Raw genomic sequence first — 576,716 nt, forward strand, 5'->3', positions numbered from 1 at the left:
AAGGTGAAATGCTTTCAGTGTGTGCATTGCTGCCTGTCACCGTAATCCAGCATGACTACAGAAGCCGCTCTCTCTAAAGCTCAGCCTGCTTTAAGAGGTGCTTAATCACAAGACAAATGTGCTCCATTTAGGCTCAACAAAACACACATGTGCCTTTACTGAGGCCCATAGCAACTGCACAACTTAGAAATAAAGGCTTCTTTAAGTGGTGAGTCATAATGGGATGTTGCCAAAGGCAAAACTGATTCAGGATGGATATATTCTTTGTGGGGCAGATATTTGACGCAGTGTTGAATTTGGCAAGATTTTTGAACAAAAGGAAACATTTTGGTTCGGAACGCAAGCAATACAATTGAAGTGAACGTGTAATTAAAACCCCCACTGAGAAAAAAAAAAACTGCAAGTTTCGACTGCCCTTCTTTCCTTTTTTTCCTTCCAAGGCTCCTTTTCCAAAATCGGTAAATCACAAAATGCTTTTAGGATGTTTCCAGCCATAACCTGGGCTTTCTCATTGATATTTTCTTTTTAATGGAATTTTCATCTCTTCTTTTTGAAATCATTCACATGTGTCCTGGCTTTGCACTTTAAATTTACAAGTTGCCAGTGGTCATTTTTGTCTGATTCGGTGAGGAGCTAATTGGAAAAAAAGCAACAAAGCCACTCCTTGTTTTTTGCACCTGGAAGAATTGAAAGGCGACTTCATCTGTTGTGGATGAAATAATGCAAGAACTGATTTAAGGAGTCCAACACAGCCTAATCCAGTCCTAAATGTAAGACTCCATGGAGGCCTGGGATAATGGGTGCTAGTGTCTGGATAGTATCAATTCAAATCACATGATTATCTGGCACTTCTGGAGAAAATAAGCTACAGGCTTTGGACCTCAAATGAAGTGAATTACTTTACCAAACAATGTGCTTTTCAGCTTCCCAACAAAACATTTGGGTGCACCCTACTAGCTGCTCTTGGTGTGGTCCCCATTTTGTGCGTCTGGGCCCAGAATAAGCCGCAGAGTGTAATCAGACAGAATTTGGAAAGAGAAAGCGATGGAGGGGGAATGGGGACTCTAAAGTGGGAATGTTAATAGCAGAGGTTGGAGGGTATGCAGGAATCATCACAGCAGGGAAACATCTCTGGCTTTATAACTTCAACCTAAGATGACAGAATAAACAACTTGTTTTACAGGCCGCATCGGAAGTTAAAGCTGTTGTGAAAAAGGTAGAATTATTGCACATCTGGAAACAGTGACGACAGCTGCAAGGGAAGAAAAGATTAGAAAAGTGCATCTCCAGTTGGGTGAAATAGCATATCCCTGCTCTGCTGCTTCGCTGATACCATTAGTGAGGATTTGTGTACAATGGCGGAGATGGGATGATCCCTGGGTTTGCACTTTCCTGTTAATTGAGGCTCTGATCCACAGTGCTTCTTGCCAAGCCAAATTACAGTGCAAATGTGTCAAAATGATTAGTGAAGCGTATTCCTGAGGAGGAGAGATAACAGACAGGCGGCATCAGGTTATGCTCATTAGAAGGTCTCTGGTGCTGCAGAGTAAAGCAGCCCTGACTATGCTGTTCGAGGGAAAAGGGAAAGGAGGAGTGTTGGGGGAAATGTGCTCATTAAAAATAGCAGCAATGCTGTAAGTTGAGAAAGTTTGCAAGGATTTGGATGGCTCCATGCTGGAAGGCTGAAAGAGTGAGACTAAATATACACAAGAAGATTATCTTGTGGATTTCGATTGTGATAAAATCTGGTAACATTTAGGTTAATGTAGTAAGTGCAAACCTGTGGAAGCCAAAGGAAGGGTGAGGGGGAGGAGGAAGACTCTTTCTGAGTCTTAGTGAGACAAAGACATGAGTCAATGGGGTTTCAAAGTGGAAAGTGCGACATTGGATCAGAGGAGTGGGTTAAGTCTGCAGGCACAGGATAATCCATTCGGTATATCTAGCTTGTGCACGGGGTAAGAGATGAACATGTATAATAAATTGGACCACACACTGATCATAATATGAAAGGATCACTTTATTTGTCCATCAGTAAAAAACTCTTGGTAGCCACATAATACTTACTATACTGTAGTCAATGTGAAGTGCAGACATTACAATGCACTTTCTAGCATTCCAACAAGGCATTCAGACACCACTACTGCTTCGTTACCACATGAGAAATTATAAAAACAACTGTGAATGATTTTAGCATTGCTCAGGGTAAACTATTTAACTTTACGTAACACAGTTCAGTACTTTTTTATTCACTTCAAAAAAGGATTTGGGCACAGCTATATGGAAACTCATACATTTTCCATAAAAATGAAAATCAGGTTCACAAACTGTAGAAAATGTTTCCATTTCAAAAATGCAGTTTTTATGTCTCCTCCAGAAACATGAAGATAATATCCAGTTATTTCTGCTTTTTCCATTATCATAAACAATTTAATTTTGATAATGTTTACTCTTTGTAAAGAAAGTATCCTCAACATTTCCTCTCTGCTTTACCTAGTGAAGATCCAGGAAGCAACATACTGAGCTGGCCCATTCAGTCCTCTACATCCCTAGCAGCATTCTCCTGATCTTCATGGTGACAGTAAGGGTATGACCTGGGCCTGCTCCTTGGTCTTGTCCTATGGGATCCCAAAAGTATCCATTAGTCATTCCTAATACGTACTTGCTACCCATGTTGGTCTTCCAGGTCTTTCTAATGGGTACTCCGTCTATCTGAGTGATCTCACCAGTAAGGGGTGTTCATTTCATAGCTCCGTCTATTTTTTTACTCTCTTGGACCATGTGTCCAGAACACATGATCCCAGATCAGACTATACGACTACTGTGAATCACTGACCTTTAGCCAAGGCACTCTGGTACCAGGTACACTTATGAGTAATAATGTGTTTTATGAGCAATGCATAACTAGTCAGGAAATCCAGTTAACAAGTCAACACTAAGGTTCAGAACAGGGAGGGCATTCCTCTCAATAATGCCTTTCCAGGTAAACCCTTCATTCTCTATCGGAACGCTGAAGCCTCCCAATAAGATTACAGAATCAGTATATGGCAGCCTTTTGAGCAATTAACCTAACATCTAAACTCTAAAAAGTGTGAATACTCTGAGCAGCTGTTCAGCTGTATATATGTAAATAACAATCAAAGTTTTGTTCTCTTTAATTTGAAGTCACAGTCTGGAGAATCTCTCATCCGTAGTGTAATATCACTTACAAGCTACATCATCCTGGGTATGAGTCACCAACAGTGTGAACTGCCAACCACCATGCAATAAGCAGTAAAAGCAAGCCACCTATCTAAGGATAGCAAGCTACCAAAAAGTGTAAGCAGCAAGGATCCATTAGCACAAACTGCCAGCAAACACTCACATAATGCTACAACAGAAACAAACTTCAACTGAGGGGCACTTGGCCTAGAACTTGTAAGTATCTCCATACCCCATTAGAACACTGTCATAAGGCAACTCCAGAGTAGGAAAGACCACCTTGGAATTGAGTTCCACAGCCAGTGCTCTGTACAGAGGTGAGTTTGACTGTATTGGGATGCATAAAGTCCTGCCCCAATCCTCTCCAAAAAAGCAATGTTTCTTGTCCTAAGAGCCAGTTTTCATTATAAAAGTCTAGTAAGCTTGGGTCCATTCCATTCTCATCTTTCACCTGACTGGCAATGCATCTGAACATCTCATTTGACTTATTGGTGGTCAACCCATATGACAGTTTCACATGCTTTTTTGTGCTAAACCCAACTGGGGTATGTGGAACACCCAGCCACCAGGCACCACTTCTTCTTTCTCTAACCCCATTCTTAGAGTATTTTCCAATGGGTACCAAAATAAAACCCATTTCTCCAGGTAATCATGCCAAAGTCATAATACAATAAGCCAATAATGTCAAGAAACCACTGCAAATTAAAGCTAACATTTATGAAAGAACCTAAAAAGAAGAATTAAGGATTAGTAAATGAGTGAAAAAGCTTTTTATCTCCATGAGTGGGAGCTGTAATGTGTTTTTTTAATTCCCAATGTATTTACCATTACAGTTTTTGTGTTTTCACTTTCATCTTTTTTATGGGGTTGCAGTCAACTACTATTGACAAGTCTAACCAAATCAAATCTTCTGGAACTTGAAAGAAAAATGGCAAACATACATGCACTGCTTCTGTTGTCTGTTCCTACAAGGGTGTACAGCCTCTCAGTTATCTGCATAGGTGTAGCCCAAAGGTTTAGATTACAAGGTGTATAATACAACTGGCCTCAATGGGGGATGGCCAGGGTTGGCCAATACTGAGCATCAGCAAACAATATAAAAATGCCCATGTTAATTATCTAGTTGTTTACACACAATGAATGAAATACATACATTTCTTGCAAAAATATTGTTAAATAAATACTTCTGGAAAAGCAGAAAAGTGCATTTACATTTATTTGCTTGGCAGACACTTTTATCCAAAGTGACTTACAAAAGAGGTAAACAATAGAGTAACATTAGGCTAGGGCCTGTTTGTTCACCAAGTGTAGTAGGGCAGGTAACAAAGGCTGATTGCCACAAGTGAAAATAGGTAACAACTAATAAATATACAATCATGGCATACAATCAATTAAGCTTAAAACTTAGTCTAACAACAAATCAACCAACAATATAAAATATCACAGAACAAAGGTTTTGTTTTTTTTCTCTTCGATCAATTAGACAGATATTCACAGAACAGATGGGTCTTCAATTGTTTCTTAAATACATTGAGGGAGTCAACAATACAGATGGAGGTGGGTAGCCCATTCCACCAACTAGAAATTACACAAGAAAAGAGTTTGGAGTGAGATTTGATACCACGTAGAGGTGTATTCACCAGATGCTGTTCCCTGACGGACCTGAGTGGGTGAGAAGGAGCATATCACCTCACCAGTTTCTCCATATACACAGGGGCTAACCCACTGATTACTTTGTAGGCAAGCAGGGATTTGAACTTAATCCTTGCTGCTTCAGGGAGCCAATGTAGCACCCTGAAGAGAAGAGTGGCATGTGCCTGTCTAAGCTGGTTAAATACAAGATGGGCCACTGCATTCTGGACCATCTGCAGTAGATTGATGATGCCTGACTGATTTCCTGCCAGAAATGAGTTGCAGAAGTCCAGACGCAACAAGACAAAGCCTGGACCACAAGTTATGCTGCATATTCTGTCAGATATGGTCTGATTTTGCAGATGTTGTTCAGCGTGAACCTGAACAAACAAGAAACAGTAGAAAAGTGGTCAGAAAAGGATAGCTGCTCATCAATCACAACTCCAAGATTGCATACTGACTTGGCAGGTGTTAGCGACAGTGAGCCCAGCTGCACAGAGATATGAGATGAAAAGACTGGTAGGCTGGGATCACAAGAAGCTCTTTAATTGCCAGGTTGAGCTGTAGATGGAGGTCCTTCATTCATGTTGAGATATCAGTAACACATGCAAAGACTCTAGCTGATACTGTATTGTCCTCCGGAGGGAACGACTGGTACAGCTGTGTATCATCCAGGTAGCACTGATAAGAGAAACCATGGGATTGGATGAGGGAGCACAGCGAGATGGTGTACAAAGAGAGAAAACTAGAGGACCCAGCACCAATCCTTGAGGTACTCCTGTGCATGTCTGATGTGCCTTTGACAACTCTCCATGCATGGACACAGTATAGGATCTGCCAGAGATTTAGGACTCAAACCATTTGAGAGCAGTCCCAATGATGCCAAGGTCAGAAAAGGTTGCCAGAAGGAGGTTATGCTGTCCATGTCAAAGGACCAAGCAAGTCATAGTTGGTCGACCACAGTAAAATAGAGCAGTCTCAGTTGTGTAGTTCCTCTTGAAGCCGGACTGTTTGGAATCGTGGAATCCATTTTGTACAAGGAAGGAAGAGACCTGGTTAGAAAAAGCATATTCAAGTGTTTTGGAAGGTAATGAACAGAGAAAGACAGGCCTGTAATTGTTGAGTTGGGATGGATCAAATGTTGGTTTTTTGAGAAGTGGAGTTATCAGAGCATGTCTAAACATGGTAGGAAAAGTGCCTGAGCTGAAGTGCCTGCACAAGCAGGGAGCATGCTTAATAAATATCAATATCGCTTTTGAACTGAAGATCCGCTTTACCTCCTTGATCACTAATCAAGAGTCCAGTTTTTAGTTTAAAAACCAGCCCCTATCGAAGCTGACTGTTCTCCATGAAAATCTAAGATTAAAAACCACTTCAAACAACATGGAGTAAGTAACAGAAGAAAATGCAATTACCGGGTGGAGTATTACTTTAACTTTAAGGTCTTTCATATGATCTCATCCCTACAGTTATTTCAAATAATACAGTAAGTATAATGACATATTGTCATAATAACACTTCAGTTCTTAAGACTCTATAGTGGCTTCACACTAACTTTAGTAGCAATGTAGTGAATAGCTTCTTGCCCTCTTTCCCCTTAATGAAGTTTATTATTGCAGTGTCTCCAAGGTGAATATAGTGATCACATATACTGTACCTAGGCCTGCTCAAATTTTATTGCATAACATTTTTGTTTAAGAGGCAAAGTCTTTATTTAAAGGGCCCGTACTATTTAATAATTTACTTAACAGTATTACAGATGCTTCAGTTGGTCTCATGATTGAAATCAAGGTTGAAACGACATTAATTTAACATAATTGATTCTAGGAAATATTACAGGTGGTAGGCATGTTCATTTTATTTCTCAGTTTATCTTATTTGCTAGACTCCAATTGTGGCAATCATTAAGGCCAGCTGTTACTAATCCATTGTCATTCACATTCTCATCCTGGTGCCAGGAATTGCCATTCTGGTTTTAGAATGGGACCTCAGAGAGGATGTAAGAAAAATTGCAACAGCATTGAAATCAAATGTTACATGATCTTAGCATCCTCTAATAAATAATATTTGCCAGGCTTGGGCTCAGGCTCTTCAACTGTGCTTTTTGAAGGAGAAGATGAATAAAATGGAAGAACCGAGGCATGTTGCGCATGAATCAGTACAGCAATTTGAGTATGTGCATTCTAAATGGAGCTGTGGAGTAATCGACTGAAGTGAATTGTTGTGACTATTAACATTGTTCCCTACTGATGATTACTGTATGTCTAAAGAATGTTGTTTACCAAGTAGCTACTCTATACAAAATAATGATTGTTTGCCAGATTTAAAAAGAACAGTCAGATCCTCGGTTATTCACTGGAGGTCCTGCCTGCTGAGTCTGACGCACCTCATGTTCATCTTGTTGATCAGCGTCTGCAGGGATGGCTCCTCCCTGACTGCTTCACCAGCCTTGTTTCATCACTCTCTACAGTAGTGTAATCAGAAACAACACAAGGATGATGCAAATGAAAGCTATGATGATGCAGTTCTTACCATTGTTCTTATCCTGCTTTGCAGAGGAAAAAAAACAGGGACTTGGAAGGAACTGTGTAGTACAGAACAGCTTTCATTAGGACATGTTACACAGTCATTAATGTAATTACATAGTAACCTCCTCTGCATCTCCTGCTTCCTGCTCTCGGGCGTCTCCTTGGTGACAGGGACTCCCACATTCTCTTAAACTGACGCGTTCCATTACTAAAGTCCTGGCAGGCTTTCAAAATAGCAAATCAAAGAACATACATAACCCAAAAACAGGAAGATGGCTATTAAACAGCTGTAAAATAGAAACAAACCCCATATCAAGAAAAGAGCACAAGTAAAGATTAAGCTTGTTATGTTATTAAGGTGTAGTAATGCAGTTTTAAGTAAACAAAATGAGGCAAAATTCAGAGCAGTTCAGCATACGAACATTTATTATTTGAAATGTGTTCAGATCCAAATTCAGCATTTACTTGCACTTACACTATGTGACATAAATAAAACAAACTCCCCACAAGAGACAAAAGCTGGTGATGTTTGTTTGGTGTCATTTATTTGGGTAGTCCAGGACGTACTGTAGCAGTAGGCATAAGATACTACCTTGGGAGACTGGGCTGCCTTTTTATTTTTACTCTTTCACCATTGATAACCTAGCTAACTCCCTTTCTCAGCCTAATAGTTAACTAACATGTGGCAAAATGTTTCATATATTTCCACCGAAACCTGCATGAATCACTTAGTACCCAGTGGTGTAATTTTGGGGAAACTTCTAGAGTTTTAGCCCCTGATCACAGGCATGCAGCCCTTATTCTTCAAGAGCCCCCCATTCAATGCACATATTCCTATAGCCCCTTATCAACTATGCACAGTTATTTTTGAGTTTATCGTTCTCTTAAAGGCTGCACTGTCAAAAAATCCAATGCACACTTTGCCAGACGGGAAGTGCTGAAGCTAGTGACACCCCCTGCGTGTACCCCTGTCCTCTTGCGAATCCCATGGTCAGGGGCGGATCTATTATGAAACTAATGAAGATTAAGCATCAGGACCCCTAATCCCAGAGGGCCCCAGAAGCAGCTTTAGTTTACATTGCCTTAAACATTTTGGCAGTCTACTGCATGAGAAGGTTTTTTTTTTAAACCCTGCAGTACACATAGTGGTTCATTTAAAAAAGAAATTGTTGTGATATTTCATAGAACAAACCCTTTGAAGAAGATAGCAAAGGTTACCCAAACCTCATTCCTGGGTGTGAAGGGGCCCCCATAACAGTTCAAGCTTCAGGGTCTCAAAAATGTGGGACCACAACTGCCCATTGTTCTTACATATTAGGGAAAAACTCCTGAAAAAAGAGAAAGGGCATTAAACATGGGTACCCCACGGCAACTTTGGAAGGAGAGATCCTGTCTTTGCTAAAAACCGTGACTGTATTTAAGCTGTTTTATCTAAATATATCATATGAAATATACACTGTAGAATATTTTTTATATTTTGCTAAATGGCCATTTAAGGAACCTCTAATATGAAACATTGGGTGCTCTACATGTAGGGATGTTGATGATAATTCTGTGGCTTTTAAACCAAAGTGCCTTTTATTTTTAAAAGTCTATATTCTTATATATATTTAACTTGAAGTGTACTCAAGTAAGTGCTTTATTGTGCACTAGGTAGGAATCGGCCCTAAAAGGCACTTTAGCTCATTTACACAGACACAGTAATTGCATGGATTTTTCTCTCATCTTCATGTTACAGGAATGCAATGTGATAAGCAGCTTGCTATTTGAGCATCATTCCTTTTTATTTGTATGCCAATGTGGGACACTGAAAATTGGAAGAACTATTAATAAATAAACCAGTATGTAGAACACTGCCTTTGGCAAACTATGGCTGTGATGTGACTGTGAAGCAACTTTTCAGCTCAGCTGCACTCCTATTGTAATTCCATCTGCTGAAGCTGCAGGACACAAGAGAGTAGCTCACAGAAAAAAAAAAAATTCCATTTCCAGTTAACTGATTTTACTTCTAGTGATTAAAAAGTTAAGTTTAAGGTGAATGTAGCATTTCAGACTCATCCGATGCTGTAATCTTTATAGCTTCATGACATGTTGGTGTGAAAGCTGTCTCATAAGTGTGGGCTGGCTGGTATTCACCACTGAGCCTCTGCTTGCTGTCAACCTCTGACTAAATGGCTGTCCACCTGCAAGACTTACTCATGCACAGCTGAAGGAGGAAGAGGGCTGTTGAGAGTGTTCAGAGGTCAAAGACATAACAAGTCTGTTTGGTGACTAAATCATAGTACTGCCCAGTCTGGTGGTTTTTACCTTCAGTCCTGGAGGCTCCCCATCAGTTCAGGTTTTCTTCCCAACTAATTACCAGTTTGTGTTTTGTATCAATTCAAAAATTTCAAACTATCTATGCTAAATCGTTACTGAATTGAGGTGGAGATTTCTTTTTTTTGTTCTTTAGCATTTTGTTCTTTTTAAATTTTATAATTGTTTATGTCATTGTTTACTACTAAGCATGCAAGTAGGTAACATTAAAATAGCCGCCCTTTATCAGTCAGTGTACCTTGTCCTGGCGTCTGCTATGCTTGCTATTAATTGTCAGTATTTCGACACAATTAAGACAGCAAACTAGACAGAAAAATTGAGTGACAGAGTTAAGCATCTAAAGATATATAAAAAATTAAAATAAAAGATTTTCAGCAATTCACATTTCTGCATGCAAAATAGGTGAAGAAATAAAAATGACAACTAATGACATCAATTAGGGGTTGTGAAGGACAGCTGGGTCCCATGCCTGGCAGGGACGCCCCTGCTGCTTATGTTCTGGGGGTGCCACCATGGGCACTCCAGTACCTCCCCCGGGACACTTGGTGGCAGCCTCCATGGCTGACAGTGATTCCCCAACCACCCAGAGGGCTCCATGGGAGATGGAGTTCTCCACAGCCTGGTTGGGGGCTCGGAGGGCCACTAGGGGGAGCTGCATGGACTCAGCAGCCTGGCTGGACGAATCTTCAGCCCCACCCGGAGATGCAATTAGGACCAGGTGGTCAAGCACCTGGAACACTTCCGGGTGGGTTATAACAAGGGCCAGCCACCACCACTCGAGGAGCCAGGGTTGGGAGGAGGAGGACTATGCTTGTGGAGGAGTGGTGGTAAAGGAAGAGAAGTGTGTTGTGCTTTGGAACTGTGTTTGGGCTGTGTGGCATGGTGAAGACGTGTCCCACAGTTGAAGAGAAAAATAAAATCTTTGTGTTTTTATATGTGCCTCTGTGTCTTTCTGTGTCGGGTCAGGCGCCTATATAGCACCTTTGTTACACTGGTGTATCTAAGTGCGACGGCCTAGGAGCCTCCCCATCCTCCTCGCAGTCTTCCGTACCCATCTCCGCCGGCTGTTTACATGACTTGGAATCAGCTTGAGTCGGGTTATCCCCTTCCATGACTAGGCCTACAGGAACAAGGGGAGCAGTTATCCGCACTCCGCATTTACTATCAGACCAGTCCCGCCCTAGGATCACAGGAGAAGGTGGGTGTGGGTGGACCGCCATGGGGAACTTTTTTACTAAGCCTTCGTAACTTATAACACAGAGGGCGGTTTTGTATGCCCTTGTTTCCCCGTGTATGCAGCATATACTGGTCTTTTTCCTCGTCCACTGTCGCGGTAGTACGTAACGGCAATCAACAACGGAGATGTTGCTGCCGGAGTCTAGAAGGGCTGTAACTCGAAATTCTTTCAGAATCACTACTCCCGTATGACCAGTAGCCAGGGGGTTCGTAAGTGCACATAATCGTCCTCTCCCCTTCCACCCGCATTCCCCCGCGCGAGCGGTCCACCCCGCGCCCCAGGGACATCAGAGCAGACTTCGGTTTATGTGGAAGGGACTTATACGGTGGAACGTAATCCCTACGGAGTCCACTAGAGGATCATTCTGCTCCCACAGATTGTGAGGCTGGCTTAGCTGTTAATTGAGTTATTAACTCATCTATGGAATTAAAGTCTCCCCAGACCGGCTGGGTAAAAGTAGCGGAAAGACCATTAATTAAGATGAAGCAGGCCACCTGCTGCACAATTTGCAGGTTAGTTAAATCGAATGGCTTCAGCCATAAACCTCCTGTTTCCCAGAGAGCATAAGCTTGCTCCCGGGTTGATCTCTCCGGATCATATTCCCAGCTTTGTAGGTGCTTTACCTGCTTGTCTGGGGACAGCCTGTATGTCTCTGGAACCGTGGTCCCAACGGACGGCTCAGTCCTCTCCTCTGAGAGAATATAGTAAGCCCTTTTCGTTTTCCCCACAGGAACCAGTCCACGTCGGTGGGTCTCCTCCACATTCTTCTTGTGTAGGACTAGGGGCTCGTTTTCCCTTGCTGGCAGCGAAGCCTGCACCGTGTCGCTCCGGACTGCTGATCGCGCCCCCCACCCGGAAACACGGCTGGAAGGGAAATGACATCATCTATGCCGGAACTGGGAGTGGTGTCCTTGTGCCCGGAAGTAACGTCATCCTTGGGGCTGGCAACAGGCAGGATTTCCCAGAAAAGGTCTGCAAGGGACTGAGAGAGATAGTCAGTACACTCCGCCACCCCCTGGCCTGGCGTAGAATTACTAGTGTTTAAGCCCTTCAGCTGGTTCCCATGCGCACGTGGGTGACAGGGTAAAAATTACTTATTGACTGTGGAGCTGGTTGGAATAAAGACCCATAAGCAGGACTGAACTTGAGAACCACTGGCTTAGACCACATTATGCTTTAATCAGACCAAAGTATACTGGGTAGACACTACTAGATTTTACTTCAAAGGGTGTGTGAACGCTGGCCCCAGCACAGACAGACGGATGACATATTTTTCACCACACACTGTTTATTATCCACTATATACAAGTTATGCACTCACGCAACCCCAGTGCCTTCAGCACCGAATTCCCCAAAAGTCCAGGGCCCACAGTCACTGTGCCTTTCCTCTGGCCGCCTCCTGTCCTCTCTCCAGCTCCGTCTGCTTCCTCCCGACTTCCACCAATGACTGGAGGGAGGCGGCCCCTTAAATAAGGCTCCCGGATGAGCCCCAGGTGTTCCGTCCTTAGCCACGCCCCAGCGTGGCGGAAGTGTCGGCTGTCTTCCTGGCAGCTCTCCGGGTGCCACACAAAGTCTTCCCCCCGGCACTTCCTGGTGTGGCGGAAGTGCCAGGCTCCCGGGATAATTAGGCACCGGGGCGCCGCCTGGCGGTGGCCACGGGTCCCTACAGGGCTGGGCTTCGAAGCCCTGTACCCGAGGCCCCTGCCTAACCAGGACGGACGCCCCCACTCTGTCTGGAGGAGGCACTCGCCCTCCTCCAGTCCTCCAAGGCGTCCCGGCCGGGCTCCAGCCCCGACCGGCAACCGCACGGGATAAACCGGCATCGGGGCGCCGCCTGGCGGTGACCATGGGCCCCTACAGGAAGGGCTTCCATGCCCTCAACCCGTGGCCCCCAACAGAACCAGGACGGACGCCCCCTCGCGGTCTGGAGGAGGCACAAGCCCTCCTCACGTCCTCCTGGGCGTCCCGGCCGGGCTCCAGCCCCGGCCGGGGCCACAGGTGGTATATGCAGTTATGAGCAGATAAAGGTCATACAACAGCAATCAAAACCAGAAGATATTATTTAGTAGTCTTGGATTGGCATTGAGTAGCCTATTTTTCAGGAACAATACAGGTTGTCATCTCTTTGGCATTTAAAGTATGAAGTGATTAGGTCCTTTGAAAATTGCAGATGATTACAAGGTAATGGTTAACAAAAGGCAGAAAGCTTGTGTTAATTGAATGATTCATCCAAAGTTTCAAATTTTCCTGCTTGCTTACCTCGAGAAAGGTCTGTGGGTAAAAGAAAACTGCAGTATTCCATCCAGTTACTTAGGTTTTTCTAATTTTGAAAATGATCCTACAAGGGTCCATGATGGTGATTTAGTTATATCAATATTTAGGGGTAAAAGCAGTCCCATAAAAAAAATGAAATATCTCAAAACCTAAAATGTGCTTTGACCAATTTGATTGAAATTTTGTGACATTATAAAACATAATAATTAGACGCTCTGTGTTTTTGTTATTGTCCAATATTTGTCAATAATAATACTGTGGCAAGTAGGCTATACTAACACACCACATACATTGATGGTGCAGAAGTGAGAATGAGTGAGAAACAGTGCCAGTCGGCTGTTTGGGACTTTATGGTTTATGCAAATGAAGACCGGCAGGATAGGAGATGGGCGGAGTACATGAAGAGTGGCAATAACCAATAGGGCGAATGGTTGAGTAAAGAAGAGGAGGGGGGTGTGCTGGGCAGGATAAAGAGATGGTACAATATGTGATGTGGAGAGTGAGCAGTGAAGTGGAAGGAGAAAAGTTTGGTGAAGCTCAAGTAAGATGTGGTTAGCAGGTGGTCTATAAACCTTGAGTTTGGGTGCCAGGCACTGTGTTTGAGAGCGTATGTGCTGCTTTGCTAGAAGCAAAAAGTGAGGGGGACAGAACTTGTGGAGGAAGTGAGCTCTTGGATCCAAGACAAGCCAGGAGTGACTGTGTCTCTTGGTCAGTTTAAATGCTAGTGCAGCTCTTTCAAGGGGTCTCACAAGGCCAGAACAGAGAGAGAATGAATACTTGTGTTATTTTCTATGCAGTTCTTACTTCTTGTCTGTTTTGAGCATTACTCCTTCATAAAAAGTTCCTCTGCTGGATGTCAACATTAGCCACTCTCATGTCTTCTTTTCTCTACCCTTAAAAAGGTCACTACAGTACATTCAAAGGGAGAAAACAACATCAAAATGAAAAATGTTTAATTCATTGCATGGGCCACATAAATGCATAGTCTGTAAATGTCACTGCTGTTTGTAATAATTTAAAGTGAAACACAATTTAGTGTTGGAACTTTATTGTCTGTCTATGGCTTTTAGGGTAAATCTATTGTAGAAAAAAATATATAAAAAAAATAAATAAAAAACAGAAGCTTTAACATGGAACTGATGAAAAACATGAAAATAAATGCTTGTGTGAATGACATAAAAAATGAAAATTGTAAACATCTAATTATAATAATCTGTGCACATAGGGGATAGCTTCAGGGCTCAACTGAAGCAAGCAATGCCGCATCAAAGATGAGAAATGGCAGTAATGCTTTATGTCTTTTTGCCCATGACCTCAGTTTGCATGCAGCAGAATACACCTAGCCCACCCTGACTTCCAGCTTAAGTCCTGCCCCTTCCAGGAGTTATATGTACAAGGGACGTTCGCAAAGTTTCTGCACTTTTATATTTTCGTTGGAAACGGTGAAGTCGGGATGAGGAGCAACTGGGCATTAAGAAAGCTGGTACGCTGCTGGGAAAATTGCATCACAAACAAAGGTGTAGAAAAGTGACGTGATTTGTTTTTGAAATTCTTAATAAATAGAATTTTAAAAAGTGCGGAAACTTTTTGAACGTCCCTCATATATATTCAGAAAGAAAGATGGAAGAAGGTTTTCATCTGGGACCATATGCCCTGTGAGACATAGCTCTGTAGGAGAACCTTGGCTTGAGAACATCAACATTTATTTTGCCAGTTCATGCTTTGATTGTTCAAGCCTTTTTCTTTGTTTATTACAGGATCTCCCAGCTTTTGCCCAATTCTGTGGCCTTTCACAGCACATAGTGTGCATTACAAAGTTAGGATTTGCAGTTTGCTGTTATTTTTATTTGCCTTTTCATCACTTTCAATTTAGTAAGTTTATGTGGGGTTTATTTTGGTTCTTATTAGCTGAAGTTTTTAGTTTCCCACTTTCTTTAAAGTAAATTGTTATTTCCATGCACTGTGCCTGTTTGAATTTGTGTATTATACTTGATCTAAGTCCTCCAAAACTTTACCATACCGATCAAAGCATTATATTCAAATCTGTTTGAAGCTACCAGCTTTACAGGATGTCCTACAGTAGAAATTATATTTAAACTCAAAATTCCCATAATTCTTATTAATTACCTAATTCTCTTCAAATCATTACAGTTTCCTGTAACATTGTCTTTTGTGGTGACCATCACAAAACCCAATGTCAGTCACTAGGAAAAGCATTTATTTATTCATGGCAGGAATGTTTTCCTTATGGCCAATTGTATGCTCAAGAATAAAGTGTTCCAGTGAACTAATAATATTAGCGCCTTGTAAAAAAATAAATAAATAAATAAATACAACCAATGTAAACAGAAAGTAGGTATTTACATAGTTAAATTCAAGTAAACGACAGCCCTGAGGCCCACTGTCTTAGGAGATTTCCTAGACAAAGCTGGGCAACACAGCTAATACTGTATTATATACTGGGGTCAGCACCCTAGGTTTGTTGAGTGCTTTTATGTGATCCACATGTTTTTAGAAGAAAACAATTTCAGCCACAGGGAACTGGAGAATGAGCAATCACTAATAAAACTTTTGTTTTTGATGGACTTTGCAGGACATTTTAATACACTTAATCTGCAGATAGAAGGCACAGACCAAACTGTGTTAGCTTTGTTTGACACATGGAAGGCATTTCTGGAGAAAATGACATTGTTCTCTCATGACATTCGAACCGGAATCTTTCTTATTTAAATCACTTGAGGGTGCTGTCTTCAAATCAGCCTGTCAACCTGATAAAATCAATCCGTGCACTCAAGAACTTGAAATGGAATTCTTCACCAAATTTCAAGACTTCAAGCAAAACAGCCCAATGGTTTCTTTTTTGATTGATCAGAAAAATTTTAAGGAGGAAAAACCTGGCTTTATCTCTGGTATGAGTAGCTTTATCTGATATTGATAAGATTAAGAGTGATGTTCCACAGGGGTCAGTGCTAGGGCTGTTGCCATTAATATCCTAACCCGATTTCTTTTTCTTCGGTTATATTCTTGAATCAAAGTGCACTTGTTTTGTTAAATGTGTACCTTTTGTGAAAGTGTTTATTTGATATTTGGACTTCAGTCCTCACACATTATACACTTCATGTCAACATTTTGTCATTAGTACTATAACAAGAAAAAAAGTTTCTGTTGTAGTTATGTGTTTAACATTTCTTGCCTCGTATTTTCTGTCATCCTACATTTTCATAGATCATTGTAGACAAGGAACACACATGAAATGTATGTATTCCAAATAACGATATATTATTTACCCTAGACAAATCCAGGCACCTTAAATGCAGATAGAGAGCCTTGAGATGGGAGAACTTTTTGCCGGAGTTGAGCTGCAGTGTTGGGGGGATGGGATAGCAGGTTGCTTGCTGCTTGTGCTGATTGACACACTTACAAAACAAAAGATGCTATTGGAGAGGTGCAATGGAATTTAAGGTGGCCCGGGATTACAAGTGTTTTTGTAGGCTTTAGGGATTCTAGTGTTAATGTCCAGCTTTCTCAGCCATTGGTGACCACAGAAAAGATCAAACTGTGTGTGAGCCATGTCTTCCTCGGAAGGGAAATTGATTTGAAAATTTTGTCCAGTGATTTCTTTGTCGAATTTCCCATTGCAATCCTCCGCTTGATCTGCAGGGCAGATGCAGTTTAGTGTTCACCATTGATCCCAGTAGATTAAAGTCCTTGAACACTTCTATTTTATCTCTGTCTAGTTCAAAAGCGTCTTAACCACAGTTGTCGGTTGTTAGAATTTTCATTTGGCTACACTGGGTAAGAGTCCCATATCTTGGCTTTCTCATTTAACTGCCCGTCGTAAGTCCTTCACGCATTCTTGGTTTCTCGCAATCAAGGTTGTACCATCTGCATATCTGAGATTGTTTACATTTCTTCCTCCAATCCGAACTTCTGTGCAACAAACCAGCTCGCTATCATGAACACTTTATTTCAATCTCAACAAAAGTAGGCTTTACACATGGCCAGCACCCATAGGAACCAAATCAATTACATCTGTGTTTTAATAGTTACATGTTTTATTTTTCAAGTATTTTCTGTTTGGCTTGTAATTATCTACTTTCTTTTTCAAAGTGCCTCCATTTCTTATTCTTTGTAGGTGAAGCCCAAAGAAGCAGGGCCTCACTAATGTCACAGCTGTTGGGTTCTCTTTCTGGCTTTATCTTTAGAGCCAGAGGCAGGATCCAACAATCAAGCATTCATTTTGGTTAGAGAGGTTTTTTTTTTGATCTCTTGCTTTTATCTTCTAAAAGTAAGGGACTCTATCATTATAATAGGTGAATATTTGGAGTTGCTTCTTCCCTGCAATATGGCAATGCACCATTGACCAGGTTTTGCAGTGCGTACTGAGAGCATAGTGCTGTCTAGATGGCATCATTGTCACCAGATTAACAGATGAGGAACAACTAGAAAAATAAAATGGTCTGAGAGCAAAACAAAAATTAATTTCTGGAAGCCCAGTATTACTTATTTTGGCCATATAGTACATACCCAGGGATTGCACAAAAGCAAACAAAAAACACTGGTCATGCTGAATGCTCACAAACCAAAGGACATTTCACAAATGATATCTTTCTTCGGGTTTGTGAAGTACTATAAATTGAAAAACAAACCGAACATCAGATAAACAGCTGAGACAAGCCTGAAGTGTCTGGAACAGCAAGGCACATCACTTTAAAACTGTGAAAACTGCATTGGGAAGGAAAGATCATAAATGTATTCCACAACGGTTACTGAGCAGAGTATGCCTTTATCAAATAAAGTCAAGGTTACTCATATTATCTGGCATTTTGCCATGATGATCAGATGAGGAGATCTAGCATAGCCATAAGTGAAAAGCTGTTCTACTAATTTCTGGTTCTGTAGTTCCACAAAAATCCTTCTTCACCAAATAGACTACCCGAGTCAGATACACATTGTTACACACGTGCGCATGGGAGGCAGCTAAAGGGCTTGAGTGAAGGCAGTTCTGAGACATGCCGGGATGTGGCAGAGTGCACTGACTCTTTTTCTCACTTCCCTGTAGACCATTCCTGGGAGACTCCACCTGGCTCTCTTGACATCACTTCCGGGACTGAACCAATGGAAACAGACCATACCAGCTCCGGCCCCCCTGATGTCACATCCGGGCCTGATCCAATGAGCGATGAACACGTGCACGATCCTTATGACCTCACTTCCTGTCTTCCCCTTTAAAAGCCTGCCCTTTTTCCCTTTTTCCTCAGTCTTGTCTCGGACTCGTTGTATGCACTTCAGTGCTGTATCTCTTTGAAAAGAACGACTTTGCAGCCAGGTTTTGAGATTATACGGGTGGCTACCCCAAACCTTTCTTTGAGTATGTCTCAACTTTGTGACAACATCTAATATGCTCTTCTTATGATGACATCTCTGTTACGAAGGAAGAGAGAATCCCTACTGAGGAAAGATGGTATCCTACAAGCCTTTGGAAAACAGCTCAGCTTTTAAATCCAGGCAAGCCTCATGACTTTAGCATATACTAGCTACAGTTGGTGATTAACTGTGCAAACTGTACAAAAATGCAAATGATGCAATAGTTATAAACCGCTACTAACCCTGCTCTATTCTGGTTCTCTTCTCTGTATCTTGATGTGACACTTGGTGCCACTGCTCTACTGCCTACAGAAAAGTAATCTCAGGAGCATTGAAATCATCAGATGAAAACATTCTCCCATCAGTCTGGATGGCCCACAACAAATTTTATTATGGAATGCTCAGGAGGGGGTAGGTGGCTAGTTGACCAAGGTCTCCAGAACTGTAAATGTGTCTATTTCTTTAACTTTCTTCCTTACAGTTTACCTCTCCTTCATTGCCAACTGGCCATAGTTCAGCACTTAATTAATGGACACATATTGTTGCTTTTTACTTACATTAATCAGGTTCTAATTTGTTTTCTGTGTTTTAACAAATCTGTATCTTTATGTGTACTAATTTTGTATTTGGTAATTAGTATAACCTATGCTTGCATTTGCATTTGAGAATTTGTCACAGCTCTCTGTACTACACTGAATGAAGAGTGTCATATAAAAATAAACTGAATTAAAATGAACTGAATATTTAGGCAAGAATTGTTAAATATATGAATTGTTGTATGGAGGTTGCAATCTGTTAGTGATATCTACCTTCCTTTTGTTTTGGTGTGCAAATTCCTATGTACTGGTGGTTCTTGAGTGGTTATTCAAGTAAAGAAAAAGTTCATCACTGACCTTGTGGTACTGGTTTCTTTGTGTATATAAAAAAGAAAAGAAATCATGGATTGCTGGAGGCATGGTGTCAACTCTTCAGTGAGCTCAGTTCTAATGTATTGTGCCCATACAAGCTACTATCTGAAAATTAGAAAATATTTTCTGCCAAGCAGGATCATTTTCATACCAATAGAGATATGGTTAGGAAGCTTTTCAGTGAATATATCTAATACATTTGAAAAGTAATTTTCCTATTATTCACCTACATACAGTATAGTGAGAGAACACATCTGCTGCTTTCTCTCGAGGAGCATATTTTTGTTTCAGTTAAAGAAGTTGAGTAGTCTAAACAAGATATCATTGACAAAATATCAAAGCACAAAGAAATGTGTCCTCAGTGGTCAGAAGCCTTCACGAGCAACATGTCAAAAACTAGGATTGTCATCAATAATAGAGACCATGACTGGCTTGTAGACTACAGGGTCCTGCTGAAACGCATGCTTTTTTTTCCTTTGCTGCCCCCAAGCCATTTTATTTCTTTGCTCTCTTAATAAAGGAGATACATTTTTATGGTGACACGTGTCTCTCTGGAGTCATGTTTCCTTGCTCTCCTTTTTAGTTCCATCTTTCTGTTCTCCCAGTTAAAAGCCTGCAAAATGCCTCCAGGTGTTGTTTCACTGGGAACCTTCCTGGCATTTCCTGACGTGGGAACTGACAGACATGAGACACACAAGTGTTGTTTAAAAGAGGCCGTCTGGCTTTGAAGACAAGAGGGAAAAGATGCTGCTTGAGGCAAAATTACATACATGATAGAAAAAAGAGAGATGTGGGTGCTGCTCCTGAATAATGCATATGTGTTAATTCTGTAAGGGATGTTGGTTTTCACAGATAAGAGACCTTGGTACTAACATACAGTCCACCCATCTAGGGAGGCTGTAAAGGCAAATTTGGCGGACTCTAGAAATGAACATTGAAATACCAACATTTTGCAGTGGTGTTCAAAGGAGGGCAGAAAGACAGCAAAATAGCTTAAATGAAAAGAGGCATCTAAACATATGAACAGCTACTCACTCAATGTGGTTTTCAAGTGAAGGTGCTATCTACGTGGAGGACAGTGGCGTACATAAATAAAACACTTGTTCATTTGATGGGGTGAGGGATTTACTAAGCAAGTGGGGGGCTATAATCACTTTACCTTAAAGGGAAAGGTTGTCTTGTTAGAAGGTTAAGGAAAGTATTAATGTATGTATAAATTAATAATGTATTAGAAATGTTTATATAACTTCAGTGTCTGAATAATGCTGAGACCAGACCACAAGCCTAACACAGAGTGCAGATCAGATTAATGCCTCCTTCTACTCAAACATTCAAGTTTTGGAGCTAAATTGCCTTCCTATCTGGGAAGACTGGATGTCCTTCCTTCTAGGGTCAGTAACCTATTTAATGGCATTGAATCAAAGTGATTTGAGCTGTTGTAATGTATTAAATGTTCTGCAAAACTTGTAATAGTGCAGATAGACTGAAGAAAATTTAGACAGAAGACTGCTCCATATTACAGGTGAGCAAAATATTATTAACGGGCTGCTTTGTATTCCTCAAAAGCTGTGCTCCAGCTTCAATGGAAACTTATGGCTTGGTTAAGCTAGACTCACTCTGAATGCTTAGCTTGTGTCAGTTTCTGTCTTAACCTGGAGAAGAGGGCTCAATATACTGCACTAGCTCTAGACGTGTACTGCTCTTCTTGTGACATTGCCCTGTTTCAACATGTGCAATTTTCTGATGCACCACCAATAAAATTACAGTGGCAACTGGCATAAAACTGGCATGTAACATCCCATGGGTGGCTGGCAGGTTTTGGAAATACTAGTTAGACAAACTCAATCAAATGAGCTGCCACTGTCAAATGCGAGTCTGTGCTGCATTCATAGTCCCAAAAATGAACAGTAACGTAGAAGATAAAACTGAAGAACTGCTTAATAATATACATTTAATTCATCATGTTATTGAGTTACAGATACAGTTGTAGAGAACTGTGTAAGCTATTATATAGTATGCTTTACTGACAGCAAGTATGAGTTTCAAATATAGCATTGCCATTGTTTCATAAAACATATTGTAAATAATGCAACTACATTGAAGAACAACTGGTTCAGAAGGAAATGCCATAGTAATGTGTAAGAACAGAAGTGTGAAAATATTAGGGGGTCAGCTTCGAATGCTCCATTATTTGCCCTTCTGCTAAAAAAATCAACATGATTTGACAAGAGATTGAAAATCATCTTACATATTACTTATTCTTTTGTTCATTCTAGGATGCTATTGATGACATACTGCTGTTTTTATTGGTTTATATGGCCTGACTATCAGAAGAGACAGTGTCAGGAATAGGTTGGGAATGGGTTCAGTGGTCCTCTTTGGGTTATCGAGAGGAAAATGAGAAGAAAGTGAACCAACCATTGTGCAACCTCAAAATCCTTTTTCTATGCATCTTACAAACCAGTAACCATAAAGTCTGCAGTATGGTCTTGCAAATAACAAATTTAACATGGAATTAGGAACAATGAAATGGAATGTAAAGAGGAAATTAATTCTTAAAGTTCCAAAAAGGATGGGAAGCCTGCTTTAATGTTATATTCTGTAATAATAAAGACACAATTCAAAATACAAAAGCCTTTGAATTTCCAGGAACCAGCAAGTATGTAATAAATGTCACAGTCTCCAGGCAGTGTGAAATGACACAATTTAAAACTGTTAAGCTTATTTTAAAAATGTAAATCCTAACTAGATGCCCACAATTATAATGATAACAAGAACAATAAAAATAATAATATATTTAGACCTGTGAGGCTGAGAAACAATAAACGATAAATTTAACAAAACTTACCAATCAGATAAATAATAGATCACTACAGCAGAACAGCGCATACTGGTAGCAAATTTACCCATAAGGCATTTACAGTAGACACAAGTTGATAGTGAACAATGAAATTTGAATTAAGAAAGGTTAGATGGAGAAGAATATAGCCAATAATCTAAAAGTGAACCTTAAGATGTACCTTGGGTATATTAGGAGGACTGATTGTCCATTGAGGTGATGAAATGTATTAACACTGTGTAGGAAAATAACATACTGTAAAGAAGTAGCAAATAATTTTAGTTCTTATTTCTCATAAGTTTAGACTGATAAAGACCACTTTAGCAAGCCAGCAGCTATTTTAAAGATTCATATTATATAGATTAATATTGGATATTTAACGTAGTAGTTTGATATAAGGGTTCAAAGGCAAAAAAATGCTGCATTAGACAGCATCTTCCATATACCAAAACTCTAAGAGGTGTAATTTTGATGCTAAGTTGGCCTACTTACACTCAGATTTTCATATAGTATGTTATCACATTAACATCTTAAACTGTGCAGAAAAGTATCAGAATTTGAATTGCACTAATAGTATTAAGTTCATTAATAAAATAAAAAAAAATTCTTGAAACAAGACTGTTTTAACATCCAAGCTCTGTCTTCTGGTGGCTGTGGAAATTACAAAATGCAATTGACTGCAAAGTGAGATTGGAGCAACGACAGATTTAGCAGGTGGGCATTGGATTTTCACTGGGGCCAATGCAGGAATCCGAAACAAATAAAGTCCAAATTATTTTCAATTCATAGCAAATATGCCAGAGAATTCATAACCAAAAAATTACAAGAAACAGAACTTTATCCTTCACAACACAATGCTGCAGGGTCACAATGTAACAAGCCAAATGTAAGTTTTAAGGATCTAATATTTGTAAAATGACATGGATAGTTTTTATTTTTATTTACTTTTTCAATATTTCCTGCAAGTTTATCTGAAATGTTATTCCCTGTATGGAATGAGTTCCTAACTCTCATGCCACCAATACCACATACTTTCATACACTGCATTTTACGTTGCCTTATCTGGCCTTATTTTCATCGCTGTTGGGTTACACTCGATGGCAAATATTGTGATACTAGAGACAATGTTGTGGCAAGAAATTCTACCTAGTTTCACACTAGTATATCCTATACTGCTTAAAGTAAGTTGTAAAGCTAAATTCTAGCTAGCGGTGACCACTCAGGATAAGGGAAATGACCATCCTGAATAGACGCAGCAAAGTAGTGTTACCAAATATCAGCAAGGATGTTGACTGGAGATAGTTGTTTATAATTACCATAGATGCCTTGAGCCTTGGATTTCAAGGATGAATGAATTTGATCTTCTTATTACACATTTCAACACAACCTTATACAATATTAGAGTGTAGTATGGGTGGCTAGTTGTTCTAATTTCTACTTTTATGTGTGCAAATGATATAATTTACATTAAACCTGCAAACTTGTAGAATGCCCAATGGGATCTGGAAGGTCTTTTGACCCTTGTAACCCCTGCAGAAAAAGCTTAACTGGAGCTTTTCTTTTTGTTTTTTCTGTCCGCCTGGCCATCGGACCTTATCACCATAGATTGACATTCTGATATAATTATGTTGTTGGACTTAAGTGCAGCGTTTGACACCATTGACCATTCTATTTTACTGCACAGACTAGAAAACGATGTTGGACTTACAGGCCCCGTGCTCGCTTGGTTCAGTTCTTATTTATCAAATCGATTCCAATATGTACAGAAATATGCTGACAGTACTCCATCATTATACACAGAAGTTGAATATGGTGTCCGCAGGGCTCAGTACTGGGACCTTTACTGTTTTCACTTTACATGCTTCCACTGGGATCTCTCATTAGGAAACATAATGTTAATTTTCACTCGTATGCAGATGACACCCAGTTATACCTTTCATTTAAATCAAATGAAGTTTCTCCGATGTTGTCTTTAATTAGTTGTGTTAGTGAATTAAAGGAATGGATGAATGAGAACTACTTGTCTTTAAATACAGATAAAACAGAGATGTTAATTGTTGGAGGGAATGACGCTGATCACAGCAATATTTTGTCGTCATTTAACTCAGTTGGAATCCCAATTAATTTTACTGAATCAGCCCGCAATCTAGGAGTTATCTTTGACTCTAGCATGTCATTTAAAGCGCATATTACAAAGTCGTCCAAAACCTGTTTTTCCATCTTAAAAATATTAGGAAATTAAGGCGCTTTCTAAATAAACAGGATTGTGAGAAATTAATTCATGCATTTATCTCTAGTAGGATTGACTACTGCAATGCGATGTTCACTGGCTGTTCAAACTGTTCTCTATACAGCCTCCAGTTAATCCAAAATGCCGCTGCAAGAATTATTACAAGAACAAGAAAATATGAACACATAACCCCAGTTCTTAAATCTTTACACTGGCTCCCAGTTAAATTTAGGGCAGATTTCAAAATCCTCCTTTTAACATATAAAGCATTAAGCGGCCAAGGTCCGCTTACTTGTCTGAACTTATCATGACTTACAAACCTGAGCACATTAAGATCTCAAGATGCCGGTCTGCTTAGGATTCCAAGGATTAATAAAATAACAGTGGGAGGTCGAGCTTTTAGTTACAGGGCCCCTAAACTGTGGAATGGTCTTCCTGCTTCCATAAGAGATGCCCCTCGGTCTCAGCCTTTAAATCCCGGCTGAAGACTCACTACTTCAGTTTAGCATATCCTGACTAGAGCTGCTGATTAACTGTACATACTGCATCTCTGTTGTTAGTCATTAGCACTATAACATAAGTAACATGATAATTATATTTGAATACTAACCCTCACCTATTCTGTTTCTTTTCTCGGTACCCAAATGTGGCCATTGGTGCCACGGCCCACCTGCCAAGTTGTTTGCCTGCCTATGGTAAAGTCATCCCTGATGGAGGATCACAGGAATCATGGGAAAGAGGGTCCTTTCATCGGAGCAATGTTTCAGCCGTGGCATGGCCAAATGGAGATGCAGCTAGATGGATGAGGTCTCCAGGACTCTAAAAATATCGAAACCTAATTATGTCATATCATCTACTGTTAAACCGTAATTCTAAAATTTTTATTATGCTGTCTTAAGGAATTGTTCTGTTGTGTATATTGTATTGTATTGACCCCCTACTTTTGACACCTACTGCACGCCCAACCTACCTGGAAAGGGGTCTCTCTTTGAACTGCCTTTCCGAGGTTTCTTCCATTTTCCTACAAGGTTTTATTGGGAGTTTTTCCTTGTCTTCTCAGAGAGTCAAGGCTGGGGGCTGTCAAAGGCAGGGCCTGTTAAAGCCCATTGCGGCACTTCCTGTGTGATTTTGGGCTATACAAAAATAAACTGTATTGTATTGTATTGATATATTATATAAGGAATCTACCCTTGTATTAATTACATATCTATGCTTTATAAGATTGCATGGGGTTATTTGTTTATTTTTTCTTTGTTACTTATTCATTAATGTTCTTACCTAATTTTGTTTTTTTTTACTTTTCTTGTAACAGTCTCTTTGGCATCTTGCAAAGCAGTTTGAGCTACATTCTTTATATGAATATTTGCTATATAAATACATGTTGTTGTTATAGCATTTAAAGCATGTGCTTAGTGAAAAGTACTATAAACATGTAAATTTAATTGAATTCAGTTTAATTAATACAATTGAAAATTGTAAGCATAACACCTATGCTGTTTATCCATGCAATAATATAATTTTCTTTTTTCCAGCAAGTGCTATCCTTTGATTGGTTCAACTGTTATATTATAATACACAAGGAATGGAAGACTGATGCTATCCATATCGATGTTCACAAAGGTTTTCTTCCATTACCTAATTAGAGACTAGAACACATTAGTACATTAGTACAATCTAGATGAGAAGAGGCCATTTGGCCCAATAACGCTCACCAGTCCTATCCACGTTTTTGTTCTAAAATAACATCAAGTCTAGTTTTGAATGTCCCTAAAATCCTACTATCAACCACACTACTTGGTACCTTGTTCCAAGTGTCTATGGTTATCTGTGTAAAGAAAAACTTCCTAAAGTTTATACTAAATTTACCCTTAACAAGTTTCCAACTGTGTCCCTGTGTTCTTGATGAACTCATTTTAAAATAACAGTCTTGATCCACTGTACTAATTCCCTTCATAATTTTAAACACTTTCAATAATGTGACCTGTTAATCTTCTTTTGCTTAAACCGAAAAGGCTCAGCTCTTTTAATTTTCCTCATAATTCATCACCTGTAGCCCTGAAATCAGCCAAGTTGCTCATCTCTGGACCTTTTCCAGTGCTGCTACGTCTTTTTTGTAGTTTGTATACAGTAATCCAGATGAGGCCTCTCCAGCACATTATAAAGCTTAAGCCTAACCTCCTTGGTTTTGTACTCCACAAATCTTTCTTGTAGGGTATACTTTCGATTTTCAGATGTTCCATTGTGTATACAAACCTAACATTTTTACTTCCTACTTGTAATACTTTACATTTACTAACATCCAATTTCATCTGCCACAGATCTGCCCAAGATTATATACTGTACAAGTTCCCCTTTAATAATTCAATGGATTCTAGACTATCTGCCAATCCACCTATCTTGGTATCATCTGCAAACTTTAGACTGTTTTAGACCAGTGTTTAGGCATCGGGAGGTTGATTCTGGGTCACCAGTTAGGATCTCATGTTTATAGTTAGTTGTTAAATATATGTAGACTGAAATGAAAGTAACATAGCTTTCTTTACAGTTTTTGCACAGTAGCCATTAAACATGATATTGAAATAAAAGAGCTAGTAAAAATACAAAAGATAATGAGATCAGACACATATAACTAATAGTGCATCCATAGGACTTTATTGTTTTGCTATAATAATATCAGCAACTTTAAGGGCAGAGGTTTTGCTCACAAACCTGGGTATACGTTGGATGAAGTCAAAAACATGTTTGTTATTATAATCCTGACTCCAGAAATGGTCTCTCAATTTTGTACAAGCAAGGTCAGCAGGGTGCCAAAGATGAGGGACCCCAAGTCTCAGCATCAGCTATGTACTAATGCATAGGGGAAAAAATTATAAACAACTCATCTTAGGTCCCAGAGCTGTGCAGACATCAAATTGAAATGACTTTATTTGCTTTTCACAATGTTGGACTCTTTCTTGCTGGTCCTGTTGCTTTTGGTTTTTGAAGGGATCACTCTAAGTAAAGCAAAAGCTGGTGCAAGGGTACAACCAAGAAATGGGGGATTTGTTACTTCCTGGATGATAATGACATAGTCACCTGTAAAAAAAGGAAAATATAGAAACATTAAGACTGAATCTGAATTACTATGCTATTACAGGGAATTCTACACATTTCTTTGATCTGCGGAATGGGGCATTGCTTTATGGGAAATATTACAGCAACTTCTTTCTACAAACATAAAAAACCACATGTTAATACTTGATACAGGAGACACTGACTTAATAGAACAAGGCAAAACTTGCTAAATATTAAAAAAAAAAACACTATGCTATTTGATATACGGCATTAGGATGGAAGTCCTGAAACACTCAAAGTGGTAGTTAGGGTTTCTAAAAGTGTGTCACTACTGTCCATGGAAAAATATAACTTTCTTAAATTGTGCTAAGGAAAAAAGAATCTCCTAAATTGTGCTAAGGAAAAAGAATCTTAAAACTTTACATTGTCTGAAGTCATAAAAGGAGATTCTGGTCTAGTGACATATGTAATGGCAATGCAAAAGTACTTCTAGGTAGGAGAAAAAAAGGGTAATGTTATTTTTTTTATTAATATTTACAATTTACACAGTTCATTCAGAGTTTAATATGTATCCTTCATTCTTGAATGATGCTGATGCTTGTTATTCGTCAAATTTCAAAAGCCATGTAGTTATGCATTTTTAACAAATTTATTTTGATAATCCCTGAGCCCGGTGTGCCACGAGCATTATGCATTTACGTTATACTCTGCCACAGCACTGATTTATAGCTTTGTTTACTTGTTTTCAATTTCACTTAAATTTTTTGCATCATATAGCTACATGATAATGACATCACAGTTGGTATATGAGTGTGTGTACAGAGGAGATACCATTAACTGATTCCAATGTCCAGCTTGGAGACCATGTATATAAAAGATTGTGGTGCCATTTCTACATCCCTAACTCTGTGACCTAAAAAATAAAAATGTTTATTTTTCTTGTAATGAAACAGCAATCTAAAACACAACTTAAGATCAAGTGATTAGGCAAAATGAGTGCCACAGAGGCAGAGAAGCACCTAATGTCAGTAATGACAGTAGGGGAACTGCAAGTTGATATTCAATTCTTTTACACCGTATTCTTGTATAGCACTCTGTCTGCTGAATGCAGGCTTAGAACATTGAAATATATTATATGAAGTACTGTATAATACAATATTGTAAAATACAAAACCTTATAACACCTTCATAAACACATTTTCAGCCTAGCTCAATAGTTTGATCACAGTGACATACACTTAGTGGGCACTTAATACCCTTGATAAAATAGCCAGCTCCTCCAAATCAGCTACAACTCAGTATAGTGTGCAGAGCACGCAGTCATAGAAACAAGGGTTAACTTACTGGTCTACCAAACATAAGAATGGGAAAAACACAAGAAGAGTAATCTAAGCAACTTTGACTGTGGCATTATCGGCCCTCCAAAATTTGTCATTCACTCTACTTTCTGGTGTTAAGAGAGAATGCTGCAATAGACCAAAAAATAAAACATCCAGTTGCAGTTCTGTGGGTGAAAACACCTTATTAATGAGAGATGTCAGAGTAGCATGGCTAGACTTGTACAAACTAACAACAAGGCAATCAGGAATCAAGTAACAGCTCTTTAAAACAGTGCTGTACAGAAGGTCATCCTTGAATGTAGGATGAGTCTAAGACTGAAACTAATAAGGTACAGCAGCAAAAGACCATGCACGGTTCCAAGCCTGACAGCGGAGGTACAGCTGGAGATGTGATCCTCAAAATGAAATGATTATTAATTGGAAAAATGTCCCCTGGTCTGACAACATGCAGATGGCATTGGTTAACATATGAGAGAAAGCACACCATACTGCTTTGTGTCAACAATAAAGGGTGGGGATGGTAGTGTGATGATGTGGGGAATGTTTTCATGGCAAGCATTAAGCATCTTAACACCAAGTGTATGTCAAATGCATGCCAAAAAGTATCTAATTATTGCTACTAAACCACGTCCATACCACAGTTTATACACTTGTATAAAAATAATTCCAGCAGGGTAATGGACCATGTCATAAATCAAGTATCTTCTCAAACGTCTTCTATAAACACGTAATGACCTCTGCTTACTTCAAGGCCCTACTCAATCCCAACATCTCATACTAAAAGAGCACCACTGGGACAAAGTAAAATACAAGGTTTGCATTATATATGTAGCGAACAAACCTGCCAAAACCAAGTGTGATGCAATTAAATCACAATCAACCACAATCAACCACAAAAAGTGCTAAAAACTGTGATAAGCTAAAGATAACTATAAAAACCTCCACTACAAGTGTGTCTGTGGACTTGGCTTATCACAATGAGTTCTTACCAGTGCTTTATAAAGTTTGAACATAGTGCTACATAACCTAACATTCTGTTTGCCTTTGTAATGGCTTCCGAACACTGTCTGACAGTTGATAGTGTCGAGTCCACTATGACTCCCAAATCCTACTCATGAGGTGTACTTTTGAATTTTAGACCTCCCATTTTGTATTTAATCCTAACATTTTTACTTTCTACATGTAATACTCTACACTTATTTACATTAAATTTTATCTGCCACAAATCTGCCCAAGCCTGTATGCTGTCCAAGTCCCTCAGTAATGATTCAACAGATTCTAAATTATCTGCTAGTCCACCTATCTTGGTATCATCTGCAGCCCTAACCAGCTTATTACTTATATTTCTGTCCTAATCATTTATGTATATTAAAAATAGCAGTGGTCCTAGCATTTACCCCAGTGGAACACTACTTTTAACATGAGACAATTCTGATGAGGTTCCCTGCACCATCACCCTCTGCTTCCTGTGTCTGAGCCAATTTTGCATCCATCTACAAACATCACCCTGAACTCCCTCTTCTTTTAATTTGATGCCCAACCTTTCATGTGGCACCTTATCAAATGCTTTCTGAAAGGCAAGATAAATAATATCATATGCACCACTATGATTGTATCCTTTTATTACTACCTCATAGAATTCCAGCATGTTAGTAAAACATTACCTCCCTCTTCTGAACCCAGGCTGACTGTTCATTAGGTTAAAGCTGTGCAAACGGTATATTAATAAAAAAGAACCAAAGATGCTGAACCACATGTACTGCTTCAAATGGAAAAACAATTGGGATAATGTGTAGTCTCCTGCATGAAATGAGGAATTAAGACATTTCAGACTGGGAAAGTTAAAAGACTGCCTGGTCAATACCCATTAAAAATAGTGAAGTGATATAGCACAGACTTAAACAGGAAACCAGGAGCTAAACTGGAAAATTCAAAGGGGTTAAACCTTCAACACAAACTCTTAAGAACAAATGAGGTAAGCTGGTCAACTGTGGAATCACTGCATTTATTTTTCAGACCACTTCATATTTATGTTCTTTCATTGGGAACATTTAATTATTTTATCCGGAAATAAGCTGACATTTCATCACTTCTTTGTCAATATTCCATTGAGTATTTACAGCTGAAAAATATTATTTATTCATTTTATATTTTCTTTTTATTAAATAATTCCATAAATAAATCAAAAAATTTCTATACACAATTTTAAATCCCATCATTTTAACTGCCCCGTGGTCTTAAATACTACAGATTCAATCATGTAACATGATCTCAGAACAGCCCTTCAATTTGAAATGCATCATTCAGTGAGAAAGAAAAAAAAGACTCAGCAGAGAAGGAAAGATATATTTCTTTTGGCTGCTTGCTTAATATTTGTATACCTCAACTCTATTTTGTAAATCAGATCCAACAAAGCTCAGTTTTCAGGGACAGACAGAAATACTTAAATATCTTAATAAAACATTAAACAAACCAAAAAATAATGGCAATCTAGGTCAAAAGCCAGCTAACAGGATTTTACCAATCTGTTGCTCAGAGGCGGCAACTAACAGCTTTGCAGTTTTGGAAACTTGGTCTAGTAACAGGAAAAGAGGCTTAGGGCTAGAAAAGTGACTCGTTATGGAAAACATACTTCAGAGCTTTAAGGATCCATTGCATGCCAAGTGATTTTTTTTTTATTTTACAGAAAAGCTGGGGTAAAGAGACTAGAAATAACAACAAGACGAAATGTGTTTTGGAATTTTAAAAATGTTTTTTGCAAATGTCTTCTTCCTTGGTTAAAAATAATACTCCATTTTCAAACAGTTTAACTGCAGTTCTAAAATAAAAACTAGTGTTTAACACCTCTAAAAGACGTATTTATTATGTTAAATGCATATGTGATACTGTAAGTCTGTAAGAGGCCATTAAACTGTTCGAGGCCTGAAGACTGTGCTCTGTGTCACCCACCTTAAGGTGAAACCTAAATAAAAAAGCACAGACATTTGCAGAAAATTAAATTTATTTTTTTAAACAGCATTTTAAATATAGTATCTCCAGTAGGATGAATCTGACAGTAGAGACTGTAAGTGTCAGGACTTTTACCAAAACTTGGGTCTATTAAGGTTGATGACTTAAAGAATTCAAAGGCACTAAAGAGTATGTTGACTTATTTCCAGCAATGTTAATTTCTGTGATAAGAGATTTTTACACTGTAAAGCCTTACAAAATTGTGAAAATAATGACTCCTGCATGACATCAGAAACTAAACAACACTTGAAAAGCATTTAAAAACAAAGTAAGCCAAGGATTAAGAAAACATCCACTTTTAACCAGGGCAAAATTGAGGCAGATAACATGCGGAAGCCAGCTCTGAAAAATTTGGCAAGATATTAAAATGATGAGTGACCAAAATGCAAAGATACATAATTTCAGGGAATGTAACCCCCTCATTGCCAAATGTGACGCCATTAATAGGAATAACGTGTCATTTTCAAATGGAAAAGGAAATAACATTCCAATAATAACTGTATTAACTCGAGCAAGAATTAGACACTCACTCACTAGAATCTGCTGTTCTGCACTTGGTGACAACTAAAAAGCATGTGTTGTAAAAAATATTTCAAACTTTTATAAAATATAACAAGACCTAAATTGCAGAAAGCTTTAAAATTGTACCAGTTTTCACAAATTCTACAGGTACTCTGACATTTTCATAAAGACTTTTGAACAAACATTAAATGAGGCTGACCAACAAACAGCTAAAACTGCTTTGTATCTGCTAAATTTCTCCTCATTTATTATACTGTAGAAGAAAATGTTAGTGGTAATTTTTTTGATGGGGGAATTAACAATACTGCTGTATTACATCAATAAGACTTCAGAATATTTTGATTTTGTTAGGGTGGTATGGTGGCACAATGATTAGAACTACCACAATTCCAGGTTCACATTTCACTCCAGGTTGACATCTATGTAAAGACTACATGCTCTCTCCATGTCTACAATAGTTTTTCTCCAGGTATACCATGTTTTCTCCCATACCCCACAAAATAATGGTTCTTTAATGGTACTTTATTGTTCTCTGTACAACCATTGCTTGACAAAGCACACTTTCATTTAAGTAAAAGCTCTTTACATATGAAGTTGGTTCTTTCTACTCTAAAAACTTCTAATATGTAGAAAAAAAATGAAATGTTTAATGTACGGTAGGATATGTAGCTGGGCAATAACAGATTATGGGATTATGGAAAACTTGACTATTGCATGCAACAACAGTCCTTTTAAAATCATGACCCATTGGTATTTCACAAATCTGTTATGGATCCAAATTAATAAATGTTCTCTGTGGAACCTACATGTGGAATGGTCTTTCGGGAACCAAAAAATGATTAATCCATGGCATCACTCTGAAGGACTACTCTGGCACCTTCATTTTTAAGACTGCAGGGACACATGCGTTAGATTAATTGGCAATTCCATTTTGATCCTGCATGTCACTAGGTCCCAAGAAAGACTGGTGCCCTGTCCAGGGTTGATTCCTTATGCTACCAGGATAGGCTCAGGACCATGTGAGCATAAATTGGGTTAAGCAGATTGGAAAATGTCAGGCAGTGGTTACTAACTTCTACTGCAGTCCAGTATTCTGGATTCAAATCCCTCATCTGCTTTTTATCTGTACAGTATGCATGTTCTCTCCATATCTGCATGGTTTTTCTGTTTGTTCTCCCACATACCCAAACACAAATGCATCAGGTTGATTGTCAATTTTATATCATTCCTGTATGCAGGTTCACTAACAATTTCAAACTGTCCCTGTGCCTTGTGTTGAACATTTCAAAATTTTCAAGAAACACCATCTGTTTGATATAAAACTGGACAGTTTTATATTTAAACTATACCTTTTTGGGAGCATGTGCTGATTACAGTGCGTTGCCGCACCCACCACACAGATTGAGACCCAAATGGGTGACACCTCAGCACAAGACTGAACAGTGTGAGGTTTTTGCAGTGGCTGGAGTAATCCTGCAAACAGTAGTCAGTCTTGTTGATAATGCTCTGCTATTTGTTTTTTTTTTTGTCTCCGATAATAAACCTGTTTACAGTACCAAATAGGATCCACATTAAATATTACTAAGAGTACTTAATTTGGACCAAATGAGGTGGTACAAATCTGGATCAGCTTGATACATTTAGCAATTGAGCAATCTGAGATATTTGTATAAACTCTGAAAGAAATCACCATTTCGCGCAGAGACCCAAAGTTTCGCTATGTTTTGTCCTTTTAAAATATATTTTTGGTCTAAGTAAAATTTGTAGGTTCTGGGCATAAACCTGTCCTTATGGGTCCAAAAACAGCTTCTCAACTGGGTTTAGGTCTGGACTTTTGTTATATTAAACCATTCAGTTGTGAACTTGCTTATGCATTTCAGATCAGTATCTTACTTGCTCATTGGATGAGGTACTCATTGGAGACTGAGACGTACTGATGTGCTGACATCATCTTTGCAATACAAAAAGAAGTGTCTAAGGGTTTTTGTGTTCTGTGGTGTGAAAGTTAAATAAAAAATACATTTTTCCCTTAAAAAAATTGTATTATGGTTACCACTAAGGAACCGTGTGGGAATTGTTAAAAAGTATTTTTTCCTGTTTAGAAGGGTTTTTGACTTATTTTTATTTTAACTCGCTTTTTTGCTAATTGTACTTGTTATCTGTATTCAAACTAGCATCGATGAAGCAGGGCAGTAAGCAGCAGTAGAAGACACTGTCTTCTCTATAAGTAAATAACCAGCATCGTAGCGATGAAAAGTTATAAGCAAGAGAAACAACAATTCCTTAGAGGGGAAAAAAGGGCAGCAGCAGACTTTAAAGTGGTAAAGAGGAGGGCTCTGCAATACGAAGGCAGGTGGACAGCATTAAGGTGCCAATTAGGCACAAGCAGCTCTAGGAGCAGACAACATAGTAAGAAATTACCTAGCAGCAAATATTCAGTAAACAAATTTTTCTAGACCAAACAGTTCTTATAGGTCAGGAAAGAAGAGGAGTTAATAGGGCGACAGTGTAAGTGTTCATTAATATGAAGGATTACATTCAGTGAGAGGGCAGAGCTTTTAAGTAAGGAATGAGAAGAATGCAAAGTTAGGAGACCAGACAAAGAAAAGTAAAGGACAAAGAGCAGGAAGTTGAAGGGGAGAATATTACAACAGTTTAAGGTGTCAGACTGTGTAAATTTACTGTACTAGTTCTTTTATCTGTTTTTTTTTTGCTTAAACATTTTTTACACGTTTACCATTTAAGTTAAACTATTTAATTTTAATAAATAAAAAAATAAATAAAAACAAGCAGTTTTAGTAATCCAAAGTCAAATTTTAATAATGAGGCCACTGCAGTGCAAATCCTGTTGAATGTTGGACATTTTAGAGGATGGCTTGGAGGAGCCTATGAGGTCTATATCTGATCCAGCACCTCAATCTCTGGAGGAACTGGAGAAGGAGTTTTTGGCTGGCCTGTGTTGTAGTAGAGAATTGGCGGTCTTGGCCCAAGTGTCCGTTGGAGAGATAGTTTGCACCTCTAAGGTGGCACAGGAGGAGATTTCAGATCAGACAGGCGAAGATAGGTGGGTTATAGTCTCAAGGTGTAAGGTAAACAGTGCACACTGTCCATCATCCCCAGAATTGGAAGTCTTAAACCATTTTCAGGTCCTTCCAGACCTGGATGGTGTCTCTGAAGATTCTGAGGTGAAAGGCAGGCACAAGCAGGCCCAATGTGCCACCTCAAAATCAGTTACCAGAAACAGAGAGATAGTAGTAGTTTCAGACTCAGTCATCATGGGAATTGAAGTACAGGTTTGCTCCAAAGACAGAGAGTCTTGCACGGTGTGTTGCCTACCAGGGGCACAGATGGGACCTGGACGGGTTGATTGGCTTTTGGCCAGAGCGTGGGTGGATTGAGTGACCATTGTCCATGGTGGGATAAATAATATACATAAGGGTAGTCTGTCAGTTCTGCATTCCAAATTTAAAGAGTTAGGTGCAAGGCTGAGAAGCAGAACTGATAAGGTAGTCTTCTCCGAAGTTCTGCCAAGGCCACACGCCAGTCCAGGTAAAACTGAGGAGATTAGAGGGCTTAACATGTGGCTCAAATTTTGGTGTAGGGTAAAAGGGTAAAGGTTTATGAGGCACTGGGACTCCTTTTGGAACAGATGGGACCTGTTATATCGTGATGAGTTACATCTGAACTGGAGGGGCATCAATGAAATTCTTTCAGCATTTTAGTAGTAAAAGAACAGACAAGGAAGAGGTGAAGTGCATCAGAAATAGTAAAGTGGAATTAAAAAGTACAGACAGTGAAATAGCGAATGCTCTAAACTTATATTTTTCTGAGGTCTTCACAAGTGAGGAAGCACATAACCACCCAGCAGTAAAAGGGGCAACTAAGGAGGTACAAAGTGATTTAGAAATTGTTGAGGGAGAAGTACTGCTTAGATTAAATAGGCTGGAATGAAACAAATCTAGGGCCAGATAATATTTAGCCCCAAATTCTTAAGGAGGTTAGAGAGCACATATATAAAACAGTGACGCATATCTTTAAGAAGTCACTGTGCACTGGGGAAATTCTGAAAAACAGGAAAATGGCACATATTATTTCATTATATAAAAAGTGTGACCGGGAAGATTCACATAACTTTAGGCCAATAAGCTTAATATGCTTCTTTGGAAAATTAATGGAAGGAATTATTAAGGATAAGATTGAGCAACACATGGCAAGAACAGGAGTTTTACTGAACAGTCAGCATGCTAGAATTCTATGAGGAAGCAACAAAAGGATATTATTAAAGTGGACCATATGATATTACTTATCTTTCAGAAAGCATTTGATAAGGTGCCACATGAGAGGTTGGCCATCAAATTAAAAGATGTGGGAGTTCAGGGTGTTGCTAGTAGATGGATGTACAATTGGCTCATACTCATCAAGCAGAGGGATATAGTGTCAGGATCCCTATCTCAATTGGCTGACATTAAGCATGGTGTTCCACAGGCGTCTGTGCTCAGGCAACTGCTATTTTTAATTTACAGTATATAAATGATTTGGATAGGAATATAAGTAACAAGATGGTTACGTTTGCGATTATATTTAACTAGGCAGGTTGTCAGATAATATTGAATCTGTTGAATCATTACAGAGGTACTAGGACAGCATACAGGCTTGGGCTGATCTGTGGCTGAGGAAATTTAATGACAGTAAATGTAAAGTATTATATGTCAGAAGTAAAAATGTTGGGTTTGAATACACAATGGGCAATTTGAAATTGAAAGGACCCCATATGAGAAGAATTTAGAAATTGTAGTGAACTTGACACTATCAACTTCCAGACAGTGTTCAGAAGCCATTAAGAAAACAGAATGTTAGGTTATATAGCACAATATGTAGAGTACAACTCCAAGGAGGCTATGCTCAAACTTTATAATGCACTGGTGAAGCCTTATCTAGAGTACTGTGTGCAGCTTTGGTGTCCAGGCTACAAAAAGGACAAAACAGCGCTGGATAAAGTCCAAAGTAGAGCGACTAGTCTGATTTCAGGAATACAGGGGATGAATTATGAGAACAGATTAAAAGAGCTGAGCCTTTTCAGTTTAAGCAAAAGAACATTAAGAGGAAACATGATTAAAAATTATGAAGGGAATTAGTACAGTGGATTGTGATGGTAATTTTAAAATGAGTTCATCAAGAAACATGGGGACACAGTTGGAAACTTGTTAAGGGTAAATTTCACACAAACATTAGGGATTTTTTCTTTACACAGAGAACCATAGACAAATGAAATAGGCTACCAAATACTGTGGTAGACAGTAAGGACTTTTACACCTAGACTTGATGTTATTTTAGAAGAATTAAGTGGATAGGACTGGCGAGCTTTGTTGTGCTGAAAGGCCTGTTCTTGTCTAGTCTAATGTTCTAACACAGCTGAGTTACAGCTTCAAATTTAGCTTATTAAGAGATGCCCAAACAATTTCCAGATAAAAAACCTCTTTGAGCTTTTTCAGTTCTATGGTTTTAATGATTCTGTCCTCACCAAGTCCTCAAATTAGACACTTCTAAATTAGTTGTCAAGTAACATTTAAAATGTTTTACTTCACCTTTTTGGAGAGAGGGGTATTTGCCATGAAAACCATACTTATTCAACTTTTTTCTGATGGTAGAGTAATGAATTGTAATATTTATGATAGTGACACAAATATCCTTTGATTATCCAAGCCATTTCCTTGGAGACAGTTTTCCTGTTTCCTAAAATCTGGTTACCATTTTTTATTATTAAAACATGCAAAATTGATACAAATCCCTTGTAGACCACTGTTCAGACATTAGATAAAACATTTTTATATCTTTTTTGTATTTAGCAATCCCACCTATTAAACTAGGAACAATTGTATGGGTACATGTAGTTACAACATTAATGGGTAGTGACTCTCAGTGGAAAAAGGCATTTTTGAAATAATTGTGACAGTGATAAAAATTTAACATGAAAAAAATCTGAATTAGCAAAAGCTGCCCAAATTAGGGGTGTTCATAAGAAATGTAATGATTTACTTCATGAGATAGAAATACATAATACAGTGATCCCTCGCTATATCACTCTTCGACTTTCGCAGCTTCACTCTATTGCGTTTTTTTTCTCATACACGCTTACGTCACTACGCATGCGCTTTCTGAGAACTTTTATCAAAGCCCTACAATGGCTCCTAAATGTGCTGCTTTTTCTAAGCCTTCTGACAATAAAACTAAGCGCTGCAGGAAGATGCTTACTATCCAGGAGAAGGTGAAACTCTTGGATATGATTAAAGATGGCAATACCCTACAAAAGCCTCCTCACGCATATGAAAAGACAGAGCCAGCAACTGCCTATCAAGATGTTCTTCAGCCGCGCACCCAGACACCCACTGCCTAGTACTTCTTCACTGAAGACAACAACGCACCTGCTGAAGATACTGAACCACCTCTGAAGACTCTCCTACTGAGGTCGTACCTTCATAAGTTAGTGGTTGTGTGCAATTAAATGTACAGTACAATAATCTATAGTACTATAAAAAAGCGTTTGGGATTGTCCTTCCATCCCGTGAGTGCAAAGCGTAGCGGTATTCCGCTTATTACAGACTTACTACTTGCGGCTTGAGGTACGAAGCGACGCGATGTGAGCAGAGTTCTGATGCTGTCATCGTTCCCTTGCTTTTGTGCGCAATGTGCTGGAAAAATAGACAAAATTATGTCTCTGCAAATAATTAATGTTGATAGAGTACAAATGCCTCACCGCGTAGTAAATATCAGGGGAGATGGTGCTTGCTTATTCTCATCTATAGCTTATTTAGTGTATGAAACTCCGTCTTTAGCGGTACAGATTCGGGCTGACATTGTACGACTTTGGACAGGCACTTGAGGGGATAAAAAAAAACTTAGGTTTTCAGGAGATGTTATGAATGAGCACTTTGATGTTCTCATTCCCTACACTTACATGCCTGATGTACACATGGAGCGCACAAAATTGAGGATAAAAGTCGGTCGCCTTAAAAGGCGAGTGCGCCTAGTAATATGATATTTGTAACGTCTGTCTTATTTTCTCTTATTTTGTCTAATATATTGGGTAATACGAGTGTAATGGTGACTAAAGGGTGTTATTTCAAGTCTAGATGGCTTTAATAATGTTAAAAAACTTATTTAGAAGGTCGTAAACAGGTTTTCTATACTCTAACTGCGAAAATATTCGAATTATAAATAAAGAATCCTACTTCGCGAAAATTCATTTATCACGGTAGAGTCTGGAACGGATTAACCGTGATAAACGAGGGTTTACTGTACAAGAATAGTTGAACCAGATGTTTGAAATATGAAAATGTGTGCTTTAATATTAAATTATATTATATTGTATTGAATATTTTCAAATGCAAGAGAAATTTGTAATTTTTCACCCTAGAGGTCCATAGTGGCCTAGATCCCTAGTAAATGATCAAAAATAACATTATATTCATAATCACTGACCTTGAAATAGTCTAAAATGATACCGCCATGCATATGTTTGAAACTTGTCATTTTAATCCTCTCGGAGTGGCTCCTAAAGGGCTAGGACAACCAGTAAAGAATCAAAGGAAAAAGGAGTAACTTTGACCTCTTGTATCCCATTAGGGTGTGTCAGGGGTCAGTTGATATGTAATGTGCAAATTCAGCTGAAGACATCTATAGTTTACTCTTTATCATAAGGGTGTAATTTCTTGCACAAAAAATGGTCCAAAATTGCCTAAAATTGGTGTGTTTTGGGTCTAGAGGGCCAAAAATAGGTTTGAGCCCCAAAATGCTTGACATCCTGAATAACTTCATATTAAGACAAGTCAAATGGTAGATCATATGTGAGGGGTTTCTCATACCAGTGTGTAAGGAGGTGCCTGACAAACAAACCTGAAGTGATTTCAAAGCATTCATAAATAATTATCATGAAAATTATAAATCTTAACAACCAAATAATTAACTAACAAAAATTTTAAATTAGTGAGATTTCCAGTCCCTCAATGTACATCCTAACCAAATAAACCAAGGTTTTATACTTCATATATCTGGTGGAATCTCATAGAGACAGACCAACTATATACAGGTCAAATTCAGTAAGAACAAAGTGCTCAAACTGAAAGCATAATTAGTTATAATAAGGATGTTGTTATAATTGAATTGGAACATTATGCTGTCCTTCTGCACATACAGCTGACAACGCTGACCATGGAATGTTAAACTCAATGGCAATGTCTATTTTCTTACAGCTAGTATCAATAGCAGTGAGAAGTTCCAAAGTCCATAATGCCTCCCTTAACTTTCAAAAACGACACCTATTGTGTGGTTTTGCCTAACAGATTGACTGTCTGTCTTTTTAACCTTGAAAAGTTTTACATAAAAATATCATTATGAAAAGTTGAGAAGATGAAGTTCACATTCTCAATCATTGCATATATAAATTTGCAAGCACTAACTTAACTAAATTAAAAAAATTGATTTTTTTGTTTTTTTTTATAAAAGATTATGGTGTGCATGTGTTCATAGGTTAAAATCTCTGTGAATTTATGAAACATGTTATAGTACTAGGATGTTGTACCATGTTAGCCATTATGAATGTGGTGAGAAGTCAAGCAAAATGACACCTTTTATTGGCTAACTAAAAATAATACAATATGCAAGCTTTCGAGGCCCCTTCTTCAGGCAAGATGTAATACAGAAACTGGAGTTCCCTATGTTTATATACACACCAGGACAGATACAACATTGGAAAACCTTTAAGTAAGACATCTTAAATGTAAAAAATTAACAGACCTCTTCAGGGTAAGATTCATTAAGCAAGAGAGGAGAACAATGTATAGTTTTCCAATGTTGTATCTGTCCTGGTGTCTATATAAACACAGGGAACTCCAGAAGAAATGCATGTGTTTTACTGCTTTATATGAAAAATGACTTAATTGTAATTAAATTTTGCAGATAAAATGGACTTCGCTATAAAGAGCTTTTTTAACCTTAATTGTATTGGAAATTGACTATTTCTATAAAAAGAAAATACAGTAATCCCTCCTCGATCGCGGGGGTTGCATTCCAGAACCCCCCGCGATAGATGAAAATCTGAGAAGTAGAAACCATATGTTTGTATAGTTATTTTTATATATTTTAAGCCATTACAAACTCTCCAACACTGTTAACATTATTAGTGCCCTCTAGACATGAAATAACACTCTTTAGTCAAAAGTTTAAAATGTGCTCCATGACAAGACAGAGACGAAAGTTCTTTCTCACAATTAAAAGAATGCAAACATATTTTCCTTTTCAAAGAATGCGTGTCAGGAGCATAGAATGTCAGAGAGAGAGAGAGAGCACAAGAGAAAAGCAAACAATCAAAAAATCAATACGTGCTTTTGGGCTTTTAAGTATGCCGAATCACCGCGATAAAGCGGCATTCTTTAGAGGAGCATCCGTATCCTTTAGGCAAACAGCCTCTGTGCAAACAGCCCCTCTGCTCACACCCCCTCCGTCAAACAAACTGAGGAAGCATGTACATAAATTAAAAGACCCATTGTCCGCAGAAATCCGCGAACCACCGAAAAATCTGTGATATATATTTAGATATGCTTACATTTAAAATCCGTGATGGAGTGAAGCCGCGAAAGTCGAAGCGTGATATAGCGAGGGATCACTGTAGTTAAAATGAAAGTGTTCTAATGGAACTTGACCTATAAATAGTATATATATATATGCATTGATAAGACATTCTGGCTTAAACATTATTCAAAGCGTGTGTTGTAAACTTGTAATGTTGGCAGTAATTGCTGCTGCCAATGACAGAAAAAAGGGTAAGAGAAAACAAACTGTACCATAATTAGTGCTCGCTATCACCAGAGTAAACATTTCTTTGGTCAGCTAAAGAGTGCCACAGGACAAGGTCTGATGATCTGGCGTCCAGTTGTCTTCAAACACAGGATTCTACATTTCAGAATCTAGTTACTCCAGACCAGGGGTTCCCAACATTGGTCCTGGGGACCCACTATGGCTGCAGGTTTTTGTTCCAACCAGATTCAGAATCAGTGACAACAACTGATAACACTGATCAAATTTCATTAGCTGTTTTCTCTTCCTCTTCTCTTATTCTACATTCAGAAAAGCACCACAGCATAATTTTCATATTTATAAGACATGTTGAAATATTTCTATTTTTGCTGTAGATTTAAATGCTTAACTCTCTTTCATTATATTTCACCCTTTCTCTGTGTAGTTTGCTCCCTTCATTGTGTCTTAATAATGACAATTCAAAACTAACAGATGTCAGGGATGCCAGGGGCTATGACCCGGCCGGGACGCCAGGAGGGACCGGAAGAGGGTCAGGGCCCGGCCTGGATCACGTGGGGTGCGCCTTCCGGGTTGCTTTGGGAGCCACGGGTCAAGGGCTTGGAAGCTCTTCCCTGTAGGGGCCCGTGGCCACCGCCAGGAGGCGCCCCAATGCCTTGGGGATTTGTTTCCCCAGCACTCCTGCCACACCAGGAAGTGCTGGGGAAGACTGGGGACGGTGCCGGGAGCAGCGGGAGGACAGCCGACACTTCCGCCACGCTGGGCGTGGCCAGAAGATGCCGGGAACACCTGGGGCTCATCCGGGTCCTCCATAAAAGGGGCCGTCTCCCGTCATTCAGGGCTGGAGTCGGGTGGAAGGAGGACGAAGCAGTGGAGAGTGGAGGCGGCCCGAAGAAAGGCATTGTGGCCAGGACTTTGTGTTTGAGTGTTTGGGGTATTTGTGCACGTGACTGGGTCTTTGTGACCATTGATTGGGGTCTTGGTGACCTTATCATTATTGTAAATAATTTGTAAATAAACGTGTGGTGGTGTCAAAACAACATGTCCGCCTGTCTGTGCCCGGGTACCGTTCACATCTGGCGTAGTCGGCAGGATGCTCCGCCTGTTACAAGGCGGAGACCTGTACAAAAAATATTGTTGTGGGCGGCCGGTGCAGCAGGGACCCCACCCACGTACGCGGGTGCTGCGTGCACACAGCCCAGCGGTAAAGAACCCCACGGACCGCCAGGGATCCGCGGGAGGGCCGTTATTCCCTGAAGCGGGCGGGCGGCGTGCATTGGAAGAGTGCAGCGGTCTCCGCGGCGCGCCGTTGCTGGGCGCCGGGGCGGCATGGCGTCCAGAGAGCCACGCCGAGGGCGTTTCCTCGGTATGGCGGGACCTGGGAGGTGAGTTCCCTGCCTATCGGCAGCCGGCCCTTGGGGCGGGCGTGTGTTTGTTTTCCAGGCAGGGACCTCCAGGATCCGCGTCAGTGGCGGGCGCATGCTGGTTTCGCGGGCTCCGGCAGCACAGCGCAGCAGCGAGGGCTGCGAAGGAGGAGCGCTGCAGCTCGAGGGCGCTGGCAACAGCAAGGCTGCCGGCAAGCACGTCGCCGCCGCAGAAAGGGAGCCAAGATGGCGCGGACGGAAGTCCCTCCCCTGACAGGCACGCGATTGGGCGGTGTGTCTTGCGTGCCCGCCGATGACTGTAGAGGCGGGACCAGGGAATGTCCATCACGGGCAGGGGAGACCCGATTGGGCGGAGGAGAAGGCCCACAGGAAGTGGCGGCGTCGGAGGCCGACAGTCAGGTAGGCTCAGCGTCGGTTAACTTCCTGTCTTTGCGGCTGCTTTGGCGGAGCTGGGCGTCCCTTCAGCCCGCCGGGCAGCGTGTGTTACAGGTGCTATGTGCCCTCCGGGCTGAGGTGCTGGTACTGGAGAGGAAGGCGCTGGGCGCTGAGAACGTTCATTCGACAGCGGGGCGGCGCGACGCTGGAATCTCCAGCGGAGAGGTACAGCGGAGGCGGTGAGTACAGCCGACTCCGTAAAGCATATGGGAGGGCTGCTGAAAAAGGCTGTGAAGACAATGATCAGTTCGAGTAAGCAGCCCTCCGACAGGAGTGCGGCGCCGCGACTGCATCTTGGCGAGGGGAGTCCGTGAGGAGCTGAAGGGACACGGGCTGCTAAGTGCCCGGGTCCTAGCGCCCTCCGCCCGAGTTGGCTGCGGTCTTGCGCCGCACTATAGGGACGCAGAGCGGGACAGAGGCGCCTTTTATTCCATAAGGGTCTCAAACCGTCAGGCGTCCCAGAGTGAAGGAGGAATAAAGGGCTGGGTGCGATTCCTCCGATAAGGTGAGCAGCGTTGCTGGGTGCAGCGTGTGGCTGGCTGCCCTCTGAGAGAGCAGAGGGAATCCCTGAGGCGGCGGAGAGAGGCGGGCGGTGCCGGCGACTCCATCGTCGAGAGGGACACGGAAGCGCGGAGAGGGTGCCGATCAGGCAAGTGCGGGGTGCGGTTGGAGGGCGCTGCCCGTGCGTGGCACGAGCTGGGTGCTTTGGCAGCGGTTCTGCCCTGTGTTCTCTTTGTAGGGGCGGACCCGGGCGAGTTGAAGGAACCCTTCGGCGGAACAGCCCTCTGATGTCGGGCCGTCTGCAGAAGGATCTCTCTGTCGGTGCGCAGGTGCGCTCGCAGCTGGAGGAGCCAGCGGGGAACAGTGGCTCAGAACAAAGGCGTGGAGGTCCCGGAGGGGGTGCCCCAAGGAGGCCCGGGGTGCCGGTAAAAGGGGAGCACAACCTGTGCGAGGCACAGGGATGCACCATGGGTTGGTGTCTGGATTGTGTCTCCGCCCCTGTCCCTGCTAGGAGTGCGGGCCGGACCCCGGCTGTCCTCGAGTGGGGCCCGTTTCGGAGCTCTGCTGCCCTCGCGGGACGGGTCGCTCTTACCCACGAGTGGTCTTCGCTGGCTGTGGGGCACTGTCAGGGATGCCAGGGGCTATGACCCGGCGGGGCGCCAGGAGGGACGGAAGAGGGTCAGAGCCCGGCCTGGATCACGTGGGGTGCGCCTTCCGGGTTGCTTTGGGAGCCACGGGTCAAGGGCTTGGAAGCTCTTCCCTGTAGGGGCCCGTGGCCACCGCCAGGAGGCCCCAATGCCTTGGGATTTGTTTCCCCAGCACTCCTGCCACACCAGGAAGTGCTGGGGAAGACTGGGCGGTGCCGGGAGCAGCCGGGAGGACAGCCGACACTTCCGCCACGCTGGGGCGTGGCCAGAAGATGCCGGGAACACCTGGGGCTCATCCGGGTCCTCCATAAAAGGGGCCGTCTCCCGTCATTCAGGGCTGGAGTCGGGTGGAAGGAGGACGAAGCAGTGGAGAGTGGAGGCGGCCCGAAGAAGGCATTGTGGCCAGGACTTTGTGTTTGAGTGTTTGGGGTTTTGTGCACGTGACTGGGTCTTTGTGACCATTGATTGGGGTCTTGGTGACCTTATCATTATTGTAAATAATTTGTAAATAAACGTGTGGTGGTGTCAAAACAACATGTCCGCCTGTCTGTGCCCGGGTACCGTTCACACAGAGCAAACACCCAGGCAAACAACAATGAATCATGAAAGGCTGCACCTACTTTAGTGTCAGCCCCGCCAATTAGTAAATAATGAATTAAACAAGTAAAACACCTGGAAAAGTAGAATAAAAATCAAGATGAAAATGTTACAAAGAGAGAAAAATACATTATTCCCATATAACTGCTTGATACATTAATATATATATATATATATATATATATATATATATATATATATATATATATATATATATATATATATATATATATATATATATATTGTGAAACCTGGCCCGCACAGACAGACGGACAACATTTTGCACCCAACACACTTTTATTTACACTATTTACAAGTTTAGTGCACTCACGCAACCCCAGTGCCTCTGCACCGATTTCCCCAAAGTCCAGGGCCCACAGTTCTGTGCCTTGCTTCCTGGCGCCTCCTGTCCTCGCTCTCCAGCTCAGTCCGCTTCCTCCCGACTTCCACCAATGACTGGAGGGAGGCGGCCCCTTAAATAATGCCCCGGACGAGCCCCAGGTGTTTCCGTCTCTAGCCACGCCCAAGCGTGGCGGAAGTATCGGCCGTCTTCCTGGCAGCTCTCCGGGTGCCACACAAAGTCTTCCCCCCGGCACTTCCTGGTGTGGCGGAAGTGCCGGGCTCCCGGGATAATTAGGCACCGGGGCGCCGCCTGGTGATGGCCACGGGTCCCTACAGGGCTGGGCTTCAAAGCCCTGTACCCGAGGCCCCCTGCCTAACCAGGACGGACGCCCCCACTCTGTCTGGAGGAGGCACTCGCCCTCCTCCGGTCCTCCAAGGCGTCCCGGCCGGGCTGCCGCCCCGACCGGCAACCGCACGGGATAAACCGGCATCGGGCGCCGCCTGGCGGTGACCACGGGCCCCTACAGGAAGGGCTTCCATGCCCTCAACCCGTGGCCCCAACAGAACCAGGGCGGGCGCCTCGCGGTCTGGAGGAGGCACAAGCCCTCCTCACGTCCTCCTGGGCGTCCCGGCCGGGCTCCAGCCCCGGCCGGGGGCCACAATATATATAATTTAACTTAGTTTTCTAATTTCTATATTGTTCCCAAAACACAGAACTTGGGAAATAACACATCACTTAATTAGCCCAGGAGTCCAATTAAGAACAGAAGCTGGCTACAGTGTGTCCCCAGGACTGGGTTTGGCAATCCCTGCTCCAGACCCTTGATTTGCACCAATAACACGCAATGATACATCTCTTTTCAGCTCAGCTCACTTATTGTTTAAAGAGGGTGCTTTAGATATGTTTGGTTCATATCCCTGAAACAAAATCAAACCAGAAGTATCTCCTCTTCACGTCTATATGTTACTACTTGCTTTACAGATATATCGGACAAAAACAGAAATAAAATAAGTTTTTGGGTCAGCACTAGAAAAGGTGGAAGTCATTTGCAATGCTAATCAGATGTCAGGTATACAATCAAACTCATCTATATGTACAGCATAGACTCCTGAACCAAAGTTCCATATCAAGAATAGGCCTCTCCAACTTCACAGTCCTCTCAGCTGGAGTGACTCAAAGGATGAAAGAATACTCACATGAGCACGGCTGGGGGCTGTGAAATGTTTAGTCTTTTTAGACAAGGTGAGTGTGGTACTCAAAATAGTGCTGCTTACTGACATTCTAGTTTAACTAGGAAAATTTAGTACTCGTGTGGAAAATGATTGAGACAATATAGGTGGAATGAAGAATTAAAAACTTATGACCAATTTTGCATGGATATTCAATTTCTTTGAAGAACTGTCAACAAAATCCCCATATTGCAGAAGGTGTCTGGTTGAAATGTACTTAATAAGAGAACTCCTTGAACCAAAAGTCAATGACTGCTTTTGTAGTTGTTTTATCTAATGTGCAGTCATATGGCTCGTGTCACTCAGGTAAGAGAGATGCTAAGCTGTCAGCCTACTCCTATTGATGAAAAGATGAACTCCGACAAATGAAATATGTGCTGGAGCCCAGATAAAAAAACAGATAGTAAGGGTATCCTAGAAAAGACTAGCAGATGTGTTGATTCAAAAGAAGTTCAACTTTAACTTTCAGAATTTCTTTTGTCCTATTTCATAGAGTTAGAAGGATACAGAGACTAACTAAACTTCATTCACGATCTGAATAGTGGAGATATTTGTAAGAAGCTGTAAATGAAAACCAGTTAATACCTCACATTACAGTAACCCTTTTACAATTCGGAGTACACCAATGATGAAGGAAGCTGTCATTGAAGGATGCCTTGGATGGAATAGACTCCTATTCAAAATAAAGGCCTAGGTGAGATTTTGATAAGTCATTCAATGTCTCTGGAGAGCTGCAAGGACACCGTCTTGTGTGCGTTCTCAACCAAGGTGGTGAAAAGCTGATTATTCAGAAAGCAGTGTTAGAAACATGAGGTAGTTTTAGGTACATTTCTGCTGCAAAGTTTACTACATTGGCAGAGGATCTCTGTAGTAGCAAGGCTACAGGTGAATGAAATTCACCCAGAAACACTGAAATTGCTGAAAAATTAAAGGGAGGCATGGTAAACATGCTTCTTCGAAGTTCCATGGAGACCAAGGAAAGTACTTTTTTATTGCCAATTGTAGTGTTTGCTCCCATGTTCAAAACAAGGGACCAGAGTTTCTGCTCCATCTACTAAGAGATCATACTTCTTAGTCTCCCAAGAAGCAGAACCTAGGAGGCTCTGAATGAGTTACATATATATATATATATACAAGGAAGAGATGATGGAGTGGAGAAATCATCTAAGACCTAATCTGTTTATAACAGCACAATGCGCCTCACCAAGATGAGATGATACAAAATATTATGTGATATAGTTTAGTCAGCCAAGTATGTTGAATGATTAGTTATCATCCATATGCAGCATTTCTGTTGTGTTTTCATCTTTTTCAGTTTATAAAAAATGATGTTATCATGAAATATTTTTTGTTATTTTTGTCATAACAACTACACTGAAACTAATGTCAGTACAAATAAAATCTACTTGTCAATAACCAATCCCCTCACTGGGAAAATGTCTGACACACACAGTGCTAATTTTTCAAGAAGCACTCACATTTCAACAAATTATTATTTTAGCTTGCTGTAGCTTTTAAAATTATCTATGCAACTTTTTATTTATCACAACTAATGTTCCCCGTAAGCCCCTTGAGGTGTGAATGAATAAACAGTATTTTAAAGACAATGCTATAAAAAAGAGTTTCAGCATAGACTTTTAAAAAATGTATAATACAGTACTAAAACAGTTTAAAATGATAAAAATGATTTAAATGTTAAAAAATGGTGCCACAGTTATAGTTAGAAAACAAAAATGACAAAATGTAGAACAACAGAATCCTCCCATGAATGCCAACCAATTTCTAAAACCTTCTTCTAGAAAATAGGTATGTATGAATGCCATTTTGGACAATTACCTAGAAAATATTAAACCCAATGTCATTTTCTAAGGCCATTGGCCATTACAGGACCCAATTTAGGGAAGAAGGGCCTCAGTTTCAAAGAGGTAAGGGGGTGGTGATTAGGGAACATGAGGTGGTGACCACCAAATTATCCTTAATAGGTGGCCAAGGAAAAGAACAAAGATGGCAGTTGAGTTAAGCCATGTCCAAATGGGGCATGGTGTAAATGCCTAGTGGTACAATTCAAGATAAGTGAATGCCATTCCACCTTTCTGCCTGTTATGAGTTACAATTAAATGTTGTAGTATTCCAAAGAAACATGGATAAAACAGGTCTGACCTCAGACCAATATTTAAGTTGGGGAAGGAAGTATAGCACTAATACCATTAAAATGAATATTGTCACCTGTATTAATGATAGCTAACATTAGTATCATTTCCTGTATTAATGAGATGAAGGTTTGATGGACTGGCAATTCTAAACTTACCCTGTTTTGTATGTAGGTGTGTTTACTCTGTGATGGGTTTATTTCCTGTTCATGGATTGTTCCTGCCTTACTCTGAATGCTTGATGGGATCATACTCTGGATAAGTGGGTACAGAAATTAGATGGGTGGCTAATCAAGAGAAAATAGACATAGCCAGCAGAAGTAGAAGTCTTTCACATTCTACAAAACACAGTCATAATTAAGAAGCCCATATCATATGCAAATGTGGAGACCTTGATGTCCAGGTATTCAAACATTTTAGTTAAAGAGATAGAAAAAGGGAAAACAGATAATTGGCAGAGGCAATTTAATGGAACAAGGGCGGATCTGGATCAGCTTGTTATATAACTGTACAGGACTTCAAAAGAGTTAAATTGATCAAGGACACAAAGAAGATTAGAATGTGTATTACCTAAAAAAGAAGGATGTCATCAGCATATAAAGAGATTTTGTGAGCATCATTATGAGCAATATATAGAGTTATGAGATTCATTTAATAGATTGCTATGGCGTGCTAATGGTGAGAGGCTCAAGAAAGTGGAGTTAAAGAATAGGGGAGATAGAGGGCAATATTGTTTGGGGATTAAAAAATTTGGAATGGTTTGGACAAAATAACTTCATGTACTTAAATAGCTGGATCTGTAACATTATTCACAGCTGAGCATTAAAGTTCATTAAGGGAATTCAGTGATAAATTGTACAGTCATTTGGCTCCTTACCTAATTCACAGTGGTATTAACTAAAGGATACATTTTAGATGGGTAGATATTGCAATTTAGTATTTGGAAGAAGGGGGAGGAATACAATTCCCCAAAAATGGATAATACCTCCAGGGGTATGGCATCTTGGCTAGGGCAATTCACTTTTACCCACTGAATCTAGTTTCTGTTTAAATTAATTTAAAGCAAGGTATGAGTCACACAGCTTCTAATTGAAGATGCATGAACACAATCAAAGAGCAAACTGTTAAGTTAGACACAGAGCAGGTAGACAGGGGGACTTGTAAGAACCAAGTTGGTATGACTCGTGAGCACTAAATAATATTATACAATATAATTATACAATATATTTCTTTTCATGTAATAATCTTTATACACTGCAGAACACACATCAAAGTGTATTTTTTAATCTTGCATTGTATTTAAACTATTCAAGGACATGCAATTTATTAATTTATTTATTCATTAAGAGTTAAATTGTACTGATAACTTCACAGAGTATCTTTTTAAACAATACATTAATTACAACTAGATTCTTTAAAAATGATTAAACCATTTTAAAATGAAATTGCTACTAACCAGAAATGTATTTATTTTTTAATAGACAATGTTTTTCATACGTCAGCTCAATCATACACCTACTGTATTCCAGCAAAAACTAACCCAAGTGTCCACAGTGTCAGGCTCATGGAAGAAATTAAATCCAGACTCAAAACCTAGCTTTCCAAGAAAACCCAAAAATAATATATAAAAAAGAGAGAAATTAAAATGCTACACCACATATTAAAAGCATTTACCCAATTACCAAATAATCTGCGTCTTAATGTGGCTGCTGACTTGACACGCAATACCTACATAAAATATTCAGATTACCTGGTATTACATTTTTGATATAACTGCACTGAGAAAAAAAATAGAATTAAGTTTATTGCCACCTGTTATTCAATGACAAATAGTTCCAAGCCCTGAACACTGAATTGGCATTCAATACAAAAAGAGTAATTAATGATTGTGTTTAATGTGTCTAAGTAATCATGAGAGATTTTATCTGGGTTTTCACATATATTACAGGAAGGCAGTGGGAACTGTATAGTCTAGCCCCCTTTCTCTTTGTCCCCATGTCACTTTGCGCACACAGAGAATCTAATTTTCCTGAAGGGCTGTGTTTTCAACTGTCACATTCCTCTGACAGCTACAGTTTATCTACTTCTGATATGCACCTAAGCAGAAGTCAAAAGGATTTCAGATTTTTCAGACACACCATAACCTGAAAAGTAAAATAATTTATAGCAATTACAAAAATATAAAAAACAAAGTAAAATATATAAACAGTACAAACATATACTGTATGTAGTGCCCCGAATATGTAACCCACATTTGAATATATTCAAATATATACCTATTTTTAGAATAAGTATTCCAAACTTAATTATGACTATTGTGAGAGCACTGCTTAAAAGAAAATAACTGCCAAACTGCACAAGTTATGTTTGGGATCAGCACATGCACTCAAGTTTAAGGGAATACTGGCAGTTAAGTGAGGAAAATTGAAAACATTCACTGAGTCATCATCTTAAACTCTACAAATTAATAGTTTGAAATCAACCAACAAATCTCAGAACAACCCTTTCCCACTAAATCCACTCACACAACTAGCCTACAACAATCATTAATAAATATACCTCCATAAATGTAGATTGGCCACATAAATGTAGATTACAATGCCATAAGGCACTGTGTGCAATAAACTAACAAGCCAAAAAATAAATGACTGAAAAAGAACAATTACCAGAAAGGCAATCTATACTAATAAACGGCAAAGCCCTCACTGACTCACTCACTCACTCACTCACTCACTCACTCACTGACTGACTCATCACTAATTCTCCAACTTCCCGTGTAGGTAGAAGGCTGAAATTTGGTAGGGTTATTCCTTACAGCTTCCTTACAAAAGTTGGGCAGGTTTCATATCGAAATTCTACGCGTAATGGTCATAACTGGAAGCTGTTTTTCTCCATTTACTGTAATGGAGATGAGCTTGAAACCCGTGGGGGCGGAGTTTCGTGCGACATCATCACGCCTTCCACGTAATCACGCAGTACGTAGAAAACCAGGAAGACCTCAAAAAAGCGCTCAAGAAAACATGCATTATATAATTGAGAAGGCAGCAAAACAATAAGAAGCGAGCGAGTGACATATACGACCATATTCATGAGTTCTGCTACTTCGGAAACAAAGCACGATGTAAACCTAAATTTTAAATTAAGTTCATAGACAGGCTGCCGCTGGCGTTTGTAATTTAGTGCCTACCCATATAAGGCCGTCCGTCAGCGGCAATCCAATAGCAAACTGCCACGGGTAAATATTCACGGGTGAAGGACTGTGCTTATGCAGAGGAAGATGAGATGGTCAGGGTGGTGTTTGGCACAAACTCAGCGAAACTGCGAGAGAAAGTTTTAAGTGCCGGGACTTCGGTAACATTAGATACAGCCATGGACATAGCACGACATGGCACCAGCCCAGCTGGGAAACTTGATGCATGTACACGGCGGCTCACGTGAACTGACGGAGTGCAGAGACAAAAAGCAACAGTTCCAAAGAGCGCTGAACAAAAAACGAATTACACAATTGAGTAGGCAGCAAAAAATATGAAGCGTCTGATACATACAAGCATATTCATAAATACAGCTACTGTGGAAACAAAGCACACGGTGGAAAAAGTCAATGTCCCGCTAAAGGAAGACAGTGTAAAAAAAACCCGTGCATGCAGTGTGTCGGTCTCAGATAAAGAAGAAGACGAGCTGTTTATTGATGCAGTAAGAAACGAATCGATAAATGAAACCTGTCATCTTTACAACGATTGACAAACACGGAATGTAACTTGAACACAACACATCCTACAAATACGAACCTGATTGAAAGAAATAATGATAATCAAATCCTTGATGACAGCAACACTCAGTAAAACTCACAAAACAATTACTGTATACTGACAGTCATGTTACGTTACTTTTAAAATGTTCCCTTTTCTTTTTCATAGCTTCTTTAACACACTACGTCTCCGCTGCGATACGCGGGTATATATATATGTATATATATATCCCGATCTACATACTCGAATAATGGATACTTTATTCGCCATCAATGATTGTTTTGGTAAAGCCATACTCAGTGTATTCATTAGATGAACGGTAAAAAAGTAAGAGCGAGGGGAGGATGACTTATTGAGGCATGCAGGCTGTAGTGCGCGTCAACTCTATCTGAATTGCGCGATGACATTTGAAAAATATATCTTTTCAAGTTCTATTTAGTCCATATGTGTCAAACTCAAGGGCGAGATCATTTTATATACTGTATTATTGTTATTAATGGCCCGGGTATATGAAGCGCTGGTAACACAATAAACTACAGATCCCATAATGCAGCACTTCAGCTGCCTTGCCGAACACTTACCGCGTTAATCAAGTCTAGCTTATGATGCTGCAGGTTATTGCGAAGCTAGCTCACACGATGCTGAAGAGAAAAGTTGATTCTGAAAATAGAGCCGTTAAAAACCGATGGGAGGCTGAGTATATGTTTACTGAACCCGTGTGTCTCATTTGTGGAGCTAATATGGCTGTAATTACAGAATTGAATCTAAGACGGCACTATGAGACAAAACATCAGGGTAACCTGAAAGACCTGAATGCAATGCAGAAGATACAGAAAGCAGAAGAATTAAATAAGAATCTGACACTTCAGCGGACGTTTTTACCCGTGCACAATCACAAAGTGATTTCAAGTGAAGCTGCTTTTATGGGAGACACAAATGCACCAGTGCAACTTGCCCCAATTTCCCTGTTGCCAAGTAATGTTTGCTGATAAACTGAGCGCACTGACTTTGCACGGCGCTTTGGTGACTTTGAAGAACAAAAAAAGTCCGTCTACATGCGGCTCGAACCTTGTGCATGTTTGGTAGCACATATCTGTGTGAGAAGCTCTTCTCAGTGATAAAGACTAACAAAACAGCACACAGGAGTCGCCTCACTGATGAGCACCTGCAATCCATCCTGAGAATCTCCACAACACAGAACCTCACACCAAACATAAACGAACTTGTTGCCAAAAAAAGATGCCAGGCGTCCAGCTCTAAAATGACATATGAGTAAAGACAACTGAATGATTTGATTTGTTATTGCTGAAAGGAACACATTTTATTTATATTTCCAGGTTTTGTTATGCAGCATGTTCATATTTGAATTTGTATAATTTTGACAGGATATATATTTATGGAGAGCAAAATCTTTTGGGATATTTAAAATCTAAGTTTATTTTTTATATACAATTACATAAGAGTAAAGAAATTTGAATGTTTGTTCTTTTAACGTTTACTTTATTTCTAACTTGTATAATTTAGACAGGATATATTTTTATGGAGAGCAAAATATTATAAGTTGTTTAAGGTTTGAGTTGATTTATTCAGGAATAATATTCCTGTCTGTTTTTACCATTCCTACCAAAGATATTTCTGTCGACTAGATAAAAATTCCTTCTATTTAAAATTTAAATAGAACTTGAACAAATACGATAGTTCATAATATTCACGCAGACTTGCACGTAAGAGCGGGAGTTATCCGTTTTAACAAGCAGCGTATTGCACTGATCTGAAATAGCTGTGTGTGTATATATGTAGATATGTATGTATATGTATATATATGTTTATATATGTGTGTGTGTATATATATGTGTATATGTATAGATATGTATATATATATGTTTATGTGTGTGTGTGTGTAAAAATATATATATATATATATATATATATATATATATATATATATATATGACAGCAACACTCATCACTCACAACAGTGACAAAACAATTACATTGACAATCATGTTACGTTATTTTCAAAATGTTTCCTTTTCTTTTTCATTGCTTCTTTAACACACTACTTCTCCGCTGTCAAGCGCGGGTATTTTGCTATATACTAATAAAAATGCCTTTAGTGCAAAAGATTTTTGTAGCACCTGGCTCCAGACAATAGATCCACCTCTCAGAAAGCAGAAAGACACATGCACGACTCAGGGGAAGAAACAGATGACATTGTATCTATAAATAAGTGAAGAAAACCTGCAACAATTTCTTACTTCTGCAAGAAACAGAGGCCAATCCCAAAAAGATAATTAGAATCATAAACTAAGCACAGTAGTTTTTAAGAAGTTTTATTACATTGGGAATCTAGTACCCATTAGCTCAATTATAAACTACAAGAGTAGTATAGTTATATTTTTTAACCTAAAAATATGCTTCATTTAGAATGCAAATTCATGTGGCAAACTAATATATACCATGATTGTGAAGACATAACTTAGACTTCAAAAATTCCAAACTTATCCTTGAAGTCTATCCTGGCAAAAGCAGATGCAGAACAGAAGAAAAGCCAAAGTACTACTTTTATTTGAACTTGAATATTTACTCAGTCACTGTTATGCAGCTATACAATACCTCAAAACCATGCACCATGTAAATTCATCCCAATTTGAATTAAAACAATGCAAAAGTGTGAAGATCCCTTTACAGATATCTTCGGTCACCTATGTGCCTGGTTCATATGTTCAAGGAATGTCTCCTGCCTAAACCTGTGCTGCTACAAGGCAATAATGGCAGACAAAAATGTAATAAAAAACAGAAAAAAGAGCTAGCAGTTTGGCTGGGTGGGACCTTAGGCAAACCCACCTGCTTTTTTAAACCCATACTTCCCTACTACAAAAAACCTAGAAAAGGATCAGGAGATGGAATGGAATCAAAACAAAGCTAGGATCAAAACCAGGAGGAGGAAAAAGAATCCGATATCAACACCAAAACACTAGGCAAACTCGTAACAATAAAGCAAGCAAGGAAGTTATAAGCCGTAAATCAATCAAAAGCACCAAATAAACTTGACTTAATCTCAACAACCTCCGATGTAAAATGATTTATTGTACTGGTTTGTGAAGCTTTGCCTCAAAGATGTCATTTGAAATAACTTCAGGCACCATGTCCCTTAACAACCAGGAGCTACATTCTGACAATGGGACCAAAATGGTGGCCTTTATAACTAAAACGAATCTGCATTGTGGTAGCTAAAAATATATTAATGGCAAAATATACTAAATTCCACAGGTTATCTAAAACTTACACACTGATCCAGAAATGACTACTAATATTAACAACCCTATAAACAAGAACAAAGAAAATTCCCAGACAAAATATTTTAAATAAGTAAAACTTTTTTTAAATTGTCAGCTTTATAACAAAAGCTTATAGTAAAAAAATCTTCACAAATTGACCAGATACCAAAAAATTCACAACAAACTCTTTAATTCTTTAACTGATCCATTTTGAGTAATAACTGAGCGTGTGTTACTATTTAATGAACCATCTACTGTAATAACTGAAATTTCACTTCTAGGATGCCAATATCAGTTTCCTTAGCTGGAAGAATCCTACACCGAAACGGTGGGAAAAACAATGCACTGGTTTAATAAATTTAAGAAAAAAAATTAACTCATGAGAAACAACTCAATTTTTTAAATATATGTCATGCCTCCTCCAATATTAAATTTAATTAGCTGGACATGTCAACCCACTGCTAACCTTCCAGCTGTGTCAATATCTTTTTAATGAGTACTTCATATTAACTGTTTCTACTCTGTTGGTAGAAAGGGAAAAGGTTATTGAATATGAGTGTGTCGGACAAAGTGTTACAGTGATAACACCAATTACTTTACTATGTGTATTGTACTGACATTTCTCAGTGTGTAACTGAGAAGAGTGATGCTGACATTTTAAGACTAAACAGTCACAGGATCTTTATTTCTAACCACAAAATTTTAAATCTATCTGTCTTTCGACCTTTTCCCCAGTACATTTTCTATCACATTTGGGACACATCAGCAGTACATTATATGAACTACAGCAAAATCATGTCCACCAAACCATTTTATACCTCAAGCCAGAGATATTGTAGTAGCTGGTACAAGGCAAGAACTGCCTTTAGAATGGATGTCCAGCTGTAACAATGTATGCAAACATTCACAGTGGGGCAATTTATACTTGCATGTTTACCTAGAAAAAAAACTACTTTAGTCTGTGAGGAGAAACCCCTTATACACGTAAGTTATGCCAACACAACACATCTTAAATAATGTAAAGTGGCTGTAAGGATTCAGTTGGAACTTTGGCTCAGACTTTGTTTTCTTCTTTAATTGTATTGACTTCATTTCTGTTTTATGTTAATGCTCATAGTTTGTCATTTTAGTGTATAGCTTTACTTTGCAATTCAATGTTATTTGTACAGTTTGAAATTGGTCGTAATCATACAGGTGTGCTGCTTTTGAGGTAGCTACCTGGTGTGACAGATGACCAGGGCCCTTTCCTGGCTGGGTGCCTCCGTAATGGAGGGACAGTTCAAGGTGGCTTATGAAGGGCACTATCTCCCCTGAGCTGCTATTTGGCTGCCCGCCTGGGGTGCAACGGCACATCAGAACTGCTGAGTTCTTTTATATAGGGCTACCATCTTACCTGGAAGTACTCCCAGGCCACAATTATGTGACACCAGAAGTACTCCCGGCATTCTGAACATAAGAAACCAGTCGGGAGGAAGAGGATGAAGCTTGCTGGAGGAGGATTCCATGCAAAGAGAAAGAAGGCAAAAGAAAGTGCAGTTTCATTGTGCTGTGCTTATTTGACTGTTGCTTGCAGGTCAGCGAATGAAAAATGTTCCTCACTTGAAAATAAAATGTGTGTGTTGCAGAGATTTGTGCCTTATGTCTGCTTGCCCCCTGGAGGCCACACTAGCTTCCATTTAAGATCTCCTCAACACACTGGCGAGGCCTCATCTGGTGTACTGTGTGCAGCTTTGGGCTCCATGCAAAAATAAGGACATAGCAGTGCTGGAAAAAGTCCAGAGAAGAGCAACTAGGCTGATCCATATGCTACAGGAGATGATTTATGGGGAAAAATTAAAAGAGGTGAGCCTGATCAGTTTAAGCAAAAAGAGATTAAAAGGAGACATGACTGAAATTTTTAAAATTATGAAGAAAATTAGTACAGTGGATCAAGACTGTTATTTTAAAAGTAGATCCTCAAAATCATGGGGACACAATTGGAAATTTGTTAAGGGTAAATTTTGCACAAACATTAGGAAGTTTTTCTTTACACAAAGGACCACAGACAGATGGAATAAGCTACCAATTACTGTGGTAGATAGTAGAACTATAGGGACTTTCAAAACCAGACTTGATGTCATTTTAAGAGAATTAAGTAGATAGGACTGGTGGGCTTTGTTGGGCTGATTGGCATGCTCTTTAGATTGTTCTAATGTTCTAAAGACCAGTCTTCCTACTGGGGTATTAATATAAAGCAGTAACAATGGCAATAAAATGAAAGAAAAACAAAAGGCAGAGATCCTGAGTGCCACAAAATCCTGACAGTGGCAACATTATCAGCAAAAAAAATGTATTATGTATGGTGTTACACTATGAGTTGTACATAATATGGTAAAAAATAAAACCCTCGTATAAAGATAATTTTATATTCCTCTAGGACTAGAAAATACTGATACAAACAAAAATTGAATGTCTGTTACGAGAAAGAATGCTTCTGACCTGTTCTTGGTGGTCTGCCTTCTGCAGTGTCTTTTTTTGAATCAATTCCCAACTGATGTCCCAGATAAGATCTGTTTAGAGAAATTTAGAGAATGACAAAAATTTTAAATATAAGATAATTGAAAATGCATTTAAAGAACCAATAAAAAACTAATACATTTTAAAAAGCAACAAAAACATTAAATTGTTTCGATTCACTGAGTATTCTTATGATTTAAGTCATTCTTTAGAAATGTACTATAGAGTACTGTTCCAAAATAAACACAGATTTTTTTTTCCCAAGGTATAATTTAGCAAAATCCTAATTATGTAACATAATAATGTGGTAATGGAATATGTTTCATCTCTTCTGCTCATTTATGCAAAGTTACAAGGGCTTTCTTAAACAATATGCAAACACATATGAGCTGTAGACCTAATGTTGTACTGTCATATCTGCTAGCCTGTAATAACTGGTTATCCATTTCCTTCACTTCTTGGTCTCCTGGTTGGCTCTGCATTACAATTCTTTAAGTCACTGGAGATGACTGCACAATGAGTAAGAGATAACGCTTCTCAGAAAATGGACTGCAATGTGGCACAGGCTGCAGTTTTTCTGTATAAAGTTTATTTCAGCTGAAGAGGGTGGAAATAACCAGAAATACATGTAAACATTTTTATACACAAAATTTAGCTTTTCTTTATTTATGAGGAGTGATACAAAAGGTTTTTAGTCTAACCTACCATGCCTACCAAGACAAACAAGTTTAGTTTTTCCACCTAACAAACAAAAAACATAGCTTTTCTCTGCCACTCAGGTAAAATGTCTTGTCTTGCTCGTACAACCTCTCTTAACATTTTCATCACTGGCACAGAACATCCCATGAAAATAGACTTCTAAACTGGGGAAAGGTAACAGTCATATTATGCCAAATCTCGAATTCACAGTTGCATACAGCAGACTTTGTAACACATGCCAAGTGAATTGGAAAATGGTCAAGAAGCAGAAGGGGGATCTTGGATTGTCTTCCTTATATGGCAAAGCAAATCAGTATAATATTGACTGGTTATGAGGACCTCTTGTGTGAAGTAATCAATTTGAGCTATACCTACAGCCTATATAAGCTTGCTGGCACTGGTTTAGACCTTATATTTCTCATACAACACTGTATGTAGTATGTGTTTTGTTATGTATAATGGTATAAGGCTGCCAGTAAAACCAATACTTTCTATGCTAAATTGTGAGGTAAAATATTTTAAGAAAGAGCAACATCTGAAAGCCTAACAACTATGGGATATTATATTGCTTTCTTGATTTGTCAAATATAAGAAAAAAACAAGTTCAGCTTATGTTCACAACAAACATCCTCAGCCAACTCTGAATAGGACAGTTTACATTTATTTTTGAAAAATATCTTACTACTCACATATTGTCACACCGTTTTGAAAAAACATCAACAATGACATTCCTATAGCATTTACTGACTGTGAAAACTACAGCACATCATTGTACCATGTCAGCAATATTAATGTCAGCTCACCCTAACATCACCCATCAAGGTCAATAACAGGCTAGCTTCAAATTTCATGTGACATTAGCTATTCAGCTCCCAACCATTGCATAAATAGCAGTTGATATTAAATATTGTACATCAACAGAGACCTGGAAAGATATTTTATGTAGAAGTTACTACCAAAAGAAAGTAAAATGTGTGATGTCACCATGTGTTTTCATTAACAGTCGATATGCTTTTGAGAAATACATAAAGGCATTTAAGCATAATTGCATTAATTATGTATCAAAGCATAAACCCAAAAATCATGCATATAATTAAAACAGGTTTTCAATTTGCAGTGCTATGTTTTGCATAAACTTGTTAGAAAAATATTAAAAATGGAAACCATATACAAGATCATGTAAATACAAAAACAAAAATTACAAAAATCTGCATACAGAGTATTTCAGTTTCATATTGTTTTTCCACAGACTCATCTTGTAAGCACACAGTGACCCATCTATCAAAAAAGTGAATAACAACTGTATTAAAGAAATATATATTGGCAGCATTACAATTTAAGAACAGTAGCAAACGCTACATATGTAAAAGCAGCACATAATTCATAATATGAATGTGAAAAAAGCACTCTACATACTGGCAAAATTTGAATTATAAAACAAAACTAAAATCCTGAAAAGGCTTGATGAACTCACTGATGGCTGTGTGTAGTGACCACTAATAAAAATCAGTAAATAGCTATGATTTATGCTCTAAATCAGGGGTGTCCAACTCTGATTCTAGAGAGCCACAGTGGCTACAGGTCTTCATTCTAATCATTTTCTTAACTAGTGACTAGTTTTTGCTACTAATTAATTTAATTTAATTTGCTATTTAAGACTCAGACCCTTTAAATCAGGGATGAGCAACGTCGGTCCTGGAGGGCTGCAGTGGCAGCAGGTTTATTTTCCAACCCAATTGCTTCATGAGAAACAATTCATTGCTGAAGAAGCACTTATTGTTCAAGTGACATTTTTCTGCTTCATTTTAGTTGTCTCGCTTGTTAAGATTTTGAACCCTTAAGTTCTTTGTTTTGCCTTAAATGGCTGGATTTGTTGCTTTAACTGCTCCTTATTAGCAATAAGATGCAAACGTCAAAGGAACCAGCAGTTTTCCATCCAGCTTGTCTCCATTTCCACCTGTTTGTATTCATCATTCACTATTTGGTTTAATTAAGTACTCATAAGGAAACTGAAGAGAAAGTGAAGAACTGAAAATTACTCATTCTTTTTATGCTTCAAATCACTTGGTTGATATATGTATGATTAGAAAGGGGAAAAAAATCTATGATTTAAGAATGAACCTGAGATGGAAGAGTTAAAACACTAACAGGCCATGAAGTTAAATAAGATCTGTTACTGCTGAGAATTGACTTCTAATTAAGCAACTGGGTTGGAAAAAAAACCTGCAGCCACTGTGACTCTCCAGGATCAGAGTTGATCCGAACATTTCTCCAGATCAAAACACCTGAACACAACTAAAGAAATGAAAACTCTGCAAAAGAGGAGAAATTTTCCCAAGTTCCATTTTGTAGTTGTTGACCCGAGACTCAGTTTTGATGTTGTGTTGACTTCCTGTATCTTAGTAGCTCTTTGTTTCTAGACATTAAATCAGTATTAAAAATCAAGCTAAATGCCACTTTTTGTAATGTAAGAGTGATTTGTCTTTAATGACACCTACTTTGCTTGTGTGGAAGGATCAGTCAATTATTCAAGGCTTCAAAATAAAAGAATCTCTTTTCTTAGGTGTTCAAAGGTGTTATCTGGGCACAGTACTGGGTTTGTCAATAGTTTTAGCAAAAGTGTATAAATGCATTTGATCAGTGATGCTACTTTTCTATATTGTTTCTCTATTTTTTGTTTTTATTTGGGTATGGGGGAACTAACAAACACTGTCTGTAGTGTTGGATCCCAACTTACAGCCAGTGATGCTGGGATATGTTTCAAATTCTGCTACACTAAAAATGGATCAGAGAACAGATGCATGGATAAATACCCTTATTTGTAAAATATAAATAAATAAATTAAATAAAAATCTGAAAAAATATAGTCAGTAGCCATTTTTTCTGGTCTACAAAGTGAAATGAGAACTCTATTTTCCCATCCTCGTCCCTCCTCTTATTGCTGTTTAAATCAATGCCAAGTGGTTGTTGTTTAAAATCATTCATAAAAAGATTCAATTATTTTTATACTGTGTGACAGATTAGGGCTTGCTCGCACCCTTGTACCCTCAGACCACTCGTCAGACCCCAGATAAAAAGTCCAATTATTATTTATTATAATAATAATGTGCACAAAGCACGCTCCTCTCTACAATTCTCTAATAATCAAATAAACAATAACCAATCACAATAACAATCCTCCAAACTCCCAGACGCTTAGCCACCCTGCCACCCAACTCAACTCGACTGTCTGGGATCTCCCACAGTCCTTTATACTCCTTGACCCGGTAGTGTTTCTCCCTCTCTGTCCATGTGACCTGGAACACTTCCGGGTCAGATAAAAATCCTTCTTTTTCTTCACCCAGGAAGCACATCGTTCCCTTTGTCCACGTGACTCTGACGTACTTCCTGGGCGTAAGACAAATAGTCTCTGGGCCTCCCTGCAGCGACTCCTGGCGGCCCCCATGGTATCCAGCAGGGCTGTGCATTAAAAGTCCATTGTCCATAATTCCCTGCTGGCATTCGGGGCACCTCTATGCTGCAAGGAGGGCTCCGTCTGGCGGCCTGGGGGAACTGGCCGGGATGAACGGTCGGCCATGTACCACAACTGTTACCCATAACAATCATGGAGAGCTATGCCCTCCATTACAGAGTGCTGCAACACACTTGGTAACTTCTTTTCCTGTGCATAAAGACATTCATTTTAATGGCAGCACATCAATAACAATAAATATATTAAAACTGTGTCATTTACAAGCTCTTTTAAAGAATAAACAACACCTCACCCAGTAAAGTGGTTAGAATCACAATAGTCAACAACTGAAGAATACCAGTTCAATTCTCCTGCAGTTATCACATAATACTATCAAGACTATTCAATGTGATTACATCTTGCCTAAAGAAGGGCCTGAGTTGCCCTGAAAGCTTGCATATTGTAATCTTTTTAGTTAGCCAATAAAATGCGTTATTTTGTTTGAATTCCTAAGACTATACAATGCAATTATTTCCTCCTGAGCAGTTCTACCAGTTGTTTGTTTCCCCTCCAAAATTTTAATCCATGACCAGGTGCTCTCTTGCCTGCTCTCTTCTAGAACACAAAGAATGAGAAAGTTAGCTTATGGAGATAAAGAGAATTTACTTAGTCAGATGTGCTTTAACAGTTTCTCCATGCAGGATCAGTGAAGTCTACTCATTTTCTTAAAAATCTCTTCCTAATTTTGCCATTAGCTGTGAAGCACTATCTGTGCCACTGTACCAAGGTAATACATTTCTTCTGAGCTGTGCACTAGGTCAATGTTTTTAGAAAATTAATCATTCAGCTCTCCCAATGGATTCTAAAAGCAAGAAGCTAGGCTGCTGAACTAAAACTATTTATATATATATTTTTTTTACAATTTCAAATTTGCCTATTGTTTATTGTTTATTATCCATTAATGAAAGAATTGCACTGAGCCATTACACCAGCCAAGATGTGTCAGCAAAAAAATGGCCCAAGATGAGTTTACATATAATATCAGATACAAATGACAGCACAGCACCACAAATAGTGCCAATGACTTATTGGCAACTAACAACAGTTCATAGCCAAAAAAATAAAAAAGAAAGAGCATCAACCTTTTTTGCCAGAGCAAATAACAGGCGCAAGATCGTCATACCACTAACAGACCATCTGTACACACATAATACTGGATAAGAAAATTACTTTCCATTCCAATCACAAAACAATGTTAGCAATACTTAGTAATCATATTCTAATGCTAAATGATTATCATTGCACTGTTAAAATGCACCACTTCCTCCACACTGACCTTAACAAACGCACCCCACCAGGGTAGTGAACTGAGATTCCCTCATGTATTCCTTGGTTACCTATGACTGTGCGGCCACACACAGCTCCCACTTCAACTTTAAATTTGCTGATGACAGCAACATTGTAGGCCAGATCACCAACAGTTTTGAGAAAGATTACACAGTAGAGATTTGCATTCTGAAACAGTGGTACCAAGACAACAATTTCTCACTTAATGTCTGCAAATCCAAGGAGCTGGTCATAGATTTCTGAAGCAAGAGGCAGATCACAGTCCCATCTGCACTAGAAAGAATGCTATGGAAAAGCATTGCACTTCTTGGGAATTAGGACTAGTGATGAGCTGAAATGGGCACAATACATCATTATTGTTGTAGGTCTTAATGGTGTTAGCTTTGTGTTTGAGGTTGCTATCATTCTTAAATATTATAAACAAAGTTGTTTTCCCCGAGGGCACACATGATGAGTCAAAAGCTGTTTACATTTCTCAGTAGGCATCGTTACATTGATATTAACTAGATCTCCTATGCAGCTGGCTTAAATACACCCTCAGATCCTGACAGAGCTATCACCTTCTGCTTCATGGAAGGCTGCATTGAGGCTTCAATGTACTTCTCACCAACAAGCTTTGTTTTCCTTTACATGTCGCAATCTACTCTGCTTGTTGTTGAATGGTTTCTTAGTTGTGGCATGCCCTACTAAACCAATTTTTTATATTTCTTTGCAGGGTACTTTGGTGCCTGATGTTCCTATCAGGTTGTAAGAATTTTATTGGATGTCCTTTTTCTTTAAGGAAGTGATCTTTAAACACTGTTCATCATATGCAGATGTATTTTTTAGTCTTCCACAATGCTTTCCTCTCTCACTTGCAGATTCTTCAAATTTCTTTAGGATACCTTTTGCCACCAAGTCCAATTTGGTGTGCTATTAATAATTGACAAACACCTGATTTTATACCTGTCAACATGCGTAACCCTCTGTCATGTTCAAACTTTTCCTCAAGCCTTTCTGGTATTTGTGGTTATCATCTAATATACTAATATTCTTAGTTAAATATTACTACCTGCACCTTTGGCTTGGGTAGTAACTACCTAATTAATCTGAAACAGGCTTGCTGTTAGTAGAGCTTAAAGTATACACAGAATGGCTAGAGTCCCTTGAGGATATATTTAGGCGTTCAAAACTGTGTTGTTTGCTGTTCTCACAAGATGTCAGCAAGTATATGTAAAACATTTGTTACTTGCTATTGTATCAAAGTTTATTTGTGTTTAATTTAATGTGATACATGGATTTCAAAAGCACAAAATAATTAAAATTTCCAAAATAAAGGTACAACTCCCCACCCCAGGGCAGTACAACAGGTGATCTAACCATCAAAGACATTCCTCTAAACCCAGCAAAAATAACATTAAAAAGCAGCAGGGTCAAAAGTGCCTGGACCCCCCAGAGAGATAGCCACCATACCCAGCGGGGCTGGCGAGAAGAAGTTAAGGTCAAGCATCAAGGTCAGTGGTGGTGGTTGGGAGCATGCACTGATACAGCATGTTACACACTCACCACACGAGTTAGTAATGAGTCATTGAAAAGCGGTTATCTGAACTCTAAATGTCTTGATATCTATGAATATTGAGATTGGGTAACTGATTAATCCATACTACATTGTACATATTTGGGTTTGGCCCAAATACAGTATATGTGCATGGATAAAACTGCTTTGCTCTGAATTAACAGCATGATTTCAAACTATTTTAAACTAGAATGTGGTACTTGGCAAGGATGCCCTCTATTTGCTATTGGGCCATTGGCTATTCACTTTCAAAATGCATTAGCGATAAAGGGGATTATAAGTGAAGGACTTGAATAGAAAATATTAATATACACAGATGATATGGTACTGTATATAGCACATCCACAATCATCAAGGTGCTTTTCCCACTGAACTTTCTAGTACAGAATACTATACTGGACATTTATCTGTTTATTTTATCAGAACAGTTTAAAAATCTAGGGGTAAACAAGAAAATAAAAAGATATTTTTTTAACACAATTTTGCTGTCAGATTGTAAAAAATTAAACAAGAAGTGAGCAAATGGTCTACTCTTCATCTCACATTAGCAGGGAGAATTGATACTGTCAAGATGAACATCCTTCCCAAGCTTCTTCTTCTGTTTCAGAGAATTCCTATATACATTAACAACTGGTTCTTTAAGAAATTAGAATCAATTTTAATCTAATTTACCTGGAAATCGAGATGTCCACAACTCAAAAAGAAACTCTACAAAGACATAAAGAAGAAGGTGGCATGGCACTACCTAATGTTCAGTTTTATTGCTTGGCAGCAAATATAAATGCTGTGAAGTCCTGGAAATTGACACAAAAGCCTGGTTTGCAATTGAAATAAAATCTTGCTGTACTTCATATACTGTACTTTATATGCCCTGCCTTGTGCCTCAGTAAATACTAATTAAATATACATCAATATACCAATAATCAAATTGTCTGTCACTCAGAATATGGAACTGATGCAGGATGCACTTAAAGGCAGATAAGATTTAACCTATTGCACCTCTACATGATGATCACCTTTTCCAACCCTCTCAGTCCTACACAGTATTTAATCTTTGAAAAATGTCTGTGGTTTTGTAGGATTTTTTTTCTTTTTTTTACAAAAACATTTTCTGATTTGTTTTCACCTTCTTTGCATAGATCGCAATTTTGCAATAAACATGGAATATATTCTGACAGGATTTATCTTGGATTAACTTTTTATTACATAAAATCTGCAATTTTGGCAGGGGTGTGTAGACTTTTTATATCCACTGTAATTAGAGTAGTCTATGGTATCTTTGCCTTGTTTAAGGATAAGGGAGATCATAGCTCAATTTAAAAAAAAAGGGTTCAATTTGTATTCATCACATTCCACATCATAAATTTATCACATAAGATATGAGAAAGACAGCTGCTTCGTGAAAGTCAAAAATGGTTATAGAGGGAATCTATTTTGGCCAGGACATTATTTGGTGTTCATTGAGCCTATTTATGTTCTAATAACATGATGGGGGAATTGAGAAAATCTGTATCATTTATCATTAGCTTAGAGAGTGACAGCTTTTTCTAGAAAGACATTCATATCAGTGGGGGATATGTTAGGAATTTCAGAAAACAGATCAGATCAGAACTTCAAAAAGCAGTTATTGATTAGTGGAGAATTGGTAAGGAAGACCAATTTATTTTAATAGCCAGAATAAATGCATATGCAACTCTGCAGCTTTAATGGTAACAGTTTATGGGACTTAGTACTAGGTAAATAAAAACAGATTCTAGTGTGATGGATTTCAACTTCAGCCTTTTACTAGAGCAGAAGATGTAACTCAGACCTCACATTATTCATTTTGAATTTATGCTTTGGATCCAACACACGCTTCTTTCAAAATAAGAAACAAGATTTCACTTGTTGTTGTGCATGTGGACTACACCAGTTGTGTAACAAATTTTGAGCATATAACTGGATAACTGACACCTGGATTATGGGACATAAGTAACATGATATTTTTTTCTTTTTCCATGGATGTTTTGCACATCATTTTCTGTTGTACAGCATTGGTTACCATTGGGTTCTCTTATATTATAAGCTTTATTTCCATTCTGCATGAAAACATCAGATTAAAACTTTTTCTCATCCATCACTACAAGATATGTGGCAGAGTGGACTAACATCATTAACTGGAAATGTGGATGCAATGGCAGACAAAGCACTCCTTAAAGGAAACATTCCACCCACCCCACACCTTAGACACTTGCACTGTTAAATGTATTCACATAAACCCTTTAAGGAATAAACAAAAATAGAATGACTTGTCTATTAACCCTGAAAAATGTTAACCTGAATAATAATAAAAAGGACTGTACATAACCAGGAAAACACATATGAAGAGCCACCTTATAATTAATATAAAAGAGCAGTGCCCTCTACTTAGAAGGCAAGCCCTGTATACAAGATCCAGGAATACCGTGTTACACTGTACCTTTGTATTAAAAATACTCTAAAACAGAAAGCACCTGTAGCCTTAAATGCTTCAGTAGCTTGACGCACATCCTCTGGAGATTCAAACACCTGGTGAAAGTCACCCTGGCTAAGTTTTAGTGATACAGATCTCGAACCAACCTCTTTTGCTTTCCTCAGAACCAGATTTATCACAAACTGTTTTCAGAGAAGTTAACACTACACTGTATGTAGTTGGGAAAACACTTTATGTAAGCTCCCTTGTGGACCATGTCCATTGCTTTATGGGCCTCTGATAGTACATGTTATCAGTCGATACATCATTTTGATTTTAAAAAGTGGAGCAGCTTAAAGCTGAAAATCGCCTCATTGAGGCTTTGGACAAAAAATTAGCAACATTGCCCCCATTCAAATTCTCTGATAGGTCCATAACTCATAGGTTCTGGAAGTGTTAACAGTCTTGTTGTTCTGCCAGTTTGAATTTATGAACAGTGACGTTTTGAGAAACAGTGGCACACAAAGAGTGCATTCCTTTTTTAAATCTGGGACTGTTCCAATTAGATAACTGCCAATTCAGCTCACAGATTAGTAAAATAAACCTGCACATTAGCATTTCAAGTATTAGTATGTTATATAAGGAGGTCTTGCATCATCTCCTAGGATGAGAAGTTTTGCAGGCATTCAGAGGATGGTGTTGTGGACTTCTTTAGAGGGTTGAAGGTTGGTTCTCCTGCAGGAATTCACCTTCATGGTGAATGACCAAGTAAGTAAGTTCCTACTGTTTAACAAGTGATACAGTAGTGGGTTTTGTACTAAAAGGTGGGTCAAAAAGCATGGAGTGGTTGGGAGTAGAAGACAAGATGTCACATGGCCTCATTGCTGTACATTTCAGCTTATGTTTCTGCATCATTAAACACTGAACTCAACTTATGACAAAATGCATCATTTACCAGTTTACTAGACATCAAGATTGACAAAGTACTTGAGGATTGTACTGTTTATCTTTATTGTTAATGGCTTCCGCAAACCAATGTAAAGTCCCTTCATCTACAGTATAATACAGACCTATGCAAAAGAGCAATGCCATCTGCAGAAGTCACTGCCATTTCTTCAGAAACATTTTATCTGACACTTGCAACCCAACTCATTTCTAATTCATAATCCATCAGTAAAAATTAGTCTGACCTACAACTGATCTTCAGCTGCAAAATCTTTTCATATGAATTTTAATTACAAGATCCAAAGTCTCAGGGATGAAAATGTTTTAATGGTATAGCACTGAGTGCAAGCAAGAAGAGGTTTGTACAGTGAGCTGTCTTTCCAAACAAATAACTGTGAGAGAAAAAAAAATCAATGAACAAGAACATGCAAGCTTCAAGATATTAAGTGCACTCTGCCAGGAACACTACAGCATGCATAAATATGCTATTGGCAATCAAACATTCTTTACAGGATAAAGTGCTATAGTATTATTGCTTAGTAAGATTTCAGATGCAGCCCCATCTTACCTCTACCACACATAAATTGTTCCTATTATATTTTAAAATGCAGATGACCAGATAGCGCAAATGAATTTTTGCATGTTTAGGTCTCATATACTGTAAATTAAGTCAAAATCAGAAGAACAAATGGAAATCTATCTTAATATTTTAAAATTAATCCTAGCTAGTGACACCAGCAGGAACAATCTAGTTCATTTTAAAGGGTGCTTCCTTTGACTGAGGTAAAGATATGTTATGTTTTATAAGTATGTCTAAACATCTTCAGGTAGGTGGGTAAAATCCAAAAAACTGGAATACAAACATACAGCACATGCTTGTGTTAATAACTGTTTCATACTTAAAAATAGCAGTCTCTTTCTAAGGCAGTTCACTCCTAGGGTCACTTCTGTAAGTAGTATCACAATGTTTCTCACTGTTAGCAGTCACAACCTTACTCAGCTCATGGGTTAAGAGGTTCAATTCTTTGCATTTCCCTGACTAACACTAGATATCCCTTACTTAGTAATTTACAGTGCATATAATATAATCATTAAAAATAAATCCTCCTGGAGCAGGAAGGAATTAATAAGCATAGAGACCTAAGCCAAATCTAAAGCATTGGTCAGTAGGCAAAAACAAATAAAAAAATTTTAAAGCTGCAAGCAATAATACAGTAAAAATTTCAGAGGAGTAATAAGGAAAAGAAATAAAGACTACTGTAGGTGTGGTAAGGGTAAGGTAATTTGCTGAAAGTCAATATTTGTCTCTATGAGGTCTACAAGGGAGTACTGCAACCCTGATCTAAATGCACAATCTTAAGCATATAAACACTGATGGGCAACACTCAGGCTTTCTGGTGTTGTCTTTAACAGAACCCCAGGACTAGCAAACTTTGTAACTATTCTACTCTCAGTAGAAGAGAATAAAAACTGTTTGTCCCAGCTATAAAGTGCCTGGAAAAAAGATAAATATGCAACTTAAAATTGCATGGAAAATCTGTTTAATTTCAGTCTCACATTTAGGTCTTCCTGAAATAAAACATCTTAAGCTGTGAAGTATGAATCAATTGCCTGAAAACTTTTGTATCAATCAGTAACACTTTTTAATTCACCTCATATCTGTGTTTTTAGCCCTTAAGGCACAATGCACCTGTGTTCTCTTGTAGACAATGTAAAGAATGGCTACAAAAAACAAATGTCACAAGTAACCATTTTACTTTAGTATATAATATACTTATCCACAGTATATCTCTGTTAAATATACAGTAGATAATATGTGTGAATGCATATGACAGCAGCAGCAGCTTAAAGGCCCCACATATTCCTATACTTTTTAAAAGTGACTTGCAAGCCAGCCTCTGTGACTAATGCATTACTGTTATCAAATATCACATCTTTGATGCTACCATGAGAGAAAACCAAGCCAGCTCTCAGCTTTTATGTAAGCAGGCATGTCTAATGGTTGCTGGTGGGCCTGGCAAAGTAGAACAGACAAAATGTTTAATGCTTCCTTATGCAAGCTCACCGTAAGCTCCAAAGACAAAAAATCCTGTAAGCTTTTAAAAACTATCATTCTCCTGGTATGTTTATTCCATCAACAATCACACCACTTCCACTAGTGCCATTTTTTTATTTTAGAATGTACTATAATAGGAGAAATAAATTGTTATAAAACTTTAGATCAGAGGGATTTTAAGCTCAGATGTTGCAAATAAGATTAAGGTGTGGCTGAGGGATACATTTCCATCAGCTCTGTTATCTGTATTCATCAGTACACCCTTCTCACACCGAATGATACTGAGTAAAGGATAAGTGGGTGGAGTTGGGGTTCAGTTTTTCTCATTGGTCCTATTAGGAGAAGCAGTGAGTACAATAGAGGTGGGAACTACATGGGAATAGTGAAGAAAGTTTTGGGCAGAAGACTGATGAAAGCAGGTAGGGGACATAGTTGAAGGAATTGAAATGTTTTATGGCTATTGAAATAGACATGACTCAGAAAAATTGAATGTACAGTATTTAATAAAGATGAACAAAACAGTCATGATAACTAAGCAGAAGATAAAATTAGTGATATTTCAAGATCAAAAATTGGAAATCTATGGGCTTTGGTTCTAATACAACTATTTCAAAAATAAAAGCTTTAAAGAAAAATGACATGGTGACATAGTCTTTAATCCCAATGTCTCAAAGCTCCAGTGTTGAATTCCCAATTCAGATACTTTTTGCAGAGTTTGTACACTCACTGTCAATGTGGAATTTTCTCTGTGTTTCCCTGTCCAACAAAGGTTAAAGAAAACCCCCACATATGATATACAGTTCAGCTTATCTAGTTATGCAAGCCATAGAGGTTTTTGGGTTCCCCACAAATTTTTGTCCATGTAGATCTGAAAAAAAACATAATTTTTAAGACAATTTGTGACCATGTATTTTGGAGGAAATGACACAATTATGGTAAAGAGTAAACCAATAGGTTTATGAGGCAAAATTTATCAGAAGGACTTGAAGTTATACATTTCATGCCACCTAACCCCAGGTGTTTACCCTCTAATGGGATATAAGTGGTCAAAGTTACTCCTTTTCAAAAAAATCTGAAAAAATGGGGAGCAGTAATATACAGTAGGCATGTGGACTGTCATTTTATGCCATTTCAAAGTTGATGATAGCAAAAATAATATTTTTGATATTTGATTTTTTACTGGTGGTGTAAATCCTTCCAATACCCACTCCCAGAAGGTATAAAATGACAACTTTCAAACATAAGCATATACTTGGATCTGTGCAAATAGATATAAATTAAAAAATTGTCACTTATTTTGCATAGTGGACAGAGTGTGTAGACATTGAAATATCCACTTGAAAAGTTTGACATTATTAACCGTGCTTGTAAACCACCAATCTGAATTTCTGATGGGCCAAAAACATGAAAAAACTAAAACAAAAGGTACAGTATATAAAATGTAGGTTACCTGTGTTTCACTATGCATCAAGTGTTTATTTTAAGACCCAACTTTGAGTGACAAAACTAGAAAGCCACATCACTAGGCCCCCTTCAATTAGAAAAATATGGAAAAAAGAATGATTATTTTGTAATAATTTGTATAGTGCTGCATTTTAAGCATGAGTATTACCAATTGAGAGAAAAATGAACCCATGAGGGTCTGCTATTAGTGTGATGCAAGTATTAGTAGAGAACACACTATGCTAAGGGCTGTATGATGGCAAATATTTACTAAAATAAGCATGTCCCAGCAAGCTACTGCACTGTGAAGGCCTCACCTGGTAAGCTGGCATGCAGTTTCAGAGGGGTTAACTTGCTGTACCATTCTCTCTGCATGCTGTAAGAGTTCTGAATTACGTCAGAAGAGGAATATTTGAGCCGAGCAGCAGGGATTAAAGAGTGAAACCCAGAGAAGGCAAATCATATCCGTCAAATCCAGCTGCTTTCAATTGAGACTGCTCACACCTGCTTTTATTTATTATTTTTTGCCTCCAATGGGAACAGACTCATTCTTCAAACTTCAGGGTTTTCATAAGGAAAATAAAAAGAAACACAGAAGCACATTACCATTTATAATGCTGTAGCTGTTTGATAAAAAATAATAATAATAAATGGTCATTCTCCTTCAAGAGAGATTTCTTCCGTTTAACCATAAAGTAAGCATACTCATATATTTCCGTTCTTCATTTTACAGAGGAAAATGAAACAATGTAAAAGTTTGAAAGGGCAGTGGACAAAACACAAATGTTTTTGATAGTTTTATTTATGAATAAGGGGTGATGGCAAACCAGGTCCTCAACTGCAGTTCTTTCAAGTAAATTTGTTTTTTTTTTTTGCGAGATGAAGATGGTGACAAATATTATGCTTCATGTTTTTTTTGTTTCATGGGTCACTTCCTTCTCTAGTCATTTTACATCACCCAACTGAGCAAAAAAATTAAGATTCACAGGCATAGTAAAACTCAACTAAACTCGAAATGCACTGACTGTATGAAAGCAGAAGAAAAAATGTACTGCTTCTTTGTTATCATTTCACAGTTGTAAATTAGATTCTATCTTCAGAAAAGCATGTAGTGAGGCACTAAAGTGAATTCAGTTGCATGTAATAAACAACATTGTTGCTGGCTGCAACAGAAGATGCCTGGAAAGGTATTTGGCAGCTACTGCGAACCAGTAGGTGTGTCTTTTTGGGGTTGGTAGGTGAAGGAGCATCATAGGCCTTAGTCCCTGATTTATTGCATCAAGCCCCAAAGTTTTTTTGGGAGTAAATCAGAATAATATTGGTAAACTCCTGATTTTCTTTTGTCAGGTTAACACAACCCCACTCTTCAATTTTTTTATCTGAGTTATCTAAGTAAGACTGGACATGAAAATCTCAGAGCGGGTTAAGACCATAATCTCTGCAAATCCTAGTAACACCTCTGATGTAAACTAAGTTCCTTTGTCCCCGTGTTTGCATTTTCATGTTTTTGATAGGAAAGGATACTTTTTTTTTAATTAAGGTACAATTACGTTTATTTAAATGTATAGCCTTACTATATGACTATGACATTACTGATGTTGCAAAAGACTATTACTGCTTGAAATAATTAAGTTATAATTTATTATTCACATAAAACTCCACTGCCCCATTTTCATCAGTCATAACTCCGGTGTCCTAATGGTATATTCTCTTATCTCATCCTTGATTAGCCATGTTTAAATGCCAATTGGTTATTAGAGAAACCTTTGCAATTGCATTAGCACAGCTAAAAACTGTCACGCTGTTGAATAAAGCAAGTAAACAGACTTTTCTTGGGCTGCATGGTACTGGTATTCACTAAAGTTTAAATCTGGGTTTTCAAATGGCTAAATCAAACAGCTTTCTGTAGAAACTCATTGATTATTTTATTATTCCATGCAAGAGACTGTCCAGAAATGTACGATTTCATACAAAGGTGGTCACCTTTTTGAGAGAAGAGGGCAAACTGCACCTAACCGGGATAGAAAAAGATGCAGAAGGCCCAGGTGCACAACTGTGCAAAAGTATGAGTACATCAGAGTATATAGATAAGGTAGCAAATGCCTTAAAGGTCCTTCCTTAAATATACGCCAAAAACCAGTGTCATCTGCAATTGTGAAAAGATGACTCTAGGAATGTGGGTTTTGAAGAAAAAGTCATATGTGAAACTGGCAAATAAACAGGTTGGTTGGGAGCACGCATTAATATATATATATATATATATATATATATATATATATATATATATATATTGTGAAGGACAGCCAGGTCCCATGTCTGCTTCCAACAACCCAGCTGGACGAATCTTCAGCCCCAACCGGAAGTGCAATAAGGACCAGGTGGTTAATCACCTGGAACGCTTCCGGGTGGTCTATAAAAGGGCCACCACCACTTGAGGAGCCAGAGTTGGCAGGAAGGAGACGAAGCTTGGGAAGGAGTGGTGGTAGAAGAAGAAGAAAAGTGTGTTGTGGTATCGTGTTTGTGCTTTGGGACTGTGTTTGGGCTGGGTGGCACGGGGAAGACATGTGTTTTTATACGTGCCTCCGTGTCGGGTCAGGCACCTATATAGCGCCTTTGTTACTCTATATATATATATATATATATATATATATAGTGATGAATGGCCGGCTTCATATTCCGGCCCTCACCCCCCAGGCCGCCAAGAGGAGCTCTCCCGAGAGCATGGACGGGTCCCGAGTTCCAGCAGGGCCTCATGGACTATGTAGTTTTTATGCGCAGCCCTGCTGGATACCTTGGAGACTACTGGGAGTCGCTGTCAGGAGGCCAGTAGACTCATTTGTGCACTATGACCCGGAAGTTCGTCACATGAAGAGCGACGGGCTTCCGGGGTGAAGGAAAAGGACTATTTACCCTGACCCGGAAGGAATAAGGACTTGTGGACTGTTGGCCAGGAACACTTCCGGGTCAGGGACTATAAAAGGACCATGGAAACTCCCAGACAATGAGCTGAGCTGGGTGGTAGGAGGGCAACGCATCTGGGAGTGGAGGATTGTTTATTGTTATTATTATTGGTATTGTTTATGAGTAGTGAGGAGTGGAGGGTGCTTAGTGCACATAATTATTACAATAAAAGAATTATTGCACTTTTACCTAGTGTTTTGGCGTGGTACCTGAGGATTCAAGGGAGAACTAGCGCCCCCTACTGCGACACTGGCATAGTCGGCAGGATACTCTGCCCATCTGTTGGCAGAGGACCTGAATATAAAACAAATTGTGTGTACACAGACGACCCTAAGAAGGTCCCACTTGAATGCACGGAGGCAAAAACGCTACCCTCTACAGAGAGCGCTGCAACAACAGGCCTCCTTCAACACCGGTACGTGATGGGGAAAAAATCTGGGAAGAAGAATGGGGATCGCCCAGCAAAACAACCCCTAGAGGATGCCGTGAGTATGTGGACTTACCTGACAGGCAGTGAGGAAGACCGGGTGCGGTTTAAAGCCGAGCAGAACCGACTGGGGCGGCAACTGGAACGCGGTAGGATTGCGATTCCAGAAGATTACTATAACGAACTGAGACTGGATCGCTTACGCTCCGAGGTATGTACCGGAAAAACATCCGAAGCGCTGGAGGCATTTTCTTCATATTTTGCAGAGGCTTGCCTGCAGAAAGCAGACGGTGAATCGGACGCCTACCTCACACCTAGGCAAGATGGCCACGAAAGGAAGAAGTTGAGTCAGTCTAGGAGCCTACAAGAGGAAAGCCTATTCGTCGACAGTAGTCACGTGGACTATCCTGGGGCAGGATGGGTAGGCTTCAAGCAAAACACGGCATCACATGACCAGGAAGACGCCGTCCTATTAACCAGAACGGAACACGTGGTCCCGCCCGAAGGATCTCGGGAAGGAGAAGGTCAGGATCGGTCTATTGGTGAGGTCGTTTTTTTACCAGCTGATCCGAGCTCCCTGAAGGGGAAGGGGGATGCAAGCGAAGCAGCGCCAGAATTAAATAAAGGTAAGGAGGAGAGGGACGTGACTGAACGGTCCGCCAACAAATTAGAAAAGGCAGATCGCAGTCGGCTGGCAGCAGCCACCCGATCCTCTAGAGACTCCAATTCCCAAGAGCCTCCATGATGCCCGTCAGAGCACATGCCGACAAAGGACGTGTTCATTGGCTCCCGGCCGATAGGTAAGGAGAATCCAGAACTTAACTTGCCTCCGGTCGAATTAAATAACTTTATGGACACGCAGGTACTCGAAAAGCTAATCGAGCCCGTGCATAGTTTTTTACAGATGCTGGTGGAGATTAAAAAGACCATTGAGGAGCTGGGAGCGACAGCCGAAGCGCTGCTGAAAAGGGTACAGGAATACCTACAGCGTTTTGGTCTGGAATCTTCCGTCATGATTGATGCGGTGGTACAGGTGAATGGGACCGGTACCGTATATTATAAGGGAACACAGTGCGATCTGGGCCCGCCATTAAAAAGTAGCGGGTGCCAAGTCACTGCAAACCCAACAAGGAAGTGTGGCACGATGACTGAAGGGGCAGAGGAAGCGCTGATCGTACCGGAACAGCTAAACAGTGCTGTTTGTCGGAGCGATGCGGTGCTGATGAAGCCGCCTCTTAAAAGGCACAAGTCAACGGGTGTGCAGACAGCAAAGGGGCTCTCTTTTTCCAGTAGAGAGTCTCCAGCTGAGCTCAAGCCTCAGAATAAGCAGGAGATCTCCAAAATAAAACGCGGATCTCCTGACAAGATAAAGAAACGGGTAGAAAGCAGCAAGGCGGCCGGAAAAACCCCCTTGGCAGAGAACAGGGCCGAGTTAACTGATTTCCCGAGGTGTTTCTGGTCCCGACGGGAAAGACAACCGGGAGGATGATGGAGATGCTATAATTGTCATCAGTCAGGCCACGTTCGGCGAGATTGTCCCCGAAGGACAGGGGAATGGAGGGAAAGCCACTACACCGTTCCCCCTAGGTTCTCTGGGGGACTTAGACAACACGGCCGAGGCCCGAATGACGCGTCCTCCTGGAAGAGGACGTCCCTCGTGGGGTTGGATGCTCCGCCCCAGTTGTCGTTGCTAAGGGGGGGGAATTGTGATGGATGGCCGGCTTCATATTCCGGCCCTTACCCCCAGGAGGAGCTCTCCCGAGAGCATGGACGGGTCCCGAGTTCCAGCAGGGCCTCATGGACTATGTAGTTTTTATGCGCAGCCCTGCTGGATACCTTGGAGACCACTGGGAGTCGCTGTCAGGAGGCCAGTAGACTCATTTGTGCACTATGACCCGGAAGTTCGTCACATGAAGAGCGACGGGCTTCCGGGGTGAAGGAAAAGGACTATTTACCCTGACCCGGAAGGAATAAGGACTTGTGGACTGTTGGCCAGGAACACTTCCGGGTCAGGAACTATAAAAGGACCATGGAAACTCCCAGACAATGAGCTGAGCTGGGTGGAAGGAGGGCAACGCGTCTGGGAGTGGAGGATTGTTTATTGTTATTATTATTGGTATTGTTTATGAGTAGTGAGGAGTGGAGGGTGCTTAGTGCACATAATTATTATAATAAAAGAATTATTTCACTTTTACCTAGTGTTTTGGCGTGGTACCTGAGGGTTCAAGGGAGCACTAGCGCCCCCTACTGCGACAATATATATATATATATATATATATATATATATATATATATATATACACACGACGAACCACCTCAGGATCCCAAATTAGGACCCCAACACATCCATGTAACAGATGATACTGCAGCACCACACAGTAGTTCTAAAGTAATGGAACAGCGTGAGGTTTTTTTACAGTGGATGGAGTGCCAATTCTGCCACCAACTGCCAAGGTTTCCCAGAAAGTTGGAGGACCTGTTTGCAGGGCTGAAAAGGTTAAAATAGGCAAAATAACACAGACATTGGACAGAAGATGATTGGATATGTGTATTATGAACAGCATCCTGGAGTCGTCTTTTTACTGTTGCAGAGGACACTGGAATTTGAAGTGTATATAAAGAAATGACTAAATGAGGACCTCTGAAGTGTCTGTTTCTCAAACTACACACACTGTTGTACTTATCCTTTTGTGCATCTGGGCCTTCAACTTTTTTTGTCCTCTTCTGGTTAGATCCAGTTTGCCCTCTTTTTTCAAGACAGTAATAGACAATTTTGTATGAAATCTTTACTTTCTTTGCAATCTGTCACATGGAATAACTTTCATTTTACAACATAACAATAGACTGAGGTGTTCTAATTGCCAATCAGTATTTAAACATTATTAAAAAAGGATGAGCTAAAAGAGTTTACTATGAGGACACTGGGGTAATGGCTGCTGAGAATGGGGCTTTGAGAGTAATAAATTATAAATTAGTTATTTCAATAAGTAGCAACCATTTGCAACATTAGTAATGTCTTGGCTATAGTTTTAAATTAGTTTAATTATACTTTGATTTAATGATCAATTTCTGTCAAAAACAGGAAAATGTCTGGGTGATTCTACCTCTAAGTGCAGAGGTGTATGTGCCACACTGCATTTTTTCAGGTGTTGCACAAATATAGGTAACTATTTAGTTTCACATTATATTTTACAAAGGCATTCCTCAGAAAACAAAGAACTTAGTAAAGCCTTCAAAATAACGTATGTAGGCCATAAAAATCCATGTAGAAATAAATATGCAAATAATAAGAATCACTTCAGTTACTCAAAGTGAAGCAAAATTATGTTTGTTGATGTAAACATGTCATGAGATCTTTTGTAGCACAAAGTATTCAGGCTAAACAAAATTGTGAAATGAAGTGAACTGGCTCAAATCTAGTTTAACCATCTTCCAACCCATTTACATAATTTTGGAATACATAGGATTAGAACCCAAACTGACAAAATAGTAAGTTACCATTTTCATCGCATAAAGGTTTGTGTGAAATGTTCATCTCTAATTCATCAGACTTTCAAGTGTGTGTATAAAATGTACTATAACATTTCATATTTCTTTATTATCTTCTTTTGCTGCACATGACAGATTGAAAAACTGCTTCTAAGCCTCTTTCTCTTACCAGATTTTCATTTAGGCAGACAAACATACAGAAGGATAACATTAGACAGTAAGCAGGCAAATGCTTTGGGTATCAAATTGCTCTATACATTAGGCAATGCTAGAATTTGCCATCTGTAATGATTATAATCCAGCATTATTCAGATTTGCCATAATTAAAAACGTAATACTTTTTTTCCTGTTAATGTCCATGAAAATCAGCTGGCACCCAAGTAAATGACCACTTTTACAAACTTTTTAAGCAGCCCAAGAGTGAGAACTACCAATGAATTTCTAAATGAGCTTACTGGCTTTTGTCAAGGAAACATCTGCTCCATTGATGGAAGGAAAAAATAAATAAATAAATTAATATCACGCTTCATCCCGGCAAGTTAGGGGATATTATGCAGAATCAATTCACAGGAGGCTCTGTTTCCTCGGCTCGCGTCACAGTGCAGCTGGGAAAAGTTGAAACTGCAACTTGTGTACAGCGGAAGGGCAGAGGAGATCATTTCCATGTGGCTTAGTGTTCATAGGCATTTTTTTCCTGGCCTCTTTCACAAGCTGTCCAATGCTGATAAATGATTCACTTCTAAAATAATGTAATTGTGGCTTAGAACCTGAAGACTCAACCAACGCTAGTAGATAACTAAATGACAGGGCATAATTAACATTAATGTGAATCACACAGACATTATCAGACATTCAAGTGCTCATGGAAGTAAATAACGTCCAACTAAGACACCCAATCAGATTTATCAAAGCACAAGTCGGTTATTTTTTCACAATCGTGATGTATATTAAGTTGACATGGGAAATTATATTATAAAGTGAAGTATTTCTTATAAATCCACAAAAATACGCCGCCTGTGTTTGCAGTTTAAAGTGGTGTTTAAATGGCTTGAGTCTAAAAGTAGACCCTTAAAACTTACAGAATATGTGCACTTTTAGGCAGAAAAGTTTCAATTTCAGAAAACATGTCTTCTGTGTTTCTAAGCCATGTTTATCCTGAGATAAGCTTATGCTCTGTTCACTTGGCACTTTAAAGGCAACTTTTGTAGATGAAGTTCTCAAGGAAATAAGGAATTAATACAGCACAAAAGCAGGCATGTGTGTCAAGGTGCATATTGTGACATTGCCTTTCTATCAAAATACATTGAAAATGCAAGTATCTGGGATGTAAAAATAAAACAAAAAAAGTTTTTGCAATTTCCATTTACCCCATTATGGTAACTGCAATAATTTGAGGTTAATTCACCAGTAGTCTGATATTTCAATGTGGCTTCAGACTACATATTTTCTGACTTTTGTTTCTAAATTCTATCTCACTCATATTTTCCCATCATCTTAAATCTGCTAGAGCTCCTTCTCAGTTTATTCTGGTTCCTACAAATAGGTGCTGTGATCTCGGGGAGATCGAAGGAGGCAGTGCAATCAGAACACAACACCAAATGTGACTGAAGCAGGCATGGGTCTTATACTGGAAAACAAATACCAGAGTCATAGTAAAGTCTTATTTTAGCTTCTTCTAACACTTAGGGGGTGCATAAATGTATAACAGTGCAGAGGCAAGTCCAGGAAGAGGCAAAAAAAAGTCTAGATACCAGGGAGAAGTCTAAAGCATTGCTCATCAAAGTTTACATTAACATTTATTTATTTAGTAGACACTTTTCACCAAAGCAGCTTACAAAAGAGGTCAGCATAACAGAGTAGGCATCAATCTGGGAACTCTTTAAAACAAGTGGTACAGGACAAGGTTACACAATTGATCATCACAATTGAAGAGAGCAGCTGAAAGACTGAACAGGTAACAGTTCCCTGTGTTACCTAGATTTGTTTTCTCCTAACTAAACTACAAAAGACCTTTGTTTTGTTTTATGAATCCAGGGATAAAGCAACAAATATCACTGGCATAAAAAAATTGGCAGTTGGCATAAAATCCAAGAATAAAATAGCTGTAAAAAAAAACAAAACAAAAAAACATCAAGATAGTGAAATTGTAACATGACTGTCATAACAATATAATGAATTAATTGGTACACAAAAGGTGCAAAAATAGAAAACAGAGATTCCAAAATTTTCCCAATAACCAAATAAACTGTTTTTCATCATTTGTGCACTCTCTTAACACAAATCATTGCTCAAGAACATTCTTTGCTTGAAGAAGGATGCATTTGGTAAGATTTAAGGCATTTCTGTTTATGTTTGGAACCATTCTCCATGGTGCCCATTTTAAACTTCAAACACATGAACTGTGCTTTTTGAAATTCATTAGAAATACTTTACTTTAGAACAAATTTGTCTATGACAAATTAATCAGTTGTTGATGTGGACCCCCAGTACTTGTAGGAGTGGACCACCTCAAAATCCATTTGAGGATAAGTTATAGGATAAAGCATCCTAAAAGCGTAAAATGACAAAATAAGTATATGAATCTTAATTTGATATTCAAGTGCAATCCAGGTTGAGCTTTGCTGTAATGACACCCACATCCAGCTATGCAATTTAGGTGAACTAGATGGTCACCTAGAATAGTAAGACCTCAGAGGCAACATTTTTTTAAACAATACCGACACTGGCTTACAAACACTCAGACTCAACACAACTGTCCAATTCTCATTGACACTATTATAATGTTTTGATAACAAGGGATGGCTGATGACTTGCATGAGCTACTTGCAGATGGTCTTCCAAGTTCCTAGATGGTGCAGTGTGATTTAGTTACACTGGATTGAAGAATGGTCCAAAGTGATAGTTCGCTTGTCCAGTGACATTCTATCAATGTATTCCTCACATGAAACTTTAAACGGGTACACAAAAAAGTTCTGCTCAGAAAACTAACACAGGGAGAACATGCAGCAGACAGAGTCCAGATATGGTAATTGAACCCATGACGCTTGAACTGCAAAAGTGCACACCACGATGGCTTCAGTTACAGTAAGCACTATTTACAAATCAAGCACAGAATTGAGTTTAACAGAGTCAAAACTGTGACTTAAGGTTTATATTCCATATCATTAGCATTCTGAAACTTTTCTAGGACTTCCTCAACTATATGTTTTTTTCTATGAAAAAGACATTTCCCTAGTACAAACTTCAAGTCTTATTGCACCAAACAATCCACATGTTTACTCACAGAAGCATTTGTGTAACAATGTGTAAAGATGGGTAGAGAATAGCTGCCACATAAGCAATAAACTGTATTTTTTATCTTGTATGCATGGGTGTGACATATAGTATGTGACACTGTTCCCCTAACTGAAGCATCACCAGATGGAATGCAAATCACTTCTAAAAATGTAGGTGACTTTACATCCTTTGAGGCATTCATTTTAAATATTCAAACAGATTCCAACACAATTATAGTGCTAGTCTACAGACCACCAGGGCCATATTCATTGTTCATGACTGAATTTAGCAACCTTTTATCTGATTTGGCTATAAATTATGATCACATAGTACTGATGGGGGATTTTAATGTACACATTGATATGGAAACTGACACTTTTGCTTATTTGTTAAATTCAGTAGGATTTTGTCAGATTGTCAAAGGTCCAACTCATAATCATAACCATACATTAGATTTAATTATAACTTACAAAGTTGAAATTCAAAATTTAAATATTACTCCATTAAATGAAGTTATTTCTGATCATTACTTAATTACATTTGATTTAGTCCTGCCCTTGCCAACGCACTCACAGATTAAAACAAAGACAGTGCAACATCTTGATTGTAATTCTGCTTCAAAATTTATAGATACGTTAAGTAAGTCAAGTGTAATTGTGGAAAACCATTTAGATCAGTTAACATCAAACGTAAACATGGAAAACAATTTAGATCAGCTAACATCACATTATATTGTGACCTTGAAATATGTTCTGGACGCAGTGGCTCCCCTTAAAACAAAAGCGATCAAAACACATAGAACCTATCCCAGGTTTAATGAAAACACTCGAGCTCTTAAATTAGAGTGTTGAAAACTGGAGCAAAGATGGAGAATAACAAAGCTACATGTCTTTCAAATTGCATGGACAGAGAGTGCTAAAAATGTAAAAAAGATCGCTTCAAAGCTTGCTCAGAATACTATTCTACAATAATAGATAGCAATAATAAAAATCCTCGGGTACTGTTTAGAATAGTGGCTAAATTAACAAATGGGAATTCAGATCAAAAGTGCAAAATACAAACAGATATTAGCAGTAAAGACTTTATGAACTTCTTCAATGACAAAATTAAAAATATAAGAACCCAGATCTCAGCATAACAGTGCAAACCACATACTAATTTAGCAGACTGCATCTCACATTGCATTCAACACTTTAGAAATTTTAATCCTGCAATTGAGCAGGAAGTCTTAACTTTAAATTCTAAAATGAAAGCCACTACTTGTTCCCAAGATCCAGTGCCAACAAAAGTAAAAAGTGCAATGGATGTTCTTGCAGCACCTATTCTAAACATTATCAATACAGTGATCCCTCGCTATATCACGATTCGACTTTCGCGGCTTCACTCCATCGCAGATTTTAAATGTAAGCATATCTAAATGTATATCACGGATTTTTCACTGGTTCGCAGATTTCTGCGGACAATGGGTCTTCTAATTTATGGTACATGCTTCCTCAGTTTGTTTGCCATGTTGATTTCATACAAGGGACGCTATTGGCGGATGGCTTAGAAGCTACCCAATCAGAGCATGTATTACATATTAAATAAAACTCCTCAATGATATACGATGTGCTTCCCGAGCGGTGCTTGATTGTTTGCTTTTCTCGGTCTCTCTCACTCTCTGACATTCTCTGCGCCTGACGGAGGGGGTGTGAGCAGAGGGGCTGTTTGCACAGAGGCTGTTTGCCTAGAGGATACGGACGCTTCTCTAAAAATGCTGAAAGACTACCTTCACATTGTTCCCTTCTTTGCGGCATGCTTTATCATGATGTGCATACTTACCAACAGCACGTATTGATTTTTTGATTGTTTGCTTTTCTTTCGCGCTCTCCCTTTCTCTGACATTCTCTGCTCCTAACATGCATTTCTTTGAAGAGAAGATATGTTTGCATTCTTTAAATTGTGAGAAAGAACTGTCATCTCTGTCTTGTCATGGAGCACAGTTTAAACTTTTGACTAAAGGGTGTTATTTCAAGTCTAGAGGGCTCTAATAATGTTAACAGTGTGGGAGAGTTTATAAGGGCTTAAAATATATAAAAATAACCATACAAACATATGGTTTCTACTTCGCAGATTTTCACCTATCGTGGGGGGTTCTGGAACGCAACCCCCGCAATCGAGGAGGGATTACTGTAGTTCATTATTGCATGGCACAGTATTTGATGAACTGAAAGTGTCAGTAATAAAACCATTACTTAAAAAGTCAGACCTAGACCCACATATCTATACTAATAAAAGGCAAAGCCCTCACTGACTGACTGACTGACTGACTGACTGACTGACTCACTCACTCACTCACTCACTAATTCTCCAACTTCCCGTGTAGGTAGAAGGCTGACCCCAGCTTCACGAAATTTGGTAGGTGGCTTCCCTGCGCTAACCGAAACCGATGTATGTACTTATTTCGGTGGTATGACGCCACTGTTGGCCGCCATATTGAACTTTCCAACAATCTTTGTTACTTATGGGCCCATCTTCAAGAAATTTGGTACGCGGGTTCCCAACACTAACTGAATCCTACTTACATACATATATACGTCCATAGCCTGCAGCTCGGTCCCCCATCCCAACGCCTCCCACGTTGTTGGCTGCCTACGTATATAAGGCCGTCTGTCACTCCGGTCTCTACATTCCCTTCCTTGCTTTGCCACGGGATTCACGTCTCCCTGCTGATAACTACAACCTTTTTATTTAATCCACGGCTTCACCGCTGTTTTATTGCTCGTTTATTACGATTATACTAATTGTGTAGGTATTTTAGACTTACTTTACATTGTTCAGGTACCCATTTCCTTTATCGTTCCAACTGTAACCCCATTAACATGTCTATCGAGGTGATCACCATCGATCAAAGAACTGTCACTCACCGAGTGGTTTCCATGCCCGGAGATGGCACCTGCCTTTTCCATTCTCTTTGTTACATATTGCACGGCCATATCAGGCTCACTCTTGATATCCGGAGGAACATTGTGTCTTATGTATTGAATGACTGGGACAAGTTCAAGGTGTGGACTGATGACAGTACAGGAGATAATTATAATACACAGGAGCACTATAAGAGTGAAATGCTTAAGCCCTTTACCTATGTTTCTGCATATGAGTTGATGGCTGTCGCTGAATTGTTCGGTTGTCACTTTCAAGTGTACCGAAATGGCCAAATATTTTACACCTTTCGACAAACGCCAATGCCTCTTAAACATCTTAGATTCACCGGTGACGATTTCAGTAGTGGACACTTTGATGTTTATGAATGTTTAAACTCTCAAAAGCTGGATGCAAAGTTATCGATGAAACCGGTTGTATGCTAACAACGTTTGACAGATGCCGAGTGTCACTTCAACACAAGTCCTGCAAATACCGTCTTAATTAAAACAAACCATGAAACTCAAACCGATTATGACAGCAGCAATCCAAGCTGTGAGATTTGAGACAAGATTACTTTCCACATGGCCAACTATACGTTGCATGCTCAAGAGTAAGTGCAGCGCACAGCTTGGTCATTTTACAACCGGAGAGCCGAACTGACAATGTGGTATACAAAGAGATCCTTAACAAATAATTATTGGTATATTTTCCCTCAGTTTAAAAAGGTTTAATTTTCTTCTTAATAAAAATTTTAAGGCAGTACTTTGCCGCTACGAAGCGCGGGTATTTTGCTAGTACTTAATAATTATAAACCCATTTCAAATTTACCCTTTCTCTCTAAAATACTAGAAAAAGTAGTCACCAATCAGCTTCAGTCACACCTTAAACATTACAATTTATTTGAGAAATTCCAGTCTGGTCATAGTACAGAAATCGCACTAATGTGGGTTGTAAAGAACATTCTGATCTCCTCTGATGAAGGAAACTCCACTGTAATTATGTTGTTAGACGTAAGTGCAGCTTTTGACACCATTGACATTCTATTTTACTGCACAGGCTAGAAAATGATGTTGGGCTTATAGGCACCGTATTTATTAAATTAATTCCAATACGTATAGAAATGTGCTGACAGTACCCCATCATTATACACAGAAGTGAGATATGGTGTCCCACAGGACTCAGTACTGGAACCTTTACTGTTTTCAGTTTACATGCTTGCACTGGGATCTAACATTAGGAAACATCATGTTAATTTTCACTCAAATGCAGATGACACCCAGTTATACCTTTCTTTTAGATCAAATTAAGTTTCTCCAAAGTTGTCTTTAATTAGTTGCGTTAGTGAATTAAAGGAGTGCTTGGATGAGAACTACTTATCTTTAAACACAGATGAAACAGATGTTAATTATTGGAGGGAATGATGCTGAACACAATAATATTTTGTCATCATTTAACTCAGTTGGAATCACCATTAATTTTAATGATCAGCATGCATTCTAGGAGTTATCTTTGACTCTAGCATGTCATTTAAAGCGCACATTACAAAGTTGTCCAAATAATGTTTATTCCACCTTAAAAATGTTGGGAAATTAAGGCAATTTCTAAATAAACAGGATTTTGAGAAATTAATTCATGCTTTTTATTTTCGGTAGTACTGGCTACTGCAATGCGGTTTTCACTGGATGTTCAAACTGTTCTTTATTCAGCCTCCAGTTAATCCAAAATGCATCTGCAAAAATTATTACAAGAACAAGAAAATATGAACACATAACTCCAGTTCTTAAATCCTTACACTGGCTCCCAGTTAGGTTTAGGGCTGATTTCAAAATCCTCCTTTTAAAATATAAAGCCTTAAATGGCCAAGGTCTGGCTTACTTGTCTGAACTTATTATAACTGCTACTATAAGAGATGCCCCTTCGGTCTCAGCTTTCAAATCCCGGCTAAAGACTCACTACTTCAGTTTAGCATATCCTGACTAGAGCTGCTGATTACCTGTACAGACTGCATCACTGTTGTCAGTCATTAGCACTCAAACATAAGTAACATGATAGTTGTAATTTGTTGCTAAACCTCACCTATTCTGTTTCGCTTCTTGGTACTCAAATGTGCCACAGCCCACCTGTCAAGTTGTTTTGCCTGCCTAAGGTAAAGTCATCCCTGATGGAGGATTGCAGGAATCGTCAAGTAGATGGGTCCTTTCATTGGATTGGCTGGCCCAGTGCTGCCTCAGCTGTGAAATAGCCAATTGGGGAAGGCAGCTTGATGGCTGAGGTATCCAGGACTCTAAACAAATCCAAATCACATTATGTGATATCATCTACTGTTAAATTTTGCTCTTTTAATATTTTTATTTTAATACTGTATTGAGGATTACTTGTGTTCTGTTCTGTGTATTGTATTGTATTGACCCCCTTCTTTTTGACACCCACTGCATGCCCAACCTACCTGGAACTGCCTTTCCTAAGGTTTCTTCCATTTTTTCCTTGTCTTCTTAGAGAGTCAAGGCTGGGGGGCTGTCAAGAGGCAGGGCCTGTTAAAGCCCATTGCGGCACTTCTTGTGTGATTTTGGGCTATACAAAAATAAATTGTATTGTATTTTATTGTATTGTATATAGTACAAGTGACCAATCGTAGGTAACTATAGATCATTTAAAAGGTCTGAAGCTCAAATATCTGATCATTAAAAAGGTCTGGAACTAAGCTATCCAAAGGTAATGAGCATTTCATTGTATGTGGCACAACATAGATGAGATTTTTAATAAAAGCAGATTTGAAAGATGATACCCTTGGGTATGTAAAAATACCATTATTGCTTTTGATTGAGTTGTGGCTTTAATGCAACATACACAAACAACTTTGAAATATGGTTGTCCCTCTGGTGGGACATCTCATGTGTAAGTGGGTACACATGGTTTTCCCTTTGTTAAATAAAGCTACCACCAAGCAATTAACCCATTTACTATGATGTTATATTGTTATAGTAATTTATTTGTGTTTGAACACTTTATAAAAATAACACACTTGGTACTAAAATTCTTGGTCAAATTTACAATCATTTAACTTGTATCTGTAATAAATATTATTATTACTTATTTATCAAGAACTTACAAGCATTATTTAGAAGTTTATTATTATTATTATTTAGCATTATCAAGAACTTATAAGCATTATTTATCAAGAACTGTGGAATACTGCAATTCAAATATGTACTGTACCTATAGTCCATATTAAATGCACATATAAATGTGAGTATACAAATCAGTTCGTAAGCCATTTACTACCAGATTCTAAACTGTATGATAATATGGGAAATACTGCATTAATTGGTAAAATAGCAATAATAATCCCATTTTTATGAAACCTTTATGTCATAGAAAGGCTAATACGATTGGGGCTGTCACCGTTTACAGATTCACCTAGGGCAGCCAAAATGCTAAAGCTGCCCCTGATAACACAACACTTTATTGAAGGGTGTGTCCTATGTGTGTATATGGGACATTCCAGGAGTGTGGTTACAGAGTTTTAAAATCAGTTGTACTTTGCCTTCATTAATTTGTCTGTTCACACAAAAGAAAGATTCAACAATTACAGATAGGGGGCCCACTGTGTTTTTGATTTTAGGATTGGACTTTTTCTGTGTATATAATGACTATGAATTTGATTTGGCCTTTTGTTTGGTTGCAAGTGTTCAGTCCCATAGTGTCACAATATCTGGCATACTTAGAACTGCATATGTAGCCTGAGAATGGGAGTAACAATGTGTTGGACCAGGAAACCTGCTGTGTTCAAATACAGAATGGCGGCGAATCGATTGTCACTACAGCATTGCGTACATTGTGTGCATTTATACTCCACAACAAACAACTATGAGATGGTGAAACTGAGGTTGGCAGTTGAGTTTGGAGGCAGTAGCCCTAGTGTGCTAACCATCCCAAGAACAAACACAAAATTCGACATGAGCAGTACTGTATTGCAAGTGAAGGGAGCAGGTAGGCCCAGGAGTGTGCATACTGATGCTAACACAGCTCTTGTGGCGAATATCTTTCAAAGTTACCCTGAGAAGTCGAAATCACAGCGCTGCATGTCCAAATAGCTGAACATTTCCCCCACAATGCTGCAGAGAATAATGAAGGAGTTGAACTTAAAGCTGTATCATCCGCGTTTGGTCAGTGCTCTCAATGAGGATGATCCAGACAGGCGCATGCACTTCGCAGACATGTGGCTGGGAATGCTGCTGGAAAATCCAGGTTTGACAGAGCATGTCATTTGGACAGATGAGGCAAAATTTCACTTTTCCGGCAGTGTTAACTGGCACAATTGCATGTACTGGTGGGGAGAAAACCATCATGTGACCATTGATATTGATGACAAAAGTCCTGGTGTCATAGTATGGGTCGGCATCTGTTATAATGGTTTGACTGGCTCATTCTTTTTCAACAACACCGTTACCAGAGAAAATTACGTGCAGTTGCTTACCGGTACTGTGTATCCTTCATTGTCTGCACGACCGGACATTGATGATCTGTGGTAGCAGCAAGATGGGGCACTGCCACACTACACTATACCAGTGCAACAGTGGTTGAATGAAACATTCACACAACGCTGGGTTGGCCGATGCAGGCCTGTGGAATGGCTGGCTCAGTCTCCCGATTTCACCCCACAAGACTTTTTCCAGTGGGGTTATCTAAAAGACAAGGTGTATCAATATCACATCCACAATGTGGCTGAGCTACGTGCAGCTATCACAGAAGAATTTCAGGTGATACCAGTACAGATGAGCCAAGCCGCCTGTGACAACTTTGCTCTTTGTCTTCAGGCATGTATCGATCTGGATGGTGCATTGGTGGACCACGCCATAGAGAACAGGGGATGAAAAAACATTGAAGGTTCTTAATGTTCCATTTTGCTACTTGATAATAAATAACATTGGTAGTTTCCTAAAAAATAATGCCTTTTCAATCATATACATAAATATATATAAACTGAATGACTGAAAAATCAGTTTTCTTGGCTTGATTTTTTCATTAGGAAATAAAACTGCTTTGGTAAATTACAATCTTAAAAGTACCAAGTCAGATCACTGTTTATTTCCTGAAACCTGTCTTAATAAACAGTTTCCTAAGTCAAGATTCCATTGGACGTTTTCTTACTGTATTTTTGTAAATTTGCAATTTGTAAAGACATAATCACTCTCATCCCGTCTTCTGAGAAGAACAGTGTATAAGAATAAACTAAATTGAATTTAATTTGAAATAAATAGAGAACTAGGGCAGATGAATGTTTGTAATTTCACAGAAAATACAGTGGTAATTGGAGGAGGCAATTACATTTAATGAAGGAAATGCATCAATACATATGTAACTAAAGTGACTAAGAAAAGAATACACCAATTTAAAGGTGTACATTTGGAATTTGGATACAGTAAAGTTGACATAGTCCTTTTCTTTGTGTAGTGAGATGTATCTTCAAAATAAATGAACAAATTCAGAACATGTGGGATACCCAAGGGACCATTTTTTTAAAAAACATCAGAATGCCCTATAATGAGATACTGCAGCAAGAGTGACATCACAAACTGAAATATTTAATTAAATTTATTTTTATTCAAAGCACTTCCTATTTATAAGAAATGAGCTCTGCACACACTAGTTTAAGCTGGAGAGAGCTTTGGCCATTTCCTTGATCGAAACAGATCAGAGGAGAGATAGGAAGTCCTGATGAGATCCACATCTCCTGCTGCTAATCACTGGGGCTGTTGGTTAGAGAAAGGAATTATTCGTCAGTAATACTTAAAAGACAAATACAGCATATGTAAGCAGGATCCTAATATTCTTGAGACAATTGTTCAAGAGTTACTCTTGCTTTTAGTTACTCGTGCCTTTGGAATTTCTCATGTTTTCAGTCTTTTATATATGTATCTCTTTTATATATGTATCTCTTTCCATCTTGCCCACTTTGCTAGAGGACATCTGCTAAAGTATGTTCTTGTCTGCTCACTTTCTTACCATCTTTACTCAATCTATGTTCTAAACCTTGCTTTAAAACTTTGTTACAGTATTCTCAGGCCCCGCACCTTATACATTTTAGAAATCCAAACTCATCTTTCTAAATAACCTGCTGACATGCTTTGTGTTATTCAGGTACCTCAGTCAGAGATAGCAGCATTGGAGAAGATTGTTCCATAGGTCACCAGAAGTATACTTAATCTGTGATTGTATACCACGACAGAAACAGTGTGTGCATATTAAAAGCAATTGATATGCTAATACTACTGCTAAAACTGATCTAGTCATTGTGAATGAATTTGTAAATAAACTTTTCTAATTACTGGGCATGAATTTTAGCTGAAATACAATATAGGTCACAGCAGGTAACAGTAATAACAGCCATGTTTGGAGCATTTTTATTAGGGAGTCTGGACTAGGCTTCTTAGAGATTATTAATAAGAATTTATGGCGAGTACCTCCAGAATTAATAGTTTTCATACCTGTGCTTTAAGTAAATAACTCATTGGAAGATACTGGACCATGTTGTGGCTACACAGTCTGACAGACAGGACTAGCATAAAAGGTATACTGTATATATTTAATTAGGTGATAGGATAAGGATAGAAGAAAAATGTATGAATTAAAATATTACCACCACGGTTCAGTGGTAAGTGCAACAGCCTCATAGCTCCATTAGACTGAGTTCATATTCCAGACTCATCACCGTGTATGTCTACAGTATACAACCTCCAGAAGACAGCTTTACACCACAAAACAATATATTCTCACCAAAGGTTTGAAGTTCAATCACAAAGGCGCCTCCAACTTGAACTTCCTAGGCTCCTTGGAACATATTGTACGAAAAGAAAAGATACCAGCACACAATGCACAAGAAATAAAATGTGTTATGACCAGACATGCAAGACATCTGAAGGTATATATTTCTGTAAATGAACAGAGGGCTTTAAAGATTGCTACAAAATGACAACAGCAGTGTTATGCCAGCCAACAAAGTAGGTGCAACAGTCATATTAGACAAAGAACAACATGTCACTGCAATAGAAGAAATGCTCTCTAACACCACCACTTATAAACAACTAACCAACTAAATCCATCTTTAACAGAGTAAACACTACTCTGAATAAGCTCTGTAATAACAACCACCTAAAATTACAGGATTATTATAAAATGAAATCCAATGATGCAAACAGCCCTGAATTCTATGGCCTCAAAAAAATCCATAAAATCCCTCTAAAATTCAGACTTGTGGTCAGCCTAACAGGTGGGCCAACGTTCTTACATGAAAAGATTTTTTCAAATGCTCAGACATTTAACATACAATATTCTGTTAATATCATCGAGGTGGCACTGCAGCATCTCCCAAAAGAGTTCAGAAAACTCACAATATGAAGAAGAAGAAAAGCATGATTCGGCTTCTGATTCATAATTGTGCTGCCCACAACATCCTTTCATATTTAGATAATGTTCGTGTTGAATTCTTCCCACCCAATTGCACAGCAGTGCTTCAGCCATTGGATTTGGGCATCATTCGCACCCTGAAAGTGTATTATCGCAAGGAAATGATGAGAAAAATTCTTGTCAGCATAACTTGTAGACAGGAGGAGATTAAAATTAACACGAAAGAAGCTACCGAAATGATTGCAAACGCCTGGACGCAACTTAAAGTACGCACTATAGCGACAAATATAGAATCTCATTACTACGAAATTTTCATTACAACAAAATATTTTTTAGGTCCCTGGCAGATCGTTGTAATGGAATATTACTTGTAATTTCACTACAGGCATACAGGCACTATTGGGCACCCCACCTTTACCCACTCTGCAGATTCAGCATCCAGCCAGACTGTAGGAGTGTTGGAGCAGCCTGAGGAGGAAAATCTGAGGCATTAAAGTCAAGGCGGAATATCCTGAGGTTGTCACAAAACCACTGAAAAGTCTTCCATTGTCCCCAGATGGGACTATCTGGTTGCAGGAAAACAAGCTGAAGGATCCCAATGATTCTGCATTATGATAAGTTGTATAATTTCTATTACAATATTATAACTTAATAATAATAGAAATGTAATATAAATTGTGTATAAAACTGCCCTACGAACCTGCCCCGAATCCCAAACCGGTCCTTGGAAAAATTAGCTTCTATAAAAGCGGTCCTTGGTATCAAAAAGCTTGGGGACCACTGGTTTACAGCATACCATGTGATTCATGCTCAGCTGTATACATGGGACAAACTTCAAAAACACTCGCAACACATATAGAGGAAAATCTCAATGCTGTCAGAAGGAAGGACCCACGTTCTCTGATGTATGCACATACAAGTTCCACCAGACACACATTTAACTGAGACACAGTGCTAGTAAAATTTAAGGCTAATACTAAAAGTGCCAGAGAACTGGCTAAAATATGGCTATCCAATGAAAACGCCATCGTCAGATATAAATACATAATAAATAAGACTTTATGACCAACAAGGTCTGAACCTCACCTTATTATCTCCCCACCCCCTCCTTATACTCACGTACACCCCCGTCCCTTTTGATATATATTGCTTGGATTCCTGTTTGTCTAATCATTTTCCTCTGATGATGACCCCTGGTAGCTTAGGAATAAAAAACTATTTTAAGATACGTGATTCATTTTCTCAGTTTGTGGATTTCCACGTACAAATGATTACAGTATATACATTTTGCATGTGCCCACATTGCAGGGATGCCCATGTTTGAGTGCTGGTGTTTGAATAACTGCCTACTGAAGACAGAGAACTGTGTGTGGGTTTGGGTTATACCTTTTGTTCCAAGATACTGAGATAGGCCCCAGCTTCCCATAATTCTAAACTTAAGTAAGCAACTTCTGAAAATGGATGAATGGACAACATTATTAGTTGCTTTTAGTTGATGGAAATAACACTCCTTTCATTTTTAATAGCAGAAATTGTGGTTAATGTTTCATTCCTGTATAAACTTAGCATAGTTGCTTATGTAAAATAACATCTGATTCTATTTTGGTGTAGCTGGAATTCTTCTTACAGTTGTCTAAAATAATTCAGGTTAGCTTTTGCTACAGAAATGTGACTTTCTTTTTTTATTTCTTTTTAATTTCAAGTGCATAGACCCTCCTACCTCTCCTTTACTCACAATCTAAGATTAAAAAAGTCAGAAAATATAAAATACATAAAAAAAAGGTATATAAAATACTCTGAGGATTCAAAGTGAAGAGCTGTATCTAGGAGAGCTTTCTATACTTTGTAAAATAGCCGAGTTGACCTATGTTGAGCAAATTTTATGTTTTTCAGTTTCAAGAAGGATCTATTGGGACCCCAAAGGGCATTAGCCAGTGTTCAAATTCTTAGACAAAGCAAGAACATATAGCTAAGGGATTCTGCTGCCTGCCTCTATCTCCAACAAGTTGGGTCTGATCCAGAATATGGGATCTTGTAAAGATAAACAGAGTGTATTATTTTAAATTGTATGAATCCTTGCGTAGCACACAAGAAATTATGCTTTTGAAAGTGGCTTCCCACTCACTATGTGTGATAATAACAGTTTGCCCAGCACACCTAAGGGTAAGCTATCTTGTAGGTGCTAATATACTTTTGAGAATACCTCTTTATGTATATATTGTTAAGAAGAAATATCTTCATAATAGTCAAAGGTGGAAATTTTGAAAACAGAGGGATATTTCAATTAAAAGATTTAACATTTCCAAGAAATGGAAAAAAATACTTTTGCTGCAATTTGTATTGAATGACAGAAAAGTGCCAAAGTTTAAATTAAGGGAATAAAAAAAATCAAGAATTGTGCATTAGTTATTTTGGAGAAAAATGTCTAAAATTCAAAACATCTTCAGTACTGATACGAAATTCTCACTGGATTTTGAACTACTGATTTTTTTCTACAAATAGGTTTATGTATAAAACAGTATACAGGAAAACATTCACAAAGGAAAACAAATTAGGCTTCCTTTATTTAGTAATTCATGCAGGTAAAAGACTAAGTAATATGTAGCTCATTCCAGAATCCCAGAATCTGAGTGCTTATAAAAGTGTTGAACAACTTGCATTCTGATAACTTCAAACTTCATGCCTTTCATGATCTGAAGCAATTATTGCATTTCCAGGTAGGATGATTACTTATTCCATATAAAACAAGGCATGTCTTCATCTAAAGATTTAATTATACAACATACTCCTACACAGTTCCAGTGCTAGGTAATTTTGCGCCCTAGGCCAAGCTTATTAGTATACAACTGACTGTTCCATAGCTAACCTTTGCGACTGGGTAACCCACCCCATCCTCCCCTCTCAACTTTTAATCTGTGCCCTAAGCAAATGCCTAATTTGCCTTAGTGGTGGTGCTGGCTCTGCTCCTCCTCCTCTTAAATCCTATATCTCACTCAAATTTGAATAATCAACTAAAATTAAGTGGAATGTCCACATCAGCTATATGGACAACACTGGCATTCAAGGAAACCTTTTGTTTTCAGTGCCCCCAAAACCATCAAACTGTACAGACAAGTAGAGAGTGTCTCAAAAGTGTTGGCAAAATGATGAGGTGAAAGAGAGCAACCATTCCACTATGACCTACAGTAGAGCAAAGAACTTTTAAGTAAACCTTATTAACTAGAATTAAATAATTTTATACAGCCCATTATTTTAGTGCAAAATCCAAAAACACAAAGTATTGCAAAAAGCCAGTTCCACTAATCTCTGTCAAAAGCCTTTGCGGCATGTAGGAATAATTGAACCTCCAGCATGATGGACTATATAAGGTAAGGTAGAAAAGATACTGTATATGCCACATTGATCAGAACACATAAATTAAATAAAGAGTGTCTTCCCTTGACAAATCTTCACTGATTCTATGAAATGAAAGAAAGCACTAGATATCCCAGATTTAGATAAACTAAGTTAGATGAGGATGAGTGATCTATTAATAGATTTATCAAAGTGTCTGCATCAATACCTGAGTATATTAATCTGAAATTATGCAAGCAGCTACTATGACTACATTATGGACTTTTCAAAGTTATCCTGCAAAACATCTATGAACTCAAAAATCCTTTCTACAGCATATAAGTCAAAAGACATTACTTCAATTATTTTAATCCCCATTTTTGACCCATCAGTAGGGGGAATGCTCCATCAGTTAATACAACAAACGTGACTTATAGAAGCAAATGGCTACCACATTCTAAGTCAGTAGCTCAACTTACTGCCTAAAAATAGGAAGCTTCAGATATCAGTCATAAACATCAAAAAAAAATCTGCAAACTGGACCTGCATATGACAACTATAATGTGAGAAAACCTGCCAAAAAATCTACCAAGTGGAACTAAATTAACCAGTCTAAGAAAATGTGTAAGACTAAAGTACATTTGCTTCTGTAAAAGAACTAGAAAAGAAATGAATGGACAGAAACTATCGAGAATGAATCATGGTATAGAGGGCATTATATCAGTTTGGCTAACATTAGATAGAATCAATCTGGATGCTAATTGAGCAACATTGGAGTAGTGCAACAGTCTAGCTGTCTATTCCTCACTGAAATTCATACATGGATATCTTCTTCTTCTCCTTCTTTCAGCTGCTCCTGTTAGGGGTTGCCACAGCAGATCATCTTGTTCCATATCTTCCTGTTCCTGCTCTGTCACACCCATTAACTGCATGTCCTCTCTCACCATATCCATAAACCTTCTCTTAGGCCTTCCTTTTTTTCCTCTTGCCTGGCAGCTCTATCTTTAACATCCTTTTCCCAATATACCCAGCATCTCCCAACTGTCCAACCTAAGACCACCCTCTAATGTACTATTTTCTAATCCTGTCCATCCTCATCATACCCAATACAAACCTTAGCATCTTTAACTCTGCCACTTCCAGCTCTGTCTCCTGCTTTCTGGTCAGTGCGACTATCTCCAACCCATATAACAAAACTGGTCTCACTACCATCCTGTAGCTCTTCCCTTTCATTCTTGCTGGTGCCCGTCTGTCACACATTACTCCTGACAATATCCTCCATCCATTCCACCCTGGCTGGACTCTCTTTTCACCTCTCTTCCACAATCCCTATGTGAAACTCATACATGGATATAATGTATAAAATTAGTCTTTAGCCCATATACACTGTCAAATCATTATTAAATCATTACTGATTACTAAACAAAGGTCTATTAACCATTCTTATCATTTTGTAGCTTTGACTAACTTACTAAGATGTACTGCACTGCTGCTGAGACCTGCCTACCACAAGGAGGTGATTCTTCACTTTATAGCCTCACCCTGTTGTCAGTCCAGCCAATCAGCCTCCATTGTGTCTGTTGTGTCATTGCTCTGAATCCAAAAGTCAAACAACTTCAGTGTGAGGCCTCAGGGGCATATGCCTCTTGGTTTTTCATTCACAGCTAATTTTGATTTGGCTTCTATAATAGTCTTATGTCTAGATTTTATATCACTTTGAGTCTAGATTTTTGTGGCAGCTCTCCTTCAGGTTATTGTGTGATTTTGATGATCTGCATTTTAGATGGCAGTATGACTTCTAGTTGTCTAATGCTTTTAATTCTTGTATTGACATTAAGGAGAGTTTTATGCTTTGGTTACGACTTCTCAGGTTTAATTATTCAACCTTTATATATATATACCTTAATAAGTACTGAAGGTCATTTGGTTTTTGAAACATAGAAATTGTGCTTTTATTTCTGCTAACAGTTTTGTATCTAGTTATGGTGACAAATATGCTTTTTAATTTTTGACACACAGCAGTTCACCTTTCAATTGATGGTTTTGCATACATGTTTTACATGTTTTGTAAAGTATTTCTGGCTGTTTACCATTTAGCTACAGTACGTCCATGGGTTAAATGCTTTGGTTTTAGCAATGATTTTCTTGACTTTCGATAACAACCCTATCTAGAGTTTCTTGAACAAATACTTATCTCCCAGTCCAACTACTCCATCATTTCCCTCATGCCAGCAGTCAGCTCAGGACTAAAAAAGCAGGCCGACATTCCAGATAAAGCATCTAGCATAACATCTTCTTGTTTTATAATTCAGGCATACTTTTCCATTTACAGAAATAATTTTATTACCATAATATGACAAGATGGTGGGAAATATTTAAGAAAATTTTCATTTTAACAAGCTCGACAAGGATTTGAGGTGCTAGGTTTTTGATAGTAGTGTGAATTATGGAAGTCTAATCAAGAATTAGGTTCTTAGCCCCTCAACAGTATCTGCATCCAGGTAGGTATTGCTGGTTTGTGCCTCTAAAGCTTTTAATGTAAGTCAAAACAGACATTACTATTTATCACACAGCTTGGTAACTTATGATTTCCATTTTCTATATATTTATAAATTTGTATCTGAAGAAATATTTTTTGAAGGCACACATAAAATTCAGTGGTGAGTCTGCTGTAATTCCTAAGTGTCCTTCATATTTATTCACATTATACTCAATCTGTCAAATGCTGCAAGTGCCTGAGCCAGAATTTTGTGTAGGTCCATCTAGAATGATTTTTTTGACCACAGGGAATCTGTCATTTCATACAGTTAGTGTCACTTTCAAAATTCACAAACTTGTTTGTTACCTTTTCATCTGGATTATTTACATAAATAAGAAAGATGACTCCATCATTAATGGATTCTGATAGATACTATTTTTAATATCTCTTATTTCAGAAACAAGCTGTTGCATCATACTTTCTGTGCTTGAGTATCCACCAATTTGCACATTGTGACTTGAACTTACTTTTCATTTAACAATATACCCTCTCCTATGAAATCTTATTAAATGATATTTGAAAAAAAAAAAACAAAAAAAAAAACAGTAGTATGTGCCCCTCGGACCAAATCATTTTGTTTTTTCTTCAAAGGATTATGGCATAGTGGTGAAAAATACCCCTCCCCCAACCAGTCAAAACCCATATTGACTGTTTACTAGTACACATTTACTTAACATGTATTGTTCTATCTTTTCTAAGTGACTTACTGGCTTATAATTACTAATGTCAGTCTGATCATCTTTTAGAACTTTCAGTCTTTAGGAACTTACTCCGTGTACAATGATTTCGAAAATTATGTGTTAAGACTTTATATACAGTACAGACACCAACTTCCTACAGAGTTCTTCAGTATTTTCTACATAATGGAAGAGTTTGAATGCCCAAAGTGCATATAATAGCTTGAACCAGGAGATGAAAGCTCAAGTTCAAGGGAAAATTTGTAATACTTGCTATAACAAATTTAATAACATAATTTTAACGACTTAAATAATATCTGCAGCATGACATTACACAAAGCAAGCTTACAACATGGATAAAGTTGTGAAAATCAAGTCTAAGAATGGTAGTATCCAAGAGGAAGCAAAGAGAAATTAGTGTCCTAAAAATGAAAATAAATTCTAATAGCATGAAGAAAAACTAAACCAAAAAAAATGAGTATCCCAGAAAAATGCTAAAGGTAGAAAATACAGAATTCATAATATTCTGCAAATGTATCTACCCTCTGGTGATTTGAATTTAGCCTTTTTAATCATACTTTCACTTCTTTTATTGTAATCTCCAAAACATTCAGGATCTCAGTAATATTTCTTGCAGCTATTAGGAAGATAGTGGCTTCTTCAAGTGACAACATGAGGAAATATAGATTTAGAATATTTGTTACTTTTACATAGTTTTAATTTTTATTGCTATTATTAATACTCTTCATCTCTTTGTAGATAATTCTATTAATACTAAAGAGAAAGCTTTCTTCAATGCAGAGATTTTAGGTAAATATGCTATCTAAATTTCCAAGAGGGGATGAATGAAGCATCCATCTATCTATCTAACTATTTACCTACATGGCGGAGAAAGATTTAAATCACAACAAAGCAGATTCCACTGACTGAGAAAAGTACTTTGAAAGGGGCAGAAGTCTTAGGGGAAAACTGCTTCCTGACTCTGCTTATTGATATCATGTAAACAGATTTTGCTTCCTTTGCAGTTGACAAGTTCTGTGATAGAACAAATAAGCATCAGTTTTTCCTTGTGATATCTTTAACAGAGAGCCTTTTTGGGGAAGAACTCTTTTGTTAGCTGCCATTATATGGATGCTACATTGACAACATAATTTTGATTAACTGTTCTAGTTTTGAGGAAACAGTAATGGGTTAAATGTGGGCAAAATTGTGTCTTTTGTAACTGATGGAGTTCTGGCCATACTTGGACCACTTAACAAAACAGTAAACAGGCTGTCACTATAAATACAATAGTTGTATTTTTACTGTAATTATGACACATCATTTCATTACTATGTGGCAACCTATGGAGGGAAATGAAAGAAAACTTTATTTCCAGGTTCACTTTGTAACACCAAATGTCTGCAGCATGTCACATCTTGCCAAAGATAGAAAAGTTAAATCTACTATTATAATAACAAACTTTGCCATGGGTATAGATGTTTCCTGGTCTACAATGTTTTTACCACCATTGCTGGTTGAGATTTACCTTTAGTTTGAATTCCTGGATGTTTAAAATCTGACTTGCTCAAAGAAAAACATAAAAAATAAGTACCAATGAATCCTGGGAACTGCGAAATACAAACACAGAGTAAGTGTCACTGCAGTATTATTGCACAAAATGTTCCTATTAGTACATATGTGAGTTGTTATTGTCTTGAATAACTGTCTTGAAAAGTGATGAAAGAAAATCTTTTCAATGGTCATCTTGACCTGTAACTTTGTATTACTTGAACAGAATGCCAACCCAATTACTTAGCCCATTGATCACAAAATAAATTCCTAATGTGTCCACAATTAATAATAATAATAATAATAACTTTTTAATAGATATCTCAGTGCCGTCGGACTATAACATTAGATCAAAAGAAGGGCATAAATTAGAGCACAATCATCAGCTCCAAAATGAGGTTAAAAGCCTTTGGAAAACAGATGCAGAAGTAGACCCTATCAACATAGGTGCTACTGGGTCATTGCTAAATCCATCTATACTGAAAAGATCTTGCACAACAACAACATCTCTATTTTACAAAAATAAGCACCGATATTCACAGTCTCCATTGTCAGTAAAGTCCTTGGTACAGTTAGAAGTAATTAATACCAGAGGTCTCTTGAGTGGGCACAGCTTTCATATCACCTGAAAGGCTGTGAAATCTAAAGAAGTGAATTATAATGATAATAATAATAATAATAACAATTTTATTATTATTATTTTTATTAACAAAAACATGTCAGTATAATACTGTCTTATAGCCTATTTTTGAATACATCCTGAAATCAAAAGTTATCATACCCACTTTGCTATAGTTTTTCAACATAAATTACTTTATCACATTGCATCATCTCCAATCCATTTTTACCGGCAAGAGAAGCAATTGCAATAGCAGAGCTAAACACAAAAGTCTGCCTTATACTCAAGCAACGGTCCCAAGCTCCACATGATACTGTGGAATTCATGGTCATACACAGATGCACTTTTAAATAGATGGAAAAAAAATACATAAATAAACTGAGAAAATCTCCTTTATGACTCATTATATCACTAGTAATAATCTAGAAGTATTATTTCTTCAAGCTATCATATTTTTTATAAAGAGTGAACTATTAAAGATGATGTATTTAGATAGAATGGCTAAATTATAATGTTTTGTTTTAAAGTCTTATATTGTTTAAAATACTAAATTAATACCTAAAATAAAATATCAAGTTATTAAATGAGGTTTGAGAAAGATGGAGATATAAATGAAGTGCATTCTCTCCTAGTATTAGGATAAATGCATTTCCAGTACAAGACACTATAAAAAATCAAAACTGCGTGCAGCACAGAAGCTTCCTTGCTTGTAGCCTAATTTTATTTAAGCAGCAATGAAAAACAGCTCTCACTTGTGACACAATGGAGGTTGATTGGCTGGACTGTGAAAAGAGACAGGTGCGCCCTCACAGGAAGGATTCCACAAAGAGATCAGAGTAAATGAGGAGCTGTTAGCATCAAATCTCTCCGGGAAAATGGAGCACACATTCCACCTCCATTTGCTGTATAATTAAGTTAATAACAAGTGTTCTTATTCCGGGAGTGTGGCGTTCTTTCCTATCTGCACCTGCCCAGCTTGAAGCTTGGTGCCAGCTGCGCGTGCTTGGGCTTCTGAACAGTGAGCAGACCTTTGCCTAGTGGCTGAGGTCAAAAATAAAGTCAAGCGCTCTATTAATTGAGGTTAGATAAAATTAAATGGGGGTGGGGAGGACCTGTGCCACACAACATGTTTATGTTATATCACGGCACTTTAAATAAAGTATGGAAAAGAGAAGTTTTGGGGTAAGATGGATCGAAATGATACTGCAGTTTTTTGATAGCCATTTGCAAAATGCAGTTTTATACAATTAATTAAACAAAGCTCTGACAGTTTTTCATTCTTTCCCAGGATAAAACAATTTTCAATAATGTTCATGAGGAATAACTTTTTTTTTTTGTAAAATATTAGTAGAACAAACAAGGTACAAAGGAAGATTGGTAGCTTCAGAACTTAAGACTCTAAGGGACTTTGCTTGAAGTTCCTGATATGACTCTGATTCCAACAAGTTATACCACTGCAGAAGGTCTATAGAATGGGAAGACCATGTTTCAGTAGATGTTAGTCATGACAGAAGATGTACTGCACAGATTTTTTTTACGGAATCTTGACAATACTGCAGTGCAACTGAATGTGAACATGCCACTTTCACCATTAACTATCAAATTGTGCCTAACAACAGCAACTGCTACTAGAACTGAAGCAAACTACATTTCTTTCATACCAAGAGGCATCTAGAGTAAACAGAGTATAATATTAGAGTAAACATAAAGACACAAGTTGTTTCCATAAAAACAGACACGGTGGCTGTATCTGTGTGATGCTGAGGCCTTAATGGTCATTCAAAGCACAGATTAAAAGAATGTATAATGCAATTACTGGTGTATGAAGGATAACAATGAAATATGAGCACAATCTCAGGCACAAACATGATGGAAATAGAGAAACAAAACTCTTGATTTCTCAATGGCAGAATTAAAAAATACTACTTTTTCTGAATTACCCGGGAAATGCATAATACACTGAATATACTCTCATTTTTACCTTTAATATTCTTCTCCTTGTGACCTTCAACAAACCCAGCACATTTCAAGTTAAAGAAACTACAAAAGAATAAGTGGGCAAGCTGGATGTATATATAGTATATTTCATCTCGATTCTCCCTTTTTAACATTTTCTTTATATACAGTCGATACTTTAAATATATGACTTCAAATTTAACATACATCATGTGTTTCTACTAATATGTATTCTTTTAAGCTGTACCTCTTGTCCAACTTAATGGATCCTAATGGATTCCCACTGCACTATAATTGAGCTCAGGATAAAATATAATATAGTAATAAAATCAAGTAGAAGAACAAAAAGGAGAAGACTCAAAGACATTGATCCTTGTTGGAGCTAGGAAATTCAAACTCTAATGTTGCACGTGGCTTGAACGTGAATTCTTGAAGACTGAAATTTCTTTCTTTTGCATGAATTTTGTGTAAACTTCATAATGCAAACTATGAAACTCACTATGATGTGAAACAAAGTCCTTAAGAATAATCACACTCCATTCTGATCCCAATGTGTTAATAAGCTTGTTTAGGAAGTCTGCTGCAAAGTAGAAAAGTTTGAAGTGGCTTTATTTTGTAAATTGCAGAATCTTTGAGGATTAATTAAGATGTTAAAAATCCAAAACTCCACAATTCCATGTGGAGAACCTATGGGGTTAAAGAAAGGATTAGACTTGCTTCTGTATTCCAAAACAATTGCTTAAACCAATGTATCAGCCACTTGAACTTGCACTAAAGAGAGTTACTTTTTTTTTCTTACCGAGTATCACCATTCTTCTCTTGCAACGCAGTAATCTTTTCTGTTTTGTCTAAATGTGTTTTGCCAGGTTGTCTTTTAGAGAGTTTATTCTGTAATTAAAACAAACATCAAAATAAATTTAGCAAAAGAAAGTATTTTCAAATGAACAACATTTGCCCCATTGTGTAAGGTTTTAAAGTTTAATAAAAAAAAAGGTTAGCCTTTCTTCCAAAAGAAGCGAAATGTTAAGGATACATAGTGTAAACACCCAGAAGATGAGTTTAAAGCTGAATGATACACACATACACAAACTTGTGTAGACCACTGCAGCTGCACACATTTGAGAAGTATTTCAGTTTGCTACGGTATCTTTCTGTTGTTTTGACTATATCATCTTCATAGATAGAGGGCATAACAATAGTAAAAAGAGTTTAGATAAGCATTGCGGTCTAGGTATATACTATGTGTTAAAATGCTGCAGCTATATTCTGGCATGGCACGTTTGCATTCCCAAATAGACAGTAATGGTAACTTACTTTAGTTAATCGTTTTGATATGCAATCAGAAGGTGGTGCTGTACAGTCTTGTCAGTGCTTTACTGGTGTCATTAAGCAGATTTGCTTTATGTACTGAAATATACATCTCCTGTGGCTCTTTGTTATCAGCTTTCTTAACTGCAGTTTGTGACGAAGTGTGACATACTGTTTATTTCAAATGCATACTTTGCAGTTCATATTTTCACAAGCATAGCTGTCAGTTCTTTCAAGCTTACATTGACTCCTTAAATGTCATTGTAACAACGAATAACAGAGAGCACACACAGCACCTACAACAATAACATATCATTCACGTTTACCCCACGTCCATTGATGTCTTCAAATGTCATTGTATGATCTGATGTTACAGAAAGGTTTTTCACTTGCAACAGGTTATGTATATTTTAAAAATGTGCAATGTTCTGTTTGCAGATGCGATACACATTTATATGGTTTAATGTGGACTTTCTAGGAAACTTTTTCACTGTTCATCATATACAGAAGCTTGCTCTCTGTCTGACCAGTTTACGAAAACCACTTTGCAATTCAAAATCACCATCCTTACTTTGAGAATCACCTTCATGAAGCGTTGGATTGGCTTAGAAATGTGACACTCAGTGAGCCATCTAATTGTTCCCACCCACTTTGAAGCAGAATTCACTCATGGGTGTCTCCAGACATATAATATGTCTGGCTTCAACAAGACTAGATTTGGCCGGACATTGTCCATAATAGTCAAAATCCTGCTGAAATACTGAGATGTTTTTAGTAACTCTTATAAAGTCACAGTGGCATATATTCATCTTAGACAACTTTTTTTGCCAAAGAAAGAATTAGATTGGAAACACAACCTGTTCAAGCACAGATAATGGATCAGGGAGTAGATGGGATTTCAGAGGAGGAGCCAGCATGAGGTTACGAAATGTGGCACGCCCAGCTTCAACTCTCTGGTTGGTGGGGTTGGTGAGCCATTCATCTTCTGCTCCAGGTGGATGAGAGAGACCTGTTAAATTAGATCAGAACAAGAAATATTTATCCAGAGTAGCAATTGCCATTATCATATAACTGGGTTTTCCAAATGCATTGGAAAAAATATCTAGCATATAACTTAATAACGTCTAACAATATCATATTTTACTTATTTATTTATTTATTTTTATTAATTTTATTGCAATCCATACAAAGCAATCAAGTTTTTACAAAAAGAAAAATTGAGTTAAGAACAGGTCAATCCCCACCCCTGAGAGAGACAGCAAGCCAAACAGCGTAAAATTTAAGGCTTGTAAACATACCTCAATTAATAAATTCTCTGTGCTTCATGACCTTATTTTAAAATATTACTGATTAGATCCTGCCATGTTTTGAAAAAAGTCTGTACGGATCCTCTAACTGAGTATTTGATTTTTTCCAATTTCAAATAATATAACACATTGGTTTCCCACTGACTTAAAAGAGGAGAGTTTGGGTTCTTCCAGTTTATCAGAATCAGTCTGCGTGCCAAAAGTGTAGTGAATGCAATCACAATTTGTTTGTCTTTCTCCACTTTAAGCCCCTCTGGAAGAACCCCAAACACAACTGTTAATGGGTTAGGAGAGATTGTGAGTCCAAGGCTGTCTGAAAGGTAATTAAAAATTTTGGTCCAAAATAATGTTAATTTGGTGCAGGACCAAAACATGTGACCCAGTGAGGCTGGGACTTGGTTGCAATGTTCGCAGGTTGGATCATGCCCTGGAAACATTTTGGAAAGTTTTAGTCGAGACAGATGTGCTCGATATATAATTTTGAGTTGTATAATTGTATGCTTTGCGCATATGGAGCTCGAGTGAATTCTCTGCATTGCTACTTTCCACTCCTTTTCTGATATACTGTATTAATTGAGAGATCTTTTTCCCAGTGTCCTCTTGGATCCTTGAAAGGGAGGGATTGTAAAATGATTTTATATATTGTAGAGATGGAGTCTAAGTCCTTGAGATTGAGCAATATTTTTTCCAGCATGGATGAGGGTGCAAGATGAGGAAAATCTGGAAAGTTATGTTCAACAAAGTTCCTGATTTGAAGATAGTGAAAGAAATGTGTAGCTGGAATGTTAAATTTGGAATGTAATTGTTCATAGGATGCAAAGACGCTGTCTCTATAAAGATCTCTAAGCAAGTTAATTCCAAATTTTTTCCAGATATTAAAACTGCATATGTTTGTGAAGGTTGAAAGAGGTGGTTCTCTTGCAGAGGTGCCACAGATAGAAGCTTCTCCGTCTTAAAATGCTTTCTACATTGGTTCCAAATTCTAAGTGAGTGGAGCACAATTGGGTTATTTGTATATTGCCGATAACGTGTATTTATTGGAGCACAGAGCAAGGAATACAAAAAGTACTGCAGGATTTTACTTCTATTGCGGTCCATGCCTGTGTATGTTCTTCTATTTGTGTCCAGGTTCTTATCGCCTGTATATTTGCTGCCCAGTAATAAAACTGGAAGTTAGGTAGAGCCATGCCGCCTTCTGCCTTTTGTCTTTGTAGGGTCGATCTTTTGATGCGTGGATGTTTTGAATATTTTAAAATGCAGGGAAGCTGTGTAATTCAGTCCTTGCTCGAGAAGCATTTAAGACTTACTTGATCTGAAAAGATTTTTTGTTAAGTGCTGTGGTTTGGTTGTTTCTGATGGGGAGGGGAAAAGTTCACCATAGTGGGCTAGGTGTGCAGGAACACTTTACATTATACATATGCCTTCCAGGACTGGAAGGGACAAGTAAATATATGATTCTCAGAGAGAATCAGGTCCGAAAAAAGCAGTTTACAATTTAATTAACGGTATATTTTTTCCTACTTATTTGTCTGAAACTACATTCGTGCATCCACTGTAGAAAATATGGGTGGATAGGTCATGAACAGGCCACAGCCGGACTAGACTAAAGTAGGTTGATTTGACTCATGATATCACTTAAATTAAGGAATAAGAAAAACGAAAAATGTCTCTGACATTTCCCCCTTTAAAAGAGGTTGTTGTTGTTGCTCTTTGCAGATGGCATCCTGGATCAAGGGTCGTGCAGGACTAGGCCTAACCAAAGACAGAAAGCCCCCGGTAGTCTAAGCAAGATATTCTGATTATTACCCAGGCTGTGTTAATTTTATTACTCACATTTGTATTTTGTTTATTATTTTGGGCCTATAATAAATGAATACATTTTTGAGTTTTCCTCCTGCTTATTCTGGTACTCTGTGTAATTGCCTGGGGTTAAGAATGTAAAAGAAAGGAGGAAGCACTGATCTACAGCAGGAAATTAATCCTGAAAGTGTGGTTAAGAGTATGGTATTTGGGGCATTCTGTTATGGTCTACGTAATAAAATAGTTTAAAGTGAAATAGGATCATCCTAGGACTCTCCATGACAAAACACTATCCTATCTCACACACCAGCATTTTTTTTCCTCTGCACTTATTACTTTTCTCTGCCTTATTATCCTATGATGTATTCTTTTGTATCACACTGAGATAAGATTTAAATAGTTTATGACCAAAAGAGAAAGGAAACTGTGGGAAGGGAATTAATGTTGCATAACAGTTATGATTCCCCGATACTTTTACAGAGACTAAAACTATCTTAGAATATATGTATTCCTTCTAATATTTTTTCCACATGTATATCCAATACATGGTCATAATGGAATTAGGTATGGAGCTAAGAACTAATTCAGTCATTTTGATATGTCTGTCGTTAACTCAGTTATTAACCTTCTCAAAGGATTAATATGTAACTGCAAAATAAAAATATGAAGATACTCATTAGTGATGTGTCCTGCGCAGTAGGTTCATGATCATCATTACAATGCTGCCAAAAACTATGCCCATTCAAAAATCATTAGGCTGATAAGATAAACAATGATTTAAGAGAAAAAACTGTCATAATGCTGAGAAAAATAAGGTAAAGAATACAGCAGCTGGCATCAAGAAACTATACATGGCACACTGGAGCCTGGCACATCTCATTCTGAACAAAACAGTGCATCTAGTCAAATAAAACCAAATTGTCTTGTTGGAGTACAGAGTGGTAGGAAGTGCCTGAAAAACTAAAAAGGTATTAAATGAAGGCTGTCAAACAAGGCCTCAAGGGCAAATGAAAGTTCTACAAGGCTGACATAGTAGTTTGGCCAGTAAATGCAGATTAAGCCAGCCTAAATAGATTCCTTCACCCTGAGTGAAGTATGCTATTCACATGCAGGAGGTTAATTGTGATGTACTTCAGCGAATTGGCTGCCACTTGTGACTGCACAGCTTATTGACAATTTCCTGCACATCTGGATGGCAACCACTTGCCAATGCACAGCTTTTTCTATCTTGCAGATTTTGAGTAAAGGGCACTGCATAGACTTATCCCATTATGGGGCCAAGAGACAGTGAGAAAGACTTAGCCACCCCACACCACCACTCCCATGTGAATATATTCTAATTAGTACAATTACAACAGAACCTGACTGATAAAGGTTAGGCTTTCGCCTTAGGGACAGACCAGCAGGTGTCACAAACCCTTTAAACTGCCACAGAGAGACAGGGCAGTGTGACCTCCCTACACTAAAGAAATGCTACTTAATTATCTTCATTTTTTTATACTGACTCAATTATAGCACACTAATCACCTGAAGGGGGGCAGTGTAGGTTATAAGAAAAAAGATGTAAAGGGAACTGGGGAAATCTCATCCCACCACTGAGAACACCAGCAATTATCATAAAATTCAAAGAATAAGACCTGATTATGAAACACAAACAGTTACAGATGCTATATTAGCACATCATGAGTTAGATTTTTAACAAAATGGAAGAAATTGATTTTATTAGGCATAAGAGAGGGTTAAAAACATTTTACTTTAGAGGTGACCAGACAAACTGTGCCAGTAACATTTACAGTGCCTCACAAAAGGATTCATGCCCCTCGGAGTTTGTCATGCATTACAACCTGAAATTAAAATGAATTTTAAATAGGATTATATATATATATATATATATATATATATAAAGTACAATGAAAATAAAATACCTTGTGGATATACATAAATAAATAAATAAATAAATCTTCTCTCTGTCTATCACACTCTGTCACAAATCACTGCCTCCTCTGCTCCTCCTCACAAGCGTTGTCCACCTTCCTCCCAACTATAGGTCCCGGAGCAGTGGCAGACAGCTCCTCCCAAGTAATCCCTGGAAGTACATCTGTTGACCTGAAGGTTTGGCCCAGAAGTACTTCCGTGTAAGGCTGGAGCCCCATGAATTAGGGCTCCCCAGTCCCTGCAACATTCCCTGGCAGCACCCTTGGCACCCAACAGTTCTGAGTCAAAGAAGTCCAATTCCTATGATGCCACAATACTTTGTGTGTTTTTTTTTTTATCTCGCTGCCTCCAAATACACAGGGTGGCTGTCTTGGCACCCCAATAATTTATTGTTGTCCTATGATCTGTCACATGATGTCTGAATAAATAGACCTGTTCTGAAAGCCCATTGACTCAGCAAGACCTCTAAACAAGTAATATGAAGACCAAGAACACTCCAAACAGGTCAGAGACAAAGTTGTAGAAAAGTATAGGTCAGGGTTATAAAAAATATCAGAGCACCATTACATTTATTACAGTATAATAAAATGGAAAGAATATGGCACCACTACAAGCCTGACAAGAGACCAGGCAGGAGGGCATTAATCAGAGATGCAACAAAGACAGTAAGTATAACACTGAAACAGCCGCAAACATCTACAGCAGAGATGGGTGTATCTGTCCATAGAACAACTTTAGGCCATACACTCCACAGAGAAGGGCTTTATAAAAAAGTATGCAGAGAAAGGCCATTACTTAAAGAAAAAAAAATTAGAAAACACGTTTGGAGTTTGTCCAATAGAATTTGGTGGACCCCCAAAACACATGGAAGTAGGTTCTCTGGTAAAACAAAAATAAACAAGAATGAACTTTTTGGCCATTATGGGGAACACTATGTGTGGTGCAAACCCCAAACTCCCCATTGCCCTGAGAATGCCATTCCCACAAAGAAGTATTGTGATGGCAGTATCATGCTGTGGAGAAGTTTTTCATCATTAGGGACAAGAAAACTGCTCAGGATTGAAGGAAAGAAGGGTGGCAATAAATACAAGGCAAACCTTGAGGAAAACATGTTTCAATCTGCCAGTGATTTGTGACTTGGACAAAGGTTCACCTTCCAGCAGGACAAAGACACTAAACATACTGCTAAAGATACACTGGAGTGGTTTGAACAGAAATGTATTAAAAGTCTTGGAATGGCCTAGTCAAAGCCTATACCTTAATCCAACTGAGAATCTGTGGCATGAAGATTGCTGTACACCAACTCAACCAATTCATCTTGAAGGAGTTGGAGCAGTTTTTCCTTGAGGAATAGACGAAAATCCCAGTGCCCAGATGTGCAAAACTAATAGAGGCATTCCCCATGAGACTTGCAGCTGGAAATGCAGAAAATGCGGCTCTACAAAGTAGTGACTTTGGGGTTTGAATACCTATGCATTTCAGTTTTTTGTCAAAATTATCGTTTGTGTCACAAAAAAAAAAATTGCCCCTCCAAATTGGTAAGCAGTTTTTGTAAACCTTGGGTTTGCGAAAGGTGTTCTATAAACACAACTTATTATTATTATTAAATCAAATGATGCTGACTCCCCTAAAGTCCTTTTTAATTCTTGGTTGTAATGCGAGGGGATGGGTGCAATGTGATATGGTTGGTGGCCGAAGGCAGGAACTCTGGCGTTCCAACCTTCAGTTGCTGAAACTGGCTCTTGGGACATAAAATGCTACCTCTCTGGCAGGGAAGGAGCCTGAACTGGTGCGAAAGGTTGAGAAGTACCGGCTAGATATAGTCGGGCTCACCTCTATACACGGTCCGGGCTCTGGATCCATTCCTTTTGAGAGAGGCTGGACTTTGTTACACTCTGGAGTTGCAGTGGGTGAAAGGCGTTGGGCAGGAGTGGGCTTGTTTATGGCCCCCCGGCTCGAGGCCTGCATGTTGGGGTTCTCCCTGTTAGATGAGAGGGTTGCTTCCCTGCACCTTTGAGTTGGGGGACTGTTGTTTTCGCTTATGCGCCGAATGACAGTTCGGAGTACCCAGCCTTCTTGGAGTCCCTGGAAGAAGCGCTGCGAGGCGCAGCTTCTGGGGACTCTATCGTCCTGCTGGGAGACTTAAACGCTCACGTCGGCAAGAACTATGAAACCTGAAGAGGTGTGATTGGGAGGAATGGACTCCCCGATCTAAACTCGAGGGGTGTCAAGTTGATGGACTTCTGTGCTGGTCATGGATTGTCCATAACGAACACCATGTTCGAGCATAAGTGTGTCCATTAGTGCACTTGGAGCCAGGATGCCTGTGGTCGCAGCTTGATGATCGACTTTGTAATCGTGTCATCAGATCTGCGACCTTATGTCTTGGACATTCGGGTGAAGAGAGGGGCTGAGCTGTCAACTGATCACCACCTGGTGGTAAGTTGGATCAGATGGCGGGAGAGGCTGCCGGACAGACCAGGCAGACCCAAACGTATAATGAGGGTCTGCTGGGAACGTCTGGAGGAGGATCCGGTCAGAAAGATCTTTAACTGCCACCTCTGGCAGAACTTCAACCTCTTTCTGAGGGAGGCAAAGGACATCGAGTCTGAATGGGCCATGTTCTGAGCCTCCATTGTCGAAGCAGCAGAACAGAGCTGTGGCCACAAGGTTGTCAGTGCCTCTCGTGGCGGCAATCCACGAACCCGGTGATGGACACCTATGGTTCAAGAGGCCGCCAAGCTGAAAAAAGAGTCCTATCGGGTCTGGTTGACCAGTGGGACTCCAGAGGCAGCTGATGGGTACCGGTGGGTCAAGCGTGTGACAGCATTGGCTGTTGCAGAGGCAAAAACTCAGGCATGGGAGGAGTTTGGGGAAGCCATTGAAAATGACTTTCGGTCGGCACCGAGAAAGTTCTAGCAAACCATCAGGCGCCTCAGGAGGGGAAAGCGGTGCTCCACCAACACTGTGTACAGTGGAGATGGGGCCCTGCTGACTTCAACTGCAGACGTTATTGACCGGTGGAAGGAATACTTTGAGGATCTTCTCAATCCCACCAGCATGTCTTCCTTAGAGGAAGCAGAGCTAGAGGACTCCGGGGGGGCCCGTCCATATCGGGGGCCAAGGTCACAGAGGTAGTTAAAAAGCTCCGAGGTGGCGGAGCCCCTGGGGTGGATGAGGTGCACCCTGGGTTCCTCAAGGCTCTGGATGTTGTGGGGCTGTCCTGGTTGATACGTCTCTGCAACATCGCATGGACATCGGGGGCAGTGCCCCTGGATTGGCAAACCGGTGTGGTGGTCCCCCTTTTTAAGAAGGGTGACTGGAGATGTGCTCCAACTATATGGGGATCACACTCCTCAGTCTCCCCGGTAAGGTCTATTCAGGGGTGCTGGAGAAGAGAGTTCGGTCGAAGATCGAATCTCGGATTCAAGAGGAACAATGCAGATTCCATCCTGGCCGTGGAACACTGGACCAGCTCTACACCCTTGCCAGGATCCTGGAGGGGGCTTGGGAGTTTGCCCAACAAGTCCACATGTGTTTTGTGGATTTGTAGAAGGCATTCGACCGTGTCCCTCGAAGCATCCTGTGGGGTGTGCTCCAAGAGTATGGGGTACAAGGCTCATTGTTACAAGCCATTCAGTCCCTGTACAGGAGGAGCAGGAGCTTGGTCCGCATTGCCGGTAATAAGTCAAACTCATTTCCTGTTGAGGATGGACTCCGCCAGGGATGCCTTTTGTCAAAGATTCTGTTCATAAGTTTTATGGACAGAATTTCTAGACGCAGCCAAGGAGCGGAGTGGGTCTGGTTCGGTGACGTCAGATTCTCTTCTCTGTTATTTGCGGATGACGTGGTTCTGTTGGCTTCATTGAACAGTGACCTCCAGCCCTCACTGGAGTGGTTCGCAGCCGAGTGTGAAGCGCCGGGGATAAGAGTCAGCACCTCTAAATCTGAGGCCATGGTTCTCAGCTGGAAAAGGGTGGAATGCTCTCTCCAGGTTGGGAACACATTACTGCCTCGAGTGGAGGAGTTCAAGTATCTTGGCGTCTTGTTCACGAGTGAGGGAAGAATGGAGCGGGAGGTTGACAGACGGATCGTGCAGCATCCACAGTAATGCAGGCTCTGCAACAGTCCGTTTTGGTGAAGAGAGAGCTGAGCGATGTTGTCGATTTACCAGTTGATCTTTGTTTCTGCCCTCACTTATGGCCACAAGCTTTGGGTAGTGACCGGAAGAGCAAGATCGCGGATACAAGCGGCCGAAATGAGTTTTCTTCACAGGGTGGCTGGGCTTTCCTTTAGAGATAGGGTGAGGAGTTCAGTTATCTGGGAGAGACTCGGAGTAGAGTCGCTGCTCCTCTGCATTGATAGGAGTCAGTTGAGGTGGTTTGGGCATCTGGTCAGGATGCCCTCTGGATGCCTTTCCGGGGGTGAGTTGTTCCAGGCATGTCCCACTGGGAGAAGGCCATGGGGCAGACCCAGGACACGCTGGAGGGATTATGTCTCCCAGCTGGCCTGGGAATGCCTTGGGGTTCTCCCAGAGGATGTGACTGGGGAGAGGGAGGTCTGGGCTTCCCTGCTTAGGCTGCTGCCCCCGCGACCCGACCTCGGATAAGCAGTGGATAATGGATGGATGGTTGTAATGCGACAAAAATGTGCAAACACGGAGGGGGGTGAATACTTTCTCAAGGCACTGTATATTCTGCTTTCTTTATATAGCTTTTCACCAACAATGACCTTAATTAAGCAAAATTAGAATCTATAAACAAAGAGTAGACATGAAACAAGAGTGATACTAGGAGTAGTAAATCACTACTCTGATGGTCTGCACCGAGAATTGCATGAAGAGCCAAGCTTCTATGGCCTGAAAAAGAATGTCAAACACAGAAAAAAAAATGACTCCAGGGCGAGTCTAGAAACTGCAGGGGGAGTGGGCCTGGGTAACAACATGACTGGCAGCCCATAATTGTGAAACCAACAAAATAAATGTACCTGTTGTAGAAGTATCATTAAAGGTTTTAATCGATGTAGCACATAATAAGCTATCACTTATTAAGTTACCAAACAATTAATGTTTGTGACAGTCTTGTAGAACTAGAAAGAAAACAGGAAATGTGTGTCCAAAATGGCTAGTTATTAACATCCTCAATAATTATAGTATTCTGCTAACAAAACCAACCTAAACAGATTTATGTATTCAGCAGACCAACATCAGTGAAACAGTCCCTAGCAAACATGAAGTTCCAGACTACACACATTACAGGAATAAAGAGGAATAGCACAGAAATTGTGTATAGTTGCAATGCGCACAAATCACAACAGAAACAGAAAAGGTCACAGGTTTTTTTTTATAACTGAGCCCATAACATAAATTCAAGCAACATTCCTAGCAGCCGATGATACTCAAATAATCAATTAATTCCATTTATTTTTCCATTATACTTTTTCACATACAGCACTGAGCCTGCGCTCAGACAAGAGTTCTATAGAAGAGTAAATTGAATTAAAATCATTCTGTGTCTCTGTAGGGAGAAAATGCAGACTGGAGGGGTTTCTGGCTATGTGTATCATAAAATTAATAAAATACAGCACTTACTGAATCAATTTTGGACAGACTTAAGTGTCAGAAGAAGCAAAGATAATATATGGCCCTGTCCAAAACACCTGCTAGCAGTTATGATGTTTGAGACTCAGTAGACAGCACATAGCATTCCATTTTAAGAATGACTGAGTACCCTTTTAGCCTGTATCGCATAAAATCTACTTCTTGTACCCTTACAAGACACTTCTCTGTGTTATAAAGATGACATGAGATTAAAGATTTGGTGGAATCCTTGTTGTGCAAGGATGGCGCCATGCAATATATCATTCAGATACATGACTAAAGTTGATTTTGCCATCATAAATATTCTTATAGAAATAGATTAGTTCGCTGCTAAATCCAAAATGCATTCTTTCATAGCATTAAAAAGTGCCTGCTTATTGGGCCAAGAAGAATTTAAAAATAACCTTGATCCAGTTTGCTGAAAACTCTAAACCCATGATAGTGTGTGGACAACTCCACAGTACTTTCCAATGGGTATTTTTTTGAAATGTTTGTGTTATATACAGGCAAAAGATCAACAAATAGATGTAGGTACCCAGCTTTTTTTCTTAATCTGAAATCCATGTAAAAAGACTACTACTAGTTTAATCATATTCTAATCCAGAATGTGTCAAAGTTCAGTAGAAATTAGTTTCATAGTAATAATGTTAATCTTTGCTTTTGTTGGTTAACGTTGAAACCCAGTAATTCTGCCTATACCTTTAAACAACAATGGAAAGGCCTGCTGCCTGTGTGGTCCAACCTGTATAAAATCACTGCCTTTCAAGTTCGTATGTATTGTGAGGGATTGCCGGCCGTGTATCCCGGCCAACAACCTCAAACCACCAGATGGAGCCATCCCTGCAACAAGGAAGGACCCCGAATTCCAGCAGGGCATCATGAAACTTGGAGTTTTTCACCACAGCCTTGATGGATACCATGGGGGCCACCGGAGGACGCTGCAGGGAGGCCCAGGGACTTATACTTTATAGCCCGGAAGTAATTCATAATTGCGAAAACAGATGAAATTATATACTTCTGGGGTGAAGAAAAAGAGAAAATTACCTGACCCGGAAGTCTTAGATAATCACATGGACTGAGGGCTCAGAAACACTTCCGGGTCAAGGAGTATAAAGGACTGTGGGTGATCTCAGACAGACGAGCTGAGTTGGGAGGCAGAGTGGCTAAGCGTCTGGAAGTTTGGAGGATTGTTATTGTGATTGGTTATTGTTTATTTGATTATTGGAGAATTGTGGAGAGGAGCGTGATTTGTGCACTTTATTATTATAATAAATATCATTATTGGACTTTTACCTGGTGTCTGACGTGTGGTCTGAGGGTACAAGGGGGCAAGAAAGCCCTAATCTGTCACAGTATCCTTCTCCTGATCTTTACCTTTAAACAATAACACCTCACAGATCTATTTATAGAACACTTTGGTCCCTGGTTACTGGTTTGTTTTTTTTTTAAACAGTGGCTGGAGTGCCGATCCTGCCACCCATCCCCAAGTTATCCCTGCAAGTTGGAGGACTTGCTTGCGGGGCTTAATGCAGGTTAACGTCATACCCAGGATGGAGCAATTGCAGGTTAAGGACTGTGCTCAAGGGTCCAATGGAGTGGAATCACTTCTGGCATTTATAGGGTTCTAACCAGCAACCTTCAGATTACCAGCGCAGATCCCTGGAAAGTACCAAAATATTTAGGGTTAATAAGAATCACTACAACAAATGTCAGGTGAAGATCTGGAATTTGATCGGTTAAATCTGAATTTGAGAACATTTACATGTCAAAGACCTTTTTTTTGGATTATTTTACTTAAAACTGATCCAGTTAAGCATTATTTTTTCCGTTTAAGGATTATTGATCACAAGACCTTAAAAAAGAAAAAAATGCCCTACATTAATTTTTCTTGATTATTAACATGAACAAATCCCTAATTATAATAATGTCGTGTAGAGATTTATATAGGATGGGAGCATGCGCTAATTACAGCACGTTGCCGTACCCACAACACGACGAACCACCAATATGCACTGTATAAAATAAGGACTTTAACACATGTGATTCCAGTATATTATCTTTTGTAATAACAAATTAACAAAAAAAGCTAGTGTTACTATCATTGAAATCTAAAACAACAGCCAAAGTGATTACAGCAGACTCAGAATAAAGCCTTCAGCTACAATGTATAATGGCCAATCTGGAAAAACGGAGGAAGTATAAAATCTGCCAAGATGCTATATAAAGCAATCCATGAATAAAACAAAATAAGGCAATTGTGCTGACCGACAGCAGGATTAAGTTTTATATTCTCATGCAATATTTACTTCATGCAAAATGTGTTTCTTTTTTTAAAACAATCATATTATAAGACTGTTTCTCAGATTTAAACTTTGATCATCTTCTTGGAGACTTCCAAAGAGATAGGACTAGGAGGGTATCAAAAGTCCAATTAGGATATAATGAAGTTGATTTGCCGTTATTAAAGTCAAAAGGCTAAATAATTAGGGATATAGTTTAAATAACTAATTACATAAATTAAATAAAATTAGATGAAAACCAAATATGAAAATAATGAGGTGCTATGGTCTAAGCTATTAAAACTGTTATGAATGTGAATATTTAACACTGACCTGAGTCATTTTAAAGCCCTCACAAGCAAACTGTTGAAAGGGCTCAGAAATTCCCCTGCCACTTTACATTTAGGCATTCAAAAAATTCAGATGTGTTAAATGAATGCTCAGAAACTGCATACATGCAATCTCGTTTCTCTCAAGCCCAGCCTACTGCTGCTAATGAGACTTTTGATGCCTTTTAAGTTAGAATGAAGAGAAGTGTACATTTTTCCATTAACATTTCACATGCAATGAAGTTTCAAAGCCTTCTACAATTATTCAGGAACTTATCCATATGCTGCAGGCTTAGGTGCCATGGGGGTAAAGCTATAGGTCTTTGATCTGGCAACATTACGCATCAAGGTTTTAAGATGCCAGGATACTGGTAACTACCAAGATAAAACTTTGAGAACATATAATATCAAGGACACTGACCTTTGATAAAAGTGGGCTAAAAAGCTGACCTACAATTCTGATAGGCTCAAACATTAAAAAGAAGGAAAGGTATAGGACAAGATTGCAAGACAGTAATAAAAATGTACACAATTTAACTGAACACCTGCTTAATAAATAAGAAAATCCTTAAAAATGTATGTAGTGTCAGGGATGCCAGGGGCCATGACCCGGCCGGGACATCATGAGGGACCGGATGTGGGTCTGCGCCCACCCTGGATCACGTGGGGGTCACCTTCCTGGTTGCTATGGGGGCCACGGGTACAGGGCATGGAAGCTCCACCCTGTAGGGGCCCGTGGTCACCGCCAGGAGGCGCCCCAATGCCTTGGGGACCTGTTACCCCAGCACTTCCGCCACACCAGGAAGTGCTGGGGTGAAGACTTTGGAGGATACCCGGAGAGCTGCCGGGAGAACAGCCGACACTTCCGCCACACTGGGGCGTGGCCAACGGGGGAGTGTCGGAAGCACCTGGAGCTCATCCGGGTCATGTATAAAAGGGGCCGTCTCCCTTCATTCGAGGCTGGAGTCGGGAGGAGGAAGGACGAAGCACAGAGGAGGTGTGGAGGCGGCCCGAAGAAAGGCATCTGTGGCCAGGACTGAGATTGTTAAGGTATTGTGCACATTTGACTGGGTCTGAGTGACCATTATTGTAAATAGTCTGTGTAAAATAAACGTGTGGTGGTGAGTAAGAACATGTCCGCCTGTCCGTGTCCAGGTCGGCTCCACAGTAGCTAAAATTGTCTTATATGTCAAGTAATTTTCAGTCCCTAAAGTAAACAACACATGTTGGACAACACAATATACAAAAAGACATATGTGACATAAACTTCCAATTTCAATTCAAAAACTAATTTGGCCTTTTCTTTTCTTTTCCTTTACTTTCCTTTCCATACTGGTCATATAACCATTTGCAACATTAAAGTTCCCTATAGCTGATGGCACACAGTAAAGATCAACATTTTAGAATATACCAATTATCCCATTTTATAAAAAAGACAAAAATCCCCAATTAGATTAAATGTTCATAAGCATAAATAATTAAAATCTTATCATTAAGAAAGTGAGTTATGTGCACTTTTAAAATATAAGCTTTTTGTTTTTATTTTACTTCCCTTTAATATGTCTTCTAATTAATTAATTGAAAAGGCATTAGAGGAGAGGAGGACACAAATACATCCACAGTATAGAGTTTGAAACCCGGAGGTTAACCCTTGAACAATAATAATCAGGGTTGTGCTCTTCTTTGCTTTGTGCAAGAAGGTAGTAACTGTGAATTTACCATAGTGCATTACTATTTGAAGGTATACAATAATTTTCGAGTAAATAACCAATGTCAGGCTGGAAGAAAGTATTCTCCATCGCTATACTCCTGTTCATCCACTACAGTCCTCTGATTCTGGCATTCTTATTGTGTTCAACACTAACCTGCACTCCATGGGTGACAAGACCCTTTAGCTGTATAGCACCCTTACTTTAGAATGACCTCCCTAAATTAATTATATCAGCTGACTCAGTTCATTTAAAAAAAAAAAAAAAAAACTTAAAAATCATCTGTTCATGAAGGCTTTTAATTTAACCTGACATTCAGCTTCCTCTTTTAGTCTTCCTCTCTGTCAAAACGCTCAGTATTATTTGTGTGTGTACTATATCACAAATGATGTTATTTGCGGGCGGCACGGTGGCGCAGTGGTAGCGCTGCTGCCTCGCAGTTAGGAGACCCGGGTTCGCTTCCTGAGTCCTCCCTGCGTGGAGTTTGCATGTTCTCCCTGTGTCTGCGTGGGTTTCCTCCGGGCGCTCCGGTTTCCTCCCACAATCCAAAGACATGCAGGTTAGGTGGATTGGCGATTCTAAATTGGCCCTAGGGTGTGCTTGGTGTGTGGGTGTGTTTGTGTGTGTCCTGCAGTGGTTTGGCACCCTGCCCAGCATTGGTTCCTGCCTTGTGCCCTGTGTTGGCTGGGAATGGCTCCAGCAGACCCCTGTGAGCCTATATTCGGATTCAGCAGGTTGGAAAATGGATGGATGGATGTTATTTGCTAAGCTTTCTTTTAGCATCGAATCTAGTATTGTACTCTTGTTTGTTGTCTTTTATTCTATTCAATGCCTTTGTACAGGGTGGTCCAGATCTAATTATGCAGATTCAGATCGTCTGGATGACTTTGATTTATGCGGGGATAATTCCAGGACGGCACGAAGACGATTCTTCATGTCGTCAGTTCGCATACTTCTTGATGTTCTGGGATTTTTTGGGTAATTTTCTATGTAATAAACTTAATAAGTTATAGCATAATGAAAATGGCATAATTAGATCTGGACCACTCTATATATCCTGTATCTATCTGTTTTAATGCTCTATTCAGGAAACACCTGTGTCCAATGATACATATATATTTCTTTATGAGACTCTGTGAAGCACCTTGAGCATGGGAAAGGCACTATATAAATACATTTTATTATTATTATTATTATTATTATTATTATTAAAATACAGTAGTGTTTATAAAGATGTTGTTAAAAGGCAGACACCAATCAGTCAGTGTCCACAATAATCCCAGATACTGTCATTACCTTGCACAATCTCATTGTTTAAATATATGAACAAAGAAGACTTTACAAAATGTCCCATGTTATTAGCAATTTGAGCCATAATCTAATCTAATCCATAACAAAAAACACAGCACTCTGGCTTCACAGTCAGAATAATTTCTGGTGGTGTGCAATACTTATAGTTTGACACTGACTTGCCCTTTTTAGCTCGTTCTTAGCAGTCTAGGGTATGTGATTACATATACTGCACTAGTTTTAATGATGTTATGCTGTAGTAGTAGTTTCTATCAGATGTATGTGCAAATGAGAATATTTCAAATAACTCATAACTCATCATTTCATTCCTCTTAACTCTGAAATGACAGTGACATTTAATGAAACTATAACTTCATTGTGTGTTGGCTGCTTTGTAAATGTGGTCACTATGCAACAGCCCTGGTCAGCCGACGTCTGCCTCTTCATATTAAACGGAGGAGCACTTAAGGACATCGACTTCCCCACCTGCTGCTGTGATACATATTTTCCTTTATGAGTGAATTTTTGTGAGATCGTAAGTGTTCTGCACTTTTAAAGTGAATAAGCAGCAGAGACTAAAATTACAGGATGTGCTGAACTTTATAGTTGTTACTATTGTAACTCAGGTTACTATGATCATGGGACTTAACAAAAGCTGGTAACCAAAAAATTTACTTTGTAAAGCAGAAAAGTGAAGTTATCACCTGGACACAGAGAGGAAAACAAAATCTTAAGAAAACTGGAATAGACACAGAAACATGAAGTGGAAGTAGTCTTCAGAAAATGGACAATACAATCCCACAGAAGTAACAGATAAAAGGTTTTAAAAGAAAAATGACTATAAAAACATTGCATTCTCAAACCCATATAATCAATTTTAGGGTCATGAAGCTTATCCTAAAGCTTACAGATACAAGGCAGAAAGTATCAGGGTGCTAATCTGTCACAATGCCCACTCCATTCACACACACTTACATAAATGAGGCTCAGTGTACAACTTCTAATTAATCTAACCTTCATGAGGCAGAAGTAAAATGACACTGAAATGGCTCAATGACTACATGTAAGTGGTTTTTCATCTCCATATCATATAACTGCTTTATAACTGATATTTCTAGGTAAATAAAAAAGAGAGATGAAGCCAAATATGTGCAAAGGACACAAAACATGTGATGTTATGTGAGCAAAATGATATAATGAAATTACTCCCTCCTAAAGACATTGCTTCCAGACATATGAAAGCAACCATTTACAAATGGGCAAAAGACAGCTTAAACAGTGAATAAATACAAAAAAATAGAGCAAATGTACTGAAATAAATGTTATCGGACATAATTATATAAAATTTTCAAACCACCTTAATCCAGTCTGAGGCAATGGGGAGCCAGAAGCAGAATCATGCAGAACTCAGAAACCAGTCCTTAATAGGGTGCCAAAGCCATCTCATGCACAAACATCCACACTCACGGCAGCAATTTGTAACTGCCGTTAACTTTGTCATCACACTAATTGCTGGTGAGGTACACAGAGAGGGCAACCATCTCTGAAAGACCAGTCAGGAGACATATTTCTGACATCCCAGATTAAGAGAACACAAGGACTAACAAAAATAAGAAAATAACTGTGGTCCCAGAAAGCTGAAAAGAAAATTGTCATATGGTGCCATGACTGCAATGGCAGATGTAGCCTAAAACCAAGACACTCATGCCCCCACCAGGACAAACCATCCTTTATATGGATAATATTAATATACTGCAAACAATCTCTCTTTGCTATTAGTAACTCATAGTACTAACAATCGTACAGAGAACAGAATACTGCTTCAAGTAATAAACTCAAAGTCACCATAGCAGGGCACTGTTCCATGCAAACAGCAAGAAGAATTGTTCTTAGACAAAGAAGGTCCTTATGTTCTGAAAGAAAAATTTAAGTAAGTAAACGTAAAAAGTATAGATGCTGATCTATCTTGGTACTTTAATGGCCATATTAATTGTTTTCCTTCTTTGGAACATTGACACACTAAGTAGTAGAAGGAATACAGATGCCTCCACAGAAAATACTGAACATTTTGCAACTTTGTTCTAAATGTGCCATCTGTTTGCACATCTTAAAGGTGCACGTTAAGGATGTTGAGGAGATCACCTCAACAGTGGAGAAGATATTCTGGAAGCTTCTTCTATTTTCTGGAAGATACTATTCAGCTTTGGCAACCCAGCCACAGGGGATGCACAAACCAGTGTGTTTCTTCGTGCTGGTTCCAAGCCCATATAAATGGAGAGGGTTACGTCAGGAAGGGCAACTGGTGTAAAATTTTGCCAGATCAATATGTGGACAACAATACAGATTTGCATACTGGATCAATGTCAATGTCAATTTATTTTTATAGCACATTTAAAACAACATAGGAATGCTGTGGCCAAAGTGCTTTACAATAATAGAATAAAGGAAACAAACAAATAAAATAAATAGAAATAAAATATAAGAACATAAATAAAATACATAATAAATAGAAGTAATGTTTTATAATCACAATGAGGGAACCATCAGTATTACTGAAGGTCGCGGAATGCAAGTGAATAGAAATGAGTCTTTAATCTTGTTTTGAACAGTTCAATTGTAGATGAGTTCCACAGGTGAGGGGCAGCTGCAAAAGCCCTGTCCCCCTTGGTTTTACACTTGGTACGAGGGACAACAAGAGACAACTGACCAGAAGATCTAAGCACTCTGGATGGCTGGTGTAAAGCACACAATTCACATAAATAGGAGGAGACGTATCCAGAAGGGCAAGAGGAGAGGAGGAAGGTAAAGATAATGGAACTGAAGGTAGGAACTTTGAATGTTGGCAGTATGACTGGTAAGGCGAGAGAGTTAGCTGATGCGATGGAGAGAAGGAAGGTTGATATATTGAGTGTGCAAAAGACTAACTGGAAGGGGAGTAAGGCCAGGTGGATCAAAGGTGGATTCAAATTGTTCTATCCTGGTGTGGATGGGAGGAGAAATGGGGTAAGGGTTATTCTTAAAGGAAAAGTATGTCAAGAGTGTTTTGGAGGTGAAAACAGTGTTAGACAGAGTGATGATTATGAAACTGGAAATTGAAGATGTGATGATTATAATAGTTCATATTCTAATTATGCCAGATGACTCTCTTTAAACTTTTAGAATTTAGAATTAGAATTAGAACAATCTAGAGGAGAACAGGCCATTCAGCCCAACAAAGCTCGCCAGTCCTATCCACTTGCTTCCTCCAAGAAAACATCAAGTCGAGTTTTGAAAGTCCCTAACGTCTTACTGTCTACCACACTACTTGGTAGCTTATTCCAAGTGTCTATCGTTCTTTGTGTAAAGAAAAACTTCCTAATGTTTGTGCGAAATTTACCCTTAACAAGTTTCCAACTGTGTCCCCGTGTTCTTGATGAGCTCATTTTAAAATACAAGTCTCGATCCACTGTACTAATTCCCTTCATAATTTTAAACACTTCAATCATGTCACCTCTTAATCTTCTTTTGCTTAAACTGTAAAGGCTCAGCTCTTTTAATCTTTCCTCATAATTCAACCCCTGTAGACCTGGAATCAGCCTAGTCGCTCTTCTCTGGACCTTTTCTAGTGCTGCTATGTCCTTTTTGTAGCCTGGAGACCAAAACTGCACACAGTACTCAAGATGAGGCCTCACCAGTGCATTGTAAAGGTTGAGCATAACCTCCTTGGACTTGTACTCCACAGATCGTGCTATATAACCTAACATTCTGTTAGCCTTCTTAATGGCTTCTGAACACTGTTTGGAAGTTGATAGCTTGGAGTCCACTATGACTCCTAAATCCTTCTCATAAGGTGTACTCTCGATTTTTTGACCGCCCATTGTGTATTCAAACCTAATATTTTTACTTCCTATGTGTAATACTTTACATTTACTGACATTAAATTTCATCTGCCACAAATCTGCCCAAGCCTGTATGCTATCCAAGTCCTTCTGTAATGATATAACGGATTCCAAATTATCTGCTAATCCACCTATCTTGGTATCATCTGCAAACTTAACCAGCTTGTTACTTATATTCCTATCTAAATCATTTATATATATTAAAAATAGCAGCGCCCTAGCACTGACCCCTGTGGAACACCACTCTTAACATCGCCAGTTCTGATGAGGTTCCTCGCACCATCACCCTCTGCTTCCTGTGTCTGAGCCAATTCTGCACCCATCTAAAAACATCACCCTGAATTCCCACTTCTTTTAACTTGATGCCCAACCTCTCATGTGGCACCTTATCAAATGCTTTCTGAAAGTCCAGATAAATAATATCATAAGCTCCACTTTGATCGTATCCTTTTGTTGCCTCCTCATAGAATTCCAACATGTTAGTAAAACACGACCTCCCCTTCTGAACCCATGCTGACTGTTCAGAATAACTCCTGTCCTTGTCATGTGTTGCTCAATCTTATCCTTAATAATTCCTTCCATTAATTTTCCTGTGATGCTTGTTAAGCTTACTGGCCTATAGTTGCTTGGATCTGCCCTGTCACCCTTTTTATATAATGGGATGATATTTGCCATTTTCCAGTCCTTTGGAATCTCTCCAGTGCACAGTGACTTCCTAAAAATATGTGTCAAGGGTTTATATATGTACTCACTAGCCTCCTTAAGAACACGAGGATAAATATTATCTGGGCCTGGTGATTTGTTTGATTTCATCTTATTTAATCTGAGCAGCACTTCTCCCTCTACAATTTCCAAATCCCTCAGTACCTCCTTAGTAGTTGTGTTTACCTCTGGCAGGTTATCCACTTGCTCACTTGTAAACACCTCAGAAAAATGTAAGTTTAGGGCATCTGCTATTTCATTGTCTGTATCTTTTAATTCCCTTTACTATTCCTGATGAACTTGACCTCCTCCTTAACTGTTCTTTTACTACTAAAATACTGAAAGAATCTCTTGGGGTCTTCTTTGCCTTATCTGCTATATTCCTCTCCAACTGTCTTTTAGCCTCTCTGATATCCTTCTTAATGGTTGCCCTCATTTTCTCATACGCTACGGTTCTCTTTGCAGTCATTAGTCTTATATGCCTTATACAGCAGTTTTTCCTTTGCAACTTCTTTTTAAATCTTTATTAATCCATCGTGGAGATTTTTTAGTTTCCTATTACTTCCAAATTTAGGTATGTATCTGTCCTGCATTACATGTAAAACATTTTTAAACCTGTTCCACTGCTCCTCGACTGTCTCCACATTTAAAAGCTTATCCCAGTCTATCCTACTTAGACTTTGTCGCATCTGCTCAAAATTAGCCCTACTAAAGTTCAACTTAACAATTTTAGTCTTTGCATCTGTACTCTTACAAAATACTGAGAATTGTATTACATTATGGTCACTTGACCCTAGTGGTTCAATCACCTCTACACCCTCAATTCTATCCTGATTATTACAGAATACTAAATCCAGATAGGCTTCACCCCTTGTTGGTGCTTTAACATGCTGTGTTAAAAACAGTCGCTGATTACTTCTAAAACTCCTGCTCTTGTGCTCCTCCATCTGTAAGGTTATCCCAGTTAATATTTGGATAATTAAAGTCCCCATGACTATAATATCCCCTGTAAACTTGCCTTTTGATATTACTAAAAGATGTGTGTTGAAATTACTGTCTGAATTGGGTGGTCTATAACACACTCCTAAAATGAGACCTTTTCCCTAATATTTTCCAGGCGAAGCCACATGTCCTCACTAAGATGGGGCTCATCATCCAACTGAAGATGACTTACATTTAATTCCTGTTTGGCATAAACAGCAACCCCACCTCCTTTTCTGTTCTGTCTATCCTTCCTAAAAAATGTGTATCCCTCTATGTTACACTCATCCCCATCTTTGTTATTTAGCCAGGTTTCCGTTATTGCTATAATATCATAATTGTGCTCTGCTACATACAACTCCAACTCACTTACCTTATTTTTGATACTTCTAGCATTAAGGCAAGCTATTTTTAATGTGTTAATCCTTCTATCTTTACGTTTTTGCTTAAAATTTACATTACTATGCATTTTTATTTCTACACCATTGTTTGTTCTTCCATGTATAGATCTAAATCTGGCCTGTCCTAAACTCCCTGCCCCCCCATTCCCTAGTTTAAACAATCCTCGACTAGCCTACACATACGCCTCCCCAATACATTGGTGCCCCTCCGTTCAGATGTAACCCGTCACAGCGGAACAGGTCCCATCTGTTCCAAAAGGAGTCCCAATGCCCCATAAACCTATACCCTTCTACCCTGCACCAAGATTTGAGCCACGCGTTAAGCCTTCTAATCTCCTCAATCTTACCTGGACTGGCGCGTGGCACAGGCAGAACTTCGGAGAAGACTACCTTGTCAGTTCTGCTCCTCAGCTTGGTACCTAACTCTTTGAATTTGGATCGCAGAACTGACAGACTACCCTTATGTATGTCATTTGTTCCAACGTGGACAAATTAGGGTTAGGGTCAGATGATGAATGTTGTTAGTGCATATGCCCCACAAGCTGGTTCTGTGATGGATGAGAAAGCAGATTTCTGGAGTGAGTTGGATGTGTAACGAGAGAGAGAGAATGGTGATTGGAGCGGATTTCAACGTACATGTTGGTGAAGGGTACAGAGGAGATAGGGAGGTGATGGGTAGTTAAGGTGTCAAGTAGAGGAATGAAAAAGGTCAGATGATATTGGATTTTGTGAAAAGGATGGACATGGCTGTAGTGAAGAAGTATTTTATGAAGAGCGAGGAACATAGGTTGATGTATATGAGTGGAGGAAGATGCACATAGGTAGATTATGTCCTATTCAGGAGGGCCAATCTGAAGGAGATTGAAGACTGCAAAGTGGTGGCAAGGGAAAGTGTAGTTAGGCAGCATAGAATGGTGGTCTGTAGAATGAAGTTGGAGATCAAGATGAGGAGGAGAGTGAGGGCAGAGCCAATGATCAAATGGTGGAAGTTGAAAAAGGAAGACTGCAAGGTTAAGTTTAGGGAGGAGGTGAGACAGGAACTGGGTGGCAGTGAAGAGTTACCAGACAGGTGGGCAACTACAGTAGAAGCAGTAAGGGTGACAGCAAGAAGGGTGAATTGACGTGACATCTGGACAGAGGAAAGAGGAAAAGGAAACCTGGTGGTGGAATGGGGAAGTACAGGAGAGTATACAGAGGAAGAGGTTGGTGAAGAAAAAGTCGGATAGTCAGAGAGATGCAAAAACTAGTCAAGAGTACACGGAGATAAGGTGTAAGGTGAAGAGATAAGTGGCGAAGGCTAAAGAAAAAAGGATATGATGTGTTGTAAGAGAGGTTGGAAACTAAGGAGGGAGAAAAAGACCTGTACCAAAAAGCTAGACAAAGGCACAGAGTTGAGAAAGACACGCAACAGGTTAGGGTGATAAAGGATAAAGATGAAAACGTACTTACAGGTGAGAAGAGTGCATTGAGCAGATGGAAAGAGTACATTGAGGATGATGAATGAAGAGAATGAGAGATACAGAAGGCTGGATGATGGGGCAGTAGTGAATAAGGAAGTGCAACGGATTAGCAAGGAGAAAGTAAGGACAGCTATGAAGAGAATGAAGAATGGAAAGGCCATTTGTCCAGATGACATACCTATGAAAGCATGGAGGCATTTAGAAGAGATGGCAGTGGAGTTTTTAACCAGATTGTTTAATGAAATTTTGGAAAGTGAGAGGATGTCTGAGGAGTGGTGTAGAAGTGTACTGGTACCACTTTTTAAGAATAAGAGGGATGTGCAGGACTGTAGTAACTACATGGGGAAAAATTGATAAGCCACACCATGAAGTTATTTGAAAAGAGTAGTGTAAGCTAGGTTAAGAAGGGAGGTGATGATTAGTGAGCAGCAGTATGGTTTCATGCCAAGAAGGAGTGCCACAGATGCGATATATGCTCTGAGGGTGTTGAAGGGGAAATATAGAGAAGGCTGCAAGGAGAAGCATTTTGTCTTTGTGGACCTGGAGAAAGCATATGACAGGGTGCCTTGAGAGGAGTTGTGGTATTGTATGAGGAAATCGTGAGTGGCACAGAAATATGTAAGAGCCGTACAGGATACGTACGAGGGAAGTATGACAGTTGTGAGGTCTGCGGTAGCAGTGACGGATGCATTCAACGTGAAGGTGTGATTACATCAGGGATAGGCTAAGAGCCCTTTATTTGCAATGGCGATAGAAAGGTTGATAGACGAGATTAGACAGGAGTCCCCATGGATTATGATGTTTGCTGATGGTATAGTGATCTGTAGTGATAGTGGGGAGCAGGTCGAGGAAACCCTGGAGAGGGCGAGATATGCTCTGGAGAGGAGAGGAATGAAGGTCAGTAGGAACAAGACAGAATACATGTGTGCAAATTAGAGGGAGGTCAGTGGAATGGTGAGGATGCAGGGAATAGAGTTAGTTAAGGTGGTGGATCAACAGTACAGAGTAATGGGGATTGTGGAAGAGTGGTGAAAAAGAGAGTCCTGGCAGGGTGGAATGGCTGGAGAAGAATGGAGTAATTTGTGACAGGCAGTAATTTGTGACAGACAGATATCAGCAAGAATTAAAGGGAAGGGGTACAGGATGATAGCGAGACCAGCTATGTTATATGGGTTGGAGACAGTGGCACAGACCAGAAAGCAGGAAACAGAGCTTTAGGTGGCAGAGTTAAAGATGCTAAGATTTGCATTGGATGTGATGAGGATGGACAGGATTAGAATTAGTAATTAGTACATTAGAAGGTCGGCTCAGGATGTATGATTGGAATTCAAAGTCTGAGAGGTGAGATTGCATTGGTTTGGACATGTGCACAAGAGAGATGCTAGGTAAATTGGGAAAAGGATGTTAAAGATAGAGCTGCCAGGCAAGAGGAAAAGAAGAAGGCCTAAGAGAAGGTTTATAGATGTGATGAGAGAGGACATGCAGGTAATGGGTGTGGCAGAGCAGAAACAGGAAGATATGGAACAAGATGATCTGCTGTGGCAGAGTTAAAGATGCTACGACTGCACTGGGTGTGACGAGGATGGGCAGGATTAGAATTAGTACATTAGAGGGTTATCTCAGGTCGGACAGTTTGGAGACAAAATCAGAGAAATGAGAATGTGTTGGTTTGGACATGTGCAGAGAAGAGATGCTGGTTATATTGGGAAAAGGATGCTAAGGATAGAGCTGCCAGGCAAGAGGAAAAGAGGAAGGCCTAAGAGAAGGTTTATGGATGTGGTGAGAGAGGACATGCAGGTCTTGGGTATAACAGAGCAAGATGCAGAGGACAGGAAGATATGGAAATAGATGACCCACTGTGGCAACCCCTAACGGGAGCAGCTGAAAGAATAAGATGACTATTCAGCTTTGGTAATCTCTTCAAACAGGCTCCAAGCTCTTAATTTTGGGGAGAATTGTATCAATTCCTGAAGGGAAGAATCAATAACCAGCAAGAGATCATACATTGTTTGAAAAGGAATTCTACATTGCTTAAAGCTGAATTACTATAAATTTAATATTTATGCGTTTTTCCTTATAATGACTTTCAAAATGCTTTTTTTTTCTATATAGGTCACTTTTTTAGATTACATGAGTAACACAACCCCAAACCTTAAGTGTAAATGGAGAATTTGAAAAAGAAAAAAGAAAAATTGATGTACATTTGAGGTACATCAGGCCCATGCTTTATGGAGCTTAATATTAGATGCCTGTCTAATTTATTATACTGTAGTTATGGCTATTGCAGAGAAACACTTTTTTTTAATACAGCATGTGGATTACTGAGTAATAACTTCAGTCTTAGACTAGGTAACTTCTCTGAGCTATGAAACATAGCGTTACTACAAATGGAAGAAGTGGGGCCATTACAAATCAGTCATACAACTAAAACTATTAGGTGAAACTTATTTTTGTGCAATGGCCATGTATGTTTTTTTTTTCCTATGCAAGGAGTATGTCTTGCAAGACTTTGCATTTTGTCTGTTGCCAACCACATCTTTAGTCTCTGCAGGCTAGAAGTCTGATTCTTTACAAGTCTGACACCCTATATTACTTAACATTACATTAAATATATAACTTTCTGAGCCAGTCCTTTGGCATTTGCATTGTTCCATTTTTCACATATCTTTACTAAGGCATAGCATGGAACTAGGAAAACATTAGTCTCTTTATCCATTTCACTAGTGATGTTCAGGTCTTGTTAAGTTAAATAATCAAGTGTAAAAAACATGACTGAATAGTAAAGTGAAATGGATGAAGTCAAAAGGAAACATTTAATAAACCAGCAACAGTAACTTCATGAACTATAATGATTATGTTTGTAATTGAAATGATTTTATAATACGACTGTTGCTAAACTTTTTAAAAAATGGCACATAAATGGTGAAATATATATAGAACAAGAAAATTACATACTCTCTGTTAATGTAAATACTGTAGATATAATGAGTATGAACAAAAGAAAACATAATATAGGGAGAGCTCCAATTTCCTGCTATGGATGAGTTTATTTATGATTATAAATATCATTGGTCAGGCACAGAGGTAAACTTTGTTGGATAATAATTACAGTACGCATTCCAATTTTCAGATTGTTATAATTACTTTATACACATCCCTAGAGTACTCCACCAACCATCTAGTGATGAGTTTAGAACTGAAAGTCAGAAGATCTTGAACTGCCTTTGCACTTCCCAGCTCATTAGCTACAAGGACATACTGGTATTAAATCAAGTTGCTATTAAATTATCTCCAGTCTTTGGAATATTTCAGATCATGCGGGCTTTGCACTGTGCTACAAAGAAAGAGAGACAGACCGAGAAAAATGACACAGAAAATTAACTTCATTGCTAGAAAAACATGGCCCATTAATTTTCATATTAAATGGCCCTTCTGGTTTTTAATTTTGTCCTTCGTAATAAAGAAACGCTGAAGATGTTTAATTCCTTTCTATCTCTAACTTACTTTTTCTCTTTCTCTCTTCAATGAATGAAAGAATGGAAGAAATAATTGTGAAAATTGTGGTTGAACAGGCAAAATTTCATTGTCTAACTTACAAGTATTTGCATTTTAGGACTAAAACAAAACAATGAACACTGGAAGAAGTCAGGAACACTATAGATTAGCAAATAAAATTAACTATGCTAAAATATTAATTTTGTTAGACTTAGTATTAACAGGGTGAACATAATATACATAAAAGTTCACACTATTAATTCACATGTTCTTAAGTTTTCTTTTGTAAATAAATTGTTGAGACCAAACAATATTACTCAAGAGTAAAGGAGAACCACTACCAACAACAATTTCAAATCACACATGGTGTAACTCAAATAGATATGAAAGGCATTAGAAAAAGATAAATATTACATAAAAATTAACATGTACAGTACATTCATAATACATTGAGCCTGATGTTGCACATGTGGAAACACATGCTTGAAGTGGTCTCATATGCAGAGTGGGAAGAGTTCACTTTTATGACTCATCTAGATGATCTGGTGGCCTGACCAGAAATGAATTGTTCCTGCCTTGTGCCTGATGCTTGCTAGGATATGCTCCAGGTTTCCTGCAGCACTGGGCTGGACAAATGGGTTTGGAAAATAGATGCATGGATGATCCTTGACACCACAGAGAAGACTCCTCACAGAGAAAGGTAGATAGGAAAATAAACCTGCAATATCTTATCCCCATAGGTTCTGTATATAACTAAGCAACTTTTTGTTATAACCTTTTATATAACACATAACTGTAAAATGTAAAGAACATAATTCTGTAGCTTTACAAACAGAAAGATAATAATAGGAAAACAAAGTTGAAAATAACGTTGAATTAAGGTCATGTAGATTTAAAACATCCCCAAGGTTTATAATGGGTGCATAATAACAAAAAAACCAATTTCTCCTTTGCTTTCAATTGATTGCACTTTTTCTATACAGATTTTATTATTGAAAACTGAATGCCTATAACGCATAACCCAAGAATGACCTAAGAGAAATGCCTTGTGTGTTTAAATAATAAACAGACTCTGTTGTGAAGTTCAAGAAGGTCTAATATACGATGAATGATTCGCAGTTTTGAAAAGATTGAATGCAGATACATGACTCAAGTAGAACCGAAAAAATACAATTATAGTATCACTTAAAGAGTGTTGATGTTCAGTGTAAAATTCAAGGTAAGCTGATGTTTTGTTATGTAGTTTGTCACCAAAGGCTAGATTTATTCAATTTTAGGACGTGGTGAGGACCTAATGATTGTAAGTACTGTGCTAAAGCAAGAAACCTGAAAGAGGATATACCTGCTCACATGACTGTAGCTTCTACTTAAACATTTTCAGAATATTACTACTCCCTCCACACTAAAACTGTCAGATTCAAATTTAAACTTTGAATATACAGTATACAGTATGCACAACAGTAGAGGGATGGAAAGATTCTGTAATGAGATTAGATGAACCAGCCCATACAATGTTCAGGGAAGGTTGAGGACCAGTTGGCCTAGGTCTTCAGGAATTTAACTGTGTCTGACTTTTTGAGTTTCTCTGCTATAAGTGACCATGTACCACCCAGATGTTTATTTTCTCCAGAGATGCTGCTGACTGGAGTTTTTGTTGTGTCATCTTTCACTGTCAGCTCACCATAGTTCTCACCAGTGTTCTTGTATCATTAATTAAATCTGTCTCTTTAGGTATACTCATTTTATTAGTAGTTTGTAAAGCTTGTACTTGCATTTTACCTGAAAACTTGTCACAGCACTCTGAGTGATATGCCAGAATGATTCGAACTGAACTGAAAAACTGAATTGAAAGATTCTGAAAGTCTCCAGTCAGTATTGTGTAACTTCTATATATCAACTCCAAGAACAAATTATTAATTTCTTGGTTGGGTATCTACTCACGTTATTGAGGAACAACAGACAACTTTCCGTCTTATGACAAACAGAGGGCTCTTTAATATTGAAATGTATGTTGGGATGCAAAGCCATACTTTCAGGGCCATGAGCAGACTGGTGTACAGATCTTCACTATCTAAACTCCTGCTGAGAGAGGTTCCTGAAAGCTGTCTAATACTTTATGCAGAGGCAAGTTTTAGAGTCTCTATGCAAACAAGTTGACTTGATCTACAACAGTGGTTCCCAACCCTTTCTTTGCCTCCACACCCTTTAGAAAATGTCTTATATATGTTTGCTCCCCATAGAAAAGTAAAATCACAATTGAAGATGTCAAATTTTTCATTTTGAACCACAAATCTAAACATAAATTGAGCAACTTACCTTTACAAATCTCAGTAATCTAGTAAATGTGCCCCCTGTGTAGTTTAGACACTCAATTGATGATCTAGGGGTTGGGGCATCCCATAAAGCGTCAAGCACCCCGAGGAAATAACACACGATCAATGATTGAAGGGTTTGAAGGATTATAGACCCCCATGAAGCAATGGGTGAAGCACCCTACTAATCAATGAAATACAGTTGACAAGCTTTGTCCCCCAATAATAATAATAAAAAACAAAAACAGATGCACCACACAGGTAAAATTGTAGGGCTATTTCCAGGACAGCCAGCAAGAGAGATGGGCTGAGTGTAAGCGGCAGGTGTTCCATCCAATTCAGACCCCATTATCCTCCCCGGCATTAAGGTTAATCAAACTTCAAAATCAGTGATGTTTCACGATCAGGGCTTGCATAGAAATCAATAATAGACATTGCTCTTCTTTGTGGATCATTGCAAGGTCCAAATTCCATTCTCTTAAAAGAAGTTATTCATCTTTACGAATGCTCTGCCCACAAGAAGGTACCCTCAAAAACACTAATTTTTGAAGTTCATTCACAGATGACAGTTGCACACACAATGCTTCATTCTTTTCATATAATAGAGCACGAGAACTAACTAATAAATGACGGCACACTGCAAGACACCAATTGCACTACAATAAAGTCAGACAATGCACCTAACTTAATTTTGGTGAATCGTAATGTAGCCTTCCTCTTTGTCACACCCCCTGAAATGCCATCTTGTACTACTCTGGAACCCATGATCTAAAAGAAAGTGCATGCAGCCATTATCAAGCCCACTTAATCTAATTCAAGTTTGTGGGGGCCAGAGCCTACCTTGGCCAATCTGGCAGTACTCAGAGGAATCTTAATATGCTTTGTGAATAGGTGTTATTCTAAAAGCTAATTGTGATATTTATTCAAGAACTTTAGTGTTCACATCTTTTGATTTGCAGAACTATTGTTCCACTGCTGTATCTCATCCCAGAAAAACAGCAAATCCAATCTGAGTAACAACAAATCTCTGTGCACATATGAAAAAAGTAAACAGTAATAATAATAGTAATAATGAAGTCCTTAAGAAAGTGGATGGGCTGCTAACATGAGACTTTTATCATTAATGAGAACCAGTGTTTATATAACTGTTTAAAATGGAATTTATTGTGATCACTGTCTCTTCAAAATCTTTAAGTAGGGCCCTCCAACAACACATACTGAAACATATTGTATTGCAAATGGTAAACAATAATCATCAATTGTAATTCAAAATCAATATTTGCACAGGAGAAAAAAAAGCAATGTCAACCTGTTTCCTTGTATGATCAGCTGCTTTAACATTAAATGTATATTTAATTAGGAATGTGTTCCTATCTTGATGTAAAGTTTTTTTATTTGTTCTTTTATATGTTTCTGAAATTTTGAAAATATGAATGTTCTACTGCTTCGCAACATGGAGATCAAGATTCATGTCCCTGGTGCTTCCTTGTGTGTGCATATTTTCCAGGTGCTCCAGTTACCTCCCACAATACACAGATATACAAATTAAGTGGACTGGCAATGCTAAATGAGCCCCTGACTTGTGGGTGCATGTATTGAACTTGTTTTAAGCTGGTGTCCTGTACAGGGATTGTTCCTCCCTTACAGCCAATGCTTGTTAGGATAGGCTCTAACTTTCCCACAACCATGCTCAGGATAAGTGGGCATGGAAAATGCATTGATAGATGGATAGATAGATGGATTTAGATTAAATGCATATGAAGAAAATGTATCATTTCATTGTTCCTTGTCATAAGTAGATTGGAAGACACATCCCAAAAGAAAAGGATTTTGAATTAAAATGACCATAAAATTAAGGCACATTAAATAGCAGAAACAAAAGATCAATCACAAAATAACACAGAACCATTAAGACAATTATTAAACTTGTAAATCTGTAACTTCAAACTCAGAAACAGAAAACATATACCAACTGAACGTCCTTTCTCTACATATATCACATGTTTATTTTTGCATTGATTTGAATTAAAACATTGGACATCAGTCCTATAGCACCTCCCGCCCTTACAGTGTGGCTGACAGTGCCAATCCACCTGGACCTAAAGTTTCATAAACAGTTTTTATCTCTAAGCAGTAGATGTATGGGGTATCCGAATTTTGTGATTACTACCCGTTAATATTGGGCCCATCAGACTTACATGTCATACTACATAGCACACATTTTATAAATTGTTGTTTTGCTCTGAATTTTACTAAACCTTCACAGATATTTGGCCTGTGAAATAATTTGAACACACATCACACTATTGCCTGGGTGGCCCATAAGTGCAAGCAGCAAAAACAAATTGATTCATGCAAAAACAAATCAGAAAACACAAAAACAAATTGGAAACACAAACACAAATCAGAAAATGCAAAAACAAACTGAATACACAAAAGCTAATGAGAAACTGTAAAAACAAATTGAAAACTGCAACAATAAATTTAATGCACAAAAACAAATGAGAAAGAACAAATGCAAATGAAGCAACATGCAAACAAAACAAAGACTGCGCAAACAAATTGAGAAGCACAAAAACAAAAAGAGCACCGCAACACCCAAATCTAGGTGGAAAAAACAGTGAAAATTAAAGTTCATCAAGATTCAATCCCAGCTTTTCAATAAGTGGCGTGGTGGAAGTGAGAACGCTGTAAGGTAGAAGAGATCTCATCTTTTGTAGGTATTTTTATATACTGTACTTTGGAAGAAATTATAACATTTGCATAACTTTGAGCACTCTCTGCCAGAGCAGTGTTTAAAGTATTACAAATATATTTCAGCATTTTTAATTGGTAGTGAAGCTATAACTTAATGTCAACAGCATTGAAAAACATTTGATATTGGATTTTTTTTATTGCATTAGTATACACACTAGTGACATGTTATTTAACATGTGAAATGTAGTGTTTGCATGACAAGTTGAATTTCTAGTATTATTAACTTTTCACGTCAACACCGTTGTTTTATTAGGAGTCAACCTAAAATGTATTATAACAACTCGGTTGTGAGACAGAAGGAAAAATGCTGGAGGTGGCCCTATAAAATTACTGTTAGCTTCTTCAGCTTATACACGCCACCCGGCTCCATGTTACTTCACTTGCCCAGGGTCAGAGGCAACCCATATGCTACACTTTCCCCTGGTTCCATGAGCCACCCTAAGGCCAGGGTTCACATATGATGCTCACCAGAGGCCAAGCATCACAACTGATGAGCTTTAGCAGCTGGGAGAAGCATGGTCGAAAGCGAGATGTACCCGCTACTTTACTTGATGGCTTCTCCGGGTAGAAAGAGAGTATGAAAAAAGACAGTCTTTCCTTTTAGTGTATGACAATTTTATGTTAAATTCCAAAGTCCTTTCATGTCGGTCTTCATATTTTAATCTGGTCACTCATTGAAATGTTACCACAAATGCTGGCAATACCTGAGGTTAAATAGAAAGAAAAAAAAAGAAGAAGAAGCGAGGTGCCAGTACATCCAATAATCCATCCATTATCCAACCCACTATATTCTAACTACAGGGTCAAAGGGGTCTGCTGGAGCCAATCCCAGCCAACACAGGGCACAAGGCAGGAATCAAACCTTGGGCACAGTGCCAGTACAAAAAGAAGCAATTACTGGGTCACAACGGGTGGTGTGGTGGAAACTGTGACGCCGAATGTCTACCGCCTATTTAGTTATTTTTTAATGACTGGACATTAAACTTTTGCATACCTGCCGGAGTTCCATTTAAAGTCCACACAAGTTTGTCAGTCCTGTACTGACTGATAGTAAAGCTAAGAGCATGACGACAAGCAAATATTCACCAGAGTGTTGCAGGACATACATAACCAGCCAAAAGCAATCATCTGTAACACATGCGACAATTGATCTTTTTAACGCAATTTGTTAGTTCGCTGATTTTAGACCAAACTATTATATCTGATACCAAGGCATCAAATTCATTCTGCTATGCTTGCAGTAGACATGCTAGAGTTCTACTGGATACAATCAAATTTAATTGGTGAAACCCCAGTCAGTTCTGCCACTGCTTTGGCCGAGAGTGCTCAAAGTTATGCAAACGTTATTTTTTCCTTTAAAGTATATAAAATACCTAAAAAAGATAAGAGATCTCTTTTACCTTTCAACGTTCTCGCTTCTACCACACCACTCATGGAAAAGCTGGGATTGAATCGTGATGTATGTTTAACTCTCACTGTTTTTTCTGCTTCGATTTGGGTTATGTACTGCTCTTTTTGTTTTCATGTTTTTCAATTTGTTTGTGTAGTCTTCATTTTGTTTGCATGCTGCTCCATTTGCATTTGTTGTTGCTGATTATTTTTTGCGTATTGCAAATTTGTTTTAGCGTTTTCTCTCTTTTTTTATGTATTGTGATTTGTTGTTGCGTACTCAATTTGCTTATGCACAATTAATTTGTTTTTTAGTTTTCTGATTTGTTTTTGATTTTCCAATTTGTTTTTGCATTTTCTCATTTGGTTTTGTGCATTCAATTTGTTGTTGCAGTTTCTGATTTATTTTTACGTTTCAAATCTACTTTTGCACTTTCTGATTTGTGTTTGTGTTTCCAGTTTGTTTTTGTATGATTTAATTTGTTTTTGCGCATTGTAATTGCCAGAACTGTCCTATGAAACAAACAAAAAGCTGCAGAACTTTTGGTAATTTGGGACAAACACATCTACACATTGCTTTATACATTACTTATGTTTTGTTTACCATATTTTATAGGATGGTACATAGCCTTATGTAGTACATTTATGGTTACTGAAAAATGTATTTATTAATTTTAACTTAAAACACCAAAAACAATAAAAACAACAAATTGCCTAAATAAAAACAAAAAACACAACACTAGAATAATTACTATATAGGAAGTTGAAAAGACCAAAAATGACAAAGACAAAAAAAAAGAAATTACAATATTTTGAGTAAAACAAAATAATCACAATCTTGAAACACTTATTATATTAAATAAAATAAAAATATAACAGACTATAAACAGCAAGTAAGGCTGAAAAGCAACAGAAATCAATTTCAGAAAACCCGCGTACAGTTTACTTAGAATGTTGAAAAAATTTGTTGTATTTTTCTTTATAGAAGCCAGATGCTTAAACCCTCTGGCATTTGTTATAATGTAAAGACTGAACTATAAGCTGGTTATAGGGAGGAAACCAAGAGTACAAATGAGAGAATACTGCTCCAACATAGCAGGAGGTCATCGGCAGAATACCTTGAAACTAGGAAATTTTTATTTTATCAAAGAGTGCAGATTTATACATATAGGTGGTTATTCATCATTTATTATATGTTCAGCACAATCCTTTAAATATTTATACAACTGTATATATGGGTGGATATACTGATATAGTCATTTTGCTATGAAAAACTTTTACTACTTCTCTAAAGTACACAAACCCCATATGTGGGGGAAAAAAATAGTTTTTTCTTTAGATTTGTGGTAAAAAATACATATATGTTTTTTTTCTGAACAATCTTGTTCATTGGAGGGTCAAAGGCAGGATCAGACTGTCATGGCAGCATTGGATGCAAGGAAAAAAAAACAAATAATTAATGACAATTATAGATTTTGTACTTTTAAATAAAAGATGTAGCTTTCAGGACAGAGAGTGTGATTGAAAATATGAGTTACACATTTATGAATAGTACTGAATGTCTGACATGATATTTCTTGAGAATGCCTGGAACTCGATGTACTGTTATAATAAAAGTGAAAGTGTAAAGATCTTATGTGTGTGTGTGGGAGGTTGGTATTTGTTTGTAACAGTATTTATATATTTGTCTAACTAAAAAAGGTTGGTCCACCCAGAGGTTCTTGACTACATATAGAAATCAGTAAGATATCGGAAATGAATCCAGGATATAAACTCCCCTAAGAAATGTGACATTATAACTTGCTTACAAGGTGCATAGATGAACAAAAATCAAGAAGTACTTCAGTACCACTGCTGAGCTAAAGCAATGGGCCTTAAAATACAATTTTTCTCCAAAGAGTCCAAGATGAAATGCTTGAGGTGAAAATGAATGATGTTGCAAAGATCATGTTCAATTAAAAGCTTTGAATTTTTGGAACTCAATCAAGGCCCATGCCAGAAAATAATAACAACTTTAATTAGGGAAATGAAGGAAAAATCCAAATCAAAAAAAGCAACAAAATTAGCAAGAAACAGTTATTGTGAGCTTAAATTGCAAACCATAATATTTGAAGATTTGTGGAGGTTTGATTATTTCATTCCATTTTGAAAAAGTAGGGGACAATACCTGCTATTTTAAAAAAATCAAAAACATTTATGTTTTATATGGAAGTCTGTTATTTTCAATTTTCATTTTTTTTTTAATTTTTGGTGTTGGTAAAAGCAAATTAACCTGGTTTTTATTTTTATGGAAATTTGGGGTGTTGGTTTATACTAACTGCAAAACATTTGTACACCAAAATTAAATTTAAATTGTAAAATGTGTCGAATTTATTCCTTTATTCCTTATTAGGTTAACAAGTAGGTAAGTACTGTATGTCCAGTTCCTCCATATAATTCATATAGAACACACATTTTGTGTTAGTGTTAAATGGTATACTGGTATTGAAAATGTACTAAAATACCAAACTTTTATTTTGGTACTATACCAGTTTTATGGTAGTTTCAGTACCAGAAGTAAAATGTTGTGTTCATATACAGTATTAGCACAATCACAATTCCAAGGGAGACAGGGCCAAACCTTTGTTATAATATAAGTATATCTTCATGCTGAGATCTCCTAAATAAGATTTAATATGTCTAATATACTTAATGCATAGACAGGATATATAAGAGTAAAACATTTAAATATCTGCATAATTTTGTTAAACTATTTCTATGAAATTTGCAAAAGAAGTGAAAACTGCTGATGCAGCAAATATCAGTGAACAAAAACAACAATTCAAAAGCACTGGAACTGTCTTTAGAACAGAATAGGGCACTGAAGAAACTCAGGAAAGACACAGAGAATTAAACACATTATAGAAATGACACTGCATTTCTAAATGCCAATTTGGAAAGAATGGCACTACTTAAGAGAGATGAAGAATTAAATATTGTCATGCTTGGGTTACACAATTGCACAGATTCATTCAAGGTTTTCAAGAAACATAAACTTTATTAGTAAACAACATAATAAAGCATAAAGCAGAGGATGACTACAGCAGCAGCCCAGCATCTAACGGAGCAACAAGGAGGCAAACTGTATTTGTTCCCATTTCAACAGCATCCAAGAGGGGGCCTCAGAGGAGCGACCTCGTCCTCCAGGTGTGTGCACAGCCCACTTCTTCACACCTGCTCCCTCAGCTTTATTCACATTTTCGTGAGTTAAGCGACTTTCCAAACCATTTTCCGACAGGCGTGAGGGGACATATGCATTAACGTGCTCAGAGCCGGGTCGATGACTGACAGTAAAACTATAAGGTTGCAAGCTCAATAACCATCTCATGAGATGAGAGTTTGTATCTTTCTGATGGTATAGCCATTGATGAGGAACATGATCAGTCACCAATAAATAATAACGAAGCGCTTCCACAGCCCATTTAATCACCAAACATTCTTTCTCAATAGTCGAATAATTGCGTTCCCTAGGAAGCAATTTTCTAGTCAAAAATGTGATAGGGTGCTCTTCACCATCAAACACCTGAGACAGCACAGCGCCTAAACCAGATGCAATAGCGTCTGTCTATAGAACAAAATCCTTAGAGATGTTGGGATTCTGCAAAACCGCATAAGAAGACACAGCAGTTTTCAAATAACAAAAGAAACATTCACAATCATTTGTCCAGAAAACAAGGTGGAGCCCCCTTCTTCACAATATATTTAGTGTCTGTCCCATAATCTGTCTGAAGTTAAGGAAAGCAAGAAGTGCATCTTGGGAGGAAACAACTAATGTTAGTATTAGTATTGTTAGTATCTGTGCTAGCAGAAATTAATGACTCATTTTGGTTGTGAGGCCAACAGGGGGTGCTTACCCTGTGGTCTGAATGTGGATCCCAAAGCTCTAGTACAGTGACAGAGTCACTGTGCTGTAAAAATGGTGCTGTCCTTTGAAAGAGGCATAAATCGAGGTCCTGACTCTGTGTGGTCATAAAGGATTCCTAACTAATGAAGTAAAATATTGTCAGGGCTCATAATAAGCATGGAAATTATCTGTCTAAAACTGCTGTTAAAAAGTGTATTTGCAAATGAAAGGATGAGACGAAAAGAAAAAAAATGATGTAAACAAAATCTGCATCAACAAAACATCAAAATAAGGATGGGAAACAAAATAAAGAACAAACTGTCAGAAAGGAAAGCAAGAGTAAAACAAAAGTAGGACTGCAAAATTGCATCTTAAGAAATTAAAGGAACAAGGTCACGAAGTGTAAAGAGTGTTTGTGTAAAATGGGGGTGCATCTATGGATTTGGAAGACCACCCGTAAAGGATTCATGCCGGACACCAGTATGTGAAAACAATATAGCAGGGTTAATGGGAGTTGAGCAGCTGTATTAAGGTCTGAGTGTTCATAAGTCAGTCACAGTTGGTATTGTATAAAAAAGAGCAGCCCCCCAGGTTTTGCTGCCCTAGACAACCGTTTAGTTCACCTAAATAGTAGAGCCAGCCCTGACTATACATGTTTTTTAATTGCAATATTCTGTCCAGAATAAAACAGCTTCAAGGTTATTCTGTATTGTGTGGCACAGCCAGATTTAACCATTCACTGTTTAAGTTAAAAGACATATTACACATCATTTACAGAAAACTGAGAGCATTAATAAAAGTATACCTGCTTCAAAGCATGTAGAATATGTGGCAGGTTCAAGGAAGATCTCAAAATTGGGCGGATTGTTTTTAAAATCTTCTACAAATTAAGTACATATGCATTAAATAAAATATAATGGTACTGAAATGTAATCAGGTATTATTAGTTTGTCTCAAGAAATGAATCAAAGATCAGTTAAACAAAGGAAGACAACACTCAAAAATAAACACATTCAAGAACCATTACTAAAAATCTAAACTCAAGTTTGTGCAAGCAGTAAGCAAATATCAAATGAATAAAGGAAATCTAAATTCTGTTACTGAGTAATAAAAACGAAATATATTTTTATAGATTAGTCTTTCATATTAATTCTGTTTTACAGTCTATGTGTTATAATTATGAGACATGAAGTGAAATAGTAAAATATTGTTTTGGTGTCTGCTACAAAAGGTTCAACGTAAATTAATGACAGTCAGGCTGATAACTCAATACTGGCAGGCTCAATTACAAGGAAAAGCTTCTGAAACAGAGTCTGTATAGTTTACAATGGAGACATATTAGAAACTTGTTAAAGGTTTTACATTCTAAAACCTTATAAATCAGGTAAACTGCTCAAAGGCTTTTATTCAGCAAAGCGTAACGATTTGAGGTTGATGAAAGGTAAAGTCAAAACAGAAAAATAAGAGAATTTCTCCATGCAAAAGGATTTAAATTTACTGCTAGAACACAAAGAGGGAGCGGATGTGCTGGATCTTTTCAAGAAGCAATTGGACTTATGGGTAATGTTCCATCCAGAATAAGCATGAGCAGTTGGTCTTTGGATCTTGCAGAGTTTTTGTTTTACCCTCTCTTAATCTTGGAAATTAAATGCACTGTATTTCTTTTTTTGTTTTACTAAAATTACTGGTCAGCTATAATACGAATAAAAAGGGTATTTGTTTGAGGTTTTAAGTATACAGGGCAAAGCATTTGGTAAGGTGCAATTTTTGCCTAGTGTCATTTGTAGAATGTAAGCAACTTTTACAATGTAAAGCTTCTAAGGTTTTTTTTTTGGTCAATAAAAAAATAATAATACCAGTAATGATATGTATTGCTATAATTCACAATATATTCTTACAAGCAAATGCTACTGAAAATGCATTTTTTAAAATAAAAAGTTATTTATTTTCAAAAGTATGCATTACAATAGAAAAGTTAATAAGACAACAATTAAAAAGCATATAACTATAAACAAAAGATTAAAAAAACAAATTCAATCCAAAGTTCAATCAATCCAGGAAAGCACCTAAACAATTAAAATTCACAAATCTTGAAAATGTCTAAAAAGCCCCAGTTCTTTTAAAAGGCGCTAGTTAGCAATGAGAACCCCATCCCATTCATTGAAACAATAGGAGTTAAACAGAGATGTGTCTGGGGTCCATAAGACTTATTTAAGAATAAATGCAGTATTAATGAATTCTTGCCAGATTCTAAAGAAACGTTGCATAGTTGCAAACAAAGTGAATTTCACTTTTCACTGGTTTTAGAAGGGTGCATTAGAACTCTTTCAGTTGAGCATATTAATCAACACAATAACAGTGTACTGTAAGAAACCACAGTAAGTTTATCACTGGATTGTCTAGTCCTATCCAATGTTATATCAAAAACATATATCATAGGGTCAATCCCCAATATATTTCAGATAATTTTAATCTAAAGAGGTGTGTCTGAAGTCAATTTTAAGGTGAATTTCAGTGTATTTTCAACAATTGATGATGAATGTGTAGATTCAAATTCTAGTCCTTACCTGAGATATAAATGGAAAGAAAGATCTTTTACCCAGCATTGCCAAAGATCCTTTAAAGGTGAGCACCAGGAGAACAGGTAATAAATTCTAAAAATACATCTAATATTGTCCTTACAAGACATTAAGCTCGTTACAATAACGGGCGTTAGAACAGTAGTACATAAACATTAGTAGGAACAGCCTATATTAAATGGCAAGGGACCTTGTATGTAGCTATAATATGCATCACTGTATCGTATGCCTTTAATTTTCTCTCTCAGTAATACTGGTTTGTATTTCCGTAAAATGCCTGTAATTTTGCCTGACAGTAATACAGTGGAACCTCGGTTCACGACCATAATTCATTCCAAAACTCTGGTTGTAACCCGATTTGGTCGTGAACTGAAGTAATTTCCCCCATAGGATTGTATGTAAATACAATTAATCCGTTCCAGATCGTATGAACTGTATGTCAATATATATTTTTTTAAGTTTTTAAGCACAAATATAGTTAATTACACCATTGAATGCACAGCGTAATAGTAAACTAAATGTAAAAACACTTAATAACACTAAGAAAACCTTGAACAACAGAGAAAACTAACACTGCAATAGTTCGCGCTATAGCCTTACGACTTAATAAACAACCAAGAAAAGTAACATTGCAACAATGCACGTGTGTGTGTGTGTGTCTCTCTCGCGGGCCTGTCTGTGTGTGTGTGTGTGTGTGTGTGTCTCTCTTGCGCGCCTCTGTGTCTGTGTGTGTGTGTGTGTCTCTCTCGCCTGTATGTGTGTGTCTGTCTGTCTCTGTCTCTCTCGTGCCAGAGTGTGTGTGTGTCTGTCTGTCTGTCTGTCTCTTGTGTGTGCGGGTCTGTCTGTCTCGTGTGTGTGTGTGGGGGTCTGTCTTGAGTGTGTGTGTGTGTGTGTCTGTTGCGCACATGCCTGCGTGTGTGTGTGTGTGTGTCTGTCGCGCACACACCTGCGTGTGTGTGTGCGTGTGTGTGTGTCTGTCTCGCGTGCGCACGCACCTGTGTGTGAGTGTCTCTCTCTCTCTGCACAGGGAATGCACAGGAAGAGACTGAACACGTGCCGTGTGGCCCCGCGCATGCGCACTTCACCAGAAGACACACACACACAGACACCTGGACGCACACAGGGGTTTTATTAAAGAGTATTAGATAAAAGATTTTCAAGTGTGGACACTAACAGAAGATTAGGGTAGTTGAGCAGATTCTTTTTAACAAAGTTTCTGATTTGCAAATAGAAAAATAATTGTGTTGAGGAATTTCTATATTTACAACTGAGTGGTCAAATGGTCCAAACACATAATATAATAATCAAGTATAGATAATGAGTGATTTCTGTAAATGCTGTATAATTAATGGAGGTTTGGAATACAAAATGTTACAGTAATGGAGCTGAGGAGGACAACACCTATGTCTTAAACTGTTTCCTATATTAGTTCCATATTTGAGCGAATTGGCAGTAATTTTTAATAATGAGTCCACAGAGCAAGTCATATAAGAAGGAGTTTCTACATGGTGTTGTCAGTTGCCCTTATTTTTCCTTCCAGTCACTCAAATTACAAATATGTGCATCCCAATAGTAGAGATGAAAGTCAGCTAGCGCCAGGACACCCTCTGTTTTTGGTGTTTGCAGCATTATCCTTTAAATATGTGGCATTGCTCTCTTCCGTACAAGATAAAATTACAGGGTGAAATTCTAAATCTGTTTAAAAAGGGTTTGTTAATAAATATCAGAATACTCTGAAAAAGATAAAAAAAAAAAAGCTTGAGTAGGATAATCCTTTTAAAAATAGAAATTGTACCCACTAGGGAGAACTCAGCAGTTGACCGTCTATTAACGTATTGCTTAATGACTGCCACCAAATTTCCAAAACTGAATTTAAAAAGAATTTTAAATTATCTTTTAACTGTAAACCCTAAATACTTGAATTGTTCTGAGAAAGTCAGTCAAAACTAAATGACACTTTTAAACACAACTTTCTTCAAAGTGAATCAGTAAGTTATACTGATCTCTTTTATCATCTTTACCTCACATGTTTGTGAAATTCCATTTCTCACTCTTTAAAATACAAATAGTGGTTGTCAGTTTTGTCTATATTTTTCGATGGACTTACATGCTTTAACACTAGAATTACCAGAGCCTACGAAAAAACTCGTAAATCGGTCCCACCTTAAATTGTTTCTTAAAATCGTTCACAGCTGTCCACCAACGTCTTTTGTCATCTATATGTACTGATAAAAATCAGGCTGCAAGCAGCCTGCTATTCCATCCCCCCACCGACTTAGAACGTGCACAGACATCTCCCAGTTCATGCCTTGATTGATTTTCTGGGAGTGAAGTGGAGTTTTAGAGTGGAAATAATAGATCGTTGTTTGGAACACATACATTTCATGTCTGTTCCGTTTCTACAGTAATCTGTGTAAACACATTGTTAAAACAGAGACTTTTTTATATTCTACTAGTAGATGACAAAATGTGGGCATAAACTATATAATGTATAAAGCCTGAAGTATCAAACAAATACTTTCACAAAAGGTACAAATCTAACACAACAATTGCGCTTTTATTCAAAAATATAACTGCAGAAACAAAAAGGCGCCTTAACATGCGACATTGACAGCCATTAATTATGACTGCCTCTGTGATAGCTGCCGACTGGAAATCAAAAGGTCGCGAGTTCGATCCTGCACCACTCCATTTTGAGAAGTAAACTGCTCTTAGTCTTACTATTTTAGAATAAAAACATACATTTGATTTCAGTCTGTAACAGCTGGTGTAATTTCTGATACATGTAAAGGTTAGCTTTGTTTTTTTTTTAGTCAGTTTTATTATCTCAGTCGCGTTCACGAGCCAAAACACACCTCACCCCCACATCTGACACTGCTGTTTTCACATAGACGCGCTGTAACAGAGGTAAACTCAGCTCCCTTCTACATCGGAGCAAGAATGCACATACCATTGCTTGCATACTAAAGTGTCAGCAGGCACTTTTCGTGGCATTACACACAGTTTTGAGCATGCCCTCTGCACACTACTTATGACTTTAGGCTTTAGGAAGTAAGTAAATAAATAAAGGTAAATCGTGTCATAAAATGATTTCTTCAAAACGTCGAATGTTATTTATTTGGCACGGACATGTCTGCATGCACTTTTTGTGGCATTACACATGTATTTTTTGAGCATGTCCGTGCTGGGAGCTGGGAGAAGTTTGTGCACGTTCTAAGTCGGTGGGGGAATGGAATAGCCGGCTGCTTGCAGCCTGATTTTTATCAGCACAAGACAAAATGACAAAAGACGCTGGTGGAGAGCTGTGAACGATTTTAAGAAGCGATTTAAGGTGGGACGGATTTACGAGTCTTTTTCGTAGGCTCTGGTAATTCTAGTGTTAAAAAAAGCCATAATCCAGCATTTAGCAATATTTATCTTTTATGGTGGTTACCTTCATTTGGTGGGATCACTGCTTTATTTTTTGTTCCTTCCTTGTCAGTTCAATCATGTCAGTAATGAAAAGACAGCTGTGGTGAAGCAGATGAAGTTGGGAAGAAAAGAAAAAAATGGAGAAAAGAAACCCCACACACATTAACAAAAGACACAGTGTGCTGGCTGAAGAATTTAAGAAAATACAATCTAGGACAAATAAATCTGAAAGTCTAAACTTGTTGGGGGTTCCTCTTTGTAGTTAAAGCATTCACCTGAAAGACAGACCACTAATCCTTCTGATGCAATGCCTCATATTGGATTAAAAAGAACTTAGAAAAAAACACAGTACAATGAATTTGTGCTACACAACTGTAAAATTCAGCTATGGCCACAAAACGAAGAAAAATGACTGTGTTCATTTTCCATCTATAAAAATGCAACAGCTTGAATATATCTTTTTGGGAAAGATGTGTTGGCATGTCGCTTTTGATAAGTTAGTCACGGTAATGCCAGGCTGTTAATCATATTACAGTAGTTTACGAAATGCACGTAGGAGAACAAATCTCTTTGCTGCTAGGGGCACAGATTACACATTTTAGATATACAGAGACTGGCAAGCAAACAAAAGAAAAAAATCGTGACAACTTTTTGAATAGGGATGCTGTAGCATTTGTGGATTAGAGGCCAAGGAAACCTTTTGTTTTCCAGTGAGAGGCGTTACTGCAAGCAGACAGCCTTTAATAGTGCCCAGTGCCCACGCATAAACGATAAGAGATTTGCTGAAATAATAAGTGTGCTGCCATACAGACTTTATAATGTTGGATTACGGTTTTGAAACTGCCACTAATTTCTCCTTTTATTTTGCACGCTGAAAGTATGCCTCAGTTTAAGACTTGTGAACTTAAAAGAGAAAAAAAATAGGTGTGGCAAAATTCTCAAGAGCTCCACTAGAAAGTCTATTAATTTACTTCCTTCTGACCTTACAATCAAGAGAAATGAGTGCCAGTCTTCATTAGATTAGCATACTGCACCAGTGGGATGTGGGAGGCACAGGAAACTGATGGATAACTATAAGAGTAAGGATAGGCTGTGGTAAATATTGGTCAGGAATCCTGTTACAAAATAATTCAGAAAAGAAGGCAAAGGTGACATTTATTGTTATAGGCAGCCATGAAGCTCAATCAGTATTCTATATTTTACTGTGGTCTGTGTATTCAATACACTTTGTACTTGTATAACCTCCTGATGAAATATTATTCTTTCATGCCTCATATATATTTCATTTCTAATTTTTATATTAAATTGCTTGTTTTTTGTTTTCATTATAAAGCATTTCTTGGGCTCTGCTTGGAGATATGGTGAGAACACTCAGGCAGCAGGGAGATATTTGGGAAAAACTCTAAGAAGACACTGATCTGTTTTTTGCACCCAAACAGTATCATCTTAAAGTTATAAAAAATGTGCTGCCACACTCTGGTATTGAGCAACCCATAATTGCTTAACTGCTGACACACTGAGGCACCTGAACAAGGCAACAACCAATGCCCCAAGACCACCTCAAGAGAGAAAGACAGGATCCTTCACTACAGAGCAACATTCACCCTGCTGATATTCATTTGGACTCCGTGGCAGGAGATGCTGTGGAGTGTACTGAACGATACTTTAATACTAGTAAATTTATATGTGTGCTGTGATTGTTCTAGTGGTTACTTTATTAAGTTGGCTCTGTAATAGAACGACTTATGCTCCCTGTTAGACACAAACTCTTCACACCGTATTACTTATTGTCCTTGATGGAACATTTAAACAATCATGGGAATGTACAAATCAAGTAGTTATTAGGTTCAAGGGAGAAATGGGACTTGCCCATGAGTATGACCCAAAGACAGTCAACAGAATTCAAATTCAGAAAGTGATAATGACTGATCAATGTCAGATATCATAACGGCTGTAATAAGTGAAATCCCACCTCAGAGTTTACTGACCCATGCTTGCTTAAGCTTTGTTGAGCCCTATTTATTCTCTTGGTTAAATAAATCTCACTTCAGTTTTGGGAACATCTAGATTTTCTAAATGATTCATAACAAACAGGAGGTTTAAAAAAATTAAACAAGTATAAAACTATTAAAATGTTTGCTTCTATAAGGCAAACTAAAAGCGAAGAAAGCAAAGTCTGAAATCCAGTACAAAAATCTGAAATAAAAGCAAGAATTAAAAAAAAAAAATACCAAAAAAGTGTAATATAAACTGAATAATAGCAGTAAAAAGTAATGTTTCAGCAATGGGGCCAAGGGAATACTTTTTTTTATTATCCAGTTATAGATCACTTGAGAGATCATTTGAGAATGGTAGTACATATGCATTTTGTATTAATAATTTAATTATTTATTATTTAATTATTATATTATGTATATAATTTTGCTGCAATTTAATTTAAGTGTATCATATTGGTGTTTTCTAGCTTCAGCATTTTATTACTGGGACTGCTTGAACACACATCATTGTTGCTGAGGGCAACTACCCCTATGAGAAACTATGAACCCTGTCATAACCCCGCGTAGTGCTCAGTACAGCACAATAACATTTACTTATATGGCTGATGCCTTTATCCAAACTTTTGAGATACAAATTCATTACATTTCTTTTGTTTTTCCAATTGGAGCACAGGCAGGTTAAGTCAATTACTCAGTGTCAGTGGCCAGATTTGAACCCACAATTTCAGGGTTTGAAGTCCAAAGCCTTAACCACTGTACCACACTGCCTGCCTTTACAGTATCTGAGATTGTGAATTAAAACCTCTAAACATTTCACACTTGTGCTTGTAGCATTTAAAGCTTTCATGGTTAACGACTCATAGAATTCCATTTCTTGATCTGGTTAAAGATTTTCACATCATGGATCCAGTAACAACTCATTACTTGAATATTGGCTTTTGGCTATTTTTGCTTAGATTTTATTCAATGCTTTGTTCTATGGTTTTAGACAATGACATTCCAGAATTTCAAATACCGACAGTCCCCAAGTTACGGATATCCGACCTACAACTTATGAACGGGGCCACAGCTGCGATGCATGCACCTCAGTAACTGCCGTTCCATCATCTTCAGCCTGGAGACACTGCAAGTGGGCGATTTTGCTGCTTGCGCTGTGTAGTGTTCCTCGGGCAGCTCCCGGCGGCAAGAGCTGACCTGTGGTCCATAGTCACTGGGGCCACAGCTATCGCTCGTGTGCAGGGCGGAGGCTTGATGGGGCAATTCTCTACAGCTACAGCTCCTTACTGGACGCAGGCTGGATGGAGCGGAGGGGGGCGTTTCACTGCCCACCCACCACACACGGCTGCCCCATTTGTTCTCGGTGGGCGGCTGGTGATGCTGCAAGCGGTGACGTGGTTGTGGCTGAATGGAGGCCATTGTGGGTGAACGGGGCGGTGGGGGTAGCATTGTAGTGTGCCTCGAGTGGCTGCTTGTTGAATGGGGGCAGTGGGGGGCAATTCACTACCCGCCTTTGGCTGCACCGTGTTCATTCTTGGTGGGCGGTCGCTGCAGGAAGCATCCTGTAATGGAAGTGACTGTGTGGTGGGTGGGTTAAGTGAACTGCCCTTCGCCACATCCATTCATTCTCAATAGCAAACCTGCTTGTACTGTTACGCACATAGCAGGAAGTTGTCTCTTGTCAGTACATCAGACATATTGACGACGGGTGTCTTCCTGCTGTGATAGCGTGTATAGTGCTGTGCAGAAGAGCTCATTTTAACCTTTTGTCTTCACCCTTCAAGAATATCTCTGAAAAACAGATCTAATGCAAGTGCTGGTGATACAGTAAATAAGAGAAAAACCATCACCATTGAAAATAAAGTAGAAAAAATAAAAAGGTCAGAGAGGGGTGAAACTCATCATTCATTGGCAGAGCACTTGGTTAAGGCCGGTCAACAATAGCATTTATTAAAATAACTAGCAGAATACCCGCGCTTCGCAGCGGAGAAGTAGTGTGTTAAAGAAGTTATGAAAAACAAAAGGAAAAATGTTAAAAATAACGTAACATGATTGTTAATGTAATTGTTTTGTCCTTGATATGAGTGTTGTTGTCATATCTATATATATATCTATATATCTATCTATCTATATACTGTATATATATATATATATATATATATATATATATATATATATATATATCAAAATACCCACGCTTGGCAGCGAAGAAAAAGAAAAGGAAACATTTTAAAACAATGTACCATGATTGACAATGTAATTGTTTTGTCATGTGTTATATATACCAGTGTTGCTGGTATATATATATATATATATATATATATATATATATATATATATATATATATATATATATATAGTACATACATACATGTGTACATACACACACATATACTATGGGGTGCCAAACAGGCAAATAAATTGATTTTGTGAATAAATAAAGTCGGCGTCAGAATATATAAAGTCAAAACTTGAATATATAAAGTCTTTCCCGAATATATGAAGTCAAAACTTGAATATATAAAGTCACTGTCGGAATATATAAAGTCAAAACTTTAATGTATAAAGTCAGCGTCGCAATATATAAAGTCATCGCTGGAATATATAAAGTCAAAACCTGAATATACAAAGTCAGCGTCGGAATTTATAAAGTCATTCCTGATTATATAAAGTCAACATCGGAGTATATAAACTCACTCCTGAATACATAAAGTGAAAGTCAAAATCTATTGATTGAAACGACTCTGAACTGAACTAAGTTAACAAAAACGTATTCAGAAAAATAAATTAAAAAAACACTGTTCAGTTAATGTTTTGAAAATGATGCATGTGCCGTGGCTAGGATTGGTTCCTGCTTTGCGCCCAGTGTTGGCTGGGATTGTCTCCAGCAGACCCCCCGTGACCCTGTGGTCGGATTCAACGTGTTGTAAAATGGATGGATATTCCAGCGCTGACTTTGTATATTCTGACGCTGACTTTATATATGCGTTAGCTGCGGAGCGCAGCTCAGAGCGAAATGAGATGAATGGGAGGGGAGATGATGACGTCACTCCCCCACCCGCTTTAACTGTCAATCCCCCACAAACACAGTCTCTCGGAATTTGCATAAGCATAGCCCCTCACCTGCAATTTTAACTTAGTTACAAAGTGATCAAAACTCTCGTTTATATCCTGCGTCCTCTCATTAAACTTGTATCCCGCATTACCCGTGGGCATGACAAACGCCAGCGGCAGCCTGTCTATGAACTTAATTTAAAGTTTAGGTTTACACTGTGCTTTGTTTCCGAAGTAGCAGCACTCATGAATATGGTTGTATATGTCACTCACTCACTTCTTATTGTTTCGCTGCCTTCTGAATTAGATAATGCATGCTTTCTTCAGCGCTTTTTGGAGCTCTTCCTGGTTTTCTACGTACTGCGTTGACAGTCAGTTCACGTGATTACGTGGGAGGCGTGATGATGTCACACGAAACTCCGCCCCCCATGGCTTTCGAGCTCAACTCCATTACAGTAAATGTAGAAAAATAGCTTCCAGTTATGACCATTATGCGTAGAATTTCGAAATGAAACCTGCCCAACTTTTGTAAGTAAGCTGTTAGGAATGAGCCTGCCAAATTTCAGTCTTCTACCTACACGGGAAGTTGGAGAATTAGTGATGAGTCAGTGAGTGAGTGAGTGAGTGAGTCAGTGAGGGCTTTGCCTTTTATTAGTATAGATGTACCTGTTCCTACTTACATACAAATTCAACTTAAGTACAAACTTACATTCCCTATCTCGTACATAACCCAGGGACTGCCTGTATTGATTTTGACCAGGATTTCTCAAATACATGCATATCTCCTGGTCCATTTAACATCATTCTTACAGTTGCTCACTAATTATACAGTAAATCTATAAATAAAGGATTTTTGTCAAATCAGTGTGCTGTCAAAGGAAGATGAGACTGCCAAATCAAACATAGACCTGAAAAAGTAACATTTTGGAGTTTCAAGGAAAGAAACAAAAAATTCAAAATTTAGAAAAAAAAATTTTAATATCTAGTATAGGTGTTATAGAATCATAGTCACTAAAATACTGATTACTCAATCATAAATAGAATATTAAGGCATTCAATTTAAGGAGAGACATTTGCCTAAATCTGTACATATTCAAAAGTTTCAGAAAGTGCTGGTATATTTCAGGATTCAATTATCGCTTTGGGGGTTAGTCCTAACTATATAAGATTTTTGAAGTTAAATGGTAGATGCATGGGTTTTAATAAGGCATACACCCAGAGATCCACTAATTTTAAATACTAAAAAAATGAAGAGTATATACAACATAAATATTAAATTTGATTATATTCATAACTTTGTGAAAAGGAGTAATGAAATACTGTGTAAAAACTGTGTTTTATTTTCCATTTTGTTTAATTTTTCAGTTTCTGAAACAGGAAGGTGAATAATGTACATGATGTTAAATGTCAGATTAGAAATATTTTTACCATGTAAACCTATGGGAATCTGGCATCTCACATTACATATGCTGTCTGATATTGCATAATTTATTTAAATATATTTAAAAGACTTATATTAGTATTTTAATTGATAAACCATAAACTGTCATTGCTACAGTACCTTGAAAATCTAGAAGTATGTGAAAAGAATTTTTTGTTTTATAAAATGCTGATTACACATCAGCACCCTTACAACAAAGGTCTGGGAGTCAAGGCATTTCACAGGGACACTTCCTGTTGTCCCAGTATGAGAGGATTTGTAACTAGAGCTAGCTATTTTCCAGTTTCATTTTTTTTTTTTGGCTCTCATGCCTTAATTACTTTGTGCTGATAATAAAAGCTGCAAACATTTTTGGCCACAAAAAAACTCTTCTGTGTTATAGCCTCCTGCTTAGTCTCAGTTGGCAATGCTTGTGTAACTGTGTGATGGAAGATGGAGGAAGAACAAAGAAAAACAGAGTATTGGGGAGAAGAGAAAGGACAACAAACTAGCAGTTTGGGAGCAAAGAACAACGCAGCATTTAGACAGGAAGGACTTAACTCATGAACAGAAATTAAAATTCTTCCTATGTAGAAGAACAATTCAGAATTCTTTCTGGCTTTCTGCAGATAAAAGAAAATAATTCTGGTGTGGGGAGAAATCAGAAATCTAAAAGAACATCTAAGGACATATTGCAAAAGAAAAATCCTGCTGCTTTAGCAATTTAAGGTTTGACATTGGGATTCTTCATTTCATGAGATTCAGTCTGCCTTCACAGCACAGAGTAAATATTTAGTTTAGAAAAACTTAATGACTTTTGACTTTACTAAGAAAATTGACCTAGAGCTTTTCTACCAAAACGTAACATCTGCTTTCAAGAAAAAAAAATAGTGATTCAGGGATAAGATGATTTATTTAACTCACTAAAGAAAGAAGTATATTTAGGAATGTACAGACCACAATGAAAGCTTTCAGTTCATGGCCCTTTAATATTGTACCCATGAGAAATCAGATGCAATCTAGTAACATACTTTATTTACAGGTGATGTGGGCTCCAATAATATAATGTTACTAAAAATTTGAACCATTATTGTGTAATATTATAACTAATATTGGGACATTATGTGCTACATGTTGGAATTCTATGATTATTTTTTTGGCTAATAGGGTGAAATTCATTGAAATAGCAATGAGAGAATTGGTCAGAGACATGTATATGATATTATTTGTTTGGTTACCAAATGAATATCTTGATAAGTTATAAAAACATAGGACAATAACCAAACTTAAAGGTGGAATGGGTAGATGGGTGCAAAACTGTTTTAGCCATTAGTAACAATGCATTATGGTGAAAATGAACTTTTTTAGAATTAGATGATGTTAAATGCAATGTCCTTCAGAGATTAGTGCTGGGAGTGCTGATCTATGTAATATATTAAACAATGTACATAATATAAATAATAAGCTGTGTTAGGTTTGAAGATGATATCAAATGTGGTATAATGTCAGATAATCCAGAATCAGCTGCATCATTACTAAGGGTGCATAAGCAAAAAGCAGATTGCAGCAAATTAACTTTAATATAAGTAATTCTAAATTATTATCTATAGGGAGTAAAAACATATTTAACTACACAATGGGATGTTTGTAACTTAAAAGATCTGTTAGTCATAGTAGACGTTTCACTTCCTACATCAAACAGTGTGCATATATGAATTCAAGAAGGCAATCAAAGTGTATAAATGACAGTGCAAGAGTAAATTAGAGATGGAATTTAGCAATAATTCAGGAAAACTTTGGTAGAGTCTAGGGATGCTTACAGACTATAATGTAAAACCTTACCCAGGCTCATCTGCATACTTTCTTGTCCCAATGAAGTTAATGCCTTCTTTGATTGCAATAACAAGCAGCTCATCATTTGATTGCAAACAGCACCATATGATTCATCCTTCTTTGTTTTTGTACATAATGTAACGTTAACTTTTAAATGAGTTAATGTCCATAAAGCATCTAGTCTGTACTTTCAGGTCATGTTTTTAAAATTGTAGCAAAGAATTACCTGATATCTTCAGTGACATTTTTAATATTTCACTGAGAGAATCTGTGGTCCTTTCCTTCTTTAAAAAGACAATTATGCCTGTGCTTATGAAACCAGTTGTGGAATGTCTGAATGACTACAGGCCACTGGTACTCACTCCAGTTGTGAAGAATTTCTTCAATAGACTGGTGTTAGGACACATTAAACTGGATACTCCAGGAAGGTATGATCACCTTTAGTTTGCATATCATCACAACTGGTCCAAAGTGGATACTACAGTATATCCCATTAATTCCATAACATCCTGGTACATTTGGATAATAAAAAACTGCTAAACCAGGGCCCTGCTTTTGAACTACATTTGATTATTTAACTTTTTTGTGCCATCAAAGTTGATCACCAAACTCCTAAATTTAGGACTTAGCGCCATTCTCTGTAACTGGATTTTAGCCTGCTTAATCCACAGACCTCAGCATTTGCAGAATGGAAGCATCACAGCCTTCACGCAGATACAGGTACTAATCCCCCTTGTTCACCTATGACTTTATTGCCAGAAACAGCTCCAACTCATTTATTAAATTTTCTTATATGTTTATAAATAACTGAAGAAGTAATACAGATTATTATTGGCACCCAGTTGCCTTTTTTCAGGACATAAACAGTACAACACTTGTGACCTTAGAAAGTATTTTTGAAGACCTCAGCCATCCTGCACAGTCACTTTTCTCATGCTTCCTTCTTGCAAATGATACAGAACAATTGGCACTAGCACCCGCAAACTCAGGGATAGTTTCTATCCACAGTTCATAAGGTTACTGAAAAGCCAATCATAAGAACAAATAATGTAACAAACAGTGTAACATTTAAAAAAGTGTCCAATAAATATAATGCAAGTGCTGAAAAATATTAAAACGATTAATTCCCTCAGAAAAAAACAGTTCAATGCCAGTTAAAAGAAATTGAAATAGTAGGTTACAATGTATAAGCCATTGAATTAATCAAGAGACAGTGTGCATATTATGCAAAAGTGGAACTGCCATAAAATGGCAAAGTAGCACTTGGAGCCTTGTAGAGAGGAACAAGCACTAAAGGTCAGGTCCTATTCTGGTGGGCTAAGAGAGTTGATGTCTTCAACATTTTCAGTGATATTGGATAAATCTAAAATAAACTACATATTCATATAGTCGAAGTGAAAACACATCAATTTAACTTAAATAGTATTTTTAACAACATACATAAAACACTAGAATTACCAAAGCCTACGAAAAAAACTCGTAAATCCAGCCCACCATAAATCCCTTCGCACCTCTCCATCAGCGTCTTCTGTCTTGTAAATGTGCTGATTAAGTCGAGCAGCAATTAGCCTAATATTCCATCCCCCACCGCTGCAGAATGGGCACAAAGATCTCCCAGTTCCAGCTTTGATTATCTGGGAGTGAATTGCTTTAGTGAGTTTTAGAATAGAAATAATAGATTGTTATTTGGAACACATGCATTTCATGTGTGTTCCGTTTCTACAATAATCTGTGTAAACACATCATTTAAACAGAAATGTTTTTTGATATTTTAGTAATAAATGGCAAACTTGAGACATAAAATATGTAATGAGTGAAACCTGAAGTCCAAAGATCAAATAAACATTTTCACAAAAGGCTCAAGGATGATGCAGCAGCTTCCGTGATGCAGTGGTAAAAATTGCTGACTTGTAATCAAGAGTCCCCCGGTTCGATCCTGACTGCCTCGTATATTTACCATTTTGAGTAGTGAACTGCTCTTATTGTTAATATTATACAATAAAAACATACATTTTCCTTGTGTCTGTAACAGCTGGTGTAAATTTATAATACCTTTTTTTTCACTTTTATTCTTTCAGTCACTATTACAATACATACTACCACCTCTACCCTCAGGGATCTGACGCTGTTAGTTTTTGTTTGAAACTGGGAATAAGTGTAGATGTGAATGGTGTGTTGAGACAATCAAACTGGAAATTCTCTGATCTGGAAGGATAAAAGCTGACACACAAACACTGGTGAATCTGCCTTCTTCCTATCTAATTGTCAGATTGTCACTTGATTTTTTCTTTTATTCAATTTTATTAAGTAACTAAAAAATACCTGCGCTTTGCAGCGGCAAAGTACTGCCTTAAAATTTTAATCAAGAAGAAAATTAAACCTTTTTAAACTGAGAGAAAATATACCAATAATTATTTGTTAAGGATCTCTTTGTATACCACATTGTTAGTTCGGCCCTCCGGTTGTAATATGACCAAGCTGTGCGCTGAGCTTAGTCTTGAGCATGCAATGTACAGTTGGCCATGTGAAAAGTAATCTTGTCTGAAATCTCACAACTTGGATTGCTGCTGTCATAATCGGTTTGAGTTTCACGGTTTGTTTCAATTATGACAGCATTTGCAGTACTTGTGTTGAAGTGACATTCTGCATCTGTCAAGCGTTGTAAGCATACGACCGGTTTCAACGTTTACTTCACATCCAGCTTTTGAGAGTTTAAACATTCATAAACATCAATGTTTATCAACTACTGAAATCATCACCTGTGAATCTAAGATGTTTAAGAGGCATTGGCAGTTGTTGAAAGGCGTAAAATATTTGGGCATTTCGGTACACTTGAAAGTGACAACCGAACAATTCAGCGGCAGCCATCAACTCACATGCAGAACCATAGGTGAAGGGCTTAAGCATTTCACTCTTCTAGTGCTCCTGTGTAGTATAATTATCTCCTGTACCGTCATCAGTCCACACCTTGAACCTGTCCCAGTCATTCAATACATAAGACACAATGTTCCTCCGGATATTAAGAGTGAGCCTGCAATATGTAACAAAGAGAATGGAAAAGGCAGGTGCCATCTCCGGGCATGGAAACCACTCAGTAAGTGACAGTTCTTTGATCGATGGTGATCACCTCGATAGACATGTTAATGGGGGTACAGTTGGAATGATGTCAATGTCAATTTATTTATATAGCAGATTTAAAACAACATAGTAATGCTGCGGCCAAAGTACGTTACAATAACAGAATAAATGAAAAAACAAAAACAATAAACACTAAAACATAAATAGTAATAAAATATATGAACATAAAATAAGATAGATAATAAATAGAAATAATGTTATATGATCACAAAGAGGAAACCAACAGTATTACTGAAGGTCACTGAATGCAAGTGAAAAGAAGTGAGTTTTTAATCTTGTTTTGAACAGTTCAATTGTAGATGACACCTTTATATGATGAGGTAAAGAGTTCCACAGGCGAGGGGCAGCAGCTGCAAAGGCCCTGTCCCCTTTGGTTTTATATTTAGTACGAGGGACAACAAGAGACAACTGACCAGAAGATCTAAGCACTCTGGAAGGCTGGTGTAAAAGACACAGTTCAGATAAATAGGCAGGAGTGAGCCCATGTAAAGATTTAAAAACTAGCAGCAAGATTTTAAAATCAATTTGAAAAGTGACAGGCAGCCAGTGTAAAGAAGCTAAAATAGGAGTAACAGAGTCATACTTTCTTGCCCCAACCAGAAAGCGAGCGGCAGCATTTTGGACCAACTGTAACCTGTGTATCAGAGATTTGTTAATCCCAGAATACAGCAAATTTCAATAATCGAGGCGAGAAAAAATAAAAGCATGAGTAGCTTTCTCAAGATCTTTAGAAGATAAAAAAAGGCTTGATCTTACCTAATAGACGAAGTTGGAAAAAGCAACTCTTGACTACAGAATTTACTTGTTTCTCAAAAGAGAGGTTACTATCAAAGGTAACACCAAGATAGCAGACTTGAGGTTTGGAAAAGATAGAGAAAGAGCCGAGAAGTCCAAGACCAATTTGGGCTTTAGCTGGTAGACCCACTATAACAGTGGTGGCGAACCTATGGCCCTCTGCCCAGCAGCCCAATGGGAGCACGTCCTTCCTCTACTGTCTGGGGTAAGGCGGGCGGCACACATGCTGCTTGAGGGTGCGGCACGGACTGCAGCCTTTTGAGTCTGTGATTCCCGTGGTGGGGTTGGAGGGGATGTGGTATAGCGGGTCCACAGCTCAAAATTGAAAAGGCCAGTTTTAACAGATAATGGCCGCACTCGCGGCTTAAAGGGGGTTATGGTAGAGTGGCCGGAGCGGTTTCCGTGAGCTTTCTGATGCGGGCAGTCCTCGCTTAAGCGCACAGGTGAGGAGTCGTCCACATCTGTAATTATTGCCGGGAGTTGCTAATCGCCACACCTGATCCACGACCCCATAATATATAATGGAAGCTTTGGGGGCGGAGCTTAATAGGGAAGACCTGCGTGAAACACTTGAGAGGATCGAAGGGATGACAAAGGACAGCACAGTTAGTTATGAAAATGAAATCCTTAAAGTGTGGAATTCTCTGCCAAATAATCTTAAGTCAATGAAGGCACTTGAGATTGCTTTCCTTACTTTGTTTGGAACATCTTATGCTTGTGCGCAGCTGTTTTCAGCTTTGGATTAAATCAAATCTGACACCAGAAACAGACTAACAGATGACCTTAGTGCTGCATGTGTTGCTCTCAAACTTACAAAGTATGAGCCAAGGTTAGACAAATTTGCAGCATGCATTCAACAGCAAAAAGCACATTAATTGTTCAAAAGCATACCGAATGCAAAGTTTTACCTTTCAACAAAAAGTTGTTTGTATCATTGAAAGCTCTGTTATTATGTTTTTCTTTTAAGACAAAAGATGTTAATGTATGAGTTGCTTTTCTAAACTAAAAGCTCAGTAGATAGACAGACAGAGCATCAGTATTGGCAGTTCAGTCCAATTTATCATCCAGCTGCACTCCCAGGTATTTATAGGTCTGTACCCTCTGCACACACTCACCTCTGATGATCACGGGGTCCATGAGGGGCCTGGGCCTCCTAAAATCCACCACCAGCTCCTTGGTTATGCTGGTGTTCAGTTTTAGGTGGTATTCAGGTTAAACTGCCATGTTGGCACTTTGCGATAAATAAGTGGGTTTTGGATTGCAGTTTGGGCACTTGGTTTCTAAATGGTTCGCCATCACTGCACTATAAGCACCTCTGTTTTATTTTGATTTAGATCAAGAAAATTATTAGCCATCCAGGATCTTAGTTCAGACAGACAGTTGTGGAGTTGATTTGTTGCAGAGTTTCAGACAGGAATATAAACCTGATTATCATCAGCATAGCAGTGAAAAGAAATGTTAAATTTCCTAAAAATCGCTCCAATAGGTTGAAGGTATATAGAGAATAAAATAGGACCCAAAATGGATCCCTGAGGAACACCATATTTAAGAGGAGCAGTAGTTAAAAAGAGGAATTTAAAGTCACTGAAAAGTGCCTACCAGTTAAATATGACCTGAACCAGTTAAGAGCAGCCCCTTTAAGCCCAACAAGATGTTCAAGCCGCATCAGCAATATTTCATGGTCAATGGTGTCAAAGGCAGCGGACAGGTCAAGGAGGACAAGGACTGCCGCATCACCTGAGTCAGTAATAAGAGAGATGTCATTGAACACTTTCAGGAGTGCCGTTTTAACACTATGATAACGCCTAAAACCAGATTGGTAGATCTCAAATAAATTATTGGAGTTAAGGTGATTGACCAATTGATTATAAATAATTTTTTCTAGAATTTTAGCAAGAAATGGCAGCTGGGAAATTGGACGAAAGTTGGTTAAAACTCCAGGATCTAATCCTGCCTTTTTTAGATGGGGACGGACTACAGCATGTTTAAAAAATGAAGGCACAACCCCCGAACTAATAGAATCATTTATAATGGCTAGTAAAGATGGGCCCAACACATCAAAAGCTTCCACTAAGAGACGTGGTGGTACAATAGCAAGGGGGCTGGAAGCTGGTTTAACACTAGAATTACCAGAGCCTACGAAAAAACTCGTAGATCCGTCCCACCTTAAATCGCTTCTTAAAACCGTTCTCACCTCTCTGCCAGCCTCCTTTGTCCTGTAAATGTGCCAGCTATTCCATCCCCCCACCGACTCAAAATGTGCACGAACTTCTCCGATCTCATGCCTCGATTATCTGGGAGTGAAGTGGAGTTTTAGAGTGGAAATAATAGATTGTTATTTGGAACACATGCATTTCATGTGTGTACCTTTTCTACAGTAATCTGTGTAAACACAATGTTAAAACAGAAACTTTTTCATATTTTAGTAATAAATGTTACAAAATATAGACATAAACTATAAAATGTATGAAACCTGACAGCCAAAGAGAAAATAAATATTTTCATAAAAGGTTCAAGACTTTGCAACAGTTTCTGTGGCGTACTGGTAAGATTTTGGCACTTAGAGCGCAGCAGACTTGTTATACTTCAAGAGAGCCGAGTTCGATTCCCCGCTGGAGAAAAAGTTTATTTATTTTTAACCTTCGCCGTTCTGCCTGTCTGAACTCCCTGTCTATCTATATAGTAATAACAGTAATTTTATTATTATATAGGAGCTTCCCTGTCTGCCTATCATATAGTGCCTTTCCTTCCTGCCTATCTATATATCTATCCCCTTAGCTGTTTTTTATATATCTATTATACAGTGCCTTCCCTGTTTATTTATATATCTAGTGCCTTCTCTGCCTGTCTGATTGCATATAGCGCTGAACTTACAGCTCTGTACTATTCTGTCCTCTGAATGTCCTGGAGTACAAAAGAAACACCACCATACAGCAACATGTGCGAACTATCAATATCGGGGAAAAAAAACACGCGGTCACTGATTACAAACCGCAAGATGAATGAAAGAGACAATATATGTAAAAACATCATCGCACTAATGCAATATTATTTGAAAACGAACAGCGTCAGATCAGGTTTGAATATGCGCCCGATCTGACGCTGTTCGTTTTCAAATAATATTGCAGGTACTGTGCGTTGAAACTGCTGCACTGAATAAGCTGACTCCTTCTGTAACAGCGTCAGCGTGTATTCAAACCCGATCTGACGCTGTTCGTTTTCAAATAATATTGCATGTACTGAACTATACATGAATAGAATAAAAACATACATTTGATTTCAGTCAGTCTGTAAGAGCCAGTGTAAATACATGATAACTGTAAAGGTTAGTTTGTTTTTTTTTTTTTAATTCAGTTCCATTCTCTCAGTCGCGTTCACGATCCCCACCCCCCATCTGATACAGCTGTTTTCACATAAAGACGCGCTATAACTCAAATGTGATTTATCTGGAGACGCGCTATACTCGAATGTTATTTATATAGGGAAGAAAGTACAATGTCAGGTGCTCATTCAGTGTAATAGGAACCATAGCACAGAGAGCTGTGTACACTGCAACAAGTACACATGTCGTGAATGTAGGAAGGGTGTGTGGGAATTGTTAATATTTGAATGTGATGATTTTATATAACACGGATCGGAAATCAGCAGTTCTTAGCATTGCACCACACAAGCTGTCGTATCAACCGCCTACTGTAACTTGCTTTATTTTTTCGTCACTTATAGTCTAGAATAAAAGTACACTTGTTGTGTTATACTTGTACACCAACATATGTTCCTGTGTTTGAGCGACACGGGCATGCTCAAAAAATAGACATGTAATGCCACGAAAAGTGCACGCAGGCACTTCAGTTCGCAAACATTGGTACGAGAATGCAGTCACAAGTACGCTGCAGAGTTGTAGCGCATCTTTATGTGAAAACAGCATTCTCAGATCAAAGGGGGGGTGGATAGGGAAGGATCCTGAACACGACTGAGAGAATGAATAGTGAATAAAAAAAAAAACTAACCTTTACAAGTATCATAAATTACACCGGCTGTTACACACTGAAATCAAAAGTATATTTTTATTCTAAAATAGTAAGAATTAGAGCAGTTTACTTCTCAAAACTGAAACGTGCGGGATCGAACTCATGATTTTGAATACTAGTCGCCGGTTGATACCATTACGCTACCATGGCAGCTGTAATACATATGTGTCAATGTGGCATGCTAAGGCAGCTTTTTTCTGCAGTTATATTTTTGAATAAAAGCATATTTGTTTTGTTATATTTGTACCTTTTGTGAAAGTGTTTGATATTTGGACTTCAGGCTTCATACATTATATAGTTTATGCTTACATTTTGTCAGTTACTACTACAATATTAAAAACGTTTCTGTTTTAAAAATGTGTTTACACGGATTACTGTAGAAACGGAATACACGTGCAATGCGTGTACAGTATTCCAAATAATGATCTATTATTTCCACTCTAAAACTCCACTTCACTCCCAGATAATCAATCAAGGCATGAGCTGGGAGAAGTTTGTGCACGTTCTAAGTCGTTGGGGGGATGGAATAGCTGGCTACTTGCAGCTTTTCTTTTATCAGCACATTTAGAACAAAAGAGGCTGGCGGAGAGGTGAGAACGGTTTTAAGAAGCGATTTAAGGTGGGATGGACCTACGAGTTTTTTCGTAGGCTCTGGTAATTCTAGTGTTAAGGGTGTCAATAGTTCTTTTTAGCATTGAAAGTGAGACTTGATTAAAGGAATCTAGAACAATGTCATGATTAATAGTAGGAAGTTCATAGCCAGTTTGAACAATGCTACGGCGGAGAGTATCAATTTTGCTGACAAAGAATGATAGAAACTGCTCACATGAATGAACAGTGCTATTTAATCCCATCATAGAATGAGGGTAAATGGCCACATCAATTGAATTACAAAGAAGTCATGTTTCGATTTCTTAACTTCAGCCTGGAAATTGAAAAGAGAAGTACTGAAAATCTGTTTAGAGACAGTCAGTCCATCTTTTTTCCAACGCCTTTCAGCAGTTCGACAGGCGTGGCACAGTGATCGCGTAGTTTCATTTAGCTAGGGAGCAGGTCTTACCTTATTACAGCGTATCTTGGGCGGAGTAATTGCGTCTAAAACCGTTTTACAGGAGGAATTAAATTTTATGACAGAATCATCGATATCATTATTTTGGTCATGCACTAGAGACTAGAGAAAATGGTTTTAAAATCAGATATAATGGAAGAATTTAAAAAGGGCGAGCAGCTTGGTGGACGGCTATTAGTCGGGAGATCAACAGTAATATTCAGATCCATCAATACAGAAAAGTGATCAGTGAAAGAAACATCACATAAATCAATACTATTCACTGAAATATCACAAGTAAGAACGAGATCAAGGGTGTGACCGAGAGAGTGAGTTGGCGTATTAATATGCTGTATAAAATCAAATGAGTCCAATAGTGATAAAAAGTCTTTGACCAAAGGTTTCGATTGACAACAAACATGAATGTTGAAATCACCAACAATAAATATTTTGTCATGGGAGAGGGTGATATCAGCCAGGAGATCAGAGAATTCATAAATAAAAGTATCATTAATTACAGGAGGTCTATAAACCACGGCAAACAACAAAGATGGAGAGCTGCACACTTCGAAAAGTTGAAGTTCAAAGCTGCTAAACGGACCCCTTGTAATGCTCCGATACAGGAACATACTTTTAAAAACAGTGGCAATGCCCCCCCTACGACGAGTCAAACGAGGAGAGTTTAAAAATGAATAACCTGATGGAACCAAGTCAGTGAAACATGAGGAGTCACCATTTAAAATCCAAGTCTCAGTGATAAAGAAGAAATCCAGATTATATGATGTAATAAAGTCTTACAAAATAAAAGTTTTATTAGACACTGATCTCACGTTCAGGAGAGCAGCCTTGATAGAAGTAGAATAGCTCGTTGCAGGATGAGCACGGGTGAGAGTGCGAAGATTAGCAGCGTTTACTGCCCGATTGCACACTGAGGAAGAGTGATGCTGTCTTGAAATGGAGAAATTAAATCCGGTGTCCAGCGCCCATGAATCAGTGATGGATTCCTGAGCAGGAGAAGATGGGTCATAGACAACTCGCAGGCATCGGGTAACAAAGCTCTGGGACTTGAGTCAGCGTTGTTTAACAGCAATTCCGGCTCTTTTCCCACGATGGTTGCGGGTGCGTTTGCGTCTCCGAGGGGCATTCAACTCACTGATACAGGTGAACACCGGCGTCCAGGTGAAGAAGACAGGGGATGAAAAAAACAAAGGTGGAGGTTCACAAAAAATCCAATCAGAAGATGAAAATTGAGAGGAAAGTAGGCCTGAAAATATGTTTAGTAAAGACTCACAATTATAGGACAGTGATCGTTGGGATGAACTAAAACATAAAAACAAAGTTAAAACATAGACTAGAGAGACGAGCAGACGGCCAGCCACACGAGTCAGCGCCATCTTCTGATTTTGACTTGATAAAGGAAATGGGTACCTGAACAATGTAAAGTAAGTCTAAAATACCTACACAATAACGGTAATCGTAATAAACAAACAATAAAACAGCGGAGAACGCGTGGATTAAATAAATAGGCTTTAGTTATCAGCAGGGAGACGTGAACCCCGTGGCAAAGCAAGGAAGTGAATGTAGAGAACAGAGTGACGGACGGCCTTATATAGGCAGGCAGCCAACAACGTGGGAGGCGTTGGGGGACCCAACGCCGCCTCACACGGTGACCGAGCTGCAGGCTATGGACATATATATGTACTGTGGTGTATGACTGGCCGTTTATCCAGGCCAATACCCCCAAGCCGCCAGGTGGAGCCCTCCCTGCAGTATGGAGGTTCCCAAAAGACCAGCAGGGCATCATGGACACTGCAGTTTTTATACACAGCCACTAGGTGACGCTGCAGGGAGGAACAACGGTTATTTACCCTACGCCCCAGAAGTATGTCCAAGTCACATGGACAAGGGAAATGACGTGCTTCCGGGGTGAAGAAAAGGACTTTTTATCTGACCTGGAAGTGATAAAGAATCGCACGGACTAGGGATTGAAACACTTCCAGGTCAGGGACTACAAAAGGACTCTGGGAGCTCCCAGACGGAGAGCTGAGCTGGGTGGAAGGGTGGCAACGCGTCTGGGAGTGGTGAATTGATTTATTGTGTTTATTATTGTGATTTATGAGTATAGTGGAGGAGAGGGTGCTTTGTGCACTGTGGAAAATTAATAAAGTCAACTATTGGACTTTTATCTGGTGTCTGGAGTCTTGGACAGGGGTTCAAGGGAGCAACAGCGCCCCCTATCTGTCACAGTACGTAAGTAGGATTCAGTTAGCATTGGGAACCCGTGTACCAAATTTCTTGAAGATGGACCCATAAGTAACAAAAACCGTTGAAAAGTTCAATATGGCGGTCGACAGTGGCATCTTACCACTGAAATAAGTACGTATACAGTAATCCCTCCTCGATCGCGGGGGTTGCGTTCCAGAACCCCCCGCGATAGATGAAAATCCGCGAAGTAGAAACCATAGGTTTGTGTAGTTATTTTTATATATTTTAAGCCCTTATAAACTCTCCCACACTGTTAACATTATTAGAGCCCTCTAGACATGAAATAACACCCTTTTAGTCAAAAGTTTAAACAGTGCTCCATGACATGACAGAGATGACAGTTCTTTCTCACAATTAAAAGAATGCAAATAGATCTTCTCTTCAGGAGCAGAGAATTTCAGAGAGAGAGAGAGAGAGCTCGTGCTCGCAAAGAAAAGCAAACAATCAAAAAATCAATACGTGTGATTTTAAGTTTGCCGCGGCATTTTTTAGAGGAGCGTCAGTATCTTCTAAGCAAGCAGCCTTTGTGCAAACAGCCCCTCTGCTCACATCTCCTCCGTCAGGTGCAGAGAACGTCAGAGAGAGAGAGAGAGAGAGATTAAAGCAAACCATTAAAAAATCAATAAGTGTGCTTTTGGAAGAACCGCGATAAAGCGGCATTTCTTAGAGGTGCGTTCGTATCCACTAGGCAAACAGATTCTGTGCAAACAGCACCTCTGCTCACAGCCCCTCCGTCAGGCACAGAGAATGTCAGAGAGGGTGAGATAGAGGCAGAGACAAGCAAACAATCAAGCTCTGCGCGGGATGCATATCTTATAGCATTGAGGAGTTTTAGTTAATATGTAATACGTGCTCTGATTGGGTAGCTTCTAAGCCATCTGCCAATAGCGTCCCTTGTATAAAATCAACTGGGCAAACAAACTGAGGAAGTGTGTAGCATAAATTAAAAGACCCATTGTCCGCAGAAATCCGCGAACCAGCGAAAAATCCGTGATATATATTTAGATGTGCTTACATTTAAAATCCGCGATAGAGTGAAGCCGCTGAAAGTCGAAGCGCTTGATATAGCGAGGGATTACTGTATTGGTTTCGGTTAGCGCAGGGAAGCCGCCTACCAAATTTCATGAAGATGGGGCCATAAATAAGAAAGTTCAACATGGCAGATGTTGTCGACCGTTACACGTAGAATTTTAAAATGAAACCTGCTTAACTTTTTTAAGTAAGCTGTAAGGAATGAGCCTGCCAAATTTCAACCTTCTACCTACACGGGAAGTTGGAGAATTAGTGACGTTGGAAAGTTCAATATGGAGGCCGACAGTGGCGTCATACCACCGAAATAAGTACATACATTGGTTTCGGTTAGCGCAGGGAAGCTGCCTACTAAATTTCATGAAGATGGGGTCAGCCTTCTACCCACACGGGAAGTTGAAGAATTAGTGACGTTGGAAAGTTCAATATGGCGGCCCACAGTGGCACATACCACCGAAATAAGTACATACATTGGTTTCGTTTAGCGCAGGGAAGCCGCCTACCAAATTTTGTGAAGATGGGGCCATAAATAAGAAAGTTCAACATGGCGGACGTCATCGACCGTTATGACCATTACGTGCTAAACTTTGTAAGTAAGCTGTAAGGAAAAAGCCTGCAAAATTTCAGCCTTCTACCTACACGGGAAGTTGGAGAATTAGTGATGAGTGAGTCAGTGAGTAAGTGAGTGAGTAAGTCAGTCAGTCAGTGAGGGCTTTGCCTTTTATTAGTATAGATTCTGCTTACACTGAATTAGTATGTGCCTTATGGTCCATGATGTCAAAGCCGCACTGACAAAAAACAGAGACACAGATATATATGATATTTGGAATTATTCATTTTATGACCTGTATAGTACATTTCGGAAAACATTGTGGCACGGATGCAATATTATTCATATTCATTTGTATATCAGCTTGCAGTTGTAATCAGTGATCGCATGTTTTTTTTTTTTTTTTGGATTATGCCCAGTCTCCACATTTTGGTGCATGGTGGTGTTTCTTTTGTACTCGGCAGGTGGGGGGATGGAATAGTAGGCTGCTTACTGCTTGTCTTGATCGGCACATTTACAAGACAAAAGATGCTGACAGAGAGGTGTGAAGGGATTTAAGGTGGGCCGGATTTATGAGTTTTTTTTTTGAAGCCTTTGGTAATTCTAGTGATAATAAAGTTGATGGACCCAATGCTACTTTCTCAGTTGAAAAACCTGTTATACTCTTATATTCTAACTGAAATGCATTCCTAGAAGATGAAATCAGTGGTGACAAAAAGCGACACTGCAACAGCAACCTGAATTAGAGTTTTGTACAGGCATGGGTGTAGGTTTAGTCCAGTAGGGGTCCATGGGTCTGTCCATAAATCTAGGTAAAACTATAGCCTATAGTTATGAACACAAAATATATTGAGGGTGTCCCATGGATGTGCAGGGTTAAATGTTTATCCTATGGTTGAGGTTATTAAAGTTAGAGAAATTAATAAACAATGGATGTAAAAAGTATAATGGAAGTGTGCTGCAAAGCACTTTATTGAACATGCCAGTTTAAAATGTATACAATCAAGTACATTTTTGCAAGACTATGAGAGGCACATTTTTCAAGTCTGTATGTCTGCAGCTCAGCATACTTTACGTTGGGAGATGGAAAATTCTAGTGACCAATGGCTGGTAAATAGGAAAGCCATCCATCTGTCATCTGAAAGTAACAGGGCAACATGACTAGAGAAGTGTGGAACTATTCGGTTTATGTTACAAAGAACACACTTTAACAGGCATTGTTAGGCACTCACAGTATAAAAATGTTTTAATTTGGAAATCACAAAAGCCTAAGGACACATCACAATTGTTGTATGGCATCATCTGCAAAAACCCCAATTATCAAGAAGTTCTTTATCGGAAGCCAAGAACCAACATTTCAAATGCTGGTAAAATAAGAACTTGAATTCACAGCTGTAAAATGGCTTTGCCAGGGACATAAGGCAAAATCAGGTATAATTAAAGTATAATAGCAATTAAATTATAGAATTGCAAATTCTGAATGAAAGTCTAATTTTAGTTTTCACTACATTAATATGTTTACTACTTCCTTTTTTAATTGTCTGTTTTTATTGTTCTGCCACAGTGGCAAGTTTGCACCTCTTCTTTGGTGAGAAAATGCACCCTAAAAGTTGTTATGACTTCCCTATGAAAAGACAAAATTCAAACCTTCACATTCAATTTATCTAAAGCAAAATTTTGTCATTGTAGAGCCAGTGACTGTCAATTTATGATAAATCTTGTGCATTTTACAATAAATGTTATTAATTTGAGCCTTTGGCATTTTCTAGTTTTGCATCTGCAGTGCATAGCTCCCTCATCATCAAACTCACTCGCCTTTGAGAAGGTGAATTCAGATAGTCGAAATTGTTCTGCCCTTCATGCTGGGGTAGCAAAAATCAAGTCTTCATAGAAAACAGATAGTGCTATTAACATTAAGAGCAAAGTCAATTGTACACACATGTACTGCAGTATGAGCAATGTTATACATAAACACGTAAGAACTAATGAGCAATAGAAAGTTGTGCTGCTAGAATTAACCAAATGTTTCGAGGAGGATTTGTTTTTTTCTTTAAAGTAAATAAGGAACATTGTTCTCATATCCCTTGGGTATTTGAATGTTTACACCTATAATCAGCAGTTTCTTCGTACCATTCAAAAGCATACATACTGTTATTTTAAAATGATTTTAAAAATGCTCTGATGGGCTAGCATCCAGTCTAAGATGTGACTCCGTCTTTCATATGCTGCTTGCATAGGTTTTAGAGCTGAATACCACTCCAGTGTTTGTGCTTGGGAGCTCTAAGGCATTAGGTTAGAAAGGGATAATTTCCAAAAATAAATGAAATGTAATTAGTAGATATCAAACAGAAGGCTACTGCAATTTTTGCAACAAACATTTCCAAGGAAAATAGTTTTTGCCGTATAATTGTAAAGGAAAGAGCAGAGAGATCTGACCAATGAAAGATGTGAAGAAGATCAAAAGGAAATATTTGTAGAAAGAACTGAATTCAGTCATTTTTAACCAGAAAACTGAAACCAGATGGCAAACCCAAAACACTAAGGTACCCATGGCATTTATCTGGCAGAAGTGCGAATATGGGTCTCAAGTCAATCCTACACCTGCTAAGAGAGTTACATACAGTAAATGGCATGCTTGTTTATTATATATTAATATATTATTATGTATACTGTTTCACACAGAGACCCGATTGCCATATTGTTGCTATAGGTAAAGTATAGTAAGATGATTAACACAGCAATTTATATCAAATTACTTCTAGTTTCCCATTTGGACATTGGAAGTAATAAAAGTTAAAAAGTGGATGAGTGAAGGGATTAACTGAAAGAAAGATCCATTATGCTTTGAGAGTCAATCTAAGTTATAAATAGAAAAAGTGGAAGGAAGGATTGAGAAAGTGGATTTCAAAGATTGGAAAGTTCACAGGTTCACTTCTTCAAACACATCTTAAAGGGTAATGAAAAGAGATAAAAAGAGATGGAAAGAGGTAGAATATTCTCCAATATGTAGGTTATAGTTAGAAAAGAATAGGATATATCTGTGCCATTTTGGGCATGTACCAATTTTTTATTCCACTGTATACCACATGATAAGCGCACATTTGAGTACAGGGCTAAGAGTTGATGGGCACAATTTCAGTTTCAGTTTGGTAAAAGAAAAAGTAAGGATCTTGAAGCAGCCAAATTTGATTCAATATATTGTATAGCCAAAGTTGGATAAGTGGTAGAACTAACCAGTACCAAACAAGTAGGATAGAAGCCAAGTGATACAGTTCTAAATCTGCCTATGTTAACCCACCTTCAGATTTTCCATAGATCAGGATTCAATGTTTGATGTGTTCTTTTACTGCCCCTCAAAAAGTTAAAGAGAAGAGAAATGAGCTATTTCCCAGTGTTTAGCCAATAGGGTCAAATGGAAGTATCATCTTCTTCTTCTTCTTCTTTGGCTGCTCCTGTTTAGGGGTTGCCACAGTGGATCATCTGTCTCCATTTATCCCTGTCTTTTACATCATTTTCTGCCACACTGACTGCCTTCATGTCCTCTCTCACCACATCCATAAACCTCTTCTTTGGCCTTCCTTTTTTCCTCTCACCTGGCAGTTCCATCCTCAACATTCTTTTCTCAATGTAACCCTCATCTCTCTTCTGCACATCGCCAAACCATCTCAGTCTAGCCTCTCTCACTTGGTCACCAAACTATCGTAACTGTTTTGTCACTCTAATATACTCGTTTCTAATCAAATCTTTCTTTGTCACTCCGAGAGAAAATTGTAGCATCGTCAACCCTGCCACTTCCAGCACTGCCTCCTGTCTTTTCATCAATGCCACCATCCTCAAACCATACAACATAACTGGTCTCTCTACCATTTTATAGCCCTTCCCTTACTCTACCATCCTGTAGACCTTCCCTTTCACTCTCGTGGATACCTGTCTGTCATAAATAACTCCTGCCACTCTTCTCCACCCAGTCCAACATTCCTGCTCTCTCTTCTTCACCTCTCTGCTGGACTCTCCATTGCTTTAGACTGTTGAACCCAAGTATTTAAATTAGTCTATCTTCACCACCTTTGCTTCTTGCACTCGCACCCTTCCACCACCTTCCTTCTCATTTACACACATGTACACTGTCTTATTCCTACTGACTCTCATTCCCCTTCTCTCCAGTGCATTCCTCCACCTCTCCAGGTTTGCCTCAACCTTCTGTCTACTCTTTCTTCAAATTACAATGTCATCTACGAATATCACAGTCCATGGAGACTCCTGTCTAATATCATCTGTCAACCTATCCATCACCACTGCAAAACAATATTGCTGCTCACAGATCGCTACCTCTTCTCTCAGACTAGTATCCATCACTCTTTCCCATATCTTCATGATGTGGCTGATCAACTTCATACCCCTGTCCTGTAGTTACTACAGCTCTGCACACCTCTCTTATTCTTGAAAATTTGTACTAATATACTACTTCTCCACTCCTCAGGAATTTTCTCGCTTTTCAAGATTTTGTTAAATAATCTAGTTAGAAACTCTATTGCCATCTCACGTAAACATCTCCATGCCTCCACTGGCATATTGTCTCGGCCAACTGCTTTTCCATTTTTCATCCTCTTCATAGCTTCGCTCACTTCAGCCCTGCTAATCCCTGATACTTTGTGATTTACCTTTTCCACTTCATCCAACCTATACTCTCTGTCATTTTATATATAAGTCCTTCCACCTTTTCAACATACTCTCCCCTGCTTGTTAGCAAATTTCCATTTGCATCTTTTACCATCCTGACCTGCAGCACATCCTTCCCCGCTCGGCCTCTCTATCTGGCCAATCAGTACAAGTGCTTTTTTTTCCTTCCTTTGTGTCCAGCTTCTCATATAGCTTGGCATACAACTTTTCCTTAGCCTTCACCACCTCTCTATTCACCTTTTGGTAAATTTCTTTGTACACCTGTCTGCTTTCATTTTTGCTCTGGTTATCCCAATTCTTTTTTGCTAACCTCTTCTTCTTTATGCTTTCCTATATTTCCTCAATAAACTACCAAGTCTCTTTCTATTCCTTCCTCTGTCCAGATGTCACACCACCCTAGGTCTCTTTCTTACCACTTCAGCTGTGCCGTTCCAATCAACTATCATGTCTTCACCACCACCTAGCACTTGTCTCACTTCATTTCCGAATTTCACACAATAGTCTTCCATTTTCAGCTTCTAACACCTAATCCCTGAGTCTGTTCTCGCTCTCTTCCTCTTTATCACTTTGAAACTCATCCTGCATACTATGGGGTACAGCCCGGACAAAGACAGGCAGACATGTTGGTTCACCACACACGTTTATTTACACGACTATTTTACAAGTGGTAAAGTGCACAACCCAGTGCCGCAGCACCAATCACCCCTTTCAGTCCTGGCCAACACAGTGCCTTTCTGGCCACCTCGACTCCACTCTCCAAGCTCCGTCCTCTTCCACCCGACTCTTGCTGTCGACTGGAGGGAGGTGGCCCCTTTTATGCACGCCCGGATGGGCTCCAGGTGTTTCCTGAGGAGCCTCCGCTGACACACCCCCGTGTGGTGGAAGCACCAACTGTGTAGCCGGAAGTCCTCCGGTTGTTCCTGCTCCTCTTCCACCCAGCACTTCCTGGTGTGGCGGAAGTGCTGAGGTCCAGGGCTCCCAAGGCATTGGGGCGCCCCCTGGTGGTGATCACGGGCCCCTACAGGGTTGGGTTTCCATGCCTTCTACCCATGGCCCCCAATACAACCAGGGTGGTCGCCCCCTCGTGGTCTGGAGGAGGCGCAAGCCCTCCTCCAGTCCTCCTGGGTGTCCCTGCTGGGTACCACCCCCAGCCGTCCGCAGTGATACCTTGCTGTACAGCATCATCAATGTCAATGTCAATTTATTTATGTAGCACATTTAAAACAACATAGTAATGCTGTGGCCAAAGTGCTTTACAATAATAGAATAAAAAAACCAATAAAACATAAATAGTAATAAAATATATGAACATAAAATAAGATAATAAATAGAAATAATGTTATATATAACAGTGGTGGTTGTTGGTAATCCAGGCCTTAACCAATCTGTTATGGACATTCTGCATATGAATTTGTCACATATTTTATGCTGGACGCCGTTCATGACACAACCCTCCCCAAATTACCTGGGCTTGGGACTGGCATTAAGACTACACTGCCTTGGGTGACCCTAGTGGCTGGGTCTACACATGAAAGTATAGAACTGATAAAATTAAACTAGGAAACAATACTTATTTTAACAAATGTCTGTCTAGAGTTTAAGGTTATTAGGAGTAAAGAACAAAAGGTAATCAATGACTTTATAAACATAAAATGACAATTAATCGTAATGATATCCTGAAACACATGCAAATACCTAAGTATTTAATTGTTTTAGCTATAACCATTAAAGAATAAAAGGTGTTTTGCTTTTGCTAGTAATAGAAATGATAAAATTCACTCTGACACATAATCTATTCTCTTTTGGACAAGATTGCTACTTGCAACAAATGGGGACTGCAATGGGCTGTCGGTTTGCACCTCACTATGCAAACCTATTTATGGCAAAATTGGAGGAAGATTTTATGTCAATGTGCATCTTAAAACCAATCTTATATCTCCGTTACATAGATGACATCTTCATAATCTGGACCGCCAGTGAGTAGGACCTCCTCCATTTTCATAACGAATATAATTCTTTTCACCCCAACATAAAGCTAAAGCTGAATTACTCAAAAACAGAAGTCAGTTTCCTTGACACCACCATTCAACTGAAAAACAACACCCTTGTAAGATCTGTTTTTCACAAACCAACAGACAGTCGGACCTACCTAAGAAGTGACAGCTTTCACCCCAAGCATATAAGGCGCTCCATTATTTTTAGCCAAGCAATACTGTACAATCGTATTTGCTCAGACCCAACAGACCGGGATCAACAACTGCAGGAGCTCAGACAAGATTTCATTAGATAAGGTTATACCCCCAAAACAACAGACACTCAAATAAGAAGAGCTACTGCCATACCCAGAGATAACTTCCTGTAATATAAAAACAAAGACAACAAGAACCGCACCCCCCTTGTTGTCACCTACAACCCACATTTCGAAACACTTCGAAAAATTATAAAAGAACTTCAGCCAATGCTAAACAACGACCAAACACTGAAAAATGTATTTCCTGAACATCCCCTCCTGGCATACAGACAACTGCCAAACCTGCAGCAACTAATTGTCCGAAACTCTCTAAATGAACCGACAGAAAATGGCACATCTCCCTGCCTACAGAAAAGATGTAAAACGTGTGCCCACATCTACAATACAGACCGTATAGTTATGCCATACTGCCGACATGAACATCACATAAAGGGATCATTTTCCTGCAGATCATATAATGTTGTCTACCTAATTCTCTGCATGAAATGTCCTGACACTGCACTCTATGTGAGAGAAACTGGACAAACACTCCGCCAGAGAATGAATTTACACAGATTCCACATTAAACATGGCAACACAGATGTTCCTGTAGTGGCCCACTTCAACAACCATGGACACTGTGAGAGGGACTTTAAAGTCACAGTGCTTATGGGCAACTTCAAAACACAGCAAGAGAGAAACGAATGGGAAGTTAAACTCATGTTAAAATTTAATACATTACAACATGGCTTGAATAGAGACAAGAGTTTTATAGCCAGGTATGAGGACTGTTTGCATCTCTCAGACTGACACAGATAACCTGTCTACAGACCCACATTGTTTTGAAAAACTCATCACAAACTTCAAAGGCCTTTGTTGGATAGTTATCTTATCTAAAGATCTTGACCATACATTGTTCCTCTCTCTCCTGTTTAATTAATCTTAGCCTGAATGAACCTATTAATTTTTTACATTTAAGATTTTTCATTTAAAGATTTAACATTGTTGTTTCTTGTCCTAGTGTGTGTGGATATAAACATAGGAAACTTCAGTTTCTGTATTACATCTTGCCTAAAGAAGTGGCCTGAGTTGCCTCGAAAGCTTTCATATTGTAATCTTTTTAGTTAGCCAATAAAAGGTGTCATTTTGCTTGACTGTTAAGAAGAGAAGATATTTTGGGCCAGGAAGTTATTTGTAGCCTCTGAAGCTTTTTGAGGACCATCATAAATTACAAAGCTTGTAAAATGAGATAACTTGATTTGGACAGGTTATATAATCACACACTGCATGCTTCTTTAATCACTGGATCAATTAAATGTTGTGCACATGCATTAACAGGGGAATAACTGGAAAAAAGAAGGATGTGTTGGCCATTGTACAACAAATTAGAATTTCACCATATGTCACGTAAAACAATCTGATAATCAAGATAATTAAAGAAATTTTAATATGAAAGATCTCAGGTGAAATGAATGATTGTTTGGAGTATACAGTCTATGACAAACTCAGAATAATCATGTAAAGCTGGGAAGACTGCTGGTCATACTTTTTAAAAAGGATATGATATTTGAGCATTTAAAACTTTTTTTAAACCAAACATACAGAGTTTACATCTACAGCTTCTAATCATCATGTTCAGTAATTTTATTTTATTTTCTTTCTTTTTTAATTTTATTGCAATCCATACAAAGCAATCAAGTTTTTACAAAAAGAAAAATTGAGTTAAGGAGAGAGAGCAAGCCAAACGGTGTGAAATTTAAGGCTTGTAAACATACCTAAATTAATAAATTCTCTGTGCTAGATGAGCTTATTTTAAAATATTACTGATTAGATCGTGCCATGTTTTGAAAAAAGTCCGTACGGATCCTCTGAGTATTTGATTTTTCAAATAGTATAACACATCTGTTTCCCACTAACTTAAAAGAGGAGGGTTTGGGTTCTTCCAGTTTATCAGAATCAGTCTGCGTGCCAAAAGTGTAGTGAATGCAATCACAATTTGTTTGTCTCCACTTTATAGCCCTCTGGAAGAACCCTAAACATAGCTGTTAATGGGTTAGGAGGGATTGTGAGTTCAAGGCTGTCTGAAAGGTAATTAAAAATTTTTGTCCAGTTGTGACCCAGTGAGGCTGGGACTTGGTTGCAGCGTTCGCAGGTTAGATCATGCCCTGGAAACATGCTCGATATATAATTTTAAGTTGTATAATTGTATGCTTTGTGCATATGGAGCTCGAGTGAATTCTCTGCATTGCTACTTTCCACTCCTTTTCTGATATATTAATTGAGAGATCTTTTTCTCAGTGTCATCTTGGATCTTTGAAAGTGAGGGATTGTAAAATGATTTTATATATTGTATAGATGGTGTCTAAGTCCTTGAAATTGAGCAATATTTTTTCCAGCATGGATGAGGGTGCAAGATGAGGAAAATCTGGTAGGTTCTGTTTAACAAGGTTCCTGATTTGAAGAGAGTGAAAGAAATGTGTAGCTGGAATGTTAAATTTGGAATGTAATTGTTCATAGGATGCAAATACTTTGTCTATATAAAGATCACTAAGCAAGTTAATTCCAAATATTAAAAACTGCATATGTTTGCGAAGGTTGAAAGAGGTGGTTCTCTTGCAGAGGTGCCACAGATAGAAGCTTCTCCGTCTTAAAATGCTTTCTACATTGGTTCCAGATTCTAAGTGAGTGGAGCACAATTGGGTTATTAGTATATTGCCGATAACGTGTGTTTATTGGAGCACAGAGCAAGGAATACAAAGAAGTACTGCAGGATTTTACTTCTATTGCGGTCCAAGCCTGTGTATGTTCTTCTATTTGTGTCCAGGTTCTTATCGCCTGTATATTTGCTGCCCAGTAATAAAACTGGAAGTTAGGTAGAGCCATGCCGCCTTCTGCCTTTTGTCTTTGTAGGGTCGCTCTTTTGATGCGTGGATGTTTTGAATTCCAAATAAATGAGGTTATTGTTGAATCTAATTGCTTAAAGAATGATTTATTAATGTATATTGGATGTTTTGAAATAAAAAGGAGCTTAGGAAGAATATTCATCTTAACAGTGTTAATTCTTCCAGCTAGTGTGAGATGAAGGGTTGACCATCTATGCAAGTCTTGTTTAATTTTTTCCATGCAGACGCTAAATTTTGTTGATAAAGAGCTTTATGTTTACTTGTGATGTTTACCCCTAGGTATTTAAACTGTTCTGCAATGATAAAAGGTAGGGTATCTAATCTAATATTATATGCTTGAGAATTCACTGGAAAGAGTACACTTTTATTCAGATTAATTCTGAGACCAGAGATCTTTTGAAATTCTGTGAGTGCTGCTAAGACTGCAGGCACAGAATTTTCTGGGTCCGATATATACAGTACCATATCATCTGCATATAATGAGATTTTCTGTTCCAGTCTTCTCTGCTAATCCCCTTTATCTGATCAGTATTTCGACAATGTATTGCCAGTGGTTCAATGGCAATGCAAACAGCAGTGGTGACAAGGGCATCCTTGTCTAGTGCCACGCTCTAGTTTAAAGTAGTCTGAGCAAATGTTGTTGATGCAAACTGAAGCTTCTGGGTTAGTATACAGTAATTTAATCCATGCACAAATGTTGGGCCAAACCCAAACTTCTCCAATGTAGTAAAAGGTATTTCCATTCAATCATGTCAATGCTTTTTCTGCATCCAATGATAGTAATATTTCTGGGGTGTTTGATTTAGTTGGTGAGTATATTACATTAAACAGGCGTCGAAGATTTGAAGATAAGTGTCGGCCCCTAATAAATCCAGTTTGGTCTTGTGATATTACGAGGGAGCACTTTCTCCATCCTTCTAGCTATGATTTTAGAGAGTATTTTAACGTCGTTATTCAGAAGTGAAATTGGTCTGTATGATGCACATTGTAATAAGTCCTTATTTTGTTTTGGAAAACAGTGATTAGTGCTTGGCGAAAGGTTTGTGGAAGAGATTGGTTATCTCTGGCTTCTGTAAATGTTGCTAATAGGAGGGAGCTAGCTGAGCGGAGAATTTCTTGTAAAATTCTGCAGGGTAGCCATCAGGGCCTGCTGCTTTCCACCTTGGAGTGACTTTATAGCATCTAGTAATTCTGATAATGCCAGAGGTTTATCAAGTTCCTCCACACTAAAAGCGTCTATTTGTGGTATCTGTAATGTATCCAGAAATGCATTAGATTGTGTATTGTCTTCTTTAAACTCAGTAGTATATAGGGATTTATAGTAGTCTCTGAAAGTGTGCATTATATTTTTGTGTTCGATTTTATCTCCGTTCGTTGGTGATTACGAGATTGTGTTGCTTGTGAATTTGTTGAGCTAAAAGCTTATTAGCTTTCTCTCATGTTCATAGTGATGATGTCTGGATTTGTAAATTAGTTGTTCAGTTTCTTTAGTTGTCAAGAGGTTTAATTCTGAATGTAGAGCCTGCCTCCTCCTATGTAGAGTCTCGCTTGGTAGTCTGGCATGTTCTTCATCTATTTTAGTAATTTGCTTTTTATCTCTGCTACTTTCTTGGCTTCGGATTTATTTCTGTGGGAAAGATATGAGATAATCTGTCCTCTTAAGAAGGCCTTAAGAGTTTCCCAGAGTATTCCTGCAGAGATCTCAGGGATGTATTTGTCTCTAGAAAGAATTTGATTTGTTTGGATATAAATTCAGTACAATTCTCGTCAGCTAATAGAAGCGGTTGAGGCCATCTGCGGGTGAGTGTATGGGGCTTAGTAATTTCAGCTCCAAGATCATAGGTGCATGGTCAGAAATAACAATAGCATCGTATTTGCAAGATTTAATCTTAGGCAAGAAGTTATTGTCTATAAAGAAGTAATCAATCCTTGAGTAGCAATGATGTACTGGTGAGTAGAATGAATATGTTCTTGAATTTGGGTTTAAAAACCTCCAGGGATCTGATAAGTTGTGATCAGTTATAAACTTTGTAATTATCTTTGCGGTGTTAGATGCCGTTCCCCCTGTGGAAGAAGTCTGATTTAAAAGTTGATTTAGAACACAATTAAAGTCCCCAGCCAGTATAACTTTATGAGTGTTCAGATTGGGAATGGATGCAAATACATTTTGTATAAATTCCTTATCATCATTAGGTGCATAAACGTTTATCAAGATCATTTTACAGTTAGATAAGTCTCCCATGACCATTACATATCTCCCTTCAGGATCCAATACTACATCTGATACTACAAATGGTACTGTTCTATGTATGAGAATTCCCACACCTCTAGTTTTCTTTGTAAAACTAGAATTGAACATTTGGCCAGTCCAGTCTTTTGCAGCGGAACTGATCCTTGCTTAGTAAGTGGGTCTCCTGTAAAAATACTATTTTAGCTTTTAGGCCTGTTAGGTGAGAGAGTACTTTCTTTCTCTTTAATTTGTGATTCAGGCCTTTAACATTCCAGCTCACGAAGTTAACTGATTCATCATAGAGGCACTGATTCTGAGTTTTTGATGTCATTTTATAGTCTTAACTGGAAGCGAGACAGCTTCGGCCTAATTTCCTATTTCCCCTAGAGTTGTTGCCATGCAGCTTATTACGTTGGTAGTTATACTTATAAAGATTAAGACAATAGATTAGGTATAGATCAAGCCTGCTCTCTTTCTCTCCCCCCCTTAACCCCCAACCCTAAATTTTTGTCTCCCCAAGTGAGGCTAGAGCCCACTTCATACAGTCCCAGTCCTCTGACATACCCTCTAGAACAAGAACACTTAATATGTTCACCTTTGACTTGTCTCAGGTTTGCTTTGAATAGCTTCAAGCTCATTCTGGAAGCTCTACCAGACAGATTTGTGCACAGTTGCAAGCTTGCTTGTCTGCACCTACGGTATTTACCTTAAAATGCCCAATAACTCCCCCAAAGGTAATTTATCAATGTGTTCTGATGTGCCCACATCCATATGCAGTGACTTGTTTGCTGGGCTAGAGTTGTTAAAGTGAGACCTTCTTGATTCAGAGAACATCTTTTGATTACAAAAGGTAAATGATGAATCAGGTGTGAAAAACTGGGGCGAGTACAGCTGCCCTAACCCTGACACTGACAGGCAGGACACAAATTGTGACACCAGACACCTTTATTTACAGGAGGGGAAGCACAAAAGCACAAAGTCTGTAAGACAAAGCAGTCTAGTCTTTTCTTTCTCCTCCTCCTCCTCTCTTCTCTCCACCTCAACTCCATTCCCTCCCGACTTTGGCTCTCTAAATGGAGTGAGGTGACTCCTATTATACAGCTCCTAGGAATGCTCCAGGTGGCTCATCAGTATTACCTGGAATCACTCCCAGGTGTGGTAGAAGTCCACTATAGGGCTCTGCAGCTCCCCCTGGTAGCCCACACTGAAATTAATAGGACTGTACCAAACTCCAAGTCCCAGAGTGTCCTGTGGGAATCCATGGTGCCACAGCCAGCAAGAAGGGCATCCATCTAGCATCCCAGGGGAGGTAGTGCCTCGCAGATGCTCTCTCCCCCAGTCCTTCCATCCAGCTGGCATCCCGGGTGTGTAATGGCCGAGGCCGCCCGTCACACAGGATATAAGTAAACCGAGAATTCAGGTGTTATTAAAAATAAGAAAACAGGAAAAAAAAAAGAGAAAACACACTTGCTCCTACTGCACACTTTCATCTTCTATCTAGGGTCATGTTGTTCTCTGCTATAGTAACAGTAGTAGTAATAAAAGTCATATGTAGGTAGTGCAGTGGTTAGTGCTGCTCAGTGGTGTCAGGAAGAAAGGGATTTAGAGGCTTAAGCTCCTAATATATTGTGCCAAGTCCCTGATCTTTTATTTATTTATTCCTCCCCGCCACTCTTCGGAATAATATATGAATATCAGTGAACTCGAAAACTCAAAGAGGAACACCCTACCACCCCCCTCACTTTCCAAAAGAAAGCATTTATTTTAACCTCTGTCCAACCACAAAGGGGAAAAATCATCCCCCCCCCCACCTATTCTCAACAATATGTTTATCAGTAAACAAACACTAAACCTACAAGGGGGACAATCCCTCCCACTGATGTTGCATGGCTAAGAAGTTTAAAGAAGTTTAGGCATACATTTAAAATGCATCAGGAAAAAGAGGAAAAAGACATCAAAAAAACAAAGTGTACCGGCAGTAAATTGTTTCAATTTAAGCACTGGGTAAGATATGTTTTGAAATTAAATAAAAGTACAAGAGCTTAAAGAATGACACCCCTAGACGCTCATAAAAGGGGGCTATGGCCCTGATACCATCAAATCCTATAGTAACAATTCGGCTTTGTCTGAAACTGACCTACAATTTTACCTGTGGCTTATCTCTTTATTACCTAGGCACTTGACCTACAGTCAATCTGCCTTTACTATATTAAACAGAAAATAAAGTAGCACAGTGCAGAATACAGCGTGGATATGTGAAAATGCTGGTAAACTGTGCAGTAAACAGTATATTGTGTCATAAAATATATGGCTAATTTAGTATCAAAGTGAACTAAATTATGAATAATTTAACATTTTCTAAGAAGAGACTAGTCTTGAAATAAATTTCTCAAACATAACTGAATGACAGTATAGTCTACAAGTATCTTGAAGAAACAAAAGCCTGGAGTCTTTCTGGAATCTAATTGTATTAAGGAACATTAAAATTAAAAGAAATTAAAGTGTGAATTTAATCTGTCTGTCTCTGACAAAGCTCTCAGCAATGCATAGCAGGTACTTTGCTGGCCTGTTTTTTTTAATTATTATTTAATTTTCACAGAGGAATGCATTCAGTGATTCTGTAAAGAACTCTGCAAGTAAATCACCTGCAAAGGCAAAATTTCCATCTGAATACAAGTTTCAGCCGACAGCTGTGCTCTTTAGCCTTTGTGTACTTACAAAATCCTCTGTCAATCAGTTCTGCTTATGTGTGGCAGCTCACTTCATGAATTGAAGCCTAAATGGGCTTCCGAGAAACATCCCACTAAGATATCAAGTGTCAGAATGAGGCACTGTTGACAAGCACTCTGTGATTAGGAATTCTCATTCTTATAGACAGTGATAAAACAGAAAATGCAATGAAGTTGCTTGAGAAGTTTTGGGGCTGATAAAAGATGTCAGAGCATCTTCAGAGCAGTTCAGACACGAGAGGTGGTGCATAATTCTGACTTGACTTTCACATAGTGCATAAAGCACAGCCGCAAATAATTTTTCCCATTGAAAAATGAATAGCTTGCCTGTCATTTGCTGGGTAAAAAAAAGTCTTTAGCAAGGGGCTGTGATTTACAACCATTTACATCCTATTTACTTATTTTAACTTGGTCTGTCACCAAGCAACAACACATTTCTTTGTTTCATAATTGCATAAAAGAAGCTGTGTGGTCCTAAGGTTAATGAAAAGAGTATAAAGCCCAAAGGATTCTAGTTCAAATCCTGTCTCCTTCACTACCTCCCAGTGTATTCATAGCTAAGTCACTTCATTTTCTTCTGTGCTTCTGAGAATGCTGTGTGGCCTAATGTGGAAAGCCCTTGAAATTTATCTTCTTGTTGCTTTTGAGTACCTGAACCAAGTCTACTCATGCAATTGTTTTCCTGGTCTTCATTTACAAATACATGTATGTACTCTGAAGTATAAACCTTATAACACAGTCTTGTCAAGCTACATATATACTGCAGCTGTAGTCATGATTAATCAAAAACACATTCTTCAAAATATAATGCTGTATGTAAATATGTAACTTGCGTGCGTGGCACATATGAAAAAGTAACGAATATGCACATCATATAGTGTTTGTCAAAGAATAAAGACAATTGAACATACAAAGGACAACTTTAGTCATTTGATAAATCCTAGTTCTCTTCTACAAAAATTTATTATAAAGCTTTATCAAATAAAGTGTGATCATTGCAGTACCTCAGAGGAATGATGTTACAGGAAGGCAGACAGAATCGAAGGGGAGTAAGTAGAGGTCAATTTTCTCACCTTGACTATCTGCAGTGTAATGAGCCAGGCAATGAAGCTAACAAATGTGCTTTGTGATGCAACACGTTCACAGTGACCTTCACATATCAAAGCTCTCACGTAATGTGAATAGTTTAAATTTGACAACCTTTGGCTTTATCTCATTTGAACTTTGCATTGGTAGTCTAAGGAAGGAAAAACACCCACAAGTAATGAAAAAACAATATCTTTCTTTCTTAATGAGCAAGAGATCACATGTGATTTAAAAGTGTTTTTGGCATTCACCAATATATGCACCATCATGTAATTTATTGTAGCTCTTGGAAAAAAATGCCTGCTACATAGGAAATGCATGCTAAATAAGCTCTTTTTTAATACCATAGTAACTTTCACTATTGTAGATTTTTTACTCTTTTCTACTGTACTCTGTTCTACTGCTCTTCTCTATATGGTTCTCTGCAGTGTTCCTCTGATTTCAACGATCTGTGTTCTACTGTCTTCAAGTAAAACATCATAAAATGCAGTTAAGTCTAAAGATATATACATTTTGAATAAGGCTACTAAAATTAACCATATCAACTTCCACATTTCCAACAGAGAAATTTGTATTAGCCTGACCATTTAACTCAGTCCGAAATCCAAGGCCCTTCATCTGTCTCTTTTCAACAGGTTCTGTAATTGGATTTTTCATTTTATGACCAGAAAAATGCATTCTGTGTTAACTGGCATTAGCATATTCTTTTCACAAATGGTCAACAAAGAGAACCTGCCCCTACCATTGACCAACTGTGTGACTTGACACAGTGTTAAATCAATTTTCAGTTTTGCAAATGATACGACCTTCATAGGTCTGATCTCCAGTAAAAGAGATTACTGTGTTATGAAAAGTAAAGCAAAAGTACACCTTTTATTGGCTAACTGACTAAATTATAATATGCAAGCTTTCAAGGCTAGCTTGCATATTGTAATCTATTCAGCCATTAAAAGATGTCATTTTGCTTTACTTGTCATTGCATCCATAAATAGTTACCACAGTACATCACTTTTCTACTACATGGGGTTATGACAAAGCCTTACTTTAAATATTAGCAAAAATAAGTAACTGATGTCAAGACACAGGGTGGGGGTAAAAGTTTCCATTTACATAAAAGATGCTTTAGAAAAGGACATTTTCTTGGGTTTTGGGTTATCCTAATCAAAAACAATATAAACTTGATTAAATTACAACTCATCAGTGTCTATGCTTGTTCAGTAGCATTTTCACAGTCAGCTATGGCAATTGTCCAGCTTGTGAAAGTAAGACCTAACAGACGGTGGTAAAAACAGCTCATGCTATTGTTAGATAAGAGCTCTCACCAATAGAGAATATTTACACAGTCTGCTGCCTCTAGACTGCAGGCAGCACAATCAAGTATAACATTCACTAAGGTCATCTGTTTGTTTTCTCTCCTGCTCTCTTGCAAGCAGTACAGAAGTATAAAAAGTGTGCACCTAAAGATTTAAAAATTGCTTTTTCCATTGAGAAATAAGACTCTCGCATGACCATGAATGCTACTCTCTGTACTATGACTGTTAAATAGAAAAATAATTTCAATTCATTTTTCCCAATTTACCACTTTTTTTGTGTACAGCATCCAAAGAAACAGTTCATGCCTATGGGTCTACAGTCAAGTTTATATAAACGTCCGGCAGCTCCTGCAGAGGCACTGCATCTGGCCGTGGCAAGTGTGCAACCTTGATAATTTCAAAGCACCTTTCTGCCAGTAGAAAGTGAAACTGAGCCATCATTGCCTTAATTTCAATCTGCCATCTTGTTTTATACCTGAAAAAAGTCGCTGGTGATTTACTGCTTTCATATGCTACAGGAACCACTGGTGACATTTCAGTTTCCCACATTATGCTACACATGTGAATTTCCAGTTTGCATTTCAGAATAAAATGAAGGACCTTGTTGATTTGCTGCTCAATCTGCAGAAAAAGAAATTTAAGGCTATCTCCTTTTATTTGTGAAAATAAAAAAATACACTTTAATTGCTCTGAACACTATGCAACTACAAAAAAGAGCACAATCAATGTACAAATAAGTAACCATAAATGTAAAGAGGCAGAAGCAGTTTTATTTCAGGAGTTTCCAGATACAGTGGAACCTCAGTTTGCGAGCATAATTCTTTCCAGAAACGTGCTCGCAATCCAAAGTACTCGTATATCAAAGTGAATTTCCCCATAAGAAATAATGGAAACTCAGATGATTTGTTCCACAACCCAAAACAATTCATATAAAAATGTTTAATACAAAATATAAAGAAAAAATACATAAAGCAAATTAACCTGCACTTTATCTTTAAAAAGAATCACGGCTGGTGTGAGTGAGTTTCTAAACTCATGTGGGATTCCACCTTGCGGACGACACGCGGAAGAGTGTCCCAAAGCAATCGCAGTCTCACAACCCTGTAGCAGTTCGCCGTATAAGCGCATCCAAAAAGATCACAGACATGCTATAAGCGCCTGCCGTCGATGGGTGATACAAGGAACATTATAAAGATCCTGCTACAATAAACAACAGCGCTGTTGCTGTTTCAAGCTGAATAAAGCTGGTGTTGTTAAAGTACTGAGACTCAGCTTCGTGTTTTGTGGCGCAAGATGGGGACTCGTACTTCACAGCGCACACACACACAGTCACAATGCTGTAGTAAACAGTATACGCTTCGTACGGATGTTGACTATATGAGTGAGGCACACAGACTCAGACGGAGAATAGGGGAAGATTGCCCTCAAGAGAAGAGAGACAGAGAGAGACGCGCGAGCGAGCGAGATAAGGAGAGAGAGGCGTGGGCAAGCGAGAGATAAGGAGACAGAGGCAGCGCTAGAGAGATAAGGAGAGAGAGAGAGAGAGAAAGAGAGAGAGACGCGCGCAGTGAGCTAGATAAGGAGAGAGAGATGCGCTGCGCACGAGCAAGAGAGATTAGGAGAGAGAGAGAAATGCGCTCTTGAGAGAGAGAAGAACCATCAGCTAAGTTGTGATCACATGACGCTCAGCAGACAAAGTGTATCCATACTACTTGTATTGCAAGACATAACTCGTTTATCAAGTCAAAATTTATTAAAAAATTTTGCTCGTCTTGTAAAACACTCGTAAACCAAGTTACTCATAAACCGAGGTTCCACTGTACTGGGAAATGTCACCTGTGTACCTAGTACAGACTTCAAGTGATTTAATTTTTCAGGATTACAGTATTACAGTCCCAAATACAGAATCCACAGAATTTGTTTCCAATGCAATTGAAACAATGATTTATAGGAAAAGAAAGAAAAAATTGTGTTAGTGCCAATGTCCGATTAGCAAGTGATCTAGATATTCAAAAAGATACTGCAAAGACTGGGAAAAGGAAAAAGTTACAGAAAATATTCACTTTTAGTTGAAAAATAAAACTACCAGCATTTTAAGATATTTAGAATCTTAAGGACTTTTTGTACATATTAATTTTTCTGAGGCAGCTGACTTCTATATGAAAGTTGAAACTGCAGTAAGCAGTATGTTATATTTTTATGTTCATAGGTTTGTAGGGTCATTATTGTATCTTTTACAGAGTACAGTGAAATTTGTACTTGCTCATGCTAAACAACATGCACCTTGTCACCAGTCTGTGAGTGGAAATGTATTGTAAAGCTGCCACCTCAGTGTAAGAGAGAGATCTTTATTTCTTCAGTAAATGCAAAAGTATATACTTTGGTGTCAAGCGTCTCTGCATTTAAATATTTATACTGTGTGATGGACAGCTGGCAGTTTAATATGGCCGGGACGTTCCTGAAAGAGAAGAATGGAGGAAGGCAGCCTTTTCAGGATGCTAGGTGGCAGCTCCCCTCGATGACAACGGTTCCCCGTATTCCCTCAGGGCATCCTGGGACATGGAGTCTGCTTCCTCAGCCCTGCTGGGTGCCGTGGGTGCTGCCAGGGGGACTCCTACTGTTACTACAACCCGGAAGTACTTCAGAGTCACTTCCAGGCTACTTGAGGGCTGAAGAAAAATAAGTCTTTATCTGACCCGGAAGTGCTATTAACACTAGAATTACCAGAGCCTACGAAAAAACTTGTAATTCCGTCCCACCTTAAACTGCTTCTTAAATCCCTTCACACCTCTCCGCCAGCGCCCTTTGTCTTCTAAATGTGCTGATAAAGAGAAGCTTGGAGCAGCCGGCTATTCCATCCCCCCACCAATTTAGAACGTGCACAAACCTCTCAGCTCACACCTTGATTGAGTATCTGGGAGTGAAGTGGAGTTTTAGAGTGGAAATAATAGATCGTTATTTGGAACACACGCATTTCATGTCTGTTCCGTTTCTACAGTAATCTGTGTCAACACATTGTTAAAACAGAAACGTTTTTTATATTCTAGTAGTAGATGACAAAATGTAGGCATAAACTATATAGTGTATGAAGCCCGAAGTCCAAATAGCAAAGAAACATTTTCACAAGAATAACACAAATGCGCTTTTATTCAAAAATATAACCGCAGAAACAAAAAGCCGCCTTAACATGCGACATTGACAGCAGTTTATTGTAACTGCCTCCGTAGTTCAATAGAATCACTTCCCGCTTGGGAATTAAGAGGTCACGAGTTCGATCCTGCGCCCCTCTGTTTTGAGAAGTAAACTACTCTTAATCTTACTGTTTTAGAATAAAAGCATACATTTGATTTCAGTCTGTAACAGCCGGTGCAATTTATGATCCTTGTAAAGGTTAGCTTTTTTTTATTCACTTTTCATTCTCTCAGTGGCGTTCAGAATCAATCCATACAACCCCATCTGACACGGCTGTTTTCACTAAAGACGCGCCATAGCTCTGCAGTGTACCACGATGCATACTAACGCCCCCGGGGGTTTCTGACACACAAACGCTGGCGAAGCTGCCTTCTTCGTATCTCACCGTCACTTGCTTTTCTTTTTATTCAGTTTTATTGAGTGTTCCTGTCAGTCCCCGCATGTTGTTGTATGCTGTTTCTTTTGTACTCCAGGACATGCAGAGGAAAGAATGGTAAAGACCAGTAACTTCGGCGCTATATGCAATCATCAGACACTCCCCATCTGCCCGTGTCGTTCAAACACAGGAACATATATTGGTGTAAAAGTATAACAAAAGTGCACTTTTATTCAAGTGCACTTTTTCCATCGCCTTTTCCTGTAAGAAGCAATGTACACACTTCTCTCTATGCTGTGGTTTCTATTACACACCTGAAAGAAAGAGACAATACATGTGAAAATATCCAGCATACAGCAACATGCGAGGGACTGGCAGGAACACTCAATAAAACTGAATAAAAAGAAAATCAAGTGGCGGTGAGATACGAAGAAGGCAGCTTCGCCAGCGTCTGTGTCAGAACCCTTTTTTGGTGCGTTAGTATGCATCGTGGTACAACGCAGAGCTATAGCGCGTCTGTATTCTGTTTCTTTTGTACTCCAGTGCATGCAGAGGAGAGAATGGTAAAGAGCAGTAAGTTCGGCACTACATGCAATCATCAGACACTCCCCATCTGCCCGTTGTTTTGTTATACTTTTACAGTTTTACTCATGCAAACCGCCAGGGAAAAAGGGGGGCGGATTGGCTAACATTTACTCGAGCCGATTAAAATGTAAAGATGTCAGTTTTGGTAAGTTCAAGTCCTTTGAGTATCTCGCCGTTGTTATTCATGGAGATTCTCAAGTTCTAGTACTATCCGTGTATAGACCTCCTAAATATAACGCGTCGTTTTTTGAGGAATTCTCTGACTTAATGTCAATTTTAATTACTAATTATGACACACTCCTAATAGTTGGCGACTTTAATTTTCATATAGATAATCAGTGTGATCTAAAAGTAAAAGAATTTATGAACCTCCTGGATTCTTTTGATTTGAGACAACTCATAAATCAGCCTACACATAAAGCAGGTCATACATTAGACTTAGTGATTACTAAAGGACTGAAAGTTGATATAAAACAGATCATTGATATTGGTCTATCAGACCATTTTCTTCTACTTTTAATATAGAAATAATGATAAAAACACTCATGAGAAGCATATTGTTAAAAAACGCTTCTTTGATTCGGCAGCAGCTTTAAAACTTACAAACATTTTAAGCAATCAGTCCGTTTATAGTGCCAGCTATAATAGCGAGGACAATGTAAATAGTAAGGTGGAAAGATTTAATTCTAAAGTGAGAGCTGCTGTTGACATAGTTGCACCTGAAAAGACAGTGAAAAAATCTTCTAGCATTGGTATACCATGGAAGACCCAAAGAGTGTCTGATTTAAAGAGAACATGCCGTGAAGCTGAGCGTCAATGGAGGAAGACTAAACTTACTATCCACCACGACATATTAAAAGTCAAAATAACAGAATACAATAACACTGTCCGTCTTGAGAGACGCTGCTATTTCTTCAAGATTATAAATAACAATGCTAGTAATCCTAGAGTCTTATTTTCAACAATTGATCACCTACTAAACCCAGGTAGCTCAAAGGAATGCCTCCTAAGTGCTTCCAGTGAAACCTGTGAGGCTGTCGCTGTATTTTCAATCAAAAATTAATGATATTAGAAATAACATAGTATATCTCCCCAACACTAAGGATCCCCTAAACCCCAACATCCTGTTATAAACAAATTAAACTCTTTCACTAGGATAGATTTACCTGATTTACAAAAATAATATCTCAATTAAAACCCTCCACCTCGTCCTTGACCCGATACCAACAAGGTTTTTCAAAGAAGTATCAGGCGTGCTAATTGATAATGTTCTTGACATAGTAAATTCGTCACTAGATACTGGGGTCTTCCCAGACTGTCTTAAGACTGCTGTAGTTAAACCCCTACTTAAGAAACATAATCTTGACCCCTCGCTCTTTAAAATTTTAGACCCATCTCTAACCTGCCCTTCTTAAGTAAAGTTCTAGAGAGGCAGTCATTATGCAGTTAAATGACCACCTAAATAAACATGCTATTCTTGATAAATTTCAGTCAGGTTTTAGAACAAATCACAGCACAGAAACTGCACTCGTTAAAGTAGTAAATGACTTGCGGGTAAATGCAGACAGAGGCCATTTATCTGTTCTCATCCTCTTAGATCTGAGTGCTGCATTTGACACCATTGATCACAACATTCTTAGAAATCGCCTTAGTCAATGGGTGGGCCTCTCTGGCAGTGTCTTAAATTGGTTTGAATCCTACCTGACAGGGAGAAAATATTTTGTTAGTTGTGGGAATTACAACTCGAAGACACATGATATCCAATATGGTGTTCCACAAGGCTCTATCCTGGGTCCGCTGTTATTCTCAATCTACATGCTTCCGTTAGGTCAGATTATCTCAGGGCACAACGTGAGCTACCACAGCTATGCTGATGACACACAGCTGTACTTATCAATAGCACCTGATGACCCGATTCTATTGATTCACTAACACAATGTCTGACTAGTATCTCAGAATGGATGAATAGTAATTTTCTCAAGTTAAATAAAGAGAAACTGAAATTTTAGTGATCAGCAATAATGGATACAATGAGGCTATTAGAAATAAACTGGATACATTAGGATTAAAAGTCAAGACGGAGGTAAAAGCTTAGGGGTGATTGTTGACTGTAATCTGAATTTTAAATCACATATTAATCAGATCATTAGGACAGCATTTTTCACTTAAGAAACATAAGTAAAGTTAGACCTCTTATATCACTGAAAGATGCTGAGAAATTAGTTCACGCGTTTGTTTTCAGTCGACTAGATTACTGTAATGCACTCCTCTCAGGACTACCCAAAAAGATATAAATCGTTTGCAACTAGTGCAGAATGCAGCTGCTAGAATCCTAACTAGGAAAAGAAAATCAGAACACATCACACCAGTTTAGTCACTACACTGGTTACCTGTGTCATTCAGAATTGACTTTAAAATTCTGCTTATGGTTTATAAAGCCTTAAATAATCTAGCCCCATCTTATATATGGAATGTCTGACACCTTATATTCCAAATCGTAACCTCAGATCCTCAAATGAGTGTCTCCTTAGAATTCCAAGAACAAAACTTAAAAGAAGTGGTGAGGCGGCCTTCTGCTGTTATGCACCTAAAATCTGGAATAGCCTGCCAATAGGAATTCGCCAGGCTGATACAGTAGAGCACTTTAAAACACTGCTGAAAACACATTACTTTAACATGGCCTTTTATAACTTCATTTTAATCGTAATTTAACTTAATCCTGATACTCTGTATGTTCAATTCATCATAACAACTATTCATGGTGGCTCTAAAATCGGTACTGACCCCTACTCTCTTTTCTGTTTCTTTTTCCGGTTTCTTTGTGGTGGTGGCCTGCGCCACCTCCACCTACTCAAAGCTTCATGATGCTCCAACAATGATGGACGGATTAAAAGGAAGAAGTCTACGTGACCATCATCATCATCAAGCCCTTCCGTGAGAATCCTAAATCCAAAGAGGACTGTTTCATTTATGTTAGGTAGAATGCCCAGAGGGGACTGGGCGGTATCATGGTCTGGAATCCCTACAGATTTTATTTTTCTCCAGCCGTCTGGAGTTTTTGTTTTTCTGTCCCCTGGCCATTGAACCTTACTCTTATTCGATGTTAATGTTGATTTATTTTTTATAATTATGTCTTTCATTTTTCTATTCTTTAATATGTAAAGCACTTTGAGCTACTGTTTGTATGAAAATGTGCTATATAAATAAATGTTGTTGTTGTTGATACTTTTACACCAACTATGTGCCTGTGTTTGAGCATGCTCAAACGGGCATGCTCAAAAAACACACGTGTAATGCCACGAAAAGTGCACGCAGACACTTCATTTAAAACAAAACAAGTGCACTTTTATTCAAAACTACCTGTATAACCGAAGAAAAAGAAAGCAAGTTACAGTAGGCGATTGATCGACAGCTTGCATGGTGCAATGCTAAGAAGTGCTGATTTTCATTCCGTGCTATATAAAATAATCACATTCAAATATTAACAGTTCCCACACCCCCAAGGACCGTCCTTCCTACATTTACGACACGTGTACTTGTTGCCGTGTACACACCTCTCTGTGCTATGGTTTCTATCACACTGAATGAGCACCTGACACTGTACTTTCTTCCCTGGGGGAAGGTCCCGCATCAGAGAATTTTCAGTTCCTGCATAAATTCACACCCGATCTGACGCTGTTTGTTTTAAATAATATTGCATTAGTGCGATTATATTTTCACATATATTGTCTCTTTCTTTCAGGTGTGTAATAGAAACCACAGCATAGAGAGAAGTGTGTACATTGCTTCTTACAGGAAAAGGCGATGGAAAAAGTGCACTTGAATAAAAGTGTTTGAACGACACGGGCAGATGGGGAGTGTCTGAAGATTGCATATAGCGCCGAAGTTACTGGTCTTTACCATTCTTTCCTCTGCATGTCCTGGAGTACAAAAGAAACAGCATACAACAACATGCGGGGACTGACAGGAACACTCAATAAAACTGAATAAAAAGAAAAGCAAGTAGCGGTGAGATCTGAAGAAGGCAGCTTCGCCAGCGTTTGTGTGTCAGAAACCCCCGGGGGGGGTGGGGGGGGGGGTTAGTATGCATCGTGGTACACTGCAGAGCTATGGCTGGCGTCTTTAGTGAAAACAGCCGTGTCAGATGGGGTTGTATGGATTGATTCTGAGCGACTGAGAGAATGAAAAGTGAATAAAAAAAAAAAGCTAACCTTTACAAGGATCATAAATTGCACCGGCTGTTACAGACTGAAATCAAATGTATGCTTTTATTCTAAAACAGTAAGACTAAGAGTAGTTTACTTCTCAAAACGGAGGGGCGCAGGATCGAACTCGTGACCTCTTGATTCCCAAGCGGGAAGTGATTCTATTGAACTACGGAGGCAGTTACAATAAACTGCTGTCAATGTTGCATGTTAAGGCGGCTTTTTGTTTCTGCGGTTATATTTTTGAATAAAAGCGTATTTGTGTTATTCTTGTGAAAATGTTTCTTTGCTATTTGGACTTCGGGCTTCATACACTATATAGTTTATGCCTACATTTTGTCATCTACTACTAGAATATAAAAAACGTTTCTGTTTTAACAATGTGTTGACACAGATTACTGTAGAAAAGGAACAGACATGAAATGCGTGTGTTCCAAATAACAATCTATTATTTTCACTCTAAAACTCCACTTCACTCCCAGATACTCAATCAAGGTGTGAGCTGAGAGAAGTTTGTGCACGTTCTAAATTGGTGGGGGGATGGAATAGCTGGCTGCTCCAAGCTTCTCTTTATCAGCACATTTATAAGACAAAGGGCGCTGGCAGAGAGGTGTGAAGGGATTTAAGAAGCAGTTTAAGGTGGGACGGAATTATGAGTTTTTTCGTAGGCTCTGGTAATTCTAGTGTTAAATCACATGGACATAAGGACAGAAGCACTTCTGGGTCAAGGACTATTTAAAGGTCTGCTGAAGACCCAGCAAGCAGAGCCGGAGTTGGGTGGTTGGGTGACGAAGCTGCTGGGAGTGGAGGATTGTTGTATTGATTATTGGAGAATTGTGGAGTGTGTGGTGCTTTGTACACTTTATTGAAGAAAAACATTAAAAATTCTTCTTAGTGCTTTTATATGTTTGTCCTGGACGTCTATCTGTTGGGTTTTACGGGGCAACAGCGACCCCTAGCGTCCACAATTGGCGTAGCTGGCAGGATTCTGACAGTCACTTTAGGTCAGAAAACCTTTTTAAAATTAGCGTGGACATAACCCACAGACAGCGACACACGGAAACCGCCAACCCCATTTCACCGGTCTGCCATGGGAAAAAAAAGAAGACTAAACCAACCGACAGTGCAGAGAGAAGTCAGGTGCTTGACGTCCCCTGCGTCCAAGATGAGCAACGGAGCGATGACGCCTTACGGGATAAAAATTTTCCGGGTGCCAACATCCAAGACGAGGTATGTGCTGGGGAAAGGATTGAAAACATCTTTAAAATAACCCACTTTGTCCCGTGCTCATACCTCATAGACGGAGCACATCTGGAGTTCGTATTAAAGACGGAGAATCATCCTGAAGACGGTTGTGCGCTCTCTGAGGGGAGTCCGAACACGGAAGACTTCTGCATACGGTTGGCCAGCAACAGACACGTGACCAGACCCAAAGCATCACGGGCTAGAGAAGGTCAACAGCGGCCCATAGGCTGGAGTAAAGACATCCCGACGGACGTGGGTTTTCCAAAAGGGGAAGGCGGTCGAAGTATCACACACCATAAAAGAAGCTAAAGAGGTTCGGGGAGTGACCAATCGATCCGCCGAAAAAATGAGTCAGGCGAATCGCGGTTGGCTTGAAACTAGTCTCCGAAACACCAATTCCCAAAAGGCAGTGCGAGGCCCAACTGCAGAGGTGCAGGAGACGGTTGACGGCTCGCAGCTGGAAGACGGGGCTTTTGAAAGTCTGAGCTTGCCTCCAGCCGATCGGGGAAAGGACTTTAATGTGAGAGTGCTGGAAAAGGTAATCCAGCCTGTAAAAAGCCTTTTCCAGGTCATCACCTCGATGAAGAAGATCATCGAGGAATTGGTAATGATGGCTGAGGCACCTTTATGGCAGGAGGATGAAAATTTACGTCGCTTCGGATGGGAGCTTCCCCTGATGACAGATTCTGCAGTACAGGTGGGTTCGACCGGTACCGTACGTGAAATCGGGATGCAGATGACAAGGGCAACAAGATTGTCTTGTATCGGCTGCCAAGTAATCTTTAGTCCCACAGTTGAGATGGGGGTGATGACTGAGTGTCCGGTGGAAGGAGCGGGACCGTCGGAGCAGCAGGATAGTGCTGACTTCTGGGTTATCCCAAACCTTAAGACATCGGCGCCGGTCTCACCCAAAAATAAAGGGGTGCAGACAGTAAAGGGTCTCTCTCTTATTCATCGGGAGACCCAAACTGTGAGCAAGCCCCAGAAAGAAAAGGAGAACCTGCAGGAAAAGCAGGGAACTCCTGACAAAACAGAGTGTGTGTGGAGGGGACAGTCAGGGAGGAGGCTGTGTTATGAATGCCATTGGCCGAGCCACTTATGGCAAGAATGTCCAGGGAGAACCGGGGAGGTCGCTAAAAGGAAACAAAAGTACAATGTCTCCCCGTTGTTCTCCTGCTCTTTTTTTTTTTTTAGGAAGAAGCCATGGTCCAGTCAGTGCAGACAGTCCCTCCCAAGAACAGACTACCCTAGCGGGGCTGGACGCTTAGCATTATGATGCTCAGCTGGGCGAGGAGTACTGTGATGGACAGCTGGTGGTTCAATCCGGCCGGAACATCCCCGAAAGAGAAGAATGGAGGATGGCAGCCTTTTCAGGTCATTGCCTCCCCCGGGTTTGTTGGGTGGCAGCTCCCCTGGATGACAACGGTTCCCTGGATTCCCTCAGGCCATCCTGGGACATGAAGTCTGCTTCCTCAGCCCTGTTGGGTGTGTGGGCGCCACCAGGGGGAGCTCACAAAGAATCTGGGGACTCCTACTGTTACTACGACCTGGAAGTACTTCAGAGTCACGAGGACGGAAACTTGCAGTACTTCCGGGCTACTTGAGGGCTGAAGAAAAATAAGAGTCTTTATCTGACCCGGAAGTGCTATTAAATTACATGGACACAAGGACAGAAGCACTTCTGGGTCAAGGACTATTTAAAGGTCTGCTGAAGACCGAGCAAGCAGAGCCGGAGTTGGGAGGTTAGGTGACGAAGCTGCTGGGAGTGGAGGATGTTGTATTGATTGTTATTATTATTATTGAGTATTGGAGAATTGTGGAGTATTTGGTGCTTTGTACACTTTATTGAAGAAAAACATTAAAAATTCTTCTTAGCGATTTTATACGTGTGCCCTGGACGTCTGTCTGTTGGGTTTTACGGGGCAACAGCGACCCCTAGCGTCCACAACTGATACAAATGTTTTCACATTACTGTTAATTTTAATTGGGCTTTTTTGGGGCTCTATATAGGGGGATTTTTGGTGTTACAATTCCAAGTGAAATCTATCATCCCCGCACAAAAGCCAGAGCCTGTGACAGCTAATGTAGGACTAGGCAATAATACAAAAGCGATAATTAGCAAATATTTCAAACTCCTTGTTAAATAATCATATTGTTATATTTCAGCAAGTTTTTCTCTCTGGCTGGGGTTCAAATTAATGTTTTATGTCCGTTTTGTTCATTTTCCACTTTCCACTTGGTCGAAGGGGCAACAATCTTAGCAATGAGGCTCATACGTCCCTTTCCTTCAGCCACACTTGCAAACTCATATTGTGGGATCTCAAGGAATTCCCAGGCTATCTAGGAGATATAATCCTCCCAGCAAGCCCTGGGACTTCCCTGGGGTTTCCTTCCAGCTGTTTGCACCTATAAAACCTCTACAAGGAGGCATCTTAGAGGCTTTCCTGGATGTCTGTGCTTCTCACCTTATCTCTAAGAGACAGCCAGTCACCCAGCCAGTGACAGCTCAATTTTGCTGCTTGTACTCACAATTTTATTCTTTCGGTCATTGCCAAAAGCTTATGACCACAGGTGAAGGTAGGGATACAGATCAACTAGTAAATCAAGAGCTTCGCCTTCTGACTCAGCTCCTTCTTCACCACTAAGGAATGGTACAGTTATTACATAACTACACTTACTGTCCCTATCTGTCTACATCAATCTCACAATCCCTTTTCTCAAGCAAAATGACATCTAGTACTTCTCACTCATGACTTAAAGATGTGTCCTACTTTGACAGACTCAGAGGATACTATGTGGGGAACTAATCTAAGTGATGTTACCGACCCAGTACACTACAGCACAGAAAATCTCACTGACTGTCACAAAGTTATAGAATAAGTAAAGGATATCACTAAAAACATTAAGGGAATGTAGTCTTCTAAGAAAAAGAGGCTGCTTTGTCCTTTCTTACATAGAGTAGGTTACTACACAGGTTTATTATTTTTTTTTTTTTTGCAATTTATTGATTTTATTAAATTTAAATAACCTTTCATACAAACAAGTCAAGTTTTACAAAACTAGGTTTGAAACAAATCAACCCCCACCCATGAGAAAGAAAGGCCAGCAGAGTAAAACTTTAAACTATTAAAAATAAGTAAATAAATTAATAAATGATTAAAAAAATTGAATAAAAAAGAGGGGAGAGAATCTGCTTCCTCAATTAAAATGCTTATTCTAAAATGTTATTGATTAGATCCTGCCAGATTTTGAAAAAGTTTTGTACAGATCCTCTAATATATAACATCAGTTACCCACTGTCTTAAAATAGGAGATTTAGGATTCTTCCAGTTGAACAAGATAGGTCTACATGCCAAAAGTGTAGTAAAGGCAATCACTGTTTGTTTGTCATTCTCCACTTTAAGCCCATCTGGAAGTACACTAAACACAGCTGTTGGCATTTAAAGACTTGGTCCAAAATGATATTAACACTAGAATTACCAGAGCCTACGAAAAAACTCGTAAATCCGTCCCACCTTAAATAAGCTTCTTAAAATCGTTCACAGCTCTCCACCAGCGTCTTTTATCATCTAAATGTGCTGATAAAAATCAGACTGCAAGCAGCCAGCTATTCCATCCCCCTACCGACTTAGAACGTGCACAAACTTCTCCCAGCTCATGCCTTGATTGATTTTCTGGGAGTGAAGTGGAGTTTTAGAGCGGAAATAATAGATTGTTGTTTGGAACACATGCATTTCATGTCTGTTCCGTTTCTACAGTAATCTGTGTAAACACATTGTTAAAACAGAAACGTTTTTTACAGTATATTCTACTAGCAGATGACAAAATGTAGTTATAAACTATATAATGTATGAAGCCTGAAGTATAAAAGAAATACTTTCACAAAAGATACAAATCTAACACAACAATTGCGCTTTTATTAAAAAATATAACAGCAGAAACAAAAAGCTGCCTTAACATGCGACATTGACACCTGTTTATTATGACTGCCTCCGTGGTGCAATAGAATCAGCTGCTGACTGGGAATCAAAAGGTCGCGAGTTCAATCTTACACCACTCCGCTTTGAGAAGTAAGTCGGTGGGGGGATGGAATAGCCAGCTGCTTGCAGCCTGATTTTTATCAGCACATGTAGATGACAAAAGACGCTGGTGGAGAGCTGTGAACGATTTTAAGAAGCGATTTAAGGTGGGACGGATTTACGAGTTTTTCGTAGGCTCTGGTAATTCTAGTGTTAATTTGGTACAGAACCAAAACATATGACCCAATGAGGCTGGAACTTGATTGCAATGTTCGCATGTTGGATCTTTCCCTGCAAACATTTTGGACAATTTTAAATGAGACACGTGCTCGATATATAATTTTAAGTTAAGTATGGTTTGCACATATGGAGCTCGAGTGAATTCTGTGCATTGCTACCTACTTACACACCTTTTCTGAGAAGTTAAGTGAGAGATCCTTTTCCCACTGTACTCTTAGATCTTTGAAAGGGAGGGACAGTAAAATGTTTTTATATATTACAGAGAAGCTATCTGAGTGCTCAAGACTGATCAATATTTTTTCCAGCATAGTGGTAGGTGGGAGGTGAGGAAAATTGGGCAGGTTCTATTTAACAAAGTTTCTGATTTGAAGGTAGTGAAAAAAATGTGTCCGTGGAAAGTTAAATTTGAAGTGTATTTGTTCATAGAATGCAAAAATGTTGTATATGTACAGATCTCTAAGTGATTTAATCCCAAATGTTTTCCACACATTAAAAACTGCGTACGTTTGAGAGGGTGGAAAAAGGTGGCTCTTGTGCAGAGGTGCCATAGATAAAAGTTTCTCTGTTTTAAAATACTTTCTACATTGGTTCCATATTCTGAGTGAGTGAAGCAAAATTGGGTTGTTAGTATATTGGCAATGACATGTACTTACTGGGGTACAAAGCAAGGAATATAAAGAAGTACTACAGGGTTTTATTTCTATTGCGGACCGAGCCTGTGTATGTTCATCTATTTGTGTCAATGTTCAGGTTTTTATAGCTTGTATATCTGCCACCTAGTAATAAAACTGAAAGTTAGGTAGGGCCATGCCATCTTCTGCCTTAGATCTTTGTAGGGTCACCCAATGGACACATGGATGTTTTGAACTCCAAATAAATGAGGTAATGGTTGAATCTAATTTCTTAAAAAATGATTTATGATATATTGGGATGTTTTGAAATAAAAATAGAAGCTTAGGAAGGATATTCATCTTCATCCACCCATTATCCAATCCACTATATCCTAACTACAGTGTCTGTAACAATGTTAATTCTTCCAGTTAAAGTGAGATGAAGAGTAGACCATCTATGCAAGTCTTGGTTAACTTTTTCCATACAGAGGGCAAAATTTTGTTGAAAAAGAGCATTATATTTACTTGTGATGTTTTCCTCTAGGTATTTAAATTGATCCGCGATGATAAAAGGGAAGGTGTCCAATCTAATGTTGTGTGCTTGAGAATTCACTGGAAAAAGCACACTTTTATTTAAATTGATTCTGAGACCAGAAATCTTTTGTAATTCTGTTAGTGCTGTTAGGAATGCAGGCACAGTATTTTGTGGATCTAATATATACAGTACCATATCACCTGCACAAACAGAAATTTTCTTTTCAAGTCCTTCTCTGATAATCCCCTTTATCTCATAAGAATTTCGATATTGGACTGCCAGTGGTTCAAAGGTGATTGAAAAAAGCAGTGGTAACAAGGGGCATCCTTGTCTAGTACCATGTTCTAGTTTAAAGTAGTCTGAATTAATGTTGTTAATACCAACTGAAGCTTTTGGACTGGTATACAGTAGTTTGATCCATGCACAAATATTCGGGCCAAACCTAAATTTCTCCAATGTAGTGAAAACATAGTCCCATTCAACCAAATCAAATGCTTTTTCTGCATCCAATGATAATATCATCTCTGGGGAGTTAGACTTTGTGGGTGAATATATTACATCAAACAGGATTTGAAGATTGGAAGCTAAGTGTCTCCCTTTAATAAATCCAGTTTGATCTTGTGATATTACAGAAAGAATCACTTTCTCAATACTTCTATCTAGGACTTTGGAGAGTATCTTACCATCATTATTCAGTAGTGAAATTGGTCTTTATGATGCACATTGTAATAAGTCCTTATTTTGTTTAGAAAAGACTGTTTGGCAAAAAGTTTGAGGTAGAAGTTTATTGACTCTAGCTTCTGTAAATGATGCTAATAAAAGGGGAGATAGCTTAGTTGAGAATTTTTTATAAAATTCGGCAGGGTAGCCATCAGGACCTGCTGCTTTCCCACTCTGAAGTGAGTTTATAGCATCTGATACTGCCAGAGGTTTATCCAATTCCTCTGCACTGAGAGTATCTATTTCTGGTATCTGTAATGCATCCAGAAATGTATTAGATTGTGTTTTGTCTTCTTTAAACTCAGTAGAATATAATGACTTATAGTAGTCTGTAAATGTGTGCATTATATTTTTATGGTCAATGATTTTGTTTCCGTCCGTGTTGGTGATTGCTGGGAATGTGGGAAAGAAATGAAATAATCTGTCCTCTTATGAAAGCCTTCAGGGTTTCCCAGAGTATTCCTGCAGAAACTTCTGAGGATGTATTTGTATCTAAAAAAAATCGATTTGCTTGGACATAAATTCTGTACAGTTCTCATCTGCTGATTAAAGTGGGTTAAGACGCCATCTGTGAAATAAGTATGTGGGGCATAATGATTTTAGCTCAAAGATGAAAAGGGGGTGGTTGGTGATAACAATAGTGTCATACTTAAAAGATTTAATCGTAGGCAAAAAAATTGCTATCTACAAAGAAATAATCAATTCTTGAGTAACAGTGATGCACTGGTGAGTAGAAAGAATATGCTCTTGAGTTTGGGTTTAGAAATCTCCAGGAATGTGATAAGTTGTGATCAGTGTTATCTCCATATCCATTCTATGAATAGTGACAGGCCATTGTGGTAAAGTGAGGTTCACAGCACTTTGGCTTTTTTAACAAATAATTGTTGCATTTGTGTCTTTGTGTGTTTGTGCGGGGTGTGTGTGTGTGTGGCAACATGGTGAGTGGTTCCCAGGTGCAATACTGGAGCAGATGGCCCTGCACTTTGTGCACAGGTATAGGATCGCCCATGACCCTAATTGATGCTGTTTGCCCAGCTGTGTCACATCCCCATTTTAAAAGCGAAGCGCGCGAGAGGGGAATCAAGAATCGAAAGACAAGGAATGAACGGAGGTTAAAGAGAGAAAGAGAGAAGGCAGGAGGCAGAAGGAACCTGTGCGCGTGAGCAGAATGGAGCAGACTCGAGGGAGAGAAGGAAGGGAGCTGGGAAGGAGAGCCCCTTGAGTGATGTGAGAGGCTGATGCCCAGGGGGCTAAAGGAGTGTTCACTCTGACTGAGCAACTAAGGGAGCCACAGCGATGTGTACTATGATGAGCAACTCGCTGTGGAAGACCTGGAGGGCAGTGGAGTTGAGGAGGTTTGGGAGGAAAGCTCCAACATGAGTGCCATGGCCGTTGGGGACCCAAGCTTAGGTCTGGAGGGGGAGCCAGGCCATAGCCATGGGACGGCAAGAAACCAGACCTGTGGAAGGTCAGCTGCGTGTGTCAGAAGGGCAACTCCTCTGCTGCAAGGTCTAAATGGTGTAAGAAAGAAGGCACCAGGCTTTTAAGTAAAGACAGTTTCCTACCAGCTGATATTATCCTTGTTTTTAACGGATTTATTTATTATGATCTTAACCTCCAGATATACACTTTTTTATGGATTATTTATTTATTATGGATATGGGAGCACTGCACTTCCTGATTCACTTTTACACCATTACCTTACTTCATGTTTGTTTTATCCTTATCCAGTTACATTATCAATGGTGTTGGGTTCAAAAGACTCCCATTACAGAAGAGGGAGCAAGGAACCGACTCACACTGTCATAGACATTAAAACACTCTGTTTCCTTGGTTTGCTGATGATGAATTCTCTTTGCACCAAGCAACAAATGTCTCCACCTGAGTCCTATAGTCTGTCTCATTCCCCTTGTCAGTACACCCCATTAGAGCAGAATAATCTGAGAATATCTATGAGTGACATGACCTGCTGTTATATTTATAGTCTGAGGTGTACAGACTGAACATAAAATGTGCAGAGGTGGGTAGAGTAGGCAAAAATTGTAATACAGTAAGAGTAGCGTTACTTCAAAATAATATTACTAAGGTAGAAGTAAAAAGTAGTCATCCAAAAAATTACTCAAGTAAGAGTAAAAAAGTATTAAAGTAGTAATAAAATAAAAAAATGAGTAAAAATAAATAGCATCTGTACAAAATAAAGATGCACAAATAACAAATAACAGTATTTTGTACTACTGTATTATATTTCTGAGGTGGCAATGATAGGTTGGCCATCAAGCTCAGTGAAGAGGATTACTTGTGTTCTGTTTTGTTCGTTGTATTTACCCCATTTTTGACAGCTATTCCACACCCAACCTACCTGGAACGGAGTCTCTCTCTGAATTACCCATCCAAAGTTTTCTTCTATTTTTTTAAACAAGTTTTTGGGAGTTTTTTTTTCTTGTTTTCTTAGGGAGTCAGGGCTGGGGTGCTGTTAAAAACAGGGTAAAGTCCACTGAGTCATTCATTGTGTGATTCCGGGCTATACAGTACAAGAAATACATTATTGTTGTTATTGTTAGGTGAACTGGCGATGTTATATTGGACACAGTGTGTATTTGGTGTGTATATTTCTCTTACTGGTGCCCTGGCCAGTGTTTGTTCCTGTCTCTGGATCTCTGGCTTTCTAAGTAACAGATGTCAGACAGTAAAGAAAGCCAATTATTATTATTATTATTATTATTATTATTATTATTATTATTATTATTATTATTATTGTTTTTATTTGGCTGACAACTTTATCCAAGGTGACTCACAAAATTTGAGATACAATTGGCTACACTTCTTTTGCTTTCAAATTCAAGCACAGGCAGGAGAAGTGACTTAAGCATGGTCACACACTGTCAGTAGTAGCATTTGAACCAACAATCTCAGTGTTTGAAGTCCAAAGTCTTAACTGCTACAACACACTGCCTGCATATCAGTCAGGGTCCCTGAACCTAAACTTAGGGTTATCTCAGGGCTGTCTTTTGACTCATCTCTTTTTCTCTCTCTCTCTACACCAATGATTGCACCTCCAGTGGTCCATCTGTTAAACTGCTTTAGTTTTCTAATGACACCACCTTGACTGGCCTGATCACAGACGATGATGAGGTGCCATATTAGATCAGCTGGCCAATTGGTGCACCCTGAACAATCTTAACTTGAATTAATTCAAAACAGAAAAATGACTCTGAATTTTAGGAGTTACTCCTCACCTACTCCACCATAGCTATAAATGATGTCACTGTCAGCTGGGTGGAATTACTTAAATTTCTTGGCACAACTATCATTAACCGTTCTTATCAAAAAAGCTCAGCCGTATATATTTTTCTCTGTCAACTTAAACAGCTTAACCTATTCCAATAAGTGCTGGGACAGTTTTTTATCAAGCATCCTCACTTTCTCTCTAACAATCTAGTACGGCAATGAATCAGCTCACTCAACACATAAACTGCAGTATGTCATTCGGACAGCAGAAAAGACTGTAGTACTGAAACCAGACTCCATTAAGGTTTTGCATACATCAGGGTCAGGAAATGTGGTGGAAATATAATCAAAGACTACACGCACCGGGTCAACCATCTATTTCAGTTATTACCATTAAAGATATGATACTAATCACTAAAGGCAAGAGCTACTAGTACCAGAAACAGCTTTTAATGCAGTCACTGTGGATAAATACAGTCTCTGAGTCATCTCTGTCTTTTCCTGATTTCTAAATCCTACCATACAATGTAAATTATGCTTATTTTGTGCTAATGTTCGAAGGACTTCCTTGATATATTACTGGGTGGGAGTGTAATTCTAATTTACTAAACTGCTTTATATATTTGTGTTTGGTTCAATATATTTTTCACTACTACTGTATACAATGCTGTAACGGTGTCATGTATTGTACATTGTGTTTACCTTGTTATGTGCATAGATGTAACACCAAAAGATATTCCTAGAAACTATGCTGACTAGCAAAAAAGGTCAGGTTCAAGTTCAAGTTAAACTAGTACCACTTCAACTGAAAGTTTCTCAAATTCTAGCAAGTCAAAATGTAAATACAGATATCTACAATTTAATTTTGACTACTCAAAAAGGAATTACAAATATCTCTCATTAAAAGCTCAATAGAATTAAATATGAAACATCCCTCAGTTCTGCAGTGGGCTAGCTAGCAGTGGGGTTTGTTTCATGCCTTGCGCCCTGTGTTGGCTGGAATTGGTTCCAGCAGACTCCCGTAACCCTGTAGTTAGGATATAGTGGGTTGGATAATGAATGGATGGATGGACATCCCTCAGTTTTAAAGTATATGTAAGCATATAGTTGTATTCTAATTATCCTTTTTCATTTCCGATAATGGATGGATGGATAGATTTCCCATCACTTATCAGAAGCTAGGTCATGGGGCCAACAGTCTTAGCAGTGAAGCCCATATATCCTTTTCCCTAGCCACACTTGCCAAATCATACTGTGGGATCTCAAGGTATTCCCTGGCCATCTAGGAGATATAATCCTCCAGGCTAGCCCCACAGGAAGGCATCCGTATGAGATGCTCAAGCCACCTCAATTGGCTGCTTTTGATGGAGAAGGTCAGCAGATCTACTCTGAGCCTCTCCTGAATGTCTGTACTTCTCACACTTTCTCTAAGGGAGAGCCCAGCCACCCTGCGGTGAAAATTCATTTTGGCCACTTGTACCCATAACCTCATTCTTTCATCATCACACAAAGCTCATTACCATAGGTGAGGGTAGGAACATAGATTAGCTGTTAAATCAAGAGCTTTCCATTCTGACTATGCTCCTCCTTTACCACTACAGATCAGTATAGTAAACCACAAAGCTGCCCTCACCGCCCCAGTTTGTCTGTTGATGTCACTGTCCCTTTTCCACTCACTCATGAACAAGACCCTGAGGTACTTGAACTCCTCCACTTGAGGCAGTAGCTCACCTCCCACTTGGATAAGACAGTCCACCTTTTTCCTACTGAGGGCCATGGCCTCAGATTTGGACGGGCTGATGTTCATCCCTGCTGCTTTACACTCTGAAAACAGTCCCAGTGTGTGCTGGACTTCTCAGCTTGATGAAACCAATAGGACCACATCCTCTGCAAAAAGCAATGATGCAATTCTATGGCCACTGAACTGGACCACCCTCCCTTTCCCAGCTGCACCTTGATATACTGTAAATGAAAATCACAAACAGGATATGAGACAAATCACAGCCCTAATGTAACCCCACACCCACTAGAAATGGTGCTGATGTTTTTCTGAGTATGTAGACATAGCATACTGAGACATTCTGGGTATGACGTTAAACAGCATCCGGCCCTGCAAGCGATCCTCCAACCTGCAGGGAAATCATGGGGGTTGGTGGCAGGATTGGCACTCCAGCCACCATAAAAAAACTTCTCAAAGCTCAGAGACTACAGAAAGGACTCCTTTTTGCTCTCCGCGGGAGTAGCTCTGCTGCAGCTGCCCAAAGGAAGGCTGTTCACATCAAGAAGGGGATGGGGGAAAGCCCTCGGGAGCCCCATCCCTGGAAGAGTCGAAACCGTTGGAGAGCCAACAGGGTCGGGTCTGTTGGGGATCAAAACTGGTGTGATGCAGAGGCGTCGCCCGCTGCATGGCAGCACTCAGATCCCAATTTCAGGCGGCCCATACGGGTGGGCGCATGAAACGTCTTGTTTCTCCGGTAAGATGATCATCTTCCTCTGCTGTCAGAGGAGCTGCGGAAACTCTGCATTTCAGTGGCGGCACTTTCTGAGGTACGCAGACTGGGGACTGGCCAGATTTCTGTAGGTGGATGCACCTTTTATTGGTCTGGTCGGTCTGATGGCTGTCATACTCAGGGAGTAGCTGTTGCTGTAGTGGATTGGCTTCTTCCATTGGTGTACGATGTCACTCCTTTCAATGAGCGTATTATAGGACTCAGATTACGGCACACCCTGGGTGCCTTGTCTGTTGTCTCAGTGTATGCTCCTACCACGGTGAGTAATGTCTCGGCGAGGGAGACATTTTATTTTAAGCTTTGCTCAGTGGTTGATGGGTGCGCACAAAGTGACACTCCTCTGTTCATGGGTGACTTCAATGCAACCACTGGCACTGACAGGGCTGGCTATGAGGATTGTCTTGGTCCCCATGTTTCTGGTGACCGTGGTGAAAGTGGCTCCATGTTCCTTGACTTTACAAAAGGTCAGGGGCTACGAATCGCTGGATCCTGGTTCCAGCGCCCTGAGTCACATCGTTGGACTTGGTACTCCAATACTGGTAGTGCGGTGAAGGAGATCAATCACATCCTCGTGGGCAGATGCTAGAGTCTCTTACAAAACTGCAGGCTGTACAGAAGTGCCCAGTTTGTGATTTCTGACCACAGACATGTTGTTGCTACTCTTAGGATCCACCTTAGGTCCAGTAGGTTACCACCTACTAAGAAAATGAGCCCAGACTTGGCCAGACTTCAAGATCAGGCTGTTTCTAATGAGCTTGCACCCAGTTTGTGTGAGGAACTTTCAGATTTGGGTATGACTGCCGATCCTAATGTGATGTGGGAGACCTTCTGTGACAAGACCCCGAAGGTTGCTGAGGGTTGTGTTGGTGTTACCGGTTGTTCCCAGAAGGAGGTGTTTCATCTCGCAGGGTACCCTGGATATCATCGAGAGGAGTCGCTGGAACTAAGAAGGATGGCTGCGAGGGCTCTGAGGGCAGATAAAGAGGTGTTTGTTAGAGGAATCTATGAGCAAGTGACACACCATCTGTGGTCTAGTGACCCAAGTCCTGCTTACAGAGGAATCAAAGCATTCTGCACATCTGAATCTGTTCCTCGGAGAGTCGCAGTTAGGGCGGCTGATGGAATGGTCCTTACGGATGACACTACAGTTGTGACCCGCTGGGCTGTCTACTTTGTGCAGTTGTTCAAAGCTGATCCTCCGGCTAGGACACTGGATATCTCTGGGTCCACGGTTCTTGAGGCTGATCCTCCGATTAGATGTGAACCACCCAATCTCACTGAGATTGCACAGGTGGTGAACCAGCTGAGGGGGGGAAAGGCTGCAGGGATCTGTGGTATCCAGGGTGAACTTTTACAGGCTGGTGGTAAGGTTGTCCTGGCAATGCAAGCGATCTTTGCTTCCATTTGGGAGACTGGCATCATCCAAACTGACTGTAAAATGGGACTTGTCGTCCCAATCTGGAAAGGAAAGGGTGATCGCCTGGATTGCAGCAACTACAGGGGGATAACACTGCTCTAGGTGCCGGGTAAGGTCCTTGCTAGGGTCGTCCTCAATAGGATCTGTGATCCCTTGCTCATCTACCAGCAACCAGAACAGTATGGTTTTACGCATAAGAAGTCTACCATCGGCCGCATCATAGCACTGAGGGTTCTCATGGAGCGCAAACGCGAACAGTGGCAGAGTTTCTTAGCAGCCTTTGTCGATTTTCACAAAGCATTTGACTGCCCTGTGGGATGTCATGGCCAGCCTGTGCACTGGTACTGTGAGTGCTGTGCAGAGTGGAGGCAGGACCTCTGCTTTTTCCCAGTTGATTCTGGGGTTCATCAGGGGTGTGTTCTTGTTCCTACTCTGTTCAGTGCTTGTATGGACTGGGTATTGGGCAAGGTTGTGGGGTCCAGCGGCTGTGGGGCATCTGTTGGTGAAGAAAGATTAATGGATCTTGACTTTGCTGATGATGCTGTGATCTTCGCGGAGTCAATGGAGGCTCTGATCAGGGCACTCAAGAGACTGAGGAGTCTGAGTGTCTGCGCTTGTGAGTGTCCTGGATAAAAAACAAGATCCAGGCCTTTAATGACCTCTTGGGCACAGCCATCAGCAGTGTGTCTGTTTGAGGAAAGAATGTTGACCATGTCGAGAGGTTTACTTACCTTGGCAGTGGCATTCATGTCTCTGGTGACACTTCCTATGAAGTCAGTAGACGGATTAGGACAGCATGGGGGGGTCATGAGGTTGCTGGAAATGGGTGTGTTGCGCTCCCAATAGCTATGCAAAAAGACGAAGGTCCAAGTCTTTAGAGTCCTGGTGCTTCCTGTCTTGCTATATGGTTGCGAGACATGGACGCTATCCAGTTGCAAACCGGGATCCTGAGTTGTTTCATCATGTAGTGGGTGCAGCAATGTACCGGTGCATGCTCCCCAACTTGACTTGACTTGCAGACATAGCACTCACTGTGATTATACAGGGGACAAATAGCACTTATTAGAGAGTTCAGGAACTTGTCAAAGGGTTCCTTCCACTGCCAGACAACATGCCCTTGCTGAGAACAGCCTGATAGAAACCCTGCCTTTGCTTTCTGATAGATAGATAGATAGATAGATAGATAGATAGATAGATAGATAGATAGATAGATAGATAGATAGATAGATAGATAGATAGATAGATTAATCCCCAAGGGGAAATTCACTTACTCCAGCAGCAGCATAAATTAAAAAAAACAAAAACAATATTAAATTAAAGAGTGATAAAAATGCAGGTATAACAGACAGTAACTTTGTATAATGTTAACGTTTTCCCTCCCGGGTGGAACTGAAGAGTCACATAGTGTGGCGGAGGAACGATCTCCTCAGTCTGTCAGTGGAGCTGAAGCTGCTCCACTGTCTGGAGATGATACTGTTCAGTGGATGCAGTGGATTCTACACGATTGACAGAAGCCTGCTCAGCGCCCGTCACTCTGCCACAGATGTAAAACTGTCGAACTCCGTGCCTACAATAGAGCCTGCCTTCCTCACCAGTTTGTCCAGGTGTGAAGTGTCCCTCTTCTTTATGCTGCCTCCCCAGCACACCACTGCGTAGAAGAGGGCGCTTGCCAAAACTGTCTGATAGAACATCTGCAGCATCTTACTGCAGATGTTGAAGGATGCCAGCCTTCTAAGAAAGTATAGTCGGCTCTGTCCTTTCTTTCGCAGAGCATCAGTATTGGCAGTCCAGTCCAATTTGTCATCCAGCTGCACTCCCACATATTTATAGGTCTGCACCCTCTGCACACAGTCACCTCCGATGATCACGGGGTCCATGAGGGGCCTGGACCTCCTAAAATCCACCACCAGCTTCTTGGTTTTGATGGTGTTCAGGTGTAAGTGGTTTGAGTCACACAATTTAACAAAGTCCTTGATTTGGTTCCTATACTCCTCCTTCTACCCACTCCTGATGCAGTCCATGATAGCAGTGTCGTCAGTGAACTTTTGCACGTAGCAGGACTCCGAGTTGTATTGGAAGTCCGATGTATATAGGCTGAAATGGACTGGAGAAAGTACAGTCCCCTGCGGCACTCCTGTCCTGCTGATCACAATATCAGACCTGCAGTTCCCAAGACACACAAACTAAGGTCTGTCTGTAAGATAGTCCACGATCCATGCCACCAGGTATGAATTTACTCCCATCTTTGTCAGCTTGTCCCTAAGGAGCAGGTGTTGAAGGCGCTAGAGAAGTCCAGAAACATAATTCTTACAGCACCACTGCCTCTGTCCAAGTAGGAGAGGGTTCGGTGTAGCATACAGATGATGGCATCCTCCGCTTCCACCTTCTCCTGGTATGCAAACTGCAGAGGATCGAGGGCGTGGTGGACCTGTGGCCTCAGGTGGTGAAGCAGCAGCAACTCCATGGTCTTCATCACATGCGATGTTAGGGCGACAGGCCTGAAGTCATTCAGCTCACGAGGACGTGATACCTTTGGGACTGGGGTGAACTACAATGTCCATACAGAAGTTGATGTGATCAGTAGTGCTGTCAATAACCTACTCAATGTTGTCACTATATGATCCCTGCAGGATATCCCAGTCTGTAATTCCAAAGCAGTCTCTCAGAGCCTGCTCTGCCTCAAGGGACCACTTCCTGAATGAGCATGTGGTTGTAGGTAGCTCCCTAACTCTTGGTTTTTAGTGAGGCTGAAGCAGAACCAGGTTATGATCTGCTTTCCCAAGCGCAGGCAGCGGGGTGGCGCTGTGTGTGTCTTTAACGTTTGCATACAGTAGGTCAATAGTCTTATTTCCCCGGGTGTTACAATCCACATACTGGGAGAAGGCAGGTAATGTTTTGTCCAGCGTCACATGGTTAAAGTCTCCAGAGAGTAGCACAAGCGCCTCGGGGTGCTGTGTTTGTAGTTTAGCAACAGTGGCGTGATGTCACCCACTGTCTCAACGTCCGCCCAAGGAGGGATGTAAACAATAACAACAATGACGTGTCCAAACTCTCTGGGCAAGTAATAGGGACGCAGACTTATGGCCAATAGTTTGATGTCCCTGCAGCAAGTGGAGATTTTGACATTTACATGTCCAGGGTGGCACCACCTTGTATTCACATAGTGAGTGAGTCCTCCTCTTTTCCGCTTGCCGCAGGTATTTGTCCGTTCTAACTGTGCTAAATCCAGGTAGCTCCATGTTAGCATCTGGGATGCTAGTTGTTTGCCACATTTCACAAAAGCACAACAAACTGCATTATCTCTAGGTCCTGACATTTTTCACCAGCACAGCCAGTTCGTCGATCTTATTTGGTAGTGACTTCACATTTCCCAGGATCACAGAAGGTACCGAAGGCTTGTATCGTCACTTCTTTGCTAGCCGCTTCACCTCTAGCTTAGCACTGGCTCTGCAGCCACGATACCACCTTCTTACCTCATCAGGTAAATAGGGAACCACACCGGCACGGGCCTTTGTTCTCAGCGCTTGAAGTTGACTACCTGAATAGAGGAGTCTCGGCGTGTAAAAATCAATTTCTAAGCAGTAAAAAGTGTCCAGGAAACGAGTCCACATAAAAGAAAGTGGTAGGAATGATCGGTGACATAGAGAAAAAGGTAGAAATATAAAGTTGTACACAGAGCTGCTGGAAAGTCTGCCACTCACAACTAGCCAAATAGTCACTTTCCATGGTCTCCCTGAATTCTGCCCACACCTGCATTTTTGCTTCCCTAACCATCAAGGCCCTTTGGCTGGTCAGTGCCTCTCTGCTGCTTCAGGAGTCTCCTGTGCTAAACATACATGGAAGGATTCCTTTTACAGCCCAATGGCAACTCTCATCTCTGTTGTCCACCATTGGGTTCTTGGGTTGCCACACTGAGAGGCACCCATGGCTTTTAGGCCACAGCTCCTTGCAGCCACTTCCACAATGGAGGCTTTGAAAAAGGACCATTTCCATTTGGACTCTATGTCCTCAGCCTCCCTGGAAATTGAAAAAAGCTCTTTCAGACATTGAAGTTGAATGTCTTCTGGACAGGAGCCTCTCAAAGTCATTCCCAGTCCACACTCTTCACTCACTTTGGCTTCCCAGCTCTGTGTAGGTGCCTCCCTCACCATCTGACCCAACTCACCACCAGGTGGTGATCAGTTGACAGCTCTGCCCTTCTCTTCACCTGAGAGCCCACAACATACAGACGCAAATCTGATGATATGGTTATGAACTCGATCATAGATCTTTGGCCTAAGATGCTCTGGTACCAAGTACAATTATAAGCCAACTTATAAACAAAATATATACATATAAAAATATAGGTCCAATAAAAACACCACACAGGTTTAGATCAGGTATCTCCATCATTAGTCACTTTCCAGGATCCCCTCCAGTGACATTTTGTGAATATGCCTTAACCTAGGATAGTCATACTAAATTCTAAGTAATAACTGGGAAGAAAGATCTGCTATAATTCGCTACTTTACAATAGCATGACTGTTATAATACATGGTGTATTTGTGTATTTTATTTCACTTTAACTATTATTATGTGACATGACTGATAAGTTATGTGACCGTGATTTGTCGTGTCAATGACGTCACCGGATACTCCCGTATCAATATGGACAATCGCATAAGAGGAAAATATTCGTCAGTTGGGTAAAACTTAAATCTGTAATGTTCAAGCAGACCTAGCGCTAAGTTCATTTCAGATTTGTGATCTGTTTTTGGTTTTGACTGAATTTTCGTTTGTCTCCGTGCCTTTTTGTTCTATATATTTTTGGTCTCCTAGTTTTGATCATTCACCTGGCACAGACTTCTGTTCTGGTTTGTGCTATTATCTCCAGGTCTTTTATGGTCTTTTCTTTTCTTTCCCTGTAACTAGTACCAACTCAAAAGGAACAGCCTTTGCTTTATTCAATTACACAGCAAGTCATAACAAAACAGAAGACTTTCAAGGTTACAATTAATGCTTCTATTGATGGGTGGTAAAATGCCTAGCTGTTTCATAAAGAAAACCTTCTAAGATCTTGAGGTAGTTGACTAATGCCGAAGGATCATAATAAAATCTATGACAGAGGACAACATTGTCTTGAGAGGATGGAATAAGTGTGGAACAGATCTAAAGTTTTATATGAGATGGGAGAAAACACAACATAAATACATCAGGTCTCCAAAAATGTAAAATGTAGAAATGTAATGTAGAATTACCAGTAGATGACTCCTGAAAGCCTGCAGCTCTGTAGTCCTCTGCCTGTGTAGAACCAATTTTTCCTAAAATGTAAGAAAAAAAAACTGAAATGTGTGTTGAAGTAAGGGAAACCTAATAAACTACAAAGCTTTACAAAGCACAGAAAGGAAGTGTAGTAAAGTAAGGTCCATGACTGTTTGGTGGTTTAAATAAATACTTTGTGCATTCACGTCTTCTAGTGTTAGCATGACAAGAGCAGTTCCCGTGTGCAATGCAGGCATGGACAGCCATGCGCACATAATGCACAGGTGTAGGATCACCCGTGACCCTAACTGATGGAAACACAGAGCAATTTCTATATTCAAGAGAGGGTACAAAGTGAAAGTAATCAAACAAGTTAATTCAAGATATACAAATAGGATAAAGAGCAAATGTAAAAAATGAAATGATATTACAATGCAAAAAAATCAAAGAATCAAATAGATAAACAAATATATCTATATCTATATATAGTTAATAGAAACATATATAAGTAAAAATGGAAACACATACATAACTGGAAACAGGTAAATTAGTAAGGCAGTAAATTGATAGAATACAACTTGGTTACAGCATATATATTTAACTAAAATATATGACAATTAAGACCAGGAACTAAAGGATTATCTATATAATATAACAATTTTTTGAAAAATTTACAAGTTTAAAACAAGTTGTAGAGAAATCAGAAATGAAAATGTCTCTTCTGACACTAGAATAAGAAGAACAAGGTCAGCAACGAGAGAGAGTAGGAGGCAGACCGAAGAAGAAGGCATTGTGTGGACAGGACTTTGGGTGGTTTGTATGTGCACTTTTGAACATTGTAAATAGCTGTAAATAAACGTGTGGTGATGGAAAACAACATGTCTGCCTGTCTGTGCCCGGGTAACGTTCACAGGTGCTTGTAAAGGTTAGCGTTTTTTTTAATTCAGTTTTATTCTCTTGGTCACATTCCCGCTCCCCCAATCTAACACTGCAGTTTTCAAATAAAGAAGTGCTATAATAGAGACTAGGGCGTCACGGTGGCACAGTGGTAGCGCTGCTGCCTCGCAGTTAGGAGACCCGGGTTCGCTTCCCGGGTCCTCCCTGCGTGGAGTTTGCATGTTCTCCCGTGTCTGCGTGGGTTTCCTCCGGGTACTCCGGTTTCCTCCCACAGTCCAAAGACATGCAGGTTAGGTGGATTGGCGATTCTAAATTGTCCGTAGTGTGTGCTTGGTGTGTGAGTGTGGGTGTGTGTGTCCCTGCCCGGGATTGGTTCCTGCCTTGCGCCCTGTGATGGCTGGGATTGGCTCCAGCAGACCCCCCTGACCCTGTGTTCAGATTCAACGGGTTGGAAAATGGATGGATATAATAGAGACTAGCAAAATACCCGCGCTTCGTAGCGGAGAAGTATTGTGTTAAAGAAGTAATGAAAAAGAAATGGAAACGTTAATAATAACGTAACATGATTGACAATGTAATTGTGTTGCTGGCATATATATATATACTAGCAAAATACCGGCTACATGGCAGAGAAGTAGTGTGTTAAAGAAGCAATGAAAAGAAAAGGAAACATTTTGAAAATAACGTAACCTGATTGTCAATGTAATTGTTTTGTCACTGTTGTGAGTGATGAGTGTTGTTGTCATATATATATATATATATATATATATATATATATATATATAATGTAATTGTTTTGTCATTGATATGGGTGTTGTTGTCATATCTATCTATTTATATATATATATTTATATATATCTGTATATCTGTATATATATATATATATATATATATATATATATATATATATATAGCAAAATACCTGCGATTGGCAGCGGAGAAGTAAAAAGAAAAGGAAACATTTTAATAATAACGTATATATATACTGTATACCCGCGCTTGGCAGCGGAGAAGTAGTAGTAGTGTGTTAAAGAAGTTATGAAAAAGAAAAGGAAACATTTTAAAAATAATATAACATGATTGTCAAAGTAATTGTTTTGTGTATTTGGCGGCAGCATCACAAAGTTTTTTTCGTCTAGCTGCATCAGAAAATGTACCACGACGTCTGACACGCCTCCTTTTTACCTTTTTCTCACAGCTTGGATTGCTGCTGTCATATATATATACACACACACACACACACACACACACACACACCACACACACACACACACACACATACATACATACACATATATATATATATATATATATGCACATATATATACACATACATATCTTCATATCTACATATCTATATACATATCTACATATACACACATATATATACATACCTATCTACATCATATATACACACACATACATACATACACACACACAAATTATATATATGTGTGTATGTATGTACGTGTGTGTGTGTGTGTATATATATATATACATACACATACATACATATATATACACATACATATACTTGTGTGTATAGCTTTTATATATGTGTGTGTATAGCTTTGGTCACTGAGTGCAAGGGAGAAATAATAAAATATAGTCTATAAGTTATTAAACAGTAAAACATTAACGTTTTAAGAAGTACAGGTACATTGAGCACTACTGGAGTGGTTGCGGGTAAACTACATTTTAAAGACTGTGTAACACAACAGGTAAGTAACTAACAGCAGCTAAAATATATATGGATCATCTCTCGGTAGTAGATCCCTTTTGAAAGCTACACGACGGCTGTGGTATAGAAATTACATTTTCTATGTGAACGTTCAAATTTGAGCCTCTGGTAATGTGCCTTACCGGCATTTACAGAAAATTAGTTTTGTGTCCTCTGCAGTGTTAAGCGAGAAAGGCTTTGGTTTGGGATAAAAGGAAAAAAGGTGTAAAGAAAGGAAAGTTGCCTTTTTCTTTTATATAGTATAGAGATGTGTTAAGCTGGCGTTATGATCGCCTTTTGAGGACAGTCGCGGTGGGTCTTGTGTAGACTGGTGAGCGTCCTCGCCATTAATCGGCTGTGATGGACTGTCAGTCCTCTACTGCGTGTGCGTGTCTTCATAATCCGGTGAGAACCTCATAATCGTATCGTGCAAAAGAAAGTGTGAATCGCCTTAATATTATTTTGCCGTGGTGTAGAAAAGGGGTCCGTGTTTGCACTTGTCTGGGCTATAGCGCAGGGGAGGATGAAAAAATTAAAAGTGCTCACTTTGACTTAAGGCAGAAGCGCAGTCAGCGTCTCAAAGGCCGGCACAGCTATGCCGCGCGCTGGCTGCTCGACTTTTGCAGGGCAGGAGACCACAGTTTTTGCAGACACGTTCATGATATCAAAAGTCTCAGCGCTCTTTGGAGGTCATTCATATATATATATAGCAAAATACCCGCCTACTCGCGGAGAAGTAGTGTGTTAAAGAAGTAATGAAAAAGAAAAGGAAACATTTTAATAATAACGTAACATGATTGACATTGTCATGAGTGTTGCTGTCATATATATGCCTGCCTAAATAAGTCACCCTCGCTTTGCTCTTACTTTATTTACCGTTCATTTAATCATGGCTAGTGGCGGAAAAATTATAAAATGGAAGGAGGATGGCTTTACCAAAACAATTATTGATGGCGAATCGATTATTCATAAAGCTTGAATTGGTGATGTTTTTCTGTGTTAACCTCATATTTTTTCATACTTCTTCTCAAACTAAGGTGGTGCGAGGGTAAAATGAATCGGGATGCGCTGATCAATGTAATCGGTGTACCAGGAAATCATGCATTGACAAAAGCTCCCTTTGCTTGTAATGCAAAGTGTGATTAAATGCATTATTTTTAAGCGTTATGGAGCACATGCATGAAGCTTCTCAGCTGTGCTTGTGCTAAGAAAAGGAAAGATTTTAAAATAGCGTAACACGATTGTCAATGTAACCTTTTGTAAGTAGTGCCTGGAGGATTCAGTGTGGAGAAACTCTATAGAGACAGCGTGTGTATTAACTTGTGGATTTTTCTGTGAGTATTTGGTGGCAGTCTGGCAAGTTGCTTGAAGACGGCGTTAGCTGCAGAGCTCAGCTCAGAGCCAAATGAGATGAATGGGAGGGAGATGATGGCGTGACTCCCCACCGCCTTAACTGTCAATCCCCACAAACACAGTCTCTCGAATTTGCATAAGCACACCCCTTCACCTACAATTTTAACTTAGTTATAAAGTGATCAAAACTCTCGTTTATATCCTGCGTCCTCTCATTAAACTTGTATCCCGCATTACCTGTGGGCATTTGAAACGCCAGCGTAGCCTGTCTATGAACTTAATTTAAACTTTAGGTTTACACCTTGCTTTCTTTCGGAGGTAGCAGCAGTATGGTAGTATATGTCACTTCGCTCGCTTCTTATTGTTTCGCTGCCTTCTCAATTATATAATGCATGTTTTCTTAAGCGCTTTTTGGAGGTCTTCCTGGTTTTCTACGCACTGCGTTGACAGTCAGTTCACGTGATTACGTGAGAGGCGTGATGATGTCACACGAAACTCCGCCCCCCCACGTCATTCCAGCTCAACTCCATTACAGTTAATGGAGAAAAATACCTTCCAGTTATGACCATTAGGCGTAGAATTTCGAAATGAAACCTGCCCAACTTTTGTAAGTAAGCTGTAAGGAATGAGCCTGCCAAATTTCAGCCTTCTACCTATACGGGAAGTTGGAGAATTAGTGATGAGTGAGTGAGTGAGTGAGTGAGTGAGTGAGTGAGGGCTTTGCCTTTTATTAGTATAGATATATACACATACTGTATATATACACACACACATATATACATACTGTATATACACATATACATATCTACATATATACTGTATATACACATATATATACAAATCTACATATATATATCCACATATATATATATATTAGGGTGGGACTCTATTAAAAAAATTAATCCAATTAATTAGAGGCTGTGTAAGAATTAATCTTGATTAATCGTATGTAATCGCTTACGTAAATTTGCCCCAAATCGCAAATGTTTTTTTTTTTTATTTAAAAGCGGTTTTAGTGGGCGACAGAATCAAATAATAGACATGGACATGAATATTGTAAACTGAGGCTGTTTTAATTTCTGAAAAAAAAAAGCCTTTAAACTGCATTTGAATTCAAAACAGAAACAAAAATATCATCCCTGGTTAAAATTGGGCAGACTTAAAAATAAAGTGGTAGTTTAAGTACTTTAAGTACATTTTCAGAATGGTATTGTCTTTAAATAATAATAACCAAAATTTCAACATAAAGTGCAGTTTTTCTTCTTAAAAAATAAGTCAGAAACATAAAAGGTAATTTGACCAACTTAATCTTTAAACTCTGAGTAACATTAGCCAAAATTATTTTGTACATTAGGCTAAAACAGTGTGATCATTGAACATTTTATAATTAGATGTAATTAGAATTACTAACGGTCATGGAAGTCCAATGATCCCCAGTAAGAGCCACAAAGTCCGCTTTCTGTAATGCATCTAATTTTGCTTGCTTTTCAGTGTGCACAAAACCATGCTTTTATCAAGGCTTCTCGGGTAGTCGAAATGATCAGTCGTAGGAGCGCTTTATTCCGACTCTAACATTTTTGTAGCTGTGATGTGTGCATCAGTGTAATGGATGTACCAGGAAATCATGCATTGACAAAAGTTCCGTTTGCTTGGAATTGAAAGTGTGATTAAATGTGTTATTTTTTAGCAGCGTTATGGAGTACATGCATGAAGCTTCTCAGCTGTGCTTGTGCTAATAAAGGGAAACATTTTAAAAATAACGTAACATGATTCTGAGTTAACCGAATATTTTTTCATACGTCCAAAACCAAGGAGATGCGAAGGTAAAATGAATCGGGTAGCGCGCGTACATACTCAGTGCATCCCCTCTCGGGAATCGAACCTCAAATTTCGGCATTAGAGACGAAGACTCTACAATTGCGCCACAGCGTGTGGCTTGTCTATGCTAGAGTATGTACTGTAGATCGGGTATATATATACATTTATATATATATATACCCAGCGTATCAGTGGAGAAGTAGAAGTTATGAAAAGAAAAGGGAACATTTTAAAAATAACTTAACATGATTGTCAATATACAGTAATTGTTTTGTGAGTGTTATTGAGTGTTGCTGTCATCAAGGATTTGATTATCATTATTTGTTTCAATCAGGGTCGTATTTGTACGATGTGTTGTGTTCAAGTTACATTCCGTGTTTGTCAATCGTTGTAAAGATAAGAGGTTTCATTCATCGATTAGTTTCTTACTGCATCAATAAACAGCTCGTCTTCCTCTTTATCTGAGATGTGACAAACTGCATGCATGGGTTTTTTTTTACACTGTCTTCCTTTAGTGGAACATTCACTTTTCCACCGTGTGCTTTGTTTCCGCAGTAGCTGCACTTATGAATATGATTGTATGTATCAGACGCGTCATATTTTTCAGCTGCCTTCTCAATTGTGTAATTCGGTTTTTGTTCAGCACTCTTTGGAACTGTTGCTTTTTGTCTGTGCACTGCGTCAGTTCACGTGAGCCGCTTGGTGTTCTTGCATTGAAGGTTCCCAGCTGTGCTGGTGCCATCTCGTGTAATGTCAGCTAAGACCTGGCACTTAAAAGTTTCTCTCACAGTTTCAATGAGTCTGTGCCAAACACCACCCTGACCATCTCATCTTCCTCTGCATAAGCACAGTCCTTCACACGTGAATATTTACGGTAGTGTTTGTATTGGATTGCCGCTGATGGGCGGCCTTATATGGGCAGGCACTAAATTACAAGCGCTAGTGGCAGCCTGTCTATGAACTTAATTTAATATAAACTTACGGTTCACGCCGTGCTTTGTTTCCGCAGTAGCTGTACTTATGAATATGCTTGTATGCATCATTTGCTTCATAATGTTTTTCTTCCTTCTCAATTGTGAAATGGCGTTTTGTGCTCATCGCTGTTTGGAGTTCTTCCTTATTCTCTACGTACTTATGTAGGAGGCGTGATGATGTCACACGAAACTCCGCCCCCCACGGCCATCTCTAACTCAACTCCATTACATTATATGTAGAAAAATAGGTTCCAGTTATGACCCTTAAGCGTAGAATTTCGAAATTAAACCTGCCCAACTTTTGTAAGTAAGCTGTAAGGAATAAGCCTACCAAATTTCAGCCTTCTACCTACACGGGAAGTTGGAGAATTAGTGATGAGTCAGTGAGTGAGTGAGTGAGTGAGGGCTTTGCCTTTTATTAGTATAGATACATATATACACACATATACATACATACACACACATATATACACACAAATACATATATATAAATATACATACATACACACACACATATATAAACATATATATACATATACATACATATCTACATATATACACACACAGCTATTTCAGTATCAGTGCAATACGCTGTTTGTTAAAACGGTTGACTCCGCTCTTACGTGCAATAACAAATCAAATCATTCAGTTGTCTTTGCTCATATGTCATTTTAGAGCTGGGCGCCTGGCATCTTTTTGGCCACAAGTTCGTTTCTGTTTGGTGTGAGGTTCTGTGTTGTGGAGATTCTCAGGATGGATTGCAGGTGCTCATCAGTGAGGCGACTCCTGTGTGCTGTTTTGTTAGTCTTTATCACTGAGAAGAGCTTCTCACACAGATATGTGCTACCAAACATGTACAAGGTTCGAGCCGCATGTAGATGGACTTTTTTTGTTCTTCAAAGTCACCAAAGCGCCGTGCAAACTCAGTGCGCAATAACTCTAGCCGCAATAACTTGCAGCATCATAAGGTAGACTTGATTAACGCGGTAAGTGTTGGCAAGGCAGCTGAAGCGCTGCATTATGGGATCTGTAGTTTATTGTGTTACCAGCGCTTCATATACCGGGCTTTAATAACAATAATACAGTATATAAAATGATCGTGCGGGCGGATATAATTACGCCGGGCGGATGTGGCCCGCGCCCTTGAGTTTGACACATATGGACTAAATAGAACTTGAAAAGATATATTTTTCAAATGTGATCGCGCAATTCAGATAGAGTTGACGCGCACTACAGCCTGCATGCCTCAATGAGTCATCCTCCCTCGCTCTTACTTTTTTACCGTTCATCTAATGAATACACTGAGTATGGCTTTACCAAAACAATCATTGATGGCGAATAAAGTATCCATTATTCAGTATGTAGATCGGATATATATATACATATATATATACCAGCGTATCATGCGAGAAGTAGTGTGTTAAAAAGGTAGAAAAGAAAAGGGAACATTTTAAAAATAACGTAACATGACTGTCAATATACAGTATTTGTTTTGTGAGTGTTACTGAGTGTTGCTGTCATCAAGGATTTGATTATCATTATTTCTTTCAATCAGGTTCATATTTGTAGGATGTGTTGTGTTCAAGTTACATTCCGTGTTTGTCAATCGTTGTAAAGATGACAGGTTTCATTCATCGATTCGTTTCTTACTGCATCAATAAACAGCTCGTCTTCTTCTTTATCTGAGACCTGACACACTGCATGCACGGGTTTTTACACTGTCTTCCTTTAGCGGGACATTGACTTTTCCACCGTGTGCTTTGTTTCCACAGTAGCTGCATTTATGAATATGCTTATCAGGCGCTTCATATTTTTGCTTTTCAATTGTGTAATTGGTTTTGTTCAGCGCTCTTTGGAACTGTTGCTTTTATCTGTGCACTCGTCAGTTCATGTGAGCCACTCGGTGTACTTGCATCGAAGGTTCCCAGCTGTGCTGGTGCCATCTCGTGCTATGTCCATAGCTTTATTTAATGTTACCTTAGTCCTGGCACTTAAAACTTTCTCTCGCAGTTTCGCTGAGTTTGTGTCAAACACAACCCTGACCATCTCATCTTCCTCTCCATAAGCACAGTCCTTCACTCGTGAATATTTACCCGTGGCAGTTTGCTATTGGATTGCCGCTGATGGACGGCCTTATATGGGCAGGCACTAAATTACAAACGCCAGCGCAGCCTGTCTATGAACTTAATTTAAAGTGTAGGTTTACATCGTGCTTTGTTTCCGAGTAGCAGAACTCATGAATATGGTTGTATATGTCACTCGCCGCTTCTTATTGTTTCGCTGCCTTCTCAATTATATAATGCATGTTTTCTTGGCGCTTTTTGAGGTCTTCCTGGTTTTCTATGTACTGCGTGATTACGTGGGAGGCGTGATGATGTCACACAACTCCGCCCCCACGGCGTTGAAGCTCATCTCCATTACAGTAAATGGAGAAAACTGCTTCCAGTTATGACCATTACGCGTAGAATTTCGATATAAAACCTGCCCAACTTTTGTAAGGAAGCTGTAAGGAATGAACCTGCCAAATTTCAGCCTTCCACCCACACGGGAAGTTGGAGAATTAGTGATGAGTCAGTGAGTGAGTGAGTGAGTGAGTGAGTGAGGGCTTTGCCTTTTATTAGTATAGATATATATATATATATATATATATATATATATATATATATATATATATATATATATATATATATATACACACACACACACACACACACATATAAACATATATATATATATATACACACATACACATATACTGTATATAGATACATATATATTGTGAAACCGACCCAGACACAGACAGGCGGACATGTTGTTTTTTCACCACCACACGTTTTATTTACAATATTTACAAAAATTAATGGTCACTAAGATCCAGTCCAAAAGTGCACAAACCCCAACACTCACAGTTCTGGCCACAAATGCCTTCTTCTCGGGCCGCCTCCACTCTCCTCTCTTGCCTCGTCCTTCTTCCACCCAACTCCAGCTTTGAATGAAGGGAGACGGCCCCTTTTATCCTCTACCAGACGAGCTCCAGGTGGCTCGGGTATTCCCTGGTGGCCACGCCCCAGCGTGCATGGAAGTGCCGGCTGTTCTCCCGGCAGCTCTCCGGGTGCCCTTCTAAATCTTCCCCCCAGCACTTCCTGGTGTGGCGGAAGTGCTGAGGGAACAGGTCCCCAAGGCATTGGGCCTCCTGGCGGTGACCATGGGCCCCTGCAGGGTGGGGCTTCCATGCCCTTAACCCGCGGCCCCCAAAGCAACCAGGAAGGCGGCCCCCACGAGATCCAGGGTGGGTGCAGACCCACATCCGGTCCCTCACGGCGTCTCGGCCGGGTCGTTGCCCCTGGCATCCTGACAATATATATATATATATTATATATATTATATATATATATATATTATATATATATATTATATATAACGTATGTACACACATACATATATATATATATATATACACATATACACTCACCTAAAGAATTATAAGGAACACCATACTAATACGGTGTTTGACCCCCTTTCGCCTTCAGAACTGCCTTAATTCTACGTGGCATTGATTCAACAAGGTGCTGAAAGCATTCTTTAGAAATGTTGGCCCATATTGATAGGATAGCATCTTGCAGTTGAGATTTGTGGGATGCACATCCAGGGCACGAAGCTCCCGTTCCACCACATCCCAAAGATGCTCTATTGGGTTGAGATTTGGTGACTGTGGGGGCCATTTTAGTACAGTGAACTCATTGTCATGTTCAAGAAACCAATTTGAAATGATTCGAGCTTTGTGACATGGTGCATTATCCTGCTGGAAGTAGCCATCAGAGGATGGGTACATGGTGGTCATGAAGGGATGGACATGGTCAGAAACAATGCTCAGGTAGCCAGTGGCATTTAAACGATGCCCAGTTGGCACTAAGGGGCCTAAAGTGTGCCAAGAAAACATCCCCCACACCATTACACCACCACCACCAGCCTGCACAGTGGTAACAAGGCATGATGGATCCATGTTCTCATTCTGTTTACGCCAAATTCTGACTCTATCATTTGAATGTCTCAAAAGAAAACAAGACTCATCAGACCAGGCAACATTTTTCCAGTCTTCAACTGTCCAATTTTGGTGAGCTTGTGCAAATTTTTGCCTCTTTTTCCTATTTGTAGTGGAGATGAGTGGTACCTGGTGGGGTCTTCTGCTGTTGTAGCCCATCCGCCTCAAGGTTGTGCGTGTTTTGGCTTCACAAATGCTTTGCTGCATACCTCGGTTGTCACAAGTGGTTATTTCAGTCAAAGTTTCTCTTCTATCAGCTTGAATTAGTCGGCCCATTCTCCTCTGACCTCTAGCATCAACAAGGCATTTTCGCCCACCGGACTGCCACATACTGGATGTTTTTCCCTTTTCACACTATTCTTTGTAAACCCTATAAATGGTTGTGCGTGAAAATCCCAGTAACTGAGCAGATTGTGAAATACTCAGACCGGCCCGCCTGGTACCAACAAACATGCCACACTCAAAATTGCTTAAATCACCTTTCTTTCCCATGCTAACATTCAGTTTGGAGTTCAGCAGATTGTTTTGACCAGGACCACACCCCTAAATGCATTGAAGCAACTGCCATGTGATTGATTGATTAGATAATTGCATTAATGAGAAATTGAACAGGTGTTCCTAATAATCCTTTAGGTGAGTGTATATACACACAGACACACACACATATATATATACATATATATGCATATACATATCTACATATATATATATATTTATATATATATATATATATATATATACACATACACACACACACATATATATATATTATATATACACATATCTACACTACATATATATATACTGCTCAAAAGAATTAAAGGAACACTTTTTAATCAGAGTATAGCATAAAGTCAATGAAACTTAGGGGATATTAATCTGGTCAGTTAAGTAGCAGAGGGGGTTGTTGATCAGTTTCAGCTACTGTGGTGTTAATGAAATTAACAACAGATGCACTAGAGGGGCAACAATGAGATGACCCCCAAAACAGGAATTGTTTAACAGGTGGAGGCCACTGACATTTTTCCCTCCTCATCTTTTCTGACTGTTTCTTCACTAGTTTTGGTCATTGGCTACAGTCAGTGTCACTACTGGTAGCATGAGGCGATACCTGGACCCTACAGAGGTTGCACAGGTAATCCAACTTCTCCAGGATGGCACATCAATACATGTCATTGCCAGAAGGATTGCTGTGTCTCCCAGCACAGACTCAAGGGCATGGAGGAGATTCTAGGAGACAAGCAGTTACTCTAGGAGAGCTGGAGAGGGCCATAGAAGGTCCATAACCCATCAGCAGGACCAGTATCTGCTCCTTTGGGCAAGGAGGAACAGGATGAGCACTGCCAGAGCCCTACAAAATGACCTCCAGCAGGCCACTGGTGTGAATGTCTCTGACCAAACAACCAGAAAGACTTCATGAGGGTGACCCAAGGGCCCCATGTCCTCTAATGGGCCCTGAGCTCACTGCCCAGCAGCATGCAGCTCGATTGGCATTCGCCATAGAATACCAGAATTGGCAGATGCACCACTGGTGCTCTGTGCTTTTTACAGATGAGAGCAGGTTCACCCTGAGCACGTGACAGAAGTGAAAGGGTCTGGAGAAGCCATGGAGAACATTATGCTGCCTGTAACATCATCCAGCATGAGCAGTTTGGTGGTGGGTTAATGATTGTCTGGGGAGGCATATCCATGGAGGGTCACACAGACCGCTACAGGCTTGACAAAGGCACCTTGGCTGCCATTAGGTATCAGGATGAAATCCTTGGACCCATTGTCAGACCCTATGCTGGTACAGTGGCTCCTGGTGCACAACAATTCCTGGCCTCATGTGGTGACAGTATGCAGGCAGTTCCTGGAGGATGAAGGAATTGATACCATTGACTGGCCACCACACTTTCCTGACCTAAATCCAATAGAACATCTCTGGGACATTGTGTTTTGGTCCATCCAATGCCACCAGGTTGCACCTCAGACTGTCCAGGAGCTCAGTGATGCCCTGGTCCAGATCTGGGAGGGGATCTCCCACAACACCATCTGTCATCTCATTAGAAGCATGCACCGATGTTGTCAGGCATGTATACAAGAACACAGGGGTCATACAAAGTGCTGCGAACAATTTTGAGTTGCTGCAATTAAATTTTGGCAAAATGGACTAGCCTGCCACATAGTTTTTTCACTCTGATTTTTGGGGCGTCTTTGAATTCAGGGCTCTGTAGGTTGATCATTTTCCTTTCCATCAAACGATGTGGCATCCTTTCGCTCCTAACACATTACCCAGTCTATATCAGTATAGATATCCAGGAGGATTTCTTTTCCCATTGAGATCTGATGTGTTTTCAAAGTGTTCCTTTAATTTTTTGAGCAGTTTATATATATATATATATATATATATATATATATATATACTAGCAGAATACCGCGCACAGCGTGGAGAAGTAGTGTGTTAAAGAAGTTATGAAAAGAAAAGCAAACATTTTAAAAATAACGTAAGAGGATTGTTAATGTAATTGTTTTGTCATTGATATGAGTGTTGTTGTCATATCTATCTATTTATATATATCTATCTATATATATATATATATATATATATATATATATATAGCAAAATAGCTGCGATTGGCAGCGGAGAAGTAAAAAGAAAAGGAAACATTTTAATAATAACGTAACATGATTGACAATGTAATTGTTTTGTAATTGTCATGAGTGTTGCTGGCATATATATATATATATATATATATATATATATACACACACACACACACACAGACACATATATAAATATATATATATACATATAAATATATATATATATATATATATATATATATATATATACACACATATATATACATACTGTATATACAACATATACATATCTACATATATACTGTATATACACATATATATACAAATCTACATATATATCTACATATATATATTAGGGGTGGGACTCGATTAAAAAAATTAATCCAATTAATTAGAGGCTGTGTAAGAATTAATCTTGATTAATGTATGTAATCGCACACGTAAATTTGCCCCAAATCGCAAATGTTTTTTTTTTTATTTAAAAGCGGTTTTAGTGGGCGACAGAATCAAATAATAGACATGGACATGAATATTGTAAACTGAAGCTGTTTTAATTTCTGAAAAAAGCTTTTAAACTGCATTTGAATTCAAAACAGAAACAAAAATATCATCCCTGGTTAAAATTGGGCAGACTTAAAAATAAAGTGGTAGTTTAAGTACTTTAAGTACATTTTCAGAATAGTATTGTCTTTAAATAATAATAACCAAAATTTCACCATAAAGTGCAGTTTTTCTTCTTAAAAAAATAAGTCAGAAACATAAAAGGTAATTTGACCAGCTTACTCTTTAAACTCTGAGTAACATTAGCCAAAATTATTTTGTACATTAGGCTAAAACAGTGTGATCATTGAACATTTTGTAATTAGATGTATTTAGAATTACTAACGGTCACGGAAGTCCAATGATCCCCAGTAAGAGCCACAAAGTCCGCTTTCTGTAATGCATCTAATTTTGCTTGCTTTTCAGTGTGCACAAAACCATGCTTTTATCAAGGCTTCGCTCGGGTAGTCGAAATGATCAGTCGTAGGAGCGCGCTTTATTCCGACTCTAACATTTTTGTAGCTGTGATGTGTGCATCAGTGTAATGGATGTACCAGGAAATCATGCATTGACAAAAGTTCCCGTTTGCTTGGAATTGAAAGTGTGATTAAATCGTTATTTTTAGCGCGTTATGGAGTACATGCATCGAAGCTTCTCAACTGTGCTTGTGCTAAGAAAGGGAAAATTTTAAAAATAGCGTAACATGATTCTCGTTAACCTAATATTTTTCATACGTCCCAAACCAAGGAGATGGGAAGGTAAAATGAATCGGGTAGCGGTGTACATAGTCAGTACATCCCTCTCGGAATCGAACCTCGAATGTCGGCGTTAGAGGCTTAAGACTCTACAATTGCGCCACCGCTTGTCTATGCTAAAGTATGTATTGTAGATCGGGCTATAGATATACATTTATATATATACCCGTGTATCGCAGTGGAGAAGTAGAAGTTATGAAAAGAAAAGGGAACATTTTAAAAATAACGTAACATGATTGTCAATATACAGTAATTGTTTTGTGAGTGTTATTGAATGTTGCTGTCATCAAGGATTTGATTATCATTATTTCTTTCAATCAGGCTCGTATTTATGCGATGTGTTCAAGTTACATTCCGTGTTTGTCAATCGTTGTAAAGATAAGAGGTTTCATTCATCGATTAGTTCCTTACTGCATCAATAAACAGCTCGTCTTCCTTTTTATCTGTGATGTGACAAACTGCATGCACGGGTTTTTTTTTTTTTTACGCTGTCTTCCTTTAGCGGGACATTCACTTTTTCCACCGTGTGCTTTGTTTCCACAGTAGCTGCATTTATGAATATGCTTATCAGACGCTTCATATTTTTGCTGCCTTTTCAATTGTGTAATTCGGTTTTGTTCAGCTCTTTGGAACTGTTGCTTTTATCTGTGCACTGCATCAGTTCACGTGAGCCACTCGGTGTACTTGCATCGAAGGTTCCCAGCTGTGCTGGTGCCATCTCGTGCTATGTCCATAGCTTTATTTAATGTTACCTTAGTCCTGGCACTTAAAACTTTCTCTGGCAGTTTCGCTGAGTTTGTGTCAAACACCACCCTGACCATCTCATCTTCCTCTCCATAAGCACAGTCCTTCACCCGTGAATATTTACCCGTGGCAGTTTGCTATTGGATTGCCGCTGACGGATGGCCTTATATGGGCAGGCACTAAATTACAAGCGCCAGCGCAGCCTGTCTATGAACTTAATTTAAAGTGTAGGTTTACATCGTGCTTTGTTTCCGAAGTAGCAGAACTCGCTTCTTATTGTTTCGCTGCCTTCTCAATTATATAATGCATGTTTTCTTGAGCGCTTTTTTGAGGTCTTCCTGGTTTTCTATGTACTGCGTGATTACGTGGGAGGCGTGATGATGTCACACGAAACTCCGCCCCCACGGCGTTGAAGCTCATCTCCATTACAGTAAATGGAGAAAAACTGCTTCCAGTTATGACCATTACGCGTAGAATTTCGATATAAAACCTGTCCAACTTTTGTAAGGAAGCTGTAAGGAATCAACCTGCCAAATTTCAGCCTTCCACCCACACGGGAAGTTGGAGAATTAGTGATGAGTCAGTGAGTGAGTGAGTGAGTGAGTGAGTCAGTGAGTGAGGGCTTTGCCTTTTATTAGTATAGATATATTAGGTGTGGGACTCGATTACAAAAAATTAATCTAATTAATTAGAGGCTGTGTAATTAATTAATCTTCATTAATCAAATGTAAGCACACATGAAAATTTGCCCCAAATCACAAATGTTTTTTTTTTTAAAAGGGTTTTAGTGGGCGACAGAATCAAATAATAGACATGGACACGAATATTGTAAACTCAAGCTGTTTTAATTTCTGAAAAAAAAATGCATTTAAACTGCATTTCATTTCAAAAAAGAAACAAAAATATGATCCCTGGCTAAAATTGGGCAGACTTAAAAAAAAAGTGGTATTTTAAGTACTTTAAGTACATTTTCAGAATGGTATTGTCTTTAAATAATAATAACAAAAATTTCAACATTTAAGTGCAGTTTTTCTTCTTAAAACAATAAGGCAGAAACATAAAAGGTAATTTGACCAGCCTCACCTTTAAACTGTGAGTAACCTTAGCCAAAATTATTCTGTACATTAGGCTAAAACAGTGTGATCATTGAACATTTTGTAATTAGATGTAATTAGAATTACTAATGGTCACAGAAGTCCAATGATCCCCAGTAAGAGCCACAAAGTCCGCTTTCTGCAATGCATCTAATTTTGCTTGCTTTTCAATGTCATAAAGCTGTTGAATTATACTTGAAATACGCTAACTGTAGCACATTTTCTAACCCCCTATCTTCCACCACTGTTAGTGGTCTACAGTCCAAAGCAATGTATTTTGCGAGAGAATTTGTAAGTTTGACCTATGTTGACTTACTAATTTTGGTCCTGAAGCCAATCATTTCATGAGGTTTGGGCTGCCGACACCTTTTGTTGGTACTCGAACCCGTACTGCTAGTGCTAACAGCATACACAGTTTCTATGCTCGCTGTAACATGTTTTGCATTTAGATGGAACCGTAAGGTTGAAGTGCCTCGGTGGTATGCAAACTCATTTCTGCACAGTTTGCACCAAACCACGCTTTTATCAAGGCTTTCGTCGGGTAGTCTTTTGAAATGAAATTTGCCTCTGATCAGTGCTAGCAACACGCTTTCTTCCGACTCTTACATTTTTGTAGCTCTGATGTGTGCATCAGTGTAATCGATGTACCAGGAAATCATGCATTGACAAAAGTTACCCTTTGCTTGGAATGCAAAGTGTGATTAAATGCGTTATTTTTTAACGCGTTATGGAGTACATGCATCGAAGCTTCTCAGCTGTGCTTGTGCTAAGAAAAGGAAACATTTTAAAAATAACGTAACATGATTGTCAATGTAATAGTTTTGTGACAATTATGACTGTTGCTGTCATCAAGGATTTCATTATTATTATTTCTTTCAATCAGGTTTGTATTTGAAGGACGTGTTGTGTTCAAGTTTATTCCGTGTTTGTCAACCATTGTAAAGATAACATGTTTCATTCATCATAGTGTTCACCACCCAAATCGGAACTCGTGAATGTAAGATGTTGAACAGGCATTCCCGGTAGTAAGTTGTGGAAATCGCGTATGAATATTTAGCGGTAGCGTGTGTAGGAACTTAATTTAATCTTTTCCAGTCCTGTAAAGTCAGTTGATGCGAGCCGCTCGGAGTACATGCATCGAAGCTTCTCAGCTGTACTCGTGCGATCTCGCGATGTCCACGACTTTATTTAATGTTAGCTAAGACCCGGCACTTCAAAGTTTCTTGCTACAGCAATTTTAACTCCGCAACAAAGTGATCCAAAGTCTCATTTATACCTCGTGTCTTCTCATTAAACTTGTATCTTGCGAATACCATACTCGTCGTAGGCATGACAAACGGCAGCGGGAGTGTGTCTATAAACTTAATTTAAACTTACGGTTCACACCGTGCTTTGTTTCTGCAGTTGTGTAATTCGGTTTTTGTTCAGCACTCTTTGGAACTGTTGCTTTTTGTCTGTGCACTGTGTCAGTTCACGTGAGCCACTCGGTGTACATGCATCAAAGTTTCCCAGCTGTGCTGTTGCCATCTCGTGCGATGTCCTTGGCTGTATTAAATGTTAGCTAAGACCTGGCACTTAAAAGTTTCTATCGCAGTTTCGCTGAGTTTGTGCCAAACACCACCCTGACCATCTCATCTTCGTCTGCATAAGCACAGTCCTTCACCCGTGAATATTTAGCGGCAGTGTTTCTATTGGATTGCCGCGGACGGACGGTCTTATATGGGCAGGCACTAAATTACGTGGGAGGTGTAACTCCGCCTCTCACGGCCATCGAGCAGACGTCTATTATAGTATATGGACGAAAAAATAGGTTCCAGTTATGACCATTACGTGTAGAATTTCGAAATGAAACCTGCCCAACTTTTGTAAGTAAGCTGTAAGGAATGAGCCTGCCAAATTTCAGCCTTCTACCTACACGGGAAGTTGGAGAATTAGTGATGAGTCAGTGAGTGAGTGAGTGAGTGAGTGAGTGAGTGAGTGAGGGCTCTGCCTTTTATTAGTATAGATGAACTCAGATAAGGATGAGGGTTCTATATCAGAGAAACAAACCTATGTTCCAGTATTCACAAACATATTGAATGTATGCCCTCATTGAGTTGCAATAATTGTGCTCCACAGCAAAGTTCCAATTATCTGTCCATCCATCCATCCATCCATCCATCCATTTTCCAACCCGCAGAATCCGAACACAGGGTCACGGGGGTCTGCTGGAGCCACAATTTAGAATCGCCAATCCACCTAACCTGCATGTCTTTGGACTGTGAGAGGAAACCGGAGTACTCGGAGGAAACCCACGCAGACACAGGGAGAACTTTCAAACTCCACTCAAGAACACAAAACAGCCAAAAATTACATTTACCGACGGTGCCACATATAATCCAGCATTACTAATATAATATGTTAGTCCATACATAAACTAATGTATCCATTTAATTAAATCTATGGGTGAGTTGAATGTTAATCCTCAAATAATTAATTTTATGCCAGCAAAAAAGAATCCTAAGCCTTCCAGATCAAAAGTTCCATCCATTATAACTTGTAGCTGGTTTAATGACATGCTGTTTCTATGAAGAAGACTTGCCCCTTTTGGGGATCAAACTAAGAAGTTGCCAATAACATTTAAAAGCCATATCAAACACAACAACAACAACATTTATTTATATAGCACATTTTCATACAAAAACATGTAGCTCAAAGTGCTTTACAAAATGAAGAATAGAAAAATAGAAGACACAATAAAAAATAAAAATAAGTCAACATTAAATAACACAGAATAAATAATGGCCAGGGTGGACAGAAAAAAAAAAAAAACTCCAGACACAGTGCTTCCTGGAAAATTAAACAAAATTCAGATTGTATCTTCTTTATCAGAGAAAGACAGATCAGTACTCAATTCAATAAATAGCAGTATTTTTGGGTTACTCTCGCTAAGAACAGTCTTGCAACTTGTCAGCACCAACATATCAAAGAAAGCTAAGGAAAATTAACATTTTTGCCTGAATGAACATAAAAGTTAATTAAGGAATCTTTTGTAAATTATCCATTAATTTTAAAGCTCACTTATCCTTGATTGCTTGTTAAACAAATACTAAATTTCTGTTTGCACATGTCAAGCATGCCTCTGAACTCAGACAATAGCCCTTCCTCTTAATTGCTTTGCTCCATTTGATTCTACTTTTTTTGCTATGTCATTTGACAACACCTATTACATAGCAGTGGTATGTGGTGTTTGCATGTTCTCCTGGTTGATGCTACAATGATTTATAAGACTAACTACATCTGATTGTCTCAGATGGTGCAACATAACAATAAGAGAAGGTAAGTGAACTGTAAGGTGTGTGTTAAAATTGAACCAGAAGAGGAACTAGTTGGAAGATCACCAAGGCTGAAATGGTTTGTTTGAAAAGTCTTGAAGAAAGTTTCAAACGCTGGAGAAGTTATGAGAATGGATTTATTGAATTTTCTCTGAGAACATGATATTCCGAAATTAGAGGTGAAAAAGTTAATAGAAGAATAGGCAAGTTTAAAATCTAGTCGAAAATGGCATTGAACAGCAAAGAATAGACCAAAACTATTGGCTCTTCCAGTTCTGGTTCACTAAACTGCATACCAGAAAAAATAAAAATCTAATGAAACAAGAAAAAATTTAAAAACAATCCATTAGTAATTCATTCAAACAAGCTACTCATTTGTTCAGACAGATTAATAATTTGTTTGAACAGATTTTTTTTTTTTTTGCCTGACACCTAGGCGATTTCCTAGAATGCCCAGTCGAGACTGGCTTAATTTCGTGACCTAGTAAGACACTTCCAGTGGTTCTCAAACTCTGTTCTGCAGACCCCATGCGACTGCATAAGTTTTTGTTCCAACCAACTTCAGTTTTTAATTGGACTCCTTACCTAATCAGCAACTTTTTATTTCCCAGTTGTGTTGGATTCAATGTACACATTACAGTATTAAGTTTGGTTAAGTGAGATGTATGTGACATGGGGATAATTTAGTGATTTTTTTTAACATAGTTTTTAAAATTGTCATCATCTTCATGATATTCATTCTGCTTGTCCAGGCATTTTGGAAAATTAATCTGTTATTTACTAATGAGCACATGAGTGGGTCTAACACTGAAGTGGGTGCTGCCTTGCAACATTCAGTATCATTTGCCTTTGGTGTTGGCTCTGCTTATTGTTAATTGTCATTATTAAGATACAATTAAGGGAGCAAACTACAAAGGGCAAATTAGTAGGAAAATGACAAAAGAGTGTTAAGCAAGTAAAGCAACAGCAAAGTAAATCTATACTAATAAAAGGCGAAGCCTTCACTCACTCACTCACTCACTCACTCACTCACTCATCACTAATTCTCCAACTTCCCGTGTAGGTAGAAGGCTGAAATTTGGCAGGCTTATTCCTTACAGCTTACTTACAAAAGTTGGGCAGGTTTCATTTCGAAATTCTACGTGTAAGGGTCATAACTGGAAGCTATTTTTCTCCATATAATGTAATGGAGTTGAGTTGGAGATGGCCGTGGGGGGCAGAGTTTCGTGTGACATCATCATGCCTCCTACGTAAGTACGTAGAGAACAAGGAAGAACTCCAATCAGCGATGAGCACAAAACAGCATTTTACAATTGAGAAGGCAGAAAAACATTATGAAGCAAATGATGCATACAAGCATATTCATAAGTACAGCTACTGCGGAAACAAAGCACGGCGTGAACCGTAAGTTTATATTAAATTAAGTTCATAGACAGGCTGCCACTAGTGTTTGTAATTTAGTGCCTGCCCATATAAGGCCGTCCATCAGCGGCAATCCAATACAAACACTGCCGGTAAATATTCACAGGTGAAGGACTGTGCTTATGCAGAGGAAGATGAGATGGTCAGGGTGGTGTTTAGCACAAACTCATTGAAACTGCGAGAGAAACTTTTAAGTGCCAGGTCTTAGCTGACATTACACGAGATAGCACCAGCACAGCTGGGAACCTTCGATGCAAGAACACCAAGCGGCTCACGTGAACTGACGCAGTGCACAGACAAAAAGCAACAGTTCCAAATAGTGCTGAACAAAAACTGAATTACACAATTGAGAAGGCAGCAAAAAAATATGAAGCGTCTGATACATACAATCATATTCATAAGTGCAGCTACTGCGGAAACAAAGCACACAGTGGAAAAAGTGAATGTCCTGCTAAAGGAAGACAGTGTAAAAAAAAAAACCTGTGCATGCAGTTTGTCACATCTCAGATAAAGAGGAAGACGAGCTGTTTATTGATGCAGTAAAAAACTAATCGATGAATGAAATCTCTTATCTTTACAACGATTGACAAACACGGAATGTAACTTGAACACAACACATCGTACAAATACGACCCTGATTGAAACAAATAATGATAATCAAATCCTTGATGACAGCAACATTCAATAACATTCACAAAACAATTACTGTATATTGACAATCATGTTACGTTATTTTTAAAATGTTCCCTTTTCTTTTTCATAACTTCTACTTCTCCACTGCGATACGCGGGTATATATATATAAATGTATATATATACCCCGATCTACAGTACATACTCGCATAGACAAGCCACGCGCTGTGGCTAATTGTAGAGTCTTACGCCTCTAACGCCGACATTCGAGGTTCGATTCCCGAGAGGGGATGCACTGAGTATGTATGCGCGCTACCCGATTCATTTTACCTTCGCATCTCCTTGGTTTTGGACGTATGAAAAAATATTCGGTTAACGCAGAATCATGTTACGTTATTTTTAAAATGTTTCCCTTTCTTAGCACAAGCACAGCTGAGAGGCTTCGATGCATGTACTCCATAACGCATTAAAAAAATAACGTATTTAATCACACTTTCAATTCCAAGCAAACGGGAACTTTTGTCAATGCATGATTTCCTGGTACATCCATTACACTGATGCACACATCACAGCTACAAAAATGTTAGAGTCGGAATAAAGAGCGTTCCTACGACTGATCATTTCGACTACCCAAGCGAAGCCTTGATAAAAGCATGGTTCTGTGCACACTGAAAAGCAAGCAAAATTAGATGCATTACAGAAAGCGGACTTTGTGGCTCTTACTGGGGATCACTGGATTTCCGTGACCGTTAGTACAGTAATCCCTCGCTATATCGCGCTTTGACTTTCGCGGTTTCGCTCTATCGCGGATTTTATATGAAAGCATAACTAAATATATAACTCAGATTTTTCGCTACTTCGGGGGTTCTGCGGACAATGTGTCTTTTTACTTCCTGTACATGCTTCCTCAGTTGGTTTGCCCAGTTGATTTCATACAAGGGACGCTATTGGTGAATGACTGAGAAGCTAACCAATCAGAGCGCGCAGTTAAGTTCTCCTGACTGAGAAGCTAAACAATCAGAGCACGCAGTTAAGTTCCTGCTTGCTGAATGCAGTGTAAACCAGGAAGTCTTGTCTCGCTCATTCAGCATCAACGTGTTTCGCTGTGTAAAGAGTTGTGCTCTTTTGTGTTTATCTTTGTGCATAGTCAAGCCCTTCATTATGGCTCCAAAACGATCTGCTACTGCTTCAGGGGCAGTGCCCAAGCGCAAACGGAAGATGTTAACGATTGCCGAAAAGGTAAACATTTTGGATTTGTTGAAGGCTACGATTCTTTTCATTTAAAAAGTAGGAAAGGAATATAAGATCTACGGCCGCAGTGTCCTTTTAACCAGGGTGCAAAACAAGTTGTAAGTGGATGTAATAAGGCAGTAGTCTGGATGGAATCTGCTTCAGGGATTTGGATTGAAGACTGCCAGAAGAAGAACAACGGCATTGCTACACAATCGCCTGAAGTGGCTCCTTTAAGGGCTGTAACGCTCTCCTTTGTTGTGCAGTAAAATTAAACTCATTGTTATCGGACAAGTCATCGTGTCATTGTTGGTGAGTAACCATAATTATTTTTCTACTTACAGTACTTAGTACAGGTACGTACGTTTAGTGTCACTGTACACACACATTTACTGTATACTATTTTTGTTGCATTGTACGTATTTATTGCTGGTGGCATGTCTATCGTAATGGCTGTAACATGTGATATCGGAGACACTCAATATCTTTAACATAATATTTAGGTTTTACTGTATATAAACAGTGTGTTTATATACATAATTTTAATGAATCTTACCTAATATCTAAGAGAATACAAAGGGATTATGCTGTATAACTCTGCGGGGAATATTTATAAACAGTGTGGGAGAGTTTATAAGGGCTTAAAATGTATAAAAATAACCATACAAACATATGGTTTCTACTTCGCGGATTTTCACCTATCGCGGGGGGGTCTGGAACGCAACCCCCACGATCGAGGAGGGATTACTGTAATTCTAATTACATCTAATTACAAAATGTTCAATGATCACACTGTTTTAGCCTAATGTACAAAATAATTTTGGCTAATGTTACTCAGAGTTTAAAGAGTAAGCTGGTCAAATTACCTTTTATGTTTCTGACTTATTTTTTTAAGAAGAAAAACTGCACTTTATGTTGAAATTTTGGTTATTATTATTTAAAGACAATACTATTCTGAAAATGTACTTAAAGTACTTAAACTACCACTTTATTTTTAAGTCTGCCCAATTTTAACCAGGGATGATATTTTTGTTTCTGTTTTGAATTCAAATGCAGTTTAAAAGCTTTTTTTCAGAAATTAAAACAGCTTCAGTTTACAATATTCATGTCCATGTCTATTATTTGATTCTGTAAGCCCACTAAAACCCTTTTTAAATTAAAAAAACATTTGCGATTTGGGGCAAATTTATGTGTGGATTACATATGATTAATCAAGATTAATTCTTACACAGCCTCTAATTAATTGGATTAATTTTTTTAATCGAGTCCCACCTAATATATATATATGTAGATATATATATGTAGATTTGTATATATATGTGTATATACAGTATATATGTAGATATGTATATACAGTATGTATATATGTGTGTGTGTATATATACAGTATGTGTATATATATGTATATGTATATATATATATGTATGTGTGACAATGACAAAACAATTACATTGTCAATCATGTTACGTTATTATTAAAATGTTTCCTTTTCTTTTTACTTCTCCGCTGCCAATCGCAGGTATTTTGCTATATATATATATATATATATATATATATATATATATATATATATATATATATATATATATACACACAGATATATATAAATATATATATATATATATATAAATAGATAGATATGACAACAACACTCATATCAATGACAAAACAATTACATTAACAATCATCTTACGTTATTTTTAAAATGTTTGCTTTTCTTTTTCATAACTTCTTTAACACACTATTTCTCCGCTGCGAAGCGTGGGTATTCTGCTAGTGTCTTATAAATGTTGTGTGTTTCTGAACGCTGAATAACAGAAGAAAAGAAGACCAAATAATCCTGTGAGATCTTTTAGAGGTAAAATGACTCACTGAGCATTAAACTGGTTGGAACAAAACCTTTCAGCCATATAAATTCCTTAGGACTGAGATTCAGAACTGTTGCCCAAGAGGTGTATGTTCTTCTCCATCATGCCAGCTGGAGTTTTTGTCTTCCTCTCCACCCTAGATATTTCACCATAGCATCAGACTTCGTCTTTAACCATTATAACCATTAGAGACTTAAAACTGTGATAGTTATTAGTAATTCAACATCTTTTATTATGTATTAGTTTATTAGCACTGTGTGTATGTGTTTAATTTTTTTATCTTTTTTTAACTGTAATTCTTTTATTTTTTTGAGCTACACTTACTGTATAAAAATGTGCTGTACACCAATCAGCCACAACCTTAAAACCACTGGAAGGTAAAGTGAATGGGTTGGAGATGGTGGCATTGACCAAAAAACAGAAGACAGAGCTGGAATAGGCAGAGTGAAAGATGTTAAGATCTGCATTGGGTGTGATGAGGATGGTCAGGATTAGAAAAGAGTACATTAGAGGGTCAGCTCAGGTTGAACGGTTTAGAGACAACGTCAGAGAGGCGAGAATATGTTGGTTTGGACATGTGCAGTGGAGAGATGCTGGGTATATTGGGAAAAGGATGCCAAGGATAGAGCTGCCAGGCAAGAGGAAAAGAGGAAGGCCTAAGAGAAGGTTTATGGATAGGGTGAAAGAGGACATGCAGGTAATAGGTGTAACAGAGAATTATGCAGAGGACAGGGAGATATGGAAAAAGATGATTCACTGTGGCAATCCCTAATGGGAGCAGTCAAAAGAAGAAGAAGAAGAAGAAGAAGAATCTCATTAGAATGGTTCCTGTCAAGCGGGGGGATGTATTAGACACCAAGTGAACAGTCAGTTCTTGAAGTTGATGTGTTGGAAGAAGGAAAAACTGACAAGTGTAAGATTCTGAGCAACTTTGACATGGCCAAGTTGTGATTGCTAGATGACTGGGTTTAAAGCATCCTGAGAACAGCAGATCTTGTGGGGTGGGGTATTGTGGTTTGTTCCCAGAATGTAATGGTCCAAGAAATGACAACTGGTGAACCAGCGACAAGGTTATGGGTGCTCAAGGCTTTTTGATGTATGTGAGGAGTCAAGGCTAGCCTGTCTTGTCCAATCCCACAGAAGAGGTCCTGTAGCACATATTGTTGAAAAATGCATTGCTGGCAATGAGAGAAAGATGTTTGAACACACAGTGCATCACAGATTGCTGCTTGTGAGACTGCATAACTGCAGACCAGTCATAGTACCCATACTGAACCCTGTCCACTTGACTTTGAAAACTGGACCATGGAGTACTGGAAGAGGGTGGCCTGGTCTGATGAATCACATTTCTTTTAGAACCTGTGGATGGCCGGGTGTGTGTGCATCATTTTACTTGGGGAAGAGATGGCAGCAGGATGCAACCTCTGTTTCTGTCAGGGCTTCCATTCCCAATATAACCCATAAGCTTTTCCCGGTTACAATTTGTTTGACATTCTGTCAGTGATACTTTATATGCTGTTGATATATTTTGTGGAATTAAGATAGCACTCTGCCATGTCAAAAAGAGCTCTAGAGTGTTGCACTGAGCATTCAGTTCCGTTCAGTGGTGTGGATGGCCATCAACATTGTACTATTATTTCACCACTGCTCTGACCATGTGCCTGCTGCATGATAGTTGTTGACATGTAATAAACAAATTGGGCAGAGTTCAGAAATATACCACACAGAGTACAACTTATGAAATATTAAATGACTTTTTATATTTTAATTTTAAAATCTCATATCCTGTGAAAGGTCATGGAGTGTATGAAAATAAGCTATCAGAATCGGATTTGAGAGTTAATTAATTTTTATTTACCTTAGAAGTACAGTGTACAGAGGTATGCGAACGTCTTGCTTTACAAAACAGAGAACCATTTAAAATGTCATTTGCATGTAAATAAATAAGTTTGTATTACCATGTACTTTAAAGCAAATCAAATATCTCAGCTAATAAGAGGCATTATTTTATTTGGAAATATTAATAAAAAGATGCACAAAAATAAAGTTGTACAAATAAACACGGACAATTCAACAAAAAGCATTTTAGAAATAAGCTAAATTATGCAATTATCATTTATTAAATATATTATGGAAAATATAATTTTTAGTGGGCAGCACAGTGGCACAGCTGCTGCCTTGCAGTATGGAGACCAGGGTTCATGTACAGGATCTGAGACCATGGAGTTTGCATGTTCTCCTCATGTCTGTGTGTATTTCCTCTGGGTGGCCCAGTTTCCCCCCACAGTCCAAAGACATGCAGGTTAGGCAAATCAGTGTTCCTAAATTGGCCCTGGTATGTGAATGGGAAGTGTGTATGTGTTTTCGCCCTGCGATGGATTGGCACCTTGTGCCCTGTAACCCTGCTCAGGACTAAGTGGGTTAGAAAATGACTAAGTTTTAGTCATGTCTTGTCTTCACTTTTTAATAAATTAATAGTTTATATAAATTGTCAGTTCATCTAGGTTTAAGTTTGCATGTTGTTCATTGGATACTCTGATTCCTCTATTTCCTAAACTTCAAACAAAGCTAGTTTAAATATGTGGACTTCAATCTGAGCCTGTTTATAGGGAGCGCAGCATGTGATGGAATGGCGTCCCGAGTATGTTTAGTTCCTTTTTGGCTTTTTCCCTTTGACCCACGCTGCAATTTAATATGTGTATTACAAACAATTGTTCTTACGTGGTTGTATTCTATAATAACCATAAAATCTTGCAAATCCTCAGAATGCAGAACATTTTATTCATTTGTGGACAAAAACAACAAAAATTAAGTCAGAGAAAACCAGGCTGCAGAAAGAGATATGTTCTATATATAAGAAAGCCCAACAAGCTAGTCCATCCTATTCACCTAATATTTCCAAACTAACATCAAGTCGAGATTGTAAGGTCTCTAAACTTCTGGTCTCCACCACACTACCTGTATTTGGTAATTTATCCAATGTGTCTATGGTTCTTCGCATGAAGAACTTTGTAACATTTGTATGAAATCTGCCTTTAACAAGTTTCCAACCATGTCCCTGTGTTGTTGTTGCAGATCGACTCTACTAATTTTTGTACTAACTATATTAATTCCTAGCAAGTTTCTCTGATGAAGAAACGGGAGATCTGCATACTATAAGGAAACTGCAAAAATCGAAGCAAAGCTAGCTGACCAGGAAGATGGGGGCCAATGGAAAAATCTAATAATTCCAAAACTTCCTGAAATCACTGAAAAAGTGATCTGAGTTCAATGGGTTCCAGCACTGAGCAGAGTCACCCTAGAAACTGAACGAGTTCTGAAGATCTTTTCAGCACATGTGGACTCTTCAAGACCTTACATCTTTAGCATTCTCTTCTTAAAATATGCTGATAGAAAGTGGGCTCTAATTGAAGAAAGAACAATGTCATTTATTTCCTATTAAGGTACCTACATTAAGTGTTTCTCATTTTTCAGTGTGGTGACATTCCAAAATAGAAAGGCAATGATCCCAGCCATTAACAGGACAAGAAAAAGTGGCCTCTGTCCATTTCTACTTTAAAAGTGTTATCACTGGTGCATGAAGCTTACTTTTAAACTTAGTCAGCTGTGGGGGATCAGCTTCTTGCATTTTGTGTCACTAAGTGACAGTCTTATTTTGCTCCAATGCAATGCTTTAATGTTGTATTACTAGTAAGTGTATACTCTATGCTGTTGGGCTAGTGGAGGATGATTTGTGGGATGGATTGGGAGGCAGTTCCTGGTTGTTTGTTTATAAAAGTGAGTCTTTATACTAACAGGCAGATGAAAGCTTTCTTCTTTTAATGCCTCCAGTTTGCTTTAAGACTGGGAGTTGAGTGTTGAGTGCAAGGGATGCCTTGGTCTGGCCGGAGTAATTGACTCTGCAGCCTACTTCTTTCTATTGAGCATACCGACTTTTACTTTCTGTTCACATTTTTTGTGTTTTTACTTTTCCCTTCTGTATTTTTTTTTACCTACCGTCTTTGTTTTAAATTATGGCTGATCTAGTGGTTGTGGATCGTTTGGGGTATAGGCTCATCAATAAATTGCTTATTTTGTTTCAACCTTTATTAGTAAAATGTTGGAATAGTGTTATTGGAGGGATCACATCTTAAAGCTACTGATACTGTAAAATGCAATGCAAGTACTATTATACCATGTGGGCTTCATCAGCTGCTTCAAAACAAAAAAAAGTCAAATTAAAAGGGTTGACTCGGGTGCCATTCCCACCCCATTCCTGTGTTTATTGGTGGAATCTGACCGCAATAAAATCACATTCATTATTGTAACTTTTTGTACACTTAAAAAAAGTCTGTTGTGGACAGTTAGAAGAAATGGGGACTATCATGTCTTCCTTGGCACTGATACTAAAGCCATTATGGATTAATATATTATGAATTAATATATTAAAATCACCCTGCTCTACCCTCCATTAATCACTCCACATTCTACTTTGGCTTTTTGCAAAATTTGCACACCAACTTCAGTTTGTTTGAGTATTTTAAAATCTTCTTCAAAAGGTTTTTCATTCTCCAGCCTACAGTATAACAGATGGTGGCCTTATTTCCCCTGGAATTTGAGGCCACAAATGACGGTTATGCCTCAACTAAATCATGCCATCTCACAGCACCTAAATACTGCTCTGCTGGATAATCTTCTACAGTAATGTGAACAACTTTCAGAAAAAAGTTAAGAAATTATTTAATTCTTATGGCATGGAAGGTCCCGAATTTGTTTTAAATACTATTAAGGGTTTCAACAGGGACTTTATAATAGCATTAGCCTTTCATCTAGCCCACTGAAGAACTAGAATTAAAACTACAAAATCTTGATCAAAAAGGACCATTATTTTTGATCACGTATCTTAACTGTAAATTAGTGCTGTCAGATCAGAACATAATTCTATTCTAATGCATTGAGCTGAATTTATGATCCATTGTGCATACACTCTTAATGTTTTGTCTGAGGTATTCCTATGTTGAAACCGAAATCTGTCAGTCTGTTGAAGTTTTTATTGATCATACAAAAATTAATAATGAATGAATTCTGTGATTTTTACTGTAATTAATTTTCTTATTTAAATTAAAAGAAACTTTAGAAGATACAAACTCCAGAAAACTGCCATACATGTAGAGCCTTCCTCCTAAATTCTATTCAGCATTCTGGGATCTGACCCACCCCTTATACAGAAAGGGCACCTAGAGATTTTGGGCCCCTTTACAAGATATTATATTCAGCCTCAACCCAGACCAAATCAAACCTGAATCCTGTGTAAACCCAACAACAGCACCTCCAATCGAAGCATTTGATAGCTTTACCTATACACACTGGTATAGCTCAAGCTGAGTTCAATAATTACTGGGGCTTTCAAATGATCTAAAAAAATAAGGTTTGTATATACAAATTAAAAATAAGTAAATATTCAAATATTTTCAAACTTAAGTTAATGATTCTAGGTGTTTGTATATTCTTATTTATGGATTATTTTCGTAACTACAGCAACATAAAGAACCCAGCAGGAAAAAATAAGAGCAGTACTCGGGCAGCTGTTATTTAAATATGAGTCATTCAAATCCCCCACTGGTGCACCCCATAGAAAGAGAAGCATCTTCACAGCTGTCTTGTCTTCAGTCTAGAATTGACAGATAGGTGAGCAAGAAAAGGGTAGAGTCCCACAAAATTAACCATGAAAAGGAGCTAAAACCCTTAGCAGTAATGCATGCTGGCACCATACTTGGCTGCATTGCTATCAATACTTGTACTTTGTTTTACTCGTGGCGCAACTGCAAATCACAAAGTGCTTATGACAAGGCATGTTGTGTGGATGCTGCAGACTTCAAATATAAGGGGTACCTGAAAACACCATTTTCTGTGCTTGCTAAGTGACATGATCGATATGTTCAGAATTAATACCTGTAATGCACATAAGAAGCCCAGACAAAACCCCCAGTGTGTGGCACGGTGGTGCAGTGGTAGTGCTGCTCCTTTGCAGTAGGGAGACCTGGGTTCACTTTCCAGGTCCACCCTGCGTGGAGTTTGCATGTTCTCCCTGTGTCTGTGTGGGTTTCTTCCAGGTGCTCCGGTTTCCTCCCACAGTCCAAAGACATGCAGGATAGGTGCATTGGCGATCTGTATGCCCTGCAGTGGGTTAGCGCTCTGCCCGGGATTTGTTCCTGCCTTGTGTCCTGTGTTAGCTGGGATTGGCTCCAGCACACCTCTGTGTTAGGATATAGCAGGTTGGATAATGACTGACTGACTGACTGACAAAACCCTCAGGGTTTCTTAAATAAGCTAAATGTAGTCATTATTTTATTTTTCCAAAGCTAAGTGGATTTTTGCTCCCTGAGGCCAGAAGACAGTCACTTTAATTATAAAAGTTTGCACTGTAACTCAATTGAATAAGATGATCCCTATGCCTGTGTCTCATAAATTAAATAATTAAATACCGGTATGGTAAATGTTCAATTGTAATGACCTATACATATTAACCTTCATTATTAGTTTTGTTCAGCAGACATTTTCAGAACAACTGAAATTACTTGCCCAGAGAGTTTGGACACGTCATTGTTGTTATTGTTTACATCCCTCCTCGGGCAGACGTGGAGACAGCAGGTGACATCATCCATTCCGCTGTTGCTAAACTACAAACGCAGCACCCGAGGCGCTTGTGCTAATCTCTGGAGACTTTAACCATGTGACGCTGGACAAAACATTATCTGCCTTCTCCCAGTATGTGGATTGTAACACCCGGGGAAATAGGAATATTGACCTACTGTATGCAAACGTTAAAGATGCATACAGCACCTGCGCTTGGGAAAGCAGATCACAACCTGGTTCTGCTTCAGCCTCACTACAAACCAAGAGTGAGGGAGCTACCTACAACCACATGCTAATTCAGGAATTGGTCCCCTGAGGCAGAGCAGGCTCTTAGAGACTGCTTTGGAACTACGGAGTGGGATATCCTGCAGGGATCACATAGTGAGAACATTGAGGAGGTTGTTGACTGCATTATTGACCACATCAACTTATGTATGGACATTGTAGTTCCAGTAAGAACAGTATGTTGCTATGCTAACAACAAGCCATGGGTTACAAGTGACAAGGGCCTTTTGAACCAGAAGAAAAGGGCTTTTAAAGGCAGTGATCAGCATGAGCTCAAGCATGTGCAGAAGGAACTCCGAGTCCAGCTCAGGGCGCGAAGGAGAAGTACAGGAGAAAGCTGGAGAAGAAGTTGTAGAATAACAGCATGAAGGAAGTGTGGGAAGGGATGAAGATCATCACTGGCTAAAGGTCGAAGCGGGGTGCCACCATCGAGAGAGACATGAAGAGAGTAAACCAGATGAACAACTTCTTTAACAGGTTTGACCACCCTAACCCACTCTCACCTCGGAGTATTGCACCCTCCACCCATCCTTCTGCTGATACTGGCATAGCAGAGAGTTTCCCCCCACCCACAATTACAGCAGCCCAGGTAAGCAGAGAGCTGAGGAGACTTTGTGCCAGCAAAGCAGTGGGCCCAGATGGAGTATTGCCACAACTGCTGAAGGCCTGTGCGTTGGAGCTGGGGAGTCGTCTACATCTTCAACCTGAGCCTGGAACAGGGGAGAGTCCTGAGGCTTTGGAAAACATCTTGCATCACCCCAGTCCCAAAGGTATCACATCCTAGTGAGCTGAATGACTTCCGGCCTGTCGCTCTGACATCACATGTGATGAAGACCATGGAGCGGCTGCTGCTTCACCACCTGAGGCCACAGGTACGCCACGCCCTCGACCCTCTGCAGTTCGCATACCAGGAGAAGGTGGGAGCGGAGGATGCCATCATTTGTATGTTACACCGATCCCTCTCACACTTGGACAGAGGCAGTGGTGCTGTAAGAATTATGTTTCTGGGCTTCTTTAGCGCCTTCAACACCATCCAACCTCTGCTCCTTAGGGACAAGCTGACAGAGATGGGAGTAGATTCATACCTAGTGGCATGGATCGTGGACTATCTTATAAACAAACCTCAGTATGTGCGTCTCGGGAACTGCAGGTCTGACATTGTGGTCAGCAACACAGGAGCGCCGCAGAGGACTGTACTTTCTCCAGTCCTGTTCAGCCTATATATATCGAACTTCCAATACATCTCGTAGTCCTGCCACGTGCAAAAGTTCGCTGACGACACTGCTATTGTGGACTGCATCAGGAGTGGGCAGGAGGAGGAGTATAGGAACCTAATCAAGGACTTTGTTAAATGGTGTGACTCAAACTACCTACAACTGAACAGCAGCAAAACCAAGGAGCTGGTGGTGGATTTTAGGATGCCCAGGCCCCTCATGGACCCCGTGGATCATCAGAGGTGACTGTGTGCAGAGGGTGCAGACGTATGAATACCTGGGAGTGCAGCTGGATGATAAATTGGACTGGACTGCCAATACTGATGCTCTGTGCAAGAGAGTCAACTATACTTTCTTAGAAGGCTGGTGTCTTTCAACATCTGCAATAAGATGCTGCAGATGTTCTATCAGATGGTTGTGGCAAGCGCCCTCTTGTATGCAGTGGTGTGCTGGGGACGCAGCATAAAGAAAAGGGATGCCTCATGCCTGGACAAACTGGTGAGGAAGGCAGGCTCTATTGTAGGCACAGAGCTGGACAGTTTGATATCCGTGGCAGAGCGACGGGCGCTGAGCAGGCTCCTGTCAATCATGGAGAATCCACTAAACAATATCATCTCCAGACAGAGTAGCAGCTTCAGCGACAGACTGCTGTCACTGTCCTGCTCCACTGACAGATGAGGAGATTGTTTCTCCCTCACACTATGCGACTCTTCAATTCCACCCGGTGGGGTAAGTGTTAACATTACACAAAGTTATTGTCTATTATACCTGCATTTTTATCACTCTTTAATTTAATATTGTTTTTTATCAGTTTGCTGCTGCTGGAGTATATGAATTTCCCCTTGAGATTAATAAAGTATCTATCGATCTATCTATCGACTGTAAAATCAGTTTGAGCACTTACCAGGAAAGCATAAACTAGGCAAAACAAAGCAAGAATCTGAAGAACATCACAAGAAGTGTAGGATGTGGTTAGCTTAAAAAATAGCAGCTGACAAATTGTGGGAACCACAGCTTGATAACGGTTTATCACAGAACACTGCTTGAGTGTTACAAATGGAGTCAGAAGAAAAACCGGGATTAAACTAAATTCTTCTCCTTTACAGATGCAATAGAATTGTAATAAAGGTAGCCTGAACATTTTTAGTTATGCCTCATTATTTTAAGCATTATGTGTCAAGCCCAGCAGTCACGTAAGAAAGAGACTAATTCTGTGACATCACATGTTGGCTTTAAATAGCTAAATATAACTAATAACTAAGAGCCTGAAGAGGCTCTTAGTTAATTACATTTATGTACCACTTATCTAACCTATTGAAAGCGCTTTACCCAGGCAATGTGAAAAAGTGTGGACTTTAAAGCTTTGTGAAAATAACAGGAAAATGAGAATTATGACAGTTATTTTCCATTTGCATGAATCAGAATGTCCTAGCATAAAAAACAGTCAGGAATTTCATGTTTATGAGAAGATTGGAACAGGATCAGATACAGAATGATATACAGTACCTTTTAGAGTACTGGAGAAGTGTCTTGGAAAAATGCTCTGAGTAAACATGTAGTTCCAGAAACGTTTGGCAGTAGTATAGGAAACAAAACTGTCCCAAACTTCATCGTGAAGGGGTGTGGTTGTAAATTTTCCTAATGAAGATAAGAAACTTCTTCTTCTTCTTCTTTCGGCTGCTCCAATTAGGGTTCGCCACAGTGGATCACCTTGTTCCATATCTTCCTGTCCTCTACATTTTGCTCTGTCACACCCACCACCTGCATGTCCTCTCTCACCACATCCATAAACCTTCTCTTAGGCCTTCCTCTTTTCCTCTTTCCTGACAGCTCTATCTTTAACTTCCTTTTCCCAATATATCCAGCATCTCTCCTCTGCACATGACCAAACCAACACAATCTCGTCTCTCTAACTTTGTCTCCAAACCGTCCAACCTGTGCCGACCCTCTAATGTACTCATTTCTAATCCTGTCCATCCTCATCACATCCAATGCAAATCTTAGAATCTTTAACTCAGCCACCTCCAGCTCTGTCTCCTGCTTTTTGGTCAGTGCCACCGAGCGGAAGCACAGCATAAAGCGGCATCGTCTCCCACAGGTACGTAGCCCTTTGCAAACACCCGAGTAAGTTCAACTGAAGTAAAGCCGGCAGCTGACCAGGAGAAATAACCAGCAGTGAGAAATCAAAGTTGATCATTCAGCGGGTGGTGGAATCTTAAAGCAGACAGTCTCTTAGTGATTCAGCTTAACACGGAAAGCACAGAAGCACCTACGAAAATGGCGAAGATGATATCAACACCAAACATAAGTTCTATCTGCTCTCTGCCCGTTGAGGGCACATTTATATGTTGTGTGTCCTGCAGCATGTACAGCTCAGATTTTCTGGTCGACAGTGTAGAAAGCTTCACCTGCCAAAAGTGTTTAGTTAATTTGGAGTTGGTCGGGAAAATACGCAAATTGGAGGACCGCGTTACGAACCTGATAGCAATTAGGCAAACCGAAAATTGGATTGACTTGGTTTGTTAGACAATTCGGCTACTTCTGATTCAGATTCAGTCTCTCCAGGTCCCACTGTAATCAGTGTATAGCTGAAGTCAGCAGCACCAATTCAGCCACAGGGTGAGTGGGTAACAGTAAGACGGGGGTCTAAGAAGCCAAAATTTAGTCCCCTGGCACCCAGGTCACCAATTCGTACCCAGAACAGATTCTGAGCACTCCGCAGCGCGCCTGTGGAAACTAAGAATAAGAAAGTCCTCATTATTATGTTAGAATTCCAAACTATGTTAAACCAGCAGTTAATGTTAAATGCCTCACAGGGGCCAAGATTTCAGGCATAGAGGCCGCATTGGACCGTGTTGCCGACAATGAAGTATCTACCTTATTGCTGCATGTCGGCACTAATGATATTTATTTACAGGAATCCGAGGTATTAAAGAGGAACTTCATCTCTCTATGCACGAAAGCTAAAAGAAAATGTCGGAATTTAATTGTATCTGGTCTTTTACCAAGATTATATAGAGGGGAAGTAATTTATAGCAGACTAGCAAAATACCCGCGCTTCGCAGCGGAGAAGTAGTGTGTTAAAGAAGTTATGAAAATGAAAAGCAAACATTTTAAAAATAACGTAAGATGATTGTTAATGTAATTGTTTTGTCATTGATATTGAGTGTTGTTGTCATATCTATCTATTTATATATATCTGTATATATATATTTATATATATCTGTATATATATATATATATCTGTATATATATATATATATCTGTATATATATATATCTGTATATATCTGTGTATATATATATATATATATATATATATATATATATATAGCAAAATACCTGCGATTGGCAGCGAGAAGTAAAAGAAAAGGAAACATTTTAATAATAACGTAACATGATTGACAATGTAATTGTTTTGTCATTGTCATGAGTGTTGCTGGCATATATATATAAATATATATATATATATATATATATATATACATCTATACACATATATATACACAGTTATATATATATACATATACACACATACATATATATACATACTGTATATACACATATATTGTATATACTGTATATACACATTTATATATACAAATCTACATATATATATCCACATATATATATATATATTAGGTGGGACTCGATTAAAAAATTAATCCAATTAATTAGAGGCTGTGTAAGAATTAATCTTGATTAATCGTATGTAATCGCACACGTAAATTTGCCCCAAATCGCAAATGTTTTTTTTTAAATTTAAAAGTGTTTTAGTGGGCTTACAGAATCAAATAATAGACATGTACATGAATATTGTAAACTGAAGCTGTTTTAATTTCTGAAAAAAAGCCTTTAAACTGCATTTGAATTCAAAACAGAAACAAAAATATCATCCCTGGTTAAAATTGGGCAGACTTAAAAATAAAGTGGTAGTTTAAGTACTTTAAGTAGATTTTCAGAATAGTATTGTCTTTAAATAATAATAACCAAAATTTCAACATAAAGTGCAGTTTTCTTCTGAAAAAATAAGTCAGAAACATAAAAGGTAATTTGACCAACTTAATCTTTAAACTCTGAGTAACCTTAGCCAAAATTATTTTGTACATTAGGCTAAAACAGTGAGATCATTGAACATTTTGTAATTAGATGTAATTAGAATTACTAACGGTCACGGAAGTCCAATGATCCCCAGTAAGAGCCACAAAGTCCGCTTTCTGTAATGCATCTAATTTTGCTTGCTTTTCAGTGTGCACAAAACCATGCTTTTATCAAGGCTTCGCGGGAAGTCGAAATGATCAGTCGTAGGAACGCGCTTTATTCCGACTCTAACATTTTTGTAGCTGTGATGTGTGCATCAGTGTAATGGATGTACCAGGAAATGATGCATTGACAAAAGTTCCCGTTTGCTTGGAATTGAAAGTGTGATTAAATGCGTTATTTTTAACGCGTTATGGAGTACATGCATCGAAGCTTCTCAGCTGTGCTTGTGCTAATAAAGGGAAACATTTTAAAAATAACGTAACATGATTCTGCGTTAACCGAATATTTTTTCATACGTCCCAAACCAAGGAGATGCAAGGTAAAATGAATCAGTAGCGCGTACATACTCAGTGCATCCCCTCTCGGAATCGAACCTCGAATGTCGGCATTAGAGGCTTAAGACTCTACAATTGAGCCACAGCATGTGGCTTGTCTATGCGAGTATGTACTGTAGATAGGGTATATATATACATTTAAATATATACCGCGTATCGCAGTGGAGAAGTAGAAGTTATGAAAAGAAAAGGGAACATTTTAAAAATAACGTAACATGATTGTCAATATACAGTAATTGTTTTGTGAGTGTTATTGAATGTTGCTGTCATCAAGGATTTGATTATCATTATTTCTTTCAATCAGGGTCGTATTTGTACGATGTGTTGTGTTCAAGTTACATTCCGTGTTTGTCAATCGCTGTAAAGATGACAGGTTTCATTCATCGATTCGTTTCTTACTGCATCAATAAACAGCTCGTCTTCTTCTTTATCTGAGACCTGACACACTGCATGCACGGGTTTTTTACACTGTCTTCCTTTAGCGGACATTGACTTTTTCCACCGTGTGCTTTGTTTCCACAGTAGCTGCATTTATGAATATGCTTATCAGGCGCTTCATATTTTTGCTGCCTTTTCAACTGTGTAATTCGGTTTTGTTCAGCTCTTTGGAACTGTTGCTTTTTATCTGTGCACTGCGTCAGTTCACGTGAGCCACTCGGTGTACTTGCATCGAAGGTTCCCAGCTGTGCTGGTGCCATCTCGTGCTATGTCCATAGCTTTATTTAATGTTACCTTAGTCCTGGCACTTAAAACTTTCTCTCGCAGTTTCGCTGAGTTTGTGTCAAACACCACCCTGACCATCTCATCTTCCTCTCCATAAGCACAGTCCTTCACCCGTGAATATTTACCCGTGGCAGTTTGCTATTGGATTGCCGCTGACGGACGGCCTTCTATGGGCAGGCACTAAATTACAAACGCCAGCGGCAGCCTGTCTATGAACTTAATTTAAAGTGTAGGTTTACATCGTGCTTTGTTTCCGAAGTAGCAGAACTCGCTTCTTATTGTTTCGCTGCCTTCTCAATTATATAATGCATGTTTTCTTGAGCGCATTATTGAGGTCTTCCTGGTTTTCTATGTACTGCGTGATTACGTGGGAGGCGTGATGATGTCACACGAAACTCCGCCCACGGCGTTGAAGCTCATCTCCATTACAGTAAATGGAGAAAAACTGCTTCCAGTTATGACCATTACGCGTAGAATTTCGATATAAAACCTGCCCAACTTTTGTAAGGAAGCTGTAAGGAATCAACCTGCCAAATTTCAGCCTTCCACCCACACGGGAAGTTGGAGAATTAGTGATGAGTGAGTGAGTGAGTGAGTCAGTGAGTGAGTGAGTGAGTGAGTGAGTGAGTGAGGGCTTTGCCTTTTATTAGTATAGATTGCATTCCCTTTACTGCTGGCTAGAAACTTGGTGTGTAAAAAAAAGCATTGCATTTGTGAACAATTGGGATGATTTTTGGGACAGGCCTGGATTTTACAAAAGAGATGTTCTTCATCTTAACTGGATCGTATGTATAACTGGAAAGGATTTTATGTATTATACCAAAATATGGCAGCAAAACTGCCTGGTTGACTGATCAGAGCACCATCCAGGCCGCAGTCATGTGATCTTAAATCACAGGCTGTTGTTTATCCCACCTGTTATTTTCCTGAAGCTGTTACCCATAATCCCTGTTGTGGGGCATCCAGTAAATTTAGTCTTGATACAAACCTTAAATTAATTGATAAACAAAAAAATAAGGTGTATAATTAGACCAAGGGTTAAAACCAGACCTCCACCAGGGCATCTGTAATAGAAATTTACTTCAAATTAAAACAAAAATATATCACCAGTTCAGAAAGAAGCATGCAGTTTTAAATGCTGCTTATTGAACATTCCCTCTCTTCGCAATAAAGCTGTTTAGTACAAAATCTGATCTGTGTCTTCTCACTGACACTTGGCTTAGTAAATGTGATACTGTTCCCCTAGTTGAGGCATCACCAGATGGATACTCGTTCCTTCATAAGTCTAGAGATTCTGGTCGAAGAGAAGGACTTGGAAAAAATTCATTGTAACAAAATGCAAATCAAGTCTAAAAATCTAGGCAACTTTACATCCGTTGAGGCATTCATTTTAAATATTCAAACAGATTCCAAAACAATTATAGTGCTAGTCTACAGACCACCAGGGCCATATTCATTGTTCATGACTGAATTTAGCAACCTTCTGTCTGATTTGGCTATAAATTATGATCACGTAGTACTGATGGGGGATTTTAATGTACACATTGATGTGGAAACTGACACTTTTAGCAAATGTTTTACTTATTTGTTAAATTCAGTAGGATTTTGTCAGATTGTCAAAGGTCCAACTCATAATCATAACCATACATTAGATTTAATTATAACTTACAAAGTTGAAATTCAAAATTTAAATATTACTCCATTAAATGAAGTTATTTCCGATCACTACTTAATTACATTTGATTTAGTTCTGCCCATGCCAACGCACTCACAGATTAAAACAAAGACAGTGCAACATCTAGATTGTAATTCTGCTTCAAAATTTATAGATACCTTGAGTAAGTCGAGTGTAATTGTGGAAAACCATTTAGATCAGTTAACATCAAATGTAAACGTGGAAAACAATTTAGATCAGCTAACATCACATTATAATGTGACCTTGATAGATGCTCTGGACTTAGTGGCTCCCTTAAAACAAAAGTGATCAAAGCACATAGAAACTCTCCCTGGTTTAATGAAAACACTCGAGCTCTTAAATTAGAGTGTCAAAACTGGTGCAGATGGAGAACAACAAAGCTACATGTCTTTCAAATTGCATGGACAGAGAGTGTTAATAAATATAAAAAAAAACCCTCTTTAAAGCTCGCTCAGAATACTATTCTACAATAATAGATAGCAATAAAAAAAATCCTGGGTACTGTTTAGAACAGTGGCTAAATTAACAAATGGGAATTCAGATCAACAGTGCAAAATACCAACAGATATTAGCAGTACAGACTTTATGAACTTCTTCAATGAGAAAATTAAAAATATAAGATCCCAGATCTCAGCATCACAGTACAAACCAAATACTAGCTTAGCAGACCCTGCACATTGCATTCAGCACTTTAGTAATTTTAATCCTGTAACTGAGCAGGAAGTCTTAACTTTAATTTCTAAAATGAAGCCCACTACTTGTTCCCTAGATCCAGTGCCAACAAAACTAGTAAAAGTGCAATGGATGTTCTTGCAGCCTATTCTAACATTATCAATAGTTCATTATTGCATGGCACAGTACCTGATGCACTAAAAGTGTCAGTCATTAAACCATTACTTAAAAAGTCAGACCTAGACCCACACATACTAAATAATTATAGGCCTATTTCAAATTTACCATTTCTCTCTAAAATACTAGAAAAGTAGTGCCAGTCAGCTTCAGTCACACCTTACGCATTACAATTTATTTGAGAAATTCCAGTCTGGTTTCGCACTGGTCATAGTACAGAAACGGCACTAACACGGGTTGTAAATGACATTCTGATATCCTCTGATGAAGGAAACTCCACTGTAATTATGTTGTTGGACTTAAGTGCAGCATTTGACACCATTGACCATTCTATTTTACTGCACAGGCTAGAAAATGATGTTGGGCTTACAGGCCCGTGCTCGCTTGGTTTAGTTCTTATTTATCAAATCGATTCCAATATGTACAGAAATGTGCTGACAGTACTCCATCGTTATACACAGAAGTTCAATATGGTGTCCAGGGGGCTCAGTACTGGGACCTTTACTGTTTTCACTTTACATGCTTCCACTGGGATCTCTCATTAGGAAACATAATGTTAATTTTCACTCGTATGCAGATGACACCCAGTTATACCTTTCATTTAAATCAAATGAAGTTTCTCCGATGTTGTCTTTAATTAGTTGTGTTAGTGAATTAAAGGATGGATGAATGAGAACTACTTGTCTTTAAATACAGATAAAACAGAGATGTTAATTGTTGGAGGGAATGACGCTGATCACAGCAATATTTTGTCATCATTTAACTCAGTTGGAATCCCCATTAATTTTACTGAATCAGCCCGCAATCTAGGAGTTATCTTTGACTCTAGCATGTCATTTAAAGCACATATTACAAAGTTGTCCAAAACATGTTTTTCCATCTTAAAAATGTTAGGAAATTAAGGCGCTTTCTAAATAAACAGGATTCTGAGAAATTAATTCATGCATTTATCTCTAGTAGGATTGACTACTGCAATGCGGTGTTCACTGGCTGTTCAAACTGTTCTCTATACAGCCTCCAGTTAATCCAAAATGCTGCTGCAAGAATTATTACAAGAACAAGAAAATATGAACACATAACTCCAGTTCTTAAATCTTACACTGGCTCCCAGTTAAGTTTAGGGCAGATTTCAAAATCCTCCTTTTAACATATAAAGCATTAAATGGCCAAGGTCCGCTTACTTGTCTGAACTTATCATGACTTACAAACCTGAGCACACATTAAGATCTCAAGATGCCGGTCTGCTTAGGATTCCAAGGATTAATAAAATAACAGTGGGAGGTCGAGCTTTTAGTTACAGGGCCCCTAAACTGTGGAATGGTCTGCCTGCTACTATAAGAGATGCCCCTTCGGTCTCAGCTTTTAAATCCCGGCTGAAGACTCACTACTTCAGTTTAGCATATCCTGACTAGAGCTGCTGATTAACTGTACATACTGCATCTCTCTGTTACTAAAACATAAGTAACATGATAGTTATAATTTGATACTAACCCTCACCTATTCTGTTTCTCTTCTTGGTACTCAAATGTGGCACTTGGTGCCATGGCCCACCTGCCAAGTTGTTTGCCTGCCTATGGTAAAGTCATCCCTGATGGAGGATCACAGGAATCATGGGAAAGAGGGGTCCTTTCATGGATTGGCTGGCAATACTATTTCAGCTGGAATGGCCAAATGGGGAGGCAGCTTGATGGATGAGGTCTCCAGGACTCTAAAAAATCCAAATCATATTATGTGATATCATCTACTGTTAAATTCTGCTACTACTTCTAAAATTTTATTTTTATACTGTATTAAGGATTTGTTCTGTTCTGTGTATTGTATTGACCCCCTTCTTTTTGACACCCACTGCATGCCCAACCTACCTGGAAAGGGGTCTCTCTTTGAACTGCCTTTCCGAGGTTTCTTCCATTTTTCCCTACAAGGTTTTTTGGGAGTTTTTCCTTGTCTTCTTAGAGAGTCAAGGCTGGGGGGCTGTCAAAGAGGCAGGGCCTGTTAAAGCCCATTGCTGCACTCCTTGTGTGATTTTGGGCTATACAAAAATAAATTGTACTAGGCTGACCCGCCTTTTAAGGCGACCGACTTTTAAGTTGACCACTTCTTAAGACAATTCAATATGTAGATCAATTTGATATTTTATACAAACTCATTCATTTGGTTATATTGCATTTGAGTGGTATTACTTTAATACTCGTAGCTTCTGTTATTTTTGGGATGAAATTTAAACTTTTTGTCTATATTGAGGTCGCCTTTTGAACCCCTGATATTTACTACGCGGTGAGGCATTTGTACTCCATCAACATTAATTATTTCCAGAGACATAATTTTGTCTATTTTTCCAGCGCATCGCAAAAGCAAGGGAATGATGGGAGCACCAGAACTCTGCTCACATCATGTCGCTTCGTACCGCAAGCTGCAAGTAGTAAGTCTGTGATAAGCGGAATACCGCTATGCTTTCCACTCACGGGACAGAAGGAGATTCCCGACCGCTTTTATATAGTAAGAAAGAAGAAGAAGATATCGCACAGTCTAGAGTAGAAAATCATCTTTTACCTGGAAAAACGAAACTACAAATCCCATCGTGCATTGCAAAATGGACTGGGCGTGTGTGAAACTCCGCATCTGCATAGCACTCACAGGACGGAAGGACAATCCCGACCGCTTTTATATAGAAATATTGTATTGTATTTTCTCCAACCCATACAACAAAGCTGGTCTCACTATCGTCCTGTAGACCTTCCCTTTCACTCTTGCTGATAGACATCTGTTGAAATTACTCCTGACATTATTCTCCACCCATTCCACCCTGCCTGCACTCTATTTTTCACTTCTCTTTCACAATCCCATTACACAGTACTGTTGATCCCAAATATTTAAACTCATCCATCTTCGCCAATTCTACTACCTGCATCCTCTCATTCACACACGTATTCTGTCTCATTCTTACTGACCTTCATTCCTCTCCTCTCTAGAGCAAACCTCCAAATCTCCAGGGTCTCCTCAACCTGCTCCCTACTCTAGCTACAGATCACAATGTCATCAGCAAATATCATAATTCACGGGGACTCCTGTCTAATCTCGTCTGTCAACCTGTCCATCACAATTGCAAATAAGAAAGGGCTCAGAGTCAGTCCCTGATGTAATCCCACCTACCTGTAACTTGAATGCATCCATCACTCCTACCGCAGACCTCACCACTGTTACATTTGCCTCGTACATATCCTGTACAACACTTACATATGTCTCATCTGCCACTCACAACTTCCTCATACAATACCACAACTCCTCTCAAGGTACTCTGTCAAATGCTTTCTCCAGGTCCACAAAGACACAATGCAACTCCTTCTGAGCTTCTCAATACTTCTCCATCAACACCCTTAGAGCAAACATTGCATCTATGGTGCTCTTTCCTGGCATGAAACCATACTGCTGCTCACTAATCATCACCTCACTTCTTAACCTAGCTTACACTAACCTCCCTCTCATTTAAACATATATGTATTCTGTCTTGTTCCTACTGACCTTCATTCCTCTCCTCTCTGGAGCATATCTCCACCTCTCCATTGTCTCCTCAACCTGCCCCCTACTACCGCTACAGATCACAAGGTCATCGGCAAACATTATAGTCCAAGGGGACTCTTGTCTAACCTCATTTGTCAACCTGTCCATCACCATTGCATATAGGGAAGGACTCCGAGCCGATCGCCGATGTAATCCCACCTCCTCGTTGAATGCATCCATCACTCCTAATGCAGACCTCACCACTGTCATACTTCCCCTGTACATATCCTGTACAACTCTTTTACATACATCTCTGCCACATTTACATTTAATTGAGCTTATACCGTGAGCTTGTAATAGTGTGATTTTATTCAGTGCGAACAGGAACACGCAGGTTAGACCTCTTATAACATTGCAAGATGCTAAAAAATTAGATCATTGTTTTCACTCGGCTAGATTACTGTAATGCACTCCTCTCGGGACTACCCAAAAATGACATCAATTGATTCCAACTAGTGCAGAATGCAACTGCTAGAATCTTAACTAGGAAAAGAAAATCCGAGCACATCACCCCAGTTTTGATGTCACTACAATGGTCACCTGTGTCATATAGAATTGACTTTAAAATACTGCTTATGGTTTACAAAGCCTTAAATAATCTCACTCCATCTTATATTTCGGAATGTCTTACACCTTACACTCCAAATCGTAACCTTAGATCTTCAAATGAGTGTCTATTTAAAATTCCAAGAGCTAAACTTAAAAGAAATGGTGAAGCAGCCTTCTGCTGTTATGCACCTAAAATCTGGAATAGCTTGCCAAAAGGAATTCTCCAGGCTAATACAGTGGAGCACTTTAAAACACTGCTGAAAACTCATTACTTTAACATGGCTTTCTCATAGCTTCATCTTAGTTAAATCCTGATGTTGTGTATATTCAATTAATTATCATTATTATTTCATGGTGGCTCCAAAATCCGTACTAACCCCTACTTTCTGTTCTGTTCTTTTTCCATTTTTCTGTGGTGGTGATCTGTGCCATTTTATTTTTTTCTTCAGCTGTCTGGAGTTTTTTTTTTGTTTGTTTTTTCTGTCCTCCCTGGGTATCAGACCTTACTTTTATTCTGTATTAATTAGGGTTCCCTAACTTTGAGCAGCATTATTTGTATGAAAATGTGCTATATAAATAAATGTTGTTGTTGTTGATGTGTTTATATAGATTGTTGTAGACATGAAACATACATGAAATGTATGTATTCTAAAGGACAGTACATTATTTACCCTCTACAACTCCAGGCAATTCACTCCACCATAAACAGTTAGCACTGAGAACCTTCTTTGCAAATTGAGTTGTGGCAGTGGGTGAGGGGATGGGATAGTAGGCTGCTTGCTGCTTGTGCTGATCGACACATTAACAAGACAAAAGACGCTGACGAAGAGGCGTGAAGGGATTTAAGGTGGGCCAGGATTACAAGTTTTTTCGGAAGCTTTGGTAAGTCTAGTGTTAACTTATCTGTCAGTTTGTTTGTTTTCTCGCTGGTAGTTGGTAAAAAAAACACCTTATATGCCTCTATGGGTGGAGGCTGATGTTAGTAATTCTGTTGGTTAGTTTTTGAGGTATTTGCTTCTTCTGGCCTAGCACATAGTTACTATGTGCAGGTACTGTGCTCAGTAGTATTTCATTCTGTGGTGGAGTGGCATTTTGTATATAATTGATAAATATTTTGCATGTCTTTATTTGTAAATCAGACAAAGCACATGTACTATTAGTACTTTAGGAGAAATGTTTTATTTTATTGATGGGTACAGCAGTGCTTTAGTTTCTAAATAACCAACCCCTGAGTCTTTAGGACTGACTCAGGATGTCAAATTTACTGCAGCATTTTGGGAGGTGACCCAGGTTTGGCAAGGGAATTCTGTGCATGACATTCAATGAGATATCCTGCACAGGAAGCTGACAAGCTTCAGCTAAACAAATGGTATCCACTAATTGAAGGCTGGCATGAAAAGGCAGTGTCTTTAGTTTGGTCTAAAGACTTAGACAGAAATGTATAAAGTTGGTCATTCTACCCTCTCTCTCTCTAAAACACCATGGCCATGATGAGAACACAATAAGTAGTACAACATGGCAGCCATATTGAAACAGGCATGCAGCCTGTCCTGAAGAAAGCAGACTAGAAAAGATGCGGAGACCAGAAACATTTGTGTAACTACAAGTCTGTGTGCCACATGAAATTACAAATCTAGGATTATCAGGTTGTATGATTTGTCAATATTCACATGTACAAGCCTTCCTTATTATTATTTTATGAATATTATCAATAATACATTGTTAAAAGTTGTAACTTAACACATGGCTGGTCCTTTTACTCTATCTAATTGCCTGAGGCTATAGACGTAGAAGGAGAGGTGGGGAAAAGTGCTAAAGTACAAAACCCTATAAACAGTGGGAAGTCTAGGGGATTTGAAGCATTCTGATATAGGCTACATAATAAAGAGTACTAAATGGGGAAGAAGAGTCAAATAGGACTCTACAAAGACAAAAAAACACTCCAAATAACTGTTGTGTGCATGGCCAGATCACTCTACCCCCAATCCTTCTGTACTGACAGTGCTATGTCTGCAATGGAACTGGCATAGTTATGAAGACTCATATATCTCTATGTCTCTTTTGCTTTGTTATCAACACAGTGCTTTATTTAGAGACTCATTTGCTGTAATTGTATTTACACCTGTTCCTGCTTTAGCACTGCACAACATTAGCTGAAGTTTTCAAGACATATTTACAGTATATTATTTTCACCATACCAAGTAAATGATCTTTGAAGAAGTTTTCATGTGAGTGTGTTCTGGCACAGCAAGTTAAATAACATGTTTAAATTGATTAATCTTGGTGGCACCTAGTGGTGTTAGTCCCTCATGTTTATGATTAGTTGTTATGGTGATTGTCCTTTGACCCCTGGGTAGCATTTGTGCTTACTCAGCACAAATTATTGATAGAACATGTGATCAGAGCTGTACATCTGTGCATGTCCCGAGACCACATCTTTCCAATCCTCTATCGTGTGCCTCCTGCTGGATATAAGACCTCATTGTTAAACAGTGTTGTCTTTAGTTATAGTAGGCATCATGAGGGTATTCTTTTGAAGTTTCTATATACTATGAGTGATGTTTGCTCTGTTAATGTATATACTATGTTATTTCAAGGGGTTTGTAGCACAAATAACTTAGATGCGTACTTTCTTTTTTTAGATGTTTACTTTCTTTATTTCAGTTTTACTCTATTTCAGCCATATAGTATGCTGAAGAAGCAAAGTAAAATATCATCACTTATTTCTTCATATGTTTGGAAGGTGATGTCTATCGGTCTAGCTAAAGAAAAGGATACTCTTCCATGAGGGCAGAATAGTAAAAAGACACTTACAAATCATTGCTGCACAAGTGGATAAGATTTCAGTCTGCTCTGCTGCTTTTCCTGCACTAGAAGTCCTCAATGTCAGTCAAAGAAGAAGTGAGCTGGATAGCCACGTCAGGGTATGTACACTATTTCAAATCCAAATGCTCCAACTAGTCATCTGCCAGTTTAGCTTAATTAGGATCTCAGGCAAAAGCTGAGGCAGCAATAGTAAGAGCATTATATACATAAAAGGAAACAGAAGTGAATGTCAAAAGGGTACATAAAAATGAGGCGGGGGGCTGCCTTTGCTGAGGCTTCTGACATTGATGCAGTTTTGGAAGGCGAGGGTATACAAAAGCAACCCACAGCCACAGGAGATACTAGGCTTGCCATATCATCTACCTGAGCAGACTGAAAAGTACAGTATGTTCAAGACCAGTAAACTACTACTATTAAAGATTATTACCTCCACAGACATTGTGATGTCTATTTGTTCAACAAGATACCAAGAAGAAGTGATTCAACCGGATTTGTGTGTCTCTTCTTCTCTCTTTACCGCTAACTTTTACAAGTAGCGTAAATTTACACTGACTGTTACAGACTCAAATCAAATGTATGTTTTAATTGCAACAATAAAAATAATAATAGCTCACTACTCAAAGGGCTCCACAAAAGGGAGGACCTGGGACTCAAACGTATGACTTCCTTGACTGTGAGGCTGCTGCTCTGCACCACCTATACAGGGCCATAAGAATGCTGCATTTCCACTGTGATACCTGCTTGTCTACCAAATATACAGTAACTAGTTAAAAATGAAACGTAAATGCATGCAAATGTCTTGATTTTGTTGCAGTTGATATTTGGACTTCAGTTTATACACATTCATAGCCACATACCATTTGAATAATTTCTTTTTATTTGGTTTTACTCTTGAATATAAGCAAACTTATTTTGTTACACCTATTGTGAAAGTGTTTATTTGGTATTTGGATTTTAGTCTTTACACATTCTACTTCTACTTCACATCAACATTATGTTGTTATCACTAGAGCATAAAAACATTTTCTGTTTTAGCTATGTGTACAACTTTTGATGGTCCCTTATGCCATCCTGCATTTACACAGATCATTGTAGACACGGAACACACATGAAATATGTGTATATATATTATCACTTACCTATCAATTCCCTAAAACTGGGATAAAAACATCAACACAGACTAAGGCTAGAAGAATTATGCTGTGGGATGACTTCAGCTGGTTCAATTGAGGATGGGTGAGTGGAGACTGTGTTCTGCTAATTGGCACATTTGCCAAACAAAAGTGCTTTATCCAAAGGCAATTGGCACAGTGATAATGAGTTGCAACAAGAATTAAGATGGTCTGGGTCAACAGAAAACTCTGCAGGCTTCAGAGATTTTAATGTTAACACCATTGTGGGACTAGATGTAAAGTTGATGAAGAACATGACCTTATAATCAGGTATCTAGGACCAGAATCCACTGACCATACAAAGAAGATCTGGTCAATTCAAAAAACTAATCTTGTGTAAAAATGCTTTGGGAAAATTAGAGCGGAAGTATGAATCCACAGAAACAATGGAAACAATGCTCTTCAAAAAAATAAAACTCTTCTCTAGAATCTCAAGTAAGGATCCATACCTGGAAGACTTGCTATTAGAAGTGCAGTAAGATAAGGCAGAAGGTTACTTATCTGGCCTGTCCTTCTCGGACATTGCACAAGGAATCTGCACTATATTTTACTATCTTATACTATATTATAAGAAGCTACCAGTCAGTCTTCAAGAGAAACAAATGACAGAATGAGCCAGATACAAACAAAGGCATAATTGCTACATCCTACACTTTTAATTCTTTTGCAGTCTCATTAAGAATGATTCAAAGATGAGGAACAATCCTAGTTGTACCATCATAACGTCCAGAACAGTGCCACCCTAGGGAGACTGACAATCCGTAATACCATTGAGAACACTAAAAACAGTCCAAAAGACTCAAGTGAGCAATCCCATGCCAAGAGGTTGAACCCAAGGAAACAGAGATCCCAGTTAATAATGCTCTCACCACAAGAACATCCTCTCCAAAAATGTAGAGGCTTCAGGGAAAAAAACATTGAAAGCGATAAAAATCTTCCTTAAGAAAAATATCATGCTTTGCTGATGCTGCTATTCCATCACTCACCAAGCTAAAAACTGCACATCATTTATCAAGTGCTCTGAATGTAGCAGTAACCATTGTTAACCATTACTTTCAGTCTAGCCATCTTTAAGTAGGTGCTGTTTGATGATGTAGAATGCTGTTCATTTTATAGCAGTTGTAAGAGAGAAATATAGAAATGTACAGTTTGGGCTGCTTTCAAATAAGATCTCCTACTTATGTCTTAGGTGGAAAATCAGGTTTTCTTCATCCCATAATTTATTTTATCTAACTATTAAATGGCTAGGCTTCGAGGGATTCAATCCACACATGCATTAGCAATTAAGATCTTGTGAATCCACATAGGTGATAGCAGTTAAGATCTCAATGAAGCTTTAAAGCCTTCTTATAATATTTTAGAAAGGAATACTGCTACAAATTTCATTGGTTTGGAACTTTCATGTAGTTCAGGGAGTTCTTCATTCCTGTTGTTTTTCCTTCTACATCTACTTTCAGACACCACACATTTTTTATAAAGCACATTGCTTTCAGATTCTAAGGTAGCTATTCTTTTATTGACAATAGACATCATTTGTTCAACATCCTCAATATAATAAGTATTGCTTTACTTCTTCCAGGTGATCACTAAACACTAATACAGTATCTTCTAAAATTGCTATTTTTTTCTCTGTGATTTCATCAGTGTTTCCTAAATTGTCTTTCAACTTAATGCCAAAATTATTGTTTTAATGTACCTCCAGATCATTCATATCATGGCTCATATCCATCATTTTCAGAATCACTTCCTGACTCAGTTTATCTATTCTGCTGGCTGCTCTGCTTTGCATTACTTTTATATCCATCCCAAGTTTGATCATCAGTCCATTCCATCTTCCCCACTGTGTTCAGATGGCAGCTGAAGTGCAGGGGGTATTTGTTAAGGCTGCTGGTGTGGACAAGGCCCTTCCTGATTTGGATTTGCCACTGAGAAATGGCACATTTGTCACTGCCAGCCTCGCTCCCATCCAATCACTAGGATTGGACTGAATGTTTCACTAGGAGATCTTGCATAGGCAGTCTCATGAAAAAGTCAAGGCGTGTATTGATCTTTGTTTTCTTAAAACCTTGAAAATGTAAAAATATCTTTTGGAAATTTTAAAAACATTAAATAACAAATAAATTAAATTTTAAGTGCACTAAGGTCTCTCTGATTATTATAATTTTCTAGGAAAAATATAATTTATTAGAAATCTAATCAACAGGCATAAAGATAATCTGAGATATTAAAATAAGCCATGTTGGGTGTTAAAATGATATGAAGTGTAATATGTGTTTTTGTCAACTTCAAAAATTCCTATTAGTTGTGAACAGCTTTTGAATATAAGGGACTTGGCTCCAATGGATTTATTTCCTATGTTTGTTTGCGATGATTCCCTGTCTGCTCACAGGAATCACGCTTTACCAAGAGGTACAGAGTTAAGCAGGCTGGAACTATGATTCACTGGAAATGCAGAGGCTTTCATGCTTCACTCCTGAGAATCTGTCTTTAAAATATTTGCTTGCTTGTCAACAAAATGGACGAGCTGATGTTATCGATTAGGACTAACAAAGATTTTGCGCATATTTGTGCCTTCTGTTTTACTGAAATGTGGTTTAATTCAGATCTAACAGACAGCGTTATTCAAATGACAGGATATCTGTTTTTCAGAGCGGACCATAACAGTGGACTTTGTGGCAAATCATGAGGCATGTGCATGTTTATAAACAACAGCTGATGCAAAGATGTGTCTGAAATTATTTTTTTCATCTGTTTATTTAGAAGCTCTTGTCATTCATTGCAAGCCATTCTATCTGCCCAGGGAATTTCATTTTGTTATACTGGTTGGTATTTACATTCATCCTGATGTAAAAGCTTAATAGGCACAACAGTTGCTAGCTGATAACATTCATAATTTGGAAAATAAATTCCCAAGAACGGTCATTTTTATTATCGGGGATTGTAAACACAGTGACATGAAAGACATTCTGCCCTTATACCACCAACTTATCAACTGCCCCACACACGAGGGCAGAACATTGGATCATTTTTACACCAATACTAAAGGGGCATTCGCCATTTCTGCTGTGCACCTCTTGGCAACTCTGACTGTTCCAGTTTCTGTTTATAGCTGAGAAAAGCATAATCATGCGTGGTCAAAGCCCACCAGGACTAATAGGCGCAGATGGACTCCTGAGGCTGTTAGAAGGCTGAGGGAATGTTTAGAAAATGGAAAGCCATGGAAGGCTGTTGTAGCAGCATAGATGAATATGCAGATATTGTAACATCTCCTTCTGTGAAGATGTGTGTCTCCCTAGGAAGACCCTTGTGAAATACAACAATGACATGACATGGTTCACCAAGGAGCCGAGGGTTCTCAGAGCTGCCAAGGACCAGGTATACAGGTCGGGAACAGGGATGAATATCAATCTGCAAGGCAGCAGTTTAATAAAGCTCTGAGACCTGCAAAAGTCATTTATAAAGATCAGCTAGAAAGGCTTTAGCAGTAACAACCAGGCAGTATGATATTCTCTGAAAAAACATATAAATTACAGGCAGAAGTGCTCCCAAGCCTTATACTCCCCTATTTTGTCTAATCAGCTAAAGAGGTTTTATTGTCAATTTGTCAAGGACATAAACCTCTGCTTGGACTCTGACCCTCTGCCTTTTATATCAATAGTCCCCGTCTCTCCCTCTCACAACCATGTCAGTGTCACCATCCCTCCTTCACTGAAGTCCAATACACTTTCACTGCACCCTATACTTTCTGTGAAGCAAGAGGAGGTACAAAAACCTTTCAGGAAAAACAATATTAGGAAAGCAGCTGGCCCTGATTGAGTCTCACCTGGTACTCTTAAATATTGTGCAGACCAGTTAGCACCTGTCTTCACTAACATATTCAACCTCTCCCTGCAGCTGGGAAAAGTTCCACACCACTTTAAGGTAGCCACTATTATTCAAGTTCCCAACGATAAAAACCACTGAATGTAATAAATACAGGCCAGTTGCTTTGACCTTGGTGGCTATGAAAGTATTCAAGCGCCTCATGCTTTCCTATATAAAGTCCATCACTGATCCTCTACTTGATAAACTTCACTTTGCATATAGGGCATATCATTCAGTGGAGGATACAGTTAATTTATGCCTCCATTATATTTTTCAGCACCTGGACTTGCCTAACATCTATGTAAGGGTCTTGTTTATGGATTTCTGCTCAGCCTTCAATACCATTATTCCAGAGTTGCTTCAGAGTAAACAAATCCAGTTAGGTGTACCCTGTGGCTTCTTTTCTTGTCAGGTAGGAAGCAGTATGCAAGACTGGGCCCTTATGTCAGATCAAATGTCAATTAGCATAGGCTGCCCCCAAGGCTGTGTTCTTTCACCCCTCTTGTTTTTACTTTATACAAAATGACTGTAGATCGATGGACAAATTTGCAAAAAGTCTGCCGTTGATACAACGTAGTGTGTGTCATTTTGAATAAAGAAGTGCCTTCCTATCAAAGAGAGGTGGGCTGTCTCATAGAATTGTGTTCTTGTAACAACTTGGAGCTCATTGCTTTTAAGACAATGAAAAAGAGGTTTGATTTCTGCCAAGTCACTAACTATCCACCTTTGCAAATTAATGGCCAGTCTGTTTCTGTGGTTGAGTCGTTTAAATTCCTAGGGACTTCTTTCACTAATACATTAAAATGGGACAAGCACATGACCTTCATCATCAAGAAAGCCAGACAGAGATTGTTCTTCCTTCACCAGTTTAAGAATTTTGGCATATCAAGATACAGTGGTGTGAAAAACTATTTGCCCCCTTCCTGATTTCTTATTCTTTTGCATGTTTGTCACACAAAATGTTTCTGATCATCAAACACATTTAACCATTAGTCAAATATAACACAAGTAAACACAAAATTCAGTTTTACAAATGATGGTTTTTATTATTTAGGGAGAAAAAAAATCCAAACCTACATGGCCCTGTGTGAAAAGTAATTGCCCCTTGTTAAAAATAACCTAACTGTGGTGTATCACACCTGAGTTCAATTTCCGTAGCCACCCCCAGGCCTGATTACTGCCACACCTGTTTCAATCAAGAAATCACTTAAATAGGAGCTGCCTGACACAGAGAAGTAGACCAAAAGCACCTCAAAGGCTAGACATCATGCCAAGAACCAAAGAAATTCAGGAACAAATGAGAACAGAAGTAATTGAGATCTATCAGTCTGGTAAAGGTTAGCCATTTTTAAAGCTTTGGGACTCCAGCGAACCACAGTGAGAGCCATTAACCACAAATGGCAAAAACATGGAACAGTGGTGAACCTTCCCAGGAGTGGCCGGCCGACCAAAATTACCCCAAGAGCGCAGAGATGACTCATCCGAGAGGTCACAAAGACCCCAGGACAACGTCTAAGAACTGCAGGCCTCACTTGCCTCAATTAAGGTCAGTGTTCACGACTCCACCATAAGAAAGAGACTGGGCAAAACGGCCTGCATGGCAGATTTCCAAGACACAAACCACTGTTAAGCAAAAAGAACATTAGGGCTCGTCTCAATTTTGCTAAGAAACATCTCAATGATTGCCAAGACTTTTGGGAAAATACCTTGTGGACTGATGAGACAAAAGTTGAACTTTTTGGAAGGCAAATGTCCCGTACATCTGGCGTAAAAGGAACACAGCATTTCAGAAAAAGAACATCATACCAACAGTAAAATATGGTGGTGGTAGTGTGATGATCTGGGGTTGTTTGCTGCTTCAGGACCTGGAAGGCTTGCTGTGATAGATGGAACCATGAATTCTACTGTCTACCAAAAAATCCTGAAGGCGAATGTCCGGCCATCTGTTCGTCAACTCAAGCTGAAGCGATCTTGGGTGCTGCAACAGGACAATGACCCAAAACACACCAGCAAATCCACCTCTGAATGGCTGAAGAAAAACAAAATGAAGACTTTGGAGTGGCCTAGTCAAAGTCCTGACCTGAATCCAATTGAGATGCTATGGCATGACCTTAAAAAGGCGGTTCATGCTAGAAAACCCTCAAATAAAGCTGAATTACAACAATTCTGCAAAGATGAGTGGGCCAAAATTCCTCCAGAGCGCTGTAAAAGACTCATTGCAAGTTATTGCAAACGCTTGATTGCAGTTATTGCTGCTAAGGGTGGCCCAACCAGTTATTAGGTTCAGGGGCAATTACTTTTCACACAGGGCCATGTAGGTTTGGATTTTTTTTTCTCCGTAAATAATAAAAACCATCATTTAAAAACTGCATTTTGTGTTTACTTGTGTTATATTTGACTAATGGTTAAATGCGTTTGATGAGTTTTTACATGGGAGGTTTAGGGAGAAGCATGCTGGGAGAGAGAAGTGCTGGCTAGGAAGATCGCGGATTCTCGGCAGCGTTTGACGCAGATGGCAGCTCTTTAGCGAACATTCTAAACAATTAAGACACATTTACGCCAAATTTATTTACTGACAACGCAATTAATCCGGTAAGTATAACTCACTCAACCTGGAGGTAAGTGAAGAAAATTTGGAAAGTTTACAAAATTATATTGATCAAGTTTTTGAGTCTGTTGTCATGGGGCCTAAGAAAGCAGCAGCTAACACGGAAACACCTGCTACCAAGAGAAGCCGTCCTCAAGATTCCCCCGAGGCGACCTCATCTCCCCGCAAGGATATATTAGAATTATTAGATTCTATAGATAAAAGGCTTTTGGGATTTGAGGGACGACTCCACCTGCTCGAAATTCTACACCAGGAGTTCCAGAACCTCCGACAATCTCTGGAATTCAGCCAGGATCAGGTGGAGCGCTTGCTGCTGAAAACGTCTCTGCGGGAGACTGTGTCTTCCCTGACAGAGGGATTGACACGGATCTCCCAGGACAACAAGACCCTGAAGAAGATGGTTTTGGATCTTCAGGTCGGCAGCATGAGAGACAATCTGGTGTTCGCAGGCCTGCCGGAGCAGACGGGAGGACAACCGGAGGATTGCGAACAAACAATCAAGTATTTTCTCCAGACCCACATGAAGATACCGAAGAAACGGTAAAAAACATCACCTTTCACCGGGTACATCCCTTGGAGCCAAGAGAGCAGACAGCAGAAGACCTCGTCCCATCGTGGCTAAATTTGAGCATTTTAAACAGAAGGATTTTGTTAAGAGCCACGGAAAGAGCTCAAAGGGAAAAATTTTAGCGTGAATGATCAATTTCCTAAAGAAATTTTGGATCGCCGCAGAGTTCTGTTCCCAATACGTAAAAATTCATCCAAGAAGGGAGCCGCTGTCATTTCTGTGGACAAGCTCTACGTCAACAACAGGCTGTACAAGGAGCGAGGAGTGACAGACTGGCTTTATTAGCCCAACATCAGGTCACAAGTTTATTATTCTTATCGGGATTCACTGGGTATGAGCATGTCAGGATATAAAAAAAAAGCTGCTATATCCGTGTTTAGATGATGGGATCACCTGTTCTTCACCACCCACACCTCTAACACCTTTTCTTTTTACTTTTTTTCTTTTCTTAACCTTTATCACTCTTTCCTTTCCTTCTTTTACCTGCTTCTGGAACTTTACATCCATGACACAATCACACAACTTTCCTACACTGCGTCAGCACACACACAACGCATACAAACACTAGATTATAATTATTACATTTTATCATACAACCACAAACACTTTTGGTTCTGTCTGATTATTATATTATTATTATTGTCTGATTATTATCAGCTTTAGTATTATTATCAGAATTATTATTATTATCAGCATTAGTATTATTATCAGCATTATTATTATTATTTATTTTCAGCATTAATATTATTATTTTCAGCATTAAAATTATTATCATCAGCATTAATAATATTATTATTATTAGCATTATTATACATATATTTTTTATTTACTTATTTATTGCTTTATTTTTATTTATATATATATATTTTTTTTTTTCAGATTAAATTATACATTTATTTACTTAACTAACTCACATGAAGGCACCATACATTAGCTAATCACACACACAACTATGGGTACACTAAGGTTTGTCAGTTGGAATGTTCATGGAACTGGCTCTAGAGAGAAGAGATTAAAGATTTTTGATCAGCTTAAAAGACTGCAGGCAGATGTTGTCTTATTACAAGAGACTCATAGGTCTGCCACAGTTGCAGATGAACTTAAAACATCTGAGTTTCCCAGACTGTTCTCTGCCCCTATAACTCTAGACAAAGAGGTGTAGCTATTTTAATACACAAAAATACAAATTTCAAAGTATTGGACACAGTCTCAGATCCAGATGGTAGATTTATAATACTAAAACTATCTATACAAAATCAAAGCTTATGTATTGTTAGCATATACTGTCCAAACATAGATGACCCGCATTCTTTCATAATTTTTCTCTGTACTCTCCGAACACTTGGACTGTCCACTTATACTTGCGGAGATTTTAATTTTGGATGGATCATTCTTCAGACAGGCTCAGTACAGCTGGGACTCAGCGCAATTGGCATTCCACTAATATAGTCAAACAGTATATGAGTGATTATGGGCTTTGTGATGCATGGCGATCTTTTTATCCCAGCCGTAGAGAGTATACTTTTTTCTCACATGTTCATCACTCTCACTCACGTTTGGACTATTTTCTAGTCAGCAGCTCATTATTGGCTGACATTTCAGACACTGAGATACACCCTATAGTTGTCAGCGATCATGCTCCAGTTTCTTTAACTCTGTTAAATAAGAAAACAATCCCATCAGGTAAAACTGGAGGTTTAATACGTCACTGCTTAAAGATGAAGGTTTTGTGGAATATTATAAAAAAGAGTGGGCTTTATATTTAGAACACAATGACCTTCCTGGAACATCAGCATCTGTTCTCTGGGAGGCAGGGAAAGCAGTGATGAGAGGTAAAATAATTTCCTTCTCATCACATAAGAAAAAAATAGAAAACAAACGTATTCAGGAATTAGAAGAAATCATTAAGTCTCTAGAGGCATCCCCAGAAGAAGAATTACAAAACAAATTGCGTAAAAGTAAACTAGAACTTAAAGGAATTATTGACAAAAACACAATTTTTAGCACAAAGACTACGAATAGAAAACTTTGAACACGGTAATAAATCAGGCAAGTTTTAGCCAACCAGTTAAAAATAAACAAAGAGAAAACCTGCCATATCTGCTGTTAAAGACTCAACTGGGAATATAGTATATGACCCTGAAAGAATAAACAACACTTTCAGAGATTTTTACAAAACCTTGTACTCACCACAGATTAACCCATCAGATAATGAGATCAATGAGTTTCTAGACAGGATAATACTTCCTAAATTATCAGATAGCCAAGCTACAGTCCTGGACTCGCCATTAACATCAGATGAGCTTCAGGAAGCTCTTAACTCCATGCCTAATAGGAAGGCTCCAGGTCCAGATGGGTTTCCAGCAGAGTTCTACAAAGAATTCTGGATCATTCTGGCTCCAACATTCTTCAGAATGATGAGTGAAATAGAAGAAAATGGTAGACTACAGCCAAACATGAATTCAGCCAACATTAGTCTCCTGTTAAAACCAGGCAAAGATCCTATATTTCCTACCAGCTATCGCCCAATTTCTCTTATTAATGTTGACCTGAAAATAATTTGTAAAGCCCTTGCAAAAAGATTAGAGAAGGTAACCCCTTTCATAATACATCCAGACCAAACTGGTTTCATTAAGGGGAGACATTCATCCACAAATTCACGTAGATTACTCAACTTAATAGACTTTTCTTATAGCAGAAACATGGAAATTAGTATATTATCTCTCATGCAGAAAAGGCTTTTGATAGAGTTAACTGGAAGTTCTTATTTGCAACTTTACATAAATTTGGTTTTGGAAACTTCTTCATAAACTGGTTAAAAATATTATACAGTTCACCAACAGCATGCGTCAGGACAAATGACCAAACATCAGATAGCTTCTGTCTTCAGAGGGGGACCAGGCAGGGATGCCCTCTCTCCCCCTCGCTATTTGCTATCTTTATTGAACCACTAGCAGCAGCAATCAGGCAAACTACAGTTATTAAAGGCATAAAGTGTAAGAACATAGAACATAAAATCAGTCTTTATGCAGATGACGTGTTACTTTATCTTCAGAATTCTCAATCCTCTCTCTCCCAGGCAATTGAACTAATAAACTCCTTTTCAAGAGTTTCAGATTATTCAATAAACTGGTTAAAATCCACAGTTCTTCCAATTAATTTCTCTTTTGTCAATTCCCTTAATACACAATTGGAATCAGGGAATATTACATACCTGGGCATTCATGTCTCTCCCAGGCTGGCAGATCTAACTAAACTAAACTACATCCCACTATTAAAGAAAGTGGAAGATGATCTTGCTAGATGGAAATCCTTACCGATATCACTTATGGGGAGGGTTGCCACAATTAAAATGATGGTTTTACCAAGAATCAATTACTTATTTTCTATGATCCCAAACAAGCCATCATCTGATTGGTTTAGATCCCTGGACTCCTCCATCACTAAATTCCTTTGGAAGGATAAACCTCCACGAATTAGCTTAAAAACACTACAGAAGACCAAAGATAGAGGAGGGCTGGATCTACCCAACTTCTATCATTATTTCTTAACCAACAGGCTCCAATATATACCAAGATGGTTACAACATAACCCGCTGGATGAGTCCTGGTTAGATGTAGAACAGACACTTTGCAATACTATAGAGCTTTCGACCTACCGTTTATTAGCTCAAAAATAAGAAAGCATGAAAGCTTTAAAAGTATTAATATCAGTACCTCACTGACAGCATGGTGGGAATATCTAAAAATGACAGAGTCTTCACTAATTCCATGCAGACGCACACCCATCTGGAATAATCCTGACATATTGCAAAACAATAAAATGATGAACCTCCCATACTGGAAAAGTAAAGGAATTCTATACATGGAACACATATTTGAAGGATTGGATTTCATATTCAACCTCTCCCTGCAGCTGGGAAAAGTTCCACACCACTTTAAGGTAGCCACTATTATTCAAGTTCCCAACGATAAAAACCACTGAATGTAATAAATACAGGCCAGTTGCTTTGACCTTGGTGGCTATGAAAGTATTCAAACGCCTCATGCTTTCCTATATAAAGTCCATCACTGATCCTCTACTTGATAAACTTCACTTTGCATATAGGGCATATCATTCAGTGGAGGATACAGTTAATTTATGCCTCCATTATATTTTTCAGCACCTGGACTTGCCTAACATCTATGTAAGGGTCTTGTTTATGGATTTCTGCTCAGCCTTCAATACCATTATTCCAGAGTTGCTTCAGAGTAAACAAATCCAGTTAGGTGTACCCTGTGGCTTCTTTTCTTGTCAGGTAGGAAGCAGTATGCAAGACTGGGCCCTTATGTCAGATCAAATGTCAATTAGCATAGGCTGCCCCCAAGGCTGTGTTCTTTCACCCCTCTTGTTTTTACTTTATACAAAATGACTGTAGATCGATGGACAAATTTGCAAAAAGTCTGCCGTTGATACAACGTAGTGTGTGTCATTTTGAATAAAGAAGTGCCTTCCTATCAAAGAGAGGTGGGCTGTCTCATAGAATTGTGTTCTTGTAACAACTTGGAGCTCATTGCTTTTAAGACAATGAAAAAGAGGTTTGATTTCTGCCAAGTCACTAACTATCCACCTTTGCAAATTAATGGCCAGTCTGTTTCTGTGGTTGAGTCGTTTAAATTCCTAGGGACTTCTTTCACTAATACATTAAAATGGGACAAGCACATGACCTTCATCATCAAGAAAGCCAGACAGAGATTGTTCTTCCTTCACCAGTTTAAGAATTTTGGCATATCAAGATACAGTGGTGTGAAAAACTATTTGCCCCCTTCCTGATTTCTTATTCTTTTGCATGTTTGTCACACAAAATGTTTCTGATCATCAAACACATTTAACCATTAGTCAAATATAACACAAGTAAACACAAAATTCAGTTTTACAAATGATGGTTTTTATTATTTAGGGAGAAAAAAAATCCAAACCTACATGGCCCTGTGTGAAAAAGTAATTGCCCCCTTGTTAAAAAATAACCTAACTGTGGTGTATCACACCTGAGTTCAATTTCGTAGCCACCCCCAGGCCTGATTACTGCCACACCTGTTTCAATCAAGAAATCACTTAAATAGGAGCTGCCTGACACAGAGAAGTAGACCAAAAGCACCTCAAAGGCTAGACATCATGCCAAGAACCAAAGAAATTCAGGAACAAATGAGAACAGAAGTAATTGAGATCTATCAGTCTGGTAAAGGTTAGCCATTTTTAAAGCTTTGGGACTCCAGCGAACCACAGTGAGAGCCATTAACCACAAATGGCAAAAACATGGAACAGTGGTGAACCTTCCAGGAGTGGCGGCCGACCAAAATTACCCCAAGAGCGCAGAGATGACTCATCCGAGAGGTCACAAAAGACCCCAGGACAACGTCTAAAGAACTGCAGGCCTCACTTGCCTCAATTAAGGTCAGTGTTCACGACTCCACCATAAGAAAGAGACTGGGCAAAAACGGCCTGCATGGCAGATTTCCAAGACACAAACCACTGTTAAGCAAAAAGAACATTAGGGCTCGTCTCAATTTTGCTAAGAAACATCTCAATGATTGCCAAGACTTTTGGGAAAATACCTTGTGGACTGATGAGACAAAAGTTGAACTTTTTGGAAGGCAAATGTCCCGTTACATCTGGCGTAAAAGGAACACAGCATTTCAGAAAAGAACATCATACCAACAGTAAAATATGGTGGTGGTAGTGTGATGATCTGGGGTTGTTTTGCTGCTTCAGGACCTGGAAGGCTTGCTGTGATAGATGGAACCATGAATTCTACTGTCTACCAAAAATCCTGAAGGCGAATGTCCGCCATCTGTTCACAACTCAAGCTGAAGCGATCTTGGGTGCTGCAACAGGACAATGACCCAAAACACACCAGCAAATCCACCTCTGAATGGCTGAAGAAAAACAAAATGAAGACTTTGGAGTGGCCTAGTCAAAGTCCTGACCTGAATCCAATTGAGATGCTATGGCATGACCTTAAAAGGCGGTTCATGCTAGAAAACCCTCAAATAAAGCTGAATTACAACAATTCTGCAAAGATGAGTGGGCCAAAATTCCTCCAGAGCTGTAAAGACTCATTGCAAGTTATTGCAAACGCTTGATTGCAGTTATTGCTGCTAAGGGTGGCCCAACCAGTTATTAGGTTCAGGGGCAATTACTTTTCACACAGGGCCATGTAGGTTTGGATTTTTTTCTCCGTAAATAATAAAACCATCATTTAAAACTGCATTTTGTGTTTACTTGTGTTATATTTGACTAATGGTTAAATGCGTTTGATGAGTTTTACATGGGAGGTTTAGGGAGAAGCATGCTGGGAGAGAGAAGTGCTGGCTAGGAAGATCACGGATTCTCGGCAGCGTTTGGCAGATGGCAGCTCTTTAGCGAACATTCTAAACAATTAAGACACATTTACGCCAAATTTATTTACTGACAACGCAATTAATCCGGTAAGTATAACTCACTCAACCTGGAGGTAAGTGAAGAAAATTTGGAAAGTTTACAAAATTATATTGATCAAGTTTTTGAGTCTGTTGTCATGGGGCCTAAGAAAGCAGCAGCTATCACGGAAACACCTGCTACCAAGAGAAGCCGTCCTCAAGATTCCCTCGAGGCGACCTCATCTCCCAAGGATATATTAGAATTATTAGATTCTATAGATAAAAGGCTTTTGGGATTTGAGGGACGACTCCACCTGCTCGAAATTCTACACCAGGAGTTCCAGAACCTCCGACAATCTCTGGAATTCAGCCAGGATCAGGTGGAGCGGCTTGCTGCTGAAAACGCGTCTCTGCGGGAGACTGTGTCTTCCCTGACAGAGGGATTGACACGGATCTCCCAGGACAACAAGACCCTGAAGAGACGGTTTTGGATCTTCAGGCCGCAGCATGAGAGACAATCTGGTGTTGCAGGCCTGCCGGAGCAGACGGGAGGACAACCGGAGGATTGCGAACAAACAATCAAGTATTTTCTCCAGACCCACATGAAGATACCCGAAGAAACGGTAAAAAACATCACCTTTCACTGGGTACATCGCCTTGGAGCCAAGAGAGCAGACAGCAGAAGATCTCGTCCCATCGTGGCTAAATTTGAGCATTTTAAACAGAAGGATTTTGTTAAGAGCCACGGGAAAGAGCTCAAAGGGAAAAATTTTAGCGTGAATGATCAATTTCCTAAAGAAATTTTGGATCGCCAGAGTTCTGTTCCCAATACGTAAAAATTCATCCAAGAAGGGAGCCGCTGTCATTTCTGTGGACAAGCTCTACGTCAACAACAGGCTGTACAAGGAGCGAGGAGTGACAGACTGGCTTTATTAGCCCAACATCAGGTCACAAGTTTATTATTCTTATCGGGATTCACTGGGTATGAGCATGTCAGGATATAAAAAAAAGCTGCTATATCCGTGTTTAGATGATGGGATCACCTGTTCTCTCACCACCCCACACCTCTAACACCTTTTCTTTTTACTTTTTTTTTTCTTTTCTTAACCTTTATCACTCTTTCCTTTCCTTCTTTTACCTGCTTCTGGAACTTTACATCCGCATGACACAATCACACAACTTTCCTACACTGCGTCAGCACACACAACACGCATACAAACACTAGATTATAATTATTACATTTTATCATACAACCACAAACACTTTTGGTTCTGTCTGATTATTATTATTATTATTATTGTCTGATTATTATCAGCATTAGTATTATTATCAGCATTATTATTATTATTATTATTATCATTATCAGCACTATTATTATTATTAGTATTTTTTTATTATTATCATTAGCACTATTATTATCAGCATTATTATTATTATTTATTTTCAGCATTAATATTATTATTTTCAGCATTAATATTATCATCAGCATTAATAATATTATTATTATTAGCATTATTATACATATATTTTTATTTACTTATTTATTGCTTTATTTTTATTTATATATATATATATATTTTTTTTTTCAGATTAAATTATACATTTATTTACTTAACTAACTCACATGAAGGCACCATACATTAGCTAATCACACACACAACTATGGGTACACTAAGGTTTGTCAGTTGGAATGTTCATGGAACTGGCTCTAGAGAGAAGAGATTAAAGATTTTTGATCAGCTTAAAAGACTGCAGGCAGATGTTGTCTTATTACAAGAGACTCATAGGTCTGCCACAGTTGCAGATGAACTTAAAACATCTGAGTTTCCCAGACTGTTCTCTGCCCCTATAACTCTAGACAAAGAGGTGTAGCTATTTTAATACACAAAAATACAAATTTCAAAGTATTGGACACAGTCTCAGATCCAGATGGTAGATTTATAATACTAAAACTGTCTATACAAAATCAAAGCTTATGTATTGTTAGCATATACTGTCCAAACATAGATGACCCGCATTCTTTCATAATTTTTCTCTGTACTCTCCGAACACTTGGACTGTCCACTTATACTTGCGGAGATTTTAATTTTGGATGGATCATTCTTCAGACAGGCTCAGTACAGCTGGGACTCAGCGCAGTTGGCATTCCACTAATATAGTCAAACAGTATATGAGTGATTATGGGCTTTGTGATGCATGGCGATCTTTTATCCCAGCCGTAGAGAGTATACTTTTTCTCACATGTTCATCACTCTCACTCACGTTTGGACTATTTTCTAGTCAGCAGCTCATTATTGGCTGACATTTCAGACACTGAGATACACCCTATAGTTGTCAGCGATCATGCTCCAGTTTCTTTAACTCTGTTAAATAAGAAAACAATCCCATCAGGTAAAACTGGAGGTTTAATACGTCACTGCTTAAAGATGAAGGTTTTGTGGAATATTATAAAAAAGAGTGGGCTTTATATTTAGAACACAATGACATTCCTGGAACATCAGCATCTGTTCTCTGGGAGGCAGGGAAAGCAGTGATGAGAGGTAAAATAATTTCCTTCTCATCACATAAGAAAAAAATAGAAAACAAACGTATTCAGGAATTAGAAGAAATCATTAAGTCTCTAGAGGCATCCCCAGAAGAAGAATTACAAAACAAATTGCGTAAAAGTAAACTAGAACTTAAAGGAATTATTGACAAAAAAACACAATTTTTAGCACAAAGACTACGAATAGAAAACTTTGAACACGGTAATAAATCAGGCAAGTTTTTAGCCAACCAGTTAAAAATAAACAAAGAGAAAACTGCCATATCTGCTGTTAAAGACTCAACTGGGAATATAGTATATGACCCTGAAAGAATAAACAACACTTTCAGAGATTTTTACAAAACCTTGTACTCACCACAGATTAACCCATCAGATAATGAGATCAATGAGTTTCTAGACAGGATAATACTTCCTAAATTATCAGATAGCCAAGCTACAGTCCTGGACTCGCCATTAACATCAGATGAGCTTCAGGAAGCTCTTAACTCCATGCCTAATAGGAAGGCTCCAGGTCCAGATGGGTTTCCAGCAGAGTTCTACAAAGAATTCTGGATCATTCTGGCTCCAACATTCTTCAGAATGATGTGTGAAATAGAAGAAAATGGTAGACTACAGCCAAACATGAATTCAGCCAACATTAGTCTCCTGTTAAAACCAGGCAAAGATCCTATATTTCCTACCAGCTATCGCCCAATTTCTCTTATTAATGTTGACCTGAAAATAATTTGTAAAGCCCTTGCAAAAAGATTAGAGAAGGTAACCCCTTTCATAATACATCCAGACCAAACTGGTTTCATTAAGGGGAGACATTCATCCACAAATTCACGTAGATTACTCAACTTAATAGACTTTTCTTATAGCAGAAACATGGAAACCAGTATATTATCTCTCATGCAGAAAAGGCTTTTGATAGAGTTAACTGGAAGTTCTTATTTGCAACTTTACATAAATTTGGTTTTGGAAACTTCTTCATAAACTGGTTAAAAATATTATACAGTTCACCAACAGCATGCGTCAGGACAAATGACCAAACATCAGATAGCTTCTGTCTTCAGAGGGGGACCAGGCAGGGATGCCCTCTCTCCCCCTCGCTATTTGCTATCTTTATTGAACCACTAGCAGCAGCAATCAGGCAAACTACAGTTATTAAAGGCATAAAGTGTAAGAACATAGAACATAAAATCAGTCTTTATGCAGATGACGTGTTACTTTATCTTCAGAATTCTCAATCCTCTCTCTCCCAGGCAATTGAACTAATAAACTCCTTTTCAAGAGTTTCAGATTATTCAATAAACTGGTTAAAATCCACAGTTCTTCCAATTAATTTCTCTTTTGTCAATTCCCTTAATACACAATTGGAATCAGGGAATATTACATACCTGGGCATTCATGTCTCTCCCAGGCTGGCAGATCTAACTAAACTAAACTACATCCCACTATTAAAGAAAGTGGAAGATGATCTTGCTAGATGGAAATCCTTACCGATATCACTTATGGGGAGGGTTGCCACAATTAAAATGATGGTTTTACCAAGAATCAATTACTTATTTTCTATGATCCCAAACAAGCCATCATCTGATTGGTTTAGATCCCTGGACTCCTCCATCACTAAATTCCTTTGGAAGGATAAACCTCCACGAATTAGCTTAAAAACACTACAGAAGACCAAAGATAGAGGAGGGTTGGATCTACCCAACTTCTATCATTATTTCTTAACCAACAGGCTCCAATATATACCAAGATGGTTACAACATAACCCGCTGGATGAGTCCTGGTTAGATGTAGAACAGACACTTTGCAATACTATAGAGCTTTCGGACCTACCGTTTATTAGCTCAAAAATAAGAAAGCATGAAAGCTTTAAAAGTATTAATATCAGTACCTCACTGACAGCATGGTGGGAATATCTAAAAATGACGAGTCTTCACTAATTCCATGCAGACGCACACCCATCTGGAATAATCCTGACATATTGCAAAACAATAAAATGATGAACCTCCCATACTGGAAAAGTAAAGGAATTCTATACATGGAACACATAGTTGAAGGATTGGATTTCATTCCATTTAACAGAATAGTCTCCCAATTTGGGATAGACAAGAATAGATTTTAGAATATCTCCAAATTAAATCAGTAGTTAAAGAAAAATTTAAGCTTAAAAAGTAGAATTACAAACACCATCAAGGGTATTAGACTTCTGTAATCTCAAACACCCCAAATTACTGTCTAAAGTATATAAAACATTGACCAAAATAGATGATACAATAGCAATTCCTATAGGCAAATGGGAGGAGGATCTATTAGTTAGCTTTGATCAGACTTTCTGGTCCCAAACCTGTTTAAAAACTTTTAAAACGATCAGAAACCCCAATTTACAACTAATTCAATACAAAATTCTACACAGAGTACACTATACAGGTCATCGGATGTTCAGGATGGGATTTGTGCCATCTGACACCTGCACACACTGCACAGACAACATTCCTGACAGTTATATCCACGCACTGTGGTCATGTCCACCTGTTCAGGATTCTGGTATAGAGTATGTGAAGACCTGTCAAAGTGTCTGAAATGTGATATCCCAACTTCCCCCTCATTTTGCTTGCTGGGGAACCTAGAGGATGTCCCGATTGAAACAAATTTGGTTCACGTGGTTCTCACTGCCATATGCATCGCTAAGAAAACTATCCTCATAAACTGGAAAAACAAAGATAATCTTTGCATTAACCAGTATAGAAATCTTTTATTGGATCATATTACACTTGAGACAGCCTCTGCCTCCACTTCAAATCAATCTCTCTGGGCTCCTTTGATCGGTTCCATCACATAGCGATGATGGAGGGTCATTGATATGGTCCTGCGGGATGCTGTGGTTGATGTGGTGGAGAGTCTGAGCTTGGAGTATCTGGAGGATCCCTGGGGTGGGTTCACTAGGGGGGTCTTGGGCTGGGGGCTGCTGCCCGACTCTGGTGGTGCTTGGGTTACCTCGGGGTGGGCTTCTGGTGGTTGTGTGTGGGGCCTTAGGGGGTCTTGGCGGTGGCTGCGGGTGCTGCCTAGTGGCTGCAATGCCCCTGGGTTGGTCTGGGTGTGGGCCTGGTGGCTTAGGGTATGGGGCGGCCGTCCCGGATGGGGATATGGGTGGGGCCTTGGGGATTGGGTCCTGGCATGTACGCTGCCGGAAGAGGGCGGAGCGTGCGGCAGTTCCACCATGGGGAGGGATGTCCGGGAGGGAGGATAGCTTTACCTGGGTGTCTTATGGGGGGGAAGTGGGGCTGTGTGTTGGCATCAGCTGGTGTAGGCCACATGGTGCTGGCACTGCCCGCACCCCACAACCACAAAAGCACCTTATCAACACACACCAAAATTACATTAGAGCAGGCGGAGGGAGACTAGAGGTCTTATTACACCTCTGTTCTCAGTTAGCCGCCGGGCTGGAGGCTAGGAGTGGGAGCTGGCCGTCTGCCTGTGGTCTGGAGTGGTGGGTTGCTTTGCTCTGCGTTGGACGGGGGTGCTTGCTCACTGTTACCCCTGCGGAACGGGGCTAGCTCTGGCGTCCAGGAATGGTTGTACCTCAGGTATGGCAGCACCGGGACCAGAGTTAGGTAGGGTGTGTGTGGGGAGTGTGAATGGGTGTCTGGCGTACATCCTTGTAAGTCTTGGGTTGTATGTGTATGTGAGAGCATGAGGGAGGGAGTGTATGACTGTGTTTGTGTGTGACTGTATATGTCAGGTGGGGTTTTGGACTCCTCCCCTCTCCTGGGACATCTGGCAATACTACAACATCTTATGGATGGGAAGCGTTGGTGCACAGCCATTTTAAGATCTCTCAGAGATGTTCAATCGATTCAAGTCTGGGCTCTGGCTGGGCCACTCAAGGACATTCACAGAGTTGTCCTGAAGCAACTCCTTTGATATCTTGGCTGTGTGCTTAGGGTTGTTGTCCTGCTGAAAGATGAACCGTCGCCCCTGGTCAAGAGTGCTCTGGAGCAGGTTTTCATCCATGATGTCTCTGTACTTTGCTGCAGTCATCTTTCCCTTCATCCTGATTAGTCTCCCAGTTCCTGCCGCTGAAAAACATCCCCACATCATGATGCTGCCACCACCATGCTTCACTGTAGGAATGGTATTGGCCTGGTAATGAGCGGTGCCTGGTTTCCTCCAACCATGACGCCTGGCATTCACACCAAAGAATTCAATCTTTGTCTCATCAGACCAGAGAATTTTGTTTCTCGTGGTCTGAGAGTCCTTCAGGTGCCTTTTGGCAAACTCCAGTCGGGCCGCCATGTGCCTTTTACTTTGGCTTCCATCTGGCCACTGTACCATACAGGTCTGATTGGTGGACTGGTTATCCTTCTGGAAGGTTGGAGAGAGGACCTCTGGAACTCTGACAGTGACCATCGGGTTCTTGGTCACCTCCCTGACTAAGGCCCTTCTCCCCCGATCACTCAGTTTAGATGGCCGGCCAGCTCTAGGAAGAGTCCTGGTGGTTTCGAACGTCTTCCACTTACGGATGATGGAGGCCACTGTGCTCATTGGGACCTTCAAAGCAGCAGAAATTTTTTTGTAACCTTCCCCAGATTTGTGGCTCAAGACAATCCTGTCTCGGAGGTTTACAGACAATTCCTTTGACTTCATGCTTGGTTTGTGCTCTGACATGAACTGTCAACTGTGGGACCTTATACAGACAGGTGTGTGCCTTTCCAAATCATGTCCAATCAACTAAATTTACCACAGGTGGACTCCAATTAAGCTGCAGAAACATCTCAAGGATGATCAGGAGGAACAGGATGTACCTGAGCTCAATTTTGAGCTTCATGGCAAAGGCTGTGAATACTTATGTACATGTGATTTCTCATTTCTTTTATTTTTAATAAATTTGCAAAAACCTGAAGTAAACTTTTTTCATATTGTTATTATGGAGTGTTGTGTGTAGAATTCTGAGGAAAAAATTAATTTAGTCCATTCTGGAATAAGGCTGTAACATAACAAAATGTGGAAAAAGTGATGCGCTGTGAATACTTTCCGGATGCACTGTATGTTGTCTTGAGTTGGTTATGTCTTGTATCCCATGTTTTGCATCTAACCAAAGTCAATTCAATGTTTCACATGCTAGCAATAAAGTGATTCTGAAAATTGGTTCAGATATCTGGTTTCAGATCCCTTAAAAATGAAGCTAAGTTACAGGGTTATATCTAGAAGTCATTTTTAGCTTCATAACTAGAACCAGGTTAAATTATGGCTTCTTAAATATTGTCACATATCCATTTTCTCCTGTACTTTTAAGCACAAAAAAGCTCATGACATGTAACACTAAAAACTCTAGACAGATGGCACCAGCTGTTTCTGTTATTACAATTTATGAAAATAAACTGTACACTGTCCTCTTCTATAAGACACACCAGTGTCTTTGCACTCTCAGTTTCCTGAATTTTCTACAAAGTTGCCACATCCTCACTTTGCTGTTGTAACATGTGTGAGCTTGTCATGTGAATCATAAATCTGGGGAATTTGAGAGATGTGTTTCCTCTGTATTCTGGTAAACATGCATCTGTTATAGCTGAAGAAGCAAAATAAACATTGTGAAATAACAATATCTAGCGTAATACGGCCAGAGGGCTAGCATATATTCTTACATGATCTTCAAACTTTAATCTTGTTCTCAACATGCATTAAAACAATCTCTAAGTTAACTAACCTTTATTGTAAACAAAGTTTAATGTTTATTTTAAAAAGAGTCTTTTGCTGAGAGCAATATCACATCACAAGATAAAATCAAATGTTGCATGTGCACCAAAATGAATGCAGATGGTATGGGGGTAAATGAGAGATAGGATAAAGGCAGAAAAATATCACAGAAAAAAGAGCTGCATGTCAACAGTAAATTAAGTGAGGTTAATAATTTTGTTCAACTTATGACAGAGTTACTTTCCACAGCAGCACAATAAAACCGCATTTGAAAATTCAATGACAGAACAACATATTGGGAACCTGTTACACTGGGTCATGAATTTGTGAGTATATCTAGTACTTAGTGGTGTGGAATTAATACTTCAGCACTGAAATTGGGTATTGAGCATTAGCAGCCAGACATTATTCCCTGTTAGTGCAGTAATGATACATTTACATTCATTCCTGTCAGAAGTTATTTATAGTTAATATTATGCTTAAATGAATATTTACTGAATGGAAATAGCACAAACAGTTTTGGAGTAGTGACCCTGAAGATAGAAAATTTTCTAACTATTGAGGTAAATATTCCATACATTTGAAAATTCAATGAATGCTAAAATATGAGGTTGTTAATTTTTTTCTGCATATGTTTGCTTTCCAACCAATTTTGTGATGTACAAGTAGCTCACTGAAACTTGCAACACTTCTTTGTGTGGTTCAGTGCCCTTTTTGCTGTTGCTGTCGGTGTGAGAGTTGCTAGTAAGTTATAGATATGGTTACACATCTATCAGTTTGCATCAGTGAGTAACAGAGTGTTTTTAAAAGGTATAAAGTTCACACCAGATTATTTATGTGCTCAATATGAGGAAATTGCTCACCTCTCTAAAGTGTACATGAATGTACAGATATTTTCAAAAACTGTTAGATGAGTGTAATGGCTGTAGATCATGTGAGGAAACAGGAGGAGAAGTTAGAACCATTAACCTCAAAGATAAATGTAAAAATAGAGTAAATTACGTTACAAATAGGAAATGTTTACTATTTTTGGCTAATGATGAGATAAAAAGGTGGTGCCTAACTGGCTTCTGGTCACATCCAATCCAAAAATGTTTTTAGGTATTTTTGAATATAATGTGAAAAGCAGCTACCATGCCTATCTGTTTGTCTGTCCAACTACATGAAACAACAAGTTCAAATTGAATTAGGATTATCTAGAAAACAGTGCACTGCATGCATTTTGAAATGTACACATCTTCTTTTGAAAAGCTTCAACAAATTTGCTAACTGTTTAACTTAAAACAGACAAACAAACTTTAAAACTTAAATTACAGATTAATTTACTGTTTCAAATTTACCATGAGTTGGGTCACTTCAGCTTTTATATTTTATGTATTTTCCTCTTATTCTGTTCTGAAATGGATTCTCAATACAATCTAGTTCAAGCGCCTATTATGGAGGGTGCACACATGAAAGCAGCACCTCTGGTACCCTTCTCCTGCTGCTGAAGTAAAGTTAAAATAAAAAAAGAGGAAAAACATTGTATTATCTTCACATTATAAACATGAATAAATACTCAGGTTTGTTATGCTAAAAATAGCTTCATGGCTGCATTGTGTGCACATTAATGATACGTATTTAATTTATTATCTAAATTCCAGGCTTGATCTCTAACATATTCATGTTAATATTTCAAAATGTTATGTTTAAGAATTTTGAACTGAAATTAATCATAGACCCCAAACCCCCCACCCCCAACAACCATCGACTAATAATACAATATCAATTGATGTCATTTTTACATCACTTGAATTGGAATCTGTTCCACGTGCGAATAGGAGGACGTTGTGTGGACCAAGTAAAGGTAATTCCACGCCAGGCCAGGGGAGGGCGGGGTGCATTAAACCTTCTCCTGCTATCTCTACAGACCAGCTGCAGGAAAACCTATCTGAATCAAGAACGTCACTTCCGGTTCCGGCACCCAGAAGATTGTCACTTCTGGTCCCGGCTCCCAGGCTGATGTCAGAGAAACACCACTTCCGGTCAACCTACATCAACTCCAGTTAACATACATCACTTCCTGTCTGACCATTTAAAACCGCCATCTTTTCCTACCTTCACCAGTTCTGTTTTGGACTCTGCACAATCTGCTACACTATTGAATTGAAAACCAAACCTTTGTAGCTAGGAATAATATACGGGTGGCTGCCCCAAACCTTTTTACGTGTGTCGAGTCTCTTCCTTTTTACACCTGTGAAAACTACTGAGCCACCACGTACCTGTTTGGGCTGCATCGTTACCTATGCAATATTATAAAAAGTATATATTTAATGTAGTCTACCAATACATGTAATTGCTCTCTATTATTGCTGTTATTTCTTAATATAACTCACTGTTACAAACATATTCAATAAAAAAAAATGTGATAAATAACTCTTTGCAGTAACTAAAAAAAGAACAGTGTTGCAACTTTCATCTGAATGCATTCGTTTTTTAACTTGCTTTTTTCTGAAGGTTCTTATAGATACTGGAAAATGTGTACAAGAGGCAGAGAGTTTAAGTTTAAGTAATGTTTAAGTAATGAATCGGAAATATTTCTAAAATACATACATTATTTTTGAAAAATAAAGTGATGAAACTTATTGAAACACATGTATAAAGGATTTAGAAAAGAGTTTAAAGTTATTATGAAAGAAACAATACACAAATGTAGGTTTAATTCAAATAAAAAAATATGCAAAAGAAAAGAAATTTAATGATACATCTTTTAAAATTATTTTATATGTATATCTATCCATCCATCCATTATCCAACCCGCTATATCCTAACTACAGGGTTACGGGGGTCTGCTGGAGCCAATCTCAGCCAACACAGGGCGCAAGGCAGGAAACAAATCCCGGGCAGGGCGCCAGCGCACCACAGGGCGCGCAAACACACTAGGGACAATTTAGAATCGCCAATGCACCTAACCTGCATGTCTTTGGACTGTGGGAGGAAACCGGAGTACCCGGAGGAAACCCCACAGACACAGGGAGAACATGCAAACTCCACGCAGGGATGACCAGGAAGCGAACCCAGGTCTCCTTACTACGAGGCAGCAGCACTACCCACTGTGCCACCGTCCTGCCTATATATATATATATATATATATATGTACTGTATACAATATATACAGTATAAAGTAATTGGTGGAAGAATAGTACTGCTGCCTGTAACTCCTGAAACTGTCTTTTTAGTGTTTGTATGTTCTTCTAGAGTGCAAGTGTGTTTTTTGGGTTTTTGTATGGGTACTCTGAGATTTTTCTCCCCAAAGCACTTAACTGGTCCTGTGCTACAACATTCTCTCTGCGTACCACCTAGTCCAAGGTTGCCTCCTGCCTTATGTGCTGGATATGACTTCTGCTCCCCTATGACACATACTTTAATTAAACAGGTTCAGAATTGTAAAGAACTATAGTCTGTTATGCCTCTGCCCCTGTTTTGTTATGTTATGTTTTGATGTTTTAATTCACGCTGAACATAATGGATTTTAATTCTGTATGGCTCTCTGAACTGGGCAGGGGTGGATTGTGCAGTGTTGGCTATTCTTTTAATGTACTGTATGTTAATTTGCTGTGATGTTGTATTTTGCACTTTTGTTTGATTCTTTTTTACTTTTGGCACTTAAATTGTAAGCTTTATAAAATGTGAAATATTCAATAAATCATGGATATTACTGTTTCACACAAGTTTCAAGAATATTCCATTGAATAAAATGACACAATTAAGTCAGAGGTAAAACCAAATTACAGAAAACAGCAAAAAATATTTTATAGTTTTCTACTAATATTAGGTTTTAAAATATATAGATTCAACTGTTTTGATTGGCTTACTTTATGGAGTGAATGGGAGATAAAATAAATTTTTACAACATCAAACAGGTGCTTAAACCTCATGTATGACCTCTTTAAAATCTCCCACATGCAAAAATGTGTATTAGATTGCTAGATTTGTGACTCATTCCTATGACTGCATTTTGCTTTTTTATTCAATTTTATTCAGCTCAGTTTAAATAAATAATTAGAAAATACATGAGGGAGGTAAACAAAACGAAAAGACCCAACATTTGCATTATTCCTAAATGAATACGCTTTGGGCATCCTGAAGAGAAATGCACAGCATGACAAATTAAAAAATACACTAAGTAAATGTTTCTCTTAGTACTATGGATGTATTTTCTTTCCTAAATAGTGACAGTACCAAAGGATTCTATAGAGAACTTACCAATTCTCTCAATGTATATTCATGCAATTTTAATCTTGCCCGGTTTAATCAAATCCATAATAAAAGCTAAATTCCTTAGAGCTTTACATCCCACCAAGCAGGTGCAAGATTAATGGGTATGTTCAAATATAATAAAGCTTGCAACTAGGCAAAAAGGAAAAAGTGAAACTCCAATTTATAAGAAAAATATGGTAGCTTTCAAGGTGAAGAAATGCAACAACAGCTCAGGAGGAGTGTTTCACCTGATCACAACCAGACAAAGGGGAGAAAACCAAATGTATTCAGATGCCTATACATGCTGAAATACCACAGCACCTAACAAAATTATGCCTAAAGTCAGAGACATATTTCCTTTATTTAATGAATATATTCATTTTGTTGCTGATCCTTCATTCTCTATTCCCTAATTCCAAGTAAGTAGTTTCCCACATTGCTTCTGCAAAATCAGGGTGTTGCATCACAAGGGATATTTTCCATTTCCGTATCACTGTAACTTATCTCAGTGTTCTCCTCACTCTCATCAACTAGTTTCCTACATTGGTATAAAACATACACATTTTTACGTTATTAAGTCAGGACACTTGGCAAGGGTTAATACGTCTAGCTACTCAGTCTGCTCAGTCTATAGAGGACTGCAGTGCTGTTTGTGTTGCAACCTATTGTTCATATTAATTGCACTGCTATCATAATTAAATATGCCATTATTTGCCAGTTTTAATATTGTTTATGTAAACCTAGAAATGTCCAAGATTGATTTATTTTTAAATGAGTGTAAGTATAACTAAACTATACAAATAATTCCTTTTAGTAATTGGTTGCTTTATTTCTTTTAAAATATCATTTTTTTAATCAGTTGTGTGTTAATGTTTATAGAAGCAAAAATAACAATGAAGTAACTGCTCCTCTCATTTGTATCTGGGTTTGCTGTTTATTAACTGACACTTTTAAAAAACATTAATATCAGTTCTAATAATACTCCTTATGTAGTTAACTGCTCTTTTGCTCCTCTCATTCAAAATTGAATACACATTTTAATAAACAAGAGTATAATTTTCTTCTTTCTCTTGCACTTTTTATAGCAGCTGAACCGTAAAATGTATCCAAAAATGACCACTGAAACAAGAGAGGAGTCAGGAAACAAAACCTAGAAAGAAACAGATTTTTATAAATTTTCCAACTATAAACTTTATTAACAGATACCTGCTTAAATAACAGCATTTCAAAATAAATAACACAGGATAATATAAAAGATGTGAAAAATCATACACATTTTTAAACATTATTGCATCATTCTGTAATGATACATTAAAGATTTAATGCGTTAAATAAGAGTACTCTTAATTAAATAAGAGTTTTAAACCAAAAACGTGTCGGTTAGAACAAAACCTCATACCCACTTCATGGGTTAAGGGATCCCCTCAAATCCCAGGGGATCCTTTCCAATGTTGGCAGGACCTAACAATGTACCATTTAGAAAGAAATCTTATGTTTTTGCTCCAAAGTCAAATTTACATTAATTGGGGTTTTAGAGAATACCTCAGTTGCTTTGAATCTGTGATTTCTGATAACTTGGTTATTCAATCCTGAACAGTACTTAATATCAGTTAGAAAGCAGGTGGCTCTGGTTTTAACCAATTTATGGCTTGATAAAATATTTGGATTTGAAATTTCAAAAAAATATATATAAAAAGATCTTTAAGTGATACAAGTTTGTTCAGAAATGCACTAAAAAGTAAAAAAAAAAATTCTTGTACTAAAATTTTGTTGATCATATGTGACTAAAAATAAAATTGTGTGGTACCCATAAAGAATTAATGTAACTCAATTAAAATGCATTAATTTAATTAATTAATGTTAAATTTATAACCAGCTTAACTATGTAAAGAAAATGACACATCATATAGGATAATGGTTATAAGTGGATATATTTTCAAATTGTAAGAGATATATTTTTTCTTTTAATCATTTAAGAAATCTGTGCATTTTAATTGAATTAAAGTAGTTTATAGGCATCCCATGATTTTATTTTATTCATATATAACCAACAAAATGTTAGTGTCACTTAAAAATGTTGTTTTTATATATTTTTAGCCACTCCAATTTTACACAGCCCTCAGCAAAACCCTTGACTTGGGTGGGATAGTAATTTGAAAGAAATAACATTAGTGAAAAGAGTGGAATCAAATAATTTCTCCAAATAATAACCAATTATAACCAAAGTCTCCTTTTCACAGTAGAAACTGAGACTTTCAATTTTTTCGACCACTGTTAAGCTGTGCTTGAAGCTGGATTCTTCGTATTATCACTGGAATATTGTCCAAGTAGTACTTCATAGGTTATAGTAACACATTGTGAACCAACTCTGTTTTAAGACAGAGTGTTTTATAGTAATAAACAGAAATTGGGACACCAGTGTAAATTGTTTGCCTCAACTTGCAAGGCTTAATTAACTTTAATTGCTGCAGAACTTCTGTTGGTTGTAACCTATTAGTTGATCCCTGAAGAAGGCCCATTTGTTATATTCTGAATTTTCCTTTTTTCAGTTTTTACTAACATAAACTTTAAATTTAAACCTCTGACAATTTACTGCTTACCTTTTCACCATTTTGGGTCATTAATTGCATTTCAACTGATTAAATTTGAAGAAAAACCGGGATATTCTAAAACTTTTCACTGGCAGTGTATGTATTACTTTTTTGAGTCACCTAGAATAAAAACATCTGCTAAATAATCCATCCATCCATTATTCAACCCGCTATATCCTAACACAGGGTCACAGCGGTCTGCTGGAGCCAATCCCAGCCAACACAGGGTGTAACGCAGGAAACAAACCCTGGGCAGGCGTAACTCACCACAGCTGCTAAATAATAATAATAATTCCATTCTCAAACCTGTTTAAATCAGCTAAGGGTCAGGCATGGCTGGAGCATATCCAGGTAAAAATGGTTACAAGACTCTCTTGCAAGGGAATATTAATTAGTAATCCAAACCAAAATCACTAATGACAAGTAACAATGTACTTTGCATCCAGTCAAACCTTTCATTTAAGATCCTTTTTTTTAAGTATTTATCTATTCATATAATAATAATAATATCAAGGTGAATAAGAAAAAAATTTCACCTGTTCTTTAATACAGAAACAAATCTTGGAGACAAAGGCACTGTAACTTTAATTGAGGTTTCTCTCTCTGCTCAGTTAATACACTGCTCACAAAAATTAAAGGAACACTTTTTTATTGGGCCTGGCATGAAATCAATTAAACCTGTCTGATAATTTTCTGGTTGGTTAAGCAGCTGAGGTCATTGTTAATCACTTTCAGCTGTATTGGTGTTCATGGACTTAACGACAGGTGCACTAAAGTGGCAACAATTAGAAAACCCTCAAAACAGGACTGGTTTTACATGTGGAGGTCATTTCAAGTTTCTCCCTCTTGATCTTTTTTGGCTGGTTTTCCACTCGTGCTAGTTTTGGCTTGAGTAATTATCTCTACTGGCAGTATGAGGCGATTCCTTAACCCTACAGAAGTTGCACAGGTTGTCCAACTTCTCCAGGATGGCACATCCACACGTGCTGCAGCAAGAAGGTTTAATGTGTCTCCCAGCACAATCTCAGAACATGTAGGAGATTTCAGGAGACTGGCTGTTATTCTCGGAGAGCTGGACAGGGCCGCAGAAGGTCCTCAACCCATCAGCAGGACCGATACCTGCTCCTTTGTGCAAGGCGGAACAGGCTGAGCACTGTTCGTGCCCTACAGAATGACCTCAGAGGGCCACTGGTGTGAATGTCTCTACCCAAACAATCAGGAACAGACTTCATGAAGATGGCCTGAGGGCCCGACGTCCTGGAGTGGGCCCTGTGCTCACTGCCCAGCACCGTGGAGCTCGACTGGCATTTGCTCGAGAACACCAGAATTGGCAAGTCCGCCACTGGCGCCCTGTACTTTTTACAGACAAGAGCAGGTTCACCCTGAGCAGCTGTGATAGACGTGAAAGAGTCTGGAGAAGACAAGGAGAACGATATGCTGCCTGCAACGTTGTTCAACATGACAGGTTTGGTGGTGGGTCAGTGATGGTCTGGGGAAGCATATCCATGGAGGAATGCACAGACATCTACTGTGTAGGAAATGGTGCTCTGACTGCCATAAGGTATCGAGATGAAATCCTTGAACACATTGTCAGACCCTACGCTGGTGCAGTAGGTCCCGGTTTCATCCTAATGCATGACAATGCCTGGCCTCATGTGGCAAGAGTATGCAGGCAGTACCTGGAGGATGAAGGAATTGAAACAATTGAATGGCCTTCACAATCCCCTGACTTAAACCCAATAGAACATCTCTGGGACATTATGTTTCGGTCCATTAGGCGCCAGGTTGCTCCTCAGACTGTACAACAGCTCAGGGATGCCCTCATACAGATCTGGGAGGAAATGCCACAAGACACCATCCATCGTCTCATTAGGAGCATGCCCCGACGTTGTCAAGCATGCATACAAGCTCGTGGGGGCCACACAAGATACTGAAAAGCATTTTGAGTAGCAGAAATTAAGTTTTTGAAAAAATGGACTAGCCTGCCACATCTTCATTTCACTTTGATTTTATGGTGTCTACACAATTGAGCCCTATGTAGGCAGAAAACTTTTATTTCCATTAAAAGACTTGGCATCCTTTTGTTCCTAAGACATTGCCCTGTCGTTATTTGTATAGATATCCAACTTCATATTGAGATCTGATGTATCTAATGTGTTTCTTTAAAGTGTTCCTTTAATTTTTGTGAGCAGTGTATTTTTATAGCAAGCTTGTCTTTGGGCTGGTATATGCCATGCAGGACTTTTTAAGATAACATTTAGATATCTCCCAAAACACTAGATAAATATAAAAACTGAATTGTGTTCTTTTATGTTATTAATTTATGGACCACCTGAGACCATATCTTTTATTCTTACTTGCCTTTGACAACAGACTTTCTCATGCAGATATTCATTATGATAAGGACGTTGTTTTAAATGATTTTACTATTTAATGCACACAGATATCAAAAATGCACACTAATGACAATTGGTAGGGTTTCCTGAACTGGAAAAGGTCACATGCACTCACAATCATATGCCAGATCACTTTGTCCAGTTAAATAAACCATTCCAAATTGTTAATTACAAAACATTTGATCTTTTTCTTTAATGCCTATAAATGCAGAGCTGGTGGCAGCTTTGAGATTTAAACTAAATTTACCACATTTTACACTGTACATGGAAATGGGTATATACAGCTCCGACAACCTTACTCAGTTGTAAAAATGGCAATTACAGCTGGCTACTGGGAAATTTACCTACTCAGATACGGCACAGTGTACGCATGTTTAACACCTGCACCTGTCTTAAACGCAGCGCACGACTCTCTGGCTATAATGTTCGACACATTCATTGCACATCACACCATTTTGTTTAATCTCTGACTGGGACTGGTGCCCATGATCTTTTAGTCATCTGAAACCCAGATCTTTTACTCTTTCTCCAGTCTAGGGATACTGCATATTTCAGCATAAACTAAGCTATGTAGTTAAGCACTTCCTTGTGGTGCTTTAACATAAACACTGTGAGAAACTTAGACAAGGAAAAAAGGTGATCACCTGTGAGACATTGGGCTCACTCACATCCTTTATCCCTAGGAATGTATCCCATTAATAAAGCTGAGACCTTAAGAGAAGCTGGTACAGTACTGAGATCTTGAGTGATTTCAGAGGAAGGAGAAAAAAAATGTGGAGCTAATTTGTAATTCAACTAACTAGGTCCATTGTTATGGCAAATGTATAGTGTGTTGCTGATAAAATTATGGCCTGACTTTGGCTTAGCACATTTGTCCACTGCATCCCAAGTACAATAAAGTAGCGCAAGTTAAATTAAGGGCTAAGTGGACAATGTGTATATCTACATGTCTGCAATCAAGAAGGTTAGGGACAGAGTAATCTTGTTCTATTAGTGTAAAAGGAATTCATTATTTCTTAAAATAAAATATCATTGTTATATCTCTATAAAAAATGTCTAGTATCTGTACCAGGGAGTAATGTCTGATGACCAGTGGAAACAAGAAGCACAAAGACAACAAATGTATGGGCTAGTATATCTAGTAAAGAAAGACAATAACGACGACAAAGAAAGACAGTTGTAAGAGACAGATTGTCCGATGAACAAAGACACCAAGACTAGTGTTTGAAATGGGCTGGTACTCACTGATACAGTACGTAGTGCCGGGTATATCTTCCAAATTCAATACAGAGTACCAGTACCTCTTCTTAGTATACTGGTGAGCATCTTCCAAATTCAATATAGGAGTACCAGTACCTCTCCTTAGCATAATGGTGAGTATCGGAACCTCTTCAAAAAATCTTCATGGTCCAAAAAATACCAACCCCTCACCGTATTATCATCTGTTATTGTATTAGAACTATGCAATGATGCAGGTTTAACCATACCAGCACACTTTCTTAGCATAATAGTAAGTGCTGCACATCTTCAGAAATCTTCACAGAAAACAATCTCCTCCACCCTAGTCTTTGATCATCTGTCAATCTACATTTCACCATACCTGCACCTCTTCTTAGCAATGGCTTCAGAAAACTTCATGAGGGCCAAAAAAAAAACTTTTTGATGGAATGTTCTTGTTTTACTGTTAATTGAGTACCTCCAGTAAGTTGGTTCCATTTCAAGCACTGAGCATGACACATAAAGAGAGGGGGGCGTAAGGGCTGGCATATCCAGTTGTTTTGTCTTGGAAGAGTTGTAAGATAACCCTGCCTTTCCCTTTAGTACTCTTTATTGTGTAGACTTAATCAGAATGCCTTAAATTCCTAGACTTCCCACTGTTTATAAGGCATTATACTTTATACCTTCTACATCTAAAACCTCAGGCAATTACACAGAGTAAAAGGACAAGCAGTAGTTAAGTTACATATTCTAATAATGTGTTATTGATAATGTTCATAATATAATAATAATGAAGCAGAGTACATGTGAATATTGGCTGTGCTCTCTGCTTGTGTTCTATTCATTGCCATAGAGAGGGGAAGGAGATAAATCCTGTAAAATTCTTCGGCCAATAGGGTGTTGTGGTACAGAATGGTCTCTGATTCAAAATCAACCCCAAGCAGCCAACTTTAGACCAATAGGATTCTGGCACTACATATTCCCCAGTTACTGTCTTATAGGCTCTTGGAAGACCAAACATAGTCACTCTTGCCAAGCTGATCTGGTGCTCCATTCAACACGCTGCATTTTCACACCTCCCCAAGTAGTGGACAGCATTTTTATTTAGGTTAAGCTTGCCAGATAGGTAGTTTATGGCTCTCCTGTGGGGGATGGCAAACCAGCTTGAGGCACACTCCCAACCCTGGAATAAATTCCACATCCTGAGCCAGTCCTAAAGCCTGGGGTTTAGGTAAATATCAAAGCATTGCCGTTCCCATCAATGAGATATCACATCTCTCATAAAACACTAATATAACATTTGCTTTGAATGATAAATAGACATGCAAAATATTTGACAACTTATACACAAAATCACTCCACCGCATAGTGCAGTGTAGTAGATTTTACACTTTATATTTTATTTTTTGCCCACACAAAGATTAACTTCAAAGATTAACATCAAAGCATCTACTCTTCCCAAATTGTACCTCACTTTTAAAACATCTGTGTAAACGAAACAAAAGACCAGGATGATGCCACAGGCTGTATTGATTACTTTATAACCTGTGAGCAGATGGGCACCCCTGGGATTAGGAATTGCCAAATTGGTTTACAGCATAGGAAAGGAAGAAATGCTGGACATACTTAAAAAATCAAAAACTTAATATGGTAAATGACTTTTGCATAGACAGACAGCCATATTGACAGCAATCAAATGTGTATAACATTACATGATCCAGAATCACATGTGGATTTTTAAAATAAATAGAGCTTGACTGTGGGACAAAACAGAGAGCAACATCAGAAGAGGGCAGAGAGACATCAGCAGAGGGCAATTGACTTGCAATTATTTTAACATGATCATCAGCTAAAGCATCTCATGAACAGTATCCATTACTAGATATATATATACTGTATATATATATATATATATATATATATATATATATACACACATATACACACACACACACACACACACATTATATATAATGCCCCCTACTCATCCCCTATAACCTCTTCCCCCAGGGGCACGCTTTATGCTAGCCATTTTGAATCTCTGTCGCATGCATTGCGAAGGGGGGCTGAACACATGTTAAGGAGATGCGGACGGGTCAGCTGGCTTGCAGCTGCTGCTACCAAGCTGTGTGTTCCACATGTTGCGCTGCACGTCGACCATTTAAAAGCCTGTACAGCAGCTGTCCTTTTGTCTCACTTCCTTGTCTCAAGAAACGTTAAAGTGTCTCCAAGAAATTGTTTGTAAGTTGGGCGTGACGTGCAAGTAGTCTTGCGGGACTTCAAAGTGTCTCTCCGAGATGATCACGTCTCGGCCCAAGATTTTTTTATATAATAGATAGATAGATAGTGTGGAGGACTGCCGGCTTCCCATGCCGGTCAGCACCCCCAGGCCGCCAGGAGGAGCTCTCCCGACAGCAGGATCGTGCCCCGAGGTCCAGCAGGGCCTTATGGACTTTGTAGTGTCTATACACAGCCCTGCTGGATACCTTGGGGACCACCAGGAGTTGCTGTGGGGGGGCTTATGGGCCCTGTGAGGCCGTATGACCGGGAGTGCGTCCGCGGTCCGTGGCGGGAAGAAATGTCGTGCTCCGGTTGAGTAAAGGACTGATTGCCCTGACCGGAAGGAATTAGGAACTATGGATTGATGGGACAGGAACACCTCCGGGTCAGGGGCTATAAAAGGACGGTGCCTCAGTCCAGACACTGAGCTGAGCTGGGAGGTAGAGGAGGAGGGTTTTGTTAAGAGAGAGAGAGTATTGTTTATTGTATTTAAATATATGAGTAGTGTGGAGGGTGCTTGGTGCACTGTAAAAGAAAATAAAAAGTCTTGGACTTCTACCTGGTGTCTGGAGTTATACCTGAGGGTTCAAGGGAGCACTAGCGCCTCCTACTGCCACAATAGATAGATAGATAGATAGATAGATAGATAGATAGATAGATAGATAGATAGATAGATAGATAGATAGATAGATAGATAGATAGATAGATAGATAGGACAGTTTTTGTTATTTTTATTTTGAAAGCGTCTGTCTCACTAGCGATCGATAGAGATCAGTGATCTTCTTGTTACAGTTAGCTTTGTTGATTTGAACTCAATTGCCTGCGCATGCATGAGTAGCAAAGAGCAAACAGCTTCTAAAATGGCATGTGGAGAGATACCAAAGTGAATGCTCAAAGCAAATTAAACCGCAGATGACATTTTTCGTATTGTCTCTGAATCGGTCTCTGATTTGTTGGACTCCAATTTTGATGCAAGTGATCTTGAGATGTACATCAAAAATGAAAGTGTGGTACCGGCATCAGCTGATCGGTCCCCATAGGATTGTGGTGCTGAACATGTTTGTGTAGCTGATGCACCTATGGCAATGTTCGCCTGGGAGAACAGACACTTACGATGACAGGAAGTACCCTGTGGTATAGTGGGTCCGCGGCTTCAAAAAAGAAAAAGGGCCAGTTTTAAATCCATAGAACCATGTTGTTCCCCATGGGCGCGACTGCACGACCGCGGGGGGTTAATGAGGTAGTTGGGGTGAGTTGCACATGTGGGTCCAATCGTTATCAATTAATTCATTGGCTTCCTGCGGCATGTGATTAAGGCGCTGCGCCCACAGAGGATCTGGCCACCTGAAAGGAGGAAGCAGTGCAAGCTGGGGCCCCGTGAAGGAGCATTAGCTGTGGTGCTCTAGAGGCTAGTTTGCCCCACTGAACATTCGGGTGGATTGTGGCGAGCAAGGCAGGTGCCCTCCCTAGGCTTCAAGGTGTGACCAAGTCAGTGCGAAGGAAGAAGGGAGGAGAGCTGACCTCGGACAGTCTGGCCATGATGCCTGGTTTTATTTCAGGTGACTACCTGTTGAAGCTCATCGAGAGAATGCCAAGAGTGGGCAAAGCAGTAATTAGAGCAAAGGGTGGCTATTTCGAAGAAACTAGAATATAAAACATGTTTTCAGTTATTTCACCTTTTTTTGTTAAGTACATAACTCCACATGTGCTCATTCATAGTTTTGATGCCTTCAGTGAGAATCTACCAATGTAAATTGTCATGAAAATAAAGAAAACACATTGAATGAGGAGGTGTGTCCAAACTTTTGACCTGTACTGTATATATATATATATATATATATATATATATATATATATATATAGCATGTGGTATGTTTATTTGACAGCGTGTAGATGGAGTAATTACATTCATTGCATTCATAGTCAGAGTCCCGACCTGATGGTATGGGTGGTTACCTACCAGGTAATGCATGTGATTGGTCTGCCATTTCGCAAACATCTGCCACGGAGCCCTCTTTCAGTTATGGGAAGACACTTAAAAGACCCGCGAGATGCAAACAATATCAAATAAGAGCACGGCCAGCAAAACACTCAGTCGTGCAAAAGCACATAGCACACACAGATCCTGCGCTTTCAGCACATATAAAGCGTATAAGGACAATATGTTCTAGATGAAACATCAACGACTAAGCAAAGAAGAAAGAGCAGCGTGGAGGAAAAAGACCCAAAAGCGTTGGAGAGAAAAAAAAGCAGATAAGAGATTACAAAAGCAGTGGATTTCGAAAGGCTCAAACAAATGATGGTGCGATACACATGCAGAGAAAGGTAAAGAATATGAAAGCAGTAAAATTCGAAAGTATTGTAGCGTCCCAGCTAGGTTGAAGCCTTTTTTGTTTTAAGGGACTGTTAAGCCCAATTGAGGGAGTGCAGAGTACAGCACGGAAGACTGATAGCGGGGTATTGATTCATGCGGTATGGGGGAGGCGAGACCCAGGGGGTGAGAGGTTGGAGAGGGTGCTAGAAAATTGTATTTGCGGTTATGAAAGTCAGCGATTCTTCAAGTTAAACTTTTGTGACACTTTATTATGTCAATCGCTACAGTATCAAAAAAGATAGTAAAGATTGCATTAGCGCAAACAAAAGGAAATTAATCATCAGGACCAGGTTTAATTGAAAAAACAGCAGGACAAAGCGAGGTCAGAAATAAAAGGCAAAGAGCAGAAAACAAAGTCTTTTTGCCTTCGCATCATTCAATGCACAAAACACAGATTTACATAATAATGGACCATACGCTATGAGGATCTGTGGTTCCGCAACAGTTAAAGCAACGACAAGTTTAATTTCAAAGAAAACACAATTCGGTCAGGTGCATATTTATGATGACAGAGAAGCGATCACAACGTGAGCAGCAGAACAGTGGCAAAAGGACATCGGCTATACAGGCGTTAAAATGATCGATGGGCAAAGTGACAGCAAGTGCACCCCCTTCAAAACGCGAGCAGCGTTAAACATCCTGTAAGAAAGAGATTTAACCACGTCTGGGGTCAGAAATAAAGGAAATGTATTGTTTTTACAAAGGAAGTGCGCCATCATTTAAAACAAGTCCACAGACATCTAACCTAGCAGTTGTTGGATTGCTTTTGGCAGACAAGCATCATGTGCTCCCAGCTCTTAAAACAATGACATGTGACAAGCAGAACCGGCAGCTCGCCAGCAGCAGAAAGATAGCCAATGATCCGATGGCATATCCTTAGCATGCATTCAGCCGCCCACCCCCCTTCACAATGCGAGCAGTGTTCTACGTCCTGCAAGAAAGAGATATAACCACGCTCAGGGCCAGAAATAAAGAATAAGTATTGTTTTTACAAAAGTTTTTAAAGTCCCATGAAAATAACAATCTCTTTAAATTGTATATCCGGTAAACTAAACAACGGGATGGGCAAGCGAAGCGAGCAGGTGGAGACCCTAGTGTGTATATATATATATATATATTTTTTTTTTTCTTTTTTGGCTGCTCCTGTTAGGGGTTGCCACAGCAGATCATTTTCTTCCATATTGTCCTGTCTTCACATCTTGCTCTGTTACACCCACCACCTGCATGTGGTGGCCTTCCTCTTTTCCTCTTGCCTGGCAGCTATATTGTTAACATCCTTTCCCAATATACCCAGCATCTCTCCTCTGCACATGTCCAAACCAACGTAATCTTGCCTCTCTGACTTTGTCTCTCAAACGTCCAACTTGAGCTGGCCCTCTAATGTATTCATTTCTAATCCTGTCCATCTTCGTTACACACTAAGCAAATCTTAACATCTTTAACTCGGTCTCCTCCAGCTGTTTCGTGCTTTCTGGTCAGTGCCACTGTTTCCAACCCATATAACAAAGCTGGTCTCACTACTGTCCTGTAGACCTTCCCTTTCACTCTTGCTGATACCTGTCTCTCACAAATCACTCCTGACACTCTTCTCCACCCATTCCATCCTGCCTGCACTCTCTTTTTCACCACTCTTACAAAATCCCTGTTACTCTGAATTGTTGATCCCAAGTATTTAAACTCATCCACCTTCACCAACTCTGCATCCTCACCATTCCTCTGACCACCCTCTCATTCACACACATATTCTATGTTGTTCTTACTGACCTTCATGCCTCTCCTCTCTAGAGCAAACCTCCAAATCTCCAGGGTCTCCTCAACCTGCTCCCTACTCTCGCTACAGATCACAATGTAATCAGCAAACATCATAATCCACGGGGACTCCTGTCTAATCTCATCTGTTAACTTGTTCATCACAATTGCAAATAAGAAAGGGCTCAGAGTCAATCCCTGATGTAATCCCACCTACCTCCAACTTGAATGCATTCGTCACTCCTACCACAGACCTTACCGCGGTCACACTTCCCTCATACATATCCTGTACAACACTTACATACGTCTCCTCTGCCACTCCCGACTTCCTCATACAATGCCACAACTCCTCTCAAGGCACTCTGTCATATGCTTTCTCCAGGTCCACAAAGACACAATGTAACTTCTTCTGGGCTTCTCTATACTGCTCCATCAACACCCTTAGAGCAAACATTGCATCTGTGGTGCTCTTTCCTGGCATGAAACCATACTGCTGCTCACTAATCATCACTTCACTTCTTAACCTAGCTTACTCTTTCCCATACCTTAAGGGTGTGGCTCATCAATTTTATCCCCCTGTAGTTACTACAGTTCTGCACATCACCATTATTCTTAAATATCGGCACTTGTACACTTCTTCTCCACTCCACAGGCATCCTCTCACTTTCCAAGATTCCATTAAACAATCTGGTTAAAAACTCCACTGCCATCTCTCCTAAAAACCTCATGCTTCCACTGGTATATCATTTGGACCAACAGCTTTTCCATTCTTCATCCTTTTCATAGCTGTCCTTACTGGTACACAAATACTACGTAACCTCTACTGTCCGCTTTCGGGGAGATGATTGTCCTCCAAGGGTATATCTCTTTTTATATTTATTTTATTGTCGAATCAACTCAAGGCAGCAGGGAGGCCGTGCGGCGCATGTGTACGGGTGCCGTTCTCATTGCCTACCACCTTCACCGTCACTTCCTCTACCTCTTCTTAAATCAATGTTGAGGCTGCTTGAAAACTTAAGTGCTAGCTTAAGCAAAAAATTAAGGAAAACGTTCTAAGTAATTGCAACACAAACTCTGACTTAATCAGTTTTAATGCGAAAAGATTCCGATGAATGAAGAGAAGAAAGCAGGCCGGTAGGGTGGAGAAAAGAAGAGCTGCTCAGGAAGTAGCAAGCGCATCAACCTCTGAGCAAATGAATGCTAAATGTACAGAGAAAGAGTTTGAAAACTATGAATGCTCAAGTCAAGTGTATTCCCTGCACATTATCGTGCAGTGTGCCATTACTAATACTATATAATTATTTCAGGGCCTGTAGAAATACCTTAAAATTAAACCTCTACCTTATGCATTAAGAAGCAAGATAAACATATTATAATATTAGAAAGTTGTGATGAGAACAGGCCATTCAGCCCAACAAGCTCATCCATCCTGTTCATCCAGATTGTCCAAAATAACTTCAAGTCAAAATCTGAAGGACCCTAAAGTCCTGCTTTCCACCACACTACTGGTAATTTATTCCATGATTCTATGGTTCTCTGCATGCAAAAAAGCATTCAAACATTTATTCAAAATTTTACCTTAATAAGTTTCCAAGTGTGTCCCTGTGTTCTTGAAGCAGAATTTATTTTAAATTAATAAATGGGGTCTATTGTGTAGCACTATGACATAAGTAAAATATTATTGCCATGCACTTCTTATGTGCATTGTATTTACCTTGTCTGTTTTTTGTGTGCTGCTCATCACTGCCAAGGGGCTTCCATGCAATTTCAGGTGGAGACGCCTTTCACAGTTCAGGACTGTGAGCCACGAGGCAGTGATTGATGGCATTGCCTTCATGGGCAGGATCTAGAAAGGTCCGTCACAAACTGTTCCCGTTTGTAGCCAATGAAGGGTCGAGTTCCGCAATTATAACCAGCAAGAAGGAACTAATATCAGGGGGGATGGTCAATCTGTGTGGCAGTTTAAACTTAAACGAACACTATCAACACAGAGGAAAAAGGTAGAAATGACTCACCCTGATGCTTGGATAAGTTTAGTGAGGTGGCCAACTGCACACTTTTTTTCTTTCTTAAGACTGTCCATACACTCTGGCTTGCCGATTTCAGAGGGTGAGATGTGAGACATTTTTTTTTACTTTTGGGATAGCACCGTCATCAATTTTCTTTCGATCCCTTCAAGTCTGCCTTTCCTCTTCACACACTTATCTCCTCACAGACAATAACACATTGGATTGTTGGGTCTGTACTCGTGTGGATATACTGTACATATGTCTCAAGTGTTTTGTTTATATATATACATATATACGATATATATATATATACATATATACGATATATATATATATATGTATATATACATACATATATACGATATATATATATATATATATATATATACACACACACACACACACATACTGTATATATATATATATATATATATATATATATTGTCACACACGTGCGAGTTGGAGGCAGTCAAAGAGCCCAAAGGTGAGTGAAATCTTGCGAGACAAGGGTTTATCACGTGGTACTTACCTGAATCTCTTTCTACCTACAGAAAACTGGAAGAAAAATAAACCCATCCATTTTCAGTTCCAAAATGGCCGCGATGACATCACTTCCGGTCCCCATCCAATGACATCACTTCCGGTTCCACACTCAACTACTCCTGTCTACTCACGATGACGTTGGTTCCGTGGTCCCGCCTCCAATCGTCACTTCCTGCCAACCATTTCCTCTTCCATCATCCCATCTGTTATTTAAACGCCATTTTGTTACTATGTTTCATTCATTCTGTACTGAAAAGTCATTCAGAATCAACCATATTTTCACTTTGTCTGGACGACAATATATGGGAACGATCCCCAAATCTTTTCAATTTTTGAAAGACTCTTTGTTTATTACAATTGGCGTAGTCGGCAGGATACTTGTTCAACATGACCGAAGAACAGGACCTCAACACTGTACTAAATACAATTATGGGAGATCTACAAACTCTGAAGATTCAGATGGGGGAAACCAGGACCCAATTAGCGGAAACCGAGGCTCGTTCCCGTGCTGGTGTACGGACGGAGGTAGCTTGGTCACAGCCAATTCAGTTAACCCCCTTGACTGAATCTGATGACATTGAGTCTTATTTTTTGATTTTTGAACGTACCGCTAAGCGGAACGCGTGACCGAGGTCGGAGTGGGCGTACCTACTGGCTCCCTATTTGAAGGAGCGCGCAGAGGGCTTACTACGACTTAACTGAGGAGCAGGCGCCAATTATGATGCGCTAAAATTGGAGGTGTTCAAGCTACGGCGTTTCACGGAACAACAGGCGAGAGTGGAGGGAGTGGCAATTTGATCCAGAAAGGCCGTTAAGATCGCAGGGCTTTGAAGCCTGGGGTAAGGTGTGTTGCTGGCTACGGCCCGACATCAACTCCTCCCACAAAATGGCTGAGCTCCTTGCCTGCGAGACATTCGTACATGCCCTCCCTGACCACATCGCCCAACAAGTACGTAAGCACAGTTACGAGGATATGGACACCTTAATCCAAATAGCGGAGCGTCACTGGGCAGCCTGTAAATCAGGGCGGTCGGGAAGGACCTCTCGCCGAACCCAACAGATAAGTGGGGCAGCTCCTGAGCCCCCTCGACAAACTCCCGAACCTGCCGTTCGTAGAAGGGACAAACTAGCCGGTCCCCCTCGCTGTTTCAAGTGTGGGGAGATCGGGCATCTGTCCCCGAACTGTGCCTATGAGCCTATGGATTGCTCGGTAGTAAGGGGAGAAAGGTACTGTGCCACAGTGATTAATCCTCTGTCTCTTCCATATACAGGTGCAGTTATTATAAATGGCAGAAAGGTAAGGGCAATGTTTGATTCGGGAGTAACATTTCCATTGTTGCTACCCGATCGTATTACCTCAACAGTGGACTCAAGGGAAAACCAGTCTAAAATGTATACATGGGGATGTTAAATATTATAAAACAGCCAGGTGTGTAATATCAGTAGCTCATAAATTAACCAGTATGGCTATGGCTGTATTACCCGATCCCCCTTTTCCAGTCATATTAGGAAGAGATTGGAATAAAATTAACAGCGGTAATAACGTAACTGCATCTAATAAGAATTTGGGCTTAGTGATGGAGAATAATGCTCCGACTGCCTCCACGCCGTGTCCCTCAGTAGCACGGATCCATACGGGTACCCAGTCGAAAGTTTTGATGTCCCATCGTCCTCTGCGGGAGCTGATACAGTCGGCCAGAAGGCGTAGAGACAGTAGCCCCTCCCATTGAACTCGAAGAGATCCTATACAAAACTTAACGTCCAGTTCCTATTAACTCCATCGTCATTTAAAGAGAACAATGGAATGACGATTCATTAAAAAATGCTAGAAATGCAGTAGTATCTACTGACGGTTATACAAACCTAGATCCCATGCCACCGATGCCGTTCTTTGTAATTAAAAATGATTTATTATATAGAGTGGCAGAACACGAGGGTGAAGTGCGGGCTTTGTTGTTAATTCCACGCATACTTTTGTGAAAGGTATGTGAATTAGCACATGCCCACCTTCTAGGAGCCCATTTAGGCTCGAAAAACTTTGGAGAGGATAAAACTCAGATTTTATTGGCGGGAGTTAATGAGGAGGTCAGGCGATTTTGCACTTCATGCCGAGTGTCAACTTGCCAGATACCCAGAAGGTCTAAAGCTCCTCTTATTCCCCTTCCCCTGATTGACATCCCGTTTGAATGAGTTGGTATTGATCTCGTTGGTCCAATAGAACCCTCGTTAAAGGGTTTTAAATATATTCTAGTTCTAGTAGATTATGCCACTTGCTTTCCAGAAGCTGTTCCGTTGCGCTCAGCTAATTCAAAAAATATCGCACGGGAATTAGTAGGGATATTCGCCTGTGTTGGGATCCCCAAGGAGGTCTTAACAGATCAAGGGACTCCTTTCACTTCAGAAACGTTCAGGAAGTGGCCAAATTACTCAGGATAAAACATCTGAAAACATCGGTTTATCATCCCCAAACTGATGGATTGGTTGAGCGTTTTAATCAGGCGTTAAAACAGATGTTACGCAAGGTAGTTAACGAGGACGGAAGAAACTGGGATCAGTTGCTTCCTCTCGTTTTGTTTGCCTATCGGGAAGTCCCTCAAACCTCAACAGGGTTTTCTCCTTTTGAATTATTATACGGAAGGCAACCCAGGGGGCTTTTGGACATGTTAAAAGAAGGATGGGAGGAGGAGGTACTCCTACTTCAAATATTCTTGAATATATCGCAATTACGCGATAGACTAGAGAAGATCAGACCTATCCTAAAAGAGAATTTAGAAAAAGCGCAAGCAGCACAGTCACGTTACTATAATAGAAACACCACCATTTGGGAATTTGTCCCGGGTGATCGTGTTATGGTATTAGTCCCAACCTCCATTATAAATTATTAGCTCATTGGCAAGGACCGTATGAAATTAAAGAAAGAAAAGGTCTCGTCGACTATTTAGTTAAACAACCTAATCGTCGACCGACCGAAAGAGTATATCATATCAACTTGCTGAAACCGTGGAAGGAAAGGGAACCCGATCCCTCCTCCGGACAGCCTAGTTCACTTTTTATGTCCTGTGCCAAACTTAATTTTGGTTCCAATTTGACTCCAGAACAGCGACAAGATCTCGAAAAGGCTATCTTGTCTGTACCGAGGTGGTGGATGAATTACCTGGGCGTACTGCGTTGATTGCGCATGATATTATTACGGACCCTGGAGTGATTGTCAGGGAGAGACCTTACAGACTCGGAGGCAAAGCGGAAGTGGAATTGGAAATTAGGCGAATGCTGGATTTAGGGGTTATCGAAGAAAGCTATAGCCCTTGGTCTAGTCCAATTGTTCTAGTTTCTAAGCCCGATGGGTCTTGGAGGTTCTGTAATGACTTTCAACAACTCAATCGGGTCTCCAAGTTTGATGCGTATCCATGCCGAGAGTGGATGATCTGCTCGATCGGCTAGGAAGCGCTCAATTCCTAACTACCTTTGACATGACAAAAGGATATTGGCAAATTCCTTTAACGGATTCTGCAAAAGAAAAAAACGCATTTAGCACTCCCAGCGGACATTGGCAGTACCGGGTCCTTCCTTTTGGTTTGCACGGGGCGCCAGCTACTTTCCAGCATCTGGTAGACACACTGCTACGGCCCCACAATTCCTATTGTGCCGCCTACTTAGATGACGTTGTCATCTATTCCAGCACGTGGAAGGATCATGTATGGTAGGTGAAAACGGTACTTTCCACACTGGCAGCTGCAGGACTTCGTATTAACCCAAAGAAATGTTTCTTTGGATTGAGAGAAGCCAAATATTTGGGCTACCTAGTGGGGGGTGTCGTGAAACCACAATGTCTTAAAATTGATGCCATCATAAATTGGCCCGTCCGATAAATAGCGGCAAGTGCAGGCATTTTGGATTAGCTGGTTACTATAGCTTTGTGCCACATTTCTCAGAAATTGCTGCGCCCTTATCTAATTTGACAAAGAAACGGGCACCTATAAAAGTGGTATGGGATGATACAGTAGATAAAGCATTTTGTGACTTGAAATTGGCCCTTACATCAGCACCTTTATTAAAATCCCCTGACTTTTCTCTTCCTTTTATTCTCCAGACCGATGCATCGGCCACAGGATTGGGTGCCGTGTTGAGCCAATGTGTCGAGGGTGCTGAACACCCCGTTATGTATCTGAGCCGGAAACTGCTGGACCGTGAGATGAAGTATGCTGCGGTGGAGTGAGAGGCCCTGGCGATTAAGTGGGCTATTACATCGTTGAGGTACTACCTATTGGGGCAGGAATTCACTCTGGTGACGGACCATGCCGCTTTACAGTGGATGTACCTTCATCGGGAGTCGAATCCTCGTGTCACTAGGTGGTTTTTGGATCTCCAACCATATTGTTTTAGCGTTACTTATCGTAGGGGTTCCTTGCAGGCCAACGCAGAAGCTCTCTCCCGGATTCACGACCTCTCGGTGCAGGTCGCCCGACCGGATGGGTCTGGGCTGAGGGGGGGTCATGTCACACACGTGCGAGTTGGAGGCAGTCAAAGAGCCCAAAGGTGAGTGAAATCTCGCGAGACAAGGGTTTATCACGTGGTACTTACCTGAATCTCTTTATACCTACAGAAAACTGGAAGAAAAATAAACCCATGCATTTTCAGTTCCAAAATGGCCGCGATGACATCACTTCCGGTTCCCATCCAATGACATCACTTCGGTTCCACACTCAACTACTCCTGTCTACTCACGATGACGTTGGTTCCGTGGTCCCGCCTCCAATCGTCACTTCCTGCCAACCATTTCCTCTCCCATCATCCCATCTGTTATTTAAACGCCATTTTGTTACTGTGTTTCATTCATTCTGTACTGAAAAGTCATTCTGAATCAACCATATTTTCACTTTGTCTGGATGACAATATATGGGGATGATCCCCAAATCTTTTTCTATTTTTGAAAGACTCTTTATTTATTACAATATATATATGTATATGGAGTGGATGAGAGGAGAAATGGGGTAGGGGTTATTCTGAAGGATGTCAAGAGTGTTTTGTTTGGTGAAAACAGTGTCAGACAGAGTGATGATTATGAAGCTGGAAATTGAAGATGTGATGATGAATGTTGTTAGTGCATATTCCCTGGAGGTTGGGTGTACGATGGATAAGAAAGAAGATTTCTGGAGTGAGTTGGATGAAGTAATGGACAGTGTACCCAAGGGACAGAGAGTGGTGATTTGAGCGGATTTCAATGGACATGTTGGTGAAGCGAACAGAGGAGATGAGGAGGTCATAGGTAGGTATGGTGTCAAGGAGAGGAACGAAGGTGGTCAGAAAATAGTGGATTTTGTGAAAAGGATGGACATGGTGGAGGTGAATACATATTTTAAAAAGAAGGAGGAACATTGGGTGTTGTAAAAGAGTGGAGAAAGATAATAATAATAATAATGATGAATTTTAATTTATAAGGCAGTTTACATTAGCAGTAAATCTCAAAGTGCTACATAAAAAGTTTAAACAAAAGCAAAGCAAGATAAAAAAACAGAGATAAAACAACAATAATTACAGTATTCTTGTTAATAAGCTTTCCTAAATAGAAAAGTATTTAGCTGTTTTCTTAAAACAGCCCACAGCCTGCTGTGTTCTTATGCTCTCTGGTAGGGCATTCCAGAGTCGTGGAGCAGCAGCTGCAAAGGCTCGGTCACCCATTGCATGAAGTTTGGTCACAGGGGGGCGAAGGCGATAGGTATTTGCAAAACTGAGGTTTCTTGCAGTAGTTTGTAGTTTCAGGAGTTCCTTCAGATATTGTGGAGCATTTCCATGGATGCACTGGTGAGTAAACAAACAGAGTTTGTATTCGATACATAGGTGGATAGGGAGCCAATGAACTGACTGAAGGACTGGTGAAATATGTTCATATTTCCGCACCCTCATCAGGATTCTTGCAGCACTATTTTGAATTTGTTGGAGTTTTTTTGAAGGCTCATTACAATAATCCAGCCTGGATGAAACAAAGGCATGAACCAGCTTTTCAGCATCATAGAGGGAAAGGTAGGGACAGGGTTTGGCTATGTTTCGGAGATGAAGGAAAGCTATTTTACAAAGGTGATGGATATGTGTATCAAATGACAGATGGGAGTCTAACTTGACTCCCAGATTTGTAACAAAAGGGGAGAGGGCAATGGTATGGTCAGAAAAGGAAATAAAATTTACAGAGGAACGAAGTTGATGGGGGTGCCAATTAAAAGAGCTTCAGTTTTAGTGCTGATCAGCTTGAGGAAGTTCTTGGACATCCAGGCCTCAATCTCATCCAAGCAGGAGAATAGGGTCGATGGAGGTATAAGAGAAGTCGAACCCAGTCTCACATAGAGCTGCGTATCATCGGCATAGCAATGGAATGAAACTCCATGCTTGCGGATGATGTGACCCAGGGGTAGCATACAGATATTAAAAAGAGTCAGCCCAAGGACTGATCCTTGTGGGACTCCACAGGTGACAGTGTGGGTATGAGATTTATCATCCCTCAAAGCCACATACTCAGCCCTATTTGTAAGACAGGACTCAAACCACTCCAAAGCAATGCCAGAAAATCCAACTATATAGTGAAGATGATGAAGGAGAATATTATGATCTACCGTATTAAATGCAGCTGTGAGGTCCAGGAGGATAAGGAGAGATGGAGAGCCCTGGGGCCTCATGTATAACGCCGTGCGTAGAACTCGCACTATAACATGGCGTAAGCACAAAGGCCGAAATGTGCTTACGCACAGAAAAATCCGGATGCAGGAATCTGTGCGTACTCCAACTTCCACGTTCTTTCGTTACATAAATCCCGATCAGCGTGAAAACTAACGCTCGTGCACGCGCATTTTGTAACGCCCCAAATCCTCCCAGAATTACGCCTATTTGAATATGCAAATCAATATAAATCGCCCTTAAGCGCAGCCTTCTGTGAAAAGACAATGGGAAAAGCACGGGGAAAATATAAGAATTTCAGCGAATACCAAGTGGAGGCAAAGGAAAAACATACTATTCGTTCAAATAAACCGTGGTATAATCAACAAAATGAAGCTGATCGAGTGACATAGCGTGTTGGAGAAACTTGAAAGCTCACATTCACAAAATCGCACAGTGCCGGAAATAAAAAAGAAGTGACATATCAAAGTTGCCGTGAAAAGAAGAGTTGTAGCCCACCGTCTGAGTGTCATATGAAAGTTTATTAGGGTACAGAGAAAAAAGGCACAAAAGCACGAAATGTCAACTTTAATCTCGAATTTTCCACTTTAATCACGTAGTTTATTTTGTCATTTAGTAGAACATTATAAACTTCATCTTAAAATCGTTTAATTAACCAGTTTCTCAAAATTACATCGTAATTAAAGTAGCACGTTAAATGCTTTGTTTTGTATTTGATCTTCTACTCGTATGTGCTCTATGTGTGTGAATCACTACTTGCTTCTTAAACTGGCTCTCTTCCTCCAACTGGACACAGAATCCATTACATTTGTGATATTACAGCTCTCTGAATAACTAAAATACTGAGATGTATATGTGATGTCATTTTCATGATGATAGGAGTTAAAGCACATTATTAAACATGTGTTTCATGAGCCTCGTGCTCATGACAAGCATTTATCTTTTGTCGAAATTTGTCGGTCCGTTTTTAGCTGTGTTGTTATTTTCTATATTCAATATATATTGGCGTGGCCGCCCCAAGAGTCCTTGCTTTTCTTTCCCAAGTAACCGATCGCCACACAATCAGCTCTGTAATAGAAGTTAAGCCATCTGTAAGCTTAGCGCCGATTCTTCAAAGCGTTTAAAGAACATTGAAATATCTTCGTAGTACATGTTTAATTATTCTATCCTTCACGACACTCCCAGTGAAGAATATAGATTATTTAAATGAAGTTAAAGTTTTATGTATATAATTTAACAAACATATTTTGCTGCATTTCACCTTAAAAATGATATCATCATCATATGTAAATACGCTTTATAAAGTGGCCCAGGTTGTGAGATATTATAACTGTAGTGCAAGTTTACAGTGGGGTGATTGTACTTATAAGTACAAACAGTTCTACAAGGAGCAATTGATTGAGTGCATTTAAAGTTCTTGGGATTAAACTGTTTCTGAACCGCGAGGTCCGTACAGGAAAGGCTTTAAAACATTTTGCAGTGGCTGAGACAGCGTGTCCTTAAAGCTGTATACCGATAATTCTCTTTCCGCTCAGCTGCTGCTGTGATTCACACTCAGATACAGTGATATAAATACTCCGAGTCGTGCAGTGAGAGTAATATGGAAAAAGATGATCCGCTGTGGCAACTCCTAACGGGAGGAGCTGAAAGAAGAAGAAGAAGAAGAAGTGAGAGTAACAACGCTAAAGCAGTTATGGTATTTGGAATACTATGGCTGTTCCCTGGACCATTATATTGTTACAAGTTAATTACAATCAGATGCATTACACTAATAAACAATATGCGGTTAGTTTCTGTGTATTTATAAAGCCGCGTCATGAAAATAATGAGTAATCACACAAGAACAGTAGCACTGCTTTGGCGCTGGGTGCCGCCAGTTTGCAAAACCGGCGGAGAACTTGCGTCACGACAAGGCATGAGGTACCGTGGAAAAGTGCGTGGCTTTACGCCAAGTGTAGGTTTTATACATCGCGATTTGAACGTGGAAAAGGTCTTACGCAACATTTCTGTGCGTACGCACCGTTTATACATGAGGCCCCTGGTCAGCAGCCATCAGGAGGTCATTGGTGACTCTGACCAGGCCTGTCTCTGTACTGTAAGAAGTTCGGAAACAAGATTGAAATTTTTCAAACAGATTTTTTGAGTTGATCCTGAAGCTGCACCAAAACAACCTTTTCTTAAACCTTAGACAAAAATGGAAGGTTGGAGATCGGATGATTGTTTGCTATCACTTCAGGATCCAAAGAGGATTTTTTCAAATGAGGTCTAATTTTTCGGTTTTCAAGGCCTGTGGGACTAAGCCGCTCTGGAGAGAGTGATTAATGATATCAGCAATGAGAGGGCTTAACTCCGATACATTAGCTTTTACCAGAGGAGTAGGAAAAGGGTCCAATGAACACGTTGAAGGCCTCATCCTCTGTATGATGTCCTCAACTTCTGTAACTGTGGTACAGAGGAACTGGGAAAAGCAGCCAATTGGCTTTGACCTAAAAACATCCAGCAATGGAGGGCTGGACCGGATGATGTCTACCTTAGAGGTGAAATATTCAATAAAATTATTGCACTGCTCCTCTGTGAAATTGTTACAGGTGTAGGTACGAGGATTGAGTAAATGATTCATCAGGGGAAAAAGTTGTTTGGAATTTCCAGGACTGTTGTTGATTAAATTTGAGTAGTATTGAGATCTGGCTGTGGTCAATGCTCTGGAGTTGTTTTTTTGGTGTTCCCGATAAGCTAATTTGTGGACCGTTAAACTGGTTGCAACAAAATACCGCTCAAGGGCTCGCCCAACTGCTTTCATCTGTCAAAGCTCACTTGTAAACTATGGGGAAGATTTTACAAAAGAGACCACTCGTGATTTAACTGGGGCATGGGTCTCAAGGATGATCTGGAGCCCATTGTTGTAATAATCGACTAATTCATTGATGGAAGAAAGGTGTGGAGCAATAGAAAAGTTTTTAATGTCAGCATTTAAATTGGTCAAATTTATTTTTTTCAAGTTCCTGAAGCGGATACAGCACTGTGGTTTAGAGTATAGTGAATATGTGAGTAAACCCATTGAGACAATTTTGTGATCGGAAACACCCAGATCAAATACTTGGAGGTCAAAGATGAGGACTGAGTCAGTAATGACTAAATCGAGGGTATGGCCCTTGTTGTGAGTGGGGACCTCGACAAGTTGCCTCAAATTTAGGCAGTCCAGGAGCTCTAAGAGCTGGGCAGCAGAATAATTAGTGGATGTGTCCACATGAATGTTCAGATCTCCAAGAATCAGTATATTTGATGATGTTGTACAGAAAGATGTAGGGTGTTGTTTTGGTGGTTGGTAAATAAGAAGTATTGTTGTAAAAAGTGGATACACACAGGTAGACTATATCCTATATAGGAAGGTCAATCTGAAGGAAATTGAAGACTTCAAAGGGGGGGCAGGGGAAAGTGTAGTTAGGTAGCATAGGATGGTGGTCTGTAGGATGAAGCTGTAGATCAAGAAGAGGAGGAGAGTGAGAGCAAAGCAAGGATCAAATGGTGGAAGTTGAAAATGGAAGACTGCAAGGTTGAGTTCAGGAAGGAGTAAGACTGGGTGGCAGTGAAGAGTTACCAGATAGCAGGGCAACTGCAGCAGAAGTAGTAAGGGTGACAGCAAAAGGGTGCTTGGCGTGACATCTAGGCAGAGGAAGGAGGAAAAGGAAACCTTGTGGTGGAATGGGGAAGTACAGGAGAGTATACAGAGGAAGAGGGTGGCGAAAAAGAAGTGGGATAGTCGGAGAGATGCAGAAAGTAGACAAGAGTACAAGTAGATAAGGCGTAAAGTGAAGAGAGAGGTGGCGATGGCTAAAGCAAAGGCATATAATGAGCTTTATGACAGATTTGACACTAAGTAGGGAGAAATGGACCTGTACAAATTAGTTAGACAGAGGGACAGAGCTGGGAAAGATGTACATCAGGTTAGGGTGATAAAGGAAAAGATTGAAATGTACTCACAAGCGAGGAGACAGTGTTGAGCAGATGGAAAGAGTACTTTCAGAGGCTGAGGAATGAAGAGAATGAAAGATACAGAAATCTTGGAAAGTGAAAGGATGCCTGAGGAGTGGAGAAGAAGTGTACTGGTACCGATTTTTAAGAAAAAGGGGGATGTGCAGAGCTGTAATAACTACAGGGGGATAAAATTGATAAGGGAGGTGATGATTAGTGAGCAGCAGTATGTTTTTATGTCAGGAACCAGCAGCACAAATATGATGTTTGCTCTGAGTTTGGTTGATGGAGAAGTATAGAGAAGGCCAGAAGAAGTTGCATTGCGTCTTTGTAGACCTGGAGAAAGCATATGACAGGGTGCCTCGAGAGGAGTTGTGGTAATGTATGAGGAAGCCGGGAGTGGCAGAGAAGTATGTAAGAGTTGTACTGGATATTTACGAGGGAGGTGTAACAGTGGTGAGGTATGTAGTAGAAATGACAGATGTAGTCTCACCACCACACTGAATACATGAGGGATCAGCTCTGAGCCCTTTCTTATTTGTAATGGTGATGGACAGGTTAACAGATGAGATTAGACGAGAGTTGTCTATGATTACATTGTGATCTGTAGCAAGAGTAGCCAGCAGGTTGAGGAGAGGTGGAGATATGCTCTAGAGAAGAGAGGAATTGAAGGTCAGTAGGAAAAATACAGAATATATGTGTGTACATGAGAGGGAGGTCAGTGGAATGGGGAGGATGCAGGTGAGTATAGTTGGCGAAGGTGGATAAGTTTAAATACTTGGGACAAACAGTACAGAGTAATGAGGATTGTGGTAGAGGTGAGAAAGAGAGTGCAGGCAGGGTGGAATGGGTGGAAAACAGTGTCAGGAGTTATTTGTGACAGACAGGTATCAGCAAGAGTGAAAGAGAAGGTCTACAAGATGGTAGTGAGACCAGCTATGTTATATGGGGTGGAGACAGTGGCACTGACAAAAAAATAGGAGACAAAGCTGGAGGTTGCAGAGTTAATTGGGTGTGACAAGGATGGACAGGATTAGAAATGAGTACATTAGTGGGTCACCTCAGGTTGAACGGTTTGGAGACAAAGCTAGAGAGGTGAGATTGCATTGGTTTGGACATATGGAGAGGAGAGATGCTGGGTATATTGTGAAAAGTGTGCTAAGAACAGAGCTGCCATCCTAGTCGTTCTTCTCTGAACTCTCTCTAGCACTACTATGTCTCTTTTGTAATATGGAGACCAAAACTGAACACAGTACTCCTGGTAAGGAGGAGAGGCCTCATTAGTGTGTATACAATATAAGCATAACTTCCCTTTGGATTATACTTTATACCTTATGATACAATACATAACCTAACAACCTTATTAGCTTACTTAATCGCTTCTGAACTGAATTTAGATAGTGACAACAACATTTATTTATATAATACATTTCCATACAAATGATGTAGCTCAAAGTGCTTTACATGATGAAGAAAGAGAAAAAAAGACAAAATAAATAAGAAAATAGAATTAAGGAACACTAATTAACGTAGAATAAAAGTAAAGTCCGATGGCCAGGGAGCCCAGAAAAACAAACGCAAAAAACTCCAGACGGCTGGAGAAAAAAAATTAAATCCCCTCTAGGCATTCAACCGAACATAAATGACCTCACATTCTGTCCTCATTGTATTCAAGGTTCACATGGAAGAACTTGATGATGACAAGACCACTATGATTACTAGGCCCTTCTCAAAAGGGACACATTCAAGTTTCAGATCTCCCATTGTGTATTCAAACCTAACATTTTTACTTCCTACACGTAATAATTTACATTTACTTATATTAAATTTCATCTACCACAAATCTACCCTAGCCTGTATGCCCTCTGTAAGAACTTAGCAGATGTTATATTATATGCAGTAGCTTATTAACATATTATCATTTTGTTTAAGAAATGGGCTTGAATGGCTGAAGATTTACCAAAATCAACTAATAATATTAACACTAGAATTACCAGATCCTATGAAAAAACTTGTAGATCCATCCCACCTTAAAACGCTTCTTAAATCCTTTCACACCTCTCCACCAACGTCTTTTGTCTTCTAAATGTGCCGATAAAGACAAGACTTTACTCGGTAAATAACATTAGATCTGGCTTTTATGTAAGTAACATATAAGTATTAGTGTTTTGGGCACATGCACCATCCTTTGTATGTACAGTAATAGCCAGATCTACAGCATAAAGTCACGAGTGCAGAGCTTCCCATGTACATATACAAAGTACAGCAATGGCAAAAGTACATTTTTGATCCGATGTAGAACCGTCATCATGATTTGAGGTTACCTCTGTTATAGAGCGTCTAAGTGAAAACAGCAGTGTCAAATTCGGGGTGGCGGGGATGGGGATGGGTGTTGGGACCGTGACCGCGGCTGAAAAAATAACAGAATAAAAAAAAAACAAAGCTAACCTTTACAAGTATCATAAATTACACCAGCTGTTACAGACTGGAATCAAATGTAAGTTTGTATTCTAAATTAGTAAGACTACGAGCAGCTCAGTTCTCAAAACGGACTCGCCCGGGATCGATCCCATGAAGCATTGATTACCAGTCAATGGCTGATACCATTGTGCCACCAAAGCTGTGATAATGAATGCATGTCAATGTTGCAGGTAAACACGGGTTGTTTTTCTGCAGTTATATTTATGAATAAAAGTGCATTTGTTTTGTTATATTTGTACCTTTTGTTAAAGTGTTTCTTTGATATTTGGAATTCAGGCTTCACACATTATATATTTCATGTCTATGTTTTGTCAATTATTACTAACACATGAAAAACGTTTCTGTTTTAATGATGTGTTTACTGTACATAGATTGCTGTAGACACGGAACACACATGAAATGCAAGTGTTCCAAATTATGATATAGTATTTATATAGGGTGTCATTTTGCTCAACTTCTCACTCTATACAACTCTAAGCAAATGACACACAGGTAAACTGACTTGAGCTGAGACAACTGTGAGGGGTGGGGGGATGTGATAATAGGCTGCTTGCTGTTTGCTGCTTATCAACACATTTGAGTTGAGAAGCATTTTAAGGTGGGATGGATCTACGAGTTTTTTCATAGACTCTGGTAATTCTAGTGTTAAGGAATCAACTGCTGTCATAAATTAATAAAGGAGTAGTCTTCCAGGGCCGGATGTAATTCTCAAACTAGAATACACATCTGGGGACAACCTGTTAAAAAGTATCTAGAGTACAGCGGCAAAATCCTGTGCTGTAAAGGCTACACCAATGGGGTTTCTTACTAAAAACACCTCAATTTCACCAGTCCATGCATTTTACACTACCTCCAGGGTTTCAGTTAGAGAGCAAAAGATACTAAACAAAACTCTTTACACTGAAAGAAAAAAAAAGATAAAATTGCTGTTATATATTCAGGAGCTCAGTACCATAAGGTAACTGAAGCTTAATAACAAATTGGCAGGTTGTTATGAGCACTGCAAAAGCGGAGACAGCCAGACACAAACAGACCACTGCAGCTACTGGGCTCCACGTTTTTGAGAAGTGCCTCTGTCTGCTACAATGTCTTTCTGTTATTTTAACTATTGCATCAGTATATGACATAACAACAGCAAATAGAGTTTAGATAAGCATTGTCGTCTAAGGGTACAAAACGTGTTAAAACGCTGACTCTTTTATCATTGCATGTTTACATTTCTACTTAGACTTTCAGAAGATAGATGCTGTGCAGCCTCATCTGTGCATCTACTGGTGTTGTTAGGCTGATTTGTGAATTTGGATGTTTTGAGTAATGAAATGTGTATCTCTGCGGCTCTTTGTCATCAGCTCACTTAACAGCAGTACTTTTGTCGTAGTGTGACACACCGTTTACTTCAAATGCATATTTTGCAGTTCATATTTTCATGAAGATAGCTGTCAATTTTTTTAAGTTCACATTGACTCCTACACTATCGTTGTAATTCTGAAAAATGGAGAGTACACACAACATCTGCAACAACATATCATTCACATTTACTATTGCCCATTGATGCCATCGAATACCAATGTACAATATGAATCTACAGAAAAGTTTTTCCCTTGCATCAATATATATTTATTTTTAAAACAGGTTATATTTACTTTTTAATGATGCAATTAACTCTCTGCATATGCAACACATTTATATGTCTAATAGGGTTTTTTAGGAGACTCCTTGACTGTAGACAGTTCCTGGTTAAAAAAAGCTTGCTCTGTCAGACCAGTTCAAAATCACCACCTCTACTTTGAATGCTGCCGTAATGAGGGGTTAGATTGCTTTAGAAATGTGACACTCAGTGAGCAGTCTAATTGTACCCACCAGTTCTAAGCAAAATTCACTCATGGTTGCCTCCAAATGCATATATTATATGTCTGGCTTCTTCAGCAAGACTAGTAATGGAGGGACTGATGCAAAACGATCACTTTAGGGTACCTAAAGCCAGTGTCTTAGTACCTTTTACATTAAAAGATTACATTTAGAAAAGAACTACAGACAAAAATATGTGCAAGAGGTAAAATGAAGAAGTTAGTGTGGTTTTCACTTTAGGTTCATTTACGTATTCACCCCAAGTTGATGGACTGTCTTTAAGCTTGCAATCATTAGCCTAGCAGACAATAGATATGCTCATTTTGCTTTTATCTTTCCTAGGTAAAGTGCTTATTGCTGCTTTAATGGAGCACAATATGAAATATTTATCAGAATGCATCCTGTTGAGGTAATTGTTTCAAATATGATAACAGTTACTGACACAACCAAAGCCCAGTAAGCAACTCTGCAGGGATATTGTGGGTTTAATCTGACAGAAGGTAATTGGTATTTAGATAAGATTGATGATATTGATTACCATTTGATCTATCTGCCAGTCATTGCAGCAAAATACATTCCTAATAACAAACACAGCATAGTGCAAATTGGCAAAATAATAAAAATGTAAGTCTATTACCTGCATACACTTGTAATTTACAATGAAATATGCTGTGGTCCCCGGCCGGGGCTGGAGCCCGGCCGGGACGCCCAGGAGGACGAGAGGAGGGCTTGTGCCTCCTCCAGACCGCGAGGGGGCGTCCGTCCTGGTTCTGTCGGGGACCACAGGTCGAGGGCATGGAAGCCCAGCCCTGTAGGGGCTCGTGGCCACCGCCAGGCGGCGCCCCGATGCCGGTTTATCCCGTGGGGTCCCCGGCCGGGACGCCCAGGAGGACGAGAGGAGGGCGAGTGCCTCCTCCAGACAGAGTGGGGGCGTCCGTCCTGATTAGGCAGGGGGCCTCGGGTACAGGGCATGGAAGCCCAGCCCTGTAGGGACCCGTGGCCACCGCCAGGCGGCGCCCCAGTGCCTAATTATCCCGGGAGCCCGGCACTTCCGCCACACCAGGAAGTGCCGGGGGGAAGACTTTATGTGGCGCCCGGAGAGCTGCCAGGAGGACAGCCGACACTTCCGCCACGCTGGGGCGTGGCCAAGGAGCAGATGCAGGGAACACCTGGGGCTCATCCGGGAGCATTATATAAGGGGCCGCCTCCCTCCAGTCATTGGTGGATGTCGGGAGGAAGCGGACTGAGCGAAAGGAAGGACTGGAGGCGGCCAGGAAGGCACAAGAGACTGTGGGCCTGGACTTTGGGGAAATCGGTGCGAGAAGGCACTGGGGGTGCACGTGAGCCATTTTGTAAATAATATTGGTGTAAATAAATGGTGTGTGGTGAAACAATGTTGTCCGTCTGTCTGTGCCGGGGCCAGCGTTCACAATGCAAACAAACCTGCCATTCCAATTAGTAAAAAACTGTGATTACTGGTTTGAAGAAGATTGGATTTTAGGAAAACAGGCTTCTAAATAATTTTGCTAAATATAAAATGCAACTAAAATTTAAGGATGATTATTGTAATTGCAGTAATGTTTTAACAACTTCATAGTTTAAGAAATGTGAGTATACTTAAGAGGTAGCACAATGATGTAGTGCCTAGGCCAGCAGCCTTTGGGCTTCAAAGGTTTCGGCTCTGATCGCAGCCTGGTTACTGACTTTTGGAAAGATCTCACAACAGATTTTAAAGTAAGAATAAGACGTTTTTGCCTTTATGTTAAACATTTTTATAATAACATGTAAAGTAAACAATATGCTGTAGCTGTTAATAAAGAAGCATTTAATTCAGGTAAACTTACGGACTTTTGGTTGGGAATGTCACTAGTAAGGGCTACTATCACATTTGCTATGAAGCCCTAGCTTGGTTGTTTAGTCAAAGAAGAAAAGATGTCAAAGAGTTAAACATGGGCTACAAGATAAGCAGGGGAATGGCAAAAAAGAGTAGCAGCCTGAAAATACTTTGGCTTTCCAGCTAATTCAGTGGCTTTCATGCCAGGTCATCTATCTAGTCATTAAATTATAGCATCAACTTTTATTAACATAAAAACCACTGTGATAAAATTGTATGTCTTTATACACTGGGTTTTGAAGCCATAGGTTCTATGGTAGGGTTTTTAAAAAGGAGTACAGTAATCCCTCCTCGATCGCGGAGGTTGCATTCCAGAACCCCCCGTGATAGGTGAAAATCCGCAAAGTAGAAACCATATGTTTGTATGGTTATTTTTATATATTTTAAGCCCTTATAAACTCTCCCACACTGTTAACATTATTAGAGCCCTCTAGACATGAAATAACACCATTTAGTCAAAAGTTTAAACTGTGCTCCATGACAAGACAGAGATGACAGTTCTTTCTCACAATTAAAAGAATGCAAACATATCTTCTCTTCAAAGGAATGCGTATCAGGAGCAGAGAATGTCAGAGAGAGAGAGAGAGAGAGCACGAAAGAAAAGCAAACAATCAAAAAATCAATACATGCTGTTGGGCTTTTAAGTTGTGTGCACCGCGATAAAGCAGCCGCAAAGAAGGGAGCAATGTGAAGGTAGTCTTTCAGCATTTTTTAAAATTGTGTCCATATCTTCTAGGCAAACGGCCTCTGTGCAAACAGCTCCTCTGCTCACACCCCCTCTTGTCAGGCGCAGAGAATGTCAGAGAGAGTGAGAGAGACAGAGAAAAGCAAACAATCAAGCACCGCTCAGTAAGCACATCGTATATCATTGAGGAGTTTTATTTAATATGTAATACATGCTCTGATTGGGTAGCTTCTAAGCCATCCGCCAATAGCGTCTGAATGTCTCATTAAGTACTGTTGGAGCCATCATCAGAAAGTGAAAGGTTCATCACAGCACTCAGCCTATTACTAGCACAGGCCATCACTCAAAACTAAATACAAGAGCAAGATGTCAACTGATGACAAAGGCTAGTAAAAATCCAACCGTCACTCTTAGAAGTCTGCAATGCTATTTGGCTGAAACTGGAGTGAAGGTGCATGGGTCCAGAATTTCAAGAACTCTCCATAAAGCAGGCCTCTACTAGAAGGTAGCAAGACATAAACTATTCCTTAAGGAGGTCCACATCAACATTTGCTGCAAAACAAGAAAAAGACCCAGTTAAGATGTGGGAGAAGGTTTTATGGTCAGATGAGACCAAAATAAAATGTTTTGGCCAGACTTCAAAAGGGTATGAATGGCATAAAATTAACACTGGCCATGTCTCAAGAAACACCACACCTATGATGAAATATTGTGGTAGCAGCATCATGCTATGGGGATGCGTTTCACGTGCTGCAACTGGAAATTGATACAGTTGAAGCGACAATGGATGGACACAAACACTTCACAATATTGAAGAAAAACTTGTTCCAGTCTGCCATGAACCAATGGTTCAAGAGAAGATTCATTTTTAAACATGACAGTGACCTTAAGTATAAGGCCAAAGCAACACTGGAATGACTCAAAAACAGAAAGCTAAATGTTTTGGAATGGCCAAATCACAGCTCTGATCTCAACACTATTTGAAAACTGCTGTCCAGAGACACCATCCAACCAACCTAGAGGATTTCTATCAATTCTGCCAAGAAGATTAGGAATCACTACTGAACAATTTGCAAAACTGGTACATACTTACCCCAAAAGAGTCAAGGCTGTTATTGCAACAAAAGGGTTTTCGTCAAAGTATTAATGTGTAGGGCTTGATAATTTATGTAAACACTATTGCGTTTTTCTTCTTTGGTTAAATATCTACAGAAAGTGGTTTATTTTCACTTTGGAATTGTATTGTTACAGCATTAGCGTTCACATTAAAAACACTGAATAGATAAATATGTGTAAAAATATTTTGTTATGTTCAAATGTATTGTTAAATTATAATGACTTTCAAAGGGACTCAATACTTTTGCACACCACTGTATTTTTAGTAGGTCACACTATTGTAATGTGTTATTCACTGGCTATTCAAATCATTCTTTATGCAGCTTATGCAGTCATTCTCCAACCTGCTATATCGTAACACAGGGTCATGGGGGTCTCCTGGAGCCAATCCCAGCCAGCACAGTGCACAAGGCAAGAACAAATCCCGGGCAGGGCACCAGCCCACCATAGGGCACACACAAACACACACACACCCACCCACACACCAAGCACACACTAGGGACAATTTAGGATTGCCAATGCACCTATCATTTACTTCAAAATGCTACTTGAATAATCATTACAAGAACTAGGAAGTACAAAGACATAACTTCAGTTCTCAAGTCCTTACTCTGGATCCCAGTTAAGCTTAACACTGATTTTAAAATCCTTCTTTTAACATATAAAGCCTTAAATGGCCAAGAGCCTATTTACAAATCTGAATTTATGATTACTTACAATTTAAAGTGTGCATGAAGGTCTCAAGATGCCAGCCTACTAAAGGTTAACAAGGATTAATAAAATAACAGTGGGATGGTAAGCTTTAAGTTACAGGGCACGGAAGCTGATGAATGATCTGCTTACTTAAATAAGAGATGCCTTCAGTTTCAGCTTTTAAATCTTAGATGAAGACTTACTACTATAGTCTAGCATACCCCGAATGAAGCTGCTGATTAGTTGTGCATACTACATCATTGTTTGTTAGTTATGTGTACAAAAATATAAGTAATACAATAATTATAAACTGTTACCTACCCAACTCTAATTTATATCTCTTCTCTTTATGTTTTTGTGACACTTGGTGCCACTGCCCTATTCCCAAGCTGTTTTTTTGTACATGCAAAACACACCTCAGAGAACTGGAAGCCTTGGAGTTATCAGATGGAAATATTTTATTATCTGATGGGATGACCCAGCACTGACTCTAATACAGAATGCAAAGAAGTGGGTGGATAGCTAGTTGGCTGAGGTCTCCAGGACTGTGACTGGACAGGACTGTTTGTCTGAGTTTGTTTTTGACTTTCTCAATTAGAATTGACTGTAGACCCCACAGGTTTACTTTTCTTTTTTTGTTTTCTCAAGGGATGCTGCTGACCAGAGTTTTTTTTTCCATCCTTCCTTGTTAACTGGTAATATTACAACAGTTAAATAATTGATAGTTATTGTTCGTCAGCATTAATGTCAGTCAGTTTAAAACTACTTTGTTTTCTTGGGTGTTTAAACTAATTCTATATTTAGTAGTAAGTAAAATTTATACTTGTATTTTACCTGAGAACTTGTTACAACCCTCTACACTTGCGAACTGTGAGAAACGCTACACAAATATAAACTGAATTGAACTAAATTAAAGATATGCTCAGCAAGTATTGGTTAATTTACAGTAGGGCTGCTAACCTTGTGTTTTTTTTTTTTCTTTCTTTCTTCATTAATTTACAAATGTCATTAAAGCACCCAAACAAAGTTATATAAATATGGGGAAAGCATAATTGCTCTTGTGTTGTGAATGGACACCTTGAATTGCTAACTTCATATCTGACTCTGAGGCAGAATGGCATATTTATAACAGTGTATATTTTTGGCTAAACCAATGCAAAATACAGAACAGATAAAAGACTGCATTTGAAGAGTTATATAACCGGCATAAGGTTTCCAGATTAAAGATGGCAACAAGATAGCGCAGTTGGTTGCAATCCCAAAAGAGACTTTTTGTAGACAGAAAAAAACCACACTGGTAATCAAAAAACATCTCTGCGTAGAATTGTGGGAAGACAGGATACTTAGTGTTGTTATGCACTACTTTCTCAAATGGTGTCAATGAAGTAAAACATTGGAGGGCTCTAAAGACACAGTAAGTCACAGGTGGGAAATAGTCAGTTTATCCAGGGTGAAACAAAGGAGCAGATGGTGATTTACTAGGATGGATGAAACTCTGCTGTTCAATACAAAAAGCATATACCACAGAAGCTGCCTTCAAGAAATGGCTTGCAAGGTTAAGGTTAATTAAGGTTAATCACAGTGGTCACTACAGCATAAGGTGTAGCAGTGTACCCCAGCCCAAAACTAATTTGTTTATTTTATCTAGAATTACCCACAGGTTTGCTTTCATGGCTCTATTTTCCAGAAAACTTCGAGGAGGTGAGTTAGGCAAAATGTTCAGGACATCCCAGTGTGGTCACTTATGCTCTAATTGTTGTTATTACATCCAATTGCATTTTATTTCTTTTAATAAACATCTCATTTAATTTGTCTTTTGCACTCTCCAATCATTTCACATGTTGAGAGATATCATGGGAAACTCAAAGACTGTTAATAGTTTATGCGCCTGTGTTTTTTTCCACCTACTGTTAATATGAAGAATTTTTACTAACTTTTTTGCAGAAAATTAGTAACATCACATGGCACAGTGGCTAAGTGATTAGCAAGGTCATGAACATTTCTTGGTGAAGTCTAAAGGTTCAAAATTGTCCTTTGATTTTTCTGCTTTTTTTTCCTGAGAACACTGGTTCATGCAACGGTATAAGATGAGCATGTTCTGGGAAGAACTGGGGGACACAAAGAGGAACCAACAGCTCCTCAGTTTGGTATAATGTGACAATGCTACAATTTGAACTAGTTTGATTAAACGTAAGCACCACATTTTGAAATGTTTTCCATTTCATGTTATATGATCTTTGTGTGGAAACTGACAATGAAACAACATTCAGAGCATCACCTGTTAACTGTTTTGTGATCATTTCTGCCACAGTAATTCAGCCAACATGTTGTGAATTTGATTGGTTGTGTTGGGTGTGTTTTCCTCTTGTAATTCACAAGCATGCTTAGCCTAATTGGCATTTGTCATGGTTGTGTTCATATTATCTCTATAATATGGAAGTATTAAAATGAATTTGCCTAATTTAATTTCGCCTCTTCCTTCCTTGCTTTATTGGGCAAACGTTTTGTTGGGGAATTTAAGTTAATGCTAATTGATTATCATAATCCTTTCAAAACTAATGGCAAAACATACTTTCTGTATGCTTGCATAGCTATGTCTATATGCACACCCCTAACTGCATAAGAGGCCACATAGTTAACAATGTTCATCAGAACAAATAAACAAGCTATTAGGTTGAAGGAGCTTCTTGTAGAGCTTAAAGATAGGATTGTGTCTATGTTCACACCTTGAGAAGGCGACAAAAATTTTCTGCAGCATTAAAATATTCCAAGACCATAGTGGCCTCCATAATTGTTAAGTGGAATAAGTCTTGAAAGACCATGACTCTTCTTGAGTTGGCTGTTTGGCCATATTGAGAAAAAAGATGAGAAGGGCACTGGTTAGAAACGTGACAAAGAACCCGATAGTCACTCTGTCTGAACTTCAGAGAACTTGTTTGGAGATGGGAGAAATCTCAATTAAGACAACCATCACTGCAGCACTCCAGTTATCTGGGCTTTTTGAAGTTTGTTAAAAGGTATCTCAGGTTAAAGGTATCTCAGACTATGAGAAACAGGATTCTCTGGTATGATCAAACTAGACTCCACTCACCACTTGTGTAATACCATTCCAGTGGTGAAGCATGATGGTGGCAGGATTATGCTGTGAGGTTGTTTTTCAGTAGAAGGGACTAGGAGATAATAAGGGTTAAGGGAAAGCTGAATGGTGCAAAGTACACAAATATCCTTAATGAAAACCTGCTCTGGACCTTACACTGGGGTGAAGGTTCACCTTCCAACAGGACAATGACCAGAAGTGCAAAGCAACAACAACACAGGAGTGCCTTTGGGACAACTTTGTGAATGTTCTTAAGTTGCCTACACAGTGTCCAGACATGAACCCAATCGAATATCTCTAGGCGTACCTGATAATGGCTGTCCACCAATGGTCTCCATGCAACTTGACCAAGCTTGAGAGGATCTGTAGAGACGAATGGCAGAAAATCCCTAAATCCAAGTGTGTAAAGAATGTTGCTTCATACCCAAAAAGCCTCCAGGCCATAACCACTACTAAAGGTGTTTCAACCAAGTACAGAGTACAGTGTGTGGATATTTACATCAATGTGATATTTTAGTTTTTTATTTATTTAGTATTTAGTGTTGGTTGATGAGAGAAAAAAATATTTAACTTTAGCAGAAGGCTGCAAAAAGTGAAGGGGTCTGAATATTTTCTGAACACACAGTACAAGTTTGGATTTGCTTGTGAAAAGATTTTAATTTTTGCATTTCAATTTTAACTGAATCACATTAACATTTTAAAAGTTGCTAGATGCAGATAGTTTATGCTATGGAATTTTGCCTGGTTGCTAGGGTCCACCTTTCGATATGAGCTTATAAATTGCAGTGTAGCGAGGTGAGTGGCTTTGTCCAAGATAGGTATTCAATCAGCAAACAAGTGTTCTTGGAAATTCTTGCTTTCTGTTTTGACTTTTACTCTGTTTTGACCTAAACTTTGTCTATTGTAGATATTTAATAAATGACTCTTTACCATTCTCTTGTGAAAATGATTGCAGTATTAGTTTCTGGTTAAGCAAAAGAGAATTTAGAGCTCAGAAAAGTTAACTTCTTGTTTTAAAATTTATTCCTTGTTTTGAGGTAAGAAAAAAAACCAAAAACAACAAACAATCTTTTGGTTAAATGCTTTTAACATCCTGTCCAACAAATATTGCCAGTAGTCAATCTGCAGGCCATATTTGGGAAAAGCACAGGCATCATGCATCAGAGTTATGGATCTTTTGTGCTGTCTCACATTTTTGTAACTGGCATAAAACACTGAAGGCACTTTCTTTCACCAGTTCAACAGCTAGACAAATATTCTCCCCAGTGGTTTTTGCTGTCAATGTAATCTTTTATGTGAAATTCAATGAAAGATAATTTTGCCTAAAGAGATCATGCATTTAGTGGACATAAAATAACAGTTAAGTCATAGCAAGACTTGCATATGTAAATGATCAACCAAAACTCTATGTATTTTACTTTAATTATAAAGAACAAAAAACAATTACAATACAGTCATAAAAAATATACAATATGTCCTGAGGATAAGCCATTCAACCTCCGCCTGAATCATACAATCAATAATATGACAATTTTAGATGATATATATGAGAACAATGAACAATTTTAAGTTAAATAATGGAATGCTTAACACATATTGAACTATGTATTTTGTGAATGGTTGCATTGCATACTTTTTTGAAAGATCTTTTTAATTGTCCGCTAAGATCATCAAAACATTAATTCCTTGAATTTTGTTGATAAACTCTGGAGATGCTCTCTGCACCTTCTTCCAAATAGCCTGTACCACCTCAAAGAAGGATATTGATGAAGGAAAGGGAAGCTAGTGTACTGAAGTGAAAAATAGTGCTTTTTTTGTTGAATAAGAATTGTAAACTATTTAATTTCTGTGATGTTTTTATACAAGTATAGGAATATGGTATTATTTAGATAAGATGCATCTTTTAAGTGAACAGAATATTATGCAAATGTAGATCTTATGGGGAAAATTAAGAACTTTAACATGGGATTTTCCCAGGAAAAAGTACTCTTAGGGTTAATGGGATGTATGCAAATAGATTGATGAATAGGCTGATATGATACATGCAAATGTAAAAGCAAATACTAATGTATATATGTAAAATACTAATGAATGTTGCCATGACTATTAGACTGAACAAGCTTTAACCTAGATAAAATAGCCAGTGTGTGAGAAAACACTTGGGACCTTTAGTTATGATGTTATTGTATTTAATCACATGGTAATGAGAACAGTAGCTTTACTGCCAAATAAGACCATTGACAAATTTCAGCCATTTAGGTTGTTTACCAGTACTTTTCAAAAAGGACTACCTCATCAAAGGGCACTGCATACAAGAATGAATTTGACAGCACTGGATGACACAATGTTTGATGGGGGGGGAACAGCGAAGGACAAATGTAAGGGACACAATGTCTTCAAGACATTAAAGAAACAGTGTTGGATATGTGAGAGAGACAGTGTTGAAGACAAATGAAATCATCATGCTGTCAGGGGATGAAAGTAAGATTATTTGATAAGCTTGCCACCTACAAAACAAAAATCTGCCCCAACAGATACAGTACAAGTATTAAGAGGAAACGTGCTGCACAATGGCTTGCACTTTAAAAAAACACCTTAGCTGGATTAAGAAGAAAGCACTCTCAATGTACACAGACATCTCCACTGGTTAAGAAAGGGCTGCAATTCTTCACCTGCTCAATGCAGACCACCTGATATGAAGCTTGCTGCATGTCATTTAGAATTGACTTTAAAATACTGCTTATGGTTTACAAAGCCCTAAATAATCTCGCTCCATCCTATATCTTAGAATACCTTTCACCTTACACTCCAGATCGTAACCTTAGAATTTCAAGAGCTAAACTTAAAAGAAGTGGTGAGGCAGCCTTCTGCTATTATGTACCAAAAATCTGGAATAGTTTACCAATAGAAATTCACAAGGCTAATACACTGGAGCCCTTTAAAAAACTTGCTAAAAACCTATTATTTTAACATGGCTTTCTCATAGCTTCATATTTGCGTAACCCTGATATTCTGTATATGCATTTAATTATAATTTTTTTCATGGCTCCAAAATCTGTACTAACCCATACTTTCTCTGCTCCCTTCCTGTCACGTGTCCGTGACGTACTCCCGGGTTATAGGGCACACAAGAACCCACGAGCCCCCCTACAGCGACTCCCAGTGGCCCCCAAGGTATCCAGCAGGGCTGTGTAAAAACACTACATAGTCCATGAGGCCCTGCTCGAACTCGGGCACGATCCTGCTGTCAGGAGAGCTCCTCCTGGCGGCCTGGGGGTGAGGGCCGGAACACAAAGCCAGCAGTCCTCCACAATCCACCCCCCCCCTTAGCGACGACAACTGGGGCGGAGCATCCAGCCCCACAAGGGACGTCCACCTCCAGGAGGACGCATCAGCCGGACCTTGGCTGCGTTGTCCATGTCCCCTAGTGAACCTCGGGAGAACGGTGTATTTTCTGTCCCCCCACTCCCCTGTCCTCCGGGAACAATCTCGCCACTCATGGCCTGTTGTAACACCGACAATGTCCTCCTGGTTGTCTCCCTCTGCGAGACCAGAAACACCTTGGGAATTCCGTCAGTGTCATCTCCACCCCTTTCTCCGCCAAGGGGGGCATTATGGCCGCTTGGCTGCTCTCAGCCATTCTCTCTGTTCTTTTGGAAGACCCACATTTTCTTTTGGGGATCTCCCGCTTATTCTGGGGTTTGTGCTCAGCCTGAGGCTCTCTATGGAAAGAAGAGAGCCTCTTTGCTTTTTGCACACCCGTTGTCCTACATTTACCAGGAGGCGGCGTCATTAGCACTGCATCGCTCCAATGAACAGCACTGTTCAGCTGCACCGGCACGATCGGTGCTTCCCCCGGCCCTCCTGTCAGCGGCGTTACCTTGCACTTAAGACTGGTCGAGTCCTGGAGCTCTGCACTGCTCCGGAAAGCCGCGTCACACGCATGGCCCGGGCTGTTTGTTCCGTTCCCCAACCATTCGTTCATCATGCCACACTCTTCTGTCGGGCACACGGTGCTTTGACAACCACTACTTATTACCTGCGGTGCCAGATCGCACTGCGTCCCCTTATATTCTACGATACAGGTCAGATTCACCTGCACTCCCGCATCGATCACCTCTGCAGCTTCACGGCCCAGCCGCTGCAAGAAGTCCCTCAGACCCTTCAACGGTGCTGCGGCCGTCGCTCCAAATTCCTCCACACGTTTACTCAGCTCCAGCAACTCCTGAAAGAAACTGTGTAGTGGCACAAGGCATTCCTCGAGTCCCTTAAAATCCATACAGTTAGTTAATACGGCCGGTGGTACTTGCACTTCCGCGTTTTCCTTACCCTCCGGCCGGGAACCAATAAGCACGTCCCTCCTTGGCACATGTTCAGCTGGGTCGCACAAAGACTTTTGGGTCTTGGAGTCCACCGAAGATCGGGAGACCGTAACCGGCCGACTGCACTCCTCCTGTCCTCCTGTAGTGGAGAAGTGTTCGGTCACGTCCCGCTCCTTGCTACCTTTTACTTGTGTTGGCGCTGCTTCACTCGCCGTCCCCTTCCCTTTCAGGAGGCTCAGGTCCGTCGGGGAATGTGTGACCTCATCGGAGGACCCAAAATGACCTTCTCCGTCCCGGCGTCTGCCACGCGAGGTCACACGGTTGTTTTCCGCGAATGGGGTCAGCTAGCCTGACTTGCCTTCTGGGAATCGCGGCCATCTTGCCGAGGTATGAGGCAGGCATCCGACGCACCGCTTGCTTTCTGGAAGTGGGCTTCTGCAAAACAGGAATAGTAACACCCCGACACTTCTTGCGTTTTCCCGGCACCTACCTCCAGACTCGGCAGCGGTCTCCCCAGTCTGATTAGGGAGTCCGGCGCGCTTGATGGCTGACCACGTTCCTGATCTTTCGCCACTCAAGCTCTTTCAGCCTTTATCAGTGCCCGGTCCTCCTCGCTCCCAGTCAGGTAAGCCCAGGTCATTTCAGCCTCGGTCATGTTCTGTACTCCGCTGGTACTGACCTTCTTTTTCCCGGACTTCTTCCCCATCACGGTCTGAAGTAGCAGAAGGCTCACTGACGCAGCGCTCTCTGTAGGGGCTGGTGTTTGCATCTCCGTGCTTTGAAGCGTGGCCTTCCTAGGGTTGTCTGCCCGCACAATATTTGTTTGAAATACAGGTCCCCTGCCAATAGACAGCCAGAGAATCCTGCCGACTACGCCAGTGTGGCAGAAGGGGGCGCTAGTGCTCCCTTGAACACTCAGGTACTACGCTAGACACTGGATAAAAGTCCCAGACTTTTTATTAATTAATAATACTGTGCACAAAGCACCCTCCACACTACTTATAAATTGCACAACAGCACAATGAAAATACTCTCTCCTCCTCGCTCAGACACTTCGCCCCTCTACCTCCCAGCTCAGCTCAGTGTCTGGACTAGCCCGTAGTCCTTTTATAGCCCCTGACCCGGAGGTGTTCCTGCCCAGTTAGTCCACAGTTCTTTATTACTTCTGGGTCAGGGTAAACACTCCTTTTCTTCAACCCGGGAGCACGTCGTTCCTTCCTGTCACGTGACCGTGACGTACTCCCGGGTTATAGGGCACACAAGAACCCACGAGCCCCCCTACAGCGACTCCCGGTGGCCCCCAAGGTATCCAGCAGGGCTGTGTAAAAACGCTACATAGTCCATGAGGCCCTGTTCAAACTCGGGGCATGATCCTGCTGTCGGGAGACCTCCTCCTGGCGGCCTGGGGGTGAGGGCCAGAACACAAAGCCGGCAGTCCTCCACAATATATATATAGTTGGGTCCATAAATATTTAGACATAGACAACTTTTTTCTAATTTTGGTTCTGTACATTACCATAATGAATTTTAAATGAAACAACTCAGATGCAGTTGAAGTGCAGACGTTCAGCTTTAATTCAGTGGGTTGAACAAAAAGATTGCACAAAAATGTGAGGGAACTAAAGTATTTTTTTTTAACACAATCACTTTATTTCAGGGGCTCAAAAGTAATTGGACAAATTAAATAACTGGAAATAAAATGTTCATTTCTAATACTTGGTTGAAAACCCTTTGCTGGCAATGACAGCCTGAAGTCTTGAACTCAAGGACATCACCAGATGCTGGGTTTCCTCCTTTTTAATGCTCTGCAAGGCCTTTACTGCAGTGGCTTTCAGTTGCTGTTTGTGTTTTGTCCTTCCTGTCCAAAGTATAGTCTTCAACAAGTGAAATGCATGGGACTGACTTGGCCATACAAGAATTTTCCACTTCTTTGCTTTAATAAAATCCTGGGTTGCTTTGGCTGTATGTTTTGGGTCATTGTCCATCTGTATCATGAAACGCTGCCCAATCAATTTGACTGCATTTAGCTGGATTTGAGCAGACAGTATGTCTCTGAACACCTCAGAATTCATTCGGCTGCTTCTGTCCTGTGTCACATCATCAATTAACACTAGTATCCCAGTGCCACTGGCAGCCATGCACGCCCAAGTCATCACACTGCCTCCACCGTGTTTTACAGATGATGTGGTATGCTTTGGATAATGAGCTGTTCCGTGCCTTCTCCATACTTTTTTCTTGCCGTCATTCTGGTAGAGGTTGTTCTTGGTTTTATCTGTCCAAAGAATGTTTTTCCAGAACTGTGCTGGCTTTTTTAGATGTTCTTTAGTAAAATCCAATCTAGCCTTTCTATTCCTGAGGCTTATGAGTGGCTTGCACCTTGCAATGCACACTCTGTATTTACTTTCATGCAGTCTTCTCTTTATGGTAGACTATCCCCTGGAGAGTGTTGTTCACTTGGTTGGCTGTTGTGAAGGGATTTCTCTTCACCATGGAAATGATTCTGCGATCATCCACCACTGTTGTCTTCCGTGGATGTCCAGGGGCTTCATGTACAAACGGTGCGTACGCACAGAAATGTTGCGTACGAACTTTTCCACGTTCAAATCACGATGTTTAAAACCTACACTTGGAGTAAAGCCACGCACTTTTCCACGGTACCTCATACCTTGTCCTACACAATTTCTCCGCTCGGTTTTGCAGACTGGTGGTACCCAGCGTCAAAGCAGTGCTACTGTTCCAGTGTGGTTACCCTTTGTTTTTCAGATTCACATCCTTGACGCGGCTTTATAAATACATTGAAACTAACCGCATATTGTTTATTAGTGTAATGCATCTGATTGTAATTAACTTGTAACAATATAATAGCCCAGGGAATAGCAATAGTATTCCAAATACCATAACTGCTTTAGCGTTGTTACTCTCACTGCACCTTCTTCTTCTTCTTTCAGCTGCTCCCATTAGGAGTTGCCACAGTAGATCATCTTTTTCTCACTGCACTACTCAGAGTATTTATATCACTGTATCTGAGTGGGGAATCACAGCAGCAGCTGTACTGCTGCAATAAATAATTTCATCGATGGTCGCACACAATCACTACGCCATGAAACCCATGTTTAATAACGTGCTTTAACTCCTATCATCATGACAATGATATCACGTATACATCTCAATATTTTAGTTTTTCAGAGCTGTAATATCACGAATGTAATGGATTCTGTGTCCAGACGGAAGGAAGAGAGCCGGTTTAAGAAGCAAGTAGTGATTCACACACACAGAGCACATAGAAGATCGCATACAAAACAAATCATTTAATGTGCTACTTTAATTACGATGTGATTTGAGAAACTGGTTAATTAAACGATTTTAAGATGACGTTTATGATGTTCTACTTTAATGACAAAATAAACTACATGATTAAAGTGGAAATTTCGAGATTGAAGTTGACATTTTGTGCTTTTTCCCACTGTGTACCTTTTTTTTCTCTGTACCCTAATAAGCTTTCATATGACACTGAGATGGTGGGCTATGACTCGCCTTTTCACGGCGACTTTGATATCTGGCAAGTTCTTTTTTATTTCCAGCACTGTGCGACTTTGTGAACGTGAGCTTTCAAGTTTCTCCAACACGTTATGTCACTCGATCAACTTCCTTTTGTTGATTATACCACGGTTTAAATCAACAAATAGTATGTTTTTCCTTTGCCTCCACTTGGTATTCGCTGAAATTCTTATATTTTCCCCCTGCTTTTCCCATTGTCTTTTCAGAGAAGGCTAAGCTTAAGGGCAATTTATATTGATTTGCATATTCAAAGAGGCGTAATTCTGGGAGGAGTTGGGGCGGGACAGAAGGCGCGTGCACATGCATTAGTTTTCACGCTGATCAAGATTTATGTAGTTGAAGAACACGGAAGTACGCACAGATTCCCTGCATCTGGATTTTTCTGTGCGTAAGCACATTTCAGCTTTTGTGCTTACGTCATTTTATAGTGTGAATTCTACGCATGGCGTTATACATGAGGCCCCAGGTCTTTTTGCGTTGCTGAGTTCACCAGTGCTTGCATTCTTTCTCAGGATGTACCAAACTGCAGATTTTGCCACTTGTAATATTGTAGCAATTTCTCAGATGGGATTTTTCTGTTTTCGCAGCTTAAGGATGGCTTCTTTCACCTGCATGGAGAGCTCCTTTGAACGCATGTTGTCTGTTCACAGCAAAATTTTCCACATGCAAGCACCACACCTCAAATCAACTCCAGGCCTTTTATATGGCTTAATTGATAATGACATAACGGCAGACTTGCCCACACCTGCCCATGAAATAGCCTTTGAGTCAATTGTCCAATTACTTCTGAGCCCCTGAAGTGAAGGGATTATGTTAAAAAAATGCTTTAGTTGCCTCACATTTTTATGCAATCATTTTGTTCACCCCACTGAATTAAAGCTGAAAGTCTGCACTTCAACTGCATCTGAGTTGTTTCATTTAAAATTCATTGAGGTAATGTACAGAACCAAAATTAGAGAAAAGTTGTCTCTGTCCAAATATTTATGGACCTAACTGTATGTGATATAAATAGGCACAGAATCAGTATCAGCAGATACCAACAAATGTTCTACAGACTTCTTGATATGAAGTATACTACTATGTTTGCTAGTTTCAAATGATGGTTCTTTTAAAGGTTTATTTCTCAGGACAATGGCACTCTTTACTCTATTATAGAATCCCCAAAACAATGTACCCAACTGCAGAATCGGTAGTCTTTGCAATTCAGAGTCATTGCCTCCAAATATACATTACTGTACCTTTTGGCACAGTACCCAGCAATCACTTTGATCGTGGCATCAAGGGTCTGTGTCTCATCCAATTTAGGATCAAATAGTAGCAAAGAAAATACTAATATTTTCATTAAATAAGAAACTAAAATGTTAGTAGCTGCAAGTCAAGCAAAGCATTAATTCATTCAAACAATGATAAAGCTGAAGAAATGTATTTTAGCATAAGTTGTTTCATCATTTTTGGGAAATGATCATTCAACCAATAAAAGCAAATTTTACTAAGAACAAATTAATTGTTGTTAAAGCTATGGTAGGAAGCCTTTGACCATATCAGAGTGCCTGGCATGCCAAGGACTCCGTAGGGGTGCAGCACAATAAGGGGTGCATTTTGCCAGTCTCACTAAAGATCATAAGAGATTCAAAAGAGATGCTTGACGAAACTAACTAAAAATACTGTTATTTATAAAGCTGTTACACAGGTTCCTGTTATTTGGCATTCTAAATGTGAAGTTTTATAGTAACTAAAGAAATGAGACAGCTATTTGTACATTCTATGCTGCAACATTAGAGTTATTATTTCATGACAATGGTGTCATAAACTCCAGTGATACATTTTGCCTCTCAAACTTTGTGCTAAAGCCAAATATAATCAGAAAACATTAGCTTTTTTTGTCTTCTATCTGCAGCCACAGTCAAACCCCAAAACACTAGACACTCCACATCCGCTGCAGGGTATGTTTGCAAAAAATCAGCTACGACCCCAGAGCTGCTCTAGGTTTGTATATATCTTAGTTGTTGCATAGCTGCTTTGGACCTTGTGAAAAAAATTTTGCTAAAAGCAATTCTCAAGTGGTCCTCTTGCACACATACAGACAGACAGACAGAGAGAGAGAGAGAGACACACACACACACACAAAGGGAGGGAAAGCTGAGGAGAGTACAAATTTATTCAAGGAAAGTAAATAAACAGCCATGTCAAGAATCTATAGTATGCCACTTTTACAAAATCCCTGTAAAAAGGCCCCATCAGACAACAAGCCTTGCAGCAGGAGCACCACCATCTTGGCCCCTTTTCAAGACTCCCAGTCCAACCTTTATCATGTATTTCCTTAGAGATCCTTTTGATAAGAAGAATCTTCAATACTTATATATTATTAATTTACAGACAGTGCCTACAACATCTTTTAATCATAGCCTTTCATGATTTATGGATTGCCTATTGGATTTTACTGTGTTACAAATGGCTTCGGGCTAAAAGAAGAAGAAAAAAAACTTTCAAAACTCTCTTTTCTAGAAGGTCTTCCTTTATCTTGGGGATTAGAATAACAACAAAAAACACCAATGTACTCCTCATATTTACAAGTGCTTTGAGAGGTATGAACAGCAAGGCATACATTCTCAAAGAAAAATTAAATAACATTCCATGCTGATCAGCAGACCTGGTATAACTCTATGTCAGCTTTGTACATTCAGTCTTTTAATTATTTTTTTCTTTGCATATTTGTGTTTGATATTAATGGTGCACTATTCCCCTATCTAACAACCACACAATTAGTAAGTAAGATATTTTACACATCACTGAATTACTTTTAGGGACCTTTTCAACAAGGGGATAGGTGTTTGTTAAAGAAAAGTGTGTCAATAACATTGTCACTGTTTCATCTCAAAAGAAGAATTCAGGACAGATAGTGAAGGTAACATGACAGTTTGGCAGAGCATTTAAGAACAAATGGGAGTATTAAATGAAAATCTTTCTTTCGAGCCCTTTAACACACTAAATTATATAGCCTGTCCTGACAGATGAAAAGAACATGACAAGAATTACTTTAGAAAAGCAGCTGAGCAGAGAAGCTCCTTTAAACCCCTTTACTTACCATTTCGATTTAAAAGGTTAGCCTCGCTGCCTTCTGTAGCCTCTAATTCAATTTGTGACTCCACTTCACTTTTTGAAATTGAAGAATCCATCATTGTAACCTCAGACTGTTCATTATTGGGCATGGCACTGTATGTGACTTCACTTTCAGAAGATACCTCCATCAAAGGGTAGTTGACACACTCGAACCCACTGAACAAGAAAATAAAGGAAAGAAGAAATTCAATGCCTTCAAATGTATTTATTTACATCCACTAAATCTGAAACTTTCTTGCATAGAACACTTTAGGAGTACATATTAGCATAAATACAATAAAAATTTAATTCTTAAACATTTGCTTAGTGAAAAATACAAAAAAACACATAAAAGGAATACATATATATATATATATAAATAAATATAAAAATATAGTGTATAAACACACACACACACACACATACATACATACTATACAGAGTGGAAACTCGGGTTACACCCACAATTCATTCCAAAACTCTGTTCATAACCCGATTTGGTCATGACCCAAATAATTTCCCCCATAGAATTGTATGTAAATACAATTAATCCCTTCCAGACCATACAAACTGTATGTACGTAAATATATTTTCTTTAAAGATTTTTAAGCTCAAAAATAGTTAATTATACCATAGAATGCACAATGTAATAGTAAACTATATGTAAAAACATTGAATAACACTGAAACAAACACCCAGGCTCCCTGCTCAACTGCCTGCTTCTGCTCTCGCTCGCTCTCTCTCTCGCTCGCTCTCTCTCTCGCGCGCTCTCTCTCGTCTTCGCCGCTCTCTCTCTCGGCGCTCCGCTCTCTCTCTCGCTTCCTTCGCTCTCTCTCGTGCGCTCACTCGCTCTCCCTCTCCTACAATTTCCCTTTCTGTTCTGTTCTCTTCTTTAACCCTTTAGCCAACTCGTGCTTCTGTTTATGAAGAGGAATGGTAGTCGTAGCAATCAGCAGCTCCTGGGAACAATTACAGATGCGGACCACTTCTCACCTATGCACTTAGGTGAGAAACGCCCACATCACAAACCGCTTCGGTCACACCACCACACCCCCTCGCTAAGCCGTTATTGTGGTGATTATTTATTAAAACTGCCGTTTTTGACGGAAGCTGTGGACCCACTATACCACAGGAGGAAGCTGGGTTGAGAGGAGGTTACAATTTTGAGGGAAAGTCCCTCTGCATGATGCACCGAGAACAATGTAAAGTACAGGGAGAGACTGAACACGTGCAGAAATCATCGGCGCATACGAACTAGAAGGAAAACAAAATAGAGCACAAAGAGTTCACAGTGAATGCACAGGGAGAGACTGAACATGTGCGGCAATCATTGGTGCGTACGAACCGAAAGGGAAACTGGCTTGTTTGTCAACCAAGTGTGTGGTCGTGAACAGATGCAAAAGTTTGACGAACTTTTTGGTCATAACCTGATTTGTATGTGTTCAGAGACGTTCGTGAACCGAGGTTCCACCGTATATGTATATATATTGTGAGGGAGGGCCAGCATTTCAGTCTGGACAGGATGTCCCTCAACTGGGAAAAACAGCCTTTACAGGACACTACATCCCCTGGAACACTAGATGGCAGCTCCCCTGGATAGAAATGGCTCCTCGGATTCCCGCAGGGCAGCATGAGACATGGAGTCCGTTTCTTCAGCCCTGTTGGGTGCCGTGGGTGCCACCAGGGGGAGCTCACCAAGAACCCGGGGAATTTTATAATTACGCCACCCCGGAAGTACTTTGTGGTCAAGAAGATGGAAGTCCGCAGTACTTCCGGGGCACTTGATGAAGGAAGATGTAGAGTTGACCCGGAGAAGAAATGCTTCCGGGTCATAGACTTTAAAAGGACTGTGGGAAACCCCAGCAGACCGAACCGGAGTTGGGTGGAAGTGTGACGGAGCTGCTGGCAGTTGGAGGATTGGTGTTTATTGTATTATTGATTATTATTGTGATTATTGAGAATTGCGGAACAGGCAGTGCTTTGGACACTTTATAGTAGAAAATTATTAATAAAATCTTCTTGGTGTTTTTATACGTGTGTCAAGGATGTCTGTCTGGTGGGTTCGACAGGGCAACGTTGCCTAAGCGTCTAGCACACACACACACACACATATATATATATATATATATATATATATATATATATATATATATATATATATATATATATATATATATATATATATATATATATATATATATATATATATATATATATATATATATATATATATATATATATATATATATATATATATATATATATATATATATATATATATATATATATATATATATATATATATATATATATATATATATATATATATATATATATATATATATATATATATATATATATATATATATATATATATATATATATATATATATATATATATATATATATATATACACATATATATATATATACATATATATATATATATACATATATATATATATACATATATATATATATATATACATATATATATATATATATATATATATATATATATATATATATATACATATACATATATATATACATATATATATATACATACATATATATATATACATATACATATATATATATATATACATATATATATATATATATATATATATATATATATATATATACATATACATTGTAAAGGACCGAGGAGACAGTAGCAAGGGTTGGGGTTTTCCGGCCCCGTATATTGTACACACAATCAAAAACAGGTCAAAATTATAAACAAAACAGTTCATATGCGCGACGCCACTCCTGGCGCCGCGCCATTTTATTGGGGAGGAGCCGAAGTGGAGGAATGTCGGGAAGGACCGCAAGGGAGGATGGGAAGGATGACGCCAGGGCAAGATGGCGGAGGAAGGGCGGAAGTATCGCACTGCGGTCAATCCAGGCCTATGGTGCAGGAAGGTCTTTCTTTCTATGAGGAAGCAGAGGGAGAAAGTTAATACCCCACCATTCCCTGGCGGCGAGTGGTTTCCCAGGTGCTATCGAATCAATCCGCTGCCTCCTACTCAAGGCGCGTGACACATCCCCCTTAGCCCAGGACCGCCAGGTCGGGCGGGCCTAACCGAGAGGTCGTGAATACGAGAGAGGGCATCGGCATTGGCCTGAAGGGTGCCCGCCGATAAGTGACAGTGAACTTATACGGCTGTAAGTCCAGGAACCACCTGGTGACCCGCTGGATTCACTCTTTGTGTAGGGACATCCACTGAAGTGCAGCGTGATCAGTCACCAGAGCGAATTCGACCCAGCAGGTAGTACCGGAGGTGGGTCACTGCCCACTTAATGGCCAAGGCCTCCCTCTCCACTGCCGCGCACGGTCCCCGTCCATCAGTTTCCGCTAAGGTACATCACAGGGTGCTCGACACCATCGACGCTTTGGCTCAGCACGGCACCCAGGCCTGTGTCCGCGCCGGTCTGGAGAATAAACGGAGCCCAAAATCGGGCGTCCGTAATACAGGTGCCGACGTTAGGGCCTTCTTTAGGTCACTGAACGCTGTTCTGCTTTGTCGGTCCACACCACGTATAGGGGAGCCTTTTGTCAGGTCAGTCAAGGGTGCTGCTCTTCGAGAAACGGGAACAAACCGGCGGTAGTAACTCGCAAGCCCCAAGAAAGCCTGCACCTGTTTCTTGGTACTGGACGGGCCATTCTAAGATGTCTTTAACTTTGGAGCTCTGTGGCCGCACCTGTCCTTGTCCCACGAGGTAGCCTAAATATTTGGCCTCCTTTAATCCAAAAAAACACTTCCGGGGGTTTATGCGGAGGCCGGCTTTAGCCAGTGTTCGGAGGACAGCTGCACCTGCAGTAGATGCTCCTCCCAGGTGCCGGAATAGATGACAACGCCATCCAGGTAGGCGGCGCTATAGGACTGGTGGGGCTTCAGCACTCTATCTACCAGACGCTGAAGGTCGCCGGGCCCCGTGCAGCCCAAATGGGAGGACCTTGTACTGCCAGTGCCCGCTAGGGGTGCTAAAGGCCGCTTTCTCCTTTGCGGATGCCGTTAAAGGAATTTGCCAATACCCTTTGTCATGTCAAGGGTAGTCAGATATCGAGCCGCACTCCAGCCGCCAAGGAGGTCGCCAATGCGGGCATGGGGTAGGCATCGAACTTGGAGATCTGATTCAGACGCCTAAAGTCATTACAGAACCTCCAGGAGCCGCCTGGCTTGGAGACGAGGACAATAGGGCTGGACCAGGGACTATGGCTCTTTCAATTATGTCCATGTCCAACATACGCTTCACCTCCAGTTCGACCTCTGCGCTGCTTTGCCTCCGGAGTCGGTAGGGCCTCTCCCGGAGATTACCCCGGCCCGTGACTATATCGCGCTCAATCAGCGGTCCGCCGGGTGACTCGCCACTACCTCGGGATGGCTCGGAGTGTTTGGGCTAACTCCTGCCGCTGCTTGGGGGTCAGCTCTTCGCCGAGGTTAAGGGCAGTTGTGCTTGCGAAAAGGGAGAGTGACCTACGGAGCTGGGAGCTCCTCTCTATCTCCAGGGCTTTAACAGGTTGACATGATAGATCCTTCACCGGTCGACGCGATTGGGCTGTTTCACCAAATAGTCGACGAGTCCTTTTCTCTCCTTAACCTCGTAAGGCCCTTGCCAGTGAGCGAGCAGCTTCGAGTGGGAGGTCGGGACGAGCACCATAACTCGTCCCCGGCGGAACTCCCTGAGGACGGAGTTGCGGTTGTAACACCGGCCTGCGCTGCTTGCGCACGAGTCACGGCTCTTTTAGGAGGGGCCTGATCTTTGTGAGTCGGTCGCGCAGTTGCGCCACGCACTCCAAAATGTTAGAGGAGGGAAGAGCCTCGGCCTCCCAGCCTTCTTTTAGGATGTCGAGGATTCCCCGGGGTTGTCGCCCGTATAGTAATTCAAAAGGGGAGAAGCCCGTAGAGGCCTGGGGTACCTCCCGGTAGGCAAAAAGCACGAGCGGGAGGAGCTGGTCCCAGTTCCTGCCGTCCGCTGACTACCTTGGAGCATCTGCTTAAGCGCCTGATTAAATCGCTCACCAACCCGCCAGTTTGCGGGTGATAGACTGACGCTTTCAGGTGCTTTATCTGCAGTAATTTGGCTACCTCCTTGAACGTGATCCGTGAAGGGCGCACCCTGGTCCGTGAGGACCTCCTTGGGTATGCCCACGCGGAAAACAAGTTAACCAGTTCCCGTGCGATGCTTTTAGTATTAGCGAGCGCAGGGGAACCGCCTCTGGGTACCGGGTGGCATAGTCCACCATGACTAGGATATACTTGTGGCCACGGGTTGAGGGCTCCAGGGGTCCCACCAAATCGACCCCTATCCTTTCAAAGGGGATGTCCACGAGGGGAATAGGGACTAGAGGAGCACGGTCCCTCCTAGGAATCTGGCGGGTCTGGCACTCGACAGGATTGACAGAACCGCCGGACCTCCTCATTGATCCCAGGCCAGTAAAAGCGGAGCTTAATCCTCTCCAGTGTTTTTCGCCCCGAGGTGGCCTAGGAGGTGAGCATGTGCCAACTCGCATATCTCCCGCCGGAAGGTACGCTGAATTAGCAACAACTTCCGCACCTCGCCCTCATGGGTAGCCACTCGGTACAACAGATCATTCTCAAGGACAAAGAAGGGTTCCCGCGGTGTGGATCCGTCCGCTGCTGAGCTGTTAGGCAGAACGATCGCATTCCGGGCAAAGCGCAGGGAGTCATCATTCCACTGCTCCCTCTTAAAGGAGGCCGGCGTGGACCGAAATTGATGGTCCAGGCCGCCGAGAGGGTCTTGGGGCCTGGGCCCGGAAGAGTTCCCTGGCTAGTCCCTTCTCCGCGGAATCTTCCGGTCAAGGTCCGTAGCCACGAAAGGTCCCCGAGACACCAGCCCCATAGGGCCTGCCCTTGTGCACGGCGTGGAGGCCGCGAGGGGTGCCTTTTCCCTCATGACAAGATCCAACGAGGCCCCGGAGCGCGAACGGCTTACCGCTGATTTTTTTCGACCAGTCTTGTCCCAGAATCACTGGGAAGGGGGGGTCAGGTAACACAGCGACCGCCATTTGATTGGTTCCCCTTCCAGGTAACATAGCAGTGAGGGGAACGATATGACCTCGTCCCCCCATGCTCACAGGTAACCAACAAGTGTTGTTTTAACCACTGTTGCGTAAGACAAACGGCGAGCAACAATGGTAATGTTGCTGCCGGAATCAAACAAAGCCACCACGGCGCGCCCATTTAGCAACACCACTCCCGTATTCGACTCGCCAAGGGATGCGGCGGGTACAATACCTCTCCGATGATGTCCAGCTGCAGTCCATAGGCTCCGGGCGATGTGATGGGGCAGTTTGGCAGCAGGTGGCCGGTCTCGCCACACTTGAAACAGCGGCGGACCCGCCTCTCTGGCTCTGGCTGGCGCTTCTGCAGCGCGCCGAGGGGCTCGGGTGGCCGCCTCGCCCCTGCCGGGTTCCCGCGAGCAGGCTTTTCTGACCCCAAGTCGGAGGACCGCCAACTGACGCTCCAGGACGCCGAGGAGGCCCGACATGTTCTGATAGGCGTGTCCCCGACCTGCTGGGCGAGGGAACTGGGCATCGCATTGACCAGGCCTTCACAGGCCACCCGCCGACCACTTTCCGCCCGCCGGGCTCTCTGGCCGTAGCCAGCGCCCATCTTGCCCCAGAACTCAACGCCTGGGCGCGAAGGGCTTTTCGGGTCAAAGACCCAGTTCCGCCATTCGCCGCCTGCTGGCCCGGCTAATGCCGTAGCGGGCCAGTATTTCGGGCTTGAGGAGGTCGTAATTAGCGCCTCCTCCTCAGGGAGGTCATAATAGGCCGCAGCGCTGGTCCTTCAGGTATGGCGCCAAGATGGACGCCCACTGACCGCTGCCACTCGCTCCGGGTGGCCGCCCTCTCAAACATGCCCAGGTAGGCATCGACGTCCTCGGGGCCCATCGGTACCATAGGATGAGGCGGCTGCCTGGGCGGGTCTGGTCGCCGCTGGGCTTCCACTAACCTGGCCTCGTGGCCTCCAGCTCCCGGTGGTAGCGGCTTGCGCTTGCTGCAGGGCCTGGAGCTGGGCGCTCATTCCCTGCAGCACGGTGTTCAGGTCCTGTCCCTCCGCATTCCGGGATCTCTATCCTGCCGACTACGCCACTTGTAAAGGACCGAGGAGACAGTAGCAAGGGTTGGGGTTTTCCGCCCCGTGATATTGTACACACAACAAAAACAGGTCAAAATTATAAACAAACAGTTCATATGCGCGACGCCGACTCCTGGCGCCGCGCCATTTTATTGGGGAGGAGCCGGAAGTGGAGGAATGTCGGGAAGGACCGCAAGGGAGGATGGGAAGGATGACGCCAGGGCAAGATGGCGGAGGAAGGGCGGAAGTATCGCACTGCGGTCAATCCAGGCCTATGGTGCAGGAAGGTCTTTCTTTCTATGAGGAAGCAGAGGGAGAAAGTTAATACCCCACCATTCCCTGGCGGCGAGTGGTTTCCCAGGTGCTATCGAATCAATCCATGCCTCCTACTACATGATATATATATATATATACATACATATATATATATATATATATACATATACATACATATACATACATACATACATATATATATATATATATATATACATATACATACATATATACATATACAATACATACATATATATATATATATACTAGCAGGAGTACCCAGCGTTGCCCGGGATTGTATAATGAAAATCCCAAATGAAATTAACACAACATAGAAATAGAACAAATAGTTTTCTCATTCACATTTTATTGTAATAGGTAATACAAGAGGTTATTCCAGAGCCTTTGGATACACTATATTTTTTTGTCTTCCCTTGTGGTTCCCTTTTGAGGATTGCCCACTCTAGAACATGCTACATAGTGTTGTCTGTGTGAAAAGCATGGATTTTCCAAATTGATGCCTGCAAGTTGCAGTGATTGCCCTTGAGCCTCATTAATTGACATAGCAAAAGCCAATCGAACAGGAAATTGTAGACGTTTGAAATCAAAGGGTAAATCATTCGGAATCAGCGGTATTCTTGGTATGAAAACATTTTCACATCTTGCGCAACCTGTTATGATAGTTGCTTCAATAATATTTGGATAGAGACTCTTGACACAAAGGCGAGTCCCATTACATAGTTGTGGAGGATCGAGATTGTGAAGCAGCATGATAGGTGCTCCAGTTTTAAGGCACAAATTGTACGGGGGAAGTCCTGCTGGTTCCAAAGAATTCAGAAACTCTGTTGGAAACAACACAGCTTGAGCAGGGTCTATGACAGTGTCGATAGATTTGTAATTTTTAGGGCTGCCTGGAATCATTTGCTGGATGTGAATATTTATTTTGTTCACACTGTCATTCTTGGGAGCCACAGTAAAATCACTCTTTGAGATAGCCATTCATGTGTTTTATAATTCACTTGAATATTGGGGAAAACTTTTTCTTGTAGCTCCTGAACACTTGCAACAATATTGCAAAAGGATCTTTCAAATTCAATCAGCACGGTAGTACTATCTATAGGAACCTTCCCATCTCCTACCATAAGCAATTGTTTAAAGAACGATTTAGCAAAGGTGTCATGACACAAATGAACTCTCATGTTTGTTGTGAGCGTAATGTTTCTGACGTATTTCCACAGGTGACATGCATTCAACTCATCATCAGGTGTTGATCTTGGAATAATGGGAAGTGTCTGCCGAAAAAGTCACCAGCTAAAACAACAACAGTTCCTCCCATCAAAGAGTTGTTTGAACATAGGTCTTATAGTATTTGGTCAAGAGTCTCTAGAGCTTTTCTATGAGCCATTGTGCACTTATCCAAAATTATCACAATGCAGTTTTGAAGCACTTTTGCTTGTCCTGATCCTTTGCTAACTGCATAAAGGACTATCGCTATGAGCCAAGTTTAGTGGCAGCTTCAACGCTGAATGTGCTGTTCGCCCTCCTTGAAGGAGAGTGGAAGCAATACCTGAAGATGCCACTGCCAGTGCAATCTTCCTTTGCTGACAAATCTTGGCCAATATTAGGTTGATGAGGAATGCTTTTCCAGTTCCACCAGGTGCATGAAGGAAAACAATATATCCTTTGTTTGTATGTATGAGATTCAATATGGCATTGTAAGCAACTCTCTGATCTGTCACCAGCCGTGGCTCATTTTCAGAGATGTATTTTTCAAGATCTTCAAATCTATAGTTTGTTTTGCGTAAGATTTCAGAAGACAGTTGGTTGTCAACTGAGTCTCGGATAGGGGATGGCAACCCAAGGACTTATAAGGATTTCCCTGCCATTGAGAAGGAACAGGTCTTCTAAAAGCATCAGAGCTATGTTATAGATCTCTTCACAGAAGTCAACTGTCACAGCAGGATTCTGTCTTCTAAGCTGTATTAAAATGTCTTCACTAAGACCTGTTTGGTATTTCTCCCATAATTTAAATGGGCTAGAAAGTGCACAGGTAGTCAGCAATATGGCAAAAAGGTGTCTTAGTCTAAATAATGACTGTGTTGCAGTGGCTTCAGCCATTGTCATGTCCCAGTGTTGGTAATTTTCCAACAATCCTCGTCTTTCGCAAGCTTCCCTGAAAAGTTTCACACGACTCCATTGACAGTTCGTAAGTATGCAGAAGATGTCGGCCCCTTGATGAAATGGAGCAGCATGCGCAGATATAAGCAGTTAGCATTTGAAGGATGAACAGTGTAAACACGACCCAAAGCTTCAGTAGCTCACACTCTTGGATACCCGTCTACTTCAGTTCCTTGTTTTCGCCTTTGGAATGCTTTGTTGGGAACATTCCATGTATAATACTTTGGCACATCACAGTAGAGAAGTGACTGTGCAAAGGGATCATGTTGGCATAAATCAAAAAATGCTTTAAGTATTGTTTTTGGTGGGAGCTGTACCTGCTGTTGCAAGTTTCCAGGCTTAAAGTACATCCTTTGTCTATTTTCCAAATGGACACTAAGATGCACAACTGTCGGACACCTTTCATGGATTGGAAAACCAAGTGTCCTCCACACAGCCTCATTGCTGATAATGTATCTTCCAAGTTGAAATGCTGGCATCTCGTTGATTATAGGACCATTTTTCTTAAGTTCAAATAGTGCTTGATCACTTCTTTTGTTCACGTATTTGCAAATGTATTTGATGGATTGCACAGAATGGCACCACTCCACGTTTAAATGAGCTGAACATCTTTGATAGAAGTGGGTAGTATGAAACAATCCACCTGTTGTCCACCTCAATCTCCTGGTAACCACCACCAATGCGCATTTTTAATAGTAGTAGTAAAACCTCCTTCACCTGGTTTTTGTCGTTTGTATAGCGGATATCCATCTTGGCCAGTCTGTGTTTCTTGAAGCAGATCTTGGGATACTTCTTCGAACATTTTCCATCAAGCATGCAAGGAGAATGTTTGTTAAGGTGTCCACACGGACCGTGGATCATGTTTTTACGAACTATTTCAAATAGGAGAGGATCCCATTCTTGATTTGGTAGCTCAGCACTAATCACATTGTCAATATCAATGGGCCATATTTTCTGTTTTAGCCATATCAACACATGCAAATGAGGGAGTTCACACTTTTGCCATTCTATAGAGTACATACAACACCGTGTTAGTCCAAAGATATGTGATTTGGTAATCACGTCCATTATCTTTGAAAGCTTCTGCTTGAAGACGTGAGCAAGAAGATCATGGCAATCAATACATGATTGACCTTCAAGCAAGTGTATATGGATTTCCTGCCTGGCTGGATTGCACATGAATGTGATAAACAAATCTGGTCATCCATATTTCCTCACATATGTCATTGCGTCTTGAGTATATTCATGCATGTGTCGTGGACTTCCAGTGACAGTTGAAGGTAGTATCACCATTTTCCCCAACTGGTTCAGATCAGCATCATTTGAAATCTCGAAGGTGAATGCACTCTTCCACTCGCAGCTTCTTTTGATTCATTCTAATGTAAAGCAAATGTTCGCTTTTGATTTTAGCGTACATGTCCACAATGTATTGATGGAAAAGTTGCCAGCATTTCAAGATGTGATTCTCTTCATAAACTCTACTCATTAGTCGGTAAGCATAAAAGTCCATTGCACTGACTTTCTTACCAGCAACAGAGTTGCCCGTAGATGGATCTGTTTGTGGAATTCTAAAGTAATACCATCTTCGCCTTGCCAAAAGATTAGTGGAAACTGAAGGGCATTATACGACCTGTGTGTGTGTCTGCCAAACGCTGAAGACTCTGGAAAGGAAAGCTGTTCCTTTTCCCAAGGATTATGTCCCACTTCCCAAAGTCAATGCCTACCATTACAATGGCAACCTCATCAAGTGTTGGAGCATTGAATCATCAATGATGCTCTCTCTGTGGCATTTTCTCAGCTCTTATGACAACTTTATAATCATCTGTTGGCATAGGTTCAAGTGCAGTCTTGAAAAGGGTGACATATGCGTTGTTCTCATGAAGGAATCGTTCTAAATCCATCACAATGTCCAGTCTCATGTTCGTTATTCTGTTGTGTCTATGATGCGCTGTTGTGGAAATATCTCCCATAAAGTAGTTCTGAAGAAACTCAATTGTCCCATCAGTTAATGGAAGTAATGACCCTATTATATGATAAACTTGACCTTTCACTTTGAATGTGGGCATGAACCTATCCTCTTGAATTTGTTTAGTTGCACCAAAAGATGTCATTTGAAAACAGGAATTGTACTTCTTGATGTTGTTCAAGAAGGTTCAGGTGGACGAAGTAGAGATGACAGTTTCACCTTCCCATTTGAGCAAAACAATCCCAGTGACTGTCCCTTCCATTTTAGAGCTCTACAATGAACACAGATATGATCCATTGGGCCAATAACAGCAAAAGGATGTTCATGATATGCAACCTATCGGTTATATGCGAAAGCCATATTTTTTAAATCATGCTGCATTTGTCTACGTGTTGCATCAGCAGCCCTTCGCCTGTTGGCAGACAGCCTGGTTTCCCTTTATTGAGAGGTTTCATCTGCTCTTGCATCAGCAGCCTTCTCCTGTTGGCAGACAGCCTGGTTTCCCTTTGTTCAGATGTTTCATAGGCTGTTGAAATAGCAGCTGTAATTCTTTGGTACGCCAGACGGGATTGCATTTGTTCGGGAGTTTAATTGGCTCGTGACGTAGCAGTTCTACTCCTTTGTTCCTCCTGTCTGGATTCTGTATGCTGTGGCATTTCAGACGCCCTTGAAATAGACTTTTTTCTGGCATTGGAAGTGGACCTTCCAATTCTACATCCTTTTTACGGTGGCATGGGTATATTGGCGAAAAGAAAGACAATTATAATGTGTTACATGGTATAACGAACGGAATAAGTACCACAGTGAGATGAGTTTACCTTATTTACAATACATCGGAAAGTGAACAAATAGCACCAGTCAGTCAGAAAGACCAACACTGAAATCGTACTGTGTTGGCAGACAGCCTGCCTTCCCTTTCTTCAGATGTTTCATCTGCTGTTGCATCAGCAGCCCTTCTGTTTAGGCAGACAGCCTGGTTTCCTTTTCTTGAGATGATTCATTCCGGTTTCCCTTTCTTGAGATAATTCATCTGGTCTTGCATCAGCAGCCCTTCTCTTGTTGGCAGTATAAGGATGTGTGCGGAACTGCCGGTGAAAAGGAGCCCTGCGCTTCACCCCAAACATTTTTCCCAACCAAACATACCCCATGACTTCCTCCTGGTTACAAAGGAGCCCCATGCCCAGTTTGGTGGCGATCGGACGCCCGGTGCAGATTTTTATGCCGGATAAACAAACATACATCGACTCTGCTTTATAAAAAAAAAAAACTATATACATTGGTGTGAATAGATCGGTTGGACTTTACAGGCAGGCAGAGTGCGCGGCTACCTAAGTTTATCATCTCCCCTTCGCATCATCATTGCTTCATTATTGCATGTATTTTTTATAAGTAGCATATGCCTGTCTGCCACGTTTTGTTTCATACGCCGTCTTGGTTGGGGGTCCTCAATTTTAAAGCACTTTTTTTCCTTTCATTATTTAAAACACTTGCACAGATACCCGCCTCCTCGCTCTGCTCCGTACCACCCCGGCTCATTGTACCCACCTCACTTGTTCCCTCTTGTTCCTCCCATGACAGATTCTTCTCAAAAGCCGAGTTACCGGAAAGCATTGATCTCAACCACAGTACACCCCATTTTTTCACCTCATGATATACTGGTTCATCATTGACCGAAAGCCGCCCAGTGATTTCTGTTATTCCGTATTGGAAGCATTTCATTAAAGGGTGATCTGCTTTAGAGTTCTATTTGCTGAAAGGATGTTATGGAGGAAAACACTGAAGTTGCGCTGTTTCTTTTAAATGTTGATCAGGGATCAGAATGACCAGAATATTCCTGCTTCACAAATAACTGATGTCTAACTGTTTTTATAGTAAAACTGACAAAACCACACACACCCACACACACAACACATACACTCAAACTCACAAATCGTGGGTTGCACACACTGCTGATTAAGTGTATCTGTCAGGGGTGATCATTTTTTTCACCCAATAAAACGTTAGTTCGTCAAAGATAGAAAGCAGTACGGTGATTTCTATTATTCCTTATTGGCAGCATTTCATTTAAAGATGATTCACGTCAACAAGGCGAAAGAATCTCTTTTTTTAGGCATAATCATAACAAAAAAATAGTTATTACTTACCGTCTTTGCTTCAAATTGGCTTTTTAAAAAACCTTTTTGATATAATTTATGACAGTTTAAAATAAAAAAGTTGTGCTTAAAATTATAATGCACCGTATCTAACAGGAAGAGGTGGTGGTAGGAGTAAGATTGCTGACTCTTAGTTAAATGATCACTGGTTTGTGTCCAGTGGGGCTTCCTTTCTGTTATTTTATTTATTTATTTATTTTTACAAATTGCTTTGAGTAGTAAGAAAGGCACTATATAAACATAAGGAATTATTATTATTATTATTATTATTATTATACTGTAGTGACTGCATGATCAAATTCAGCCGCTGCGTAGTGGGGTATAAATGGGGACACTATGTGCTCGACAATACCACGAGTTCATTGAAATAATTACACAGCAAGGTGCGCATGCAATACAAACATAATGTGTATATTATTGAAGTAAAGGTTCATGTAAATTGATTATATACAAATTTTTAACAAGTTGAGAGATGTAAACTGGTTAAAATGCAAGAAATTATACATGTATTGCTTTATAGTTCACATATAGTGTATGTATATTATTAAAATAATGATATAAAAATCATATAAAATGGTATAGAATCTGCGTCGTAGACTTATTCCCTTCTAGCAGAGGAGACACTTATTTCCACAGCTTGGTCTATGCTGTAGAAATGTGTGCCCCCTGTCTTCTGCTTGTAAAATTAATACTGGAATTACAAAACTGTCCACAATTTATTTAAAAAGATTGAAGGAAGTCTTCTATATTACTTTTTTGTCTACTATGTCCTTAATCATCCACTGGTGGGGGCCCTCATTTCCTCAGTGGAGCCTTTGCCATAGAAACATTTGTCACCTGAATGCTGCTTCCAACATAAACGCTAAACAGTTAAAATTGTTGAGCTTGTATTTGAACAATTTTATATCACTTTCATGTCTACTGTGCTCTGTACCTTCCACTGGAGAGCACACTAATTTCTATGGCTGGAGCAGAGCTGTACAAATGTGGGCCCCTGTCTGCTGCTTTTAAAATGAACACTGGAATTGCAAAATTGTTCAAAATCCCTTTTAAATGTTCACAGGTACTCTTCTAGTATCGCTTACCTTTCTATGATGGCCCTTTGTTCTGTCTGCTAGCAGAGATACTAAATTTCATGGCCAGAGCTAATCTTTAGAATTCTATTTCTGTTCTTAACAATTAGGCTACAATATTGAACATTTTTAATTAAAAAAAAAAAAAAATCAAGCGCTAACACTGTCTTTTTTTTAAGTATGTCTATGAAAATCGCTGTGAGTAGCCCAAAAAATGCTATATAAATGTAAGATATTATTATTATTATTTAGGTTTTTTAAAATCCAAATAAACCTGATAGGACTTCTTCCAAGATATGTGCCACTCTAGTATACCAACAAAGTCAAACTGATTAGGAAATTTTTTTCATCATCCTCTAATTTCTAATTTGGCATTTCAGGATACAGTATATACTGCAAATATACATTTAAATTGTAACCGCTGACAATTATTTACTCGTGTGCTTGCGTTTTCCATAAAACAGCTTCAAAATGTGCACAAAGTGGGTAATAAAACACACAAATTCTGACATTAGCATGACTGTTGAAGGAAAAACGTGTTAGAATCTATTCTATGGAGTTTTCATAAATTAATCATTATATACCTTTTGAGGTTTCTTGATATATTTTGTAATGAGATTTTTTAATTTTTTTTTTGATTTTTACTGCCTCTTCACAGATCAACAATCCCCTACTTGGTCACTGTCAGAATAAGTCTTTTAACTTTTTTCCTGTGTCCATTAATATATTTTCCAGGTTTCACTACCCATCTGAAAGAGTTCACATCAGGTTGGGTGGCACTTTTAAACTGCAGTAGTATGAGCGAGTGTCACTGTGGCAAGCACTAGACTGGTATTTCTTTCCATCTCATTTTTTGTCTTCTGGCCCAAGTCTGTAAATCTGTTTTTTAAATAGGTGGCTTGGATAGAGGACAGATACTAACAATTTTCAAGGCTATTTAAAACAATACTAAAAGATATTTGTGTATGTGTGTTGTAGTGCCCCATGTTGTAAGTGTTAGATCCATTGAAGAAGTCAACTTAAACAAAGGAAATGTACATTTTGGAGGTTTGTTTGAAGTGTTTTACATTATAACCATATTATTAATTGCTGCGTGAATATAATTTTTTTAAGGGGATGCCTTTACTATTGTCAAAAAAGACAAGCAAGGCAACAGGAGGAATATGAAAGTTATTTGTTGAGTTTAGGAGACAAAAGATGCTTGTAAGGAAGTTCATGCCAGTGCTATCGGTGTACATTCTGGAATTTATAAAACTGCTGATATTATACTGACATTAAAATTGCTACGTTTTCTGATAATTATAATCACTATTTTAATTAAAAGACTATAATTGTCAGAAAAGATTCAATACAATGTTTTAATATCTCAGCTGCTGTTTGTCAGACTCTTTAATTGATTTGTTATACAAATGTGTATCAGTGGATATTTGGTACTTCATTTGACAAATAATATTAATGTTCCAAAGTCTCATATATTTCAGATAGATAGATAAAACTTTATTTGTCCTCTAAAGGAAAATGTGCTTCTTTTTTTAACAGAGGCTGAAGGAATAAATAAATTAATATTAATATATAATGATAAAAACAGCCAATCCAATAACAATTTTAGCTGTCTAATGTTAATTTTGCAAGCAACAGTTGGGGCTCACAACTCTGAGGCAAAAGCTCAGCTGTAGAAGTGAGTGTTTCTTTGAGTGGAGAGGACAATGGGACACTGTAGACTTGAAAGTGATGTAGAAGACTTTCATCAATCTTTTACCATGGATTTCAGATAATATTAGTTATCCAGGGTTAATTTTGAAAGCAGCAGACAGGGTGCACACAAGCCCATTGATCTGCTCCAGCCATGGAAATGAGTGTTCCCTGTAGGGGATAGGATGCAGGCACATAGTGGAGAAGATTATATAGAAGACTATACCTATGACCTTTTACAATCAATTTTGCATAATTTTACCTCTCCGGTGTTCATTCTGTAATCAGCAGTCAGAGGGCACACATTTTACGGCTCTGCAGCAGCCATGGAAATTAGCGTCCTGACTAGTGGATGAGACATGCGTTTTCATTCCAATAGTTTTAATGACTCACATGGCAAGGTGAAATTTGAGTTCAACAACAAAGCCTTTCCCGTGGATTTTTTTTCCATTTTTATCCCCAGGAACAACCACCTGTGCAAATGTTTAAGAGCAAGCTATCACTTATAGCATGACAACGGATTGCTACATTTATTTTAAAATGTATTTGTAAAGTGTTACTGGGTGTTGAGCAATGTATTATTATTACTGATATATTACTAAATCTTACTATCCATGTTTCTTTGTTGATGAGCCCCGTTGAAGAATTTTTTGGTAACAGAACAGTAAACATGCCAAAACGACTGAAAATACAACTGATGACCGGTATTTTTCTATATCATTTTAACAAAGTTTACTGTCCGCCCTCAATCACAGAGCACAGGGTAAAACGTCAATAGCATTTAATAAACCTGCAGCCTTAGAACGCAGACATCAGGGCATTGCTGTGTGTTCATGTTTACTAACAGATATGACAGTATTTTGCACAGAGCATGCGTTAAAACAAAAGACAAGCGGCGCACAAAGGCACGTGAACAAGAGGAGTTCCACAGCAATAACATCTCAGTGCGCCTAAGAGATGGGACACTGAATTCTACGAGGCACAGATATTTTAGAGCACCTGTTCAAATATTTATTGATTGATTAAGATCAGCGATTTTCAACGGTTCACAGGCATGCCGTAGGATTTTTTTCAAGCAAACTAATTAAAGACTTCTTTGAAAAAATATGACACAAAAATAAGTCTACGACACAGATTCTATACCATTTTATATGATTTTTATATTATTATATTAAATGAAATGCTGCCAATAAGGAATAATAGAAATCACCATGCTGATTTCTATCTTTGATTAACTAATGTTTTATGTGGTGAAAAAAAATGCACGTCCTGACAGATGCACTTAATCAGTAGTGTGTGCGACCCATGATTTGTGAGTTTGAGGGTATGTGTTGTGTGTGTATGTGGTTTTGTCAGTTTTACTATAAAACCAGTTAGACATCAGTTATTTATGAAGCAGGAATATTCTGGTCAATCTGATCCCTGATCAACATTTTAAAGAAATGGCGCAACTCTAGTGTTTTCCTTCATAACATCCTTTCAGTAAACAGGACTAAGTTCCTTGCTAAAGCAGATTGCCCTTTAATGAAATGCTTCCAATACGGAATAACAGAAATCACTGGGCGGTTTTCAGTCAATGATAAGCCAGCGTATCATGAGGTGAAAAAATGGGGCGTACTGCGGTTGAGATCAATGCTTTCCGGTAACTCGGCTTTTGAGAAGAATCTGTCATGGGAGGGACAAGGGGGAGCGAGTAAGGCAGGTACAATGAGCCAGGGCAGGACGGGCTGAGGAGGTGGGTATCTGTGCAAGTGTTTTAAATAATGAAAGGAGAAAAAGTGCTTTGAAATCGAGTACCCCCAACCAAGACGGCGTACGAAACAAAACGTGGCAGACAGGCATATGCTACTTGTATAAAATACATGCAATAATAACAACAATACTGAAGCAATGATAAAGCGAAGGGGAGATGATAAACTTAAGAGCCCGCGCGCTCTGCCTGCCCGTAAATTCCAACCGATCTGTTTACACCAATGTATATATCTGAACCGACCTATATATCCAAACGGATCTATCTCAACCAATATATATATATCTGAATGGATGTATATATCTAAACCGATCTATTTAAACCAATATATATATATCCTAACCAATGTATATCAACTAATATATATATATATATATCACAACCAATGTATATATCTGAACAGATGTATTCAAACCAATGTATCTTTGTATATCAGAACAGATATATACATTGGTTGAGATATATATAAATTGATTTGCATAGATCTGTTCTGATATACATACATTGGTTGAGATACATTGTTTTAAATATATACATTGGATTGAATACATCCGTTCAGATATATACATTGGTTGAGATATATATAAATTGATTTGCATAGATCTGAACGGATGTATTCAATCCAATGTATATATTTAAAACAATGTATCCCAACCAATGTATATATTTACGAACCAATCTTTTTTTCCTGAATGGCCCCTCATAATATATACATACATACTGTGTATAGTGGCTGGCGAGAGGGCAGCCGCCCTGGTTTGTGTGGGGGCCACGGGAATTGAGCATGAAAGCTCAACTCTATAAGGGCCCGTGGCCACCACCAAGGGGTGTCTTGAAGACTGTGAAGCCCTAGCCGTCAGCACTTCCGCCACACCCGGAGTGCATCCAGGTACTCATGCGGCACTTCTGCCACAATAGGAAGTGCCGCAGGAAGCTCATCAGGAGGCACCTGGAGCACATCCGGGTGGGACTAAAAGGGGCCGCCTCCCTCCAGTCATCAGCTGGAGTCGGGTGGAAGAGGAGGAAGCTCAGAGGAGAGGAGTGGAGGCGTCGAAGAGAGGACAAGATTTTGAGAGGTCTGGACTAAGGGTGTGTGGTGCAGGGCACTGGGTTGTGTGCGGGACTGATAATTTTGTAAAAATTGTAAATAAATGTATGGTGGTGTTTGAACCATTGGTGTCTGACTGTCTGTGTCGAGGCTGATCTCCACAATATACACACACATATATACAGTATACATACTAAGGCCTGCGCTATGCACCAGTCACCTCGTGTGTCTGCCGCTCGTGTAAGTGGGTTTCACTTTTAGCAAACAACAAATCTTTTAATTCTCGCGGAAACGCCTCTTCATTGGGAAGAAACACTACTCTTCCCTGGTGGCAACACAAATTAGACGTTTATCTACAAGTCTCCAACTTAAAGTTTAAGTCTGAACAATATATTCGATCTCTTTTCACTGTTCCATTATTTCACCAAGTAATAATTTCCATTTGTTTGCGCTAATGCGATCTCTACTATCAGGTTTTGAGACTTTAGAATTTTACTACTTTCATTATCTCTAACCTGCTCTGCATGTGCCAATGTTTTTGAACCTCTTTACGAAGGTCTACTTTGTCATCTACTCTTTGTCTTTTATTTCCGGCTCTGGGCATGGTTAAATCTCTTGACACAAAGTCTCGTCTCATGGGACATGAAAGTATCTCTCTGAAAAAGTCACGTCTCATCCCAAGATTTTTTTTATTATAATAGAGAGATATGCATACATATACATACAGTATATATATTGCCCCAACCCCAACACAGACAGGCAGATATACAAGTTCAACACAGCACACGTTTATATCCATATGGGAAGCGTGCCTCCCTCACTCTCCTCAACAACACAGTACACCAAGCACCAAATATACAGTCCGTTCTTCCTTTCTTCTTTATTCATCATTCCTCTTCCACTCCTCTTCTGGCAAGCTTCATCCTCTTCCACCCTACTCTGGCTTCCTGAATGCAGTGAGGCAGCTCCTGGGAGGTGGCTCACTAACCAGACCTTGAATCACTCCCAGGTGTGGTGAAAGCCCGAAGCTCTGCAGCTCCCCCTGGCGGTCCACACGGAACCCAACAGGGCTGTCCCAATATATATATATATTGTCACGCACGCGCGAGTAGGAGACCACGGACGGAATCGAACGCACCTGGGAACACATTCGCCGGCAGAGAATGGCGGGGTACTAACTTTCTTCCTCTGCTTCCTCATAGGAAAAAGGACCCTCCTCCACCATAAGCCGGGTTTTGACTGCAGTACGGTACTTCCGCCCTTCCTCCGCCATCTTGTTCTGACATCATCAATCCCATCCTCCCTCACGGTCCTTCCCAGCATCCCTCCACTTCCGGCTCCTCCCTAATAAAATGGCCACCGACGCCATGATACGGCGTCACGCATATGAACAGTTTTTGTTTATGTTTGACCTGATATTTTGAATATATATTGTGGATTCTAGACAATATACGGGGCCAGAAAACCCCAAACCTTTTTGTTGTCTTCTCATCGGTCTTTTACAATATATATATATATATATATATGTATATATATATATATATATATATATATATATATATATATATATATATATATATATATATATATATATATAGGGATGTCCAGATCTAATTATGCAATTTTAATTACGCTATAACTTATTAAGTTTATTACATAGAAAATCACCCGAAAAATCCCAGACCATCAAGAAGTGTGCAAACTGACGACATAAAGAATCGTCTTCGCGCCGAACTGGAATTGTCCCCGCATAAATCAAAGTCATCCAGATGATCTAGATTTGCATAATTAAATCTGGACCACCCTGTATATATACACACACACACACACACACACAGAGACTGTATAGTACCTAAAGAAAACCTACTATATAAATCAACAACATACAATGGTGTTAACATGGGCTTTTCCTCCATGTCTTCAATCAGCCTAAGCAAGGCAGAAGAACTGGACCTGACAGAGTTTTCAACAAAGCGTACTCCAGCCGAGATTTTCAGTAACCGTCCATTCTCATCTTTAAAATAAAAGATAAAGCAGTCAGCAATTAAACTCTCCCTTATGGGGAAACCTTTTAAAGAGCCATTAGGTAAATAGCAATGCAAATTATATATGTGAGATTTTTAAAAAGACAACATCAAGAAGGTTCACTAGAATGGTGAGAAAAAACAACACCACAGCTTCCTGCGTTTTCTTACAGGGAAGTACCTGGAGCCCATAGACAGAGCTACTTCCCTGTATGGTCAATAGAAACTGACCCTGGAAGGCCCCACCCAAGAAGATCCATGCAGGTTCTACTACAATATCCACTCAGGTGATTCTGGAAAACAATAAGGAGGAGTTGGAGCAAACCCGATGGAGTTCACTTCTGGAATAAGAAGGAACACTGCTATTATAATTACAGGTACAACTAGTAACAAGAGATCTTTAAGTGCTGGACTTAGAAATAGTGAAAAGAAGTTTATATGTATTGACTGCTTGAGCTTACAGGTATTGCCAGGGTTAAAGGAAACAGTCCATCAATGACCTAAAGGCATGCAGCTTAACTGTTGTTTTCAGTAAGAACACCATAAAATGTGAACCCCTTAGGCCAAAAGAATGTACAAAATTGCTAGAAAACACTCAGACCCCTGGTTCTCAAAGAAAGGTGGTGCATGTGCTTCTCCTGAAATACAGCAGCCCAAGTCATTTTAACAAGGGTGTCGCCAACATTGTCGTGTTCTAGCAGTGTGTATGAAGATATTTGTACTCAGAGCAAATTACTTGTGTTTGCAAGGAAAGCAATCAGTCTGCCTGTGCCATGTGCTCAACTGTCAACTGTCCAAAAAGATCACAGTTCTTTTCCTGTCAGCAAAGCCACATGCACACACCTCTGTCCTTATCCTGTCAGTCAGGGAGCGTGTCCATGCCACTGCTTCCAATGAGAGGCACCCAAAGCCCAATTACTTGGGCAAGGTAGCCCACACCTCACATTCTTGGATTGTGTTATGCATATTATGTCATAAGCTCTCAATTAAGACAAAGATTAAGGTTCAAGGCCCAGTTGTTCACAAGTTTTTGAGTGACAGACAGGCAGCCCCTAGCATTTTATAAATATAGCTATTCAAGGTATGGTTTTGTCTTTTTCCCTGCCTACCCTGGTCACAATTATCAAAATACTAAACAGTAGTGTAGACATGCATGCATAGCCTGAGGAGAGTGATTAGTGAGTGAGAGGCAGTGGTTAATTTCAACTTATGTGAATTTCTTATTACACAAGAGTTTTTTATTCAACAACAAATAAGCCAACATGCAGTAGTCTTTTGTGAAATAGTATGTACTCTATATGCCTCAATCTAAGCATGAAATTAGTGCTTTTTATTTTTTGTTCACACTTCTCTTTTCAACTTTTGCCAGTCAAAAACAAACTCATTGCTATTTGCTCTGTTAAAGGTTAACACAATAATCTGAAAAAAGAAGCAGATTTTGTATCAGAAACGCAATCACATAGCTGGCAAACACCTTTTATCATAAACAATGGTTAAAGCATGAAGAGGGTCAATATCTCTGGCTAAAAACAATTAAATATGAAAAAGCCACCAAAGAAGCCAACTGTGTGTTCCTTCCTCTTTAAGGAAAAGAAGTCAACAAAGAATCTCTCCTACCAAGAGAATTTTTAGGTATGATGTTCCTGTTTTAAATAACCAAATAGTCCTGCGCAAGAAAAGACGTACAAAAACATTTCAATGGTTTGCCAGCCTCACACTGTTCAGCAAAAACCTGCTTGCACAGACCCAGAGCCCTGTATCACATATTATATGCAGTTTGTATGCTCTTTCTGTTTTTTGTGGGTTGTGACGCTAAACTAGATGTGTTGCTTTTCAATTTAGGTAAGTTCATAGCCAATATATGCAAACCTCAAAGTATGTAACACTAACCAGGTTTCCATCCAAGGAGTTTTTGCGAAAAAATATTTAGCGCTTCAAATTTTAGCTGATGGAAATGCTAATTATCGATAAAATGTTGTACATGTTGACATAATATTTTTCCGTTTAACTTTAGCGCATAAATTCCATATCGATACTTCAGATGTCGCAAAAACTACATTGGAAACACTTTTTGTCGGAAAAAAAGGGCTTTAACGCAAATAAATGTGTCACATGATACATTTTCATCACGCAATCAAAACGAGAATAGCGGAGCGGTTCGCATGGTCTGATGAAGAGACTCGTTATTTCTTGTGATGAGCCAATGCAGTAGCGGATAGGCTGGGTCTCCTGCTACTAAAAGGGGTACCTGAACTCTCTCCACATCAACTGTAGCCTGGGGGTGTCTTTCAGGATGTCTAAATAATACAAAAACCGCAAAGGTAATTTACTGTGCCAGTCAAAATATTTAATAAACCGTGTGTTTCATTATCTAAACATTTTTTTCTTATTATTAAATGGCAGATGTTTTAGCATATATGAGAAATACACTCATTAATATTAACTTTAGTTTTTTTTGATTAAATGTCGTTATTTTGTATTAATTCAAATTTCAGTTTTAATTAAAAACCTTAAGGGAAGCAGGTTACAGTACTAATTCAGTTGTTATCGCACTGAGAAGGGATGTTGAAAGGTAGGCTCACCTGTACAGATCCGATGCTGCAAACACAGCTGCATCATGGGCACTTCCAGGAGTGCCAACGCAGATGTCTCGTTTCATGCACCTGTCATCAACAAGGGCCTGGAGAACAATAGATGGCCACCCTTTGCGATTAATGTAATTGCGGTAGCCTTCCGTTGGGGGAAGAATAGGCACATGCGTGCCATCCAGCGCACTGTAAATCCGTGGCACAAGATGCACCAAGGAATTGCGGTATGCAATTTCATTGGCTTCAGCTACAGTTGGAAGTCTGATATAACGCCGCATTAATTTTTCTTTAATAGCGGTGCACACAGCATATACACATCGATGGACGGCAGTTTTACTAACCCCCGAAAGTTTCTCCAACTACTCTATATTCGGCGCAGGTTGCCAGCTTGTAAAGGGCGATGGCAATCCGCTTTGGGGTTGGAACCGGTGGTCGGTGACAACCTGTGATAGGCGCAACATCAGGACTGATGAATCCACACAACATCTCAAACATCGGCCGTGTCATTCTAAAATGATGCAGCCAGAGATTTTCTGTAAAGTGTCTCCCCACCACCTCCTTCCAGAAGGTCTTATTCCGTCTTCTCTCCCATACCCGTGGGTTTCGTCGCACTGGGGTATTTTCTTCGAGCTCTAGGGCTATCAGACAAGCAACTGCTTCATTCTGCTGTCGTCTTCGGATATTACGTACAATTCCAATTATTTGTGAAACTGAAATAACAGTAAGCTGGTCGATTTCAAAAAAATGTCTGAATAATCTCTCCATTTCTTTGTTTCTTTGTTTAGTGGAGAGGGTGTAACGTGGAAAACAAAAGGTAGATAATTTGCGACATACACAAAATTATGTATAGAAACGGCTCAAGGGCAGATTTTTTTTTCGCGATACAACAAAACTTATGAGACAGTTCGTTTTGGAGGGGATGACGTCATCACGCACACAATTTTATCGATAAAAAGCCAGTTGGATGGAAACAGGCTGGAGACAGCAAATTTCACACATTTTTTTCACGTATATTCTGCTTGTCGATAACAAAACGTCGCAAAAAAACGGATGGAAACTTGGCTACATATATCTGAATTGCTGTATTTTGGTAGGTGATGCTCCAGAATGGATAACTATGTTATACTGCAAATTGAAATAGACGAGGCAACCAACTCTGTCGATGCACAGACTTAGTAGAACATTTAATAAAAGTTTGGGCATACAAAAACACACACCAACATCATTGCTGCAAAGCTTTACTTAATATACTGGAAGCTACCCTGGTTTGAACAAATGTTATGCAAATAAATATGAAATTTCAAACATCCTAACAGATTATGTGCAGATTATTTCCTGGCCCATGATACAGGAGCATAAAATTAATGAATGAGCACCCACACAGAATGGTGCTAACCTTAATTTGTCTGTCTTGGCTCTACCTCCACGCTCTGAAACACCGAATCTATACCATAAACTTTATGGAGGAGAACTTCACCCATTTTCCACTGTGAAGGTATTGGCATGTTTTGGTGATCTTGTACATTATCACTGTTGCCCCACCCATGCCAAGGGATAATGAAAGTGATTAAAAATATCTCCAAATATTACTTTTGGGCATTTGCACGACTAATTTTTATTTAATCTTTCAGATATTTAACAGAATAAGAACTGCTAACGATAATTATGTCTTTAAAAGTATCTCGATTGGTTATAGTTTGAAAATAAAAAAAAACTTCATATTCATTGTTGGCATACGATAAAACGTTATGCTGAGACTCCCTCAACAGTGCCATCAATGCTATTACTGGGCTGCTACTCTCCAATTGACCATGTGTATTCGGTTTTAATCAGTAAGCTCAGTTCTGCTAAAAAAAGCGACATAAAATAAACAGCACTGATATTTTTTTACCCAAAATGGGAACGCTACATGACCTTGCTTTCAATCTGGTTATTTCAAAATCCATGTTTCTGCAATGCTATTTTTGTAAGACACATATGCATCAAATTTCACAATCAAGGAAAACGTAAAAAAAAAACAATACTCCATGATCAAAATGTAGCATATACAGTAGTTAAGCAACACACAGCATTTAAAACATAAATAGCAAAGGTGCAAGTAAGACATATGGAACCCTAGGTTTGGCAGCCTTATAAATAAATTATTGCTTATTTTAAACTATAGACCTTCTAGCAACATGATGTAATCATGCTTTAAAGACAAAAAAAATATATAAAAACAAAGCTAGCAAAAATCAAGATGGAGTCAGTGCAATTGCCAAGCAAGAAAAGTAAAGCTTTACACAAAGTCTAGCACTTTGCTATAAATCCAACACAACAGCAAGCCTGCTCTTAACATTTCATTCTTTCATATAAAGCAAGCCAATGTTTCAGTGATTTATTTTTAAAGAGGACTGTTCCAGCTTTTCAGAGGTCAGCTTTAGCCAAGTATGCATTATTCTTCAGCTGTTTAGGCCTCAGTTCAAGTGTTAAAAAGCCTTCAGTTTATATAGGCATTTACAGTGTCTGAAGAAAGAAATGGCCTTCTCCTAGCAAGCACTTACTTGCAATCAGCTGTCCTTCATCATCTTGAAGTTGGACTTCAACATTGAAAAAAGAGTCCTGGAACACCTCCAGAACATCGCCTCCTTCAATTACTATCTTGGTGGCTGCACCTAATAGAAAAGTGTAATGTTACTGTGTTATGTGCAAAAACCTGAAACTGTACTGAATAATTTGCACACACATTTTATCCAATTTTTACTATCAATAAATTCCTGCTATTGTGTGAAATATTTTTAAGGCATATTTGTAGCTCTAAATTATAAAAACTCAATGGTTCAATAAAACACACAGTATGGTAAATGAAAAACACTATTACTATCACTTTTTTAATTTCACAAAATGTAAAATTCTTATTGTGCTCATTATTCCAAAAACTATGGATTAACAAACAGCCACCTTTACAGTGTATACCCTTAATAGACTGCTGTTGAGCAATGAAAAAATGCAGCCAAATTAGGTCTGAATAAGGTACAGTATCTTCTGATATATTCTAGAGAATTCATACCAGTAATGCTTGCACTTTTTACAGCAGATTACAGACAAGAATAAATTTCCATTTATCTGCCAACCCATAACTTGGTGGTTTAAACAGCCAAATCACTTTGGGTCAAAATGCATCCCAAATTTGTTAACATTTACATGTGCAATTCATTTGTTCAACTGTAAAATGAAGAGGTATGAGATTCAAAGAAGGAACCACAGAGATACACAAAAATGAAAATACAACAAAGACAGTATTTCAGTCAAGAAAATATAGGCACACACAAAGGACCTTTCACAGTTTAAACACTGGACACAAATTTTGCTTCATTCATTTCTCTGCATTATTCAAGAATGCAGGAATCTATATATATATAATTCACTAAGACAAGACAACCACGGAAAGCACGCCGGACGGGGTGTGGATTCACTGAGCCGCCGACAAGTAAGACACCTATGGCGCACGCAGGAAGGAGCTACACCCACCAACTCCTTGCACCTCCGAGCCACATTGACTGTTCATAGAGGCATGTTTCTCGCGGAGGTGAATCGCCATATGCAGCATGTAAAACGGTTTGCGAGGGGTATCTCATGGGATCCTTAAAATAATCCTTTACAACTGAGGTTAAAACCAAATGAAGTAAGCAGTCTTTAAAAACCGAGTTTTCAGTTACGACGCTGTGTGTTGGTTCGTTCCGTGCATTGTTACAATATTGCTTTTCTTGCTGATTTATTACATTACCGATTTTTCAAATGTTAATTTTCTCCCCGTGCTTAAAAATCATTAAAAAACTGGCCTGATTATGCGGCGTATGGTACGCCGCAGGTTGGCTAGTATTATCTGGTCTTATAAGGCTACCTGGTGCTCACTGGTATTTAATAAGTGAATATAAATGTAACTGCCCAGAGCTGTGTATTCACATTTGAATTGTGAAGGATATCACAACAAACATGTTTGCTTAGTTATATTAGAAATGGAATGAAACAATGACTCACAATGATTCAGGTAGAAGCACAATGCCCGAACCCACTTAGACAACTTAAAATGTAGTAATACAAACATTACCAAAAACTACACAAACAAAAAAAAATTTTAAAAGCAACAATTTACTGATTACTTTATTTTTGATGCTTTTCATTACTCCCTGTTATTAAAATTAAATATTGCATTGAATCCTTACATGAACCAGACCAAGTGAGAGGACACTCGCCATGAAATACATTAAAAAAGCCTGGAGAATGGTATCACTGAAATCAGAAATTTACCTCAAATTAAGCTCATGAGCACAGTAGTAGTATCATATTGGAACAGCCCCACATTTTCATCATACAGGTGTGTTTCATCAGTTTTCCTCAAGAAATTATATTAATATCTTTGCATATTAGAAAAATATACAGACAAAACCAAAATATATAAAGTATAAGCATAAATCCATACTAATAAAAGGCAAACCCCTCACTGACTCACTCACTCACTCACTCATCACTAATTCTCCAACTTCCCGTGTAAGTAGAAGGCTGAAATTTGGCAGTCTTATTCCTTACAGCTTACTTACAAAAGTTAAACAGGTTTCATTTCGAAATTCTACACGTAACAGTCACAACGGTAGATAATGGTCGACAACGTCCGCCTTTTTGAAGCTTCCCTGCGCTAACCGAAACCGATGTACGTACTTATTTCGGTGGTATGATGCCACTGTCGGCCTCCATATTGAACTTTCCAACGTCACTAATTCTCCAACTTCCTGTGTAGGTAGAAGGCTGAAATTTGGTACTTATTTCAGTGGTATGATGCCACTGTCGGCTGCAATATTGAATTTTTCAACGGTCTTTGTTACTTATGGGCCCATCTTCAAGAAATTTGGTACGCGGGTTCCCAACGCTAACTGAATCCTACTTATGTACATATATACGTCCATAGCCTGCAGCTCGGTCACCGTGTAAGGCGGCTTTGGGTCTCCCATCCCAACGCCTCCCACATTGTTGGCTGCCTGCCTATATAAGGCCGTCCGTCGCTCCAGTCTCTACAATCCACGGCTTCTCCTCTGTTTTATTGTTCATTTATTACGATTATAGTTATTGTGTAGGTATTTTAGACTTACTTTACATTGTTCAAGTATCCATTTCCCTTATCATTTTAACCGTACCCCCATTAACATGTCTATCGAGGTGATCACCATCAATCAAAGAACTGTCACTTACCAAGTGGTTACCATGCCCTGAGATGGCACCTACCTTTTCCATTCTCTTTGTTACATATTGCACAGCCATATCATGCTCACTCTTGATATCTGGAGGAACATTGTATCTTATGTATTGAATGACTGGGACAGGTTCAAGATGTGGACTGATGACGGTACAGGAGATAATTATTCTACACAGGAGCACTAGAAGAGTGAAATGCTTAAGCCCTTGATGGCTGCCGGTGAATTGTTCGGTTGTCGCTTTCAAGTGTACCGAAATGACCAAATATTTTACACCTTTCGACAGCCACCAATGCCTCTTAAACATCTTAGATTCACAGGTGACGATTTCAGTTGTGGACACTTTGATGTTTATGAATGTTTAAACTCTCAAAAGCTGGATGTGAAGTTATCGATGAAACCGGTTGTATGCTTACAACGCTTGACAGATGCCGAATGTCACTTCAACACAAGTCCTGCAGATACTGTCGTAATTGAAACAAACCATGAAATTCAAACCGATTATGACAGCAGCAAGTATTTCGCCGCTGCGAAGCGCGGGTATTTTGCTAGTAAATAATATGAAGTGACGGTTAAATAAACGGTATGAATACACAATAAACAAAGAAAAATCAAACATACAGTAAGTTGCTCATTGATATGTGTTCCAGGGAAACTTTTAGAGGAAATAAAGTGTGAACACCAAACTTTTAAGAGGTTATCTAATGTCTTGGTCTTGCCCAATTTGCCCTGCTGTGGCCAATCCTATATGGTTCTGTAAAGTCATATGTTAGAGAAGGAACCAGGCAGAAACTAGTACTCCTGTCAAAAGAATATATTGCATGTTCTGTGAGAGACAGATAGTGTCCTTACCTGGCCGGGACACCCTCAGGATGGAAGGACTGGGGCAGAGGTATACACAAGGCATTATCTCACCTAGATCACTAGGCAGTAGCCCCCCTGGGTTGCTACCATGCCTTAGATTCCCACATAGCATCATGGGACATGGAATTATTTGGCTGAGCCCTGTTGGGTTCCGTGTGTGTCGCCAGGGGGTGTTGCATTCAGTTGGGAGCCCTACTTCATGGGGCTTCTGCCTCACCTGGAAGTCATTCTGGATCACATGTACAGAAGACCAGTACTACTCCCAGGTGGTAAGATAAAAGGAGCTGCCTGCCTCTCATTGAGAAGCCAGAGTCAAGTGGTAAGTGTATGAAGTTAACAAAAAGGAGTGGAGGAGGGAGTGACAGAGAAAGTTTTATTATGATTATAACTGTACTTATTGCATATACTTATGGCTGTGGTGGGAAGCGCTTAATGAAGAAGAGTTTCCACAAATAAACACTCTTCATCCTTTTACACTTGAATCCATGTCTGCTTGTGTTGGGTGTTTGGGGATCTGGAACACCACCTTCTTAGAGTAGATAATAGGAAATATTAAAACATTAGTCAGTCATTAAAACCCTGAGAAATGTATGATCTCAGGCTGAGATTGAGCTTAGCTTCTTGTGTTTTTCTTTAAAAAGTGTCTTTAAAGCCTTGTGAAATTGCAGAGAGATAAGAATAGCTATGATCAAGGGATGTGAAATGTTCTACAAAAGGCTTTGTAAGGTGTTTTATTTAAATGGCTTGAACATGCTTCCTGAAGTATACTTCCTACAAGAAATGCAGTAAGTAAGATTTTCAGAGTGGCAAGAGGCTCATTGTTTAATACTTTATTTACCAGTGGGACCAGATACAAGGATATTATTGGTGACATATTTCCATGTGACACAACGGCTCCTGTTACAGTTCAAAGTGCCTGGTGAGGAATGTGGCTCTCCTCTGTGAAGTGAGCTGCAGAAATATTGTCATGTATGTGGCAGAGAACACTTTCTAGGGATGGTTTAGTTACAAAGAAAACCACTTGTTTACAATCATAGTCAGGAAGGTACGTTATTAGCTTAATGCCAACTGTCTCCTAACCCACAATGATAAAATTCTGTATACATGCTTGTTTCATTGATGCAAGAAGTCTTTCCTGGGCTGGGACTTTCAGATTTGCATGTAGATCAGCTTGTCTGCCCCTTGGTAAGGAAGTAGCTATAAAGATGTGTCAGGGATGCCAGGGGCAACGACCCGGCCGGGACGCCGTGAGGGACCGGATGTGGGTCTACGCCTACCCTGGATCACGTGGGGGCCGCCTTTCTGGTTGCTTTGGGGGCCACGGGTTCAGGGCCTGGAAGCCCCAACCTGTAGGGGCCCGTGGTCACCGCCAGGAGGCGCCCCAATGCCTTGGAGACTTCTGACGATTTAGGAGGACACGCGGAGAGCTGCCGGGAGAACAGCCGGCACTTCCGGCACGCTGGGGTGTGGCCAAGAGGGGAATGCTGGGAACTACCTGGGGCTCGTCCGGGAGTATATAAAAGGGGCCGTCTCCCTTTATTCAAGGCTGGAGTCGGGTGGAGGCGGCCCGAAGAAAGGCATATTGTGGCCAGGACTGTGTTGGGGTTTGTGCACTATTTTGGACTGGGTCTGAGTGACAATTGTTGTAAATAATTTGTAAATAAACATGTGTGGTGGTTGAAGAACAACATGTCCGCCTGTCTGTGTCCGGGTTGGCTCCACAGATGTCTTTGAGCTTTATTGAGTTAGATGAGATAGAATTGGAGTCAGTTTGTCATGGAAGATTTACTAAGTTTTACTTTGTATTTTCAAGTCTGGTTTTTGACTCTTGAAGAAAGTGTGCTTTGGAAAAAGACTGTTTGCCAACTTTATTATTACAATGCAGAGCAAAAAATACAATATGACAATAATAATATAAAAAAAATATGAAAAAAAAAACATATACAGCACAAAAAGATCCATATACAAATATATATATATACAAGTATATAACTTTAGTTACATCCATAAAAACATCATATAAAGACATATATAAAATAAATTAATAAAACACCTAGAAAGTACTAAGAAGTGTTTAATGTAAAGCACCAAAAAGATGCATGCAGTATAGAATTGAAAATGTTTAGAATGCTTAATATGTTACTGTGTGTATGTAGAAATGTGATGAAACATGCATTGATATATTACTACTACCACCACCACTAGTGTATTTATGAATTGAACTCAAGCAGCATTTCTATTATCTTTGTTCCCTCCATTTTTGTATACTATTTTTCCAGGATATTTGTGTATAGTTTTTGATGACTTTGTTGTCCATTCTATTTTGGAAGCGTTTCAACAGCATTTCTCATAATTATTTATAAACAATCCAAAACTAGTTCCAAAGCTACAGAAAAATTCTCAGCAGTTTCACTAATACTGAATGAGACCACTGCTCCACCTCATGATCATACAGATAAAGTATATCCAACATGCAAATACATTGTTTTCATGTCTCATCTTCAGAGGCATCTCCTTCATCTCATCTTACAATGTATTAATAAAAGGTGTTCACCAAGCATGAAAACAGATTCTTAGAGCAGAGGCCTTTATTAAATCTAACCTATTTAGAAATTCCGCATTTTAGCTACTACACCATATACCATACATCTTCAGCTGTGGAATGCCTTAGTCTGTCTATGCAATGCCCTTTCTGTCTCAGCTTTTAAAACCAGGCCGTAGACTCAAAACATAAGTGTAGGATACACTGATTAGAGCTGCCAACTGGTTGTACTTATTGCATCTCTGCTTGTTAGTCAGTTGCATAAAAATAAATCCATCCATTACCCAACCCGCTACCCTAACTACAGGGTCACGGGGGTCTGCTGGAGGCAATCCCAGCCAACATAGGGCGCAATGAAGGAAACAAACCCCGGGGAGGGTGCCAGCCCACTGCAGGGCGCGCGCACACACACACACCAAGCACACACTAGGGACAATATAATTATGAACCATTACTAACCCTATTCTGCTCTGTACTCTGCTCAGCATCCTGTTGTGGTACTTTATGCCACTGCTCAACTTATAAGCTGCTTATTTGCCTATGGGAAAGATATGACAGATGATGGGAGCCCTCATGTCATGATCTGAGGTTTTAGCGATTTTGAACTTTGCTCATCATCATCTTTTGTTTTTATAGTTATTGTTGCAATGATATATGGTATCACAGATGCCACTATGTTGTGCCATTTAAATTATGGAGGCAACCCAGTTTTTTTTTTTATATAGTTACATAATAGTTAAACATATAGTTACATATAGTTATAATACCACCAAAGGATCAGAGGGATTCCTATATGTGACATTATTCTGCCATTGCTCTTTAAGACATTCACTATTCTAGTTTTGGTATGAACTTATTGTTTTTGCAGTTCTTTAAAAGAATACTGTATATCAGCTCATTAGAGCCGGTCTCTGATATTTTGATTTTTGACATTTTAAAACTTTTGGCCCCAAATTTCTGTTACTGTGTTTTAAAGTAATACACTTTTCTCTTCCATCCCTCTCTTTTAACTACAGTGAGCACCAAGCTAGTGTGGCTATAACACTTGGAATTTGAAAGAATTGGGTTTTCTCATTAGACACTCTGGCACTAATTTATATTGTACAGGATGGTGGAGGGAAACAGAAAATGTTACATTTATGTTCAATGCACTCATAAACACATTACAAAATACATTTAATGATGAAATGTTTTGTACAGGATATGCAATTAATAATGGTAAATCAATATTCATTCAATATTCATTTTATGTTTTGAAGAAAACATAATGAAGGTTTTGTCCATTTCTCTGTACACATTCTGACAGTCTGTTGTGGAAATTCTGCATTGCTCGACATAACATGTCAAAAGGAATGCCAGTGATTTCCTCTTCAGTCCTTATTTTTAATTCAGCAATAGTTGCAGGACATGTGTGGTACACTTGGCTTTTAAAAACAGTGTGATATGGGGAACTCTGAGGCCATGGAATGTCACCGTTGTATGACTAATTGTCTGGCAGTATGTGAAGTGGCTCCACCTGGGGACTTCTTTTTTAAGGCTGAACAAGCTTCTTTGAAATTACGCACCTATGTTGTAATCGCATGAGCAGATCGTGACGACCGCACGATCATGACATCCTAATTGGTAATGATGCCAAAATTCCCTTTGCCCAGTTGTCACATTATCAACATTCTTATAAAAGCTTTTCACAGCGAACGATTGGTGCACACCACTCGACTGCTCCATTATAACTAATGCCAAGGGGTTCCAAACGAGGTCACATTGGTCTCAAACAACTGGTGACGCCCCACGGTTGCCCACACCTACTTCCAAAATTTCCTGTTTCCCTGCGCTACCCTGTAGAATGCCCATGAGAGTGTGAATGGTCTAGACTGACTGTGCCTGACTTTTTCTATGAACTTGCATTATAACAAATTGTGGAACCACCAAGAGGATGCTGCCGACTAAAGTTTTTGTTTTCCTCTTCTCTGTTATCACCTAGCCATCTCTCAACAATAATATTAATGGGCATATATTGTTAGGGTCCTTTCTTGTCAAAACAGTTTGAAATTATTTTGCGTTCCTGTGTGTTTACCGAATTACCACTTGTATGTGTGTGTATTATATCATTTGTAAAGTTTGAATTTTACCTCAGAACTTGTTACAGCACTCTGAGCCTACATTTTGTGAAGAGCAGCATACAAAAACAAGCTGAAATTAATTGAAAAATACGAGATCAAAGAATGTAAATTCTTAATCTAACATACTCTTTGATATATACATTGCCCCTTAAAGATATTTATAGATTTCCCCTTCATTTGTTGATGCCTTCTGTAATAGTTACTTCTTAGACTATGTAACTTATGAATTTTTGCAGAACCATTTCCTAAACACTGACTGCTTTATTTATCAGCAATGTTCACAGTCTCATTCTTGATCAAAGCTCATTTTATTTATTATCTTCAACAGACTACATCAATACCTACCTCTCTCTCACTCAAGCTACAAAAATCCTCAAACCACCTTCTTTGCATTCCTTTGAACTTCACTTTGTCTCTCTTCCTCTACTAATTTAATAAAGTCTCTAAAGTAAAAGTGTGGTTCAAAAACTGAATTGCACGATTTGTTTAATTATTTCTGTAAATTCTTAGTCTGAAGCTAGAGTGGACCAAAGAATGTATAAAATGGAACATTTCCTTCCAATCCTCCCGATTTTAATGGGACACTTTATTGTTTGAGGCAACAGGTCAATGTAATTATGATTAATCCAAATATATTGATCTACATCATCCCATTTATGTAGTCCATTATTGAAATTTAAAAATTTTCATCTTGAAATCAATGCCACATCCTATTTCCTGACATAATTTCCAAATTTTCTTTTCAAAGAAACTCATTATAATACATTAAATGGCCATTATTCTGTTTCAGGTATTTGAAGCTCCTTTACTGCATAATAGTGAGAACAACACACCACATTTTTAAAAGAAAGTATTTATATGAATAAAATATCAACTAAATAAAACACAAAAAAATTAGTACTTTATTATTATTATTAATTTTCTTTTGTTGTTGCAAAGTCTGTCATCTATCACTGTACCAAGTTTAGATGTAATATATCATAGCTTTGCAGTTATGCTTGGCACAAAGTGTCCCTGTAGTAATTTGCAAATAATATCTCAAAACAAGTATTGCAGTTGTAGTTGTAACATATGTATATATGCAAAATGTCTAAATAAACTCATTAGGAAAGTCTGTTTCATCACAGGGTGAACTGTGGACACACTGGAAGCAGTTGTGGAAAAGAGGATAGTGGTAAAGTTGGATGCCATCATGAAAAATTCCCTCTATCCCCTCCAGGAGGCACTCTTTTGGAGCACTTTTAGTCACAGGCTCACTCTACCACAATGTACTAAGAAGCACATCTGGGGAACTTTAATTGCACACTGCTATCAGGCAATTCAATCAATAAATAAATGAATAAATTTATATTGTGGAGAAACTTCAAAAAGATTATGTTGGGAGGGAGCACTGATTGATTACCTGTAATATTTGTCTTGTGAGTCTTTATTCCTTTTATGTTTCTAATGCTGTATGCATCTGAATTTCCCTATCATGAAATCAAACACATGAGCTTTCAAAAATTTCCTATCTGAGCACACAGGCATCTGCATTTCACATGTATATCACATTTTAATCTAATTAATAATACTCCATCTCCAAGTTTTGAGCATGCATAAAGCCAAAGCCTCAATGGGATTCTGTTACAAATGTACTGATAAAGTCTCTTTCTCATGACCAACTTTTTCGGGACTATTGCCCCTTCATCAGGTGCAGACAGTCCTGTAAAATACTGAAGAACTCACATATATTAAAGACAAGACATTCATATTGCCATGGTATCAATTAACAGACCTCATAATCTTCAAGGACAAAATATTACAGAAAGGTACAGGAACAATCTTGATGTAATCAGTTTAACTTCTACCTTCCTAGAAGCCATTTAAATACCACTCAATCAAACTCAATTAGACCTAAATTGTACTGATTACAATAGTAATAAAAATTAAGGACACTCTAAAAATAAATTACCTCAAGTGTGTTAATACTTATAATTAATTGAAAAGGATCACAATCATACAAAACACACCTGTAAAGCCTATTGGATTCTAAGACAATAAACATTGATGGAAACGGTTCAAGCAACTGAATATTTAATGTTTCAAACAAATTATCATTCTTAAATCAAGAGATTTTTAATTTAAGAATGATGTGTTTTATTAAAGTGCTAATGCATATACGGTATATCCAGGGATTTTAAACTCTAGTTCTTGTCTCGATCACGTTTCTTGCATATAAATTCTCCCTGGTTCAATATGTACAGTATATCTTGAAACCCTTTTTTTATTATTCACCTCCATTTGCTTTTTGTATTTTTCAGATTCTTACACAATTTGATTTTTCCAGTTTTATTTAAACCTTGAGCAATACAGATTATTACTTCAATAATAAAAGGCAGAGCAATTCAATTTATTAATCTTTACAGTATTATTTGACAATTGCTCATTGTGTTATTCATTTGTTTCCTTTTCATCATAAAGCTTTCTCCTTGGAATTTTAATACCAGTTAAACTTGTTTCCCTTCCTCCCTTGCTTTCCTGTGTAAGCATAAGTTTTGTTCAGTTTGTTTGGAATTCAACCATATCCAGCACTATCATCTCCCCCACAATTTCAATGCATAATCTTTGCCCCTTCTCCAAAATTTCCATAATCAGATCTTTCACTTCTACAAACTGAATCCATATGAAAAAATATTAAAAAGAGGTAGATAAATATCTTTTTTAACATTATAACATATTACAACTTTCACTAGTATCTCTTTATTTTCAGAACTTAAGAAAATGAAGTACTATTTTGTTTCACTTCTTTCCTGCAATAAACATGTCACCTTTGCATTAACATCTTAAGAAAACTGGTCTAATCACCTTTTCTGTTGTCTGACATGTTTTGCTGGCAACAATAGTGTGGAAGCGCTGGGTGTGTATTATTATAACAGACCAAAAGGACAACCAATGTATTAAATAAAAAACTACGTTGATTATTGAGAATCAAAACCATATTAAATGGGTAACACAGCTAGTAACTAGACATTTTAATTCTTTGAATCTTCCTTTCCTTACTAAGATACTCTTGATTTGAACCTCATTTTTTGTCTTTATTATTTTTTACTTTTTTAACTTTTTAATCTCTGAATACAGCTTTCCCTTTCATAGTATCTCCTGACATTACCAACCATTTCCTAATCTGCCAGCATGACAATATTTTCCCCCAAACTTTCAACCTTGTGTGAATGCCTATATGCATTCCCCTAATTGCCAAATAGGTCGTAACTTTGAATACTACTTAATTATGAAAGACCAAATTAAGGATTAGTTGGGAGAAAAAAAAGTTTCACAACTACAAAAACAAAACCATAAACTTTACGGTTTAGAATTAACATTACAACTGTTCTTTTTTCTGCCCAATATAGTAAACTACTCTCTTAACACTTCCTTAAAAAAAAGAAAAAATACACCACTTTAGTATAAAATTTAAAATTTGCTGAAATGGCAGTGGTAACGCTATTCAAAGAATGCATGTGAAGGGTAGTTTATGTGGGACTAATTTTATCTCACATCCTTATTACTATAGCAGAAGTGGTGTACTCGAGTTGGAGCCTTGGCCTCCAAGCATTTTTCCCCACTTCTTCTCTGCTTTACTGACCACTCAAACTATTAAGATTGTGGTAATATTTCTTCATACTATAGCATGAGGTTATGTTTGTGGTAATTAAGTCTAGAGAACATTTTATGCAATCAGCAAGCATTTGTAACAAAATTTATGTTTTGCTTAATAATAAAAATAGGACAATCAATATCTTGGCCATTTTTTTAAATATTGAGAAAAGCAGTGTTTATTTGATATATTTATGCATAAATTTATGTTCTTATTTCCTTGGTAAGCATCTATCAACAGCTGGTAGAGCCACTCCATGCTGGATAACTTACAGTGCACTGTATGCTGACAGTCAATGCCTACAGTTAAATTACAAGAGGTACCTGGATTCTACTTTTTGATTTGATCTACTATTTTGAGGTCCGCCAGTTATTTCAAACTTCATCTTGTGAGAAAACAATGAAAACTTCTGAGGGAAATGAAGACACGAGAAGGTGGTTTGTTTTTGTTGCATAGCTGGAGGAGTGCATGGGAGGTATATTGTGCAAAGGAAATTTAAATTAAAAAATGAAAATGCAATCTCTCTGTTGCCATTTGCTTTTCAAATTCTAAAAGCAAGAATGTTGCAAAAATTAAAAATAAAATGAAATAACATCATTTGCCATTTCATTTTCAGCCTGAAGAGCTGCCACGAGTGGTAGCATTTCCAGCAGCTCCGTATACGACTTTATCTTTCTACCTTTTTCTCTATTTCACTGATCACGCCTACCAATTTCTTTTATGTGGACTCATTCCCTGAACACTTTTTACCACTTGGACATGGATTTTTACATGCCGAGACTCGTCTATTCAGGTAGTCAACTTCAACCGCTGAGAACAAATGCCTGTGCCGGTGTGGTTCCCTATTTACCTGACGAGGTAAGAAGGCGGTATCGTGGCAGCAGAGCCGGAGCTAAGCTAAAGGCAAAGTGGCTTACAAGAAAGTGGCATTACAAGCCTTCGGTGCCTTCTGTGATCCTGGGAAATGTGGACTCACTACTAAATAAGATCGACGAACTGGCCGCACTGGTGAAAAATGTCAGGACCTAGAAATAATGAAGTTTGTTGTGTTTTTGTGAAACGTGGCTAACAACTACCATCCCAGATGCTATCGTGGAGCTACCCGGGTTTAGCACAGTTAGAGCGGACAGAGACGCTGCAGGGACATCAAGCTGTTGGCCGGAAGTCTGCATCCCTATTACTTGCCAAGAGAGTCTGGACACGTCATTGTTGTTATTGTGTACATCCCTCCTTGGGTGGGCATGGAGATAGCTGGTCACATCATCCATTCCACTGTTGCTAAATTACAAACATAGCACCCTGAGGTGCTTGTTCTAATCGCTGGAGATTTTAACCATGTGACACTGGACAAAACATTACCTGCCTTCTCCCAGTATGTGGATTGTAACACCCGGGGAAATAGGACTATTGACCTACTGTATGCAAACGTTAAAGACAGGAAAGCAGATCATAACCTGGTTCTGCTTCAGCCTCACTACAAACCAAGAATGAGGGAGCTACCTACAACCACACACTCATTAAGGAAGTGGTCCCCTGAGGCAGAGCAGGCTCTGAGAGACTGCTTTGGAACTACGGAGTGGGATATCTTGCAAGGATCATATAGTGAGAACATTGAGGAGGTTGTTGACTGCACTACTGACTACATCAACTTTTGTATGGACATTGTAGTTCCAGTAAGAACCATACGCTGCTATGATAACAACAAGCCATGGGTTACAAGTGACATCAAGGGCCTTTTGAAACAGAAGAAAAGGGCTTTTAAAGGCAGTGATCAGCATGAGCTCAAGTGCGTGCAGAAGGAACTCTGAGTCTATCTCTGGGAGGCAAAGGAGCAGTACAGGAGAAGGCTGGAGCAGAAGTTGCAGAATAACAGCATGAAGGAAGTGTGGGATGGGATGAAGATCATCACTGGCTGCAGCTTGAAGCGGGGAGCCACCATCGAGAGAGACGTGGAGAGAGCAAAACAGATGAACAACTACTTTAACAGGTTTGACCTCTCTAATCCACTCTCACCTAGGAGTGCTGCACCCTTCATCCATCCTTCTGCTGATACCAGCATAGGAGAGAGTTTCTCCCAACCCACAATTACAGCAGCCCAGGTAAGCAGAGAGCTGAGACTTCGTGCTAGCAAAGCAGTGGGTCCAGATGGAGTATCGCCACAACTTTTGAAGACCTGTGCGTTGGAGCTGGGAGTCCTCTATAGTGCATCTTCAACCTGAGCCTGGAACAAGGGAGAGCCCCGAGGCTTTGGAACACATCTTGCATCACCCCAGTCCCAAAGGTATCACGTCCTAGTGAGCTGAATGACTTCCGGCCTGTCGCTCTGACATCACATGTGATGAAGACCATGGAGCAGCTGCTGCCTCACCACCTGAGGCCACAGGTCCGCCACGCCCTCGACCCTCTGCAGTTCGCATACCAGGAGAAGGTGGGAGTGGAGGATGCCATCATGTATATGTTACACCGATCCCTCTCCCACTTGGACAGAGGCAGTGGTGCTGTAAGAATTATGTTTCTGGACTTCTCTAGCACCTTCAACACCATCCAACCTCTGCTCCTTAGGAACAAGCTGACAGAGATGGGAGTAGATTCATACCTGGTGGCATGGATCGTGGACTCTCTTATAGACAGACCTCAGTATGTGCGTCTCGGGAACTGCAGGTCTGATATTGTGGTCAGCAACCCAGGTGCGCCGCAGGGGACTGTACTTTCTCCAGTCCAGTCCAGTCCTGCCACATGCAAAAGTTCGCTGATGACACTGCTATCGTGGGCTGCACCAGGAGTGGGCAGGAGGAGGAGTATAGGAACCTAATCAAGGACTTTGTTAAATGGTGCGACTCAAACCACCTACACCTGAACACCAGCAAAACCAAGGAGCTGGTGGTGGATTTTAGGAGGCCCAGGCCCCTCCTGTACCCCATGATTATCAGAGGTGACTGTGTGCAGAGGGTCCAGACCTATAAATACCTGGGAGTGCAGCTGGTTGAGAAATTGGACTGGACTGCCAATACCGATGCCTTGTGCAAGAGAGGACAGAGCCGACTATACTTCCTTAGAAAGCTGGCGTCCTTCAACATCTGTAATAAGATGCTGAAGTTCTATCAGACGGTTGTGGCGAGTGCCCTCTTCTACGCAGTTGTGTGCTGGGGAGGCAGCATAAACAAGAAGGACGCCTCATGCCTGGACAAACTGGTGACAAAGGCAGGCTCTATTGTAGGAACGGAGCTGGACAGTTTGACATCCGTGGCAGAGTGACGGGAGCTGAGCAGGCTCCTGTCAGTCATGGAGAATCCAATGCATCCACTGAACAGTATGATCTCCAGACAGAGGAGCAGCTTCATCGACAGACTGCTGTCACTGTCCTGCTCCACTGACAGACTGAGGAGATCATTCCTCCCCCACACTATGCGACTCTTCAATTCCACTCGGGGAGGTAAATGTTAACATTATACAAAGTTATTGTCTGTTTTACCTGCATTTTTATCACTCTTTAATTTAATATTGGTTTTTATCAGTATGCTGCTGCTGGAGTATGTGAATTTCCCCTTGGGATTAATAAAGTATCTATCTATCTGAACAGCAATGAAACTACAAAAACGAAAAGTTAACCGCAAATAAGCACTGGTGCCATCTACTATTCATTGAAGTTTCATTATCCACTTTGCATTTGCATTTTCATTTTCATTTTCAAGTTCTCAATATGCAAAGATATTTTAATTAGCATAGATCAATGGGCAGGACTTTGCACCTCAGTTTTCCACAATTCAATGTTCATTATAGATGTAGCTACTTCAGTTGATAGAATACTCCTCACTTCAACTGTATTTAAGTCACGTGATTTTGACCTTGGATCTTTTCACCTTTCATACTGCAAACTTCACAGCGAAATCATGTCACAAAATCTGAAGACCTCACATAACTGTAGTTCTGAATTACTGTGCTATTTAATTACAATATTTAACATGACAAAAATTAGCCTTTATTGCATCATAATTTACTTTTATTTACGGTGAAGTGGTAATGGGACGCTTTGTATTTCTGTAGCATAAATAATAATTTAATAAATTTACCCTCTACAGTTTTCACCACCTCCTCTTCCTATAGTTATGTCTCATTCCCCTGCAGTTGATCGACAACTCAAATCCGACTCTTTATTGTTATAACATTCTAAAATAAGGTGATACAGTAGTATTTTTTTTACATTTATTTCCTTCCATAATTTGTAAAATGAATTTAATTCATGCTTCTTTTTCAGTTATTTATGAGATTTCCTTACCCCACCTCATTAAGAAATAATGAACAACAAATATGAACTGTATTATCTACCAATTAATTTTATATTTATAAACAAAAAGAATGAAATTTAAACAAACCAGAATCAATTTTCTGGTCATTCTAAAAAGTATCGAAAATAATCCAAAAATATAATTCCAAAATACTGCATACTTGAATATGTGCAAAATTATTATATACTAGCCAACCCGCGGCGTACCATACACCGCATAATCAGGCCGGTTTTTTAATGACTTTTAAGCACAGGTATAAAATTAATATTTGAAAAATCGGTAATGTAATAAATCAGCAAGAAAAGCAACATTGTAACAATGCTGTTTTACACGCTACATATGGCGATTCACCTCCAGCGTAGCTCCTTCCTGCGTGTGCCATAGGTGTCTTACTTGTCGGCGGCTTAGTGAATCCACGCCCCTTCCAGCGTGCTTTCCATGGTTGTCTTGCCTTAGTGAATTATATATACAGGTATAGATTGTTGTTTGATATTATCTTTATATTTGTAACACAGCCACGGAGGATGCAAAAACTAGTGTGTTTCTTCATGACGGTCCCAAGCCCAGACAAATGAGGAGGGTTATGTCAGAAAGGGCATCCAGTGTAAAATGTTGCAAGATGAATATGTGGCCAACGCAGATTTCTATACCGGATCAGTTGAGGCCCAGGTTAACAACGGCCACTACCAGTGCTGTTAGCCAACAGGGTGTTGGGGGTAATTGGGCTACTGATGGCTGAAAGAAAAGAAGAAGTGGAAGGTGTAACCGGAAGCAGAAGGAGAGTGGAAGTGAGGGTAGGAACTTTGAATGTTGGCCTTATGACTGGAAAAGGGAGAGAGCTGGCTGATATGATAAGAGAGAAGAAAGACTGATATATTGTGCATGAAAAAGACCCGATGGAAAGGGAGCAAGGCCAGATGTATCAGAGGCAGGTTGAAATTGTTATACCATGGTATGGATGGAGAGGAAATGGGATAGGGGTTATCCTGAAGGAACAGCATGTCAAGACTGTTTTGGAGATGAAAAGAGTGTCAGAGAGACAGAGCGTTGCTTATGAAGCGGGAAATTGAAGATGTGATGATGAATGTTATTAGTGCATATGCCCCGCAAGCTGGGTTTGTGATGGATTAGAAAGAAAATTTCTTGAGTGAGTTGGATTAAGTGGTGGAGAGTGCACCCAAAGGAGAGAGAGTAATGTTGTGGAGGTGATGGGTAGTATGATGTCAAGGAGAGGAACGAAGAAGGTCAGATGGTAATGGATTTTGCAAAATGAATGGATATGGCAGTGGTGAATATGTATTTTATGAAGAAAAAGGAACACAGGGTGACATACAAGAGTGGAGGAAATGCAGACAGGTGGATTATATACTATACAGAAGGGTAAATCTTAAGAAGATAATTCATACAAGAATCATGTTCTGCATATTTGGTTAAGGTAACACATTAATGAATCTCAATGAACATTTTTACAGGTTACATAAAGTGCTGACAGCTTGCATAACTGCTATGGCCACATTGCAGGTCAGTAATTTTCTTACAGATGAGAAGCATCACATATTCTACTGAATTATAATCAAGATATATACAGGTGTTATATGCATTCTAATGAAATATGTATTTTAACAGACATACCCTAAGAAATTTTATGTTCTATTACTTTTTTACGGATGTCCAGTGCTTGCTTTTGCACAAAGCTATGGAATGTGTATCCATTTTACTAAATAGGATATTTGTCTTTGTCATTTTGTTGCCTAAATGTACAATATGTAAAAGCTAGAATTGCATAGCTTTTCAATCTTACAGATATTATACTACACATCCTTTGTAAACATCACATGGTCCTTTAAATAATTATTCTTAATTAATGCACTCTTTAACAAATCACATGGTATTTTGAGAAATACCCAGCTTCATTAAACCTATCCAATGAAACACAAACTTTGTGTAACAATAAATGTTTTTAGATAGTCTTAATGGTAAGCATATATATGTAAGAACATTTTCATGTACGTAACAAGATGAGACTGCAAACCTAAAAAAACTACCAGAAAACAATCTGTCAACAGAATGCATTGCAACATAGCATCTGTTAATATGCTACAGTTTACTCCTAAAAGATTAGTTAGAGCATAAGTGAAGCGCCTTGAGCTTGGGAAAGGTGCTATATAAATAAAATAATTTATCATTATGAAATAAGTAATGTAGGTGTCTGCTGATTTAGACCACTTCAAAAATTTTATGTCACAGGTATCTCTGTATATGTAAAGCTCTAAAGAAAGACTTGGAAACATCCGTGTGCTGTACAAATGTAGCATTCACATAATTTTCCCAGTTTACTGAAGTACAGTGCATCACATGGTCAAAGAGGAACTTAAGGTTTAAATTTAATGGTTTAAGATGACCCATTTAGCAGTGAAAACTGAAAATTTATTATTTGAACTGATTAACATTTGGAGGAAGATGGCTAATTTATGATTATGAATGGTGCATATGCTTAAAGGTATCATTAAGAGTTCAGTCACTATTTATGAAAGGTGAAAAGGAGCCGAAAAAGTTTAGATCTTATAGTTACAGCTCAGTTTAGAGAATTATGTAAATGAAAATGTTAAACAGGGCTATTCTGGAGGTTGAAAACCTGAATGTCCTACATGGTTGAAGTCAAACACATCACTAAACCATTTCTAGATAAAAGTAAAAAACATACAAACAAAAAAAAAAAGAATGCTAACAGTGTCATATTTTATTAGTTCCAAGACCTCTGTATTGAAACTTATATATAAGTAAATGTTTACAGCACTCTGATAATTTAAAAGAAATGTGCAAATTAAAAATGATCAAAGTATGTTTAAATACAAAAATATTAGGTGAATTTTTTTATCAGGTACATCTAAATGGTGCAAGTTGGTTCAATATTTCCTTTAATTATTTGGAGCATTAACTTAACAAGATGTCAGACATAAAGCTGAGGGTTATTGCCTTGTGTTTCATCTAATGTATCCCACAGTTGTTGTATTGTCTGGTGGCACATCTATACAGTAAATTGGATGTTCAACCTCATCACACAATGTTCATTTAGACCCAGGACTCATAAGTCTATTTATTTAACTTCAATACACTCTCATTTTTCATTTTAATGACATGGCATAATAACCTTGCTACATTTCCATATACACTTGTGCTTGAAAGTTTGTGAACCCTTTAGAATTTTCTATATTTCTGTATAAATATGACCTAAAACATCATTAGATTTTCACTCAAGTCCTAAAAGTAGTTAAAGAGAAAGCAGTTAAACAAATGAGACAAAAATATTATACTTGATCATTTATTTATTGAGGAAAATGATCGAATATTACGTATTTGTGAGTATTTATTTTGATTTTGAAATATAGAAAACTCTAAAGGGTTCACAAACTTTCAAGAACAACTGTAGGGAAGAGTAAATTGTTGCTATTAAGGGAAATAGATGATTTGCAATGACTTTCAAATATCTTGACGTACCTAAATATACTGAAAACTGTCATGTCACAGGCATCAACCTGCACTGTTGACACCACTTGATGTATTCATGAACTGATGGGATTTTCACCAATCCCCGTTTTCTCTTGAATTGGGAGGAAACAGGGATTCATCATACTAAGCAATGTTTAAACAGTCACCTTTATGCTTCCTTACATTCCTGCAAGCATATTTTGTTGTTGTTCATTTACAGAAGGGTTATTCAGTGGGAATTGTGGATTCTGACATGCTTCTTCTAGCAAGACTGTTAACTTTCGTAGTGAGCTTAATTGTCATCCTGAAAATCTCTATTTGCACTCTGCTTCAGTCTGTTAATGACTAAGGGACTGCCTGTGACTGGCTGATTTTTGAGCACAAATCCATTCTTGATAAACCACTGACAGTGCTGTGTGAGAAAACCCGATGGTGTCGCATGCGATGCTCATAACCATGACACTTTTAAAGTTACGTACTATGTTGTATTGTTAGTATAGAATAGCTTATTAATAAAATCCAAGCCTAGTGTATGATAATTTTTGCCCATGATCTATTTTTTCTGTAGCAAGTCGAAAAGTTCTAATATGCTCAGTACGGTTGCTATGACAATCAGGTTGGCATAGATATACACAGCTGAGTAGAAGCTTGTTTATAGATTTGTGTGCCTGTAAATAGATAGTAGCAAGTAAAGCAGACTCATAGTAGGAATGGAAAAAAAGCCAAAATAATGCCTCAATTTCATACTCACAGGCTGGCTGGCCATTTATCCACTGTCCTTCATAGATGATGCCTGAGCTATGAATCATAGTGCCATGACCATTGAACAGATCGTTCCTCCACTGACCCTGCAAATAATAATATTTTATGATAATTTTGTACATGTACCGGGTTACCTGCTTTTACTTGATTTTCACCACTGCGGACCATCGTCCTTTGTACATCACCATCTTAGATCTCTCAAAATGCTGATACAGCAAACTCTGTGAACTTTCTGGTTTCTATACAAAATCCTTTACAATTCTCTACACAGATGCATATGAATGTTAATAAAGTGCTCCTACTCATCTCCTGTCTGATTCGCTCCGATTTCTGACAAATCATCAACAAACCCAAGTGTTAGATTTAATAGGCCCCAGAAGAACACAACATATATGCAATATTGCTTACCCCAGGTGACAATGTAACTGCCATCTTGGAATCAATAACTAGTTATTTCACCTTTAGCAGCAATCACTTCAATAAAATGTTTGCTGCAGTTACTTTTCTCAATATTATACCACAACCCATAAAACATTATTGAATATTTTTCGAGTGAATCATAGTTCTTTATATATTATAGGCTGAATAAAAACTAGCCAAATGTGACAAATTTTTGAGCTCTTTTAACAAAAAATGTATTTTAATTTTGGCATGAAAATATTTAAATAATATTGAATATTGTAGCTTGTCATTATATAACTACAGATGTATAAAAAAATTATTCATAAAATATTACTCATCAGTTCTTTTTTTCTGAGAAGCATGTGTGCATGGAGGCATGACTAGAACCGAGAGAAGTTGTCTCATGCCATAGAAGTTGCTGCTCTGCAGTACCCTAGCCTACACAAATATCTGGCACTGAACATGGAACCATGTTGCTTATGACAATCCAAGCTGCTACACAAAACTTGTGCATACTTTTAATACCAATTAAACAAATTTAAAATGTTTAAAATGTAAGAAAACATCTAAAGGGTTTTGTCGAGTTCAATAAAATAACTTCCAGTTTTTTTTTTTTTTATTAATAATGTTGATCCACCTACAACTTTTTTCCCCCCTGAAGTAAAATCAATTTTCATTTCCTCCTTTGTCAAGTTTTTGCCTTTTTTGTCTGATGATGTGTGTGATTTTTAAACATTTTTTCTTTGAATCTTCATAATTTTTATTTACCTTTGAGGGATATGGCTACATTATTTTTACGTATGCCTGTGAGAAAGCCAGCAAAAATAGGAGTGCTTTGACCTTTTTTTATTGTATTGAAAGCGGAAGAAGACATCAGCTATACATGACATACAGACAGAGAAAGCAAGTCACAAATGCTACTTTCTCAAATGTATTGTATTTAGTAACCTGGAATAATAAGTGAAGTACCCAGCTTCACTTTTATTCACTAGTACCTTCATTTATTAACACAGGTGTCAGGGATGCCAGGGGCGACAACCCGGCTGGGATGACATGAAGGACTGGAAGAGGGCGTGCGCCCACCTGGGATCACGTGGGGGCTGCCACCCTGGTTGCTTTGGGGGCCACGGGTAGAGGGCTTGGAAGCTCAACCCTGCAGGGGCCCGTGGTCACCGCCAGGGGGTGCCCCGATGCCTTTGGAGCCCTGGACCTCAGCACTTCTGCCACACCAGGAAGTGCTGGGGGGAAGAGAAGCAGGGACACCCGGAGTGGTTCCGGGAGTACAGCTGGCACTTCTGCCACACTGGGGCGTGTTGGCAAGTGATTGCCGGGGAGCACCTGGAGCACATCCGGGTGTGGATAAAAGGGGCCGCCTCCCTTCATTCGAGGCTGGAGTCGGGTGGAAGCAGGATGAAGCAGAAGAAGAAAGTGTGGAGGCAGCCCGAAGAAGAAGGCATTGTGTGGCCAGGACTTTGTGGGGTTTTGTGTGTGCACTGATTTTTATAAATAGACATTGTAAATAAACATGTGGTGGTGGAAAAACAACATGTCTGCCTGTCTGTGCCCAGGTAACGTTCACACAGGCAAATAATGTGAAGTAGACTGCTGATGGGGACTGATGGATTGTTTTTCTGTACCAAAACTGGAAGATCAAGTTAAATGGAAGGCAAGTTGTTAAAGTCAATTAACTACCATATATTTAGCAACACGTGAGGGTGACCCACTGCCTCATGTTGCAACAGCGCTACTTACCTGGACTGCAAATCACAGCAGCCCCAAGAGTAATATGCCATTGGGCAGCTTTAGCTTTTCGCAGGAAGGGTTGCTGGAAAAAAACAAGGTATGGCACAGAATTTACCAATGGATCCATAAGATCCCAGTAGGATCACAAGCTTCGGATGTCTTTTTGTTTCTACATTTACTTCACAATTGGATTACAATTACAGAAATACAGTTTTCTCTGGAGTTATGTTCTTGTCCTATACCTGATATTTTGTGTGGCTTGTCTTGGTTGGTAAATGTATTTGTCCAAGAAGCACTAACCAACTTCTACAAATCTTTAAGCAACAACCGGATCCCAGTAGGACAAAACGTTTCGTAACATTCAGGAGGCTGTTCACTTGGCATCTTAGTTAATTTTTCACCATTATCTGAATCTGTTGTACTGGACTGTTTCACAATTATTTAGTGCCTAACGTTTCATTGGATTTCTTTTGTATCAGTTTGTAGTTAAATATTTATTATTGCAGTTATGGTTATGTGTTGAATTCTGTTTATGTAATACTTGTTTAAACGTATTTGCTTCATTATTTATTCAATATATTATTTTTCATTTTAGTTAAACTGCCATTTGCATGTCTGTTTGGGAGGGTGTGAGCCGAGTTCAAACCTGGGTCTGTTCTTGGCAACCCCAAATTAAAATAAATAAATCACTGTTTTACAAACAATGAGAAACTGAGTGCTTTGCGGCCACTACAGTGTGCCGATACAAATAAGTAAATTAAATTGTTGATTCATGTAATTCTTATTTAGTACTACCTAAGCTTTAGTTCAGTTTCATTTAACCAGTTTCTTATCTTTATTTGCTGATGCACTTTCGCTGGATAAGAAGGCCAATGTGATGTGCTTCAGAGATTTTTCTACCCTCATTTCTATTACCCTACAGTTAGATATGTTTCTATAGAAACTAAGTGTATTTTACAGAATTTTAGTTCACTCTGGCCCCAACTATTTGCCATATAAAGAGGAGAAAACAAGCTTACAAATCGTGAACTCAGAAAATGTAGCACCCTAATCATGCACTACAAGAAAGGAGGTTAAAAGAAATAGGTGGCCTAGGTGTATGTACGAAAATAACAAATTTGACAAATGAAGTGACCATTCAGTCCATCAGGCTTATTTGTTTAGCTAAAAGCTAAGATATCCCAATATTTTATCCAGATACTTCTTAAAGGTTGTCATGGTGTCTGCTTCAACTACATGATATAATAGTTTGTTCCAGATTTACACAATTATTAATGAAGAACTGTTTCCTGGCTTCAATTTGAACCCTTAAATTCAACTGGTGACTTCTAGTATGCAGTTCATCATTTAGCTGAAAGAATACAGCTAGATCTACTTTATCAGTTCTGAAGACTTGGATTAGGTCCCGATTCAGTCTACTTTTCTCGAGACTAAACAGAGCATGACATGTCCTTACGTTTTGGGATGCACTTGGTTACTTTCCTCTCCTCTGCACAGTTTCATGTGCTGTTATGTCCTTTTTGGAACCTAATGACCAGAACAAAATTCCACATGCTGTCTCACTACTGAGACCTGGGTTCGCTTCCTGGGTCCTCCCTGCGTGGAGTCTGCATGTTCTACTCGTGTCTGCGTGGGTTTCCTCCGGGTACTACAGTTTCCTCCCACAGTCCAAAGACATGCAGGTTAGGTGCACTGGCGATCCTATTGCCCATAGTGTGTGCATGGTGTGTGAGTGTGTGTGTGTGTATGTGTTTGTGCCCTGTGGTGGGCTGGCACCCTGCCAAGCACCCTGTGTTGGCTGGGATTGGCTCCGGCAGACCCCCGTGACCCTGTGTTAGGATATAGCGGGTTGGATAATGGATGGATGGATGGTCTCACTACTGAATTATATAATCTTAAGTGTAACATCCCTTGATTTTGTTATGTATCTGTTTGAATTTATGTGCATTTTATGTATTGCTGTTTTTGGTAATTATGTGCTATTAGTTTTCTTACTTTTATGATAATTCTGCTGAATTCACTAGTCATATGTTATTTGTGTTCTCTACCCTTAAATGTGTCTCCATTCCATGTGTTTTGTAGGAGGAGCCACAGGAGGAGGAGACACCATAATGTTACGGATGCTAGCTACTTATCACAGTCAGAAGTGACAGCCAGCAGTCAAGTATTGTACATGTTGGAATACTTTTATAAGTACAGTATTGCCTTTTCTATGGATTTTCCATTTTTCTTAATTTTTTTGTGCACTAGTTAAATGGATTATGATTTCTGGATTTTGTCCTGGGACTTTGTTTGCTATAGTACTGACTTTTAAGTATCTCTTTTTAACCCATTTTGATCTTTTCAGCATTTGGCTTGTATATTTCTATTTTCTCAATGATTTTTTTTTTTTATATAAAGATTCTGTTGTCCTTTTTATGTACAAGCAGAGGGACAATGGGCATCCTTTTTGTGAGGCTTTCAGCAGATTTTGCGACAATTAAGTTTATTTTATGTCTAAAATCCCTTTTGGGTCTGTAAAGCCTGAGGCAGGACACTAGAAATAAGGTTAAGCCCAATGGGTGAGGCCTTTTCCAGGAAAGCAAAGGAGGCCTGGTCCTTGCCTGGCCTATGAAGACTTTTGTGGAGCATCTGGAGGCCTCTTACCCTTTTGCCATGTTTAGGACTTCTGCGTACAACAGATTTATATTTAACAGTGTTAACAACACAGCCAAACATTTTATTCTCCTTTTTATCCCACTTCTGCTCATTGTTTAGACAATGAGAATATCGTGCCAGTGTATACCCCTAACATTCTCAACTACAGGGCATTGCTTAATGAGCATAAAGGTAACTAACAATGGAAACTTAAAATTTTTGATTTTTGAAAATTCAAAACAAATAGGTTATCACAACATTTTTTAACTGAAATTAGTCAGCCTTTGAAATCATTTAATTAATTGCTTAAAATATTTTTTTAATTTTAACCTCCTGTTTTTTTCCCCCCCATCTACAGTATATGACACTTGAATTGCCCTCAGAATGACAAAAGCAAGATTTGTTTTTTTAAAGAAACAAAATATAAAAATTGGCACTACAAATCCTAATCTGTTCCTCTAAATTGATACTTTTTAAAGTTTCTGGTAGTTAAATTATAATCTAGCATTTAATATTTAATATATTTTGTATAAAGAATCTTTTCCATACATTGCACCAATAAAGGAAGATTTCATGGCATATCTAAACTTAAAATAACATCAAGATGGCCAAACATGAGCAAAAGGAAGAAAATAAAGAACAAAGGGATGGATGAACACTAGAACAATAAACAAGTAAATTAAACAATTCTTACGTGGAATCCAGGGCCTCTAACTCAGGATTTTCCAGGGTTAGTTGAGCAGGTAGTCCTCATGATTTTGGGAAATTATGTGCTATCTTCCAGTCCACCATTGTGTAGTCAGTTTACATACACAATCACTAACCCTCATAAGCACTCTAAGAAAAACATTCTCTAGTCTTGGATACTTGTTTGATTTCAACCTTTCTCATTCATTCAGCTCTTCTCCCTCAACAATTTCCAAATCACTAAGTACCTCCTTGGCACTGTCTGTTACTGATGGGAGATCATCCTGTTTTTCACATATGAAAAATTCAGAAAAATGCAAATTTAGAGCATCTGTTAGTTCAAAGACTGTATATTTTTGAATACTAAGGGCAAGCTAGTTTTGACTGCTCTTCAACTACTAAAATACTAATAGAATCTCTCAGTCATCTTTCATCTTATCTGCAATATATCTCTCTAGCTGACGTTTAGCATTCCTAATAGCCTTTTAACTGTTGTTCTCATACGCCCTGGAGTTATCTATCTTATACACCTTATTTTTTTTCCCCATCTTCTTTTTTAATCTAGTTATTTATCCAGTGTGAAGATTTCTTTAATTCCTCACTATTTCTACATTTTGGAATGAACATATTCTGCATTAGATGCAAAATGCTTTTAACCTGCGTCACATTTAAAAGCTTATCCTAGTTTATCTATTTTAGACTCTGCCGCATCTGCTAAAAAAACTGACTCCACTAAAGTTAAACTTAATTGTACTCACTGCACTATTTGATGTGCTTGATTTGACAGTTATACAAGTTTGTTCTCGAGATCTCAAGAAAGCAGACACAACAAATTATTGAGAATTAAACAACAAGGAAAGTTGCTAAGATACTTGGCATTCATTTTGTCCTTACATGCTTGTGACCTAACAAATGCCATCAAAATTCTTGCGCTTACATGCTTGATTGACAGGGGCTGTTTTCTTAGTTTTAACCAAGGGTAGCCATAATTTACTAAGCTACCTCCAATTTCACCCAGTGGCACCCTTCTACTTCCAGGTGTACTGATGCCTTATAGCACCTGTGCCTAGGTTTATTTCACAACTGGGCTGCCTTGTGAGTGGACTTTCCAAGTTGTCTCCATGTCCATGTGCAGCTAGGTTGCCTAGTTATTCTAAACTATCCACATTTGAGTTAGTCCAGGTGTTCATGTAAGGGCTTACTAAAACTTACTAACATGCAAATTTAGAAAATGGATGGATTCTTCTAAGATTCTGTTGAATGTGGGGAGAAAGAAAAAAAAGCTGCTAGCCTGTCTTATCTTGTTTTTGACACTTGTCAGACATTTCACCACACCACTACATTTCAAGAGTTCAAATGTAATACATATTTAGTATGTTCAGCAATTATTATTATTTTCTCCACCACTTGATCCCTATATTCCTTATTTTATTTCTGTTCTATCGTAAGTCAGCTTAATTGTACATTTGGCTTAATTGTACATACTTTATTACACTGCTGCTTTGCTCATTATTTTTAGTTCTTGTGAGAAAGACTATTATTTATTTAACACATCCCTTTTCCAGGAAGGCTCTTGTTGAGACCCGCTCCCTTTTTATTATCTTGTCCCACCCTGTCTTGCAATTCCCTTTATAACATAACCTTCTCCTCACACGTTCTCTTCTCATTTCCCACTTCAAAGAAGATTTAATAATGCATTTATTTTGAGGCAGAAAATCAGACTTGCAGTTCTGAAATTTATACAATTTACGTTAACCCAAGATGAGTGGTCTATAGTGTCATTCTCAATTGCACTTTAATTACGGTGCTGTGAAGGTGTGTTTTTAAGTGTGCAAAATGCAGTAAGGTGATTGACATTGTAAACAATAAATCTCAAAGCCAAAATTGCTAAAATGGATTAGAAAAGAAAATTCACATATCAACAAGGCTACAAATGCTTAAATCATCGAAAACTAAGGCAGGCATTGTGATCCTACCTGATATTGGCAAAACATAGCCACGACTTAACTGGGTGCTTGCAGCTATTAGGCGAGTCTGTGCAGATATTTGCACTGACATACAAATGTCAAATTAAAATAATCTGCTTGCAGCTGGTGTCTCGCAGCTGTGATCTAAGCTGTATTTATAATCCCTGTGCTTTCTGCATTTCAGAGTTTGTGAGATGCTGATTTAAAACTGATTAAAACACAGTAGGGGGAAAAAAATGTGAGTTTGCACAATCTAGGTTGTAGCAGAAACAGTGCTGTCACTATAGTTCAAAAATATTTTTGCATGAAGATCTACTGTTTGCCTGTTCAAATATGTTAAAAAAAAGTCAACAGTTTCTATATGATGTACTTACCTTTTCACATGAGTGTGTATGATCCTGTACTTGGTATGCACAAATTTACCACTAAACCATTAATGATCTACTTCAGCCAAAATTGTTGCTCAACTAGTTGAATGTTTTCAGCTTTGTCTTCCAGTTTTCTATTGTATCTATACTAATAAAAGGCAAAGCCCTCACTGACTGATTCACTCACTCACTCAATCACTAATTCTCCAACTTCCCGTGCAGGTAGAAGGCTGAAATTTGGCAGGCTCATTCCTTACAGCTTACTTACAAAAGTCAGGCAGGTTTAATTTCAAAATTCTACGCGTAAAGGTCATAACTGGAACCTACTTATGTACATACGTATATACCGGCCATAGCCTGCAGCTCAGTCGCCGTGCGAGGTGGAGTTGTGTCCCTCATCGTCACGCCTCCCACGTAATTGAGTGCCTGCCCATATAAGGCCATCCATCAGCGGCAATCCAATAGAAACACTCTGCCACCGAGTGGCTCACGTGAACGGACTGTGAACGCAGTATGCAGACAAAAAGCAACAGCTCCAAAGAGCGCTGAACAAAAAATGCATTACACAATTGAGAAGGAGAAAAAGAATATGAAGCGAGTGACACATACAAGCATATTCATTAGTGCAGCTTGCGGAAACAAAGCACGGTGTAAACCTAAAGTTTAAATTAAGTTCATAGACAGGCTGCCGCTGGCGTTTGTCATGCCCATGACCAATACAATATTTGCGAAATACAAGGGTTTAAACGAGACTTTTGATCACTTTGTAACAGAGCTTAAATTGCTGTAACAGAGTTTAAATTGCTGGTATGCCAGGTCTGAGCTAACATTAAATAAAGCCGTGGACATCGCGAGATCGCATGAGATAGCACAAGCACAGCTGAGAAGCTTCGATGCATGTACTCCGAGCGGCTCACATGAACTGACTTTGCAGGACTGGGAAAGGTTAAATTAAGTTCATAGACACGCTACCGCTAAATATTCGCAGGCAAATCCACAACTTAATACCGGGAATGCCTGTTAAACATCTTAGATGCACGAGTACTGATTTGAGTAGTGAACGCTTTGATGAATAAAACCTGTTATCTTTACCACAGTTGACAAACATGGAATATAACTTGAACACAACACATCCTCCAAATACAAACCTGATTGAAAGAAATAATGATAATCAAATCCTTGATGACTGCAACACTCATAACAGTGACAAAACTATTACATTGGTATATATCTATATATATATGTAGATATGTATATATGTGTGTATACATATATATATGTATGTATGTATGTATGTATGTATGTATGTGTGTGTGTGTGTGTGTGTGTGTGTATTGTCACACACGTGCGCATGGGAGGCAGCTAAAGGGCTTGAGTGAAGGCAGTTCTGAGGCATGCCGGGATGTGGCAGAGTGCACTGACTCTTTTTCTTCCTTCCCTGTAGACCATTCCTGGGAGATTCCACCTGGCTCGCTTGACATCACTTCCGGGACCGAACCAATGGAAACAGACCTTACCAGCTCCGGCCCGTCTGATGTCACGTCCGGGCTTGATCCAATGAGTGATGAACATGTGCCTAATCCTTATGACCTCACTTCCTGTCTTCCCCTTTAAAAGCGTGCCCTTTTTCCCCTTTTCCCTCAGTCTTGTTTTGGACTCGGTTGTATGCACTTCAGTGCTCTGTATTTCTATAAAACGATTTTGCAGCCAGGATACCAGATTATACAGGTGGCTGCCCCAAACCTTTATCTGAGTATGTCTCATTCTTGTGACATTGGCGTAGCCGGCAGGATCGAGAAGTCCTGGAATAGAAGGGGACAGGACCTGCAACACATCCAAGTGGGACCATACCGGGGCCGAGTTTCCAGGCGGGGAGGGTGTCCCGTGTTTCGGAGTGGCCCGGTACAGGCTCTGCTCCCGGCATGCTGCACTAGGCAATCTAGACAGGCCAGGGAGTGTTCGAGAGGGGCTCACAGACTTGGGCTGCTTCGGAAGAGGGAGGCAAAGAGGACTGTTTATGCTCTCTCGGAAGAGAGTGCCCGCCTCCCTGTGAAGCCAGAGCCTCGATTTCCACCTAGGGGTGCCCCAGACTGGCAGGCGAGTAGCCTGAAAAACTGGAGGTTTGACCCAGAGCGGCCAACCCCACAGCAAGCCTGGTCCCTATGGGCAAAGGTAGGGCAGTGGCTATGGCCACAGAAACTTAAGCCCTTCCAAATAATAGAGCAGGTGGCTTGCTACCTGCTTCTGGACACATTACTCCGGGGCTTCACCCAGCCGGTCTTGGGTAGACAATTCAAAAACTTGGCAGAGCTCGTAGAAAAACAAAGGACGGCCTCACAATCTGGGGGAGCTGAACTGTCCCTTGGCCAAACTTCGGCCGGAGTACGTCCCAAAACCTATGACCCCCCCAACCCCACCCCGTACAACCCAGAGCTTGCGTCAGCGACCCGGGGCCGCGGCCGTGCAAACCGCTTGGGAAAAAGGTGGAATGCAGGTGGAGGGGGAAGAGGGGTTGGTGTGCTCTGACAAACCCGTTGGGGGTTCCTCACACAGTCGTGGTAATCGTCAACGGGTTTAAAACTTCTGTTCAATACCGGCAGCAACATTTCCATTGTTGCCCGCCGAGTTGTGCTACCGCAACAGTGGTTAAACTTTAAGGCCGGTATAATCTGTATCCACGGGGAAACCCGCTGGTACAGGGCCGCCACTTGTGTCATCAGCTACGGAGGGTGGCAGTCCTTCCTGATACTCCACACCCGGTGATACTAGGGTGGGACTGGCCTAATATTAAAAGCGGTGAGACACCTACCACTCCCGGGGTTAACTTGGGCCTAGTCACGGACGGAGATGAGCCATCTCAAGCTGCCTCCACGCCGTGTAATCAGCCGGCAGAAAGAGAAGAAGCGGCCATCCTTGGTAACGTGGCAACTCCCGGGCCGTCGCGTGCTGACACGTCATCCACCAGAGCCGCGGCAGAACGGGAGGAAACCACGCCCATTGAGGTCTGTGCAGACCCTCTCTCCCTTCTGCGGTTCCAATTTAGAGAAATTTGCAAAAAATGCAGTGGTCCTTGTCAATGGCCAGTGCACTGATCAGTCGATGCCACAGGGCCCTCACTTTGTATTAGACAACAACCTTCTTTACCGTGTAGCAATGCATGATGGGCAGGAGAGAAAGCTGCTGCTAATTCCGCGTACCTTCCGGTGGCAGGTCTGCGAGCTAGCACACGCCCACCTCCTAGGTGGCCACTTGGGCACCGAGAACTCTGGAGCGGATCAAACTCCATTTCTACTGGCCGGGAATCAATGAGGAGGTTTGTCGCTTTGCGCTTCCTGCCCAGAGTGTCAACTGCGACAAATTCCTAGGAGGGACTGTGCTCCTCTCGTTCCTATTCCCCTGATTCATGTTCCCTTCCACAGAATCGGGGTCTACTTGGTTGGACCCCTAGAGCCCTCAGCCCGAGGACACAAGTACATTTTAGTCCTCGTGGATTATGCTACATGATACCCCAAAGCTGTTCCATTGTGCTCAGCTACCTCCAAAGCCATCGCACAGGAATTACTAGGGGTCTTTTCGTGCGTGGGTATTCCCAAGGAAGTCTTGACAGACCAGGGGACATCTTTTACCTCGGAGACATTCAAGGAGACTGCCAAGTTACTGAAAATAAAGCATTTAAAGACCGCGGTGTATCATCCTCAAACCGACGGGTTAGTAGAGAGGTTTAATCAGACTCTCAAACAAATGCTGCGTAAGGTGGTCAGCAAGGATGGAAGAAACTGGGATCAGCTCCTCCCCCTCGTCCTTTTTGCCTATCGGGAAGTCCCACAAGCCTCCACGGGGTTCTCCCCTTTTGAATTACTGTATGGGTGAAAACCTCGGGGCATATTAGACATTCTAAAAGAAGGATGGGAAGAAGAGGCTCTTCCCTCTACAAACATATTAGAGTATATAGCGCAGTTATGCGATAGATTTGGAAAGATTCAGCCTCTCCTTAAAAGTCACATGGAAGAAGCTCAAGCAGAACAGGCCCGTTACTACAACCGCGGCACATCTCTTCGGGAGTTCCACCTGGGAGATCGGGTCATGGTCCTAGTGCCTACCTCCCACTCTAAGTTGCTTGCCCATTGGCAAGGCCCCTACGAAGTTAAGGAGAGGAAGGGGCTGGTCGACTATATGGTGAGTCAACCCAATCGTCGGCCGAAGGAGTGGGTTTATCATGTGAACTTGCTGAAACCGTGGAAAGACAGGGACCCTGATCCCTCCTCCGGCCAGCCCCGCTCACTCTTTGCTCATACACACAGCCTTAACTTCAGTACGGACTTAAGTCCCAGACAACGGCAGGAGCTGGAAACAGTTATCCGGGCCGTTCGGGAGGTAGTCTGTGAAAACCCCGGAAGGACCTCTCTGGTTGAGCACAACATTGTGATAGAGCCCGGGGTTATTGTCTAAGAACGCCCTTATCGTCTTCCCGAGGCAAAAAGGGCTGAAGTGGAGCTTGAGATCAAGCGCATGCTGGAGCTAGGTGTGATTGAGGAACGTTATAGTCCCTGGGCCAGCCCAATTGTGCTCGTCGGTAAGCCTGACGGGAGTTGGAGGTTTTGCAATGACTTCCGTCGGCTTAATCAAGTCTCCCGATTTGATGCCTATTCAATGCCACGATTGGACGACCTCCTCGAGAGGCTTGAACAGGCTCGATATTTGACCACTCTTGACATGACAAAAGGGTACTGGCAGGTTCCTTTAACGGACTCCGCGAAGGAAAAAAACGCGTTTAGTATCCCTAGCGGACACTGGCAGTAACGTGTCCTTCCATTTGGGTTACACGGGGCTCCAGCAACCTTCCAGTGTCTGGTGGACAAAGTGCTTCGGCCTCATAACTCATAAAGTGCTGCCTACCTGGATGACGTCGTCATCTATTCCAGCATGTGAAGGGAACACCTACAGCATGTCTGAGCGGTATTGCGGACACTTGGTGAGGCCGGGCTCCGGATTGATCCCAAGAAATGCTGCTTTGGATTGAGCGAGGTCAAATATTTAGGCTACCTGGTGGGTCGGGGTACCGTTAGGCCACAGTGCTCCAAAGTTGATGCCATTTTGAAATGGCCCCGTCCGCGAACCAAGCTGCAGGTCCAAGCCTTTCTCGGATTAGCCGGGTACTACCGCCGGTTTGTACCCCGGTTCTCGGAGAGAGCAGCGCCCTTGACTGATTTAACAAAGAGGGCCCCGAACATTGTGGTATGGACTGAGAAGACAGGCACTGCATTTGGTGACTTAAAGCAGGCCTTTACGTCTGCACCTATTTTGATGGCACTTAACTTTTCTTTGCCTTTCATTCTCCAGACGGACACTTTGGACACAGGCCTGGGCGCCGTGCTGAGCCAAAGTGTCGATGGTGTAGAACACCCCATGTTCCTGAGCCGGAAACTGTTGGACGGGGAGACCAGGTATGCAGCGGTGGAAAGGGAGGCTTTGGCAATTAAATGGGCAATTACTCAGCTTAGGTACTACCTGTTGGGCCGGGAATTCACCCTTGTCACGGACCATGCACCTCTACAGTGGATGGCAGTGCACAAGGAGTCAAATCCGCGGGTCACCCGGTGGTTTCTTGACCTACAGCCATATACGTTTTCGCTCGTTCATCGCCGGGGTGCTCTCCATGCCAACGCTGATGCTCTTTCTCGGGCTCACGACCTCTTGGTTAGGTTCGCCCGACCCGACGGGTCTGGGCTAAGTGGGGGGCCTTGTCACACATGTGCGCATGGGAGGCAGCTAAAGGGCTTGAGTGAAGGCAGTTCTGAGGCATGCCGGGATGTGGCAGAGTGCACAGACTCTATTACTCCCTTCCCTGTAGACCATTCCTGGGAGATTCCACCTGGCTCTCTTGACATCACTTCCGGGACCGAAGCAATGGAGACAGACCTTACCAGCTCTGGCCCCTCTGATGTCACGTCCGGGCTTGATCCAATGAGTGATGAACACGTGCCCGATCCTTATGACCTCACTTCCTGTCTTCCCCTTTAAAAGCCTGCCCTTTTTCCCTTTTCCCTCAGTCTTGTTTTGGACTCGGTTGTATGCACTTCAGTGCTCTGTATTTCTATAAAACAATTTTGCCAGGATATATGTATATATATATATATATATATATATGTATATATATATGTGTGTGTGTGTGTGTGTGTGTGTGTGAGTATATATATATATATATATATATATACTAGCAGAATACCAGCTTCACAGTGGAAGTAGTGTGTAAAAGAAGTTATGAAAAGAAAAGGAAAAACTAAAAAAAAACATAACATGATTGTTAATGTAATTGTTTTGTCATTGATATGAGTGTAGTTGAAAACAAAATGAACAAATGAATGAAAAATAAATGAAAAGAAAAATATATATATATTTATATAGCATATCTTTGCAAAACAAAAAGAAATAGAGCGTCACATACACGTCTTCTTTCCTCTGCCTATTAACACTAGAATTACCAGAGCCTACGAAAAAACTCGTAATTCCGTCCCACCTTAAACTGCTTCTTAAATCCCTTCACACCTCTCCGCCAGCGTCCTTTGTTCTCTAAATGTGCTGATAAAGAGAAGCTGGAGCAGCCGGCTATTCCATCCCCACCAATTTAGAGCGTGCACGAACTTCTCTCAGCTCATGCCTTGATTGAGTATCTGGGAGTGAAGTGGAGTTTTAGAGTGAAATAATAGATCGTTGTTTGGAACACACGCATTTCATGTCTGTTCCGTTTCTACAGTAATCTGTGTCAACACATTGTTAAAACAGAAACTTTTTATATTCTAGTAGTAGATGACAAAATGTAGGCATAAACTATATAATGTATGAAGCCTGAAGTCCAAATAGCAAAGAAACATTTTCACAAGAATAACACAATTGCACTTTTATTCAAACATATAACTGCAGAAAGAAAAAGCCGCCTTAACATGCGACATTGACACCAGTTTACTATAACTGACTCCGTGGTTCAATAGATACAGCCCCGCTTGAATCAAGGGTCACGGGTTCGATCCTGCGCCCTCCTTTTGAGAAGTAAACTGTTCTTAGTCTTACTGTTTTAGAATAAAACATACATTTGATTTCAGTCTGTAACAGCCGGTGCAATTTATGATCTTTGTAAAGGTTAGCTTTTTTTTTATTCACTTTCCACTCTCTCAGTCGCGTTCAGAATCAATCCATACAACCCCATCTGACACGGCTGTTTTCACTAAAGATGCGCTATAGCTCTGCAGTGTACCACGATGCATACTAACGAACCCCCCCCCCAGGTTCTGACACACAAACGCTGGCGAAGCTGCCTTCTTCGTATCTCACCGTCACTTGCTTTTCTTTTTATTCAGTTTTATTGAGTGTTCCTGCCAGTCCCGCATGTTGCTGTATGCTTTTCTTTTGCACCCCAGGACATGCAGAAGAAAGAATGGTAAAGACCAACTTCGGCGCTATATGCAATCATCAGACACTCCCCATCTGCCCGTGTCGTTCAAACACAGGAACATATATTGGTGTAAAAGTATAACAAAAGTGCACTTTTCCCATCGCCTTTTCCTGTGAGAAGCAATGTACACACTTCTCTCTATGCTGTGGTTTCTATTACACACCTGAAAGAAAGAGACAATATATATGAAAATATAATTGCACTAATGCAATATTATTTGAAAGCGAACAGCGTCAGATCGGGTGTAAATTTATGCAGGAACTGGAAATTCTCTGATGCGGGACCTTCCCCCAGGGAAGAAAGTACAGTGTCAGGTGCTCATTCAGTGTAATAGAAACCATAGCACAGAGAGGTGTGTACGCAACAAGTACCGTGTCGTAAATGTAGGAAGGACGGTCCTTGGGTGTGTGGGAACTGTTAATATTTGAATGTGATGATTTCATATAGCACGGAATGAAAATCTGCACTTCTTAGCATTGCACCATGCAAGATGTCGTATCAATCGCCTACTGTATCTTGCTTTCTTTTTTCTTCGGTTATACAGGTAGTTTTGAATAAAAGTGCACTTGTTTTGTTTGAAATGAAGTGTCTGCGTGCACTTTTCGTGGCATTACACGTGTATTTTTGAGCATGCCCGTTTGAGCAGTATAAAAGTATTGAAAAGTATAACAAAACAACGGGCAGATGGGGAGTGTCTGATGATTGCATATAGCGCCGAACTTACTGCTCTTTACTATTCTCTCCTCTGCGTGCCCTGGAGTACAAAAGAAACAGAATACAGGCGCTATAGCTCTGCGTTGTACCACGATGCATACTAACGCCCCCACCGGTTCTGACACACAGGCGCTGGCGAAGCTGTCTTCTTCGTATCTCACCGTCACTTGATTTTCTTTTTATTCAGTTTTATTGAGTGTTCCTGCCAGTCCCGCATGTTGCTGTATGCTGGATATGTTCATATGTATTGTCTCTTTCTTTCAGGTGTGTAATAGAAACCACAGCATAGAGAGAAGTGTGTACACTGCTTCTTACAGGAAAAGGCGATGGAAAAAGTGCACTTGAATAAAAGTGCACTTTTGTTATACTTTTACACCAATATATGTTCCTGTGTTTGAGCGACACGGGCAGATGGGGAGTGTCTGATGATTGCATATAGCGCGAAGTTACTGGTCTTTACCATTCTTTCTTCTGCATGTCCTGGGGTGCAAAAGAAAAAGCATACAGCAACATGCGGGGACTGGCAGGAACACTCAATAAAACTGAATAAAAAGAAAAGCAAGTGACGGTGAGATACGAAGAAGGCAGCTTCGCCAGCGTTTGTGTGTCAGAACCCTGGGGGCGGGGGCGTTAGTATGCATCGACACAGATTACTGTAGAAACGGAACAGACATGAAATGCGTGTGTTCCAAACAACGATCTATTATTTCCGCTCTAAAACTCCACTTCACTCCCAGATACTCAATCAAGGCATGAGCTGAGAGAAGTTCGTGCACGTTCTAAATTGGTGGGGGATGGAATAGCGGCTTCTCTTTATTAGCACATTTAGAAGACAAAGGGCGCTGGCGGAGAGGTGTGAAGGGATTTAAGAAGCAGTTTAAGGTGGGACGGAATTACGAGTTTTTTCGTAGGCTCTGGTAATTCTAGTGTTAAGTAATAAATTAAATCAATTATAAATTATTAATACAAAGTAAATGAAAAAAAAAATATCGGGAAAGAAACAGAAACCAGAACTTACCCCCACAGCATCCACCGCGCTTCTAGCGTTAGAGCCAAAAATGTGGTACACGCAGGTTGTGAGGTGTGACGCTAATTAACGCTGTGCTACAACAGATTATAGTGTTGTTATACTATAAACTATTTACAGGGATCAACAGTTTTGGGGAAGTCCATAACAAAAAAAAATAAAATTATAGATAATATTTTACACTTTGCTATATGAGCAACTGTTGCTGGGGGTGCCAGAATCCAACAAGGAAGAAAAATGAAAAACATTATTTGTACAAAATCTTAATTTATTTAAAACGGATGACTCCTGCTCTCACGTGCAAGTCTGCGTGGATATTATGAACATCTGTTCCAAGTTCTATTTAAATTTTAAATAGAAGGAATTTTTATTTAGTCGATAGAAATGTCTTTGGTAGGAATGTAAGTTAAATGTAGGCATCTTTGCATAAAGTTTTGACTATCCAGCTTACATTATATATTCCGAAATATTCCAAGACCGTCTTTATATACAGTACTCAGGTTTTGGGAAGCGCTGATCAATGTAATCGGTGTACCAGGAAATCATGCATTGACACAAGTTCCCCTTTGCTTGGAATTGAAACTGTGATTAAATGCATAATTTTTTTTAATGCGTTATGGAGCACATGCATCGAAGCTTCTCATCTGTGCGATTGTCAATGTAACCCTTTGTAAGTAGTGCCTGGAGGATTCAGTGTGGAGAAACTGTAGAGAAAGCTTGTGTATTAACTTGTGGATTTTATTCCAGCGCTTGCTCCTTACTTTCTCACTTGCGCTATAACGCGTAATGCAAACCTTGCGCGATACTCCGCTAACTTAAAAGCCTTGTGCAGCGCCTGTCATTTGAAAATTGATGGTTTGCTTGCTTTTATCTGTCTCTCTCTCTGCTCCTAGCGGAACTGTCATCTCTGACTTGTCATGAAGCACGTTTAAACTGATGTGTTTGCAGTCTGTGAATAAAAATTCTTCTTGTTTCTACGATCTCCTGTGTCTCTGTGCAAATCTGTGACCCAAGTGTGACAATATATATTTTAGCGCTGACTTTATATATTCCGACGCTGACTTTATACATTTAAGTTTTGACTATCCAGCGCTTATATTATATATTCCGAAATATTCCAACACCGTCTTTATATACTCAGGTTTTGGAAGCGCTGATCAATGTAATCGGTGTACCAGGAAATCATGCATTGACACAAGTTCCCCTTTGCTTGGAATTGAAACTGTGATTAAATGCATTATTTTTTTTAATGCATTATGGAGCACATGCATCGAAGCTTCTCATCTGTGCGATTGTCGAGGCGTGCCGAGTTGCGCAGCAGCCTTACTTATGAATATGCTAAGCACATTGTTCAGCCGCCACGCCTCCAACGGCGAGCGATCTGCCCGCTATGGTCGTATACAGTACTGTATAGGAAAGAAGGTTCTAGTTATGACCGTCAGGTTTTGGGAAGCGCTGATCAATGTAATCGGTGTACCAGGAAATCATGCATTGACACAAGTTCCCCAATGTAACCTTTTTTTAATGCGTTATGGAGCACATGCATCGAAGCTTCTCATCTGTGCGATTGTCAATGTAACCTTTTGTGAGTAGTGCCTGGAGGATTCAGTGTATATGTCACTCGCTCGCTTCTTATTATTTCGCTACCTTCTCAATTATATACTGCATGTTTTCTTCAGCGCGTTTTGGAGCTCTTCCTGGTTTTCTACGTAATTCGTTGACAGTCAGTTCACGTGATTACGTGGGAGGCGTGATGATGTCAGAAGAAACTCCGCCCCCCACGGCTTTCCAGCTGAACTCCATTACAGCGTATGCAGAAAAATAGCTTCCAGTTATGACCATTACGCGTAGAATTTCGAAATGAAATCTGCCCAACTTTTGTAAGTAAGCTGTAAGGAATGAGCCTGCCAAATTTCAGCCTTCTACCTACACGGGAAGTTGGAGAATTAGTGATAAGTGAGTCAGTGAGGGCTTTGCTTTTTATTAGTATAGATATATATTATATATGACAGCAACACTCATAACAGTGACAAAACAATTACACTGTCAATCATGTTACGTTATTTTTAAAATGTTTCCTTTTCTTTTTCATTACTTCTTTAACAACTTCTCTGCTGCGAAGTGCGGGTATTTTGCTAGTGCTTAATATAATAACTTATCTAGAAAAATATTGCTTCTAGTAGTATGTGAAATTGTCTGTGTTACAAGCCTATTTCCAGTTGAGGGGCTAAACCAATTAGCCCTGAAGTTTTCTATACACCCTTAGTTGTGTGCACTTGTCCAACTTGAGCCTTCTTAAAGGTCACTGTAAACGATGTCTACCTCTTGCTGTTTATTTTTTTTGTGTTTCCCACACATGAAAGCAAAGAGGTATGAGTTGTCCAGTACCATTTGCAACTTTTAAAGGTAGAAATAGTAAACTGGAAAAAAAGAAAAGAGACCAATATCAGGAATGCATCGTTTATAAGACATTTTGGCTGCACCTACATTTTCACGCATGACTGTTGTACATGTATTTTTTGTACTCTTCCCACTTCAATGAAAAGAAGCCAGCAGTATAATATTCTTGTTTCAAGGAAGTACAGAATTCTGATGCGGCTTGCCTTGCACTGACCTGCAAACACCTGGCTGCATAATAGTCAGTGCCACTACTGGATATGCGGTGTTCAGTTTGAGTTCTGCAATGTGTGTAATCTGCGTTTTCTTTCCATGCTATTGGGGCTTGTCCATTATCAACTCATATCCATTCAGTTCTAAAACTGTACTATTACCATTTCAAATTAGGCAGCTCATATAAATATAATTTTCTGAGCAGCTGGTGATTGCAAGGCTTGCAATCTACTTAGTGTTTAAATCTTATGGCTTTATTTTGTCAGATGATGGCTACATCAAAGGGTATCACAATGATGTTACTCCATTAAGACAGACAAGAGTGAAATATATATTTTACTGGTAGTTAGGTAAATTAATGTTTATGTTTTAGCTGACTTCACACATTTAAGGAAGCTTCTGGCGTGGCCCCACCAGAATTTTCATGCCAAAAACAGAACAGATATTACATGCCATGTTTGCAAAGACACACAACACTGATTGGACATATTGAAACTTTCAATTCAGTTCTGAATTTTCAATTTGTAATACACATTAAAATGGATCTGAAATTTGAATAGGAATGTGTAAGCTCTAAGGAAAACACTAAGCAAGTCTAACAAATATGAATATTATATCAAACATATTTTTGATATTTTTATCTCAAGGATTTCACCCTTTTCCATTTTTGAAATTGCAATCTTTATATTATATTTGTCAGTCTGTTTTGGTAACAATTTGTTTAGATGTTGTTGTATATACAGTCATATGAAAAAGTTTGGGAACCCCTCTTAATTCTTTGGATTTTTGTTTATCATTGGCTGAGCTTTCAAAGTAGCAACATCCTTTAAATATATGACATACCTTATGGAAACAGTAGTATTTCAGCAGTGACATTAAGTTTATTGGATTAAAAGAAAATATGCAATATGCATCATTACAAAATTAGACAGGTGCATAAATTTGGGCACCCCAACAGAGATATTACATCAATATTTAGTTGAGTCTCCTTTTCCAAATATAGCAGCCACTAGACACTTCCTATAGCCTTTGATGAGTGTCTGGATTCTGGATGGAGGTATTTTTGACCATTCTTCCATACACAATCTCTCCAGTTCAGTTAAATTTGATGCCTGCCGAGCATGGACAGCCTGCTTCAAATCATCCCATAGATTTTCCATGATATTCAAGTCAGGGGACTGTGACAGCCATCCCAGAACATTGTATTTCTCCCTCTGCATGAATACCTTTGTAGATTTCGAACTGTGTTTTGGGTCATTGTCATGTTGGAATATCCAGCCCCTGCAGAACTTCAACTTTGTGACTGATACTTGACCATTATCCTGAAGAATTTGTTGATATTGGGTTGAATTCATCTGACCGTCGACTTTAACAAGGGCCTTAGTCCCTGAACTAGCCATACAGCCCCACAGCATGATGGAACCTCCACCAAATTTGACAGTAGGTATCAGGTGTTTTTCTTGGAATCCGGTGCTGTTCTTCTGCCATGCAAAGAACTTTTTTTATGACCAAATAACTCAATTTTTGTCTCATCAGTCCAAAGCACTTTGTTCCAAAATGAATCTGGCTTGTGTAAATGAGCATTTGCATACAACAAGTGACTCTGTGGCGTGAATGGAGAAAGGGCTTCTTTCTCATCACCCTGCCATACAGATGTTCTTTGTGCAAATTGCGCTGAATTGTAGAACAATGTACAGGGACACCATCTGCAGCAAGATGTTCTTGCAGGTCTTTGGAGGTGATCTGTGGGTTATCTGTAACCATTCTCACAATCCTGCACATATGCCGCTCCTGTATTTTTCTTGGCCTGACAGACCTGGTTTTAACAGCAACTGTGCCTGTGGCCTTCCATTTCCTGATTACATTCCTTACAGTTGAAACTGACAGTTTAAACCTCTGATAAAGCTTTTTGTAGCCTTCCCCTAAACCATGATACTCAACAATCTTTGTTTTCAGATCTTTGGAGAGTTGCTTTGAGGATCCCATGCTGTCACTCTTCAAAGGAGAATAAAAGGGGAAGCACAACTTGCAATTGACCACCTTAAATACCTTTTCTCATGACTGGACACACCTGTCTATGAAGTTCAAGGCTTAATGAGCTAATCCAACCAATTTGGTGTTTCAAGTAATCAGTATTGAGCAGTTACATGCATTCAAATCAGCAAAATTACAAGGATACCCAAGTTTTTGCACAGCCAGTTTTTCACATTTGATTTAATTTCATACAACTAAATACTGCTTCACTAAAAATCTTTGTTCGGAAAACACCCCAGTACTCAGATGTTCCTAGGAAATGAAAGACATATCACTGTTATCTTTTTTGTTGAAAGTAGAGAAAATTATTATGCAGGCTGAGAGGGGTTCCCAAACATTTTATATGACTGTAAGTAAAAGTTTAAACAATACACACAGGTCATACTCAAGAAACATGCCTAGTATGCGGACTTCATCAGTAAGGTGGTAGTAGGGGTACTCCGACTACAATGTTTATGGCCAATTCTAAATTCCATCTTCTTCAACAGAAAAGCCTGATCCTGAATCCTCTTTTTAGAGTCGAGGAGCTACGCTGCCTACAAGTGTCACATAGATGATTCAGATCAAGATTGCAAGTATTTTAACACAATGACTAAAACAATTAAATCTTTGTGTAATCCTACTGTAAAATATTTCATATTGCATTCACTTTACCTTTTTGGAATAATTCATGTTTGCAGGGAACCTAAACCAATACAGGCTGCACTGGTAAAAAAAAATATAACTTTCCAGCTGGTCCTGGGTGCAATATTTATTTCATTGAAATTTACTGTATTCTACTCATATATTTGTTCCTTATGTGAATCTGCTTTGCTTGAAACAAGGCTGAAGTGTTACCCAGGCAACAAGAAGATTCAGCCTTTTCATCCTCCAGACCACCAACCTTTGCAATTATTACAATCCAAAAAGCTAGTGTTTTTATTTATTAAAATGTGTCTGTACATTATTATGTTTAAGACAATACACTGCAATTGTCCAACCAACTGCAAACTAACATTACTTTTACATAACATTTTATTAAATATTTACATTTCTTGGTTCAGACGAACTGTTCTCCGTTTTTTCATGTGGGCATTTGTGTACCTTTCCTGTCAATTTGTCAATTGTTAACTTAATTCTTTCACTTAAATTGAGAGAGAGAGAGAGAGTGATAGCAGAAAAAGCAACCACATTTGAAATGGCATGTGGCAGCTTTATGTACGATCAGGGCAAAGTAATGAACAGATATCAATATTTGCATTCAAACAACCATGAGGCTTCCTTCTACCTTTACAGGTGCCTTTAGCACTGATCTGTTTTTAATTAAAAGTTATTTCTGAGGTCTGAGGCATAACAGCACAACTGGTGAAGATGACAATGCAGGAACATGGTACGTTTTCCAGCATGTACTTCACTTGGCATCATGTAAGAATACTTAATTTTTACATTTTACAAAGTGTGATTTTAAATATACATTGGATAATATTGTTCATACAAAACATTACCCTAAAACAGCTCTATCTTAGTTTCATGTTTGCCACTATGTCACTTCTCACAATACCTGTCAATTATGCTGGCTTGCATTATTGAAAAAGTGACAGAACAAAAGCACTTAGGACAAAACCATGGTACCAAAAGTGCAAGATAACAAATGCGCTTAAGAAAAATGAGTGTTGCTAGTGTACCCCTCCTCGACCTTGGGTTGCAGAGTATATTTACAGTAGTATTTTTTTTACATAATATAAATGAAAGGTAGATGTAGCATAACAAAGCATATCATGTAAGGAAGTAAAATATACACACTACACAAAACACAAATCAAGAGTGAACCACTGATCCATGTAAACAGAAGTGTACCTGTACTGTGCAATCCTTCACAATTTTAAAACCAGCATCCATCCACATGTCAGTAATAACTGCTACAGAGAGTGATTAAGCTGGACATATCTTTATTTTGGATGTAAGAATGTACAATGTTCTCAAAAAATCTACTATGGGTTAGGATTAAAAATTTGGATAGTTTTAGCAGATACTGGCTTAATGTACAGTATTTCTATACATTTTTCAGACTAAATTATTTTAACAAATAATATAATTTATTTATGGATTAATTGTGTACACAGGTGCACCTCTTTATCTCTTGTCAAACTGCTAATGAAAAAAGATTCAATAGGAGGTATTTTTTCCATCTCTCGTCTTCCTTCAAACTGCACAGCACTCTGGGCAATATCCTTAAAGTGTAGGATCATTTATAATGCACAGATGATGTACATTTAACACAGTAATACACATTCCCTGTTTGCTTTTCCATGTGCAGTATTCTTAAATGGGTATAGGTTCACTTATTACACACAGATAATAAACAAGGCAATACAGAAAGACATTAATACAACAATATAAAAATCATATACAGTGGAACCTCAGTTTCTGAGTGTTTTGCAAGACGAGCTAAATTTTTTAATAAATTTTGACTTGATAAACAAGCGATGTCTTGCAATACGAGTAGTATGGATACACTTTGTCTGCTGAGCGTCATGTAATCACAACTGAGCTGATGGTTCTCTCTCTCTCCTTATCTTTCTCGCTCGTACGCAGCGTGTCTCTCTCTCTCTCCTTATATCGCTCGCTTGCTCGCGCCCGCCTCTCTGTCTCTCTCTCTTCTCTTGAGGGCAATCGTTTCCTATTCTCCGTCTGAGTCTGTGTGCCTCACTCATATAGTTAACATCCATACGAGCGTATACTGTTTACTACAGCATTTGTGACTGTGTGTGTGTGCTGTGAAGTGCAAGTTCCCATCCTGCACCCCAAAACACGAAGCTGAGTCTCAGTACTTTAACAACACCAGCTTTATTCAGCTTGAAACAGCAACAGCACTGTTATTTATTGTATCGGGATCTTTATAATGTTCCTTGTATCACCCATTGACGGCAGGCGCTTATAGCATGTCTGTGATCTTTTTGGATGCAGCGAATTGCTACAACGCTGGGAGACTGCGATTGCTTTGGGACACTCTTCTGCGTGTCGTCCCGTTAGGTGGAATCCCACAAGAGTTTAGAAACTCACTCACCCCAGCCATGATTCTTTTCAAAGGTAATGTGCAGGTTCATTTGTTTTATGTATATTTACTTTATATTTTGTATTAATCATTTTTATATGAATAGTTTTGGGTTGTGGAACGAATCATCTGAGTTTCCATTATTTCTTATGGGGAAATTCACTTTGATATACGAGTGATTTGGACTGCGACGACAAGCTCTTCAAAGGAAACAACACTTAAAGCAAAGGGGCAACACTTTAACATTTTATGTAAGTATCTACAAAATTGAACTAGCACTTTTTCTCCCACAGCATCATGGGAGTTGCCCAAGATGGGAAGAGCAGCCCATTAGCTGTGTGGATTTTTCACCGTGTTCATTTGTCACAGAATTTTTGAAGTCGACTTGAAATCTAGTTGTCACTGTCCATAATTGGGGGGAAAAAAACTGCGGAAAGGAAACTTATCTAAAAGCCCCATTTCCATCACTCTCTAAGCAATCTGTTTCACCAGCTCTCCTTAATTATTAAAAAAACATGTATATTGGCTGCCAGAGAGATCATTTCATTTACTCAGTCTCCTGTGTTGCTAAATGATGTTTTCACTTAATAACATGGGAACAAAAGGAAATCAGGTTACTTATCCAAATGTACTTTATTGAAATTAATAAACTTTGTTGTTATTTGGATAAGCTGTAATACTGTACTTAAAACTCATATCATCTGACAATGTTCCCTTGAAGCTACAGACTATCAATCCATATTCTGGTCACTGTAGTCTGCAAGAGTCTGGAATTATTTATCTCCTAAAATTATAAAATTAGCAGGTACTTAAAAACTGAAGACCAAAAAAGTTGAAGTTGCTTCATTTTCTTATGAAATTTTAAAATGAACTCAGTTGTTGATAGGCTTTCCATGGTTTCTGCAATTTTTTTTTCCCAAAATGACTCCCATTTTCTTCCAACATCCCAAATGATCCCTAATACGTGCAGTATACCCATTATGAGGTGGCAGAGTCATGTGTATAGCTTTAATGCTGCTAGTTTTAAATATACAGTACAACTGCATTAAATGGCTATTTCACGTCAGCAAAATATGACTAAATGGTTATAAACCCCATTATAGATATGCGGCCAAAAATGCAAAAAGTTAACGAGAAAGGAACATGGCTTTTATTCTCATACATTTTGATTCTCACTTAGGCTGTTACAAAGGTTAACATGACATACGGTTTCCATTGCAGAAGTGTAGACAGGCATAGCCTCAGAGTGACACTGCTGCATTAGCACATTCATGTTTTTTTAAAAAAGTAAAAATATGGCAGATAGCAGCTATAGATTTCTGCCTGATATAAGGATGCTAAATGTTAAATATGCATTAGAGTAATCAGCAAGATTAAATAACAACAAATAGCAAAAAAGGTCTAACACTAGAATTACCAGAGCCTATGAAAAAACTTGTAGATCCGTCCCACCTTAAAACGCTTCGCACCTCTCTGTCAGCATCTTTTGTCCTTTAAATGTGTTGATAAGCAGCAAACACCAAGCAGCCTGCTATCACATCCCCCACCCCGCACAGTTTTCTCAGCTCAAGTCTGTTTACCTGCGTGTCAGGTGCTTAGAGTTTCATAGAGTGAGAAGTCAAGAAAAGTGACACCTTTTATAAATACTATATAGTTATTTGGAACACATGCATTTCATATGTGTTCCGTATCTACGACAATCTATGTAAACACATTTTTCATGTTTTAGTAATAATTGACAAAATGTAGACATGAAGTGTATAATGTGTGAAGCCTGGTTTCCAAATATTAAAGAAACACTTTCACAAAAGGTACAAATATAACAGAACAAATGCGCTTCCATTCAAAAATATAACTGCAGAAAAACAACCCGCGTTAGGGTGCGACATTGACACGCGGTTGCTTTCGACAGCTTCGGTGGTGCAACGGTATCAACTGTTGACTGGTAATCAAAGCTTCACGGGTTCGATCCCAGACGAGTACGTTTTGAGAAGTGAGCTGCTTATATTCTTACTATTTTAGAATAAAAACATACATTTGATTCCAGTCTGTAACAGATGGTGTAATTTATGATACTTGTAAAGGATAGCTTTGTTTATTTTTTTATTCAGTTTTACTCTCTCAGCTGCGTTCATGATCCCAACTCCCCCACCCCCCGCATTTGACACTGCTGTTTTCACATAGACGCGCTATAACAGAAGTAAACTCAAATCATGACGACGGTTGGCACTTTTGCCATCGCTGTACTTTGTATATGTACATGGGAAGCTCTGTATTCTACTTGTGACTGTAGGAAGTAAGTAAATAAATAAAGGTAAATGGGTAAATAACATTTGATCTGACTTTTATGTAAGTAACATATAAATGTTAATATTTTGGGCACATGCATCGTCCTTTGTGTGTAAAAGCCAGTTCCGATGTGAACATGGCTGAGAGAATAAAACTGAATAAAAAAAAAAACAAAACAAAGCTAACCTTTACAAATATCATAAATTACACCAGCTGTTACAGACTGGAATCAAATGTATGTTTTTATTCTAAAATAGTAAGAATACAAGCAGCTCACTTCTCAAAACGTACTTGTCCGGGATCGAACCCATGAAGCTTTGATTACCAGTCAACAGTTGATACCATTGCGCCACCGAAGCTGTCGTAGCAACTGCGTGTCAATGTCGCACCCTAACGTGGGTTGTTTTTCTGCAGTTATATTTTTGAATGGAAGCTAATTTGTTCTATTTGTACCTTTTGTGAAAGTGTTTCTTTGATATTTGGAATTCAGGCTTCACACATTATACACTTCATGTCTACATTTTGTCAATTATTACTAAAACATGAAAAACGTTTCTGTGTTTACATAGATCGCTGTAGACACGGAACACACATGAAATGCAAGTGTTCCAAATAACGATATAGTATTTATAAAAGGTGTCATTTTGCTTGACTTCTCACTCTATACAACTCTAAGCAACTGACATGCAGGTAAACAGACTTGAGCTGAGAAAACTGTGTGGGGTGGTGGATGTGATAGCAGGCTGCTTGGTTTTTGCTGCTTATCAACACATTTAAAGGACAAAAGATGCTGACAGAGAGGTGTAAAGTATTTTAAGGTGGGACAGATCTACAAGTTTTTTCGTAGGCTGTGGTAAGTCTAGTGTTAATCAAGTTGCAGTATAAAATCATTCACTACAAATTAGGTATGACAGGAACTGGTCTTCTCCTCTTTTCCTTTCTGAATACACAGTATTGAAATGCTGTAGGTAGCTTTACTAAGTAATGAGCGCATATAGCAAAAAAACAGCTACTTCCTTTCAGTATTTTCATCCCATCAAAAATCATGCAAATAAAATTAATTGTGCAAGATGAATACTGAACAGATGGTAAACAAGAAGGAGGTAACCAGGAGAACCAGATAGCTACTACATGAATCTGTAACATCTATGCAGCAATGTTGAGTACTTCCATATTGTTGTATAATGGGTCATCAAATGTTGGTTAATGTGGCTTGCTGGTTGATTACACAAGGAATCTCAGCTTCTACTGTATTCACTTTAATTATTTTTTCACACACATGAAGGATATGGAACAGAGAGAAGCAACTATATAGTCATGGAAAAATAAGTGTTCCAGGACTTAGTGTAAGTTGCAAAAGATTAAATTTTTCTCTCCGAATCAAACAAGCAGACAAAAAACTGCTTTTCTGTGCTACTGTGGGAGTTCCCTGGTAGAACCTAAGGCAAGTGGTGCACAAAATTCAGATAAGAAAATGTGACATAGACAGCAAATCAATACACATCTGCCTTCCATCCAAAAATCTTCACCTCATGTCTCACTGGCAGCATTTAATCGATGCACATGTCAGGGTTCAGCATACCATCCATGCACATAAGCTGGAGGGACTTGCCTTTTTTCTGTTCTCCTTAAATTTACATCTACAGGTGAACAGTTCAGCATTTATTGCACAAGTGTATCAAAAAGCTACACATCAATAGCAATAGCCAACAAACATTATGCTTCTGAGAATATTCCAACTAACATTACATCCACCAACAATAATATTTAGTCATACATTAAAATAGATTTAATTGTCAGAGACAGTCCTTTGGTGGACATCTGTCAGTACGACTGATCGAGTTCGAAAACAGTTTATATAAAAAAACAAAGTAATTCTTTTTACAGGCATAATACAAAATCTGTTGTATTAACACTAGACAATGTGCAGCTATTACTTAAGTCAAAATAAATGTAGAAAGAAAGAACACACCTGGAAGTGAAACATCCCTCTACTAATTTAACAAATGTACATAATAAACTGACCCTAGCAGTTAACAGATTAAGCATTCCATTGCTACAGAAAACTGCCATCTGCTCAAGGCAAAAAGTTACAAAAATCCAATAGCTATAAAAAACTTATGAAGGAATCAGGGAGAAAACAATCAAGTCGGACCCTCACAACTCTCTTCTTGATCTCTAATGCAAAAGCAAAAGTCAATGCAAGAGAGCGCCATGAAAATTACAGTTAAGTGATTACATATCATCCCTCACAAAATAAAAGACAGTAATCACAGGATAAGGAGATGGTGAATTGAAATTTTCTGCAAAACTGTGATAAATGAGGGAATGTTACCACAGTTTACATAAAATAACAACACAAGGCTTATTTGGAGAGTGTACCAGATTGCAGATTTGCTTAGAATAGCACAAGAGCTCAGCTCAAATCATAACGGCTGGGTGGTTTGCCGGCAGGCTGAATATGTGCTTTACTGTACTAAGGCTTAGTGGAGACAGCAGGAGGAGAAAAAGCCCTCCCAGAAGTCTGAAAATAAATAGGTCACTGCACACAGACAAAGCTGACGATGGAAAATGATTGCTGCTAAAGGTCCACCCTGTTTCACAGACAGACTTAACACAAGAAAACCCTGCAGATTTGAAGGCTAGAGTAGACAAGGCAGTGACATACTTCTCAAGTATGGTTTGTGTTAAATTTTGTTGCTCAAAATAAAATACTGTCAGACAGAGTCCCTAGTTTAAATCAATGAAGCATGACCGTTTAAGACAGATTCATTTTTGAGGGTGCAACGCAACACACAATGTAAACACAAACAGTAATAAAATTAGTTAACTAGAGCTTTCAATATATTTCAGATAATCTAGTAAGTGAGAAAATGGAAATGTCCTACAAAATAACCCCTGTGCTGCAAGGTTTCATTGCATCAATGGTACAGAAGCGGCATCTAGTGGAGTAGAGTTAAAATGGAACCCTAGAATCACTGTGAAGTCTGACTCATTCTAGATGATGGAGGAAAGGCGCACAATACTTAATGATTAACAGATAAAGCAGACTTGGGTATAGTCTTCCCTAAGATATAAAAGTTACAATGAAACTAAAAGACCAGAGAATTTCAGTCCACTTTTAGCAGGGAACTGCAAGTGTCACAAAATATATATAGGGGATTATAGAAATGCATATGACATTTTTGTGAGATGGAGATCAAACTGATGTGATGATATCAGAGATGTACTTTATCCAAGATTACCAACTGAACAAGTACTAGATATGTTACCTGAAGGAACACAGAGAAAATTGTATCAAGGAGATTCATGTAGGATGAAGTGAGGATTTAAAAAAAAAAAAAAAAAACTTATGAAGGGAGAACCAGGGTAGGTGATGATTAAGCCAAAGTAAAGAGAAAGAGAGAGACTGAGCCAGCTACTATGAATAAAAAATAAGTGATAAAAAAGATGACTGAAGGGAAAACACGAGCGAAACACAACATAATACACTAAAAATTTCCATTAACAATGGCTTGATGTGACCAGAAAGTTGAAGCTCCTATCAGTCATGCAGTGCACAAAGGTTTAGTCTTCAGTGAATCAAGATGTTAGCCACATTTAGCACAAAAACTAAGATCTATGGAAGCACAGATAGTTATGAAAAGACTAGGGAGAGTACTTATAAATGCAAAGAGGGGTATGACAACCTGAGCAGGATGAAAAGAATAGATGCTAGTAAAACCAAGCTAAGTAAAAAGAATTTTAAGACATACCATGTAGAAATGTGTGGATTCTGGAAACAAGAGAAGTAAAAGCCACACTGAGCCTGGGACACCAGAAAGATACAGTAAACATGGAGCTAAGCTGATAAAAGTTGGTATACTCTGCACTGTGAATAGAAATTTAGTAAGATGTAGGCCATACCATTAATATGACAGAGATACATGGTTACCCTGGTCTAAGCTGTTCCAATAAGTGCATTTCTACTGATTCCAGAGGCCATACTGGCCAAATGTACAGGACACAGAGTCAAACAGGTCAAGTATTACACAGAGATAAGTGGACTAGTAAGATTGTATGCAAACTGGGCTTTGGATATATGAGGTTTACAACATTCAATGAGTGGGGGAGACCCAAAATGTTCATGTCTCACTAACCTGAAGAGAAAATTAAGAAATCCAAAAATGTAATGGTCACACGGAGTGGAACAAACATGACAGAGGCAGACTAGATAGACTCAAAAACACTAGACAGATGTTGGCAACAATAAACATAATTGTTCATGCACCATCTATATTTACCTCATATATTGAGCTGTCTGCTGAACGTAGTACACCATGTCCTTGTCGCTGATCTAAAATCCAGTCACCTTCATACACATCACCATTGCTTCAGTCACAGAATTACCAAGGTAGGTCAAGCAAAGGAAAAAAAAAAAACAGGAAAATAGTTAGTTGTGTAACTTAGTTTTGAACAGCAATTTAAGTCTGCCTAGAAGGCTGCAGAGATTCTGGTTTATGATGGAGTAGCTGAACTGACTGTAGTAAAAACAAGGCCTCAGATAATTCCTAGTAACCACACAGGACAAAACCCTCCAGAGGAATCTAAGTTCTAATTTAGAAGATGAAGCAAGATTAAAAGTGGCTGCTGCTCAATGTATTAATTTAAATTAATCTGCAGATACTAGGAATCTTTCTTTGCCTTTGCTGTTTAGCCAGGCATTACCTGGGCCAGGGTATGCACAGTAACTTACTTGCATTTATTTGCATTTACTTGTTCAGAGTTGATTTGTAATTTGGGTCACTGAAAGTGTAAAATCAAACCGCACATCTACTAAAAATTAACTAAATATCAACACTACCCGTTCTGTCAAGAATATTTTGGTAACTACTTCCTCCTTTTCTCTCATGTGCAGAATAATCATCTACATGTATGATTTACCTGTAAGCAATCTGCCCCTCTCCATGCTTCTTATTCTTATGAAAAGAGCCTTGATATGCATTTCCTTCTTTGTCAAACAGACATCCATGCCCTGAATGAATATAAAGACATTTAAACTGTTTACTGGAATATGTACAAAGTAAAAATACAGTTAATTATTAATTACCTCGTGCTCAGATGTACAAGTCAGCAGTTATATTATTTCTGCTCTGCTGTGTGAGTACCACCTACACATCAGTAGAGGTACTGCACCTTAAATGTATTCAAGAAATCTAAGATTTACTTTATTTATATTAAAGAGTATTACATTTTCAACATGTGAATAGTACTTTTCATTTTTATATAGTTAGTTATTCTTTAACTAACAATCAAATATAAAATGGAGTTTAAAAAATTGGATAGACAATACACTTAGTCATACAACACAGTCCAATATTAGCAATACAAGAAATCAATATTGCATGCAGGCACCATTCCACATCATCACAAATTTAATAAACAACAACAAGCTAATAATGCATACCATGTTTAATATTCAAAGAACTGAAAACACAATTCAATTATCCTTCCAAATCTAGTAATTCCTACTCAAGACCACAGGAGACTGCTGTCCACCCTAGGAAAACCAGGCATGTGTTTGGGATAGTGGAGGAAACTGATACACCTGGAAAAAATCCATGCAGTGACAGAAGCCTGAATGATTCTTAGAGATATACTAAATAATTACACTTGAAAAGATAGGCTAACCCAAAAGTATGGACAGATAAACACAAGTCTAAACAAGAATTAAAACATGATTCATAAGGAAAAAAAGCCATATCTTAGTAAAGATATTTTAATCCAAATGAAAAGCTTAACAGACAGAGACATTATACTTGTTGTATGCTATAAAACTGAATATTAAAGCACAATTAAACAGGAGTAAGAAACATGGAAGTTTATATCTGGATTTTATTGTAATGGATTAATTTAATTCCTAACTATAAATTGGAATTCACAAAAAAATAGTAAATTAAAATTGATGGAATTCATAGAAATAGAAAATAATAATTGTTTTTAACTCAGTCCACCAAATTACTTAGACCAGAGAAGACATGTATTGTTTTAAAAACTTGACAGTATTCATATAATGAATAGATAAAGAGATAAAAGAGCATTTGCTCTGATTCCAATAATAAAGTTTATTAACAGAGCAAAAAATCATTGAAAATTAAAACTATATTTGACTACAGAAAGACAGTCTTTGAATATATTCAACGTTGCCTTTAAAATGGAAATGTACTTTTTGAAGTGGAAATAGTTGAAGGGCTAAATGATAGGTTTAAAATTAAAATGAAAACAATGCAGGATAAGCAGAGACTTGAGAAACAAATTAACAAAAAAAATTCTGCTGTACCTCATCTATAGGAAAAGAAAATCAACTCCAAATTGTTGATCACACAAAATAACTGAATGAGAAATCAGAAATGCAAAAATACATCTACAGAATATTACTGCTAACAATGTAAAAGACAACCCTGAAAGGTTCTTTCAGTATTTTAGCAGTAAAATAATGGTTAAGCAGGATGTCAAATCAAACACAGAAAGGGTGGGATAAAATATACATGAAAGGAAACAGAAAATATTTAAATGATTGCTATTCCATCTGTTATAAATAGTAAAATGTGTAAGAAACAATAAAAATATTCCAAACAATTTAGACATTATAACACTTAAGTACCATTATGATTAAAAGGGCTAAAATTAACCGAATTGTTGGGACCAAACAACTTTTGTCTAGGAGTACTCACCAAAGATAGTAATTAATTATAAACTGAAAATTTTCAGAAATCACTCCAAGCTGGTAAAATTTCATAAAACTGAAATATAAATAACACTGATCCCAGTTATATACAGCAAATGTCATTTGACTGACCTTGGTAACTTTTACAGGTCAATTAATGGAATTCATGATAAATGTTAACATAAAAAGCATATTTGGATATATTAAATGTCATTATTATCATGCTTTTAAATCGGAGTGCATTTTTTGATTTGATTTGCTTTGTTAATCCATGTGATTACAACATTTTTTTACAGTCTTGAGCATTTGATTGGCCTCTCGGGCACTGTTCATACTATTCGGTTTACTACATCCTTATCAAATGATTTTTGATATGTGCAGCAATCTGAAGACAATGCCCCTTATTTCTCTCAGGTATAATGTTCTTCAGGAGTCTTTCATGAATTCATAGTCCAGATTAGGAAAAGTATGTGAAATTCTAGACTAATGATTTTTTCAAACTCTAATTGGAGTCAGGAGGTCATTAAGTGAAATGTGCTTGGAGGTGTGGGTTGGAAATGAATGTCCTATTAAAAACATGTACAAACAGGTTAGTGACAGAATATCTGTTCATGCAAAACATGATTAATAAAGATATCAGAGAACTTTAGAAAAAGTGTCATGGTGCATCAAGCTGCGTTTTTAAAGGCCTGGGTATTCATTAATCCACACTAAAACAAATTATCTTCAGAAGAAAGAAGATCAGTTCTGTTGCTGCTCTCCCTAACAATTGGCATCATGCAACAGCAAGAATGCAGCAACCAATGCTGAAGAGACTGAAAAAGACTCCTAAGGCAACAGTAAAGGACCTCTTTACTTTTCAAGGATTTCTTGAGCTTGCCAAAGTCTCTATTCATTTGGCCACTGTAAAAAAAAAATAAAAAATAAATTTATTAATTTGGACATGAGCGACAGTAGGCTTTGTGCCCTAGGGACCAAGTTACCCAAACTATTCTATAACATTTCAGTAATTATTTACCGCTCTGATGCTGATCATTAAATAGGTCATTATGACAGCAATTGATAAGAAGAATTTTATAATTAAATTGCAGAATCATGGTATTTGCCAGAATTCTCAAGAAAATATCAAAAATTAATTCGAGGGCTCCTCTAGAATGCCTCTTTGTCTTGCACAATTTGGTTCAAAAACTAATCAGCATATCGTCATCTCATAACAGGCTTAAATTTCAAGTTGGGCATTTTTCCATCCAACCATTTTAGCTCTAGACCGCCATCAAGAAACTGATACACACAGATGTCAATGTTTTTGGCATCAGTGAAGCCTAAAATGTCAAGATCCATCAAAAACTGGAAATCAAAATTTTTGATGAATAAAAAGCTTTCACTCTTCCCCCATAGACAACAACTTATGGAGGAGGAGGGTGCAAAGCAAAAATACAGAACAACAATGATGGTGATAGTAGGACATCACAGAGAAAAACACTGTTCTCCAAAATAAAAACTGCAACATGTCTTAAGCCTGCAAAAGATCACTTGGATGTTTCACAATACTTCTAGGACAATGTTCTACAGATGGACAATACAAAAGTTTAACTCTTTGGCAGAAATGTGCAGTGCTGTGTTCAGAAAAGAAAAAGAACTGCACACCAACACTAAAGCCTCATTCCATTGATGAAGCATGTTGAGCAAGCACATTGGTTTTTCAGCTAGATCTGAATAGCTTGCTATCTTAGAGGGGACAATGAATTAAAAAAATGTACAAACATTTAACTGGGGAATATAAGAGCAGTGGTCTATAATTCCTTGTAACCATTGTGCAAATCTGATCTACAGCAACAAGTAATGTCTAATTCAGTTTATTGCTCCTAAATGAGATTCAGCCTGTAACAAAAAAAAGATTCACAAATTTTTTCTAACATGGACTATAAGGCCAGGTTTATGCTTCACACGACGAAACGCATGCTCCAGCGGACACTACTATTACGCAAGGATTATACTGTGTGACAGATAGGGGGAGCTGTCATCCCCTTGAAGCCTCAGATCAGACGGCAGACACTAATAATCAATACAATAATCAATCCTCCACACCCAGGCGCATTGTCACCCTGCCACCCGACTCAGTTTGCCCGTCTGGGATCTCCCACAGTCCTTTATAGTCCATAACCCGGAAGTGGTTCTGATCCCTCAGTCCATGTGATTATCCAGCACTTCCGGACCAGGTGAAAACTCCTTTTCTTCAACCCGGAAGTACGTCATTTCTTCTGTCCATGTGACTGGGATGTACTTCCAGCCTGTATGGAAAATAAATGTCTCTGTGCCTCCCTGCAGCATCCCCGACGTTATCCAGCAGGGCTGTGCATTAAAACTCCATAGTCCATGATGCCCTGCTGGAATTCAGGGCATCTCCACGTCGCAGGGAGAGCTCCCTCTGGAGGCTTGGGGGTATTGGCCGGGATAAGCTGCCGGCCATAGTGTACAAGTGTTTATACTTGCGCGCATACTTTATGTAAATCTGGAAGGATCCACCAGGTGGCAGTGCAAGATTTATCACGGTGAGAACAGGTTTGGCTTCACTGTGTTGTGAATTGCCTAAACATTCCATTAAATTCCGAGGACACCTTACCGCAATATCTCTGAAAAGAATGTTTAATGATTACATCCATCAATCCAGGGATGTGCCCATTCCAGCTAGCATTGGGCATGAGGCAGAAACAATTCCTAGACGGGGCTTCAGCTCATCGTAAGGTGAATACAAGCACTCACATACATTGACGTCATTTTAGTGTCTCCAAATCTGCATATCTTTGGAAGGAAACCGGAGGACACTGTGGAAACCCAGCAGGAAAACATGTAAACTCCAGGCAGGAAATACCAGCGACGTCACTCCCTGTGAGACAGCAGCGCTACTGCTCCACCACCGTGTCGCCCCCATATGTGTAATTAACAACAGTATTCATTATTTAAACGAAATTAACGATTTACCGGTAAAGTGTAATAACATACATCATGAAAGTGATATTAAGTATAAATCTAAGGATTCTAAATGTGCAGAGAATTGGAATATTATACATTTAATGTGTTCTGTGTGGTGATCTATTGCCGTTTGTTGCTGCTGTCAGGCAGGAGGAAACCACAGACAAAATTGATGGCACAAAAGATGGTATGTGAGACTTTTAAAATGTATTGTGTCATTATGATCGGGAATATGCGACGCTTGAATATAAAAGCACCACAAATGCATCAGTATGTCAGCATTTTGCTTCACCGCATTAAACCATTCATCAAACATCAAAGCGCGCACATTGATCCTGTAGGATCCACATAGAGGCTTTCTGTGACATTTACATGGTAAACAGAGACTTTGGCGTCACATTACGACTTTTATTACACCGAGCCCCCCCCACTTTTTGCTGGTACTGCATCTCACACAAGCGTTGTGTTAATTTCTGAGGACCTGCTCAAAGGACTCGTCAAATGAACGCTGGGCACATGTGGCAGCCATGATGCATGCCCGTACGCGTTCTGAGCGTGAAGTATAAATGAGCCCCAAAAGCTCAAACAATCCAGTCAGTGTTGACAAGAAGTAGTACAATTGTTTGGGAGTTACTAGTATAACTAGAATGCGTTTCCCTATTATTTTTATTTAGCTTAATATAAGGCTGGGCAATACATTATTTGATATAATTTTGATTCAATTTTATATTTGAGAAAAATTAATATGCAAAAGCCAATACTGTGATATTCAACACTTTAATTTGATTTTCTACAACTTATTCTGAATGTTAAATAAAATCCAGAAAATCTCCACTGCACTTTCTAAGCATTTCTGTGTTGATTCTGTCAACGTTTATAGGCAGTAACGAGTGTGAAAAAACAGAGTGAGGATCAGAAAAGTAAGCATTTAGAAAAGGAAGGATTAGGATTGGTTGGTTTTACATGGATGACAGCTCAAACAGTACAATACTGTATATAAAAATAAAACATGTTACTGCATATGATGAGTCAACTCCTGTGCCCTCCTGCTGCTGCCCCAGCAAAACAGGTCCCCACTGAACAAAGTGTAATAAAGTGTTTGCTGTTCTCATATATACACCGCATGAGAGTACAAACAGCAGGTGGAAGAAGATAACATCTGCGTTAAATTACCATATTACAAAATACACTTTACCTACTTAATTTGTGCTCTAAAAATACTACACCAACCAGTAGTTCTCATCACACCAAAAATGTTACATCTGTGTAGCATAGCCCTCATCCATCCATTTAATGTGGCCTATGCTACTGAATTTTATATATACAATTTTGCATAATAATTGTATTAATTTCTTTAAATGCAGAGTGTAATGTTCCTTTGCTTAGTTTTCAACAATAAATTGAGCTGAATAGGAATGACAAGCTATGTTAGGTTCAAAATTATTGTTATTCTAAAATATTTAAGCATAATCCTGGTCCACACAAAACATGGTGTACTTTATAAATTTAGGTGTGCTGAATCCATTTCTGAATTTGGAATTTCTGTACCATTAACTGTTACCATGAGCTATTAGATTAAATTAAAAATGTTTTTTTTTCCATGCTGAGAATATTATCTGATGTAAATATGGTAGTCTTCCTGATTCTTAATGTTAGGTGAGGTGGAAACATCGTAAAATCAAGTATTTATTACATGATTTTTGCTCTCATTTTTTCTCTCTACTTATTCCTTCAAAATATCTAGAAATTTATATTTAGAAGGTCATAAAAGATGCTTTTTACTGTCCAGAAGGGAGAAACTTGTTTAAATGTTTTTCACAAAAACATACAAGGATCGATTCATTGTCTTGACCATGTAACAGATAAGCAAATGGTAAATGACTGCACAGCCTGCCTCTATCTCCTCCAGACAGGTAGTCAGTGTAGATATTGATGGAGGAGCAGTAGAGGAGGTTGGGGTAGTCCTGAGGTAAAGCTGAGTGTCATCAGTATAGCAATGGAAAGATAAACCATGTCTGCTAATGACAATTCCATGGGGGAGCATGTAGATGGTGAAAAGGATGGGGCCTAGCACAGAGCCCTGTGGGATACCACAGGTGACGTTGTGGGTGTAAGATTTTGCGCTGCCCAAGGCGACATGCTCAGTTCTGCCAGTCAGGTATGATGGGAACCAGTTGTAAACATTTCCTGAGAGTCCAATAGTGTACTAGCAGGCGGTGAAGGAGGGTGTTATGGTCTATTGTGTCAAAAGCAGCTGTCAGATCGAGGAGAATGAGTAGAGAAGGGGAACCAGTATCTGCTGTCATCAGAAGGTCATTTGTAACCCTGACCAAGGCTATTTCGGTGCTATGGCCAGGGTGGAAACCAGACTGAAACTTTTCAAACAAGTTATTCAGTTTGAGATGATCATGAAGTTGTGCTGCAACTGTTTTTTCCAAGAATTTGGAGAGAAATGGAAGATTGGAGATGGGCCTATAGTTAGAGAGAATTTCAGGATCCAGGGTGGGCTTTTTCAGTAGAGGTCTGATGACAGCAGTTTTTAGTGCAGACGGAATATGGCCAACCAGAAAGGAATTTTTTATAATGCTGGTGATAAGTGGAGAGACAGCAGAGATGTTGGCCCTCAGCAAGGGTACGGGGGAAGAAAAAAGGCAGCTCCACTGACACTACGTTGTGGTCTGTGATACCAAGATCATATACTTGTAGATTACTGATTGGGGCAGAGTTTGAAATGACCAAGTCAAGTATGTGACCCCTGGAATGTGTGGGGACATCAACATGTTGTTGTAGGTTGAGAGAATCTAACAGCTCAAGGAAGTCAGCAGTGCGATAACCTGTGGGATTGTCAATATGAATATTTATATCTCCTAGGATTATGATGTTGGCATAGGCAGCACAGAGTGTTGTGAGAAGATCAGTCATTTACGAGATGAAGGCAGAGTTGGGTTTTGGAGGCCGATAAATAAGGAGAACAGTCATGGGAAAAGGGGGCTTACATTTAAATGCAAGGCACTTGCAGGAAGATGTTGCAAGTATCGAAATAGGGGACAGCCCCAGGTCCTGATGATGGATGATAGCTAAGCCACCACCACGCCCAGTGCTGCGAGCTGCCTCCAAGTAACCAAGATGTATTTTTCATATTTTTGATTCTTGTTGTCTTTATTTCCACATCTTCACGCCCCCCCCACCAAAGTTTGAGAAGCACATATATATACACTGTGTGCACAATTATTAGGCAAGTGAGTATTTTGACCATATCATCATTTTTAATGCGTATATTCCAACTCCAAGCTGTATTAACTTGAATGCTTATTGGATTTAAGCACGTCAGGTGATGTGTATTTGTGTAATGAGGGAGGGTGTGGCCTAAGGAGATCAACACCCTATCTCAAGGTGTGCAGAATTATTAGGCAGCTAGTTTTCCTCAGGCAAAATGGGCCAAAAAAGAGATTTAACTGACTCTGAAAAGTCAAAAATTGTAAAAAGTCTTTCAGAGGGATGCAGCACTTTTGGAATTGCTAAGATATTGGTGTGTGATCACAGAACCATCAAACATTTTTTTGCAAATAGTCAACAGGGTCGCAAGAAACGTGTTGAGAACAAAAGACGCAAATTAGCTGCCAAAGATTTGAGAAGAATCAAACGTGAAGCTACCAGGAACCCATTATCCTCCAGTATTTTCATATTCCAGAGCTGCAACCTACCTGGAGTGCCCAGAAGTACAAGGTGTTCAGTGCTCAAAGACATGGCCAAGGTAAGGAGGGCTGAAACCCAACCACCACTGAACAAGAAACATAAGTTGAAACGTCAAAACTGGGCCAAGAAATATCTGAAGACAGATTTTTTTCAAAGGTTTTATGGACCGATGAGATGAGAGCGACTCTTGATGGACCAGATGGATGGACCTGTGGATCAGTAATGGGCACAGAGCTCCACTCCAACGTGGAGGTGGGGTACTGGTATGAGCTGGTATTTTTAAAGATGAGCTAGTTGGACCTTTTGCATTGAAGATGAACTCAAAATCAACTCCCAAACCTACTGCCAGTTTTTCAAGACACTTTCTTCAAACAGTGATACAGGAAAAGACCATGATTTTTATGCAGGCCAATGCTCCATCACTTGCATCGAAGTTCTCCACTGCGTGGCCAGCCAGTAAAGGCCTTAAAGATGAAGGAATAATGACATGGCCCCCCTTCCTCATCTGACCTAAACCCTATCAAGAACTTGTGGGCACTTCTTAATCGCTAGATTTACGGGGACAATACACCTCTCTGAAGAGGCTGTAGTCATTGCTCCACAAAAAGCTGATCGTCAACAGATCAAGAAACTGACAGACTCCATGAATGGAAAGGCTTATGACTGTTATTGGAAAGAAGGGTGGCTATATTGGTCATTGATTGATTGATTTATTTTTTTTGAAATGTCAGAGATGTTTATTTGTAAATTTTGAGGTGTTTGTTTATTATTCTCACTATAACAGATGAAAATAAACAAGTGAGATGGGAAAATTTTCATTTTTCCTTTAGTTGCATAATAAATCTGCACACTAATAGTTGCCTAATAATTGTGCGCACATATGTATTCCCCTGATGATGTTCACACTCACATTTCCGTTGTGAAACATTCAGGTTTCAGGTTTATTAACATTTTGGATTGACTGATAGCACTGTGTTTGTTCCATATTAAAATTAATCCTCAAAAATACAACTTGCCTAATAATTCTGCACTCCTGTATATATATATATATATATATATATATATATATATATATATATATATATATATATATTTAATAAATGCTATTGTTGACTGACTGTAACCAAGTGCTCTGCCAATGAATGATGGAGTTTCACCTCTCTCTGACCTTTTTATTATTTCTACTTTATTTTCAATGGTGATGGGTTTTCTCTTCTTTACTGCATCAGATTTGTGTTTCAGAGACATTGTTAAAGGGTGAAGACAAAAGATTAAGATGAGCTCTTCTGCACAGCACTGTACACGCTATCACAGCAGGTAGGCACTAGTCGTCAAAACATCTGATGTACTGACAAGAGGCAACTTCCTGCTATGTACGTAACAGTATAAGCAGGCTTACTTTTGAGAATGAATGGGGGCATCGACGGGCAGTTCATCACCAGCCCACCTCACAGTCACCTCCATTACAGTATGGTGCCTGCAGCGTCCGCCTACCGAGAATGAATACTATGCGGCCAAAGACAGGTAGTGAATTGCCCCCATTCAATAGGCAGTTACCCCCCTGCCGCACCGTTCACCCTCATTGGCCTCCATTCAGCCTCAACCGGGTCACCGCTTACAGCATTACCAGCCTCCCAATGAGAACATGCGAGGCAGCTGTGTGTGGTGGGCGGGCAGTAAAACCGCTTGCTGCCCGAGGGACACTACACTGCACAGCGAAATCGCCCCCATCCAGCCACCACTTGCAGCATTACCAGCCGCTCACCAAGAACGAATGGGCCAGCCATGTGTGGTGGGTGGGCAGTGAAACCACTTGCCGCTGGAAGCCACCCGAGGGACACTACACTGCGCGAGCAGCAAAATCACCCCCCTCCAGCTTCAGTCCAGCCACCGCTTGCAGCATTATCAGCCACCCACCGAGAACGAACGGGTCAGCCGTGTGTGGTGGGCGAGCAGTGAAACTGCTTGATGCTGGGAGCCGCCCGAGGGACACTACACTGCGTGGACAGCGAAATCTCCCCCCTCCAGCCTCCGTCAGGCCACCGCTTGCAGCGTCCCCAGGCCGAAGATGACAGAGCGGAAGTTACTGAGGCGCATGCGTCGCAGCTGCGGCCCCATTCGTAAGTCATAGGTCGGATGTCCGTAACCTGGGGACTACATGTATTTAAAAAAAACAGAATTTTATTAAAAACTCTCGTTAGCCATGGGGTTCCTTGCATAAAGGTGTTGGGACTGTTTCTTTTGGATTACATTCAATGTGAACTTGATTGTATCCCTGTAGACTTTTTGGTCACAAAATCATGTTGTAAACTAAAGGTTACCTCATTTCCTCTACTAGACTGTGCAAGCCATTAAAGGAAAATTGATATATAAAATTTGTGGAACCAATTGGAGATGCTCCATCCTTCATGACATGGTGCATTAAACTACAAGAAGTAGCTATTTTGAAAAAGACATACTGTGGCTACAAAGGGATGCACATGGTCAGCAACAATACTTAGGTCTACTGCAGTATTCAAATGACATTCAATTTGTATTCAGGGCCCTAAAAAAAATACCAAGAAACATTCCCCACAACTCTACTCTAACAACATAATAATGTAGTGTTGATAAAAGGCAGGATGGGAATATTTTATTGGTTTATGCAAAATGCTGATCCTAACATCTTAAAGCTATGACAGAAACTGAGACTCATCAGACCAGGAGACAGTTTTCTAATACTGTATTTGCTTATCTAGTTTTGGGGTCACATGTCCACTGTAACCTCATCTTCCTGTTGTTAGCAAACAGGAATATATCCCAGCATGACCTTTTACCTCTATAGTCCATCCTCTTCAATGTCCAATATGTAATGTATTCAGAGGTGCTCCTCTGCACACTGCTGTTGCAAAAAATGTTGTTTGATTAAATGTGTTTCTTATGTTACCTTTACAAGTCTGTCATTCTCCTCTGAACCCTCTTCCACAGAACTGCCTTTATCCCTTTTCTCATACTATCTTATGCAAACTCTAGAGTCTGTGCTATATGTACATTACAAAAAGGCAACTGCTTCTCAAAATGCTGGAACCACGAGCTCTGGCACCAACAAACATATGGTCAAAGTGAATTAAATCATGATTATTGAACAAACTAAAACAGTACCAATTTCTTAATTTTACTATTTTAACAAATATTACTACTATTAGTACTTTAGGATGGTTATTTTGGGTTTACCATGTAAATAGTTCATTAGTTTAAGCAGCATATAAATTAAGGAAGCACATATTCTTCCTCCATATTTTATGAGAGGGTGCATACTTAATGCAAAGAAATATCTACTTGATTTATTTTTCCATATTTAACTGATATAAATGTTAAAAAATATATATTTGTATTTACAATGTTTAACTAGATCTCTTCAGTTTTCTTACACTATGTTGCAGCCTTATGATAAAATCATTTTTTCCTTCATCAAACAACCCCAGAATAGCAAAGCAAAAACAGGATTTTTTGCAAATTTCTTAAAAATAAACTTAAAAACATACACTGATCAGCATCCATATTAACATCACTGACAGGTGAGGTGAATAAATGTGATTATCTCATTACAATGGCACCTGCCAAAGGGTAGGATATATTAAGCAGCAAGTGAATAGTCAGTTTGTGAAGGTGAAGTGACGGAAGTAGAAAAAATGAGCAAGCATAAGAATCTGAGCAACACTGACAAGGGCGAATGTGACGGCTAGACAACCAAAGCATCTCTAAAACATTATATCTTTTGGGGTGTTCCTGGTATGCAGTCATTAGTACCTACCAAAAGTGGTGCAAGAAAGGATAACAGGTGAACGAGGGACAGGGTCATGGGTACCTAAGGCTCATTGATGAGCATGGTGCATGAAGGCTAATCCGTCTGGTCCAACCCCACTGAAGAGCTACTGTAGCACAAATTACTGAAAAATGTAAGCTAGCCATGAGAGAAAGGTGTCAGGACACACAGTGAATTGCAGCTTGCCTGTTATGGAGCTGCATAGCCATAGACTGATCAGAGTGTCCCTGCTGACCCCTGTCCACCGGCAAAAGTGCCTACAATGGACACTTGAGCATCAGAACTGGACCATGGAGCAATGGAAGAAGGTGGCCTGGTCCAATAAACCATGTATTTCTTTTAGATCATGAAGTTGGCTGGGTTTGTGTACATTGTTTACCTGGGGAAGATATGGCAGCAGGATGCACTGTGGAAAGAAGGCAAACTGGAAGAGACAGAGGCAGTGTGATGCCCTGGAGAATGCTCTGCTGGAAAACCTGGTGTTCTGGCATTCATGAGGAAGTGACTTTGACACCTACCACCAACCTAAAGATTGTTGCAGACCACATACACATCTTCATGACAATGGTATTCTCTGATGGCAGTGGACTTTTTTTTTTTCAGCACAATTACGCACCCTGCTACACTACAAAAATTGTTCAGCAATGGTTTGAGGAACATGACAGAGTTCAAGGTGTTGACTTGGGATGTGCTGGAAAAACAAGTCTGATCCATGGAGGCCCCACCTCGCAACTTACAGGACTTAAAGGATCTGCTGCTAACATCTTGGTGCCAGATACTACAGGACACCTTCAGAGGTTTTATGGAGTCCATGTCTCAATAGGTCAGAGCTGTTCTGGCGGCACATGGGGGACATATACAATATTATAGAGGTGGTTTTAATGTTGTGGAAAATTGGTGTATATTTCAAGTTCAGTTTTTGTGTAAGTACCTGGTATATTTAGTGCTAACTGATAAGTAATCATATAGTATTTGATGAACTAGTGACCACTTAGGACAACTGTATTGCTAATACTAGTTTTTAAATGTACAGAATAAAGAATATGTTAAGATTTTATTATATTTTCTGTCACTAATTATTTTCTTATTGTGATCTACATTAATTTGAAACAAATTTTTGCTCTTTCATATATTTTGCCAAAGAACAACTAAAACTCTTGATTGTATTTGCAGTCTGTATACATCAAGGTTTAGGTACATTATTAGCTAATTGGAATAGCAGATGATTTGTATTACCAAGCAGGTGTACCTTATGAAGTGGTAGCTATGTGGCTGGTAGATAAACTGCAAAGGACAGAGGTAGTCCGTAAATAGAGAGAAATGAGTTTCAGGACCAGACTCTATATGGTGTATGAGAACTACTAGCCTGTAAATCAGAAAGAGCAGAAAAGAGCCCACTTTCAGTTAGTAGAAGTATGCAGGTTGTTTATCTCAGTTATGGTAAAACTCTGCATTTTCAGGGGAAGGGTCAGTAGGCACTGTATGACTCATCAGAGGTGTCTGCCACATACTTTTGAGCACTCTTGAGCTGATGTTATCAGGCCAAACTGTCCTGTTAGAGCTTATCCAGCACTTTTCTCATCTAGTTAGTTAAAAGAGATAGTCAGGGGAGGAAACTGGAGGTGTAGGCCTCATGGATAAAAATGCAGGAAGATGTGGAAGTATCAAGGATTTGTGTTCCCATAGCCAGCACACAAAAGCTAGCAGTGTTAGACAAGGGTCTGACTGGTAGGTGGGTGATGAATCCCATGGAAAAGCAGATTTAGCTCATTGGCAAATATCCCTCTCCACTATGCAATTACCAATCTGTTTGTAACTAGTGATATTCATCATCCCACTCCATACCTCCTTCACACTGTTCTTTTGCAGCTTTCCTTATAGCAATTTTTCTCCCTGCGGAGTTGCTTTTCAGTTCTGTCTGCTCCTGTTTGTTCTTCTCTTTACTTTCTGACATGAAGTCCTTTTTCTTTAGTAGATACTTTAAAGCCTGAATGGATAATAAAGCAATTCCCACAAAGACAGTGCTTTGCTTCTCCAAAAACTATGGATCATTAAGGACCTAATGTGGTCAGCAATGCAGTAAACAAGCCCCCCAAAATTCTTCACAGTGTGCCTCACAGAACATATCCAAGTCCTTCTTCTGTAAGCTAGCTTGCACAGCCTTATTCTCCAGGAGCTGTTGAATGATAGATTTAGATTTGAGACATAGGTGCATCAGGTTATGGCCAGATCTGTTTATGGGAGTCAGAGCCATTGAGTTGTATGCATTGCTTTCTTAACATTAGGCATTAAGCATAAAACAATTTTTGGATCATATTTTCTTTTTCTGTGTACTGATCAAATTGTAAAAGATTTGGGGCAGAGGAAAGTTGAGACACGATGATTAAAATCTTTTTTAAAATTGCCATGAAGGCTTGTTGTTGTTCAGTGACACGTTTACTAACGACAAAAAATACTGTCTCCATGGTGATCACAGCAACAGCCAAAGGCAAGAGATACAGAGCCAAAACTATGAAGTAAGAAAACTTCATTGGAAGGTAAATATGGCCCGAGTCCAATGAAAATAGCTTCATATTTAGATTATGTAACTGTGCTTTAACATTTATCATTTCTCTTATTGCACTACTTGTCATTCACAAAAACAAAGTCCTTTGCCTTTTTTGTTGCTTCTTTCTTTGGTGATTCTATTTAAATGTATATTGTAAAGCAGAGCCAATGTCACTGCAGAATCTGGAGCTAAAGCACACCCAATGCCACTATAGAATCTGGAGTTTTATGAAATCTTGGCTGAGAGCTACAGTAAAACACCTGAGACTGCAATGTCTGTATTCTCTACTGCTGAGAGTTCATTCATTTTATTTCCCACAGACTTTATGTAGCCCAAGATACTAGGTGCAAATAAGATTTACATTTTTCCTCATATTTTGTAACAAGACTCCTCCCCTCTTTACCTTGCATAACAACATCAACTACAACATATACAAGGACACAGGTTCATCCTCTGTGGCTCTGTCTATGTTACTGTGATGTAAAGTTTATATAGAAAATAAATCTAAACACAGATTCGGTTTTGTCCCAAATCACTCTTATTTTTTATTTTATTTTTTATAAATACTGAATGCCATCAAACAAACTACAATATCACTTCCATATTTAGTTCCTTCCTCACAAACACTGCTGTTCATAAAAAAAAATCCCTTATGAATATGCAACTGAGCGGACTCTAGTTTCCTGTGATCAAGTATATTAGAATTATTCCAAGTACACCTCTAATCAATCAAGATAACACAGGGACAGATGTGTTTGTCCACTCACACTTTCAAAGAAGGCACAGGAGCTAATGCCAAACAGAAACCAGCTTTGGATTGTCCACCATTACATGTACACAAACATACTTGCTTACACCAAGCCAATTTAAAGAATGGTCTGAAAAGTGGGAGAAAACCTTACTGGGTGAAGTAAATCAAACAGAAGTTTTAAAAGAAATTCCAAAGTGGTTGGGGGATTCCTTAGAAGATAAGTTTTGATTAGATTCCTCTCTGTATGCCTTGCTCTGTTCTTCAGTCAACATTAATTTCAAAAAAATCTATATTGATTTCCTATGCTGTTTACCATGCATAAAAGTCTCATTTCGTTTATTCTCTGTTTGCATCTTTTCTATTTCAGTGTATGTTGTTTTTTATTTCATTTATTTCTACAGAAGTTAACCAGATTGCATTTTTTACTTTAATGTTAATGAACATCATGTCACTAACTGGCTATAATTCCATGGAGTAGGAGACGTGAGCTGATGTGGCAGAGGATCTTGCAGGCAATGCACATAACTACATACATGCATAAATAGATGCATACTGTACAGTACATACACACACAAGATGAACTAACAGCTCTCAAGTTAAATTTGAAACAGTAAACTAATCAATTATTTCAGTCGTAAAGAATGTTCTCGGTTATATGAGACAAGTTTGAAAATTTACCAATGCTTTTCAATTGGAGGATTTTAAAATTTCAAAACTTTGCACAGCACACATTATTCAAGGTAACTCAATGAAAACTGTACTTTCCCATCACATTTTCTATGAAACATAAGCATGAATTTCCCAGATTTTTCACATATCATATTGTGCATATATTGATTGTCATCTTGTAAAAAAGTTTGCTAATTTCTGGAATGTTCTCAAGCTATAAATCACATATAAGGATACATTTTGCAATACATGTGTTTAGTAAGAAAGTGACGGTGCCTTGCAGTTTGCAGGACAGAGTTTTGAAACTGCCAAAATGTTCAGAGAAGCGTGAAGGAGGAGTTAAACAGCCGAGTTTTATTTTTGTATTCTATTTTCGCAACTCAGTAAAGATATATATTGCTTAAACAGAAGCGGTTAACAATTTATACATTTCCATTGCTTTTATTGACTAGTTTGTGTATTTTATTGATTTGAAGGGAACCCTTTTCTTTTTTAACACTTTTTTCCAAAAATATTTTGTATTAATTTGTCTGTTCCTCTACGCCCTCTACACATATGACTGTGTCCCCACTCACCATAGCAACAAGATCATAAAGTTCGCAGATGACATGGTCGATGACACGAGATGAGCTGGCATACAGGGGCGAGTTGGAGCGGCTGTCAGCGTGGTGCAGAGTCAATAACTTGCTCCTCAACACCACAAAAACGAAGGAGCTTGTTATCGACTTTAGAAAAAACAAAACTGATATCCTGCCACTCATCATTGGTGGGGCCTGTGTGGAGGGAGTCTCGGTGTTCAAATTTCTGGAGGATGACCTGACCTGGAGCGCCAACACCAAGGAGCTGCTGAAGAAGGCGCCACAGAGACTGTATTTTCTGAGAATCCTCAGAAAGAACCATCTCCCCAAAAATCTGCTCCTTGCCTTTTATCACTGTTCCATCGAGGGTGTGCTCACATATGGACTGTGTGTGTGGTACGGCAACAGCACTTCCTCAGAAAGGAAAGTGCTCCACAGGGTCATCAGGATAGCAGAGAGAACAATTGGTTGTACCCTCCCCACTCTGGAACAAATCTACACCTCCGGATGCCGCAAAAAATCAATAGACATTTCACAGGATTCATCACATCCTGGTCATTGCCTCTTCCAACTTTTGCAATGGGGCAAGAGATACAGAGCAATGACAACCAGGACAAACCGCCTTAAAAAACAGCTTTTATCCAAAAGCAATCATGGCCCTGAACTCAGAATAAAACTGCTCCATATCATTCTCCCAATTTTCAATATAGACCTTAAGTCAACAAGTGCAATTTGTACATTTAACCAGTGCAATTTGTATATTTTGTAAAGTACTTTTATTACTATTTGGTTAGTTATTATTTTCTCTCTTCTTGTCTTTTTAACTCTTATGCCTCACAATGAGTCGACTGTACCTTCAATTTCATTGTTGCTTTGTAAAAGTGACAATGACAATAAAGATCTATCCATCTATCTATCTATTTCTGAAGAGGTACAGTATTGTGGGAGTATTTTATTATGAACAATGTATCATATTGTACATGAATTAAGTGTATCAAATCATTCCTAGTAAGGGTATAAATGGAGGGGGTTAAGCGGCACAAATACAGTGTGACTTGCCTCAGCCAGCATTAACATGCCAGCCCTGACTACATGTTGTAGATGTTAACTTTTCATTCTCAGGAGTGTGGTTAACTATTTATTCTGGAAGACTGGCTATACTTTGTTTACAGCTAATATTTTATATTTTAAAGGATTTAGACAAATGAATGAGAGTTAAAGAATGCTTCTTTGCACTACTAAACAACAAACAAAAAATGACTGAATTCATTCACAAACTTGTTGCTTTTTATTTTTTTTTTTTTTTTCCACTGAACCAGTAGCATCGCGCACATGTGCTGTTGTTTTCTGGATATGGAAAAGCTTTTTGACACTGTGATGGATGGTGCATGTGGGCAGCTGCCCTAGCCAGGATTGGGCAAGATTCCTTACCCAAATGGTAGACCAGCACTTCAGCAGCAAGAAAAGGAAGGCAAGGATCATCCTGCCTCGACCAGGAGACCTCCACAAGATGTCAATATGAAAGTGAGTACACTGGCATTCCTGCTGGGACAGGTTTAGGATCCTTACCTAGTCCAGAAGCCAGTGCATGATACAAGGACAGATGGAGACAACTTGTCAGGACTGCATGCTCCCTTGATATACTTGATGGCAGCATCCATGGGCTAGGATTCGCACACGGACATCTGCAGTCCCATGAGGCAGCCCTGTTTTTTTCTGTGGGTGCTGCCGGGATTAGTAATCCCTGCTTTTTCAGTCTTCAGTCTGACCCAAAAGTGCTTCCAATGGGTTATGCCCTAACACCAAAATTACTCTCGGGTACAAGCTAAAAGAAGCCACTCAACCTCATCCAGGCAAGTTGGAGTTGGATGTGAAGGACGGACAAAGATCACCTGGAAGAGTGGAAGAAGAAAGACAGAAAAGAAGAATTGTGTTGCGTTTATGCCAATGTTGAAGTCTTTTGGATAGGTACTTGTGAAAATAAACAGACTTGTGTCTGTGCAGTTGTGTCTGGCTTTGGAGAGCTACAATGCCCCTTAGTGGTCAAGGCACACATATCTAGGAATCGAAGGGCAATCCTGATCCTCATACATTATAAAGTATAAATTTAGTGTTATTTTGCTTTAATGCTGATAAATGTTTTTAAATGTGGTATTTAAGCGATTTGCACTCAAGCAGGATTCAGGGACTTCTGATTTAATTCTACCTTGATTTCACTATATGCAGGGTTGGCACATTTACCTGTTACCTATTTTCCACTTTTAGAAATCTTTCTCAATTATCCTTTTTTTTACTTTGATACATTATTATAGAAAATGCAGTTTTTTTCATTCCAAAACTGACACGGACAAATAGTATCTCCTTCAATGTATTAACACTCAGCTGGGATTTTTTCAGAACTATACAGAATTCATTAAGTGAAAAGTCAAGATCAAAAAAAAAAAATTCTATAGCCTTGGCTAGTGTAATATAAATAACATTTTTCCTTTCTAATTCCTTGAAAACCAGTTTCCCACTAATCAGAGACATTATTTTTTTCTTTACTCCATAAGCAAATAAGGTATTACTTTTTCTAGTAGTTCATTAATCGGAGAGTGTGTTTTCACTTAATGCAAGAGCTTAAATTCCATAATACAAAGCTCTTCAGGATCTCATTGAGTAGGACATACTCCAACTTATCTGCATCCTCACATCCACTGGTTGGACCTGGCATTCCATGTATTCAACAAATGTTAAATAAAGCACTCAAAAGGATCATGAAACTCCTCCTTCATATTGCCATACTCAGCCAAAACATCCAAATGGCCATTTCTGTGTGTGGTTACAAACTTTTCAATGTGCGTTAATATTAAATCCTCTTGAAGCTTACAACGGAGCAGTGTAACCTCATTTAGCTAGTTGCTACATCCATAAATTTTGTGCAGAAGCTGCTGAGAATTAATTTTTTAATTGTGTCCGGAAAATGAAAAGTAGGCCTTTCTAACATCACATGTCAGTAATAGTCTCATATGACTTGGCCCCTTGAAAAGAAACCAAATCCTCCCATGAGATGGCACATTTGTCGCTACTTACCTGCTGAAAAATAAGAATCACAAAAGCTTTTCCACTCATCAATGCAAACATTGTAAATATTAAAATATTTGCATATTAGTTGGGCATAATGTGTTCAAAATTACTTTTCCAAATATACTCTGTATTTCTTTTCAGATATTGCTCCACCTGGCCTGGCATCCTACACAAAGGTCTACACTTTTCTTACTGCCAGAATATTTCTCAATTACCTTTACACTGTGCTTTATGTAAATCACCTGTTTTACTAGGCAGAGAAAAAAAAATCTTTTATTTCAGTTAATGCCAACTTGCAGGTAAACATACAAAGAGAATTGACACTGGAGAGTTTTAAATCATTTTAGCCTTTAGCATATACATGTACACAAATAAGCAATTCTCTAAATTCAACAAATTAACAATTCTCCAAATCTCAATAGCAAAAATTTGGTGGAGTGAGCCTGCACTGGAAAAAACACACCCTAATATCACAATTAGTCATATAAGTAAAACAAAGTTCTCCATTGGTGCCCAGTGCAAGTGACTTATGATAGGTGCATTGGCCCTATAAGCAGAGAACTGGTTACAAATGCCAGCAAAACTATAGTGCGATGACACGCATGATTATTTATAAATTTGTTTGCCAGTACCAGGAATACATTTATATAAGCTGCCAAATATACCATAGCAATGATATTGCACTACAAATATGTTGTACAGAAGTCAAGTTGCATTTACAGTATATCATTAGAGCAATCTAGATGAGAACAGGCCATTCAGCCCAAAAAAGCTTATCAGTCCTCTCTACTTTATTTTTTCTAAAATAACATCAAGTCTAATTTCAAAAGTCCCTAAAGTCCTAATGTCCATAACACTACCTGATAGCTTATTCCATACATCTATGGTTCACTGTGTAAAGAAAAACTTCTTAATGTTTGTGAGAAATGTACCCTTAATAAGATTCCAACGGTGTCCCCTTGTTCTCGATGAACTCATTTTAAATAGAACATTCTCAACCCACTGTATTAATTCCCTTCATAACTTCAAACACTTCAATCACATCTCATCTTAATCTTCTTTTGGTTAAACTGAAAACGCTCAGCTCTTTTAACCTCTCCTAATAATTCATCCCCTGTAGCCCTGGAATCAGCCTGGTTTCTGTTCTCTGGGCTTTGTCCAGTGCTGCTATGTCCATTTTGTAACCTGGTGACCAAAACTGTACACAATACTCCAAATGAAGCCTTGTCATTTATTACAAAGCTTGAGTAAAATCTGCTTAGACTGCTATATAACCTAACTAGCAAAATACCCGCTTCGCAGCGGCGAAGTACGGCCTTAAAATTTTTATTAAGAAGAAAATTAAACCTTTTTAAACTAAAGGAAAATATACCAATAATTATTTGTTAAGGATCTCTTTGTATACCACATTGTCAGTTCGGCCCTCCGGTTGGAATATGACCAAGCTGTGCGCTGAGCTTACTCTTGAGCATGCAACGTACAGTTGGCCATGTGAAATGTAATCTTGTCTCAAATCTCACAGCTTGGATTGCTGCTGTCATAATCGGTGTGAGTTTCATGGTTTGTTTCAATTACGACAGTATTTGCAGGACTTGTGTTGAAGTGACATTCGGCATCTGTCAAGCGTTGTAAGCATACAACCGGTTTCTTCGATAACTTCACATCCAGCTTTTGAGAGTTTAAACATTCATAAACATCAAAGTGTCCACTACTGAAATCGTCACCTGTGAATCTAAGATGTTTAAGAGGCATTGGCGGTTGTCGAAAGGTGTAAAATATTTGTCCATTTCGGTACACATGAAAGCGACAACCGAAGAATTCAGCGGCAGCCATCAACTCACATGCAGAACCATAGGTGAAGGGCTTAAACATTTCACTCTTATAGTGCTCCTGTGTAGTATAATTATCTCCTGTACCGTCATCAGTCCACACCTTGAACCTGTCCCAGTCATTCAATACATAAGACACAATCAGGGCTCTAGAGTGCGACCTAATTTCTCAATGGTGCGACTAAAAAAAAATTCAAAGGTTGCACCGGTGCGACCAGCCGTTCGAGGGGGAAAAAAAACTAAACTCCGTGACTCTTAAAGTCTCCCTGTTGTTCAACAATAGACACACATTAGGCCCATATCGTGGTCTAAACCAATCAGAGATAGTGAAGGGCGGATCCAGCCCCCCCCTGATTGGTCGTGGTCCAGATATTCATGTACGTGTGTGTATGTTTGAAAATGCATGTGATGCAGTCAGACAGAGAGAGGTGAGTAGCCCATCAGGTAAACAGTGGATGTAGCCGTGGATTATGAGAGATGAAAAGAACGATTGACAGCTTTTTCGCTAAGAATGTTAAGTTAGGGCCTGATCCGTCCAAAAATCATAACCAATGCTCTGACACGGAGCCATCAACCTCCCAAGTTATAGCAAGCCCTGGTCCGGAGACGGCATTAGATAATGAGCCACATACGATCGAGTCCGAGCCCACTGAAATTAAAAGGGGTAAAGTGTATACATTTCGAAAAGAGTGGCTTGACCAGTTTCCCTGGCTAAGATACAGTAAAGCCGATAATATAATGCACTGTATTTACTGTAAAGAGTGTGGGAAGACCATGGCCGGCAGTAGTGCATTTGTGACTGGTTCTAATACATTTAGAATTGAAACGCTGAAAAAGTACAATGCATCTATAAAACACATTACATGCCGCGATAAATGCACTGCTCAAGTGTCACTTCTCCCTGCTGCCTTTCAGCGGCAGGCAGCAGCAAACAGATCATCAGACGAGGCCGAGATGATAATTAAGTTTAACGTTGCCTACAATATTGCAAAAGAAGAACTTCCCTTCACTAAATTCAAGTCCGAAATAATTCTTATGAAGAAAAATGGCTTGAACGTAAACCCGACGTACAGCAATGATGTCGCGTGCGCCCAATTTATAGGAGTCATCACAGATACATTGAAAAAAAGACGTCTGTGCAAATTGCGAACAGTGCGTACATGGCATTCCTGATCGACGGAGACACAGATATCGCTACAAAGGAATGCGTCATTGTGTACGGTCGTATCTTGCGGAGAGAAGGACCGGTGAATATACGTATTGGACATATTGAGGTCGAGCATGCTCATGCCCAAGTCTGGAAGATTTTGATGCTAGAGAGAGTGTGGCCAGCTGGTTTAGTCAAGGCCAAAGATCAAGAAGGCCAAACTACAGGAGTTGGCCATCCGAGGGGCATGTGACTGCAATGGAGGATAGTCCATAAGACATTGAGCCATGAGATGTTCAGTTTGAAGCCCTTAAAACACTTAATTTAGATTTTCTTTTTAGTTAATTTATCTTGAGATTTTTTAAGTTTAAATTTCAGCTCAGTAAAGCACTTTAAGCACCAACACTTTTTCAGTAAGTTACCTTTCTTGTAGAATTGTGCTTGCCTTCAAATAAAGAACTTTATATTGACCAGATTGTTAGTTAATCATTTACAAGTCAATATTGCCTATATGGACAGCGATTAAAAAAAAACAAATAAAGTGAACTTGTAAAACTGTGGTGTTAAATGTGATGCGGTTGAAAATTTGGGTGCACCTAACTTTTGTGCTGGTGCACCTAAGAAAAAAAGTTAGGTGCACCAGTGCAACAAGTTAGTCTAGAGCCCTGACAATGTTCCTCCGGATATCAACAGTGAGCTTGATATGGCCGTGCAATATGTCACACAGAGAATGGAAAAGGCAGGTGCCATCTCCGGGCATGGAAACCACTCGGTAAGTGACAGTTCTTTGATCGATGGTGATCACCTCAATAGACATGTTAACAGGGGTATGGTTGGAACGATAAAGGAAATGGGTACCAGAACAATGTAAAGTAAGTCTAAAATACCTACACAATAACTATAATCGTAAAAAACGAACAATAAAACAGCGGAGAAGCCATGGATTAAATAAAAAGGCTGTAGTTATCAGCAGGGAGATGTGAATCCCGTGGCGAAGCAAGGAAGGGAATGTAGAGACCGGTGCGACGGACGGCCTTATATAGGCAGGCAGCCAACAACGTGGGAGGCGTTGGGATGGGGGACCCAACGCCGCCTTACACGGTGATCGAGCTGCAGGCTATGGACGTATATATGTACGTAAGTAGGATTCAGTTAGCGTTGGGAACCCGCGTACCAAATTTCTTGAAGATGAGCCCATAAGTAACAAAGACCGTTGGAAAGTTCAATATGGCGGCCGACAGTGGCATCATACCACCGAAATAAGTACGTACATCGGTTTCGGTTAGCGCAGGGAAGCCGCCTACCAAATTTTGTGAAGATGGGACCATAAACAGGAAAGTTCAAGATGGCAGATGTTGTCGACCGTTACGCGTAGAATTTCGAAATGAAACCTGCTTAACGTTTGTAAGTAAGCTGTAAGGAATGAGCCTGCCAAATTTCAGCTTTTTACCTACACAGGAAGTTGGAGAATTAGTGACGTTGGAAAGTTCAATATGGCGGCCGACAGTGGCGTTATACCACCAAAATAAGTACATACATCAGTTTCGGTTAGCGCAGGGAAGCCGCCTACCAAATTTTGTGAAGATGGGGCCATAAATAAGAAAGTTCAACATGGCGGTCATTGCCGACTGTTATCGACCGTTGCGTGTAGAATTTCGAAATGAAACCTGCTTAACTTTTGTAAATAAGCTGTAAGGAATAAGCCTGCCAAATTCCAGCCTTCTATCTACACGGGAAGTTGGAGAATTAGTGATGAGTGAGTCAGTGAGTGAGTAAGTGAGTGAGGGCTTTGCCTTTTATTAGTATAGATATTCTGCTAGCCTCCTAAACGGCTTCTGACCACTGTCTGGAAGTTCACAGTGTTGAGTCCAAGAGTCCTAAATCCTGCTCATAAAGGTGTACTTTCGATTTTCAGACCTCCCATTGTATATTCAAACCTAACATTTTTACTTTCTACATGTAATACTTTACATTTACCAACATTAAATTTCATCTGCCACAAATCTGCCCAGACCTGTATGCTGTCCAAGTCCCTCTGTAATGATTTTATGGATTCCAGATTATCTGTTAATCTTGGTATCATCTGCAAACATTACCAGCTTGTTACTTATATTCCTATCAAAATCATTTATATATTGTACATTAATAATAGTAGCAGCCCTAGCACTTACCCTTTTGGAATACCACTCTTAATGTCAGCCACTTCTAATGGGGTTTCTCATACCATAACCTTCTGCTCCCTGTGTCTGAGCCAATTTTGCATCCATATACTGCCAGTTCTTTTAGTTTGATGCCTAACCTCTCATGTGGCACCTTATCAAAGATAAAATATCATATGCTCCACTTTGATCATATCATTTTGTTACTTCCTCATAGAATTCCAACATTTGGTAAATAATGACCTCCCTCTTCTGAAACCATGCTGAATGTTAATGCCATGTGTTGCACAATCTTATTCTTAATAATTCCTTCCAATATATTTTCCTGTAATGCTTGTTAAACTTACTGACCAATAGTTGCTTAGGACTACCTAGTCTCAATTTTTATACAACGTGATTGCCATTTTCCAGATGTTTGGAATTTCCCTGGTTATGTAGCGATTTCCTAAAAATCTGCATCAAGGGTTTATATATGTACACACTAACCTCCTTAGGAAATCAAGAGTAAATATCTGGTCCTGGTGATTTGTTGACTTTAGCCAATTTATTCTAAGCAGTACTTCTCCCTCTACAATTTCCAAATTCCTCAGCTTCTCTTTAGTAGTTACTTTTAACCCAGGAATGTTATATGCTTTCTTACAAGTGAAGACCTCAGAAAAATGTGAGTTTAGAGCATCTGCTATTACAATCTGTATTTTTTTTTTATTCCCCTTTACCGTTCCTGATGCACTTTAACTGCTCCATGACTGTTCCTTTAATTACTAAAAAAAATTCTTTCAGTCATAATTCACCTTATCTGCTATATCCCTCTCTAACTGCCTTTTAGTCTCAATGGTAGCATTCTTAATTACAGCTCAAATGCTGTAAATACACACCTTACAGTACATTTACCATCTTCTCACTAAAATAAAACAAAAAATAGTATAACCTGCTTTGTCGATGTTAGATAACTATGGCACTGCACTATAATAGATATGACCTAAAAGCACCTATTATTACTAGCTATTATTATAACTACCTAAATAAACTAAGTAAAAACTAAGCTCATTTACAATTAAGACTTGTTCTGCCAAAATTCTATATATTTTTACCCCAGTATAAATATTTTACAGTTGTGTTGCTGGAATAAGGTTTAATGCTTTGCGTAATATGGCTGGAGTGGTTCAGATTCCTGCTGGAACATGAAGAAATAGAAACAAAGCAGTACAATATATGAGCAAGCAGGTGAAGGTTACAGTTTTGTGCAAGCAATCCCAAGAAATGAGCTTGAAGCAAAACTTTAATTGGAGAGCTGAATTCTGCTTACTTCTCCACTTAACTTCATGAAATGAAACTGACAAACACTGCTGTCAGAGCAGTGGCTTCACCTACATTTTATATTGGAATGGAACAGAGTCTAGAATTAACTATTTTTCAAACAACCCCTCTGCTATACAGGTTTTTTTTTTTAAGTGGTCCGTGTTATAACAAATTTTAAAATTTAAGCCAGAAACAGCAATTACCTTTTAATCAATTTTGTCTAACTTGAAATTGAAATACTTTAATTTTATGGATGAGAAGCCCAAAGACTGGGTATAGCTCTCCAATGGATTAAGATAACAAATATATATATATTTTTTTAAATGTAAACTCTTTTATCATTGCTAGCTGAAATGCAAGTGCCCTGCCAGTTTTTTTTTAACAATACATCTCTGATAACTATCAAATGCACTGCTTTGAGTGAAGAATTTGTTCTTTTTGTGCATGATTGGATTCCATAATTGTGGTAACTCCATGTTGGGTTGGAACCATGAACGCTATTTCTTTGTATTTCCTGGTTTAGTGTAGTTTCACTAACAGAGGTTTAATCACACATTAATAAACTGGATGGCTGGTTGAATAATTGAGTAAATGACATGGCACTCGCATAAGCTGGGCTAAACTACCATTTTTTGTGTTGTTCTCGCTATTGAACCACCATAACCTCCACTATATAAACTCCTTGTTTTGAAATTCAATCTACTGTGCATGTTAAGTTGTGATAATAATATACAAGGAAAATTTTATGAACATCCATTCATCTGTTTTTGAGAATTGCATGGTGAAACTCCATGAACCCTATATTTTAATTTACATGAACAATAATACATATACAAAATTTTATGAAAGTAGATTGTCATTTTTGAGTAATAGTAATTCATTTACTTCACCTGTCATCAAAAGGGAGAGAGTGTAGACAAGGATACTGAGAGGTAGACCTGACAAATAGGACCATTCAGAGACAGTTTTATTTAGACTGTGTTAGTACTAAGGTACATGAGCACAGTTATAAGTTGCCCAAACATCTTTATTACAGTCTGCATGTAAATGTAGGTTAAGCTCCTCTATTAGGGAAAACTTACCATCTCTTAATCCATATGAGAACTCTCCTTCATACTGCCCACCTTTGCCATACTGCATTACACCATGTCCATGCAGTTCTCCAAAGCAAAACTGTCCCGAATATGTGTTACCTGCAGGAGGTATATGAGAAAAATCTGTTTTGTCATTTCAGTCAGCACTTGCATACATAGTATTTGGTTTTACTAGACAGATACTCTCAAGAATTATAGGATCAAACCTACAGCAATGAGTAAAGCACTGATGCTGCATCATACACTAATAAAATTCTCCTACCAATTGACTTAAAATTTTTCCAACTAGACTTTGTAGTTTCCATCATGTGTCACTTGATTTTTTTCTTAAAGTAGAACCATCAGAATTAAGCTAGAAATCCACCTCTCTAAATTGAACACTATTCCTTTAGTGGAGGCAGCATGAAATGATTTTTATCTTCCTTCACAAATTGAGAAATATTAGTAGTTTCCAGAAATTTAGTCAATTTCAGATACTTTGAGGTGTTCATAGGAGACATTAAAACAGAAAATTGCATAGCACAAATGTACTACTAATCTAACTATTAACTGTCAGTTATAGAATTTACCAGCTTTTTATTCGGAGCCAGCTATAGACTATAATTATTTGGTGTGGACTTTAATATTCACATAGATGAGGAAACTGACAGATTATTAATATAGGGATAAGAGACTTGGATTTTTTTTCCTGTTTGTTTGTCAAAATCACAAAGAATCTACTTATATAATACGCTACTGTGGCTGTTCGTTTGTCTGTCCAGGATTTTAAATCGCCTGTAGCTTGCAAACCGTTTCACTTATTGACCTGATATTTGGTACACATATACTACGTGACGTCTACTATCCGCTTTCAGGGAGATGATTTTTATTACTCTTTTTATTTTATTGTAGAATCAACTCTCGGCAGTGCGCAGCAGAGAAGCCATGTGCCGCATGTATACGTGCATCGTTCTCATTCCTTACCACCTTCGCTGTTGCTTCCCCTACCCCTTTATATCTTTAATCATTCCTGAGGCAGATTGAACACTTAAATACCAGATTAAGTGAAAAATGAAGAAAAACGTACTAAATAATTTCAACACAAAAACTAACTTAATCAGTTTTAACACGAAAAGATGCCAACGAAAGAAGAGAAGCATCGGGCCGCTAGGGTGGACAAAAGAAGAGCTGCTCAGGAAGCAGTAAGCACATCAACCTCTGAGCAAATGAATGATAAAAATACAGAGATAGTGGATAAAAACTAGGAATGCTCAAGTCAAGTGTATTTACTGCACGTTATCGTGCAGTGCGCCGTTACTGATATTTTTATAATATAACAGACTTTAGCCTAACAGAGGAGGGGAGAGGTTAGGAGCATGAACTGATACAGTGCTTTGCTGCACCCACCACATGACAAACCAAGTCAGGATCTCAGATTAGGACCCGAGTGCAGCCATGCAATGGGTGACACCTTAGCACCACACTAGTTAAGATGGAGTGGAACAGTGTAAAGTTTTTTATGGTGGCGGGAGTGTCAATTCTACCACCAACCTCCAGGTTTTTCCCTGGGGGTTGGACGGCCTACATGCAGGGCTGGATGTAGATTAACGTCATACCCAGGACAAAGCAATTGCAGGTTAAGCGCTCAAAGAAGTAGAGCCACTTTTGGCATTTACAGGATTCGAACCAGCCACCTTACCAGTGCAAATCCCTAGCCTCAGAGCCACCAATCCGCCCATGAACTAAGCAGGTCCAAAATTGAAAACTGGCTTTTAAAGTTCAAAGTGCAATAAAAGTCCTAAAATATACCAAAAATATCTTACAAAAGAAAAAGACCAACCATAAAAGTGTTGGTTGTAGAAGCAATTGAACCATTGTAACTTTATAACTTGAAAGCTTAAACATTAAAAAAAAAAAAAAATAGGAAAAAAAAAATTACAAGAGGGCAAAAAGGATTTGCCTATAAGGCAATACACAGTGCGACAAGTTCAAATTCAAGAACAAGCAAGAAAATTAAAAAAAAAAAAAAAGGTCCATAATGTTCTATCAAATGAGACCAACACAACTCTTCAATTCCCCAGCTCACCCATTGGTTGCACAGCCAGCGGAGACACCACCAGCCACGGTCCTCACCCCCCAACCCCCATCTACGTGCCTCATGCAGCTCCAGCCAGACCACCCAGAGTCAGTAATCCTCCCATCATACTTCACGCTCCCTTGTCTTACCATCAGGACTAGGACTTCACCTTAATCACCACCACTTTACAACCAAAAAAAAATCAATAGGGGAAGAACCACCTGTAGAGCACCTACACTTTGCTCCTCTGTGTGGCCAACAATCACGCTGCCTCTCCACACCCAAGGCTGTTCTCGCGGCTCTGTTTCCACTCTCTCCATTCTTTCTCGGTTTTTCTCTTCTGTCCCATTCAGGCTCCTCTTCTAATGGGGCACAGGTGTGAGATGGCACTCACTCCTCGACAATAATGAGGCACCTGACTGACACTTGCACTTGCCCATGCATACTCAATCAGCCAGGCACCTCCGTCATCCGTGGAGCACAGCACGATCGTGCATACCCACCCCCAGACTGGAGCCTGCATGTCTTGGGTCATAATTATTTATTTAACATCTGCCTGAAGCCACAGACCATCTGTCACATAAACCCTAGCTGAAACATAACAAATTCTTTGAAATTATTATCACATTCTCCAAATGTATGTTCTGTAATTACCCACAAACCATTCCAAAAATCTAGTAAAAATATTTTAAACAGATCACAACACTCATGACACTACTAACATGCATCTCTTTGTCACTGAAACACATCAAAACTTTTGAAAGACACCATTAGGTAAAGTATGTCATGGGTGCTGTAGTCTAGCCTGAGTGAAGGAAATTGAGGTGTAAAAGGTAAGCAAGAACGTGCTTTAAAGCAATTCACCTTGCTGAAGCAAAGGGTTACTTGGCCAATAATCCTCAGCATAAATATTTTACGCTAACAAGAGAGGATAACCGAGTATGGCATCAGAATGAAATGAAAACAGAACACAAAGCATACTCTTACTCTAACTATGCCAATTAAATATCTCTGTGTTATGAAATGGAGTCAATGCCCTAACAAAAATGGTGTGAGGCCTTCAAATAAACAGCAAAGCAGGCCAGGATCTCCACTGTTCGGTCTAAAAACCTCACCACAATCCTGACAGCCCCCAAAATACTGCCAGAGGCTGCGGCCTACCAGGGTCAGAAATGGGAAAATTGGCATTAAAGTTCAAAATACCTTTAACAGACCCAAAATATATATAATATCTACACAATCTGTAAGAATAATTCAAAAAGCACAGCAAAAATAATCAACAAAGCAGTAACTCTGAGAAGAAAAAATACTTATAAATAACCTCTTCACAACTACAATCACCACTCCTGCGTTTCCTTTGCTCTTACCTAAATAGCCAGGAGTGGCTCAAGAGTGGTGACATCAGAGTGGCCCTGCGTCTTGGGTCACTACTCACAAAATACAAGGGACATAACAGAAAATAATATTGCACACAGTTATATGTTAAATAAATAAACAAAACATAAAGAAAAACATTATTTTACACAAAAGAAAACAACAATTAATGAAAACTCGCAAGAAGAAAATGAATATACCAAAAAACCCAGTGGAACTTGAACTTCAGGGCAAAGCGCTGCCTCCAGCCCTTTGTATAACAAAAACTGTCAAAGAGTATTTTTTACTGCTTTGTTCTTATAGTACTGTGCATAACTGCATTGTGAGAATGAAAGATGTACTGTATATTCATTCACGTCTTTCTTTTTAAGCTGGAATGAATAACTTGTCTGTGATGAAGAAATCTTTATTTATAAATTCTGTTTTCATCAAATATGAATGGAAAATTTAAATTGAGGTGAAAATTTCTCATTTTCATTATAAACACAGCATCTACTATACAGTTGCACTGCATTCCGAAGCTGCTATTTTGATGTCACATAACAGGTACTCTGCGAAAAACAGCACCTACAACTGCAGTTAAAAAAAAATAAATAAATAATGGACACTGCACAACCCATAAGAAAATGCTTATGTTTCACCTATCTAACTAGCTAGCCCATAAATGTTACAAGATTATTTGAAAGCCTGTTAAAGAGCAATGTTTCTTAAGGTGTCAATTCTCTGAACAAAAACTAAAAAGGGAAGTAGAGATTGTGCCTTAATTATAGAAAAACACAGAAAGATTGTATGTTTTGTTAAGGTGTGTCTATTTTCTGTAATACATAGCAATAAATTGCCCAGTGGGGGCTGGGAAGTCCTGCAGCCTTGAAACCCCTGCAGATTTGTTATCCCTCCAGTATTTCACCAGCTAAAGTTTTTTTTTTTTCTGTCCTTATTGGCCATCTGACCATATCAGACGTATCACTATAAAAATGACATATTAAAAAACTAATCCATAATTGAGGATACTTTTTGTTTATCCTAAATAACTACAGCAGATGCACACCTATTCTGACAGCTTGGAAGACTAATTTGTTGACTAGTTCATGGAGTGTCAGTCAGTCACATAATCTGAACATATGACAAAAATACAATAGGCTTAAGTAATCAGCAGAGTGGTTAATGTTTACCTGTGGATGCCCAATATCGCAAGCCATTCCCATTAATTTCTCCATCTTTAAATTCTCCTTCGTAGTAACTGCCATCTTTCATTACCAATTTTCCATTCCCTGTCATTAACATAAAAAAAGCCTATAAATATCTGAAAGATGCAAATGTGAAAAAGATCTGGACAGAAAATCACAACATAATAAAGTTTCAATATACAGCCAAAAATGCCCAACCAGGTGTAGTAGCACTACTCAAGTGAGTTGGCATTTGCATAGACAGATAGATAGAATTTTATTTGTCGCAAAGGGGTACATTTAATAAAAGCTCAAGAAAAATTATAATCATCAACAACCCCTCCCCATCACCACCAAATACACACCAGAATTACTAAAATGAATGAAAACTTCAAACTTGGCTATAAAGATAAAAAGAGCAGTTACAGTCACAGTGAGACATGATAAAGATGCATTGCCATTTAGATAAATGAAAAAAAAAAAAAACTGAAGACCACTACCACTGCGCCACCATGCCACCCTGTCCACATATTCAAATTCTTTAAATCAAGCAGGGTCAATTTGGAGTCACAAATAAACTTAAAGAACATATCCTTAGAATATTGGGGAAAAACTAATTTATCTGAATAACAGCCCATACGTACAAGGGGAGAATGTGTAAACTTCAAGTAGACAGGGTCCTAAAGTTGCAATGCAGCAGCACTGATCCATTAAATTAATAAGGTTGTGTCCAGTACCAGATTCTGCACACCTGCAATAGATGGGCTCATTTCACAATTTTCTACAATTTACCAAAAATGGCCTTGTGATGAACTACTTGGAAGTGCAAATTCTGATTCTTAAGTGAATCTTCTTTTTTTTTGTTTTTTGATTGGTTGCTTGAAAAGTAGTGGATGTATATTTTCTCATTTTGAACCTAAAACATGTGAATTTTTTTTTTAAACAGTAAAATAAAAATCCTTACCATTTTTTTTTCCCAATTTCCATTCTCCTTCATAACGAAAAAAACTGTTTGGATACACATAGAAACCATATCCTAGAAAAGACATGTATTTCAAAATAGCACAAACATGTTAGAGGTGTTGTCTGAGAAAACCAACTCAACTTTATGTAGCAAACTGATACAGTTTATTTCTTTATCATTAATAGTTTACTCAGCAGAGTGACAGCAGGATAAGACACCTCTTACACATATACTTAAACCACTTTTTTAAACAACAAGGTGCTGCATAGAATTGTATTATTTGCGATTACAAAACTTAAAATCTGTGTTACTGTAATAAATTATTATTATTTGAATGCACTTTCATAAACTATGAAGCATTAAGACCCACTAAAATATGAACCTCAGTCTGACAGAAACACAAGGTGCTTTCTATATTCACTCCCTGTGTGTCTGAGGTTTCAGTCAGGACTGTAAAAATATTAACTATAACATTGTTGCAGATCAATACACAAATATTCAAATACTCCACACCTCTGACCAGGATAACCAAGTATTGAACATGAATGGAAAATGCATGTTCTAAAGAAAATATGTTTTAATCATCATTTTGGTCACAGGACTCTGTCCAGCATCATTTCATTGTCTTTAGATCTTATCTGGAAAGTTAAACAACTTTAATGAAATTGCAAAAGTCATTAAATACAGTATACAGTATTGTAGCTATTGGGATCAGGTTATACTAATTGAGGTGTCAGTTAGTGCTGCTTTCACACATCTAAAGACATTGTGGAGTTAATTTTAGCCTGAGACACTATGTGGAGCTTTGCATATTCCTACCAAGGGCTTTTTCCTGGAATTCAGCTCTTTTTCTAGTTTAAAAAAAAAACAATATACAGGATAGGAAATAATTTTGACTAATCCCGGTTTATTGAAAATTGATATATATTCAAGACTAGCAAAATACCCGCGCTTCGTAGCGGCAAATTACTGCCTTAAAATTTTTGTTAAGATGAAAATTAAACCTTTTTACACTGAGGGAAAATATACCAATAATTATTTGTTAAGGATCTCTTTGTATACCACATGGTCAGTTCGGCCCTCCGGTGGTAATATGACCAAGCTGTGCGCCAAGCTTACTCTTGAGCATGCAACGTACAGTTGGCCATGTGAAAAGTAATCTTGCCTCAAATCTCACAGCTTGGATTGCTGCTGTCATAATCGGTTTGAGTTTCATGGTTTGTTTCAATTACGACAGTATTTGCAGGACTTGTGTTGAAGTGACATTCGGCATCTGTCAAGCGTTGTAAGCATACAACCGGTTTCTTCGATAACTTTGCATCCAGTTTTTGAGAGTTTAAACATTCATAAACATCAAAGTGTCCACTACTGAAATCGTCACCTGTGAATCTAAGATGTTTAAGAGGCATTTGCGGTTGTCGAAAGGTGTAAAATATTTGGCCATTTCGGTACACATGAAAGGGACAACCGAACAATTCAGTGGCAGCTCAACTCACATGCAGAACCATAGGTGAAGGGCTTAAGCATTTCACTCTTATAGTGCTCCTGTGTAGTATAATTATCTCCTGTACCGTCATCAGTCCACACCTTGAACCTGTCCCAGTCATTCAATACATAAGACACAATGTTCCTCCGGATATTAAGAGTGAGTCTGATATGGCCGTGCAATATGTAACAAAGAGTATGGAAACGGCAGGTGCCATCTAAGTAAGTGACAGTTCTTTGATCGATGGTGATCACCTCGACAGACATGTTAATGGGGGTACGGTTGGAAGGATAAAGGAAATGGGTACCTGAACAATGTAAAGTAAGTCTAAAATACCTACACAATAACTATAATCGTAATAAACGAACAATAAAACAACGGAGAAGCCGTGGATTAAATAAAAAGGCTGTAGTTACCAGCAGGGAGATGTGAATCCCGTGGCGAAGCAAGGAAGGGAATATATAGACCGGAGCGATGGATGGCCTTATATAGGCAGACAGCCAACAACGTGGGAGGCATTGGGATGGTACCCGCGTACCAAATTTCTTGAAGATGGGCCAATAAGTAACAAAGACCGTTGGAAAGTTCTATATGGCGGCCAACAGTGGCGTCATACCACCGAAATAAGTACGTACATTGGTTTTGGTTAGCACAGGGAAGCCGCCTACCAAATTTCGTGAAGATGTGACCATAAATAAGAAAGTTCAACATGGTGAACGTTGTCGACTGTTATGCATAGAATTTCGAAATGAAACCAGCTTACATTTTGTAAGTAAGCTGTAAGGAATGAGCCTGCCAAATTTCAGCCTTCTACCTACACGGCAAGTTGGAGAATTAGTGATGAGTGAGTCAGTGAGTGCTTTGCCTTTTATTAGTATAAGCCATTATATATATATATATATATATATATAATATGTAATGGCTTATACTAATAAAAGGCAAAGCCCTCACTGACTCACTGACTCACTGACTCAAAATTGCTGTAGTGAGAAACGTTTAAGTGCCGGGTCTTAGCTAACATTAAATAAAGCCGTGGACATCGCAACATCACACAACAGAGCAACTCACGTGAACTGACTGAACGCAGTACGAGTGATCACTTCCATGCATCAAACCTGTTCAAAAAACGCATTACACAATTGACAAGGTAGGAAAAGAATATGCTCCGATATATATAGATACGTATGCCCTGTGCTTTTTACAGATGAGAGCAGGTTCACCCTGAGCACGTGACAGAAGTTAAAGGGTCTGGAGAAGCCATGGAGAACATTATGCTGCCTGTAACATCATTCAGCATGAGCAGTTTGGTGGTGGGTTAATGATTGTGGCATATCCATGGAGGGTCACACAGACCGCTACAGGCTTGACAAAGGCACCTTACGTGCCATTAGGTATCAGGATGAAATCCTTGGACCCATTGTCAGACCCTATGCTGGTACAGTGGCTCCTGGTGCACGACAATTCCTGGCCTCATGTGGTGACAGTATGCAGGCAGTTCCTGGAGGATGAAGGAATTGATACCATTGACTGGCTACCACACTTTCCTGACCTAAATCCAATAGAACACCTCTGGGACATTATGTTTTGGTCCATCCAATACCACCATGTTGCACCTCAGACTGTCCAGGAGCTCAGTGATGCCCTGGTCCAGATCTGGGAGGAGATCCCCCACAACACCATCTGTCATCTCATTAGAAGCATGCACCGATGTTGTCAGGCATGTATACAAGAACACAGGGGCCATACAAAGTGCTGCGTACAATTTTGAGTTGCTGCAATTAAATTTTAGCAAAATGGACTAGCCTGACACATAATTTTTTCACTCTGATTTTTGGAGTGTCTTTAAATTCAGGGCTCTGTAGGTTGATCATTTTCATTTCCATCAAACGATGTGGCATCCTTTCGTTCCTAACACATTACCCAGTCTATATCAGTATAGATATCCAGGAGGATTTCTTTTTCCCATTGAGATCTGATGTGTTTTCAAAGTGTTCCTTTAATTTTTTTGAGCAGTTTATATACACACATACACACATATATATATATATATATATATACACACACCACAAATGGTAAATAAGCTGTTATGAAATGAAAGTAATTGATAACAAAACATTCAAACAAACTTAATTCAATTCAGTAAAGGATTTTAGCAGAACTGGGAGAAAGGTGGAATGCAGCAGCAGTTCATTGCATAGCCCACCAATGCGCATACTCACAATGACACTCATATGACTGGGGCTAGTTTTGAAGTGCCAATGTGATTGATACTAAAGACAAAGTGATGCATGGCTCTGCAGTTGGATGCTTCATGGAATTATAGGGAGAATGGCAGTTACTGGTGTTGACTGGCAGGTGGTCTTGCAGCTTCTGGGACCATCCGTAAAAAAATGTAAAATAACACAGGCAACTTACAGTTAATAATTAACAAAATCAAAAACAAAGAATAAAGCACATAATAAACTAAAGTAACAACATGATTAGCATAAATCAAAGAATCAAAAATGAACAAAAGAGACATAAACATCACTTTATTCTGCAGCCAGGGGATGAACCCTGGATGGGACATTATTGTAAAATGATTCAATGTGGCCAGGTTCTAGCAACCCACAGAGACTTCTTATTTGTGGAATGTCCTCATGTGCCAGATTACATGTGCACTGAGCTAGCTGATTGAATGACCCTGACATTCACACATGCAACTCTTGTTCATTTCGATTAAAACTAAGATAATTTTTTCCTCACCTGAGCAGAAAAGTAGAATAAACACTAGTAAGCACTTTAGATATTCAAAACTTATGCAAGAAGCATAGATTTAATGCTGTTTGTATTAGAAAGACCCTGCCAATAAACGGGTAAGTTAAAAGAAATTTGCAAGGATGTTATGCAAATGTTTTGAATTTAATTAAGCAAATTGAAACTAATCAATACGTTAATACTGTGAAAATGCAGAAACCTGAAAGAGTAACTGCATGATACTGCAAAACTGACAATACACATGACCTCGGGGCATTATTGGTGCCTTCCACGTAAATGTTGAAACTAATTAATGAATTAGTATAAGGGTAACCGAGGAAACCAGGAAAACAGAGTAATTAACAACTCAGATTTTATCTGCTTGTACAATTTTACTTTATTTATTAAACCATGTATTACTTTGCTTAGTAAAGTATTTCAGAATTCTTGAATATCAACCTACTTCATATCATGTGCGTGACACTTAAACCGAGTGAAGGAAATACAACTATACACAAAAGAAACAAATTTTGCTTTAACTCGGCTAAATGATCAACAAATGAACGATCCCATTACAGTACAGCAGTATACCATGATATGAATGCATTTCAGTTATCGGTTATGATTAGCGGCGTCGCAAAAATATCTGGGTTCGGTAAGGACTATTACGTATTATTTTATCACATAATACCTACTTGTCAGAACATAGAAATATAGTTATACATCTCTTACCATCACGAAGATTTTTCTTCACCTCCCCGACGTAAAACCGAGAACTTTTTCTCATTTCCCCAGCAGCAGCCATACTTCCGGCGAAGCGTCCTTGGAAACGGCGTAGCTAAGGCTTTTTTGACGGGTTCCAAATTGACGTAATATCCGCATGAGAAAACAAGACGTGAAAGTAAACGTGCGAGTCTTTAACCAAACAGTTCAATTAGTTTACGAGGGGAATTTTGAAGTTATTTGTTGTTTTTGCGATTGTGAGAAGGTCCGCAGCCCTTGCGTTATCGTATTGAATCGTTTTGATGTTAAACCTACTATTATCTGTCTGCTGACTTGAATGATGGTATGAAATGAGTTACCCCGTCAGAAAACTATAGTTAAGTGTAATGCCGTGGTTTCAACACCACATCATGTAAGTTTAACATTTGAAGAGTGACATCTAAATACATAATGGGTAGTTTTTAGGTCATTTATATGTTCCAAATTGCTCAGTAGTTTTTAATTATTAATACACTATGTTACTTTAGATTTTTTTTCCTTTTGTCTTTTGAGCATTATACACAATACGTTAGAATCCGTAGTTCCGTGATAGCCATCAGACCAGGTGCTGGTTTCAGTGCCGGTCGAAGCCGATATAGAGCCCCCTCGGCATTCATATCGCGGACCGGGTACTTGGGGATTCAGAAAGGTAAGCTGCACCTTAGGCGGCTGCAGGTGTCGACTAATGGATTGACCGCCTCTGGCTGCTTTGTATAACTTAAGTTGCAACCTTGTTAGATGAAGATAAGTATTGTTTTTTCAGCTTGTTTGATTTTTTTTTAATTAAGGAGAAACTCCTCATGAGGAGTTCAAGCCTAATCTCAGGAAGTCGACATTTTCCTCTTATTTTGAATTTTGAGTTATTCTTAATTATTGTTTTTCTTTTGCATTTAGTCAATAATAAACTTTGCTGAACCCAGAATATGATTTTATCTGATCATCAACTAATCAAGTGTCCTTGAGGAGCAGTGCTTGGTTCTAATTAGTTTAATTGATAAGGAAGCACTAAAGGATACTTATATTTTGCACAGAGGTTCTGTATGTTTGGGTTTTTTTTTTAATTTTGTTGAGTAAATAGAGAGTCTGTCACATATTGCTTGAGGCTGAATTTATCTAATTTTAGTACTTGAATGACTAAATAATTGTTAACGTGACATTTTCAAAAACACTTAATCCAATTCAGGGTAGCAATGAGCTAGAGCCAATCCTATCAACATTGTGCTCTGGCAGAAATTGGGACAGGGCCCACACACACACCCACCCACAAAGGTCCAAGTCAGAGTTGCAAGTTAACCTAATTAAGTTGAGGAGAATCTACTCTGACATATTGGATACACAAACTACCCACAGGGCAGGATCTGAACCTAGGATATACCAGCAATACTAATTACTGTGCCACCCACATGATGTGTAAAGCCAGAATTCAATAAGGATATACTTTTCACATAATTGTAAATTTCTTTTGGTAATTCACCAATTTAGAATATTTTTTAGGGAGTCGTGCCTTTGTACCATTTTGTCTTTTTATTCTATACATATGTACATAATATTAATCTTTCACTACCTTTAAATGGTGTAACTCTCAAAATGAAATTTTGGCACAAAAAAGTGTTACATTTTCAGGCATATGTATGTTTATTTCGTATCTTCATGAATGTGTGTTTTATTTTTTCAGTTTGAGGTCAAATTTAATTTCACCATATACAGTTTGGACTGTATGTCAAAAGAAGAGACCATAATGTTTTATGTAAAAGGTTCTGTTTGGGTTTGTGTTTTGAGTGATCTGGGGCCTAATGTATAAACGGTGCATATGCACAAAGATGTTGCGTAAGCCCGTTTCCACGCTCAAATTGCTATGTATAAAACCTAAACTTGGAGTAAAGCCACGCACATTTTCACGGTAGCTTCAACCTTGGCGTACACAAGTTCTCTGCTCGGTTTTGCAAACTGGCGGCACCCAGCGTCAAAGCAGTGCTTTTGCTCCAGTGTGTTTTCTCTTTCTTTTTAGATCCACATCCCTGACACGGCTTTATCATATGCACAGAAATTAACCGCATATTGTTCAATAGTTTAAGGCATCTGATTGTAATTAACCTGTAACAATATAATGTTCCACGGAATGGCCAAACTGTTCCAAATACCATAGCAACTTTAGCATTGTTACTCTCCTTGCACCTTCTTCTTCTACTTTCAGGTGCTCCCGTTAGGGATTGCCATAGCAGATCATCTTTTTACATATTGCTCTCACTGCACCACTCGGAGCAGCTGATCGGAAAGAGAATTATCGGTATACAGCTTCAAGTACACACTGCCTCAGGTATGCGCACAGTCAATTGAACTGCTCTTATCCAACAAACGCTTCAGAGCCTTTCCTGTACGGACCTTGCGGTTCAGAAACGGTTTCATCCCAAGAACTTTAAACTCACTCAATCAGTCCATCAGGTGCCCCTTATAGAACTGTTTGTACTTAATAGTACAATTACCTCACTGTAAACTTGCGATACAGTTGAGTATTGCACAACCTGAGCCACTTTATAAAGCACGTATTTACAGACGATGATGATATTTTTAAGATGAAATGCAGCAAAATATGTTTATTACATTATACAGATAAAATATTAGCATCATTTAAATAATCTATATTGTTAATAATTAAACATGTGAGGACACAGTGTCACAGCGGTAGGGACGAGCTGGCACCCCGATTGTTCCTACCTCGCACTGTATTCTTGCTGGGGCTGGCGCAACACTGGAAAGATAGATGGATAGAATAATTAAACATGTACTACGAAGATATTTCAATGTTCCTTAAAAAGGCATTCTAAGCTTAAAGATAGCTTAACATCTATTACAGAGCTGATTGTGTGGTGATTGGTTATTTACCAGTAAGAATACCATTTGATGTCATATTGGTTATTTATTTCCCAGACCTATAAATATCTGGGAGTGCAGCTGGATGACAAATTGGACTAGACTGCCAATACTGATGCTCTATGTAAGAAAGGTCAGAGCAGACTATACTTTCTGAGAAGGTTGGCATCCTTCAACATCTGCAGTAAGATGCTGCAGATGTTCTACCAGACGGTTGAGGCAAGTGCCCTCTTCTACGAGGTGGTGTGCTGGGGTGGCAGCATAAAGATGAAAGACGCCTCACGCTTGGACAAACTTGTTAAGAAGGCAGGCTCTATTGTAGGAGTAAAGTTGGACAGTTTAATATCTGTGACAGAGCGATGAGCATTAAGCAAACTCCTGTCAATCATGAATAATCCACTGCATCCACTGAACAGTGTCATATCCAGACAGAGGAGTAGCTTCAGTGACAAACTTTTGTCACTGTCTTGCTCCACTGACAGACTGAGGAGATCGTTCCTCCCCCACACTATGCAACTCTTCAATTCCACCCGGGGGAGTAAATGCTAACATTACTCAAAGTTATTGTCTGCTTTTTTTATTTTTATTTTTTCATTTTTATTACTATTTAATTTAATATTGTTTCTTTGTATCAGTATACTGCTGCTGGATTATGTGAATTTCCCCTTGAGATTAATAAAGTATCTATCTATTTGGAGAAAGAAAAGGAAGGACAGGAATTTGGGTTTAGTACGTTTTGAAAGAGACAGTACTGCTGCAATAAATTATTTCATCAAAGGTCGCGCATGGAGCAGCAAGCTTCTTGCGGGAGGCAGGAACAATCTGTGAACGAGGTGCCAGCTCATCACTATCATTGTGCCACCGTGCCCCCATGTTTAATAATATGCTTTAATTCCTATCATCATGAAAATGATATCTGATAGCTTTTTTTCTCACTGTGTCTACATTTTTTTTTTCTTTTCTCTGTACCCTCATATGATACTCGGACGGTGGGCTACGACTCTTCTTTTCACTGTGACTTTGATATCTAACTGCTTCTTTTTTATTTCGGACACTGTGCGACTTTGTGAACTTGAGCTTTCGAGTTTCTCCGACACTGTCATTCGATCAATTTCCTTTTGTTGTTTATACCACTGTTTAAACCAACAAATAGTAAGTTTTTCCTTGCCTCCACTTGGTATTCACTGCACTTCTATTTTCCCCCGTGCTTTTGCCATTGTCATTTCACAGAAGGCTGAGCTTATGGGCTATTTACTGTATATTGATTTACATATTCAAAGAGGCATAATTCTAGGAGTTGGGGCAGGACAGCCAGCACGTGCGTTCCTTTTCCGCGCTCAATGGGATTTATGGAGCGGAAGAACGTGGAAGTTGGCATTTGCACAGATTTATGCATCTGGATTTTATTGTGCATGTGAACATTTTTGCTTTTGTCCGTATGCCATGCTATCGTGTGATTTCTACGCACGGTGTTACGCAGGAGTCCCCTGGACTCTAAACTATTTGCATTTAGTAGTATTTCAAATTCCTTCCTCTGTTACAAATAATATTATTTTATGACACAGTTCTTTAAAATAAGAATAGTCCTAGAATTTGGTTAATTGAACTAAAAAAACAGCAACATAATTTAAGTAGAATAGATGTACATTTAAATCAAATTGTGTGGCTATAGAAATTAATTTCATCTACCACCTCTAGATATGTGCAATAAACATTTAAGATACTTGCTTTAAAGGAAATAAGTCCAGATAGGACTGTCAAAATGTCAAAATTACATAAGATGACCATCTGCTTTTTGATTTCAAAGAGATGTACCAATTGTCTTGTGTATGTAACATATACAACCTGTTTTTTTTTAATTTTTTTTTTTTTTTATTTCTATTCATTTCAAATTGTTTCCTATGCCATAAAACTCTGTGCTGATAGTCTGGCAACCATCTGTGCTACCAGCTTCCAAAGTGCTTTGTAAAGTAAAAAGCTTGGTTTAAGTACAGTAGGTGTCTCAGCTCTTCCATTAATGAACCTAATCTATTTATATAGTGTAGCAAAAATCTGCATTTTTAGGTGAAGGACTATGGCCTGATTTTTTGCTGCCTTCTGGTCTCTGAAGCTTTGAGTCATCTGTTTCAAATCAGAGGATCCAACAGTAAGTGCAACATAAGTTCAGGAATCAGAGAATAAGACGTAGACCATATTTAGGAACTGTTTTTTACTAGTAGGATAAAAGAATGCCCAAGAACTTGAGTACATCAAACATGTGCAACACTAAGCAAAATCTGATGGTCAAGTGCTCTCTAAATAGAGAAAAAATCATGAGAAAACTTTTTGAAATGCATATGTACAGTAGAAATACCAGTACTTGGATCCATTGAGAGTTTTTACAGTGATTGTGTAGAGCTTCAGAGAGGCCACCCAGACAGAATTTGGCAGCATATGTACACTGTGAATCTGGGTGCTTTGCTGAGGCAGTCAAAAATGCACTGGACATTTTTACAGCACACACCTTTCAACAACCAAGGACATAAAATCTAACAATCAGTGAGTGCAGATACAAACATGAACATCTCCTGCAGTGAACCGGCATCCTGGCAAAGGCTGCTTCCTGCATGTGAGTGAGCTCTGTAATCTATTAACATCATTTGCAAGTATGCTTTCAGCCTTGCACCTGATGCTACTTTGATAAGCTTTAGCCTCCTTTAACCATGGGGGAAAAAATGGAAAATGAAATAGTTGGCGGAACAAGCAAAAATTCTTAGGCTTGGGGGTGTTTAATGTACTGATACAGTATCATTCACAATTATTGTTTTAGTCAAAATGAAGTGGGGACCTTTCCTTTTTATATATTAGTATTTAATGCTTATAATAAGCAATGCATTTTGCCTTAAGAGGACCCCATAATATATTATCTATAAACCTCCTACCCCATTTATTCAGTTGAGGGTTGCACAGAGACTTGCCTCTCCCAGCGGCTCTCGGTGCAAGGCAGGAAACAATGCATCATAGGGCCTACTTATGTGGGTTCATGACAGATCAGTTTAGAAACACCAGTTAACCTAACAGACACGTTTTCAATGTGTGATGAAAACTGGAGTATCCAGAAGCAGAGCAGCAAACACGCACAGAGAACATGCAGACTCTTCACAATCAATGTCTGGGATTCAAAGTCAGAATGCTGCACACAGGGCTGCCATAGATTAAGTGAGTTTTAAGTATTAAAACTTGTGTTGTTCCACTTCTTATTCAGTTCAGATTATGTAATTTTAATATATCACACTTTCCACTTATACCTCATAGCACTGTGCATAGTTACAAAAAATGTAAAAATAATAATAATACATTTTATTTATATAAAGGGGAGGGGGGAGAGACGTGTCCGGAGGCAGGAGGAAAGTAAAGAGAGTGAAACTAAGGATAGGAACTTTGAATGTTGGCAGTATGACCGGTGAGCAGAGAGATATGATGGCGGGAAGGAAGGTTGATATATTGTGCACGCAAGGCCAGGTGGATTGGAGGTGGATTCAAATTGTTCTATCATGGTGTGGATGGGAGGATAAATGGGGTAGGAAGGAACAGTATGTCAAGAGTGTTTTGGAGGTGAAAAGAGTGTCAGACTGAGTAATGATTATGAAGCTGGAAATTGGAGGTGTGATGATGAATGTTGTTAGTGCATATGCACCGCAAGTTGGGTGTGCAACGGGTGAGAAAGAAGATTTTTTGGAGTGAGCTGGATGAAGTGATGAACAGTGTACCCAAGGGACAGCAAGTGGTGATTGGAGCGGATTTCAATGGGCATGTTGGTGAAGGGAACAGTGGAGACGAGGAGGTGATGGGTAGGTATGGTGTCAAGGAGAGGAATGAAGAAGGTCAGAGGATTGTGGATTTTGCCAAAAGGATGGACATGGCTGTTGTGAATACATATTTTATGAAGGGGGAGGAACATTGGGTTACGTGCAAGAGTGGAGGAAGATGCACACAGGTAGATTACATCCTATGCAGAGTAGTCAATCTAAAGGAGATTGAAGACTGCAAAGTGGTGGCAGGGGAAATTGTAGTGAAGCAGCATAGGATGGTGGTCTGTAGGGTGACATTAGAGATCAAGAAGAGGAACAGAGTGATGGCAGAGCCAAGGATCAAATAGAGGAAGTTAAAAAAGGAAGACTGCAAGGTTGAGTTTAGAGAGAAGGTGAGACAGGCACTGGGTGGCAGTGAAGAGTTACCAGACAGCTGGGAAACTACAACAGATGTAGTAAGGGTGATAACAAGAAGGACGCTGGGCGTGACATTTGGAAAGAGAAAGGAGGAAAAGGAAACCTGGTGGTGGAATGAGGAAATACAGGAGAGTATACAGAGGAAGAGGATAGCAAAAAAGAAGTGGGATAGTCCGAGAGATGCAGGAAGTAGACGAGTACAAGGAGATAAAGTGCAAAGGGAAGAGAGAGGTGGCGAAGGCTAAAGAAAAGACATATGATGAGTTGTATGAGAGGTTGGACACTAAGGAGGGAGAAAAGGACCTGTACCGATTGGCTAGACAGAGGGACTGAGCTGGGAAGGATGTGCAGCAGGTTAGGGTGATAAAGGATAAAGGTGGAAACATACTCACAAGCGAGGAGAGTGTGTTGAGCAGATGGAAAGATTACTTTGAGAGGCTGATGAATGAAGAGAACGAGAGAGGGAAGAAGTTGGATGATGTGGAGATAGTGAATCAGGAAGTGCAACGGATTAGCAAGGAGGAAGTAAGGACAGCTACGAAGAGGATGAAAAATGGAAAGGCCGTTGGTCCAGATGACATACCTATGGAAGCACAGAGGTGTCTGAGAGATGGCAGTGGAGTTTTTAACCAGATTGTTTAATGGAATCTTGGAAAGTGAGAGGATGCCCGAGGAGTGGAGAAGAAGTGTACTAGTGCCGATATTTAAGAATAAGGGGGATGTGCAGGACTGCAATAACTACAGGGGAATAAAATTGATGAGCCACAGCATGAAGTTATGGGAAAGAGTCGTGGAAGCTAGGTTAAGAAGTGAAGTGATGATTAGTCAGCTGTAGTATGGTTTCATGCCAAGAAAGAGCACCACAGATGCAATGTTTGCTCTGAGGATGTTGATGGAGAAGTATAGAGAAGGCCAGAAGGAGTTGCATTGCATCTTTGTGGACCTGGAGAAAGCATATGAAAGGGTGCCTCAAGAGGAGCTGTGGTATTGTATGAGGAAGTGGGAGTGGCAGAGAAGTACGTAAGAGTTGTACAGGATATGTACGAGGGAAGTGTGACAACGGTGAGGTCTGCGGTAGGAGTGATGGAATCATTCAAGTTGGAGGTGGGATTAGATGAGAGATTGGCTCTGAGCCCTTTCTTATTTGCAATGGTGATGGACAGGTTGACAGACAAGATTAAACAGGAGTCCCCGTGGACTATGATGTTTGCTGATGACATTGTGATCTGTAGCGATAGTAGGGAGCAGGTTGAGGAGACCCTGGAGAGGTGCAGATATGCTTTAGAGAGGAATGAAGGTCAGTAGGAACAAGATAATAAAGGCCTAGATAATATTTATCCTCATGTTCTTAAGGAGGCTAGTGAGTACATATATAAACCCTTGACACATATTTTTAGGAAGTCACTGTGCACTGGAGAGATTCCAAAGGACTGGAAAATGGCAAATATCATCCCATTATATAAAAAGGGTGACAGGGCAGATCCAAGCAACTATAGGCCAGTAAGCTTAACATGTGTCACAGAAAAATTAATGGAAGGAATTATTAAGGATAAGATTGAGCAACACATGGCAAGGACAGGAGTTATTCTGAACAGTCAGCATGGGTTTAGAAGAGGGAGGTCGTGTTTTACTAACATGTTGGAATTTTATGAGGTTGCAACAAAAGCATACGATCAAAGTGGAGCTTATGATATTATTTATCTGGACTTTGAAAAAGCATTTGATAAGGTGCCACATGAGAAGTTGGGCATCAAATTAAAAGAAGTGGGAGTTCAGGGTGATGTTTTTAGATGGGTGCAGAATTGGCTCAGACACAGGAAGCAGAGGGTGATGGTGCGAGGAACCTCATCAGAACTGGCCGATGTTAAGAGTGGTGTTCCACAGGGTCAGTGCTAGGGCCGTTGCTATTTTTAATATATATAAATGATTTAGATAGGAATATAAGTAACAAGCTGGTTAAGTTTGCAGATGATACCAAGATAGGTGGATTAGCAGATAATTTGGAATCTGTTATAGTATTTAATGGCTAGTCATAATGAATTGCTTTAATGATTCAAAGGTATTATGCTAGCAGCTTAACCAGTAGTAATTGTGCCAGAATAATTAACCTTCGGCCTGTGTTATTATTTGTATCATAATTGTTTAAGTATGTGTATGTGTGCTTGTGTGTGTGTGTGTGTATATATATATATATATATATATATATATATATATATATATATATATATATATATATATATATATATATATATATATATATATATATATATATTGTGGAGTTTTAAGAAATTGAACACTGATTAAAGTGTCTTGATTTATTTTCATATATACAGTATATATATATATATATATATATATATATATATATATATATATATATATATATATATATATATGTAAAGTTGATAATATGTAAAATTGATATAATACAGCATATATGTATGAGTGTCTATGTATCCTCTTTAATAAAACCCCTGTGTGCGTCCAGGTGTCCGTGTGTGTGTGTGTCTTTTGGTGAAGTGCGCATGCGTGAGGCTCGGTGCGACACACACAACCGGCATCGTGGACGCATACACACTGGAAGCTGGGCACACAGTGAATGGTGTATCCGCGACCGCGCACATAAAATCCTTTGCTGGGGAGATGCCACACATACTGCCCCATGCATGTTTACTAACTAACTATCTACTAACAACATGCCACCCAAAAAAAAAGGACACGTCAAGTAGGACAAAAGACACAGACACTCAAATCGTATATAAGCAACATCTCCTGGGAGAACGGTCAGCTCAGCAAGTAAACATCAACAAAAGAAAGGCTGAAAGTCAAAGAAAAATACTAGCAAATAGATTGATTGTAAAAAAGAAAATGAGCGTCAGAATATTCCCCGTATTGATTTGGCTCTATCCTCTACTAATTTACCCTTTACCATAAGAAGGCGACAATTTCCAGTTACATTAGCCTTTGCCATAACAATTAATAAAGCTTAAGGGCAAACCTTAGAAAAAGTTGCCATTTACTTGCCAGAACCAGTATTCAGCTACGGTCAGTTATATGTTGCATTATCAAGAGTTAGAAGTTTTACAGATGTTGCTGTCAATGTTGTAGATGGTCCTGAACAAGAGTGTTTACAAAAAATGTCTATAATAAAATTTTATTGAAAATTTTCCTGAGGTAAAAAAAAATAAAAACATTTTGTTATAAAGTTTTACACTAAGGCAATATTAATTATACTTACTGTATTGTCATATACGTTTCTATTTTATTTTTAATATTATTTTACTTTAGGCTTCTTGCAAAAGTATTTTTAACAAAAAAATTAAGACAAACAGAATGAGATTAAGGTCCCTTGCCATTTAATATAGACTGTTCCTAATAATGTTTATGCAGTACTAGCGCCCGTTATTGTAATGGGCTTAATGTCTAGTAATAGTATATTAAGTGTACTTTTTATTCTTGCTTTGAGCTTATAAATGTTTGACACAAATTATTATTACTATTTTGTATGATTTTTAAGAACAGACCCGTCACATGATAGCAGCCATTATTCTTAATAAACACTTGCTGCTGTCATGTGCTTTCCTCTTAATAGCACAGCTGTGATTCCGGCCTTCGTGGGGTGGGGGAGGGGGAGGAGGAGGAGGAGGCGGCAAGTGCTCTTGTCCAAAGAAGTTTTCACCTCTAAATCAAGACTAAAATGTTCCTTTCTTTAGAAATTTCTGTCCAGTGTGTCACCTTGTCTTTAGTTGCTGACTCACTTTCAGATTGGATGTATGAATGAATAATTATTATTATTTTATGATTTTAATTTCTTGAGTCACCTCACAGACCAGCTCACTCAGGCACGCAGTGAGTAGGAAATAAAAGGGAAGGGGCATTTAATTCAAAATCACATCCATTCTGTTTAAAGCCTGGAAGCAGTCACCATAGCAACCCATGTGACATCAACAATCTGGCTTCTAAAATGCATGTGTTATGTAACCAACATGTTGAGCCCAAGTGCAGACAAATTATGGCCTTGTCAGGTCCCCTGCCAGCTCCACTTAGTCTTGCTTAACGGGGGCGAGACTTCCTCAATTACATGTGTGAAGATTGCTGCTTTAGGGTGACAGGTTCGCCTTCAGACATGATTAAAGCAGCAAGCCTCCCCTTCATTTCCCTTTGTGATTTTCTCTCATTAATCTGTGCGACTGGCACTCCAAGATGAAGTGTCAGGTTCAAGGCAGCCGTGGGAAAGCTGCAGTTCATCGCATTTCCACCGCATTAATCTTTCACAATTCTTCATTTTTCTTAGTTTTCTGTTAAGTAAATACACCTCTATACAGTAATGTCTCAGGCTTCTATATTTTTAATTAGATTTTTGTTTCAACAGTTTTGCAGATAGTTTAGCAGTTAGTGCACTTGTCACACTAGGGAAATTACTCTAATGCATTATGGTTTCCCTTTTTGACTGTCTTCACACTGATTTTCAATCTTTAGGATGGGTGAAGAAATGGATGGCACAGAATAATTTAATTTGCTCTTAGAGAAATTCCTCTGGCTTGGGTGTTGAGGTGTTGGGGAGTTCTTGATTCATACCACCCTCTTCTGATGTCCTGAATGCAACACACGCTGTATCTTCAAATTTCTACTTTAGTTTTGTTTATTTTACACATTTATTATATTAGATATCATTTAAACCACATCTATAACACTGAGCTTAAGTAAGTGTGCATGCGTTGGCCCTGCGTACTGTTCAGGGTTTGTTCTTGCCTTGTACTGAAAGTTGCTGTTGTAGCTTCAGGGCCCTCACAACTATGAACAGAATTTAGCAGGCTGGTGAATGTTGTTTTTTGTTTAAATTTACTAATTACAAAACTGCTTGAATGACCACAAAGTTTAAACTGTTGTGCTCAAGAAATTAATAAGACGCATAAGCTGGAACACTTTTCTACTTAATCTTTCATTATTCCAGGTGGGTAAGTCTTGTTTGTCACCATTAGTAGACTAAAATCATAATTTCTCTCTATTATATAAAATTACCTTGGGATGAGACGTGACTTTCTCAGAGAAACACTTTCATGCCCCGGAAATAAAAGCCAAAGAGTAGATGACAAAGTAGAACATTGTAAAGAATTCAAAAACATTGGTGCGATACACATGGAGAGCAGGTTAGAGATAATGGAAGTAAAAAAACTCGAAAGTCTCAAAAAAATTATAGTAAAGATCACTTTAGCGCAAACGGAAATTATTATTTGATGAATAATGGAACAGCGAAAAGAGGTCAAATATATTGTCCAGATTTAAATTTACACCTGAGATTTTTGAGACAGAAACGTTATTCAAACACTTTAAACAAATGTTAGTCTCTTTTAGGACTACACAAGCTCTGTGTGTAGTCGGAGGAGACCGTTCCATCTCTCAATTAAAAGAATAGAAAATCTTCCTCTTCATAGGGGCACACCTTTGGAGCAGGACCTCTTCTCAGGAGCAGAGAATGTCTGGGAGAGAAGAGAGACAAGGCAGTGAGACAAAAGGATAGCTGCTGTGCAGGCTTTTAAATGTTTCGAAGCACTGTGTGAGATGCAGATCACGCAGCATGGCAGCTGATCGAACAAAGAGGAGATAAAAAAACTTTGTTTCACATTGTATCACCGTTTAAGAGAGGGTTTCGGAGGAGCGACTGTGTCTCCTTGGGGGTGCGTTTAGCCCCCCTCTTTACAACACGAGCGGCAGAGACGCAAAGTGGCTGGCTTGTAGCCCAGGCCCTGGAGCAGGATTGGTGGAGAACAAAGCCCCCTAGTATTATCATATAGCGTAAATTTTGTAACCTGCTTAATCCAGTTTGGTCAATGAATGGCCAGGACGGGCCCAGTCAATTGCAAATCTAAGTTATTCTAACTTCATATTGGTTTTGACTCAAAAATTTAAATTGCTTCCCTTTTCTTGTTTTTTAAGCCCTTACAGTGTGACTTTATTTATGTGCTTTTGTTCACAATCGTGCCAAACACTGAATTTTAAAACTCAAGCTGCCTTTTCCCTTGACATGTGTTTAGGATTTCAGTCTACATCTCTTACCTAGCTGTGCTTGTGGGACTTTATCCCAACTGATGGCAAGTATTTTTATGTCATGATGCTGTCGCTACTTCTCTTGTTATTGTATGGGTGTTGTATTATGTGCATCATAATGAGTGTATTGAATTTATACAAAATAGCTCACACTGTGTCCTAATCCACCTTTACACTTCGTGCACAAGCATTTAAATAGTTACTTAAAAGCTGGATTCCATTATTTCTTTCATGTCACTTTCTCTCAAAGACTAGTTTCAATCTAGGATCAATAACACTGTTCCCACAAACAACACATTTCACAAACTTAAGTCACTGTTTATTTGATATTACATTCCCATCCTTTTTATACAGTAGATACATATACAGGTTGGTTTGGCATTGTGGGTGCTGTCTGAAGCATGTCCTGCTACTTAACGATCAGTTCTATGGCACGGTAAATTGGGGGATAGCATTTCTGTGTTGGATTGTTTTTGAATGTGTGCAGTGAACTGGCATCACATGTCTGGATGAATTCTAATCCTGCACTGCCAGCTTTGGTCATCTGCACTGTAAATTTGATAAGGCCATAGGAAAATGGATGGCCTGAGTGACTAAACATAAACATATGTGTATGTTTCTTTTCTTTTTTTTTTTTTTGATTTCCTTTTTTTGTCTTTGTATTGTGGCTGGTTGCCTAGTGAACATAAGGTTGCCAGGCAGAATAGTTTTCTAGTTAAAGGGCATTCGGATCCAGTAAGGATCTTGAAGTAAGAGAAAATCACAAACCGGCAGTGTAAGAGTAGATCATAATGTTAGTGTAAAGAAAGGATGTCCCTGGAAAATGGGAGAGAAAGGGAAAGGTGCAACTTGATTTTCAAAAGTGTTCTCACAGTATGCAGTTAATGCCAGGGATACCTGAAACGTCTTGTATCCATGGAGTGCTGCAACCTGAATGAAAGGCCTCCTTGACATCAAAGAATGGCAGATGTTCAAGTGAATGGCTTCAAGAGATGCCTTGAAAATGTGGCCATTTCAAGGATGCAGTTATATCAGGGGTCACAAGAGGGCAGCAGTAACTACTGATTATTATAGTACAGCTGTGTAAACTTCATCCAACCATTTTAACTCTGTACTACTGGAACTCAAAGACCTCAGGTCCTTATAAAAAGGATTTGAAATGGGTTAAATTGGCAAATATAATGATAAACTTAATTATAAGTTCTGAAAGTGTAGGTGCCGTACCCTGGAGTATTATCAATTGAGGCTCTCATGGATGTATGAGATAAGGAACAATTGATATTGTATATTTTTTGTAAATCATAAAACAAACATTGATCTGAGGATGTTAAAGCAACACTCGATAATGGGTGGACATTCTGAGCACTTGAGGATCTGTTAGTTTGTCAACAGACAAATTAAGAATCTGTTAGTTTGTCGGTAGAGATTTACCTGTATTGCGAGGTGCATCTGGTACGCAGATGTGTCAGTGTCAGAAGGCTGTATATTCAGGCCTACCTCTCGCTTTGACATGTGCTACACCGTCTTGTTGTCTTATGCTTTTTTCATTGTTCATTACTAAAGTAGTTCCTGCGTTTTGCTTAAGGTCGAGCAGTGGTCATGGGTCCTTTTTTTTTTTTTTCTTTCACCTTATCGGTGTGCATCGCCTGCTTTCATAGTGCAGTGTGTGCCTTGTAGTTGATTGTCAGCAGATGGTGCTGCTGTTCGTATCATTTGTATTGATCGACCTGAGTAGTGTGCTACACAATGAGAGGACCAGAAATGTGACCATCCCAAAATTCAAGAACCCATGTCTGTCAGCAGCAGTTGCCACGTTTCTTTTCCTGTCAGCCATGTCGCTCAAATAAATGTTGGATCAGGTGATGCATGCAACTGTTATGAAATACTGCACTCCCAGTCTCTCTGTCGAGGTTACTGTAATGCCGCACTGTCGCAGAGACTGTTTACATGCCAGACATATGGAGTAATCACTCGTCTGTTGTTTTCATGTCAGCTGTGTTGCACAGTGCATGCTGGTGTGCGTTGCCTTAGCTGTGTGGTACTGTGTGTCTGTGCTTGCCATGACAAGGTGTTGAAACCCAAAATCAAGACCACTGTGGTCCACATGTCTGGCTAATGATTCATATTGCACATATCACAGCACAAGCTGTCGATTGAAACCAAGATCACCCTTCAGGGACCAGAGGTTTTCAAGTTATTGTGTGACAGACAGCCCTTAAAATTTTACACATATAGATACTATAATAGAAAAAGGTTCAGAAGAATCAAAGGAATGGTGAACAATCAACTATTCCTTAGATGATTGTTTCATTTATTAGTAAAGTTTCATTCTCAGTTATTTCTTTACACAATATGAAGTGGAGCCATTTTTTGGTTTATGTTTCAATATTGTTTGCTAGTAATTAAACTTTCAAGTTTTGTTTAGTTACATGGCCCTATCCATCCATCTCTGTCCATCTCCTAGTCTGTGAATCTAGTTAAGGATATTGGTAACAGGAAGAAAGCAATCCAGGAAAAAGCAGCAGTTCATTACAGGGAACACTCCCAAAACTCACTGGTATAGGCTGAATTTAAGTGACCTGGGGCCTCATGTATAACGCCGTGCGTAGAACTCGCACTATAACATGGCGTAAGTACAAAAGCTGAAATGTGTTTAGGCACAGAAAAATCCAGATGCAGGAATCTGTGCGTACTCCAACTTCCACGTTCTTCCACTACATAAATCCCGATCAGCGTGAAAACTAACGCTCGTGCACGCGCTTTATGTAACGCCCCATCTCCTCCCAGAATTATGCCTCTTTGAATATGTAAATGAATATAAATCACCCTTAAGCTCGGCCTTCTCTGAAAAGACAATGGGAAAAGCACGGGGAAAATATAAGAATTTCAGCGAATACCAAGTGGAGGCAAAGGAAAAACATACTATTTGTTCAAATAAACCGTGATATAATCAACAAAAGGAAGTTGATCGAGTGACATAGCGTGTTGAAGAAACTTGAACGCTCACCTGTACAAAATCGCACAGTGCCGGAAATAAAAAAGAAGTCACATATCAAAGTCGCCGTGAAAAGCCGAGTTGTAGCCCACTGTCTGAGTGTCATATGAAAGCTTATTAGGGTACAGAGAATAAAAGGCACACAGTGGGGGAAAAACACGAAATGTCAACTTTAATCTCGACATTTCCACTTTAATCACGTAGTTTATTTTGTCATTAAAGTAGAATATCATAAACTTCATCTTAAAATCGTTTAATTAACCAGTTTCTCAAATCACATCGTAATTAAAGTATAGCACGTTAAATGCTTTGTTTTGTATTTGATCTTCTATGTGCTCTATGTGTGTGAATCACTACTTGCTTCTTAAACTGGCTCTCTTCCTCCAACTGGACACAGAATCCATTACATTCGTGATATTACAGCTCTCTGAATAATTACAATAATGAGATGTATACGTGATATCATTTTCATGATGATAGGAGTTAAAGCACGTTATTAAACATGTGTTTCACAGGGGCGGCTCTAGGCTTGTGGTGGCACTGGGCAGAGGAAGAATCGGTGGCTCCTTCGCTCGCCAATGTCAGTAAGGTAGCTTATGCACGGTGGATGGCCACGTCCGTTGCAGACATTGCATAGTCGCCTCGTGCTCATGACACAAGCATTTAACTTTTGCCGAAATTTGTCTCTGCGTTTTTAGCTGTGTTTTTATTTTCTATTTCTGTTTTATATTCAATATATATTGGCGTAGCCGTCACTGCAATCAGTGCTTTTCTTTCCCCAAGTAACCGATCGCCACACAATCAGCTCTGTAATAGATGTTAAGCAATCTGTAAGCTTAGCGCCGATTCTTCAAAACGTTTAAAGAATATTGAAATATCTTCGTAGTACATGTTTAATTATTCTATCCTTAACGACACTCCCAGTGAAGAATATAGATTATTTAAATGAAGTTAAAGTTTTATCCGTATAATTTAACAAACATATTTTGCTGCATTTCACTTTAAAAATGATATCATCATCATATGTAAATACGCGCTTTATAAAGTGGCTCAGGTTGTGCGATATTATACAGTGGTGTGAAAAACTATTTGCCCTCTTCCTGATTTCTTATTCTTTTGCATGTTTGTCACACTCAATGTTTCTGATCATCAAACACATTTAACCATTAGTCAAATATAACACAAGTAAACACAAAATGCAGCTTTTAAATGATGGTTTTTATTATTTAGGGAGAAAAAAAAGTCCAAACCTACATGGCCCTGTGTGAAAAGTAATTGCCCCGAACCTAATAACTGGTTGGGCCACCCTTAGCAGCAATAACTGCAATCAAGCGTTTGCGATAACTTGCAATGAGTCTTTACAGCTCTGGAGGAATTTTGGCCCACTCATCTTTGCAGAATTGTTGTAATTCAGCTTTATTTGAGGGTTTTCTAGCATGAACCGCCTTTTTAAGGTCATGCCATAGCATCTCAATTGGATTCAGGTCAGGACTTTGACTAGGCCACTCCAAAGTCTTCATTTTGTTTTTCTTCAGCCATTCAGAGGTGGATTTGCTGGTGTGTTTTGGGTCATTGTCCTGTTGCAGCACCCAAGATCGCTTCAGCTTGAGTTGATGAACAGATGGCCGGACATTCTCCTTCAGGATTTTTTGGTAGAGTGTAGAATTCATGGTTCCATCTATCACAGCAAGCCTTCCAGGTCCTGAAGCAGCAAAACAACCCCAGACCATCACACTACCACCACCATATTTTACTGTTGGTATGATGTTCTTTTTCTGAAATGCTGTGTTCCTTTTACGCCAGATGTAACGGGACATTTGCCTTCCAAAAAGTTCAACTTTTGTCTCATCAGTCTACAAGGTATTTTCCCAAAAGTCTTGGCAATCATTGAGATGTTTCTTAGCAAAATTGAGACGAGCCCTAATGTTCTTTTGCTTAACAGTGGTTTGCGTCTTGGAAATCTGCCATTGCAGGCCGTTTTTGCCCAGTCTCTTTCTTATGGTGGAGTCATGAACACTGACCTTAATTGAGGCAAGTGAGGCCTGCAGTTCTTTAGACGTTGTCCTGGGGTCTTTTGTGACGTCTCGGATGAGTCGTCTCTGCGCTCTTGGGGTAATTTTGGTCGGCCGGCCACTCCTGGGAAGGTTCACCACTGTTCCATGTTTTTGCCATTTGTGGATAATGGCTCTCACTGTGGTTCACTGGAGTCCCAAAGCTTTAGAAATGGCTTTATAACCTTTACCAGACTGATAGATCTCAATTACTTCTGTTCTAATTTATTCCTGAATTTCTTTGGATCTTGGCATGATGTCTAGCTTTTGAGGTGGTTTTGGTCTACTTCTCTGTGTCAGGCAGCTCCTATTTAAGTGATTTCTTGATTGAAACAGGTGTGGCAGTAATCAGGCCTGGGGGTGGCTACGGAAATTGAACTCAGGTGTGATGCACCACAGTTAGGTTATTTTTAACAAGGGGCAATTACTTTTCACACAGGGCCATGTAGGTTTGGATTTTTTTCTCCGTAAATAAAAAAAACCATCATTTAAAAACTGCATTTTGTGTTTACTTGTGCTATATTTGACTAATGGTTAAATGTGTTTGATGATCAGAAACATTTTGTGTGACAAACATGCAAAAGAATAAGAAATCGGGAAGGGGGCAAATAGTTTTTCACACCACTGTAACTATAGTGCAAGTTTACAGTGGGGTGATTGTACTTATAAGTACAAACAGTTCTACAAGTTGCAATTGATTGAGTGCATTTAAAGTCCTTGGGATGAAACTGTTTCTGAACCGCAAGGTCTGTACAGGAAAGGCTTTAAAACGTTTTGCAGTGGCTGAGACAGCGTGTCCTTGAAGCTGTATACGGATAATTCTCTTTCCGATCAGCTGCTGCTGTGATTCACACTCAGCTACAGTGATATAAATACTCTGAGTCGTGCAGTGAGAGTAATATGGAAAAAGATGATCCGCTGTGGCAATTCCTAACGGGAAGAGCTGAAAGAAAAAGAAGAAAAATAAGAAGAAAAGGTGCAGTGAGAGTAACAACGCTAAAGCAGTTATGGTATTTGGAATACTATGGCTGTTCCCTGGACCATTATACTGTTACATGTTAATTACAATCAGATGCATTACACTAATAAACAAAGTGTATTTATAAAGCCACGTCATGAAAATAATCAGTAATCGCACAGTAACCGTAGCATTGCTTTGACGCTGGGTGCCGCCAGTCTGCAAAACCGAGTGGAGAACTTGCGTACGACAAGGCATAAGGTACCGTGGAAAAGTGCGTGGCTTTACGCCAAGTGTAGGTTTTATACATCGCGATTTGAACGTGGAAAAGTTCTTACGGAACATTTCTGTGCGTACGCACCGTTTATACATGAGGCCCCTGGTCTGCGTTAAGTATGAATTTTCCCTGAGATGTACTGATACCCTATCCTGCACTGGTTCCTAGGTTTTGCACAACATAGTCCCTCAAACCTGGTGTCTTTGTAGCTACTGAGGGCAGCTAATATAATTCATAGTGATGCTGGACCTAGATTAGAGATAAATGCAGCCTCTCCTAATTTCAAAACAATACCAACATAGATGGATTAACAAATAATCTAGAATCCTTTGAATCATTCCATAGGAATTTGGGTGGCATTCAGGCTTGGACAGATTTGTGGCAAAGGAAATTTACTGTAAATGTTAAAGTATTAAACAAATAGGAAGTAAAAATGTTAGATATGAATAGACAACTGGAGGTTTGAAAATTGAAAGTACCCCATATCAGAAGAACCTAGGAGCAATAGTGAACTTATTGTTGTCAACCTTGGGTTTAGAAACTATTAAGAAGGCTCACAGAATCTTAGGTTATATAGCATGACGTGTATAGAGTACAATTCCAAGGAGGTTATTCTCCAGCACTATAACACACTGGTGAGGCCTCATTTGGAGTATTACATGCAGTTTAGGTCTCCAGGCTACAAAAAGGACATAGCAGCTCTAGAAAAGTCTTTAGAAGAGCAATAAGGCTGATTCTAGGGTTACAGGGGATGAGTTATAAGGAAAAATTGAAAGAGCTGAGCCTTTTCAGTTTAGGCAAAAGAAGATTAAGAGGGGACATGATTGAATTGTTTAAAATTATGAAGGGAATTAGCACAGTGGATTGAGACTGTTATTTTAAAATGAGTTCACAAAGAATAAGGGGACACAGTTGGAACCTTGTTAAGGGTAAATTTTGCACAAACATTGAAAGTTTTTCTTTACACAAAGAACAATAGACACTAATAAACTTCCAAGTAGTTTGGTACTCAGTAAGAGTTTAAGGACTATCAAAACTCGACTTGATGTTTTTTTGGAAGAAATAAGTGGATAGTACTGGTGAGCTTTGTCGGGCTGAATGGCCTGTTCTCATCTAGATTGTTCTAATGTTGTAACTGCACTACGCCCTGGTGCCAAAATTGTAGTTGTCAGTGTATCCCCATTCCACCTGTGTGTAGTCACTGTGAGCTCCGGTACATTATGATTTATAAATTAAGTACCACAAGTGACCAAGAACTGTGTGTTCACAATTTTAAAATCATTCATTTCCAAAGATGCATAATGTGAACTGTCATCAGTTTTTTAGCAGAAAAAAATGTCTGCACAAGCAAAAGGTCATTAATCAATTTTACAAGAGCGAGTGTCTCTTTTGGTTTTGCCATTTGTAACATGACTTCACAGTTCCAGCCTAATGTTGAAAGTTGAAGTTTTGAGTTAAACTCAAATTAATGTTTGCTTAATTTGAATAGAACATAAATTTCTTTCATAGTCATAACTTATGGTATAGTCTTTCCCCCTATAAGTTAGCAAGAGATAGAACTTTCTTACTGTAACTGAGAAACAGTGTAACAATAAGCTCAGTTGTTGTTTAGAATAGGTCCCAGTACATAGGGACTTAAAAGATCCATTTTAAACTTAGAAATGGGATAAGCATATAGTTTTCTGACTGTTTTGAAATGGTTCAGAAATGTTAAGTAAATAGTAACGATTTGAGATGTAACAAGATTAAGCTTAGAAATGAACTTTTCTTAACATTAATTTTTCCTTTTTTGCTATTTTAATTTTCCTTTTTTTGTGTGGGCTGTTTTACTTTAAAACTTAACTAAACTTTTAAAAACGAAGATATTTTGTCTGTGGAATCATTTCTGCGCATCAGGCTTTTGTTGAATCCAATTTTTTGAGTTGAAGCTACTGAACTTTGGTAATTTTGGGAACCATATATTTTTTTAAGCATCAGCACTACCATGAAGAAGTCTGAAAAATATTTCAAAGAAAATAAATTGCTTATATGGCAAACAGTTAACCACAAATTTAGTAGTCAGTTGTAAAGATGAAAAAAATCATCACTTCATTTAACTATCTCAATGGCTGTAGTAGACTATACAATCAACAAAAATGATCTGATCAGGTGTACATTAACATCCTGTGTCTATATTGCCACTGCCATCGCAGAAGTAGTAAAGAACAAAGATAAACGCAATATGGTCAGTAACTGGTAGAACAGATTACATTTTCAGCTTTTCGTTTGAATTATGTTATACAACATGTCTGCCTCTTGATCTTTACTTACAGCCTTCGCATTAACATTTCCAGCTTTAATCTCATTTCTGTTCAAAAAATAAACCAGGCACATGGCTTCCTCATGCTTAGAGTAGCATTTGTCATGTGTTGTCTTGTTCTCAATAAATTCATCTATTCCAAAACATCTGGGGCCTCATGCATATTGCCATGCGTAGAATTCACATTATAACATGGCATATGGACAAAAGTGGAAATATTCGTACGCACAAAAAAATCCAGATGCATAAATCTGTGCGAACGGCAGTTTCCACATTCTTCCGCTCCATAAATCCCGGTCAGCATGAAAAGTAACACATGTGCCTGCTGTCCTGCCCCAACTCCTCTCAGAATTATGCCTCTTTGAATATGCAATTCAATATAATTAGCCATTAAGCTCGGCCATCTGTGAAAAGACAATGGCAAAAGCACAGGGGAAAATAGAAGTTCAGTGAATACCAAGTGGAGGCAAGAAAAAACGTACTATTTGTTAGTTTAAACAGTGATATAATCAACAAAGGAAGTTGATCGAGTGACACAGAGTGTAGGAGAAACTCGAAAGTTGCACAGTGCCAGAAATAAAACAGAAGCGGTCAGATATCAAAGTCGCCATGAAAAGGCGAGTTGCAGCATGCTGTCTGAGTGTCATATGAAAGCTTATTAGGATTCAGAGAAAAGAAAAAGAAATAGGGACACAGTGAGAAAAAAGCTTGAAATGCCAACTTTAATTTTCACTTTAATCACGTAGATTATTTTGTCATTAAAGTCGAACATCATAAACTTCATCTTTAAATCGTTTAATTTACTAGGTTCCTCAAATTCCATCATAACTAAAGTAGCACATTAAATGCTTTGTTTTGTATGTGTTTTTCTATGTGCTGTATGTGCAATACGTGCTTCTTAAACAGGCTTTCTCTTCCTCCGACAGGACACAGAATCCTTTACATTCGTGATATTACAGCTCTCTGATTAATTAAAATATTGAGATGTATACTTGATATAATTTTCAGGATGATAGGAATTAAAGCATGTTATTAAACATGGGAACACGGTGGCGCTGTGATAGTGACAAGCTGGTGCCTCGTCCACAGATTGTTCCTGCCTCCCGCAAGATGCTTGCTGCTGTGTGCACCACCTTCGATGAAATAATTTATTGTAGCAGTACTGTCTCTTTCAAATGTACTAACCCCAAATTCCTGTCCTTCCTTTTCTTTCTCCAAGTAACCAATCGCCGCACAATCAGCTCTGTAATAGATGTTAAGCCACTGTTAAAATGCTGATTTTTCCAAACTTTTAAGGAACATTAAAACATCTTTGTAGTACATGTTTAATTATTCTATCCATCTGTCCTTCCAGTGTCAAGCCAGCTCCAGCAAGAATACACTGCGAGGTAGGAACAATCGGGGCGCCAGCTTGTCGCTACCGCTGCAACACCGTGTCCTCACATGTTTAATTATTAACAATATAGATTATTTAAATGATGTTTATTTTATCTGTATAATGTAATAAACATATTTTGCTGCATTTCATCTTAAAAATATCATCGTATGTAAATATGCGCTTTATAAAGTGGCTCAGGTTGTGCAATATTATAACTATCGCAAGTTTACAGTGAGGTAATTGTACTAATAAGTACAAACAGTTTTATAAGGAGCACTTGATGGACTGATTGAGTGTGCTTATAGTTCTTGGGATGAAACTTTCTGAACCGCGAGGTCCGTACAGGAAAGGCTCTGAAGCGTTTGTCGGATGAGAGCAGTTCAATTGACTGTGTGCATGGCTGAGGCAGCGTGTGCTTGAAGCTGTATCCTGATAATTCTCTTTCCGATCAGTTACTCCGAGTGGTGCAGTGAGAGTAATATGTAAAAAGATGACCTGCTGTAGCAAACCCTAAAGAGAGCAGTTGAAAGAAGAAGAAGGTGCAGTGAGAGAAACAACGCTAAATCAGCTATGGTATTTGGAATAGTTTGGCCATTCCGTTGATCATTATATTGTTACAGGTGTGACACGAGAGGGCGCTGTAGCTCCTCAAACCACGCAGACAAAACACGTTCAAGACACCAGGTAAAAGCACTAATAATGTATTTAATTTCTTTTTTCCGATATTGTGCCACAGTGCACCAACAACCCCAATAAACAATCATAAATCAATAATAATAACAACAACAATAATCCTCTTCCTCTCCTCCCAGCAGCTCCGTCACACTCCCTCCCAACTCTGGCTCAGCTCACTGGGACTCGAACAATCCTTTAAACAGTCCTTGACCCGGAAGTGCTTCTGTCTTTCTGTCCATGTGATTCCATAGCACTTCCGTGTCAGATAAAGAGTTATTTTTTTTCAGCCAGAAGAAAATGTCTGCACAAGCAAAAGGTCATTAATCAATTTTACAAGAGCGAGTGCCTCTTTTGGTTTTGCTATTTGTGAAATGACTTCACAGTACTTCTGTTCTAACGTCCCTGTGACTTGGGAGTACTTCTGGGCTATACGGTAAACAATAATCCCCTTGTCTGCCTGCAGCGTCACATGGCGGCACCCAGCAGGGCTGTGAAGCCGAACTCCATCTTCCATTATGCCCTGCTCTAGGCAGCAGGGAAAACGCCATCTAGCATCTTGGATGTGTCGGCCGGGATAAGCTGCCGGCCGTCCACCACACAGGTTAATTACACTCAGATACCTTAAACGAATGAACAATATGCGCCGCTGCGTGGAGGCTTGTTTTGCTTTGGATGTGCTCTGTCTCTGGGTATGTAAGAGGACAGGAACTGTGTGAAGTGGGGTCCAGCCTCACGTGGGGAGGCAAAATGGGAGGGTGGGGGTTAAGGGAGGGAGTGAAAGAGAGCAGGCTATATCTAATCTATCCTTTTAATCTTTATAATTATAACTACCAACGTAACATGCATGGCAATAACTCTTGGGGAAATAGGAAATTAAGTTTAAAGCTGTCTCACTTCCAGTTAAGACTATAAAATGACGTCAAAAATTCAGAATCAATGTCTCCATGACGGGACAGTTAACTTTGTGAACTGAAATGTTAAAGGCCTGAATCATGAATTAAAGTGAAAGGAAGTACCATCTCACCTAACAGGTTTAAATGCTAAAATATTATTTTTACAGGAGACCCACTTATTAAGCAAGGATCAGTTCCGACTGCAAAAGGACTGGACTGGCCAAATGTTCCATTCTAGCTTTACAAAGAAAACTAGAGGTGTGGGAATTCTCATACATAGAATAGTCTCATTTGTAGCATCAGATGTAGTATTGGATCCTGAAGGGAGATATGTGATGGTCATGGGTAACTTATCTAACTGTAAAATGATTTTGATAAATGCTTATGCACCTAATGTTGATGATAAGGAATTTATACAAAATTTATTTGCATCCATTCCCAATGTGAACACTCATAAAATTATAATGGCTGGGGACTTTAATTGTGTTTTAAATCCACTCTTAGATGGGACTTCTATCACGGGGGGATGACATCTAACACTGCAAAGATAATTACAAAGTTTATAACTGATCACAACTTATCAGACCCTGGAGGTTTTTAAACCCAAACTCAAGAACATATTCTTTCTACTCACCAGTACATCATTGCTACTCAAGAATTGATTATTTCTTTATAGATAATAATTTCTTGCCTATGATTAAATCTTGCAAATACGATGCTATTGTTATTTCTGACCATGCTCCTCTGATCTTGGAGCTAAAGTCATTATGCCCCACACACTCACCTCGCAGATGGTGTCTCAACCTGCTTCTATTAGCAGACGAGAATTGTACAGAATTTATATCCAAACAAATCAGTTTCTTCCTAGAGACAAATACATCCTCAGAGATTTCTGCAGGAATACTCTGGGAAACTCTTAAGGCCTTCTTAAGAGGACAGATTATTCATATCTTTCCCACAGAAATAAATTAGAAACCAAGAAAGTATCAGAGCTAAGAAGCGAAATTACTAGAATAGATGAAGAACATGCCAGGCTTCCAAGTGAGGCTCTACATAGGAAAAGGCAGGCTCTGCATTCAGAACTAAACCTCTTGACAACTAAAGAAACTGAACAACTAATTTATAAATCCAGACATCATTACTATGAACATGGAGAGAAAGCTAATAAGCTTTTAGCTCAACAAATTCACAAGCAAGAAGTCCGTAGCAATCCCAGTAATCACCAAACGAACGGAGAAAAATCATTGACCACAAAATATAATTCACATATTTAGAGACTACTATATGTCCTATATATTCTACTGAGTTTAAAGAAGACAAGACACAATCTAATGCATTTCTGGATACATTACAGATACCACAAATAGATGCTTTTAGTGCGGAGGAACTTGATAAACCTCTGGCATTATCAGAATTACTAGATGCTATAAAGTCACTTCAAGGCGGGAAAGCAGCAGACCCTGATGGCTACCCTGCAGAATTTTACAAGAAATTCTCCGCTCAGCTAGCTCCCCTCCTATTAGCAATGTTTACAGAAGCCAGAGACAATCAAACTCTTCCTCAAACTTTTCGCCACGCATTAATCGCAGTTTTTCCTAAACAAAATAAGGACTTATTACAATGTGCATCATACAGACCAATTTCACTTTTGAATAATGACGCTAAAATACTCTCAAAAATCATAGCTAGAAGGATGGAGAAAGTGCTTCCTTCGGTAATATCACAAGATCAAACTGGATTTATCAAGGGTCGACACTTATCTTCAAATCTTCGACGCCTATTTAATGTAATATACTCGCCAACTAAGTCAAACACCCCAGAAATAATATTATCATTGGATGCAGAAAAAGCATTTGACATGATTGAATGGAAATACCTTTTTACTACATTAGAGTAATTTGGGTTTGGCCCGAACATTAGTGCATGGATCAAACTACTGTATACCAATCCAGAAGCTTTAATTTGTATCAACAACGTTTGTTCAGACTACTTTAAATTAGAATGTGGTACCAGACAAGGATGCCCCTTGTCACCGCTGCTGTTTGCAATCGCCATTGAACCACTGGCAATACACTGTCGAAATGCTGATCAGATAAAGGGGATTATCAGAGAGGGACTGGAACAGAAAATTTCTCTCTATGCAGATGATATGGTACTGTATATATCAGACCCAACAAAAATCTGTGCCTGCAGTCTTAACAGCACTTAAAGAACTCAAAAGATCTCTGGTCTCAGAATTAATCTGAATAAAAGTGTACTCTTTCCAGTGAATTCTCAAGCATATAATATTAGACTTGATACCCTACCTACCTTACAAAATGCAGAAGGTGGAATGGCTCTACCCAACTTCCAGTTTTATTACTGGGCAGCAAACATACAAGCTATAAAAACCTGGACACAAATAGATGAACATACACAGGCCTGGTCCGCAATATAATTAAAATCCTGCAGTACTTTTTTATATTCCCTGCTCTGTGCTACAATAAATGCAAGTTATCGGCAGTATATTAATAACCCAATTGTGCTTCACTCACTGAGAATATGGAACCAATGTAGAAAACATTTTCAGATGGAGAATCTTTTATCAGTGGCACCTCTGCAAGAGAACCACCTCTTTCAACCTTCGCAAATATATTCAGTTTTTAATATCTGGAAAAAATTTGGGATTAACTTGCTTAGAGATCTTTATATAGACAACATCTTTGCATCCTATGAACAATTATAATCTAAATGTAACATTCCAGCTACACATTTCTTTCACTATCTTCAAATTAGGAACTTTGTTAAACAGAACCTGCCCGATATTCCTTATCTTGCACCCTCCTCCATGCAGGTAAAAATATTGCTCAATTTCAAGGACTCGGACACCATCTCTGCAATACATAAAATTATTTTACAGTCCCTCCCTTTCAAAGATCCAAGAGGACACTGGGAAAAAGATCTCTCAATTAATATATCAGAAAAGGAGTGGAAAATAGCAATGCAGAGAATTCACTCGAGCTCCATAAGCGCAAAGCATACAATTATTCAACTCAAAATTATATATCGAGCACATGTCTCACCTAAAACTCTCCAAAATGCTTCCAGGGCAAGATCCAACCTGCGAATGCTGCAATCAAGTCCCAGCCTCACTGGGTCACATGTTTTGGGCCTGCACCAAATTAACGTCATTCTGGACCAAAATTTTTAATTGCCTTTCAGACAGCCTTGGTTTCACAATCCCTCCTAACCCATTAACAGCTGTGTTTGGGGTTCTTCCAGATGGGTTTAAAGTGGGGAAGGACAAACAAGCTGTGATTGCATTCACTACACTTTAGACTTATTTTGCAGACTTATTTTGCTAAACTGGAAGAATCCTAACTCTTCTCTTTTAAGTCAGTGGGAAACCAATGTTTTATACTACGGGGGGTCCTCGGGTTACAACATCTCGACATATGACGTTTCGAGTTTATAACACTCACTCCCACAAAAACTTAAAAAAATTGAGACGTGAGTGTTTTGGCTTACGCCGTTAGCGTTGTACTTACGGACTACATGGGTGAACTAGTTTTGGTTGCACGCAGCGGAAGAATGCGCAGTAATGCAGCGTATGAGTGAGGGAGTTGGCGAATTAGTTAGGTTGTGTGCAGCGAAAGTGTTCGGTTTGTGTTGCTTTGTTTGGTGACTTTTTGGTCCTTATCATGGCTCCTAAATGAAAGTCAGAGTCTTCAGATAGTAGTGCTCCGAAGACAAGGAAAGCCATTACGATGGAAGTGAAATTGGACATTGTAAAGAGATCAGAAGGAATAAAGGTAAGGAATTTTTTTACACTCTTTTTTTTGTAATTTTTTCTGTTACTACAGTACAATGTACAGTACAGTATATTTATGTCCTTTTCCTTTTTCTGTGGCTTAGTTGTGTTTTTATGTTCTACATTATGATTTTGCAAATGTGTTAGGATAGGTAAGTGACTTAGACTAGGGTGTGTTTCGACTTAAACCAAAGTTCGGGTTACATCACTGTTATAGGAACAGAACTGTGTCGTAACCTGAGGACCCCCTGTATTTGAAATTGGAAAAAATGAAATGCTCAGTTAGAGGATATGTACAGATTTTCAAAACAAGGCAGGATCTAATCCGTAATATTTTAGAATAAGCTCTTAAAGCACAAAGGAAGCAATTATTACTGGATTTCTTTTTCTTTTCCATTTATCTCTATTGGCTTATCAAACTCATCAATTTAGGTATGTTTACAAGCCTTAAGTTTTACACTGTTGGCCTTGCTCTTTCTCTCGGGGTGGAGGTCGATTGGTTCTCAATCCTACTTTTTGTAAAAATTGATTTGTATGGAATGATTGCAATAAAATTAATACATTTAAAAAAAAAAACAATATGCGGTTAATTTCTGTGCATATTATAAAGCCACATCAGGGATGTGTATCTGAAAAGAAAGGGAAACCACAATGGAGCAACAGCACTGCTTTGACACTGGGGTCCTCCAGTTTGCAAAAGTGAGCGAAGAACTTGCATACGTCAAGGTTGGAGCTACAGTGAAAATGTACGTGGCTTTACGCCAAGTTTAGGTTTTATACATCGCGATTTGAGTGTGGAAGCAGGCTTACACAACATTTTTGTGCGTACGTACCATTTATACATGAGGCCCCTGTTATTCATCAATTAGAAGTAACTGATTGAGCATACACAAATTCTAATGTCTAATTTGTTCTTGTCAGTACATTGGGGCATAACTTAAAAATGTAATTTTCTGGAGTGATGTTGAAGTATATTTGGATGCTTTGCAACATCAAATGTTTAAAACAAAGGTTACCTTCTGCAATATCTGGAACTGATCCTGTTGAATACATGTGATATTAACTGTTTAATGAGTGGGATGCCTCAATTGTTTTAAGGTTAACCATGTTTTTCAGTTTTATCCTAGCAATAAAGTATAATCTCCACAATCACTCATATGTGGGCTTTCAAAGGAAATGCTTATTCATTTTATCCTTTTTGTAGGATATATCAGTACGTGATATAATCCAGCCACAGGGGATGCACAAACCAGTGTGTTTCTTCATGCCTGTCCCAAGCACAGATAAATGGGGAGGGTTACGTCAGGAAGGGCATCCGGTGTAAAATTTTCCAACTCAATATGTGGACAACAATACAAATTTCCATACCAGATCAGTCGAGCCCTGGGTTAACAACAGCCGCCACCAGTACTGTTAGTCAACAGGGTGCTGGCGGAAATTGGGCTACTGTTGGCTGAAGAAAAAGAAGGAGAAAGAAGGGGAGGAGACGTCTCCTGAGGCAGGAGGTAAGGAGGAAAGTAAAGAGAGTGGAACTCAGGGTAGGAACTTTCAATGTTGGCAGTATGACTGGTAAGGGCAGAGAGATTTGATGGAGAGAAGGAAGGTTGACATATTGTGCATGCAAGAGACTAAATGGAAAGGTAGTAAGGCCAAGTGGATTAGAGGTGGATTCAAATTGTTCTACCATGGTGTGGATGGGAGAAGAAATGGGGTAGGAGTTATTCTGAAGAAACAGTAAGTCAAGAGTGTTTTGGAGGTGAAAAGAGTGTCCGGCAGAGTAATGATTATGAAGCTGGAAATTGGAGGTGTGATGATGAATGTTGTTAGTGCATAAGCACCACAAGTTGGGTGTGCAATGGGTGAGAAAGAAGATTTTTTGGAGTGAGCTGGATAAAGTGATGAACAGTGTACCCAAGGGACAGCAAGTGGTGATTGGAGGGATTTCAATGGGCATGTTGATGAAGGGAACAGTGGAGATGAGGAAGTGATTGATAGGTATGGTGTCAAGGAGAGGAATGAATAAGGTCAGAGGATAGTGGATTTTACCAAAAAAATGGACATGGCTGTGGTGAATACATATTTTAAGAGGAGGGAGGAATATAGGGTTACGTACAAGAGTGGAGGAAGATACACTCAGGTAAATTACATCCTATGCAGAAGAGTTGATCTGAAGGAGATTGAAGAAAGCAAAGTGGTGGCAGGGGAAAGTGTAGTTAAGTAGCATAGGATGGTGGTCGTTAGGATGACAATCGAGATCAAGAAGAGGAACAGAGTGAGGGCAGAGCCAAGGATCAAATGGTGGAAGTTGAAACAGGAAGACTGCAAGGTTGAGTTTAGGGAGGAGGTGAGGCAGACACTGGGTAGCAGTGAAGAGTTACCAGACAGCTGGGAAACTACAGCAGATGTAGTAAGGGTGACAGTAAGAAGGGTGCTTGACGTGACATTTGGACAGAGAAAGGAGGAAAAAGAAACCTGGTGGTGGAATGAGGAAATACAGGAGAGTATACAGAGGAAGACGATGGCAAAGAAGAAATGGGATAGTCCGAGAGATACAGAAAGTAGACAAGTGTACAAGAAGATAAGGCACAAGGTGAAGAAAGAGGTGGTGAAGGCTAAAGAAAAGGCATATGATGAGTTGTATGAGAGGTTGGACACTAAGGAGGGAGAAAATGACCTGTACTGATTGGCTAGACAGAGGGGCCGAGCTGGGAAAGATGTGCAGCAGGTTAGGGTGATAAAGGATAAAGATGGAAACGTACTCGCAAGCGAGGAGAGTGTGTTGAGTAGATGGAAAAAGTACTTTGAGGGGCTGATGAATGAAGACAACAAGAGAGAAGAGGTTGGATGATGTGGAGACAGAAATTGCAACGGATTAGTAAGGATGAAGTAAGGACAGCTTTGAACAGGATGAAAAAGTTTAAATACTTGGGATCAACAATACAGAGTAATGGGGATTGTGGAAGAGAGGTGAAAAAGAGTGCAGGCAGGGTGGAATGGGTGGAGAAGAGTGTCAGGAGTAATTTGTGACAGATAGGTATCAGCAAGAGTGAAAGGGAAGGTCTATAGGATGGTAGTGAGACCAGCTATGTTATATGGGTTAGAGATGGTGGCACTGACCAGAGAGCAGGAGAAAGAGGTGGAGGTGGCAGAGTTAAAGATGCTAAGATTTGCACAGGGTATGACAAGGATGGATAGGATTAGAAATTAGTACATTAGAGGGTCAGCTCAAGTTGGACGGTTGGGAGACAAAACCAGAGAGGCGAGATTGCATTGCTTTGGACATGTGCAGAGGAGAGATGCTTGGTATATTGGGAGAAGGATGCTAAGGATAGAGCTGAAAGGGAAGAGGAAAAGAGGAAGGCCTATTTGCAAAGGTTTATGGATGTGGTGAGAGAGGACATGCAGGTGATGGGTGTAACAGAACAAGATACAGAGGACAGGAAGATATTGAAGAAGATGATCCACTGTGGCAACCCCTAACAGGAGCAGCCGAAAGATGATGATATGATATTAATTTACTTACATAAATATTTGCATTTCCTGTTTTTATTTTTAATTATATCTAAGATAATAAAGCAGTAATATTCACTGTAAATGTATTTCACATGTTTATTTATATTTGACTTGCTAAACTGGGACAGATTTGTATTTAGACCATCAAATGTAGCAAAGTAGTCGGCTCCAGTTCTGGAGAGTCATAGTGGCTGCAGGTTTCTTGTTCAAACTGAACTCCCAATTAGAATCCAGATCTTTTGATTATAAAGGATATACTTTACATTATTGTGCCGATTCAGACAATCCATCCAGTGTGCATCTTAAAATCCACAAAATAAGCAGGTGGTTTAGACCCTTCTCCTTCCTTTAATGTCCTTTTATTTGGAAATTATTATTCCAAGGCTTCTACTTGGGGATGAACTCGCTTAGAGATGACAATGGTATCTTTCTTAAAATTTTCAGTCAGATCAGTTTTTTTTTGTATAGGTATTTATAAAGCAGGGTTAATTGTCTTTTGAGTAATATAAAAAAAGTAAAATTGCTGGTAAGCAAGTGAATTAAAATGAGGGAAAATGTAAAAAATGAAGAGACTGCTATGAAATAAATGTCATATCTGCAATTAGTGTCTTCTATATTTCAACTGAAAGGAAAAGTCATATTATTGACTGTGAGACATGTGACAGAGAGCTAGTGGGAACCATCTAATTTAAAGTGTACTGGAATTATTAACAAGATTCATAATAAATTGGAAAATACTATATAGTGGAATAACAACCTCTGCCCATCCCGGGTAGGAGCTGAATGCTCCTGAAATGTAGGCTGCCATTCTCTTCTCACAGTGCATGCCAGGACACAAGTTCTTATTAAGTTTTAATGTCTGTTTACCTTTTAGCAATACAATCTTCCAATAGTAAGTATTCAATTCTTAATTTGCTATAGGTGAAGGATTTCTGTGATTTTTGGTGTAACTTTTGGATTTATGGTTCAAGTACTATTAACTAGTTGGAGTCACAGTTTGACAGTGAAACTTTGGAGAGGCACAGTTAGAGACATCTTACTCCTCAAACACAGTCTGCCAGGAAGAAGATTTCAGTGTTACTTTAATTTAAGTTTATTTAAAATTCCTATGCCAGTATTATGTTTAATTTTCATATATTTTTATTTGGCACAAGATACAATAGGGTTAAAAATATAGCCTCTAAAGAAGTCACACAGTTTTTTCACACTTATATTGAAGCTTTTTTTCTCTGTTTGTTTTTCTGACTGTGCTATTGTATTGTTATCCAGTCTCTCTTGCCACAAATACAACTACAGTATTCTTTATTTCAGAAATATTCCAAATATTAATTTCCCTAATGGATGGGTACAGGAAGCTGTCACTTGGTGACCTACAGTATGTGGACACAAATGTTGCATCAACCTGTTTCCTCCGTAATAATAGGCTTGTACAGCAGACCCTCTTATCTAGTTCATTGGCACCTATGTATCACTAAAGCTTTACTTATCTATTCACTACTTGAAACTAACAAATGCAAATGTTCAACTTACTGTATATAAGGTCACATCATATTACATAACTTTTCCTGTGATTTTTTAGTCATTGCCATAATTTTCATGATCTTCGGGAGCCAGAGGCTGTTGGTGGCAGCTCCTGTGAAGCTGGTCCTCTGATGTGACATACCTAGTGACTCACTCCAACTAGCCTGCACCTTGCTAAGATAAAATCAAATGGGTTTGATTTTTTCCTTAGCCGTAGGGGTGGGCTCTGTGTTTATGAGAACTGACAGCCAATGAATGCTCATCCAGAAGTGCAATGCATATAATGTAGCAACAAACAATGAGAAACATGGGTTTTGAACCTCACAAACAGAAGACAACTCCTTTTGTGTGAGGTCTCATTTATTTCAAGCCAAGACAGAATGAAAAGAAGAAAAAGAAGGATCAAGATTGCAGCTGAACTTGCCATAGCTGTTAACTAATCGTACACCACCAGCCTGGTTAGGCAGCGAATTCCAGTCATTTAAAGTGACATTATCCATCAACAAGATCAGTGACCTGATTGGCAAATATGACATACCCCACAACTAGAAGTTTTCTAATGTGACATCAGCTTTACTGGTGCAGTGGCATAACATTTAGGTATGTAGTCTCACTGCTTCAGTAAACTGAACCACTGTCTGTGTGAGGTTTTCAGTTTTTCCTTATGTTCGTGTAACTTCTTCTTCTGAAACCCTGATTTTCTTCAATATCCCCGTTATGTGTGTGATGCATCGACTAGCCACTCTAACTTGGTCGAGTGACTAAGTGAGTGTGTGTGTGTGTGTGTGTGTGTGTGTGTGTTGGTTGTATGTGAGTGAACTCAGTTTTACCAATATAGACCCAGGTTCTCTATGAACTTGTATTGGAATAAGTATGTTCCCTCCAATACAATTGTGAATTTTTTGACTGACATATTATAAGAAATGAATGCACTAAATACACATTTTATCATTACTACAGGCTGTTACTCTAGACATCTGGTTAATGTGTAACTAAATACCAAATACAGAGTTTTCATCATCTGCATCTAGCACATGGACTACATTCTAGTTACAATCTAGTTCAGACCTACTCTAGCAGTACACTTCTCAAAGGTCCTGAATGAAGTAGTTTTGCTAGAGGTTCAGAGCCTGGAGACACGGGGCTTACAGTCTTTAAGCATTGCTTTTATCTTGTGCCTCACACTTTTTCTTTCCATCAGACTTCTGGAAACGTTGGCTCAGTTCTTCCAAAAAAATAGAACAGCAGGACTTCTAAAAGGTGAAACAAATGGAAAAAAATAGTTAGACCCTGGCATGTCTGTATAAAAAAAAAAAAACACTTAAAACCTTGTTTGCCTTTTAATTATGAAATACAATAGATGGAAATGTTTCATTGCTTCAGCAATTCTTTTAGTTCTATGAGGCATAAGAAATATAAGTAGGATTTAGGGTTATTTAATATTCCCATTTATGAAAAATAGCAAAAAAAACTTTTGCATCTAAAAGCTGCCATTCAATGAATAATCTATCCCTCTCCAGTCACTCAAATACCTTACAGAGCAAAAATCCAAATAGATTTGTTTACCTTTTTATCTGCAGCACTGTGTCTGGACTTGAAGGCAAGTTCCATCAATGCAAGAATCACTCCCAGTATCAGCCCAATGGTCAGCAAAACAAAAATGCCCCCCAGTTGGTGAGGCCTAAGAGGAGCTAAGCGTCCATCTTGACCTTCTGTCTCACAAGTACTAGCCCACCACTTTTCACGGAGGTAATCAAGATCTCCAGATTCACTCATCTCAAGAATGGCAATGCTTAGGTTCTTCACAAATGGGGAGTCTGCAGTAGACAGAGAAAATCACCATGGTATTTGGATTAGACGCTAAGAATGGAGCCATCACTGTTAATAGTAAAGTGCTGATGATTGAAGGTTTAAGTTTAATAAGTTTTATATTAATCATGAAATTCTGTTTGTTTTTTCTATGTAGTAGACCATGTTTCCTTATAATTTTCCATTGACAAACTTCCTGCTATTGTATTATAGATGTACACTATCAAGTTTGGGCACCCTGATCATTTTTGAAAAGGTTTGTAAAGCTTTTGTGTGTCACATTCACTGTTTGTTTATTTAGTAATTTAGCAATCCATTTGTTTACATTAAGCAAATAAACATAAAATATGCATTGAAATGTGTAGACATATGTCATGTTTCAGTCTATATTCCACAAAGGTAGCCCTATGTGGTATAGGCTTTAAACCTTTTCTAGAGATTGACTTATACCTTGTGAATCTTTGTAAATTGAAGTTAGTTTCTTCTGTTTTGTTGTAAACTTTTTTTTTAGCTTAGCTCTTTTGAACTTCAGTTACTTTACTTTATATTGCCATCAAAACACATTTCCTCTACTAGGAAAAGGATTCTGGACACCTGTTAAATATTATTTATATTTAGATGCATGGATAAGTCTAGATTGTGTTTTATATAGTTTGTCATTTTGTGCGTATTTGTATATGTAAAAGGAAAGGTTGTTCTTATGGTATGTAACCCACACACAGTACAAGCAAACAAAGAAAAAAGAACAAAAAAAAACCCTGTCAGTGAGTCTACCTCTACAGGTCTTGACCCTCAGTCAAGCGATGTTGCCTTGTCTTACCTAGCAAGCACCATAAATCACTAATTTTCTCACCTCTTCTTTTAACATTTTATTGGATTTATTAAAAGCAAATAACATTCCATACAAGCAAGTCAAACTTTATAAAACTAAGTTCATATCAAATCAACCCCCACCCATGAGAAAAAGAGCTATGTCATCTCCCTTCTAACTCTTTCTCTCTTTGTGTCTCAAATCACCCTGACCTCTTCTTCTCATCAAAGAGCCTTTGTTCCATTTCTCCATCCTTATTCACATTAAATCTTTCATGTAACTGGAGGAAGTTTGAATATGAAGACACAACCAAGAGCCAGAATGACATGCTGGAGCAGGGGCAGCCTATGTGTCACTACAGAATCACATGCCTTAAAAGGGTAACACATTTCCACTCTTCTCAGTTGGGGACTGTGTTTTTGCTTCCCAGTAGGTTTGCCAGTCTCCATTTATTTGAATCCACAAAGAGAAACATTATCCTATTTTTTGACATTAGACTGTCCTCTGTAACACTTTAGTCAAACATCTACAGGGGATTCCTGGCCACTCCTTTACTGGGAAAGCACTACACTACACTCCCAAAGTCCTGGTCTCTCTGTCTCACCTCCCTCTTGCATTATGGCCCCTATCTTTACCTTTTTGGGACACTATGCAGAACACTATTACTGGCCCCTAACAGCCCACACCCTATCAATACGACATCTCTACAGTAGTTGCTCCATCTTTTCCATTGTGGGCCTTCCTTCTCCCTCTACCATGAGATCTTTTAAGGGACATTCCCCTGCCCTCTGTGTACCATTTTTCTGATGACTTTTCCTCTGGTGTTCTCTTCCCAGCCAGGCATTCTGTTACAATGTACCAGGTAAAGCAAGGTAAGTTTGTAGGTTAGAAAACTGTTCCATAAAATCGATTGGACTAAATTTAATGCTGTTTTTGGACTGTACATTTTTGTCAAGTTCATGCTGAGAAGCTGCATGGTTCGCCTTTCTTAAAGTGAAGTCCTGAAGTTCACTATATTTTATAAAAACCTGCTGACTTTTAAATAGTGTTTGCATTTTTGTGAGTTTCGTTCCACATTTGAGTTTATGAATATTGCTTGTCTAATCAATCTAAAATGTTGTAGGTATATAGCAGGTACTCTAAATCTGGAAAAAAGTCTTACAATTTTGACTTATTTTAAAATACCATATGTAGCATTTAGCACAAACATATTTTCTAGGTAACAATGTGTAGAGATGCACTAAACTTGGCAAACTGAACAGAACAATAGACAGTATGCCCTACTATCATGTTTCAAACATTCCTTATGGAAGAATGTGTGATTTAAAACAGAATAGTCAGTAAATTTAATTTCGAAAACAAAATGTTTTAAGTGAAAACAAAATCTTAACATTCAACTTGTTCCAACTGGCTATGAACTTCCTACTGTTAATCATTATATTGTCTTGGAATCTGTTGATCCTGTCTCACTTTTACAGTTAAAAAGAACTATTGACACCCATAAACCAGGTCTCAGTCGTCCTGATATTGTACCACCATGCCTCGAGTGGAAGCCTTTGATGTTGATTGGGTCCATCTTTACTAGCCATTATCAATGGTTCTGTTAGTGAGGGAATTTTGCCCTCATTTTTTAAACATGCTGCGGTACGTCCCTGTCTAAAAAAAAAAAAAAAGGCAGAATTAGATCCTAGAGTGTTTTAGCCAATTTTCGCCCGATTTCCCAATTGCCATTTATGGCTAAAATATTAGAAAGAATTCACAGGTCTACAAAAAAAAAAATTTTCAGTTGCCAAGGTTTTTTGAATGGATTTACGGTATTTTGAGGGTGCTGAATTCAAAAATCTCAATACTTTTGCTGAATTGTTTCTAGTTTTTGAGATAATGGACATCCATGAAAATAATGCATTCCCCCAATGCGACTTGTGTGTGATAACAAATGCAATAGCTTTAGGTCTGTCTTTTGACTCTTTAACAGTGTCTTAGGTAATGAAATATCCCATATAATTATTTTGTATTTCAATTTGTACGCCTGCAATGCTATAAAAGCAACTTTTTTAAGCCAGAATTCAACTGTGAATTTGCAGAGGAAAGAAGTCGGCTACAGTATAAGTTTGTCAACCCAGTCTTGGTTTATACCCAAAAAGTTCTGTCTTAATAAGTATATAAATATATGTAAAAATTATGACTTCATCAAGAAGAGCCTGCATCAACAATTCTGATGTATTCAGATACATCTGTGGAGAGTACATGGTTGAAAAACAAAGAAGAAATATCACAGACTTTGTGCATCGAGTATTCCTGTCTTATTTTGGAGTGCAGCTTGGAGACCAAGATAAGTTTGGTTTGCAAAACCTGTGTGGAGCACCTACGACAGTGGACAAATGTTGAAAGAAAAAGTTTAAACTTTGGTGTGCCAATGGTATGGAGAGAACCGAAAAACCATCATGACGATTGTTATTTTTGTTTTGTAAAGATTACATGCTTTAATCGTTACAAGAAAGCTCGGTGGGATTATCCTGATTTCGAATTAGCAAAACAACCTATTCCACATGGCAATGACGTTCCCATACCAGTGTTTACCAGACTATTAAACCAGCCACTGTAAGACTCTGACGAGGGGCAGGGATTGGAGTGTATGGCAGGTAGTAGCAGTGGCAGTGAATTTGAGGGAAGCTCTTCGACGCCTCAACCATTAAGCCAAAAAGAACTCAATGACCTGATTCGAGACTTACATCTGTCCAAGCAAGCATCTGAACTTTTAGCATCCAGACTTAATGAATGAAATCTTATAAAGGCGGAAGTTAAAATTACAGTCGGACAAAAGAAGAGTGGCTTCTCCCATATTTCAACCAAGAGGAAGAACTTGTATACTGCAGTGATATCCCAGGAATTGTACTTCAAATGGGACTAAAAGAATATCGTCCAGAAGACTGACGGCTTTTTATAGACCGCTCCATTAGAAGCTTGAAATATGTTCTCTTGCACAATGGTAACCGATATGCTTCTCTTCCCATTGCTAACTCAACAAAACTTAAAGAAGATTAAGAAAATGTAAAAATCGTATTACAGAAAATCCGTTATCATGAACATCAGTGGTCGATTTGTGTTGATCTGAAGATGGTGAACTTCTTGCTTGGACAGCAATCTGGATACACAAAATACCCATGCTTCATGTGCCTCAGGGCTAAACAAGATCATTGGACAAAAGTACCATGGCCTACAAGGGAAGAAATGATTGTTGGCACTGCGAATATCATCAACAAGCCGCTGGTGGACAAGAACAAAATCATTCTCCCACCACTTCATATTAAGCTAGGATTGATGAAGCAATTTGTTAGGGCTTTGGACAAAATGGGTAATTGCTGGTACATTTGTAGATCATTCCCTGGACTGAGCATGGAAAAACTAAAAGCTAGAATCTTTGATGGTCCTCGGATTCATAAACTCATAAGTGATTCCAATTTTACCAAATGCATGAAATGACACTGAGGCTTCGGCCCGCAAGAGTTTTGTCTCTGTTGTGAAGAACTACTTGGGTAATCACGAAGCAGACAATTATGAAGAACTGGTGCAAGATATGCTTGCTAACTTCAGAAATTTGGGAGTTAATATGAGCATAAAGATGCACTATCTGCATAGCCATTTAAACATATTTCCAGATAACCTTGGAGACTTCAGCAAGGAACAAGGCAAGAGGTTCCACCAGGATAAGAAGGTGATGGAGGAGAGATATCAAGGCAGATGGGACATACACATGATGGCAGACTACTGTTGGAGTCTCCAACGTGATTGTCCTGATGATACACATAAAAGGAAATCACATGAAGGATTGACATTAATAACAATTAATAACTAATTTAGATTGTATTAATTAATCAAATCATACATAACTTTTTCCTGTCACTGTTAGATAATTTCTTGTTTGTATGATGTTAGACTGTTTACTTACTAGTTGTAACTAAAATAAAAATATTCTTGCAATTCTGAATGCTTTTTAAATGTGTTGCATTAATTAATTAACTATTAAATATTTCAGAAACTAGAGTCATTCTGGCAGAACCAAAGTCATATTCTTAATCAGCACCATAAACTTAATATAAAACCGTTCAGACATCGTTGGCACCAAAATCACTGTATACCAGAGTTATTTATAATCAATTGGTTAATCACCTTAACTCCAATAATTTATTTGAGATCTACCAATCTGGCTTCAGGTGTTATCGTGGTGTTGAGATGGCCCTCCTTAAAGTATTCAATGACATCTCTATTATTACTGACTCCGGTGGTGCTGCAGTCCTTGTCCTCCTGGACCTGTCCGCTGCCTTTGACACTATTAACCATGAGATATCGCTGTTGTGGCTTGAACATCTTGTTGGGCTTAAAGGGGCTGCTCTTAACTGGCTCAAGTCATATCTAACTGGTAGACACTTTTCAGTGACTTTAAATTCCTCTTTTTCGTCTACTACTCCTCTTAAATGTGGTGTTCCTCAGGGATCCATTTTGGGTCCTATTTTGTTCTCTATATACCTTCACCTATTGGAGCTATTTTTAGGAAATTTAACATTTCTTTTCACTGCTATGCTGATGATACACAGGTTTATATACCCGTCTGCAACTCTGCAATAAATCAACTGCACAACTGTCTTTCTGAAATAAGATCCTGGATGGCTAATAATTCTCTTGATCTGAATCAAAATAAAACGGAGGTGCTTGTTAGTAGGTCCATCAACTAAAGCCCAAATTGGTGTTGGACATCTCTGCTCTTTTTCTGTCTTTTGCAAACCTCAAGTCCGCAATCTTGGTGTTATCTTTGACAGTAACATCTCTTTTGAGAAACAGGTTCATTCTGTAGTCAAGAGTTACTTTTTCCAGCTTTGTCTAATAGGTAAGGTCAAGCCTTTTTTATCTTCTGGGGATCTTGAGAAATCTACTCAAGCTTTTATCTTTTCTCGCCTTGATTACTGCAACTCGCTGTATTCTGGGATTAGCAAATCCCAGGTTACAGTTGCCCCAGAATGCTGCCGCTCGCTTTCTGGTTGGGGCAATAAAGTCTGATTCTATTTCTCCAATATTAGCTTCTTTATACTGGCTGCCTGTCAGTTTTCAAATTGATTTTAAAATCTTTTAGGATATAGCGGGTTGAATAATGGATGGATGGATCTTATTGCTAGTTTTTAACTCTTTACATGGGCTTGCTCCTGCCTATTTATCCGAATTGTGTGTTTTACACCAGCCATCTAGAGTGCTTAGATCTTCTGGTCAGTTGTCTCTTGTTGTCCCTCGTACCAAGTGTAAAACTATACTCCTCACCTGTGGAACTCTTTACCTCATCACATAAAGGAGTTGTCTACAATTGAACGGTTCAAAACAAGATTAAAGAGTCATTTCTGTTCACTTGCATTCTGTGACCTTCAGTAATACTGATGGTTTCCTCATTGTGATTATGTTACATTACTTCTTTTTATTATTTATCTTATTATGTTCATTTATTGTGTTTCTATTTGTTATTCATGTTAAGTGTATGTTTTTCTTTTATTCTATTATTGTAAAGCACTTTGGCCACAGCATTCCTATGTTGTTTTAAATGTGCTATATAAATAAAATTGACATTGCCTCAGTCTGCAATGTATTTTTGAGATTGCAAACCTCATGGTAATGAATTGCATGAGGCGGGCTGGAGAAAAATGACCAGATCATACCAAGCACATGTGCAGTACATATGAATGGTCTTTCAGCCAAGTGGCCTTTCTTAAACTCATGGAACAACTTCAGTTTCTCAGAACATGGACAAAAATTCAAGTGTGCAGCACAGAGATGTTGGCCCATGTTAACCCTAAAGTTATGAATAGACTGGCTGTCAATTGAAGATAGCTTGCACCCTTCTCATCTCTCTCATGCTCACTTAGCTGTAACCACCACTGTGTTTATTGAGACATTCTTGGATCCTCATAGCCATGCTTGAACTTCTGCACAGGGGCAGCAAGTGTCCCAAAAGTAGTCCATCTTGTATGAAAAATGATTAATTTATACATATAAAGGAGAGTTGGGATCCGAGAGACTGTGTTTTTGGAGGGATGGAGAGTTAAGGCGGGTGGGGGAGTCACATGATTATCTCCCCTCCCATTCACGTCATTTCGCTCCGAGCTGAGCTCTGCAGCTGACGCGGTCTTGCCATTCTTTTTCCTTAGTGTTTAGTCCTCTCTTCTTTACTGATTTATATAAAGGAGAGTTGGGATCCGAGAGACTGTGTTTGTGGAGGGATGGAGAGTTAAGGCAGGTGGGGGAGTCACGTGATCATCTCCCCTCCCATTCGCATCATTTCACTCACTTCATTTCGCTCCGCTGCTCCGCAGCTGACGTGCTCTTGCCGTTCTTTTTTCTTACTGTTTAGTCCTCTCTCCTTTACTGATTTATATAAAGGAGAGTTGGGATCCGAGAGACTGTGTTTGTGGATGGATTGAGAGTTAAGGCGGGTGGGGGAGTCACGTGATCATCTCCCCTCCCATTCACCTCATTTCATTAACTTCATTTCACTCCGAGCTGACACGGTCTTGACGTTCATTTTCCTTAGTGTTTAGTCCTCTCTCCTTTACTAATTTACTGTTTACTAGACGCAGTACTTACTGAATAGCATTTTTTCCTTTAGTGTTTCTTAGTGTTTAGGACAAACCAAAAATGTTGTATATAAAGAACGTCTATAAGTCACATGTAGATACATAATTATTCCGACTGCAGCGAAGCGCACGTGGTCTGCTAGTTCTTCATATTTAAAACAAAAACTAGGGGGCTTTACTCTATTACTTTAGATGAACAACGTATTAAACTATAACAACAGATTATAGATTAAATAAAAAATACACACAGAGCAGCGCTAACAAAAAAAACTTAGTTTCTGTTCCAAACACCAATAACGCACATAGAATTCAGCTCTGCTCCTCCGAAACATTAAATATGGCACTATTAAATGTTAGAGCATTAACTAACAAGACGTTTTTTATCAACGATCTTATTAGTGATAGAAAAATTGATTTTATTGCACTAAGTGAAATGTGGCTTAGCTCAGACGGCACGGCTGTTTTAATCGAATCTGCGCCTCCGGATTACAGTTTACTTGTGTGGATCGACAGGGAAAGAAGGGTGGCAGCTTGGCAAACATCTACTCATGCTGATTAAAGTGTAAAGATGCCAGTTTTGGTAAATTCAAGTGCTTTGAGTATCTCGCAGTTATTATTCATGGAGATTCTCACTTTCTAGTATTATCTGTGTATAGACCTCCTAAATTTAACGCATCTTTTTTTGAGGAATTCTCAGACTTAATGTCAGTTTTAATTACGAACTATGACACGCTCTTAATAGTCGGCGACTTTAACTTTCATATCGATAATCAGTGTGACCAAAAAGTAAAAGAATTCATGAACCTCCTGGACTCTGTTGATTTAAGACAGCTCGTTAATCAGCCTACACATAAAGCAGGTCATACGTTAGACTTAGTAATTACCACAGGACTAAAAGTTGATGTAAAGCAGGTCATTGATATTGGTCTATCAGACCATTTTCGTTTACTGTTTAATACAGAAATAATGATAGAAAACATTCATGAGAAGCATATTGTTAAAAAACGCTTCTTTGATTTATCAGCAGCCTTAAACCTTACAAACATTCTAAGCAATCAGTCCGTTTATAATGCTAACTACAATAGATAGATAGATAGATACTTTAATAGCGAGGATAATGTAAATAGTAAGGTGGAAAAATTTAATACTAAGGTAAGAGCTGCTGTTGACATAGTTGCACCTGAAAAGACAGTTAAAAAATCTTCTAACATTGTTATACCATGGAAGGCCCGAAGAGTGTCTGATTTAAACAGAACATGTCGGAGAGCTGAGCGTAAATGGAGGAAAACTAAACTAACTATCCACTATGAAATATTGAAGGTTAAAATAACAGAATACAATAACACTGTCCATCTTGAGAGGCGCTGCTATTTCTCTAAGATTATAAATAACAATGCTAGTAATCCCAGAATCTTATTCTTTATGATTGATCGTCTGCTAAACCCAGGTAACACAAAGGAATACCTCCAAAATACCTCCAGTGAAACCTGTGAGGGTATTGCAGTATTCTTTAATCAAAAAAATAATGATATTAGAAATAATATAGTATATCTCCCCAACACTGCGGATCCTCCTGAGCCCCAGTACTCCGTTATAAACAAATTCAATTCTTTCACCAGGATAGATTTACCTGATTTACATAAAATAATTTCTCAACTGAGACCCTCAACCTGCATCCTTGACCCAATACCAACAAGTTTTTTTAAAGAAGTATCAGGCGTGCAAATCACAAATCACAGCACAGAAACTGAACTTGTTAAAGTAGTAAAAGACTTGTGGGTAAATGCAGACAGAGGCTGTTTATCTGTTCTCATCCTCTTAGATATGAGTGCTGCATTTGACACCATTGATCACAACATTCTTAGAAATTGCCTTAGTCAATAGGTGGGCCTCTCTGGCAGTGTCTTAAATTGGTTTGAATCCTACCTAGCAGGTAGAAAATTTTTTGTTAGTTGTGGTAATTACAACTCAAAGACACATGATATCCTAAATGGTGTTCCACAAGGCTCTATCCTGGGTCCACTGCTCTTCTCAATCTACATGCTTCCGTTATGTCATATTATCTTGAGGCACAACGTGAGTTACCACAGCTATGCTGATGACACACAGCTGTATTTATCAATAGCACCTGATGACCCAGATGCCGTGAATTCACTAACACAATGTCTTACTTGTGTTTCTAATTGAGTGAATAGTCATTTTCTCAAGCTAAATAAAGAGAAAACTGAAATTTTAGTGATTGACAATAATGGAGACAATGAGATTATTAGAAATCACATATTAATCAGATCACTAGGACAGCATTTTTTCACTTAAGAAATATAGCAAAGGTTAGACCTCTTATATCATTGAAAGATGCTGAGAAATTAGTTCACGGTTTTGTTTTCAGTCATCTAGATTACTGTAACGCACTCCTCTCAGGACTACCCAAAAAAGTCATAAATCATTTGCAACGAGTGCAGAATGCAGCTGATAGAATCCTAACTAGGGAAAGAAAATCCGAGCACATTTCTCCAGTTTTGATGTCACTACACTGGTTACCTGTGTCATTCAGAATTGACTTTAAAATACTGCTTATGGTGTACAAAGCCTTAAATAATCTCGCTCCATCTTATATATCGGAATGTCTGACACCTTATATTCCAAATCGTAACCTTAGATCTTCAAATGAGTGTCTGCTTAGAATTCCAAGAGCAAAACTTAAAAGAAGTGTTGAGGCGGCCTTCTGCTGTTATGCACCTAAAATCTGGAATAGCCTGCCAATAGGAATTCGCCCGGCTGATACAGTGGAGCACTTAAAAAAAACTAAAAACACATTATTTTAACATGGCTTTCTGATAACTCCACCTTCATCTAATCCTGATACTCTGTGTTTTCAATTCATTATAATAACTATTCATGATGGCTCTAAAATCCGTACTGACCCCTACTCTCTCTTCTGTTTCTTTTCCTGATTTTCTGTGGTGGCGATCTGCGCCATCAACACCTAATCAAAGCACCATGATGTTCTACATTGATGGATTAAAAACCAGAAGTCTACATGACCATCATCTTCAAGTCCTTCTAAGAGAACTCTAAATACAAAGAGGGCTGTTTCATTTATGTTTGGTAGAATGCCCAGAAGGGAATGGGCGGTCCCGTGGCCTGGAACCCCTGCAGATTTTATTTTTTCTTTTGTTGTTTTTTCTGTCCTCCCTGGCCATCGGACCTTATTCTTATTCTATGTTAATTAGTGTTGTCTTTTCTAATTCTTACTTTCTCTTATTTCTCTTTTCTTCATAATGTAAAGCATTTTGATATACATTATTTGTATGAAAATGTGCTATATAAATAAACATTGTTGTTGTTGCTCACTTCGCTTGCCAGCACCCCGACATGCGCTACGTGCCATCCACTTCGCATTTTGAGTAGTGAGCTGTTCGTTTTAGTCGCATTAGTGCAATAATGTTTTCTGATTAGTACTATTCAGGTCATAAAATGATTTCTTCAAAATTTCATATATTTGTCTCTTTCTTTTTTTCCCCTGGTGCTGCACTGACATCATGCACCAGAAGGTGTGAGCTTATTCAGTGAGAGCAGGAGCACACTGGTGGCCAGTTGCTTGTGCTATAACAAGCTCGATATGGCAGCGATCAACGCGCATGTACGGGGTCCACTGAGAAAAGAAGAGTGTTCATGGCTCACCTTGCAGAGGAACTTTCTTTCCTCTGCATGTCCCGGAGTACAAAAGTAACACCACCATGCACTAAAATGTGGAGACTGGGCAAGATCGGAAGGAAGAAAAAAAAACATGCAGTCACTGATTACAACTGCAAGATAGTATGCGAATGAACATGAATAATGTTACATCAGTGCCACAATGTTTTCTGAAATGTACTATACAGGTCATAAAATGAATAATTCCAAATATCATATATACATACCTATGTCTCTGTTTTTTGTCAGTGTGGTATTAACATCATGGACCATAAGGCGCATACTAATTCAGCGTAAGCCAGAACACTCAATAAAACTGAATAAAAACAAAATTAAGTGACAATGAGATACGAATAAGGCAGATTCACCAGCGTTTGTGTCTCAGCTTTTATGCGTCCAGATTAGAGAATTTCCAGTTTGATTGTCTCAAAACACCACTTACATCTACAGTTATACCCAGTTTCAAATAAAAACTAATAACCTCCGATCCCTTTTGGGGGGCGTAGTATGTATTGTAATTGTGACTGAGAGAATAAAAGTGAAAAAAAAAAACGCTAACTTTCATAAGTACTATATTTGTACACCTGTTACAGACACAAATCAAATGTATGTTTTTATTGTATAATATTAACAATAAGAGCAGCTCACTGCTGAAAACGGTAAATATACGAGACAGTCAGGATCGAACCAGGGGACTCTTCATTACAAGTCAAATACAAATTCTTGCCACTGCACCACAGAAGCTGTTGTATCATTGTTGAACCTTTTATGAAAGTGTTTATTTGATCTTTGGACTTCAGGCTTTATTAATTATATTGTTTATGTCTACATTTTGTGATTTATTACTAAAATATGAAAAAAAATTTTAACAATGTGTTTACACACAAATAACGATACATCATTTCCATTCTAAAACTCTAGCACTTCACTCCCAGATAATCATTTAAGGCAGGAACTGGGACAACTTCTTGCCCATTCTGCAGTGGTGGTGGGGGGAAGGTATAGCAGGCTGCTTTAAGCTGCAGGGATTTAAGGTGGGCCAGATTTAAAAGATTTTTTGTAGGCTTTGGTAATTCTAATGTTAAAGTTTAAATCCAAACAATATATTCTATCTCTTTTCAGTGTTCTGTTATTTCACAGAATTTGCGCTAATTCGATCTTTACTCTCATTTTTTGGAGACTTTAGAATTTTCGTACTTCTATTATATCTAACTTGCTCTGCATGTGTATCACTCCAACGTTTTTGAATTCTTTACGACGTTCTACTTTGTCATCTACTCTTTGTCTCGTGGTACATGAAAATGTCTCCCTGAGAAAGTCACGTCTCATCTCTCTGAAAAAGTCTAATCTTGTCCCAAGATTTTTTTTATATAATAGATATATTCCTGAGACTACATTGACTGATAAAATCCACTTTCACCTTATTACTGCTTTTCCTGAGATAACTTCTGAACTGGTAGTCATCACCGTAGTCCATGAGCTTAATTGTTTCCAATGGATAGCGTCATATTAGCAAGGCTGAACAGGCTGTTTAAACATAAAGCATATTGTCAAGAAAGCTATTTGTCATGTTAGTGACACTTCTTCAGAAAAGGCCCATTACTACATTATAACAATAGATTCCAGTTCTATTAATTGTGACGAACATGAAGGTAGTGACTTTTCTCAAGCTCTGATACTTGTAAATATGCATGGAGTAATGAGAGTTTTTGAATGACTTTCCAACTCCTGTTCACTGGTCTCTAGGATGCAAGATGTATATCAGATATACATGATTCTTTACATGTGGACTGATGTCAGTTATGACAAGTTAATTGTTTTCATTGCATTCATTTTATAATTCAAAAGGCTTAGTTTGAGATATACTGGTCAACAAAACCATCATTTGAAATACTTTATTTACAGCAGATCACAAGTTAAAAACTTGTCATCTTGTTGGGCGATTGCATTTTGTTATCTGTTACTTTGCACAGTAATGCAAATTTCCTTTTAAAAATAAAATGATTCGTTAACACACTAGTTATACATGCTGGAGCAGAATGTTGTAGAGATTGAGGCATACTGATGTCAAATGAAAGTGTTGCAGCTGAGACTTTTTGTGTTCTGTGGCATAAAAGTTAATTAAAAAATACATTTTCTCCTAAAAACATTGTGTTTTGGATGCTGCTAAGGAGCCATGTGGGATTTTCTAAAGCTTTTCTTTTACACCTCTTAACGCGCACACGTACTGGTCCCGGGACATAACAGCGGTTCAAAAACGTTACAGTAATGTGTGCATGCCCATCTGCCATGCATCTCGACACCCTACCCATCAAATGAAACTTCAAAGTCTCGTCTTTCCGATGATATAAACCATTTTGACACACAACAACCACAGCACTGACACTAAAGCCTTTTTTACAGAGAAGTACATACTTTTAAGAGTTGACTGTGCCTACCTTTGAAGACCCCCTGCAAGTCAAACATCAATATTTCCGAGCAGTATTGATCCCATTGTGTCCGTAAGGCTCCAGCGAATATAATCCAGTAAAACGATTTAGGTCCAAAACACACGATATATTCTCAAAGGGACAAAAACTCCAGAAAACGTTTCATAACTTGAGACCACCTAAGTAATTTTTTTTCACTTATATTGCTCATATTAGACGTAATTTGTTTCTTTCGGCGATAACCATGCTACCGCATGAAACACGGAAGTGTTAGCTTTCGAAAGACACCTAAGTTGGCCAGTTACGACGGGTCTGGGGTTGACTGGCACCTCGTATAGCCAACCAGTGTCACAGAAAGCTTAGATGATGACGTCTGCTTCAAACTCTGGTAGAATCTACCAGTTTGATTGGACACTGTGACTGACACTCAAAACTTACAGCCAATGAGCAGCCGAGCATTTTGATATGTAACTTGCCATACTAACTTGTAAACAAAACGATCGGAGCTGCGTGAAGGTGGCATTTGTGCCAGTCTGCAGAGTTGGTGCGTGGTTGTTTATTGTGATTTCGCCAAGTTTTTTCGCAGTTTAAATATGAATAAAAGTAGAAGTTTAAACGTAAATAAACGCTCGATTAAATAATAGATGCATGTATGCGCGTTGAAAGTATTCAACCGGCACAAGGGACGTGTAATGGGAGAGAGCGACGTGCCACGCCCTTGTGCTCTTTCTGCTTGCTAGTGATTGCTGCCATCAAGTGGCACATGGAAAACGCTGAGCTGTGTTGTAACAGTTTGTAAAAGAAATATATATAGTTTGTGTACATTTTATAAAAAAAAAAAGTAAAAAATATAAATATATTTTTGGCCCATAACTTGTATTGACTATTTTACATAGAAATGTGTATTTTTATTGTTTTTATTATGGAACATGAATTTCCATAACTAATAGAGTGACACTGTGTGTAGATATAGATTCCTTTAGGTGTAAGCTTTCAGTAGAGCCCTTATTGATATATGTGGGTTGAAGCATTCAAAAGTTATTACACTTTTTCCATATGTTCCAAAATGTGGATAATGGTCCCTCTAAAAAGCCCCTGGGCATGCCCACATAAAAACTGGTGTAAAAAATGTCATTTTTACAGGTATTCTTTTCAAATTTGAAATTTGAGTAGTCAACAAGTTATTCTGTTGGTACATAGTGTGTTTCTGTCCCCACCTACCTACTGCAGCTTTATTTTCCTTTATTTTCATAAAAACTTAGGCGAGAACAAAAAAATTAGTTTTTTTGTGAGTTCTAATGTGCATAACTTTTGATCAGTCACACCTACAGTGATTCTGACTACTAAGGGTGAAACTAGAGAATGTTACCTTTACAAAGAGACCAAACATGTGTTTATACTCCAGATAGTTCAATAACAGCAATGATTCTAATTTGGAGAGGTCGAATTACAAGCGATTTAGCAAAAATGACCCCGAATGATAAGGGGTTTTAAGAAGGTTTTTTTGCTTTTATTTTTTTGCCTTCACAGAACCTAAACCAGCTTGGTGTTTGAGGGTCCATTTGGAAAAGTTACTTGTTTTTTGTACTTATTTACTGTATATTCAAGCATTTGAGAGGGTGACAGTGTAAGTGTTCATTATTCCGAATTAATACAAACAGTGAGAGTACAGAGCTTTTCAGTAAGGAATAAGATGAGCATAAAGTTACGAAAGCAGACAGAGAAAAATAAAGTTAACTTCATAGAACAAACAGCAGGCAGTTGAGGGGGAGAATATTACAGGAGCTTAAGGGGTCAGAAGGTGTAAAATAACTAATAGTTCTTTAATCTAATTATTTTGTCTTTAGTTTTATTTTAAAAGTTAAACCATTTAATTTTAATAAAAAATAGCTGAGCAGTTTTAGTAATCCAAAGTCATATTTTAATAATGAGGTCGGTGCAGTGCAAGTCCTGTTGAAAGTTGGACTTTTTAGAGGATGACTTGGAGGAGCTAGTCTTCTAGGAGGGCTACATCTGCGACAGTGTAACGGTTCATTATTACAGGAGAATACAAACAGTGCGAGTGGAGAGCTTTTAAGTAAGAAATAAGAGGAGTGCAAAGCTAGGGGAACAGACAGAAAAGTAAAGTTAACCTCAAAGAAGGACAAACAGCAGGCAGCTGAGAGAGAGAACAGTACAGAAGCTTAAGCGGATATAAGGTGTAAAATTACTGTAGTAGTTCTTAGTGTTACCATTTAAGTTATATCATTTAATCCTAAGAAAAAAATGTTATGGCAGTTATACTAGATCAAATTTTAAAAAATGAGGCCAGTGCAATGCAAGTCCTGTTGGATGTTGGACTTTTAAGATGATGGCATGGAGGAACCAGTCTTCTATTAAAGCTACATCTGCGGGAGATTCCAGCTGATCCAGCATCTCAGGGTCACTGAACTGGCTTAAGTTGTAGTAATGAATTGGCGGGCCTGGCTCAAGTGTTCTTTAAAGAAATACTGTGCACCCTAAGGTGGCATGGGAGGAGACTACAGACCAGATAGATGGGTCACAGTCACAAGGTGCAAGGTAAAGGATGCACACTCTCCGGGGGCATCATCTCCAGAAATGAAAATGTCAAATAGTATTCAAGTGCTTCCAGAACTGGATAGTGTCTCTGAAGATTCTGAGATGGTAGGCAGACATAAGTGACGCCAACGGATCTGGAAAGCATTAGGGAAAGAGGCCTTCTTTTATGAGTGTGTTGTAGACCAAGATTAAAATGCTCATATATTTAGTAATATCAAAAAGGTGGTTTACAGGTGGATATTATAGTCATTGGGGACCTTAACTACCCAAACATTAAATAGAATAGCCTTGCAAATAGTGGAGCATAAGTGGAGGAGTTTTTAGAAGTAATCAATGACTGTTTTTAACACAGTATGTTAAAGCACCAACATTGGGAGAAGCAAGTCTAGATTTAGTATTTTGTTATAATCAGGATAGAATTGAGGGTGTAGAGGTGACCATAATATAACACATTCTCAGTGTTTTGGAAGAGTGTGGCTGCAAAGACTAAAATTGTTAAGTTTAACTTTGTTAAGGCAAATTTTGAACAGATGTGTCAAAATCTAATGAGGATAAACAGGGATAACCTCTTAAGTTTGGAGACAGTCGAGGAGTGATGGAAAAAAGTTTAAAAATGTTGTACATGTAATGCAGGACAGGTACATACCTAAATTTGGAATTAACTGGAAATTTAAAAATAAATTAGCAGTCGGTTAATAAAAAGTTGAAAAAGAAGCTGCATAGAATAAACAGCTATACAAGGCATATAAGAGTAATAACTACAATGTGAATTGTAGGGCATATGAAAACAAGAGGACAACCATTAAGAAGGTTATTAGGGAAGGTAAAAGGCATTTAGAGAGGAAAATAGCAGATAAGGTGAAAGATTACCCAAAGATATTCCTTCAGTATTTTAGAAGTAAAATAATAGTCAAGGAGGAGGTGAAGCACATCAGGAATGGTAGAGCCTTATTCAATAATGGATTAAATTCATTTTTTTCCTCAGAATTCTACACACAACACCCCATAATGACAACGTGAAAAAAGTTTATTTGAGGTTTTTGCAAATTTATTAAAAATAAAAAATCTGAGAAATCACATGTACATAAGTATACACAGCCTTTGCTCAATACTTTGTTGGTGCACCTTTGGCAGCAATTACAGCCTCAAGTCTTTTTGAATATGATGCCACAAGCTTGGCACACCTATCCTTGGCCAGTTTCCCCCATTCCTCTTTACAGCACCTCTCAAGCTCCATCCGGCTGGATGGGATGCGTTGGTGCACAGCCATTTTAAGATCTCTCCAGAGATGTTCAATCGGATTCAAGTCTGGATTCTGGCTGGGCCACTCAATGACATTCACAGAGTTGTCCTGAAGCCACTCCTTTGATATCTTGGCTGTGTGCTTAGGGTCGTTGCCCTGCTGAAAGATGAATCGTCGCCCCAGTCTGAGGTCAAGATCTCTCTGGAGCAGGTTTTCATCCAGGATGTCTCTGTACATTGCTGCAGTCATCTTTCTCTTTATCCTGACAAGTCCCCCAGTTCCTGCCGCTGAAAAACATCCCCACAGCATGATGTTGCCATCACCATGCTTCACTGTAGGAATGGTATTGGCCTGGTGATGAGCGGTGCCTGGTTTCCTCCAAACGTGACGCCTGGCATTCACACCAAAGAGTTCAGAATTTTGTTTCTCATGGTCTGAGAGTCCTTTAGGTGCCTTTTGGCAAACTCCAGATGGGCTGCCATGTGCCTTTTACTAAGGAGTGGCTTCCGTCTGGCCACTCTACCATACAGGGCTGATTGGTGGATTGCTGCAGAGATGGTTGTCCTTCTGGAAGGTTTCCTCTCTCCACAGAGGACCTCTGGAGCTCTGACACAGTGACCATCGGGTTTTTGGTCTCCTCCCTGACTAAGGCCCTTCTCCCCTGATTGCTCAGTTTAGATGGCCGGCCAGCTCTAGGAAGAGTCCTGGTGGTTTCGAACTTCTTCCACTTACGGATGATGGAGGCCACTGTGCTCATTGGGACTTTCAAAGCAGCAGAAATGTTTCTGTAACCTTCCCCAGATTTGTGCCTCGAGACAATCCTGTCTCGGAGGTCTGCAGACAATTCCTTTCACTTCATGCTTAGTTTGTGCTCTGACATGAACTGTCAACTGTGGGACCTTATATAGACAGGTGTGTGCCTTTCCAAATCATGTCCAATCAATTCAATTTACCACAGGTGGACTCCAATTAAGCTGCAGAAACATCTCAAGGATGATCAGGGGAAACAGGATGCACCTGATCTCAATTTTGAGCTTCATTGCAAAGGCTGTGAATAGTTATGTACATGAGCTTTCTGTTTTTTTATTTTTAATAAATTTGCAAAAACCTCAAGTAAACTTTTTTAACGTTGTCATTATGGGGTGTTTTGTGTAGGATTCCGAGGAAAAAAATAAATTGAATCCATTTTGGAATAAGGCTGTAACATAACAAAATGTGGAAAAAGTGATGCACTGTGAATACTTTCCGGATGCACTGCAGATTCAGATTTTTTTTTCTCTGTATTTCATTTCTGCCCTTCTCTTTGCTGCATTTAAATGGCATTGACTAGATGCGCACTTTTGGAATCCCTTTTCCAGTGGAGCTTTCCAATTATTTCCCTGTCATGGTGAACACTACCTCTCTGTCAGTCACACTAGCAAACAAGTTCTGACAGGGGAAACAAAAGCTTGCATCTAAATTGACTGAGTATTACAGTCAAGGCCATGATTGGTACCATCTTGGATTAAAAGCCCAAGACATCTGAAAAAACTTTTATTAATGTTTGGTGTGGTTCGCTATTATTCAGATCACTTAGATAATTTTCAGCCTCAAGAACTACATTGTTACTTGCACTGTGGGAAATGGGCAGGGAAGGTGAAACATAACTGCTTCAACTGCCTGCTTGATCTGAAGGCGTCAACTTCAGCACCTGGATGTTAGAGCTAACAGCAGCAGTGCCAGAATTACTGGTAACAAACTTTGATTTGTGAACCATAAATTACTGCATGGTGTTTATGGTTTCTTTAAAGGATGACCAGCACAGATTCTGACCAAGAAGTTTTGTTTTAACTGAGCGCTAATATCAACTTTATATAACTTTATGTAATTTTAAGTACTTAAATGTTAAAACTTAAAGTAAATATTCTTGTGCAGCCAAACAGTAAAACAAACTACAGCAAAAATAACAGAAATTTTAACCAGAAAATAAAAAAAGCTTTATTAAAAATTCACAAATATTCTTCTCCAAATACCACGTTCCCACAAATGCTCCACTAAATGATATTGGTGGGTCAAGGTAGCACCGTTATTTATTGTATTCAGTCAGCAAATCAGAAATTATAAAATTGTGACGAGAACAGAGGAAATAAATGTGATTGCCATTTTCTAATGACGCAGAATATAGTTAACAAATTGGGTGGGATGAGTATAAATTTTGGTGGGCATTGCCTAACCCTGCTCCCTTCTCGATCTGGCCACAGTGAAATAGCAGATATTCTAAATGTGCATTGATCTGATGTTTCCACATTGAAGGAAGAAGATCTACCCAGCAATTACTGGGACTGCTAAGGAGGTACTGAGTAATTTGGAAACTGTAGAGGTAGAAGTACTGCTTAGATTAAACAGGCTGAAATCAAGCAAATTGCCAGGACCAGATAATGTTTATCCTTGAGTTCTTAAAGAGGTTAGTGAGTACATATATAAACCCTTGACACATATTTTTAGGCAGTCTCTACGCACTGGAGAATTCCTAAGGACTGGAAAATGGCAAATATTATCCTGTTACATAAAAAGGGTGACCGGGCAGATCCAAGCAACTCTAGGCCAGTAAGTTTAATGTGCATCACAGGTAAATTAATGGAAAGAATTATTGAGGATAAGATTGAGCAATACATGATAGGAACAGGATTTTTACTGAACATTTAGCATGGGTTCAAAAGACAGAGGTCATGTTTTACTAACATGCTGGAAATCTATGAGTAAGCATGAAAAGTGAAGCTTATATTATTTATCTGGACTCTCAGAAACCATTTGATATGGTGCTGCATGAGAGGATGGGCATTAAACTGAAAAAAGTGGGAGTTCAGCGTGTGGTGTGCAGATGTGTACAAAATTGTCCCAGACACAGGAAGCAGAGGATGATGGCGCGAGGAACCCTATCAAAACTGGCTGACATTAAGAGTGGTATCCCTCGGGGTCAGTGCTAGGGTTACTACTACTTTTAATATATATAAATAATTTAAATAGGAATATAGTAACAAGCTGGTAATGTTTGCAGATGATACCAAATAGCTGGATTGGCAGATAATCTGGAATTATTACATAGGGAATTGGACAGCGTGCAGGCTTGGGCAGGTTAGTGGCTGATGAAATTTAATGTATGTAAATTTATTGTATTACAGGCAGGAAGTAAAAATGTTAGGTTTGAATGTACAATGGGAGGTCTGAAAAATCAAAAGTCTACCATATGAAAGGATTTAGGGATCGTAATGGACTCAACTGCCTGATAGTGTTCAGAAGCCATTAAGAAGGCTAACAGAATGTTAGGTTATGTATCACAGTGTGTAAAGTAAAAGTCCAGGGAGGTTATGCTGAAGCATTATAACAAACTTGTGAGGCCTCATTGGAGTACTGTGTATGTGCATGTTAGGCTACAAAATAGACATAGCAGCGCTAGAAATTGTCTTTAGAACATTAACAATAATTAATAATTAATGTTAAACATTAACATTATACAAAGTTATTGTCTGTTATACCTGCATTTTTATCACTCTTTTTAATATAATATTGTTTTTTATCAGTATGCTGCTGCTGGAGTATGTGAATTTACCCTTGGGATTAATGAAGTATCTATCTATCCATCCATCCATCCATCAAAGCTGATTCCAGGGCTACAGGAAATAAATTATGAGGAAAAGAAGATTAAGAAGGGGCATGACTGAAGTGTTTAAAGTTATAAAGGGAATTACTGCAGTGGATCGAGACTGTTATTTTAAAAGAAGTTTATCAAGAACACGGTGACAGTAAATTATTAAGTGTAAATTTTGCACAAACATTAGGAAGTTTTTCTTTACACAGAGAACCATGGGCAGTTGTAATGATTTGCTAAGAAGTGTCACAGACAGTAGGGCTTTCAGGACTTTCAAAACTCAACTTGATGTTATTTTAGAAGAATTAGGTAGCTAAGACAAACAAGTTTTGTTGGGTTGAATAGCCTGTTATCATTTAGATTGTTCTAATACTGACAAATCAGTTATGGTGTAGATAGGTCTTTTGACAATGAAGTGACATAAACATTGCATAATTACTGAGCTGGATGTGTCTCTGCTGAACAGTAGGTAAAGATTTGTCAAGCTACCAAAAGTAGCTATTAAAGAGTCTGTAATGGGGCAAAAAAATCTATACCTGTAGTGTGAAATTATGTATGCAAGTATAAATATTTTGTGTCTTTATTTTTATCTTAGACAAAGCAATGTAATATGATTGTTATTTCATTGATAAGAACAGCAATGGATTGATGTTTAACTACCCCTTCCCCCTTTTAGGACTGAGTCAGGATAGCAAATAATTTTTTGACAGGGTTGGGGGACGTGCCTAAAACCAGTTTGGCAAGTGATTGATTCTCTACAGGACTTTAAATCAACCCCTACAGGAAAGCCAGACTACCTAACAGGCATGCATCAGCTTAACAAATGTTTTTGGGGACAGATGAGAAAAGTACTGTGTCCCCCCATTGGTCTGAAGTATGGCTGTTTAGGATTGGTTTGAATCAGAGGACATTCTGTAGCACGACACCCTATTGGTGTAAAAAATTGGACAAAGAATGTATAAATTCAGTTGTTTTACCCCTCTGTACCTCTCACACACACCATCATGATGAAGGAGCATCTCACACACCATGGACTGAAAAGAAGACCACACTGAGAAGCACAACTCGACAGCCATACTGACACAGACATGACACCTATTCTTAAGAAAGCTGACTAAAATGATGACTTAACTAGAGACATTTTAAGTGACTAACAAGTCTGTTTGCCACGTGTTTACAAAGTAAGTGGGATTGTGAGAAATAATTCTTGCATTTATTTCTAGTTGGTTTGACTACTGCAATTCGGTGTTCACTGGATGTTCAAAGTGTTCTTTATACAGCCTCCAGTTAATCCAAAATGCTGCTGCAAGAATTATTACAAGAACAATACAAACACGTAACTCCAGTTCTTAAACCCTTACACTGGCTCCCGGTTAAATTTATGGCAGATTTAAAAATCCTCCTTTTAATATATAAAGCTTTAAATGGCCAAGATCCGGCTTACTTGTCTGATTTTAACATGACTTACAAACCAGAATGCACATTAAGATCTCAAGATGCCAATCTGCTTATGATTCCAAGGATTAATAAAATAACAGTGCCCTTAAACTGTGGAATGGTCTGCCTGCTATATAAGAGATGCCCCTTCGGTCTCAGCTTTCAAATTCTGGCTGAAGACACACTACTTCAGTTTAGCATATCCTGCCTAGAGCTGCTGATTAACTATACATACTGCATCTGTGTTGTTCATTGTTAGCACTAAAACGTACAGTAAGTAATATGAGGTTATAATTTGTTACTAACCCTCACCTACACTATTCTGTTTCTCTTCTCGGTACTCAAATGTGGCACTTGGTGCCACTACCCTACTGCCAGATTGTTTTGCCTGCCTAAGGTAAAGTCATCTCTGATGGAGGATTGCAGTAATTGTCAGGTAGAGGGGATTGGGTGGCCCAGCCCAGACTCAGCTGTGGAATGACCAGTAGGGGGAGGCAGCTTGATGGCCAAGGTCTCTAGGACTCTGAACAAATCCAAATTGTATTATGTAATATCATCCACTGTTTAATTCTACTCTCTACTTGTAATATTTTTATTGCACTATTATATTGTATTGAGGATTACTTGTGTTCTGTTCTGTGTATTGTATGGTATTGTATTTACCCCCTTTTTTGACACCCACTGCACGCCCAACCTACCTGGAAAGGGCTCTCTTTTTGAACTGCTTTTCCCAAAGTTTCTTCCATTTTTTCCCTACTAGGGTTTTTTGGAAGTTTTTCCTTGTCTTCTTATGAGAAGGCTGGGAGGCTGTCAAAGCCCATTGCGACACACTTTATGTGATTTTGGGCAAAATAAATTGTATTGTATTGTATTTTTAGCCTTATTTTTGATTTTGCATGGGTAAGTCATTGAAACCCATTTATTATTGGGGACTTGAGCTTGCAAATTGTTACCCTCAAAAGAGGAATTACCAAAAAGCACTGGGCATAAACTTGTACTGCAAAAGTCCCTGATCTTTGTACATACTACCCTTCACTACTCCTGATTGTATGGTTTAGTAATGTCCTCATATCTTCCCTGCTACCGTTGCCTGTGGCTTGACTACAGACAAAGTAAATGTCATAACATGGTTTTCATAGGTGAATCTGCAGAAGGATCATTACTGAGCTTTGAGGGTGAGAGAGGGCCGGTGCATTCACTTGATCCTGGCACCCACCATGGGTCTTACCTCCTCATTTTTCCCATTGGATCAATGCTTCATTATCTGCACTTTCTGTATCAATGGGGATTTTCAGGAATATAAACTCCAATGAATTTGAGGATCGATTGTATACAGTGGATTAGGAAAATATTCAGACTCCTTCAATTTCTGCAGAAATAAATTTACAATTTTTGCCGATCAAGCTACACTCAACCCATAATGACTAAATGAAAACATGTTTTCAGAAACTGAAATAGCTCATTTACTTAAGCATTCTGACCCTTAATTGAATACTTTGTAGAATCCCCTTTGGTGCCAACTACAGCTTCAAGTCTTCTTGGGTATGTTTCTATATATTTGACACATCTGAATGTGGGCAGTTTATCATGCGTCTTTCTCTGTGTTTTGATAAATTCATGCTAACATGTCTGCTGTCCACCACCAGGTTGAGATGGAAGCTGTTTAATTTATTTAGTTCTCTCCCGTTCTTCTTCTGAAATCCATACACATGAGTCAATGGTACCCAGCTTTTTATTTTATATACTATTGTACTTTTCATGTGATCTCACCACTCATTGTGTTTTCTGCTACATGCTAGAGGCAGATGTACCATCCAAAAGGACCACACATAAACTGAAATCATAGTTTGTTCATGCTTCACACAGACACACTCTCTCTCTCTCTCACTAGGGCCAATTTATTAACACCATTTCACCTAACTTGCATGTCTTAGGACTGCGGGAAGAAACTGCAGTACCCAGATGAAGACCACACGGACACATGCACCAGGGCTAATTTAGCAATTCAGTGGTAGCGCTGCTGTCTTGAAAAAAAGAGACCAGGGTTTGCATCTTGGATGCTCCATGCTTGGAATTTATGTTTTATTTCCATATTTATGTGGGTTTCCTCTCACAGTCCAAAGGAATTAAGGTTAGTTGATTGGCTTTGCTAAATTGACCCTGGCGTGTGTGTGTTCACCCTGCGATGGACTGGTGCCCTGTTCAGGGATTGTTCCTGCCTTGTGCCCCAGTAGACTTTTCAAATGACCTGCCACCCTGCCCAGAAAAAGTGGGTTAGGAAGATGGATGGATGTTCTTTTAAACACTTAACTCGTCATCTTCTTCAGCCAGTAACAAAGCAATCAGGCTCTCCTAACAAGATGAATGAATATTGGTGCTGCTGTTGGTGAGTGTTGCCATGTCAAACAATGCTATTTATTCCTGTGTTTCATAAAAAAACAGAGAAGTGATTACATAACTGGCACTCCAACCACAGTAGGTTCCTGCTTTGTGGTCAGTGCTGCCAAAACACTCTCAGGCCCTTTCAAACCTTAACTAAATTTTGTTGATTAGACAATAAATGGGTATAGTGGTTTTATGTAGAAAGCCTTACAGTCATATGTTTCAATTTGGATTTTAACATGTTTACTGTGTCTGATTCATTCTAAATTAAAGAGCAGTTGTAAGCGGTTTGTCCACATGTATAGTAAAAAGAATATTACAGTAACATTCTCACAAATAATCCCCTAAATCCTGGCTTGAGTAGTAATGTGTTGCTCATACAGAATTTCAAACGCAGAACTGCAGAGAGGGACACTTTAAAATATTTTTTTTCCCAAAACAAAGGAGATTCACATTACAAGCCAAGATATCATTTCAAAAAGTTATTTCAACTTCATAAATTAAGAAGTACATTTAACACTGCTGTTTGTTTCTGTATCTTTTTCAGTGTAGTCTTTTATCAGTTCAACTTTATCCCATGGTCTCACCTTTAGGGCCAGCTATGCCATATCCTCTCATTCCAATGACTTCTGGTACCCTCACAAGGTCACAATGGCGGGCCACAGCCAAGTCCAGGGAGACTGACTCTCCAATGAAGGCGTATTTTCCCTCCCGTGCCTTGCGAATGCCCTCATCCATTGAGGGTACAGTGGTTTTCCTCCTTTCGATGTGGTCATAAATCATCTGATATGTGGGGTGTTTAGACGTCTAAATAAAAAAAAAAAAGAAGCAAGATCCAAAAATCAAGGATAGTTACACTGGTTTAAACTATTCAAATTATTCAGAACTTGGCATGCAGTAGTGTACTGAAGACATTCAAAGGGATGGCAGTTTTAATTGATTTTGGAACTCAGTTGAGCACAAATAGTTCCTTGTCAGAACACCATGTTAACAACAATGACACATGGTTCTGAACAAATAAAAAAATAAATAAGGATAAAGCCTGATTTGAATAGTTTAAGTAAATTGTATCCCTAATTACATGCATAATTCCAGGGATAATTATGTCTATGTCGTATTAATTTCTGCATTTTCATTTCAAATTTTTATTTCTAGAAATAGCTACAGTATGCCACCTGCCATTATATTCATGTTTCCATGTCACACAACTGAGTTCAGCTGCCCTATATTTTGTCATTGCAGGCTAGACTAGTCTATTTTTGTGTCAGTTTATAATATAAAGGGGTGACAGAAATAACACTTCTGTATGGGATGACTGCAATTCTTTTGAGACACCAGTAGGGAGAGTATTTACACCCATGTCTGAAACTAGTGCTGTGCTGAGGTTTCACCCATAGCACAACTTCACTCAGGCTCTAATTTGAGATCCTGTGGTGGGTGCAGCAACATGCTCTATCAGCGCATGCTCCCAGTCTCCTGCTTCTCTTCCTCATAATTCAGTCTTACTTGACTATCTATCTCAAAAGGTCTTTACTATTTTTGCAGACTAAAAATTAATTTGGGGTATAGAATAACTTGCAGTGTTCACAAAACATTGTGTAGTATCAGGCCACTTATATGGAATTAATTGGCAAATTTAAATAAGTGCAAGTGTGCCTTATGATGAATGACACCCCATTCAGTGTTGGTTCCTTCCTAGCACTCAATACTGTTGTGGTAGGTTCTGGTCCAAGTGACCCTGCAGTTGGGCTCAGTGAGTTAAAAAAATGGATGAATGTCTTGTACCTGATACTGCTGGCATATTTATTACTTAATACAACCCTATAAACAGACAAAGCAAGTTTAGAAATTGAATAGATGGATCTACAATGGTCAACTTAAATATTTTGAAACATAAACCAGATTTTAAAGATGTTTCACTCTGTATATTATAACATACCCATATAAAAATGAAATATGAAATGCTTGTATAAATTCACAACACTTGCCAGCTGTGCTTCTTGCCCACAGGCCTCATGTACTTTGATGTTAACACTCATAATTAAAAACAAAAAACAATAAAATCCTGACACAGTGTGTGACTTTTCAGCTTCCTCTGGGCTTTTCCATGTGATTACGTACATAAACTATGGAAATCTCAAATTTAAAATAATTGAACTTAAATCTATGGCATAGTAGATCATCATAACTAACAAATCTCAAAAAATAAGGAGAAACAGAAGTAAAAAATGGACAACAAGAAGCTTTTGCCTGCAGATATTTTTGTTGTTCAGTGTGTTGAGCACCCACTCACAGCCCTTTGAAATGCTCCAGGCATACAGGCATCTCATCAAGCAGAATGATTCTGGTCTCGAATGTAATGGTTAGTCTGCCTTCATTTTAAGATTGTTGAATACCAAGCTGAGTCTCTGTCTTTGTGCAATGTTCATGTTCTTCTTGTGTGATTTTTCCTTGTATTCTTGTTGGCTTTTATTTCACACAGATGTGTAGGTTAGGTTGATGGAGGACTTTTTTTGGCCTGTAATAAGTGTGTGAGTAGATTTCTGCCTGAGTGGATCCTGATTTGATGAGTTTGTTTATGTCCTCTGCTCAGTACTGCCAGGATAATTTCATGCTGTCTGTAACATTGTAGTCTATAAAGTAGGAAATTTTGCAACCTAGGATTTTGGTTTTCTTTACATCTGGATCATCACTCTGATAGTACTCCCTCTTCTCTCAGTATTGGCTGTCTGAATGTCTATTTGGTACTTGCTGAGCATTTTTCTGGTCATACATTATCTCTAATTTTAGGAACTGTCTGATGCATGGGAAGCTAAATTCTGCTGGTTCAGTGAGAGTTTGTTGGGGCATGAGACCAGAAAGCAGTCTTTTCCCAGAGAAGAGTATAATGAGGATCAGAGAATGGTTAGTCTTTGCATTGGAAAGAAAGTCACCAACATATGGAACAGACCCTCTAATTTAATTCACTGGGCATAAATGTCACAAACTGGCACAACCTCATTTCCATTTAACATGCAATTTGGAGCTGGCTGCAACCTGAAAAGAAGGATCTTGGGATGTAAGTTCATATGTCATTGGGTGTAATGTAGATGCTTGCATAACATTTACTTGTTTGTCTGACACCTTTATCCAAGGCAACTTACAACATTTATGACACAATTGGTTACATTTTTTTTTTCCCAATTGGACCACAAGCGGTTCAAGAGACTTGCTCATAGTCACACAGTGCCTGCCACAAGTTTTGAACCCACAACCTCAGGGTTTAAAGTCCGAAGCCTTAACCATCATACCACCCTTCCTGCCATAATATTGCAGGACTGGATAAAAGCAGATAGGTGACCTGGAAGTGCAGCCAATGGTGCTTGAAGTTCTATACAAAAATGGTGCTCCTGTGATTTTTAGCAACCTGAAATGCAAGTGAAGACAGCACTAGAGGTATGTTCTGCCTTGAGCAAAAATAGGAGTGGGTCCTGCTGGATTCTAAGAGTAATGTTTTGACTACACCAATGTTGGAGGGAACTGTGCTGTCGTGACAGAATCTCATGAGAATTTTAGTAGCTGAAAAGGATGGAAGATAACAGAATTGGCCTGTCCTGGTTTCTCACCAATTGATAGTAAAGTAAAGAGAACCAAACCTTTTTTTTTGTTTGTTAGAAGTGCTTAGATGGAAATGCTAACCACTTGAGAAAGAAAAGAAACACAATTGTTGGGGGTGGACAAAACACTCCATAGCACTTAAAATTGATTTGTCTAAATCAGTGTTTATTAAAATGTGTTCTGAAGAGCCCCAAGCTTAAGTAAAAACTTATAGGAGTTCTGTGAGCCATAAGTCAATATCTTCTATCAGTTTTAGCTACTGGAAAAATAAGCAGCAAATAACAAAGAGCTTGAAATTAAGGCAACAGTGATTGTGTCTTACGCTGTATTGGCCAACCCCTTACCCAGACCAGCCACTACACTGCCAAGACTATTTCATTGGACTAGCCTGAAGACTCTCGAGATGATAACAAGCCCCACTCCTTACAGATTGTCCTATATTTCCTGACAAGGCAAAATAACAAGCAAACAGTAGACAGATATGTACAGTGCATCTGGAAAATATTCACAGCGCATCACTTTTTCCACATTTTGTTATGTTACAGCTTTATTCCAAAATGGATTAAATTCTTTTTTTTTCCTCAGAATTCTACACACAACACCCCATAATGAAAATGTGAAAAAGTTTACTGAGGTTTTTGCAAATTTATTAAAAATAAAAAAACTGAGAAATCACATGTACATGAGTATTCACAGCCTTTGCTCAATACTTTGTCGATGCACTTTTGGCAGCAATTACAGCCTCAAGTCTTTTTGAATATGATGCCACAAGCTTGGCACACCTATCCTTGGCCAGTTTCGTCCATTCCTCTTTGCAGCACCTCTCAAGCACCATCAGGTTGGATGGGAAGTGTCGGTGCACAGCCATTTTAAGATCTTTCCAGAGATGTTCAATCGGATTCAAGTCTGGACTCTGGCTGGGCCACTCAAGGACATTCACAGCGTTGTCCTGAAGCCACTCCTTTGATATCTTGGCTGTGTGCTTAGGGTCATTGTCCTGCTGAAAGATGAACCGTCGCCCCAGTCTGAGGTCAAGAGCGCTCTGGAGCAGGTTTTCATCCAGGATGTCTCTGTACATTGCTGCATTCATCTTTCCCTTTATCCTGACTAAACTCCCAGTTCCTGCCGCTGAAAAACATCCCCACAGCATGATGTTGCCACCACCATGCTTCACAGTAGGGATGGTATTGGCCTGGTGATGAGCGGTGCCTGGTTTCCTCCAAACGTGACGCCTGGCATTCACACCAAAGAGTTCAATCTTTGTCTCATCAAACCAGAGAATTTTGTTTCTCGTGGTCCGAGAGTCCTTCAGGTGCCTGTTGGTAAACTCCTGGCGGGCTGCCATGTGCCTTTTACTAAGGAGTGGCTTCCGTCTGGCCACTCTACCATACAGGCCTGATTGGTGGATTGCTGCAGAGATGGTTGTCCTTCTGGAAGGTTCTCCTCTCTCCACGGAGGACCTCTGGAGCTCTGTCAGAGTGACCATCGGGTTCTTGGTCACCTCCCTGACTAAGGCCCTTCTCCCCCGATCGCTCAGTTTAGATGGCCGGCCAGCTCTAGGAAGAGTCCTGGTGGTTTTGAACTTCTTCCATTTATGGATGATGGAGGCCACTGTGCTTAATGGGACCTTCAAAGCAGCAGAAATGTTTCTGTAACCTTCCCCAGATTTGTGCCTCGAGACAATCCTGTCTCGGAGGTCTGCAGACAATTCCTTTGACTTCATGCTTGGTTTGTGCTCTGACATGAACTGTCAACTGTGGGACCTTATATAGACAGGTGTGTGCCTTTTGGAATCATGTCCAATCAACTGAATTTACCACAGGTGGACTCCAATTAAGCTGCAGAAACATCTCAAGGATGATTAGGGGAAACAGGATGCACCTGAGCTCAATTTTGAGCTTCAAAGCAACGGCTGTGAATACTTATGTATATGTGCTTTCTCAATTTTTTTATTTTAAAAAAAAAAACTTCAAACTTTTTTCACATTGTCATTATGGGGTGTTGTGTGTAGAATTCTGAGGAAAAAAATGAATTGAATCCATTTTGGAATAAGGCTGTAACATAACAAAATGTGGAAAAACTGATGCGCTGTGAATACTTTCCGGATGCACTGTAAAACCAAATACAAATATATTGACAGTGATAAATATAAATACACACAAGGACAGACAAATATTCAATAATATATATGTGCACACAACACCACCACTATCCCAGTGACACCAGTGAATAATTATCAATTATACGAAACACGAATACACAATATTTACAAAAACCCTCCCTTGCCCCCAAATAATCCTTATATATAATTTGATAGTATCTGCATGTATGGTGTTCGCGTCAGTACCTCGAATCAATACAAGTTAGAACCACCTCTGCCTCTGTAGTTAGAACATAACATGGCAAACGCGGAAGCAGTATTGCATGATTGACTAAGAATGTTTGAATGCTTCAGTGACGCCGCTGGATGGCCGAGTATAGTAAGTTGCAGAGATGGGGACAAGTCACATATGATCAAGTCCAAGCAAGTTTCAAGTGTTAACCATCAAGTCTCGAGTCAAGTCTCAAGTCACAGTTAAGACAAATCAAGCAAGTCAAGTCAAGTCAAGGATTCACCCTAAGCAAGTCAAGTCGAGTCCTGATAAGTTTCAAGCCAAGTCAAGTCAAGTTGCAGTACTAAAACAAACAGAGGTTAAATTTTCGATACGTTTATTTTTGCACAGAAAAATTTTTACAGAAAAGATTACAGAAAACTTATATACATATATTATGTATCTTATTTGCATTGCTATATTTAAATTATATGCATATCTGTGCTACATTAATATCTGAAAATAAAATTGTGTTGCTTACACAAAATGTTTAAAACTAAGAAATCCAGTCTAAAATGTATAATGCAATTCAATCTGAAAGGATTAGTTTACTTTGACAACAACAATGTACAGATAATGTACTCACCCCCTTGTCATCCAATATGTTCATGTCTTTCTTTCCTCAGTCATAAAGAAATTGGTTTTTTTTTTTGTTTTGAGGAAAACATTTCAGGATTTCTGTCTATATATAATGGATATGTATGGCGCCCCGAAGTTTGAACTTCCAAAATGCAGTTTAAATGCAGTTTCAGAAAGCCCAAAATGATTGGTTATTTTCCAAACAAATTGACAATTTATATACTTTTTAGCCTCAAATATTGGTCTTGTCTCCTCTCTGTGCAGTCTGTGTGATTCGGGTAAATACAGTTAATAGATGTCAAAAAAACAACAATCTCTTTTATATCTTTAATGTCAAAAACATCCTGCAATGCTGTTTTCACCTTTTTTTGTAAAGGGCATTTGAGCTTCTATACATGTTAACTGTGTAAACACTGTGTCTGCACTTTTGCTGCAATCTAAGACTGTATTTACCCGAATCACACAGACTGCGCAGAGACAACACAAGACCAGCATTTGAGGTTAAAAAGTATCTAAATTGTCCATTTGTTTAGAAAATAACCGATTGTTTCGCTAGATAAGACTCCTCCTCCTCGGCTGGAATCGTTTAGAGTCTTCTGAAGCTGCATTTAAACTGCATTTTGGAAATTCAAACTTCGGGGTGCCATACATATCCATTATATAGAGAGAAATCCTGAAATGTTTTCCTCAAAAACTATTTCTTAATGATCGAGGAAATGTTTTATATATGATGCTTTAATACTTATGCTGTCCATTATAAGGCACAGTAGGGGATTTATCCACTCTTTTTAATCTAACGTTAGTGATGAATCTCGTTAATTAAAATGAACGGATCTTTTTCATTTCAGCAGAATATAAATATAATGTATGTTAATATAGCCCAGTGATGAAGTTATGAAGCTTAATCGTCATCTCTGAGGTGGACGCGCAATATACATGTTTCATACATAATATATAATCTGATATATTTGTTTTCTATTTGAACTGGTTTCATTGTTATACAGCACACAACATTTTGTTGTTATTGTGAGTGTACACAAAAAAATTATAGACACTTAACGTAACCGATTCGAACAATGAAATTATTCTTGTCTGTATGACCAAAAAGTTTTGAACGAGTTATTGAAGGAGAAGTGATTGCACCGACGCTTTCATCTTAGATTTTCATGCAGTATAACGTTACACGAGCTGCCATTCAACTAACCACACGCAGTCAGTCCATACAAACGCTTGAAAATGCGCACATTTAATATAGACATTATAGTTTACATGTAATATCGAGAAGCCCTTTCATTTCAAGTTGCACTCAACATTAAAATGTGGCTACGCCACTGGTAACGCGTTATAGCGTTTTATTTATGAGATGATCATCACATTTCTGATAAAAACATGCAACCAAGGCCAAATTATGACAAACAGAAAAGATTAATTTAATTAATTAGTAATCGTTTTATTAAATTGACTATAAAGAATTCGACTTTCTTACCTTTCCTTGTGGTTTTTGAAGTGCCGGATGAAATTTGATGTTGTGGTTGTCGTGTCTGATACTCTTGCGTTGCATTCTCTGCATCTGGCAAATCTTTTTTTGTTAGTATGGTCTAGTTCAAAGTCCTTATAGCCAAACGTGACTATATGAGGAGCTCAACTATTGTCTGCCATGTTTGGCGCGGTTTGAGTTGTGCAGCGTTCTTCTTCTTCTTCTTCTTCTTGGTAACGTTAAGAGTTGTGCAGCGTTAAGGCAGGGCCAATTATGGTGCTGCTGAGTCATAATTATTTTATTAAATTATTTTATTTTATTAAACGAATTATATTTAAAAGTTCAAGTCATTGTCGATTCTTCCACTTTAAGTCAAGTCTCAAGTCACTTACTCTCAAGTCAAAGTCAAGTCAAGTCATTTTCCTCTCAAGTCAAAGTCAAGTCAAGTCATTTTCTTACTTCAATCAAGCAAGTCTCAAGTCCTGAAAATTGTGACTCGAGTCCCCCATCTCTGGTAAGTTGGTGTTGGTTCGAGCAGATAACAGTAAGTTTGGTTGGTTTTTGGAACGTTGGTTTGGTGGGGCATACTTTCCAGGACTAACCCTTCGACAGCTCCGGAACTGTAAGTAATTTAGAACGTTACGCCATTTGCTTGGTACGTCGAAATCTATCTTTGGGCAGTTTGGTTTTGGCATCTGTCCTTCTGACATCTATTGGCAAACTGAGTAATGACAGCTGGGTATTAACAACGGTCATTGTTTAAATTTTAGCTGATCTCAGATCTAAAATGACAACGACAACATAATTATTACTCCGACTCTGAATAAAGTCGTAAAATACGGTTTGTTTTGAAAATTTGTTTGCCGGAAAAAATCAAATGAGTTGCGCCGAAGAGCACAGTTCACATCTCGCAGCCCCATTTAAACAGGAAGCTCTTCATTACATCGGCCAAAAAAGTCTATTTTAAGCACAAATCAGTGCCATGATAACAAATCATTTCAAAGACTTAAAAAAACAAATAATTCTTTGCAGAGAAAGTATGGATTTCACAAACGTAGAATTTGTAGCCCGATTCGATCAGGCTCCCAGTCATTAGTAAATGAATAAACATGTAACACAAGCACAGGTGAATGATAAACGGCAATTAAAATGAAAGTGATAAATGAGTCTTAAAGCTAATAAAGTCTGGTAATAGTTGAATATTGGCTGATGTGATATTGCTTCCTCCCGACAATGCAAAAAAACTACCTCACCGTAAGTGTCCTCAGCAATGGTTGATAAGTATCTAAACCCCGGAGTTTCTCGGTGCTGGCAGACGTGATAATGGTCCAGATCCTTAAGAAGCAAGTAATGGTCTTGTACGATGAACAGAAATGAGTTGAAATATGGATGCATACGTGATTCTTTTTCTTCTCTCTTTCTCTCCTCTCCTCTCTCTTTTGCCTTTCGTTCCTCTTGTTTAAATACAGAATGTCCCGGATGTAACTGGTGGATTCAACAGGTAATTTCCATCTTGGGGTTGCGGTCTCCCTTCATCATCCTTCCCCTTTTAACTTATGGGGACAACATTTACTGATACACACATATAGTATAGCAAATGGGACAAGGAAAACAAAACACACTCAGCACAGACAAAAACAACTATTATTATGTAGCCCCTCTACAATGCCACAATGATCTGAGCTTCTGCTATCTGCCATGACAGTTACTAAACATCTATACTGTTTGATGTATGCAGCATTACATTTGTCACTGTGCATCTGATGTGTGCATTATCTACGCTGAATGTATTTAAATTATTGTGGTTATTTTTTTTTAAATCTTTACCACTATGATAAAACAAATTTTATTTAGTAATGCTTGCAATCGTTTTGGTGGATTTTGAGTGATGATGACCTGAGAGCAAAATTACTCTGATTATAGCTCTATCAAATGAAACCCGTAACCTTGGTCAAATTTTCAAAGATAGGGATAGAAAGTTATGCCATCTTGCAGACATATTTCAACTTCTGAACACGTTTAACTTATCTTGTCAGGAAACATATAAAACAGGATATAATAAAATAGAAGGCACAAAGAAGAAAGTTAAATTTGGATACAAAGAATCAAAACAACTTCTTTTTAAACTTCAACCCTTAATAGACCAAATAAATGAGGCAGAAAAGAGTAATGAAGATTAAGATTCTAACCAACTAAAACGTATTGTGATCAATCATTTAAAAATGTTAACTAAATTTAAAGACAATTTTCCTACATGTCAAGACCCAAGAGAAGATTTTTTGAGGGTAAGGATTCATTTAATGTCAGTGTCTATGACTGAAGAAGATATGCTGGCTGATGTTCCCTCGGATGTCATGTTAAAAAATACAAAGACTACTTTAGTTTGCCTCTTGATAAATTTTTGGTAGAAATAGTGAATGTGAACCTTTAAGTAAAAACCATTTAGTATTCCAGTACACTTTGCTTTTGCATGCTTATGTGAAAGTGGATTTTGACTTTCATTGCAAAACAAATTATCAATACAGGCAAATTTGACACCTACATTAGGTTATATTTAACAAAACCAACACCGGATATTAATGATTTGTGTAGTTCAATTCATGCACATCTGTCTCTTGAAGAATATGTATTTACATTTATCATGCGTGAAACTTGAAACAATTACAGCTTTACATCTCTTTATACTAGATAAGGACCACTAAGGTAGGAGTTAGACCCTATCTTGTGTGGAGGCTGATAGATTAAACTTCCCATGGCAACAAAAGAGCACAAGTGTGTGAAGGAGTGACATCTGGGAAGGACACATTCAGTATTCCTTCAGGGTGTTTGAAGGAATGCTGTCCAGCAGGTGCTGTTGGGAAAGAGAGGGAGAGACAGAGAGACAAGCCAAAGGGGCTGGCAAAAGGCCGTAATACATTCTATCTGATAGGCAGCAACACAGGGTCTGGGGCTGGGACCCTTCTGTCCACGTACTGGTAAGACTGTGGACACCTGGCAGATAGTCAGTACTATTCTGGCTGCTCAAAGGTAGGCAGTGTATGACACCTGACTGTGAAAAAATGGAATTTATGTAATCTTTAAATAAATTTCCAGTATGCATGAGACACCTTACTCTTGAAAGGCTAGATGATACCAGGGAGCTACTGAAGGTAGTTCTAGTTTGATGTCCTTTAGAAAGGAAAGAAGGGCCACTGTTGATTTCAGAAAATGATCTAGAGATGGGAATTAAGATCACCTCTGGCAAGGTGAGCTGGAGTGAACAGGCATTGGCAGGATGAAGACAGGTCAAGGCTACATGAGATTAACAGTGAAAAAGAAACAAGATTGCATGTAGTAGTTAAGAGATAGGTGTGCAAGTGGGCAAGCACCCCAAAACAGACAGTCAGGAAATATATATATGTATACACATGTGCAGTGAGTTTAACATTTCAATCACTTTATTCTGTTTTGTATTCTACCCTGACCCACCACTCTTTTGTGTTATTTATTTATGAACTATATACTTCCAATTGCATATATTTGAAAGTAGCTGATTTTGTTTTCACTGTGGGGACATGCAAATAAGGTGCTAACCATTAACTTCACTTTAAAAAGAATTCCTACCTAAGTACAGGTTATTCTCCTATTTGCCCTTAAAGCATCCTGAATTTGTCAGTGGACTCAGAAAGGTGTTGAAAATGAAATACAAGGATGTTGGTCCTCGACTCCAGCATGTCCTGTAGTTATTGCAAATCAGATGGAGCTGAAATTTCTACTTTGAACCCATTATCCTATTTCATCCCCACAAAATGCTTGAGAAGTTTGAGACCAGTTGATTATATGGAGACCACCGAATTAACTCATAATCTTCCAAGTATTAAAGGACCTTTTTAGCCTGTGACATGGAGCATTATCATAGAAAAGAAGCTCATTTGTAGAATGATAACAGTTGCTAAGAAGGGATGCACCTGCTTTGCACTGGTATTTGTTCTACTATAAAAGCAAAGGAAAGATGAGAAATAGAGCAGAAGATGAATCAACGTCTTAGCCAAGAAAAATGGGTCAAAAAGCAGAGAATCAATTACACCTTTTACCAAAGCCTAACCACTAACTATAATCTTGGTCAAAGAAGGATCACTAAAGGTTTCAAAGCCACATCTTACAGTACTTTCATCACTTACATAAAAACTTTTAGGTTTTCCACAATCATGAATGAAGAGAGAACATATTGCACCAGTATTTATATCGTTGTTTCAGACACCCCAACCTCTGAAACTTTTACCATTAAAACTGGAAGCATCGTCTAAGCAACAGGGGATCCTGAAATGGCAGCGAACATCACAAAAACAAAATGACAGTGCGCTAATGATAAAATAAAAGTAATCAAGTAATTTTGTTAACATAACCAGTAAACCACATAATGAAGAATCCATAATACAGTATATGAAATTTTAGGGTTAACATGTTTTGAGCATAGTACATTTTTATAAACATCTTGACTGGTACAATGTTCAGAATTTATACTTTGTTCAAGTGTCATGGTATACAATACATAAAAGCACATCACACACAGCCTGCGCTATTGGTACCACTGTGGAACTGTGGAGGGGACATTGGCGCACGGTTATTGCTGCCGATCTTACCTGTTATCAACACTAAATGTCTTGAGCATGGGAAAGGTGCTATATAAATAAAATTTATTATTATTGTTATTACCACAAAAAACAGATATAGTACATGGACTAAGTGGGCTTTTGGCATAACCTTGTCCTCTGCTCATTGTGAATCTGGAGACAGTAGAGTGTACCACAAACCAGGCAGTTTTCATATGTTTCAATGTGCTATGTTCATGTTTGTTTGTCTTCTTCAATTGTACGTCTCTCTAGAAAGAATGGCATTCATTGTTGGACAAACTTTATCTATACCAACATACAAATAGTGGTTCATCAAGCTATATCACATTTGACATCCCTCAGCTTTTAGTTGAACTGACTGTAGTTTTTATGTACACCAGAACAAGCTGTGCCAGTCTCCATTTGTTCCTTTTTTTTCTGACCATGTTAACTGCATTTTGAGTGGTGGCTCATTCTAAATACATCAGGTACATTTTTTTTGTATGAGAACTTAGGTTTGCAGCTCTGCTATGATGCTGCATGCAACACTATTTGAAACCCTATTGTCGTCTTTTGGTTATCATTGTGATGAATTTAACTTGTTGGTATTTGCCTGTCTCCTTTTTACAACATATTCTGTACATATAAGAGCCGATAATGTGTGGAGCACAGGTGGACACAATATAGCACCTGCTCAGCATAGGTAAGGGCTGAGTATGTCACACTGGCCAGCGCCTTTGTGGTGTACAGTGTGTGTCTCTTGTCAGCAAAATATAAGACAATGCCAGTGTTCTTGAAATACTCAAAAAAGAACAACAGAAACAGAGTTAATCATATATAAGGGAATGCTTTTGTTGCTATGTCGGTCATATACACATCACGTGATCATCAGAAAAGTAAACTTGGAGGCACTGCACAGCTCACCACCAGCCTGTACACAGATGGATAATGGCAATGTGTGTGACAAAAAACTGGCAATCACATTACTAAGATACATTTTACATAAATGTCACAAAAACTGCAATATTCTGATAGCTTTAGTCTCATGTCAGACAAAAACTAAATTGCCTCTCACCTTTAGAAAGTTAAGAGTGGAGGAGTACTGCATTGTCCCATATTCAATGACATCCTGTTTCACAAGGTCATCAAAGGTTTCAATAGTCAACTTGGCACTGTTGGTGCCCAATATGGAGCTGAAATTGGCAATGTAAGAAGCCAGAAGTGCCACTGAGAAGAGCCACCAGATGCCACTAATGACTCGGACAGAAAATGCCTTCGGTTGTGGGCCAGCACCTGGCAGGAGTCAAAGGAGAGAAAAATTACAAGTCATTCAGCAAGTTGCCTGTTAAAATCAGGACTTTAACATGATATAATTAATTCATTTGAACAAGCAGGTTTAAAAAGCAATGGATGGATGATTCAGACTGAAAATGTATTTTGTAATAACTAGAAAAAAAATTATATCCTAAATGTAAAGTTTTTTGGTGGCGCCGTGGTAGCACTGCTGCCTCACAGTAAGGAGACCATGGTTCACTTCCCGGGTTCTTCCTCCATGGAGTTTGCATGTTCTCCCCGTGTCTGCGTGGGTTTCCTCCCGCAGTCCAAAGACATGTAGGTTAGGTGGATTGGCGATCCTAAATTGTCCCTAGTGTGTGCTAAGGTGTGTGGGTGTATGTGTGTGTGTGCACACCCTGTGGTGGACTGGTGCCCTTCCCAGGGTTTGTTTCCTGCCTTGCACCCAGTGTTGGCTGGGATTGGCTTCAGCAGACCCCCGTGACCCTGTAGTTAGGATATAGCGGGTTGGATAATGGATGGATGGATGGATGTAAAGTTTTTCATTACAAAATAATGAGAGAACTTTGTAATAAATTTCTGAATCATGTACCTAAAATAGATATCAGGATGACGTTAAGAAACATTTGATTTTAAGAAATATTAGTGTCTGGGGAGAACAAGTTACCTTGCAGAGTCAGAGCCCCGATGGCGTACCACAGACTGTTCATGAAAGTGAATTGGTTTTCATCATTTTTAGGTTCATTCCACTGGCATGGGCTGAGCCTGAAGCACCAAACAAAATAATTTTAATACAGCTGACAATTTTTTAAATCCACTGTTCACAGTGTAAACCTTAAAATAAGACCTGTCTTACAGTTATATTTCACACCATTGACTGTTGAAACACAAATGCAAATCTACAGATGTTTGCAAATGATACCAAGCTAGGTGGATTGGCAGATAATTTGGAATCCGTTAAATCATTACAGAAGGACTTGGACAGTATACAGGCTTGGGCAGATTTGTGGCAGATGAAATTTAATGTCAGTAAATGTAAAGTATTACACAAAGGAAGTAAAAATGTTAGGATGTAGGAGTCATATTGGACTCTACGCAATCAACATCCAGGCAATGTTCAGAAGCCATTAAGAAGGCAAACAGAATGTTAGTTTATATAGCATAACATGTGGAGTACAAGTCCATGCGGGTTATGCTGAACCTTTATAATGCACTGGTGAGGCTGCATCTGGAGCACTGTGTACAATGTTGGTCTCCAGGTTGCAAAAAGGACACAGCAGTGGTAGAAAAGTCCAGAGCGGAGTGACTAGGTTCATTCCAAGGCTACAGGGGATGAATTATGAAGAAAGATTAAAAGAACTGAGCCTTTTCAGTTTAAGCAAAAGAAGAGTAAGAGGTGAAATGATTGAAGTGTTTAAATTATGAAAGGAATTAGTACAGTGGATCGAGACTGTTATTTTAAAATTAGTTCATCAAGAACAAGGGGACATAATTAGAAATTTGTAAATTTTGCATAAACATTAGGAAGTTATTCTTTACACAAAGAACTGCAGACACTTGGAATAAGCTACGAAGTAGTGTGGTAGACAGAAAGACTTTAGGGACTTTCAAAACTAGACTTAATGTTTTTTTCAAAGAATTAAGTGGATAGGACTGGCGAGCTTTGTTGGGCTGAATGGCCTGTTCTTGTCTAGATTGTTCTAATGTACAGTAGGCCATCACCTGTTGTTCCATAAGTAAAGCATTGGTTTCTTTTGGATTTTCTTAGTTTTTGCATGATTTTAACATTAAGAATGATTGAATTTTCATACAAATTCCAAAACTGTCAAACTGCACAAGAAAGATTAATGCCAAATTTTGTTGTGTGTTTTAGTCATTTTCAAAACCACTCCAAAGTCACTGTGTGCCTCCCAGTTTCGATTATTCTTATTACAGACATATTCACAATCAGCAGAGAAAATGTTGTGATAAACATCAATGATAGTTTGGGATTCCCCCTTTTAACTTATTCAAGTTGTCTCCACACAGATTCTAAAGGAACAAAATGTTTTAATTAAAAGAATAATCTTACTGATACCCTATTTTTATTACAGACATTCACGATCAGCAGAGAAAATGTGGAAACATCAATGATAGTTTGGGATTCCCTCGCAGTCATATTGAAGCCTTAAACTGTACTCATGCAGTGGATTAAGAGGCAGCCTTTTCGAATTTCAGGGCCAAATGTTACCATTGTAGGCACTGGGAATGTCACGGTTTGGCTTTTTCTGGCCTGAGGATTTGACAAGTTAGTCATCAGCAAATGAAATACAGCATTAATGTTGCTTTGCGTTAATAAGATATAAAGGAGAAACTCAGGCCATCCAACTGTCAGTAAACTTGAAAGTGAAATGCTTTGAGGTAATGGAATGAGATAATGATCCGAAACATACAAGAAAAAAAGAACATAAAGAAATATTTGAAGAACAAAATGTCCAAAGTCCACATCTAAATACTATAGTAATTCTAAAACAAGCACAGAAATGAACCATTCATGGTAGACATCTTGAAGAATTTAAGCAATTAGAACAAGAAGAAAGGATATATTGGATGGTGCAGTCTGTAACTGAAAAATTGAATCAATGGGGTCATAACGTTCGTACAAATGTTGGATTACCTAGGTTCTTATTAAAATAAAATAAATAATATCATGGCATACCATTCTCAAGTGTGCTTAATTTGATTCAGGGCAGGGTTGGGAGCCTGAGCCTATTGAGTCCACATTAAGCTCAAGACAGAAATCAATTCACAATAGGTGTCAGACTATCTCAGTACTCCTTAACAAACACACCCAAGTTCAGACTCACATATGGCCACTTAACAATTAACCTTCAAAACATGTATTTGAGGAAGTGAGAGAAAAAAATGGAGTGCCCAGAGAAATAATACATAGACTCCAATAGAATAGAACACCACACAGATGGAGACCATTTGAAAGATTTGAAGTCAGGATGCTGGAACCTTGACCCATGAGAACCACTGAGCAATATTCACATTTGTTGGAATTTGTTCTCATAAGATATCCTTTTGATTATTAAAATTCAAAGATTCAAAATTAAAGATCCAAAACAGGAAAACACTTTTTGATATTCAGCAAGTGTACTGTCATGTGTACAATTTCTTTTGCAAATTCTGCATCCTGAATACAACTAAAACACATGTAAATTAGAAAACAAAGGAGATGTAATAGCAATCTGCTGAAGGGCATATGAGCACTTTGTCCTGCAGAGTTTACATTGCTCCTTTCCAAGTCATGAATTTTCATTCATTGCTCATGCTTTATCTTTTCTCTGAAATGTGGCTTACTAAATAGCCTGCTAAATAGCCTAAATCAGAGCTGGTCACAAAATACTAATTCATTGTACAAATCCTCCGAATTCTATCCACTGACTACACCTAAGGGTTTCAAATCCATTTAATAATCATTGACACAGTTATTACCCAGATGGAGCCCAAGACGGCACCCTGCCTGTTACAAAGGGAACTGTGCATGTTTTTGTTTGGTTTTTGTGGAAGGAGCAAGGTTAACTGCAGTTCCAGGAAAAATATATATTGTTCCAAAAAGCCATAATGGACTTGTGTCTCTTGGGGAGAGGAATATGTGGATTTGTTGGACTAAAAACAACTCCTGAAGTAATGTCACTATCATGTTTTATTGCCAGTTGAACTCTTCATGACATTTTTAGGTCATCTTGACATTTATATCCCTTGTTTTTCATGTTCTCGGAGTGCTCTGGTCATGTGACATTTTGCCTTGACCATGCATTTCCTCCCCTATAGTTGGAGACCTGATTATGGCCTGCATTTTTGTGATTATTCCACTATTATAAAAGAAAATCCTGCGATGAGATGTGATCTTGAAGAGAGACAGAGCGACACTTCAGAGAGGCAGAGACACTTTCACTTCCCACGACACGGTCAAGGCACGTCATACTGACATCCATTGGAAGCATGTTCCCATGAGACGGTGACTTGTCAAACAAGATCACAATTATGTAATGTTTCAGTTGTTGCCCCGCCCTACTTACAACCATTTTCAAACAAGATCACGGTCATCTAAAAAGCGAAGAAGAAAGAGCAGCTGTAAATCAATTAATATGTTGAAGATGACATAGAGAGAAAAGAATGCAAACAAGAACACTAATACTCTATGTTCAACATCACTAACTAAGGACAGTAATAATCAGCCCAGAACAAGTGGAATTGAAAACCTTGCAGGTCCAATCGGGGCCAGATATAAAAGACAAAGAGTACAAAACACAGTAGAACTTCATAAAGACATTCAAAAATGGTGGCGCCATAGACATGCAGAGCAGGTTACAGATTATGAAAGCAGTTGAATTCAAAAGTCTCAAAAAAAAACTTGGCGCCATACACACACAAAGCAAGTGCAAAAATATGATAGTACTAAAATTCGAAAGTGTCAAAAAAAAAACCACAGAACAGATCGCATTCACACTAACAAATGGAAATAATTACTCAGTGAAATAACGGAACAGCAAACACTGATCGAATATATGGACATAGGTGATATGTTGGAAGTATGTAGATATTGTAAGGCTTTAAAGTTTAAGTCGGAGACTTGTAGATTGGCGAATTTGTGTTGCCATCAGGGAAAAGTACTGCTACTTTCCAATGATGAGGCATTTCCACGAGAATTAAAAGATTTGTGTTTGGTGAACGGGAAACACACAAATACTACAGGCAAAATATACGCGTCTACAATAGTTGTTTCACGTTAGCATCATTCAATGCACAAAACGTTGATTTACACAATAATGGACCATACGCCAAAAAAACACTATTTGGTCAGGTGTATATTTATGATCACGGAGAAGCACTGCAACATAGAATCGAAAGAGTTAAACGATCTGACGTACTAGAAATTATACAGATAATAATGGATGCAAATCCATACATCCAAAAGTATCGCACTTTACACAACATTCATCTAGAGATCACGGACAAAGCAATTCTCTTGGACTTCTATCTGAATTGGAAAGATCACAGTCACATTTATAATAAACCAACATGTGACGACTTGTCAGCGATAATAATTTCGAAAGAGGGAGATATCAAAGACAGAGTAGATATTCGTGTATATCCAAAAGCAAAGCACAATTCGGTATTTCTGTCAAATACATCAACACATTCAGATCCTTTACTCTTTCCTTCGCTTTTCCCAGATGGCGAAACAGGATGGTCATACAATATGAAACACACACATTCAGAAAAATGTATAACACCCACACATTACTTTGGGTCCAAATTAGCGATACGTTCCCATGTATTTAACCCACTTCTATCATCACGTCTGTCGCAACACTTCTTTATTAATGCGTATCTAAAAGTCAAAGCTAATTGTCTCTTCTTTATTAAATCGAATCAAGCTAAACTTAGAACAGTACATATATATGCAAAGGCTCATTGATCACATTCAAAATTCAAATATCAATATCCATCCATCCATTTTCTAACCCGCTGAATCCGAATACAGGGTCACGGGGGTCTGCTGGAGCTAATCCCAGCCAACACAGGGCACAAGGCAGGGTGCCAACCCACCGCAGCAAATATCAATAGTTCAGACAAATTCAAAATAGGTAAAGCAGTATTATTACCTTCACCTTTTTAAAGTAGTCCAAGAGCATTGCAACAGTTATATCATGATGCAATGGCAATGTCCCGAACTATTGGTCGGCCAGAGTTATTTATTACAATGACGTGTAATCCACAATAGCCAGAAATCTGCAGATTCTTGAGAACAATGCCAGTGTTTAAAAAAATTTGTACGGGAGTTTTAAAGTAAAAAGTGAACATAATGCATATATAAAAATTCCCATGAAAACAAAATAAATAAATAAATTGTATTTCCACTGGACCAAACCCGGGTGATGGCGAGTAAAGTGAGCAGGGAGCAGAGCCCCCTAGTTTTATATAAATAACATCTGTTATTTTGACATTCTATCTTTTTGATTCATAGTAGTTTGTTTTGGTGTTTCTGCATCTAGTTCTTTTATCTATTCTTGCTTTCTTTCATTATTCAGGGAGTTTTATTCTGTCCAACTGGGATGAATCTGTTTTGATGCGAGTTAGAAAACAGGCCAATCCAGATGGACCAAAATTAAAGAAGAACCAGGAGGAAACAAGTCAAGGGATTTAGAAAAAAAATATAAAGGATAAGCAATTGTATGAGCCAAAAAGTCAAAACAGTCCAGAAACCAGAACCAAAATGTTAGTCAAGAAATCATAGGTCAAAAATAAAAAGTAGAAGCTCCCAAGTAACTCAAGATCCTTTGCCTAGCTATAAAAAGCATGTAGTATTGTTAAGTGATTTAAGCCGTTTAAAGTTGGGATACCGTGAGCTGTGGATCTCCATCTTAAATAACATGGAAGTGAGGACATCACACATTGTTTTAACACTTGAGTACAGTATGTGCCTGGCAATATTGTACTGTTGTGAACAACAATATGAAGGTGGCCACAAGAAAACAACTCAAAATAGCAGTGTACTGAAGTGGCGACAAGGAAATAATAATAAAAACAAACAAAATATTCTATGCAAGTCCAGAAAACATCACTTGAGTCATATTTCTGATGGCCAGAAAATACTTATGACAGAGTCAGATGAATGAAGCAAGCCCTTAGAAGCACAACTAAAGGTTCCTGATTAGTTTTTACTCTCTAGTTAGTGCAACTGCCTAATAGATTCACTTTTATAGCATTCTTTATTCTTTTTATCTTTCTGTGGCAATGTGTCTGGAGCAAACTAATGGCACATTTTCTGCTGCTTAAATATTTTTACTTTACATGCCTGCTTATTGCAATAATTAGTAACTAAAACATAGTAGTCGGGTGTTAGCAATTATGGATGCAATGAAAAGTAAAGCAAAATGACACCTTTCATTAGCTAACTGAACAGATTACAATATACAAGATTTTGAGGGAGCTTAGGCCCCTTCTACATTGCCTGAATAAGGGGCCTGAGCTGCATTGGAAGCTTGTATATTGTAATCTGTTCAGTTAGCCAATTAAAGGTGTCATTTTGCTTCTCTTCTCATCATAATTAAAACACTGAAAACTACTCAACCAACTTAAATGTATTAATTTTAGCAAAGACACACAAATCCCTTCAGGAGTGCTGCACATTCGGTCTACAGAAGCCAGCTGATATATTCACCTTCACAGGCAGACCAAAGGTGAGTTGACTTATAAAGTGCAGCTTTGAGCTTCTCTGCTTTTGGGAGATCCATACATTTACTTTTAACATTTGTTCTGTCTTGCCATTGTTATGATGCCAGATGAGCATCTTACTTCCACATTTTCCCTTTACCATGGGTTATGTCTCAGGATAGTGTGTGAGTGAGGTAAACAAAAAGACTAGAGTGGTATTGGTGTAAAAAACTGTTGAGAAATTAGATAACCAACAGTTCAAAAAAGACAGGGTCAGGGTTAAGTCAGATGAGTGTTCGAGCACATGCAGGGTGAAAGCAAATACAAGTTACAGACAAAGCACAGAAGCCATATGATGCAATGATAAATAAGACAATGGCAATCATGAAACTGGAGACTTGACAGAGGACTCAACAACCATGCACCAAATGAATTAAACAAAGCTCACATAAGTATGCCACTGCAGCCATTTCGAATCAGTTGGAGATGGTACTGACAGACGAAAATGGCTGTGACCTGGAAAGAACAGGAGTGATATGCTATTGAAACCGAATGAAAGAGAGTATGGAAAGATTAGTAGACATTAATATGCACAGAAACTGAACTCAAGGAAGTCAAGAAAAAAGTATCATAGCTGATGAGTCAAACCTCTTTTATTTAGCATCGTTGAAATGAAATGGATTTTACCACCATTCTTTGCATGCTCTTCTACTGCAGCATGGACTCATTTCTCCCCAGTTTCCCCTTTTTTTATATACACTTTGCCTTATTTTCTTCACTATATTTTGTGTTTTTGAATTTCTCCCAACCAAGAATTGGAAGGGATTGTGCCTGCTTTACCACACTGATAAGACACATCACATTTTCTAACCTGTGGCAACAGCAGGTCTAAAAAATACTATGGGAAGCAAAGTCTGATTTTAAAACTTCAAGTGACAACCCATACCAGTTACCTGGCTACGATGAAAAGGCAGATGGAGGTTGATGCATATGCAATGAGGATCCCAATCCAAGTCTCCTTGGAAAATGGGTTCAAGAATTCAAAGAAGTTGGGCCCCGATGAGATATCATTTTTCTTAAGGATGATTCCAATGCCCGTCTGCATAAAAGGTTTGCTTAGCTCAATGGACTTCTCTCTTGCCGCCGTGATGGTTAAAGGAGCCACTGCCAAATCAGCTTCCTGCCAGAGTTAATAAATTAAAATCAGCATATTTAACTTGCATAATATACATGGAAAACATCTATGATCTGTTTGCAAAAAAAGAGCCTAAACGTGTCTCATATTTGAATTTCCGTTAGAATAAAAGTATGGTCTGAGTTTTTATAGACAAATGTGTACTCCCACTTTACATTGTTTACAGCATACACCTGTAAATCTTGACCTTCATGCTTTCTCTTTTTATAATAATCTTATGCACCAAGTTTGTTGTAATGAGATATTGTAAACATTCCTCTCTCCCAAGAGGATAACAAAAGTGTAACATTGATAAGTATTAGCCAGCTCTATACAACTTTAATGTTGTGACCCATAAAAAATCTAGATAAAAATTTTACACTGAGAATCTTAAGCCTAAGAAATAGGCCACCTCCTTAAGCTGTTAGTGAAAAAATTTCATTGTCTTAATCCATTATTTTTTCTGCTTATTCCCCTACTGAACTGTGGGATGCCAGATCTCAACAATGTTGGTTGCCATTAATTATGGATTAAACAGGCGTTCAACACTGAGATACCTACTAAAACTCACTCTAATACCTGGTTAATTTAGAGTTTCCAATTAATGCAACATATAGATCTTTGGGATGTAGGAGAATATACAAAAGAAAATGGGAGAATGTGCAAAACCCATAAAGACAGTGACCAGTACCTGTAAGAAAGCCGCACTAACTAATGTGTCAAATTTCAACCTCTGACTGAAAGGTTTAAAGTTTAGCCCCAGTGTGTGCTCATCCAACACTGGAAGGAGTAACCTGCCCATCTCATGATTTACATGCATCTGCTTACATTCCTAACAACCTCTCCGATCATTCCATTCCAATTTCCTTTGACATCCTGCCTGCCGTAGGCATTGTCCTTGACCAGCTGGACACTGTATTCGAATCCCAATTTGTTGGACAGATACTTGAGTATGTCCATGCAGAACCCTTCAAACTCACTGCCATGGCTCATGGTGTATGGATCTTCCTGCAGGGATAGAGAATACAGCATCAGGACTTGTTTCAAACATTTGGCCATTTCTCAGACTGTCTTCATTAGGCCTTCATTGTAATTAATGAGGGCGGCACGGTAGCACAGTGGTAGCGCTGCTGAATCGCAGCAAGGAAACCTGGGTTCGCTTCACGGGTCCTCCCTGTGCGGAGTTTGCATGTTCTCCCCATGTCTGCGTGGGTTTGCTCCGGGTCCTTCAGTTTCCTCCCACGGCGATCCTATATTGTCCCTAGTGTGTACTTGGTATGTGTGTGTGTGTATCCTGCGGTGGGCTGGCACCCTGCCCAGGATTTGTTCCTGCCTTGCGCCCTGGTTTTGGCTCCAGCAGATACCCGTGACCCTGTGTTAGGATGTAGCGGGTTAGACAATGGCTGACTGACTATAATTAATGAGACTACCAAAAATAATATCTTGAAATTCTGATGTTTATTTTCTCTCAAATTACACCTTTGGCATAGGTTTTTTGGGTGGTATCTTATCTGATAAATAAGATGCACTACTCTATGTATCACATATCTGTAATTTATTCATTGTAAAGACATCCTTAAAATTAAAAAAAACTATTTTTAAAAGTGTTTTCTCAAAAATCAACAGTGCTTTCTGTATTAATGCCTAGGAACCACAAGGTGGCAGCATATAACCATGTAATGCCTTTGAGACAGTTTGATGGACAGTTTCCAGGTGGCACAGAGAGGAAGAGACACTACCTTTATGGTTGTGACTTTTAAAGGACTCGTCTGTCTTTTGCTCCGCTCCTGGAACTAAAAATGAGAGAGTAAAAAAAGAAACGTAATGTGGCAGCAGAAAAGTAAAAAGACTAGACTGTTCAGGGTTACATCATAGAAGGCTGGTATTTGGCTGACCATTTAATTAAAGTATGTGGACAGCAGGAGGAAAAGGCAGAAGAACAGTACGTACCTGTTTATCAGCAGCACCTAAACAAATAAAAAAGAAGAAAAGCGGTCAGTGGTCTAAGTGGCTTGACTAGCACTTCAGGTGTGCAAGTACTGTTTTAATAAATAGAGTGTAACAGTCTATATTATATTATATTATATTATATTATATTATATTATATTATATTATATTATATTATATTATATTATACAAGCCATGAACTGAGTCCTGTCCGGATATATTCATATAATGGAATAAGAAAGAATGCAAATACTGTATTTATGTGTTTTTCAAAATGATGACACTTTTTCAATGCTGACTGAAATGCAAGTGTTCAATCCATCATACACTGACCTCTCTGCTAAATATGAATGTGTCTGCTCTCACTACACTGTAACTCTGCTGTGTTGTAACCATGAACATCATGTCTTTGTATATTCTGGTTTAGGTTGGTTTTATGACCAGATGTTTAATCACACTTTAATAAACTAGATTTTTATGGAATACTTAAATCTTTGGGCCATGAAAAACCTCCAAAGACTTTGGGTCTCTGAGACATCGCTACTGATTTACATGTTATTAGAGGAGGGCATACTAGTGGCCGTGTTCGATAATATTATTAAGATTATTCAATGTTGATTTACATTTGCTACAAATCATAATACTGTATTTACATCAAAGCATAAAATCCTAATTGCCTTATCATAAAATGGACTTGAATAAATGTCTACCATCAAGAAACAGTAAACGTTACTAATGCTGCCCTAAATCATTCTCTTTCTACCATTTTTTGAACAGTGACTCAGCATGAGTTATTTTGGAAGAGCGCAAATGTAAAGATTTGGTGGGGAAATTTTTGAACAGATGCCACTAAGTTGAAGGAGGATACACTGGGATAAATGTGGAGACAGTCCATGAGCAGAGGACGAGGTTTAAAAATGTTTTACATATAATACATTACAGGTAAATTCCAACATTTGGAAATACAAGGAAATTAAAAATAAACTTAGTAGTGGGTTAATAAGAAGTTAAAAAAGAAACTGCAAAGGAAAAAAGAGATGTATAAGGTGTTTAAGACTAATAAATCTCCAAAGTGAATCGTAGGGTTATAAGAACATGAGAGCAACCATTAAGAGGGATATTAGGGAGGCAAAAAGGCAGTTAGAGAAGAATATAGCAGATAAGGCAAAAGATGACCCAAAAATATTCTTTCAATATTTTAGTAGTAAAAGAACACACAAGGAGGAGGTGACATGCATCACAAATAGGAGGTAGTGAGTGATTAAGAAATAGTTGAGGGAGAAGTACTGCTCAGATTAAATAGGCTGAAATCAAACAAATCACTAGGAGCAGATAATATTTATACTTGCGTGCTTAAGGGAGTTAGTAAGTACATATATAAACCCTTGATGGTGTCACTGCGCACTGGGGAGATTCTGAAGCACTGGAAAATGGCAAATATTATCCAATTATATAAAAGGGTGATTGGGTAGATCCAAACAAATATGGGCCATTAAGCCTAATATGCATCAAAGATAAATTAATGGTATGAATTTCTAAGGAAACAATTGAGCAATACATGGCAAGAAGGCAAGTTTTACTGAACAGTCAGAGTTCAGACAAGGGAGGTCATGTTTTACTAACATGTTGAAATTCTGTGAAGAAGCTACAAAATGGACACAATCAAAGTGATGAATATAACATTATTTACCTTGACTTTAAGAAATTATCTGATAACATACCACATGAGAGGGTGAGCATCAAACTAAAAGGAGTGGTAGTTCAGGATGTGGTATGTAGATGGGTACAAAATTGTCCCAGACACAGGAAGCAGAGGGTAATGGTGCGAGGAACTCTATCAAAACTGGCTGTTGCTAAGAGTGGTGTCCCTAAGGGGTCAGTGATAGAGCCACTGCTTTTTAATATATATATAAATGATTTGGATAGAAATATAAGTAACAAGCTGATTAAATTTGCAGATGATACCAAGCTAGGTGGATTGGCAGATAATCTGAAATCTACTGATTTATTACAGAAGGACTTGGACAGCACACAGGCTTGGGCAGATTTGTGGCAGATGAAATTTAATGTAAGTAAATTTATTGTATTACATGCAGGAAGTAAAAATGTTAGGTTTGAATGCACAACGGTAGGTCTGAAACTCAAAAGTACACCATGTAAGAGGGATTTAAGAGTCGTAGTGGACTCAACACTATCAACTGCGAGATAGTGTTCAGAAGCCATTAAGAAGGCTAATAGAATGTTAGGTTATGTAACATGACATGTAAAGTACAAGTCCAAGGAGGTTAAGCTGAAGCTTTATAATGCACTTCTGAGGCCTCATCTGGAGTACTATGTGTAGTTTTGGTCTTCAGGCTACAAAAAGGACATAGCAGCGCAAGAAAAAGAATTGGCTCAGACACAGTAAGCAGAGGGTTATGACATACTCTTAGAGAAAAGGTATAATCCAGCAAGACAAAAAGTTGTGATCCAGATTAGACAGGATAAAACGGTGTACCTTCAGTCTTAGATAATCGTTTTGGCTGTTATAAAACGTTGTGTACACTGATAAAGGTGTCCACCCATCAGCCCCAGGGCACAAATGCTCCCTGATGTCTCTACATAAACAATTGCTTTGTGGTTTCCCATCGTCCACTATGGCCTCATATGCTGTAGCCTATATTTAAGTAAGAGGTATGGGAATCCACAAGCAAAACTTTGTGAAAATCAATTTAGCCATTTTTGCGTGATTGGCAACAAACCAAAAAAATTAAGATAATATTTACAGTACAGTATATAGATTATATGGCTTTTGCATTATTCTAGTTAATATTATAATTATGATTTTCATTGTTATAATTTTTATCTGTAGTTCAGTTATTTCATTACCTTTCCTATTGTGTTTTCCAGATGCAAACAGGTTTATCATTTTCTGGCTGCACACTAACATGATTCAAATGCAAGAGAAAGAGTAGAATGATATTTAAGCTAAATGCTAGCTTTAGCGAATGAAGACTGTGTGATAGATGTCAGCCTCAGCTTCTCCAATTCTCATTGCTTCCTAGACGGATGTGTAGTTAAGTTCACAAAGAGACATACTGCCATTAAACTGTCTCTTGCAGTGCCATTCTTTCTTAATCTCTGTTTCTCAGTGGTCAGCGGGGCACTTTTCATATGGCTGAAAGAGCTGCAGGTGGCAATTTGAGCAGTGATCAAGCCTTGGCATCAAAACTGCCGTGATGGGGGCCTGCCAGTTTCTTCTGGAAGTCATCCCTCCTGCAGGATGCTGGGGAAATCAGCACTTTTGAGACTGGCCTTCACTGCTTGCGGCTGGCCATCTGGTCATTACCATAAAATGTAATCAATGGCTTTGACAGTGTCAGGAAACATCATTTCTGTACGCACAGTGTGTTGTCATGTAGTGGCTAAGGCTTTGGATTGCAAAGTTCAAAGCTGTGGGTTCAGTCCCCTAAAACAGTGTTCCTTAAGAAAGTCACTTAACCTGCCTGTCAAGTAACTATAAAAATCTACAAGTATTTCTAGTGTGCTACATGTATAAAGTGCATTGAAGTATTGTGGACTATTCAAAGGAGTTATACGAAAGAATATTTGTTGTTGATATGAAAAGGATACTGTCAGAAAATGCAAAATAAATGCACGAGGCACTTAGACGTTAAGGGCAAGGAGCACATCATCTGACTGTTTCAAGAGATGACAAGTGTAAAGGGTTGAATGGCTGGCAGGACAGTTACAGTTACAGACAGTCAGTTACATGACAATGTAAAGCTTAGTAGGAAACTTCCTATGGCAGGGGCACTCCACTCTTGGCCTGGAGGGCAGCAGTGGCTGCAGGCTTTCATTCTAACCAGTTTCATAATTAGAGGCCAGGCCTAGCAGATAGTGAAACTTGGTATTTAATTATATGATTTGTTGATGCTTTCATTCTTCCAAGACAAATCTTCATCACATTTTTTGTTTTCTAAGAACATTATCTACATCTTTTATGCTCCACAACAGATTTCTACCTCTTAGTCCTCCAACTCTCTCATTTATTTCAAAACACTGTGTTATCTACAATACTTCATGATACATATGCAAAGATTTAAATAGGAGCACATCAGCTGGAGAGTTGGTAGATCCTTTGTCATTTGCACCTCATTATTAACATTATGGCTTGTTAAAAAAACTGGCAACAATTAAAACCCAAATGCAGCCATTCAAAACTAAAGTAAGTAGTGAAGGGTTCGGAATCGTAACAAATGAATTATCTAAGCCCAAAAACATATTGCTTTAGTAGTAAATACATGGGTTCTAAATAAAAATGTGGTTAAAGAGTTGAGCACCTCTGTGTTATGAAGAGGCATTGGCAGTTAGATATCACCTCTGCAGGGTAATATGGGAAGATGGAGTGCTTTTAGGGTGGCTGAATGAAAAAGACGGGGGAAAAAAAAAATCTCTTGCTTTTGGAATTCTTTCTGCAGTTTTTTCTTTACATTACTGTATAAGAATAAGAAAATGAACAGGAATAATCTGAGAACTAAATATTGTCAGCTGTGAAGAAAAATATTTAAGTTTTCGAGAGATAGATATAAAAGGAATTATATAAATAGAATGGTAAAAATCAATGAATAGTAGACAAATGGATTAAAGCTTCACAAAGAGAGATGAAAAAGAATGAACAATGTTACCTTGCAGTGTGATTGAAACAACATCTTGCAGACCTTCATAACTCCATGTGACATTCTTTTAGACAAATTTGGTCGAATAGGAATTATATAAGCTACACAGGGCTAAATGTTCTATTTTTGTATATTTGAGCTAAATTCAATGTACTTACCTTCTAGGAGTAGCTGAAATGAAACCATTAAGTTCCCCGTGTACACCTACCTATAACATGGATGCCCAAAAACAGTAGCAGAACAACAGAGAACTGCATCATGGCACTCGGCAGGGCAGGAGCTGAAAGAGAAAATTGATTTAAGGTTGGACCCCCATTAATAGTGGGACCAGGACACTGCCTATGGGGAATCACCTGAACGTGATGTGCTTTCCTAGCCGGCCTAGATAACAAGGAAGCCCTATGGGTCTATGTTGTGGATTTGTTTTAAAATATTCACTCAGCAATGTGCTCCATCTAAGGTTCTTTTATAACAACAGCTATGCAGGAGGAAAACAAGCAAACTGGTCAGTTCTGCTTAAGCTGATCTAACTAGAAAAGTACATTCTTCACAGTGAAGCTTATAAAGATGTAAGTAAGAAACATACATCAAGACAGCCAGAGAGCAGTTAATCATTGTATAGACTGTGAAATATTACTGGCTATCTCAAAGTTTGATGAAAATAAATGGTTTTTTTTCCTCAAGCTTTCTGGAGCTCAGATGTTAGAGGGCATTCTAGTGGGTAACTATCTGAAGCACATCTCTAGGGCCAAGTAACCTGTGGCATGCTAGTTTTCATCCGGTGCTTGTTGGACTGAAAGTGGATGGTTGTCGTCCTGATTTAGAAGCCAGAAATGTTGGATCCTGCAAACAGCCGACCATTGAGGTACTAGCTTGTGGCCCTAATGTCACCTAATACCAATTATATCACAATATAATGCAACTTGTGCAATGATTTGGTATCAAGGACATATAGAATAAGTTCCTAATGGTTTAATGGTTGAGAACTTTATGTGTTGATGTGAGAAATGTTTGTCAAAGAAGCACTCACAGAGAAAATTTGTAGAAATCCCTTGTGACGGATGACCAGGGACATTACCCAGCTGGGATGCTGGCTGGGTGGAAGGACAGAGGGAGAGACCATATTGGAGTCAATATATTCCACAAGACACTGGAGGGCAGCCCCCCTGGGTTGCTACAGCACCACAGATCCCTGCAGGGCATGTCTGGACTTGTAGTTTGGAGCAGTCCTGTTGGGCGCCATCAGTGCCACCAGGGAGTGCTGCAGGTGCAGCTAAGTCATTGGAGGAACCACTTCTGCCACACCCAGTGGTGCTGCCAGTGGAAAGTCAGTAAAAACCTGGAGCACTTTCAGGTACACTATAAAAAAGACCCGCATCACCACCAGTCAGAGAGCCAGAGTCAGGAGGTTTAGGACAAAGCTTGTGAGGAGGAGTGGCGGCAACAGAGGAAGAGAGCTAAAGAGAGAGAAAGAAGAAAGGATTGTGTATTATATCCTTGGTGCTTTATACTGTGCTGTGTAGTGGGGAGCAAAAGAAAAATGTAAATATAGGTGTGTTATTGGGAAAGACTTGTGTCTGTGTAATCAGCCAATTATGTGGCAGCAACGAGATGCAAAAATCAATTATATAGAGGAGCTTCAGTAAATGTTGCATCAAAGACCAGAAAAGGGAAAAAATGTGATTTCAACCATGGTATGATTGTTGATGTCAGACAGGCTTTTGAGCATTTCTGTAACTGCTGATCGCCTGGGATTTTCACACGCAACAGTCTCTAGAGTTTACTGAATGATGCAAAAAACATCCAGTGAGTTTCTGTTCTGTGACCAGAAACACCTTGTTTATGAGATAGGGAAGAGGAGAATGGCCAGTTTGGTATGAGATGATAGAAAGGGTGCGTAACACCACTCTGTACAACTGTGATGAGCAGAAAAACACCGCAAATTGTGCAACAAATTGAACCCTGAGGCAAGTGGGCCACAATAGCAAAAGGCCACGTTGGGTTCTATTCCTGTCAGCCAAGAACAGAAAACTGGGGCTGCAGTTGGCACAGGTTTACCAACACTGTATGGTTGAAAACTGGGAAAAACATAGTCAGGTCTGATGAATCTCATTTTCTGCTAAGGTACATAGATGGTAGGGTCAGAATATGGTTCCAACAACATGAATCCATGCATCCAACCTGCCTTGGGTCAACAGTAGGGAGTCCATTCCAAGATGGGTTTATCCATTCCTGGGAATTCGGGAATCCTGCATGTCATTCCCGGGAATCCCGGGCGCCCTGGGATGACACAGTGCACGGTTTTAGAACGACTGACACTTATTTTTAAAAAAACTACTGCAATATGTTGACACCAATAAAAGACTAACATTATCTACAAGCAGTTCATGCTGTCATATAAGTACATGTAACTAGTTCAGGGGTGCCCACACTTTTTCAGCTTATGAGCTACTTTTAAAATAACCTACCTACATTAAAATTATATATATATATATATATATGTTTGTATACAGTGGTGTGAAAAACTATTTGCCCCTTCCTGATTTCTTATTCTTTTGCATGTTTGTCACACAAAATGTTTCTGATCATCAAACACATTTATCCATTAGTCAAATATAACACAAGTAAACACAAAATGCAGTTTTTAAATAATGGTTTTTATTATTTAGTGAGAAAAAAAATCCAAACCTACATGGCCCTGTGTGAAAAGTAATTGCCCCTTGTTAAAAATAACCTAACTGTGGTGTATCACACCTGAGTTCAATTTCCGTAGCCACCCCAGGCCTGATTACTGCCACACCTGTTTCAATCAAGAAATCACTTAAATAGGAGCTGCCTGACACAGAGAAGTAGACCAAAAGCACCTCAAAAGCTAGACATCATGCCAAGATCCAAAGAAATTCAGGAACAAATGAGAACAGAAGTAATTGAGATCTATCAGTCTGGTAAAGGTTATAAAGCCATTTCTAAAGCTTTGGGACTCCAGCGAACCACAGTGAGAGCCATTATCCACAAATGGCAAAAACATGGAACAGTGGTGAACCTTCCCAGGAGTGGCTGGCCGACCAAAATTACCCCAAGAGCGCAGAGACGACTCATCCGAGAGGTCACAAAAGACCCCAGGACAATGTCTAAAGAACTGCAGGCCTCACTTGCCTCAATTAAGGTCAGTGTTCATGACTCCACCATAAGAAAGAGACTGGGCAAAAACGGCCTGCATGGCAGATTTCCAAGTTGCAAACCACTGTTAAGCAAAAAGAACATTAGGGCTCGTCTCAATTTTGCTAAGAAACATCTCAATGATTGCCAAGACTTTTGGGATAATACCTTGTGGACTGATGAGACAAAAGTTGAACTTTTTGGAAGGCAAATGTCCCGTTACATCTGGCGTAAAAGGAACACAGCATTTCAGAAAAAGAACATCATACCAACAGTAAAATATGGTGGTGGTAGTGTGATGGTCTGAGGTTGTTTTGCTGCTTCAGGACCTGGAAGGCTTGCTGTGATAGATGGAACCATGAATTCTACTGTCTACCAAAAAATCCTGAAGGAGAATGTCCGCCATCTCTTCGTCAACTCAAGCTGAAGCGATCTTGGGTGCTGCAACAGGACAATGACCCAAAACACACCAGCAAATCCACCTCTGAATGGCTGAAGAAAAACAAAATGAAGACTTTGGAGTGGCCTAGTCAAAGTCCTGACCTGAATCCAATTGAGATGCTATGGCATGACCTTAAAAAGGCGGTTCATGCTAGAAAACCCTCAAATAAAGCTGAATTACAACAATTCTGCAAAGATGAATGTGCCAAAATTCCTCCAGAGCGCTGTAAAAGACTCATTGCAAGTTACCGCAAAGCTTGATTGCAGTTATTGCTGCTAAGGGTGGCCCAACCAGTTATTAGGTTCAGGGGGCAATTACTGTTTCACACAGGGCCATGTAGGTTTGGATTTTTTTTCTCACTAAATAATAAAAACCATTATTTAAAAACTGCATTTTGTGTTTACTTGTGTTATATTTGACTAATGGTTAAATGTGTTTGATGATCAGAAACATTTTGTGTGACAAACATACAAAAGAATAAGAAATCAGGAAGGGGGCAAATAGTTTTTCACACCACTTTATATATATATATATATATTAGTTTTACTGTCAAATAATGCAATGAGTACACAACATGTGTTTCGCCCTTTACATTGCGCCACAGCGTGTGGTTCGTTTATTTGACAGCATGTAATCGGGGTAATTACATACATGGCATTCGTAGTCTGAGTCGCAATCTGATTGTATGGGTGGTTACCTACCAGGTAACACTTGTGTCGGCAAATATCCGCCACGCTGCCCTCTTCAGTTGCGAGAAGCAGATCATAGAATGTTGCAAAGTTGTACTGTCAAATAATGCAAAGAGTACGCGACGCGTGTTTCACCCTAATTCTGGGCTCATCAGGCATACACACTCACTGCACGCTAACTGCACGTCAGTGTCAGAGGCGAAGCCATGGCGTGGGGTTTATTTATTTGACAGCATGTAGATCGGGATAATTACATTCATGGCATTCGTAGTCTGAATCACAATCTGATTTTATGGGTGCATGTGGGATTACCAGTGTGTTATAAGGAAAGAGATCTCAGACTGGCCGCCCTGTATGTCAATCAAGTGGCAAATGCCATAGGGAGGATATATGATAGACTAACATTTAAAAAAATTTTTTTTGAATGCAACGCGATCTGCCTGATCAGATACTGATACACTTGTTCTAAACAATGCCCGCACTTGCTTTGCTCTGAAACACCGCCATTTCAGCTTTTACTGATGCATCCACTTTCTTGTCATCATTCTGTGATGGCAAGTTTCTTATCACAGATAATGTGGATGCAACAGACTGACGCATTGCAATTTCAAGTTGGTGTTCAAAGCTGGTTTCTGACAGACATCAATGAAGTCTGCCCTGTCCTGGCATTCGTGAGCTGCCAAGTGCAGACTCTTCCCAGTCCACTGTACTCAGTCTTAGTCGGAGCCAGGAGACTGAAGACTGCTGCTGATTGACTGAATCAATCTGAAAAACACTACACCGTGGGCCAAAAAACCATGCTACTTAATTATTTTCAATTATAACTCTGTTATTTCTTGATTGATTTTTACACTTTTATACGCTATATATGCAAGCTTGGCCGTTCCCGGTTTCCCGGGAATTACGGCAGTTTCATTCCCGGGAATTCCCTAGTCAACAGTCCAGGCTCGTGGGGCTGGTGTTTTGGTATGGGAAATGTTTTCTTGGCCCACTTTGGGCATATTAATACCAATCAATCATTACTTGAATACCATGGACTTTGTGAGTATTGTTGTTGGCCATGTGCATCCCTTCATAGCCACAATTTACTGATCTTCTAATGGCTAATCATAAAGCATGTCATGAAAATGACAATACACAGAATCTGATCCCAATACAACACCTTTGGGATTTAATGGAACTGGAGATTTGCAGCATAAATGTGCAGCTGACAAATCTGTAGAAATTGTGCGATGCAATCATGTGTCAGAATCTCAAAAGAATGGTTCCAACATCTTGTGGAATCCATGGCATGAAGAATTGAGGCTGTTTTGAGAACAATGGGTGGCCCTGCCTAGTATTAGCATGGTGTTCCCTAATAAATTGTTCATCTGTGCTGAAAACAAAATGTTGAATTTTCCAAACTGTATCGTTTGAGTTGTCATTTTTTTGTGTTTAGTACAGGGTGTTTCTAATTTATTGCTTAGTTGCTTTTATTGTATGTTTTTTTTATACTTTAGCTATACTGTAATTGTAAGTTGCTTTGAGACTGCTGATATGACATGCACAATACATCCATCTGTTTTCCTTCCTATTTATATACTTTGGAGTCATTTGGAGCTGGTGCTTATCCTAACAAGAATAGATGCCTGTCTGGGACCAAACCAAGAATAGCTGTCACTTTTGTAGGGAATACTCACACAAATGCATGCAAATTCACACCAGGACAAACACACACACACATTTCCTTGGGATTAGGACAAAACCAACAATGAGAGTACACAAACATTAGGCCAATTAGTAGATCTGCAAGGCAGCAGCACTAACCACTACACCCAGAAGTGTACAATATAAAAGTAATTTATCCATCCATCCATTATCCAACCTGCTATATTCTAACTACTGTATAGGGTCATGTGGGTCCGCTGGAGCCAATCCCAGCCAACACAGGGCGCAAGGCAGGAAACAAACCCCAGACAGGGCACTAGCCCATCGCAGGGAAAAGTAATTTATACTGAATGCAATATTTGGTATCAGAAATAGACAGCATGACAGCTTCAGTCTATTTATTTCCTGAATTCACTTCTAATTAGCATTGCTGTGAAATTTGTCTCCTCCACTATTCCAAAGGCTTGCATGTTTGGATTGCTGGTCACTCTAAACCTACCCTACATGAGTCCATGTTCCCTAGAACACCCCAGTTCATAATGAATGTCACACTGTATACTGTAATGATTGGAAGAATTGTCATCCACATTGGTATTCTGTGCAACGTCTACACAAATTTTAATGAATATTGATAATATTCAGGTTTTGAAAAGTACTGAGCTCAATCTGAATATTGAGAACTTAGCATGACCCTCGGAATGATTCAGGGGAGTTACAGTATTGGTCAAGTATGTGTAAGTTCTCAGGAACACACTAGGAGCATGTGAGCATCCATTTAAAAAATGTAGAAAGAATGTCGTGTGTGTATTGGAACCAATATATGTATCTAAATCAGTACAGTCAACCATGCAAGGGACATGCAACAAAGTGCTAAACAGGACTGTTTTAATGTACCTCCCATTGCTATGCTTCAAACATTATGGTGCCCAGAAACAGGGAGACCAAGTAGAAAAGTGTTATTTCTACATGATGTGACTTTAATGTATGCAAATAGCCTTAAATGAAAGTCTGCAATGTGCACTTTAATCACATCTGAACTGTTTGATTTGTAATTTAAACAGAAGAGCAGAGGGGTAAATACAAATTACATGCAATACAAATTTTATAGCTATAAACTATAAATCCTAGGAACACACAATGCCTATTGTGGGTGCCCATAGCTGTTGATAAATTCTTTCTGCTACACTCCAAATCTTCGGAGTGGCTGAACATGACACAATGTGGAATACACGATGCTAGCTTTGCCAGGGCTGTCCCTTTTTTGTTAAGTTTTTCATTGCAAGATCCACACATCCATTGCACTATGGTGATACCTGCCTAAGAAGAGTCACATTTTGACACAATGGCATCATTTTTCAGATGCTACCTGAGCGAAGAGGAATTCTCAATTTATCATAAGACGTAACACATCAGGATTTATTAACCATCCTTGGCTAACCCTCAATAGTTTCAACCAAAATGCCGTAAGGAGAGGAGGATAAATTGATTACGTGAGTAGCACAACAAAAGCATACAGAAGAAATTTGCACCAATAAAAGTGATTAGGTTTACCTTAAATGTGCTGTACTGCTAGGATATCCAGAACCAGGAAGCAATCCTGGCTGGGAGGCCGGTATGTTACAGGGCACCCTCATGTTGACTGCCACACACTGTCATGGTGCACCAATTAAGAGTCACTAAGTCACTAATAAGTTATTTTTTTCATGGCAGTGGCATGGTGGCTCAGTGGTTACCACAACTGCCTTACAGCTCCAGCAGACTAAATCTCATAAAATGTCTGTTCTGTGTAGTTGACCTTTTCTCTCTTAGTGACCATAATGCAGTATTCTCAAACACACAGTTAAGGATCAGTGGGGCCAATAGCTGACTATCTTGGCAGCACTAAGCACAAGGCAGGAAACAGCTGTGGACAGGGCATCAGTCATCAGACATCAGAGGCCTCTGTTAAGCACACAAACCAAACTAGACAAAGTTTAAATTCCCAGTTTAGCATGCCTTTAAGAGAACGGGAGGAAAACCCAGGCGGACACAGATAATGACCAGACATAGGATTCAAAACAAGAGTTTGAACTGGCATTGTTATTGTCTACATTACCTTAACATTAGTCTGTATTTGTACAAGGGTTACATTTGACTGTTGACTCATCCAAGAATGTTTTCCAGGATAGGATCCATCCTCTTCCATCTTAAAATGGACTAAATGTATTAACAGACTACTGTGACTTGTTTAAGCAGCACAGTGACATGGTTGCTAGCAGTGTAGGCTCATAGCTCCAGTAGACTGTGTTCAGATCCTCTCTATATGCAGGTTGCATGTTCTCCCCTTGTGCATGTTGGACTTTCTCAAGACAACCTGCTAAATGCTTTTTCTGATATATTGAAGCGAAGCTTAAGTGAAGCTACATGATATTATGAGGGTCTCTGTATCTTTTGAATTGCTTTGTGGCAGAGTGGGCTTGATTTTTAACACCACTTATCTTTGATTATGTCTAAATCACAAATTTAAATGAAGAAATGAGGTTAAAACAGCAATGCTCAGGAATGTTTTAATATTTAAAAGGTACTATTTATCACTTAACATTTAGAAGATTTTGTTCTATTGTTATGGTCTATTGCAAACACTCCTGTGATGTCCTCTGCTGTCTGCCGTCTTTCGGCTGACTGAGATCATTAAAAATGGGTGGTCAATGGACTGTAGCTACAGCACTGACAAGTCCGACATGGCTAACTGCCTCCACCTTCTCAGCTGAAATTTACGTTAACATCAAGTCTGACATCATTAGCACAGCCCTTGCTCATTATGAACACCATGGAGGATGATATTTTGATGTCTTTTACTAAAACTTATTAATTGATTCTATTCTAACAGATTCATGAATGTGTAGGTGCATGTGTCATTACTTGTTACTATGGCGTCTTCCTGGGATGTGTGTCAGAAAAGAAGATTATTTAAAAAAATTAAATTGAAAGGCTAATGCAAGTTGGAAGCTCACTATGTAATCATGGCCTTTTGAATCAAATGCATTTTATTTATTCACAACTCTTAATTTTACAACCTATACCTTTGTCATCAGTCTAAAGACATGCAGGTTAGGTGTACTGACAATCCTAAATTGTCCCTAGTGTGTGCTTTGTGTGTGGGTCTGTGTGTGTGTGCCCTGCGGTGGGCTGGCGCCCTGCCCATGTATTTGTTCCTGCCTTGTGCCCTGTGTTGGCTGGTATTGGCTCCAGCAGACCCCCATGACCCTATGTTAGGATATAGCAGGTTGGATGATAATTGACTGACCTTTGTCATTTTTCCCCTAATATTTTTATTTAATTTGTTTTCTGACACTTGCATGATGTAGCTAAGGTATGGCAAACAGCTTTTTAGCCAAAAGCTTTAGCAGTAGCAAATCATATTCCAGTGCCATCACTGGGTCTGGCTTTGCTCACGGTGCTGTTGGGATAGGCTGTGGACTCCATGACGCTTCGCTGGAGCACAGAAAGTGGGTGGATTATTTGTAATATAAAACATCCAAAAGGTGTGTGTGCTGGGTTAATTAATGACTCTTAAGTGGCCCTGTGTCCTTTTTACTTCCTTGCTCTCTGTAACACTGAGCTTAAATTAAAAAGTTCAAGAAATCAAGTGCTGGGTGCAAAGAATTAGTAGTAACTGATTTCTGAGATGCAGTCATTATTTCAGAGAAGTTATAGGCTTGAATTAAATTATTTTTGGCACTTGAGCACACAGAATTATTGTACTGTGAAGTATCTACATTTTGGATTTGTGTACACTGAGACAAACCCATATCCTATCCAGGAATGGCTCCTTTATTGCAAAATTCACTTGCAAGAGCAGTCTCTGGTCCCTCCGGAAAAACACAGCAAAAACAATGGGTGAATCAGTGTAGATACAGTTGTACTTTACATGCATTGTATTTTACATAATGCAATTATATATAATACTATTTTACATAATGCGATTGTACTTTACATAAACAATCAGTTTACTAAATTATTAGACTTGCATCTTTTCTTGAATATAAGCGTTGGCTAAGTAAATGATAACAGTAATTGCAACAACATATGCAGACATATCCAAAGCTCCTTGCAGTGTAGAGCTTTGTTTCCTTTGGTAACTGAATTGTGTGCTGTGTTGTAGTACATGATGATACTTCAAATACACGCTTTTCCTATGCTATACAGTGCAGCACACAATTTAAACTTTACACTCCTGTACAGAGATCTTTGAGCTGTACAGTTAAAAGTATAATGAACACCTTATTTTCTCAATATTTCCTTTCTAAAAGCATAAAGTAATGCAGTGCTGTATTCTGGAATGTCCTGTGTAAAATCTGGCAGCCCGTTTTTGCCTTGTGTCCATAAGTAACTTTGCCCCACAGAGAAGAGGAGAACAGATCCTACCTTGAAAGTCTCCTGTGTTTCTTTCCAGTGCGGAGGTCAGAGTGACGGACTGAAGTGGCAAGTACTTGGTCTTGAGGGGCTGGGAGCACCAATGAGAGTTTGTGGGTGGATAAGCACAGATGTCTCTGTGGTGAATGACTGCAAAATTCTTTCAGTTGTTTTAAATATGCTTGAATGTGGAAAGCTGCTGTTGGCCTCCAGTCAGGGAGAGCTCAAATTCACCCCTTTCAAATTCCTCTCTGTTTACTTTCTGAAGTTTGGTAACTAGTGGGAGACTAGGCAGCCTAGGCCATTTGTCTATTCTGCTACATAGAGGCACATATTAGAGGAAAATGACAAAAGGCTTGTTTTTTGTAAGACAAAGAGGGTATACTAATCATGCAGGTCAACACAATAGCCACTAAGGTGGTTTTGTAAGCTACAGAGAAGTACTGAATCTACATTTACCTACTTGTCTGTATGAAGTTCCCATAGGACATTATCATCAAGTATCATTTGGGTATTCTGTATTTGGCAGGTTTCCAGCTTATAAATGACAGGAAAACATGCCTGAGCAGCCCAGCACTTGCCAATAAGCAGCAGGCTGCATCCTATCTGCTCACAGGCTCCGTTCCTTAGTTTTAATGCTTAAAAAATGTCTGCAAGCTTTGAAGCATTCAACCTTAGTAGTGCTCTTTATCCCAATACCCTGTTGTTCATTATGTATGGTGTTCAGAATCTCAATCCTAATCATGTGTTTTCCAATGCAGACTTTTCTGTCAGAGGTCATGCAGAGTGCACTCCTGATGCTACAGCCTCTCAGGCAGGAAGATTGTTAGTTCCACTCGGGCCTCTGAAAATGTTTTCCTGTATTGCTCTGGCATTATATTACGTATTATAGCTTATTATCACTGTATTTTCATAACAGGCTTCTGAATGTTAAAATAATGTATATATGCTAAAGAAGTTTTTTTAAGACTTACTAAAACTTGTGAGCTGGAATCCTCTTTTCAGTTCAAATTAATTCAGTTAACTTTTGTATAGCACTCTTCACTAATTGCAGACACAGAAAGCTGTAACAAGTCTGCAGGTAGATAGAAACTTTTCAAATCACTAATTACATAATGAAAATACAGAAAATAAGGTAAAAGCATGGCGTCAAGCAATGCCGCATCCATTCATCTCTAATGGTTTCCATGACTATGGACTGAGTTATGTGCAGCATCCTGGGAGAAGAAGACAGGCAATACAATGGACATTCACCACAAAGGTAGAAGACTTGGATTATCAAACAGGCACCAAGACACTTAGCGACAAACAGAAAACCTTGCCAAAATGGTCAGTACCATCAACCTTTAAAGTCAATATGGGGAAAACACAGGTAAATAATGAAGAAAACTAGAATGGAACACCCAATTATAGTGAATAATAGACCACTAGGTTTGTATTCATGACAACAAATAGGGACTGCAAAGCAGAATTAACAACAGAATTAGCAAAGTAAATCAAGCCTTTGCCATTCTAAAGGACATTTGGAGACCCAACAAGCCGAGTATTCATAATAATATTCCGTATGCCTCAGAAGGCTGGAATACCTCCACTGAAAGAAAACTTGAAATATTCCAGACTACAGTAAGTACTGAAGAAACCTAGTGTTAAACAGTAGAAAAAGAACTCGGAAGCCGAGACCTGACTCTCCAAACAGCCCTCACTACAGTGACCACCCAAGATAAGTAGTGTTCCGTTGACATCGCCTCAAGCACCAGACGGTGCAGAGAGGACTGAAAGAATAACACATAAATAGGTGCCGGTCATAAAATTAGAATATCATGACAAAGTTGATTTATTTCAGTAATTCCATTCAAAAAGTGAAACTTCTATATTAGATTCATTCATTACACACAGACTGATGTATTTCAAATGTTTATTTCTTTTAATTTTGATGATTATAACTGACAACTAATGAAAGTCCCAAATTCAGTATCTCGGAAAATTAGAATATTGTGAAAAGGTTCAATATTGAAGACACCTGGTGCCACACTCTAATCAGCTAATTAACTCAAAACACCTGCAAAAGCCTTTAAATGGTCTCTCAGTCTAGTTCTGTAGGCTACACAATCATGGGGAAGACTGCTGACTTGACAGTTGTCCAAAAGACGACCATTGACACCTTGCACAAGGAGGGCAAGACACAAAAGGTCATTGCTAAAGAGCCTGGCTGTTCACAGAGCTCTGTGTCCAAGCACATTAATAGAGAGGCAAAGGGAAGGACAAGATGTGGTAGAAAAAAGTGTACAAGCAATAGTGATAACCGCACCCTGGAGAGGATTGTGAAACAAAACCCATTCAAAACTGTGGGGGGAGATTCACAAAGAGTGGACTGCAGCTGGAGTCAGTGCTTCAAGAACCACCACGCACAGACGTATGCAAGACATGGGTTTCAGCTGTCGCATTCCTTGTGTCAAGCCACTCTTGAACAAGTGACAGCGTCAGAAACGTCTCGACTGGACTGCTGCTGAGTGGTCCAAAATTATGTTCTCTGATGAAAGTAAATTTTGCATTTCCTTTAGAAATCAAGGTCCCAGAGTCTGGAGGAAGAGAGGAGGGGCACAGAATCCACGTTGCTTGAGGTCCAGTGTAAAGGTTCCACAGTCAGTGATGGTTTAGGGTGCCATGTCATCTGCTGGTGTTGGTCTATTGTGTTTTCTGAGGTCCAAGGTCAACGCAGACGTCTACCAGGAAGTTTTAGAGCACTTCATGCTTCCCGCTGCTGACAAACTTTATGGAGATGCAGATTTCATTTTCCAACAGGACCTGGCACCTGCACAAAGTGCCAAAACTACCAGTACCTGGTTTAAGGACCATGGTATGCCTGTTCTTGATTGGCCAGCAAACTCGCCTGACCTAAACTCCATAGAAAATCTATGGGGTATTGTGAAGAGGAAGATGCAATATGCCAGACCCAACAATTCAGAAGAGCTGAAGGTCACTATCAGAGCAACATGGGCTCTCATAACACCTGAGCAGTGCCACAGACTGATCTACTCCATGCCACGCCGCATTGCTGCAGTAATCCAGGCCAAAGGAGCCCCAACTAAATATTGAGTGCTGTACATGCTCATACTTTTCATGTTCATACCTTTCAGTTGGCCAACATTTCTAAAAATCCTTTTTTTTGCATTGGTCTTAATTTATACTCTAATTTTCCGAGATACTGAATTTGGGACTTTCATTAGTTGTCAGTTATAATCATCAAAATTAAAAAAATAAACATTTGAAATACATCAGTCTGTGTGTAATGAATGAATCTAATATACAAGTTTCACTTTTTGAATGGAATTACTGAAATAAATCAACTTTGTCATGATATTCTAATTTTATGACCGGCACCTGTAAAGACACAGAGTTGTTTAAACTAGAGAGGAAAATAAAGTGAATTTGAACTGATTAACCTAAAGTTTCCCAGCAATGTCTGTCCATTAATTCAGTATTGAACTGTGGCCAGTTGACACCTGAGGAAAGGAAAACAAAAACTCCCGTCAGTAGCATCTCTGGAGGTCATAGGTCAGTTATAGCAAAAACAGCCATACGCTGTCTTCTTTGGTATGGTAAGACAATTCAGCACACCAAGCTTCTTTAGATAGCTAATGACTAACTTGTTCCAATATTTCATCTAGATTTCCAGTTCATCTACATAACATGTTTAGTGGAAGTAGATTGGTAGTGATGTTTCAGAAGGTGTAGGTGATGCTGTATTTGAAGCAGCAATAATGTCCATCGATCCATCCATTCATTTTCATACTCACCTAATTCTATTCAATGCAATGCAATTTAAAACTGGCCTTGTAAGTACTCACATGAGGGGCCCTGTGATGGAATAATGCCCTATCCAGGGTGACTTCCTGCATTGTGCCCGATGATATAAGGATTGACTCTGACTTCCTCATCACTGAACTGGATTATATAAGGTTTGAATGTGTATGGATGGATTATTTCCATCCATAACACCAAACTTCTCATCCAGTGGGTTTCTGCTAGTTAAATAGTAAATCACACAGTCAAGGACATCAGTGTAAATAAAGAGTAGTTGCATTTAAGAGAATTCAGGGAGATCTTCTTCACAGAAATTACCATAAAAACGAACTACCAAGTCATGTTGATGAAGTGAGCCATTTGCAAATCAAACAAGTCTGATTGCCTGAATCAGCCCTTTTGTTTATTCTTATAAATCACAAGTCTTTGGGTGGTGGTAGATAAACCCTCATAGATACATTGAGAAGATGCACTCTTGACACAGACCTACACTGGGCTAGGACACAAGTCTAGTCTTCTCCTTCACTGCTTTCAGGCAACAAAAAAAGGGGGCTATTATTGTCACATGGACAAAACACAGTGCAATTCTTACTTGCATGTGCTAATCTACAGTACATGTAATATGTTGACATTGTCTACCACTCTGACTAGTGAGTATAACAGCCGTAACTTCAAATTTTCAATTAAAGATTTATTTTGCTTAACTAAAACTAAGCTGTGGTGAAACATTTTCTATTAGTGATTGACATATAATGGTACTGTTAGTGTAAACCATGTGTATGTAATTAGGCAAGTTTTTCACTTAGTTATATGACTTTAAGGTAAAAGTAGTCATCATGGAGGCCACACTGGAATATCATCAAATCCTGGTCACCAATCGTTCTATAATTTCAATAGCAGCTTCAACTTTTAACAGCCCCAACAAATACGAACTTGGAATAAACTATTACTTACACATAAATGTATATAAAATTAATTTGCATACAAATCATTGTAACTACATACATTGTTTAGACGAGATGAATATATGAACCTATGAACTTAAGGCTTCAAGTCCAGTTCCTAATAGAGACTGTGTGCTTTTAAGAGGTTTTCAGCTTCTCTTCTGAGCGTGTGTAATTCCCTGGATGGTAGCATCTAAAAGAATTCTCTTCTGCATGGTTCAGTAAACCAGGAGCTGGGATTTGACATGACAGCCTAGAGTGTGAGAGAAGAAAGTCTGATAGTAAGTGTTCAAAACTGAGAAAGAGAAGATGAGCCATAGCAACAGCTACAGAGGCATCTCTGCCTGGTGTATAGTTACAAAAAAGATGCAGTGTGCTACTTGTGGTTTGCATTAAACAGTGCATGACTCTCTGCTCATCTCATTTTAAGTGAATATTTTGTTGCACAGAATGATCTTGTAAAAGACACAGATACTGTATACAGTACTGTACAAGGGTATGTCAAAAAGTTGAGAAAATGGCCACACGAGTGTCGTAGTTGAAGAACAATACTGAACGTGTCTGTGACATGGTTCTGTGATATGCTTATGTTGAACTAAGTGTATTAATAACCTAGAAAGTGATGAAGTTCAATTGTGATGGTCAAGTAAGCTCTGTATTGTTTCTCTGTTTGTGTTTACAAATACACTAGCCATGGCACCTGTCACAGACAGATACTAGAATAATTAAAAAGTAATTGTTATCTCTTTCCCTTCTGTGAACCTTCCGCACCTTTCCTCTGTATCTCAGTGTGTGAACAACCCTTAACTGACACTCCTTCTCTCAAGCATGTTCCTGTAAAGCCTTCATCTCATACGTTTTCATTATTTGCGAGGCACCTTTCTGACCCCCTGTCTGGTTTAATACATGCCATCTTAGGAGGCGACTGTCTTTTTGTAGGACACATACACCTTTCCTCCTTCTTGTGCGTCTCACACTTACTTGTACTTCCTCTTTTGTTGAATCACTAAAGCCAAACCAACCAATCACACTAAAGACAAATTCACCATTCAGATTGCTCAAAAATACTGAACACACAGACCTTAGCATTTTATTATATAACAGATTATTGATGCTTTTTGACTTATTCTTGTAACAAAGTGAAAAAGTTTATTTTCAAGTATGATTAGAATGATGATTAGAAGAGTAAAACACAGAGCTGCTATTTGTACTTTCATGAATGTTGCTTTGGTTCAGAAACTTACCAGAACTTAATGCTGAAATCAATGACATATGACCACTCAGTTCTTCAGCGTGGTAAAATAGGCATGTGATCATTTGGCAAAGTTTCAGTTCTGACTGTAAGTGAACTGTAGTTTGTGGGAAGTTATTATAATTATAGCTTGAAAATCACTCAGCTATTAAGATCAACCCATAACTCATTTGTTATATGTGGGATCCTGATATGAAGAAATGTCAGAGGAAATTAATGGGCCTTTAGAGATCTTTGGCTAGGAAGACTTCTTAGCTGCTCATCTCCCGATTGTCTGCTTACCACAATATACACATTAGATACAAATGCACAAATTCATATTAAAAATATAAAGATGGCAAAAGAAAAAAAATCTACAGGTTACCATTTTCTTTATTTTAAATAAGGTACAGTATATAATAATGTTGATTAAAATGATAATTAGTGCTACTGCCTCGTGGAACCAGCATTTAACGTTTGAACATCACACCCTGTCACTGTCCAAGTAAAATTTACTCATTCTCATTGTGTCTATGTGGGGTTTTTCTCCAGTTTTCTTCTCAATCTCCAAGATGTACAAGTGTTAATGTTATTGGAATTCCAGTGCCAGTGAGTGTGGGTGTGTGCTAGTGGGATCTGCAATGGACGGTCATCCAGTCTAGAGTTGTTTCTCACAGCACCACTGGATTAAATCAAATGGGTTTGAGAAGGCAATGTAATGTATTGTGGTTGTTTGTATCACTTTTTAAATTATTTAATGTTATTTTTGGATACCTCCTTGTGCATTGTGGCCAGCAGGGGCTGCTCCAGCTCACCAAACACCTGACACAACAGATACAAGACACAAGTCCCAGCAGAAGACAGGTTTTATTTAATGGGAAATTCTTTCCTTCTCTTTCCCACTTGTAGTGCACCAATGTAGTGCAGCAGGCACCAATAATACAATAAATGGAGCACTTTGTCATCTTCTTCTTCTTCTCTCTCTCTTTCTGTCTCTCTCTGTCTGTCAAAACAGATCCTGAAGCAGTGTGTAGCCACAGGATTGTAAGGCGAGTTCAAGCACGGGTAAAACGTGTGCTGAAAGAAATCTCTTAGTCCAAAAGTTCATTTTAAAATATTTAGTGAAAATTCAAAGTAACCAATCCACACAAGAATAAAGAAAAAAGGTTTTTACCCAAGTAGAATAAAAGGAAAAAAAATGAGAAAAAAATACTATCTTCTCTAAACTTAGCTTTTCTTGTAAAACTTTAGTTGTTTCAAATAAGTATTTTATCTTTTATGTTACTTGGCACACAAAGCACGTAAGGCACAGTTTAAAACCATGTGCCCTCTACACCTTACACATGGCAATGCTGATCACAAATTGAGAATAATGTTTAGTCATAGAGGCTAGAAATAGTTAGAATATACCAATTAAATTCAATTATGGGGTTATAGGAACCTCCCATAGACTGTGTATTAATATGTAGTAAAACATTAATATAACTTAAATAACTAACAAATGGCTCTTACACAGCGATTTAAATGACTGGAATGTCACGCACATACATGTCTGTGTGCCCGTGTCTTATGCCCAAACGTGCTTCCAGTACAAACAGCGCCGTGGCAGTTTAAGCAAACGTCAGTCACACATCACACACTATGACAAAATATTTGGTAATCAAGTGTAACCTGGGTAGATTTTGGATGGCTTGCTGCACTCTCTATTTATGATTTTACCCTGTAATATCGACCTGGCAAGCACAAAATAGATGCCAATATATTATCTTGAAATCCATATGAAAGAGATAATGAAGATGCTTGGTCAGAGATACTGCCATAATCAGTGACTTCTGATGGTTCTTTTCGCCAAGTGGACCAGCTAGGAGTTCCACCTGCAAATTTTCCATAGGTGTATGCATATCACACATGTCTGAAGTTGTGTCCACTAGTACAGTTGACCCCACAGGAGCTACAGAAAGGACAAAAATCAGATCATATCAGAAGACATGGAGTAATGGAAGGAACTTTAGCATCATCCTCACATAGGAGCTGTATGGATGTCACTCTTCTACATTGTGAAGGGAATAAATTAGTAATGAGAGGAGGTTTTGGAGTAACTAAAACCATGATGGGGAAAGAACAGAAACAGCTTGCATTATCTGATCAATATCGGAAAATGGTGTTGAAAGCTTTTACATGCCAATTGCGGACACCTCGGAATAGAACACACTACAGAGTTGGTTAAAGATGGGTTCTTCTGGTCCAAAAAGACTTCCGAAATTAAGCAGTAATTGGAATGCAGCCCTAAAGAGAGAAATTAAATCCCTAGTACAAGTATTGTAGTTAACGCAGAATAGAAATACTTTTCTGAGTTAGCTGTGGAGAATCACAATGAACCACGCAGAGCACTTCTGGATAAGTTAAGCACATTGTCTCAATATTTAGAAGATACTATTACCAAACCAAAGGATGATGTAGAATCTTGGTCAGTAGCTGAAGATGAAAATGAAAAGGACTCTCACTCAGTCCCTGAGGCAATGGAGAAGAAAGATTTAGAAAGGGGAGATGTCCTTATTCCTAGTGTTTCAGGGTGACGGAATGCAAAGAACAGCACATCAAAACAGGCAGTGGAGCCTGTAATTTGACTGACCTATGACCACAAAGAAGAACCAACCAATGTGCCTTTAACCTTGATACATCAAGGAATGATCCTACAGACTGGAGGTGAGCCTGGTGACCAAGATTAAGCCTTATCCTCTTACTATAAGTTAATTAAGGAGTCTGATGGGGACATATAAACTTTAGAAGGAGGAGGGTGTAACCTGGACAGATTTTGGAAAAACTGCTGAATGTAAATCTATACTAATAAAAGGCAAAGCCCTCACTGACTCACTCACTCATCACTAATTCTCCAACTTCCCGTGTAGGTAGAAGGGTGAAATTTGGCAGGCTCATTCATTACAGCTTACTTACAAAAGTTGGGCAGGTTTCATTTTGAAATTCTACGCATAATGGTCATAACTGGAACCTATTTTTCTCCATATACTGTAATGGACTTTAGCTCGATGGCTGAACTGACTGTGAATGCAGTACGTAGAAAAGAAGGAAGACCTCCCAAAGAGCGCTGAAGAAAAACGCATACGAGCATATTCATAAGTGCAGCTACTGCGGAAACAAAGCACGGTGTAAACTGTAAGTTTAAATTAAGTTTATGGACACGCTCCCGCTGCCGTTTGTCATGCCTTCGTCGAATACTTTATTCGCAAGATACAAGTTTAATGAGAAGACACAAGGTATAAACGAGACTTTGGATCACTTTGTAACGGAGTTAAAATTGCTGTAGCGAGAAACTTTTAAGTACAGGCTCTTAGCTAACATTAAATAAAGCCATGGACATCACAACATCACACAAGAGAGCAGCTCACGTGAACTGACTGAACGCAGTACGAGTGATCACTTCCATGCATCAAACCTGTTCAAAAAACGCATTACACAATTGACAAGGTGGGAAAAGAATATGCTCCAAGCTGAGCTCCACAGCTAACGCAGTCTTGCGGAAGCAACTTCGTCACGCTGCCACCAAATACTCAGAGAAAAATCCACAAGTTAATATACACGCTGTCTCTAGAGTTTCTCCACACTCAATGTATTCCTCGCATCCCCGTTTTACCCTCTGATCTCCCATTTCAATTCAAATGCCTCCAATTTCCAGTAAGGCTCTGCTTCGCGATGACAAGTAATAAGTCTCAGGCACAGACCCTACAAAAGGTTTCCATTGATTTCAGGCAAGATTGCTTTTCTCCTAGACAACTATACGTTGCATTCTTAAGAGTGAGCTTGCGCAGCTTCATCATATTACAACCAGAGTGCTAAACTGACAACGTGCTATATAAAGAGAACTATAACAATCGTAATAAACTAACAATAAAACAGCGGAGAACCCATGGATTAAATAAAAAGGAAGCTTCCTTGGCAAAGCAAGGAAAAAGGATGGCCTTATATGTCATTCGTTTCTAAAACAACGGAGAAGCTGTGTAAAGGCTGCTTCACAAAAAAACAGCGGAGCGCCTTATATGAGCAGGCAGTCAGCTAAAGAAGGGAATCAATAAATATCCATAATCGTAATAAACGAACAAAAAATAGCGTACAAGCCGCAGATTAAATAAAGGAAATGGGTACCTGAACAGTAAAGTAAGTCTCGAATAGCTACACAATAACTATAACAATCGTAATAAACGAACAATAAAACAGTACAGAACCGCGAAGCAAGGAAAAATTTGTTTATAAAGCGTTTGTTTATAAAGCAGCGGAGAAGCTGTGTGAAGGCAGCTACACAAAAAAACAGCAGAGCGCCACACTCTGAATGTATTCCTCGCATCACCGTTATACCCTCTGATCTCCCATTTCAATTCAAATCCCTCAAATTTCCAGTAAGGCTCTGCTTCGCGATGACAATTAATAAGTCTCAGGGATAGACCCTACAAAAGGTTGCCATTGATTTGAGGCAACATTGCTTTTCTCCTGGACAATTATACGCTGCATTCTCAAAAGTAATCTCAGTGCACAGCTTGGTCATATTACAACTGGAGTGCTGAACTGACAACGAGGTATACAAAGAGATCCTTAACAGATAGTTAATGGTATATATTCCCTCAGTTTAAAAAGGTTTTCTTTTCTTCTTAAAAAAGATTTAAAACCAGTTCTTCGTTGCTGCGAAGCGCAGGGATTTTGCTATATACAGAATATATATATATATATATATATATATACAGTATACATATATATATACTGTATATATATATATATATATATAGTATATATATATATATATATATATATGTATGTATGTATGTATGTATGTATGTATGTGGATATGTATATATGTATATGTGTGTGTGTATGTATTGTGATATTTGGCCAGCTTATTATCCCGTCCAATACCCCCAGGCCACCAGATGGAGCCCTCCCTGCAGTATGGAGGTGCCCCGAAGACCAGCAGGGAATCATGGACGATGTAGTTTTTATCCTCAGCCCTGCTGGATACCTCAGGGACCGCAAGAGGGTGCTGCAGGGAGGACCGAAGACTCATTTGTGCCCTATGACCCAGAAGTTCGTCATAGGAAGTGCGACGGGCTTCCGGGGTGAAGAAAAGAACTTTTAACTGACCCGGAAGTGACTGAGGATCACATGGACTGGGGATTGAGAACACTTCCGGGTCAGGGAATATAAAAGAACTGTGGGAGCTCCCAGACGGGGAGCCGAGCTGGGTGGAAGGGTGGCAATGCGTCTGGGAGCTGGAGGATTGGTTTATTGAGTATTTGTGTGAGTTTAATGAGTATTGTGGAGGAGAGGGTGTTTTGTACACTGTGGTTGAAGAATAAAGTCAAGTATTGGACTTTTACCTGGTGTCTGGAGACGTGGACAGGGGTTCAAGGGAGCGAGAGCGCCCCCTATCTACCACAGTATGTATGTATATGTATGTGTATATATATGTTGATATATGTATATACAGATATATGTAGATCTGAATATGTATATATATATAGATATGTGTATGTGTAGATATGTGTATATGTAGATATGTATATATGTTTATATATGTGTGTGTGTATATATATGACAGCAACACTCATAACAGTGACAAAACAATTGCATTGACAATCATGTTACGTTATTTTTAAAATGTTTCCTTTTCTTTTTCATAAATTCTTTAACACACTACTTCTCCAGTAAACGCTGGTATTTTGCTAGTATATATATATATATATATATATATATATCAATCTATATATATACAGTAATCCCTCCTTGATCACGGGGGTTGCGTTCCAGACCCCCCCGCGATAGGTGAAAATCCACGAAGTAGAAACCATATGTTTGTATTTTTATATATTTTAAGCCCTTATAAACTCTGCCAGACTGTTTATAAATATTCCCTGCACAGTTATACAGCATAAACCCTTTGTATTCTCTTAGATATTAGGTAAGATTCATTGAAATTATGTATGTAAACACACTGTTTATATACAGTAAAACCTATGTGTCTCCGATATCACATATGTTACAGCCATTTCAATAGACAGGCCACCAGCAATAAATACGTACAATGCAAGAAAAATTGTATGTAGTAAATGTGTGTACAGTGACACTAAACATATGTACATGTACTAAGTACTGTAAGTAGAAAATGAATTGTAGTTACTCACCAACAATGACACAACGACTTGTCCAATAACGATGAGTTTAGTTTTTCCTGCACAACAAAAGAGAGCATTACAACTCTTCTAAAAGGAGCCTCTTCAGGCAACTGTATATCACCGCCGTTGTTGTTCTTCTTCCGGCAGACTTCAATCCAAATCCCTAAAGCAGATTCCATCCAGACTACTGCCTTATTACATCCACTTACAACTCATTTTGCACCCCGGTTAAAAGGACACTGCGGCCATAGATCTTATATTCCTTTCCTACTTTTTAAACAAAAAGAATCATAGCCTCATTGAAGCAGGAGCAGATCATTTTCGAGCCATAATGAAGGGCTTGACTATGCACAAAGATAAACACAAAAGAGCACAAAAGTTAACTCTTTACACAGCGAAACACGTTGATGCTGAATGAGCGAGACGAGACTTCCTGGTTAACATCGCATTCAGCACACAGGAACTTAACTCCATGCTCTGATTGGTTAGCTGCTCGGCCATCCGCCAATAGCGTCCCTTGTATGAAATCAACTGGGCAAAACAACTGAGGAAGCATGTACAGGAAGTAAAAAGACCCATTGTCCTCAGAACCCGCGAAGCAGCGAAAAATCCGCGTTATATATTTAGATATGCTTACATATAAAATCCGCGATAGAGTGAAGCCGCGAATGTCGAAGCGTGATATAGCGAGGGATTACAGTATATCGATATACTGTCTATATATATATACAACCCCTAATCAGAAAAAGTTGGGACAGTGTAGAAAATGTGAATAAAAAAAGAAAAAAGCAAGTTATAAATTCTCCTCAAATTTTATTTCATTGCATCAGTATGAACACAAAATAATTAATGTTTTTTTTTTGTCAACATCATTTGATTTGTAAATAAATATCCATTCTTGCCATTCAGGCTTGCAACACATTTCAGAAAAAGTTGGGACAGTACAGCATTTACCACTTTGTACAATTCCCCTGTCTTTTAACAACACTTAAAAGACATTTAGGCATTGAAGAAATCAAGTGACTAAGTGTTGCAGGTGTTAGTTTGTCCCATTCTTCCTGCAAACAATGTTTAAGGTGCGCAACAGTACGGGGTCTTCGTTGACGCATTTTTCGTTTCAAAATGCGCCAAACATTCTCTATAGGAGACAAATCAGGGCTGCAGGCAGGCCAGTCAAGCATCCGCACCCTCTTCTGACGCAGCCATGCCTTTGTTATGCGCGCAGTATGTGGTTTGGTATTGTCTTGCTGAAATAAGCATGGGCGTCCCTGGAAAAGACGTCATCTTAAAGGCAGCATTTGTTCCTCCAAAACTGAGATATACTTCTCAGCGTTGATGGTGCCATCACAGAAGTGCAAGTTACCTTTGCCGAAGGCACTGACACAATCCCATACCATGACAGACCCTGGCATTTGTACTTGTATCTGGTAACAATCTGGACGGTCCTTTTCCTCTTTGGTCCACAGCACACGGTGTCCATTTCTTCCAAAAAATATGTGAAAAAATGATTTGTCTGACCACAATACACGTTTCCACTGCACAATGGACCATCCCAGATGCCTCCGAGCCCAGAGAAGTCGACGGCGCTTCTGGACACTATTTATGTAGGGCTTCCTTTTGGCACAGTACAGTTTTAGCTGGCATTTCCTAATGTAACTACGTACTGTAGTGCTTGAGAGTGACTTCCTGAAATAGTCCTGAGCCCACGCAGTTATATCATTTATTGATGAATGACGGTTTTTAATGCAGTGCCGTCTGAGGGCATTCAGTTTAGGCTTGCGCCCTTGGCCTTTGCGCATGGTAATTTTTCCAGATTCCCTGATTCTTTTCACTATGTTATGCACTGTAGAGGGAGAAATGCCCAAATCTCTTCCTATCTGTCTTTGAGAAAAATTTTTCTTCATCATTTCAAAGATTTTTGCCCGCACTTGGTGGCAAACTGGCTATCCTCTGCCCATCTTTGCTCCTAAAGGAGTAGGCCTTTCCTCGATGCTGCGTTTGTACCGAATCATGATTGCAATCACCTGTTAACATCACCAGTTTCAAATCACATCATTATTTAGTTATTATACCTCATTACTACCCCTGAATTGCACCCATCCCAACTTTTTTTGGAATGTGTTGCAAGCCTGAATGGCAAGAATGGATGTTTATTTACAAATCAAATGATGTTGACTAAAAAAAAGAAAGTCCTGGCCACTCAACACCTTCTCTTGGGGCCGCCTCCACTCTCTCTCTCTTGCCTTGTCCTACCTCCACCCGACTCCAGCCTCGAATGAAGGGAGGCGGCCCCTTTTATCTGCACCCGGATGTGCTCCAGGGGCCTCATGCATAAACGGTGCGTACGCACAGAAATGTTGCGTAAGAACTTTTCCACGTTCAAATCGCGATGTATAAAACCTACACTTGGCGTAAAGCCACGCACTTTTCCACGGTACCTCATGCCTTGTCATACGCAAGTTCTCTGCTCGGTTTTGCAAACTGGCGGCACCCAGCGTCAAAGCAGTGCTACTGTTCCTGTGTGATTACTCATTATTTTCATGACGCAGCTTTATAAATACACAGAAACTAACCGCATATTGTTTATTAGTGTAATGCATCTGATTGTAATTAACTCGTAACAATATAATGGTCCAGGGAACAGCCATAGTATTCCAAATACCATAATTGCTTTAGCGTTGTTACTCTCACTTCTTCTTCTTCTTCTTCTTCTTCCGTTAGGAGTTGCCACAGCGGATCATCTTTTTCCGTATTTCTCTCACTGCACCACGCGGAGTATTTATATCACTGTATCTGAGTGTGAATCACAGCAGCAGCTGATCGGAAAGAGAATTATCGGTATACGTCATTAAGGACACGCTGTCTCTGCTACGGCAAAACGTTTCAAAGCCTTTCCTGTACGGACCTCGCGGTTCAAAACAGTTTAATCACAAGAACTTTAAATGCAGCCAATCAAGTGCTCCTTGTAGAACTGTTTGTACTTATAAGTACAATCACCCCACTGTAAACTTGCACTATAGTTATAATATCTCACACCCTGAGCCACTTTATAAAGCGCGTATTTACATATGATGACGATATCATTGTTAAGGTGAAATGCAGCAAAATATGTTTGTTAAATTATACAGATAAAACTTTAACTTCATTTAAATAATCTATATTCTTCACTGGGAGTGTCTTTAAGGACAGACTAATTAAACATGTACTACGAAGATATTTCAATGTTCTTTAAACGTTTTGAAGAATCGGCGCTAAGCTTACAGATGGCTTAACGTCTATTACAGAGCTGATTGTATGACGATCGGTTACTTGGGGAAAGAAAAGCACTGACTGCAGTGACGGCTACGCCAATATATTTTGAATATAAAACAGAAAGAGAAAATAGCAACACAGCTAAAAACACAGCGACAAATTTCGGCAAAAGTTAAATGCTTGTGTCATGAGCACAAACGTTCTTTAACTCCTATCATCATGAAAATGACATCACGTATACATCTTAGTATTTTAGTTATTCAGAGAGCTGTAATAATCACGAATGTAATGGACTCTGTGTCCAGTTGGAGGAAGAGAGCCGGTTTAAGAACCAAGTAGTGATTCACACACATAGAGCACATAGAAAATCAAATACAAAACAAAGCATTTAACGTGCTACTTTAATTACGATGTGATTTTAGAAACTGGTTAATTAAACAATTTTAAGATGAATTTTATGATGTTCTACTTTAATGACAAAATAAACTACGTGATTAAAGTGGAAATGTCAAGATTGAAGTGGACATTTCGTGCTTTTTCCCCACCGTGTGGCTTTTTTCTCTGTACCCTAATAAGCTTTCATATGACACTCAGACAGTGGGCTACAACTCGCTTTCCACGCGACTTTGATATGTGACTTCTTTTTTATTTCCGGCACTGTGCGATTTTGTGGATGTGAGCTTTCATGTTTCTCCAACACGCTATGCCACTCGATCAACTTCCTTTTGTTGATTATACCACGGCTTATTTGAACAAATAGTATGTTTTTCCTTTGCCTCCACTTGGTATTCGCTGAAATTCTTATATTTTCCCCGTGCTTTTCCCATTGTCTTTTCACAGAAGGCTGCGCTTAAGGGCGATTTATATTGATTTGCATATTCAAATAGGCGTAATTCTGGGAGGATTTGGGGCGTTACATAATGCGCGTGCATGAGCGTTAGTTTTCATGCTGATCGGGATTTATGTAGCAGAAGAACGTGGAAGTTGGAGTACACACAGATTCCTGCATCTGGATTTTTCTGTGCGTAAGCACATTTCGGCTTTTGTGCTTACGCCATGTTATAGTGCGAGTTCTACGCACGGCGTTATACATGAGGCCCCAGGTGCTCCCCGGCAATCTCCCGCTGACACGCCCCTGTGTGGCGGAAGTGCCGGCTGTTCTCCCAGAAGCTCTCCAGGTGTCCCTGCTTCTCTTCCCCCCAGCACTTCCTGGTGTGGCAGAAGTGCTGAGGTCCAGGGTTCCCAATGCATTGGGGCGCCCCCTGGCGGTGACCACGGGCCCCTACAGGGTTGAGCTTCCAAGCCCTCTCCCGTGGCCCCCAAAGCAACCAGGGTGGCATCCCCCATGTGATCCAGGTCGGGCATAGACCCTCTTCCAGTCCTTCAGGGCGTCCCATCCGGGATGAAATAAAAGAGGCCGTCTCCCTTCATTCGAGGCTGGAGTCGGGTGGAAGCAGGACAAAGCAGAAGAGAGAGTGGAGGCGGCCCGAAGAGAAGGCATTGTGTGGCCAGCACTGTGTGGGGGTTTGTGTGTGCACTTTTGAAACTTGTAGATAATATTGTAAATAAATGTGTGGTGGTGTTTAACAACATGTCTGCCTGTCTGTGTCCGGGCCGCGTCCACAATATATATATATATCTATCTATCTATCTATATACACTGTATATGTACACTGCTCACAAAAATTAAAGGAACACTTTTTTTATTGGGCCTGGCATGAAATCAATTAAACCTGTCTGATAATTTTCTGGTTGGTTAAGCAGCTGAGGTCATTTTTAATCACTTTCAGCTGTATTGGTGTTCATGGACTTAACGACAGGTGCACTAAAGTGGCAACAATTAGAAAACCCTCAAAACAGGACTGGTTTTACATGTGGAGGTCATTTCAAGTTTCTCCCTCTTGATCTTTTTTGGCTGGTTTTCCACTCGTGCTAGTTTTGGCTTGAGTAATTATCTCTACTGGCAGTATGAGGCGATTCCTTAACCCTACAGAAGTTGCACAGGTTGTCCAACTTCTCCGGGATGGCACATCCACACGTGCTGCAGCAAGAAGGTTTAATGTGTCTCCCAGCACAATCTCCAGAACATGGAGGAGATTTCAGGAGACTGGCTGTTATTCTCGGAGAGCTGGACAGGGCCGTAGAAGGTCCTCAACCCATCAGCAGGACCGATACCTGCTCCTTTGTGCAAGGCGGAACAGGCTGAGCACTGCTCGTGCCCTACAGAATGACCTCCAGAGGGCCACTGGTGTGAATGTCTCTACCCAAACAATCAGGAACAGACTTCATGAAGATGGCCTGAGGGCCCGGACGTCCTGTAGTGGGCCCTGTGCTCACTGTCTAGCACCGTGGAGCTCGACTGGCATTTGCTCAAGAACACCAGAATTGGCAAGTCCGCCACTGGCCTGTACTTTTACAGACGAGCAGGTTCACCCTGAGCAGCTGTGATAGACGTGAAAGAGTCTGGAGAAGACAAGGAGAACGATATGCTGCCTGCAACGTCGTTCAACATGACAGGTTTGGTGGTGGGTCAGTGATGGTCTGGGGAGGCATATCCATGGAGGGACGCACAGACATCTACTGTGTAGGAAATGGTGCTCTGACTGCCATAAGGTATCGAGATGAACCCATTGTCAGACCCTACGCTGGTGCAGTAGGTCCTGGTTTCCTCCTAATGCACGACAATGCCAGGCCTCATGTGGCAAGAGTATGCAGGCAGTACCTGGAGGATGAAGGAATTGAAACAATTGAATGGCCTTCACGATCCCCTGACTTAAACCCAATAGAACATCTGTGGGACATTATGTTTTGGTCCATTAGGCGCCCAGGTTGCTCCTCAGACTGTACAACAGCTCAGGGATGCCCTCATACAGATCTGGGAGGAAATGCCACAAGACACCATCCGTCGTCTCATTAGGAGCATGCCCGACGTTGTCAAGCATGCATACAAGCTCGTGGGGGCCACACAAGATACTGAAAAGCATTTTGAGTAGCAGAAATTAAGTTTTTGAAAAATGGACTAGCCTGCCACATCTTCATTTCACTCTGATTTTAGGGTGTCTACACAATTGAGCCCTCTGTAGGCAGAAAACTTTTATTTCCATTAAAAGACTTGGCATCCTTTTGTTCCTAAGACATTGCCCTTTTGTTATTTGTATAGATATCCAACTTCATATTGAGATCTGATGTATCTAATGTGTTTCTTTAAAGTGTTCCTTTAATTTTTGTGAGCAGTATATATATATATATATGTATATGTGTATATATATTAGTGTATATATATATATACATATATATATATATATATACATACATATATATGTACACACACATATATATATGTGTATATATTGTCAGGGATGCCAGGGGCAACGACCCAGCCGGGACGCCTTGAGGGACCGGAGGAGGGTCTACGCGTGCCCTGGATCACGTGGGGGCCGCCATCCTGGTTGCCCCCAGTTGGCATTCCCGTGCTTTGGGAGCCCTGGACCTCAGCATTTCTGCCACACCAGGAAGTGCTGGGGGGAAGAACAGCAGGGACACCCGGAGTGCTTCCGGGGACGCAGCCGACACTTCCACCACACAGGGGCGTGTTGGCGGGTGATTGCCGGAACCCACCTGGAGCACATCCTGGTGATAATAAAAGGGGCCGCCTCCCTTCATTCAGGGTGAGAGTCGGGAGTGGTGTGGACTGAGCCTACAGTAGGCGGCCTGACTCAGGAAGTAAGGCATTGTGGCCAGGACTTTGGGGGTTTGTGGTGCACTTTTGTATATATCACTGTAAATAAACGTGTTTGTGGGTGACATGAACGTGTCTGCCTGTCTGTGTGGGCCAGTCTCCACAATATATATGTATATATATATATGTGTGTATATAACTATGTAAATGTATATGTATATGTGTGTGAATATGTATATAAATGTTTATATGTGTGTGTGTGTGTGTATATATTGTGGAAGACTGCCGGCTTCCCAGGCTGGTCCGCACCCCCAGGCCGACAGGAGGAGCTCTCCCAACAGCAGGATCGTGCCCCGAGGTCCAGCAGGGCCTTATGGACTCTGTAGTGTTTATACACAGCCCTGCTGGATACCTTGGGGACCACCAGGAGTCGCTGTGGGGGGACTTGTGGGATCTGTTGTGCCTTATGACCCGGGAGTACGCCACAGTCACGTGACGGGAAGGAATGGCGTGCTCCCGGGGTGAAGTAAAAGACTGATTGCCCTGACCCGGAAGGAATAAGGAACTGTGTACTGCTGGGACAGGAACACCTCCGGGTCAGGGGCTATAAAAGGATGGTGCCTCAGTCCAGACACTGAGCTGTGCTGGGTGGGAGAGGAGCAAAGTGTCTGGGCGAGGAGGAGAGGTTATTGTGTTTATTATTAGTGGATAGTGATTTGTGAGTAGTGTGGAAGGTGCTTGGTGCACTGTGGAAAATAATAAAAAGGTCGTGGACTTTTACCTGGTGTTTGGAGTCATACCTGAGGGTTCAAGGGTGCACTACTGCCCCCTACTGCCACACTGGCGTAGCCGGCAGGATTCTCTGGCCGTCTGTTGGCAGGGGACCTGCATTAAAAATAAATTGTGTGTGGGCAGACAACTCTCGGTGGATTCCTCATCTTTTTACGGAGGTGCAAACACCACCCGCTACTGAGAAAGCTGCAACTGTGAGCGTCAGTCCAATCTGGAGAATAATGGGAAAGAAGACCGGGAAAAAGAAGGTCAGTCCCAGCTGGCTGCAGGGCCTGATGGACGACGAGATGTCCTGGACCTATCTGACCGGGAGCGAGGAAGACAAAGCGCTAATCCGGGCCGAACGAGCCCGGGTAGCGAAGAACTCGGGACATGGACATCTGTCGAGCGCTTCGGACCCCCTAGACAGTCTGGGGGTGCCGCCATCCGCTATGAAGGCAGCTGGAGGTAAAACGCCCGACGTTTCGACTTTGTTTTTATCCTATTTTGCAGACGTCCGCCGGGAGAATTGCAGCGCATCTTGATGACGGCCTCATGCCTCGCAAAATGGCCGCGCTCCCAGAAGGCAAGTCACGACGCAAGACGGCTAGAGACAGCCGCGGTTGACGACAACAGCCTGGTCACCCGCGGTGGATGTCGGGACGGTGGAGGGAACCCAGAGTCCTCCGACGAGGCCGGTCGTCCCCTAACGGGTCCGAGCCTCCTGGAAAGGGAGGGGAAGGCGGCGCGCCGCCGAAACAAAAGCCACCGACAAAGAGGGACGGGTTGTGGCTGATGGGTCTGCCGCGGAAAAGAAAAAGGCAGATCTCAGCCGGCTTGTAGTAGCCAGCCGCCCCTCTGAGGACTCCAACTCCCAGGAGCCTTTGCGCGACCCAGCCAAACACGTGCGGGAGGGGACGTGCTCATTGGTTCCCGGCCGGAGGGTAAGCAAAATGCGGAAGCGCTAACAACTCCGGCCGTAAACATTAACTGTTTGGATTTACAGGGGCTCGAGGAATACCTCGCGCCCCTAAACCGTTTCTTACAGGAATATGCTGAACTAAAGGAACGTGTGGTGGAATTGGGAGCGATGGCGGCAGCTCCGTTGAAGGCACTGAGGGATTTCGTGCAGGCGGCTGCGCTGGAAGCTCCGGAGAGGATCGGCGCGGGGAGTGCAGGTGAGTCCCTCCCGTCGTAGAGAGTAAGGGGACACAGTGCGATCGGGCACCGCTGAGAATGAGTAGCGCGTGTCAAAGCACTGTGTGCCCGACAAGAGACTGGGGCATGATGACCGAATGGTCGGGGACTGGAGCAAACAGCCCGGGGCATGCGCGTGGCGTGGCTTCCGGAGCAGTACAGCTCGAGGACCCGACCGGTCATAAGCGCGGGTAACGCCGTGATGGGAGTGCCGGGGGAAGCGCCGCTCGTGCTGGTGCAGCTGACTGGTGCTGTTCATCGGAGCGAGACGGTGCTAATGAAGCCGCTCCTAGTAAGCGGAAAGAAACGGGTGTGCAGACAGTAAAGAGGCTCTCCTCTTTCCATGGAGAGCCTCAGGCTGAGCGCAAGCCCCAGATCAAGCGGGAGATCCCCAAAAGGAAAGGTGGGTCTCCCGACATAATGGAGAGAAGCCAAGCGGCCGTAATGCCCTCCCTGGCAGGTGAAGGGGCGGAGACGACGCTGACGGAGTTCCCGAGATGTTTTTGGTCCCGCAGAGGGAAGCAACCAGGAGGGCTTCGTCGGTGCTATAATTGCCGGCAACCGGGCCACGAGAGGCGCCATTGTCCCCAGGGAGACAGGAGGTACACCGTCCCCCCAAGGTTCGCTCGAGGACAGGGGAACGCACTCAAGGCCTGACGACGCGCCCTCCTGGAGGAGGACGTCCCTCTCGGGGCCGGACGCCCCGCCCCAGAAGTCGTCGCTAAGGGGGGGGGGAACTGTGGAAGACTGCCGGCTTCCCAGGCTG

At 39.2% G+C, this 576,716-nt stretch overlaps 2 protein-coding genes across 3 annotated transcripts; both read right to left on the reverse strand.

Annotated features, from left to right (window-relative positions):
• Positions 1 to 27,159: 27,159 nt before the first annotated feature.
• On the reverse strand, positions 27,160 to 455,644 carry LOC120531055 (MORN repeat-containing protein 1-like). 2 transcript variants are annotated; one of them, XM_039756050.1, is made up of 15 exons: positions 455,549 to 455,644; positions 450,595 to 450,666; positions 449,637 to 449,735; positions 445,023 to 445,133; positions 417,638 to 417,728; positions 416,998 to 417,085; positions 385,742 to 385,838; positions 365,371 to 365,481; positions 360,103 to 360,229; positions 338,954 to 339,144; positions 215,393 to 215,455; positions 106,309 to 106,460; positions 104,943 to 105,031; positions 59,060 to 59,130; positions 27,160 to 27,604 (listed from the first exon to the last, which is right to left on the reverse strand). In XM_039756050.1, the coding sequence occupies exons 1-15, from the start codon at positions 455,619 to 455,621 to the stop codon at positions 27,453 to 27,455; spliced, it is 1,587 nt and encodes a 528-aa protein (XP_039611984.1). In that variant the 5' UTR covers positions 455,622 to 455,644; the 3' UTR covers positions 27,160 to 27,452. The 2 variants fall into 2 exon arrangements, with proteins under 2 accessions (XP_039611984.1, XP_039611985.1); XM_039756051.1 differs by lacking the exon at positions 215,393 to 215,455.
• Positions 455,645 to 489,361: 33,717 nt separating this feature from the next.
• On the reverse strand, positions 489,362 to 555,048 carry si:ch211-251b21.1 (uncharacterized protein LOC571720 homolog). The gene is made up of 11 exons (XM_039756052.1): positions 554,906 to 555,048; positions 544,770 to 544,841; positions 539,907 to 539,923; positions 539,696 to 539,749; positions 538,785 to 538,964; positions 537,736 to 537,962; positions 530,241 to 530,338; positions 529,356 to 529,573; positions 516,251 to 516,470; positions 490,622 to 490,872; positions 489,362 to 490,308 (listed from the first exon to the last, which is right to left on the reverse strand). The coding sequence occupies exons 2-11, from the start codon at positions 544,819 to 544,821 to the stop codon at positions 490,210 to 490,212; spliced, it is 1,416 nt and encodes a 471-aa protein (XP_039611986.1). The 5' UTR covers positions 544,822 to 544,841; positions 554,906 to 555,048; the 3' UTR covers positions 489,362 to 490,209.
• Between the last annotated feature and the right edge of the window lie 21,668 nt (positions 555,049 to 576,716).

Source organism: Polypterus senegalus, chromosome 6 (genome assembly GCF_016835505.1).
Source record: "Polypterus senegalus isolate Bchr_013 chromosome 6, ASM1683550v1, whole genome shotgun sequence".
NCBI lineage: Eukaryota > Metazoa > Chordata > Cladistia > Polypteriformes > Polypteridae > Polypterus > Polypterus senegalus.

Bases quoted from the DNA above. Each gene is read 5' to 3' on its own strand.
- LOC120531055 (XM_039756050.1), bottom strand. From the start codon at position 455,621: ATGGCTGCTGCTGGGGAAATGAGAAAAAGTTCTCGGTTTTACGTCGGG. The intron at 417,086-417,637 runs GTAAATCATACA...CTGTGACTGAAG, and splicing joins GAGGGGCAGATTGCTTACAG to CAATGGTGATGTGTATGAAG. The intron at 339,145-360,102 runs GTATGTTGTTGA...TTTCTTGTTCAG, and splicing joins AAGCCCATGTTAACACCATT to TGGGTTCGAGTGTGTCAACT.
- si:ch211-251b21.1 (XM_039756052.1), bottom strand. From the start codon at position 544,821: ATGATGCAGTTCTCTGTTGTTCTGCTACTGTTTTTGGGCATCCATGTT. The intron at 538,965-539,695 runs GTAGTGTCTCTT...CTATCCCTGCAG, and splicing joins TAAAAGTCACAACCATAAAG to GAAGATCCATACACCATGAG. The intron at 529,574-530,240 runs GTAACTTGTTCT...GACTCCTGCCAG, and splicing joins CGGGGCTCTGACTCTGCAAG to GTGCTGGCCCACAACCGAAG.